General features: G+C 45.7%; 3 protein-coding genes and 1 long non-coding RNA gene across 14 annotated transcripts; 2 read left to right on the forward strand and 2 right to left on the reverse strand.

Annotated features, from left to right (window-relative positions):
- Positions 1-7,198: 7,198 nt before the first annotated feature.
- Positions 7,199-450,357, forward strand: GHRHR (growth hormone releasing hormone receptor). 2 transcript variants are annotated; one of them, XR_014212223.1, is made up of 14 exons: positions 7,199-7,422; positions 14,742-14,844; positions 17,423-17,530; positions 19,118-19,215; positions 23,967-24,064; positions 24,752-24,884; positions 27,176-27,329; positions 28,332-28,392; positions 32,708-32,777; positions 33,667-33,758; positions 35,256-35,385; positions 44,713-44,754; positions 47,475-48,131; positions 450,287-450,357. XR_014212223.1 is itself a non-coding variant. In XM_082192539.1 (13 exons), the coding sequence occupies exons 1-13, from the start codon at positions 7,372-7,374 to the stop codon at positions 47,598-47,600; spliced, it is 1,266 nt and encodes a 421-aa protein (XP_082048665.1). In that variant the 5' UTR covers positions 7,199-7,371; the 3' UTR covers positions 47,601-48,827. The 2 variants fall into 2 exon arrangements, 1 of the variants encoding a protein (XP_082048665.1); XM_082192539.1 differs by lacking the exon at positions 450,287-450,357 and having other exon boundaries at positions 47,475-48,827.
- On the reverse strand, positions 158,956-162,260 carry LOC309515115. 3 transcript variants are annotated; one of them, XR_014212284.1, is made up of 2 exons: positions 161,352-162,260; positions 158,956-159,579 (listed from the first exon to the last, which is right to left on the reverse strand). It is a non-coding gene; the product is annotated as an uncharacterized lncRNA (long non-coding RNA). The 3 variants fall into 3 exon arrangements; XR_014212285.1 differs by lacking the exon at positions 161,352-162,260 and adding an exon at positions 160,542-160,824 and having other exon boundaries at positions 158,956-159,576; XR_014212286.1 differs by lacking the exon at positions 161,352-162,260 and adding an exon at positions 160,542-160,824.
- On the forward strand, positions 263,411-415,630 carry ADCYAP1R1 (ADCYAP receptor type I). 8 transcript variants are annotated; one of them, XM_082192459.1, is made up of 18 exons: positions 263,411-264,078; positions 309,057-309,212; positions 329,980-330,085; positions 345,347-345,454; positions 359,802-359,837; positions 361,231-361,269; positions 363,307-363,431; positions 364,324-364,421; positions 365,565-365,697; positions 369,234-369,387; positions 369,500-369,560; positions 370,215-370,284; positions 374,695-374,786; positions 382,383-382,424; positions 389,317-389,400; positions 399,929-400,058; positions 403,248-403,289; positions 406,067-415,630. In XM_082192459.1, the coding sequence occupies exons 2-18, from the start codon at positions 309,132-309,134 to the stop codon at positions 406,274-406,276; spliced, it is 1,611 nt and encodes a 536-aa protein (XP_082048585.1). In that variant the 5' UTR covers positions 263,411-264,078; positions 309,057-309,131; the 3' UTR covers positions 406,277-415,630. The 8 variants fall into 8 exon arrangements, with proteins under 8 accessions (XP_082048585.1, XP_082048590.1, XP_082048588.1 ...); XM_082192461.1 differs by having other exon boundaries at positions 263,412-264,078; positions 406,080-415,630; XM_082192460.1 differs by lacking the exon at positions 263,411-264,078 and adding an exon at positions 264,307-264,534.
- Positions 415,710-460,284, reverse strand: LOC309514973 (vasoactive intestinal polypeptide receptor 1-like). The gene is made up of 13 exons (XM_082192520.1): positions 460,120-460,284; positions 444,899-444,998; positions 444,612-444,719; positions 443,307-443,416; positions 442,173-442,270; positions 440,394-440,526; positions 437,757-437,910; positions 434,307-434,367; positions 425,609-425,681; positions 424,392-424,483; positions 422,179-422,308; positions 419,381-419,422; positions 415,710-417,079 (listed from the first exon to the last, which is right to left on the reverse strand). The coding sequence occupies exons 1-13, from the start codon at positions 460,153-460,155 to the stop codon at positions 416,897-416,899; spliced, it is 1,320 nt and encodes a 439-aa protein (XP_082048646.1). The 5' UTR covers positions 460,156-460,284; the 3' UTR covers positions 415,710-416,896.
- Positions 460,285-576,716: the final 116,432 nt, after the last annotated feature.

Consider the following 576,716-nt stretch of genomic DNA (forward strand, 5'->3'; position numbering starts at 1 on the left):
GGAGCCCTCTCGCCGATTCCCCCATCAGCCCCTCTATATCCCTGGTGTTGCGCTGATTTGCTTCCCCATCTGCGGAGCTGCCTCTCTCCCTGCTGGGCCCTTCTCCAGCATCATTTGAGAGCCTTCCCTCCGCCTCTAGCTCTGATGTCAGTTCCCTGACAGAAACCAATGATCACCCAGCCCCCTGCGATGCACATCTATCTGTCCAAGGTTCCTTGCAAATATGTCTTGGTACCGACACATCCACGTGCCCAGGCACACACATGGGCAGCGACTGCACACAAGCAGCTCTTCCCCAAAACTCAGGAGCTTTGGTTTAATTGGATGGCAGATGAGAAAGCCCAGGCTTCGCTTTCAGAAAGATGTTGGAGCTTTTGATTGAAGTTTGCTCGTTGCAATGAATCTTAAGGAACTGTTTTGTATGCAGCAACAGAACTTGGGACAGATTTCGTCCCTGGCAGCCATGGAAATGTTTCAAATTACCTGGTTAGCTGCTATTTGCTTTTTTGCTTTTCTTTTTTTAAGTCCCTTCATTCACAAACAGATTAATCTATGTACTTGGCTGGCTACACTGAGGTGCGTTGATTACGCTTGTTTTTGATACGTCCGAAGGCCAGAGGCTAAGTTGCTACAATGGGAGTGAGTCCTTCTGGTTACTTGTTTCTATGCAAAAATGTTCCTCCTGCGTGGAAGATATAAATAGGCCAGTTTAGTGTCAGTGCTGTTAATTTCCATATTGATGGGATCCATGAGCTACAGCTCCTGTAAACAATCCCATTTTCAGAGTCCATGTTCTATGCAAGCTATGCAGCTTAGTGTCAAAATCAGTTTCTTAAAAGTTTTCTTCCTCCGGGAGAGAGGCTTCAATTTTTCTGCCTAATTCTCAGGGCACTTGCAGAAATCATTTGGAACTTCAGCCAGTGAAGCGTTTCAAGCTTACCTTGTCATGGTGAAATAAGTGTTCATATTTTATTTTTATTTTTTGTATTTATTGAAATTATATCTCACCTTTTCCTCCAAGGAGCTCAAGATGGCGGTTCACCCCCTCCTCATTTAATCCCCACAACAAACCCTGTGAGGTAGACAGTGAGGCAGTGACTGTTAGAATTCCTGCTTCGTGATTGCAGTCATGGGATTGCTGTCTTTCACATGACGGTGTATGTTTTGTCTCCACAGAGTGGGATGTGACGGAGACAGGATGTTTGTGTTACTGTGTTCCGTGAAGTGGGACTATTGTCCTTTGTTCTTTTTCTCTTTGCTGTCTGATGCTAGAGAGAGAGAGGGAGCCATGTTGCAGTGCTCCGTGTGTGTTTATATGTAAATAAAGTAAAGGGACCCCTGACCATTAGGTCCAGTTGCGGACGACTCTGGGGTTGCGGCGCTCATCTCACTTTATTGGCCGAGGGAGCCGGCATACAGCTTCCAGGTCATGTGGCCAGAGAACCAGAGCGGTGCACAGAAACGCCGTTTACGTTCCCGCCGGAGTGGTACCTATTTATCTACTTGCACTTTGACGTGCTTTCGGATTGCTAGGTTGGCAGGAGCAGGGACCGAGCAACAGGAGCTCACCCCGTCGTTGGGATTCAAACCACTGACCTTCTGATCGTCCAGTCCTAGGCTCTGTGGTTTAACCCACAGCGCCACCCACGTCACATTCATAAATAAAGTAGATTAGCCAAAATGCTGAGTTGCTGAGGTCTGTCACGCGAACTGCGCAGACTCTGCGGATCCCTAAGTGTGCCAGTGTCTGTTGGCATCAGTCGCTGTGATGTTTGGGCAGAAGAAAGCTTTAGAAGCTCCCAAACGATTGACAAGGAGGGAGAGAACATGCCAGTCGGGCATGTGTCTCTGCCAGGGTCCTACTCGAGTGTAAGATGAGCTCCTAACAGTGACTGGCCCAAGGTCACCCAGCAAGCTTCATGGCCAAGTGGGGGATTCGAACCCAGGTCTTCAAGATCCTGATTTGACACCCCAACCATCACACCACCACTGGCTCACAAAAATATGTTCTTGCCCAGAAATGGCGTAGTGTGCAAAAGAAGACCCTCTGTTTTATATTGTTGTGGTTTATATGGAAGGAAAATCCCCACTTGGCTGTTAAATTCAAGAAGTGTTTGCCCTAGACTGTGGAAAGCCAGCTCTGGCAACTAAGAATTCAGTCGGGACAAAGTCTCCCGGGGGAAGGGGGCAGAGTCCAGAGATGTGAGAGTAAAGAAGCAGGAAGCAGGCTGGCAGCTGGAGGCAAAAAGACATGCTTGCTCTGGGCTGAATGAATGAAGAAGGAAGATCATTTTGGGTGTGTCGAAGCTGCAAGCTCCCCCATCTTATGCTCAGGTGGTTGTTGTTGTTGTTTAGTTGTTTAGTCGTGTTTGACTCTTCGTGACCCCATGGACCAGAGCACGCCAGGCACTCTTGTCTTCCACTGCCTCCCGCAGTTTGGTCAAACTCATGCTTTGAGAACACTGTCTAACCATCTCGTCCTCTGTCATCCCCTTCTCCATGTGCCCTCCATCTTTCCCAGCATCAGGGTCTTTTCCAGGGAGTCTTCTCTTCTCATGAAGTGGCCAAAGTATTGGTGCCTCAGCTTCAGGATCTGTCCTTCCAGTGAGCACTCAGGGCTGATTTCCTTCAGAATGTTTAGGTTTGATCTTCTTGCAGTCCATGGGACTCTTAAGAGTCTCCTCCAGCACCATAATTCAAAAGCATCAATTCATCAGCGATCAGCCTTCTTTATGGTCCAGCTCTCACTTCCATACATCACTACTGGGAAAACCATAGCTTTAACTATACGGACCTTTGCTGGCAAGGTGATGTCTCTACTTTTTAAGATGCTGTCTAGATTTGTCATTGCTTTTCTCCCAAGAAGCAGGCATCTTTTAATTTTGTGGCTGCTGTCACCATCTGCAGTGATCATGGAGCCCAAGAAAGTAAAATCTCTCTGTCTCCATTTCTTCCCCTTCTATTTGCCAGGAGGTGATGGGACCAGTGGCCATGATCTTCATTTTTTTGATGCTCAGGTTGTATCTATGTGTAAATAACTCCATACTGTATTGGCCTGAATATAAGTCACACTTCTACCCCCCCCCCCAAATTCCGACCGTGAAAAGTTAAATTAATGACCTTACAAAAATGGGCCTTTTGTAATATTGCTGCTGAAACAGACATCATTGATCTCCCTCTTCATTCAATTCAGATGCATGGATTGGGGCGCGGGAAGAGGGGAAAGGATGCAATTAGGGAAATCCCATAGGATGGAGCCCAGTTCTCCCCATAAAATAACATGGGGGGTTGGAGGAGAGAAAACATTTCTAACTAGGGCAGAAAAACACCTCCTGTTACCTCTATATCTCACTTACTCACCTGAACGTAGCTACCTCCTACTTAGTGCGATTTAAAGCTTCCTATTCAACATTTCCTCGAATCAACTCCACTACTCATCAAAACCCACCTGCCCATTTTATGCGTAATTAAAATTAATTCATTGCCTCCAATTACTCTTCCTGCACGCTCAGAGATGGGAGGGCGCTCCCCGCTCCCCATTGCAATCTGACTGTGCTTTGTGACCCAGAGAATCCATCATTGTAGAGTGTTGTCATTGCACTAAGGGCTATTGCACTTCCTGGTGTGAGGTTGCAGGCAGTGAATTGACCTTTATCTGGCCATTTCAGCCACAATAAGCCAGGTCTTTCAGCAGACAGGTGAGTGATGAACTATGGCTTCTCCCTGCCATAAAGATACAGATGACTATATGAAACTGCCTTCATCCCCAAGCAGCATGGCCAAAAATTAGGACTGATGGGATCTCCATCCCCATCGTTCTGCCCAGACGCTGAGGTCCAGCGCCGAAGGCCTTCTGGCGGTTCCCTCACTGCGAGAAGCAAAGCTACAGGGAACCAGGCAGAGGGCCTTCTTGGTGGTGGCGCCCGCCCTGTGGAACGCCCTCCCATTAGATGTCAAAGCGATAAACAACTACCTGACATTCAGAAGACATCTGAAGGCAGCCCTGTTCAGGGAAGTTTTTTAATGTGTGACATTTCAGTGTATTTTTGGTCTCTGTGGAAGCCACCCAGAGTGCCTGGGAGTGCCAGCCAGATGGGCAGGGTACAAATAATAAATTATTATTATTATTATTATTATTATTATTATTATTATTATTATTATTATTATTATTCCCCCCTTGCATTCTGGGATTCAGCACGTGGCTACAAACTTTCCTGCAGTCCAGCAACAGAACCTGTTGAATTACAGAAGTTGTTGGACTCCAACTTCCATCAGCCCCAGCCAGCATGGCCAATGGTCAAGGATAATAATAATAATAATAATAATAATAATAATAATAATAATAATCTGCCTATCCTGCTGGGTTTTTCCAGCTGCTCAGAGTAGCTTCCAGCACATATAAAAACATAATAAAACACCAGACATTAATAACTTCCTGATACAGAGCTGCTTTCAGATGTCTTCTTAAAGTGGCATTGCTATTTTGACATCAACTGATAGGAAGTGCCTACAGAGGGTGGTGAATACAGCACAAGGTATTATGGGCTGTCCCGTGAATCCGCTGGATGAAACAGCGGAAGAAAGTTGCCTCAGGAGAGTGAGAAAACTCTCAGGGATGATTCACACCCTGGCCGGCACTTTCTTGATCTCCTGCCCTCGGGCAGGAGATATAGAAGCATGATTAGTCTCACCAACAGGGTAAAGAACAGCTTCTATCCGTGGGCCGTTAGGCTGCTGAATGAAAAGATAACAACAGGGCAACTGACTTTCGGGTTTGGTGGGTGTGCGTCAGTAAACGAGGGGAATTAAGACTAAGAGAGCTGAGTGGGGGGTGCTCGTCTAATCTCACTGTATACGAGTTGTACAAGTGACAATAAAGTATTTGAAGACACAAGATTTACCCACACTGGAAGAATGGCAGATGAAGGTGATGGACTACATGGAATTGGCAGAAATGACTGGCAGAGTCCGAGATCAGGGAGAAGAGGTGGTGGAAGAAAACTGGAAGAAATTTAAAGATTACCTGCAGAAATACTGTAAAATTAATGAATGTTGAAGGGATGTTGGACTGAAAATAAGTGGTATTGGTAAAAAGATGAATAAGAATATGTAAATGTGGATTGACAAGGGTTGGAAATATATAGTTATAATAGGTTAAGATAATAAGTAAAGGTAAATGATAGAGGGTAAGGATTTGCTGAACTAACTAGGTGAATTGGAATACAGAAAAGGGGGGTGTGAGGAGGTCAGGAAATAAGTAAATGAACGATATGACATGAAAATAATTATGGTTTTTCTCTTTTCTTTTCTTTTAACTTTCTTTTTTATTGTCTATGTACTTGGTTTTTGTATTTTCATATTTTTTCTCTCTTTTTTATTATTGTTATGCTTTTTCTATTTTTCTATTTACAATTTTGTAATTTTTACTGTTTGGAAAAGTTTAATAAATATTATTTTTTTTAAAAAGTATTTCAATTTATTTATCTCCTTGACACCTGATGGTAGGGTGTTCCCCAGGGAAGGTGCCACCACCGAGAAGGCCCTCTGCCTGGTTCCCTGTAACCTCACTTCTCACAATGAGGGAACCGCCAGAAGGCCCCCAAAGCTGGACCTCAATGTCCAGCCTGAATGATGAGTGCAGAGATGCTCCTTCGGATGACAGGAGGCCACCCAGGTTGGGAAGAGCCATGGCTCAATGACAGAGCACCAGCTTCACCTGCAGAAGGTCCCAGGTTCAAACCACAGCATCTTCAGGTAGCCCTGGGAATATCCAATATCTGAAACCCTGGAGTGCTGCTGTTAGTCAGTGCAGACAATACTGGAGTAGATGGACCACTGTTGGCTTCCTATGTTCCAGTGCCCAGGGATGGGAGACTGAGTCCAGAGACACAACCTGATTGAGGTTAAATCCTGACAAGACAGAAGTACTGTTTTTGGGGGACAGTAGGTGGGCAGGTGTGGAGGATTCCCTGGTCCTGAATGGGGTAACTGTGCCCCTGAAGGACCAGGTGCGCAGCCTGGGAGTCATTTTGGACTCACAGCTGTCCATGGAGGCACAGGTCAAATCTGTGTCCAGGGCAGCTGTTTACCAGCTCCATCTGGTATGTGGCTGAGACCCTATCTACCCGCGGACTGTCTCGCCAGAGTGGTGCATGCTCTGGTTATCTCCCGCTTGGACTACTGCAATGCGCTCTACGTGGGGCTACCTTTGAAGGTGACCCGGTGACCTGGAATCTACAACTAATCCAGAACACGGCAGCCAGACTGGTGACTGGGAGCGGCCGCCGAGACCATATAGCACCGGTCCTGAAAGATCTTCATTGGCTCCCAGTACATTTCTGAGCACAAAGTGTTGGTGCTGACCTTTAAAGCCCTAAACAGCCTCGGTCCAGTATATCTGAATGAGCATCTCCACCCTCATCATTCTACCCGGACACTGAGGTCCAGCACCGAGGGCCTTTTGGCAGTTCCCTCACTGCGAGAAGCCAAGTTACAGGGAACCAGGCAGGGGGCCTTCTTGGTGGTGGCACCCACCCTGTGGAACGCCCTCCCACCAGATGTCAAAGAGAACAACAACTACCAGACTTTTAGAAGACATCTGAAGGCAGCCCTGTTTAGGGAAGCTTTTAATGTTCGATGTATTACAGTATTTAAATATATTTCTTTGGAAACCGCCCAGAGTGGCTGGGGAAGCTCAACCAGATGGGCGGGGTATAAATAATAAATTATTATTATTATTATTGTTGTTGTTGTTGTTGTTGTTGTTGTTATTATTATTATTATTATTATTATTATTATTATTATTATTATGCTCTCCCAATGTTGTTGGACTCCAACTTCCATCAGGCCCATCCAATATAGCCGACGGTCATAGATGATGGGAGTTGTAGTCCAAAGCATCAGCCCACAGTATCAGGTTGGGGAAATTTGCTTTCCTTCTCCCTTCACCCATAGCTCCAAACAATCCAGCTCCTTGCTTGGAACACCCACATTCCCAATTAATATGTTTCCTGCATGTGCAAGTTGCATTGATTTGCATGAAAGCAGTCAACTTGAGCAGGTCTGTGCACATCTTTTGTGTTGTCGCTGTTTGTGTTGCATTTCTGAGGGACCCGCCAGCTCCCGTTGGCAGTAATTGGCAGAGTTCTCCGAATGCACACAGGTGGAAGGCAAATCAATCGCAGCCAGGAGAGTTGCTAATAATATTGAGTCTCTCTCTCTCTCTCCACACCACTCCCCCTCCTCACTTCCACTACACATATTCACCGGTTCTGTTGGTCATTTGTGTGCTTCAGATCAGTAACAGGCAACAGGGAGGAGAGAGGAGAGAGGGATGCTCGGAAGTGGGGGTGCCTCTCTAACTCCTGCAACATGAACTCGGGAAATATATGGATCTTCTTCCTGCTGACTCTGCCGTCTCTTGTAAGTAAAACGTCCCAAAGTCTTGTTGTCATTGTTCCCGTGCATCTCTCCACTTCTGCTCGGATCAGATCCCTGTTTGATATCACATCAATCTTTCTTTCTTTTGGCGTTGATTTGGCAGGAGGTGATCATAGAAGGGCAGAGAAAGGTGCGCTAATGGGATTTCTTTTGACTGTCAAATTGCAGCGCTTACCTGCGAATGTTTCCTGTGAACGCAAACTCTGATTTACAGAGCTCCAGTTCTGTTTCTCAGAAGCACTAAGGATAAGAGGAATAAATGAGGAAATTTAAGGGCTTGTTCTGATACAATGATGGGACAGAGCTTGGGAAACATTGTGTGGGGACATAGTGGCAACTCTGTGTGATCTGTTGGTTTGCCGCCTTGAGTATTGCTTAAAATGTCTTGCTGAGTGGTCCTGGCATCTACGGATAGGCATGGAGATGCCCAAAACCCAGCCAGTCAGTGTAGACAATTCAGAACTGGGTCTACTGATGGTTCGACTATATTCCAGGCTGCCCTGCCAACTACCTCACCCCTTCCGGTATTCTGCTAAAGGTCCCTTGTACATGATTTGAAATATAAATCAAGTAATCAGGGAAATTGCCAATCTTGTCTGCAAAATCCACCTACGTTTTCCACTCCACCATCACCGTTTCCATCTGTGGCGAAGCAAATCTGGGAGAAAGAAATTCTCCAGTCAGTTAGCTTGCAAAAACTCCAGATGCAGGTTCTCCTAATTCCAGAGTGTTCCCAAGATTTGCAGCTGTGGATAAATTGAGGATTGGAGGGGAGGGTGTGTGTGATGGTTGTGAAAATATTCGCAGTGGCAAGTTACCATTTAAGATCCACTACCAAAGCTTGAGGTCTGAATTCATTCAGAGTGAGCCTCAGAGCTTTATTTCGGAAGCAAAATCTGAAAGATGCCCAAGAGAGCCCCAAAGTTTCAGTTCAGCATATAAACTAAATGCTTAATTCATGCGATGCTTTTCTCAAGTGCTGGGATGATCCATGTTTCCAAAAAAATTGGCTCCCAGTTTGAATCCTGAATTTTGCCTGAAGCTAAACTGAAGTGAGTCCTGATAACCCATTGCCTCCAAGCCCATATGAAGTTGTCCCACCAACCCCATTGATGAGCAAATCAGTTAAAAGGGGTGTTAGCCATTGTTACCAAACACCTCCAAATCCAAGGAGGACTTTTTGAGGGTTTAAGCTCCCCACCCCCCATTTAGTCATAGTGTTGGGACCCTTTGCTCTGGCTTTACAGTGGTACCTTGGTTTAAGAACAGCTTAGTTTATGAACAACTTGGATTAAGAACGCTGCAAACCCGGAAGTCAGTGTTTTGGTTTGTGAACTTTGCCTTGGAAGCAGAACATGTTCTGCTTCCAAGGCAGAGTGTGTTCCATTTGTAAATTGAGTCCCCCGCTGCTATGGGAAAGCACGCCTTGGTTTAAGAACACCTTGGTTTAAGAACGGACTTCCAGAACGGATTAAGTTCGTAAACCAAGGTAAAGATAAAAGTACCCCTGACTGTTGGGTCCAGTCATGGATGACTCTGGGGTTGCGGCGCTCATCTCACTCTATAGGCCAAGGGAGCTGGTGTTTGTCCACAGACAGCTTCCGGGTCATGACTAAGCCGCTTCTGGCGAACAAGAGCAGCACACAGAAACTCCGTTTACCTTCCCACTAGAGTGGTACCTATTTATCTACTTGCACTTTGACGTGCTTTTGAACTGCTAGGTTGGCAGGAGCAGGGACAGAGCAATGGCAGCTCACCCCATCGTGGAGATTCGAACCACCGACCTTCCGATCAGCAAGCTCTGGGCTCAGTGGTTTAGACCACAGCGCCACCCGCTTCCCTAAACCAAGGTACCACTGTATATTATTTAAACTTAACCATGCCAAGATTAAAGAAGGGAATGTTATGACATCTACTGTGTGGTTAAGTCATTCAGCGCCCCACAGCATTTCAATTAATGTGCACATTTCAATGAGTGTGTACTGGCTAGAGCTTTTGGACCAGGAAGATTTAGATTCATAAATCTCACTATCTCATCTGCACTACACTTTTAAAGCACTATAATCCCACTTTAAATCATCACGGCTTCCCCCAAAGAATCCAGTAGTTTGTTAAAGGTGCTGGGAGTTGTTTAGAGACCCTTTCCCCTCTCACGGAACTACAGTTCCCAGACTTCTCTGGGAAAATGGATCGGTTGTGACATTCTCCCCATCCCTAATCTAGGGGCACCCAAAAGGTTTAGTATAGCACAGACTCCCCTCTTGGGACAGTGTGTAGAGAGGGGGAGAAGCATACTCTTTATATGTTCTTACAGAATTGAGAGAAGCATGGCAAATAGAAGACTTGCATTGGGTAAAGTATTTGCCATCTCCAGCCATGTATTTGGCTGGAGGCCTCTTCATTAATGAAGAAGGCTGTGAATATGAATAGCGCATGCATTAGGGAGTCATTGCCTTCTGCACTCTTTGTGACCCGAAAAAGATATATGATCCAGAGATCTGGAAACTTTGCTGAATATTTATCCCGCTGGTGTGGAAATGAGCTGAGCAGCATCAGCTAGGCCACCTGTCAAGTAGGTCGATTTCACCGTGTTTTGATTGTTCTGGGTCTCATTCTCTCCCGCCCCTTAACAGGAACAAATCAATGGGTTGTAGCATCCAGCCATGACTAGTCAAAAGAATCAGGAGCAGAGGCCAAAAGGAAAGTTTGCAGCCATGTGCTGAATCCCAGAATGCAAGGGGGAATAATAATAATAATAATAATAATAATAATAATAATAATAATAATAATAATAATTTATTATACCCCACCCATCTGGCTGGATTTCACCAACCACTGTGGGCAGCTTCCAACAAAATATTAAAAATGCAATAAAACATCAAACATTAACAACTTCCCTAAACAGGGCTGCCTTCAGATGTCTTCTAAAAGTCAGGTAGTTGTTTATTTCCTTGATGGAAGGGTGTTCCACAGGGCAGGCGCCACCACCGAGAAGGCCCTCTGCCTGGTTCCCTGCAACCTCATTTTTCACAGAGAGGGAACCGCCAGAAGGCCCTCGGAGCTGAACCCCAGTGTCCGGGCTGAATGATGGGGGTGGAGATGCTCCTTCAGGTATACTGGGCCAAGGCTGTTTAGGGCTTTAAAGGTCAGCACCAACACTTCGAATTGTGCTCAGAAATGTACTGGGAGCCAATGTAGTTCTTTCAGGACCAGTGTTATACAATGGTACCTTGGGTTAAGAACTTAATTTGTTCTGGAGGTCCGTTCTTAACCTGAAACTGTTCTTAACCTGAAGCACCACTTTAGCTAATGGGGCCTCCCGCTGCCGCTGTGCAATTTCTGTTCTCATCCTGAAGCAAAGTTCTTAACCCGAGGTACTATTTCTGGGTTAGCGGAGTCTGTAACCTGAAGCGCCTGTAACCCGAGGTACGACTGTATTGTCATCTGTAGATGGCTCAGTACATTTGGAGGAACATATCTTTGCCCTTTTAAAAAGCAAATTAATATATAACATCCTCTGTATGTCTAGATTTTAAATTGGCTGTGATTCACAGAAAATCAGGTGGTCCAAAAGTGGAATTAGCATAGAGCCCCTGGTGGTGCTAATTTACTTGTTCACTAAGGAATGGAAGGCCAGCCTTACAAAGCTTTCCCAAACTTGCAGGGGTAAAAAATGGCAAAAGCTGCACCAGGCTGACAATTGAGGAAAGGTCATAGGCAGAGCATCTAAGGTCCCAGGTCCAGTCTCTTGCAATGCCAGGCAAAGCTGGGGAGCCTCTGCCAGTCACTGTAGACGTGCTGGGTCCGGGGGTAACCCGTGAAACGTGGTCCAGGACCAGTCCAGGACCAGTCCAGAATCCGAAGGTTCTGCTGGGAATCAGTCTGACAGGGCCAAGGCAGGACACAAGGCAGGAAACCAGGCAAGGACAGGTACAGGATCTGGTATACAGCAATGTTGCTCCCGCAACCTGGGGCAGGGTCCGACAGCCTTTTATCTTTGTCGGGGTAGCGGCCGGTCCTGATCCCCCGGTGACTCACCTCCCTGTCTCGCCCGAAGGCGAGCACCCCTCCTGCGAGTAGTCAGGTCTCTCCTTCTCTCAGACCTTAGTCTCTGCAGCTCAGGAGACGTCGGTGGGTTACTAGACCCAGGGGCTGCCTCAGCCTCTCCTGACCCAACCAGTAGTGGAGCAGCTGTAAGTGATGGCCCAGCTGGAGGCAACGAGGTAATCCCCGCATCTGGAGCCAGGGCAGGCTCCGGCCCCTGACTCGGCCCAGCTGGGGTTTGTTGCAGGGGAACCTGTGCAGACTGGGACTCTTCAGGATCAGGCCCCAGACTTGGTTCAGATGATGCCTGAGGCAAAGGATCTGGTGCAGACTGAGTCTCCTCTGGTTCCGAGTCCAAGCCCGAGTCCCAAGCCATCACAGTAGACAATGCTGGGCTTGATGGAGTACTGTTCTGATTCTGCATAAGCATCCTTTGTGTTCCTAAAGGATCCTTTGTGTTCCTAAAAGGTGGTGGTCTCCAGGAAGGAGAGGTTGCATAGCTCAGTTGGTTAGAGCCTGGTGCTGATAACACCAAGGTTGCAGGTTCGATCCCTGTATGGGACAAGTGCATATTCCTGCACTGTAGGCAGTTGGAAGGGCTTCTTTAGCATATCATAGAATCATAGAGTTGGAATAGACCACAAGGGCCATCGAGTCCAACCCCCTGCCAAGCAGGAAACACCATCAGAGCACTCCTGACATATGGTTGTCAAGCCTCTGCTTAAAGACCTCCAAAGTAGGAGACTCCACCACACTCCTTGGCAGCAAATTCCACTGTCGAACAGCTCTTACTGTCAGGAAGTTCTTCCTAATGTTTAGGTGGAATCTTCTTTCTTGTAGTTTGGATCCATTGCTCCGTGTCCGCTTCTCTGGAGCAGCAGAAAACAACCTTTCTCCCTCCTCTATATGACATCCTTTTATATATTTGAACATGGCTATCATATCACCCCTTAACCTCCTCTTCTCCAGGCTAAACATGCCCAGCTCCCTTAGCCGTTCCTCATAAGGCATCGTTTCCAGGCCTTTGACCATTTTGGTTGCCCTCCTCTGGACACGTTCCAGTTTGTCAGTGTCCTTCTTGAACTGTGGTGCCCAGAACTGGACACAGTACTCCAGGTGAGGTCTGACCAGAGCAGAATACAGTGGCACTATTACTTCCCTTGATCTAGATGCTATACTCCTATTGATGCAGCCCAGAATTGCATTAGCTTTTTTAGCTGCTGCGTCACACTGTTGGCTCATGTCAAGTTTGTGGTCAGCCAAGACTCCTAGATCCTCTTCCCATGTACTGCTCTCAAGCCAGGTGTCACCCACCTTGTATTTGTGCCTCTCATTTTTTTTTGCCCAAGTGCAATACTTTACATTTCTCCCTGTTAAAATTCATCTTGTTTGTTTTGGCCCAGTTCTCTAATCTGTCAAGGTCATTTTGAAGTGTGATCCTGTCCTCTGGGGTGTTAGCCACCCCTCCCAGTTTGGTGTCATCTGCAAATTTGATCAGGATGCCCTTGAGTCCATCATCCAAGTCGTTGATAAAGATGTTGAATAAGACCGGGCCCAAGACAGAACCCTGTGGCACCCCACTAGTCACTCTTCTCCAGGATGAAGAGGAACCATTGATGAGCACCCTTTGGGTTCGGTCAGTCAGCCAGTTACAAATCCACTGAGTGGTAGCATAGTCAAGTCCGCATTTTACCAGCTTCTTTACAAGAATATCATGGGGCACCTTGTTGAATGCCTTGCTGAAATCAAGGTAGGCTACATCCACTGCGTTCCCTTCATCTACCAGGCTTGTAATTCTGTCAAAAAACGAGATCAGGTTAGTCTGACATGACTTATTTTTCAGAAATCCATGCTGACTATTGGTGATCACAGCATTCCTTTCTAGGTGCTCACAGACTGTTTGCTTAATGATCTGCTCCAGAATCTTCCCTGCTATTGATGTCAGACTGACTGGGCGATAATTATTTGGGTCCTCTTTTTCCCCCTTTTTGAAAATAGGGACAACATTTGCCCTCCTCCAGTCTGCCGGGACTTCGCCTGGTATGTGGCGCCGGGGTGCAAAAAACCACCCAGCGCCCCCAATTGGGGGGGCAGGCCACAGTTTTTGAGCTTTTTTAGGGGGGCAGCTTGGAGTTGTTCAGTTTTTTTGGGGGGAAGCTGCAACTCTCTCCCATACTGCTGTGGGTGGAGAGAGGAGAGCAATCACCACAGAGGCTTGGGAGAGAAGCTGCTCGCCTTGTGTGAGCAGCTTGCCTGTGTCTTTTGACGGCCCGCCAATCCCAGGTACGCAGGAGGGCGAAGCCAGCCTGCTGCCTCAGCTCCCGCAACAGAAAACCCTGTGGCGCTCCAACGAGCTCTGCTCCTCTCGGCAGTGGCTGTCGGCTGGCCTGGCTCTTCAATCCCCGGACTCCAAATCTCTGCCCCAGACTCTCAGCCTGGTGCCCCTGAGAGCCCGGCGCCCGGGTGCCCTGCACCGCTGGTGCCTATGGGTAATCCGGCCCTGGCGGTTGGATTAGATGAGCCTCAGATTCCCTTCCAACTCTCCAATTCTATGATTCTGTGACATTTCCCCCTTTTTCCGAGCACCAGATATACCCAATGTTGAGTCATTTATTCAGTAATAACTATTACATGTCACACCGTTTTCAACAACTGAATGATGATTGACGTAGTGAACTGATGTAGGATGTGCAAGGAAGAAGAAGGGAGGAATACATCGCTCAAATGTTAATAGCATCACAAACAACAAAGTCTGCAATCCTCACCCTACTTCCCTGAGAGTAAGTCCCATTGTATTCAGTAGGAGGGGTATTTGAGTAGACGTGGGCACTATACATACATACCACTTTAAACAGCCATAGGTCCCCTCCCAAAGAATCATGGGAAGTGTAGTTTCCTAAGGATGCTGAGAGTTGTTAGGGGACTGCTATTTGCCTCACAGGGCTACAATTTCCAGAGTTACCAGGGAAGAGGGATTGACTGACAGAACACTTTGGGAATTGTAGGTTTAGGAGGTGAATAGGATCTCCTAACAACTCTCACCATCGTCTTTAACAAACTACAGTTCCCAGGTTTCTTTGCTGGGGGGCAGCCATGGTTATTTAAAGTGGTATCCTAATACTTCAGATGTATGGTGCAGATGGGACCGTTGTTAGGATTGTACTATAAGGAGGGGTTTTTTTGGTGGGGGTGCAGGGAGGGAAAGAAGGTGAGGTTGTATAAACGTGCCCAGCCTCTTATTTCTCCCCTGTTTCCAGGGTCTTGGAATGTCTCAAGCAGAATGCGAAGCTTTAACAGAATGGAAGAAAAATGAGAGTGAATGCCTCAAGGAGATTCGGCAGCACATGAATGAAACAGCAGGTACCTTAGAAGAATAAGTGTTTGGATCTCTGGAGAGGCATTGGCTATCTCAAGGTTGGGAAATTTCATGCCTTGGGACCTCCATTCTAGCTCTTGACGGTCGCCCCAAGCCATGCCCCTCACCACTTCTGCTTCACACCCTCCTTAAGTGTCCTTTGTTTGGCTGAAACAACATGTCCTCAAACTCTGATCATGCCTTTCACTTGCAGGGATGGATGGCAGAGAGGGGTGTGCAAGTAGCCCGCATGTATCTATTTTAGAGAGACACGGGTGGTGCTGTGGGTTAAACCATAGAGCCTAGAGCTTGCCGATCAGAAGGTCGGCGGTTCGAATCCCTGCAACAGGGTGAGCTCCCGCTGCTTGGTCCCTGCACCTGCCAACCTAGCAGTTCAAAAGCACAGAGTGCAAGTAGATAAATAGGTACCACTCCAGCAGGAAGGTAAACAGCGTTTCTGTGTGTTGCTCTGGTTTGCCAGAAGTGGCTTAGTCATGCTGGCCACATGGCCCGGAAGCTGTACGCCAGCTCCCTCGGCCAATAAAGTGAGATGAGCGCCGCAACCCCAGAGTCGGCTACGACTGGACCTAATGGTCAGGGGTGCCTTTACCTAGTCAGCGTTAAGGTGTTGGGCCACAGTTGTGTAGCCTGTGTTTTGCTTAGGTCCTGGAGCCTGGTGTTACCTTCATTCACTTTGCAGTTTGATGACTAACTTTCACCTGGTGCGGGAACATCCTTCAATATAATTTGGGTGTTTCAAGGGGTGCAGAATGAGGCTGCCTGGTTATTGGTTGGGGTGAACTTTACACCAGTACATTACATCAGTCACACAAAATGTAAAGGTAGAGCCGGGATTTCATAAGGGAAATCCCAATGTCCATATTAGAGCAAACCCTTGATTTTAGGCCAGCCAAAATGCCACAAAATAGTACACAAGCTTCCTAGTTCTGCAGAGTTCTCCATCAGGCTAGGTATTTAAAAATCCAAACATAAGAAAAAAGGGGAGGAAAGAGGAGGCCAGTATCCTGTTCTCACAGTGTGGCCAAACAGATGCTTGCTGGACTTGAGCACTCTCTCCTTACGTGGTTTCCAGCAGTATTCCAGTTGGTATACAGAAGCAGAAGAAGAAGAAGAAGAGTTTGGATTTGATATCCCGCCTTTCACTCCCCTTCAGGAGTCTCAAAGCGGCTAACATTCTCCTTTCCCTTCCTCCCCCACAACAAACACTCTGTGAGGTGAGTGGGGCTGAGAGACTTCACAGAAGTGTGACTGGCCCAAGGTCACCCAGCAGCTGCATGTGGAGGAGCGGAGACGCGAACCCGGTTCCCCAGATTACGTGACTACCGCTCTTAACCACTACACCACACTGGCAGAGCTGCCTCCAATCATGGAGACAAAGCATAGCCATCCTGGCTAGTAGAAATTGATAAGCTTATCCTCTGTGAATTTGTCTAAACATCATCAAAAGCCATCCATCTTGGTAGCCATCACTGCCTCCCGAGAGAGCAAGTTCCATAATTTACCGTATTTTTTGCTCTATAAGACTCACTTTTCCCCTCCTAAAAAGTAAGGGGAAATGTGTGTGCGCCTTATGGAGTGAATGCAGGCTGTGCAGCTATCCCAGAAACCAGAACAGCAAGAGGGATCACTGCTTTCGCTGCGCAGCGATCCCACTTGCTGTTCTGGCTTCTGAGATTCAGAATATTTTTTCTTGTTTTCCTGCTCCAAAAACTAGGTGCGTCTTGTGGTAGGGTGCGTCTTATAGAGCGAAAAATACGGTAACTATTTCTATAGTGTAACTTAAAAAGGGGAAATGGAAGAAAAGGCAGCTGGAGTCACTCCATCCAATGACATCTGCATTTGACAAGTTCTAAGAAGGAATGTAGGAATGGCTAGCAGACATTCAAACAGAGCATTTCATGTGCTTACAGGTTTCACCAAACCTCCCTGGGAAGAATTTCCATAAGCCTAAAGCATCTGAAAGTGTCTCCTAGCTCCTCCCACATCCCCTCTTAAAGTCATACCTTGTGTTGCGCTTGCTTCAGGTTGAGTGTTTTCAGGTTGCGTCCTGCGGCGACCTGGAAGTACCGGAAAGGGTTACTTCCGGGCTTCGCTGCTCGCACATGCACAGACGCTCAAAATGACGTCATGCGCATGCACAGAAGCGGCAAATTGCGACCCGCGCATGTGCAGGCGTGGGTTACGTTCTGCTCAGATTGTGAATGGGGCTCTGGAACAGATCCCGTTCGCAACCAGAGGTACCACTGTATATGGCTGGCTTAACTAATACCAAGAGCTTTTTCTCCCCCCCCCTTGTGGTCCTGTCCCCATCGCCAACGTCTAGCCTGATAATAACTTCTGGGTCCTTGAAAGCATGCTGTTTTGTGACATTTTGGTTGAGATGCCCTCCAATGGATTTAGGAATATTATAGCCACGATATTGAAGGAGCTCCAGAGGTTACAAATCAGCCTCTGGACTCAGTTCAGGGCACTGGGATAATCCTATTAGCTTTTGCATTCCCATTTCCAAGAATGGCGAAAAGATGTGAGATTTCAAAGTGTCTTTTCCCCTCCCTTTGCAAGGTTGCAAGAGAATATGGGACCAACTCCTGTGCTGGCCGGATACAAATGCTGGACAAACGCTCACCTTTACCTGCCCGGGCATCCTTCTCCACTTCACAAAGCATCCAGGTGAGGGTGCCATGACCCTTGTTGTGTTGATTTATTTCTAGGCATTGTTTACAACTGCGCTTAACCCTTTGCATATTGTTACCCGAGGTATCTTTTTCAGTAATTCCCTCCAATGTTTCCAAGAACACAGTTTCCAGTGAAATTTCTGATTTTTCGCAGAAGTGACATACCGTATTTTCCGCTCCATAAGATGCACCTTTTTCCTCCTAAAAAGTAAGGGGAAATATCTGCGCGTCTTATGGGGCGAATGTGTGGTTGATCGCTGGCTCCCTTTCCGGCACCTTGCCCCCTTGCCCAGGCCTCCATTGTTGAATGTTCTGCAGATGGAGGCTGTTTGTTCCCCCAGCAACATGTGACTGGCTGGTTAGATTATCTGTCTGGAAACTGTAGAAACAGCTCCCTTTCCTTTCCTAAAGAAGCTGCGGAACTGTGTGTTGAACCCCATAAAAACAGGACTTTTTCCCTTTGCAAAGTAAGCCCAACAACTTTGAGCTGATCCTCAAAAAGGGGGCTTCTCCCCTTTGCAAAAGAAGCTGCACAACTTTGAGCTGATCCCCCAAAAAACAAGGCTTTCCCCCTTTCCTCCTCTAAAAACTAGGTGTGTCTTATGGTCAGGTGCATCTTATGGAGCAAAAAATACAGTAAATGGTAGGGGTGCCTCAAGTGTTGTAATGAACAGTAGAGACCCACAGTTTGCAAGAAAACAGGACTCAGAAGAGGCAGTTTAGAACTGAGAGAATCCCATCTTACATTTTCCCCTGTCGGGTTGGTTCCCATAACCCTACTGGATTCCTACCAATCCAAATGGAAAGCTACACTGTACAAAAAGCTAAGAGGCTTGGGGTTTTCCCCACAGGCCCTGATAGCTGTCGGTTATGAGAAAGCTAGAGCTATAATCTTCCAACGAATTTGGGATGTTGAACTGCAATGTCACGTGAGTGAGATGAACAAACACCCAGCAATGAAAGATAATGGGAGAGGGTTCACCTCAGCAATATATTTGTCAAAATTACAAATAGCTATATACAGATGGTCGTTTACCCTCGCTAGATTCAACGTGCTGCCATCTGCCTTATTGCAGGGCAGATTCGAGGGTAAACCATACGCGGAATGAGTCTGCCCCTGCGGCTTGATGGAGGTAGAAACTGTCTCTCATGTCTTGTTACACTGTCATTTCTATGGGCGTATACGCTTGGCACTTATCATCCCTGCTATACAAAAATCCCCAAACAGGTCCAAACTTAAATGTCTAAAATCCCTGGTAGAGGACAAGGACCCAGAGATCACGCTAAGGATGGTCGAATTCTGGACGACAGCCATGAAACTTAGGGAACAAGCTGTGCTACCATAATGACTAAGGCCTTAAATGACAATTTTAGGTTATATTTTAGTGATTAAGATTTAACTTATATATTTTCAACCGCTGCTATATCTGTCTTGTCCCTGTTATACCCAATTGCAAATTCAAATGTATCCCTATCATGTTTTATGACTTCCTTGATATTGTATGTGAGCTGGAACTGGTCTGTGTCTGAAATAATAAATTCATCTGACATTTCTGACTTCTTTCCCCCTTGTTGTTCACAGGCTCAGTGAAAAGAAGCTGCACAGCTCAGGGCTGGTCTGACCCATTTCCTCCCTATTCCACAGCATGTCCAGTGGAAGATGAGGTTACTCTTTATGAGGTGGGTAGATCTGAATAAGTACCTCAGAATGATACTCCCTGGTATTTGGGAGGCAGGGGGAAGGCAAGGTGGAAGGGGGCAACTTCTTCAGGAGATCAATGCTTCCTGCGATTAGGTAGAGCATGATGGATGGCAAGGAATGGTGCCTCAAAAAGTTGGCATTGAATTAACTCTGCAGTTCGAGTTTCTTTGCAGATAGGGGATTTCTGCGCTGGCCGTGGGGGTAACCCATGAAACGCAGTCCAGGACCGGACCAGAATCCAAAGGTTCCACTAGGAGTCAGTCAGACAGGGCCAAGGCAGGTCACAAGGCAGGAAACCAGGCAAGGACAGGTACAGGATCTCAGGCAGGATCTAGCATACAGCAATGTTGCTCCCGCAACCTGGGGCAGGGTCAGGCAGCCTTTTATCTCTGTCGGAGTAACGGCCGGTCCTGATCCCCCGGCGACTCACCTCCCTGTCTCGCCCAAAGGTGAGCACTCCTCCTGCAAGTACTCAGGTCTCTCCTTCTCTCAGACCTTAGTCTCTGCAGCTCAGGAGACCTCCATGGGTTACTAGACCCAGAGGCCGCCTCAGCCTCCCCTGACCAAACCGGTAGTGGAGCAGCTGTGAGTGATGGCCCAGCTGGAGGCAACGAGGTCATCCCCACATCTGGAGCCACGGCAGGCTCAGGCCCCTGACTCAGCCCAGCTGGTGTTTGTTGCAGGGGAACCTGTGCAGACTGGGACTCTTCAGAATCAGGTCCCAGACTTTGTTCAGGTGCCACCTGAGGTAGAGGATCCGGTGCAGACTGACACTCCTCTGGTTCCGAGTCTGAGCCTGAGTCCCACACCATCACAATCTCTTGGACTGGCACACTTTTCAAGTCAGGGAAGGACTCTACCTCCTACTATTCTGGTACCACACTTAACGTGTTTCTTTGTTGTTGTTTAGTTGTCTTAGTCGTGTTCAACTCTCTGTGACCCCATGAATCAGTGCATCCCTTGGAAACTCTCACTTTCTTCTCAGAGCTTCTCCTTATTTATGTCCATGGAGTTTTCTTGGCAAAATACTGGAGTGGTTTGCCAGTTCCTTCTCCAGGTGGATCACATTTAGTCTAAACTCTCAGCTATGACCTGTCCATCTTGGGTGGCCCTGCACAGCATAGCTCATAGCGTCTTGGAGTTATCCAAGCCCTTTCGCCGTTACAAGGCAGTGATCCATGAAGGGGAACGTATTTCTTACATCCCCCCATTTCGTCCAAGAAATTCAGAATAGGGTTCGGTGAGTGTGATAATTTCCTGTTTCTCTTCTTTCAAATCTCAGGTTCTGTTCTCTACATTTCCACACCTGTATGCAATTTATTTTCATCAAAACCCGTCAGATTTTAGTGTCACTTTCTAATATACACTTCTGTTTTTCAAAACAATTTTCCATAACGTGATGTTTTTGTGTGAGTTGTATTCGTTCTTGTACACAGTACTTGGCAGGAGAATGACATTCCAAAATTCCAAGAAAAATAAATTTTGAAGGATGGCTGAATTTTGGTCCACATATTGCTTTTGGAAAGTGTGGATTTGGTCAGTTCTGAGTTAAATGCGAACTGAATCAAATTTATTCCCCTAGTTCAGGGTGGTGTACATGGTTTGACAGAGAGAGGGAGGGAGGGAGGGAAGGAGAGAGAGAGAGAGAGAGAGAGAGAGAGAGAGAGAGAGAGAGATTGGCTTAGGTTCACAGTTGAGTGTGACTTTGAAGCTCTCCCAATGCTGTTGGTCTTTAACTCCTATTATCCCTGACTACTGGGCATGCCAGCTAGGCCTGTTGAGAGCCGAAGTACAAGTACATATGGAGATCCATAAGTCCCCCTCTCCTGATCTAGCCACTACACTGCTTTGGCATTAAATTGCTACCATTCAGAAAGGGGGCTCAGTTTGGTTTATGAGTCAAGAGTCTAGAAAGGCACCATTCTCCCTAACCCAGGCCTCTGGTCTAAGTCCCCAACACATTCTGAGTAGCCCTACAAGGGCTACTACTCAGCTTCAGCACCACTGGTGTCACGGACAGCTCCCTGTTCTGCTCTGTTGTAAACATCAAAGGCGTTGCTGGTGTGAACCATTCTTGGGGACACACTGGCGCTTGCTGATGCTGAGACGGTTGGCTCCGAGGCTTCTAGGTTATGAGCTCAGTGGTGTTCCTGCCTCCTCTGAGGTTTTGAAGACTAAAAAACTATCTCTAATACTTGCTGTTTTCGAAGCAGGCTGCAGGGAGGAATGCTGAGGTTCAAAACCATTTGGTTGTTCAGTGTAGAGCACACAATATTTCTGAAGATTTGTTGGAATCTATACCTGAAGGATTTCAGGAGTTTATGCTTGCTTGGCGCAGATTGTTCATCTGTTTATAGCATGAGAATTGTGGGTTTGAGCCCCACGTGGGGCAAGAGATTCCTGCATTGCAGGGAGTTTAAGGGACCTCATGGTCCCTTCCAATTCTACAATTCTGTGATTCTATGGTATTTGTTTTTACCGTTCCACTATTTTATAATTATATGCTCTGTTCATGTGGGTTGTTGTTTTTGCTTTTTTTTAACCTAGTAGTTTCAATATTTAATTGTTTGCTGGAAACCCTCCAGGGCCAAAGAGTGGGATGGCGGCAGTAAACAAACAAACAACCACAAAGGAAAGATTATCCACAGTGGTCTGAAAGGCACACTGTGTTCCCTGTTCAAAAGTGCACATCTTTTTCCAAGCAGTAGAATGGAAATCTGAATCATTGTTGTGGCTCACACGTGTTATTGTTGTCTGCCATTTGCTTATAATTGACCATTAAGCCTCAAATCTGCTTTCTATTTGCAATATTTCATTGCAACGGGAAGCGGGTAGTCTTTTGGAACAGTAGCTAAAGCCCACAGAGAATTGTTAGTTATTTAAAAGCATTTATTTTCTTTCTTAAAAAGAAAATACTTACAAAGTTAGCAAAAAGAAAGAGAAGGGGAAAGAAATGTGTGTGTGTGTGTGTGTGTGTGTGTGTGTGTGTGTGTGAGAGAGAGAGAGAGAGAGAGAGAGAGAGAGAGAGAGAGAGAGAGAGAGTGTTAAGAATTGGTGCCTGAGTTTTCATTCTCCACCTCTCCTGTTCCCCTTTACCTTGTGTTGTTGTGTTTCTTTGGCAATTAGATTTTTATTAAAGTTTTCCATAATACATTAAAATAGCGGTTACAAAAATTCAAACAAAATAAGTGCAAGATGGAGTCCTCTCTTAAAAGTAATTCTTAGCCCTTACAACCACCTGCAGAAGATAGTAGCTCCTCCCACCTCTCACCTGGTATTTTTCCTTTCTCCTCCCAGCCTCTTACCCTGGGAGACCAGTGTGTCATATTTCTTCTGATTGTAAGCCTGTGAGCAGGGACACTCCTGCTTTAATTGGATGTATGTAGTCACTGTGGGAACCTTCCTGGCTTAAGAGTTGAATAGAAATGCATTAAACAAATAAGAAATAATAAAACCCCACCATCAGTGGGCACAGAAGCCACCAATACTTGTAAGTAAAGGTAAAGGACCCCTGGGCGATTAAGTCTAGTCAAAGGCAACTGTGGGGTGTGGCGCTCATCTCGCTTTTCAGGCCGAGGGAGCTGGTGTTTGTCCACAGACACCTTTCCAGGTCATGTGGCCAGCATGGTGTCAGAGGCTTAGTGCTGTCCAGCTGGCCATAGATAAGACTCCGGGCTCCCAGCCAGTTCCAAACAATTGATTTATTTGACAAAGTTCAAACGTACATCTCCAGCGTTTCCATTAACCTCCTTCCCCTTGTGCGTCAGTTGCTCCCTCTAATGTTACTTCCTCCTTTTCCTCACCCAGCATGCAAGTCTGCAAAAACTCCTCCCCTTACTTCCTCTGTGTATAGCATGACTTGTCCCAGGCTCATCTTCCTCCCCCTCTACGTCAGACTGACTGTCAGACGACAAGCTGCTGATAATCTCTTTAGGCTCTCTATAACTGCTGGTTTCTGTCCTTTCATCTTTTCCCGTTTGCCTCTCCCTGACACATGACTAAACCGCTTCTGGCACAACGGGACACCGTGATGGAAACCAGAGCACACGGAAATGTCGTTTACCTTCCCACCACAGCAGTATCTATTTATCTACTTGCTATGCTTTTGAACTGCTAGGGTGGCAGGAGCTGGGACAGAGCAACGGGAGCTCAGCCCGTCACAGGGATTCGAACCGCCGACCTTCCAATTAGCAAACCCAAGAGGCTCAGTGGTTTAAACCACAGGGCCACCCGCTCCCTACCAATACATATACCTTAAGTCAAACATATAAGTCAACTTACAGCCTCCAGATGTCCAAACAGAAATCCACATGAAACTGACGTTCAAATGCAGCCAGGCCAGTGAGGTTCTCAGACCACTGCATAACAGACCACAGGGCATTTATCCTCCCAGATCATAACCGATGGTGCCCCTCTTTGCAAGAATCTCTTTGTTTGTACATTTGTTGCTCTATTGTAGGACATGTATTCAATCGACTTTACAATATCCCATATTCTTTCAAACCATTCTGAGACTGGGGCTGCTGCTGGTGGCTCTCCCCCCCCACACACACACATGATTTAGCCATTTTTATTTTGCAGGAGATAGTTCAACGTTACCGCCAAATCCTCCTCTACTACGGCATCTTTCAAATGGTTCAATATTTGGGGTTCGTCTGGGAACGGCTATCCAATACTTTTCTATAATAAGATTCATCCTGTCGATGCCCTTGTTCTCCTTCCATTTCAGCACGCCTACCTGACAACCATCAAAACCATCTACACTGTGGGCTACAGCATCTCCACCACCTCCCTTGCTATGGCCATCATGGTCCTCATCGCATTCAGGTATGTTCATGGGAACCTGACAGGTAGGGTGCTCACTAGAGGTATATGACTTTAGGAGAATCCCTTCCTCCAAGGGATTTCATTTCTGCCTGAACATTGAGCTATCTTTTATTACATCAGCTAGACTGGTGACAGCGAGTGGCTGTCAGAACCATGTAACACTTAAAGGATCTACATTGGCTCCCAGTATGTTTCCGAGCAAAGTGTTGGTGCTGACCTTTAAAACCTTCAATGGTCTCAGCCCAGTATACCTAAAGGAGCATCTCCACCCCCATCATTCAACTTGGACACTGAGGTCCAGCTCCGAGGGCCTTCTGGTGGTTCCCTCACTGCGAGAAGTGAAGTTAGAGGGAACCAGGCAGAGGGCCTATTTGGTGGTGGTGCCCGCCCTGTGGAACGCCCTCCCATCAGATGTCAAGGAGCTACACACCTTTTAGAAGACATCTGAAGGCAGCCCTGTGTCAGGAATTTTTTAATGTTTGGTGTTTTTATATGCGTTGGAAGCTGCCCAGAATGTCTGGGGCAACCCTGCCAAATGGGCAGGGTGCAAATAATAAAATGATGACGACGATGATGATTACTGTTACTACTACTTAAGTTTACTAGGTAGACAAGCATAGGGTTGACACTGACGGTCTCTTAGCTTCTGCTCTCAGCCTCTTATGGTTCCATGTTCTGCTCCTGCAGGAGGCTCCGTTGCCCCAGAAACTACATCCATGTCCATCTCTTTTTCACCTTCATCTTGAAGACCATTGCCGTCTTCGTCAAGGATGAGGTTCTTTTCAAAACAGAAGATGTTGATTATTGTAGCTTTTCCACGGTAAGGTGTAAAAAAGTGTGACTTGCTTGCATCTCTGGTTTTCTTCTGTGTGTGTCATGGCCACAAGGGTACCAGGGCTGCTTTCCTCTGCTTGCTCCTTCTCCTAAAGCACAAACTATAGCCTGGGAACCTTCTGAAGAACCTAAAGGGAGGGGGGGACACACCAACTGCCTGGTTCTAGCAGAACAAAGCTTCATGCAATCTGGCATTCTGCTTTCAGCTGGAGACAGAGTCTGTCACAAAGTGAGCCAGCAGTAAATCACACCATTCAAAGTCGGAGTTAACTTTTTATTAACAAGAATACAATCTTCACAGCCTTGGCTGGGTGTCAGGCCTTAGGAACACAGCAGCTCAATTTCATGAATTGGTTGCTGAGTCTGAATGTCCCTGACTCACTACCACTTCTCTGGGTATAACAAGTCCCTGAGAGGGATGGGAGGAAAAGAGCAACTCAACACTCATTTAATGCTGAATCTATCAAATCAGAATTTTCCAAAACATTTTGTTTTTAGCTGTTTTCATTTTTTAATCTGTAAACTAACTTGAGGGAAAAGGTTGGAGTATAAATTTAACAATAACGATAATGATGATAAAATGCAAACCGAAACACAGCTACTTTTCAAAATTCACACTTATCTGAATTTTGTGGTGTAGTTCTCCAAACATGGATCAGGCCAGTTTGCCTATCTAGTCCAGCATCCTGTTCTCACCAGATGCCTGTGGAAACTCAAAAACAGCCCTCACCTCTTTTGGTTTCCAGGAAATTTGGAAGCTTTCTTGCCTCCAACTGCAAACGAGGTTTACAAAAATGCACATATCAGGGAAAAGTAAGGCTTTTTTTCAGCTGGAACTCACCAGAACTCTGTTCCAGCACCTCTCAGGTTGGGCACCATTGCCGTTCTAAGAGAACAAGGGAGGCGTTCATAGTGAGTTCTGGCACTTCTTTATCTAGAAAAAGAGCACTGGGAGGAAGCAAACATAAAAAGGGAACTTATTAGTAAAAATAACATACAAAATGCATTATATTAGGGGAAACTGCTTGTGGAAACGTGTACATTGGTGAAAGAAAATTGCATTCTTCTTCTTCTTCTTCTTCTTCTTCTTCTTCTTCTTCTTCTTCTTCGATTCCTCATAGCCAATTAAGATTGTCTTCCATGAATATAGTCTTAACAAGGAGTCCGTAAGTGACTGTGGAGGCCAGTTCTGGATCCACACGTCCTTCCACAGTGGGGACATTGGTTTCCAGGTGGGAGTTGATCATGGTGAGGGTTTGCCAAGCATGCCTCCCTCTTAGCACGTTTCTCCCTTGTGTCCTGAGTTCAAGTGTCTTCAAAACGTGTGACACCTTTGGTAAAGGCTGTTCGCCAATTGGAGCGTTCACAGGCAAGTGTTTCCTAGTTGTCAGTGTTTATTCTACATTTTTAAAGATTTGCCTTGAGACAGTCTCTAAACCTCTTTTGTTGACCACCAGCATTACGCTTTCCATTTTTAAGTTCAGAATAGAGTTGTTGCTTTGGAAGATGATAACCAGGCATCCACAAAGCATGACCAGTCCAACGAAGTTGATGTTGAAGAATCATTGTTTCAACACGGGTGATATTTGCCTCTTCCAGTACACTGGCATTAGTCTGCCTGTCTTCCCAAGTGATGTGTAAAAATTTCTGGAGACATCATTGATGGAATCTTTTAAGGAGTTGGAGATGGCATTTATAAGTGGCCCGTGTTTCACAAGCATACAGTAAGGTTAGGCTGACAAATCTTTTAAAAATAAAATTCACAAATTGCTGCAAAATGTAGAGAATTTGAAAACTGATATGCCCCAAATCTACAAATACTACACATGGATGCTGTTAGAATTGGGCTGAGGAACCTGTGTCCAAACGTTGTACTCCAACTGCCATCAGCCCCAGCAAGCACGGACAATGGCCATGGATTATGGGAGTTGTAGTCCACAACAAATGAATGTTTCTACCCTCTCCATAATTTCCTTCTGAAGCTCCCTTGAAACTCAGGGGTAGTTTGTGCAATATGGGAGCCTATAGTTTGTGCCGTCAGGGCACCTATAGAAGGGTTCTGAGTTTGTTTTGTTCTTGTTCATATTATGTCTTTTGTGTTTCTGTTTTGTATTTCTATGCTGTGAACTGCCATGAGATCTTTTATGAAGGGCAGTATGCAAATTTAAGAAATAATAGTAATAATAATAATAACACACACACACACAACCAAAAAAACCAAAGCAATGCCCTACAAATGAAGGTGCTCGTTGAAGTTTCACTTTCTGTGTTCTTTAGACCGAATGCAAGATCTCGGTGGTTTTCTGTCAATATTTCACAATGGCTAACTTCATGTGGCTGCTGGTGGAAGCTCTCTACCTCAACTGCCTGCTGCTGTCCTCCTTTCCCCATGGACGAAAATATTACTGGTGGCTCATGCTGTTTGGCTGGGGTAAGTGAGGAGGACTTGCAGTAGTGGTGGACTTCAGGCTGGCAAGCCAAATGCTGCTCTCCAAGCCACCCCAAGTCTGGCCCCTAGATGTTTATCCAGGCCACTCCCCTCACTAACTCTGCTTCACCCCCAAGTGCTTTTGCCTGGCTGGAATTTGCCCTTGAACTCTGATCCTGTGCACGCTGCACATTACCTCGTAAATCCCCGGAATGCTGCAGCAGCCAACAGCAGTCCTACTCTGGTGTAAAGCCTCATATCTGGGCCCATAACCTCAATGTCAGAATCTGGGGTCAAAAAGGCCAACTGGCTTGGCCCCAGCTGGAGTGTCTCCCCTCAGCCTTGCCGCTGCGGAGATCCATCAACCTCTGCTCCATAGTGCATCAGTGACTCAAGCTTGCAGATTTGAACACACTTTACTCAGCGTGTAAAATGCACAACAGAAGAGGCTTGAGGCTGTAGACACATACTAAACTATGCATTTATTACACATAAATCAGGACAAAGAAAACATGGCATCTCTCCTTGCCGTCTTCTCGGAGAGAGACAGAAAACAAAAGCCATACGGAGCGGAAGTTCCACTCACGCCAGCCATCTGTGCTGGAATGTAAACAGACATGTGACATGGAACAATCCCATGTCTGCAGCAAAGGGTGGGATGGAATCCCAACACCGGGCACCAGAGCGGCTATCCCGTGCCTGGGAGGGCACCCTCCCCGCCACAGTCCCCCTCGGGAGCATGGCTGCCCTGGACAGCGTGGGCATATGCACCGCCGCTGTCTGGATGCTGCTGGACTACAACTCCCATCAGCCCCCAACAAGCATGGCCAGGAATGATGGGAGTTGTAGTACAGCAACATTTGGAGAGCCAAAGGTTCATCACACCTGCTCTAGAGACACAGATCAAGGATCTGTCACCTTAACAAGTAGGTGTCAGTTTTGGAAAATGATGCGGGTTGATTGCATCCATAAAAATCACCATGTCCTCTGTTTTCGATCCTACAGGTGTTCCAACGGTTTTTACCATACTGTGGATATTAGTCAAGGTGCATTTGGAAGACATTTCGTGAGTCATGTCCTATGTTCAGATTCAGAAAAATGAGTATGGGGGGGGGGGCACAGGAGACAAGAAAGTAATCCAGGCTTCCAGAAATACCGGCCCACCAAGCTATGGATCTATGAGCCATGCATGGTTACTCACCCTGGAGGTGTTCATCTCCTTTTTGGTGGTCAACCTGCTATTGCAAACATGGCAAGAGGTGGCTGTTGGCCTGTGTTTGGATTGTAATGTGTGTGTATCACAAATTGTGCAGGCTTAAAGTGGTCAGATTAGTGTTGGGCTGGTGCTTAACACACACAAAAATAATAATAATAATAAATGCCTGGAAGATCATTATTGCTCAGGTAAAGAAGAAGAAGAAGAGTTTCATAGAATCATAGAATCATAGAGTTGGAAGAGACCACAAGGGCCATCGAGTCCAACCCCCTGCCAAGCAGGAAACACCATCAGAGCACTCCTGACATATGGTTGTCAAGCCTCTGCTTAAAGACCTCCAAAGTAGGAGACTCCACCACACTCCTTGGCAGCAAATTCCACTGTCGAACAGCTCTTACTGTCAGGAAGTTCTTCCTAATGTTTAGGTGGAATCTTCTTTCTTGTAGTTTGGATCCATTGCTCTGTGTCCGCTTCTCTGGAGCAGCAGAAAACAACCTTTCTCCCTCCTCTATGTGACATCCTTTTATATATTTGAACATGGCTATCATATCACCCCTTAACCTCCTCTTCTCCAGGCTAAACATGCCCAGTTCCCTTAGCCGTTCCTCATAAGGCATCGTTTCCAGGCCTTTGACCATTTTGGTTGCCCTCCTCTGGACACGTTCCAGTTTGTCAGTGTCCTTCTTGAATTGTGGTGCCCAGAACTGGACACAGTACTCCAGGTGTGGTCTGACCAGAGCAGAATACAGTGGCATTATTACTTCCCTTGATCTAGATGCTATACTCCTATTGATGCAGCCCAGAATTGCATTGGCTTTTTTAGCTGCCGTGTCACACTGTTGGCTCATGTCAAGTTTGTGGTCAACCAAGACTCCTAGATCCTTTTCACATGTACTGTTCTCAAGCCAGGTGTCCCCCATCTTGTATTTGTGCCTCTCATTTTTTTTGCCCAAGTGCAATACTTTACATTTCTCCCTGTTAAAATTCATCTTGTTTGTTTTGGCCCAGTTCTCTAATCTGTCAAGGTCGTTTTGAAGTGTGATCCTGTCCTCTGGGGTGTTAGCCACCCCTCCCAGTTTGGTGTCATCTGCAAATTTGATCAGGATGCCCTTGAGTCCATCATCCAAGTCATTGATAAAGATGTTGAATAAGACCGGGCCCAAGACAGAACCCTGTGGCACCCCACTAGTCACTCTTCTCCAGGATGAAGAGGAACCATTGATGAGCACCCTTTGGGTTCGGTCAGTCAGCCAGTTACAAATCCACTGAGTGGTAGCATAGTCAAGACCGCATTTTACCAGCTTCTTTACAAGAATATCATGGGGCACCTTGTCAAATGCCTTGCTGAAATCAAGGTAGGCTACATTCACTGCGTTCCCTTCATCTACCAGGCTTGTAATTCTGTCAAAAAACGAGATCAGGTTAGTCTGACATGACTTATTTTTCAGAAATCCATGCTGACTATTGGTGATCACAGTATTCCTTTCTAGGTGCTCACAGACTGTTTGCTTAATGATCTGCTCCAGAATCTTCCCTGGTATTGATGTCAGACTGACTGGGCGGTAATTATTTGGGTCCTCTCTTTTCCCCTTTTTGAAAATAGGGACAACATTTGCCCTCCTCCAGTCTGCCGGGACTTCGCCTGTTCTCCAGGAATTCTCAAAGATGACTGCCAGTGGTTCTGAGATCACATCTGCCAGTTCTTTTAATACTCTTGGATGCAGTTCATCTGGCCCTGGAGACTTGAATACATCTAAACTAGCCAAATATTCTTGTACTATCTCCTTAGTTATTCTGGGCTGTGTTTCCTTTGCTGAATCATTTGCTCCAAATTCTTCAGGTCGGGCATTGTTTTCTTTATCGGAGAAGACTGAGGCAAAGAAGGCATTGAGGAGTTCAGCCCTTTCTGTGTCCCCTGTTTGCATTTCACCATCTTCTCCTCTGAGTGACCCCACTGTTTCTTTGTTCTTCCTTTTGCTACGAACATACCCATAAAAGCCTTTTTTGTTGCTTTTAACCTCTCTAGCAAGCCTGAGTTCATTCTGTGCTTTAGCTTTTCTGACTTTGTGTCTACATGTGCTGGCTATTTGTTTGAATTCCTCTTTGGTGGTTTCCCCCCTTTTCCATTTTTTGTACACATCCTTTTTTAATCTTAATTCAGTTAAAAGTTCTTTAGATAGCCACCCTGGCTTCTTTAGGCACCTTCCATGTTTCCGTCTCATTGGTATTGCCTGACGTTGTGCTTTTACTATCTCCCTCTTAACAAACTCCCAGCCATCATGAACTCCCTTTCCTTTTAGTATTGTTGTCCATGGGATCTCACCCAGCACTTCCCTAAGTTTTATGAAGTCGGCTTTCTTAAAGTCAAGAAATTGAGTCCTAGTATGCTTGGCTGCCTTTCCGCTGTATAGTAAACTTCAGAAGAGCATGATCACTCGCGCCTAATGATCCTTCCACTTCTACCCCACTAACCAGGTCATCAACATTGGTTAGGACCAGATCTAAAATGGCTGTTCCTCTTGTTGCTTCTCCCACTTTCTGGACAATGAAGTTGTCTGCAAGGCCAGTGAGGAATCTGTTTGACCTTATGCTCTTGGCTGAGTTTGACGTCCAACAAATATCCGGGTAATTGAAGTCCCCCCATTACTACTATCTCCCTTCCTTTTGCATGCTTGGCCATCTGTTCCAGGAAGGCATCATCTATGTCCTCCGTTTGGCTTGGGGATCTATAGTAAACTCCCACAATGAGGTCTCTGTTATTCTTCTCTCCCTTAATTTTGACCCAAATGCTCTCACTTTGGCTTTGAGGATCTAAATCTTGGATCTCTTCACAGGTATACACATCCTTGACATATAACACCACTCCTCCTCCTTTCTTGTCTGGTCTGTTTCTCTGAAATAGATTGTATCCCCCCATTATTACATTCCAATCGTGGGACTTATCCCACCAGGTTTCAGTGATGCCTATTATGTCATATTTAGTTTGCTGTACTAAGAGCTCAAGCTCATCTTGTTTATTTCCCATGCTTTGTGCATTAGTGTACAGACATTGAAGTCCATTAATCATTCCCCCGTGTCTCTTATTTAAGGATTTTTTCCTCCCACCACTAGGTCCACGTGCTGTTTGCTCCATTTGGTCTATGACATTTGGATGATCATCTTCATTAATTGATAGACTCCTACCTTCAGGAGCACTGTCTCCCTCCCCCACATTAGTCAGTTTAAAGCCCTCCTGATGAGGTTTCTGAGATTTTTGGCAAAAACATTTCTCCCAACCGTTGTGAGGTGCAGCCCATCACGTGCCAGAAGTCCATCTTCAAGAAACTGCAGTCCGTGATCTAAGAATCCAAACCGTTCCTGTTTACACCATTTGCGAAGCCAGCTGTTCACTTCCACTATTTCCCCCTCTCTCCCTGGGCCACGTCGTTCAACTGGGAGGACAGATGAGATGACAATTTGTGCATTTAGTTGCTTCAATTTCCTGCCGAATTGGAAGTTTGGAATTGATATCCCGCTTTATCACTACCCGAAGGAGTCTCAAAGCGGCTAACATTCTCCTTTCCCTTCCTCCCCCACAACAAACACTCTGTGAGGCTGAGAGACTTTAGAGAAGTGTGTCTAGCCCAAAGTCACCCAGCAGCTGCATGTGCAGGAGCAGAGAAGCGAACCCAGTTCACCAGATTACGAGTCTACCGCTCCTAACCACTACACCACACCGGAAGACCCTTATGGCATTTCTCATCTCAGACCCTCCAAGTGTCCCTGTTTTCCAGGGACATCCCTGATTTGGGCAAAGCATTGTGTAAAAATACACAGTAAAATGCTGGCAAATTTTGGAGGAGGACTTTTTAAACAAAAGAGATTGTAAAGTGATGCAAAAATGAGACAAAGCAAATTTAAGACCGCCTTGATTAGAGGGTGCCACAAGTCGGCTGTGTTGCACATACAAGCACTGTCTTCCCACATTTGACTGCTGCCTCCTCTGTCCCCTGAGGCAGTTGTCTCTGTAAAATAGTAGGGCCGGCCCTGTTAAGAACAGACCACCCTCCACTCCACCAATACCAATGGAGAGGGAGACACAAGAGGAAGGATAAATAATTCAGTCATACAATATTCAGAAAAGATCACACGTTCATTTGCATTAACCATTGCATGTTCTTTCCAGTTGCTGGGATGCAAACCAAGGTTCTCCTTACTGGTGGCTAATCAAAGGACCCATTATATTTTCTGTTGGGGTATGTGTACTATTTGCCTTTTTGTACATTTGAAAGGTGGGAAGTTCTGGCTTTCATAACTGTGTGTGTGTGTGTGTGTGTGTGTGTGTGTGTTAAGGAGAGAGAGAGAGAAGTTCAAAGACTGCTAACGCTTCATCCCAGTCTCTGCTGATCAAGGCCTTTTTAAATCTTGCCTACTGCTTAATTTTATCCAGTGGTTCTAGTGGTTATTTGGTTGTTGTTGTTGTTAATGTCGTGGTTTATTGCAGAGTAAGCCAAACCTTCTCAGAAGAGGGTTTTCTGAGATTTTTTTCTTTTATTTTTAACTCCCATAGAAAAAGAGTGTGCTTGTATTGGGTATGAACTTTCGCATATCTTTGGGCAAATATCAATACAGTCATAACTCGGGATGAATACGCTTCAGGTTGAGTGCTTTCAGATTGCGCTCCGTGGCGACCTGGAAGTAACGGAACATGTTACTTCCGGGTTTCGCCACTCGCACATGCGCAGATGCTCAAAATGATGTCACACGCATGCGCGGAAGAGGCGAAACGCGACCCGCACAGGTGCAGTCGTGCAGTCGCATCATACATTCCTTTCAGGATGCGAATAGGGCTCTGGAACAGATCCCGTTCACATCCAGATGTACCACTGTAAATATAGCCGAAAAGAAAAGAAAGAAAATGAGTGTGTTTTCCAGAATATGATTTGAATATTTTCCCCCATTCCTGCAAAGCAGACCCTCAGCTGTCAATATCATTTCTCCATCCAGAACATTTCAGAGGATATATTTTAAATCTGGTGAAGGGCGGCCAATCAATCCATCAATCAATAAAAAAATATATTGTCTTAACATTAACTGTGTTCTCTTCTTCCCTCTTCCCCTCTCTCCTCCCTACATCTGGGACAGGTCAACTTCATTCTTTTTATCAACATCATCAGAATCCTGCTGAAAAAACTGGACCCGGGACAAATCAGTTTCAACAACTCATCTCAGTACAGGTGAATTGAGTGGAACCAGCCAGCATGAAGTGCTGGCAGGCTGCATACTGTGAACATATTTTTGAGCAGAGGGCTTAGAGAAAGATCTGAGGTTCCTATGAATTTGGAATGGGGTGAAGGTAGTGGAATGTTTCTTTTTCATTCCTTAATTCTAGAACATCTGGGGTGGGGGTGTGACACATTGGGAATGATTGTTTATGTACTATTTTATTTATTTCAGGCATTAAAAAAAAAACCCCTACTCTTTGGCTAAAAAGACTCCTGGAGTGCCTTGTACATTTCAAAATGAGGCAGTGTCTGCTCTCAGGCTTGCAATCTAAGAGGCACAGCACAAAAGGGAAAAAGGGAGGAGGAGGGAGGAGGAAAAACAAGCAAACCCAGGCACTTAGTTCTCAGTTATAAAACTGGAGCATGAACAGTTCGAGGAGAGGAGAAGCCAAATGTTTTTCGTCTCTCGGCCAGTAGTGTGGTCCTGCTCCAGACCTCTCCCTCAGTGGTAGAAAGCTTAGGATGGAAGGGAGTTCCTTTAGCAAATGTGCAGGATTCATGGCCACAGAGTATGAGGGAATGGGGCACTGGTGCACCAATCTCAGCCAGTCCCCACTGTGGCGATCACACAGGGTCCCCGGACGTTTCATCATCTATTGATCCCTGTGCCACTACATTATTTCTCACTGCCACCACCCAGGCCCTACCTGGTACAATACTGAGTCCATTCAGGGTTAACATAAACTTCTGTTTATTTATTGCAGTTTAACAAGCGTGTGGTTTCATAAACAGTATTGGTCAATTACAATCACGGGGTGCCTATACAGACCTATAACTTCCGCTACCTGCTATCCCTCACTAAACAACCTCTCAGATATTTACTTGTCTTCCTAGCTCCTAACTGTTCCTGACTCAGCTTATTTTGCTACACTAACTCAACCTACCCACAGACTCTATCCCAATTCACTCCCACTGCAACCAAACTCCCAACGAACTCCCCCCTTTGCCCCTCCCAGAGCTGGTTTTATAGTCCCTCTGACTCCACCCCCTGGGTTCTGATTCGGTAACCTGTTTAACTATTTCACCTCCAGCACTCTCATATGTTAACGTCACACCCACCTGCCTCTTTACTTACAACCAGGAGGTGCCAATGGCTGCACCTTCTTGTTAGCTGTTATGTACTGAGTTGAATAGGATCCAAAAGGCGGCAGTCTGACTGGTCTGAATAAAGAGCATGAAGTCCACTCTCAACTCTGAGTATATTTCATTAGTCCTGCCTCCCATCAACAGATAGGCAGTGGGGACAAAGCTAGGATCCGTTTGCTCTCTTTTCCATTGCTCAAATTCCACTATTTGGCGGCTCCCCTTATTTCCTGCCTTGCCAGTTCCAACGGGCCCTGACAGTCACTTTAGATCAATTGAGATGCTGGGAGCGCCATCTTGTGCCTGTTTTCTGTAAGCCAGGGTGTCATGACTGTGTTTTTCTCCCAATTTCTCCTCCCGAACCAGACGCCTCTGTAAGTCGACTCTGCTCCTCATCCCTTTGTTTGGGACGCATTACATCATCTTCAATTTTCTTCCTGATTACGCCAACGTGGGGGTTCGCCTCTCCCTGGAGCTCTGCATCGGATCATTCCAGGTGAAGTATGGACTTAAGGGATTTTACAAGTGTGCTTTGCCACTCTTGAGTTGTTTTTATTATTATTTATTTATTCACTTTTTCCAGTCAGTACAAACACCAAAATAAAAAGACACGTACAAGAAAAAACTATAATAACAATAACACAAATTGACAGCGCAAATTTAGATACAGTAATATCCCTATGCCTTGTTGTTGTTTATTCCTTTAGTGGTGTCCGACTTTTCATGACCCCATAAACCAGAGCACTCCAGGCACTCCTCTCTTCCACTGCCTCCCGCAGTTTGGTCAAACTCATGCTGGTAGCTTCAAGAACACTGTCCAACCATCTCATCTTCTGTCGTTCCCTTCTCCTTGTGCCCTCCATCTTTCCCAACATCAGGGTCTTTTCCACGGAGTCTTCTCTTCTCATGAGGTGGCCAAAGTATTGGAGCCTCAGCTTCAGGACCTGTCCTTCCAGTGAGCACTCAGGGCTGATTTCCTTCAGAATGGAGAGGTTTGATCTTCTTGCAGCCCATGGGACTCTCAAGAGTCTCCTCCAGCACCATAATTCAAAAGCATCAATTCTTCGGTGATTAGCCTTATTTATGCTCCAGCTCTCACTTCCATACATAACTACTAGGAAAACCATAGCTTGAACTATACGGACCTTTGTTGGCAAGGTGATGTCTCTATGCCTACTCCTTGTTTATCACCATTCTCCCCCCCCTCTATTTCCCACTGTTATCTGCCTTGTCACTTAGATATTCATTCCAAATTTCTTTGTATTTATCCATTCTTATTTTGCATCAACAAGCAATTCTTTTGTACGTAGCTAATCTGTCCATATTATCAGTCCATATGCTCAGTGGAATCTTTCTGCGACTCTTCCAATTCATCAAAACAAGTTTTTTTGCTTCTAATATACAACCACCTTTTTTGGCCCCTCAAGAGCGTCCAAGCTTCCGGAATATAATTTAGAATTAAATCCAGTTCCCCCAAATAACAGTTTCTTTTTATTACTTTTGCTATAAATATCCTTACCTTGCTCCAGAATGCTCTGATCGCCGGGCGGTTAATCAACATATGTATTAAGTTCGCATTTTTACTCCCACATCTCCAGCAATTATCTGCACTTGTTGTTTTCTTCTAATATAATCTTGCTGGAGTCCAGTGGACTCTAAATACTATCTTCTGCTGAATAAATCTAAGCCTTAAATCTATAGAGGTTTTTTCTATTGATTTTATACTTGTCTCCCATATATCATTTGTTATCTGTACTCCTAGCTCTTTACTCCATCTTTATTTTTCATATTCTAAATCGTATTTCTTCCTGTTAAGTAAAGTTTTATATAGTGCAAGTGTAGGATTTTTTGTTTTTGTTGCAGAGATTAAATCTTGTAACAGCATGGGTGTTTCCGATGCTCCTATATCGCCAGGGCCTGCTAATCTTAGATTTAGGAGGCTCATCTTGGTTTATAATCACAGGTTAGCTCACTGCTGCTGCTCCCAGACTGAATTGCTCACACAATTCAGGGTATCATCTAAATCAGGGTTGAGGTACCTTTGTCTTTTCGATTGCCATCAGCCCCAGCCATATTTTCTGGTAGAAGAAGAAGGACCTTAAGGTCCTCCATGGGGCATACCAGGAGAGCATACCATATAACACTGGTCCTGAAAGACCTACATTGGCTCCCAGGACACTTCGGAGCACAATTCAAAGTGTTGGTGCTGACCTTTAAAGCCCTAAACGGCCTCGGCCCAGTATACCTGAAGGAGCGTCTCCACCACCACCATTCAGCCCGGACACTGAGGTCCAGCTCTGAGGGCCTTCTGGCGGTTCCCTCCCTGAGAGAAGTGAGGTTACAGGGAACCAGGCTATTATGTACTGAGCTTGGATCCTAGAACAATAGGCAGGTAGGATCCTAGAAGGCAGCAACCTGATTGGTCTGCAGAAGCCGCCCAATCCGGCTCCAGGAGGAGGTGAATCAGCAACCTGATTGGCCTGCAGGATTGGCCTACAGTCCATTCAGGCTCCAGGAGGGGAATTGAATCAGCCAATCACAGAGGACCCATTGTGTAAATAATGCATATATAGCCAGGGGTTTGGGGGGAAAGCGCTCACTCACTGTTTAGCATGAGCTGAAATAAAGAGCATGAAATCAACACTCAACTCCGAGTATGTTCCACTGGCAACAAAGGTGTGAGAAGTGAGGTTGTAGGGAACCAGGCAGAGGGCCTTCTCGGTAGTGGCGCCCACCCCATGGAACGTCCTCTCATCAGGTGTCAAGGAAATAGACAACTATCTGACTTTTAAAAGACATCTGAAGGCAGCCCTGTTTAGAGAGGTTTTCAATGTTTGACATTTTATTGTGCTTTTAATATTCTGTTGGGAACCTCTCAGAGTGACAGGGGAAACCCAGCCAAGATGGGCTGGGTAATAATAATAATAATAATAATAATAATAATAATAATAATAATATATTATTTGCCCAGCTTTGGGAAGGAGACAGGAGGACTCAAGGACCCTGCCAGAGCCTCACAGCTCCTTTTCCAAGCCCAGTTCCTCGCTACCCTGGCTTTGGGAAGGCGACATGAGGGCTGGGAGCGGTGGGGAGGAGCCTCAAATTTGGTTCTCCCCAAGGACGTGGGTGGCGCTGTGGGTTAAACCACAGAGCCTAGGACTTGCTGATCAGAAGGTCGGTGGTTCGAATCCCCGTGACAGAGTGAGCTCCCATTGCTCGGTCCCTGCTCCTGCTGAAGCCTTATTTACCTAGGGATCCATTAGCCACACCATCCCCGAACCTTGGAGGGAACAAAAAGTACCAGGAAAGCAAAAATCTTCTTTGGAGAAAAGAGTTTATTGAAAATCTGTGCACAGAGATAAGGTCTGTACTCAGAGACAACCAGCTGGATAGCTCCTGAAAATATTCTGGCTGTAGAGCAAGACACTTCAACAGACCTTTTTTATACTTTTCTGAGGACTCTTCCCCCTCCCACATCTTCCCCTATATGGAACATCCATATCGCTTGCTAAACACATTTTATCGCTTGCTAAACATTCCTGTCTTTCTGCTAACCAAGCACTCCCTTCCCTCTCCTTCATACACGTGTCTTCTTTTGCTAGGTAAGCATTTCCTTCGTGTCTTGTCTTATCTTGCATTACTTAAAGCAGAAGCAAAACAGCTTGCTAGTGGGTTTTAGTTACCAGCAGTTTCTGGCTAGGCAGGAAGCGACCTTCTGACCTGTAGCTAACATCAGCAGTTTCAAATAGCTGGTCAGGCAGGAAATGGACTTTTGCCCTGCCAGCCAAATTTAGCACAGTCACTGGCGGCGTGCTAACTGTCTGGCCAAAATTTGCAGAAGTTGCAGAAGTAAGATTTCTTAGGTACAGAATACAAAGCACAGAAAATATTGAGAGAAACCTTTCCCATCTTCCTTTACTCCCTCCTCTTCTTTTGAACAATCTATTACTTAGATTCGTTCTGGGGTAGGGGTCTATATTCTCTCATTACAGCAATCACGCGAGGTCCCACAATATTCTGCAAGCATTGCATCAAGCAGGGAATACAAAAGCAAAGAAGCAATAGAAGCATTATTGGGCCCACCAGCATGGTAAATATTCTCCCCATCCATCCACCTGGGAAGATGCTATCCAACCAAGACATATCCCAGCCCTCCCAAATTTGTACAGGGACATGTGCCACCTTTTCAATGCTAGCCGCCAGATCACGGATAGCCTCGCCATGGTCTGAAACGTTGAAGCAACATGCTCCATTTCAGCCATTTGTAACCACCTATTGTAGGGGTTATGGGCACCCCACTTAGTCATCAAACGGGAAATGTCGGCAAGGGAGGTCGGGGGACTTTTTCCTGCCTGTGCCAATACACATGTGGGCTCTCCAACTAGAAAGAAAAGGAGAATCATCAAAGGTATAGATGGATTACGTTTCTTCCCACAAATACGATACCGTTCATGCCAACAGAAATACGAGAGCATCCATATGACAAGGGCGGTACATATCACTCCTACCCACCAAACCCAATATCTCCATGGTTCCTCCCACCAATATTCAGGGGGTCATTTCTAGTTTTCTTTTACAGCTGAAGGGCCCACTGATATTCGTATTCAATTATTTCCTGGACCTCAGGGGTAACTTTCCACTTCTCTGCTGAGGCACCTACTATGCGGAGCAATTTCCCTACAATCCCTTGTGGGTGGACTGGGCTCTCGTGTTGTCTCTTCAAGATATTATACCCAAAAGGGGCTTCTCCCTCTTCATATATCAGCATGCACCCACAGGAATATGTCCACCCCTGCAATGGCCTGACACTTGGGGTGACTATATCAAGGGGTTCCGGGCCCAATACCAAAAGTCCTGGTGGTGCCTCTAAATTGGCTGGAGAACAAGTGTCTACGTTGGGGACGCTGCCCGCGGGCGCCCCTCCCATCCAATTATTCAGCCGTGCGTAGAGATACCAGCCTCCGGAGTGATATCAGCAAGGCGGTCGTCACTGGAGGGGATCTTCAGGATGCTGAGACACAGTCCAATCTGAAGCAGCTTTCTTCACTTGAATGTGGTGGACCCAAGGTGTGACGCCAGCGACCTTCACAGCTGCGGGTGTGGAGAGCAGATGGGCCCTTCCAGCACGGTTGCAGTGGTGCCTGGGACCAGTCTTATCCACACCTCGTCACCTGGCTCAAACTGGTCACGCAAGGAGTTCGGGCCTGGGTCCACCTGTTGAGAGAGAGAATCTCGAGAGAGTGACTGTACATAGTTACTCAATTGCACATCTTGGCTAGCATATGGAGTTAACATTCTAAGATATGGGACTGGTCTCCCAAACAGAACTTCAAAAGGTGACAAGTGGGTCCGTTTGGACGGAAGACTACGGACCCTGAGTAATGCCAAGGGCAACATGGTCACCCAATTAGACCCGGTTTCCTGTGTCAGCTTGGACAGCTGATTCTTTAGAGTCCTGTTTATTCTTTCCACCTTTCCAGAACTCTGGGGTCTATAAGCAGTATGCAGCTTCCAATTGATCTGGAGCGCTTTAGCCAGTCCCTGTAGGACTACATGAACGAATGCTGGTCCATTATCAGATCCTATGGACCTTGGCAATCCATAGCGAGGGATGATTTCCTTAAGCAGGCACCTGGTTACTTCAATTGCCTTTTCAGTCTTTGTTGGCCATGCTTCGACCCATCCGGTGTAGGTGCACACTGCCACCAGCAGGTAGCGATATAGTCCACAACGGGGTAATTCAGTGAAGTCCACAACAAGATCTTCCATAGGTGCAGTTCCACTGTGCTGAACTCCCAGGGGAGCCAGTGGTCCGGTTCTGGGATTATTCTTTTGACATAGCAGACATTTCCTGGAAACCTGGGCTGCCAGTTGATAAAGGTGGGTTATATAGAAGCACTTTGCCAGCTGCTTGGTGGTAGCATCTGGCCCCATGTGGGTTGACTCATGGTATCTCTGAGTTATCTGCCGAGACAGGGACTCTGGAATCCATATCCTGTCATCAGGGGTGAGGTACCATCCTTCTTTGGTCAATGTCAGCTCCTGGGCATCTGCAGTGTCCCTTTCCTGTTGTGTGTAAGCCGGCTTGTCAGTGGTGCTTAAAATTTCTTCTGGGATCAGTGCTCCAATGATCGGATCTGGGGCCAGGTCCCGGGCTGCCTCCTTGGCCACCTTGTCTGCCAGTCGATTTCCTCTGGCCACTTCCCCTGGTCCAGTTGTGTGTCCATAACAATGGATAACCGCTACTGCTTCGGGCTCCCATACAGCATCCAGAAGGTTCAATAAGGCTTGTGGGTGGGCCACCTGGCTTCCTCTGGAGGTAAGCAAACCTCTTTCTTTCCATAAGGCTCCATGGGCATGTAAAGTCAGGAATGCATACTTAGAATCTGTATAAATGTTTATCTTCTGCCCCTTTGCCAGGTTCAGGGCCTGGTAAGCGCAGTTAGTTCTGCCAGCTGGGCCGATGTTCCAGGTGGGAGTGACTTTGCTTCAATCACCTGGTCTTCCAGGGCTACCACTGCATAGCCTGCCTTCCGCTGCCCAGCCTCGTTTGCCTCGTCTTTGAGATCAGGCCTGCTGGAATATACTTTGTCCATTACTTCAATGCAATCGTGCATCTGCTCCTCACCTTCTCCTACCGGCAACAGGGTAGCTGGGTTGAGGGCGGTGGTGACTTGGAACTTCAAACGCGGGTGCAACAATAGCATCTGGCACTTTCTCATCTTTGCTTGGGAGAGGAAATAGGTACCCTTCATGTCAAGCAGTGCTGGGACTGCATGCGGGGTCACACAAACAGTGTCTTGGCCAAAAGTGAATTTGTCGGCTTTGTTCAATAGGGTAGCTACTGCCACAACTGCTCTCATGCATGGCGGTAAACCTTGTTCTGTAGGCGTCAGGCGCTCAGATAGGTATGCCACGGGCTGTTGCCAGCTTCCCAATTTTTGGCATAGCACTCCCTTTGCTGTTCCCTGGTCTTCATCCACAAACAGGGAGAAAGGCTTCTCAGGGTTTGGATGCCAAGCGCTGAGGCTTGTTATAATGCCACTTTGAAATCCTGAAAAGCCTGTTGCTGTTCCCTGCCCCATATAAAAAGATCCTTCTCTATTCCCCTAGTTGACTCATGCAGGGGCCAAGCAATGCTTCTGTAGTTGGTAGTGAGTCCAGGAGATATTGTACATCATCATAAGTGGGATTTTAGGTTTTAAAAATCCCTTCAAACAGTTTTATGATCTTTGCTGGATTCTCCTCAAAAGAGGGGTTCTGATTTCTCCAATTACAAACATCTGCACTTGAAAAGGGTATATGCTGTGCCTTCGCTTGTCCAGCTGGGACAGGGGCTGGTGGATCATAAAACCCTCCGAAGGGGCATTACTCCGGCTGCCTGATCCTTCCTGGTTTTCTCATACTGTCTGTGAGACATACTTTCTTCGCCGCCTGTCCCCACTTCCTCTTTTCAGGGGTGTAGCATTTCTGTTGCCTCAACTAACAAGGGACTCACATCCAACTTCTCCCTCAAATGGCTTTACAAACTCCTTTAGTCTCTTTTTCTGTTTTTCTGTCCACATTTTCTTTCCTTGATTCATATCATCTAGTATCTTCCTAAACTCTTCGTCATCTTCCTCTTCTTCCGTCTCACTATCCTCCTTAGCAGGTCCTCCTCCCCCTACACCAGTACCTCCCTGTGCTTCTTGATTTTGGCCTGGGGGGGGGTGTTGGAGGGGCTGTTGCTGGAGTGTAAGGTGGTGGCTTAATCACTCCCCTCTCCTCATCTTCTGGGTCTTCTAACACCAGAGGCTTCACTGTACAAATCCTGTTCTGTGTGTTGCTGTCACAGCAAAACTTTAGCCATGGTAGATTCTTTTCTACATTGGTCTTCCATGTAGAGATGTAGGGGATTTGATCAGAACGGTCATTCAAAATGTTCTGATATTATGGATTAATGAGTTGCAAATCTAGATGGACGGCCAATTTATTCTTTTGGGTAGGCCAGTCTAATTCACAATGTCCTCATCTTCCCCTCATCAGCTTGAATCCCCAAAAGCCTTCCAAGTATCTGACATGCAACATAGCAATAAAGCCTTCCAAATATCTGACATGCAACATAGCAACATACAACATACAAATCACATCAATATAATTTCAACATGTAACACACTAAACACACCAAAATAACTTCAGCATGCAATACACAAAACACAAAACACACCAAAAATCACAATATATATATATCCCTCCCTCTTCTGTTCCCAACTTCTGCTGGTGGCACTCTCCTGCAGAAGCAGTCCCCTTTTATTCCTGGTGGCTGGCACTCTACTGCGCAACCAATCCCCTTATTCCTGGTGGCATCTTATTGCCTGTGGCACCCTGCCACAACCAGGGGAGGTTGATCAAGCCTCCTGCCCTTTCCGTCGGGCTGCCCTTTTCCGCCGGGCTTACCTTTTTCCGCTGCGGACCTGTCCCCTCGGCGCCGTCCTGTCCTCTTGTTCTCCCTCAACTAGATGTCTCCACTCCAGAACAGTGTGGCTGGCTCCCCCCACGAAACAGGTGGGGTGCGCAGGGAGCCTGCAAACGCTGCTGAGCTGTTCACCTTGGTTGAGCCTGGCCCTCCGGTCCGTATTGGGGAGGGGGCTTATCCCGGACGAGCCCCCAGAGAGATGAAGCCTTATTTACCTAGGGATCCATTAGCCACGCCATCCCCGAACCTTGGAGGGAACAAAAAGTACCAGGAAAGCAAAAATCTTCTTTGGAGAAAAGAGTTTATTGAAAATCTGTGCACAGAGATAAGGTCTGTACTCAGAGACAACCAGCTGGATAGCTCCTGAAAATATTCTGGCTGTAGAGCAAGACACTTCAACAGACCTTTTTTATACTTTTCTGAGGACTCTTCCCCCTCCCACATCTTCCCCTATATGGAACATCCATATCGCTTGCTAAACACATTTTATCGCTTGCTAAACATTCCTGTCTTTCTGCTAACCAAGCACTCCCTTCCCTCTCCTTCATACACGTGTCTTCTTTTGCTAGGTAAGCATTTCCTTCGTGTCTTGTCTTATCTTGCATTACTTAAAGCAGAAGCAAAACAGCTTGCTAGTGGGTTTTAGTTACCAGCAGTTTCTGGCTAGGCAGGAAGCGACCTTCTGACCTGTAGCTAACATCAGCAGTTTCAAATAGCTGGTCAGGCAGGAAATGGACTTTTGCCCTGCCAGCCAAATTTAGCACAGTCACTGGCGGCGTGCTAACTGTCTGGCCAAAATTTGCAGAAGTTGCAGAAGTAAGATTTCTTAGGTACAGAATACAAAGCACAGAAAATATTGAGAGAAACCTTTCCCATCTTCCTTTACTGCCAACCTAGCAGTACGAAAGCACGTCAAAAGTGCAAGTAGATAAATAGGTACCACTCCGGCGGAAAGGTAATTGGCATTTCCATGTGCTGCTCTGGTTCGTCAGAAGCGGCTTAGTCATGCTGGCCACATGACCCAGAATCTGTACGCCGGCTCCCTCGGCCAATAAAGCAAGATGAGCGCCGCAACCCCAGAGTCAGCCACGACTGGACCTAATGGTCAGGGGTCCCTTTACTTTTAAGGGCACCATATTACTAAGGTCCATCCCTGTCAGGAGCATAATTACATCTTAGGGGAGGGGGACCAGAGGAGGGTGTGGGAGAGGGACTGTGGTGTGGTTTTGGGAAGGAGGTATGATCAATCGAGAATCCTAGGGCCTAGGTAGAGAGGTCTAGAGGAATCCATTTGGCTCGCAGACCTGAGTTCCCCCAGCTCCCGGTTTAGTTGTTTAACTTCTGTGTTTTTTCCTCCTTGTTATACAGGGCTTCATTGTTGCTGTTCTGTACTGCTTTCTAAATCAAGAGGTAAGGAGGGCTGGGGCCGGGGACTTTGCATTATTTTTTCCTTGGCTGCGTTTTTCAGGGAAGCAAAGGCTTGCGATTCCCACGACCACAGCAGAAAACGAAATTGAGCGATTCAAAATCTGGCCAGGAAATCCCAAGCGCAACAGAAGCAGAGAGTATAAACGAGGCTTCCTCAAACTCAACCCTCCAGATGTTTTTGGCCTACAACTCCCATGAACCCTAGCTAGCAGGACCAGTGGTCAGGTATGATGGGAATTGTAGTCTCAAAACATCTGGAGGGCTGAGTTTGAGGAAGCCTGTTATAAACCCTTCCCTGTTCTCATCTTCGTGAGGATGTGGCCCTCTTGTGGTTACACAAATTATTGCTTCCCTCAGCCTCCAAAATCAGCAGGGCCAGAGAATCATGGAATTGTAGAATTGAAAGGGACGCCTGGGGTCATCTAGTCCAACCCCCAGCAATGCAGGAATCTCAGCTAAAGCATCCATGGCAGATGGCTACTTAACCTCTGCTTAAAAACCTCCAAGGAAGGAGAGTCTACCACCTTCTGAAGGAGTCCCTTCCACTGTTGAATAGATCTTTACTGTCAGAAAGTTCTTCCTAATGTTTAGTCGGAATCTCCTTTCTTGTAACTTGAAGCCATTGGTTTGGGTTCTGCCCTCCAGAGCAGGAGAAAACAGGATTGCTCCATCTTCCAAGTGACAGTTCCAACTCTATGATTTTGTGAATCAATCAATCAATCAATCAATCAAATGACCTTTTTTGACAGAATTACAAGCCTGGTAGATGAAGGGAACGCAGTGGATGTAGCCTACCTTGATTTCAGCAAGGCATTTGACAAGGTGCCCCATGATATTCTTGTAAAGAAGCTGGTAAAATGCGGTCTTGACTATGCTACCACTCAGTGGATTTGTAACTGGCTGACTGACCGAACCCAAAGGGTGCTCATCAATGGTTCCTCTTCATCCTGGAGAAGAGTGACTAGTGGGGTGCCACAGGGTTCTGTCTTGGGCCCGGTCTTATTCAACATCTTTATCAACGACTTGGATGATGGACTCAAGGGCATCCTGATCAAATTTGCAGATGACACCAAACTGGGAGGGGTGGCTAACACCCCAGAGGACAGGATCACACTTCAAAACGACCTTGACAGATTAGAGAACTGGGCCAAAACAAACAAGATGAATTTTAACAGGGAGAAATGTAAAGTATTGCACTTGGGCAAAAAAAATGAGAGGCACAAATACAAGATGGGGGACATCTGGCTTGAGAGCAGTACATGTGAAAAGGATCTAGGAGTCTTGGTTGACCATAAACTTGACATGAGCCAACAGTGTGACGCGGCAGCTAAAAAAGCCAATGCAATTCTGGGCTGCATCAATAGGAATATAGCATCTAGATCAAGGGAAGTAATAGTGCCACTGTATTCTGCTCTGGTCAGACCTCACCTGGAGTATTGTGTCCAGTTCTGGGCACCACAGTTCAAGAAGGACACTGACAAACTGGAACGTGTCCAGAGGAGGGCAATCAAAATGGTCAAAGGCCTGGAAACGATGCCTTATGAGGAACGGCTAAGGGAGCTGGGCATGTTTAGCCTGGAGAAGAGGAGGTTAAGGGGTGATATGATAGCCATGTTCAAATATATAAAAGGATGTCACATAGAGGAGGGAGAAATGTTGTTTTCTGCTGCTCCAGAGAAGTGGACACGGAGCAATGGATCCAAACTACAAGAAAGAAGATTCCACCTAAACATTAGGAAGAACTTCCTGACAGTAAGAGCTGTTCGACATTGGAATTTGCTGCCAAGGAGTGTGGTGGAGTCTCCTACTTTGGAGGTCTTTAAGCAGAGGCTTGACAACCATATGTCAGGAGTGCTCTGATGGTGCTTCCTGCTTGGCAGGGGGTTGGACTCGATGGCCCTTGTGGTCTCTTCCAACTCTATGATTCTATGATTCTATGACCTGATGCTATGGAAGCTTCTGCTTATTTCCTTCTATATATTTATATGCTGCTTAATATCACAACAGTCTCAAAGATAAAGGTAAAGGTAAAGGTACCCCCTGACCATTACGTCCAGTCGTGGATGACTCTGAAGTTGCGGCGCTCATCTCGCTCTATAGGCTGAGGGAGCCGGCGTTTGTCCATAGACAGCTTCCGCATTATGCGGCCAGCATGACTAAGCCGCTTCTGGCAAACCAGAGCAGCGCATGGAAATGGCGTTTACCTTCCCGCCGGAGTGGTACCTATTTATCTACTTGCACTTTGACGTGCTTTCAAACTGCTAGGTTGGCAGGAGCTGGGACAGAGCAACGGGAGCTCACACTGTTGTGGGGATTCGAACAGCCGACCTTCTGATCGGCAAGTCCTAGGCTCTGTGGTTTAACCCACAGCGCCACCCGTGTCCCTCAGTCTCTAAGGTAGGTAGATATTAAACAGTGAAACTAAGCAAATAGTAATGATGCAACACTAGAAAAATGATAAAGTCCCCCCAAAGTGCCCACTGTGTTTTCTGATGCCAACAGTTGACACCTAAACTTTTGCATTTGTTGGCACTGACAAATTTCAGTCGAAGGGCAAAATAGCTAAGAATAACCCAAAGGTTTATTCCTTCTGTGCTTGACATATAACAAATGTCACCGTCAGAGCTTTGCACTTTTATTCTGTCTGTGTCTGAGAACTGAAATGGCAGCTTTCTGGTAATGGCAGCTCTTTGATTTTCAAGGTTCAGGCAGAAATTTGTCGCAAATGGCGTGGCAACAGCTATGGATTTATGCCGATTTGGAGGAAGAGGACAAGGTGGACCGTGCCATCGAGTTCTGGCATCAAGATGACAACCTCGATGTGTTAGGGGTGACTGATAAGGCGAAAGGAAACAGGAAGAATCAGAAGAAAGGAATGTGGAGTTTGGGAAGAAGCTGTCACCAAGATTTATCACTAAGCTGAGAGTTAGTTCTCCAAATCAAGCACCTCCATCGCTTAAAGATTGCGGCTTCAGCATAGAACATTATGACCTTCTCATTTCTCAGATTTTGGATCTCTTGCACCTGCCTCTGAAGTGGAAATGATGGTTAAGAAATCTCCATTGTCCCCCCCCCCCATCCTCAAATTGTGGTATACAGAGCTTATTTCAGCTTATTTCCTGCTCCTTCGTTTTGCTTTGTGGAATAGACTATGGCTCAAGCCCCTGCTTTGCAAGCAAAATTCAACCATTGGCGAGATCAGGGAGCAGATTATTGACTTGGATTTGATTTAATATTTGTATTCTGCTTTTCCAGCGACAAATGTTGAGCTCAGGAAGGCTCCCAATAATCACAAAAATATTGAAAACACACAAATGTCCCAAACATTGCAATTGCTATAATATCAAGCACAGGTAAAGGTACCCCTGACTGTTAGGTCCAGTCGCGGACGACTCTGGGGTTGCATGCTCATCTTGCTCTATAGGCCGAGGGAGCTGGCGTTTGTCTGCAGACAGCTTCCGGGTCATGTGGCCAGCATGACTAAGCTGCTTCTGGCGAACCAGAGCAGCGCACGGAAACGCCATTTACCTTCCCGCTGGAGTGGTACCTATTTATCTACATCACCAGATTCATCCAAACAATTAATACAATTCGATATAGCCAAAGTAACTCATGGTGTTGCCAGGATATTTCCTAATCACAATATGGAAACTTACTCCAGAAGAAAAAATAAAATAAAAATAGATTAGCTGTGCCCTACTGTGATGTGAAAGGGGTAGTCAAGATGGACTTCTAGAGATGAACTACAACTCTCATCACCCCGAACTATTGGCCCTGCTGTTTGTGGCTGATGGGAGTTGGAGTCCGCCGATTGGATTCCATGTTGACTATTTCCCAACCCTCAAATGTATGTCCTGATTCTCCTTGATATAGGGGAAGAGGTTGCTCATCTTGTCACATGGTCACGCCAGTCCATTTGTGGGCTGGTGGAGTCACTGCAAGCCAGGACTCTGACACAGGGATGAGGGACATGGGACCTGCTAGGCCAGCGTTTCCCAAACTTGGGTCTACAGTTGCTTTTGGACTACAATTCCCATCATCCCTGACCACTCGTCTTGTTCCTGCTCCTGTACCCAGAGTGGCGCTTGTCCCAGGGGGTGTGGCACACGTCCTGGTGGTGTGCGGCGAGTGGCGCATGCCCTGGGGTGTGTGTGTCACCAATCGGGGGTCGGCATTTTGTCACCCCCCACCTTCGGAATGGTACCTGGAGCGGACCATCCCCATCCCCTGGAATGCCCCTGGTCTTTCTAGCTAGGGATGATGGGAGTTGTAGTTCAAAAACAGATGGAAACCTAAGTTTGGGAAGCATGTTGCTGGATGTTGAGGGACTACAAAACCCCTCGCCCCATGACCATTGGGAATGCTGCCTGGGGCTGATGGGAATAGGAGTCCGAGAACATCTAATGTCCTGTCCTGTGGACATTCCGGCAACTGGAATTCAGAGTCATTCTGGCTCCAGCCGTGGAAATAGAACATAGCCACTAGGGTTGGGTGGCTCTTGCTGGTTTCCACCTCCACAAATTTGTTTATCACCCACAAATGGTGCATTGAATTCTGGGAGGCCATTTTGGCTCAACGTGGATTTTCGGCTCATCCCTACGAATGCTTTACTATCGGAATTGCAACAAGATTCCAGAAGCCAAATTGTGGAAATGAGGCCACCGCATCCAGTTCGGATGGAACATTTCAAGGACATTTCTCACAGCTTTCCATTTACCCAGTTTCAGCCTGGGTCAACACTGGCTGTTTCGCCCTCTGTGAAGTGCGGAATAAGCCTTAATCTTCAGGAGAGGACTGCTTCATGGAATGGACTCCATGGGAATGGACTCGATGTTGCCATAGCAACGCCACCCCTTACAGTTCCCTCCAGACATCTGGAGGAGGGAACATGATCGTTAATCATAATTAGGAGGGTGTTTCGGGTTAATATGCGCAGGGAAGGTTGAGGATTTTCAGCCGAGATCACCTGGGGGGAAAATATACCGCACATTTAAGTGGCGGGGAGCATTCGATTTATCATGTAAATGTAAATGTCTCCAGAGGAAGGAGTTCCCCCTAGCTGAGGGCCTTATGTAATGTGCGATCTGTAAGGAACAGAATTAATTCAGAGGGCTTGTCATATGAAAACCCCCAGGCAATTAATTGAGTTTTTAAACCCAGACAACAGAAATTATCCAGCTTCAAAATGATTACTTCTCTCCCCATGATGCGATAAGGCTAACAGCCTGACATTGTCTACATTGTTTCAAACAATCCAGATTTGGAAATGTGTCGCTGAGGCTCCCGGAACACAAATTTGATGTGAATATTTGAATCGCCGCAGATATATAATCGCGGACAATTTCTGCTTCTGTTTTGCCCCGCTAAATTCGTTTTGACTTCAGTGTGGTCTGGCCTCTGAGTAAGCTAGCATATGATTCAGCAGCCATGGAACCCAATCCTCTGGGTGCTATTTACCCATGAGTAAGCCCACCTCTGCTCAATGGAGCCTACTCCTGAATAAATGTGTTTAGGATTGTAGTCTAGGGTCTGTCGAACTCAAGGAGTCCTGTGAGTAAACGTAGACGGGGGTGGATAAGTTTGCAGCAAGAATTGATTGGAAATTGTGGGAAAGTACTCGCCCTTACTTGTTAAAATAGATGTCTGCCATGAAACAAAAGAACCATACCAAATGAATTTGCTTTCACAATTTCGTGTGTGTTTGTTGTTACAAGGTGCATGTCTGAACCTGCATACGTGTTCACCACTCGTATAGACCTGGCGTCCACTCTTGAGAGGAATGCAACATTTTGACATGTGCCCATTAAAAATATATGTGTATACCTTTAAAACTTGTGCCTAATAAAGAACTTGTCACACCAGGAAGTAGAAAACAAGTGGCTTTATTACTCAGGAATGAAAGAGCCAGAGCATATCGGTGCTGCTTTAGTCACTGGCATTGCAAATTATGGGCAGAAAAGAATCATTCAAGACATCCAACTACCAGAACACCATAAACAACTACCAGACTTTTAGAAGACATCTGAAGGCAGCCCTGTTTAGGGAAGTGTTTAATGTTTAATTATTGTTGTTGTTGTTTAGTTGTTTAGTCATGTCCAACTCTTCGTGACCCCATGGACCAGAGCATGCCAGGCACTTCTGTCTTCCACTGCCTCCCGCAGTTTGGTCAAACTCATGCTGGTAGCTTTGAGAACACTGTCCAACCATCTCGTCCTCTGTTTTTTTTTTTAAAAAAAATTTTATTAGTTTTTCACATTTTACACAAACAACAACAAAACACAAAAAAACACAAAAAACAACAAACATGTATAATTTCCAAAAAACTTATTTTCTAACCCTGGTCCTTGACTTCCCCCCACCCCCTCCCTTGCATCCCTATTCCCAAATTTATGTCAGCAAGTTGGCATTCTCTTATCCATCTTGATATTAACCTTCTTATAAAGAAAAAATAAACAATAAACAAAAATAATTTTTCCTAAGTTGGATCCCAATTCTCTTCCATCGATTTCCCATTTTATCTTGAATAATAGTCTTATTATCTAAACCCCCTGGTCTTGAGTGTTGTTATAATTAGTTCCTTCCCTCCCTCCCATCCCCGATTTGCGTCCCTTCCAAAACATATCTAAAATAACAGTTCTTAGCCCGGGTTCCTCACGTCCAAGGCTCTCAAGTCTCTTTCAGTCCCTCTCCGCCGGTCTTGTTGGTAATCCTTTATGTCGGTCATCAAATCTCAAAAGAGTTCTTTTACAGTCAGTCCATAGTCTCTTTCCATATTTGAAAACAGCTGCTGGATAATTTCCACATGGCATGGGTCTTGAAAGTAATCCAGGTCAGAGTCTATGTGGAGGCCCCAATTATATTTCTTTATTCCAAAGCCCTGAATTTCATAAACTCCCAGGGCCTCCACTTTCGTCTTCTGCATCTTTCGTAGACCTGTAGTGAATTCAATCCAATAGTCTCCTTGCTTGTATTCCCCAGGTGTCAGCTTCTGGTTAGTATTTTCCCACTCCACTTTTTCTCTTTCTTGTTTTGTCTTCTCCTCTTCTTTAGTTATCATTTCAAGTTCAGCTGTGGATTCTTTCTCACTCGGGTCCTCATTACATTCAGCAGAACTACATGTTTCAGAAGTCAAGGTCATCAATTGTTTACTCATAGCTGTAGTCTGCTCTTGTAAGATTCCCACCAAATAGAACATCCTTTCGATTTCCCCCAGTATCTTTCCATCCACAGCCATTGTAATTCCACAGAATTCCCCCTAGAGGGAATCTGGTTACTTAGTGTTCTTTTCTCCAACAATCCTGATTCTTGTTATTGTTTCTTTGTTCCCAACAATTTTAGTTCAAATGTAACTCCTTTTAATCCAGAGGAATCTTAAATTGCAATTTTTCACTATTAACAGTCCATTTGACAGCTTTGACAGCTGTCAAACTCTGTCCTTCTTACACAAGCTCCAAAACAGGACGCTCCCGGGCCCGGGAGGGGGGGTTGTTTACAGGAAAACAAATGACTTCCAACACTCCACTCTCCTGCTTGAAGTTACTTTTCCAAATCTTGGAAGTTACTGTCTTTTTAAACTCACCCTTTACAGGGTAGGCACTCCAGCTTAATTCTTATATCGTTGCTCTGGATCGTCTGCAAGGGGGGGGTGCGGACTTCCTTTTAACACACCCCCCCGATCATCTCTAATTCAAAAGGTAAAATTCTTAAAGTCCAATTCCAGTTTACTCACGGGTTCTTCTTTTCAGTCCAAATTTCAAGGAAGGAAGTCAGTGCTCTCCAGTCATGGCTCGCGGCTTCACTCAGCGGCGGTAGCGATCGACTCTCAGCACCGCGCCGTCCCCCGTATCCCCTCCGCAGCCTTTAAAAAGGCTCTTCGCGAATCAGGGGGGGCGCTTGAGGTGCCCACCGAGTCTTCAGTCCGCAGGCTTCCGCGCCTGCGGTTTTTAAGGGTCTCCGTGTCGCCGGCACGGCAAAGACCCATCCACCGCTGAGCCGATTCCCTCCGGAGCTCGGAGGGAATCCGCCATTTCCAGATCGCGCCAACCCCGGAAGTTTCCCAACATCAGGGTCTTTTCCAGGGAGTCTTCTCTTCTCATGAGGTGGCCAAAGTATTGGAGCCTCAGCTTCAGGATCTGTCCTTCCAGTGAGCACTCAGGGCTGATTTCCTTCAGAATGGATAGGTTTGAGCTTCTTGCAGTCCATGGGACTCTCAAGAGTCTCCTCCAGCACCATAATTCAAAAGCATCCATTCTTCGGCGATCAGCCTTATTTATGCTCCAGCTCTCACTTCCATACATCACTACTGGGAAAACCATAGCTTTTACTATATGGACCTTTGTTGGCAAGGTGATGTCTCTACTTTTTAAGATACTGTCTAGGTTTGTCATTGCTTTTCTCCCAAGAAGCAGGCATCTTTTAATTGCGTGACTGCTGTCACTATCTGCAGTGATCATGGAGCCCAAGAAAGTAAAATCTCTTACTGCCTCCATTTCTTCCCCTTCTATTTGCCAGAAGGTGATGGGACCAGTGGCCATGATCTTCGTTTTTTTGATGTTGAGCTTCAGGCCATATTTTGCACTCTCCTCTTTCACCCTCATTAAAAGGTTCTTTAATTCCTCCTCACTTTCTGCCATCAAGGTTGTGTCATCTGCATTAATGTTTAATAGACTATTGTATTGTAATATTCTGTTGGAAGCCGCCCAGAGTGGCTGGGGAAACCCAGCCAGATGGGTGGGGTATAAATTAATTATTATTTATTATTATTATTATTATTATTATTATTATTATTATTATTATTATTATCCACACACCTAGAGGATGTAGTGTAGGGATGTGCCTCAACACTCACACTAAGGGGAAAAACAGGGGAAAGGTATAGCCAACGTGGAATTTTTGTCTCATTTGTTTGAAGTCATTGTCACTGTGGCCAATGTCACAAGCAAGAACATACCACAAAACTGGTAAAATTGCAAAAGTGCATTGCAGTAGTCCAAGCAGGAAATAACCAGAACGTGTGCCACTCTACTGAGACTGTGTGCAGGCAGGGAGGGTCTCAGCCGGCGTACCAGTTGGAGCTGGCAGACAGCCGCCCTGGACACAAAATTAACCTGCATTTCCATGGATGGCTGTGAGTCCAAAATGACTCCCAGGCTGCGCACCTGGTCCTTTAGGGGCACAGTTACCCCATTCAGGACCAGGAAGTCCCCTGCCTGTTTGGTTAAAAACACCAGAGGAGCCTTCTTAGGTAAAGGTAAAGGGACCCCTGACCAATAGGTCCAGTCGTGACTGACTCTGGGGTTGCGGCGCTCATCTCGCTTTATTGGCTGAGGGAGCCAGTGTACAACTTCTGGGTCAAGTAGCCAGCATGACTAAGCCGCTTCTGGCAAACCAGAGCAGCATATGGAAACGCCATTTACCTTCCCGCCGGAGCGGTACCTATTTATCTACTTGCACTTTGACGTGCTTTCGAACTGCTAGGTTGGCAGGAGCAGGGACCGAGCAATGGGAGCTCACCCCGTCGCAGGGATTTGAACCACCAACCTTCTGATCGGCAAGTCCTAGGCTCTGTGGTTTAACCCACAGCGCCACCCGCATCAGGCCAATGGTCCATTTAGTCCAACATCATATTCCCACGGTGACCAACAAGATGCTTATTGGAAGCCCATAACCAGGAGCTGGAGTAAAAGAGCACTGTATCCTTCTGTGATTCCCAGTGACTCATTGACAGAAGCATGTTGCTTGTGACAGGATAGGTACAACATAGCCTTTGGGGCTACATAAAACCTAAGCTGACACTTCCAAATTATTTTAAAATGATAATTTAATATTTGTTGAAAAATATTTCCAGCCCATTTTTCATTACAAAAAGAACCGCAAAGTGGGCCCCAAGCACAAAAAGTTCAAATCTTTATCTACAAACTGTAGATTAAGACAAACCTTAAATCAATAGTGATGTGGAAGTTAGATACAGCTGCCAGCAATTACATCAGTGAACATACAACAAATTAGGCTGAACTAAACACCGGCCACAGTCGGGAAAGGTGAAACTGCAGAATCTGCCGAAATGTTCTGCTGAGTTAAGAGAATTCAAGGCAGAAAGCAAAAATGTTTCCTATGGATGTTTGCATGTCATTGGATAATCTGATCTAAAGTTGCAGTAAAGAAAAACAAACAGTAATTGCGGCATTTCAGCGGAGGGAAATAATTGTATTTCTATATGAATGTATTTTTAGGGTGCCTTTCAAGGTGGCTTATAATAGATAAAATACAAAAACAACCATGCAAGAAATAAGCGAAATGAAAGCACGGCAACTATTTAAAACCCAGCAAATTGACAGGAGATGAGACATTATCATTATAGCTTATTATGCCATTATAGCGAAAAGATTCAGGATGATGGCATCACCAGCCAGTAGCAGAGTGGCGCTGCTCTCCCAATACAAGATTCCTGTGCTGGCTTGTGTAAGAAGCTCACTTCACAGCATTCCTTTGTGGCACAAATTCTGGAGACGTGTGAAGATGAAGTGTGGAGATGGAGAGAAGCTGGAGAATCGGAAGACAACTGGAGAACTTGACTTGGAAATTTGTGTGCTGCAAAACTTTGGCAAGTGGACTTTATACTTGCTTTGTGAGCTTTGCCTAAGCAATGGCTTTGAAAGTGAAAGCCCTCTCTGGGCTCAGAGAGAGAGAGAAGACTTCCTCAAGCAACTGTTTGTATATAATGTGTTTTGTGTTTGTTGTTGTTTAGTCGTTTAGTCGTGTCCTACTCTTCATGACCCCATGGACCAGAGCATGCCAGGCACCCCTGTCTTCCACTGCCTCCTGCAGTTTGGTCAAACTCATGCTGGTAGCTTCGAGAACACTATCCAACCATCTTGTCCTCTGTCGTCCCCTTCTCCTTGTGCCCTCCATCTTTCCCAACGTCAGAGTCTTTTCCAGGGAGTCTTCTCTTCTCATGAGGTGACCAAGTCTTGGAGCCTCAGCTTCAGGACCTGTCCTTCCAGTGAGCACTCAGGGCTGATTTCCTTCAGAATGGAGAGGTTTGATCTTCTTGCAGTCCATGGGACTCTCAAGAGTCTCCTCCAGCACCACAATTCAAAAGCATCAATTATTCGGCGATCAGCCTTCTTTATGGTCCAGCTCTCACTTCCATACATCACCACTGGAAAGTTTAGGAACTTAGAAAACTGTTTGGTCACATCAATATTGTGCATGATAGCATTTACTAAGTCAAACAATCTCTACTACACTTTCTTTTGCTGTGGTAAACTGAATCCCATGCCCAGCAGGGACCACTCCGGACAACTCTTTGCTCCCACTGGTCCACACACATGGCTCTGTCCGTGGCCTGCTGGAGATCATCGACCAGCACAACCAAGGTGGTTTCAGCCCCATAATGGGGCCTGAATCCCAACTGGAAGGGATCCAAATGGTCTGCATTCTCCAGGAGTGCCTGGAGTTGTTCAGAGACCACCTGCTCAATCACCTTGCCCAGGAATGGAAGATTTGGGTTATGATTAGCCATAACGGCCAGATCCAAAGATGGTGTTTTTTTAAAAAACAAATATTTAAAGCAGCTTAATAACAGCTTCTTCAAGCCGGTCTGGTAAGACTCCCTCACAGAGGGAAGCATTCACCAGCCCATGGAGCCCATTGCCTAACCCTGCCTGGCTCACTTTTATGAGCGATGGGCAAGAATCAAGGAGATAGGCAGTCATTTTCACTGGTCCAAGCAGTCTGTCCACATCCTCAGAGCCTACGAGTTGAAACTGATCCCATGCAACTTGACTAGACAGAGCTCTGCCACTCTCCCACCCTGGCCCTACTACCACAGTGTAATCGACATTATCTGCAAAATTTATTTGTCTAAATTTATACATAAAAGTGGAGGAAAGATGCAGCTGTATAATTCTATATTTGCGCAGTGTGTGGGTGAATCTTGACCGCACTAAGAAAAAGACATTTGTTAAGTGTTGTCATTTAAGGCTACATTCACACCATATGTTTAAAATATTATACTGTCATAGAATCATAGAACTGTAGAGTTGGAAAAGATTCTAGGTATCATCTGGTCCATTCCCCTGCAATGCATAATGCTAATTTATACAGTCATAGCCTCCTCAGAAGAAATCTGGGAGCTGTGGTTTGTTATGGATGCTGAGAGCGGTTAGGCAATAATCATAATCATAATCATAATTTATTATTTATACTCCGCCCATCTGGCTGGGTTTCCCCAGCAACTCTGGGCAACTCCCAATCGAATATTAAAAACACAATACATGATTAAACATTAAAAACTTCCGTAAACAGGGCTGCCTTCAGATGTCTTCTAAAAGTCAGATAGTTGTCTATTTCCTTGGCATCTGATGGGAGGGCGTTCCACAGGGCAGGCACCACTACAGAGAAGGCCCTTTGCCTGATTCCCTGTAACCTCACTTCTCACAGGGAGGGAACCTTTCCCCTTCCCAGAGCTACAATTCCCAGAGTTGCCTGGAAAGAGGCAATGATTCTTGAGCCACTCTGGGAACTGTAGCTCCAGTAAGGAAATAGGGTTCTCCTAACAACACTCAGCACCCTTAACAAATTACAACTTCCAGAATTCTGGATGGGTCATGTTCCAGCAGCCTCACCTTACATTCTTAACCAGGTGCCCTCCACATGTTTCAGACTACAACTCCCATCATCTCTAGATAGCAGGGCCAGTGGTCAGGGATGATGGGAGTTGTAGTCCAACAACAGCTGAGGACCCAAGTTTGGGAAACACTGGTCTAGGGCAGGCATCCCCAAACTCAGATCTCCAGCTGTTTTGGGACTACAATTCCCATCATCCCTTCTTTTCCCCTCCAGGGTAGGTTGAAGATAGCATGCATGGTGTTTGCCTAACATCTTAGACTCAAGGAAATGCTAGGCTTTGCTGATGGAATTGCAGCAGCGGACTCCTGGCCATGTCCTAGACCAGGAATCCCTAAACTCAGCCCTCCAGATGTTTTGGGACTACAATTCCCATCATCCCTGACTACTGGTCCTGTTAGCTAGGGATGATGGGAATTGTAGTTAGGCAGACACCATGCATGCTATCTTCAACCTACCCTGGAGGGGAAAAGAATGGAATGCAAATGTAATAAAATTAAGAAATAAATAACCCCAAGGACCATAAGCCCCTCTGGCCATCCCGAGAAACAGCGTTTAATGAACTTTGCTTTGACACGGAATAGAAATCTCTACCCTACTGCCACTTCTCTGGCAAAGTATCTGTAATTGGTCTCAGACCTTTAAATTATGTGACAATTTTCATCAAATAGCCCATCTTCTCCCCCCACAAACGACTCCAGATCAAGCTTTCAAGGGCTGTGTGATTTGGATTGGAGAATAGCTCTTGATTAAATGTGTTATGCTCCCCGGAATAATTGGATGGTAATTTCATTCTTGAGTGCCTCATAATAGGAACCTCGGGCACGTGAGCGCTGGACTTGGGACATGCCCTCCACCCAACGATGTAATTGTACCTCTTCAATCAAGTGGAACGGCGGACTTCAGATGACATCCAGCTTGCAGTTCTTGGAAATGTCTTCAGTCGGTGGGAGGCAAATTCTTCACAGGCAATGTTCCTTGTTGACTGTTGCATCATGCAGTTGTAGTGGTAGAGCAGGCAGAAAGTCACAGGTCCGATACCCAGTATTTTCAGATAAATGTAGGGAAAACTCCTGGGCTGAAATGCTGGAGATCTGCTCCCAGTCAGATAGATAATAATGAGGTAGCTGGACCAATGGTCAGATGATGAGAGGCAGTTTCCTATGCTTCCCATCTCTCCTGGACTCAGATACCTCCTTCTCAACCTATGCCTGTGGGGTCAGAGCCAGTGTGATATAGTGGAATAGGACCTGGAAGACCAGGCTTATATAATAATAGTATAATTTATTATTTATACCCTGCCCATCTGGTTGGGTTTCTCCAGCCACTCTGGGCGGCTTCCAACCAAATATTAAAAACAATACAGCATCAAACATTAAAAACTTCCCTAAACAGGGCCACCTTCAGGTGTCTTTTAAAAGTCAGATAGTGGTTTATTTCCTTGACATCTGATGGGAGGGCGTTCCACAAGGCGGGCGCTACCACTCAGAAGGCGCTCTGCCTGGTTCCCTGTAACCTCATTTCTTGCAGTGAGGGAACCGCCAGAAGGCCCTCAGCACTGGATCTCAGTGTCCGGGCTGGATGATGGGGGTTGAGATGCTCCTTCAGGTATACTGGACCGAGGCTGTTTAGGGCTTGAAAGGTCAGCACCAACACTTTAAATTTGTGCTCGGAAATGTACTGGGAGCCAATGTAGGTCTTTCAAGACTGGTGTTATATGGTCTCGGTGGCCACTCCCAGTCACCAGTCTAGCTGCCACATTCTGGATTAGTTGTAGTTTCTGGGTCACCTTCAAAGGTAGCCCTGCGTAGATCGCATTGCAGTAGTCCAAGTGGGAGATAATCAGAGCATGCACCACTCTGGCAAGACAGTCTGCGGGCAGCGCCACCCGTGTCCCTAAAACCTGTTAATAGATCAGTCTATATTGCTGTTTACCTGTGCTTACAAACTCACAATACAGAGCTCATATTCGTTGAATTGAATCGTGTCTTGAACATGGATTGAACAAGCGAACAGCAGCAAACTTTGTTCCTCTTTCTGCTTTTGTCAGAATTCTCCAGCATTCCTTGTTGCCTTGTGAGCATCTATTACCACACCAGCGTGCAGCAGGCGAGCTTAGGGGAAGCTGCTGGAAATGTGGCACACCAACTATGATGCTCTCCAACACCTCATCCTGCTGCCTGCGCCCTCCTCTCCAGCATCTGCCACCCGAGGCAGCTTTTCCACATAGCCTAACAGAAGGGCCGGCCCTGCTGGAGATTTCATGCTACTGAATCCGGTCCAACTGAAAACGTTCTTCCTTCAGAAGCCATTTATTGGTTTGGAAACAAAACCATATGAGATCAGAGCAGCTATCCAGTCTCTCAGCCACAAGGTGGCAGGCAGTCTCTGGAAGCCAGACTGCTGGTTTTTTTCCGCTGAGATGTTTTGACTGCCTCTGCGGCTCAGTCTCCCAGCGTGAGGGCAGCTGGCTGGTGAAGAGCTTCTGCGGGGAGAAATTTAAAAAGAAAATGGCACGAGTCAGACTCATCATTTGCTGCACGGATGGATCGAACAATAGTCCACTGGGAATCCCAGGGACGTATGAATATCAAGCTTGGGGTGTAATCTTCTTTCTGCATCTCCTCCTTTTATCTCTTTTTTGAAATTGAAAAAACCTCAAATGCTTTACTGCTGGCGGCGTACCATCTCCTGTATTGTTTAAAGTCCTATTTGGCCATCCAGATGTTACTGAACTACAACTCCCATGATTCCTGGCCATTGTCCATGCTTCTTGGGGCTTATGGGAGCTGTAGTTAGCAATTTCTGGAGGGTCTCTCTGCATCTGCCTTTAGATCTGAGCTTATCCACACTTATCCTTTGCTTCACCCTTTCCAGGCACAGATTTAAAGCTCCATGTCCGAAAGCTCTTTCCCCCCGCCCAAGTTTCCCAGTGAAAACTTGCTCTTTAAAACCAAAGCACAACAAATAATAATAATAATATAATTTATTATTTATATCCCACTCATCTGACTGGGTTTCCACAGCCACCCTGGGTGGCTCCCAACAGCATATTAAAAACACGATAATACATCAAACATTTAAAGCAGGGCTGCCTTCAGATGTCTTCTAAAAGTCAGATAGTTGTTTATTTCTTTGACATCTGAGGGTGTTCCACAGGGCAGGCGCCACTACCGAGAAGGCCCTCTGCCTGGTTCCCTGTAACTTTTCTTCTCGCAATGAGGGAACCGCCAGAAGGCCCTCGGAGCTGGACCTCAGTGTCTGGGCTGAACGATGGGGGTGGAGACGCTCCTTCAGGTATACTGGACCGAGGCCGTTTAGGGCTTGAAAGGTCAGCACCAACACTTTGAATTGTGCTTGGAAACGTACTGGGAGCCAATGTAGGTCTTTCAGGACTGGTGTTATATGGTCTCGGTGGCCGTTCCCGGTCACCAGTCTAGCTGCCGCATTCTGGATTAATTGCAGTTTCTGGGTCACCTTCAAACGTAGCCCCACGTAGAGCGCATTGCAGTAGTCCAAGCAGAAGATAACCAGAGCATGCACCACTCTGGCAAGACAGTCCGTGGGCAAGGAAGGTCTCAGCCTGCATATCAGATGGATCCGGGTTTGCTCCAATTCAGCAGTAAAGAGACGGTTTTCGCTGAGAAAGGTCTGTGGTGATGAAAAGAATGTGGACCATGCCTGAAAATTGTGGAGGAAACACAAGTGTCGATAAGCCCCATTTCATATGGGGATGAGGATGGTGAACTTAAAAAGTTAGCTGTGATTCTTGCCTTGCAGGGGGTTGAATTAGATGACCCTCTGGGCTCCTTCCAATTCTACAGTTGCCAGACCCTCCAAGTGCCCCTATTTACAGAAGCCATCCTGGTTTCAGATTCAGATGTTTTAATGTACTTTTAATCTTTTGATGGAAGCTGCACAGAGTGGTTGGGGAATCCCAGCCAGATGGACTGGGTATAAATAACAAATTGTGTGGCGAGTTCCTGCCCCCCCCCCATGGAAATAAAGACACATGACACAATTATTAAGGTTAATGGGCTAAATAAGGCCACAACTGTATTGGTTACAGGTGATGAGCGGTATTGGCTTAGGCATTGGTCCTAACCAACTATATCCGACTCCAGCCCATCTTCATGAAGTCCGGGAAGGGTTAACCACCAGTAGGGGGAGTCCTGCTGATGCGCATCAACTAGGAACTCCCCCAGGGTCACCACTCGGGGGCGTGCCTTTGGCCCTCACCTCCCCAGGCTGCAGACAGGTCCATGCGTCCCGGAATCCTTTACTGGACTATCCTTCAATATGCGGGGCAGGTGATGGCGCTTCTTCCCCCCTTCCATCTACAGAACTATACCAATGCCTAACCGCCAATACCAAGAAAGTTGTGATGATTTGATACAAGGTAGGCAAAAACCAAGTGGCTGGTGCCAATTTGCCAAGTGGAAAAATTCCTACAGGCCCCTCAATGGCAATCAACCAAGGTCCATAGCAAGGTCAAAAACGAAAACCTTAAAGGGCAGGAGGGTGGGAAACAGGAACAGCTGGTAGGCGGGAAAAGAGGGACATCCCCGGCCACGCCTGCATTTTAAATCGGGCAGGTCACGCCCCCAAAGCCAGGGTGTTATGCGGCTGGGGATTCCCTCAGTCTTGCAGGGGCTGGGCTCCAGCCACCGCGCACATCGTGGGGCTGTGACGCTTGCAATCCCACCTCCTCCTCAGGGCGGAAGTGGCATTATTATTATTATTATTATTATTATTATTATTATTATTATTATATACCGGAATGTCTGCTTTTCATTAGGAAGTCCCTATTTTCACTGGAGAAATGTTGGAAGGGGGGAGTCTCTATTTGAATCAGAGAAATGTTAAAGGGTATGGAATGGGATGTCTCTATTTCGATCAGAGAAATGTTGGAGGGTGTGCAGCTGTGCGGCTGAAAGGCTTGGGGGATAGGGTGGGGCTTTTGGCCCCACATATCCAGAAGGAATTCTGGACAAGAGATGCATCTGTCAAAGCTGGAATCTCTTCCACGAGATATTTATCGCCTTCCTGGAAGAAAACCTGGAAGCAAGGGGAGGGGAGTTCGTAATGAGGGCACACCATCTAAAATCTCCAGCATGTTCTAGAATCCAGCCGAGAAAAAGAGCCAGGGCAAAGAAATCCTTTGCTTTCTGCCCATAAAATAAGGATGGCCAAGCTCAGAGTGCCGTTGTCATGGCAATCTCAATAAAAGATCTGAAATGCTTCCTACATTAAAAAGTTTTCTGCGAAAGGGGGTTCTTCTTTTTCACCCGGAGAGGATTCCTTCTCTCTCTCGCAGGCAGCTTCTGGATATTAGGGAGTTGTTGAGCCACTCTGCCCATACCACCAGCTCCAAACTGTGTGGTGTGTGGTAGCCAGTGTGGTAGCCAGACTGTGTGGTAGCCAGTCTGTGTGGTGTAGTGGTTAAGAACGGTGGACTTGTAATCTGGTGAACCAGGTTCGATTCCCTGCTCCTCCACATGCAGCTGCTGGGTGACCTTGGGCTAGTCACACTTCTCTGAAGTCTCTCAGCCCCACTCACCTCACAGAGTGTTTGTTGTGGGGGAGGAAGGGAAAGGAGAATGTTAGCCGCTTTGAGACTCCTTCGGGTAGTGATAAAGCGGGATATCAAATTCAAACTCTTCTTCTTCAAACTTGCCACACCACGCCACCCCTGGCCCACTACAGCTCCATGCAGGTAAATTATGGCTGTGGTGGAGATGGGTTGTGCTGGCTTTCTGGTTGTGCTGCAGTACATCAGCTGCAGATGACTGTACCACTTGAGACTGTGAGAGGATTCGAGCAACTACCAGTCGTCTACCCAGTCACTAGTCAAAACGACAGCAATATTAGTAGCAGAGATAGGCATTTCACATTTCAGAAGGCTAAGATATGCCACCATGTGTGCATAGCTTAGGTTCCACTTTTCATCTTACAGTCATACCTTGGGTTACAGACGCTTCAGGTTGCGTTACTACCAGGTTTCGGCGGTTGCGCATGTGCAGAAGCTCTAAATCGCGCTTTGCGCAAGCGCAGAAGCACCGAATCGCAACCTGCGCGTGTACAGATGCGCAGCTGCAGGTTGCGAACACTGCAGGTTGTGAACATGCATCCCTCACGGATCACGTTCGCAACCTGAGCATCCACTGTATTTTATAATCTTTCTTTATTTAGCCTTGTATATCTCAAAGAACCCGATACGCAACAACTCCTAAAGCAATAGATACGCAGGTCAAAACAGTCGCCTCAGTATGGATATGTGTGTGTTTAAGTATCAGAATCATTTATACTATAAGTTCCAGATTTCTTTTGTGTCCCACCATGCAGCATAGAAATGTTAAGGCATTTCTTTTCCTCGAAATAGTCTAAATTTGAGAGTTATCGTTTCTGAAAGGGCTAATGTCTGCATAACATCGGAGGAGCATATTATAGTGGGGGGAAGATATATGCACCAAGTATGTATCAGAGGATTACCAAAGGATGTGCCATCAGGACGCAACAAGTCAGGTCATTTGTTATTCAGATCTAGAAATCCCAGCCCTCCCCCCATTACTTTCTCAGGCATGCATTCTTGGGTTGGGGCAACTGGCTAAAATGGTTTGAAATGTTTTAAATGGTTCTAATTTTGGTTCCTCTGTTTTGTTTTTGTCAGGCTGATGTTGGTTAAATGTTGAGTTGGGGTTGGAGGTTATTTTATTTTGGGTATAACTGCAAACTGCTTATTATTACTGTTATTGTTGTTGTTATTATTGGTTTCGATTGATTTATTGGTTTGTTTGTTGCTCGTATAGGACATTTTGTTTTTTAATGTTTGGTGCTTCTTATACATGCTGTAAGTCGCCCAGAGTGGCAGGGGAAACCCAGCAAGATGGGTGGGATATAAAATTACTATTATTACTATTATTATTATTATTATTATTATTATTATTATTATTATTATTACTAAGATTAAATTAAGCCAGGGTTGTGCTCTGAAGGCACAAAATGCAGCGATCTGCCTCAAGCTAAGCAGGACTATGTTTGCAAATGGTTGTGTCTATGTTATTGGTGTGGGTGTGTTTGTGTGTAAAATTGAGCTCGATAAGGCAAAATGGACAAGAGAGGTTTTCTTCCCTTTCTCCTGAACATTGGAACATTGGAAGACAAAAGGAAGGACAGTGCAGGAGGCAGAGGTGGACATGGAGATTTTTAAAGGAGGAGATTTTTAAAGGAGGATTAGACAATTTCATGGAGGAGAACACTATCAGTGGCAACTAGCCACAAGGTTAAAAAAAGGTAAAGAACGTCTGGACAGTTAAGTCCGGTCAAAGGTGACTATGGTCTTGTGGCGCTAATCTCCCTTTCAGGCCGAGGGAGCCGGCATTTGTCCAAAGACAGCTTTCCCGGTCATGTGGCCAGCAGGACTAAACCGCTTCTGGCACAATGGAACACTGTGACAGAAACCAGAGTGCATGGAAACGCCGTTTACCTTCCCACCGGAGCGGTACCTATTTATCTACTTGCACTGGTGCGCTTTCGAACTGCTAGGTTGGCAGGAGCTGGGACCGAGCAACGGGAGCTCACCCTGTCACTGGGATTCAAACCACTTACCTTCTGATCGGCAAGCCCAAGAGGTTCAGTGGTTTAGACCACAGCGCCACCCGAGTCCCTGTGCCAGGAGCAGTGCACCCCCCCTAAAAGCATAGTCTGGCCTAGATCTACCTTATGATCCCACTGCCTCTTGTGGTGTCCAAGTCTCCTACTTTACAGAGGATGTCCTCTGCTCACAAAGGCATCGTTTGTTTGAAAGGCTGTCTGGTATGAGTCCAATTTGTAGGTCAATATTCTAAGTCGGGGGTGCAGGAGGGGCCCTGAAGTTACGCATCTACAGTGAGCACCCAGATTGCAGACTGTGCAGGGACTTGCGAGATCATCTCCACTATTGTGTGCTGCGCGGTGTTTAAATCATAGCTATCAAGCGTCCCTTATTTGAAGGGACAGTCCCTTATTCCAGCGCCATGTCCCGCTGCTGTCCCTTATTGATGGATGTCCCTTAAATGTCCCATAAATGATGTCCCTTAAATTTCAAAGGAAGCAGCTCCTCTCCCTCCCTCCCTGCCAGCCAGGGAGGAGGGAGGCTCCAACTGTGTTGCTTGGCTGTGTTGCTCACCCAATAAGAAGTCTAAGAACGACTGGGGGGTGGAGCTTGCATGCCTGGGGACTCGCCTTTGCTCAGCGCTTCCCAGCGGAGAGGTGACAGTGGTTTTCCTTGAGGCTTCATTTGGCTGCTGGCTGGGCTTTCTGCCTTTGGCTCAGAGGGGCTCAGAAGTTGAACATACCTGTGCTGAGTGCTCGGATCGGAATCGGATGGATATGTTATCAACGGCCCACTCACCCTTGCCAGCGAAAAGGTCTGTCTGGAGCGGGGGCACATGGTGGGGGGAAAGGAAAGGAGATCTCGTGGGAGGGGGGGCTTTTGAATTTGTTTTGGAGGCTCCTTCGATTGACTTATGGGGGAAAAGAAAGAAGCTGGTTGACTAAAATGGTGGGTGACTGGTGATCTCGTGGTGAGGCTTTGTGTGTGTGGCTAGTTAATGCAAGCTGAGGGGTTTTTTGAATGCTGGACGCCATTTTGTTGCACGTGCTGCTGCAAACTTTGCAGTGCAAAGCCAGGCCGGGGAGCCACCTTAAGTTGAGGCTGCATAGGCCTTGTGGTGCATGTGATTCAGATTCTATTCAGTTGAACCTCTGGTTACAAAGTTGGTTGGACAGTGTTCTCGAAGCTACCAGCATGAGTTTAACCAGACTGCAGGAGGACAGGAAGACTGGAGTGCCTGGAACAGGTGAGGCTGCAGGTCCCTTATTTTGGCTGCTGGTCCCTTATTTTCAAGGCTGCTGGTCCCTTATTTTCAAGCTGTAAGTTGACAGCTATGATTTAAATTATCGTGATTGTGTCTGCATTTGCACCCACCCATCCATTAGCGTGTTCCATTTTCGTGTGCGCATCTCCATCCTCTTTGCATGAATGCGATCCATTTCCTCTCTTTTGGAGTAATTGGGCATGTAGCTCTGTCCTCGTCGGCCGGCTGCCTTGTTACCAAAAGAGTAAATGAGGGTACTTGTTGCTCGCAGGCAGCTCTTGAGCAAAGGTGGCTGAATACCTTTCAGATGGTTTGAGAGGTTGGAAAAATAGGAAGGGGAGAAAAGCTTTCTGCATATGAGTTGTGAATTAATTTAATTAAATAGCGCTCTCTGCAGCCGCTGAAGAGGCAGGGAGAAAAGTGAAATGATTGCCATTCCAATGCTTTCCCCTTTATTAAAAGCTACTCTTCCATCCTCCTCCCAAACCTACCCCACACTCCCCAAAGCTCTTAAAGCTCAGAGAGGTAAAATTAATATCCAGCCAGCAGTTAAAAGCTACTTAGTTTGCTACTGAACAACAAGGCTGCGGGTGTGGAGTGCATTCAGGAAATTAGGACTATTAAGAGAGGCAAGAAGCGATGGGGAGAGAGAATTGGGGAAAGGAACATCAAGCCCTTCACCCCAGAATGCTTAGAGATGTGATGCTCTGTAACATCAGGATGGAATGTTGTTTAGTCGTGTCCGACTCTTCGTGACCCCATGGACCAGAGCACGCCAGGCACTTCTGTTTTCCACTGCCTCCCGCAGTTTGGTCAAACTCATGCTGGTAGCTTCGAGAAAACTATCCAACCATCTTGTCCTCTGTTGTCCCCTTCTCCTTGTGCCCTCCATCTTTCCCAACGTCAGGGTCTTTTCCAGGGAGTCTTCTCTTCTCATGAGGTGGCCAAAGTACTGGAGCCTCAGCTTCAGGATCTGTCCTTCCTGTGAGCACTCAGGGCTGATTTCCTTCAGAATGGATAGGTCTGATCTTCTTGCAGTCCATGGGACTCTCAAGAGTCTCCTCCAGCACCATAATTCAAAAGCATCAATTATTCGGCGATCAGCCTTCTTTATGGTCCAGCTCTCTCTTCCATACATCACTACTGAGAAAACCATAGCTTTAACTATATGGACCTTTGTTGGCAAGGTGATGTCTCTGCTTTTTGAGATGCTGTCTAGGTTTGTCATTGCTTTTCTCCCAAGAAGCAGGCGTCTTTTAATTTCGTGGCTGCTGTCACCATCTGCAGTGATCATGGAGCCCAAGAAAATAAAATCTCTCACTGCCTCCATTTCTTCCCCTTCTATTTGCCAGGAGGTGATGGGACCAGTGGCCATGATCTTTGTTTTTTTGATGTTGAGCTTCAAACCATATTTTGCACTCTCCTCTTTCACCCTCATTAAAAGGTTCTTTAATTCCTCCTCACTTTCTGCCATCAATGTTGTGTCATCTGCATATTTGAGGTTGTTGATATTTCTTCCGGCAATCTTAATTCTGGAATAGAGGATGGATGGAACAGAGCACATCAAAAAACAAACAGGGCTTGTACAGTTATAACCTCTCCTCTCCTCACATCATGTGCTGGAAAGGGAGTCAGTGTTGACTAGGGCTATGCCCAAACACATGCACACCTTGATCTGCCCCATGGCTCTGACCTGTGGGGAGGGAACAGCTGACCCACTTCGGCTGTACCTCAGGAACACTACCTGACCTGAACCCAGTCCCGAATAAGTATGGGGACATGGCTAATGCGGAAATAGAGTTTTGCGCAGTATATGTATATAACTCTAGATAACCACGAGGAAGCAGGGGTAGGAGACATTGTGTCTCCTCTGGCCCTCCCGACTGAGACAAGGGGTGCCTTTCCTCCCCATATATTTCCTTCTACAGTGGTACCTCGGGTTAAGCACTTAATTCATTCCAGAGGTCCGTTCTTAACCTGAATCTGTTCTTAACCTGAGGTACCACTTTAGCTAATGGGGCCTCCTGCTGCCGCTGCGCTGCTGGCAAGCGATTTTCTGGTCTTCTGGCGGTTCCCTCACTGCGAGAAGCAAAGTTACAGGGAACCAGGCAGAGGGCCTTCTCGGTAGTGGCGCCCGCCCTGTGGAACACCCTCCCACCAGATGTCAAAGGGAAAAAAACAACTACCAGACTTTTAGGAGACATCTGAAGGCAGCCCCGTTTAGGGAAGCTTTTAATATCTGAAGGACTTTGTTGGAAGCCGCCAGAGTGGCTGGGAAAACCCAGCCAGATGGGCAGGGTATAAATAAATTCATGTTGTTGTTGTTGCCCCAGGCACTGGCAACCCATGCTACGCTACTGGGCAGCATGCCTCTGAAAGAGGCGCAGGAGAATGCTGTTGTTTAGGTCCTGCTTGAAGACTTTCCATAGATGTGTAGTCGGCAGTTGTGGTAACAGAATGCTGACCTGGGCCAGCAGAACTCTTTGTATGTTCTTAGAAGGTAGACAGAAGGTGTTTTGTCCATTCACAAGGACTGTGAGTCCCCCTCCATCCACATCACCCAATTACATTGCTAGTTATAGCATTGCTAGAATCATCTCCTGATGTCAGGTCATGGAGTGCTTTGTTCCAGACATTGAACGTAGGAGAACATTTCACATGCCTTTTGTTTTTAGCTGCCCTGAATTCCTTGCAATGCTTTATTCCACCCCGAGAGTTCGAGATTGACAACCTCTTCACTTAATTCTTCTCACCTTCCTGAACGTCATCCTGTTTTGCGAGAACTTGAATATTCAATGATTCTTCAGTTGGCAAAGTAAGACGCATGCAGAGAGCAGCATTGCTCTCATATTGATGAGATCTCTTGAGCTCATACTGAGCTTCTCAACACACCTGCAATGATTCACTCTGTACCTTAGTGTATGGGATGCAGATGCAAAAGAGAAACTGTGTGTTTTCATGACCAGAACACTCACTGGAAGTGAGCGGAAACATCAGCCGATGAAGAAACCAGATTGCAGTCAAGTTACAGGGACTGTCAAATTGTGGGACTGTCTCCAGTCAGAGAGCCAGTGTGGTGTAGTGGTTAAGAGTGGTAGTCTCGTAATCTGGGGAACCGGGTTTGCGTCTCCGCTCCTCCACATGCAGCTGCTGGGTGACCTTGGGCTAGTGACACTTCTTTGAAGTCTCTCAGCCCCACTCTCCTCACAGAGTGTTTGTTGTGGGGGAGGAAGGGAAAGGAGAATGTTAGCTGCTTTGAGACTCCTGAAGGGGAGTGAAAGGCGGGATATCAAATCCAAACTCCTCCTCCTCCTCCTCCTCCTCCTCCTCCTCCTCCTCTTCTTTTTCTTCTTCTTCTTCTTCTTCTTCTTCTTCTTCTTCTTCTTCTTCCTCTTCCTCTTCCTCTTCCTCTTCCTCTTCCTCTTCTCCAGAGTATCTAGCATGTTATTTGCAATACTTATTTAGATACATCATTTCTTCCAGTGTGCACATGTATTACAATTGATACTGAAAGTGGCCACAAAGAGATTTCTCCCCTTCAGGCAAGACATCTGAGGAATTTTGAAGGAAGTCAAAAAGAGTTTAGATGAAACTAGAGAGATTTTGGAGGACAAGTGAAACTTTGATGCAGATGTAAAAGCTATGTGTTCAGAAACAGACACATGCATGAAGGACAGGTCTAGGAATGGTTGTTATCCAATGGAGGCCCAACGGAGGCCCAATATCAGGAAGAGCTTTATGAAGGTAAGAGCTGTTGGACAGTGGAACAAACTCCCTCAGGAGATGATGGACCCTCCTTCCTTGGAGGTTTTTAAGCAGAGGCTGGATGGCCATTTGTCATGGATGCTTTAGCTGAGATTCCTGTACTGCAGGGGGTTGGACTTGGTGACCCTCAGGTTCCCTTCCAGCTCTATAATTCTATGATTCTAGTCTGGCAGCCTGTCTCTCCGCAATTGTCAACCAGAGTGCCTCTGGGAAGCCCACAACCCGGACATAAGTTCATCAGCAGGGTCGGATTTGGGTTTGATGAGGCCCTAAGCTACTTAAGAGCCAGTGTGGTGTAGTGGTTAAGAGTGGTAGACTCATAATCTGGTGAACCAGGTTCGATTCCCCGCTCCTCCACATGCAGCTGCTGGGTGACCTTGGGCTAGTCACACTTCTCTGAAGTCTCTCAGCCCCACTCACCTCACAGAGTGTTTGTTGTGGGGGAGGAAAGGAAAGGAGATTTTTAGCCACTTTGAGACTCCTTAGATTGGTGATAAAGCGGAATATCAAATCCAAACTCTTCTTCTTCTTCATTAGATATCATCTCCCAGAAAGCTTTTGTTACCTTACAAACCCACCACATATGATGAAAGGTACCTTCTTTTTCTTTACATTTCCAGCAGGTATTTGTACTTGACTTACACATTTTTGCCAGCATAGGTAAAGGTAAAGGGACCCCTGACCGTTAGGTCCAGTCATGGCTGACTCTGGGGTTGCGGCGCTCATCTCGCTTTATTGGCCGAGGGAGCCGGCGTACAGCTTCCGGGTCATGTGGCCAGCATGACTAAGAGCAGTGCACAGAAACACCGTTGACCTTCCCGCTGGAGTGGTACCTATTTATCTACTTGCACTTTGATGTGCTTTTGAACTGCTAGGTTGGCAGGAGCCGGGACTGAGGAACAGCAGCTCACCCCGTCACTGGGATTCGAACTGCCGACCTTCCGATCGGCAAGCCCCAGGCTCTGTGGTTTAACCCACAGCGCCACCTGCGTCCCTTTTGCCAGCATAGTAGGGGTCAAATACCACCTTTCCTTTGCCAGCCCGGAATCTCCCATCCTGCAAAAGAAATGGGTGGCCCTGAGTTCTAATCCTATGGGAGAGTGGGGAGAAATGTCTCTCTATCCATTTTCTCTACACTGTGCTTAATTGTACAGACCTTTCTCATGTTTCCAGCATTTGCTATTTTGCTGCACTCGAAAGCCCCAATTATTTGCAACCTTTTCTCATTTGGAAAATGCTCCAGCCCTTTGATACCTTCAGCTGCCCGAATCTGCTACTTTTCCTACTCTAAAACATGCTTTCGCTGATGTTTCCCCCCTTCCAGAAACAGAGAGAGCCATGGAGCTCAATTAAAAGATAAAACACTTGACACAGCTGGCCCCTTTCTCTTCCACACTTCGTCGCCGATGCCTCTGGAATCACCCATCAGCCAGACCAACACAAAAGGAAACTGTGACCCCTGTGTCTGGGTACCCATTACCATTTTTACAGACGTCTGAGATTTTATGCAGTTTCGAGGGTCTGGCATGAGCTCATGGCTAAAGAGCATTGATTACTCTGGTATGGCTGTGCAGTTTAAAAAGCATCGATTAATTGCATATAATAACACCACATATTCCGGGCTCACTAATTTGTGGGTTGTTGCTTGAAAAGTCATTTTAAAAAAAGAAAATGGCTCTGTAGCTTTTATCAGCTCTTTCATTTATTTACTTTTAATTCCAAACCAAGAGCATCAACAAAATAGTACTGAAAACAGTTGGCAGGGGGGAGGGGAGATAATTGGGGTTCTCATTAAAATCTGCAAATGAACATCACATTAAAACCAACATCAAGGAAAGAGGGCAGATTTATTTTGCTTCTGGTTCTTTTGGGCAGAAGCAGAGTTTTGCTAGGTTACACCAAAACCCTTTCTAGTCTCCTTCCCTATATTGTTCCACCCATGAGGCAAGGTGAGATGACTGCCTCAGGTGGCAGGATCCACTGGGGCAGCAGATCCCAATGTCAATCTTTCTTCCCCCTCTTGATCCTGATGTAGATCTTCCCTCACCCCTTCTTCCCTGGCAGGGCACCATTTTGGGGGTTGGCTTCAGAAGCAGGGCATGATGGTGACAACCCACCCTGGCTGGTGCTGTGGCTTGTATTATACAATGGTACTTGTTAGAATTCCTGCTCTATGGTTGCAGTCATGGGATTGTTGTCTTTCACGTGACAGTATATGTTTTGACTCCACAGAGTGGGAGGTGATGGAGACAGGATGTGAAGTGGGACTATTGTCCTTTGTTTCTTTCTCTTTGCTGTCTGATGCTAGAGAGAGAGGGAGCCATGTTGCAGTGCTCCATGTGTGTTTATATGTAAATAAAGTAGATTAGCCAAAATGCTGAGTTGCTGAGGTCTGTTACGCAAGCTGCAAAGACTCTGCAGATCCCTAGGTGTGCCGGTGTCTGTTGGCATCGGTCGCTGTGATGTTCAGGCTGAAGAAAGCTTTAGAAGCTCCCGAACGATTGACTAGGAGGGAGGGAACACGCCAGTCGGGCATGTGTCTCTGACAGGGTCCTACTTGAGTGTAGGCTGAACTCCTGACAATACCGTGGGTTACAAACACCTCAGGTTACAAACCCTTTTAGGTTACAGACACTGCTAACCTGGAAGTAGTACCTTGGGTTAAGAACTTTACCTCAAGATGGTAAAATTTCGAGGGTCTGGTACGGTGGCAGCAGGAGACCCCATTAGCTAAAGTGGTACCTCAGGTTAAGAACAGTTTCAGGTTAAGAACAAACCTCCAGAATGAATTAAGTTCATAACCAGAGGGCTAATAATGAACTATAGTAATAATAAAAGAACATGACACACAAGGGAAAGGGAAAAGGAGGGATGAGGAAGGTTATCAGTTAGATATAGAAATGGAATAAGAAGAGCCTGGCTGCTGGGTCAGATCAAAGGCCTGTCTTAGTCCAGCATCCTATGGTCATCCAGCTGCCCAAATGGGAACCCCACTAGCATGGAACCATAACATTCTAGAATTGTAAAGTGGGAAGGGACACTGTGGGTCATCTAATCCAACCTCCTGCAATGCGGGAATCTCAACTAAAGCATCCATAACAGATGGCCACCCAGCCTCTTCTGCTCAAACCCTGCTTGTGAGTTTCTCGCTGGAATCTGGTTGGCCACTGTGAGAACAGAATATGGGACTAGATGGGCCATTGGCCTGATCAGCAGGCTATTCTTACATTCTTGAGATGCGAATTGTAGCCCCACGGTACTTGGAAGGCCTGCGGTTTCCCAGCCCTGCTTTTAAGAAAGCATATTTCATCCCTAGGAACTCTCCACCCCACTAACTATGGAAAACCTAAAATGAAATCCCTATGGAGATTTTACATTCCATTTGAATTGTGGGTGCGGGTGTTTTTGTGTGTGGGTGTGGTGGAAGATGCATTCAGGTGGAGGTCGGGGATGATTTCACAAAGTTATACATAAAAATGGTAATAGGGAAAAATGACTGGGTCCTCCTGGCAAATGTTATCTTTATTAATGTATCATCTGCATCTGCTTTGCCTGGATTTAATTTCATTTGCTCAACTGTACTACCGACATTTACACAGAGATGAACGCCAGGCTTGCTGCATTGCTATGAGCTATTTTCCTAATTCTCAATATTTGTCCTGTTGTTTACATCCACTATATTTTCAGTTAGGTCCCAGATGCTGTGTTTTTCTGCTGCTCTCGTTCATCTCAATGGAGCGAGCTCAGGAGAAAGTCCTGGTATATTGTGCTCTGGGTTAAATGAATTGCAAATGCCTGCCTTTGCATAATTCAAATTCCAGGAATCTGGATAAATCCTTACCATGTTTTTACCAGCTGCCACATTTCACTCCATTCTCACCTCTACTTCCACCTGGATTAAGTTCACACCTTACCAGCAAGGTTGCAAAGTTATCTAACAGGTTGGCAATCAAGGTTTCTAGTCCACAAGACCAAAGGAGCTGTCCAGCCATAGCCACAGTGAGCTGAGCTATACAATATGTGTCAGGAGCTCGTCCTACACTCGAGTAGGACCCTGGCAGAGACACATGCCCGACTGGCATGTTCTCTCCCTCCTGGTCGATCATTTGGGAACATCAAAAGCTTTCTTCAGCCCAAACATCACAGTGATCGATGTCAACTGACACCGGCGCACTTAGGAATTCACAGAGTCTTTGCAGCTTGCATAACAGACCTCAGCAACTCAGCATTTTGGCTAATCTACTTTATTTACTGTCAGGGAACTGACATCGGAGCGAGAGGCGAAGGGGAGGCTCCCAGATGATGCTGGTGAAGGACCCAGCAGCAGGGGGAGAAACAGCTCAGTAGAGGGGGAAGCCAATCAGCGCAACACCGGGGATAAAGGGAGGCAGACGGGGGAAGTGGCTCCAGGACTCTTCACTGGACATCAGTGAGGAGAGCCCAGGTCCTCCACTACCCACGCCTTCCCTGCGCAGAAGACTCCCGCGCAGTGAGAGGAGAAGGAGACTGGGTGTCAAACAACTTTTATGTTGGAAGAGGTTCAAGAAACGCCCACTGACGGATTCTGCCAGTGACTGAGGCAGCCACCATTAGAAGGGGCTGTGCAGTCAGAAAGATTTAACAAGGCAAATTAACCGAGAAAGGCACCAGTTTACGCACGAGTAACTCATAGCCATTACATTTACATATAAACACGCACAGAGCACTGCAACATGGCTCCCTCTCTCTCTAGCATCAGACAGCAAAGAGGAAAAGAACAATGGACAATAGTACCACATCACGGAACACAGTAACACAAACATCCTGTCTCTGTCACTTCCCACTCTGTGGAGTCAAAACATACACCGTCATGTGAAAGACAAAAATCCCATGACTGCAATCACGGAGCAGGAATTCTAACAATATGTTGCCTCAGCAATGGTGCACCAGAAGAGCTTTCATCCAGAGCCTATGCCGGTTTTTCTGCTTCCTGAGTAGAGCTTAAGAAATCTAGGTCTGCCAAATGGGACAAGATGTCTTTTGACTGGCTTCAGTGTTCCATTATCTCTGCTCCTGGGGCTGATTATAGAAGATCTCAAGCTAGGATCAGCTGAAGCCAATCGGGGAATGTTGGGTCCCCTGAATCTGCAACCGTTCCAAGTAGGGACCATTGGAGCCAATGTGGTATAATGATTAGAGTTTTGGTCTAAAGCCTGGGAGATAGATCAGAGTTCAAATCCCCACAGGATGTTCACTGGGCCGGTTGTTGTTGTGAGGATAAAATGAGGTGACCTATGTATGGTTGAGCTTCTTGGAGGAACGAAGGTGCGATGTAAATGCAATAAAATGCAATGGTCTCTCTAATGACCAGGGCCAAAGATGGGATCTTTCTGTTACGAGTTATCATCCATCTTTGGTTCTGGTTATGCTATGAGGAGCCAGCAGGGGCACAATATATTTATATGCCATTTCACAAATCAGAGCATTCACAAATTCAAGCCCCACTCCATATACAGGGCCAACGCCCTAAAGGAGCATCTCCATCTCCGTTCTGCCTGGATACTGAGATCCAGCACCAAGGACCTTCTGGCGGTTCACTCACAGGGATAGTGGCACCCACCCTGTGGAATGCCCTCCCATCAGATGTCAAAGAAATAAACAACTGTCTGACTTTTAGAAGACATCCAAAGGCAGGCCTGTATAGGGAAGTTTTTGATGTTTGATGCTTTATCGTGTTTTTAATATTCTGTTGGGAGCTCCCCAGAGTGGCTGGGGAAACCCAGCCAGATGGACAGCTTGTTGTTGTTGTTGTTGTTGTTTAGTCGTGTCCGACTCTTCATGACCCATTGGACCAGAGCACGCCAGGCACTCCTGTCTTCCACTGCCTCCCGCAGTTTGGTCAAACTCAGGCTGGTAGCTTTGAGAACACTGTCCAACCATCTCGTCCTCTGTTGTCCCCTTCTCCTTGTGCCCTCAATCTTTTCCAACATCAGGGTCTTTTCCAGGGAGTCTTCTCTTCTCATGAGATGACCAAAGTCTTGGAGCCTCAGCTTCATGATCTGTCCTTCCAGTGAGCAGTCAGGGCTGATTTCCTTCAGAATGGATAGGTTTGATCTTCCTGTAGTCCATGGGACTCTCAAGAGTCTCCTCCAGCACCGTAATTCAAAAGCATCAATTCTTTGGCGATCAGCCTTCTTTATGGTCCAGCTCTCACTTCCATACATCACTACTGAGAAAACCATAGCTTTAGCTATACGGACCTTTGTTGGCAAGGTCATGTCTCTGCTTTTTAAGATGCTGTCTAGGTTTGTCATTGCTTTTCTCCCAAGAAGCAGGCGTCTTTTAATTTCATGACTGCTGTCACCATCTGCAGTGATCATGGAGCCCAAGAAAGTACAATCTTTCACTGCCTCCATTTCTAGGATGACTAGTAGTCATCGTTAATAGCCCTCTCCATGAATTTGTTTGATCATATTTTTGAAGCCCTCCAAGTTAGTGGCCATCTCAATCTCCCATTGAAGGGAGTTCTCTAGTTTACCTCTGTGCTGTGTGAAGAAGTCCTTTGTTTCCTCTGTCCTGAATATTCATCAGACGTCCGCAAGTCCTAGTGTGATGCGAGGGGGAGAGATATATTTATTTGAAAGGGAGGACAGAATAATAATAACTTTGGGAAAAACAAAGCTAGCCATCTGAAAAGTATGTTTTATTTCCCCATTATAACCAAGGAGAGTCTGGCTGAAATCTTCAAAAATGCTGCAAACCTAGACGCTCTGTGTTGCAGCATTCCTGGTTTACTGGATAATCTTGCCCTGTTTCTTAATGTAGCCTAGGAACCATGAAATATGCTTAGCCAGTCTCCCATATAATTAAACCTAGAGGGAGCAATTCTTTTCCAAGGGGTTCTTAATGCATATATTGCGGCCTCGGCAGAAACTAACACAGAGGGCACCGCAAAGGAAAGCCCTCTCTTGTGATCCGCTGTCTTGCAAGCAAGCCTCCTGTTTAGAATCCTGGTGGAATGCCCTCATGTCAAAGGGACATTATTAATATGTTTTTAAACACTCGGATGCAACACAAGACCTGCCATTAAGATCTCAGCCGTTCAGCTCCTGAATGGCACTTCGTTAAATGTATATGCGGTGTTTACAAGATGGGGGTGGGGGGAGGAGCATAGATTTGCAAGAAAAACCAATTAGATTTCCTACAAGCTTTATTGTGTCTTGTAAAAGTGTAAGTGGTATTCTGATACCCATCGAGTGCTATAATGTGGGGAAATAGAATTATAAAGCGAAAGCGAGTCTACAGGGGTGAGTTTCTGGTGTAAGGCGATCTCAGTGTACAACCTCCTTTACATGCTCATTAGGAAGCTGATAATAGAATATCAACAAGATTTCAAGCTGTCAACTGAGCCGGAATGAACTTGCGTGGCAAAAGTTACCCTAGTAACAGCCCTCGGCATATGTTGGTGTAGAGCAAAGTGTCCAAGGTGGTCTCCTCTAGACATTGAGGGACTCCAAGACCTATCAGTCCCAGCCAGCATGGTCAATCGTCAAGGGTGATGGGAATTGTGGTCCAGTAATATCTGTTCCGTACCACCTTGGCTGCCTCTGACCTGTGCCACCAGATGTTGGGATTCCGACTTCTGCCAGGCCCAGTCAGGACGGCCAGTGGTCAGGGAAGATGGGAGATGTAGTCCACCAATATCTGGAGGGCACCGCATTGTCTATCCTTGGCATTGAAGATGGAGCTGACTGGCCAGTGGTCCAGATTGCCAGAGCCATATATTTGGTGCTAGATTTCAGTGTCCATGAAGTTGTCTTACAGTGATGCTCCACCCAGCTCACTATCATTTAGCTCAGCCATCTTCAACTACCTGAAGGGCTGTCACATGGAAGATGGAACGAGCTGGTTTTCTGCAACTTCAGAGGCCAGGACTCGAACCAAGAAGAGAAGAAGAAGAGTTTGGATTTGATATCCCCCTTTATCGCTACCCAAAGGAGTCTCCAAGCGGCTAACATTCACCTTTCCCTTCCTCCCCCACAACAAACACTCTGTGAGGTGAGTGGGGCTGAGAGACTTCAGAGAAGTGTGACTGGCCCAAGGTCACCCAGCAACTGCATGTGGAGGAGCGGGGACGCGAACCCGGTTCCCCAGATTACGAGTCCACCGCTCTTAACCACCACACCACACTGGCTCTCGGCTTTCAAATGACAAGAAATGCAATTCTGAATAAATATTAGGAAAAACTAATAAAAGCCATTTGACAGAAGAATAGACTTCTATGGAAGGTGGTGGACTCTCCTCCGTTGAAGGATTTTCAACAGAAGTTGGGTGGCTAATTGTCAGGGATTCTTGAGCTATGATTCTTGCAATGCAGCGGGCTGGACTAGGTGACTTTTGGTGTCTCTTCCAACTCTGTGATTCTATTAGTCTATCTACTCTGTCCACAACTGCCTCCTAGAGGCAGGACCATTGAGAAGAGTTGCTGTGCTCCTTAGGCCTGGCACCCCTGAGCTGACCTTGTTTCTTCTAATAAAGAGTTAACTTTACTGACTCTGTGTGATTTATTGCGGACCCACTCCAGACACCCAGGTTCAATCCCTGGCAGGTAGGGCTGGGCATGTCCTCTGTCTGAAACCCTGGAGAGCTCCCACCATTCATGGTAGGCCAAGAGTTGGAAACTCCTGGCCCTCAAGTTGTTGCTGGACTGCAAGTGCCATCATTCTTGACCACTGGCCATGTTTGCTCGGGCTAATGGGAGCTGGAGTTCAACAACATTGGGGTGTGTGTGCAGGTTTTCCCATCCCTGGTGTTGACATTACTGAGATAGATGGAACAATGATCTGATTTGGTAAAAGCCATCTTCCTTTGTACCTATGCACCTAAGTCAGTTGTCAGTCACTTTGAGACTGTCATGGGATACAACACAAAAATGGGCCTTTTCAGTGGTGGTTCCCTACTTGTAGAAAGTTCTTCCCAAGGAGGCTCAACTGCAACCATCATTACATGGATTTAGGTGCATTTTTTAAAAAAAGGATATTCTTTTATATTTTTCTTTGTTTGTTCATTAATGCAGGTTTCAATATATGTGTTTGTTTGTTTTTAAATATTGTAATCTGCTTTGAGCTTACCTTGGTAAACAAGCCACCAATAAAAAAACCCAATAAATAAACTCATAAACTGAATTAACAACTGCAGCAGCACAGTGGGGTTGATACCCCAAGCCACTATGGAACATGCTTTATGTAGAAATGATTTTTCCTGACTTGAATGAATAACACCTTGCTAGCCTGGTTAATCACTGCGAAAATGATTATCCTGAGACTGTCTATTTCATCTGTCAACTTGACAAGAGGGGGTGTGAGCAGAGAACAGTATGCTATCTGATGCAAAAGACCTTCTTTATACATATATATATATCTTTTAATTTTAAAAATTGCTCGAGATCTGCTCCCTTGATAGTTTCTCTGGAAACAAAGGGTGATTATTCCATTTATGCATAATGCAAGCAAATGGAATTAAGATTTCGTTTACACATATTCGGAACACTCCGGGGAGACTTGCAACTGTGTGTAGCTGAGAACGAATCGTCGTTAAGGAGGAAATTAATTAGATTAACGATGAGCGTTTTTTAATGGTGTCGGTTTTCTTTAAAACGACAAAGGAACTCCCACATGATGCTCTTTTAAGCACAGAGGCACGCTGAACAATAAAGAACAAGATTGTGCATTGCATCAGCACCTTGGGGAGTGCATCATCCCAGAATGCAGCGAACCCGGATAGCTCAGTTGGTTAGGGCATGGTGCTGATAATGCAAAGGTTGCAGGTTCAATCCCCGTATGGGACAGCTTCATAGTGTTGTATTGCAGGGCGTTGGACTTGATGATCACCAGAGTCCCTTCCAATTCTTCAGTTCTAGGGCACTCTGGCTGAGTGTTCCCAGCTTGATAGCACAATAAGGTAAAGGTAAAGGGACCCCTGACCATTAGGTCCAGTCATGACCGACTCTGGGGCTGTGGCGCTCATCTCGCTTTATTGGCCGTGGGAGCCGGCATACAGCTTCCGGGTCATGTGGCCAGCATGACTAAGCCGCTTCTGGCGAACCAGAGCAGCGCACGGAAACGCCGTTTACCTTCCCGCTGGAGCGGTACCTATTTATCTACTTGTACTTGACGTGCTTTCGAACTGCTAGGTTGGCAGGAGCAGGGACCGAGCAATGGGAGCTCACTCCGTCATGGGGATTCGAACCGCCGACCTTCTGATTGGCAAGTCCTAGACTCTGTGGTTTAACCCACAGCGCCACCCGCGTCTCATTGATAGCACAGTAAGCGTCGTTAATTAAAAAGGAGGATTTATTGCAGAAACAAACAGATAACTCCATGTCACTTCCCCCTTGCACAATGTAAGACGAGGGAGACAAATGTTACAGACAGGGTGCGGCAGACCATTGAGAAAGCCAGAGGTTAGATAGAGGGCATGATGTTCAGACAGCTGTGGCTTGTCTGCGGGTTGAAGTGTGCTCCACACCCGGCAGATGGAAGTGTGCTCTACACCTAGAATCATAGAATCATAGAGTTGGAAGAGACCACAAGGGCCATCGAGTCCAACCCCCTGCCAAGCAGGAAACACCATCAGAGCACTCCTGACATATGGTTGTCAAGCCTCTGCTTAAAGACATCCAAAGTAGGAGACTCCACCACACTCCTTGGCAGCAAATTCCACTGTCGAACAGCTCTTACTGTCAGGAAGTTCTTCCTAATGTTTAGGTGGAATCTTCTTTCTTGTAGTTTGGATCCATTGCTCCATGTCCGCTTCTCTGGAGCAGCAGAAAACAACCTTTCTCCCTCCTCTATGTGACATCCTTTTATATATTTGAACATGGCTATCATATCACCCCTTAACCTCCTCTTCTCCAGGCTAAACATGCCCAGCTCCCTTAGCCGTTCCTCATAAGGCATCGTTTCCAGGCCTTTGACCATTTTGGTTGCCCTCCTCTGGACACGTTCCAGTTTGTGAGTGTCCTTCTTGAACTGTGGTGCCCAGAACTGGACACAGTACTCCAGGTGAGGTCTGACCAGAGCAGAATACAGTGGCACTATTACTTCCCTTGATCTAGATGCTATACTCCTATTGATGCATCCCAGAATTGCGGTGGTCATTCCTTCAATGAGTCACAGTGATACAGCACGCTGAGTCATTGTGCAGCTTCACAGCATTTCTCAACTTTTCTAGACTGCTTTACTGCGTCCTTTACTGCTTCTGCTGTCATATACCTTTGTCACATGACAGTTTGCCAGGGTAGGGGTGGGGGGAAGCCAGGAGGTTCAGCTCAACCCTACTAGTAACTTCCCTCCAATAGCAATGCTGGTTTTCTATCCTGGCACAACTGATTGGCTAAGTCCTTTGGGTTCCTGCAGGAGCCTATTCATAGCTGCTCCACTCCTGGGTTGGTTTGAAACGTATATGGATTGCAGGGCTGATGTGAAAGGCGACAAAGAAGCCACTATTTTTAAAGAGAAAAGAAAATAGGCATTCAAAGGAAGTAGAGGAAGGGAGCAAATATAAGAAAATATTTTTCCCCCATTGCAAAATTGGCGAACATTAGGGATCTTCACCTTTTTCTTGTGATTCCAAGAAGACCGAATGTCCCTTGTGGACATCACAAAAATAAATAATAGAAATGGCCTTCTATTTCCTTTCTGAACAGTTCACCAATCTGTTGTTCCTCCAACTCTCAGCCTGCAATCAAGCAAATTAGAGAGTCTGATGTTGTTACTATAGTAATCAATGCAACAGACAGAAAGGAAAATTGGGCAGCCTCGGATATATGTCTCTGACAGAAAAATCAAATACAATTTTACATAATTTGGGCCACTTAGTTCCTTTGTTCCATTGGGCTCTAAGATGCAGGGCTCCCATTGTCAGCGTGGGCTGTTGTCCCCCTCCCTCTCTCCCTCACTTTCACTTGCTCTTTTTATTAAAGTACTGAATAGACATGGAAGTCAAAGCTAAAATTATTTCCAAAGGCAACAGCAGTTGAGATCAAAGACTGAAGGGAGAGAGTTCTGTATGCATTGGGCTGAGGCGAAGCTCAGTTTTGCATGGGGAAAGAAGAAGGCTCACAATCAGAGCCACATTCAAAACTGGGGACGAGGGAGAAATGGGGGGTGCCAAGTTCTAAGAGGTCCAGGATACAACTATACCCAATTTCAGATCTGGGGTGGATGTTGTCCACACAGGGTCCCCAGTAACATAGGAAGCTGTCTTATACTGACTCAGATCATTGTCACCTGCAAATTTGATAAGCATCCCCTCAATTCCTTCATCCAGGTTATTTATAAAGAATTTGAACAACCAGGGGCCCAGGACAGAACCCTGTGGCACTCCACTCCAAAATGACGGGGAACCATTTGTGTTCAGGCAGCCAACCAGCCACAAATCCACCAAACCTTGTCCAACCTACTTTTTACCAGCTTCCTCGCAAGAACATCATGGGGGATTTTGTCAAAAGCCTTACTGAGATCAAGATACACTATGTCCACAGCATTCCCCTGATCGACCAAGCTTGTAACTCCATCCGAGAGAGAGAGAGAGATTTGTTTGACATGACTTATTTTTGAAAACCCCATGCTGGTTCTTAGTAATCACAACATCCTTTTCTAAGTGCTCACAGACCAACAGTTGAATTATCTGTTCCTCGTATTAGTATCAAGCTTACCTGTCAGTAGTTACCTAGGTCTTCTTTTCCCTCTTTTTGAAGATGGGGACAACATTAGCCAACCTCCAGTCTGCAGAGACCTCGCCTGTTCTTCAAGAATTCTCAAGGCTCGAAGATTACATCCGCAAGCTCCTTTGGTATCCTTGGAGGGTACCAGGCCCTGGAGATTTGAATTCATTTAAAGTAGCTAGGTGTTCCCTTTCTACCTCTTTTCCTATCTTGGGCTGCAGCTCCCTCCTTACATCATCTATTCTCTTATCACCAGGTAATGTCTCTAAGTACTGCAGGTGCATTTTTATTTTATTTTTATGCAGATGTAATTCTGTATGCTCTCACTATATCAGTCAGAGAAAGAGAGACATTTATATTTAAGTTTTTTATCCATTCCACTATTACATCAACCATGTCTTCCCCTTCCTCCCATTCTGGAACTCTGCAAAGATGAAAACGTTCCTGTCAGGGCTGCCTCAGGTCTCAGCTCACAAAAGACCAACGCCAGGTTCTTCTTATATACAAGGATGTTTATTGCAGTCCATAATTGGTTCCACCACCGAGGCGTGCAGCCCCACGTCTGTTAGCCTTAGACCGTTGAAGTCCCCTCTGAATCAGTCCCTCCCCTACACCAGCTTAAGAGGCTTACACTGCTCCACCTCTTTCTCTCCTTCCTTTTCCGCAGGGTCTTTCTGCCCGCTGGGGTTCCGCTCCTCCTGGATTGCCCTGACGCTGAATCTCCAGACTGCTCTTCCACCCTCCTGCGGGTTTTGGAACCAGGCTCCTCCTCCGGGCTCCCTGTACTTCCGCGCGCCTCCACATTTGAACTTGGTGCGCGCGCCCAACCTCTAACCTTCCTTTTGACAGTTATGCTACTCCCCTCACTGCCCTCCTCCCCTTCCGGGAGAATGGCTTGCTCTGACCCCTCCTCTTTCTCTGCTGCCGGAGCTATCTCCCCTGGCACACTGGAGCCTCCCCCCCCTTCGCTGCTCTCTGGTGGGGAAACTGGCCCTGATTCCCAGCTGCCGCTTTGGGGTCCCCTGCTGGCCCCCCGCTCCTGACACTCTCCCCCTGGGGCTCCCCTTGCCCTGACCACGGGCGCCCCCTTCTGGGAATCCTCTGATTCGCTGGAGAGACTCATAGAATCCCCTGCGTCATTGCCATCCTCTTCCTCGCTGTCCTGGGATTCCTCTCCATCGCTCTCCATTTCCTGCCTTCCCTGTCCCTCTGTCCCTGTACCCCTGACAGTTCCCTTCTATCCCAATTTGAACGTTCCTCCCACTTTAGTTCAAGGTCTTCATTTGCCTTTCGCAAATAGTTGCGATCCTGATTGACTACATAAACTCATATTAGGGGCTTCATTTGCAGTATGCGAGACCTCTAGACTATGCTCTTTAATAAAGTTTCTATTTTAGCCTCTAAAGACTGTAACACTGCAGCCCAGTCTGCTGCTAAAGCCTTCCTTAATTTGTTTATGAATGCCTCCATTTCTCCCTCCTCACTTAAACCTCTCAGCTGTTTCACTCCTTTCTGACGTGTGGGGCCAGACGCCATGTCCTCTTCACTAATCTCATCAAGCAGCAATCAGTTCCCAATGTTTCTTGCAAATCTTCCTTATGACACCATAATTTTATGGCACCACTTCCATCACAACGTTACCTGTCTGAAGAAAAATTTGAGGATGTGAATGCTTTTATTTAGCAGTCATTCAACTATAAATTAACCTCATGGGTATAACATGAGTATGATGCTGAATCAAGCCACCATTAGGCTTCTGTGCAAGCCATGTCCCCAAATGTTGATGTTCATGAAGGTAACCCTAACCCTAACCCTTACCCTAGTCCTAATCTTTACTCTAACCCTAACCCTAACACGGGGCAGGCAACCTAAGCCCCGTTGGCCGGATGTGGCCCAATTGCCTTCTCAATCCGGCCTGCGGATGGTCTGGGAATCAGCGTGTTTTTACATGAGTAGAATGTGTGCTTTTATTTAAAATGCATCTCTGGTTTTTTGTGGGGCAGAAATGACTGGCAGAATCCGAGACCTGGGAGAAGAGACAGTGGAAGAGGACTGGAAGAAATTTAAGGACTATTTGCAAAAGTATTGTAAATTGTATGAATGCTAGAATGCTGCAGGATATAAAGACAACATGGCATTAGTAACTTAGCGGAAAGGAGTATGAAAATAACTGAACTATAAGAACAAAGGTGAAATTTGAATAATATTATGTCAAGCTTAAATATTTAAATATTTGATAACAAAGGGTAAAATTGGAGACATAATAGTTGAAATGTACAATTTAAAACAAGTTTTGAGAGAAGGTGAAGTATTGCTGAACATGATTTTGCAAACGGGAACACAGGAAAGGGAGATGTGAGGGAGTCAGAAAAGAGGTTTATGGAAACTTGGTCTATGAAATCTAATTTGTTCTTCTTTTTTTTCAAAATATAGTCTGGCTCCCCACAAGGTCTGAGGGACGGTGGACCGGCCCACGGCTGGAAAAGGTTGCTGACTCCTGCCCTAACCCTTACCCTAATGCTTACCTTACCTGAGGTAACCCAGTCAGAAAGGCTGGCTACAATTATTATTATTATTATTATTATTATTATTATTATTATTATTATTAGTTGATCTCAGTTTATTTATAAAATATATACTAGTATGTCATTATATGTGTGTCTGTGTATGTTAAAGTGGTTTACAGCAATAAAACATAAGGCTGTACAATAAAAAACCGCATAAAAGACTAGAAACAGGCATCAATTAACCATGGTGGAAGGATGTCTTCTTTATTGCCTTCCTAGGCCTGGCAGAATTTTTTTTAAAAAAGTTTTTCAGGGGGAGGTTAAAACTCAGAACAGAAGGCAGCTGATGAATCTCTTTTGGCAGAGCATTCTGGAATTTGTTTATTTATTTAACCTTTTTTGCCATGTGTATAGTGTATACAATCAACCACATCCTCTGGTCAATCCCCACATTTAAAAGCAATAACTTCACCAGTGTAATCACAAAGTGACAGCAGTTTGGCTGAAGGAAGACAGTGCTCTCTCTCTCTCTCTCCAGTGTTTGTTTTCTTGCAAGAGGCATTATCATCATTCATCTCTGCAAAATGTTATGAAATGCCACCAAGGCCATAACGAAATACGACCGCCAGCTGAGCATTAAATGGTTGATCTGAAAATAATAAAATTAGGCCATGATACAAACAGCTCTCAGGTGTACTCCCATTGCCTTAACAATAATCCTGGCTTCCTCATCAAGTTAATTCCCATAGAAAGAGTTGCAAGGAGATGCCTTTATTTTAATGTCGTCACCCCCTACTACTGCTGTCTTATCAATGAATTCACATTTTACGCTCTAGTTGGGGGGAATGATTCACTCACGGGAACGAGGCATCCAAACTAATGCAGATAACTGGTCCACCTGTAGCACCATCGACTGCTCTCAATGGGGCTTTCTCCTAGGCCTAGTCCTGTCCTAGCTTGAGGTCCCCAAGAGAGGCTGTGTTGAAGCAGTGGCACTTACTGGAAGGGCAGTGGGTGGCACTGTGGTCTAAACCACTGAGTCTCTTGGGCTTGCCAATCAGAAGGTCGGCGGGTCGAATCCCCACGACGGGGAGAGTTCCCATTGCTCTGTCCCAGCCCCTGCCAACCTAGCAGTTCGAAAGCACACCAGTGCAAATAGATAAATAGGTACCACTGTGGTGGGAAGGTAAACAGCGTTTCTGTGTACTCTGGCACTCATCACGGTGTCCCGTTGTGCCAGAAGTGTTTAAGTCATGCTGGCCACATGACCCAGAAAGCTGTCTGCAGTCAAATGCCAGCTCCCTCGGCCTGAAAGCAAGATGAGCGCCACAAACCCATACTCGCCTTTGATTGGACTTAACCGTCCAGACGTCCTTCACCTTTTACCTTACTGGAAGGGCAGAGTCACAACCAATGGTGCAGAGTCAAGATTGGCTATATAAGATCACAAAAGTTATGGCAGAGCACAGTTGGTCAGGATCCTGGCAAATCCTACATTAGAAAAGGACAAATATAACTGGAAATAAAGCTATGCTAATCTATCTTCTTCATTTTTATTTCTGCTGACACCCAACACAGAGGTATTAAAATATAGATGAATACGCTATTTAAAACCATCACGAATGCTGGCAAAATTATTTCTCCTACCTTTCATAATAAAAAAATAACTCTGTGTGTATGGGAGTGAGAAGAGTTATTTATGACCCATCCATTTTAATCTTCACATTATCAGAATCTGCTTTAGTGTTTGGTTTATTTATTAGGCTTTCTGCATATATTTTTTTTAAAAAGAGATATATTGTCTTTTTTAAAAAAGAGTGGGAAGTTAATTCCAAGGAATCAGCGGTATGAAATTATTTATTAAAGATAATGTATATATCACTTGATTGCAATAATGCCTCTCAGCAGTTTACAAAAACAACCGTCTCCCAAAAAACATTGAAGTTATCAATTAAAAAAAAAGTAATTTAAAAACATTCAAAAGATTATTACAATAACCGATAGGCTAAAGATGAAGGTAAAGGGACCCCTGACCATTAGATCCAGGTGTATTTCAGCAGGGACATAATTCAGAAATAAGATCTGCTGAAGGAGTAACTATGTATTGTCACAGCAGGATTTGGATGCAGACTTTGAAATTCCCATGCAGCTGCCTTGCAATTTCTGACTTACTCAGAGACAGGGCTGTCTTACCCATAGGTGCTAGGGGTGTGGGGCACCCGGGTGCCGGGCTCTCAGGGGCGCCAGGCTGAGAGTCTGGGGCCTGAGAGTCGAGTCCAGGGAAGAGCCTGCCTGTTGGTCATAGCGCCACGGTGAGCTCTTCTGCTGCAGGCAGCTCTGCGCCATGAGTTTGGGGGCGACCAAGCCAACAAGACACTGAGGTGGCTGGCTGGCTCTGCCCTCCTGTGGGCCTGGGACTGGGCAACTTGGGGGGGGGGGGCTGGGCAACCTGGGGGTGGATCTTTGCACCCCAGTGCTGCATATGCTTAAAAGAGCCCTGCTCAGAGAGATGATCGGCTTGCTTTTACTGCAGCACCTTTTCCTGAGATATACCTGAGCAATCTCGCCACCGACTTTCATCGAAAGCAGATAAGCAGCTTTCATCATGCATATCTGAATTGTTGTTGAACATAATCTGCCTGCAGCTAGTTTAATTACTCGCCGCATTCCCTATTCAAAAGCTCTCTGCGAGCCACCAAACTGAATCACTGCTGCACGTTCAATGCACATCATCACCTGCCAATGGATTAATTGTGTATTATGTTCCATGTTCAAGTACGCAGACAGTTCTGGGAACCTCAGCCTTCCTGGTCTCTCCATCTGGTCCCTCTACCAAACCACATCCATCACTTGCTTATCCATCAACTGGTGATGGTGGTGGTGAAGATAGAAAGAAGTTTGCATTTTACAGGCATCACTGTGAAAGAGAGAAGTCCCTCTCACACCCTATGTCTGCAAAAAGCAGAGTCTTTTTGCAGAGCAGCAGCAAGAGGGGCTATTCTTGTGTATAGCAATGCCTGAATAAAACATGCGGCTGCTTTTTTTTGCTGCCTGCCGGCAACAGGCACCTGCAGCCAATGCAGAATTGAAATCTGCCTTTCTCCCTTCCTGCCTTTCATGTGATTGATAGGTAGGCATGGTTTGGACCCCCTGCCAGGCCAAGATTGGCCGGTGAGCTGAAGGTTCCCCCGCCTGCTATAAGATGGATGACATAGTGGGAGAAATCTACATTTTTACCCTTGGGAAAAGCCCATTATGATCCTTCTATCTACAGAACGAGTGCATTCCTTTCCTCATCCAATGTGAGCCTCATTTGTCACCCCCAAAGTCATTTCAACTAATCTACAACATATAAATTTCACATTTTTTATTCTCTGTCTCATCTTTGAGTTATTTCTTTAATCAAACAAATGTGCTTTTGACTGGCTTGATATGTAAGTCGTCATTCTCCCAAGTGAAATGTGCAAGGATGTTGTGTATATACAACATATATACAAATACCGGAAGAGCAACTGTACAGTGGTCCAAAATTACTGAAACAGCCATTAATACCATGGATGCTGGGCAGTACTAATGCTAGGGTGGCCATATTTCATAAGGTGAAAATCTGGATGCAAAGGTTGTTGAGCTTTCTTTGGCCAAAGTTGTTGATTCACCAGAAAATCTACACTTCCAACATGGTTTGCCATACACCCAGGTTTTCCCAGACATTTTGGCAGATTTTCAGAAATTCCCAGACGTCTAACAGCCCTAACCTTTGGCCCACCGTGAAGGAAGAAACAGGTGATACACAATGCCGACTGCTAAGGGTGTGGTCTGAAAACCTGACCTCAAGAAGGATAATGTGGTGTTGGAAAAGGTTCAGGAAAGGGCAACCAAAATATTTGTGGGATGTGATACATAAGTAGCAGTCAAGTACAACATTCCTTGTTTTCCTAGAGTGGACATGCAAGGAAACTTGCTGTTTCCTCCTGGGCTGGAGCATTCTTCATTTTGCATGTGACTAGAGGTGGGCATGACCTTACCTGCCCAGGTAACAGAAGGACAAGGCAAACAGCCGTCTTTCTCTATTTGACTTGTTCCGTCATTGGATCAGAAGCTTTCCACATGTATATACTTTGTAACTAAGTCTGCCTTCAGGGATCCAACCGTGAACTGATGATGTGAGCAAACTTCTTTTATATACTTTACACAAGATTGTGGTGTGTTTATTCGAAGAAGAAGAAGAGGAGGAGGAGTTTGCCAATCAGAAGGTCAGTGGTTCGAATCCCCACGATGGGGTGAGCTCCCGTTGCTCGGTCCCTGCTCCTGCCAACCTAGCAGTTTGAAAGCACGTCAAAGTGCAAGTAGATAAATAGGTACCGCTCTGGCGGGAAGGTAAACGGTGTTTCCGTGCGCTGCTCTGGTTCGCCAGAAGTGGCTTCGTCATGCTGGCCACATGACCCGGAAGCTGTCTGCGGACAAACGCCGGCTCCCTTGGCGTATAGAGCAAAATGAGCACCGCAACCCCAGAGTCTTCCGTGACTGGACCTAACAGTCAGGGTACCTTTACCTTTACCTTTATGGATCTTCTCAGTTGGCAACCACATAAATATACGTTGTTGTTGTTGTTGTTGTTGTTGTTGTTGTTGTTGTTGTTGTTGTTGTTGTTGTTGTCCTTCCCCTCGGCTCAGTGCCTCTGTGCAGGGAAAACACCCAGACCGCCCTAAATCTGGTGCTGTCCGTAGAACTGGAAAAAGTCTACAACAAAAGTCTGAAGTATTTCAGCACCTAAGGCGAAAACCTCACATTTCTCTGTGCAGAGGATTCTGGAATGTGTCCTTGTGCTCATCATCAGGTTGTAGCAGGAATCTGCCCTAGGGAAAGCTGCTGGAAGAGTACAGAGATACATTCTTGACGTCACGATCCTTTCCAGGCTGGGATGCAGGCTTGAGGACACTGATGCTTGTGAATGCTGATATGAAGGGACTTGATGGTGCAGGTACTCACCTATTATTCTTTAAAGCTTTTCTCACCGGCACTGCAGTGTTCCTGGGAACATCGGTGCATTTTAATTCTTGTTTGCATAGCGCTGAGAAAGGCAAATAATGCTTTCCTCCAGGCCAGGTTATTTCTCTCTGGACTGGCTCCTGTCTCTTTTAATTGGCCAGGTGTTGTGGTGATGATCTAACGCATCCCTGCCGTGAACAAAAACCACAGGATTATGCTCCAGTCAGACCAGGCAACCCACCTAAGGGTTCGTCTCAGGAGAACTATGATCAGCATAACCTCAGCTCAGCTAGCATTGTGCAGGACTAAGCAAGATGGAGTTGATTGAGATGCTCAGCTGTGACTCATTGCGGCTTACTTATCAAGCCCTTGGCGACTTGGGGCCAAGGTATCTGATGGAGCATCACTTTTTAAAAGCAACAGCAAGCCTATTTATTTGGTTTTTCAGGTTAAAATTTTACAATCACATATCCTACATACAACATAAAAACAAGATTCCAAAGAATCTCATGGACTTCTCCCCTTTGTGGGTCCCATTGTTAATCATTTCCTCCTTCATCTTTTATGATAATCCAAATCTTTTTATATCTCCATTGTGTCCAAAATTCATCATTAGACTACAAGTGTTATTCCAATCCTACTAACGATTTTAACTATTTGCAATGGTTGTTTTTTTAAAGATAACAATCTAATGCAATATATAACAATCTAATGCAATACAAAAATGCAATAATAAAACTTTAAAATAGGCAACCTACTTCAAAAAAGTAACATTCAGCTATCATTATAATAGTATTAAATAATAAAAATATATAAAATTTAAACAGAAATCCACTCAATAGTTACAATAAATAATTTCTAAACTATAATCAATAAAACAACAGCAAGACACAGTACATAAAATAATACCATACAAATTGAGAAGTAGAGACTAGAGGGTGGAGCAAGTCAGATGGAAGGAGGCCTTGCCTGGTGGAGTCTCTCCCCTAACAGTTCTTCCTGTGTTTTTGCCTGGCACGTACGTAGAGGTGTATAATGAAGGCACCAGGTGAACCTCACTGGGGAGAGCATTCCACAAACGGGGAGCCAGTGCAAAAAAGGCCCCGTTCTCATGTTGCCACACTCTGGACCTCTTGTGGAGGAAGCACATGAAGAAGGGCCTCAGAAGATGATCTCAGGATCCTGGTTGGTTCATGTGGAGAGAGGCAGTCCTTTAGGTCTTGTGGTCCTGAGCCTTACATTTTTACATGCTCCCATACAGTGTCTCGATGGTGGGAATCAGCAGGGATGATGGGGAATTTTCTCATTCTAAAACAAAGGACAGCGTTCTGAAGTTTCACAGAAGTTGCAAGAAGATTAACAGTCCCTGTTAGATCTTGAGACACAGGAAGAAGGGATTGGTGAAAGGGGGAGAAGGGACTGCAGGAAAGAAAAAAGAAACCCCTAATATTTTAACAGCGGGAGCAACGTGGCTGTGGATGGCAACTCTGCTGAACATAGATTCTGGCACAGATTAATTGCACGGCCGTCCAGGAAATGACGTGAGAGAAGCACCACAAATTACTGCCTAATGACTAGCGTGTCACATGCAGTTACCTCAGCGCCGTTGTGAAAGAACATGCATTTGCACAGCATTAACCTGGCAATTAACTTATTGGTGCCCTCATTTGAGAGGTGGTGGAGAGAAACAGTGCCTAGATGAGCTCCTCGTTTGACTCAGGGGGCAAAGCTGACACACAGAGAGCTAAGAGGGAAAACAGGCAACAGAGGGATCTGTCAGGGCTAAGTTAGGGTGGGAAGACACAAGCCCTTGTAACCTCATCTGAGATGCTCTCCAGATTGGACTGCCAAGTTCTTCCCAGAGGCTCAAAGACTGATATACAGGGAACAGAGTTCATATGCTAAAGATGATCGGAGGAGGAGCCTTATGAAATTCCTAGGGGTTGGACTAGATGGCCCTTGGTGTACCTTCCATGATTCTTTCAAAATTAAAATCTGGCAGTGATCTACCCTAGTTCTTTAGGGGTTCAGATCAAAGTTGTTGAGCTTTTTTGGGGAAGGGGAAATGCCCTGTTTTTGGGGGTTAGGGACTTTTTTGCAGCTCTTCTGGGGAGGGAGGAACAGAAGGAGCCGCTAACCTTACGATCGCTGGCCGGATAACAGCCTTCTTTTCTAAACTCCGGTTTCCATTCTGTAACATGAGCATGAAATTTATTACGGTCAGAGAGCAGCTTGTGAAACACAAATGGAACTACAATCACAATAGCAAAACAAACATTTAAAACAATATACAATAGTGGATTTTAAGTTTAAAAATGAAATAGGCATATAAACACATAAAATCTTTAAGATAGACTACCTTAGAGAAATGACCCAAAGTCACCCATGGATCCGAGTTTGGGAATTTTCTTAAATAGATTGAATTGGGAGGTGGTCTGCTCCTACAGATCTGTGCGCAGAATCTGGTGACAATCCAGGTTGACTTGTGGTCTTTGCCTAACAGGAGAAGATCGAATTTTTACTTCTGTAACAATAGAGGCCAGCGCAGGGAGAGGGGTCGGGGGCAGAAGGGGGCCAGCGATCGACCGCGATCTACCGAAACCTCACAGGGATCAACCAGTAGATCGTGATTGACGTGTTGGACATCCCTGCTCTATTCTATAAGATGAGGTGGAGCTTAATGGTGGTGGTATAAGAATCAGGGTTTGTTTTTCCAGCTCAACACCACTTGAGAGACTTGTGATTCCTCAATGTCCATTCTTCCGTCAGAGTAAAGAGGGGGAAATCAAAGACTATGACCACATTAAACAACAGCAAGGCAGATAGTAAGCCTTTATTTAATCAGTGCCTACTTTCAAAAACTAGAAGAAAAGAGGAACCCCGGACATTGCATGTAATGTCTTTTAAAAGTTTGGTTTCTTGTCCCACCCCTTAACAGAGGAACCCTCCACAAAAGGTAACAGATGTGTCACAGGAAAAAAAGCAGTGCCTTTCAGAAATTTGAGTACATGATTTGCAAGCTGTCCATCAAGGTTCTCTAAATGGCTGTCTAATGCATTTTGGTACGTGTTTACATTTCCTTTTGACATTTTAACCAGTCTTATCCCAGTTTTATTCAGCAGAACCTGGCTCAAACACCCCCTCATTCATGTAGAGATGGCCACCTTTTCTCCTCTCTGTTCAACCTTGGGCTAGCCGGCATTGTCCATGTGATAGTTCTTCCTGAGAGTTCCCTGTCTGTCTGTTGGCAAGTCAGGAGTGTAATGGTGGGGTGAATTTGGGTCAAAGACAGTTGCCGGAACCAGGGGCAGAGGAAGGGGGGCGGATGTCACCACTGAGGGGGTGACAAAATGCCAGGCAGCATTCACCACAGGGCCGGCAGTGCGCCTAAGCCATGCATCTCTCCTGGGAGTGACGCGGTGGCTTGTGTGCCCGCAGGCTCCGTGCTGCCCCAAACAGTCTGCCCACTGCCTCCCCCTCAGCTGTAGGGTGGCTGAGTGGGAGGAGGCAGGCAGATTCCTTGGAAGAAGAAGAAGAAGAGTTTGGACTTGATTTCCCGCCTTTCACTCCCTTTATGGAGTCTCCAAGCGGCTAACATTCTCCTTTCCCTTCTTCCCCCACAACAAACACTCTGTGAGGTGAGTGGGGCTGAGAGACTTCACAGAAGTGTGACTGGCCCAAGGTCACCCAGCAGCTGCATGTGGAGGAGCAGGGAATCGAACCCGGTTCACCAGATTACGAGTCCACTGCTCTTAACCACTACACCATGCTGGCTCTTGGAGGCCCCGTGGAGCATCCTGCCCCAGCTAGCCCTGCCCCGTGGGTGGCTGGCCCCACCCCTGGGTGCAGGGCACGCACGCCGCCCCAGGCGCCCAATCGGCTTGCTCCACCGCTGGTCTGAACACACTATGCATGATGTTGTGCCTTTTTGGTCGAATGATTAAACTGTTCCTTTCATAATTCCTCTGCTTTCATTCATAAAGTGTGGAGATATTGATTGTTTCTGGGAGACATGCACCCTTAATTGGCAGCGGATACTATTAGCAACAACATATCTGCTATAGCACCCCTAGTGGCTGTGCCATTTGACAGCTAGTGTGACCATCTTAAAAAGCCTGCTTCTAAAGACCACATGTTCCTGTTTTTATATTTTGTGTTCTGGGTTTTATGTGCTTGTGTGTGTGTTTTATACTTTGCGCACTTACATACGTGCACAAATAACAAGAAGTCCCGTTTTCTTCTATGAGTCGCTATGGGGGATAGATCTGGGGAAAATCTGGGGAACTGTGCAGCTCTGCCTGATGCCAGAGTTGAGCCTGACACACTGGAGAGGAGGAAATAAATGACCCATAAAGACTCAGAGAAGGACTGTTTGAGAGTCTTTATCTGCCTTCCTAGATGACACAACTTTGATGGCAGAAGGTGAGGAGGAATTAAAGGACCTCTTAATGACGGTGAATGAGGAGAGCGCAAAATATGGTCTAAACCTCACCATCAAAAAAACTAAAATCATGGCCACTGGGCCCATCACCTCCTGGCAAATAGAAGGGGAAGAAATGGAGGCAGTGAGAGATTTTACTTTCTTGGGCTCCATGATCACTGCAGATGGTGACAGCAAATTAAAAGACGCCTGCTTCTTGGGAGAAAAGCAATGACAAACTTAGACAGCATCTTAAAAAGCCGAGACATCACCTTACCGATAAAGGTGCATATAGTTAAAGCTATGGTTTTCCCAGTAGTGATGTATGGAAGTGAGAGCTGGACCATAAAAAAGGTTGTTCGCCGAAGAATCAATGCTTTTGAATTATGGTGCTAGAGGAGACTTTTGAGAGTCCCATTTACTGCAAGAAGATCAAACCTATCCATTCTGAAGGAAATCAGCCCTGAGTGCTCACTGGAAGGACAGATCCTGAAGCTGAGGCTCCAGTACTTTGGCCACCTCAGGAGAAGAGAAGACTCCCTGGAAAAGACCCTGATGTTGGGAAAGATGGAGGGCACAAGGAGAAGGGGACGACAGAGGATGAGATGGTGGGACAGTGTTCTCAAAGCTACCAGCATGAGCTTGACCAAACTGCGGGAGGCAGTGGAAGACAGAAGTGCCTGGCATGCTCCGGTCCATGGGGTCACGAAGGGTCGGAAACGACTAAATGACTAAACAACAACAACAACAAAGACCCATAAAGATTTATTTGCCTTTGTGACCCTAGATCAGTACTTCTGAAAGGAGGCTTATGGGATTACCTAGGGGGTGATAAGTGGCAGGTGTACAGGAGGTATAAACAGGGGTGTCGACTTGCCCCCCACATTTAGGGGGCCCAGTGCCATGTGATGTCATATGCATGATGCCATGCACCACTTATATCTAACCAGGGGCAGAAGCTGAAGCAGGAGAGGAGAGAGGCCAAGAGGCAGAGATTAGTCTGGCTGGTGAAGAGGCATGAGTGTCCCCTCCTGCTGTGATGAGCTCCTTTCCTCACTGGACTCCCAGAACCAGAAGAGGGATGAAGAGGGTGGAAGAGAAGTTAGCTCCATGCAGGAGCAATCTCAGATTGCTTGGGGGGAAACCCAGAGAGGAGGGAACCTAGGCAGCTGTGGGAAGGTGGGGACCTCCAGTATCCGCAACAGCTTCATGGGGGCAAGATCTACCAAAGATGAGTTGCTGTGCTCGTTATTCCTGACACTCCTATGCAAGGTCCTGTTCTTGCTAATAAAGAGTTGACTTCCATTTACTCTCGCTAGATTCAAAATGCTGCCATCTGCCTTATTGCAGGGCAGATTCGAGGGTAAACCATACATGGAACAGGTCTGCCCCTGCGGCTTGATGGAGGTAGAAACTGTCTCTCATGTCTTGTTACGCTGTTGTTTCTACGGGGATATACAGTTGGTATTTATCACTCCTCTTATACAAAAATCTCCAAATGAGTCCAAACTTCCATGTCTAAAATTCCTGGTAGAGGACAAGGATAGAGAGATCATGCTAAGGGTGGCCAATTTCTGTGTGACTGCCATAAAACTTAGGGAACAAGCTGTGCTACCAAAATGATTAAGGTTTTAAATGACAATTTTAGGTTATATTTTAGTGATCAAGATTTAATATATATTTTTAACTGCCGCTATATCTGAATTGTTTCTGTTACACCCAATTGCAATTCAATGTATTCCTGTTGTGTTTTATGATTTTCCTGATACTGTAAGTGAGCCGGAACTGGTCTGTGACCGTAATAATAAAATTCATTCATTCAGAGTTGACTCCATCTTGCACAGTGTGATTTACTGCTGCCTTGCTCCTTTCCCTGCATTTCATTAATACATGCTTTGAGAACTAGGGCACAAGTACTCTGGAGGTCTTCCCTTCCAAACACACCTTCCTCATTCTTTCGCATTGTTCCTCTGTCGGTATATTTTCCAGTTGGCAGCTCCCCACACACCTGCCTGTCATCCCCAATGTTCCTTTCAGGTCCCATATCTACCCTTTTCTAAATGGTAATGAACAGAATCAGATTTGGAGGAGCAGAGTCTCGGCTGAGCTATCCCTGAGCCACGGTTTCCGGAGAGGACGGCACCATTTTTAGCTTCTCAACATATAAAGCAGCATGCCGTTGTCTGGAGTGGGGGAAGAAGATTATAGAGAGCAGAGCCCGATAATAAAAGTTGGATGCCTGGGGTTAGTCATTTATGGAAACTTAAAAGAGAGAGAGATTTTGTTAACAAGCTTTCCCCAGGAAAAGAAACTCGGTGGGGGATGGAGGGAGGATGCTGGGAAAGGTCTGGAAAACTGGAAAGCAGTTCTAACTCTTAAATGCAGACCAAACAAGGTACAGGGTTACCTGCTATAAATGCTATAAATGCCTTTCTTTCTTTCTTTCTTTCTTTCTTTCTTTCTTTCTTTCTTTCTTTCTTTCTTTCTTTCTTTCTTTCTTTCTGAAAGTCTTCCAAGATGTGGAATCTTACAAAGTGTGTTTGTTTTAGAACAGCTAGTTTTACACAACAACAACAACAATTTATTTATGCCCTGCCCATCTGGCTGGGCTTCCCCAGACACTCTGGGCGGCTTCCAACAAAATATTAAAATACAGTAATGCATCAAACATTAAAAGCGTCCCTAAACAGGGCTGCCTTCAGATGTCTTCTAAAAGTTTGGTAGTTGTTGTTCCCTTTGACATCTGGTGGGAGGGCATTCCACAGGGAGGGCGCCACTACTGAGAAGACCTTCTGCCTGGTTCCCTGTAACTTGGCTTCTCACAGTGAGGGAACCGCCAGAAGGCCCTCAGAGCTGGACCTCAGTGTCCGGGCTAAACGATGGGGGTAGAGATGCTCCTTCAGGTATATTGGACCGAGGCCATTTAGGGCTTTAAAGGTCAGTGCCAACACTTTGAAATGTGCTTGGAAATGTACATACCCTCCAACATTCCTCAGCTGAAAATAGAAATGTTTCTCATTCCCCTCCAATGAACTCTCCTTGACCCCCTCATTCCCTTCCCCACACAGAGCATTTCCTATCAGAAGAAGGGTGTGTTCCATCATCACTTCACCAATGTGTCCTAAAACACACACCCATAGTCTCCAAGCAAGATACCATTGTTTTCTGTCTTTAATTCAGAAACACACAATCTGCATCCCTTGGGCCACTTCTATTATTATTATTATTATTATTATTATTATTATTATTATTATTATTATTAATATACCCAAAAAAGGGGAAAAGAAAACAAAAAATACAAACAAAACAGTGATAAAGACAATATTAATTACAAATCAATAAAGCAAAAAGCGGTCCTTAGACTATAGACCCAACCTCCCACCCATTCCTTATTTCTATTATCTATTTTTTGTTGCCAATACACATTTTTATCTTAAATAAATTATTGATTTATCTTAAGTTTCCTATCTTTCTTAAATCGACTACTAAAGTTATTCATATGCTGCGACAGTCTTTAAACTACTGTAATAGTTTTTCGATTAAATTTTGAAGACTTCCCATTTTGAGATAAATTCCTGTTTCAGTTTGTCTTTTCTGATAAGCTATCTAATGCCACATAATCTGTTATCTTTTGGATCCATTCATGGATAGAGGGGATTTCATCGCTCTTCCTCTTTGTAGTGATAATAACTCTTGCTGCCACTGTGGAGTATAAAAATATACTCTTCATTTTTTGCAGGATATCCAAATCTGTGATCCCCAGAAGATAAGCCTCTGGTTTTCTCTTAACGGAAATCTTTGTCATTTTTTGTATTTCTAAGTGGATCCTCTCCTAAAATGCCTGGATTATTTATTTTATTTTATTTTATTTTTTTCATAGCCACCACATGTGATAAAAAGTGCCTGATTTATCTCCATACCTCCAGCAGTTACTTGGGACACTTTTGTACATCTTTGACAGTTTCCAAGGTGTTAGATACTATTGGTGTTGCATTTTTAGGAAATTTTCTTTTAAGACATAACAGTTTCATGAATTTCTGATTATTCTTCCACAAATTTTCCCACTGTGGCATGGTTATTGGATACCCAAAGTCTTTTGACCACTTAACCATGGCCGCTGGGACCTCCTCCTCCTTGACTTCCCAGTCAAGGAGGAGTTGGTATGCTTTGGAGAGGGTTTTTCTTTTAGAATTTTCTAGCTGGGCTTCAAATCATGAGATTTCTATTACAAAACCCTTTTGTTTATCAGATTTGAAATTTTCATGTACCTAGAATCATAGAATCATAGAATCATAGAATCATAGAATCATAGAATCATAGAGTTGGAAGAGACCACAAGGGCCATCGAGTCCAACCCCCTGCCAAGCAGGAAACACCATCAGAGCACTCCTGACATATGGTTGTCAAGCCTCTGCTTAAAGACCTCCAAAGTAGGAGACTCCACCACACTCCTTGGCAGCAAATTCCACTGTCGAACAGCTCTTACTGTCAGGAAGTTCTTCCTAATGTTTAGGTGGAATCTTCTTTCTTGTAGTTTGGATTCATTGCTCCGTGTCCGCTTCTCCGGAGCAGCAGAAAACAACCTTTCTCCCTCCTCTATGTGACATCCTTTTATATATTTGAACATGACTATCATATCATCCCTTAACCTCCTCTTCTCCAGGCTAAACATGCCCAGCTCCCTTAACCGTTCCTCATAAGGCATCATTTCCAGGCCTTTGACCATTTTGGTTGCCCTCCTCTGGACACGTTCCAGTTTGTCAGTGTCCTTCTTGAATTGTGGTGCCCAGAACTGGACACAGTACTCCAGGTGTGGTCTGACCAGAGCAGAATACAGTGGCACTATTACTTCCCTTGATCTAGATGCTATACTCCTATTGATGCAGCCCAGAATTGCATTGGCTTTTTTAGCTGCCGCGTCACACTGTTGGCTCATGTTAAGTTTGTGGTCAACCAAGACTCCTAGATCCTTTTCACATGTACTGCTCTCAAGCCAGGTGTCCCCCATCTTGTATTTGTGCCTCTCATTTTTTTTGCCCAAGTGCAATACTTTACATTTCTCCCTGTTAAAATTCATCTTGTTTGTTTTTGCCCAGTTCTCTAATCTGTCAAGGTCGTTTTGAAGTGTGATCCTGTCCTCTGGGGTGTTAGCCACCCCTCCCAGTTTGGTGTCATCTGCAAATTTGATCAGGATGCCCTTGAGTCCATCATCCAAGTCGTTGATAAAGATGTTGAATAAGACAGAACCCTGTGGCACCCCACTAGTCACTCTTCTCCAGGATGAAGAGGAACCATTGATGAGCACTCTTTGGGTTCGGTCAGTCAGCCAGTTACAAATCCACTGAGTGGTAGCATAGTCAAGACCGCATTTTACCAGCTTCTTTACAAGAATATCATGGGGCACCTTGTCAAATGCCTTGCTGAAATCAAGGTAGGCTACATCCACTGCGTTCCCTTCATCTACCAGGCTTGTAATTCTGTCAAAAAACGAGATCAGGTTAGTCTGACATGACCTATTTTTCAGAAATCCATGCTGACTATTGGTGATCACAGCATTCCTTTCTAGGTGCTCACAGACTGTTTGCTTAATGATCTGCTCCAGAATCTTCCCTGGTATTGATGTCAGACTGACTGGGCGGTAATTATTTGGGTCCTCTCTTTTCCCCTTTTTGAAAATAGGGACAACATTTGCCCTCCTCCAGTCTGCCGGGACTTCGCCTGTTCTCCAGGAATTCTCAAAGATGACTGCCAGTGGTTCTGAGATCACATCTGCCAGTTCTTTTAATACTCTTGGATGCAGTTCATCTGGCCCTGGAGACTTGAATACATCTAAACTAGCCAAATATTCTTGTACTATCTCCTTAGTTATTCTGGGCTGTGTTTCCTTTGCTGAATCATTTGCTCCAAATTCTTCAGGTCGGGCATTGTTTTCTTTATCGGAGAAGACTGAGGCAAAGAAGGCATTGAGGAGTTCAGCCCTTTCTGTGTCCCCTGTTTGCATTTCACCATCTTCTCCTCTGAGTGACCCCACTGTTTGTTTGTTCTTCCTTTTGCTACGAACATACCCATAAAAGCCTTTTTTGTTGCTTTTAACCTCTCTAGCAAGCCTGAGTTCATTCTGTGCTATCATCCTGATGGTATTGGAACCAATCTGAGACATACTCTCTTGATTCCTCAAAACTTTTTAATTTTAATTGGTTATCTTCTTCCTTTAAAAGAGTTTTATATGTTGGCCAGATTTCTGTATTTTTTCTTTGCACCACGGAAGCTTCAATTGGGGAGGTCCACCACAGAACTTTGGGCTCCAACAGTTCTTAATATTTCTCCCAGACTGAAAAAAGTGACTTCCTAACTATGTGGTTTGTGAAGTTTTTATGGATTTTGGCTTTTCCATATATAAGGTAAGCATGCCATCCCCATCGATTGTCGAAGCCCTCCAAATCCAGGAGGTCCAGGTCCTGCAGTTTGTACCAGTCCTTCAACCATGTGAGGCAGGCTGCCTCATAATATAGTTTCAGATCAGGTAGGGAGAAGCCTCCTCTGTTCTTTATAGGTATTAAAATCAGATGTTTAATTCTGGGTCTCTTCCCTTCCCATAAGAATTTGGAAATCTCTCTTTGCCATATCTTGAGACAGCCTGCCTTGGGCCACTTCTAGCCTACTGTCCAACCATGCATGACCCACAATATTGTTAAGTACAATTGTTTAATTGCCCGTTGAAATGGAAAATAACTATGCATGTGTTTGAATGCATTTTGCTAAAGGTTTGATATTGGAAAATTCCACTGGGCTACAAAGAGCTCTCTGGGCACCTGAATGGGTTGATACTTATACTTAGGAGGTTCTCTGCTAGCTCTCACATGGTGTTTAACTTTAGATCATGTGAGAGGGTTATCCAGCTGCAAATCACCATCTTGGGGCGTTGGCCTTTGAGTCTATTTTTTTAAGCCACAGAGAACAAAGGATGTGATAAGGAGGTGTTTTCTGACGAGAAAACAGCTCCAGGCTAACAAAGTCTGTGTGGGGAGAGACAGACCTTTGATTTTAGGTCTGGAATTATTTTGAATTTGTAAGAAGATGAACCTGTGCTGGACATGCACACAATATTTTACAACTATTTGGACGTATCATTCTTTGCTTTTGTGTCTGTCATGAAGAAAGCTATGCTTAGTAAAGCTTTTGAACCATTTTTATGGGTCTGGACAATGTTTATTCCAAGAGGAGTCCGTTTTTATTTATCCTATTGCTTCAAGTTGCGTAATATTAATATCTGCAGTAAATATACCCTCCCACGGATCTGTCGGTGGCTACTTATTATGCATACAAACCATAGCGAGTTGGAGGAAGGGGAGTAACATTATTCACTGGGAAGAAAGGCTTGGCTGGAACCCTGAACAGAAGCAGCCCCTTAGGAGAAAGGACACGTGGAAACATTTTCATGCAACTGTAGACAACATAAAGCCTTGTCCGTGAAATAGGAAAGCAAACACATAACTTTGCAAATGACTGCAAGCTAAGAGGCAAAGTTGCAAACTCATTAAATCATCAGCAGAAGCACCGTGCCATGGCAATGTATATAATCAGTCGAACTGGCGGTGTCCGTTCCCCAGGGACCAGGACAGTAATTGTTTCACACTGTCTCCGCTGAGTTGTGTAGCTCCTGGCTTGCATTTTGCTGGAAAAGCAGGCGGCGGGGTAGGCCGTCAACTCACATAGGCTTTCATTTATTCATGACCATATAATCACAAAACAAGGTCTTGGATTGGGGAGGCAGGTCACAGGTTTTATTACAGGAAGAAAACTTGCTTTCCCCCTCTTTTTGACACACCAGAGAGCAGGAGACTTCTCCGTAATCCCAGAAGGTATGAATAATTTCACAGCCGGGAAGCTGGGCTTAGATTTGAAGGGGGGGATTCATGCAAGGGAGGCAGCTGTAGAGCCACAATGCCAGCGTGGCTTGGTACAAATTCCAGACGCTCCCCCCCTCCACCCCACCAACAGTTGCTTTAGTGACAAAGCTAAGCTGCGAGCCTGCTTCTCTCTAGCAATCCATTGGCAGGGCTCTGGGTTTCGTACCTGAGCCTCGGACATTAGAGCAGGTTGTGTGCACGGTTTAAGGAGAGGGATAATGACATTTTGCTGGGCTTGTATTGAACTGTGCAGTTTTGAAGCAAGAGAGGACGGGGAGATTTTGAAGGGTAGGAGTTATAGCATCCGAAGACAACCCGCTATTTCCTGATGTGGATAAATAAACATTGATTAGTACGTTTGGGATATGGGACTCCCTGAACAGACAAATCTACTGGATTTGTTCTGATCTCCAATCCACTATAATAATACAGTGGTACCTCGGGTTAAGTACTTAATTCGTTCTGGTGGTCCGTTCTTAACCTGAAACTGTTCTTAACCTGAAGCACTACTTTAATGTGGCCTCCCGCTGCTGCCGCGCCGCTGGAGCACGATTTCTGTGCTCATCCTGAAGTAAAGTTCTTAACCCGAGGTACTATTTCTGGGTTAGCAGAGTCTGTAACCTGAAGCATATGTAACCTGAAGCGTATGTAACCTGAGGTATAATAATAATAATATACCCCACCCATCTGGCTGGGTTTCCCCAGCCACTGGGTTTCCTCCTCCTTCTCCCCCCCTTTTTTTACAGAAGCCCAGCTGATCTAGAATGGTCCTCACTTTAGCAGTGGAAGTTCAGAACCATGAAGAAGGTCAAGCTCTCCTTTAAATAAATTTCTGATTTGCTCACTTCCGCCAGAGTTGCAGCCTCTCTCACCCCACAGAAGACAGTGATGGCCACCAGCCTTGCTGGTTTTAAAAATGAGTTAGACAAATGCATGGAGGAAGGGGCTATCAATGGCTACTAGCCATGGTGACTATGCTCTGCTTCCACAACTGACAACAGCAATGCTTCTGAATATCAGTTGCTGGAAACTAAAGAAGGAGAGGGTTGCAGGTTTCTAATAGGTCTCTGGCGAAGATCCTAGCCACTGGTCCCATCACCTCCTGGCAAATAGAAGGGGAAGAAATGGAGACAGTGAGGGATTTTACTTTCTTGGGCTCCATGATCACTGCAGATGGTGACAGCAGTCACGAAATTAAAAGACGCCTGCTCCTTGGGAGAAAAGCAATGACAAACCTAGACAGCATCTTAAAAAGCAGAGACATCACATTGCCCACAAAGGTCCGTATAGTTAAAGCTATGGTTTTCCCAGTTGTGATGTATAGTAGTGAGAGCTGGACCATAAAGAAGGCTGATCGCCGAAGAATGGATGCTTTTGAATTCTGGTGCTGGAGGAGACTCTTGAGAGTCCCATGGACTGCAAGAAGATCAAACCTATCCATTCTGAAGGAAATCAGCCCTGAGTGCTCACTGAAGGACAGATCCTGAAGCTGAGGCTCCAGTACTTTGGCCACCTTATGAGATGAGAAGACTCCCTGGAAAAGACCCTGATGTTGGGAAAGATGGAGGGCACAAGGAGAAGGGGACGACAGAGGATGAGATGGTTGGACAGTGTTCTTGTAGCTACCAGCATGAGTTTGATCAAACTGCGGGAGGCAGTGGAAGGCAGGAGTGCCTGGTGTGCTCTGGTCCATGGGGTCACGAAGAGTCGGACACAACTAAACAACTAAACAACAACAACAATAGGTCTTTGGTTGGTCACTGTGAGAACAGGATACAGGACTAGATGGGCCATTGGCCTGATCCAGCAGGCTTTTTCTATGTTCTTGTGAATGGATTGAAATGAGATTGCTTCTTTCAACCATCACAACAGCAACAACATTCGTTTCTTTCACTCTTTCCTTTAAGAGTCTGGCAGCTCGATGATAAATAAGAATAGGTCCACATGTCATAATCACTACCAATCTCCCTTTTCCCCAGCAAACACAATGGCTGGTGATTTAATGCTGCCTTTTCTCGTTTCCCTTTCTTCTGGTAGCTTTTCATTCTGGCAAAACTTGGCAAATGTTTGCAGCAAACGCAGGACTGAAAAGGGAGAAGGAAATTGGGGGTTAGCAACATGTTGTGCTAAACAGACGAACGGTTTTGATAGCATGTCGCCAGAATATTTGAAGCACCAAGGAAAGGAAGTTTTTTGAAATGATATGCAAACAACATGACGGCAAGATTTCAATGGAGCAATGTGACATTTTAAAGCATTCCTGGGTTTTGTTTGCTTTCTAAAAGAACTCATACATCATCTCATTTTAACAAGTGTCATTTCAATGTGTTTCCGTAAAGCATTTTCATGTCATTATAGGAAGAAGAGATGGGTATATTGGGACCATGTGTCATGAGGCAAAGCTTCACGACAACAATCTCCATGTGGCTTGTTAGTTTTTAGGGTGTTTTTTCCCCATATCTGAATGTGGCAATGTTGTTAAGGCGCTTCTCATTTTTAACATTCATTCGTTTATTACTCTAGAGCCATTTTGAATGGGGAAAGAGAGGGCAAAGCAAACAACATGTCATAGATAAAAATGTCTGCGTGTCAACGATCGCTGCTTGAGCACCAGAACATAAGAAGAAACCTGGAGAGTCAACCAGAAAGCCCATCTACCCCAGTATACTGCTTCCAATAGTGGGCAGCGAATTGTTTCCAGGAAGACTGCAAGGAAGCCAACGAAGAGCATGACTCTCCTCTTTTGTTCGAGCCTTCCAACATCAATAGTAATAGCAAAAATCTTGTGTACAGTAGGGTGGTACACTGGATCTGATAGGTGCCAGAGCAAATTTTCCTTTGCTTGTTTAGGGGCTGGGCTGGGGGCGGGGACAGGAATGGATGGATGGATGGATGGATGGTGGCTGAATCTAAAATTTACTGGCTTTTACTGTGCCCATGAAAGACCAGGTGCACAGCCTGGGGGTAATTTTGGACTCACAGCTGTCCATGGAGGCACAGGTCAATTCTGTGTCCAGGGCAGCTATTTACCAGCTCCATCTGGTACACAGGCTGAGACCCTACCTGCCTGTGCACAGTCTCGCCAGAGTGGTACATGCTCTGGTTATCTCCTGCTTGGACTACTGCATTGCTACCTTTGAAGGTGACTCAGAAACTACAACTAATCCAGAATGCAGCAGCTAGACTGGTGACTGGGAGGAGCCACCAGGACCATATAACGCTGGTCCTGAAAGACCTATGTTGGCTCCCAGTACGTTTCTAAGCACAATTCAATTCAAATTCAAATTCAAATCACAATTCAAAGTGTTGCTGCTGAACTTTAAAGCCCTAAATGGCTATGGCCCTGTATACCTGAAGGAACAGCTCCACCTCCATCGTCCAGCCCGGACACTGAGGTCCAGCTCTGAGGGCCTTCTGACATTTCCCTCACTGAGAGAAGTGAGGTTACAGGGAACCAGGCAGAGGGCCTTCTTTGAGGTGGTGCCCACCCTGTGGAATGTTCTCTCATCAGATGTCAAGAAGGTAGGTAACTATACACTCATACCTCACGTTACAGACACTTAAGGTGGCAGTTTTTTTGGGTTACGGACATGCCAAAACCCAGAAATACTGGAACGGGTTACTTCCAGGTTTCGGCAGTCATGCATGCACAGAAGCACTAAATTGCACTTTGCACATGCGCAGAAGTGCCGAATTGCAACTCGCGCATGCGCAGACACGGCATTGTGGGTTGTGAATGTGCCATATGGGTATGGAAATGCAAAGAACTGAACTTAAGATAGGATAAATGAGAGACTGAGAGAAGCTGAATTGGAAAGATTTTCCTATTCCTGCTGGATTGCATATTCAAACTGATGAGGGACCTCCATTGAAAGCATCAACCTCCCTTTTTCTTCACCCCCTCTCTCATCACAGTTAGCAAGGCGAGAGGCTGAATGTGATGTTGTTTCAATGCAAGCTCCACCACTCCTTCAATCAGCTCGTGAAACAGCGCAGGGGATGGAAAGTGCAGGGTGCAGCCATACCACATCCAACATCTTCACTAAATATTATGACCTCCTGGAGACATGCTGCTGACTTCCACCAAATCCAAATCTTCCTCCATACTTTCATTGGCAGTGGTCCTCCTCCAAAGGGAATTGAAAGGAAGATTAGTGTTGGTGCTGACCTTCAAAGTCCAAAATGGCCTTGGCCCAGTATACTTGAAGGAGCGTCTCCACCCCCCATCGTCCAGCCCAGACACTGAGGTCCAGCTCTGAGGGCCTTCTGGCGGTTCCCTTCCTGTGAGAAGTGAGGGTTACAGGGAACCAGGCATCAGGGCCTTCTCAGTAGTGGAGCCCACCCTGTGGAATGCCCTCCCTTCAGATGCCAAGGAAATAAACAACTATCTGACTTTTAGAAGACATCTAAAGGCAGCATGTCTTGGAAAGTTTTTAATGTTTGATGTTTAATTGAGTTTTTGATATTTTGTTGGGAGCTGCCCAGAGTTGCTCGGGTAACCCAGTCAGATGGGCAGCATATCCTCATCCTCATCCTCATCCTCATCATCTTCATCATCATTTTCAGCTGGGTCCCTGACAGAATGTGGCTTGACTCAGTAGACCGTTAAGGAGGAAGTAGCTCCGCTTTGCTATAGAACGTCGTGCAGGTTTTAAGCAGCACACATCCAATTATGTACACCTGTTGGGTTTGTACTGCGACAGGCTGTCTAGTCTCGTATGACAGAAATAGGAGGCTGCACGGTGATTAGACATCTCTCTGGATGAGCTTGTCAGAGACGGGATTTAAATTTCACCTTATTCCAATGACACGAGTTGCCGAATCTCGTGTTTCAAAGCAGCTGGCAAGAGGGCTGTTTGCGAAACAGGCTGCCCTGCGCAGAGCAGGCACCGAGGAACAGGACCTTATTTTTAGAAGGGAGCAATATTTTTAGGGGTTTCCATGGAAGCAGATTCAGGCAGTTGTCAAGAATTTGGAAGTGGGGCGGTGGCAATGTGGAGACATAACATTGTTATTAGTAAATTCCTCCTGGCCTTTCGGTCACCCTACAGCCACAAGGAACATCCAAAAGTCTTAAAGATTATTGATTAGCCTTAGGGCAGGGCAGACCAGGAGGCAGGAAGAGATGTCTGTTTAAGCAAAATTTGGGCAAGGCAGCCAGGTGACATTGTTTTGCGCTTTTTGCAATTTCTTTCCACTTCTATTACTTTCTTTCACTCACCTTTAACCTAATTTCATGCATCTTTTTCTATTACACATTGTTATCCATCTTATTTAGTATTTCAGTATTTAAAACGGAACTTGTTTATTCTAATAGGAGTTCTGATTTTTCAATATGGTTTTGTAAGTATCCTTTAAACACCTTCCAGTCCCTGTCTATCTTCTCTTTTGAGATCCTTCCAATTTCTCCCATTGTTTTGGATATATTGTAGTTGTCAGGGAACTGCCATCAGAGGGAAGAGGAGAGGGAAGACGCTCCAGTGATGTAGGGGAGGGAACTAGCAAGGAGAGAGAGAGAGCTTCCATGGGGGAAGGAAATCCAGGGGACACCAGGGAGAAAGGGGAGGCTGAGAGTACTGCGGAGGGGAGGCTCCGAGACTCTTCCAGTGAAATCAGCGGAGAGAGCACAGGACCTCCGCTTGGCACGCCCACGCTGTGCAGAAGGCTTCCACGCAGAGAATCTAGGAGGAGACTTGGAGTTAAGCAACTTTTATGTTGGAAGAAATTTAGGTCCTGCCCACTGACGGATTCTGCCAGTGACTAAGACAGTCGCGTTTCAAGGGCTGTCAAACCAGGGAAAGTTTTAGCTATACGACCAGCTTGGAGCAGTTTGCAGTTTACGCACAAGCAACCCTAATTCCCATTACAGTAGTGCTCCCATAATTTGGCAAGCCACTCTATTTTTGTCGGTATAATACCACTTTTCCAATTTTTCACAATCAAAAGCCTTGCGGCTATTGTTGCGTACAAATATAATGTCATGTCTTCTTCCTTTAGACTTCCTGGTACTATTCCCAATAGAAAACCTTCTGGTGTTTTCCTAAATGAATATCTAAATATTTTTTTCATTTCGTTATATATTGTTTCCCAAAATTGTTTGATGTTTAAACAATTCCACCATATATGTATCATAGTACCTTTTCCAGTGTTGCATCGCCAACAGACATCGCTACAATTTTTATTCATTTTTGCTATTCTTTCCGGTGTTAAATACTATCTATGTTGTATTTGAAGGTAATTTTCTTTCAATATATAACACATATAATTGACCCTTCTTTTCAAGGTTTAGGAGAACAACAAATACTTTCATTTGTACTGGCAATGCCCCACTTCTGTGCCATTAACTTGTGCGTGACTGCATATATGCACAGTGCCGGGAAATAATCAAATAATTTGTTTCAAACCTGGAAATGACACGAGAAAGGCAAAAACTGTCTGAAAAGAACATAAAAATGCCACGAATAGGGAGCAGCTAGCAATCCCAGGAGCCTTTTAACCGACCTTCGAGAAATGAGGTTTGGAGGGAGCAATTGTGGTGGAGTTTGGTGGATTTTTAAAGCCCCCCCCAAAAAAAAGGTTTCCAGAGGTTTAAGAGGGTGTTTAAAGGCATTCAATATGCTGTTCCCACTATACATGATTTCACGTCTAGGGTCGCCATATCATGAAGATCGAAAAAAGAGGATAGCCCAAGCTGCTGCCAGCCCGAGCCAGAAAAAGAGGTGCATGGGCATGGGCTGGGGGGGGGGAGCTGTCAACACCATGCCTGCAGGCCTCTTTTCCCAGCTTAGTCTGGCAGCAGCCATGGCATGCAGTCACAGGGCCGGATTTTTTTAAAAAAAATAATTTGTATTAACCAGCCAATCAAATCAAATTAAATCACATCACATAAGTTCCGAATTACAAACCCGAATTTTAAATTTTGTTGGGGGGACCCATATTTCAAGATCCGAAGGGGGATTCTGATCATCTTCTTGCTACTGCATTAATGTCGAAATCAGACCAAATTAGTCCAGAGTTCATAATTCTATCCAGTCTTATCTTGCTGTTTCCACATCACATCTTGTTCATATATTTTCTCTTTTTTCTTTATGATCTCTTCTGATAGTCTCCTTAAGCCGATAAACACCAATATTAATCCTGTGTGAATTTTTCCGTTCTTCCAATCCTCAAATCGAGATGGTTTTCATATATCATCACCTTCATAGATAACATCGCTCTTTCCATCATTATCTCTCAAAACTGTCGCTCTTGAGTCCCTCTGAGGAGTTTCACCCACAGTATAAAAGCAGCTCTATTTCTCTATTTCTCCTCCCAGACTCAAAACCTCCGACAGAACTTCCCAATATGGTGACGGCAATTTTAACTGCGTCATTCCAGAGCTCTTGTGCATTCCACGCTCTTCTTAAAACATGCTTTGGTTTGAAAGTTTATCTCCACACAGTCTTAAATCCACAGCTTAAGTCCTTAAAACGACATTTATGACTCGTGAGGGGAGGGGATTCTCGTTTAATCACATAAGGAAAGAAAGGAAAGTTTCCCCCCATCCCCCCATCAGTCATTTGCCATACCGTATCTTAGCGTATCTTCTCATGATTTATTCTTGTCTTGTTTTATCAGAGATCTCTTCTGTCAGCAGTCTTTACTCCCCCTTCTTCGTTGACATATGTGCAATTAGCTTCATCCAAATTGTTTCTTTTGAAGTTCTTGCAGCTAGTGGCGCAGATCAGGGACGGCGTCCAGGAGTGCCGGAATCCCACAGGAGGGCTTTGTGCCTAGTGCCCCCACCCCCACAAATTCGGTGGTGGTGTAGGGCACAGCTGGCAAGGGCAGTCCCCCCACCATCCAGGGGGGGGGGTTAAGGAGGTTAATTACCCCCATCATAGCCTCCAAATTACCTCGTGTGGGTCGGAGAGATGTTATTGTCAGCCATCTTCCGATGCGCCCCCTAGTGACCACCCCACAGGGCCGGATTTAGGTTTGATGAGGCCCTAAGCTACTGAAGGTAATGGGGCCCTTTATATGTCCAGCTGTCCTTTGTCAACAACAAATTGTCGCTTTTGTGTGTGTTGAATATATGCTATGTGGAAATTTATGGACCTAATAGGTATCTAAAGCCATTTGCACATAACAAAATATGCGTTTTATCAAAGTAATTAATATAGAAATGAGCAAACCAGTGATATTTTAGGGAGCAGGCTGGGTTCATTATTTACATCATAGGAGTCTAAAAGGTAAAGGGACCCCTGACCATTAGGTCCAGTCGTAGCCGACTCTGGGGTTACGGCGCTCATCTCTCTTTACTGGCCGAGGTGTCTTTTCCTTTAATTTTTTGGGGGACCTCCAAGAGAGTGGGGCCCTAAGCTATAGCTTGTTTAGCTTATATGTAAATCCAGCACTATGTGCAGAGCAGCCCAAGCCCAAGCTGCAGCCCCCCAACCCCCCCAACCCCCCCAAACATTTCCTTTAAAATGTAAGCATTTAGCCAGATGTGCATGTTGGCCCTGCAAAAGAGGACATGTCTGGGTTTTCCCATATGTATGGCAACCCTAATGTATGCCCATGGTATCCACAAACATAACCCCTCCATAAGTCAGAAGGCAACTATATTCACCGTACTAATTAAGTTGTTTAAGTTTCCTGCTATGGCAAAGTAATTTTTTTTAACGTCTCCATTGTTTTCTACCCTATCCCCATGCTGCTGTGTTAAGGTTTTAATTGCTTTATTTGTTTTTATACTTTTTTTTATGTAGTAGCCACCTTAGGGACCTTGTAAGGGGTTGAAAGGTCGGGATGGAAATTCTAAAATCATCTGTGCCTGACATTTTCTGCGGAGAAGATTGAGTCTCAAAATTACGCAGGGTATATAGCAGTCTTGGAATTACGGTGCACAGAAATACGTTGTCACTTCCTAGCTGTCACCACAAGCTTCCAAGAATCTGTGATAATTGGAGTAATTCATTCAAGGCACAGTCTTTGCTCCCCAAGGAGAGCCATTAAATGTTCCATGGTTTTCCTAGAAGTTGCATCCTTTTATGGGAAACAGAGGCGATATCTGCAAAAATGCAAAGAAAGCGGGTGGACCTATTCCTCAGATGTATGAGCTTGGAAAGGATGCGGGTGGCGCTGTGGGTTAAACCACAGAGCCTAGAGCTTACTGATCAGAAGATCGGCGGTTTGAATCCCTGCGATGGGGTGAGTTCCCGTTGCTTCGTCCCTGCTCCTGCCAACCTAGCAGTTTGAAAACACGTCAAAGTGCAAGTAGATAAATAGGTACCGCTCTGGCTGGAAGGTAAACAGTGTTTCCGTGCGCTGCTCTGGTTCGCCAGAAGTGGCTTAGTCATGCTGGCCACATGACCCAGAAGCTGTACGCCAACTCCCTTGGCCAATAAAGCGAGATGAGCGCCGCAACCCCAGAGACGGTCACGCCTGGACCTAATGATCAGGGGTCCTTTTACCTTTATGAGCTTGGACAATGAACAATATCAATGGCCCACGAGAGCACCACCAATACTATACTTTGGATACCTTCCCTGCACCCAATCTCAGTTAAAATGGAAGCAAATGTGGGCATTTCCCCCCATTTTTATTTTTGTATTTATATATTTCAAAAGAACAGAATACAACGTTTTCCAATTAACAATCAGTTAATGTTTCCACTCCAACTTTCCATGGTTTCCATAATTTTCCAAATAATGCTGCATATTATAGTTATTCTGTGCCTTATCTTCTCCACAATATTTTCAAATGTAACATGTTTTAACATGTTTACAATATATTTTTTAATAACCGACAAACATTTTTCGATCCTCCTTAAATTCTGTTCCTTTGGTGACATATTGGATGAATTTTGGGGTTAAACCAGAAAAAGCACACCTTTCACTCCATGTGACAACAAACTCTGGTGGTGAGTGTCAACAGAAATAATAATAATAATAATAGTAGTAAGTGTATATGCCACCCATCTGAATGTGTTGCGCTAGCCACCCTGGGCTGCTTCCAACAAGTTAAAGCACAGCAAGATATCAAACATTAAAAACTTCCCTGAGCAGGGTGGTCTTCACATGTCTTCAAAAGTCAGGTAGTTCTTTATTTCCTTGACATCTGATGGGAGGGTGTTCCACAGGGTGGGCACCACTGCTGAGAAGGCCCTCTGCCTGGTTCCCTGTAACCTCACTTCTTGCAGCGAGGGAACCACCAGAAGGCCCTCAGAGCTGGATCTCTGTGTCTGGGCTAAACAATGGGGATGGAGACGTTCCTTCAAATATGCAGGGCCAAAGCCCTGTTTTGAGCTTAAAGCCCTTCATGGCCTAGGACCCCACGGGACCTCCTCTCTCGGTATGCCCCACGGAGGACCTTAAGGTCCATAAATAGCAACACCCTAGAGGTCCTGGGCCCTAAGTAAGTCAGATTAGCCTCATCCAGAGCCAGGGCCTTTTCAACAGTGGCTCCGGCCTGGTGGAACGCTCTGTCTCAGGAGACCAGGGCCCTTCAGGATCTGATTTCTTTCCGCAGGGCCTGTAAGACAGAGTTGTTCCGCCTGGCCTTTGGCTTGGAGCCAATTTGATTCCCTCCCCCTCTTTCTTTTTCCTTTCTCCTTCTGTGATGGAACTCCTACTTGGGGACTTCCCTGACTTTTTTCTGGCCCACGTAAGACTTGTCTGGATAGTTGGCCTTGGTGAAGATTGACGTTTTCATCCCAAAAAAAGGTTTTTGATTTGGTTTCTACTGAAATGAGGCTGCATTTTAATGTTGTATTTTAATCTTGTTTTTTAAATTGTAATTTAATCAATTGTTTTATATCTGGTGTTAGCCACCCTGAGCCCAGTCTTGGCTGGGGAGGGCGGGGTATAAATAAAATTTATTATTCTTATTATTATAAAGCCATTTAGGGCTTTAAAGGTCAGCTCCAACACTTTGAACTGCACTTGGAAACATGTTGGGAGCCCATGAAGGACCACGCTGGGAGCCAAATCAGGACCAAACAGAGGTGGGAGCTCAATATGCTTGAAGGAACATCAGTATGGGTACATCCCGCTTCATTTTAAACCTTAAAGGTCCATTCTCCCCAAGGTGTAACAGCACTCTTCCCATCTGTGATTCCCAACAACTGGTACTCAGAGGCATACAGCCTCTCGCAGTGGAGATTGAGCATAGCCACATAGTTCGTAGATGCCTAGACCAGCCTTTCTTCAGCCTGGTGTCTTTCAGAAATAATAGAAACTTAGAAACATGGAATTGTAGAGTTGGGAGGGAAGGTGAGGACCATTTGGTCCAATGCTCTGCAATGCAGGAATATGCAGCTGTCCGTTGAGCTTCAACTCCCATCAGCCCCGGTCAGCATGGCCAATGGTCAGGGATGATGTGAGATGTAGCACAACAACATGTCCCTTGCAGCAATGACGTGAGAGAGCGCCTCCTCTGTGGTGGCCCCTTGACTGAAATCGCCTTCCTTTAAATGAACTCTGAGCATATTCAGAAGGCATCCTCAGGTGCACATTTTTGCCAAAGCTCTAAGAGAATTGGTGCTAGTCCTGACTTCAGTTGTATTGCATTTTATTGTTTTAGTTGTTGTTGTTGTTGTTTAGTCGTTTACTCGTGTCCGACTCTTCGTGACCCCATGGACCAGAGCACGCCAGGCACTCCTGTCTTCCACTACCTCCTGCAGTTTGGTCAAACTCATCTTGTTACTTCGAGAACACTGTCCAACTATCTCATCCAATGTCGTCCCCTTCTCCTTGTGCCCTCAATCTTTCCCAACATCAGGGTCTTTTCCAGTGAGTCTTCTCTTCTCATGAGGTGGCCAAAGTATTGGAGCCTCAGCTTCAGGATCTGTCCTTGCAGTGAGCACTCAGGGCTGGTTTCCTTCAGAATGGATAGGTTTGATCTTCTTGCAGTCCATGGGACTCTCAAGAGTCTCCTCTAGCACCGTAATTCAAAAGCATCAATTCTTCGGCGATCAGCCTTCTTTATGGTCCAGCTCTCTCTTCCATACATCACTACTGGGAAAACCATGACTTCAACTATACGGACCTTTGTTTTAGTTGTGTTGTATTTTATTGTTTTGGTATTATGTAAGTCACCCAGGAAACATTTGGAGAAGGGCAGGTAATGCATTTAATAAATAAACAGAAACCTGGAGTGTATGCGTAGGCTAGTGTAGATCATAGCCTTGTGTTTGAACCAGATCAGTCATGCTTTGCTTCTTTGTTCCTCTGGTTTGCCACTGGCATTTGAATTAAAGATTCAGACGGCTGCATCAAAGGAGGAGATGCATCTCTCCTTCTTTCAATATTCCTGCTTTTGTTCTCACCTTGAATTGATCATGAACCAGGCTGCAGGGCACACTTCTGCTACACTCAGAGAAGGACTGTTTGAGAGTCTTTATCTGCCTTCCTAGATGACACAACTCTGATGGCAGAAGGTGAGGAGGAATTAAAAAACCTCTTAATGAGGGTGAAAGAGGAGAGCGCAAAATAGGGTCTGAAGCTCAACATCAAAAAAACAACAACAAAGATCATGGCCACTGGTCCCATCACCTCCTGGCAAATAGAAGGGGAGGAAATGGAGGCAGTGAGAGATTTTACTTTCTTGGGCTCCATGATCACTGCAGATGGTGACAGAAATTAAAAGACGCCTGCTTCTTGGGAGAAAAGCAATGACAAACCTAGACAGCATCTTAAAAAGCAGAGACATCACCTTGCCAACAAAGGTCCGTATAGCTAAAGCTATGGTTTTCCCAGTAGTGATGTATGGAAGTGAGAGCTGGACCATAAAGAAGGCTGATTGGCAAAGAATGGATGCTTTTGACTTATGGTGCTGGAGGAGACTCTTGAGAGTCCCATGGACTGCAAGAAGATCAAATCTCTCCATTCTGAAGGAAATCAGCCCTGAATGCTCACGGGAAGGACAGATCCTGAAGCTGAGGCTCCAAGACTTTGGCCACCTCGTGAGAAGAGAAGACTCCCTGGAAAAGACCCTGATCCTGGGAAAGATGGAGGGCACAAGGAGAAGGGGACGACAGAGGACAAGATGGTGGGACAGTGTTCTCGAAGCTACTAGCATGCGTTTGACCAAACTGTGGGAGGCAGTGGAAGACAGGAGTGCCTGGCGTGCTCTGGTCCATGGGGTCACGAGGAGTCAGACACAACTAAATGACAAAACAACAACAACTGCCTTCCTGGAGAAATTTCTTGTTGTGGAACACTCAGTTTCTGTCAGAGTGCATTTATCTGCTTATCAACACCACATCTTTCTGCACCTCTTTAATGAAGCCAGAGGTGCCTTTAATCACATGGGGTGGGGGACAAAAATGGATAAAATACACGAGAGAGGAAAGAACTTGAGTGGAATTCTAACCCCTCATGAGAGGTCTCCATTTTGAGGCCAACAAGACCTGTTAGGCCTACAACTGTGAATTAAACACACCCAGACACTCACACACATGAAAGGGGTGAGATAAATCACTGAGGGTAGAGACATGAGGGCCAAATATGGACTTATATCATTTCTTCATATTTATATCACAATGAAAAATAAAAGAAGAGCCTTGTTCGATTTTACTATTTATACCCAACATCTGCCTGGGTTGCCCCTTCCACTCTGGGCAGCTTCCAACATATATAAAAACATAATAAAACATTAAAGATTTTCCCCCCCAAAAAAAACTTTCCTATACAGGATTGCCTTCATACAGCCTAGGGGTTCAGATAACTCCATACCCTCCAACATTTCTCCCATAACAATGTTGTTGTTTAGTCGTTTAGTCGTGTCCGACTCTTCGTGACCCCATGGACCAGAGCACGCCAGGCACTCCTGTCTTCCACTGCCTCCCACAGTTTGGTCAAACTTCAAGAACACTGCCCAACCATCTCATCCTCTGTCATCCCCTTCTCCTTGTGCCCTCCATCTTTCCCAACATCAGGGGTTTTTTCCAGGGAGTCTTCTCTTCTCATGAGGTGGACAAAGGATTGGAGCCTCAGCTTCAGGATCTGTCCTTCCAGTGAGCACTCAGGGCTGATTTCCTTCAGAATGGATAGGTTTGATCTTCTTGCAGTCCATGGGACTCTCAAGAGTCTCCTCCAGCACCATAATTCAAAGTATCCATTCTTCGGCGATCAGCCTTCTTTATGGTCCAGCTCTCACTTCCATACATCACTACTGGGAAAACCATAGCTTTTACTATATGGACCTTTAGGAACACCCTAAGGTCAAGTGGGACATTCTGGGATCAAATCAAAAACAACTGGGATGGCTTTTCTAAATCAGGGACACCCCTGGAAAATAGGAACACTTGGAGGGTCTGAAAGTGCCTCAGACAGTACAGGTAGAAGAAACCCATTGTGACTAGTAGTCACTGATTGTCTTGTCCTCCATGTTTGTTTGTTTTTACTCTATTGTGTTTTAAGTGATGCTGGGTGAACTCAGAAGCAAATTGTTTCTGGGAGGTCCTCCCCTTGCCCTCAATCTTGTCTGGTTCCACTATGCAAACTGATTTGTAAACAACATTGAAAGCAGGATTGTGTACAGCCACCATTCTGAGAACAAATCACACAAATGCACAATGGGAGGAAAGGGAGATCCGGAAGCGCTGTAACGTCTCCATCGCAGTTACAGTCTAGACCCCCTAAAGTCCTTCTCCCCTTGATCCCATCTTCTATTTTAGGCTCAGATTTGGGCGACGGTTGACATGTCAACCCTTCCTCGAGATAAGCTCTCTGATACGCACCAGTATTTCATTTCCTGGAACAGCCTGTCCTTCGCATCACGGTATGAATCAGCTGCAGTGGTGCATCATTAAAACATAATTATACTGCCCCTTCAGCATCTGTATTTCAGCCATCTCCCCCCAATTGACCCCCATTGACCCACCCTCACTTTTCCAGTCCCCTCCCCAGCTTTCTTTCACACAAATTTCCCTTCCCTTCCAAGTTTCTTTGAAGAAGCCCTAATGACCTTTCCTTTTTTCAGCTGTAGGGCGGCTGAGGCCCCGTAGCGCACCCCGTCCCTATGGTTGCTGTGCATCCCCTCCCTCCCTAAGGGTGCCGCATGCCCCATCCCGTCCCTATGGGTGCCACACGCCCCTCTCCTCCCTATGTGCTGTGTATCATGGTCCGGGTTACAGGCAGTCAGAGTCCCGGCTTGGTACGTCAGGACCGGGGTAGAGGTCAGGAAGCAGGAATCAGCAGTCCAGGGTCAGTATTCAAGGGGTTAGGAAGCCGAGAGTCCGAGGGTCAGGAAACCAGGAGTCAAGAAGCCAAGAGTCAGGATACCAGGAGTCAGGAAGACAAAGCACAGCTAGGTGGGTAGTGTGTTGCTGTGGCAAAGACCCAGAGGAATGCTAGTCTTATATATCCCTCCTGGCCTTTGACACCAGGTGTTACAAGTCTTCTGTCAAGCCTCATCTGTGCGGCCGTGCCTTGCCCTTCCAGGCCAAGCTCAGGAAGACCTCAGTCCTGCGAGGCCCTACCAGTCACAGGGCATGGCTCCTGCACGCACTCCTGACACTTCATGCCCCACCTCGCCCCTATGGGTGGGTTGCCCCACCCTTGGGCATGCTGCCCTATGTGCCTGAGAGGCTTCCTCCACCGCTGGTTGGACTTGAACCAATGGAATCAAATACCCACAAAGGAGGTTCTGACTAAACATCAGGAAGAACTTTCTGATGGTAAGAGCTGTTTGGCAGTGGAACAGACTCCATGGGAAGATGGTGGACTTTCCTTCCTTGGAGGTTTATATTCTTCTTTGGTGATTCCTCATAGCCGAGTAAGATTGTCTTCCATAAACACGGTTTTAACAATCAGTCCGTAAGTGACTGTGGAGGCCAATTCTGGATCCACACGTCCTTCCACAGTGGGGACATTGGTTTCCAGGTGGGAGTTGTTCACGGTGTGGATTTGCCAAGCGTGCCTCCCTCTTAGCACGTTTCTCCCTTGCGTCCTGAGTTCAAGTGTCTTCAAAGCCCATGACACCTTTGGTAAAGGCTGTTCTCCAACTGGAGCACTCACAGGCAAGTGTTTCCAAATTGTTGATATTTATACTACATTTTTTAAGATTTGCCTTGAGACAGTCTTTCAACCTCTTTTGTTGACCACCAGCATTATGCTTTCCATTTTAAAGTTCGGAATAGAGTATTTGCTTTGGAAGACGATCATTAGGCACCCGCACAAGATGACCAGTCCAAGGTTTATAAACAGAGGTTGGATGGCCATCTGCCAGGGATTCTTTTATTGTGATTCGAAAGCACAGGGGGTTGGACTAGAAAACCCTTGGAGTCCCTTCCAACTCTGCAATTCTATGATTCCTTGCAACACAGCTAGAAAACCCGCATAAACAAACAAAAATCTGATAATTTTGGGGACCCCTGAGTCACAACGTCCCAGTGTGAGAGAGCCAGAAAGCCGAGGGCCTCCTGTTCGCTCCATCCTGACTCCTTCGTGCAAAACCGTCGTCTGACAAGAGGCAGCAGGCTAAGCTCAGCGAGCTGCTTTCGTATGCGGCAGGCGTCGGCGCTAGACGTGGCTAATAGACACTCTGCCAGCAGCCGCTGTGTGGAGCCTGGGGAGGGAGACAACTTGTATTCCCTACGTTGCTGATATTAACACTGCCGTGCTGAATACGTTTACCATTCAGCTGTTGGACTCAGTGCTCCTTGTCCATCTGAATTAAGTGACTTCAGCATCACAGGCAGGAATAAGCTCCTTTCTGTCAGCTTGTTCAATGTTTAGGCTCCCCTTCTTAGCATCCTTTGGCGGGTTTGATGCTTTCTATCTGTTTCAGGGGCTTCCCCCTCTCCCTTTCTATTATTATTATTATTATTATTATTATTATTATTATTATTATTACAGTGGTACCTCGGGTTAAGAATTTAATTCGTTCTGGAGGTCCGTTCTTAACCTGAAACTGTTCTTAACCTGAGGTACCACTTTAGCTAATGGGGCCTCCCGCTGCCGCTGCACAATTTCTGTTCTCATCCTGAGGTAAAATTCTTAACCTGAGGTACTATTTCTTGGTTAGCAGAGTCTGTAACCTGAAGCATCTGTAACCTGAAGCGTATGTAACCTGAGGTACCACTGTATTGTTCATGGATTATTTTTCCAGCTTCTATATTTACAGATCATATTTTCATCCTCACACAATAATTCACACAGAATTCCTTTCCTTTCATCCGTCCTCCTCTCCTCTCTTCTTTTTACGATGCAGGGCCAACGCTTCCCTTCCGAATTCTATTTCGTATGCATGAGATGAACAGCCAAACGCAAACAAGCAGCAATTTTTATTTATTAGAGCTATTTCACTCTGCTTGACTGCGGAAGGTTTTGGCTTTTCTTTTTTGTTTCCTACCAAATTCTCAGATCGGAGCCAGAGAGAGAGAGAGAGAGAGAAAGGGAGATCAGAAAAGATAGCTGTGCAAGAGGTGAAAGAGATTTTGTTTTGTTTTTTTCCTCGGCTATTGCTCAGTGCGTTTGGAAAACAAACAGAGGGAGAGGCACTCAGAACACTTGTCGTTTTCCTTGCCAAAGGAAAAGAATGGCTCTGTCAGCGCTGAACAGAAGAAGAACGTAAGACCGGCCTTGCTGCTGGATCAAACCAAAGGCCCATTTACTCCAACAGCCTGTTCTCACAGTAAATGATGATAGTTACAGATAGGTAGCCGTGTTGGTCTGCTATAGTCAAAATAATAATAAAAAATCCTTCCAGTAGCACCTTAAAGACCAACTAAGTTAGTTCTTGGTATGAGCTTTCGTGTGCATGCACACCTCTTCAGATACACTGAAACAGAAGTTGCCAGATCCTTCTATATAGTGAGAAGGTGGGGAGGGGTATTACTCAGAAGGGTGGTGGGAATGGGAGATTTGCAACTCATTACCAAACTTAAAACCATGGAGAGACCTGGTCTGAACAGAGACATTGGATTCTTATCTCATTATACATGACTAAGCTATTTCTCACCTTCTCACCCCTTGCCTTTTCCTGTAAGACCTATTACAGTCGTTAAGAGTCGTCAACAGGCTCATCTCAGCTATCTGCCAATCTCCCATTCCCACCACCCTTCTGAGTAATACCCCTCCCCACCTTCTCACTATATAGAAGGATCTGGCAACTTCTGTTTCAGTGTATCTGAAGAAGTGTGCATGCACACGAAAGCGCATACCAAGAACTAACTTACCGGTAGTTGGTCTTTAAGGTGCTACTGGAAGGAATTTTTTTATAGTAAATGATGATGATGATGATGATGATGATGGATTCAGACAATGGAAAGTTAGCAACTTCTTCTTCTTCTTGAATTTATATTCTGCCCTATACTGTGATAGGAATTTTATGGTCTTAGATATATGGCAATGTTCATAACCACACGTATATAGATCAGCACAGGAAGGCCAACCTGGAACCATTTTGATTCCTAAACTGACCAAATCTTTTCTCTGCAAGGTCAAAATGGAAAAGCCTCCCCATTGTCTTTTCCTTCACAAATCCTGTCTGTGTTTGAATAGGGTGTGAGCCTGTGACCTGGTCCAGGAACTAAGTATTTATCATTGCAAAAGACTGGCCAGGCTACCCAGGAAATCCAATCAAGTAACCTGCCAGACAGGAGATAAACAAGGACAAGAGATAAACAACATTTAAATTTCTGCTTAGACCGCCTTTTCTGTGATGTAGGTATGATGTATCTGAGGGGTGGTCTCAGGTTACACCCCTTCTGTGATGTATGTATGATGTTTCTGGGGGTGGTCTTGATCTACAGGGTGGCAATTTCAAAAGTCTTTATAAGGCCATGTGCACCATTTTTCTGGGTCTTCCTCCTTTCCTTCATGTGAGGGGAGCACCCTGTTGCAACAGATCAATAAAGATCAAGCTTACTAGCTGCTTTGCTTCTCAATATTCTCTGGTTGGCCTCTATTAATTTCTCCTACCAATAGGGAACCTATGTAAGGACTCTATATGGGCTCTTGGATACCCCATAAGGGAAAAGGGCATTTTTTTTTTATTTACAACAATACCCACAGGTCTCAGGGCAGTTTACAGAATGAAATCAGAATATAAACCACAAAATACTTAACCAAAATAAAAACAGTAGCCCAATAACCCCCTCCCCCAACACATTTTAAAGGGGCATAGCTGAAAACAGTTAAAACACACACACAATTTTTTTAAAGCAATTTAAAAGAAGAAGCAGTGTGTAGAAAAACCAGAAGCATTTTTGTTAGGGATTTTAGGACAAGACCTGCCAAGAAAAACAAATAATTTATTTATGTATGCTACAACAGCGGTAAGAGTCTTGTTAGCACAAGGATGGAAAAACGAGGAAATCCCAATGAAAGAACAGTGGCAAGAAAAATTGATGAACTATGCGGAATTGGCCAAGTTGACATACAAGCTGCATGATAAGGACAACCGTGACTTCAGGGAAGAATGGAAACTTTTACAAATTATTTTAAAAGACAACAAAATGATCCGAACTCCTTGGCAGGTTTTGAATAAACATCCACAAATTTATTAGTTGAACACAGGATAGATAAGACAAGGATATGTACAATTTTATAACATGCAGAGAATAATATGTGCAAAGAAACCAGAGAGGGGAGCTGAGGGAAGTCCTTGGGGGGGGGAAAGGGGGGAAAGAATGTAACTGATTATGTGGATTGATAATTTGGTATGTTGAAATTGTTTAATAAAAATATTTAAAAAATAAAAATAAAAGAAGAAGCAGTGCCCCATGGCCACATCGTGACACCTCCCTGCCATCTCCATATCCATGTCCCCCAATTATCTGCTCCAGCCCCAAACCACGTCATGCCAACCCCATGCCAACCCCACACTCCCCCTATCTATTCCAGCCCTACAGCTACACCCTGTCGCTATGATAACCCCTTAGTCCTCCTCTGCCTCTCTCACTACGACAACCCCACACACCCCATATCCACTCCAGCCCCATGGCCACCTTGTGGCACCTCCGTGCCAATCCTATATCCACGACCCCCACATCCCCCAGGGGGCAGTGATGGCCACCAACTTGGATGGTTTTAAATGAGGATTGGACAAATTCGTGAAGGCTATCAATGGCTGCTGCCTCTGCGGTCAGAGGCAGGAATGCTTTGGAATACCAGTTGCTGGAAACTTTGGGAGGGTTCTCTGGTTTGGGAACGATCATCAGTGGGCTGATGGAGTGCAAAGATGCAGGAGATGACTGAAACACATAATTTGCCTTTCACCCACCCATCCTCCTGTGTCACCTGTCAGATTGGATGGCCTTTTAGCTCACAGGGGAAGTAACTACACGGGGGGCCTGGCGAGCATAGGAGAATCTGAGACAATGTTAACAGAGAAATCTGAGGGATCCCTTGGACAAAAAACAAGGACGTCAGCCAGGAGTACCAGAGCAAAACAGCAGCCAGTAGGCTTGGTCTTTATTGAAGACTGTCACGACAGGACTCCCACCTGCCACAAGGTGGAACAAGATGGAAGCCCCGAACAAAATAGCTCCCAAACTTTTATTAGCTGCTAATCCCCATGTTAGGGGTAAAGGGGACCCCTGAACATTAGGTCCAGTCGTGGCCGATTCTGGGGTTGCGGCGCTCATCTCGCTTTATTGGCCAAGGGAGCCGGTGTACAGCTTCCAGGTCATGTGACCAGCATGACTAAGCCGCTTCTGACGAACCAGAGCAGCACACGAAAACACCGTTTACCTTCCCGCTGGAGCGGTACCTATTTATCTACTTGCACTTTGATGTGCTTTCAAACTGCTACGTTGGCAGGAGCAGGGACCGAGCAATGGGAGCTCACCCCGTTGTGGGGATTTGAACTGCTGACCTTCTGATCAGCAAGTCCTAGGCTCTGTGGTTTAACCCACAGTGCCACCTGCATCCCATAATCCTCATGTTACACCCCCCCCAAACTGCATCACTAATGCATCATGGTTACATCATGAAAGGGGAGGTCTGGTGGCAGTAATCTGAGCATCTTGGACCCTGCCCCATGCCTCTCCTAGCCCTCCACCAAACACCCATCAAGTGTAACAAAAGAGATATTTACATTTCCCTGTTTCCCAGCCAAGTCAATCACACCCTTTTGTCTTCATCTGGGTTTGTTATTTCTGGAATGGCTACCTGTCTGGCACTCAGGTATCAGGATGCCAGGAATTATCACTCAGGCAGAGGGGCTGCTGAGTAGCTGAGCTCACATGTCTATATGAATTTCTGAAGTTTTCCCTGTGAACCAGTACACAGATACATTTATCAGTGAATTCTTACATTTGGTATTCTGCAGCAGAGGCCCTTTGAATAGATAGGAAGAAACTGTGATGAAGTGTTTTATGGGGACAAATAACAGAAGCCGCAAAAGTGATTGTGCTGATTTTGGTAGTGGGCTGCATGTGCATGATATCTGCTGGAGGGGCAACCCCCCCCCAACCTATACATAAATTCCCACAACAACAATGAAACCCAAGTGGCAACTCAATGTTTCATTTGGGTGGAGAGAAGATGCACTCATATTTCAGCATCAGTATAATGGCAGGGTATTAACCCAAGTTTCTCTTTTATCACCACTTAGAGAAAGGGAGCCGACGGCTTCCACTGACGTCGGGAAGAAGAGAGGAAAATTGGCTTCCCTGTGTCACATGCGGAGCGTGAAAATGACAAGGACGTCTCGAAAATAAATAGAGAGCTTCATAGAGGTGGAAGACGAAATGGGTTTTTGGAGTGTGTGTGCATCTCCTTGGGAGAGCGGGAGAATTGCGCGCATGAAATTGAAAGCACTTTGAAGTTTGTTTGCACTGGTTTTTATATCGAAATCTGCTAAGAGATAGCCCCGCTGTTTCTCTCTTTGTTCTCTCGTTAATGCTGAAATGGCTGGTGCTTTCTTGTTTTTCAAAGCATCGTTTTTACACTGATCTTTAAATTACAGGAGAATAAAGGGCACGTGGCTGTGCTTGTGAATAAGGATGCCCTGAAGGACCCACTGCTGATGGCTGGAAGGACTTGGAGGTGGCTTAACGTTATCTGAATTAGTCATGCTTAGAGCAAACTCAGTGAAACTATAAGTGAGTCACAATTAACTTAGGTCCCATGGATTTCAATAGATCCGCTCTACGGGAAGATGGAGGAGAAATGTCTACACTGTTGTTGTTGTTGTTGTTGTTGTTGTTGTTGTTGTTGTTGTTGTTTAGTCATTTAGTCATGTCCAACTCTTCGTGACCCCATGGACCAGAGCACGCCAGGCTCCCACTGCCTCCCACAGTTTGGTCAAACTCATGCTGGTAGCTTTGAGAACACTGTCCAACCACCTTGTCCTCTGTCGTCCCCTTCTCCTTGTACCCTCCATCTTCCCCAACATCTGGGTCTTTTCCAGGGAGTCTTCTCTTCTCGTGAGGTGGCCAAAGTATTGGAGCCTCAGCTTCACGATCTGTCCTTCCAGTGAGCTCTACATTTTTAGATTTACCTAATTTGCACCTCAAGGAGGAGACTCTTGAGAGTCCCATGGACTGCAAGAAGATCAAACCTATCCATTCTTAAGGAAATCAGCACTGAGTGTTCACTGGAAGGACACATCCTGAAGCTGAGGCTCCAATATTTTGGCCACCTCATGAGAACAGAAGACTCCCTGGAAAAGACCCTGATGTTGGGAAAGATGGAGGGCACAAGGAGAATGGGATGGCACAAGACAAGATGATTGGACAGTGTTCTCAAAGCGACCAACATGAGTTTGACCAAACTGCGGGAGGCAGTGGAAGACAGGCGTGCCTGGTGTGCTCTGGTCCATGGGGTCACGAAGAGTCGGACACGACTAAATGACTGAATGACTAAACAACAACAAACATACATTTTGAACAACGAGTTTTATCCAGACTGCAGCCACATTCACACGATACATTTCAAGCACTGTGATACCACTTTAAACAGTCACAGCTTCCCCCAAAGAATTCTGGAGACTATAATTAGTTAAGGGTGTTCAGAGTTGTTAGATGACCCCCTATTCCCCTCCCAGATCTATGATTCCCAGATTTCCTAGGAAGACGGATTGATTGTTAAACCACTCCAGGAACTGTAGTTCTGTGCAGGGTTTAGGGGTCTCTCAGAAACTCTCAGCACTCTTAGCAAACTACAGTTTGCAGAATTCTTTGGGAGAAGCCAGGACGGATGAATGTGGTTATTGCATATAGTAATCTTATGCAGCTTGAAGCAATTGGATGCATAAAAACTGACTCCTCTTGAAATAAAAATGATTCAGACCCATAAATGTGATTCAGAGCTTGACTAACCAGAACTTATTCAAAACAGGTACAAAAACAAAACAGCGATACATCGAAATAGTTCCATAAGACATATGCTTATCAAAGCATAGGCTCAGCATCTAGAATCAAAGGCATCTCTCTCCTTATAGCCTCCACCAGTCCGCATTCCAGCCTGAGGCTGTTTCTCCTAGAGAGGGATCATTAGCACATCCTTCTCTGACTGTGCCTGGGAACAAAAGATAAAGGCAACTCCCTTCAAAATGGTGATTTGCAATTGAATATCTTAAATCATGTGACCTAAGGTTAAACACTCAGGTGAAAGAGCAGAGAACATCAACAGTTAAGTATTAACCTGCTAAACACCCAGTGTGAGCTTTAGTATTCCACAATGGAATTTTCCAGTGTCAAAACCCTTCAGCAATATACATATATTCTCTATTTCAGAGTGCAATTCAGCAATTATACTTAACAATGGTATGGTACTGCTTTAAATGTATAGTGCAGATAGGGCCTGAGTCTCAGTTAGGGTAGGGTTGCAGTGGGTGGATTAATCTGTTTCTGGTCTGTGCCATCTTGAGCCAAAGTCAGTTTTGCAAAATTTGGAGATGTGCAGAATCTTACATTGAAATCCCTGCATTGGTGCAAGAGGTGCAAATTGTTGTTGTTGTTTAGTTGTTTAGTCGTGTCCGACTCTTCGTGACCCCATGGACCAGAGCATGCCAGGCCCTCCTGTCTTCCACTGCCTCCCACAGTTTGGTCAAACTCATGCTGGTAGCTTCGAGGACACTATCTTCTTGCAGTCCATGGGACTCTCAAGCGTCTCCTTCAGCACCATAATTCAGAAGCATCAATTCTTCGGCGATCAGCCTTTCTGCTCTCACTTCCATACATCACTACTGGGAAAACCATAGCTTTAACAAAAAATGTATGTTATTACCTATCTTATAGTCATTTTATAAATGACCCTGTAGTAGTAGTAGTAGTAGTAGTAATAATAATAATAATAATAATAATAATAATAATAATAATAATAATAATAATAATAATTTACTATTTATACCCCGCCCATCTGGCTGGGTTTCCCCAGCCACTCTGGGAGGCTCCAAACAGAATATTAAAAACACAATAAAACATCAAACATTAAAAACTTCCCTAAACAGGGCTGCCTTCAGATGTCTTTTAAAAGTCAGATAGTTGCTTATTGCCTTGATATCTGATGGGAGGGCGTTCCACAGGGCGGGGGCCACTACTGAGAAGGCCCTCTGCCTGGTTCCCTGTAACCTCACTTCTCACAGTGAGGGAACCGCCAGAAGGCCCTCGGCTCTGGACCTCAGTGCCCAGGCTGAACGATGGAGGTGGAGACCCTCCTTCAGGTATACAGGCAGTAGGGGGGTAGCTCCTCCTCGTGTTGATTGCTGCTAGATGATGGGAATAAGTGATGGATAGGTAGTTAAGTAGTCAACCATACAGAATATGAGTGGTTGTGCTAGCAACACACATCTGATGCGCAATGGGTAAATTACCTTTGCCCACCTGGAGAAATATAGCATTGCTCCCATGTAATGCAGGCAGGTGATGACTATGCTTAGGCAGGTGATGACTACGCTCAGCCTCCACTGTGGAGGCAGCAATGCTTGTAAAAACCAGTTGCTGGAAACCATAGAAGGGGAGAATTGTTGTGCTTGCACAGGCATTCCTACAGGCAACTGACCAGCCACTGTGAGAACAGGATGATGGACTAGATGGGTCATTGACCTCGTCTAGTCTAATAAGGGCTCTTATTTTGTTCTTGGTGTTGGCCGCTCAAAATTTGTTGGGAATTCAATGGGGAACAGCAATAGGCCGAGAGTGCTGTCCTGATGTCATGAACTGGCTGGACACAGAGGAATGGTGGGAGGCACCTGCTGGGAAGCCCCCAAGGGAAGAAGGTTCAGAGCCTGGGGATTGTTGGTGAGACAGTGATGAATGGTCAGGGGGAGAAGAGGAAGAAGACTGAGAGATGGAGGTTCTGGAAGCTGAAGAGGTAACAAGGTTTAGTGAGCAGGAAGAGGCTGTGGCAGAGAGCAGTCCAGACTCAGAGGCAGAAGAGGAGGCTGGAGAGGAGGGGCCCAAGAGGCAGCAAGAGTCAGGCTAGTGAGGAAGCCAGGCTGTTTCCCATCCTGCTGCAATCAGCTCCCCTCCTCCTTGGTCTCCCAAGACCAGAAGAGGTATGAAGAAGGAGGAGCAGAGATAGGCAAAATGAAGGAGCCTCAGATTGCATGGGAAGGAACTGAGGAAGGAACAGACCATACCCTCCAACATTTCTCCAATGGAAATAGGAACTTCCAGTTCCATGATAATTTTACTATTTATATACCACACATCTTATTGGGTTGCCCCAACCAGTCTGGGCAGCTTCCAGTATGTATAAAAACATAACAAAACATTAAACATTTTTAAAAAACTTCCCTATACAGGATTGCCTTCAGACGGCTGAGGGGTCAGATAACTCCATACCCTCCAACATTTCTCCAGTGAAAATAGGGACATACTAAGGAAAAGCGGGACATTCCAGGATCAAAGCAGAAACTGGGACGGCTTCTCTAAATCGGGGATGTCCCTGGAAAATAGGGACACTTGGAATCACAATCAGGAGAGGAAGGAGACCAAGAGGCAGAGATGAGTCAGGCTGGTTAAGAATCACAGGTGTCTCTCTCTCTCCTGTTGCAACAAGCTCCTCTCCCCCCTGGTCTCCCAAGACCTTGAGAGGTATATATATATATATATATATATATATATATATATATATATATATATAATTAAGTTTTGACAATAAAAGAGTTTTTTTATAAAAAAACATAGGAAAGACAAAAAGATACAAAGTTATAAAATACAAAAATACGGACATTAAACATAGAAATAGAAAAGAAAAAAAACATATAAAAAAGACAAAAATTCCCTCTTTCTTAATTTCTCCTCTTTGGTTAACTTATTTTCCTGACTCCCTCACGTCTCCCATTTTTGTATCCCTTTTAAAAGTTGGTTCAGCAAATTCATGTCCTGTTAGTCTATCTATTATTAGTCCAATCTTACATTTTACCTTGTTGCTAAAACCCCTGGAATTCATTTCAATGTCCTCAACATTCAAAAATTTTACAATATTTCTGCAAATACATTTTAAATTTCCTCCAATCTTCTTCCACCGACTCTTCTCCCTGGTCTCGGATTCTGCCAGTCATTTCCGCTATCTCCATATAGTCTATTAGTTGCATCTGCCATTCTTCCAAGGTGGGTAGGTCTTGTGTCTTCCAATGCTTTGCAATAAGAATCAAGACCTTGAGAGGTATGAAGTGGGAGGAGCAAAGGCCGATACTCTGGCATGATATCTGATTGTTTGGGAAAGACTCAGGAGAGGAGACTTAGGCAGCTGTGGGAAGGCCTCATAGGGGCAAGACCTACCAAAGAAGAGTTGCTGTCCTCATTAAGCCTGGCACTGCTGAGCAGATCCTGTTACTTATTTACTTATTTATTAAATTTATGTACCACCCATCACCTGAAGATTTCAGGGCGGTTTACAAGGCGGTTTCTTCTAATAAAGCATTAAGTTCGCTCACACAGTGTGAATTATTGCTGTCACACTCTGGCTCCCTCCAGACACCTGTGATATCACCCCTGACCTCTAGTCCAAGGACTGGTTTCTGAGCACATGGAACTCTGCCACCTGGAATGGCTCTCTGGACCTTATTGTTACCTGGAGAAGATCCACATGTGAATAATTTTTGCATCTCTCATATTGAAGTACAGTGGTACTATAATTCTCAAACTTAATCTGCTCCAGAAGTCTGTTCAAAAACCAAAGCCTTCCAAAACCAAGGCGCACTTTCCCATAGAAAATAATTCAGCATGGATTAATCCATTCCAGACTTTAAAAAATAACCCCTGAAACAGCAATTTAACATTAATCCATTGAGACCATTGATCCATAAAATGAAAGCAATAAACAATATACAGCAGTCACTCAATCAATCAATCAATCAATCAGTAGCTGAACTGGGTTCCACACAGTCACAAAAACAAAACTAAAAAGCGACAAAAACAAAAATGCAAAATGAATAGCAAAAACAGACGGACCTCAGTGTAACACTCAAAACAGAAGCGTAACACTCAAAATGGAAGCATAACACTCAAAATGGAGCACGTTCGGCTTCAGAAAAAAAGTTCGCAAACCAGAACACTTACTTCCGGGTTTGCAGTGTTTGGGTTCCAAGTTGTTTGAATACCAAGGTATTTGAGAACCTGGGCACATGCAACCCCAGTGCGCACACTGCAGCACATGTGGGGCTCTGAATCTGAATGTGTCCAAGCTCTGAAAATGCCCTGCTTTGGGCAACCCTACCCCTCCTGCCCTCATTCTCACCCGGTGCTTATTCTCCCTTTGCTTGGGAAGGTGTTCCATTTGGGGGCAAGCCTCTCCTCGCTCGCTTCGCAAGCTGATCAGCTCCTTCGCTGCTAAGTGAGCACCATCATTATCTCCTCTCATTATCATCATTAGAGTGGAGAGAAGAAAAGGGAATGTGCTTGACGCCGGCTGAATGTATCAAAGCGTGTTGGGCAAACATTACAGCTCAGCTCTGTTAGACAACAGATGCATGGAATCTCAAGAGATCACAGCCTGGGATCATTAGTTCAAAGAGTTTTTTTCACAACCATCCACAGTATGTGCCTTTAGTGCTTTGAAGGAGATGCAAAGAAGGGAGATGTCAGCAGGGCGATCTCACCTATCGGTAGGGATGAGCAACTCTTTTGATTTTCGGTCTGGTTACACCCAGACAAAGTGTCCCTGTCTACTGGGGCTGCATGTAGTTATGAAAGGGGGCACCAAGTCCTTAGAGGATCAGGAAAGAGAAGATTAAAAGAAGCCAGGATAGCACTATTTAAACAGCTGAAAAGCTGTTACACAGAAGGGGGTGGGGAGCCATAGGTAAAAGGTAAAGGTAAAGGACCCCTGGATGGTTAAGTCCAGCCAAAGGCAACTATGGGGTTGCAACGCTCATCTTGCTTTCAGGCCGAGGGAGCCGGCATTTGTCCACAGACAGCTTTCCGGGTCATGTGGCCAGTAGGACTAAACCGCTTCTGGCGCAACAAAACACCGTGACGGAAACCAGAGCGCATGGAAACACCGTTTACCTTCCCACCACAGTGGTACCTATTTATCTACTTGCACTGGTGTGCTTTTGAACTGCTAGGTTGGCAGGAGCTGGGACAGAGCAGCAGGAGCTCCCCCTTCACAGGGATTTGAACTGCTGACCTTCCAATCAGCAAGCCCAAGAGGCTCAGTGGTTTAGACCACAGTGCCACCCGCATCCCTGGGGAACCTTATGTCCAGGGGATGAATGTACCCCCTGCCACACCTCTCTGGTTGGAGGCAGCAATGCTTCTGAATACCAGATGGTGGAAACCACAGAAGAGGAGAGGGCACCTGTTCTTTAATTCTGCTCAATGGTTCCCCACAGGCATCCAGGCGGTCCCTGTGAGAGCAGGATACTGGACTAGGTGAGTCATTGGCCTGTTCCAGCAGGTTCTAATTACATTCTTGTGACCGGTTAGACTAGACCGGGCCTTTTCCATGTCATCATTGGACAGAGATTTGGATGGTCGTCTGTTAGACGAGATTCCTCCATAGGACTAGGCAGGGCCGGATTTAGGTTTGATGATGCCCTAAGCTACTGAAAGTAATGGGGCCCTTTATGTGTCCAGCTGTCCTTTGTCAACAACAAATTGTTGCTGTTTTTTGTGTTGAATATATGCTATATGGTAGTTTATGGACCTAATAGGTATCTAAAGCCATTTGCGCATAAACGTCCATGCAGAATGTAGGCACCCTATACAGTGGTAGCTCGGGTTAAGAACTTAATTCTTTCTGGAGGTCCGTTCTTAACCTGAAACTGTTCTTAACCTGAAGCACCACTTTAGCTAATGGGGCCTCTTGCTGCCACTGCACCGCCGCACGATTTCTGTTCTCATCCTGAAGCAAAGTTCTTAACCCGAGGTACTATTTCTGGGTTAGCGGAGTCTGTAACCTGAAGCGTCTGTAACCTAAAGCGTCTGTAACCCTAGGTACCACTGTATATAGAAATGAGAAAACCAGTGATAATTTAGGGAGCAGGCCAGCAGGCGGGGCTCATGACTAACCTCATAGGAGCCTACACAACACAAAACACTGTTGCTGTAGGTAGGTTTTATTTTATTTCTTTTTTATCTTATATTTTGGAAATGTACATCCAGTGTTTTTTTCCCTTTAAATTTTTTGGGGCCCCCCAAGAGAGTGGGGACCTAGCTTGTTTAGCTTATACATAAATCTGGTGATGGGACTAGATGACCCGTGAGATCCCTTCCAATTCTACAATTCTGTGACACCTTCCTGCTCGTTTCAGCCTCCTTTCCTTCCCCCAGGATCGCATCTGTCTCTACCCACTGCTGCCATTAGTGGCGCCAGCTGGGGAGGGGATCGCCTGTCAATCAACCCATCCGCCACCTCTTGTCTCTTCTCCCACCTGAGAAAATTTATAACTGCTTTGACAAGTTTCTCATTGAAACAGTTGTCTCCGCCCACCTGCCTTTGCCTCCCTGGGATGCCAGTTACATCACCCTGCTGAGATGTCTTTGTTCAAACGGCAGCCTCTGATTCAGAATTCACAATTGGCATTTCGTTTCTGGAAAGAGAGGGGCCCAAATACATCCGGAAAGGGCCGTCTGGGTGCAATATCGCCGGATATAGGATGGGAAAGGATCCATTGAGCTATCACCACGGCTGGCGATACCCGCTGATGCCGTTTATCTGTTGCTGTCATAATATTGTTAAAATATCATTTGGATGGCGGTTTTACGGATGCAATATGCTACAGTGAATTATCTTATTTTGATATGTTGCAAGTGGTTTGTGGGGGTGGGAGTCCCCCCAGTGTTCCAGAAAAGATTGTGAGAGGGTGCAAGCAGGGACAGAGGGATACCACAACTCTGGGGCTTAATATTAATGGACACACTGAGAAACCATGTTGGGATTGTCGAACTTTTCCTCCTCAATGCTTTTTATTAGTTTTCTTACATTTTACAAATTGTTCCATTTCTTACTAACAAAGAACACACAATTTAAAAAATAAATAAAAAGGAAAATAATAAAAAGGAAGAACATACATACGTCCATAAATCCGTAAGTTCTTAAAAGAAAACTTATGCCACCATACAGTGGTACCTCGAGTTACAGACGCTTCAGGTTACAGACTCTGCTAACTCAGAAATAGTACCTTGGGTTAAGAACTTTGCTTCAGGATGAGAACAGAAATCGTACAGCAGTGGCGCAGTGGCAGTGGGAGGCCCCATTAGCTAAAGTGGTGCTTCAGGTCAAGAACAGTTTCAGGTTAAGAACAGACCTCCAGAACGAATTACGTTTTTAACCCGAGGTACCACTGTATTCTTAATTTCCAATTACTTAGCTTTCCCGACAGACTTCCGTCTTCTTCAATGCGGGTCGAACTTTTCAATCCACCTTGCATAGTTTTATGCCATATGCAACATCGGTTGAAACATGGTTATGGGCCTCCAAAGACCCATGGCAACTTACGGAATGATACTTTTGATTACAACCTGAAATGACTTAGAAGTAAAATGTGATTAAATAGATATTTGGTTATTTCTGGGGGACGGGGATTGCTGCATATTGACTGCGGCTTCTTGTACAAATAATTTTTTTATTAAAAAAAAAACCCATTCCCACCTCTCTCCCAAACTGGTGTGTGTGTGTGTGTGTGTGTGTGTGTGTGTGAGAGAGAGAGAGAGAGAGAGAGAGAGAGAGAGAGAGAGAGAGAGATTTGAGCTTCTACTGGTAGACGAGGGGCAGGGCTCAGATCCATAAGATTTCCAACCACAGGACTGATCTGCAGTTCATCTTTTCCGTTACTTGAAATTTCATCTTTGCATCTTCGTTCCCCGCCTTGCCACAGCCTGCTGTGAAAAAGTCCCCAATTAAGGGCTTCTTGCAAACTCAGCATCCTACCCTTTCCAGCCTCACACTTCCTCTGAATCATTAGCTTAATTGGTTGCTGGATGCTGCCTGATGCAGCCCCTTTTTGAGCTCTCCCTGGGTACCTCTCTAGGATGCTCATTTGCCATGGATCAGAGATGATGAAGAGGGATTAAAAATCCATCGCTTGATAAAGGTCACTTGACCGAGCCAGAATCACATAACTCTTTAACAGCAAATGAAATTATGAACATCTTTCTCATTATTTACTCATTTGAATACTGTTTTCTCTTGACTCATCTTTCCAATGATGTGAACCCTGTAGAACACAGTGACCTTTTTATCTTTGAGAGCTGGATTCTGTTTATTTGGTATCCAAAATCCTCTAAGCATACCTGCACTTCAGTGTTGGGCTAAATGACTATATCCTGAAGTTTTTTTGGGGGGGCAAGCCAGCGGGTGGATCACCCCAAAAAGCTCAAAAAAGTCTGGATTTTTACTTATTCAGATATGGCAGCCCTATGGCTTTTGGATTGGGGTGGCTGTGCACAGGATTAGAGATTAAAGGTAGGTAAAGGTACCCCTGCCCGAACGGGCCAGTCTTGACAGACTCTGGGGTTTGTGCGCCCATCTCACATCTATAGGCCGGGGGCCAGCGCTGTCCGGAGACACTTCCGGGTCACGTGGCTAGCGTGACAAGCTGCATCTGGCGAGCCAGAGCCGCACACGGAAACGCCGTTTACCTTCCCGCTGGTAAGCGGTCCCTATTTATCTACTTGCCCCCGGGGGTGCTTTCGAACTGCTAGGTGGGCAGGCGCTGGGACCGAGCAGCGGGAGCGCACCCCGCCGCGGGGATTCGAACCGCCGACCTTTCGATCGGCAAGCCCTAGGCGCTGAGGCTAGAGATTATACATCTGTAAATCCAGCAACACCGGGGAACCTGAGGTCAAAGAACAGTGGTCAAGAAAAGTGTGATGATAGAGAAGGGCAGGAATGGGAAACCTGCCACCCTTCAGATGTGGTTAGGCCACAGCCCCTATAATCTTCAAACACTGGCCATCTGCCAGGAGTCCAGTCCCCGGCTTGATCACACAGTAAGCATAGTTAATGAAAAAGGATGATTTGTTGTCAAAACAACAGATAGCTCTGAGTGGCTCTAACACAGCCTCCTGGCATCATCAATCATGATGACCCTTCTGATGACTTCTTCCGGTTACAGAAGATACTGAACTTTCTCACTTTGCACCTGTTGCTTTGTTTCTGGTCTAACAGCCCTCCCCTAAGCCAACTCTTAGGAGGGATTGGGTCAGCTCCAATCTCTTCCCGTTCTGACAAACTGCTCCCTTCTCTGTTTGCACCAGCTTGCACTTCTTGAGAGCATTGGCAGGGTTCCTGCCTGCTCTCAGCCATTCCCTTATCAACCAGCATTCCAAGGGGTGGGGGAGCTGGCACTAGCCGATGCTTATCCTGCCTAACAGTTAACCCTCTCTGTTCCTGGCTGATTTCTTCAGCTGGTTGGAAACCTTCCCTGGGAGCCGGCTGTAAACCTTCTCTGGGGGCTGGCTCATTCATGACACCATCCCGCCTAGGGACAATGAGTGGAACAGGAACAGAACAAGGTGCAAAAAACAATGTCCTATCATACACATTCTTGTATGTGATCTTGTATAATGTACACATTTTTGCAAGCAATACAATGCATTCTTCAGCATCATTTTCACTCATATGTTTTAATGCATGCCTTCCCCTAACATGCACACATTATCTGGTTGGAGAACTGAACCACAACATTTAGAAATGCACCAATGTCAAAGGATAAAGGTAAAGGTAAAGGGACCCCTGACCATTAGGTCCAGTCGTGACTGACTCTGGGCTTGTGGCGCTCATCTCACTTTATTGGCCGAGGGAGCCGGCGTACAGCTTCCGGGTCATGTGGCCAGCATGACTAAGCCGCTTCTGGAGAACCAGAGCAGCACACAGAAACGTCGTTTACCTTCCCGCCGGAGCGGTACCTATTTATCTACTTGCACTTTGACGTGCTTTCGAACTGCTAGGTTGGCAGGAGCAGGGACCGAGCAATGGGAGCTCACCCCATCGCGGGGATTCAAACTACCAACCTTCTGACCAGCAAATCCTAGGCTCTGTGGTTTAACCCACAGCGCCACCCACGTCCCTATGTCAAAGGATATCCGTACTTCAGTTCATGTATTGTTTTGGGAAGTGCAGATCAGGTAGCTTTGCATCCAGGTGTGAACCTGGACCCAGTGTCCCCCCTGTTTCCTAGTCTCCAGCCAAGCCAGCTGTGAAACTGCAGATCCAGCCATTTCTGAGTAATATTGACTGTAGCTGCAGGTAATCCATCTGGGGCTTCCACTGCTGAGACTTCGAGCTCCCTGAACTTTACCCAGCAAGGCTTTTTTTGCCTCCGATGTTTGGTCCTCAAAGCCAATTAACTCTCAAGGACCATGTCAGGGATGCTAAACCAAGCTGTGTTGCCGCTGCAAGCAAATAAATAGTGTATTGAAAAATGAGAGGATGCAGAGGATGAGGCTGTCTCTGGTCCAATTAGTGAGTAAGAAGGAGATGCTCCAAGTGTCCCCGTCTACTATAGTCTGGTACCTGTCCCTGATGAATTGCTAGTTATATTTAGCTTTCCGGAGAGATATGAGGAATGCATTTTTAAAACTGTTTGTGTGAGTTTTTAGAGATGTCATAGAATCATAGAATCATAGAGTTGGAAGAGACCACAAGGGCCATCGAGTCCAACCCCCTGCCAAGCAGGAAACACCATCAGAGCACTCCTGACATATGGTTGTCAAGTCTCTGCTTAAAGACCTCCAAAAAAGGAGACTCCACCACACTCCTTGGCAGCAAATTCCACTGTCGAACAGCTCTTACTGTCAGGAAGTTCCTCCTAATGTTTAGGTGGAATCTTCTTTCTTGTAGTTTGGGTCCATTGCTCCGTGTCCGCTTCTCAGGAGCAGCAGAAAACAACCTTTCTCCCTCCTCTATGTGACATCCTTTTATATATTTGAACATGGCTATCATATCACCCCTTAACCTCCTCTTCTCCAGGCTAAACATGCCCAGCTCCCTTAGCCGTTCCTCATAAGGCATCGTTTCCAGGCCTTTGACCATTTTGGTTGCCCTCCTCTGGACACGTTCCAGTTTGTCAGTGTCCTTCTTGAACTGTGGTGCCCAGAACTGGACACAGTACTCCAGGTGAGGTCTGACCAGAGCAGAATACAGTGGCACTATTACTTCCCTTGATCTAGATGCTATACTCCTATTGATGCAGCCCAGAATTGCATTGGCTTCATTCTTGATAAACAGGCATCTAGCCTCAGCATACAGGCAGCACCAGCAGGCAACACCGGGAATGCATGACCTAGGTCACCATTTCATCTCCACCCACCCTTGGGCAACTTCTAGCAATGGAGTGGTTTTAATTCCCCACAATGCTCTGGAACAACATGGCACTGAGGCACTGTGGGTAACTAAATGGCTGGTGGTTTTCAGGTTCAGGGCCTTGTAATATGTGTGCATGATTGTGTAAGGTGACTGTCATTTATTTCCCCCCACAATGCTGTGGAATGATGCTATATTTGGGGCATTGTGGGTAATGAAATAGCAGCTCTCCACTGCCTGGTGCTGTTCAGCATTTTGCTGCTACAGACAGATAAGCCCACAAGAGCCCCGTGAAAAGGTGTGTGTGTGTGTGTGTGTGTGTGTGTGTGTGTGTGTGGTTAGTAAAGATAAAGGGACCCCTGACCATTAGGTCCAGTTGTGACTGACTCTGGGGTTGTGTCGCTCATCTCACTTTACTGGCCGAGGGAGCCGGCGTACAGCTTCCGGGTCATGTGGCCAGCATGACTAAGCCGCTTCTGGTGAACCACAGCAGCGCACAGAAATGTCGTTTACCTTCCTGCCAGAGCGGTACCTATTTATCTACTTGCACTCTGACGTGCTTTCGAACTGCTAGGCTGGCAAGAGCAGGGACCGAGCAACGGGAGCTTACCCCGTCGCGGGGATTCGAACCGCCGACCTTCTGATCATCAAGTCCTAGGCTCTGTGGTTTAACCCACAGTGCCACCCACTTCCCTCTGTGTGTGTGCTTACCACCATTTTATTTACCCACAGTGTTGTGGGGTACTGTAGATAATTAAAATAGCAACCACCATTTTGTCCATCAAGAAGAGCTCCACAGTCTCAGAGCATTCAACAACACCCGCCTGCAGCACTGCCTGAATGAAAATGGGACCAAAATGAGACACATTCAGACCTATTTTTCATTGATTCTTAATTTCTAGGGTTCTGCTACACTCTTTCCCATTAGCATTAACTTTCCCTTTTGCTGATCTCCCTCTCAGATTTATGACTCAACTTGTCCTTCTGAAGCGATCATTGGGACTGAATGCTGATGGACCGGCAACAAATCTTCAGTCAATTATCCATAACAGCTCTGACTTTTCTCGCTTGCGAACTGACTGAAAGGCCAAACAAGACATTAACTCCTTGAATAACTCGGCGTCTCAATTTCCTGGCAGTTCTGTTGAGTCCTTCTCTTCCAGGAATTCTTTCCTTGCGTTGATTTGAGGAGAACCAAAGAAGGACCTTGGAAACAAAAAGAGAGAATGTGGGGCTGGATTCTGGGTCTCTGTATGAGACATTAGAGTGAAATGAGACCCCAATGTGGTTTCTGTGAAGGAAGCCTCTGAGCTCCATGTGGGTTTTTGCATCAAAGGGGGCTTTGAAGTATCTTGCCAGGACTATCACTAGAGACCATTCTAGACATCACAGTGGAGAATCCATGACTGGAAATCTCAGTGTTTGTCTTCAAAGCTGAATACCTGACCTCAAGAGTTGTCATGGTTGGCCTTCTGTTGATGGTCCACACACTACCAACATGAGACATCTTGGACCTTCTCCTCTTCAGGATTGCCATCTGCTTCCCTGCTCCCCAGCCTCCCAGTGGTGAGAAGGAGGAGCTTAGATGCCTCTGCCTACTTGCACATTGGCTATCTGCCTGCCAAGCAAGCAGGTGGGAACAAATAACAATGAGGCGCAGGAGCAGACGTCACCGACAGCAGCCAGGAGGAAAGGAGCCATTGCAGTGGCAGCTTGTGACCACTGGGACTGGTAGGGAGGAAGTCACAGAGCTGAGCAGTGGCTGCAGCCAGAGAGACAGAGCCGAGTCCTTCTGGTTTTGTCCCTGTGCTCTTCCCTGATGAGTTCCACAAGGGCAACCCTGAGACAGAGGAGAAAGAGGAAAATGACAGCCAAGGCTACTGTCAGGAGTGCGTGCAGGAGCCAGCCCCCGTGACCAATAGGACTTTGCAGGACTGGGGCCTTCCTAAGTTTGTTCTGAAGAGGCAAGGTGCGGCCTCACAGGTGAGGCCGATTGGTAACTCACAGCACCTGGTGGCAAGAGCTGGGAAAGGATATAAGGTCAGCATTTCCCTTCGGCTCTTTGCCATAGCAACACGCTTCCTGCCTTGCTGTGTTTGGCTTCTTGCTTCCTGATCCTTGGCTTCTTGATTCCTTGCTTCTTGATCCTCGGACCCTTGACTTTTTGCCTCCGTGCTTCCTGACCCTTGGCTTCTTGACTCCTGGCTCTCTGACCCTTGAACTCTTGGCTTCCTGACTCCTGGCTTCTGGACCCCCATTCCTGCTCCCACCCTGCTATCTTGCCCCCGGTCCTGACGTCCCCTGCCGGGACTTCGATCGCCCGTGATCCGGACCGTGACAGCTACCTGCTGGAGTGGTTGTAAGTAAGAAACCAGGCAGATGGGAACTGGTTAATGGGGCAGTTCCCCATTTGCTGCAAATTGCCAGCCTTTGAGCCTCCAAAGCTTGGCGCCAACACTGATAAGCAGCCGAGGATCTATTTGGGACTGTGGTGCTACAAGAAGCGGCTTTATTTGTCTTACTGACACCTTTTCGGGTTAAAAAACTGCATTCCAACGCAGTTTGCAAACTTGCTCTTTGTGCTGGTCCCGTGGGTCAACCGAGAGGCGAGATCCGAGTCCAGTCCAAGGTCGAAGGTGCAATATGGAGGCAGTTTGTAAAAGCTGAAGCTGGGTGCAGGGCAGGGAGTCGGGTGAGGTCAGGAGCGCTGGCAAGTGAGCAGGACAGGGTTCAGGCAGGAACTGGCAACCTACAATGTTGCTTCCACAACTTGGGACTGGGGCTGGCTGGCTTTTATCTGCCCCGAGGCATAGGGCGGCCCCGATCCACAGGTGACTTGCCCCTCCTGGCCTGGAGGCAAGCACTCCTCCTGCAGGAACTTAATTCCCTCCGCCTCTCTGCCCTGAGCCTCTGCAGTTCAGGAGAGGCTGGAGGGTTACTGGACCCAGAGGCAACTTCAGCTTCCTCTGACGGGGCTGAGAGTGGAGCACCTGCAGGCAATGGGTCCTCCATCACAGGAGCCAGAGCAGACTCAGCTGGTGCCTGCACCTGAGGATCCAGCACAGGTGAGGACCCTTCAGGCTCATGTCCCAGCCCTGGCTCAGCTGGTTCTGGAGGCGGGGAATCCTGTGGAAGCTGGGATCCCTCAGGTTCAGCAGCTGAATCTGAATCCCAGGCCACCACACTCTTTCTCATATCCTATTTTCCAATTAAATTCGTTAGGTTGGCATGCGTATTTGTGGTATGACAAGGGGAAAACATATGGAATGTTCAAAAACCATATTGTCAGGAAAGCAATATATATGGTCTGGAAAAAATACAAAGACTTATTGGAAACTAAAACTCCGAGGTGGATCTCACCAATAGAGGCCAAAGCTCGGAAAACAGCCAATATGGAGGCACATTGGCCGAAATATTGGGAAATAATAGAAAACATCGGAGGTAATTGGAGGTTGCAGAGCTTTGAAAAACTAAAGGATAAGGTGCAAAATTGGCTACACTATGCCCAAATTAATGAGGTTTTTAAGCTAGATAAAAAGGTAGGATTCCAGGTGGAAAGATCGAAACTTGAGACAGAGTTGCTAGAACCAAAGACCAAGGTATTATCGAGAATGTACAACTTGCTGCTTAAATGGAACACTCAGGATGAGACAGTTAAGTCAGCCATGATAAAATGGGCTCAAGACATTGGTTACAATATTATGTCCGAAGACTGGGAAAGGTTATGGACCACCGGTATGAAATTTACGGCATGTAATGCCTTGAAAGAAAACATTATGAAAATGGTATACCGGTGGTACATGACCCCAGTCAAACTTGCTAAGATATACCATTTGTCTGACAATAAATGTTGGAAATGTGAGGAGGCTGAAGGGACATTCTTTCACCTCTGGTGGACTTGTCCAAGACTGAAGGCCTTTTGGGAAATGATTTATAACGAGTTAAAAAAGGTGTTTAAGTACACCTTCCCCAAGAAACCAGAGGCCTTCCTTCTGGGCATTGTCGGCCAGAAGGTGTTAAAAAAGGATAGAACTTTTTTTATGTATGCTACAACAGCAGCAAGAATCCTTATTGCTAAGCATTGGAAGACCCAAGATTTGCCCACACTGGAGGACTGGCAGACGCAATTGATGAACTACATGGAACTGGCCGAGATGACTGCAAGGATCCGAGACCTGGGAGAAGAGGCAATGGAGGAGGACTGGAAAAAATTTAAAGACTATTTGCAGAAGTATTATAAGTTATATGAAACATAAGACGTCGTATGATTGGGAACGTTAGCCCCAGCAATGAAATTTAATTATCTATGAAACTGACAATATTCATGAAAGAATCAAAGTTTAAACGGGTAAAAAGGATATTATGTTACATTTTTAGAGTAATTGGAGAATAAGAGATTTAAACTTAAATTGCAACTGAAAATGTAAAGAAACATACGAAATAAGGGTATAATTTGCTGGCAAATTTTATTATCAAGAATGCACTCATATGGGAGATGTGGGGAAGTCCAATGGAAATTTGAAATAAGTTGTCGAAATGGTTGAGATTTTCTGTTTTTTCTTTCTTTTTTTCTTTAGCTCTGTCTTTCTTTTTGTTTTCTCTGTAATTTGGAAAAAATGTAATAAAAATTATTATAAAAAAAAAAATAAAACGTCCCCTTTCAGAGCTGCTATTTGATGCATGGAGCAAAACTCAGAAAAGCTATTTGGGATATGCTTGAGTCTGAACCAGTTTTGATTGGCAGCCACTGGAATTATTTTTTTGAAATTTTTTAAACTACTTCCACCATCAATCTTTTCAAAATGGTTAATTGAATTGGGAATTTCACCCCTTATTCAAGGGACTGAGATACCTGGAATTACTTCCCTTGCCCCCTGTGTGCAAGAAATCCCAATGATTCTTAACATCCAGGACAAAAATTGGTCCTTTTTCTGGCTTCTTTGACTCTTAAGACTGGTTTGAGCCATCCGCAGTGGGGGAAACTGTCAGCAAGCAAAGACCTTTCAATGTGATCAGTATTTCATTACACTATTTTTTTTGTCACAGTGGGCAGAGACTATTTGAAGTCCAATCTTAAAAGGACTTGATGATATGCCAGCTGGACTGTGTTTGGAATGTTAATTTAACAGTATTGAATTAAATGTGGGTTGTTGTTTTTACCTTGATGGATACAGGATGAAAGAAAGAATCAGCGTATATAAAGAAATAGAATTTCGGAGGAACAGAGGAAAACATGCTTCAAAATGAATTAACTGTCTGCATTAATGCATCAAAGGCTTCTATATTTTGTGTGTATACAAATATGGGAGATCTAGATTTCACAGGTCATTGTAGACTGGGGATGTGTAAAACCTGAAGGAGGAATTTAATTTAATGTTCCAAGCAGTTTGTAGACAGTCTATTTGAATCTGATTTGAATACCAGCCAGTCTAGGTTTCTTAACTTAATGTAACCCATTGCTCTCTTTGGTTAAAAGCAACAAACGCTTTTCTGTATACGTTTTCATTTGTGGGCACAGTGCATTATGGTGTTTGTAGTCTTATGCAAACACCGATAAGGGAGAGGCTTCCCCACGGGGTTTTCAAGTTGGTCTTTCAACTTGGGTCAGGAATCTTCATCTGCCGTGGATGCACATCCAGATGTATTGGAATGAGAACCAGGTCATGAGTCATCCAAATCCACAAGATCTTGAACACGTTTCATGGTCTGTTGCACTGCATCATGGGATGCATAGTCTGTTTGACTTTTGGAAACAATTGTTGTGGGGCGAAGAACGTGAGAACTGCTGGATCAGGACAAATGCCTACCTAGATCAGCATTCTGGGGGGAAGCCAGACATTGATAGCATTCTCCTTACTTGTGCTCCCCAGCAACTGATGGATTCACAGAAGCTGCCCTGGCTTCTGTTTGAAGTCTGTGATGTCCTGCTTCTTCTGCCTCGCTTCCACCTCCACCTCCAAGGTAGCCAGGATGGCCATGGTGTCAGGCTTCAGGGAATCTGATCCCTCCCACGGTGGGCATCCAGGAAGTAGATAAACAAGAAGAGCTCTTACCAAGTCTTTTGTTCAATAGTCACAGAGAGAGATGTAGAAATGCCGTCTATCTTTGGATAACGGCGTTGCTCCGAGTAAATTCCCACCCCCTCCGTCTCTACTATCATATGTCTGTTGGCCTGTTGGCATACAACCAAGGAAGCGGGGGCAATTGGCAGGCCCCCAGCTGGCTCCATCCCACCGGCCATTGAACCGGACGACCTCCAGTCCTTGGTGCTGCATGAATCAGTGACCCAAATGTCAAAAGCAGAGCCACGCTCTAATCAGCAGAGATAACGCTACGCAACAGAAGTGGCAAGAGAGTATGTGTGAGCATATTTACAAGCAGTTTCTTCAGCATACATCAGGACAAAAAGAAAACATGTCTGATCCCCTTTGTGTCCAAAGCAAGGCAGCATAAAGCAAAAGCTATACACAAAACGGAAGTTCCCAGCAAGCTGTGCTGGAGTGTAAACAGGCATGTGACATACAACAATTCCACATGTCTGTTCTTAAGGTGGAACGGAATATTCCAACAATGTCATCCCTGCCCTGGCTGATCTGTGCTTTCTGCCTCTGAGCTTTCTGTTCTACTCTCAGTGCTCTCCGGGTCCTGGGAGTGGAGAGGGGGTCAGGAATGCTTTCTAAAGATGCTGAGTCTTGCCAGCTGTCTCTCCTTGGTGCTTCTTCTTCCTCCTGCTCCTCTCCCAATATTTCCCAGCTTCTCCCCTCTGCAGCCTCTGAACTGTGCCCTTCTGCAAACCACTGTTCTAAATCTATACTGTCTCCATCTTCTCTGGGAAGTGAAGGAAAAGGGGGGAAATCTCCACCATTCCTCCTCTGTCCAGTCCCTGACACACAGCAGCCTTTGCCCTAGGCTCCACTACCATTGGCATATTCCCAGAAGCAGGTGCAGCGCATTGAGGAGCCATGGCGAAGCCAAGCTGGCCCCAAGAAGGCTGAGGCCTACCTGCTGCAGATTGGGCAGGATGGGTGGGAGAAACAGATCACGAATCAGGTGATGGGGTGGTGGCATAAAGAGCATGTGGATCTGACAGAGGGTTGTCCTGCTCTCCCAACCCAAAATGTTGGACCATATGACAAGGATGTTGCCTCCAATAGCAGAGATGGTACACAGTCATCATGATTCATAGCCTTATCAACCATAGAATTGGCTACCTCTGTTTTAAAGCCATCTAAACTGTTCGCCATTGCCACATCTTATACCAGCGAATTTTCACTATGTTCTGTGTGCAAAAGTATTTCCCTTTGTGGCATCTCATGAGAAGGCAGACCCGTCTGAATGTTGCTTCTTTGACCTCACTAAATGGACACATTTTATTGGAGGAATGGAGAGCTGCAGAAGTTTGGTTCAGCCATCATCCGCAACGGCCTTTTCAGATAGGTGCATTATCACTTGATGGCTGCATTCATCAAGTGATGGGGAAATGTGTCCGATTCTACCCTTGGGGAGGGTTATTACAGCATGGTCTGAGAACTTGTCCAAATCTCCAGCAGCCTTTGTTTATTCCTCCCACCTTTTCCAACCCCTTCCTTTTTCAAACGTATTTTAATTTTAACTTGCAACAAAATTACCATTTATATCAGGTGAGCGCCTGTGAATAACAAGGATGGCTCACAGCAGCCTTTTGCAAATAATCCCATCCACCCACCACCGAGAAACGGCCATTCTTGTCATCTGCTGTGACAAATGTCTGAAAGATCTGACTCCTCTTTTGCAAAGCTTTATAACGCTGCTCTGCGTTATTAAAGGAAGGGTCATTATTAAATCCTCCCAGCTAGAACAAAAGTGGATCGTGAGGGTGATAGCAATTTGGTAGAAGCTCAGTAGATACATAATAAGAGGGGGCGGTGGTGTTACAGCAAAATGGGCCATCTTTCTTCCAAGAGCCTCCCCCCTCCACAAAACCCAAGCCAGTATTGCATGAAATCTCTTCCTCAGTTGCTGGCACTGTCCAAAGTGGAATATTATTCATTTTGATGCTCCCCGATGTGAAACATAAAGGGGAAATTAGTTTCACTTGCTTGAGTTAAGCACTGCCATTCCGGGTTGCCATTTCATATTTCACTAGGACGGGAAAGATACTTTGCAAGTCACAATGGTTCCTCTCTTTTCTTGAGACCAGGGAAGACCACAGGGAATTAGATCCACATTCATTACAGCAAGAACATCAGTAAAGTCAGATCAGTCTTGTCCAAAGAGGATATGAATGCCTGTATACAACTCAAAGCTATATTCTGGCCTTGGATCTCTGCCCTAACTCTCTTCACTTTTCACAAATTCTCATCTGATATAAATGGTAATTTTGGGTGTTGGACTAGATGGGCTCTTCTTATGTTATTATGTCCTTATCACTAATTGGGATGGTGAACTTGGAAAAGGACAGTTGCCACACAGTGCTAGATTTTTATATTTTGTAATTTGTTCTTTTTTATTATAGTTTTGGGACGCGGGTGGCGCTGTGGGTTAAACCACAGAGCCTAGGACTTGCCGATCAGAAGGTTGGCGGTTTAAATCCCTGTGACAGGGTGAATTCCCATTGCTCGGTCCCTGCTCCTGCCAACCTAGCAGTTCGAAAGCACGTCAAAGTGCAAGTAGATAGATAGGTACCACTCCAGCGGGAAGGTAAATGGTGTTTCTGTGCGCTGCTCTGGTTCACCAGAAGCAGCTTAGTCATGCTGGCCACATGACCCGGAAGCTGTACGTCGGCTCCCTCGGCCAATAAAGTGAGATGAGCGCCACAACCCCAGAGTTGTCTGTGACTGGACCTAATGGTCAGGGGCCCCTTTACCTTATTATTTTTAAAAAGGTAGAGTTGCTTGAAATGTGGCTCACTTCATTGTATTTTCTTATCACCACTTATAAACACCATCTTCAACTACTCAAAAGATTCTATCTCCCAATTGAAGTGCAGAGTGTTCGAGGACCGGGACATTTTTAGGGAAACCAAAATGCTTGTTTACAAAACTATTGTACTACCAACCTTACTGTATGCTTGTGAAACGTGGACCACATATAAACCAGCTCCTCAAAAGATTCCATCAACTGTGCCTCTGGAAATTTTTACACATCACCTACCAGTATACTGGAAGAAGCAAAGATCGCCAGCGTCGAAGCAATGATTCTTCAACATCAACTTCGTTGGACTGGTCATGTTGTGTGGATGCCTGATGATCATCTTCCAAAGCAACTACTCTATTCCGAACTTAAAAATGGAAAGCGTAATGCTGGTGGTCAACAAAAGAGGTTGAAAGACTGTCTCAAGGCAAATCTTTAAAAATGTATTATAAACACCAACAATTGGGAAACACTGGCCTGTGAGCACTCCATTTAGAGATCAGCTTTTACCAAAGGTGTTGTGGGCTTTGAAGACGCTTGAATTCAGGATGCAAGGGAGAAACGGACTAAGAGGAAGGCACACTTGGCAAAACCTCACCGTGATCAACTCTCACCTGGAAAGGAATGTCCCCACTGCGGAAGGACGTGTGGATCCAGAATTGGCCTCCACAGTCACTTATGGACTGACTGCTACTGTGTTTATGGAAGACAATCTTACTTGGCTATGAGTAGTAGAAGAAGAAGAAGAAGAAGAAGAAGAAGAAGAAGAAGAAGAAGAAGAAGAAGAAGAAGAAGAAGAAGAAGAAGAACTTTCTTATCAAGAAAAATAAAATTTAAAGAAGAATAAAATAATGTGCATATTTGTGCGGGAATCAGTAAAAGGGGAGGCTTTTGTGTATGGAACATATGAGAAGAAATTGACATGTCCACCTGTCTTGGCTCAGCCTTCCTCAGTCTGCAAGTCCCTCTGGCTGTGTACATCTATAGCTGCGCCGTTGAGCTGGACAAGGGCAACTCCTGCCAATATTGGCTGATCTAGAGGAGGCTGTTTGCTTAGCTCCTCTCCACCACCAGCCTGTGTTTAATAAAGCAAAGACATGTTTTCTTTGCCGCCTGTCTAATTTATTTTTGAGAGATCGCAGACAGCAGGTTTGAGGGCTTGTCTGCGTGCTGGGAAATGATAAGGCGAGGGCGGTAGGGAGCAAAGGGAAGGCGAGGGAAACTGACAGATAGAGCTGGGTGATATCTGAGTGGCTCCAACAAGGCCATCTAACCTGCCCATCTGTCATCCAGGCCGACCTGGAAAACATCCAGATCAATTCAGGGCATGGGACTAATGTCAAATTAGGGTTTTTGAAACTGACGGGAACAGAGGTGCCAGGTTCTCCAGAAGATCAGGGCAGCATGATGCGATGTTGCATGATGTTCTCTGAATATTGAGGGGGCCCAGCCCCCTAAAAAACCCTGGGGCTGAAACTAGCTTGACCTCTGGAAGTTGGCGCCTATGGATTGGAGGTCAAGGAAGCACTGTCATCCTACCCTGCCAACCATGATAAGAGAGGAGAGAGCAGGGAGAATATTGACTCTTCCAACATTCAGCACTGCTGGTGGACCCTGAGTTATAGTACAGTGGTACCCTCGGGTTAAGTACTTAATTTGTTCCGGAGGTCCGTACTTAACCTGAAACGGTTCTTAACCTGAAGCACCACTTTAGCTAATGGTGCCTCCCGCTGCCACCGCTGGAGCACGATTTATGTTCTCATCCTGAAGCAAAGTTCTTAACCCAATGTACTATTTCTGGGTTAGCGGAATCTGTAACCTGAAGCGTCTGTAACCCGAGGTACCAGTGTATTATATGAGAGAGAGAGAGAGAGAGAGAGAGAGAGAGAGAAGCTCTTTTCTATCTACTCATTCCACACTGTGCATAAAGCAGTCCACACCTCCACTAGATAGCACACAAATAAAGGCATATTGTATTATCTCAATGGAATCCTCCTCAATCCAGACTTTGGATCTCTTTGGAACATCCTATTGGATCAATCCATTAACCTCTGATTGATGATTTAGGAGGATTGGGTCCGGCATCACTTTTGCTGTGCGTGTGTGCCAGTATCCATACTTAGCAGAGCTACCCTAGTGGCCAAAATTGTGGAAACCTTTTGGGAAAAGTGTATTTCTGAGGTTTGATGGCTCATAACACCTGACTGGCTCTCTAAACACTCATGCTCATTGTCTACATTCAAATGAAGGAAAGCTACTGCATATCAATCTAAGCAAGTTGTGCTTCCTTTTTTCTGGTTATTTGGCTACAACTTTTGATAGAATACAGATATTTGAACAAACATTGTTGCATTGCATTCTTCATTAAATTATCTTTCCATAGATATACAGTGGATGCTCAGGTTGCGAACATGATCCGTGCAGGAATCACGTTCGCAACCCGCAGCATTTGCAACCCGCAGCACCACGTCTGCACACCTGTGGGTTGCGATTCAGCACTTCTGCACATGCGCAAAGCGTGACTTAGCGCTTCTGTGCATGTGCAAGTGCCAAAACCTGGAAGTAACCTGTTCTGGTACTTCCGGGTTCGGCGTGCTGCACAACCAGAAATCACGTAACCCGAAGTGTCTGTAACCCGAGGTATGACTGTATAATTTTATGGTATTACTCCAAAAAAGTGGTCTTATGAGCCATCAAACCTCAGAAATACACTTCTCCCAAAAGGTTTCCACAATTTTGGCCACCAGTGTACAGTGGTACCTTGGGTTAAGTACTTAATTCGTTCCGGAGGTCCATTCTTAACCTGAAACTGTTCTTAACCTGAAGCACTATTTCTGGGTTAGCGGAGTCTGTAACCTGAAGTGTATGTAACCTGAAGCGTATGTAACCCGACGTACCACTTTACATCTCAATGCAGCTCATTCCTTGGAAGTGTCTTCTGGGTTGAAGGTACACGCAGTAGGCAATAGACACTCATGAACGCCATAAAGATTCAGTCAAGTGTAGAGAAGAAGAAGAAGAAGAAGAAGAAGAAGAAGAAGAAGAAGAAGAAGAAGAAGAAGAAGAAGAAGAAGAAGAAGAGTTTGGATTTGATATCCCGCCTTTCACTCCCCTTCAGGAGTCTCAAAGCGGCTAACAATCTCCTTTCCCTTCCTCCCCCACAACAAACACTCTGTGAGGTGAGTGAGGCTGAGAGACTTCAAAGAAGTGTGACTGGCCCAACGTCACCCAGCAGCTGCATGTGGAGGAGCGGGGAATCGAACCCGATTCACCAGATTATGAGTCTACCGCTCTTAACCACTACACCACACTGGCTCTAGAGGTTTACTTGACAGGCATAAAAGCATATTGGTAGAAAATATATACAGACATTCACCACTGAATGGTCAAGGCATATTTAGAGTCCAGCAAGAGTCCAAGACTCTTTCTCTGCTCCTCTCAAGAAGCAAGCAAGAGACTCACAACAAGTTACACAGAACCATTGTTTTCAGTACTTCCTGTCACACTGCGCATGTCCAGAGAACAGTTCCCACAGAAAATGTCCTTGCACGGACAAAACAATCTCAGCCTTCTGCTGCTTCCTGAAACTTCTTCTCTGTTCTGCTCTGTTTCTGGAACAAATGATTCTCTCTCTCACACACACACAGAATATCCAACACATATAATATATATGACACGGTTATGTTTTTCATTCTTTCTTGCATTGGCACTCAGGCATTTCCCACCACGATCTTGTTCCTTTATATTCACCCTCTGACCGCAGAAGGTCATTTATCTTCAACTGCACATGTTGAAATGAATAGGCTCTGAATAGCAGCACGAGAGGAAGGACTCGGGCAACAAAACCAAATGAGGTTAGCACAGCACAATTAGATTACGCCCAAACTGCCCTAGTCAAATGAGGAACAGAGAGATGGAGTGCATCATTCATTCAGGCAGGATGCTCATAGATGGGCAGTGGTAAGGCATATGGTGCCCGTGGATGAGCACAGGAATAACATGCAATAATATTTGGAGGGGGCAATGAGGGGCATCACAATGCAAATAAGGAGATGGGAGCAAAATTGGTTTAGCTTGCACAAACAGCAGATGAGATGGGGGAATTGTCCCTGAGCTGAACCACTGCGCACAACAGATGGATAGAGAAATGTGTGGTTTTTTCCCCTCCTCCTCTCGTAAACACCAGAACTCATGGAAGCTGAACGCTGCAAGATTTGGGACAGATTTTAAAAGGACCTGTTCAAACAGTGCAGAGTTAAGCGATGGAATTTGCTCCCACAGAAGGTATGGGTGGCCACCAGTCTAGATGGCTTGAAAAAAGGACCAACGAATTCATGGAGGAGAAGACTATTGATGGCTACTAGTAGCTGTGCTCTGCTTCCACAGCTGGAATCAGCAATGCCTCTGGGGAGAGGGCTCTTGTGGTCAGATCCTGCTTGTGGGCAGGGGCAGACTTTGGTCTTTTGAATTTCAGCAGCACCCTGTGCGAGGCCAAAATTTGGTCTGTCCCCCCTCCCTGCCTCTTGCCTTCCATTTTGCTCAATTCACTACAACATGGTTGAAAACAGCCTGTGGCACCCCCTAGGCTCAGCGGCCAGTGCAGCAGAACTGGTCACGGTACCCTAAACCCGCCTCTGTTGTGGGTTTCCAGAGGTATCTGGTTGGCCAATGTGAGAAGAGGATGCTGGTGTGCTGGGCCCAGGGGTAAGCCATTAAATGTGGTCCAGGATCAGTCCAGAATCCAAAGTTTCCACTAGGAGTCAGTGCGACAGGGCCAAGGAAGGACACGAGGCAGGAAACCAGGCAAGGACAGGTACAGGATCTCTAGCATACAGCAATGTTGCTCCCGCAACCTGGGGCGGGGTCCGACAGCCTTTTATCTTTGTCGGGGTAACGGCCGGTCCTGATCCTCCGGTGACTCACCTCCGTGTTTCGCCCAAAGGCGAGCACTCCTCCTGCGAGTACTCAGGTCTCTCCTTCTCTCAGACCTCAGTCTCTGCAGCTCAGGAGACGTCGGTGGGTTACCAGACCCAGAGGCCGCCTCAGCCTCCCCTGACCCAACCGGTAGTGGAGCAGCTGTAAGTGATGGCCCAGCTGTCAGCAACGAGGTCATCCCTGCATCTGGAGCCAGGGCAGGCTGAGGCCCCTGACTCGGCCCAGCTGGGGTTTGTTGCACGGGAACCTGTGCAGACTGGGACTCTTCAGGATCAGGCCCCAGACTTGGTTTAGATGGTACCTGAGGCAAAGGATCTGGTGCAGACTGAGTCTCCTCTGGTTCCGAGTCCGAGCCCAAGTCCCAGGCCATCACAGCTGGTCTAGGTGGACCAATAACCTGATTCTTTTTATGACATTACAGGTCACCCTCCCCCTGACCCTCCTGATAGAAACCAGATTTCTACCTGCCACAATTAATCCCTTAAGGAGATGTATTTACAGCTGCCTTCAGTTAAAAACAGCGCCATTCCCCTCAAAACCAGATTTTTGTGTGTGAAATATTTGTATTACATATTACCCCGTTCAACTTGCTTAATTGTAAAATGTGTTTGATGGGGAGGTGCCGTTGAATGGTCAGTTGCAACTATTGGCCCAGAGTCCCTGAAAGAGGAAGTCAGATAAAATAACACTTCTATTATACATTTCATTTAAACTGGAGCCCTGTTCCCTCTTATTTGAGAGCAAATCTCATTGAAGTTGATGGGTATGCATGGGATCGCACTGTTAGGTTAAAAAAAGAAAAGGTAAAGGACCCCTGGACAGTTATGTCCAGTCACTATGGGGTGTGGCACTCATCTCACTTCAGGCCAAGGGAGCCGGCTTTTATCCGCTTTCCGGGTCATGTGGCCAGCATGACTAAACCACTTCTGGTGCAATAGGACACCGTAATGGAAGCCAGGGTACATGGAAACACTCTTTATCTTCCCGCCGCAGTGGTACCTATTTATCTACTTGTGCTGGTGTGCTTTTGAACTGCTAGGTTGGCAGGAGCTGGGACAGAGCAACAGAAGCTCACCCTGTTGTGGTGATTCAAACCGCCGACCTTCCGATCGGCAAGCCCAAGAAGCTCAGTGGTTTAGACCACAGTGCCACTTGTGTTCCTGTTAGACTTCCATCCCATTCACACATTCTAAGCATGTGATCTCCCTGTCATCCACACTGCTTTCTGGGTTTTTTGTTGTTGTTTTACATCTATTCTGCCCAAAGGCTGTCGTTTCTGTTTTGTGCTGGTTCATAAATGTTGCATAGTCCTAGATCATGGGTAGGCAAACTAAGGCCTGGGGGCTGGATCCGGCCCAATTGCCTTCTCAATCCAGCCCGTGGATGGTCCGAGAATCAGTATGTTTTTACATGAGTAGAATGTGTGCTTTTATTTAAAATGCATCTCTGGGATATTTGTGGGGCATAGGAATTCGTTCATTATTATTTTGCAAAATATAGTCCGGCCGCCTAGAAGGTCTGAGGGACAGTGGACTGGCCCCCTGCTGAAAAAGTTTGCTGACCCCTGTCCTAGATTAAATGTGATTTTAGCCTCACAGCGATAGGCTGCTAGTATTGTAGGGCAGCCTTTGTAACGGTACCCAGGGGATTGTTGGGATCTGTAATTGTTGAGAGCATGTGAGAATAGGTTGATCGAGGTACAGTTGCATTAGTAGATGTGGATACTGAGAGGATGTATTGAATCAGGGAAATTCTGTGTTATGGAGCTTCATGTTACATATATATATATATATATATATATATATATATATATATATATATATGCAGGTTTTGGTGTCTTCGGGTGTCTTCCCGTGTAAGAGTCGGGGTGTCTGTGCGACGTTTCGACGAGGTCTCACTCGTCATCTTCAGGCTGGTGCTTTCGGCTTCTTGTTACTGGAACAGAGCAGAGTCTGGTGTTTGAGTTCCTATAAATACTGTTGAGGGGTGTGGTGTATAGCCTCCAACGTTCTGGGCAAAGAGGAAGTTCCTAGATTAGTGTGCCTTTTCTTCTTTTGTTCCTTAATTACTTGAGGGATATCTTGGGTGATTTCATGAGTGGTATTCAGAATATCCCTGGGTGGGTCATTAAGTGTAGATTAGTTGCTAAAGCTTTCGTGTCTTGACCTCTTGAGCTTGTGAAGAGTTTTTCTGAGAAGATGGCTGTGCTGCATTTAGTTGTGCTCTGGCTTGGCTTCGTGTATAGGGGCGAGCTATGGTTTTGTGCCTTGTGCCAGCCAGATCTGTGTAGGGATTGCAGGGGGGTGCAGCATCCGGAGGTGCCACTATAGTTTGGCTACTGGATGGAGTCTGTAATATGTCTGTGGAGAGGGTCTGGGTTTGGGTCTGGTGTGGTTGATTGGTGACGGCGTTCTGTGTGCCTCTGGTTCTGGTGTCGGTTTTTGTGGGGAGGGCTAATTTCCAGATGTCTGGCAGGCGGGACGTGTCGTCACGCTTGTTCATGTTGTGAGGGTGTTTCTCTATCTCGATGGCTTCCATGATTATTCTCTTGTGGTGATGTTCCATGTTAAAGAGCAATTTGGAATCTGCAAAATTAATTTCATGTCCTGTTTCTTTCATGTGTTAGAAAAGAGAGGAAGTTTTTTCTTCTTTTTTGACGGCATTCTTGTGTTCTGCGATACGTGCATTTATTCGTCTGTTTGTTTGTCCAATGTACGTGGCTGGGCAGACTTTGCAGGGTATTTCATAGACCCCTTGGTTTTCCAGCTGGATTTTGTCTTTTGGGTTTCTGAGGATATTGGATATTGGAAACACCCCCCAAAAACCAAGACACAGAAGAAAACAATGGCATGGCCCTCCTTCCTTATATCAAGGGCACTACAGACAAAATCAGCAAAATCCTCCATAAACACAATATCAAAACAGCCTTCTGCACCAACCAAAAAATAGCCAATATCCTCAGAAACCCAAAAGACAAAATCCAGCTGGAAAACCAAGGGGTCTATGAAATACCCTGCAAAGTCTGCCCAGCCACGTACATTGGACAAACAAACAGACGAATAAATGCACGTATCGCAGAACACAAGAATGCCGTCAAAAAAGAAGAAAAAACTTCCTCTCTTTTCCAACACATGAAAGAAACAGGACATGAAATTAATTTTGCAGATTCCAAATTGCTCTTTAACATGGAACATCACCACAAGAGAATAATCATGGAAGCCATCGAGATAGAGAAACACCCTCACAACATGAACAAGCGTGACGACACGTCCCGCCTGCCAGACATCTGGAAATTAGCCCTCCCCACAAAAACCGACACCAGAACCAGAGGCACACAGAACGCCGTCACCAATCAACCACACCAGACCCAAACCCAGACCCTCTCCACAGACATATTACAGACTCCATGCAGTAGCCAAACTATAGTGGCACCTCCGGATGCTGCACCCCCCTGCAATCCCTACACAGATCTGGCTGGCACAAGGCACAAAACCATAGCTCGCCCCTATACACGAAGCCAAGCCAGAGCACAACTAAATGCAGCACAGCCATCTTCTCAGAAAAACTCTTCACAAGCTCAAGAGGTCAAGACACGAAAGCTTTAGCAACTAATCTACACTTAATGACCCACCCAGGGATATTCTGAATACCACTCATGAAATCACCCAAGATATCCCTCAAGTAATTAAGGAACAAAAGAAGAAAAGGCACACTAATCTAGGAACTTCCTCTTTGCCCAGAACGTTGGAGGCTATACACCACACCCCTCAACAGTATTTATAGGAACTCAAACACCAGACTCTGCTCTGTTCCAGTAACAAGAAGCCGAAAGCACCAGCCTGAAGATGACGAGTGAGACCTCGTCGAAACGTCGCACAGACACCCCGACTCTTACACGGGAAGACACCCGAAGACACCAAAACCTGCATATAATATTATATATATATATATATATATATATATATATATATATATATATATATATTATTGTTTTACATATTCCTTTTTGTGTTTGCTTTCTAAACCACTTACAAAGATCTTTTCTGGTGAAAGGTAAAGGTAAAGGGACCCCTGACCATTAGGTCCAGTCATGACCAACTCTGGGGTTGTGGCGCTCATCTTGCTTTATTAGCCGAGGGAGCCGGCGTACAGCTTCCGGGTCATGTAGCCAGCATGACTAAGCCACATTTAGCTAGCCTCCTTCAGCTGAACTCACAGGAGATTTTTTTAGAGTAGGCATGTGCAGAGGCTCTGTTATCTACATGCCAGTCCTGCTCTCCAAACATTCCTGGAAATGGTTTGTTAGGTGAGTGTTTGCAAAATGAGACCACAAATCCCATTGATTTCTATGAGAATTTTTTTAATGCGTTCCCAATCATGGAATTTTGACACACACAACCCCCCACCAAAGGAAAACCCTGAAAAACATGTTCTCTGCTTTGTCCAATTGCTCCCCTCCCTCCCTCCATTCCTCAGCCAACCTGCAAAATGCTCTTTTCAGATATCTGAATCTGTGTTGTGTATAACAAGGTTTGGGTGCTAATTCCTCGTGTTTGAATAAGTGAATTTTTGCATAGCAAACATTCGCAGAGTGGGGCCCGTATGTATATTGTTCTGGGGATTTAACAAAAAGATTTCGAAATACCTTTCAGATAAAGCTCTCTGAAAATGCAACCTTTCGGCCTATGGATTTAACGAAAAGGTTTTGAAATACCTTTCAGGTAAAGTTCTCTGAATACGCAACCTTTCAGCTGATTTCCAAAATATATCAAGGAGAAAGAAAGGCAAAAGAGCAGGTTCCCAGCCTCAGACCCAGACGGTCCTCGCTCAATACTGGAAGACCTGCAAGATACCTGCAAGACATTTGCAGAACGGTGCAAGACTCAGCTGGAAAGGAGATTGCTTTCTTTATTTTCAAAATGGATATCCTGGCTTTCTTTCTAAGACAGGGCCTGCAGCCCTCCAGATGTTACTGAGCTACAGCTACTACCATCCCTAGCCATTGGGCGTGCTGACTGGGAGGTTGCTGATGGGAGTAGAACGACGATGTCTGGAGGACCACAGCTTCCCCATCCCTGGTCCAGGAAACACAAGGAAGTTTATGGTCAAAAACGAAAACACACCATCAATCATAAAAGCCAGTGGTGGTGTCTGGACCCAGGCTCCCCCTTCTGGGCAAAGCACGCCACTGCCTCACCCTCTCCATCGATCTTCCTTGGACCCAAACATATACACACGCTCTGCCCCAGCCTGCCTTGTCAGAGAGGCAGCCGCAGAAACTGGCTTTTCATCCCTCCTTCCCTTATTCAGACTCCAGCTGTCAGTGTCGGTCTATAATGACTTTTGCTAGGAAATAGGCCCCTGCAGCGCTGGCTGGTGTCCTGGTAACGAGAACATCACCATGCTGCTCTTGTTTCCTAGACAGCTACTGACATTCTGCCTCTTGAAGTAACCAAGTGAATAATATACAGGCTTTTGTTAAAAGCCCAGCCAATCAATAGTCAATTGGACTGGAACAAGCAGCCTCATCCAGTCGAAAATGATCCCAGAAAAGACATTTATGCTCTACCCATGGCCTTGACTCCAATTCTTTCCCTTCCCAAAGAACATCATCTATTGTTATTTGCCATGATCATTTTGGCAGCTTCTTCTTCTTCATAGTGGAAGTAGCAGAGCAGGCATGGTGCAGAGGTCAGAGTTTCAGACTAGGACCTGGGAGACCAGGGTTTGAATCCCCACTTTGCAACAAAGGTCACTGGGTGATCTTGGGCCAGCTGCAGCCTCTTAGCCTAACCTACCTCACAGGGTTTATTGTGGGGATTAAATGAGGAAGGGGTTGTTTTCAGACAGCTCTTCATAGAGGACTATACAATAGAGAGGATAGTCTTTTTGGACTACAATTCCCATCACCCCCGACCACTGGTCCTGCTTTCTAGGGATGATGGGAGTTGTAGTCCCAAAAAACAGTTGGAGAGCCAGGTTTGGGAACCCCTAAGTTAAAAAAAAACTAAGATCATGGCCACTGGTCCCATCACCTCCTGGCAAATAGAAGGGGAAGAAATGGAGGCAGTGAGAGATTTTACTTTCTTGGGCTCCATGATCACTGCAGATGGTGACAGCAGTCACAAAATGAAAAGATGCCTGCTTCTTGGGAGAAAAGCAATGACAAACCTAGACAGCATCTTAAAAAGCAGAGACATTACCTTACCGACAAAGGTCCATATAGTTAGTAGAGGTCCAGTAGTAGTAGAAGAAGAAGAGTTTGGATTTGATATCCCGCTTTATCACTACCCGAAGGAGTCTCAAAGCGGCCCTTCCTCCCCCACAACAAACACTCTGTGAGGTGAGTGGGGCTGAGAGACTTCAAAGAAGTGTGACTAGCCCAAGGTCACCCAGCAGCTGCATGTGGAGGAGCGGAGGAGCGGAGATGCGGACCTGGTTCACCAGATTACAAGTTTACCACTCTTAACCACTACACCACACTGGCTCTAGTAGTGATGTATGGAAGTGAGAGCTGGACCATAAAGAAGGTTGATCGCCGAAGAATTGATGCTTTTGAATTATGGTGCTGGAGGAGACTCTTGAGAGTCCCATGGACTGCAAGAAAATCAAACCTATCCATTCTGAAGGAAATCAGCCCTGAGTGTTCATTGGAAGGACAGATCCTGAAGCTGAGGCTCCAATACTTTGGCCACCTCATGAGAAGAGAAGACTCCCTGGAAAAGACCCTGATGCTGGGAAAGATGAAGGGCACAAGGAGAAGGGGACGACAGAGGACGAGATGGTTGGACAGTGTTCTCGAAGCTACCAACATGAGTTTGACCAAACTGCTGGAGGCAGTGGAAGACAGGAGTGCCTCGCATGCTCTGGTCCATGGGGTCATGAAGAGTCGGACACGACTAAACAACAGCAACAAAGTTAAAAATGCTTTCTGTCAATCCTGAACCCCATAGAGTGGCTTTTGTTGTTCAAAGCATGTGGGGAGTACAGTGTTCTCCCAAGGCTAGCACAATTCCTTGACCTGGGACCATGTAACTCTTTTGGGGGGCCTTTTCCTGTATCTCCACAGATTTCCCAACTGAGAGTCCCATTGCAATTTGCTGCCATCCATGCTGGCAACATCAAATCTGATGTAAAGTAGTGTTGTTCTGCTGTGCTTTCCTAGCATTGTAAGCCAAGCAAGGTTTCAAAACTGTGGCTTGAAAGGGCATGTTGCCTGGCCTCCTATAAATACACAAGGTCAGAAATGGCTTCGATGAGACAGTTTTCATTTGTGCATCAGCTCCTAAGAGCCCGGCTTCACGAGTCCTTGATCTTTCCTTAAGTGCTGAAATGAAAAGTCTGTGTGTGTATATTAAGAGAAAAATGAGGTGGTTTGAAGCCAACATGTTACAGCTAAATTGACCAATTGAAATGCATTTTCCCCCCTCTTGCCTGCTTCAGTAAACAGCACGCCGAACTTTGCCTCTGCCTACATCCATTTGTCAGGAGAATACTGAGGCTTCACACTTCCCTCGTCCGTATTTTCAGTCTCCTGAACTTTCTCACAACTCATCCCCTCTGTCCAGTGAGGTCCAACGAGGTGTCATCTCTATCCTTATGAGATGGATAAATGCAGAGACAAGTTCAGACTATTTGTTTGGTGGTGGCAGAATCACCTGCTGGGTGGAAAGGTGATATTTTATTTTTGCTGCAAGGGGGTGAAGAGAATTACAAATGGTGAGGTGGCCTAGGGAAGGAATAATCCGTCAATTTCATTCCTCTCTGCTTCTCATTTTTCTATGCTTAAATTCAGTTCTACAGATTCTGCGGCAATTTGCGTCCCCCCGCCACATAAATAATCTTCACAAATATTCATTCACATTTTAGGTGTGAGTTTCTCTGTTTTTGTATGCACTGTTGACTAATGCCCACATTTTCCCAAGCATTTCCCCCCCCCATATGCATTTTTGTAAATAATTTTCATTTATTAAAAATTTAAAAAACAAAAGCTTTCTGAAAGTTGAAGTACACCATGTCAACCGAATCAATCTATATGCTTGTCGACCCTCTCAAAGGACTGTAAAGTATTAGAAACATGATTGCATCAGGATGACTGAATTTTCAGGGTTTTATCAATGGACAATATTCACACATGCATTTTTAATTGGTGGGGCGAGATGGAACTGTGCTCAATCAACTGAAAACTTGGGCAAACCACACAGCCTCAGGGGACAGACCAACCAGTTGTTTTAAGTCGATTTGCATTCATTCATTCATAAGTAGGGTTGTGGGGGGAATTTAATTTAGGTTGCACGTTACCGAAAATGTAGTTAATTCCAGGACTGGCTCACCCATCACGAAAGGTGAGATGACAGCCTCAGGTGGCAAAATACACAGAGGCAGCAGGTCCCACTGTAGATCTTGGGCTTTGCCTCAGGCGCCGAAATGTATTGAGCCAACTTTCTGAAACAGTACAAGAACCACAGCACATCCACCTCTTGAAGTTTGCACTTCTCTGAATTTTGCAGCCGGTCGGCGTGTACGAGGGTGAGGTCTGCGTACGAAGGCATATACTGCTGAAAACAAGGTATAAAACGCATCAATTGGAGGGGAATCACTTTGGAAAACATGTCTACGTTGGGTGAAATTGCATTTTGAATTGTGTGTATTGGGAGAAAGAGGCACTGAAATGTAAGACTGCACACAGGATTTGGCACAAACCCAATGTGATTTGGGCCAATTTGGTGAGATCAAGTCACATGGAGCAAGCCCTTCCAGGGTCGGGCAGCATCCTGCAGCAGATACATGCCATCTTAAACACTGTAAAATTCAATGCATTCTGGTGGTGCTGTATAAATACAGTGGTGCCTCGCAAGACGAAAAGAATCCGTTCTGTGATTCTCTTCATCTAGCGGCTTTTTCGTCTTGCGAAGCAAGCTCATTGACGGATTAGCGGATTAGCGCTGTTAGCGCTATTAGCGGCTTTTAGTGGCTTATCTGCTGATCGGATCAGCTGATAAGCGGCTTAGCGGCTTAGAAAAAGGGGGGGAAAGGAAAAAACCCCTGCAGGAACTCGCAAGACATTGTCGTCTTGTGAAGCAAACCCATAGGAAATTCGTTTTGCGAAGCACCTCCAAAACAGAAAACTCTTTCGTCTAGCGAGTTTTCCGTCTTGCGAGGCATTCGTCTTGCGGGGCACCACTGTAATAAGACAGAAATCCATATCTTTTGCAATAGGTTTAGTATCCATTTCCCTCCAGTGGTGGCTGAGGATTATTTTAGGTATGCAGTTCATAGGCCGTCTGGCCCGAGAACAAGTCCCTCATCTCATTCTGCCTATTAGCTAAGGAATTCTTATCGTGGCAGAATGTCAGCTTTGAGAGGATGACTGATAAAATCCATTTGGAATTTGTTCCGCTTCGCGGACCATATACAGATATTGGCAAATAATGATGTTAAACTGGTATGTCATGGAAGGTCGTGGGCCTTGAGCAATGTGGAGGACCTTCAGAGGAAGCTGTTTTATCCTGAATCAGACCATGGGTCCATCCAGTTCAGTATTGTCTGCTCTGACTGGCAGAAGCCCTCCAGGATTTCAGACGGGGAGTCTTGTCCCAGTTGGAGATGTTGGGGATTGAACCTGAGACCTTCTGCATGGAAAGCAGATGATCTATCGCTGAGCTATGGCCCTTCTGATCTAGAGAGTGATGAAAAACAGAGATCAAGGCATATTTTGCTATATAGAGGGACTTGTGAACTGGGACCCATTGCTAGAGTTCCCTCAATCGAGAAGCACATGGGGTTTGCCAGTACCTGCTCCTTAGGGAGTCTCTTAGATAATAATAATAATAATAATAATAATAATAATAGTAAATTTTATTTATATCCCGCCCTCCACAGCCGAAGCCGGGCTCAGGGCGGCCAACAACAATCAAAATAGTTCAACATTCTAAAACATTCATTATAAAATTAATTAAATCAAATTAAAATCAAATTAATGGCAACCATCAAGCAAAATTTTGTGCAGATTGCCAGAGGAGGGGGTCAGGCTGCGCCCTGACAAAAGGCCTGGTGGAACAGCTCTGTCTTGCAGGCCCTGCGGAAGGATGTCAGGTCCTGCAGGGCCCTAGTCTCTTGTGACAGAGCGTTCCACCAGATTGGAGCCGCGGCCGAGAAGATGCAAAATGCTCCTGAGCAAAGAATCCTTTATGCTCAGAAGGTGGGCTCTTTTGTGTCTAAAGCACACAAGAGTCATCCCTACCGTTAGACAGAGTGAGATAGATATCTTAGGTTGTAGTTGCCAGTCTTCCCACCCCCACCCCACCCAGGATGTACTTCACAAACTCACACCACCACCTCCTTCTTCCTCATTGCCACAACCATTCCTCCTCCTCTTCTTCTCCGGCCCAACTGCCCCAGTGGCCACTTTTGCAATGTTCTGGTTCCCTTGGCAACTGTTGCCAGCTTTGCCCAGAACTCTCTCATTCCCAACTATTTAGATTTTCCGTCAGTAGCACTCATGAAATATATTAAGTCCAAAATGGAAGAATTAAACCAACATCTCATCACAGTAATGCATGGAGACACATATAATAGTTTGAAGACTAGAGGCCCCATTATCTCTGCCAGGAAATGATGCTCTGCAGGTCATTTTCAGCTAAGGGGGGGGGGGGTCTTAGATGGAAGCAAGTCCTCCATACTGGCTGCAACTCTCCCCCCTTCCTGCAGGAGTATCAGACAGGGAATCTGTCGCTTGCGTGGTTGCTTTCAGGTGGAGGTGAACGCACATCATTCATCGCAAGTCATGTACTCTGCTCTCTTCCTTGCCAACAACCCCGCTGTTCTCTCTCACACCCATGGCTATTTGGCAGTCATCAGTGCTAAGAGAAAGTGGATTTGGCTTTGAAGTGACATGTCCATCTCTTCAAAAGGTGCTTTTTTCATTTAGGCTTTATGAGCACATGAGCTGCATTCGTGGCGACTGATCGACTATTACGAGTGGAGCAAGAAGACCAGAGTGCAGCTGCCTCTGAAATAACAAGGCAATCTTTTAGAAGGGGGAAAGAAAACCAGGGCACTCTGTGAACCAGTTCAGATTCTGCCTGACCTTTCTGTTTGCACATTTAAAGCAAGGGTCTCTTTGTGTGTACAGCAACGGACTGACTCCAACTGCACCTCCTTTACCTAGGATGAAGTTTCCTTGAAAGCAGAATCATTGAAATTAGTGCAGGTGACTTAACTTAGGTCCCTTAATTTCTACTCTATCCCCGAGGCAGGATAGAGATGTCAAAATAAGCAAACACTGTATAGCATTGACATTGTCATATATTGACAGTGGTTTTGAAAGGAGCATGTTGGGGACAAAGTAACTATTGTTTACAATATATATATAGCGGACAAATGAAGAACCGAAAGTTCTTTGCTTTCTGAATTTACTTTTTCTATCTTTCACTTTTAACCTCTTTTCTACTCTTTTCCCCCCATATTTCTCTCTTTTCCTTTTCCTACTCCTTTCTCGGCACTTTTCCTTCTTCATTATTTTATTGTATTTAGATCAAAGCCTTAGTTCAGATTTTTTTTAAAGGGGGAAAGATATTTGATATCAAGCTTTGTATTTTTCTCTATAAAACCTAATAAAACGTATTTAAAATAAAGAAAGGAGTGTGTTGGGTGTGTGCTAGGAACCTATGGGCAAAAAAATGCTAATCTCGTTTGAGATATGAAAAGACCTGTTTTGTTCCAGGTGGGATGTTGGGATAGTCCATTGCACTCAGCTGGCGTGATTTGGCAGTATTCCTTCAAGAGTTTATTCCAACTAAGGAGCTGTGTAACAAAATCAAATTGGTGTCCATTGAGGATGCCCCTCCCCTAGACCTCATATCTCTCTTTACAGGGGTGGAGATGTTTCCCCCCCCCTCGCTGCCACCACCACCCATGGCACCTAACAGCTTGCAGGAGGTTCCTATAACACTTTCCTCAGTTTCCTTGCAAAATCACAAGCAAAATAGCCTTCTTGAGAGGAAACTGCCAGTGGGGATGGAATAAAGCACATCTCAGGTGTTACCATAGCAATCAAAGTTCACGGTGCCAAGAGGAGACGGGCAACAACAATAATAAAAAATAACCCCTTAAAAATGGGGAATCAACACACAGCGCCCAGTTGTCATGACAACGGGAAAGACTTATCTTTCACGTCTCTTATCCTTCAATTAAAAGCCGAAGATGATCCCTGGAGATGAAGATTTGGCAGCAGTGGGGGTGGGGTGGGGTGTTTTCCCCACTTTTATTAAATTTAAGATTAACAAATTCATCTTACCACCACTTTTGTGGTTGGTATTACTGGGGACCTCCCTGCCCTTCATAAGCTCTTCTGTAATAAAGTGACACAAATTTGGGCTTCCGGTCCCATCTGCCTTAATGGAGGCAGCTCCCATGACAGTGGGGGATCATCAGCAAACAAAAAACAAGGATTACAGAGGGTAAATCATCCTTGCAAATTCCCCCCAGGGACAGGGGGAATGGGCTTCACTTGCAGTTTGTCTTGGTTCCTGGCTCTTGCTCTGGCACGAAATGTGGGAGGCAGGGAGGCGATGAGTGCAAAAACACTTCACCTGGTGAAAACCTTCACACACCACCATTAAGAATCAGAGGTTATCTGTTTAAATGGATCTTTAATTGGCTTTAAAGTACCAGAACATGATGGAAAAGGTTTGCAACAACATACTGCTGAATATACCAGCTACAAGGATCAAATGTTTGAATTGAGATAAGATTTTCTTCGGCGTGAGAGTCAGTTAGGGAGAGGGAAGCCCATGGTTTGTTCATCCTAAGTTTCTTTTATATATTTAGGATTCGGCAACAGTCTCCAGAATATAAGATAAAAATATATTTACAAGTGAGGAAGGGACGTTGGAGTAATACTGATACTAACAAGCAAAAATGGAAACTGCGTGTGATCTGAAATCAAAAAGGGATGGGAAGGGGAAGCTCAAGTATGACTGTGTTGGAAAGACAGAGTAATTCCCCTGACCTTTGTTTAAAAACAACAAACAAGGGGAAAGAGACTGATATTTGTGTGTTCTACTGACGGAATGTAATCTAAGATAAAGTTTAATTGGGCCGTACCTCTCTGGCTGGAAGGAAAAGAATTTGGGGACTATGATAAGAACGCTGCAGAGATTTTGGGAGTTGGAAAGGAGTATTAAACCTTCAGCGTGTTCAAAAACTGCCCACCTTTTCCTAGGCTGAGGGGGAAATGGCGAAGATCTGCAACATGTTTTACTGGTGAGACAGAATGGTTTCTAGCAGACTGTCGCCTGTTCTGAGACATCAAAGCAAGGGACGGAGAGATAAGGCCTTTGAGAAACTTCAAGATTCAGTTCCGCTCCAAGCCACGATGGGAGAAAACAACAGCTGGGAAACGAAAGAGACAACACCATATATATAGACAGAAGGAATCTCCTTGGATATAACAGTTTTCACATGCAGGGCAGAATAAAGAACATAGTTTGAGTTCCTCACACAAAGCTTTATAAATTTATATATTGTAACATCACAAATGGAAATCATTAATTATGTAGCTGTTGATTAAGAGATGATTATTATCACTGAAATGTAACTGACATTAATTAAGATTGTGGAAAGCAGCGATATAAGATCGGAATGTGTTCCTCTTCAAACAGGCCTTGGGCTGATTAACATTCTATGTCCTTTTACATGGTTTTTTTTTGGGGGGGTTGTTATTGATTTGGTTGCTCTTGTTCATTTTTATTACGTATTTTGTGGTGGGTTTTTGTGGCGGTTAGGATGAAGGGCGGTCTACAAATTTAATAAATAATGATAATAATGATAAAGATGATAAAGGGTCTAGAAACCAAACCTTATGAGGAATGATTGAGGAGGCCGGGGAAGTTTAGCCTGGAAAGGAGGAAACTGAGAGGAGATATAACAATATCAGAAGAGCTGTTGTGTGGAAGACGGAGCAAGCTGGAGGGTAGGAACTGAACTAAGGATTCAAGTTACAAGAAAGGAGATTCCAATCTACCCACCCTGGAAGAATGGCAGATGAAGGTGATAGAGTATATGGAATTGGCAGAAATGACTGGCAGAATCCGAGACCAGGGAGAAGAGGCGGTGGAAGAAGAATGGAAAAAATTTAAAGACTATCTACAGAAAAACTGTAAAATTAATGAATGTTAAAGGGATGTTGGATTGAAAACAAGCGGTGTTGGTTAAAAGATTAATAAGAATATGTAAATATGGATTGATAATGGTGGAAAATATATATTTATTATAGGTTAAGATGTTGAGTAAGGATAAATGATAGAGGGTAAGGATTTGCTGAACTAAATATCTGAACTGGAATACAAAAAGGGAGGTGTGAGGAGGTCAAGAAACTAGTGAATGAAGTATAAGATATGAAAATACTAATCTTTTTTCTGTTTTGTTTTTTTGGTGTTTTTTCTTCTTTTCTTCTATTCTGTTAACTGTTCTCTATTGTGTACCTCTATGTGTTTTGTTTTGTATTTTCTCATTTTTGTAGCTTTTTTTGGTTTTCGTATTCTATGTTTAAATTTTGAAGCTTTTGATTATTTATGAAACTTTAATAAATATTATTTAAAAGAAAAGAAAAGAAAGGAGATTCCAATGAAACATCAGGAAGAATTTTCTGATTTTAAGAGCGTTTGATAGTGGAATGAACTCCATTGGAAGGTGGTGGGTACTCCTTCCTTGCATGAACATCTTTTCATGGAGATTCCTGCATTGCAGTGGGTTAGACTACATGACTCTCTTTTTAAAAAAATAATTTTTATTCATTTTAAAACATATTAATTGTCATACATACCACAAAATTTCACATCTTATACAAACTTTTGAACTTCCATCAGCACCTCTGATGATCCCCCATTTTTATGATTTCTTCTGCATTTCTTAAATTCATATTGCCTTTAATTATCTTAAATAACGTCTTCCTTTTCACCCAGTTATGCAATAATTCAAATTATTCACCTCACAAAACTTCCTGCAAACCTACAAATGTAATCTGATCATCACAATTACTTTTCAGATAGTCTGTAAATCTACGCCAATCTTCTGTGAATCTCTGGTCCCGCCGGTTTCAAATTCTTCCCATTAGTTTATCTAATTCTGCATAGTCCATCAGTTTCATCCTCCAATCTTCTTTCGTCGGTAATTCTTCTTGCTTCCATTTTTGTGCCAATAATATTCTTGCTGCCATCGCTGCGTATAAAAACAGCTTACAATCATTTTTATTTATATCATCCCCTACAGTGCCCAATAAAATTGCTTCTGTTTTTTTAATAAATGTATATTTCAACACTTTTTTTCAACTCATTGTATATCATTTCCCAGAAGTTTTCCACCTTTTTACATTCCCACCACATATGATAAAATGTTCCTTCCTTCTCTTTACATTTCCAACATTTATTGCTTACCTTATACATGACTCTCAGCTTCCCTTCCAGCTCTACAATTCTATTATTCTATTATGCTGAGCTTTCCCATTAGCCATAGAATGTTTGGGAAGAAAAATGGAACATGCAGGGCATGGAACACCCTGCTTGGAGGGAATGGCTGCCTGGAACCTGGAATAGGAGAGTATCTGGATCCCTTTTGGAGCTGACCGCTGAAGGTGATGGAGAACGAAGCCCTTTACATCTGACACCTAGTAGAAAGGTGCAAGCTGTGCTGTGTCTGGCCATTGCCCAGATGAAAGACCCATCTTGGACCCAGATGCCCGCACCACATTGAGTCTCATCATGGAAGAAATGATGGAATACTAAATATTATAAGTGAACAAACCACGGGCTAGCATTTGTCACTTGAAAGCATCTCTCAAGATTCCACACCACCATTCAGGAGTGCTACTTAATAAAAAGAGAAATAAAGTTTTCCTAGGCACTGTATGTTATTTTATTTTATTTATTTTATTTTATTATTTTATTTTACTCTACTCTACTCTATGTTTTGCCTCCTTGCTAGTTAGAATGAAAGCCCATAATCCTAGTGAATTCCAACTTGGAATAACTCCAGGCACTCATTTTGGGTTATTATGTTCAGGTAGCTCTTGCCTTGCTGTTTGTGTGTTTGTTGGTTTTTTTTTTTTAAAAAAAAACACCCTCTTTTGCTGGGCATTCAACCAAAATTGCAATTGATAGTGGCAGGTGGATATGGGGACTGGCATTTTCTCTTTGCTGAAAGCAGATTATAGTTAAATAGGAGGCAACACGCACAATGTTTCTTATGAAACAGGGAACAATAAAAATACTGTTAAAACTCCTTGCTCTGGAAGAAAGCAGCGTGCAATTTATAGTTGGTTGTTTTTTTGGGGGGGGGAAATGAACAGTATTGATTTAAACTTTTCATTTATGCATGAAGCAGCTATTGCAAAAGTATCATTTCTTCATATTCAAGGAACCTTTCAAAAGAGCAGCCACATATATCTTTTTTTATCTTGCCTTAGTCTGACCTTTTTATACCACCTGCTAGTTTGGTCTTACCGTGACTGTAAATTTAAGTTAGGAGAGAAAGAGTAAATAAAAACTGCTCACTATTTGGGGTTGGGCTGATTATATCTTTATGTATTGCTGGGTTCATTATTTCTGGCAAACTTTTTTTTACTATTGCTTCTAATTGTTCGGCATTGCCTTCTCTCAGTTGACTTCATTTGCCCTCAGTAATGATGTCCACCTTCCCTAACCTGATGTCTTCACATTAAACTCCGCCAACACAGCCAGTGTTCAGGAATCATGGGAGTTGTAGTTCAACAAGAACAGGAGTAACACAAGTAGGGTAAGGCAGCCCTGCTCATAACTATGACTGACAGGAGTCACCCACATGAGTAATCCAAGGATGGGGGCAGGGAGGACTCAACCCAGGGGAAAAATACCACTGATAAAACTGCAAACAAACAAAAATATGTTTACAGTCATACCTTGGATCCTGAACACCCTGGAACTCGGATGTTTTGGCTCCCGAACGCTGCAAACCTAGAAGTGATTCTTTTGGAACCCAAACATCCGACAGGGCTTCCGTGGCTTCTGATTGGCTGCAGGAGCTCCATCCCCATTAATCTTCGTCACTCCTGTGTCGGGTAATCTGAGCTTGTTACCTCTGCATTTTCTGTTCTATCACTCTCAGAGCCCATCAAGTCCTAGGTGAAGGAGGGGGTAGATCAGGAATGCTTTCCAAGTACACTGCATCTGTATCTCTCTCTAAAAATGACGTTGCTCCCAGTTAGGGCTTGCCACCTCCATCACCATTAGTCTACATTACTCCTATGTCGGGTAATCTGAGTTTGTTGCCTCTGCGCTTTCTGTTGTGTCAATCTCAGAGCCCATCTAGTCCTAGGCAAAGGGGGGGGGGTCAGGAATGCTGTCCAAGGACACTGAAACTGCCAGCTCTCTCTCTCTCCTGGTGTTCCCTCTTCTAGTTGTTCCTCACCCAGTATTTCCCAGCTTTGCTCCCTGGGCTGTGCCCCTCTGCAAACCACTGTTCTAAATCAATACTGGCCTTGGGAAGGTTCAGGAGAAGGGAGGGGGTGTCGACTCCACCATCCCTGCTCAGTCCAGCCCTTGACACCAACTCTACAATTCCAAGATTCTAATATGTGAACCAAGATACAATCATACTTCAGAATTCTCATTTCTCCGATTATTTTATTGCAGTTCTACTTCTAGGTGAACCATAGAATTGTAGAGTTGGGAGTGATCACAAAAATCATCTAGTCCAACTTCCTGCAATGCAGGAATCTTGTTTTGCCCAACATGGGGTTCAAACCCACAACCTTGAAATTAAGAGTCTCAAGCTTTACCAGTGGAGCTATCCATCTGATAGTGTGTACGAGGGCAAAGTGTGCTTGTAAATGAACATATTAGTGAAAATGACATTTAAAAATGCATTATTTTGGGGGGGAATGTGTTGCAAAAATATGCAGAATTGCATATAAAAATCTGCAGAACAGGAGAAATTCGAGTGAAAATGATGGCGAATTTTCATGGAGACTTAAAATGAATTGCAATACGATGCAGAAATGTGGAGTCCCAAAGATTGGAAAGATGGGAACCTGAAAGAAACCGAAATTGAGAGTTTCCCATTCCAAGGTGGGGCACAACCTATACCAAAGACTTTGTGGGGAGGAGAAGTTCATGTGGGATGTTGTGGAAGCAGGTGATCCTTTACATACTCTGGTCCGAAACCACGCAGGGGCAGAGATGAAGATTCCAAATGAATGACAATCAGGCAACATGAGAACCAACCCTTTGAACTAGGTGGAGAAAGAAGGAAAACCCATGTACCTAACTTAACATGATGGAACTAATTATATTCCTTTGATGTCTGGCCATGTCTTTGAGAAGTACCACTCAACGTCCTTCAAGTTAAAGCCCTACTCAAAATGTGCTCAGGGGTACATTGTTCTTTCATTCTATCTGGTTTTCTTCCCTTCTACCTGGTTTCTCTCACTGGTGGATCTAGTGGTTCGAGTCAAGGGCAAAGTAGAATCACAGAATTGTAGGGTTGGAAGGTAACTCAAGGGTCATCTAGTCCAACCCCCTAAAAATTTAGAATCTGTCTTACCCCCCACTGGTCTACAAGACTGAATCCTTCCCCACCTGCTTTCTTGCACTTGCAGAATGTTGTCATTTTTATCCCATTGTTGTTTCTCACTAGGTTCTTTTGCTCACAGCTCACTTCCACAAAACAAACAAAAGCAATAATTATTCACAATTCTTATTCGGTCACTTGAAGCAGCATTCACAAGTCTGTTCATTCAACTGCAGACAATAAATATTTTCTCAATATGTGCCATGACCTTAATGAGACCGGGGGGGGGGGGTTGGTTTTTTTTTTTTTTTGGCACAGCAGAGGAAATGGGGAGGGATATAATGGTGTAATTATGTTGGCTTTGTTTTGTGTGGGATGATCTGGCACCATTCCAATGCAACACATGCCCCTTGTATATAATAGAGCGCATATATCATTCGCGAGTGCCCAGTGGCTTTCCTTCTCACTCGTTCAGAATGACAGCTTTGGAAAACAAGATTGCAGCCGGCGCCCGTGTTTTTGAGTCTGGCTGTGTGCCAGATTCCCAGAAGGAGGGGAAACTCTGAACAATATCACCCAGAAAAAGAAAAAGAAAGGGGGGGGGGGAAATACAACAACATTGGCACACATTAACATGAAACCCAAGGCAACAGATGTGAATTTGACTCAGCAAAACTGCTGCAAATGTCCATGGTTTTTCTCTCCTCCAGGAAGGAGATGTTGGGTTACATAATTTGTTACATAACAAAAATGAAATATTAACCGGATTCTCAAATGGCAAGGACTGACAATGGCGGTGAGGGGCAGTCTTTAGGAAATGGGGAAGCTATAAGTGCTCTCTGTGATTTGGATGTGCATCAGCTCTATCAATGTCCAGCATCTCCAAATAGGAATGGGAATGTCCTCTGTCTGAAATGTTGGAGAACCGCTGTTATTCAGGGTGGACCACTGATCTTCAAGTGGTGAGTTGATGCCCACTACTGGGTCATGGCCTAATCCAAGGTGGGTTGCACCACCGTCATCCAAATATATGGTAAAAGTTTAAGAGGTGCCCAATGCGTGTTTGGCTTAAAAGTGCGTCCTGAGTCTGAAACGGTTGAAGATATCCAGTGTAGACAATATTGAGGTGAATGAATGAGCAGTCTGACTTGATATAAGGCAGTTTCCTATGTTCCTGTCTTGAAGACAGAGACAGCTTTGTATCTGTTGCTGGGGACTGCAATTGGGAATAGTTGCTGTTGCACTCAGGTCCTCCTTTGGACATCTGGTTGTACACTGTTAGAACAGAATACTGGACTCAGGCTCTTATGATGTTCTGATGTTCTTATCCAAAGAACTGCATGAGCAGCATGCTTGATGGTGCTTTATATGTGTGTCCTTTGAAGATCAGCACAGGCAACATCCTTCAGATGTTGACAAAGATGTTGATCGGAAACAACCCAAGAGAATTCCCAGCAGTTGATGGGCTGCCATGGGTTTATCCCATTCCAGTTTTTCTGGAGCCCATTTCACTAGACTCATTGGAGGTTGTGGTGCTTGCAGAATCAATTGGAAGAATGCTCAGCTGTTTAGAGCATGGTGCTTGGGAAGACAGGCAAACTAATACCAGTGTACAGTGGTGCCCCGCAAGACGAATGCCTCGCAAGACAAAAAAATCGCTAGACGAAAGAGTTTTCCGTTTTTTGAGTGGTTCCGCAAGACGAATTTCCCTATGGGCTTGCTTCGCAAGAAGAAACGTCTTGCGAGTTCTTGCGAGTTTGTTTCCTTTTTCTTAAAGCTGCTAAGCCGTTAATAGCCGCTAAGCCGCTAAGCCGTTAATAGCCGCTAAGCCGCTAAGCCATTAATAGCTGCTAAGCCACTAAGCCGCTAATAGCCACTAAGGCGCTAAGCCGCTAATAGCCGTGCTTCACAAGACGAAAAAACCACAAGACGAAGAGACTCGCGGAACGGATTAATTTCGTCTTGCGAGGCACCACTGTACTGGAAGAAGCAAAGATCACCAGTATCAAACCGATGATTCTTCAACATCAACTTCGTTGGACTGGTCATGCTGTGTGGATGCCTGATGATCGTCTTCCAAAGCAACTACTCTATTCCCAACTTAAAAATGGAAAGCGTAATGCTGGTGGTCAACAAAAGAGGTTGAAAGACTGTCTCAAGGCAAATCTTTAAAAATGTATTATAAACACCAACAATTGGGAAACACTAGCCTGCGAGCACTCCATTTAGAGATCAGCCTTTACCAAAGGTGTCATGGGCTTTGAAGACGCTTGAATTCAGGACGCAAGGGAGAAAGGTGCTAAGAGGAAGGCACGCTTGACAAATCCACACCGTGATCAACTCCTGCCTGGAAACTAATGTCCCCACTGTGGAAGGACGTGTGGATCCAGAACTGACCTCCACAGTCACTTACGGACTCACTGTTAAAACTGTGTTTGTGGAAGACAATCTTACTCGGCAATGAGGGATCACCAAAGAAGAAGAGGAAGGTGCTGATCATGCCAAGGTTGCAGGTTTGATCCTCATATGGAATAGCTGCATATTCCTGCATTTCAGGGGGCTGGACTAACGATGTTCAGTGCCCCTTCCAGCTCTACAAGTCTATGATTCTAATGTAAGAAGAGCCTCACTGCTGGATCAGTCCAAAGGCCTATCAAATCCTGCCTCTTGGTAGTCAGCCAGATGCATATGGAAAGACCACAAGCAGAATCTGAGTGCAATGGCAGCTCTTCCAGCACTCGTGATTTCCTGCACCTACTATTCAAAGGCATAGTACCGCCAACAGTGGACATAAAACATGGTCATTATGCCATAGTCATAGCCTTATCCTCCACGAATTTTCCTAATCCTTTTGCAAAGCCAAGCCCAGATGGTGCCATCACAACGTCATGTGGGAGCAAATTCCGTAGTTTAACAGCACATTGTGTGAATTATTATTTTTATTGTCATCATCATCATTTTCTAAATTTTGACCAAGTAAGAATCATATATAAATAAGAATAAAAATGTGCACCCAACCCCCGAGACCATTTCATTGTAACTATCCAACCTCCCAAAATTTCAACACCTCTTGCGGTGGTTTGACCCCTTTCCATTTCAACAGTGCAAATTCTACAAACACCCTCCATAACTCCTCAAAATCATTTCCCCTGCATATTCCCCTGTCTTACCTTAATGGCACATGTTAATTTATCATTATGGGACATGGGTTGCACTGTGGCCTAAACCACAGAGCCTAGGGCTTGCCAATCAGAAGGTCGGTGTTTCAAATCCCTGCGACGGGGTGAGCTCCTGTTGCTCACTCCTTGCTCCTGCCAACCTAGCAGTTCAAAAGCATGTCAAAGTACAAGTAGATAAATAGGTACCACTCCAGCAGGAAGGTCAACAGCGTTTCTGTGTGCTGCTCTGGTACACCAGAAGCGGCTTAGTCATGCTGGCCACATGACCTGGAAGCTGTCTGTGAACAAACGTTGGCTCCCTCAGCCTACAGAGCGAGATGAGTGCCGCAACTCCAGTGTCATCAGTGACTGGACCTAATGGTCAGGGGTCCCTTTACCTCTAATTTATCATACCCCACATCTCTTTATTTCATTATTCTGTGAAAAATGTAAGAATTTGTATTTTTTAAATAAAATAAAATAATGCACGAGAAAAACAGGCTCTCTTAAACCCATGCTGACCCACTCCTTAAAGCTAAGCTTATTCCTGTAGGTTGTTTTATGAAGGATCCTGAATTACAGTCCCAAGTAAGCTGTTATGTGACATTTGACAAGCTTGGTTCCACTTAAAGGAAAATAATGGGACTTCAATTCTTGATAGATATGTGCAAGGGCTCAAGGGTGATGGTGAAAAGAAAACAATTTGAACAGGACAACACCAGCCAGGGTGACAAACCAAGAACCAAGATACATCTTCAATACCTCCGGCATCAGTGCTGGACCACCTGACCCCCTCAGACACAAAACCAAATTGGAAGAAAAACACAGAATTGGGAGACCTCAATCTGCAGCAGCATTTACTTGCCTCAACATGGGAGAATCATTTAGTGGCATTTGACTGGGACCGTAGCCTGGAGGATAATGGAAAACATGTCGCACATGGCACAGCAGTGAATTAAAGATCTGCCGAGAGATTTTGGTGCTGTCTGAAGCGCCCACACCTTAATGAAAGAATCTGTTGTCAAAAATAAAAATGATGGTGTGATGGCCTGAGATTCGGACTCGGATGCTAAACCTGAGGGATCCCAGACTGCACAGGAGTCCCCGCCTCCAGAACCAGCTGAGCCGGGGCTGGAGCATGAGCCTGAAGGGTCCTCACCTGTGCTGGATCCTCAGATACAGGCACCAGCTGAGTCTGCTCTGGCTCCTGAGGTGATGGAGGACCCATTGCCTGCAGGTGCTCCACTCTCAGCCCCGTCAGGAGAAGCTGAGGTTGCCTCTGGGTCCAGTAACCCTCCAGTCTCTCCAGAGCTACAGAGGCTCAGGGCAGAGGGGCAGAGGGAACTAAGTTCCCGCAGGAGGAGTGCTTTCCTCCAGGCCAGGAGGGGTGAGTCACCTGTGGGCCGGGGCCGCCCTATGCCTCGGGGCAGATAAAAGCCAGCCAGCCCCAGCCCCAAGTTGTGGGAGCAACGTTGTTGTTAGCTTGTTCCTGCCTGCAGCCTGTCCTGCTCTTCTGCCAGTTCCTGACCTCATCTGACTCCCTGCCCTGCACTCAGCTTTGACAGACTGCCTCCATACTGCACCTTTGACCTCGGACTGGACTCGGACCTCGCCTCACAGTTAACCCACAGGACCAGCACAGATTGCCATTCTTGCTTACCCTTTCTGAATGCACAACCTTGGAACCAAAGTTACATTCACACATGCTAAGTGCTTTCTGATGGACACATGCTGTAATAGCAGTCATTGATGAAAACATTGTTTTACTTTTATTTTTTTCTATTTTTAATTTTATGATAAAATTAAAAAAAAATGGGGAAATATACATGAGGAATTGAAAAGAATGTTCAGAATAACAACTGGTAAAAAGCCGGAAGCATTCCTTTTAGCATGACATCCCCGAAGACATGAAGAGAATTTTTCTATATGCAACAGCCGCCACTAGGTTATTGGCGGCTAAAAATTGGAAATCAGAAGAAGTACATTCAGTGGCAGATTGGCAACATAATTTTTTTGAAATGATTGAATTAGCAAAAATGACGGCAACAATTAGAATGCAATTTAACCAAAATCTCAAACAGGAATGGAAGTGTGTAGAGGAATATATGATTAAAAGATGCTCCAACAAAAAAAAAATATTGATATGTATAGACTGATCTCACTAACTGAATTTAAATAGATATGCAAGAATGTATGTTTAATTATTAAGATACAAGAATAAAAAGGTAAAGGGACCGTTGACCAGTTGTGGCCGACTTTGGGGTTGCAGTGCTCATCTCGCTTTACTGGCTGAGGGAGCCGGCGTACAGCTTCCGGATCATGTGGCCAGCATGACTAAGCCACTTCTGGCGAACCAGAGCAGCACACGGAAACACCATTTACCTTTCCGCCGGAGCGGTACCTATTTATCTACTTGCATTTTGACATGCTTTCGAACTGCTAGCTTGGCAGGAGCAGGGACCGAACAACGGGAGCTCACCCCGTCGTGGGGATTCGAACCACCAACCTTCTGATCAGCAAGCCAGAAGAGGTTTAGTCATGCTGGCCACATGACCCGGAAGCTGTATGCCGGCCTTGCAGTTGTGACCATGCCTGGAACAGAACAGGCTGTGATGATAATATGCTTAATTGTTTCCAAAGGTAGCATATTCACACACACACACACACACACACACACACACACACACACACACCATTTGAGTGCTTTGCTTTGTTGGCAGTTTCTTGGTCATTGTGTTTTCAACTCATGACAAATACCAAATGTCATAAGGCTGTCAATGATCAAACGCCACCAAAGGTTTAGAGTTCACTGCCCAATATGAAATACCACTGCATGGCCATGCATTAACTACTGTCAAACACTCGAGTCTACACTTGAACTTTTCTAGTCAAATGTTTTAGAATGAAACATTTGAGAAATGTAACAGCAGCATAAAATCTCCTGTGCTGCGTCTTGGGATCAGTTTTTTCCTAGATAAAATCTCACTAGCCATCTTTTTACAAACCCTTAAGACAGGATTGTTTTCCAATCTGTTGCACAAAATGAGGCTTTTATCTGGGTAATCCCCAACATTTGTTTAATTACATAAAACCCTTTTTATTTACTTTTACTTTTACTGATTTATTAACAACAACAACAAATGCAAACATAGCATATATATATATATATATATATATGCAGGTTTTGGTGTCTTCGGGTGTCTTCCCGTGTAAGAGTCGGGGTGTCTGTGCGACGTTTCGACGAGGTCTCACTCGTCATCTTCAGGCTGGTGCCTTCGGCTTCTTGTTACTGGAACAGAGCAGAGTCTGGTGTTTGAGTTCCTATAAATACTGTTGAGGGGTGTGGTGTATAGCCTCCAACGTTCTGGGCAAAGAGGAAGTTCCTAGATTAGTGTGCCTTTTCTTCTTTTGTTCCTTAATTACTTAAGGAACTAATATATATATATATTACTTATATATATATATATATATATTACATATATATATATATATATATATATATATATATATATATATATATATATATTGCTTTCGTAGATTTTCACGGGTACAGGAATGCAGGTTTTGGTGTCTTCGGGTGTCTTCCCGTGTAAGAGTCGGGGTGTCTGTGCGACGTTTCGACGAGGTCTCACTCGTCATCTTCAGGCTGGTGCTTTCGGCTTCTTGTTACTGGAACAGAGCAGAATCTGGTGTTTGAGTTCCTATAAATACTGTTGAGGGGTGTGGTGTATAGCCTCCAACGTTCTGGGCAGAGAGGAAGTTCCTAGATTAGTGTGCCTTTTCTTCTTTTGTTCCTTAATTACTTGAGGGATATCTTGAGTGATTTCATGAGTGATATTCTGAATACCACTGGGTGGGTCATTAAGTGTAGAAACACCCCCCAAAAACCAAGACACAGAAGAAAACAATGGCATGGCCCTCCTTCCTTATATCAAGGGCACTACAGACAAAATTAGCAAAATCCTCCATAAACACAATATCAAAACAGCCTTCTGCACCAACCAAAAAATAGCCAATATCCTCAGAAACCCAAAAGACAAAATCCAGCTCGAAAACCAAGGGGTCTATGAAATACCCTGCAAAGTCTGCCCAGCCACGTACATTGGACAAACAAACAGACGAATAAATGCACGTATCGCAGAACACAAGAATGCCGTCAAAAAAGAAGAAAAAACTTCCTCTCTTTTCCAACACATGAAAGAAACAGGACACGAAATTAATTTTGCAGATTCCAAATTGCTCTTTAACATGGAACATCACCACAAGAGAATAATCATGGAAGCCATCGAGATAGAGAAACACCCTCACAACATGAACAAGCGTGACGACACGTCCCGCCTGCCTGACATCTGGAAATTAGCCCTCCCCACAAAAACCGACACCAGAACCAGAGGCACACAGAACGCCGTCACCAATCAACCACACCAGACCCAAACCCAGACCCTCTCCACAGACATACTACAGACTCCATCCAGTAGCCAAACTATAGTGGCACCTCCGGATGCTGCACCCCCCTGCAATCCCTACACAGATCTGGCTGGCACAAGGCACAAAATTACAGCTCGCCCCTATACACGAAGCCAAGCCAGAGCACAACTAAATGCAGCACAGCCATCTTCTCAGAAAAACTCTTCACAAGCTCAAGAGGTCAAGATACGAAAGCTTTAGCAACTAATCTACACTTAATGACCCACCCAGTGGTATTCAGAATATCACTCATGAAATCACTCAAGATATCCCTCAAGTAATTAAGGAACAAAAGAAGAAAAGGCACACTAATCTAGGAACTTCCTCTCTGCCCAGAACGTTGGAGGCTATACACCACACCCCTCAACAGTATTTATAGGAACTCAAACACCAGATTCTGCTCTGTTCCAGTAACAAGAAGCCGAAAGCACCAGCCTGAAGATGACGAGTGAGACCTCGTCGAAACGTCGCCCAGACACCCCGACTCTTACACGGGAAGACACCCGAAGACACCAAAACCTGCATATATATATATATGTATATGTAAACAACAAAGCATCACAGCTTGGAAGGACAAAAATACAAAGCTACAATACAGCTCCAAAGGTATAATAAAGTATCAATTCATTCAAAGATTCCCTCTACAAACAATAAAGATTTATAAAAATGCAAGCATTCTCCACCTGTGAATTCCATCATTGAGAATAAAGGTTCACTATAGTCTTAAATGAGCCAGACATTTGCATATATTGATGGCACTGAGTGGCCATGTGCCTCAATATTTGTAATAGAAATAAAATCAGGTCACATGGGGAGGGGGGAAAGTTCATTCATACTCTGCCCACACAATCCCTGGTTCAAATGAAGCCAAGAGAAAAGGACTAAAAGACCAGGGATGCTAGCAACATTCACTGATTTTAAGCTCAGGCATGACTTTCAAAGGTAAAAGGTAAAGGACCCCTGGACGGTTAAGTCAAGTCAAAGACGACTATGGGGTGCGGTGCTCATCTCGCTTCTCAGGCCGAGGGAGCCGGCATTTGTCCACAGACAGCTTTCCGGGTCAAGCATGACTAAACCACCTCTAGCACAACAGGACACTGTGATGGAAGAAGAAGAAGAAGAAGAAGAAGAAGAAGAAGAAGAAGAAGAAGAAGAAGAAGAAGGGGGGTTTGGATTTGATATCCCGCTTTATCACTACCCGAAGGAGTCTCAAAGTGTCTAACATTCTCCTTTCCCTTCCTCCCCCACAACAAACACTCTGTGAGGTGAGTGGGGCTGAGAGACTTCAAAGAAGTGTGACTAGCCCAAGGTCACCCAGCAGCTGCATATGGAGGAGCAGGGAAGCGAACCCGGTTCACCAGATTACGAGTCTACCGCTCTTAACCACTACACCACACTGGATGCCAGAGTGTACTGGTTTATCTGCTCACACTGGTATGCTTTTGAACTGCTAGGTTGGCAGAAGCTGAGACAGAGCAGCAGGAGCTCATCACCATTGCGTGAATTTGAACCGCCAATCTTCTGATCGGCAAGCCCAAGAGGCTCAGTGGTTTAGTGGTAAATTTTAACAAGTCCCCAAATTCTTCTCCAGCTCAGAGTTAAATCCAGGCCGGAGAAGAATTCCCAGCTGATGCCCCCAGCAGCCCCAAACTTCTCTTCATCACCCAGTACCCCAAACCCTCTTCCCTTTCAATCTGACTCACCCATGCTAGGCATCAGTTGTGAGGGTGCTTCAGATGTGGTCAGAGGGAGATTTGATCTCGCCTTTCAGATGGAGTCAGGGTGTGTGTTTCTGCTGGAGCTGACCTGAAGCAGAGTTTTAATAAAGCAGTCATATCACACTTAACACTCCCCCCTCCACGCCTCAGCTGTTGGACTCATTTAGGATAGAAACCTGGCCATATCTGGAAATTCAAGATTTTTAAGCAGCTCCTGTGATTGGCATTTGGATAGGCATTAAATTTCACAGGTGGTTTTTTTAAAATAGTCTGACTCTTTTTAATAGTCTGACTTTTTTTAACAGTGAGTGACTCCACACAGCTAAGCCTAATAATTTCTGAGGACACTGCTGAGTTTCTGCAAGCACTCTGTTCCAACGTGTGACAAATGGGGATTGTGTGGGCTTGTTTTCGAGGCTGGCATTTGAGAAAGAGAGAGCAGGAGATTCCACTAGACCTGGATGAGAAAATACAAGGAGGCTGCAAAGCAGGGCATCGGGAGCTGATCAACCTACTCTGGAGTCAGATTTCTGTATGGCAGCTGCAAATTTTAGGTGGAAGAGGCCAGCCAGGCATTCTCATCCTTGCTCAGGGCCAAACTGTATGGGATGGAACTAGCTGCCTTGTAGTGCATGGGTCCATCATATGCATATAGAAGGTAAAGGGACCCCTGACCATTAGGTCCAGTCATGACCGACTCCGGGGTTGCGGCGCTCACCTTGCTTTATTGGCCGAGGGAGCCAGCGTACAGCTTCCAAGTCATGTGGCCAGCATGACTAAGCCGCTTCTGGCGAACCAGAGCAGCGCACGGAAACGCCGTTTACCTTCCCGCTGGAGTGCTACCTATTTATCTACTTGTACTTTGATGTGCTTTCAAACTGCTAGGTTGGCAGGAGCTGGGACCGAGGAACAGGAGCTCACCCCGTCGCAGGGATCTGAACCGCTGACCTTCTGATCGGCAAGTCCTAGGCTCTGTGGTTTAACCCACAGCACCACCCACGTCCCTATATAGAAGGTAATGGGTCTAATTTCCACAAGAAAAGATGCTCATGAGTAGAACCAAATTAAAACATCTCTCCTCTTCTGTGAAGGCCTGCCTCCATCCACCCCACACCTCCCTGCCTTCTGGCTTGTAACCAGTCCAGGGTCGGTGGCCTTGACTGTCAGCTTCCTGCTGCTCCTTCGTCTTGGTGTTGTCCTTGCAGACCTCAGCAGGGTGGAGGATGGGGACAAGCTAGAATTGATTGACATGGGATCTGGCTCAACCTTCTTCTGGGCCCCCTGTCTCCTGCCCCACCAATCCCAATGGGCACCAGCCACCACTGCTCCTCTCCCTCTTTACCTCCCAGTGCTCCTTCATCACAGTGGTCCTGCCTGGATCAAGGAAGTGGAGTTCAGCTAGGTCAGCTTCCCACTACCTGGTGCCCTCGCTCTCCATATCCACCTCCACAGTTGTCGGAGCCTGTCTCTGACACTTCCACACTGCCCACCCGGGAACCCTCACTGAGAATAACCCTGCCTTTGCAGAGGAGGATGTTCTGCTGGCCCAACCCACCTGTCAGGGGACAGACACGTCTTCCCCATCAGGAGGCACCAAATTCAAATTCTTCCCCCATTCAGGAGGCACCAAAGGAGGAGGAAACAGATGAATGCCTACTAAGCATAGTGAGATATTTCAGAAACACTTCCTGCACAAAGATGCATAGGATAGCAAGGGGTGTGTGATGCCTGCAGCCTCTAGGATGAATTATGTGTGTTGCTCGCAGTGCCTTAAACCAGTGTTTTGCGTATGCATCACAGCAACCTAAACAATCAAAGCCTTTGGAAGGAATCCTCGTCCAAGTCCTTGTTCTTCTGCAACTGGGAGCCGGGACATATACCTGCCCTGGACCCCATGGCCAAAATGGCTCTGGGGGCCAAATGGGGTGATCTGGTGGGCCAGAGTTTCCTCAAAGGCTTTGAGTAGTAAATAAGCACACCAGAGACAGTATTATGTGTACCCTTTCCATTGAAGGGGATACATTTCAAATCAGGACATTTCCACCACCACCACCTAAAATGGTGCACCTAACACACAGTCACCTCATTCTCCAAGGTGTGCTGATTAGCTCTGAGTGAATGGCCATCGACCAGAGCATCTTACCGTGTTGACTTCAAATGCTGGGTAAAGCGTCACTTTTTCAGACTGATGAAAGGGAGTTTTGTCTCAAAGGCACTTGGACATCAAAATTGCAGGGGGTGACCAAATTGCAGTTAAGAGCCACCTTGATGGCTCCATGGCCTGTTTTAAGAAAATGGGGCTCTCCAAATGGACCGAACACAGCCGAAAGCACGTTGTCAGGTCCCCATTTGCTTAAATGTCTCCCCATTTTCTTTTGGCTTCTCCGGGGCTAATGGAGGAACGGGAAATGTGAAGAGGAGACATTACAGCTTCAATAAAGACGGGATGTAATGGCTTTGAGGGAATTTACTATTTGTTCCCAAACTTAAAAGGATGAATGCTGAAGCACTGGAAGATGATTGGTCTGCATGATGTTCTTTTGCTTAAAGAGCAGATTAAAGAACACCTCGTAAGAGCTGGAATCAGATTGTTATCCTCCTTCAACATCCTCTCTCAGCATCCTGGGAATGTTTGGTCCTACAATTCCCATCAAACTGGTGGCAGTTGCATAGCCCCACTGGACGATACCACATTTGGAAAGTCTGGGTACTCCTACACTAAATCTTTTTTTCCCCCTTACAAGTGTTGAATGTGTATTATGTGGGACCTGTCACAATGCCAGTTAGGTAGTGTCAGGGAACTGCCATCAGTGCCGGAGGGAGAGAGCAAGCTCCAAAGGGATCCCAGAGAGCGTCCCGGGAGTGGGAGAGGCAGCCCATCTTCTGGGGAAGGGAATCAGCGTAGCTCCAGTGGAGCAGGGGGGCAGATGGGGGAATCGGCGAGGCGGTCCCATGACTCCTTGCCGGGGACCAGCAGGGAGAGGAAGGGTCCTCCTCTGCCTACGCCCTCCTTGCGCAGAAGGCTTCCACGCAGGGAGAGTAGGAGGAGACTGGGCGTCAAAGAGCTTCTTTGCTGGAAGAAGTTTAAGAAATGCCCACTGACGGATTCTGCCAGCGATTGAGACAGCCATGGGTGAGTGGCTGCTCAGACAGGAAAGGTTCACTCAGGCAACCCAGGCAGGTGTTGGGACAAGCTTATGCACAAGCAACCCCTAGAACCATTACAGGTAGTTTCACAGAATCAGAGAAACGTAGAATTGTACCCAGAGGTCATCTGCAATGCCAGGAACCACAGCAAAGCAATCCCTGACAGATGGCCATCCAACCTCTGCTTAAAAACCTCCAAGGAAGGAGAGACCACAACCTTCTGAGGGATTCTGATGAGCTTGCAGGGCAGCAGCTGAAGGAGGAGCAAAAGAGTTTTTCTTGTGTGCGTGTTTCTTGTGGCTGATTAGCTGCTCTCCCTGTGCAAAGGTCAGAGGGGGCAGGGTTTCTGTCGAGGCAGGTGATTAGCTGTGGGAGGAGCTTATCAGAGCTTGTAGGGCAGCGGCGCGCGCCTGGTGGCCTGCGCAGTTAGTCTCAAATGTTTGTTGGGGGAGACCTAGGGGTTTTTTTGGGGGGGTTATTTGTCCTGTCTTCACACTTTTTAAGATAATAATAAATAATAAATAATAAATTTTATTTATATCCCGCCCTCCCCAGCCGAAGCTGGGCTCAGGGCGGCTAACAACAATCAAAATAGTCCAACATTCTAAAACATTCATTATAAAATTAATTAAATCAAATTAAAATCAAATTAATGGCAACCATCAAGCAAAATTTTGTGCAGATTGCCAGAGGAGGGGGTCAGGCTGCGCCCTGACAAAAGGCCTGGTGGAACAGCTCTGTCTTGCAGGCCCTGCGGAAGGATGTCAGGTCCTGCAGGGCCCTAGTCTCTTGTGACAGAGCATTCCACCAGATTGGAGCCGCGGCCGAGAAAGCCCTGGCTCTAGTTGAGGCCAACCTAACCTCTCTGTGGCCTGGGATCTTTAGGGTGTTTTTATTTGCAGACCGTAAATTTCTCTGTGGGACATACCAGGAGAGGCGGTCCCGTAGGTACGAGGGTCCTAGGTCGTATAGGGCTTTAAAGGTTAAAACCAGCACCTTAAACCTGATGGAGGACCACTGTAGCCACCCCCAACGACATGTTTTCAAGATGGAGGGTGAGGGAACAGCTGCAGTCGCCTGTGGTTCCTGCGCAATGTTTGCCATCTTGCCAAAGGTTGCAGGCAGCTTTACCTGCAGCAATTGTATGTTGATTGCCCTCTTAGAAGACAAAGTCCAGCAACTGGAGGAACGTGTAGCTACGCTCCAAAGAATTAGAGAGCTGGAGCTCTTCTTGGAAGCAACAGAGAACACCGTCTCCACCAAGGAGGAGACAGGGTACACCCCTGAGAAGGAGGCTAGTTCACCAACACAGGTGCCAGATATATGGAGAAATGTGACTCAAAGAAGTAGGAGGCCCAGGGTTCGCTCTGATTGTTTAGAAATACACAATCGCTTCAAAGTCCTCTCCCCTAGCATGGAAGACAAAGAACAGACTCCATTTGAGGATCTCTCCCTCATTACAGTCGATCAGGTATATGAAGGCGAGCAGCAAAGTCAGTCCTCAGGGAATGTGCAGGCGACCTTGGAACGGACAGCTCACGGAAGAACCCCGACCAAACCTAAGAGGAGGCGTGTAGTGGTGATAGGGGATTCCCTACTGAGGGGAACAGAAGCAGTGATCTGTGGGCCTGACAAGATGTCTCGGGAGGTGTGCTGTCTCCCCGGGGCTAAGATCCAAGATGTAACTGAACGACTGTAAGGAATCATAAAACCCACTGACAAATACCCCTTCCTCTTGGTTCATGTGGGAACCAATGACATTGCAAGCAATAGCCTCCAGAAGATCAAAAGAGACTACGAGGCTCTGGGCAGGAAATTGAAGCAATTAAATGCACAAATGCATCTCATCTGTCCTCCCAGTTGAACGACGAGGCCCAGGGAGAGAGGAAAAAATAGTGGAAGTGAACAGCTGGCTTCCCAAATGGTGTAAACAGGAACGGTTTGGATTCTTAGATCACGGACTGCAGTTTCTTAAAGATGGACTTCTGGCAAGTGATGGGCTGCACCTCACAACGGTTGGGAGGAATGTTTTTGCCAAAAATCTCAGAAACCTCATCAGGAGGGCTTTAAACTGACTAATGTGGGGGAGGGAGACAGTGCTCCTGAAGGTAGGAGTCTATCAATTGATGAAGATGATCATCCAAATGTCATAGACCAAATGGAGCAAACAGCACGCAGACCTAGTGGTGGGAGGAAAAAATCCTTAAATAAGAGACACGGGGGAATGATTTGTGTGGCAAGTTCCCTCCCCCAAAGAAATGAAGACACAGGACACGTTAGTTAAGGTTAATGGGCGTAAATGGCCACAACTTTATTGATTACAGAATTGAAGGTATTGGCCTTAGGCATTGGTTCCTATGACTACCCGGCATGGTAACCGGGAAGGGTTGAACACAAACCGTGGGGGTGTCCTGCTGGAGTACGCCAGCTAGGACCCCCACGGGTGTCACCGCTCGTGGGCGTGCCGGCGGCCCTCACCTTACTAGGTCTCGGACAAGGCAAACGCCCCCGGAGTCCTCTACCGGACTACCCTTTTCTCGGGGGAAGGTGATGGCGTGTCCTTCCCCCCCATCCATTTGCATCACAATAGACCCCTGCCAATGCCTAACCGCCAAAACCGTGAAAGTTGTGACGATTTGCTACGAGGTAGGCGAAAAAACCAAAAGGCTGCAAAGTCGCCAACTTGGAAAAATTCCTACCAGGCCCCTTGCGGCGACCAACCGAAGTCCATAGCAAGGTCAAGACTGCCTAACCTAAGGGTGGGTGGGCTGGGAAAAGCTTCTCTGCTGCCGAGGGGAAAGAGGGGGATACCGGGGCGTGCCTGGCCTTAAATAGCCCAGGCCACGCCTCCCCAGCCCGCCTATTGGCGGGCAGGGGGAAGGCGGAGAGGCACGCCCCCGGGGATTCCCTGGCTCTCGCGGGGCTAAACTCCAGCCCCGCGCTTGTGGGAGGGGCCAGCCCACAACACCCTCTCCTCCCGAGGCTCGGAAATGGCTTTGTGTGGCAAGTTCCCTCCCCCAAAGAAATGAAGACACAGGACACGTTAGTTAAGGTTAATGGGCGTAAATGGCCACAACTTTATTGATTACAGAATTGAAGGTATTGGCCTTAGGCATTGGTTCCTATGACTACCCGGCATGGTAACCGGGAAGGGTTGAACACAAACCGTGGGGGTGTCCTGCTGGAGTACGCCAGCTAGGACCCCCACGGGTGTCACCGCTCGTGGGCGTGCCGGCGGCCCTCACCTTACTAGGTCTCGGACAAGGCAAACGCCCCCGGAGTCCTCTACCGGACTACCCTTTTCTCGGGGGAAGGTGATGGCGTGTCCTTCCCCCCCATCCATTTGCATCACAATAGACCCCTGCCAATGCCTAACCGCCACTCGAGCAAAGCTCGCCGCCAATACCTTCAGGCCTGTAACCAACCCCTAATCCCTGCTATGATATCTCCCAACCATATATCATTCCCTGCATCGGACAAATGCACGCCATCCCGCCTGTAGAGGGCCTCGTTGCTGAACTGTATGTTTGGGTGTCGGATGATGCACCCGCCCAAGGCCACCACTCTACGTTCCACTGCCCGCTCTAAAACTTTCCTTGCTTTATTCACACCCACTGGGCTCGCGCAGTCCCTCCATGTCCTCCTCTCAAGCAACGAGGACCACAGTATATTGATGTTTGGGTACACTGTCACCAGCTCGGACAGGTCATCAAAAATGTTCCATCTGAGGTCTATCGCCTTGCGGTATGCGAGGTCGTTCTCGCCCAACTGAATCACTAATGCATCCGGAGGCCCTTCAAAGGCAGCCTTCGCCATCACTGCTGGCTTGAACTCACTCCAGCGCATCCCTCTCCGCGCTAGCCACGCCAGCTCCACCTTCGCAGGCAACTTCAGATTTTGCCCTAGCCCTGTACTCATGGCCCGAATCCTGGCCCAATGAACTATACTGTGGCCCACCAACCAGATGCGCGCCTTTTTAGATCCTGGAAAGCAAGCAGACGGGGAAAAGGGGTTTAGCGGCATACCTCTTAGTCATACGCTATTTCTGACATATGTTTTATAAGCATTGGATCTCCATCTCCCCATTTCCTTAATCCTGTTGGTGGAGAGCCCCAGATGCACTGCGGTGGTGGCCGCCCCAATGCGGAAAGAATGTGCCGCAAACTCAGCCGCTGGTAGCCCACATGCCGCCAAAGCCATACGCATCACCCTGGTGAATTGCTGCCTGGCCAATCGCGACCCGTCTGCGTGGATCAGCAGGGGACCCGGGTTTTTTGGCCTGAGGTATAGAAAGCGTCTCGTGTCCCTTACCGGACAGGGGCCCTTGTCTTGGACTGCTGGAAGGCGGAGAAGAGTCCCTTTTCCCTGTTGGTCTGTCTTTGAGCTCCGCACCCTAACTATTAGATCCGACTGTGACAGGGTCAGATCGCTTAACAGGATGCCCCTCTGTGTATGGTTGACCCCCCCTTCGCAGACGACCTCCCCAATACGTAGTGCGCCAAAAAATGATATAGAGAACGCAGCCGAGAATAGGCGTGCTTCGTACTTAGACCAGCACACTGAGCGTAATGCTTTGTGAATCTGTGACAAGATGTCATACGTTATAGGCCGCCTCCTATCTGCACTAGGGGGGTGCTGTCTGCGCCATCCTTCCAGTGTCTTGCGTACGATAAAAGCCGCGCACGGGTCGGTCGCAAAAAAGGCTTTACAAAAGTAAGAAATCCCTGCTGACTGGATATTAAGGGTTTTGGGTGCCCTGCCTAACTCTTTCAGGTGAGCCAAGTAGTGGAGGACCTCTCTCGTTGAGGGTGTAGCGAAGGGCCTGGCGCCCGGTGTATTACTACGGAATTTTAGAAAATCCGCCCAAGCTTTCTTGTATGAACGCATTGTGGACGGAGCCACAGCACCGAATACTCCCTTCATTACTTCTCTCTCCCAAGATTCCAGAGATGCTCCGGGAAAGGCATCGATGATTGCTCCGCATCCGGCGCTAAAGAGCGAAAGCGCTCCATCTGAAAACGAGACAGAGCATCCGCGATGTCATTATTAACGCCAGGTACGAATTTGGCCGAAAAGTATATGTTCCGTTCCAGACACAGAAGTACAAAGGATCGTAGGAGGTTTCCTACTCTGGAGGAGCGTGCGGATTGTCTAGCCAGGACCGAAACCACTGCCTGATTGTCTGTATTGAAACAAACCCTATGATTGCTAAACTGCTCCGCCCAAAGATGTACCGCTACTACTATCGGGAAAAATTCCAAAAATGTAAGGTCGCGGGTAATGGGCTGACCCCGCCATTCCTGGGGCCACTCTCTGGCGCACCATTGGCCTTTAAAGTAGACCCCAAAACCCAGCGACCCTGCCGCATCTGACTGAACCTGGAAGTCCGCGCTCAGTGCCATGGAGTCCTGCCATAGAGATATACCGTTGTACCTTTCCAAAAATTGCAGCCAGACGCCCAGGTCAGCCTTGACTTCCTTGGATAGGCGTACCCTATGCTGTGGTGCCTTAAGGCCCGCCGATAATCTGGCCAAGCGGTTACAAAAGGGGCGCCCCGGCGCCACCACCCTACAGGCGAAATTTAAATGACCCAGCAATGATTGAATCTGTTTCAGGGTGATTTTCTTTAGGGGCAACAGCTGTTGAATCAATGCCTTGAGTGCCAAGAGCTTATCTACTGGCAACCGTGAGGTCTGGGCCACAGTATCCAGCTCAATACCCAAATACACTAAACAGGTGGCCGGGCCCTCCGTTTTGTCAGCGGCTAGAGGTACCCCCAATTCCCTCGCCAAGGCTGTGAAGGCCTCGAGGAGGGCTGAACAACGGGCTTTACTGTCAGCAGCCAAAATAAAATCATCAAGATAATGCGACACACCCAACGACCCAGTTTTGTGTTGTAAAGCCCAATCCAGAAATGTGCTAAAGGATTCAAAGGCCGCGCAAGCCACGGAGCAGCCCATGGGCATCGCCTTGTCGATAAAATAAGCCCCTTCAAATTTAAAGCCTAACCATCGGAAGTCCTCTGGACGCACTGGGAGAAGGCGGAAGGCCGACTCGATGTCACACTTTGCTAAGAATGCCCCCTGCCCAAATCTCCGAATCATTTTTACTGCCTGATCGAAGGAGGCGTATTTGACTGAACAGAGCTCCTGGGGAATTGCATCGTTGACTGAGCCCCCCCTAGGGTATGAGAGGTTATGAATCATCCGAAATTCCCCAGGGGCCTTTTTTGGAACGATGCCCAGGGGAGATAGATGAAGTCCTGCCAAGGGTGGCTCATCGAAGGGACCAGCCACTCTTCCTGCCCTGATTTCTTTCTCTATCTTTTTCCTAGCTATATCGGGCCTCTCCCTAACTGATTTTTGATTTTGGGGTACGCCGGAATTGGGGGGAACAGCGACCGGGATTCTGAAACCTTTGGAGAAACCTTCCCATAGATAGTGTGCGGCTTCACGATCAGGGTATATTTTTAGCAGGGTATTTAAAGGCTGTAAGCGGATAGGGGAAAAAGCCATGCCAAGATCGAAATTATTAACGGATACCTGAAACCTAGTGGAGGGATCCGCTGATGCCTCTGGTAAAGCTGTGTTGATATTATTGGCGGTTACCTGCTCCCAGTTGTGCGGATCCGGGGGCGCCCCTGGCGTTGCTGTGGGAGTACCCCCTGCCACCCCGAAAGGGCTGTTGTTTACCCTTGAAGCAGGCAGAGGCGGGATGGTTACCCCAGCAGCGCTCACACTCGTGGAGGTACTTACAGAAGGGGCGTGTGCATGCACCCCTGTTGAACTCCCAACACTGGCGCCGCCGTTTTACCTCGGTCTTGCCCACTTTAGCCGAATCCAGATTTTTCTTATCAATGTATGGATTCACATCTTCTCCCCAGTAGTTTGGATCAGTAAGGTCCCATCGGGTGGTAGGGTGCAGAGACGCGTTTCTGCGGAAATTCTCATCATATATCAGTGCAGCATTTTCTCCCGCGAGTGCGCGGGCCCTCCTTACGTGAGCCATATAGGCCACGAGATCCATGGAGCGTCTGGGATAAGCAGCGCACACGACCCCCATAAACACCTGATAGCCATCTAGCCAGTTCTCGAAAGTGCGCTCCGCTCTAGGCGTTCTATACCTTCTCTTACCGTAAGAGCGCCTCTTTTCACCTCTTCCCACTAATTTGTTAGGAGGAAGGAGGGTAAATATATCCACGTACTCCCCATTAAGGATTTTATTCCTCTTTTTCTGTGATAGATGGTTCCCCAATATGAAATCCGTGGGCTGGTTGGTGGCAACTTTTACCTCCTCTACTAGAGCCCCGTCCTTCCAATCAAGCACCCCATTAAAGGTCTTCCGATGGGAATTGGCCCTCCGTTGATGTGCCCACAAAGGAATCCCATGAATACTTTCACCTTGACCCCAGTAGCCATCCATGGGGCCCTCACTATCAGAATCTGAAGAGGACGTACCTGTATCCTCATCCGAGTCCGATTTGCTGCTCCTCTTCTTTTTTGCGGAGGTGTGCTTCTTCTTTGACTTCCTCTTACCCCCTTGCGTGCCTGTGTCGGCTGAGTTGGTCTCCGCGGCCGACTGAGGTGGTTGAGGTTCCACTCGGTCCTCGTCGGACCCCGAACCTGCGCTGTCCTCGGTGGAGCTATGCTGAGGCTCTTCCTCCTGAAAAACACTCGGAATACCTGATGTTTGTGAGAGGGGTATGACATTGGCCCCCTTAGCCGGAGTCTTCCCTTTGTCCCCACGCTTCGCAGGTGCCTTGCCCTTGCTGCCACCTTGTGCCGCCTTCCTGGATAGCGCGGACTGGGCACGTGTATTGGGGCGGCTTGCGGTTGATGTCACAGGCAGGGCATTGGCTGCTGCCACGAGAGGTGCACCAACCTGACCTTGATTGGCTGGTGGCGTGTCAGGTATGATGTTCTGTGAGGGCTCTGGGGCCGGAAGAGCCCCGGGCACGGGTCTGCATTGTCTATAAAAAGATTCAAATGCCCTGAAAAGCTGGTCAAAAGTTTGAGGATTGCAAGATATTGACACCATGCGTGCGCCCTCACTACCTGCAGCACCCGCTGACTGATTACCGGAGGTGGAGGGCTGTTGCTCGCCTCCGGAAGCCATTGCAATCGCAACTGTTTTTTAACAAACCTGCAAATCTAGCAAGGCGAACAGACCCCCCCTTCCACCTCTACTTTTCTTTTATAAATAAACTTTATTTCTATTTTTTTCTCTCTTTTTTATTATTATTATTATTTTTATTTGTTTATTTTATTTTATATTATTTTATTTATTTTATTTAATTTTATTTTATTATTATTATTATTATTTTATTATTATTTATTTATTTATGTATGAATGTATGTATGTATGTATGTATGTAATTATTTATTTATTTAGTTATATAACCACACCAGTAAGAATTATTATCAAGTGTATCTGTAAATTTTATTCAAAGGGATTAGAGGGAGGGGAATTAACCTAAAGAGGACGCCTGACCGGTAAGTATGTAAACAAATCCGATGCCAATTAAACGCTTACAAGCTAATCAGCGTATATCTAAACAGTCAGCTTCGCACCACTCGCCTCTTGCACCAGGTCCAATTGCTTATGCTTAATCTGAACTTGAGTGGAGCACCAAAGGGAGAACAGCGAGAGCTATGCCCCAATGAATGACCTTAAGTCTGTTTCCAAATTTTATTGCCAGGAATTATAGTGGAGGCCGCCTATCCGGCCTTATGTAATTAATTCTGATGCCAATTAAATGCTTTACCACGCTAATCCAGCTTAAAAGCTCCTCAACTAGTACTAAAAAAGATTTGTAACAATAAAGGAAATTTTTAATTCTATTTTATTTATTCTATTTTTCCAAAAAAAAAAAAAAAAAAAAACCAACTATTTAACTAATACTCTTCCAGCAACTGGAGGAACGTGTAGCTACGCTCCAAAGAATTAGAGAGCTGGAGCTCTTCTTGGAAGCAACAGAGAACACCGTCTCCACCAAGGAGGAGACAGGGTACACCCCTGAGAAGGAGGCTAGTTCACCAACACAGGTGCCAGATATATGGAGAAATGTGACTCAAAGAAGTAGGAGGCCCAGGGTTCGCTCTGATTGTTTAGAAATACACAATCGCTTCAAAGTCCTCTCCCCTAGCATGGAAGACAAAGAACAGACTCCATTTGAGGATCTCTCCCTCATTACAGTCGATCAGGTATATGAAGGCGAGCAGCAAAGTCAGTCCTCAGGGAATGTGCAGGCGACCTTGGAACGGACAGCTCACGGAAGAACCCCGACCAAACCTAAGAGGAGGCGTGTAGTGGTGATAGGGGATTCCCTACTGAGGGGAACAGAAGCAGTGATCTGTGGGCCTGACAAGATGTCTCGGGAGGTGTGCTGTCTCCCCGGGGCTAAGATCCAAGATGTAACTGAACGACTGTAAGGAATCATAAAACCCACTGACAAATACCCCTTCCTCTTGGTTCATGTGGGAACCAATGACATTGCAAGCAATAGCCTCCAGAAGATCAAAAGAGACTACGAGGCTCTGGGCAGGAAATTGAAGCAATTAAATGCACAAATGCATCTCATCTGTCCTCCCAGTTGAACGACGAGGCCCAGGGAGAGAGGAAAAAATAGTGGAAGTGAACAGCTGGCTTCCCAAATGGTGTAAACAGGAACGGTTTGGATTCTTAGATCACGGACTGCAGTTTCTTAAAGATGGACTTCTGGCAAGTGATGGGCTGCACCTCACAACGGTTGGGAGGAATGTTTTTGCCAAAAATCTCAGAAACCTCATCAGGAGGGCTTTAAACTGACTAATGTGGGGGAGGGAGACAGTGCTCCTGAAGGTAGGAGTCTATCAATTGATGAAGATGATCATCCAAATGTCATAGACCAAATGGAGCAAACAGCACGCAGACCTAGTGGTGGGAGGAAAAAATCCTTAAATAAGAGACACGGGGGAATGATTAATGGACTTCAATGTCTGTACACTAATGCGCAAAGCATGGGAAATAAACAAGATGAGCTTGAGCTCTTGGTACAGCAAACTAAATATGACATAATAGGCATCACTAAAACCTGGTGGGATAAGTCCCACGATTGGAATGTAATAATGGAGGGATACAATCTATTTCAGAGAAACAGACCAGACAAGAAAGGAGGAGGAGTGGCGTTATATGCCAGGGATGTGTATACCTGTGAAGAGATCCAAGATTTAGAACCTCAAAGCCAAAGTAAGAGCATTTGGGTCAAAATTAAGGGAGAGAAGAATAACAGAGACCTCATTGTGGGAGTTTACTATAGATCCCCAAGCCAAACGGAGGACATAGATGATGCCTTCCTGGAACAGATGGCCAAGCATGCAAAAGGAAGGGAGATAGTAGTAATGGGGGGACTTCAGTTACCCGGACATTTGTTGGATGTCAAACTCAGCCAAGAGCATAAGGTCAAACAGATTCCTCACTGGCCTTGCAGACAACTTCATTTTCCAGAAAGTGGGAGAAGCAACAAGAGGAACAGCCATTTTAGATCTGGTCCTAACCAATGTTGATGACCTGGTTAGTGGGGTAGAAGTGGAAGGATCATTAGGCGTGAGTGATCATGCTCTTCTGAAGTTTGCTATACAGCGGAAAGGAGCAGCTAAGCATACTAGGACTCAATTTCTTGACTTTAAGAAAGCCGACTTCATAAAACTTAGGGAAGTGCTAGGTGAGATCCCATGGTCAGTAATACTAAAAGGAAAGGGAGTTCATGATGGCTGGGAGTTTGTTAAGAGGGAGATAGTAAAAGCACAACTTCAGGCAATACCAATGAGATGGAAACATGGAAGGTGCCTAAAGAAGCCAGGGTGGCTATCTAAAGAACTTTTAACTGAGTTAAGATTAAAAAAGGATGTGTACAAAAAATGGAAAAGGGGGGAAACCACCAAAGAGGAATTCAAACAAATAGCCAGCACATGTAGACACAAAGTCAGAAAAGCTAAAGCACAGAATGAACTCAGGCTTGCTAGAGAGGTTAAAAGCAACAAAAAAAGGCTTTTATGGGTATGTCCGTAGCAAAAGGAAGAACAAAGAAACAGTGGGGTCACTCAGAGGAGAAGATGGTGAAATGCAAACAGGGGACACAGAAAGGGCTGAACTCCTCAACGCCTTCTTTGCCTCAGTCTTCTCTGATAAAGAAAACAATGCCCAACCTGAAGAATTTGGAGCAAATGATTCAGCAGAGGAAACACAGCCCAGAATAACTAAGGAGATAGTACAAGAATACTTGGCTAGTTTAGATGTATTCAAGTCTCCAGGGCCAGATGAACTGCATCCAAGAGTATTAAAAGAACTGGCAGATGTGATCTCAGAACCACTGGCAGTCATCTTTGAGAATTCCTGGAGAACAGGCGGAGTCCCGGCAGACTGGAGGAGGGCAAATGTTGTCCCTATTTTCAAAAAGGGGAAAAGAGAGGACCCAAATAATTATCGCCCAGTCAGTCTGACATCAATACCAGGGAAGATTCTGGAGCAGATCATTAAGCAAACAGTCTGTGAGCACCTAGAAAGGAATGCTGTGATCACCAATAGTCAGCATGGATTTCTGAAAAATAAGTCATGTCAGACTAACCTGATCTCGTTTTTTGACAGAATTACAAGCCTGGTAGATGAAGGGAACACAGTGGATGTAGCCTACCTTGATTTCAGCAAGGCATTTGACAAGGTGCCCCATGATATTCTTGTAAAGAAGCTGGTAAAATGCAGTCTTGAATATGCTACCACTCAGTGGATTTGTAACTGGCTGACTGACCGAACCCAAAGGGTGCTCATCAATGGTTCCTCTTCATCCTGGAGAAGAGTGACTAATGGGGTGCCACAGGGTTCTGTCTTGGGCCCGGTCTTATTCAACATCTTTATCAACGACTTGGATGATGGACTCAAGGGCATCCTGATCAAATTTGCAGATGACACCAAACTGGGAGGGGTGGCTAACACCCCAGAGGACAGGATCACACTTCAAAACGACCTTGACAGATTAGAGAACTGGGCCAAAACAAACAAGATGAACTTTAACAGGGAGAAATGTAAAATATTGCACTTGGGCAAAAAAAAATGAGAGGCACAAATACAAGATGGGGGACACCTGGCTTGAGAGCAGTACATGTGAAAAGGATCTAGGAGTCTTGGTTGGCCACAAACTTGACATGAGCCAACAGTGTGACGCAGCAGCTAAAAAAGCCAATGCAATTCTGGGCTGCATCAATAGGAGTATAGCATCTAGATCAAGGGAAGTAATAGTGCCACTGTATTCTGCTCTGGTCAGACCTCACCTGGAGTACTGTGTCCAGTTCTGGGCACCACAGTTCAAGAAGGACACTGACAAACTGGAACGTGTCCAGAGGAGGGCAACCAAAATGGTCAAAGGCCTGGAAACGATGCCTTATGAGGAACGGCTAAGGGAGCTGGGCATGTTTAGCCTGGAGAAGAGGAGGTTAAGGGGTGATATGATAGCCATGTTCAAATATATAAAAGGATGTCATATAGAGGAGGGAGAAAGGTTGTTTTCTGCTGCTCCAGAGAAGCGGACACGGAGCAATGGATCCAAACTACAAGAAAGAAGATTCCACCTAAACATTAGGAAGAACTTCCTGACAGTAAGAGCTGTTCGACAGTGGAATTTGCTGCCAAGGAGTGTGGTGGAGTCTCCTACTTTGGAGGTCTTTAAGCATAGGCTTGACAACCATATGTCAGGAGTGCTCTGATGGTGTTTCCTGCTTGGCAGGGGGTTGGACTCGATGGCCCTTGTGGTCTATTCCAACTCTATGATTCTATGATTCTATGATTTTTTTCCCACTGCCAAACCGCTCTTACTTTCAGAAAGCTTTTCCTGATGTTTAGTGGGAATCTCCTTCCTTGTAACTTGAGACCATTGATTCATGTCCTACGCTCCAGAGCAGGAGAAACCAAGCTTGCTCCCTCTTCCATATGGCAGCCCTGCAGATATCTGAAGATGGCTATAATATCTACTCTCAAGTCTCCTCTTACCCAGGCTAAACATACCCAACTCCCTCAATTTTTCTTCATAAGGCTTGGTTTCCAGACCTTTCATCATCTTGGTTGCCTTCATTTGCACATGTTCCAGCTTGTCAATATCCCCCTTAAATTGTGGTGCCCAGAACGGGATATAGTTTTCCATGTGTGGTCTGACCAAGGTGCTGTTATACTGTGGTACCTCGGGTTACAGATGCTTCAGGTTACAAACTCCACTAACCCGGAAGTAGTACCTCGGGTTAAGAACTTTGCTTCAGGATGAGAACAGAAATCGTGCATCGGCAGCAGGAAGCCCCATTAACTAAAGTGGTACCTCAGGTTAAGAACAGTTTCAGGTTAAGAACGGACCTCCAGAACCAATTAAGTTCTAAACCCAAGGTATCACTGTACTTCTGTTAATGCAGCCTAGAATAACAGCAGTGATTTTTTGCTGCTGCATCACGCTGTTAACGTGTGTTAAGCTTTTGGTCTACCAATGCCCCCAGCGGTGGAGGAAGCTGCTCAGGCACCAGGGCGGCATGCCCAGGGGCGGGGCGAGCCACCCATAGGAGCGGGGTGAGCTGCCCATGGGGTGGAGCACACTGCAGGGCCTCTGGAGTCTGCCTGCCTCCTCCCGCTCAGCCACCCTACAGCTGGGTGGGAGGCAGCTGGCAGACCTGCTGGAGAGGTGCGTGGCTCGGGCACGCTGCAGGCCACACGGTGAGTGCCTCCCGGCATTTTGTCACCCCCCTCAGTGGTGACACCATGGGCAGACCGCACCCACCGCACCCTTCTTCCTTTGCCCCTGAATTCTTTCCCCATGTACTGCTGACACGTCAGGTGTTGCTCATCCTATATTTCTGCATCTGGCTCTCAGAACTTCAACAAATTTCTCTCCCATCCATGAGCACAAATTTTGTCTCTTGGGTGCAATGCTGTGACAGTGAGACCTGGCCCCTCGGAGCAGTTTTATATTCTCCTCTCCCGATGTGCTTTAGCATGCATCTGCATCTCCTGATGTGCTCAGGAGATGAGATCCACTCTCCGCTGGCTGGAGAAAAACAAAGAGAAAAGGAGGGGGCAGATGGATTCTTTGAAGCACATATTGATGTCTCCTAGGCGACCCTTTGCAAAGATTGCCACAGCTAATTGGCTTTGCTGCAAATATTTACAATTGCAGAAAGATGTCTGGGGGCTGAAGAAAAGTAGGCCTGGTTCCCCAGCCTCCTGCCTGCTATGCTTTGGCTTCTGAGACGCGTTAATGGGTTGCTGACAACTCAGGCATTTGCCGAAGAAGGTTTTCCAGTCAAAGAGTTGAGGCCAATTAAAAACCTGCAGAGCTTGGCCTTCGTTTTCGTGTCACATTTGTAATCCATGCCCTCCTCTCTCTCATCTCCTTTGTGTCCCTTATTCCAGAAGCACATCTGATGAGAGAGGGGCTGAGGGTCTTGCACGTAACGTCTGAGAGGGATATGGCACGTGTAGGACCTTAAGGCTTTGAGCTGACATGCAGGGAGCATTTAATCCTGTGCTGGGGCAGAGCAGAGAGGGACTGGAACAAAGCACCGCCAATGGTATCGCAGCAAGGGAGAACAACAGCATCTCCTTGGGTGCTGCTTGTTAACATCCTGCCTGCCTTTTCTCAGAGGAATATCTCAGGGTACGCTCTGAAGGCACATGAGGGCATCAGGTTCCTATAGCTGAGCATGTTCGCTTCTTGCAGTGATGCTCATCAACCTGTTGTTGTTTAGCCATTTAGTCGTGGCCGACTCTTCGTGACCCCATGGACCAGAGCACGCCCGACACTTCTGTCTTCCACTGCCTCCCGCAGTTGGGTCAAACTCATGCTGGTAGCTTCAAGAACACTGTCCAACCATCTCGTCCTCTGTCCTCCCCTTCTCCTTGTGCCCTCCATCTTTCCCAACATCAGGGTCTTTTCCAGGGAGTCTTCTCTTCTCATGAGGTGGCCAAAGTATTGGAGCCTCAGCTTCAGGATCTGTCCTTCCAGTGAGCCCTCAGGGCTGATTTCCTTCCGAATGGATAGATTTGATCTTCTTGCAGTCCATGGGACTCTCAAGAGTCTCCTCCAGCACCATAATTCAAAAGCATCAATTCTTCGGTGATCAGCCTTCTTTATGGTCCAGCTCTCACTTTCATGCATCACTACTGGGAAAACCATAGCTTTAACTATGCAGACCTTGCTCATCAACCTAGATGGCAGCTCCATGGAGGAGATGGCTATTGATGGTGACTAACGATGATGACTATGCTTTGCCTCTACAGTTGCATGTCTAGACCCCGCAACCACCCCCTCGTAAAGAAGACACCATGACACAGATATTATGTTAATGTTATTGGGCAAATTTTGGCCACAACTTTATTGATTACAGACTGTGAGTGGTATTGGCTTAGGCATTGAATGGACCTGACTATATCTGACTCCTGCCCGATGTGCAGGAAGTCCGGTAAGGGTGAACCACCAGAAAGGGGAGCCCCACTGATGCAGACCAACTTTAGCTCCCCCAGATGTTCCCGTCGGGATCGTGGTATGGCTCTAGCCCTACCCCAGGCTTCGGACAAGGTGCACACCCACGAATTCCTTTAACGGAATACCCTTAAGCTTGGAGGGGCAGGTGATGGCCACACCTCCGCTTCCCCATCAAGAGGTCAAACAATGCCTAACTGCAAAATCTTACAAAGTTGTGACGATTGCTACGAGGTAGGCGAAAACCAAATGGCTCCATGCCAGTTTTGCCAAGTGGAAATATTCCTACCAGGCCCCTCAACAGCGATCAACCGAGATCCATAGCAAGGCCAAAGAAACAGCAACTTGTAAAATAGTGTGGGAGAAGAAGAAGAAGAGTTTGGATTTGATATCCCGCTTTATCACTACCCGAAGGAGTCTCAAAGCGGCTAAGATTCTCCTTTCCCTTCCTCCCCTGCAACAAACACTCTGTGAAGTGAGTGGGGCTGAGAGACTTCAGAGAAGTGTGACTGGCCCAAGGTCACCCAGCAGCTGCATGTGGAGGAGCGGGGAATCAAACCCGGTTCACCAGATTACAAGTGCACTGCTCTTAACCACTACACCACACTGGCTTTCTGGGAGGACAGGAGTTTGAAGAAGCAAGCCAAAGAGGGGTCCCTCCAGCTCGCCCCAAAGCTTAAATTGCCCCAGACATGCCCCCCCAGCCACGGATTGGTCAGCTGGGCAATGACGTGGCCGGGATCCCGGAGGAGAGTGGGTGGCCACGTGGTCCACCCATGGTGAAGTGGAGCGGACTTAGAGGCAGCAACGCTCTTGAATACATGTTGCTGGAAACCACAGGAGGAGAGAGGACTCTTGTATTCGAATCCTGCTTGTGAGTTTCCCATGGTGAGTACAGGAAGCTAGGCAACAGGGGCTCTTGGTCTGATACTGTCTTGGATAGAGGCACTTATTTTCTGCCAGAAAGTCACATACATGTACATCTTTTGGAGTTCTGTGACGGAAGAAAGCTTCAGAAAGGCTTTTGGAACATTTTTTTTAAAAAAAGAACTGTTTTTATTGATATGTTTTTGAAATATTACTGTTATTTCCATAGTATCGTGTTGTTATGTCATATTCAAATTACTAAATAAAAACCTCCGCCCCCTCTTCCCCATTTTTCAGCTGTTCCAAGGTGTCTAGCATCTGCTATCAAAATCCAATTTGACATTTACCAAGGCACAAAAAGCAATGGGTCTGTTGTTCCGTTCGCTTGCGGTACGAAAGATTTAATGAGCCCCAATTATAGGTCACATGAAATGAGGCATCTCCGGCAGAAAGAGGGTCATCACTCTCTGGCTGTTTCTCCCCCAGAAGCATTTAAAAATGTCCTTTTACAAAAGGAGATGACCTTTTGTTGAAACACCTTCTTCATGACAGCCTTACTTAAAATCCCGAACAAAAGTTTCCTAATGTTTCATGTTGTATTGTGTTTCAGTTTGTTGGAAGTTGCCCGGAGTGGCTGGGGTAACCCAGCCAGATGGGCACTATATAAATAAATAAATTATTATTATTATTATTATTATTATTATTATTATTATTATTATTATTATTATTATTGCAGTCACAAGCATAGTACTATTTGTGCCAGGGCAGGTGTGCACACCTGTACCCCTGGCAAAGATGGATCACCTTTGCCCCCACTGCCGCCAGACAGGTGCTTTTCGCCCTCTGCTCCCAGCAGGGGACACCTGTTTCATCCCCCCTGATTATGCACCTGGGGCAACGCCCCCCCCCGGCCCCCTTCCATGCTACCCCACTGAGTACAGCATCCTGTTCTCAAAATGGTGAACTAGATCCCTCTGGAAAGCCCAACTGATTCCACCAACTGGTATTTAGAAGCATTCTTGCCTTCAACTGTAGAGGCAAAGCATAAACATCATGGCTAGTAGCTATTCATAGACTTCATAAATTCATAAACCGAGTTGGCAGTTGCCACTGCCTCCGGTGGCAGCGAGTTCTATACTTCAACTACGCACTGTGTGAAGAAGGACTTTCTTTTAGATGTCCTGAACCTTCCAACATCCAAAAGCTTCATTGGCTTGGCTTATCAGTCAGCATCCAAAAAACCAAAATGCTCCACCAACAGGTACAAAATAACCCCTCTGCAGCACCACAAATCCAACACAATGGTGTAACGTTGGAAAATGTCAATCACTTCTCCTACCTAGGCAGTTATCTTTCCACCACGGCCGACATTGATGCCGAATTCCAGCATCGCCTGAGGTCTGCGAGTGTGGCTTTCTCCCAATTGAAGTGCAGAGTGTTTGAGGACATTCGCAGGAAAACCAAAATGCATGTTTACAAAGCTGTTGTACTACCAACTTTACTGTATGCTTGTGAAACATGGACCTCTTACAAACGCCATCTCCAGCTCCTCGAAAGATTCAATCAACAATGTCTCCGAAAAATTTTACACATCACTTGGGAAGACAGGCGAACTAATATCAGTGTACTGGAAGAAGCAAAGATCACCAGTGTTGAAGCAATGATTCTTCAACATCAACTTCGCTGGACTGGTCATGTTGTGCGGATGCCTGATGATCGTCTTCCAAAGCAACTACTCTATTCCTAACTTAGAAATGGAAAGCATAATGCTGGTGGTCAGCAAAAGAGGTTTAAAGACTGTCTCAAGGCAAATCTAAAAAAAAAATGTAGTATAAACACTGACAACTGGGAAACACTGGCCTGTGAGCACTCCAGTTGGAGAACAGCCTTTACCAAAGATGTCATGGGCTTTGAAGACACTCGAACTCAGGATGCAAGGGAGAAACATGCTAAGAGGAAAGCCCGCTTGGCAAACCCTCACCATGATCGACTCCCGCCGGAAAGCAATGTCCCCACTGTGAAAGGATGTGTGGATCCAGAATTGGCCTCCACAGTCATTTATGGACTCATTGTTTAAACCGTGTTTATGGAAGACAATCTTACTCAGCTACAAGTGATTGCCAAAGAAGAAGAGGGGCTGGACTAAGCAGGAATGGTGGAGTCTGCCCCATCCTCCTCCCAAACCTTCCAGAGAAGAGGAAGACAGCATAGATTCACAGCAGCAGTTTGCAGAAGGCCATGGCTTAGAGGCAGATGAAGGGCAAAGTTGGGAAATAATGGGAGAAGAAGAGGTGGGGGAAGCAGAGCCTGAGCAGCTGGCTGGCACGTTACCACTAGAAAGCATTTCTGACCCTCCATCTCCCAGAACCCGGTGAGCATTGAAAGCAGGAGAGCAAAGAGCTCAGAGACAAATGGCCCTAAGCAGCCACCATCAGCAGGGTGGTGCTGTTGACGATTGAGGAGAGAAGGGGGGGGTGGAGATTACACAGAACAACGCCATGACTCCAAGTGGCTACATTTCTAAGCCTCTCTCTGTGAATATTGAATAAAAGACTTTGGTAAGAGCTTTCCTTGTGTATCTATTCCTGGCAGCCTGCCATTGGGGGGGGGGGGTCGGATTCCCTGACACCTGACATTGGATGCCCATGACTTCCTGTGTTGTTGTTGTTTAGTCATTTAGTCGTGTCTGACTCTTCGTGACCCCATGGATCAGAGCACACCAGGCGCTCCCGTCTTCTACTGCCTCCCGCAGTTTGGTCAAACTCATGCTGGTAGTTTCGAGAACACTGTCCAACCATCTCGTCCTCTGTCGTCCCCTTCTCCTTGTGCCCTCCATCTTTCCCAACATCAAGGTCTTTTCAATTGAGTCTTTTCTTCTCATGAGGTGGCCAAATACTGGAGCCTCAGCTTCAGGATCCGTTCTTCCAGTGAGCACTCAGGGCTGATTTCCTTAAGAATGGATAGGTTTGATCTTCTTGCAGTCCATGGGACTCTCAAGAGTCTCCTCCAGCACCATAATTCAAAAGCATCAATTCAGCTTTCTTTATGGCCCAGCTCTCACTTCCATACATCACTACTGGGAAAACCATAGCTTTAACTATACAGACCTTTGTTGGCAAGGTGATGTCTCTGCTTCCCCTTGATGTATTACAAAAGGAGAAAAATCTTCCTCTAGCGATGCTATGCATAATTTTATAAACTTCTATCATGTTGCCACTTGCTTTTTTCTAAACTAACCCTACTGCACAACCCTACTGCTGCACAACCCTACCAAGCCCAGGCAAGAACGTGTTTCCTGGGAGTAGGGAAAGGAGAGAGGGGAGACCATGCCTTTCTAAGCCTGTAATAATTTTCCTTAGCTTTACCAATATTTTTCCTGAAATTTCTCTTGACATTATCTGGCTCTTTCCCTTTAGTAGCCTCTGAATTCATCTCAGTTCTTAGTTTTCAGCAAAATTCAGTGGCAATGCTAATCTAAGCCTAATCACTCCAATGACACAAGGAGACATGATAAATCCTTGGTGTCCATTGCCTGCTTTCCCTCCTGCTGCTATGATATCTATGGGCAAAACTGCTCTCATTTCCCCACGTAAAGAAGTAGTTTATCTCCTTCTCCCTGAAAGCGCTTTTCCTGATGCAACCCTCTGACCAGATGCAGAAGAGATCGCTGCTGTCACCCGGATACCATTAATGGGAAAATTAGTGCCACTGTTCTGTAGGGCTTCGCCATCCTAGCATCCTTTGATGCATGACAACCGTCTTACCAAGATTCATTAACAGGACAACCTCGGAGGCAGAAACCGATAAACAAACACGTGTGCCATCTGCCAACCATTTCCCCAATGTGCTAATCATGCGGCCAACATGAAAAATGCTCACAGTCATCTTCTGCCCATGCTGTGGCAGATGCTTGAGGATGCTTTGAAGTTGGCCAGGATTGTCATCGATGCAAAAGGACCAGAAGATTAGCATGATTAAATGCCCGTCCACTATTTTCTTTTTACAAACTGATCATATTTTGAGAGCTTGGCTTAGAGAGGCTCCGAAATGCTCTCCCCTTTCCAATTTCTCACTGGAATAGGATGTTCCAACATGCCTTGCTGCGCATGTGGAAAGGAACCAAATTGTGACAGCTGGCCTCTCTTTTTCTGGTAATATTTTCTAGTCCCCTTAAGCAAGGACCTTCATTTTGATTGCTTTCTTCCATTCAATTCCCCCACCTGATTCCAGTGTGCATTGTTATGCTGCTAGCTGACTGCCCACTATTCCTTTGTTAGGAAAATTGCTGGTTGAAAGCCCAGAGTGCTTTGCTAATGGAAGCTAACGGCCAGGAGCTTTCTGCCATGTTAAGCACCTGCCACCAGGACCTTCAGGAAAACACGGTTGTGTGGAGCGCACCTGTTCAGTGTTCCAGCATGCCAGTCATGTCCACTTAAAGGATATACCATTCCATCCCCCTTCCACCTACCACTTTCTCCTGCCCCAATCATCATCATCAATAATAATAATAATACATAATAATAATTTTATTATTTATACTCCATCCATCTGGGTTTCCCCAGCCACTCTGGGCAGCTTACAGCATATATAAAAACACATAGTCAAACATCAAACATTAAAAACTTCCTGATACAGGACGGCCTACAGATGTCTTTTAAAAGTTGTGTAGTTCTTTATCTCCTTGACATCTGAAGGGAGGACATTCCACAGGGAGGGCACCACTACCAAGAAGGCCCTCTGCCTGGTTCCCTGTAACTTCACTTCTCACAATGAGGGAACCAGCAGAAGACCCTCAAAGGAGGACCTCAGTGTTCAGGCTGAGTGATGGGGGTTGTGTTGTATAGCCACTGACCATGTTCAGTCTTCACTGGACTATTTTTGGGAACTTCCTTTAACATTCCTTCCCCCATATTCTGGGGAGGAGGTACTTCTGCAGAACTTTGGGTCCTCACAAATCTGCTGCTACCTCCCTTATGTATGTGATTGATACATTTTTTGATTATATAACAACTGGACTCCAAGAATGGAGTTACTATGTGTTTTGGCTCTCACTCGGCTGCAACAACAGAGGTTCATGCTTAAGGGTAAGGGAGAGATAGAATCGTAGAGTTGTAAGGGATCCTGGGGGTCATCTAATCCAACCTCCTGCAATGCAGGAATATGTCACTGTCCCATATGGGGATTGAACCTGTGACCTTGGTATTATCAGCACCACACTCTAACCAACGGAGCTATCCAGATCTTTGTTGAGGCAGAGTAAAGGTGGCTTACGAACAGGCAATGAGTCACAGTAGCCCCAAAGCTCGGAGTTGGGAATGGAAATGGCAGGACTCACTGGGTAGATTCTATGGTCTAAATCTAAGTGGTTGGAGATTGAAGAAAGGAGTTCAGAACCGCATGGAAGCAATGAAGTTGTCCCAATGGGTTGGCATACCCACCCACCAACTTTTTTATATTAAAAAAAAAATGGTCTTTATTGAGTTTTGCAGATCATAGAGAAAGGTAAGAAAATCCAGGAACACCAGATAGGGCATACATCTGACCTTATAGCACATCAAGGTGGACAGATCAGGTATGTCATATTTCACAATCCATTAAAATATAAGGAAAATGGATCTTAAATTATGATTCCAGTTACAGATAGGTAGCCGTGTTGGTCTGCCATAGTCAAAATAAAAAAAATTCCTTCCAGTAGCACCTTAAAGACCAACTAAGTTAGTTCTTGGTATGAGCTTTCGTGTGTATCTGAAGTATCTGAAGGTATCTGAAGTATCTGAAGTATCTGAAGGTATCTGAAGAAGTGTGCATGCACTCGTGTGCTCATACCAAGCTCATACCAAGAACTAACTTAGTTGGTCTTTAAGGTGCTACTGGAAAGAATTTTTTTTATTTTGACTTAAATTATGACTTATACAATGGAAAATATTTATAATTTATTGGACTCCACTTTGTTTGAATAGCAAAGGTCTGTCTAAGACAGCATGTTGTTGGAGATGTGGTAAAGATAATGCTTCTTTAAAACACATGTTTTCACAATGCCGTACACTTACTATGTTTTGGGAGAAAGCAATTGCCCTAGACCAGCATTTCACTGAGCTGGTGCCCTCTGGATATTCCTGGACCACAACTTTCATCAGCCCCAACCAGCATGGTCAAATGCCAGAGATGATGGGAGCAGGAGTCCTGCAACATCTGGACTACATGGAACTTTGGCTCAATCCAAATAGGTTTATATCCATCTAATATGCAGAACCAGCCTACGCAGGTTTATTGAGGAGAACCATACCCAGCTGTATAAGTTTGGCTACTAGTCATGTTGGCTATGCTCTGCCTCTGCAGAGTTAAACTGTAGGAGTTTAACAAGCCACCAGGCAAGGCCTCTTTCCACCTGCCTTGCCCTACCCTCTAGTCTCTGCTTCACAATTTGTATTGTATTATTTTATGTGCTGTGGCTTGCCGTTGTTTTAGTGATTAGAAATTATTTATTGTAACTGTCGAGTGGATTTCTGTTGAAGTTTTATATATTATTATTATTTAATACTATTCTAATGACTGTTGAATGATACTTTTTGATGTAGGTTGCCTATTTTAAAGTTATGTTTTATTATCACATTTTTGTATTGCATTAGATTGTTATAAGAAGAAGAAGAAGAAGAAGAGTTTGGATTTGATATCCCGCCTTTCACTCCCTTTAAGGAGTCTCAAAGCGGCTAACATTCTCCTTTCCCTTCCTCCCCCACAACAAACACTCTGTGAGGTGAGTGGGGCTGAGAGACTTCACAGAAGTGTGACTGGCCCAAGGTCACCCAGCAGCTGCATGTGGAGGAGCGGAGACGCGAACCCGGTTTCCCAGATTACGTGACTACCGCTCTTAACCACTACACCACACTGGCTCTCAAAGTGTTAAGTGTTAGGATATTTCCGTTCCACCTTAAAAGGGAGCAGGATGTTTGTGTCACAGCCTGCGTATTTCCTGTTCACAGGATGTTTATGTTATCTATTGCTTTCGTTTCTCTCTCTGCTGGAGACACTGACGCAGGCAGTCATGTCTTTCTTTGTTCTGATCAACGCTGAATAAAGCTTGTAAATAATGCTCTCCTGAGTGCGACTTTTGGCTGTGCATTATCTGCTGATAGAGTGTGCATGAGCTCTAGAATGTGGCAAGATATTTTCTAGAAACTCATGTCGCCAATCGATGATACTGCGTGCCTACGGGAGATCGATGGATCGTCCGGCAGACGGCTTGGGGCCATGATGGACTTTATCTCCCGGGCAGTATCCCAACAACAAGATGCACATTTTTTTGTTTCTTCAGCTTGAGTATTGTAAGATAGAAAGACGGTATACAAATTAAAAATGGTGGTGATGATGATGATGATGATGATGATGCAGATGGAGGCAGCTGGAAACCATAGGATGGGAGAGAGCTCTTCTGCTTGAATCCTGCTCGCAAGTATCTCACAGGCCTCTGGTTGGCCACTATGAGAACAGGATCCTGGACTAGATGCGCCATTGTTCTGATCCAGAAGCTCTTATGTTCTTACGGAGCCTTAGGTTCATAGCCGACTAAGCACATCAAAGTGCAAGAGATATTCCTGGACGACAACCTTCTTTTCTTTTCTTTTAAAATATTTTTTATTAATTTTCAACAAAAGAAAAATAGACAAACATTTCCGCTTTACAAATTTTCTCCTTTTTTAGACTTCCATCAGCCATTCTGACAATCATCCGAATTAATTTTTTTAGTTACACATTTCCTACATTTCGTATTGCCTTTTGACAAACCTGTCCATACCTGTTTTCCTTTCTTACAATATTTCTTTAGATTTTTACAGAGCTTCTTTAAATGCCGCAAACGTTATTTCATTATCACTTAAACCTCCCCAATATTCAACAAATTTCCCCCAGTCCTCGATAAACTTTTGACCTCGTTGATATCTGATCTTCCCTGTCATTTTATCAAGTTCTGCATAGTCCATCAGCTTCATTCTCCACTCCTCCAAAGTAGGTACTTGTTCCTGTTTCCATCTCTGGGCCAATAATATTCTTGCCGCTGTTATTGCATACTGGAAAAGTTTACAGTCCTTTCTGTTTATTTCATTTCCTATAATTCCTAAAAGGAAAGCCTCTGGTTTCTTAGGAAATGTATATTTCAACATTTTTTTTTCAATTCTTTATATATCAGTTCCCAGAAGCTTTTCACTTTCTTACATTCCCACCACATATGGTAAAAAGTAACATCCTTTTCTTTACATTTCCAACATTTCTTACATGTTTTATACATTTTTGCAAGTTTTACCGGTGTAATATAACATCTATAAATCATTTTCATAACATTTTCCTTTAACGCAATACATGCAGTGAATTTAATGTTTTCACCTGGACGACAACTTTCATCAGCCCCAGCCAGCATGGTCAAATGCCAGAGATGGTGGGAGCAGGAGTCCTGCAACATCTGGACTACATGGAGCTTTGGCCTAATCCAAATAGGTTTACATCCATCCAATATGCAGAACCAGCCTAAGCAGGTTTATTGAGAAGGAGCTCCATGCATCCAGGGGAGAACATGCCCAGCTGTATAAGCTTGGCTACTAGTCTTGTTGGCTATGCTCCGCCTCTGCAGATGGAGGCAGCAATGTTTCTGGAAACTCAGTTGCTGGAAACCATAGGAGGAGAGAGGGCTCTTCTGCTCCAATCCTGCTTGCAAGTTTCTCACAGGCCTCTGGTTGGCCACTGTTCTGATTCAGAAGGCTCTTCTTATGTTCTTACGGAGCCTTGAGTTCATAGCCGTCTAAGTCATCCTTAGGGATCATAGAATCATAGAATCATAGAGTTGGAAGAGACCACAAGGGCCATCGAGTCCAACCCCCTGCCAAGCAGGAAACACCATCAGAGCACTCCTGACATATGGTTGTCAAGGCTCTGCTTAAAGACCTCCAACGAAGGAGACTCCACCACACTCCTTGGCAGCAAATTCCACTGTCAAACAGCTCTTACTGTCAGGAAGTTCTTCCTAATGTTTAGGTGGAATCTTCTTTCTTGTAGTTTGGATCCATTGCTCCGTGTCCGCTTCTCTGGAGCAGCAGAAAACAACCTTTCTCCCTCCTCTATGTGACATCCTTTTATATATTTGAACATGGCTATCATATCACCCCTTAACCTCCTCTTCTCCAGGCTAAACATGCCCAGCTCCCTTAGCCGTTCCTCATAAGGCATCGTTTCCAGGCCTTTGACCATTTTGGTTGCCCTCCTCTGGACACGTTCCAGTTTGTCAGTCTCCTTCTTGAACTGTGGTGCCCAGAACTGGACACAGTACTCCAGGTGAGGTCTGACCAGAGCAGAATACAGTGGCACTATTACTTCCCTTGATCTAGATGCTATACTCCTATTGATGCAGCCCAGAATTGCATTGGATTTTTTAGCTGCTGCGTCACACTGTTGGCTCATGTCAAGTTTGTGGTCAACCAAGACTCCTAGATCCTTTTCACATGTGCTGCTCTCAAGCCAGGTGTCACCCATCTTGTATTTGTGCCTCTCATTTTTTTTGCCCAAGTGCAATACTTTACATTTCTCCCTGTTAAAATTCATCTTGTTTGTTTTGGCCCAGTTCTCTAATCTGTCAAGGTCGTTTTGAAGTGTGATCCTGTCCTCTGGGGTGTTAGCCACCCCTCCCAGTTTGGTGTCATCTGCAAATTTGATCAGGATGCCCTTGAGTCCATCATCCAAGTCGTTGATAAAGATGTTGAATAAGACCGGGCCCAAGACAGAACCCTGTGGCACCCCACTAGTCACTCTTCTCCAGGGTGAGGGTGGTGCTGTGGGTTAAACCACAGAGCCTAGGACTGGCTGATCAGTAGGTCGGCGGTTCAAATCCCCGCAATGGGGTGAGTTCCTGTTGCTCGGTCCCAGCTCCTGCCAACCTAGAAGTTTGAAAGCACATCAAAGTGCAAGTAGATAAATAGGTACCGCTCCGGCGGGAAGGTAAACAGCATTTCCGTGCACTGCTCTGGTTCGCCAGAAGTGGCTCAGTAATGCTGGCCACATGACCCAGAAGCTGTACGTTGGCTCCCTCAGCCAATAAGGCGAGATGAGCACCACAACCCCAGAGTTGGTCACGACTGGACCTAATGGTCAGGGGTCCCTTTACCTTTAAGTCATCCTTGGAACAGACCCACTGAAGTTGCTCAAGATCATTGATTTCAATGGGCTCGCTCGGAGTTTGACTAACCCTGGACCCCTACCTAAATTCTGAGCGTCACACTTTTAAACCTGCCTGAGAATGTTCCTCCTGCTTCCCTGCCGAACTTTTAAAAAAGTAACCTTGAAAACTGTAGGAGGCTATACTATGAAGCGGCAGCCTTCTGCTGGATGAAAGATTGGATTCTATTAGAAAACACTGATGTCCTAGATCTGGAAGGCTTCAACAATTCGTTAGGTTGGCATGCGTATTTGTGGTATGACAAGGGTAAATCATATGGAATGTTTAAAAACCATATTGTCAGAAAAGCAATATATATGGTCTGGAAAAAATACAAAGACTTATTGGAAAGCAAAACTCCGAGGTGGATCTCACCAATAGAGGCCAAAGCTCGGAAAACAACCAATATGGAGGCTTATTGGCCGAAATATTGGGAAATAATAGAAAATATTGAAGGTAACTGGAGATTGCAGAGCTTTGAAAAACTAAAGGATAAGGTGCAAAATTGGCTGCATTATGCCCAAATTAATGAGGTTTTTAAGCTAGACAAAAAAACAGGTTTCCAGGTGGAAAAATCGAAACTTGAGACAGAGTTGCTTGAACCAAAGACCAAGTTATTATCGAGAATGTATAACTTGCTGCTTAAATGGAACACTCAAGATGAGACAGTTAAATCAGCAATGATAAAATGGGCTCAGGACATTGGTTATAATATTATGTCTGATGACTGGGAAAGGTTATGGACCACCGGTATGAAGTTTACTGCATGTAATGCTTTGAAAGAAAACATTATGAAAATGGTATACAGGTGGTACATGACCCCGGTTAAGCTAGCTAAGATCTACCATTTGTCCGATAACAAATGTTGGAAATGCAAGGAAGCTGAGGGAACATTCTTTCACCTCTGGTGGACCTGCCCAAGACTGAAGGCCTTCTGGGAAATGATCTATAATGAGTTAAAAAAGGTGTTTAAGTACACTTTTCCCAAGAAACCAGAGGCCTTCCTTCTGGGCATTGTCGGCCAGAAGGTGTCTAAAAAGGATAGAACTTTTTTTATGTACGCTACAACAGCAGCAAGAATTCTTATCGCTAAGCATTGGAAGACCCAAGATTTGCCCACACTGGAGGACTGGCACACGCAACTGATGAACTACATGGAATTAGCCGAGATGACTGCAAGGATTCGAGACGTGGGAGAAGAAGCAATGGAGGAGGACTGGAAAAAATTTAAAGACTATTTGCAAAAGTATTATAAGTTATATGAAACATAAGATGTCGTGTGATTGGGAATCTAGCCCCAGTAACAAAACTTAATTATTTATGAAATTTGACAAGATTTGAAAGAATCAAGGTTTAAATGGGTAAAAACGATATTATGGTATATTGCTCAGAGTATATATTGATCAAGAGATTTAAATTTAAACTGTAATTGAAATTAGAAAGAAACATATGAAATAAGGATATAATTTGCTGATAAATTTATTGTTAAGAAATGCATTCTGCGAGGGATGGGGGAAGTCCAATGGAAATTTGAAATGAGTTATCGAAATGGTCGCGTTTTTCTTTTTCCTTTTTTTCTGGTCTTTTTTTTTTTTTTTTTCTTCTTACTTTTTGATCTCTTTGTTATTTCTGTAAAAAATGTAATAAAAATTATTATAAAAAAAAAAAAAAGAAAACTGTAGGAGTTTAACAAGCCAGCTGAGCAAAATTCTGAAGCCCTATTAGTTGTGCAGTTACATTTAAAGTGGTGGACTTTGGGGAGCCAGTAGAGGAGGAGAAGCAATGGCCAGCATGGCTAATTTGATTAGGGACCATTCCGCAATGGTCTTTAAGCATTCCATGGACATGTTGACTGATCAGTGGGCCCCTTGAGCAGAGGGAGGTGGAAAATTTGCCCACCCATCTTCTGTGGCTTTTCCCAGTGGCCTTGGGGGATCTTGCATAATTAGACAAGATGCTTCCTGCAGACCAGCACATCCATTTAAACAGAGAGACTGAGATTGCACATTTCACAAGCCACAGGAGGGAGATCAGCACAAGCTAAGATGCTGCACAGAACCAGCAGGGATCTCATGTCTCTGCTAACTAGGCAACCCCAGTGATAGAATTACAAACCAGCGTTTCTCAAAGAACCCTGGGATTCCTTGGAACCCTGTCGAGGGTCTTACAACAAAACATAGCTTGCGCACCATGACTGATGTTCCCCTGAGGGGTGCAGACGCTCATCGTGGGAATGTAGGCAGCCTATAAATGTAGGTCTGTCTAGCTCAATACTGTCTGCACTGACTGGCAGCCTCTCACCAGAGTTTCAGGCAATGGACATTCCCAGGATTGAACCAAATCCCTTCTGTGTTCAAAGCAGATACTCCAGAACTGTCCCTTCTCCATCATGCTGCCTGTGTTTGGGGCGGTACGTTAGGATTCATGCAGTGATGAGGCCTACCAAGGCCAGCCACTGCCCTGTGCTGAGTATGCACTGTCACAGGAATGTGCGGGTCAGTCATCCACACAGTTCAAAGTCGGAGTTACCGTATTTTTTGCTCTATAAGACGCACCAGACCACAAGACGCACCTAGTTTTTGGAGGAGGAAAACAGGGGAAAAAAATATTCTGAATCTCAGAAGCCAGAACAACAAGAGGGATCACTGCGCAGTGAAAGCAGAGATCCCTCTTGCTGTTCTGGCTTCTGGGATAGCTGCGCAGCCTGCATTCGCTCCATAAGACGCACACACATTTCCCCTTACTTTTTAGGAGGGAAAAAGTGAGTCTTATAGAGCAAAAAACACGGTAACTCTTTGTTAGCAAAAACGCAATCTCCACAGACTTAGTTGAGTGTCAGGACTAACAGGCAGAACAGTGTATTCCCATTGGTCTTACTCCATGAAAATCAGTGTATGAGACTAAAAATCCTCACCTCCCCACAGCCATCTAAGTCCCCTCCTCTCCAGAGTTTTTCCCCAAGCAACCAGATACTGCACCAAGGTGCAGCCAACCTTTCCTCTGCCCTTTTTATGCCTCTTCTGGTTCTGGGAGACCAGGGGTGGAGGGGAGTTTGCTGCAGCAGGAGGGGGAGACATCAGTGACTCTTCACCAGCCTGACTCATCTCTGCCTCTTGGCCTCCTCTCCTGCTTCAGTTTCTGCCACTTGCTCTAGACTTCTCTCTGACACAGACTCTCCCTGCTCACTAAACCCTGTTACCCTGTTAAAAAAAAAGTTTAGGGGTACTCTCATTTTCCTACTTATATTGAAATACTGCCCCTCAATGAGGCCAAACTTAGATTCACAAAATGTTTAGGGTGACCAGATTTCCACCTTTACATGCAGCGAATTTCAGAATGGCTTTTGCTGATTTAAAGGCTTGCAATTTAATGTTGGATAGCTGTGTATTCCAAGATGCCGTTTCTGAATAAATCAATCCCAGATATTTAAACGTATTTACTTGGTTTATGATGTGTTCATCCAGGTGCCAAACATGCTTTTTAGAACGCTTCCCAAATACAATGACCTGCGTCTTATCATAGTTTATAGATAAAGCATTCCTCATGCAATATGAACTTAATTTTGCAAGCAGCCGTCTCAGGCCCACCTGGGTTCTAGATACAAGTACTAGGTCATCAGCATACATTAAAACTGAGAGTTTTTGGTCGAGAATTGTGACAGGGGCAAACTGTAGGCCCTCCAGTTCTTTAACCATGTCATTAATATAAAAATTGAACAGGAAAGGTGCCAAAATGCATCCCTGTTTGACTCCAGTAGTGGTCTTAATTCTAGTGGTGAGATGGCCAGCCAGATCTACCTTTACTTGTATTGATGTGTCAGTATATAATGTTTTGATGAGAAATAATAGACGGAGGTCTATATTTGTCTTTTCCAATTTTTGCCACAATGCGTGTCTTGGGACCGTATCAAAAGCTGACTTTAGATCGATAAAAGCAACATATAAGCAACCAAAAAACGAACGTGTTTGCATTAGGGGATGTTCTGAAGTAGAGGACCTTATGCATTATATCTTGCACTGTCCGTTATATAATGATGCAAGAAAAAGATTTTTAGTACCTATAATGGCAGGGTCCCCTGGCCAGAACCCCCTTGATATGATGTTATATTTCCTTGCAGACACAGATAAGTATGTGACCTGGCGGGTAGCACTTTTTGCAACTGCTGCTAGGAAAATTAGAGCAAATTATATAGCCAAGGTAGCCATCAACTGTAAAGGAGATGAATTTATTTGATCCCATCTATCTACCTCAGGCTATGCTCTATCTTTGTCACCAAACTCTGAGTATAAATTGCACACTGTATTAATTCATATTGTTTTTAACATTAGTGACCATGTGATGATTTTAGCTTATGAATTTTATCGTTTAATGTTTTTATTTGTACATTGGGGTACTTTTATAGCTTTGTTTAGAGTATGTAATGTTTTAATAATATAAATGTTTTAAGTCTTTTTTTACCAATTCAGTATATTTTCTTTTAATTGTCAAATAATTCTGTGTACATTGCGGCAGCCTTTGGCTATGTGCAATAAAACTGACTGACTGACTGACTGACTGAAATGTTTAGGGTGTATGCGTACCCCTATATGATGGAGACCGCCTCTCCAGCCTGACCCTTCCGGAGAAGAAGGAGACAGTTCAGAATTACAGCAGGGGTTTGAGGGAGGTCACAGCTCAGAGGCACTGCTGCAGTGGGAAGGTAAACAGTGTTTCCGTGCACTCTGGCACTCGTTGCAGTCCTCCATGCAAAATTAGAAGTTTAGTCCTGCTAGCCACATGACCCAGAAAGCTGTCTGTGGACAAACACTGGCTCCCTCGGCCTGAAAGTGAGATGAACGCCACAACCCCAGAGTAGCCTTTGACTGGACTTAACCGTCCAGAGGTCCTTTACTTTTACCTTTTTACTGATGTGGATGTGCCAGAAAGGAGGAAGAAAGTAAAGTAAAGTAAAGTAAAGTAAAGTAAAGTAAAGTAAAGTAAAGTAAAGTAAAGTAAAGTAAAGTAAAGTAAAGTAAAGTAATAAAGAAACCCTGGTTCTGAATGATCAGCAACATGTTCAAGAAAAGCTGAGTATTGTTGACACAATCTATTTATTGTGGAGGGGGACATTTCTCCCCACTGAAATTGTTCTTTTCTGCCATGGTATTGACACTGAGAAACAGCTGGTATTTTATTCCTTTGGTGGTGGTTGGGTTTAAAACACACACACACACACACACACACACACACACACAGACAACGAACTGGCAGCAAATTTATATTACCACAGCCTCCTTTTTGTGATCCCCTTAGGATCATGCAGTAAAGGCCTGGTGGATAGAGATTAATTGCCTTTTAGCTATAATGGCCATTTGAGTCCCTCTGAGGTGAACTTCCAGACTTTTTCTGCTTTGATGTGGGATCTTCAGTGGTTGCAAGCCACTTACATCTAACTCAGGGATGTCAAACTCCAAAATGACTTGGAGGACCGGGGTTCTACACCTAACAATCATCCTCAAGGCAATAATTTCCCACAATCCTTCCTGAAAAAGAGAGAAAAACCAATGGCTCTGTTGAGGGATGAGCCAGTAGAAGAAAAAACAGCGACAACAGTTATTTATGGCTATTTATTTGCTTATATCATATCACCCCTCCTTCCCTGATATAAATGCAAGAATATAAATGACTAACATATTTTGGGGGGTGGGGCTTTGCCTGATTCCCATGCCCTCCCCTAAGGGCAAATTATCATCAGTGCAAGTCACTTTAGTCACAAAGAGTGATGGGTCAAGCAAATGTCATTATTATCAGTCCACCTCTTGCATGGAGGCATTGTCCCAGAAAGGACAATTCAGAATACAGTAGTACCTTGGTTCTCAAATGCCTTGGTACTCAAATGCCTTGGTTCCCAAATACCGAAAACTCAGAATCAAGTGTTTCAGTTTTTGAATGTTTTTCGGAAGCCGAACGTCCGATGCGGCTGTCGGCTATTGTTTCCGGGGCATCTGCACCAATCAGAAGCTGCGCCTTGGTTTTCGAACATTTCGGAAGTCAAACGGGCCTCTGGAACAGATTAAGTTTGGCACTTTTGTTTTTGCTATTTATTTTGCGTTTTTGTTTTTGAGGCTTTTTCGGTTAATTTGTTTTTGTGACTGCGTGGAACCCATTTCAGCTACTGATTGATTGTGTGACTGCAGAAATGGATAAAAAAAAACCATCCAAACACAGTGCAGGTAAGAAACAAAATGTAATTTAGATTTTAATCATCTACAATACTGTCTTATTTATTTTATAGTACAGTACATTGATTACTGCTTTCATTTTATGGATCAATGATCTCGTTAGATAGTAAGATTTTCCTTCTCTTCCTGGCTATATCTGGTCCTCTGAATTTCATCAGGACTGATTCCTGAAATCCTAACCCTCTGCCCTTTCCCCCACTTCCCCAACTCATGTCAATCCAAGCAGGATTATGCAAATGCCTCATATTATGCAAATATCTTAATTTCCATAATTATTCTTAGCACAACGTTTGCCTGTTCGGGTCTTGGTGTTTCGCTTTGGAGGAGGATGCAGAGAACAGCTTGCTATTTTTTAAAAAAATTAACCGCGTTCCAAAATAGGAGCCATATTATTTTTACAGACCTTGGCAGTGTTTTGAGAGCTCAAATTGACTCCCGTTTGGAGTGCTGACTGGGTCTCATGAAAAGCGCTTGCCAATGTGTTTCGTTATGCAATTCCTTGTTCTCTCTCTTCTGCCTGGCTTTTGCCTTTGAACTTGATTCCAGGTGAGAGTTTGCCATTAACATCCTGACGCTCCTTCTCAGGTGGCAGTATTTTGTTTTGTAAGGCCAGGAAGCCACCCGGGGGCTTAGAGGAGAAAATTAAACATTACCTGGCTATTGTTGCTGTTTTAATGTATACACGAAAGGAAGCATGGCTAAGAATGCAATGAGCATCTCTGTAAAATGAGAGATTTTGCGGCCACCTGATCCAGCAAATTTTGAATTATGGCGCTAGAGGAGACTCTTGAGAGTCCCATGGACCGCAAGAAGATCAAACCGATCCGTTCTGAAGGAAATCAGCCCGGAGTGCTCACTGGAAGGACAGATCCTGAAGCTGAGGCTCCAAGACTTTGGCCACCTCATGAGAAGAGAAGACTCCCTGGAAAAGACCCTGATGTTGGGAAAGATGGAGGGCACAAGGAGAAGGGGACAACAGAGGACGAGATGGTTGGACAGTGTTCTCGAAGCTACCAGCATGAGTTTGACCAAACTGCGGGAGGCAGTGGAAGACAGGAGTGCCTGGCGTGCTCTGCTCCATGGGGTCACAAAGAGTCGGACACGACTAAATGACTAAACAACAACGATCCAGCAAAACGCTCCTGCAAAATCTGGAGTGAATTTGGAAATCTGGTGGTGAAATATCTATTGCTTAAATCCTTGCTTTGCACCGCATAACCAGAGGGCAAAACTGGAGTGTCTATTTCATCATCATCATCATCATCATCATCATTATTATTACTATTATTATTTTAGTAGAAAGGTGGTCGTCCTTACTGGGTACAGGGGTGCAGGGCAGGGGAAACTATTATGGCCTAAGAGCTGCATTCCCATATAAGCAAACTTCTGGAGTCCACATTCCAGCAGTGGGCAGAGGTCCGTGGGAAAAACTGGTGGTGTGAACCACCCCCACTGCACCCCCCTTCGTACGCCCCTGAGTAAGTGGTGTGTCAGGAGTAAGGGATAGACATCCCTGTGAGCCTGGTAGAGGTCTACAGTTCTCTACCTCTGACTTGCTGAATACTGTTAGAGCTTGTGACCTTCTGAGATATACTCAGCAAAGCATATCCCTGGAAAAGTTCTGCCAACCCATGGAAACATCTAAGCTTGCATGCGGAGGGAGGGGGAAATGAGATGATCTCAGGTCTTACTAAGGCACTTCCAGTTTCTAAGCAACCTTCTCGATGTGATTTGCTCCTTCAAAACAGCTTGATGCAGCAACAAATTCTAGCTGGAAGCAACTCACTTTAAGTATTCAAATCCTATTCAGACATACATGAAAGGGAAAATGAGTTGTTTAGGTGTTTGTCTGATAAAAGCACAAAGCTATAAAGAATTATGGTATGAATATATGGCATGAGAGAGAGCCCTTTTCAAACTATCACAGACTTTGCAGATTAAACCCAGCCGCCTGCATTGCTGAGCGATCAGCACAATTGTTTATTTGTAAGAGGTTCCCTTTGAACTGGGGATGGCTAAATCTGTCAATTTCAGGTTCTCCCATGTGCACATTTTCCCCCATCTGAAATTTGTTAGCTACATTTCTACATCGTTTTGCAAATCCTCATAAACATTCAACACCGTTTTAGCACATTGACATATTTTTTAATACACTCTTGCCTGATGCACTGATTTTTGCAAGCAATTTGCCCTAACAGAATGCATCCTTGATTTCCATTCCCCTGCTAAACAGATTTTTGTGCACATTATTTGATTGGTGAACTGCGTAGCAAAATCCGGAGAAGTTTGGATTTCAAATGACAGCTATGTTTTGCTTTGGCGCTGCTTTGGGAAGTTTGAATGAGGCTGCTTTGCATTCAGATGAAAACTCAGCTGAATTTCTCCCCCAGCTCTGCTTTGGAATACAGTGGTACCTCAGGTTAAGTACTTAATTCGTTCCGGAGGTCCATACTTAACCTGAAACTGTTCTTAACCTGAAGCACCACTTTAGCTAATGGGGCCTCCTGCTGCCATCGCGCCGCCGGAGCACGATTTCTGTTCCCATCCTGAAGCCAAGTTCTTAACCTGAAGCACTATTTCTGGGTTAGTGGAGTCTCTAACCTGAAGCGTATGTAACCTGAATCGTATGTAATCTGAGGTACCACTGTAGTCACCAGCAAGTTCCTATAGGATCAGTGTAGGCAAGCTTAGAACAATTCTAAGGATTCAGGATAGCTTGAGAAAAGTACCGTATTTTTTGCTCTATAAGACTCACTTTTTCCCTCCTAAAAAGTAAGGGGAAATTTGTGTGTGTCTTGCAGGCTGCGCAGCTATCATAGAAGCCAGAACAGCAAGGGGGATTGCTGCTTTCACTGCACAGCGATCCCTCTTGCTGTTCTGGCTTCTGAGATTCAGAATTTTTTTTTCTTGTTTTCCTCCTCCAAAAACTAGGTGCGTCTTGTGGTCTGGTGCGTCTTATAGAGCGAAAAATACGGTATTTGTTCACCTAGTGCAGAGCTAAACTCTGGGATTTGCTTCTGTAACATGTTGTGGTGGCTACCAACATTAGGGTCAGTTTGCATTTCTTGGTACAGAAAGTATTGATCTGATGTGTAGAGATCTTTCCTAATCTACTTAATTCAAGAGGGTTCTGGAAGTTTCTTTGTGTGAAAGAAACAAGCAGAAGGTTCATGATGTTTGGGTTATTCCTTCAGAGAAGCTGAGTACAGCTGGCGTAAACTGGTTCTCTTATCTCTTTCTCTCAAGGTCATGCTGTCTATAAAAGTAAGGCCAGGAGGAGCCTGGGTTTCACATTCTCTTTCTATCTCTCTTACTTCTGGTGTAGTGTTCTGTATACAATGTTAAGTTATAGACTTATTATAAGTTATTGTAAGTTTAAGTGAAGTCTGCTGCAACTGGATTTCTTATGGACAGGGTCAATCCTGAATGTATTGGATTTGTGACCATTACACTCATTTGCTTTCAGTAGCAGTAAAGCTCTGCTGGATGAAATATAATTTCCTCTGTGCTATTTTGGGGGGAATCCTGAGACATGTTTAAGTTTTTACTCTGCTAACTATAAGTTAAGGGACGCGGGTGGCACTGTGGTCTAAACCACAGAGCCTAGGGCTTGCTGATCAGAAGGTCAGCGGTTCGAATCCCCGTGACGGGGTGAGCTCCCGCTGCTCGGTCCCTGCTCCTGCCAACCTAGCAGTTCGAAAGCACGTCAAAGTGCAAGTAGATAAATAGGTACCACTCCAGCGGGAAGGTAAACGGCGTTTCCATGCGCTGCTCTGGTTCACCAGAAGCGGCTTAGTCATGCTGGCCACATGACTCGGAAGCTGTACGCCGGCTCCCTCGGCCTATAGAGAAAGATGAGCATGCAACCCCAGAGTCATCCACGACTGGACCTAACAGTCAGGAGTACCTTTACCTTTAACTATACATTGGAATCTGCTCTGGATCAATACTGTGTAGAATTTCATGACCAGAGGTAACAGAGGCCTTGTGATTAGTAGCCATTGAAAGCCTTATCTTCCATGAACTGACTATAAGTAATCACTCTGATGGGACTTCTGAAGCAGGTGATGGTGCCCCTAGACTCAGGACAATTTCATGATCTCATCAATGGGCAAGATACTTGCATTGCAGAGGGTGACTCTTGGGGTTCCATCAACTCCACAGTTCTATGATTCCATATGGCATTGCTTGGGGGGACTATTAGGGGGGAAAGAAATCGCAGCCAATGAGGTCCACCAAGCTTGTTAAATCCCTTCATTTTCGCTCTCAAAGTCCCACAGGGCTTTGTTATTCATTTTGCCACTCCAGCTCAGAAACATAGGAACATAAGAGCTAACTGGACCCCACCAGTGGCCCATCTAACCTAACTTCCTATTCTCACAGTGGGCAAGTAGATGTCTGTGGGGGACCTTTGAGTAGGACTTGAGGACTTTCCCCCTCCTGTGGTTTCCAGCAACTGATTACTCAGAGGCATACTGTTGCTGACCATGGATGCAGAGCTCAGCCATCATAATGACTAGTAGCCATCAATAGCCCTCTCCTCCATGAATTTGTCTAATCCTCTTTTGAAGCCACCTAGATTGGTGACCATCTGTGCTTCCTGCAGAAGAGAGTTCCATCGTTTAACTATGTGGTGAATGAAGGAGGTCCGTCTTTGTATCTGTCCTGAATCTTCTAACATTCTGCTCTGCTGGAAAACCAAAGCTAGATTTCTCAAGAGAGAGAGAGAGAGCTTCCTCTCAGGCTTAGCCAGGACTGCATGAAAGGTTTTGTTGCTCCTTCATGTCAATCAAAGGACCCTTCATCTCCATGGCAGATTGACAAGAGGACACAGTGACCCTGATCACTGTTTTTTTGATGCTGGAGAGGACGAAATAAATAAATAAGAATTCTGCATGCCAACCGGCATCACAGCTCCAGATTGTGCAAATGTTTGTTCCCTGCATGTAAATAATGGTAAGGATCTGAAGGTTTGATGGCCTGCTCTTTGGGGAATTTATTCAGGTGAAAGGAAAATGTCAGCCTCCAGCAGTAATTGCATACGCGTGCTTCAGCTGTGAAGTTACTAGAAACTCTAATGAGCAAAAATGCTTAGGGGAGATGCCTCGGGTATAAGCAAGAAGCGATCAAGCTATTTACTGGCTTTCTTCCCACCCAGATATGAGACTTGAGCTGAGAGAAGACAGCTTAGTAGTCCTATGTGCCTGCAGCATATTGATTTGCCCTGGCCCCTAGGGGGAGCCCATCGTGGAATGGCCAGATACCTGAGAGTAGTGACCAGCTGTAGTTCCAGGACCTTGGATAGCTGCTACCTGACAACTGCCTCCCCTATGTGGGATGTGAAACACAAGAGCAGTCAAGTACAACATTCCTAGAGTGAACATGTTTACACATGGGGAGGAATGTTTGTCCAGCCAGCAGGTCAACTTCCTGTTTCCTTCTGGGCTGGGACAGACTTCCTCTGCATGTGACTAGAGGTGGGCGTGGCCTCACCTGTGCAGGTAATGACTAAAGCACAGGGCAGGGCAGTCATCTCTCTCTGACTACATACATCAAAGAAGCAACATCTGCTTAGCCAAAGATGCTCTCTTGGCCTCTAGCCAAGAGAGGACAGAGGGACTGTCTCCTTATGGGATAGTTTCCAGGTGTATGTTACTTTTCTAAGCTAAGTCTGCCTTCTGGGATCCAATTGTGAACAGAATGTGAGTAAACTCTTTTTATACTTTTACAGAAGACTGTGTCGTCTCTTATCTTTTATGAGGGAATAAGGGGGAAATACCAGAACAGTTATTATAGAGGCTTTAGCGAGCCTGAGCAAACGCATCTGAGTTTAAAAAATACTTTCCATTTAGCCATCGGTTGGTCCTGTGGCATGTGATACCTAAGTAGCAGTCAGGTACAGGGGACACAATTCAGCACTTCTGCGCATGCACAAGGCATGATTTAGTGATTCTGCGCAAGCGCCCAAACTTTGAAATAACCCTTTGCCATCACCACACCTTGTGGTAGGGAATTCCATATATGATGTGTTTGATGAAGAAGAAGAAGGAATATACCAGCAGCAGAAAAGAAAGCTGGCCTCCTGGAAGATCTATTGGAAAAGCCAGAACTTTGATCCATCTGTCTACACTGGCTTCAAAATAATAAAACATATTTTGTAAAACCTTGCCAAAGGCCAGCGTGGCAAACTCCCTACCTCCCAAATGTCAGTAGAAGGCAGGCACTGCTGTCAGGAGTGCATGCAGGAGCCAGGCCCTGTGAGCGGTAGGGCTTTGCAGGTCTGGGGCTTTCCTAAGTTTGTTCTGGAGAGGCAAGGTGCGGCTGCACAGGTGAGGCCGATTGGTAACTCACAGCACCTGGTGGCAAGAGCCGGGAAGGGATATAAGGTCGGCATTTCCCTTTGGCTCTTGGCCACAGCAATATGCTTCCTGCCTTGCTGCATTTGGCTTCTTGACTCCTTGCTTCCTGATCCTCGGACCCTTGGCTCCTGGTTTCCTGACCCTCAGACTCTTGGCTTCTGGACTCCTGGCTTCCGGACTCTCATTCCTGCTCCCACCCTGCCATCTTGCCCTCAGTCCTGCCGTCCTCAGCCGGGACTTCGACCGCCCGTAAACCTGATCATGACAACTGCCTTCATCCATTCCGCCAGCATGAAGACTAGAAACTTTGTTTTCTTAAATTGTTCTGAGCGCTATGGGGATTCTTTTCCAATGACAAAACAGGAGAGCTTGGCTTCTCAGAAAACTGATACCCACACAAGAATGGCAAATCCTGAAATTTATAGTCTTATGACGCCATGTTTTGCCCCTGAAAGGACAGAACATTTTGGCCTGATGTTGTTGTTTTTCTTTTCAAACCCCCCCCCCCCCAATAATCTCACAAATAAATGAGCCATAATGTGCCTTGATGGATTTTTCCACTTTTGCTCACTCCTCACCTGTAAACACAGTTTGCTATTTGTTCCAGCCTCATAATTATCACCCCAGCAACTAACAGAGACTCACAAAATAGAGACGATGATTGTTTTGGATGGAGACTAACCAGCGGGAGAGGATTGTTTGCTGGAAGCAACAAGAAGATCGGTTAGCTTGGTTTTCTGAGGAGCTGAGACCCTCCAGTGCCCATTGATTGAAAAAAGGAGGGGCAGCTCTTACTGATTTAAAGCTGGCTGTGGATCAAAAGTCCAACTGAGCTGCCAGATTACACAGATTTCAGTTGCTCAAAAGCAGAAGCAGAAGAAGAGGAGTTTGGATTTGATATCCCGCTTTATCACTACCCGAAGGAGTCTCAAAGCTCCTTTCCTTTCCTCCCCCAAAACAAACACTCTGTGAGGTGAGTGAGGCTGAGAGACTTCAGAGAAGTGTGACTAGCCCAAAGTCACCCAGCAGCGGCATGTGGAGGAGAGGGGAAGCGAACCCAGTTCACCAGGTTACGAATCCACCGCTCTTAACCACCACACCACAGAACTGCCATGTGGAAACTTCAATAGGCAGGACCTGTGGGATGGGTCAGCAGGGAAGAGGGAGAGCAAAGGTCTCTGGGAGATCTCCTAGTCCATCTCCCCTGCCCAGTGGAGGAATCTGCAACCACCCCATCCCTGAGAGATGGACATCCCAGACTCTGCTCTAAAGTATGCAGTAAAAGCAGCCCATTGCCTCTGGAGGGAGTCTTTCCCACTGTCATTTTTACTTTATTTTTTTGCTTTCTGTGATGTAGCTTTTATTCATCTTTAGATGGTTTAGTATGGTTGCACAGAGAGAGATCTTTGTTCACATTAGAGCCTATGGCATGCAGCAGTTACAGTACATAAAATCGAAAATTAAAATAAAGCAACAATAAACACTCAAATGAATGTTTCTGAATAGTTGGTGAGAACGTAGTGCCGATAACACCAAGCGTGCAGGTTCTATCTCTGTATTGCTGGAGGGGTCGGACTAGGTGAACCTAAGGATCCATTCCAACTCTACAATTCTATGATTCTATGAGGTCCAGCTCTGAGGACCTTCTGGCAGTTCCCTCCCTGCGAGAAGTGAGGTTACAGGGAACCAGGCAGAGGGCCTTCTCGGTAGTGGTGCCTGCCCTGTGGAACGCCATCCCATTAGATGTCAAGCAGATAAGTAACTATACAACTTTTAGAAGGCATCTGAAGGCAGCCCTGTTTAGGGAAGTTTTTGATGTTTTATTTTGATGTTCCTGCTTAGTGTGATGAAAAGGAAAGCGGCACTAACCTCTTCCTTAACCCCACAGCTGCAGTTGACGCGCCGCACAATCGAATGAAGTTCCAAGTAGCCTTATTGTCCAACGACAATTGAGTTGGGACAAATCTGAGGAGCTGAAGGACCCTTAGTGGCCCTCCTCCAGCCTCAGCACTCCCCCCCCCCTCTTTTAAGTAATTGCCCAGGACAATGTCCACCTTTGCCTCCCCACCCCCATTTTGTGTTGTTGTTTCAATGTATATTATGCTATGGCCACATGGCTAATGCAATAAAATCTATTGATGTTTTATTATGCTTTTATATTTGTTGGAAGCTTAGATGGGTAGGGTACAATTATTATTAGTAGCAATATTATTAGTATTTCATTAAAGTTGTGTCAACATGTATATAGCAAATTATTATTTCCGTGCCGCCCTTCATGATGGGATTTTTACTTGTGTACAACAAATAGACACACAGAACTCCCAATCTGCCGTAAAACATGGAGTTGTCCTAATTCTCTTAAGTTCTCCACCAACCTAATATTAAGTCACTTTTTTATATACTGCGCTGCCTTTCTTGTACTTCCACTGTTGGTTTTTTTTTATTGTATCGGTTGGTTTGACTTACTTCAATAAAATCTTTAAAATATGTGTGTATTTCTCCCAAGAAGGAATCCACTTGACTTAGGATTTCAAGAGCGCCCATCAATATCAGTCCAGCGGAGGTTCAGATCTTCACCGCTCAGCTCCCTCGATGCATTCCTGCACTGGGAAAAGTCACGCTTCGTGGTGACAATATTTAGCCTGGCATATTTGTGGTAGGTTTAATATGTAACAGATGTCAGCATTCACGCATCGAGGCACGAGCACCCGAGGGACTCACAGACGATTCCAGACACATCTCAATAAGCAATTGCACCTGTTCCCCTGTGCTTGTATCAGCTTGTCAAAGGATCTGAGCGGCTTCCGGCCCATTAATCCTCCTCAACCAGATGAGAGAAAGTCGCATTCTTCAAAGCAGAGATGCTTTTGCTAACTCAGCAATCTCACTCCGTCAGCGCTAAGCACTTTGCAGTCCATTGTGGTGAATGGGGTGCTGCCCAACCAATCTCAAACTGTTCCCATCTGTCAAGGACTGGGCAGATGGGGAGGAGTGGTGAAGACCTCAAGATGGATCCGAGCAGGGTGGTACATGACTCCAGTCAAGCTTGCAAAAATATATCATTTGCCCGATAATAAATGCTGGAAATGTAAGGAAACTGAAGGTACATTCTTTCACCTTTGGTGGACGTGCCCAAGGATTAAGGCTTTCTGGGAAATGATATATAATGAACTGAAAAAGGTATTTAAATATACCTTCTTGAAGAAACCAGAGGCCTTTCTCCTGGGCATAGTCGGCCAATTGGTGTTAAAGAAGGATAGAACTTTCTTTATGTATGCTACAGCAGCAGCAAGAATTCTCATTGCAAAGCACTGGAAGACTCAAGATCTACCCACCCTGGAAGAATGGCAAATGCAACTAATAGACTACATGGAAATGGCGGAAATGACTGGCAGAATCCGAGACCAGGGAGAAGAGCTTGTGGAAGAATATTGAAGGAAATTTAAATTTTATTTACAGAAACATTGTAAAACTTTTGAATGCTGATGACGTTGAAATGAACTGAAGGGGTTCTAGCAACAAGGTAAAATGTAAGATGGGATTGATAATAGATAAGTTAAATTGGATATGAATTTGCTGATCCAAATTTTAAAAAAGGGATACAAAAAAAGGGAGGCGTGAGGAAGTCAGGAGAATAAGTTAACTCAAGATGAGAATTTAAAAAAAGAGGGAGTTTTGTTTTTATGTGCTTTCTTTTTTCTTTTCTTTTTTCTTTTGTGTTTAATGTTTGTATTTTTGTGTTTTGTGATTTTGTATTTTTCTGGTTTTGTACTTTTTTCTGAATTACTTTATTGATAAAACTTAATAAAATATTAATTACAAAAAAACACACCAAAACCAAGATGGATCCGAGCAGGAGGAAGATCACAATAGTATGGACCCAGATTTGTGGTGGTGGCGAACAGGACATGCTTCTCTCAAAGCAGCTGGCTATTAACCTTGGGGGAGGTGTGGAGAAGAGGCGGCTCAGCCAGCTTGCTCATGGGCAGAGGACAGCGGTGTCTCCTCCGCTGAAGCTACTGGTTGATGCTACTTTGCTCACTCACCCTCCGCTAGAGCAAATGGAGAAAGAGATGGGGGGAAGGGGGAGGGACGGTGCCAAAAGAAACAACCCTGGACACTTTATCAAATTCTAAAAAAAATCCCCAGATACAAATTTTAACACTGGGAAAGAGGACATGTCTGGGAAAAACCAAACGTATGGCAACCCTAACACAGGAGAAAAAATGGGACAATCCTCAATAAACATCTAGGGCATGGGTAGGCAAACTAAGGTCTGGGGGCCGGATCTGGCCCAATCGCCTTCTAAGCATAGCTGTCAACTTTCAGATTTGAAAATAAGGGATCAGCAGCCTCACCTGTCCCGGGGACAATCTATGGGATATCTAACAATCTGGGATAGCAGTGGGAAGCAACAGGAAACGGCGCTGGAATATTGGAATTTCCCATAAAAAAAGGGAAGGTTGACAGCTATGCTTCTAAATTTGGCCTGTGGATGGTCCAGTAATCAGCATGTTTTTACATGAGTAAAGGTAAAGGTAAAGGTACCCCTGCCCGAACGGGCCAGTCTTGACAGACTCTGGGGTTTGTGCGCCCATCTCACTCAAGAGGCCGGGGGCCAGCGCTGTCCGGAGACACTTCCGGGTCACGTGGCCAGCGTGACAAAGCTGCATCTGGCGAGCCAGCGCAGCACACGGAACGCCGTTTACCTTCCCGCTGGTAAGCGGTACCTATTTATCTACTTGCACCCGGGGGTGCTTTCGAACTGCTAGGTTGGCAGGCGCTGGGACCGAGCAGCGGGAGCGCACCCCGCCGCGGGGATTCGAACCGCCGACCTTTCGATCGGCAAGCCCTAGGCGCTGAGGCTTTAACCCACAGCGCCACCCGCGTCCCCACTTTACATGAGTAGAATGTGTCGTTTTATTTAAAATGCATCTCTGGGTTATTTGTGGGGCATAGGAATTTGTTCACTATTATTTTTTTCAAAATATAGTCCAGCCCCCCACAAGGTCTGAGCTGGCCCCTGCTGAAAAAGTTTGAAGGTCTGAGTGGACCGGCCCCTGCTGAAAAAGTTTGCTGACCCCTGATCTAGGGCAAGAAGGGCTTTCGGCTGCAAGGATATGGAAGGGAGGGAGGGAGGGAAGATGTGAAACCAGGTAAAGCATAATGGAGGGGTGGGGGCAAAGAGTGAGTGAGTAAGAGATAAATTTCTTACCTGCCTGTGGTAAGTTTAATATGCATAAAATGTAATGTCTGTATGCGCTGTGTTTGAAAACATTTTGCAAAGAGAAGTTAGCATTAGGCAAGAGGTTTCACTACAGCAAATATGACAAGGAGACTGTTTGAGACTAATTGATGACTCATTCCGGAAACCCAAGCAGAGATCTCTCACAGCAGGAGATGAAACTTGAGAACTCAGCCTCTGAATTAGCTGCTGGAATCCGCAACAGTAGAAGCTCAGCTCAGCGATCCTGTACAGGGAAGATGCTTGCATAGGATCTCTCTTTGGGAGCAGCGAGAGGAAAGTTGCTGAACTGTATTAAGGACTTGAAGAAGATGGGACCGCACTGCTTGCTTGCTTAAGAGCAATGTGTCCTTTTGTATTTTGCAACGTTTAATTATTACTGTTTTAAGACTGTTTCCGGCAAAGTTTTGAAGCTCTTTCTTCCGGTGGACAGCATTCATTCCTACTCTGCACAAGGTGCAAATCAGGGATTCTGTTTGCGGCAACTCTAACACCTATGACTGGAATAACAGCATGGATTGCTGAAATGAGCAGATGTTTCATGTATTGCTTCTGATATTTAGCATGCTGATAATAGGTGCGTGGACCATGCATCTCATTGACCAATGCTGCACCCCTGTCAAGTTGGAAGACCAGCCCTGCCTGTGGAGAGCTGTGATCCTTGCACTGGCAACAGAATTTAGGCTGATGCAACAAAGCTGAGCAAGCAGCAAGGAGTTTGCTCCGATTCCCTTGGAGATGCTGAAGAAATGAGAGCAGAGGACAAAGAAGAAAGAGGCAAGGGGAGGGGGGTGACGGTGAAAGAGATATGGATCGCCTCAATTTGCCAGGAACAGCTATTCCTGGATGCTGGCTGTCTGGTACATCCCTAGCTTGGCAGCGAGATCCAGTAATTAAATAAAATCTCGTGGAGAGGTGGCTGGCTTCCCGTGGAGAACTGCCCTCTCCAGGAGTGCAGGATGCAGTGACCCTGTGTCATTGGCTCAGCTGTGTATCTAGAGTTGCCAGGTCAGGAGCATCCCGAACCCTGAGAATTTCAGGGTCCAAAACTGAGACCTAGGAGCAGCTCCTGGAGATGGAGGTTAATTGGGAGAAAAGGGGGGAGAAGGGCAGAGCTCCCCAGAGTGTCGGAGCTATCTTTGGAAGCCAGCTTCTGCTGCGCTGGAGCTTGCAAACTGCATGCACGGTCTTCGTAACAATTATTTTTCTTTCCTTTTTCTTTTTTATTACAGATTTTCTTGATTTACAAAAGTGTATGCAATGTGGCGCTGTGGGTTAAACCACAGAGCCTAGGACTTGCCGATCATAAGGTTGGCGGTTCAAATCCCCACGACAGGGTGAGCTCCCATTGTTCACTCCCTGCTCCTGCCAACCTAGCAGTTCGAAAGCACCTCAAAGTGCAAGCAGATAAATAGGTGGGAAGGTAAACAGCGTTTCCGTGTGCTGCTCTGGTTCGCCGGAAGCGGCTTAGTCATGCTGGCCACATGACCCGGAAGCTGTATGCCGGCTCCCTCGGCCAATAAAGTGAGATGATCGCCGCAACCCCAGAGTCGTCTGTGACTGGACCCAATGGTCAGGGGTCCCTTTACCTTTTTATGCAATGTCTCTCACTTGTATTATTCCCCCCCCCATGTAAGATTTTTACAAATCAGTTTCATTTGTTGAGACATTAGGAAGAAAAGGGGGAAAGAGATGGGTGAGGGTGGGGTCGGGTGGCGATGTTTCTCTTTTACTTACTATATGTAGGGGTTGGTGTCAGCGCTGCTTGTGCAGCTTCTTTGCTGTTCACTTGTGTTCCTTTGGTGGCGAGAGAGGTTGGGGTTGGCCTAGGGTGTGGCTGTTCATTTGTGGTTGGCTGTGGTGGTCTTTGCTTTCATGTGTGAGTGGGGTGGGTGGGTGTTTTGGATCAGGTTAGCCATATTGATTTGTATGCTGTTGGTGGATTTCTGTTGCTGTCTTGTTGGGCTGTGTGTGTGATAAAGGGGAGCCACACCGGGGTGAAGGTGTCTTCTTCTATTTGTCCTTTTTATTTGTTAAAGACACAGGAGATTCAAGCCCTCCACCTGCCACCTGGAGAGGGCTAGGGGAAGCTGGAGACTTCCGATCCGGCCTGAGGGTCTGACAACCCTGTTGTACAGCAGGAGCTTGTTTTTATGGACCTGAAGGCAGCTGTCACAACAGCTTATCATGAGAAGATATGGGTTTTCTGGGAGCAATGGGCAGGGGTGATCATGCTAACTTGGTAAGATTATATCCCATCAAATGAAAACACATATGCGTATGTGTCAGGGGTTCAGGAGCAGAGGCACAGGAAAGAGAAGAAATAGAGAGTGAAGGGGAGGAATCAGAAGGAAATATGAGCGAGGACGGCGGCCCGAGATCTCCGAGTCTTTCCAGTGAATCGGAAGACTCGCAGAAAGGGGCGCCAGTGGCCAGAGCAAGGGGGGACCCAGGGGGACACCCCAGGGAGGAGGGACCCGAGGAGAATCAGAGAGTAGCAGTTGGAAATCGGGACCAGCTTCCCCAATAGAGAGCAGTAGGGAGGAAGGGTGCCAGGTATCGGGATCCGGCAGCCCACCGCAGGAGGGAGAGCATGAGTCAGGATTGGCCACACCTCCGTCGGGAAGCGAGGAAACGGTCAAGAGGAAGGTGGAAGGTTGGGCGCGCGCGCCAAGTTCAAATACACAGGAAGGTGGCACAGTAAGCAGCCCGGAAAGGGAGCTGGGTCCCAAAGCCCACCGCAAGGAGGGGGAAGGGTCCGGGGGGTCAGCGTCAGAAGAGTCCAGAAAGGAAGAGACCCAGGGGGGCAGAGGGACCCAGCGAAGAAGGGAAAGGCGGAAGAGGTGGAGTAAGGCTAGGGTATTAAGTTGGTGTACAGGGGGCGGAGAATCAGACAGAGCTTCGCCGGTCTAGCTTCTAAGACGTAGAGCTGCACGCTGCGGCTTGAAAATGGAAACTGTAATGCAATAAAGACTTTTATACAGCATTGCCGGCTAGCGTGGTCCTCTGTGAGCTGGGACCTGAGAGCAGCCCTGACAGTATGCCTCTGAGAAGCCTGTAAGCAGGTTCTGAGCGCAACAGCGCTCTCCATGCTTGCAATTCCCTGTGACTGGCACTCAACATACAAGCCTTCTCTCCAAACCCCCATTGCCCACCACATGCTAACAATAATGAAAAGAGGCAGAAGCAGAACCTACAGGATGCGTGTTACAATGCTTTCAACATGCATCCTTTATGTTCCCTCTCCCCACTCACCTCCACAACACCTAAGAGGACTCTACTCAGCTATGGTTTTCCCAGTAGTGATGTATGGAAGTGAGAGCTGGACCATAAAGAAGCTGATCGCCGAAGAATGGATGCTTTTGAATTATGGTGCTGGAGGAGACTCTTGGGAGTCCCATGGACTGCAAGAAGATCAAACCTCTCCATTCTGAAGGAAATCAGCCCTGAGTGCTCACTGGAAGGGCAGATCCTGAAGCTGAGGCTCCAATACTTTGGCCACCTCATGAGAAGAGAAGACTCCCTGGAAAAGACCCTGATGTTGGGAAAGATGGAGGGCACAAGGAGAAGGGCACGGCAGAGGACGAGATGGTTGGACAGTGTTCTCAAAGCTACCAGCATGAGTTTGACCAAACTGTGGGAGGCAGTGGAAGACAGGAGTGCCTGGCGTGCTCTGGTCCATGGGGTCACGAAGAGTTAGACACGACTAAATGACTAAACAACAACAACTCCTCTGGAGGCTTATTTTCTTTTACAGTGTTAACGGAGAAATCTGAGGGCTCCCTTGGACAAAAAACAAGGACACCAACCTGGAATACCAGAGCAAAACAGCAGCCAGTAGGCTTGGTCTTTATTGAAGACCGTCACGACAGGACTCCCACCTGCCACAAGGTGGAGCAATATGGAAGCCCCAAACAAAAGAGCCCCCAAACTTTTATTAGCTGCTAATCCCCATGTTACATTCCCCCCTAAACTACATCACTAATACATCATGGTTACATCATGAAAGGGGAGGTCTGGTGGCAGTAATCTAAGCACCCTGGACCCTGTCCCATGGTTCTCCTTGCCCTCCACCAAACACCCATCAAGTGTAACAAAAGAAATCTTTACATTTCCCTGTTTCCCAGCCAAGTCAATCACATCCTTTTGTCTTCATCTGGGTTTGTTATTTCTGGAATGGCTACCTGTCTGGCACTCAGGTATCAGGAGGCCATGAATTATCACTCAGGCAGAGGGGCTGCTGAGTAGCTGAGCTCACATGTCTATATGAATTTCTGAAGTTTTCCCAGTGAGCCAGCACATAGATACATTTATCAGTGAATTCTTACATTTGGTATCGTGCAGCAAAGGCCGTTTGAATAGATAGGAAAAAACAGTGATGAAGTGTTTTGTGGGGGCTGCATGTGAATGATATCTGCTGGAGAGGCTACCCACCCCACAACCTATACATAAATTCCTGCAACAACAGGAAAAGTCTGTGCCAGCTTTCAATGCAATAAACCTAAAGTCCGGATTAGTGGTCCTCATATGCATGGGGAGGAGCAAAATGAGTTTAAATCTCGACACTCCACATGCGATCACAGTTCAGTACAGCCACACTTGGCAGAGAAATGCACAAAACAAAAAGGAAGGCAAGAAGTTCACAGCCTTTATTGATTTAAAATCGTCCTTTGATCTTAGCAGGCTGACTCAGACTTCTATGGGCAAGAGCCTGCTACTCCTGAACCAATGTTTTATATCAAAGCTCATCACCAGTTAGGGAGGGATGAATCTGTCAGTTTTGATTACTCTGTTTTTCTAATCTTAAATTCAGTTCTCGACATTTGCACATCAATCTGCATTTTTTAAAAAGCTCCTGCTGAAAATTTACCAGTCTTTTCAAGTGAATTTCTCCTAATCGACACATTTCTGAATGCAATGTTGCCCTTTTCTATATCTATCTATCTATCTATCTATCTATCTATCTATCTATCTATCTATCTATCATCTATATCAGGGGTAGGCAAACTAAGCCCTAGGGGCCGGATCCAACCCAATTGCCTTCCAAATGTGGCCCGCAGACAGTCCAGGAATCAGTGTATTTTTACATGAGTAGAATGTGTCCTTTTATTTATATATTTATAAATATTATATATATTATAATATTATTTATATTATGTTTACTAAAACAATGGTACCTTGGGTTACATGCACTTCAGGTTACAGATGCTTCAGGTTACAGACTCCGCTAACCCAGAAATAGTGCCTCAGGCTAAGAACTTTGCTTCAGGATGAGAACAGAAATCATGCTCTGGCGGCACGGCAGCAGCAGGAGGCCCCATTAGCTAAAGTGGTGCTTCAGGTTAAGAACAGTTTCAGGTTAAGAACGGACCTCCGGAATGAATTAAGTACTTAACCCAAGGTACAACTGTATATGCATTTTTACACACACTTTACTTAAGTATATACATCTTTGCACACATTACCTGCCTAGAGAACTGCGTTGCAAAATTCAAAGAAAGTGCAAATTTCTGAAGATGGCTGTGTATCTATTCACACATATTGGTTTGGAAAGTGTGAACTGGATTTAAATCTCTCTTAAGTAGTTTTGCCCACCTATGGAGTAAGGCAAGGATATGTACTTTCTCCCACCTTATTTAATTTATACTTCAGCGATCTTCCCACAAATTTGGGGTATCCTCCTCATTATATCACCACCCCCAATGAAACACCACTATAATTTAAATCTCATTATATGCAGATGGTGCTGTTTCAATTTCAAAAACGCCTTTGGACTGAGTGCAAGTCAAATCAATTGTTGAACAGTAAAAGATACAATAAAAAAAATTCCTTCCAGTAGCACCTTAAAGACCAACTAAGTTAGTTCTTGGTATGAGCTTTCGTGTGCATGCACACTTCTTCAGATACACTGAAACAGAAGTTGCCAGATCCTTCTATATAGTGAGAAGGTGGGGAGGGGTGTTACTCAGAAGGGTGGTGGGAATGGGAGATAGGCAGATAGCTGAGAGAGCCTGTTGACGACTCTTAACGACTGTAATAGGTCTGACAGGAAAAGGCAAGGGGTGAGAAGGTGAGAAATGGTTTAGTCATGTATAGTGAGATAAGAATCCAATGTCTTTGTTCAGCCCAGGTCTTTCCATGGTTTTAAGTTTGGTAATGAGTTGTAATTCAGCAGCTTCTCTTTCCAGTCTATTTCTGAAATTCCTTTGTAGTAAAACAGCTACTTTGAGATCTTGTATAGAATGTCCTGGGAGATTGAAGTGTTCTCCTACTGGTTTCTCTGTTTTGTGATTCTTGATGTCAGATTTATGTCCATTTATTCTTTGGCGTAAGGTTTGGCTTGTTTGTCCAATATAGAGAGCTGAAGGACACTGTTGGCATTTGATGGCATACACAATGTTAGACGATGAGCAATTAAATAGTCCCGAGATGGTATGTGTGATGTTGTTGGGGCCAGTAATGGTGTTGTCTGGGTGTATGTGGCAGCAAAGTTGGCATCTGGGTTTATTGCAGGCTCTGGTGCCAGTGTCTGTGTTAAGTCTGGTTGTAGTATTATTGTGGGTTAGGAGTTGTTTAAGATTACCAAACTTAAAACCATAGAAAGACCTGGGCTGAACAAAGACATTGGATTCTTATCTCACTATACATGACTAAACCATTTCTCACCTTCTCACCCCTTGCCTTTTCCTGTCAGACCTATTACAGTCGTTAAGAGTCGTCAACAGGCTCTCTCAGCTATCTGCCTATCTCCCATTCCCACCACCCTTCTGAGTAACACCCCTCCCCACCTTCTCACTATATAGAAGGATCTGGCAACTTCTGTTTCAGTGTATCTGAAGAAGTGTGCATGCACACGAAAGCTCATACCAAGAACTAACTTAGTTGGTCTTTAAGGTGCTACTGGAAGGATTTTTTTTTATTTTGACTATGGCAGACCAATACGGCTACCTATCTACTAGTAAAAGATACAGATGTCTAAGAACTACATATGGCAGCTAATGGACCATGTAAACCATGATTTCCAGGCCTGACTTGGTCTGCTTCTAACAAATGAATGCCGTAGCTCAATGTTCTGTGATACCTAAGAGTAGATACGTTTTTAACCAGTCGTAATAATAATAATAATAATAATAATAATAATAATAATAATAATTTATTATACCCCACCCTTCCTGTTTAAAATCCGGGCTCAGGGCAGCTAACAGCATATATAAAACATTGATTAAAATGCAACTTAAAAAAGCATAAAACAGTATAGAATACAACATAAAATGCAGCATCAATATCAATAAAATTCTAAAATTCAGGGGTCATTTTTTTTTGGGGGGGGACCAACCCCAGTCAGTAGACACTGAATGATCACCAGGGCTAACTGGCCAAGCTGTTAAATAAGAATTTAAATGTGGGGTCCCAGAAAGGGTTTCTTCATAGAAGAGGAAAGGGAAAAGGGAATAGAGGATCAGGCTAATTCAAATTGAAGGCCAGGCAGAATAGCTCTGTCTTACAGGCCCTGCGGAAGGAGATCAAGTCCTGCAGGGCCCATGTCTTGTGGGGCAGAGCATTCCACCAGGTCAGAGCCATCACTGAGAAGGCCCTGGCCCTGGCGGAGAATAGTCTGGCTTCCTTAGGCCCCGGGACCTTCAAACTATTATTATTCATGGACCTTAGGGTCCTCTGCGGGACATACCAGGAGAGGTAAAGGTAAAGGGACCCCTGACCATTAGGTCCAGTTGTGGCCGACTCTGGGGTTGCGGTGCTCATCTCATTTTATTGGCCGAGGGAGCCGGCGTACAGCTTCCGGGTCATGTGGCCAGCATGACTAAGCCGCTTCTGGCGAACCACAGCAGCGCACGGAAACGCCGTTTACCTTCCCGCCGGAGTGGTACCTATTTATCTACTTGCACTTTGACATGCTTTCGAACTGCTAGGTTGACAGGAGCAGGAACCGAGCAACAGGAGCTCACCCCATTGCGGGGATTCGAACCGCCAACCTTCTGATTGGCAAGTCCTAGGCTCTGTGGTTTAACCCACAGTGTCACCCGCGTCCCTAGCGGTCCCATAAGTACAAGGGATAATGATGAAGATTTCCACATGAAATATATTCCAGCAATAGCTGGGATAGCTCAGTTGGTGTCAGGGGCTGGACTGAGGAAGAATGGTGGGGACCCCCCACTTCTCCTGAACCTTCCTGGGAACAGGAGGACAGTATAGATCAGTGGTTCTGAACCTGTGGGTCCCCAGATGTTATTGGACTACATCTCCCATCATCCCTCAGCTCTGGCCTTGCTAGCTACGGGAGATGGGAGTTGCAGTTCAACAACATCTGAGGACCCACAGGTTGAGAAAAGCTGGTATAGATTTAGAACAGTGGTTTGCAGAAGGGCATAGTTCAGAGGCTGCAGAGGACAGAAGCTGGGAGATATTGGAAGAAGAAGCAGCACCAGGGGAGAGACAGCTTGCAGACTCTGTCTTTGGAGAGCATTCCTGAGCCCCCCCCCCCCTGACCAGGACTAGGTGGGCATTGGGGGTAGTAGAACAAAAAGTTCAGAAGCAGAAAGCTCAGATCCCTGTGCAGGGATGACACAGGATAAGGGAGACTGAAGGGGTTCGGCTTTACTCGGAGCAACCGTCATTATCTAGAGAGAGGTCGCATTTCTTTGTCTCTCGCTCTGATTATTGAATAAACTAATCGGTAAGAACTCTTTTTTAAAAAATCTGCTTCTTTGCTGCTACCGTGGGAGGAGGAGGATTCCCTGTGTGGGAATGTTCAGGGATGCAGGAGAGGATATATTGTCTGATTACAGCCTTTCCAACTTGTGTCAACAAGTTCACAATTTTAGCAGAGTAACATTCCCCTTTTTAAACTCAGCGGGTACGTTTGCTCAGGCTCGCTAAAGCCTCTATAATAACTGTTCTGGTATTTCCCCCTTATTCCCTCATAAAAGATACGACACAACACAGCCTTCTATAAAAGTATAAAAAGAGTTTACTCACTCACATTCTGTTCACAATCGGATCCCAGAAGGCAGACTTATCTTAGAAAAGTAACATACACCTGGAAACTATCCCATAAGGAGACAGTCCCTCTGTCCTCTCTTGGCTGGAGGCCAAGAGAGCATCTTTGGCTAAGCAGGCGTTGCTTCTTCGATGCATGTAGTCAAAGAGAGAGAGAGGTGACTGCCCTGCCCTGTGCTTTTGTCGTTACCTGCACAGGTGAGGCCATGCCCACCTCTAGTCACATGCAGAGGAAGTCTGTCCCAGCCCAGAAGGAAACAGGAAGTTTACCTGCTGGCTGGACAAACATTCCTCCCCATGTGTAAACATGTTCACTCTAGGAATGTTGTACTTGACAGCTCTTGCGTTTCACATTCCACACCCTGAAGCCTGACAGTTGGTAGAATAAGATGCTCTTAATCTCAGGGTCATGGGTATGAGCCCCACGTTGCAGAAAAGATTCCTGCACTCCCTTACAACTCAACCATTCTGTGAAATGCGAAACAAGACTACTAACAACAGAAGCAATAATAATTCCACATTCTTAAGCCACAATAATTCCGCAGCAGTAAATATATCCGAACAACATGCTTCGGTAAATGCACAGAAGTAAAAAGGAAATAAATATAGGTGTGGGGGGAAGAACCAGAAAAGCAAATCACGTTTCCTTTGAGGGCAGTTTCTTTCCTTGCAACGGCTCGGCACTTGAAACAATCTCTCATGTGGATGTAGCCTACCTTGATTTCAGCAAGGCATTTGACAAGGTGCCCCATGATATTCTTGTAAAGAAGCTGGTAAAATGCGGTCTTGACTATGCTACCACTCAGTGGATTTGTAACTGGCTGACTGACCGAACCCAAAGGGTGCTCATCAATGGTTCCTCTTCATCCTGGAGAAGAGTGACTAGTGGGGTGCCACAGGGTTCTGTCTTGGGCCCGGTCTTATTCAACATCTTTATCAACGACTTGGATGATGGACTCAAGGGCATCCTGATCAAATTTGCAGATGACACCAAACTGGGAGGGGTGACTAACACCCCAGAGGACAGGATCACACTTCAAAACGACCTTGACAGATTAAAGAACTGGGCCAAAACAAACAAGATGAATTTTAACAGGGAGAAATGTAAAGTATTGCACTTGGGCAAAAAAAATGAGAGGCACAAATACAAGATGGGTGACACCTGGCTTGAGAGCAGTACATGTGAAAAGGATCTAGGAGTCTTGGTTGACCACAAACTTGACATGAGCCAACAGTGTGACGCGGCAGCTAAAAAAGCCAATGCAGTTCTGGGCTGCATCAATAGGAGTATAGCATCTAGATCAAGGGAAGTAATAGTGCCACTGTATTCTGCTCTGGTCAGACCTCACCTGGAGTACTGTGTCCAGTTCTGGGCACCACAATTCAAGAAGGACACTGACAAACTGGAACGTGTCCGGAAGAGGGCAACCAAAATGGTCAAAGGCCTGGAAACGATGCCTTATGAGGAACGGCTAAGGGAGCTGGGCATGTTTAGCCTGGAGAAGAGGAGGTTAAGGGGTGATATGATAGCCATGTTCAAATATATAAAAGGATGTCACATAGAGGAGGGAGGGAGGTTGTTTTCTGCTGCTCCAGAGAAGTGGACACGGAGCAATGGATCCAAACTACAAGAAAGAAGATTCCACCTAAACATTAGGAAGAACTTCCTGACAGTAAGAGCTGTTCGACAGTGGAATTTACTGCCAAGGAGTGTGGTGGAGTCTCCTACTTTGGAGGTCTTTAAGCAGAGGCTTGACAACCATATGTCCGGAGTGCTCTGATGGTGTTTCCTGCTTGGCAGGGGGTTGGACTCGATGGCCCCTGTGGTCTCTTCCAACTCTATGATTCTATGATTCTATGATTCTATGTGTTCGTCTCCTAAAGATTCAATCAAGATGGTCGGAATGCATCCCTCATCTCCCTCTTGAGCCAGTTTCCTGGTTGATCCTCGGAGACCCTTCTGAGTATCTTCCTCGAGGGGAAGCTAATAAATCCATTGCCGAACATGTGGCAATATATCCCAATGTGATAATACCTCTTAGACCTGCTAGGATGGTTCCTAATGTGTCACCCTTAACCATTAATAGCTGGTTCCTCACAAAGCAGGATTACTTTGTACAGTGATACCTCGGGGAAAGAACTTAATTCGTTCTGGAGTTCCGTTCTTAACCTGAAACCGTTCTTAACCTGAGGTACCACTTTAGCTAATGGGCCCTCCTGCTGCCGCCACATGATTTCTGTTCTCATCCTGAAGCAAAGTTCTTAACCTGAGATACTATATCTGGGTTAGGGGAGTCTGTAACCTGAAGCGTCTGTAACCCGAGGTACCACTGTACAGTGGAACCTCTACTTACAACCATAATCTGTTCCAGACGTCGGGTCATAACTAGAAACATACATAAGTAGAGGCACACTTTTCCATAGAAAGTAATGGAAAAGTGACTGGATCCGTTCTAGATGATGAAAAACAGCAATTTGACACGGATTTTACTGTCTAACGAGACCATAGATCCATAAAATGAAGGCAATAATCAAGGTAAAGTTAAAGGTAAAGGGACTAGGTGGGTCTGATGCAACAGGACTCTTTCATTTCTATGGAGTATTTAAAGGTAAAGGGACCCCTGACCATTAGGTCCACTCATGACCGACTGTGGGGTTGTGGCACTCATCTCGCTTTATTGGCCGAGGGAGCCGGCGTACAGCTTCCAGGTCATGTGGTCAGCATGACTAAGCCGCTTCTGGCGAACCAGAGCAGCGCACAGAAACGCCGTTTACCTTCCCTATTTATCTACCTGCACTTTGATGTGCTTTCGAACTGCTAGGTTGGCAGGAGCTGGGACTGAGCAACGGGAGCTCACCCCATCGCAGGGATTCGAACCGCGACCTTCTGATTGGCAAGCCCTAGGCTTTGTGGGCTAACCCACAGCACCACCCGCATCCCTTAATAATCAATGTACTGTACTATAAAATAAATAAGAAACTATTGTAGATGACTGAGGGTGCACTGAGGGTTGGTGGGCTACAAGCTGGGGGTGGGGCAAGGGTCAGTAAAGAGCTGATTCACTTTGACCAGCGTCACTTTTTTCTTTCTTGCCAGGCCAGGTTCTTCTCTGGACTTCCTCAAGTTAGTTCCTCATCGGGATTTGGGGCTGCTGTGCCTCTTGCAGGCTTCACCTCTTCCACAGCTTTGGGGGTGGGATGGGGGCCCTCTCCCTGGCAGCAGAGGCCTCAGCGCTGCTCTGCAGCTGGTGGGGTGAGCTCTGGCAAAGTGCAGGCTTCTTCCTGGCGGCAGAGGCCCCAGCGCTGCCCCACAGCCAGCCAGGCGAGCGCTGGGCTGCTGGCAAGGCCTCTGTTCATACCTTGAGGAAAGTTCATAAGTCGAAGCACCTACTGAAGGTCATAACTGGAATCGTACATAAGTAGAACCGTACGTAAGTCGAGGTTCCACTGTATTTTGCACTTGGTTCAATGGTCGCTCACCACTGGTGGGTTGAGACTGCCAATTCCTGTTCAGCGCCGCTGACACTTGTAAGTCTGCCTTGAACCTCCCATTTCCTTGCATTCTGCTATCCTCCCTTTGATCAGAAACGTGCGTCCCTCCCTTGCCTTCTGCGGCAAGTGCCCTAGCGAAGCGCTTTCTCACGGTCGCGAGATAAAAACAACAAACCAACCAGAAAAGAAAAGGAAAAAAGGGATCTTCATCCATCCTGGAACATAATGCTCCTTTCCCCCACTTCTGAGCCGTTGCCAACAAGGGGATTAAAAAGGATGACTTGGCGTGCATTTTAATTCGCTCCATTTGTATGCAATTTGCAGGACCACCCGGCTCCAAAAATCAGGGAAGTTTTGCAAACAGCAACAAAGGACATGACTGGGGAATACGCCCACTCCGTGGGGGAGGGAGAAAAGCAGCCCTCCATGTCCTTGGACGCAAATGTCGTCCCTTAGGGGGCAAGCATCGTTTGTACCGTTTTTGGATGAAAGGCTCGCAGGCTATTCAAATGGTTTCACACCCACCAGTTGTCATTTAAAGGACAGTGGTGGCTGTGGTCTAAACCACTGAGCCTCTTGGGCTTGCCGATTAGAAGGTTGGCGGTTCAAATCCCCACAATGGGGGTGAGCTCCCATTGCTCTGTCCGAGCTCCTGCCAACCTAGCAGTTTGAAAGCACGCCAGTGCAAGTAGATAAATAGGTACCACTGCAGCAGGAAGGTAAACAGAGTTTCTGTGTGCTCTGGTTTCCATCACGGTGTCCTGCTGCGCCAGTAGCAGTTTGGTCATGCTGGCCACATGACCCGGAAAGCTGTCTATGGACGAACGCCTGCTCCCTCGGCCTGAAAACGAGATGAGTGTTGCAAGCCCATAGTCACCTTTGACTGGACTTAACCATCCAGGGGTCCTTTACCTTTTACCTTACTGGAAGGGCAGAGTCACAACCAATGGTGCAGAGTCAAGATCGGCTATATAAGATCACAAAAGTTATGGCAGAGCACAGTTGGTCAGGACCCTGGCAAACCTTGAATTAGAAAAGGACAAATACAACTGGAAGTAAAGCTATGCTAGTCTATCTTCTTCATTTTTATTTCTGCTGACACCCAACACGGAGGTATTAAAATATAGGTGAATACGGTATTTAAAACCATCACGAATGCTGGCAAAATAATTTCTCCTACCTTTCATAATAAAAAAGTAACTCTGTTCGTATGGGTGTGAGAAGAGTTATTTATGACCCATACAGTGTTACCTCGGGTTACATATGCTTCAGGTTACAGACTCCCGTAACCCAGAAATAGTGCTTCAGGTTAAGAACTTTGCTTCAGGATGAGAACAGAAATCGTGCTCTGGCAGCGTGGCGGCAGCAGGAGGTCCCATTAGTTAAAGTGGTGCTTCAAGTTAAGAACAGACCACCGGAACAAATTAAGTACTTAACCCAAGGTACCACAGCACCTTTTTTTTACCATTTAAGCTGCCTATGGTGTACTGCCATGGATGGAGGGGAGGAGGCAGTCAAAAGCCTTGGGGCAAGCCACAGTTTGGGGAACATACAAAGAGATCTTCTACATTTAGTCTCTCTAGCTTAGTCATCTATGATGACTGGCATTTGCATCTCCAGGATCGCAGGCAGAGTTCTCTCGCAGCCCTACCTGGAGATGTCAGGATTGGACCTGGGAACTTTGGCATGAAAAGCAGGTGCTCTAACCACTGGGCTATGGCCCTCTCCAAGGTTTCAGACAGGAGACTCTGCCAGCCCTGCCTGGAAATGTCAGGATTGGACCTGGGAACTTCTTCATAAAATGCAGATGTTCTACCACTGAGCTGTGGTCTATTCCCTGGAAGAAAAATTCTCGCCTTCACCGTCCTAAATATTAAGAGTTGTTTAAATAGGAACATAGGAAGTTGCCTTATACTGAGTCAGACCATAGGCCCATTTAGTTCAGTATTGTCTGCACTGACTGGCAGCTGCTCTCCAGGTTTATGCAAAGGATTCCCCTCCCGTTTACACCCCTGTGAGGGAACGGGGAACAGTGAAGATTACAGTGTTTGCTGAGTGCCTTCTGGGTACATGGCAGAGTCTCTACAACTGAGCTCCAAGAATTCAATCGGATGGGAATTAGGATGTCAGTCCGTGTTCTGGCATAGATCTCTCGCAAGCTCATGACCTTGTGAACACATGGATCTTTAAATATATGCACCAAAGCAGCAATGGTATATAGCACCATGCCTCATTTATTAGAATCAGAATCGTGAGCTGGCGAAAGGTGGTTGGAATTCGGCTGCGTAGACCTGGGTCATCAACCCCGATCAGCCATGTGGTCTGACTGTCATCTTCTGCATAGTTACCTGGGAGTAAGGTAAAGGTAAAGGGACCCCTGACCATTAGGTTCAGTTGTGACCGACTCTGGGGTTGCGGTGCTCATCTCACTTTATTGGCCGAGGGAGCCGGTGTACAGCTTCCAGGTCATGTGGCCAGCATGACTAAGCCGCTTCTGGCGAACCAGAGCGGTGCACGGAAACGCCGTTTACCTTCCCACCAGAACAGTACCTATTTATCTTTGACGTGCTTTCGAACTGCTAGGTTGGCAGGAGTTGGGACTGAGCAACGGGAACTCACCCTGTCGCGGGGATTTGAACCGCCGACCTTCTGATCGGCAAGCCCTAGGCTCTGTGGTTTAACCCACAGCACCACCCGCATCCCTACCTGGGAGTAAGCTGCAGCAAAACTCAGTATTATTGTCCGCTGATTGCAAGGGTCCAACTTGGAAAACACACAGCACTTTCCCCCTTACCTCTGTGAATGGAGGAAAGGGAGATTCTCCTTGACTCACACCGGAGTCTGTGGGCAGAGCTCCCTTCCAAATGCACCCTGTTCGAAACCTGACTCTGTTCCCTAGCCTGACCACTGTTGCTCTTTATTCTGCACAGAACAAAGCGAGTCTTGGCAGCCGGAGAGGGCTTTGTGCAATCAAAGCTAGGGCCATGTTGTGTTTTCGGGGGAGAAATCTCGCAGGGAGGCATCCGAGCCTTCAAAACATATGTTGAAACAAATGGCCAGCACATGGGTTAGTGGGAGGTTGACTGGGGGGCAGGCGGCGGGTTGTTGTGCGATTCATCGTCTGTTTTCAAAGTTTCCTTTCGGCTTCTGTAAAGGAGCTTTTTAATGATGTTTTGACTGCTTTGTGTTTTCGTTCCTGCCGGACGATGCGTTCTGGGAAAGGCTGGCAAACAGCTGATGCTTTAAAATGATTATATGCTCATATACTTCTAATTGGTTGAATCGTGTGTGATTTAATAAGTGGCGCAGCATTCTGCCTGCAAGCAAGCGGCCTCGCCCCGACCCTCCCCGCCTCCATTAAAATCTCAGGGCCTTTTTATGCTGCTTGAGCTCCTTCCACTTTGTCTAAACTGGGGGTGGCAGGCCCTTTCCCCATCCAAGGACGTCCTTCTGGGGGCTGCATGCTACCAGTGGGTGGGGCCAGAAGCAAAAGGGGGCAGGGCAATGGATATGATCACAGAATCATAGAGCTGAAGGGGACCACAAGGATCATCTAGTCCAGTTAGGCTGAGAGTCAGTGCCTAGCCCAAGGTCACCCAGTGAGATTCATGGCCAAGTGGGAATTAGGACCCTGGTCTCCTAGTCTGACACTAACCCAGGCATAGGCAAACTTGGCCATCCAGATGTTTGGGACTACAATTCCCATCATCCCTGACCACTGGTCCTGTTAGCTAGGGATGATGGGAGTTGTAGTCCCAAAACATCTGGAGGGCCGAGTTTGCCCATACCTGTATTAATCCATGGGTAGGCAAACTAAGGACCGGGGGCCGGATGCAGCCCAATAGCCTTCTCAATCCGGCCTGCGGATGGTCCGGGAATCAGTGTGTTTTAACATGAGTAGAATGTGTGCTTTTATTTAAAATGCGTCTCTGTGTTATTTGTGGGGCATAGGAATTCGTTCATTCCCCCCCCAAAAAAAAATGTAGTCTAGCCCCCGACAAGGTCTGAGGGACAGTGGACTGGCCCCATAGTGAAGAAGTTTACTGACCCCTGATCTAGTCCAACTCCCTGCAATGCAGGAATCTTTTGCCCAGCTGTGAGCCTTGAATCCGTGACCCTGGGATTAAGAGCCTCATGTTCTATCAGCTGAGATAATAATAATAATAATAATAATAATAATAATAATAATAATAATAATAAATTTATTTATACCCCGCCCTCCCCAGCCAAGGCTGGGCTCAGGGCGGCTAACAAGCAATAATAAAAACAAGTTGAATGAATACAGCTTGAAAACAAGATTAAAATACAACATTAAAATGACAAGAAGTGGATGTTCCAGCTATGCAAAAGTCTTAGGTTTCTTCACATGCATCTCTCTATCCAAGGAAACAAGGGGCATTGTCACAGTTCAAGGAAACATTCCAGCCAGTCAAAAACACTTACATCAGGTGCGGAGCAGGGCTGGGGTGGTTTGCGGCCTGGGGAAGGGACGTATCCTGAGAAGAGGCCCAAGGGCAAGGCAAGCAGCATGAAGGGCCACGTTCAGCCACCAGGACTGAGGTCTCCCACCACCGCTAGAACCTAAACACTGGTTCCAAGCAGAATTCTCTTTTTTTAAAAAAAAAAATTATTAACAGGCCAATCACATCACACTATCCATATCACATTGATTCCAAATTATACAGCCAAATTTTAAATTTCATCAAGCTCAGCTCGAGTCCAAAACAGCATCACCTATCTTACTGCATTAATTAGACAGTTCTGTCCAGTTTGATCCGGATAGTCCTTTATTACTTCCTTTCTCTTCTTGTTGTTATCATAAATTCCTTTCTTTGCGATCTCTGATGATTTTCACAAGCAGGTTAAAAGCTGGCATTCTATGTGGATTTTGTACTTTTCCAAAAATCATATCGATCCGGGACAGTCTCTGTACAATGCTTCCATAAACAAAATTAATCTCCGATCTGTCCTTTATTTTTCTCAGGCTTACCAAATAAATCAAATGAGTCTGGGGGTTCTGTCAGGTCAAACTTACATTCCAGCATTCCTTCTCATTCAAACAATCCTGATTCTCCTTCCCCAGTCCTTCTTCCTCCGGCAAACCTGTCATGGCGAGACGCCATTTTTTAACTGCGTCATAAAAATTTTCCTCTTTTCTCACCGTTCTCCAGTCTTCTTTCCTGTTATACTCCGTCCCACATAGTTCTTAAAATCCTGCCTGTGATTCATAGAAACGCGACGATCTTGTTTCTATCTGGGGTGAAGGGTTATTAATGTCACATCATGCAGAGAAAAAAAGAGTTTTTTCCTCCACCACACCCCCCCCCTTCGTTCCAAACATATAGTCTCCTTATGGTAATTCATCAGAAGATTTACTTATCCGTCCGTCACTCCTGGTCGCAAAGATCCATTAATCAGCAGTCTTATCAGTCGAGCCTTACTTGATGTATGTGCTTTCAGCTTCATTTCCAAGCGTATGTTTCCAATTATAATTCCAAGCTGCAGCAACCAGCATGCGCTGATTGGAATCGGCGTCAGGAAGATCTGACTTCACCGAGGGTCTGTGCCAAGTGTTCAGCACCCCCATCACTCGTTTCAGGGCGTGCATTGTGAACACCGCTGGCAGGACAGTACTCCCCCACATCCTGGGGGAGTTTAGGAAGGCTGCATACTTCTCATAGCAGCCCCTTAGTACCTCGTATGGGTCAGAGAGATGTTATTGTCGGCCATCTTCCAACGCGCCCCCTGGTGGCCCCCTGGTTCCAAGCAGAATTATCAAGCAGGGCCAGAAGAGTGCAGCAGGTACTAAGCAAAGATCAGGACCATGGAGAGCTCAAAACAGACCATCTGTTCTGCTTGTTCAAAGCAATATCATGCCATTGTAAACAGTCATGGCTTCCCCGCCAATAAAAAATCAAAAAATCCTGGAACGTGTAGTTTGTGAAGGGTGCTGGGAGTTGTCGCGAGATCCCGGTTCTACTCACAGAGCTACAATATGCAGAATGGTTGGAACAGCAATGCCTTTTCTCGGGAGTGACATCAGATGTTGTGAAGGCGCGGTTCAACTGGGCAAAAGCATCCAAATCACCTCAGTTCGTCTTGCTATTAGATGCCCAAACAGAGCCAAAGCCCACCCCCAGTATATGGCTAGCATTACTATCATACTCTGATTCTAAATGTGTGCTCAGAGAGAGGGCCTTTTCAGCAGTGGCTCCCTATCTGTGGAATGCTCTCCCCAGTGTGGTCCTCTTGGTGCCTTCACGTACCTCGGGTTACATATGCTTCAGGCTACATACGCTTCAGGTTACAGACTCCACTAACCCAGAAATATTACCTCGGGTTAAGAACTTTGCTTCAGGATGAGAACAGAAATCGTGCTCCGGCGGCACGGCAGCAGCAGGAGGCCCCATTAGCTAAAGTGGTACCTCAGGTTAAGAACAGTTTCAGGTTAAGAACAGACCTCCAGAACGAATTAAGTTCTTAACCCGAGGTACCACTGTGATGTACAGTGGTGCCTCGCAAGACGAAATTAATTCGTTCCGCGAGTTTTGCCATCTAGCGAATTTTTCGTCTTGCGAAGCACGGTTTTAACGGTTTAACAAAGTCGCGAAAAGTTTTCGTCTTGCGAAGCAAGCCCATAGGGGAATTCGTCTTGCGATGCAAATCGAAAACGAAAAAAACTTTCGTCTAGCGAGTTTTTTGTCTTGCGAGGCATTCGTCTTGCGAGGTACCACTGTATTTATGTTTATCTTTTTGAATGAACAACAACAACAACAACAACAACAACAACAACAACAACAACAACTTATTTATCCTCTGCCCATCTGGCTGGGGTTCCCCAGCCACTCTGGGCGGCTCCTAACTGAATATTAAAAACATGATACAGCATTAAGCATTTAAAACCTCCCTAAACATGTCATGTCACTTCCCTAAACATGCCATGTCTCATGTCGCTTGGAGACCTGTAAGGCAGCAAGCAACTAATAACTTTAAATAATAATAACCATCAATTTGACTGTAGCAGTTTACTCCTCCAGTGTATTTAATATAATCCCACACTGAATTTCTGGTTCAGAAAAACAAGTCTATATTCACCGGAATAAAATGGGGGGAAGATGCAGATAATATTGTTGCAGAAGGAAGGTTGTCATCCTTGAAACTGCAGCTGGGAACTCTGCCGCACTTGTACGATATGTAGTATTTCTTGGCAAACTCCTTCAAGTGATTTAATTCTGTTCCAGTACATCAAGAAGGGTCTTCAACTATCCGTGAGTGTTTATTGTGCATCTTCCCAGGGTCTTTTGTAACAGCTAATTTTTATAGCCACCAAGATCTGCCAAGCACCACGAGGCCAATCATTCGCAGTGAAGCAAATATGTTTCATTCCAATATTTTGCAGCAAGAACAGAGACTGTAATTCACAGATTGTTTACAAGACACTGATGTTCAATGTTTTTGGCACAGAGATTGTTCAAAGATCCCTAATAAAACTTTGGGTTATCTTTGTCTGATTTCACGGTTCTTTCGTCTGGCCATTGTTTTAGAAAACAACAGCAATTCAGACATGGAATCATGGAGTTGCAAGGGGACACAAGGATCATTTAATTGATGCCACCCCCAATTCAGACTCCACAGCTCCTGACAAAACCCAATGATTGAGAGTTCACAACCTTCTGAGGGAGCCCATTACATTGCCAAACAGCTCTTAGTGTCAGAAGATTCTTCCTACTGTTTTGTAGGAATCTCAATCCTTACTATCTGAATGCCTTGGTTTGAGTCCTCCTCTCTGGAGCAGCAGAAAAAAAGCTTGCTCCATCTTTCATGTGACTGTCCTTCAGATATCTGAAGGTTGCTATCATAGCATCTCTCCATCTTCTCTTCTCCAGGCTAAACACACCCAACTCCCTCGACCATTCCTCATCAGGCTTGGTTTCCTGACCCTTGATCATCTTGGTCCCCCTCCTCTGCACATGTTCCAACTTGTCAATATCCTCCTCAAACTGTGGTATATAGCCCTGTTAGGTTGTTTTGGGAGGAGTCTATCTGAATAAGCTGCACCACTCTCTGTCCTGGAAGCCTTCCTACCAATCCTCCCTTTCAAATTGTTATGCTGTAGTGATCCCCCAACTAATAATAATTATAAGTTTTTTAATAATAATTTTTTATTTATATCCTGCCCTCCCTGGCCAGGGCCAGGCTCAGGGCAGCAAACACCGAATATAAATTACAATAAAACATTATAGAAAAAAAACAGTTAATTAAAATACATCTTAAAATACAGCTTAAAATGCAGCCTCATTTTAGTTGTAGCCCATAAATCAAGACCATAAAGGGAGAAAACATCAGATCATAAATCAAGACCATAAAGGGAGAAAACATCAGATAGTCACCCGAGCCAGCTATCCATGCTGGTCCTACATGGGCCAGCAAAAAAACAACAACAACAAACAAACCAGGGGAAAATTTATATACTAAATCCCATATAAGGGATCAGAGTGAGCCCATGCTATTGGCCAGGCAGAACAGCTCCATCTTGCAGGCCCTGCAGAAAGATGTCAAGTCCCACAGGGCCCTAGTCTCTTGCGACAGAGCGTTCCACCAAGTTGGGGCCAGTATTGAAAAGGCCCTGGCCCTAGTTGAGACCAATCTAACTTCTTTGAGGCTCAGGACCTCCAAACTGTTCCACATAAGGCTTGGTTTCCTTCCAAGGATCCTGTTGCCCTGAGTCATTAGGGTGATAGGCTTCCTCACACAGCCACACGTTCACATGTTCAGCAGCATTATCAGGGCAAATCTCTGCTGTGATCAGGGAGCTGTGGGAACAAACCAACGCTCCAGGCAGTAAGGTCAATGTCCCCCAATGTCAAAATAAAGGTAAAGGGACCCCTGACCATTAGGTCCAGTCGTGACCGACTCTCGGGTTGTGGTGCTCATCTCACTTTACTGGCCAAGGGAGCCAGCGTACAGCTTCTGGGTCATGTGGCCAGCATGACTAAGCTGCTTCTGGCGAACCAGAGCAGCACACAGAAACGCCGTTTACCTTCCCGCCGGAGCGGTGCCTATTTATCTACTTGCACTTTGACGTGCTTTTGAACTGCTAGGTTGGCAGGAGCAGGGAGTGAGCAACGGGAGCTTACCCCGTCGCGGGGATTCGAACCACCGACCTTCTGATCGGCAAGTTCTAGGCTCTGTGGTTTAACCCACAGCACCACCTGCATCCCAGTGTCAAAATGGGGACAGTCTATTACCATAAACACAGATAAAAAAGTGAGTCTCCTCTCTCGGAGAACAGGAGGGAGTAAGATAGCATGTTGGATCTCTCTATGAGCCTCATTGACCTCTAAGAGTTGTCATGAGGATAAAATGACATCACCCCAAGAAAGTCAGCCTGAGTTCATTAGAGGAAGGATGAGAAATGAAGGAAATTGCCTTATGCCTAGCAGACTTCTCACCCTGGCCCAAATTTTTGGGGACGCAGCCTCTTCTCCTGGGGGAGAGAGATACCTCCGTTGACTTTCATGGAGGGAGGAGCAATGGAAAAACAGCAACAATCCCATGGAAAGTCAGAGGTGAAGATAGTGTCATCCCTTCACGAATGCCGACCTATTAAACAATTTTGGAATGAACTATATGAAGAAATCAAAAAGATGTTTAAAATATCTTTTAGTAAAAAAACCCGGAGGCATTCCTTGAAGGTATAATCACAAATGATATTCCTGGCAATCAAAGGAAAGTTTTCCTCTATATGAAAACAGCTGCCAGGATGCTCATAGCAAAAAATTGGAAAGGGAGAAAAATGCCATCAATGAAAGAATGGCAAATTAAATTTTGTGAATATATACATCTGACAAGACACACAGCATTCGTAAGGGGGCAATCGGACCAAAAATTATTAAAAGAATGGGGATGTGCTAAAGAGTATATGAAAAAATATTGCTCTGGAGTAAGTATATCGGTATGTAACAAATGAAGCTTCACAGGGTTAAAGAAAGAGAAAAATGGTGCAAAAAGTATAAAGATAGAAGTAATCTACATTAGACACAGTAGTTAATAAAGAGTAAAAATTTCAAGGTCTTAGAACAAAGGAAGGAAGTCAATTATGTGTATACGTACGTAACGATTAGAATGATGACATGGTTTTATTTGTAGATGTGTGTTTTTGTTTGTTTTTTCTTGTTTTTTTTCTTTTTGCTTGTTTGTACTGCTTTATTTTGGATTCAATGAAAGACTGACAAAACCCGGGACCAGGAGGAAGGGACGCTGGATGAAGATTGGATTGTTTTTATCTCTTTTTTTTTTTTACTAGGATTGGTTTATAAAATTGATGAATGTTAGAAAAATGTTGGAACGCAATTATTTGGCTCTAGCAAAAATGTCTAATGATAGGCTAGAATATTATGGTTATGAGAAGTTGGTAAAAATAAGATTTAAGTTTTAAGTTTTAAGGTTTTCTATAAGATAAGATGAAAATAGATTAAGGTAATGTAATGATAGAATATTATGAAATATGGAAAGGATTTGCTGCGATAATTAATAACTAGGATACAAAAAAAGGAAGGAGGAGGAGGTCAAAGAATGAAGGTAATGAAAGTTGAAGATTCAAGAATGATGGATTTGTTTTTATTTGTTTGTGGTGTATTTTTTTGAACCTACATTGAGTGATGTGGTTTGTTTTGTTGTGTTCTCTTTTTCTCTCTCTTTTTCTGCTGTGTTTTTTTTCCTGTGATTTAAAAAAAATTCAATAAATATCATTAAAAAATATTTTGGATTCAATGCTTGTAATTTTTGTTGTAATTTTGCATGGAAAATAAAAAAAATTAAAGAAGAAAAAGAAGTGTCATCCCCCAGCAAGGATTCTGTTTCCCCAGGAGTTTTTGAGGTGGTGAGTTTCACCTTCCCCAGCACACAGACACACACTGATCTTTTTGCAACCCACTTGAGACCTCACCATGGATTTGCACAGGCAAAGGCATAGATCCACATGAAAAAGAATCGCTTTTTCATCCCTCCCCCCAATCACTGTGATTGGAGCCTCCTGGGAAAACTCACTGGGGTGAAAATCTAAACTCCATCAAACTAAAATATTCCCTTTTGCTGCTTGTTGGGCTCCTTGTGTTTCTGAGGGGAAATATCGACAGTGATATGTTTGTTAGGTTCTAAAAATAAAAGTGGTTGGCACATGAGAGTTTGAGAAGCTTGGAAGCTGGAGCTGCCAGGATTTGTTCAGTCCTACCACCCGTTCTGTCTCATTCAGACATCACTAGCATTACTTAAAGGGGGAGGGAACACACTGGAGTCTGACTGGTAAAACCAAAGAGCTCTTTATTTACAGTAGCTTCATGGTCTTCAGGATGCCTTCGGATTTTTATTGCACAACTGGAGCCACCTTCGTGGCATTCTCACGGAAGAAAGAGGGAGAAGAAAGAGAGAGAGCAGGAGAAAAGGGCAGAGCTTAGTGGAAAACCACAAAGCGTATTTTCCCTGACTATCCAATAGCCTCAACCCTGCCCTCTGTTGACCAGAGGCATGCAAGGTTGCTGATACCCAACAGTTTTTGGACAACTAGTAATAATAATCATAAATCTTATTTATACCCCACCTTCCCCAGCCAAGATCAGGCTCAGGACAGCTAACACCAAAAACTCAATCAAAAACTTTTGGGGGGATAAAAACATCAAGTCTTCACCAAGGCCAACTATCCAGACTGGTCCTACATGGGCCAGAAAAAAGCCAGGGAAGTCCCCAAATAGGAGTTCCAACACAGAAGGAGAAAGGAAAAAAGAAAGAGGGGGAGGGAATCAAAATGATTCCAAGCCAAAGGCCAGGCGGAACAACTCTGTCTAACAGGCCCTGTGGAAAGAAATCAGATCCTGCAGGGCCCTGGTCTCCTGAGACAGAGCGTTCCACCAGGCTGGAGCCAGTGTTGAAAAGGCTCTGGCTCTGGTTGAGGCTAATCTGACTTCCTTAGGGCCCGGGTGTTGAAATTATGGACCTTAAGGTCCTCCATGGGGCATATTGGAAGAGGCGGTCTGGCTTGGAAATGACTCGAGACACTTGCTAATGCTGTATCCACCTTGGAGATATTAGAACCTGTCACCTGTCTCCTCAATTTGTCCCATAATTCAAGGTATATGTGGAGCTGAGCCTTTTCGGCTTTGGCCCCAGCCTGGTGGGACGCTCTATCACAGAAGACCAGGGCCCTGCGGGACTTGACATCCTTCCGCAGGGCCTGTGAGATGGAGCTGTTCTGCCTGGCCTTCAGTCTGGCCCCAGTTTTGACACCCCTCTACGCAGGGGCGAAGGAAGGCATTGTGACACCCGGGGCTGGCGTCACGATGTAGGGCACATGTGCGGCGTCGCTACATACGGCGCATGCACTATACGTAGCAATGCCGCACATGCGCTGTATAGCGGTTTGCCGCCAGTGCCAGGATCCCTCCATTGCCGCTACAGCCGCTACAGACCACATAACACCGGTCCTGAAAGACCTACATTGGCTCCCAGTACGTTTCCAAGCACAATTCAAAGTGTTGGTGATGACCTTTAAAGCCCTAAACGGCCCTGGCCCAGTGTACCTGAAGGAGCGTCTCCACCTCCATCGTCCAGCCCGGACACCGAGGTCCAGTTCCGAGGGCCTTCTGGCGGTTCCCTCACTGCGAGAAGCCAAGCTACAGGGAACCAGGCAGAGGGCCTTTTCGGTAGTGGTGCCCGCCCTGTGGAACGCCCTCCCATCAGATGCCAAAGAGATAAACAACTACTTGACATTTAGAAGACATCTGAAGGCAGCCCTGTTTAGGGAAGTTTTTAATGTGTGACATTTTAATGTATTTTTAATCTTTGTTGGAAGCCTCCCAGAGTGGCTGGGGAAATCCAGCCAGATGGGTGGGGTACAAATAATAAATTATCATCATCATCATCATCAAAGGATACCAGAGGTATCGAATTCTTTGTGGGGTCACTGTTTGCTGGTTGCTTTGTAATAATAATAATAATAATAATAATAATAATAATAATAATAATAATAATAATAGAAAATTAAATGCAACTGTCAGGCTGATCCCTCCATGGGTGGGGGCAGATCTCTCTGCCAACTTAAGTTAAGCATTGCGCAGAGCTCTGCAAACTTCACCCCCCTCCCCGTTTCATACCCCTTGTGAAATATTCATGCCATAATTAAAAACCTGCGTTTGGACGGCAGCAGAGCTCCAGTGGCTATCAATAAATGATGAGGCAGCAATTCGTAGTCAAAAGGAATAAACCTCTGGAATATATCTGAAGAATAGGCTGTCACTGTATGAAGCTTCCTCTTTCAGATTACCAGGCCAAGAACTGTCTACGCTAGAGGGAAAAAGTCGAGAGAGGATGCCTTTCCAAAATACCTTGAAGATCAGGAACAAGAACAGGGCCACATTTAGGTTTGATGAAGCCCCAAGCTACTGGAGGTAATGGGGCCCTTTATATGTCCAGCTGTCCTTTGTCAACAACAAATTGTCACTGTATTTTGTGTTGAATATATGCTATATGGTAATTTATGGACCTAATAGGTATCTAAAGCCATTTGCACATAACAAAATATGCATTTTATCAAAGTAATTGTTGAACTGAAATACAATGAGGAAGAAGTATATTAATATTGAAATGCAATTAAGAAGGAATATATTAATAGTGAAATAATTATTAAGCTCTAACATAAAATGATTTTTCTTTTCATAAGAATCTTAATAATGCAAACACATTGGCATTTGGCAATAATAAAAGTTCCTTTAGAAACACAGTTTACAAAGACTCATAATCTAGTCTCTAGAAACTTGGTATAGCATAAAACAACAATAGGTGTAAATATATAATGCAAACTACTAATAATTATAAATAGCAGAACGTAGGCACCCTATATATAGAAATAAACAAACCAGTGATATTTTAGGGAGCAGGCTAGCAGGCATCATAGGAGCCTACACAACACAAAACACTGTTGCTGTATGTAGGTTTTATTTTATTTGTTTTTTATCTTATATTTTGGAAATGTACAGCCAGATATTTTTCCCTCTAAATTTTTTTGGGGCCCCCAAGAGAGTAGGGCCCTAAGCTATAGCTTGTTTAACTTCTACGTAAATCCAGCACTGAGCAAAAACATCAGAAGAGGCTGCTCTAACACAGCCTCCGCCATCATCAATCATGATGACCCTTCTGAAGACTGCTTCCAGCGTGACCAGAAGCAACTGAACTTTCGCTTCGTACGTCTTTCGCTTTGCTTCCTATCTTGCAGCCCTCCCATTCACCGAGACTTTGGACTGGGGGGCTCAGCTCCCTCTTCTTCCCCATTCTCCGAGAGGTTGTCTCTTAACTCTTTCCTGCCTATTTGTGCTTCTGGCGAGCAGTCTCTCCTCTCCTCCGTTCCCTTATCAGCTGGAATTCCTAGGGGCAGGGGAGTTGGCACTAGTAGGTGCTCATCCTGCCTGGCAGTTAACCCTCTCTGCTCCTGACTGCTTCCTTCAATTGGCAACAACCCTTCCCTGGAAGCTGGCTGCAAACCTTCGCTGGGGGCTGGCTCATTCATAACATGTCCTATGCCGCAGGTCTCAAATGCAAAATCAAGATGGCGGTCTCTTACAGATACTGCTGCCTGGAATTGGAGGAAGGGGGCAGAGCAGGTGTCAGAAGTTGGCTTTTTCCAGGGCAGTTGTTGGTGCACTGACAGCTTCCCTAGGATGCCTAGTATTGATCTGATCACTGCACTCTTTTATTCGTAAAGCTCAGCAGGTCTCAGTCTGGTTGACGCTTGGAGAGGAACATGCCTGGGAGCAACACAAATGTTGCTCTCAAGCTTTTCGATAAGCAAATTGAATTTAGCTATGAAGGCTAATAGCAACTGGAGAGGCTGAACAGCCCTGAGGTCCCATCTAGTTCTGTGAAACAAACCAGGGGTTTGTGCAAATTCACACATACACACACACAAACTGGGAATATCTTTGACAATCAGTGACATCCTATTGCACCAGCTCATTTCTGAATCTCTCTTTCGGGATTTCCAGACCATTATGCCCATTTAGACACACAACTGCACACACACACACACACATATAGCTCTTAATGGCAGAGCTATTAATGGAACGGCTTGTTTTACAGGGCAAAATAAAATAAAACACAGACGTAGCCATAGGAGCCTGCTGGCTCGGAAAACAGATTGTTGATCACAGAAACCTGCTGTTAACGCCACAGCGACTGTTGATGGTTTGAGCTCCTTGCTGGAAAATTCAGAAACAAGATTGTCTTTCGTGACAGAGTTAAAGGCTAGAAGAAACCTTCTGCCCCATTTTCTGTCAGAGAGGGAAATAACGGTTACCACAGACAAAATGAGGTTGAAATGTAGCTCTTTGGCAGGCTATTTTCCACCATCCCTCTTTAAAGCTGGGCTGAGTGAAATTATGTTGTGATACTGTTTTCCCTTGCAGCAAAATTACCTGTATTTTCAGTCGTTCTTTGGGGCACCTGTAACTCCTGGTATTTCCTGTGCGGCCATCTCCATTCAGTTCCATTGTCACATCAGGTATTGCTCCACAGCAGTATCTCATCCATGGGGAGGGGGGTTAATCAACCTGTTGAGATGAGGGGTGAATGGAGGCATTAGGTTAAGGTAACCCCATTTTCCGGGGACAGTCCCCGGGTTTACAAATTCCCACACAAAATCCTATCATTCCTACTGAAGTTGAAAAGTGTCCCCGGATTCACCTTAAAAAACATCTGGTAACCTTACATTAGGTCCAATCCGAATCTCAATCCGATGGCCTCAAACTCACTTGTGGGTCAGAATTCAACCGCTGAATGGATAATAATAATAATTTATTACGGTATTTATACCCTGCCCATCTGGCTGACTTTCCCCAGCCACTCTGGGCGGCTCCCAATCAGTGTTAGAAACAGTACAGCCTTACATATTTAAAACTTCCCTGAACAGGGATGCCTTAAGATGTCTTCTGAATGTCAGGTAATTATTTATCTCTTTGACATCTGATGGGAGGGCATTCCACAGGGCGGGTGCCACCACCAAGAAGGCCCTCTGTCTCGTTCCCTGTAGCCTCACTTCTCGCAATGAGGGAACTGCCAGAAGGCCCTCGGCGCTGGATCTCAGTGTCTGGGCCGAACGATAGGGGTGGAGACGCTCCTTCAGGTATACAGGACCGAGGATTATACTCATCGGCAGATTTAGCAACACAGTTTCCCCAGAACAAAAAAGGTGCATTCGGGTTTGTGCTTTATAATTAAGATGCATGTAGGGTGCATATTTTCAACAGGAAAAAAATGCAATGAAAAAATATGCATTGGAGGGAAGTATACAGAAACAAACAAACATGCAAATGGGGTGCTTAGAGGAGTTTTTGTGGAGGTTAAGATTTTGTGGGAATGTTCAGGGATGCAGCAGAGGATATGTTGTTTGATTATAGCCTTTCCAACTTGTGTTAACAAGTCCACAATTTAGCAGAGTAACATTCCCCTTTTTTAAAACTCACAGCAGATGCATTTGCTCAGGCTCGCTAAAGCCTCTATAATAACTGTTCTGGTATTTTCCCCTTATTCCCTCATAAAAGATAAGACACGACGCTGTCTTCTATAAAAGTAAAAAAAGAGTTTACTCACTCACATTCTGTTCATAATTGGATCCCAGAAGGCAGACTTAGCTTAGAAAAGTAACATAACCTGGAAACTATCTCATAAGGAGACAGTCCCTTTGTCCTCTCGTGGCTGGAGGCCAAGAGAGCATCTTTGGCTAAGCAGATGTTGCTTCTTCAATGAAAGTTGTCGCAGAGAGAGAGAGATGGCTGTCCTGCCCTGTGCTTTTGTCATTACCTGCACAGGTGAGGCCACACCCACCTCTAGTCACATGCAGAGGAAGTCTGTCCCAGCCCAGAAGGAAACAGGAAGTTTACCTGCTGGCTAGACAAACATTCCTCCCCATGTGTAAAAATGTTCACTTTAGGAATGTTGTACTTGACTGCTCTTGTGTATCACATCCCACAGATTTAACTTTAGAGCTGTTTGAAAGTGGAACAGGCCACCTTGGAAAGTGGTTGTCTCTGTTTCATTGGACGTTTTCCAAAACAGGTTGAATGGCCAACCGTCAAGGATTCTTCAGCTGTTGATACCTGCATTGCAGGAAGTTGGTCTGGATGACTCTTGGAGTTCCTCACAACTCTGCAGCTCTATTATTCTAATGATAAATGTAGCATGACTGAAGTGCTGGAATGAATGAAGGGTCTGAGTACTAATAATAAATCTTAAAGTAACACCAAGGCTTGGTGTGACAGCGAAAAGTCTTTACTAGATGCTGAAAAGCCATTTGAAAATGGCTTGCCTTCCTGAGGCAGAGAGGTCGTCACACGAAGAGGTCAAGAGATTAAGAGCGATTTTGACCTGGCGCTGTTGACAGATGTGTTGGAGGAAAGGGAGGGACGTTGTTGGGTGGAAAGCCTAATCAGAAAGACATCTGTCACCATCAAAACGATGAGGAAAGGTGAGTGGTCCATGGTAGAAAATGCCTGCTGATGCATGAAGCCAGGATCAGAGTGGAAGAGAGACCTCTGTTTTTAGCCACAAGCCAGTCATTAATAAATCTGAAAAGGTCTGTCTGGGCAGAGCGTAATGCAGGAAGCAGATTAAACAACACGCTGCCAAAGATGCGATGAAGAAACCTCGGTGTCAGAGATGGCTGGAAGCAAAGGATGAATTGATCAATGGTGGGAGTTTTTTTGGTTCTAAAAGGGCCAATTCTGCTTCAAACAGTATTGGGGGGTACGATCTGACGTCCGGCTATTGTGGAATGACATTCTGGCATTTTGAAGAGCCTGTCTTGCTTTCATAGAATCAATTACGTGCGGAGCATCATCGCAGATGCAGCCTCAAGATCACAGAACCCATGTTTCAGCGACAGCAGCCATTTATGCAGCCCTAAGACCATGGGTTGGCAAACTAAGGCCCACGGGCTGGATCAGGCCCAATTGCCTTCTAGATCCAGCTTGCAGACGGTCTGGGAATTGCTGCATGGATTGCCAGTGCATGTTCATTCTTTCCCTCTCCCTTCCTCTCCCTTCCTCTCCCTCACACGGTGGCACTTTTCTCCTCAGGGATGGAGCGATCTTGTCCCATGCCAGGCCCTGTCGATGGCAGGAGTCAGCTTGCCCACTTGCCCACCTCAGCAGGGTGGCACTGTGAAGGGGGCATGTGACACTGGCTGCTAGCTGCTGCTGAGTTTTCCTCCTGCTCCTCCTCCCTCTCCCTCAGTCTGCCCTTCCTTCCTTCTCTGCACCCCTTTTCCGCGCCGCTTCCTCACACGCTTTCTTCATCACGGCCTGCCTGCCTCTCTCTCTCCTTCATTCCTCCCATGGCGTTCAGGTGGGTTGTTGCACTGGCCGCGGCTTGTGCATTGGCGGGCGGCTCTGTCTTCTTCTCCGCGTTGCCTCTCAGGGAGCAGCAGCAGCAGGTGGTGGGTAAAAGCTCTGACGACACCCTGGTTCCCCTGCCTCTGTCCGCTTCTCCTCCGCTGGGACTGCTGCTTCTGTCCTCACCGGCCAACACAGCCTCCTACCCCACCATGGCACCATGGCTGGAGAAGCCCAACTGCAGCTATTGGGACGACAACTGAGACAGCTAAAGCAAAGCATCTTCAGGCCTCTGTGGGCAGGTGAAAATAATTCATTTCCCCCCAAAAAATATAATCCGCCCCCTCCCCACAAGGTCTGAGGGACAGTGGACCGGCCCCCTACTGAATTTTTTTGCTGAGCCCTGCCTAAGACTATAAAAGCCCATAGTGCAGTCTATCTGCGAATGAAATCTACATGCATGAAAAGATCAGGTGGGCCAGTAAAAGAATCGCATAATTGTCAGACAAATGTCTACATAAGAAGACCATCTCAAATCATAAGAGGTTGGTAGATATTGGGATGGGCAAAATCGATTTAAAGATAATTAAATGGGGGGTACTTTCTAGAGACCATTGAGCCCCCCCTGTTATGCATGGACATGTTGAAATCCCAGAAGGTTCTTCTATAATTTCCTCCCAAGTTTATTTCTTTATTTAACAAAATGTATATACCACTTGACTGTAGTAAACCGCTAAGCAGTTTACAAGGAATGTAACAACAACAACAACAACAACAACAACAACAACAACAACAACAACAACAATTTATTATTTCTACCCCACACATCTAGCTGTGTTCCCCAAGCACTTTGGGCAGCTTTCAACAGAACCTTAAAAACAGAATAAAACTTCAAGCGTTAAAAACTGCCCTAAACAGGGCTGCCTTCAGATGTCTTCTAAAAATCGGATAGTTGTTTATTTCCTTGACATCTGGTGGGAGGGCATTTCACAGGGCGGGTGCCACTACTGAGAAGGCCCTCTGCCTGGTTCCCTGTAACCTCACTTCTTGCAGGGAGAAAACCTCCAGAAGGCCCTCGGCGTGTAAATAATCTCTTTTAAAAGGTTACAAACAGCTAAAGGAATTTGAAGATGATTATCGTTAACAGGAAAATAAATTAAAACACATTAACACCTATGTTGCTGGCCTAAACAATTGAAGTCAATAGATCCAGAATTGTGATACGACACTACGAATCCCCCAATGGAGGCTGCTGGATACATTTTTATGTACATAGGAAGATATGCAGTAGAGATGGGAACCTGCGACCCTCCATAAACTACTTGGCTACCTCTCATCCTTGACCACCATCCACACTGGCTGGGGCCAACCAGAGATGGCACCCTTCAACATCTCGAGGGAATCAGGTTGGCAAAAGCTGCAACGCACCCATCTTTTAAAAAGAAACCATTCCCCCCCCCCGGCAAAATCTATTTCCCCTGCAACCCCCTGTGTCTTTGCCAAAAGGTCATCTCCCCCCCCCCTTTCACATCATTCCTCATGCACCCCTCTGGCTGTCACCTTTTTTGATCATGTTCCTAATATTGATTTCTGGCTAGACGGACAGAAAACCTGAAGGTCGAGCTGCTCATTGTCTTTTATTCATTTGAAGGCCTGGGGGGGGGGGAGTGGAACCTGGAAAGACAGTGGGAGACAGGCTTCTAGTGCTACACATTACTGTAAGTGCACTGAAGTATTATCAATTTTGATTAGGCAGATTTAAGATTGTTGTTTAGTCGTTTGGTCGTGTCCGACCCTTTGTGACCCCCTGGACCAGAGCATGCCAGGCCCTCCTGTCTTCCACTGCCTCCCGCAGTCTGGTCAAACTCACGCTGGTAGCTTCAAGAACACTATCCAACCATCTCATCCTCTGTCGTCCCCTTCTCCTTGTGCCCTCCATCTTTCCCAACATCAGGGTCTTTTCCAGGGAGTCTTCTCTTCTCATGAGGTGGCCAAAGTCTTGGAGCCTCATTTATGTATGCTACAACAGCAGCAAGAATACTTATAGCAAAGTATTGGAAGACACAAGACCTACCCACCTTGGAAGAATGGCAGATGAAGGTGATAGACTATATGGGACTGGCCGAAATGACTGGCAGAATCCGAGACCAGGGGAAAGAGACGGCGGAAGAAGATTGGAAGAAATTTAAAATTTACCTTAAGAAGAATTGTAAAATTAATGAGTGTTAAAATGTTGTGGTTATATAAAGTAAGGGATTACAGCTGTTAAAGATTAAGTAAAAGAAAAGAAAAGGAAAAATTGGATAAAATTAAGGGGAAGGATTTGCTGAAATAATTTTGGGAATTGGAATGCAGAAAGGGGAGGTATGGGGAAGTCGACGAAGTAACTTTAAGAAAAAAAGGAGTGGAAATTATACGTGTTTGTTTGTTATTGTATGTATATCTTTGTATTGTGTGTATTGTATGTGTTTTTAAAATTTGTGAAAATTATACACACACACACACACACACACACACACACACACACAAAGTACTGCAGCCTCAGCTTCAGGATCTGTCCTTCCAGTGAGCACTCAGGGCTGATTTCCTTAAGAATGGAGAGGTTTGATCTTCTTGCAGTCTATGGGACTCTCAAGAGTCTCCTGGACTCTTCATGGATCACTGCCTTGCTGTGGCGAAGGGGCTTGTATAACTCAGAGAAGCTGTGAACTATGCCGTGCAGGGCACCCAAGATGGACAGGCCATAGTGGAGAGTTTTGACCAAACGTGATCCACCTGGAGCAGGAACCGGCAAGCCACTCCAGTATCCCTGCCAAGAAAACTCCATGGACAAAGACAAGATTTAAGATTGCTACCCAGTAATTACAGTACTGGTCCAGATAGTGCCTTTGGATATCATTGTTCCTTGAAAATATAGGAAAGAATCATTGGTTGCCCATTGCAATGAATGGGGTGGGAGACAGGGAACCCAAAGGCAGATTGACCCAGTCAATGACAAGCAGAGCCAGATAGTTTTAGTTTCTTTCTTTTTTTAATATATATTTTATTAAACAATTTTAACAGAACAAATTATCAATCCATATATCCAATTACCCCCCTTTTTATTTCCCCCCATCCCTCCCTCTCCCACACACTAAGGACTTCCCTCTGCTCCCCTCTCTGATTTATTTGCACATCTTATTCTCTGCATGTTATAAAATTGTACAAATCATTGCCTTATCTTTCATATATTCTACTAATAAATTTGTGGATGTTTATTCAAAATCTGCCAAGGAGTCCAAATCATTTTGTTGTCTTTTTTAAGTTGCTATGTACTGAAGTTCTCACCCTGGGCCAGCAGGGGGATACTGTAGATAGTTTTCACTCAGGTCCGCATATGCAAATAAGGAATTGAAAGTGATGTTCAGTGATTGGGTGGTTACCGAAAGTTGTTGCTGTTGCTTTGTAGTTGAGCTCTGTATAAGCAGGTTGACTGAACCCTTCAGTTCAGTTCTGTTCTGGCCTGTGAATAAACAAGAGCTGTCTGAAGAACCTCTGAAGCAGGTTAAGAACGTAAAGATAGGAAAGGGAGACACCACCACCACTGCCAACGCTCTTGGAGAAAAGAACGTGAGGAGAGCCTCAAAGTGGCTGCTCTAATGGGCCGTTGGCCTGATCCTGCAGGCTCCTTTTATGTTCTTACGCCCTAAGCTACAACCTTCCTTCTCCCATACAAATCACCTCCCTGCTTCTTTGCAGATGATAAGTCTTGCCTGAGATCCCCACACAAACGATGGTGCTCACATATAATGTTTCCCGCTTTCTGTGCTGCTTATCGATATCAAGTCTGTGGCGGCCGTATCTACTGCCATTCAAAAGTAAAACAATTGTAAGTCAAATATTTACTCATATATATCCTCCAAGGATCTCAAAGTGGCATTCAGTACAGTGGTACCTCGGGTTAAGAACTTAATTCGTTCTGGAGGTCTGTTCTTAACCTGAAACTGTTCTTAACCTGAAGCAGCACTTTAGCTAATGGGGCCTCCTGCTGCAGCCACATGATTTCTGTTCGTATCCTGAAGCAAAGTTCTTAACCTGAGGTACTATTTCTGGGTTAGCGGAGTCTGTAACCTGAAGCGTCTGTAACCCGAGGTACCACTGTACATGGACGGTTCTCTCCCTGCCCCTTAATTTATCCTCACAACAACCCTGTAAAAAGGTAAAGGTAAAGGGATCCCTGACCGTTAGGTCTAGTCATGGCCGACTCTGGGGTTGCAGCGCTCATCTCGCTTTATTGGCCAAGGGAGCCGGCGTACAGCTTCCGGATCATGTGGCCAGCATGACTAAGCCTCTTCTGGCGAACCAGAGCAGCGCACAGAAACGCCATTTACCCTCCCACCAGAGCAGTACCTATTTATCTACTTGCACTTTGACAAGCTTTCAAACTGCTAGGTTGGCAGGAGCAGGGACCGAGCGACGGGAGCTCACCCCGTCACGGGGATTCGAACCGCCAACCTTCTGATTGGCAAGTCCTAGGCTCTGTCGTTTAACCCACAGCACCACCCTGGGGAAGGTTAAACAGAGGAAAAGTAGCTATCTTATGATTTCCCAGTGAGATTCAGGGCCTAGTGGAGATTTGAACCTGGGTCTTATAATCGCTGCACCACACTAGGTCTCCAGGGTTCTTCTGATCTTAATTATCATTTGGAAAACACAGCAAACCTCTAGAATGCTGTAAATTTTAAGTACAGTCCTATAAAAGGATGATTGGGTTGGAGTCATACTCTCGGGGCACAGAAAAGGAACTATAGAGATGAGGAATCACTTGAATGTTCAAGAGCAGTACTTGAATTTCATAGACTGAATGGAAATCTGAAGTCAAAACTTCATCACCCGTCAGAGTAAAGGGCACTGATGATTTTCACTGAGAATAAACCACACTGGGTGACTCCTCCTCTTCCCATTGTATCTATATATAGTTATATACAATCTCTTTTTCAGCCTCAGGTGGAAGATATTCCTCATTATATGTCCACTTGTCCTTTACACAATGATCCAAAGAGGCATTTTTAAAATTCCCTGTTGGTACAAGAAAACAGACTCTCCCTGATAGAAAGGGGTCAGGGGTTGTTGTGTGACAACAATGTCTTAGTGACACCTAAAATAGCTCTTTTTCTCCAGTGGCAAAATAATAATAATAATAATAATAATAATAATAATAATAATAATAATAATAGAAAAATTAGGGACCGGATAAAATTGCTGTGAATTGTAAGGGGTTTTCCAAGGTCTAAACTGAAATTTAATTAGTGTAACTGTGTTGGTATTGCTGTTATCAGTTGTCTTGGCTGCTGTTTTTATTTGCAGCTGTTTGAGTTAAATTTTAAACTGATGGCATGGTATTGATTTGTCATGGCCTTTGGCTAGTACATGGAACGCGGGTGGTGCTGTGGGTTAAACCACAGAGCCTAGGGCTTGCTGATCGGAAGGTCGGTGGTTCGAATCCCCGCGACGGGGTGAGCTCCCATTGCTCACTCCCTGCTCCTGCCAACCTAGCAGTTCGAAAGCACGTCAAAGTGCAAGTAGATAAATAGGTACCGCTCCAGCGGGAAGGTAAACGACATTTCCGTGCGCTGCTCTGGTTCGCCAGAAGCGGCTTAGTCATGCTGGCCACGTGACCCGGAAGCTGTACACCGGCTCCCTCAGCCAATAAAGCGAGATGAGTGCCGCAACCCCAGAGTTGGTCATGACTGGACCTAATGGTTAGGGGTCCCTTTACCTTGGCTAGTACAATAAACTGATGGATTGATATTCTCTCTCTCTTTCTCAAAGTCAAAGAAGACTTTCATGCCGGCAGTCCTCATGAAGCTATCATCCACTTTCTAGCTCCGCGAAACCTTTAACTCAGAGAGAAAGAATCTGAACGCAGTTTTGGATACCAAGAGTTTGACTTAAACAGCTGGTTTGAATAGGCCACGCCTCTCCCTCCAGCCCATTGGCTCTCCCCTCTCTACCCCTCTCAAGCCATTGGCTCAAGCCTCTTCCCATCGCCTGCCCCCCTTCTCTCCCCCTCCCCTCTCTTTGCAGGGCGAGGAATACTTCGCAATTTTTCTGCAGGACGCGCGAGAGCCGGGCAGTTCTGCCTGGGCAGGTTTGCGCACAGAGACCTTCTAAGCGATGCCTTGTTAGATCCGAATTCGGCTTCGCATCTTGCTTGATCGGGGTCAAACCCTCTCTTAAAAAAAAATAAAAAATAGCGCGAAGCAAGCAAATGATATAATTTCCAAAAACCACTCCATTTCAAAGGAAATAAGTTTTAAAAACCCACAAAGCGCACCACCCTCAGTATAAATATTTTTTTGCGAGGCAAATGCCTTCGCGGGCACGTCCCAACGGCGTGGCAACTCCTGGTCCCTCGTTTCAAGGCGCTAGGCAGCGCTGAGGACTGGGAGTGAATGTTAATTCCTTCGTAGCCGAGTTGATTTCTGATTTCTTGATTTAAAAAATAATAATACCGAGCGCACACACACATCTCTTTCTCTGCTTGTCTGGACAGTTTTTTTGTTTTTTTGTTTTTTGCACTGCAATGCACTGATGCCATTGCAGCAGCTGTTCGCCAAGCCGTGGGGAGGAAAGACCCTTTTAAAATCTCTCTCGTTTCGCTAAAGGAGCCCCAGCCACCGAGGACTGCTCCAGACAAGACTGCAGTTCGCCTTCCTCGGCTGGAGATCCAAGGGCGTCCAGCTGCCGATCGTGGGATCTCCACCTCGGGACTGCAATGGTAAGGCAACCCTGCGCCCTCGAAGCTACGGGTCACCCCATCGATAGATAATTCACCCCATTCCCTTTGGGCTACAGGAGATTGGAGCGTGTGTATGTGTGTGTGTGTGTATTTTGGAGGCTAAGGAATCAGGGAAATGAGAGAGACTTGCTTGCACGAATCGCTTTTCTTGCAAAGTCGATGCTTTGAAGGGAGAAAAAATCTGGAAAGGTTTGCAAGAATTAAAACGGGGGAGGGAGACGAGCGAGCGACGAGCCGGCGCGGGCGGCGATACTGCAGGACCGCGGCGTGCCTGGGCTTTCACTTCTGCCTGGGAATTAAATTCTTGCATAGGGATCACACACAACGAGACACAAACACACAGCTGGGGGACGAATGCAACGGGCAGACGGAGATGCGCAAACGCGCGGGTGCGCTCTTTGGCGACCTCCGCAAGAACCATGCCGGGATGGAGAGGTGATATGGGCTCGGCTTTTTAAAAAAATAATAACTGGGGTGATGAAAGTGGAGTGTGTCTAAATATATGGATTTTAGTGGGGGGAGGGGAGGAGATAAAGCCGAGCCAGGCTCCCAGGACAGCGTGTTGGTATGTAGCTCACGTCTCCTTTCTTTGCAACATGGCTGGTAATTTGCAAATAAAACAAAACAAACACCCCAGACTGATAGGTAACAAATAACCCGATTCACAAACCGGTTAAGCCGTTGGTTTCTAGGGATTTTAGACTGCCACAGGGTTGGGTGTTTAGAAGGGGCTGCGTGGAAGGCACAGTCAGTCAAAGCAAATGGGAGTTTTGACATTGACTTCGGCGTGAGATGAAGATTGCATTCAAACCTCTTCCGATTAAGTAATTCCATTGCTTTTGAAAACAAATGGACGTTGCTGAAAGGGCTTGTTGTGGATCCAGCGAGATTTATTGGGGGCTGGGAATTAAACGCTGCAATTCTCCTTGAGGCGGGTAGGTTTATTTTCTAAAAATAATTTGGAGGAGGAGGAGAAGGAATCCCTCTGAGGATGAAAGGGTTAAAACTTCCTCCAGAATGGACCTGTGTGTGTTTTCGTGTGCGTCTTTTATGCGCTTCCCCACATCGCCGTTTGGGCAGCTGGTTCCGATGTTTCCAGCGCTTTTGGTGTGAAAATGATGGTCAAGGCTGGTTTGGCCTATTGTGGATTTGTAAGGCGCTTCCAGACATTTTCCTTGGGGGGGAAAGCGATGAATAAATGCAACTAACCATATTGTGCAGCTGCAGTTTAAATAAGTAAGGGAGTAAGGGAACCCTTTTGTAAAGATGTCCTAGTTTTTTGCTTAAGAAGGTGGATGTGTGGTGCTTAGGTCTGAAACTCTACTTGCGACTGATGCTCTCCTTAGTAGAACGATTCTAATATTTCTCTTTCTGTGTCACCTTGGACTGGAAGTCTGTGTGCAAGACCACCACAGCATGCATGGTAAGGAACACAGAATAACATTATGATCCCCTGGTAAATGCTCAGACTATGGCTCTGGGAAGCCTCTCTGCCATGCAACCAGTCCATGCAGAAGGTAAAGGGAGCCCTGACCATTAGGTCCAGTCGTGGCCGACTCTGGGGTTGCGGCGCTCATCTCGCTTTATTGGCCGAGGGAGCCGGCATACAGCTTCCGGGTCATGTGGCCAGCATGACTAAGCTGCTTCTGGTGAACCAGAGCAGCGCATGGAAATGCCGTTTACCTTCCCGCCGGAGCGGTACCTATTTATCTACTTGCACTGGTGTGCTTTCAAACTGCTAGGTTGGCAGGAGCTGGGACCGAGCAACGGGAGCTCACCCTGAAGTGGGGATTCGAACTGCTGACCTTCCGGTGTGGGAGCTCACAAAAACTCTCACCTAAGCCCAACAGTAGGAAACACAAGTTTTACACTGGGATTTAATGTGGGCTTGTTGAAAAGTGTGGTTATATCTTTATTGCATTTTGATTCCGCCTTTCCTTTAAGGAGCTCAAGGCAGCGCACGCAGGTCTCTTCCTATTTTTTCCCAGTCACACCAACCCTGTGAGGTAGGTTAGGCCAAAAGACTGTGACTGGCCCAAGGTCACCCAGTGCATTACATGGCTGAATCAGGATTTGAACCCAGGATTCCCCAGGTACAGCGTATAAGGAGTGGCTTGCTGGTTCAGGCCAAGCTAGTTTACAATCCCATTTCTCACGCTGGCCAGCCAGACTTCTCTGGAAAACAAACCAGGTCTGAAGAACTGTGAGTGTTTCTAGGACTAAGGTGAAACTATGAAGCTCCCTTGTTAATTTTGCTATTAGATGCTGCTTGTTGCTATATTTATAGTAGTGGAATGTGGGGTTGTTTGGGGGGGTATGCTATTCTATTTGCTATTGTTTCCCTATGTTATAATGAAATGGTTATTGTAGTGCTCGTTTGAAGTGCATCCCTGTTTCTTTTCTGTAAGCCACTTGAAGGGTGATTTGTTTGCATGTGTGTGTGTGTGTGTATGCATGCAAAAGCAGCATACAAATAAAATTAATGATTTTTAAAATGAATCAGTGCAAGAAGCCCTCTTTTTTGCTTTTCCTCCAAAGCAAAGGGCATTCACCATGTCACGCTGCCTCTGATATTGAATGGAATATTTATCCCTTCATATCAGTAGTCATTGTTTGTGTAATAATATTGTGAGCACCTTTTCATCTCCCAAGAGGGGGCATAGTCAAATATACATACCTTGTTTGTTTGTTTGTTTGTTTGTGGGTGGGTGAGTATTTATATTCATATTCACACATACATATATGGGTGCTGGAGCAAGCTGGGTTCTACTGAGTCAGACTAATGGTCCATGCAGTTCAGTGTCACCTACACTGCCTTGGCAGCTGCTCTCCAGGGTTTTGGGGATGTGAAGGCAATGGAAACCCTGATCCACATAATCTGTGCAACCCCAATCTAAAATGCAGCACAGGTTAGCAACCGCTGAGCTCAAAAACAGCTTGCTTCCACATTCAGGTTGGGCATTTGAATCCTGATGGACTCAATGAACATTCTTAACGTGAGATGGCTGCAAGCGCATTAGAACCTCTCTCCGGTGCTGAGATTGTCGGGCAATCAGTGTTTTGCACTTGCCTTCAAGCTCACTGAAGCACCAGCTGATTTGAGACTGCTGTTTTTTGCACACTTACTCAGAGTAAGCCCCACTCGTTGACTTCAGTGGGGCTGCACTCATCGCATATGAAAAAAATGACCGGTGGGTCCGGATTCTCCGTACAAGCCATCTCAACTGGCTTGACATTCTTGGATGTGCCAGTCATATATTACTCTTTGGAGAGAATCTGCATGTGCTTCTAAGATTACCATGTGGTCCCCGACCTTACACAAATATCGCTGCTCATTTAAACAATACTTGTTGAATATTTGTGACGAGAAACAGTGGGAGAGAAGAATATTAGGTGTGCTTTGAAAGGATAGTCTCATTCCTGTGAAGCAATCTGGAGTCACTCCATCAAAGTTTTTCCTCGGTTCTGATATCAGTATATGAGATCAGAAGGTCCCAGGTTAAATTTCTGGCATCTCCAGGCAGGGCAAAAAATGTTCCCTTGCTTTCAATACAAGGCAGATTTCCATGTTCTGGTCCTTTGATTGATCTGACTGTGGCTATGAAAATGGGCACAAGCCTGTTAAACTGAAGCGAAGCATATTTGTGTTATCCTTCTTGGCCTCAAGGCTAAGCATCCTTACTTGGAAGTAAGTCCTGTTGGGACTGATGGGACTTAGTCCTGAGGAACCATTGCTACAACTGGACTTTCTTGTTGGCGTTTGTGTTATAGAAGTAAGCTCAATTTGCGGGTTTTAAGTTTTACGTTCATTTGTCAAGGTGAATGCCGGAAGTTTGATCGGTGTTCATATTCGTGTCCAAACATCTGAATGAGACTGAAAGGCAAACAGGTCAGTGGTGGTCAACGTGGTTGTGGACTAGAGTTTACGATCAGGTATATATGTCCATTGTGTGCACATGTACGGATAGGATATGCAGGAAGAAGGACCCAATCTCATGGAATACAAATGGCGTCACTGGGGCAGTGTGTACAGCATACATTTAAAATACATGTGCTCCCTCCCTGCCAAGAATCTTGGGATATGTGATTTTTAAGGGTGCTGAACTGTGCGTAGGGTGGGTGGTAAACAACAGCCTCACAATTCTTTGCAGCAGAACTGTTCTTTAAATGTGGCTCTGTTATATCTCTATCTGGAGTCCATATGTATGCAATATACGACCCATTTGCAGTATCTAGTGGATAATCAACATCCTTATAGGATTTATATGCTAGCCTGTCACTCGTAGTGGGAATTGCATTTCTTCTGGTTATTTGCAGTCACATATTAACTGAGCAAGATTCTGATTTTGACATTCCCAGAATTTACCTGAGATGGTCAGTATCACCACTCAGATATAGATATTCCCCAATTGCTTTAGGTATTTGTGGAATGCGTTAGCTAAGCAGTTTGTGAGGTGTGTTGTGTCTTAGGTTGTATTTTTTTTTTTTTGAGGAAAAAACAGGGCAGCTTTAGAGCACTGACTTTCAACCAGCCGGCTGCACCCAGTAACTGGATCGTGCCCCAGTCTACTGAGGACCACTCATGGGTTGTGATGGCTGTTTCCCTCTGTTTATGTTTATTAGGATAAAAAGAATTGATGGAAGGTGAAGAAAGGGGTAGACAGAGGAACACGAACATATCACTTTTGTGGCTGTGCTTTATTCTTCCTATGTAAGACATCCTGGGAATATTTATATGGAAATATGGCATGTGCATACTTCAAATTAAATAAACGGAATATTAAAAGTGCTCCTGCCCATTTTGTAGTTTGGGGATCATAGGTGGGTCTCGGGTATGAAAAGCAACAACATTATAAGTTTAGAGCAGTAGTATATGTTCAGAATAAATATCTGAAATAAGCGTTCCCTGTAACTGTCTTATACTAGTAAAGGGGATATTCTGTGGAATATGTGACTTGTTTCTTCCACCAGATTTCTCAGGTTTTGATTCTCTGCATCATTCTACTTTCCACTTTCTAAATATGTAAATCCAGGATTCAGTCCCAATTATGACTGTTCTTCTGAATCTATCCCCCCCATGGTCATTGTTAAACCCTGCAACATGTGGAATAGCTTCTGAGCATGCTAAGAGTGCATTTCCCTCCTCATCGATTAACCGCAGCAAGGATTAGGGGAGAAACGGGATTCTGGGTCAGAAGGTAAGACCCACGGATGGAATGTTGGAATTTGTATCGCCAGTTCGTTCTTTCGTAGAACAAGCATCACGTGTGAGTTGCTTGCATTTGCTAATTTCATTTGGGCTTATCGGCAAAATCAGGGTACCTTTTGCCATCTAAACATCCCTGCTCACTTTGGTCTTCAGGTAAAAACAGAGCAAGGGGTTAAAGGATGGAGAGGAGATAGGCTTGCTGGGCATATCGTTCACGCAGACAATTCTGAAATACCCAAGTATTTATTCTCTTTGTGCTGCCTGTTAAAAGTAGCTTTTTCCAAATGATGCAAAAATAGATAACTCTCCTGATCGCTAAGTGATCCTGTACGTGCATGTGCTTTCGTTCCTTCCTGAGTAGCAACAACAGCCTTTTGGCTACCATGCAGACATTGCCCCTGTGCCAGGGCCCATGGCGTGGGAATATAACCAAACATCCAATAATTTAAGGGCTATTCCCAGGACCAAGTTAACACGGGCAATGGCTTCTGTCCACAATGCGACCGCTATAGGGCATGGCTGGATTGTAGGTTTCAGTGATTCCCCTGGAGGGCAGGCTCCCTTGTGGTGTGTTCGATTGGAGCTGTGTTGTCTGTGTGTCTGGAACACAACACACAGTTTTCATCCATCGTTCTGGCACCGTTCCACACAGACACAAATGCACACGCCAAACCTATGGACATTTGCAAAAGGGGCTTTTAGAAGCCACGGTGACCAACTGGGGAACAGGACACCTTGTTCCAGGGTGCTTTTGTGTTCAAACACAGATATCTGGTTTTCACACAGCAAGGCTGTGCAACCATTCACCATTCACAACCCTCACACACCACCAAAGGATAAAACAGGGAAAGCCACAAGGCACAGGGTTGCTATTTTAATGAAATAAAACATAAAATGTATCAGAGAGGCAAAACCAAGAAATGAAATGTGATGGTCCCATTCCAGTCCTTATCGGATCAGATATTTTGTATTATTAAGTACAAAACTTCCACCCATCCACCTGAATGGTGTGTGTGTGTGTGTGTGTGTGTGTGTGACAGTTTCTCCCAGTTTTCAGCAAACCCAAGTCATCCTATTACCTGAAAATGCCTTCATTTGCCAAGTGCAGACATTGCTCCTTTAGCCGTAACACATATTGCCAATATAAGAGCTACTACTATAACTTTTAAGATTGGTGCTGAGTTTTGCTTTCCCCAATTTCTTCCCTCCCTTTCTCTTTTTTCCTTTTGTGCCATTACTTTTTGATTGAAAGACTGTCTTGTTTTAATTGCTGGGATGCAAAATTGCTTTTTCTTTTTTTCTTTTTTTACTGAAGAGCAAACGTTCTAATAAGCAAATACCCCAATTGTGGGGGTTTTTTTTGCAGAACAGATTTGCATTTGTTTTAACCACACACTGGTTTAACTGGGCAACATCCAACCAGAACATTTTTTTTAAAAAATGGAAATAACAATAATATTCTTAAACCTGCTGAATGCTCACCCACAAAGCAAATGTGAGGTCTATGCACAAGGCTCAGATAACCGTCGTAAACATTTATGCCGTTCTGTAGGTCAGCCAAAACGTATTGTGTGTGCAAAGTAGCAAATTGAAATGCAATAAATTTATTTATTTATAATATAAAAAGGGTTTATCAAGGATAAGCAAGTACTGATTAAATTGTACTCAGAGTAGACCTATTGAAATGGATGAACCTAAGTCAGCCAAGCCCTTTAATTTCAATACTCCTCAAAACAAGAAGCATCATTACTAATCAAGGTCACCTTCCAGTAGGGTGAGGCGTGTGAACTGGGCAGTCTCAGGTGCCACATAGAGAGACTCAGAGGGCCACAGCCAGCCCTCGGTTCCCCAGCCTGATTTAAATTCTCTGGGTATTATATACTAAACATTATGGACCCCGGTGTGGCTTAACTCAAATAATAATAATAGTAATAATAATTAATAATAATAATAATAATAATTTTTATTATACCCCGCCCTTCCCAGCCAAGGCCGGGCTCAGGGCCGCTAACAAGCAATAATAAAAATAGGTTGAATGAATACAACTTAAAAACAAAGTAAGGGCAGATCCATACCATATCATCACATTTGTTCCCCCAAAGAATTCTGGGGACTGTGGCTTCGCCCTCAAAGAGCTACAACTCCTAGCAACCATATTGAATTACAGTTCCCAGGACTTTTCACAATTTACATGTGTGCTGCTGAATGAGCTTCAGTTGTGTGGTGTGGATCTGCCCAAAGTTCACAGAAGGAAAGTTCCCCATTCCATCCTCTCTGCTGCAGCCTTGAAAAGCCTCGTGAGAAGGTTGGGGGGGGCACCGAGAGCAGTGGCGTAGCGTGGGGGGTGCAGGGGGGCCGGCCGCACCGGGCGCAACACCTGGGGGTTAGGGTTAGGGGGCGCAAATCCACGGGTTAGGGGGCACAAATCCACGGGTTAGGGGGCGCAAATTACTTGCCTTGCCCCGGGTGCTGACAACCCACGCTACGCCACTGACCGAGAGTGTTCAGAATACATCTGGGTTGGGGTCACAGGGAATCATCCCAAAGCTGACTTGGGTGGAAGTTAACTTAAGGATGATGTTCAGGGAAGAAAACATTCCTGCCTTTCTCCATTCCTCTCCACAACCCACCCCACTGAATTTAGGAAGATTTGGGGCAGAGAAAAGAAAAGCCTTCTCCCCCCCCCTTATAGGTTCCCTTTGCCTGAAAGTGAGATGAGCGCCGCAACCCCATAGTCACCTTTGACTGGACTTAACCATCCAGGGCTCCTTTACCTTTTTTTACAGTCATACCTCGGGTTGAATGTGCTTCAGGTTGAGCGCTTTCAGGTTACGCTCCATGGCAACCTGGAAGTAACAGAGTGCGTTACTTCCGGGTTTCGCCACTCGCGCATGCGCAGATGCTAAAAATGATGTTGCGCGCATGCGCGGAAGTGGCAAAACGCGACCCACGCATGCGCAGATGCACCCTCATGTCTTACGTTCCATTCAGGATGTGAACGGGGCTCCAGAACGGATCCTGTTCGCATCCTGAGGTACCACTGTATATAGAGATAATAAGCAACAGTTCACTCCTGCCACAAAACCAACTTGACTGCCTTTGCGGGTCAGCTGAAGACCTCAGCCTGCCTTATTTTGGTTGTTCCGTCCACGGGGATTATATCATAAGTCTTTCATGCGACTCAAACCCCATCTTTACTGGAGAGCAGGTTGTTAGCGTGACTGACGGCCCCTTCCTAAAGGATCTCTCACTTAGAATATTCAGCGCTGAATTGAGTGGTGCCTATTGGGACCGGTAGGGCAGAAGGCTGGGAGACCAGCAGTAGGTGGCGCTAGAGCCAAATGCCTGGGTAGACAGGGATGCTTTTACCTTCCTCCTGAACAAAGGGGACAAATCACCTCTCTAGGGAGGGCATTCCACAAAGGGGGAAACACCACCAAGAAGACCCTGTCATGGATCTTTGTGCTGGGCCCGGGGGTTAACCCGAGCAACGCGGTCCAGGTCCGGTCCCAAATCCAAGGATTCCACAAGGAGTCAGTTCAACAGGGCCAAGGCAAGAAACCAGGCAAGGTCAGGCACAGGGTAACAGGCAGGTGGCAGGAAGTAGCAATGTTGCTCCCGCAACCTGAGGCGGGGTCCAGCGGCCATTTATCTCTGACAGGGTAACGGCCGGTCCTGATCCCCCGGCAACTCACCTCCCTGTCTCGCCCAAAGGCCAGCACTCTTCCTGCGAGTACTCAGGTCTCTCCTCCTCTCAGACCTGAGTCTCTAAAGCTCGGGAGGCATTGGTGGGTTACTAGACCCAGAGGCCACCTCTGCCTCCCCTGAGCAAACCGGTAGTGGAGCAGCTGTAAGTGATGGCCAGCTGAAGGCAACGAGGTCACCCTCACATCTGGAGCCAGGGCAGGCTCAGGCCCCTGACTCGGCTCAGCTGGCGTTTGTTGCAGGAGAACCTGTGCAGACTGGGACTCTTTAGGATCAAGCCCAGACTTGGTTCAGATGCCGCCTGAGGCAGAGGATCTGGTGTGGACCGAGACTCCTCTGGCTCCGAGTCTGAGCCCCAGTCGCAGGCCATCACAATCTTCTCCTATGTGGCTGTTTCCACACTGTGGAACTCTCTCCCCAGAGAAGCAAGACTGGCTTCCTTCTTGTGTTCTTCCAGTGGCAGGTGAAGACTATTTTATTCTGACAGGCCTTTGGGGACTGATTTTGTTTGTTTGTTTTAAGGAAAAGGCTTTTAATATTGCCGTGCTATTTTATTGTTTTTATTATCTGTATTTTTAAATTTTGCTTCACTCTATTACACTTTAATTATTACAGTGGTACCTCTGGTTACAAACTTAATTCGTTCTGGAGGTCCGTTCTTAATCTGAAACCGTTCTTGACCTGAGGTATCAATTTAGCTAATGGGGCCTCCCGCTGCCACCAGTGCGCGATTTCTGTTCTCATCCTGAGGTAAAGTTCTTAACCCGAGGTACTACTTCCAGGTTAGCAGAGTCTGTAACCTGAAGTGTTTGTAACTCAAGGTACCACTGTAATTTCCCCCCCCCCTTAATCTTCTGTTTGCTTTAAGCTTTTTGCATTTTTTTTGGTCTTGTCTTAATTTGTATAAGCCACCTTCAGTCCCAGTCCAGGGAAAAGACAATCAATCAATCAATCAAGTCAGCCCCTAGTAATGGCACCATCAGGAAGCCTGACCTGCTAATCGTAGTGTCTCAGATAGTTGATATTGATGAAAGTGTCCTTTTAAGGACTGGAAACCTCCACCAATTTTAGGCATTATATTCTAATAGTAAGATTCTGAATAGGACTAGATAACTCACTGCTACCAAGTGAAGTGTTTCCAAGACGGATGACAGAGTGCAATCAGGCAGCCTTTGATGACCCTCAGAGGTACTGCTTAATGTCTATCTCTCTGTCCGTCTTTCAGCTAGTTATCCTTGGATTTTAAAAAAAACCCTCGCATTTCCAAAATTCTTTCAATTTACTGGAGGCCTCTTTTGAATTTCGATACACCCTTCGCAGCTCGCCTGCCTGCCTCCTCTGTCACTGTACAGAGAGCATCTGCCAGACATCTCTGAGTCCATGAACCCTTTCCATGAGGGTTTAAGTGGGGTTGCTTCAGAGTAAAGGGGAATCGCAGAGCCTGATTTGTTTGCTGCCTGTCTTGGAGAGCTCCTCTCGATCTCGATGAGACAGTTCCCAATGGAGAGGGTCTGAGAACAGGAGCTATGGGAGGCAAAGATCTCATTTCTAAAAGAAACACAAAGGCAGGGGAAATGAAAGATACTGCGACTCTCCAAAGCTTTTAGTAGAATAAGCTTATTTCTTCTCTGAGAGTCGGTGGGGATTAGTGTTGTGGTTCCCAAACATTGGGGGCTGCTACCCAGTGCCCCCTACCCTATTAAAAGCATTATTCAGAACAGTTTCTATGACCCACTGAGGAAGATAATAATAATACGGAAAACCTCAGCAGCAATTCATGGCACATTGGTTTGAAATCCAAGGTCATTGGATGACCTTGCGCCAGTCACTGCCTCTCAGCGTAAACTACCTCACAGGGTAGTTGTGGGAATTAGCTAAGGAGGGGAGGAAACCACAAGCCCCTTGGAGAAAAATGTGGGATGCAATTGCAATAAATAATAGCGAATGATATGTATGGGGTGAGAATAACGGAGTCAAATACAGTGGTACCTTGGTTCTCAAACACCTTGGTTCTCAAACGCCGAAAACTCAGAATCAAGTGTTTCAGTTTTCGAATGTTTTTCAGATGCCGAAAGTCCAGTGCGGCTGACGGCTATTGTTTCTGGGGCACCTGCACCAATTAGAAGCTGTGCTTTGGTTTTCGAACATTTCAGAAGTCAAACGGACTTCTGAAAAGGATTAAGTTTGGCGCTTTTTTTTTTTTTTTGCTATTTATTTTGCGTTTTTGTTTTTGAGGCTTTTTCAGTTAATTTGGTTTTGTGACTGTGTGGAACCCAGTTCAGCTACTGATTGATTGATTGATTGATTGTGTGACTGTGGAAATGGATAAAAGCCCCCACCCCCATCCAAACAATGACTATCACCAGTGCAGGAAAGAATTTTTTTTTTTAATCATCTGCAATACTGTCTTATTTATTTTATAGTACAGTACATTGATTATTGCTTTCATTTTATGGATCAATGGTCTCGTTAGATAGTAAAATTCATGTTAAATTGGTGCTTTAGCAGTTGTTTTTAAAAGCCTGGAACGGATTAATCCATTTTGCATTACTATCTATGGGAAAGCGCACCTTGGTTTTGGAACGCTTTGGTTTTGGAATGGATTCCAGAACGGATTAAGTTTGAGAACCAAGGTGCCACTGTAGAGGAAGCTGCCTACTACTAGGTCAGCTCATTGGTCCATCTGGCTCAATGATGCCTACACTGACTGGCAGCGCTTCCTGGGATTTCAGACATGGAAATTCCAGGGATTGAACCTTTCACTGGGTTGGTGGATTCTCTTCCATGGGGCCATGGCTCTTCCACTGTAAAATGAAATGACTGATCTTCAGATATCCTCTCCAATATTACAGCAGACCCTCCAAGTGTCTCTATGTTCCAGGGACAGTCCTGGATTAACAGAAGATATCCTGCTTTCTGATTTGATCCCCTAATGTCCAGCTTTTCCTTAGGACGTCCCTTTTTTCATTGGCCTGCTTCTTGGGAGAAAAACAATGACAAACCTAGACAGCATCTTAAAAAGCAGAGACATCACCTTGCCGACAAAGGTCCGTATAGTTAAAGCTATGGTTTTCCCAGTAGTGATGTATAGAAGTGAGAGCTGGACCATAAAGAAGGCTGATCGCCAAAGAATTGATGCTTTTGAATTATGGTGCTGGAGGAGACTCTTGAGAGTCCCATGGACTGCAAGAAGACCAAACATGAAAGAAATCAGCCCTGATTCTGGAAATCTGGAAGGACAGATTCTGAAGCTGAGGCTCCAATACTTTGGCCACTTCATGAGAAGAGAAGACTCCCTGGAAAAGACCCTGATGCTGGGAAAGATGGAGGGCACAAGGAGAAGGGGACGATAGAGGACGAGATGGTTGCAATGTTCTTGAAGCTACTAACATGAGTTTGCCCAAACTGCGGGAGGCAGTGGAAGACAGGAGTGCCTGGCGTGCTCTGGTCCATGGGATCACGAAGAGTCAGACATGACTAAACGACTAAACAACAACATTTTCATTGGAAAAATGTTGGAGGGGAAGGAGTTTTGCGACCCCTAAATCAAGGAGATAAGTATACAACCTTCAGAAGACATCTGAAGGCAGGCCTGTATAGGGAAGTTTTTAAAAAATGTTTAATGTTTTAATATGTTTTATATATGTTGTAAGCTGCTCAGAGTGGCTGGGGGGGGCAAACTAGTCAGATGGGTGGGATATTATTGTTGTTATAATATAATAATAATTTATTATTTGTACCCCGCATATCTGACTGCGTTTCCCCAGCCACTCTGGGCGGCTCCCAACAGAACATTAAAAACACAATAAAACATTAAACATTAAAAGCTTCCCTAAACAGGGCTGCCTTCAGATGTCTTCTACGTTGTCCTCAAATGTCTTCTATGCTTTTGGATTGTTGTTGTTGAATAGGACGTCCCTGTTTTCACTGGAGAAATGTTGGAGTGTATGTTTCTGTTCTCCAAATCCCTATCAAGGTGGACAAGGTCGAATTCGCTTGCAGCTGACGTTGGCTATTAGAACATAAAGATATGGGAGGGAAACTGGGTTCCCGTTCCTTCCTTTAGAGCAAATCTTCCATCTCTTTTTAGCTCATAAGAATGCAAGAAACTGCCTTATACCAAGCCCAATCTTTGATCCATCTAGCCCAGAACTGTCAACACGATTTGGAAGTGGTCATTTGCATGGACAGACAGAGTCCCCCAAACCCTGGGCGGCCCCCGTGTGGAATAACGACTCAAGACAACGTGCTATGGGATTAAATTGGCCACAACTTTATTATATTTCAGATGTGGGTAGACCTTGGCTCAGGCATTGGGCGTTTATCCCTCCCAGTCTCCCGCCGGGGATCTGGGGAACATCAGGGTTATCTAGTGGGGGGGGGGAATGGTCTGGCTCTGGAGAACATATGTTCAAGCAGAGAGAGCCCGCCCCCATTATGCCGTCATCGCAGGGGAGAGCAATGACGACCTCTAGGCGTACGGCCAGAGCCTCCCTTTAAACAACCCTTTTAACGGGAACCCTGGTACCGCCGCCGCAAAGAGGAGGGGCATGGGTCACCACTGCACGCCCTCTCCCATTTAGGGAAGATAGACTAAAGGATTCTGCCCAAGGCCTGAAACCGCCAAAGTTGTGACGTTTTGCTACGGTAACGCCCCCATTTAATGTGGGGAGCAGTCATTCCTCGGTGCTCTCTACAGTAGATGTCAGAAGTCACTGCCCCCCGCCCGCTGTTCTCCTGTAATTGTCTCTTTTTCAGAGTGCACCTTGTGAATCCAAAAGGAGATAAGACAAGTGTGCTGATAAGTGGGTGTTCGTCCTCTTCAACCCTGTGTTTCCACAGAAGCCAAGAACATCTGTTTGCAGCAGCTGACATGATCAGCGTATTTAAAAATAGAGCAACACGAATCGGGCTTGAATGGTGGAGCTTGGAGTGTGTACAACTCCCAATTGCTCCTTTTTCATTAAAGCGGAAAAAAGGAAGTTGCTCAGAGTTAGGGATGGGCTGATCTGTCAAGGCTGCTCTCTCTCAGTTCCTGTTTTCCCATTCTTCCTATTTCCACATCAGTTGTGGGGGAAAGCTAATGAAAATTCATCAGCATTTTTGCACAAATTTCTCCAAAGACACACATGGTTTATGTCATTTTGCCTAACATACACATCCTTGCAAAGAATGTATGTCATTTGTAGTAAGAAATGATTTTTTGTGCCCACTTTACCTCGGTATAATGCAGAGAGCCTTGTCTGTAGTGGCACCCGCCCTGTGGAACGCCCTCCCATCAGATGTTAAAGGAAATAAACAACTCACTGACTTTTAGAAGACATCTGAAGGCAGCCCTGTTCAGGGAAGTTTTTTAATGTTTAATGTTTTATTGTGTTTTTAATATTCTGTTGGGAGCTGCCCAGAGTGGCTGGGGAAACCCAGCCAGATGGGCGGGATATAAATATATATATACTGTGTGTGTGTGTGTGTGTGTGTGTGTGTGATATATACATACAGTGGTACCTCGGGTTACATATGCTTCAGGTTACAGACTCCGCCAACCCAGAAATAGCGCTTCAGGTTAAGAACTTTGCTTCAGGATGAGAACAGAAATCGTGCTCCAGCGGCGCGACCCCATTAGCTAAAGTGGTGCTTCAGGTTAAGAACAGTTTCAGGTTAAGAATGGACCTCCGGAACGAATTAAGTAATTAACTTGAAGTACCACTGTGTGTGTGTGTGTGTGTGTGTGTGTGTGTGTGTGGGTCACCAGTCTCCCCAGGGAATCATGTGGAGTGCATCACAGCTGCTCTCAGCACCCTTAACAAACGATGCTTCCCAGAATCCTCTGGGGAAAGTATTGCCTGTTCTCAAATAGTATAATACAGCTTTGAAGAGTCCAAGAGAGTCAGTTCCATTTCATAGGGAAGACCAGGAGTGCTGACACCTGGGGAGAAAGTTGGAAGAGACCCCCTCTGTCAGAAGCCAGAGTCATTCGTCATTCAGGAATAAATAGCCTAATGTCAGTGAAGTTAACTTCTTATTCAAAGAAACCAAACAGAGCAGGCCTTGTGATCACAGCAACTCTTCCCTGTTGGTCTTGCCCCAAGGATGCAGTTGAAAGGACTGAAGGTCCTCACCTTCCCACTTCTAAGGCTCCGCCCCCAGTTCCTTCCCTGGCAGCCTAATACTCCTTCATCTAGTCTCTCTTTGCTCCACCCTCTTCATTCCTCTGTATGTTCTGTGAGACCAGGGAGGAGGGGAGCTGGTCACAACAGGAGGGAAAGACGCTCCCCCCCCTGGCTTCTTCAGCAGCCTGCCTCCACTCTGTCTCTTGGCCCTTTTCCTCACCAGTGTGGTGTAGTGGTTAAGAGTGGTGGACTCGTAATCTGGTGAACTGGGTTCACGTCCGCACTCCTCCTCATGCAGCTGCTGGGTGACCTTGGGCTAGTCACACTTCTCTGAAGTCTCTCAGCCTCACTCAACTCACAGTTTGTTGTGAGGGAAGAAGGGAAAGCCACTTTGAGACTCCTTAGGGTAGTGATAAAGTCGGATATCAAATCTATACTACTACTACTCCTCCTCCTCCTCCTCCTCCTCTTCTTCTTCTTCTTCTTCTTCTTCTTCTTCTTCTTCTTCACCAGCCTCCACTTCTTCCTCTGATTCTGGATTGCTCTCTGCCCCAGCCTCTTCCTGCTCACTAAACCCTGTTGCCTCTACAGCTTCCGACACCTCCTCCTCCCAGTCTTCTCCCTCTTCTCCCTCTGACCACTTGTCATCGTCCCACCATCAGTTCCCTGGCCCTGGGCCTTCTTCTCCTGGGGGTTCCCTTGGGGGTTCACCAGCTGGTGCCTCCCACCATTCCTCTGTACCCAATCAGTCCATGACACCCTCTTTTGAGAGTTCCCTCCTTTGTTGTATGATATCTGAGAAAACTGGTTTCTCTCTACCCCCCTGGGGTGGAGGGTGGCAGCAGCTGAGATCCACACAGGTGTGAGCAAATACCCAAATGCACCTTGAAGTACAGTAAGCCCACAACTTACACACATTTAACTTGTAAGCATTCAGCTTTACAAGATTAGCCAAATAAATAAATAGGGTGTAGACATCTGGGGGAAAAGACTTTGGCAATCCCCTCATCTGCCATTGCACCCAATGTATTTTGTCTATGTGCAGTACTTTTTTTTCTTCTTAAAAAAATGTTTGGGGATACTCGTATTTTGACTCAAGAAAATCACCATTTTATAGTTCAAATCGGGGGAAATAAATACAGTAAATCGACAAGAGTACAAAGAACATGCATTGCCTCATATCACACAGCACATTGGCATGAGGTGTGCACCTAACATCTTACCGATTCATATGATGGAAAATAGTAATTTTCCTACTCATATTGAAATATTGCCCCTCAATGAGGCCAAACTTTCGTCAGTAAAACACCGCACATCCACATTTCACACTGCTTCACACATTAAACGCCCGCTTCCATCTGATACTCAGGAAACACCAGGAAAGGAAAGGAAGCCACCATCGGGAGTAGCAATGGAATTGACGATTCACTGCGCTAGAGAATAAACTAAATTTTGTTTATTTATTAGTTTCTTCTCCTGTTAGATTCACAAAATGTTTAGGTGGTATGTGTTGGGAATCAAGCCTCTATCGGGAGAAGCTGGCAACTCTCCCAGGCACCCGGCTTGATCTCCGGTGACCTCCCTGACTGCATTCCCCAGCAAACACAGGCTGGTCTCTATAGGCGACCCTCCCCAACGTGGGAAGAGCACATCCACTCTTTCCTGCTCCCCCGGCAGGGAAAAGAGATAGTCAGAAATGTGTATTTACATGGTTTATTTCTGACTCTTCAGCATTACAGAAAACATGTCTGCTCTCTTCAAACATCGGCAAACAAGTGAGAAAGACTTCCTGTACAATCACAAGAGGAAGGTCTCATATTACACTCTGAGCAAGTTCCAGTGAACTGCCCTGTGAACTGACTGGAACGCTGTTTCCCACAAACAAGCTGGATGTCTGCAGCTGCGATGAGCTTATGCTGACAGTATGCATACCCCTGCATTCCCCCAGAAGAAAAGCACTGTCTATACACAATTTTAAGAGGGACGCAGGTGGCACTGTGGGTTAAACCAGAGAGCCTAGGACTTGCGATCAGAAGGTTGGCAGTTCGAATCCCCGCGACGGGGTGAGCTCCCGTTGTTCGGTCCGCTCCTGCCAATCTAGCAGTTCAAAAGCACATCAAAGTGCAAGTTACCTGCAGGAAGGAAACGGCGTTTCCATGTGCTGCTCTGGTTTGCCAGAAGCGACTTAGTCATGCTGGCCACATGACCCGGAAGCTGTACGCCAGCTCCCTCTGCCAATAAAGCGAGACGAGCGCCGCAACCCCAGAGTCGGCCACGACTGGACCTAATGGTCAGGGGTGCATTTACCATTTATACACGATTTTGGCTTTAGACGCAGTCCTGGGGAATGGAAGCTGCAGGTTTACTGTACTATCTGCAAAGCTTAATTTCCCCAGAATTGGATTTCAGTAGCTAGCATTCAAATCGGTGGAAGTTACTCATTTCCTCTTGCAGTGGGAGAAGGAGGGGAGGGAGGCTGCAGGTGGGAGGAGAACCCGGCTTTTTAAAAACCCTCTCATTTTCCCCCAAACTAGCAATCGGCAGAAAGAGACAGAGCAAGAGAGAGAGAAAGTGCAAAAATAATGTAGATACTTAAACTGCAGAGAGCTGGGGAGACAGGCTGGTAATGACTAAGGCCTTGAGCTCCATCACAGCTGTCAGAAGTGCTCCGGCCCTCCGTAAATTTGTATTCATTCTCCTGAGTTGCTCTAAAGCTCAACGGTGGGCGAAGAGTGGCTGAAACCAGGCCAGTTTGGCCATAAGGAAATCGGAGGAATGCCAGCTCCTCCACTGAGTCTTAGCACAGGTGAAATTGGGAGCTTTCTGCTGCAGGTGATCATTAGGGTGGCACCTTACCTGTTGAAAAAGAAAGAAAGAGGCTGAAACGTATCATAAAATCTGCTCCTTTGAATGTGTCTTTGTAGATGCAGATTAAGCTGTTGGAATGAATTGTTGGTGGGGAACTGGATCATAGGATTGTAGAGTTGGATAAGTCATCTAGTCAGACTAGGGTTGCCACCTTTGGTCGGGAAAAATGTGGGACACGTCAGGCAACATAAAGGACAGGTCGGGGTAAGAATTGGGGGGCAGGGGACAATACACATTTTCATGACACCAAATCCTCAAGGAGTAAGGAGATCCAATTGCTTTCCCCCCACCCACCCACTGAATTTGGTCTCAAGCCATTTTTTTGAGGTTAATGTGGATAAATGTTAAAAAAAAATGGCTAGAAGGATGCGGATAGACAAAAAAACAAAGTACAGTGGTACCTCTAGATATGCACACTTCTGGCTGAATATCTTTCAGGATGTGAACACGGCAAACCCAGAAGTAATTTTCCATGCATGTGCAGAAGCACTAAACCGTTCTGCGCACATGCACAGAAGTGGCAACTCCGGTTGCAAATTCCTTGGGATGTGGCCAGACCTCTGGAATGGATTCCGTTCGCAACTGGAGGTACCACTGTGTCTGGTTTCCATAAGGGTTGTATTTTCTCTGTCTTAATATTGCTGCAGAAGTTGGGTGCCACCCTCCACTCTCTGCCAAGAGAAAAGGCAAGATTTCAGGGGGTTCCAGGTGCCCACCCATGGCCTGTCCTCCTTTGGAGGATAGAATATGCACCTGAGACTGTCACAGCTTCAAGAAATATGGTTGATTCACCTATTAACACCTTCAGTCTGCATGGAGGGAGCCCAGATCTTACAGCATGGTCCTTTCTAGAAGGACTTGTCCCCCGCAGCAGTGCAGCCCTGGAGTCAGAGGCATCTCTCCCACCCAGCCTGCCAACGATCATCTCCTCTGTCTGTTCTTTCTCTTCTTTTTCTTTCCATCACACCTTGCTCTTAAAGCACTCTTTCCCTGACACCTCCAACACACACACACACACACACACACCATACCATGGCAAACTCTGTCTGCCCTGGCCCAAGATCCCTCTTAGATAGGCCATCAACACCTTTTGTCATGTTAATGCTTCTATCCCAGGTTGTTGTTGTTTAGTCGTTTAGTCATGTCCGACTCTTCGTGACCCCATGGACCAGAGCATGCCAGTCACTCCCGTCTTCCACTTCCTCCTGCAGTTTGGTTAAACTATGCTGGCAGCTTCAAGAACACTGTCCAACCATCTCGTCCTCTGTCGTCCCCTTCTCCTTGTGCCCTCCATCTTTCCCAACATCAGGGTCTTTTCCAGGGAGTCTTCTCTTCTCCTGAGGTGGCCAAAGTCTTGGAGCCTCAGCTTCACGATCTGTCCTTTCAGTGAGCACTCAGGGCTGATTTCCTTCAGAATGGATAGGAAAGAAGCTTAGCCTTTATTTTTCCACTGGCCTCCAACCTTCCCTTCACTACTCCAAATAATCAAAATCCTACCATTTATTAATTTCTAGTGTTTTAGAGGGGGTACCTCCAGGACTTTTGTCCAGCTGCAACTCACCAGAACTCAGTTCTGGCACTTCTCAGGTGAGCGCAATTGCTGTGGTGTTCTGGCACCTCTTTTCCAAAAAAAAAAAATAGCGCTGATCCCACTCAAGATATAACAATATATAGGCTAAGAATGAACACTAGTAAATTTTGTAGAGGAAAAAAACAAAGGGGTAGGAAGATGGCTAAGTTCTTCCCTCCTGGTTCAAGCTTCGCCTCATCCCCCTGTATTAAAGACAAACACCGTTTTGTTGAGGTAGTGTGAAACTCTTCCATATGCAGCCAGATTGAGTGATTCCTAATGGAAATCCCTTCAAAGACCAAGAAATTAATTAATTCATTTTTTAAAAAAGAAAATTCAGGAATGGCCCTCGAGAAGACATGACCCTTGCAGGCCACCATACTTCCATGGGAAAAAGCATTCTGTGGCAGAATCAGACAACATGGTGCCTTTCCGGTGTTGCTAGACTTCAACTCCCAATAGCCCCCGCCACCATGGCCAATGGCAAGGGATGCTGGGAGTTGTAGTCCAACAGTGTCTGGAAGGCACCATGTTGAGCTACCCTAGATCTATTGCTGCTCTGGCCTGCTGGAAGCCTGCTGTTATCCTTGCACCAGCCTTCACAAACCTTCATGCCACCTCGAAGGAGCTAGGCCATTTTTAGCCCATAAATCACAGCATTTTATTTTTAAAAATCTCTTCAGTGAGATAATTTATTAGTTCCACATTCTGCGACATTGAGGAACCGCCTAAGTATTAAGTGTTTTAAAAGTTTATCCTCTGACGACTTGTCGGTTTCTGTTCTGTAATGAGTTGGGTAATTATCTATGCCTCTTCTCTGGTGACTCTTTCATTATATAATTATCATATAATGGCTTAAAATTCGACGGCACCTGGTACTCTGAGCCATCTTTTCTCCATTTTGTTCCTTCTCAGGATTGGACTTTTACCTGCTTAAATGCACTTTAGAGTAGCCCACAGAGAAGGAGAATTAAGATGACATTTGATGCACAAATATGAATGAAAATGGAATTTACTTTTTTTTAGTATCTCTTTTGTGAAAAATTGATCTAGCTTCTAGTTTTTCATATTGACTGGATATGTTTCAGTTTTGCATTTGATTTTCTTCCGTGAAAATGTATCCCACTGCAATGAGGGCATATCTGAAGAGCTGAAGAAAGCCTATTTCATACCCTCTAAACATTTCCCCGATGAAAACAGGGACGTCATATTCCATCATCATCATCATCATCATCATCATCATCATGATAATAATACCCACCCGCCTGACTGTGTTGCCCCAGCCAATCTGGACAGCTTCCGACATATATAAAAAATAATAATTAAACATTTAAAAACTTCCCTATACAGCCCTGCCTTCAGATGTCTAAAGGTTGTATAGGTACTTTTCCTTGCCTTGTGGGTCACATAACTCCATATCCTCCAACGTTTTGCCAATGAAAATAGGGACGTCCTAAGGAAAAGCGGGGCATTCTGGGATCAAATCAGGAACCAGGGGACTTCCGGGTTGGCGCGATCTGGAAATGGCGGATTCCCTCCGAGCTCCGGAGGGAATCGGCTCAGCTGAGGACGGGTCTTTGCCGCGCCGGCGACGCGGGGACCCTTAAAAACCGCAGGCGTGGAAGCCTGTGGACTGAAGACTCGGCGGGTGCCTTAAGCGCCCCCCGATTCACGAAGAGCCTTTTTAAAGGCTGCAGAGAGGATACGGGGGGTGGCGTGCCACTGAGAGTCGATCGCTACCTCGGTTGAGCAAAGCCGCGAGCCATGACTGGAGAGCGCTGACTTCCTTCCTTGAAATTTGGACTGAAAAGAACAACCCGTGAGTAAGACGGAATTTGGTTTTAAGAATATTATCCCGTGAATTGGAGACGACCGGGGGTGTGCTAAAAGGAAGTCCGCACCCCCCCCCTTTGCAGACGATCCAAAGCAACGATATAAGAACTAAGCTGGAGAGCCTACCCTTTGAGGGGTGAGTTAAAAAGACATTAACTTCCAAGATTTGGTAAAAAGAAATTTTGAGCTGGAGAGTGGAGCTTTGGAAGCTTTCTTTCTGCTGTAAACAACCCCCCCTCCCGGGCCCGGGAGCGTCCTGTTTTGGAGCTTGTGCAGGAGGTGCAGTGTTTGACAGTTGTCAAAGCTGTCAAACGGACAGTTTAAAGTGGAAAAATTGTTATTTAAGATCCCTCTGGACCAAAAGGAGGTACAATTGAACTAAAATTGTTGGAAACAAAGTAATAACAACAAGTTAGAGGATTGTTGGGGGGAAAAAAGAATACCAAGTAACCAGATTCCCTCTAGGGGGAATTCTGTGAAATTACAATGGCTGTGGATGGAAAGTTACTAGTGGAAATCGAAAGAATGTTTCATTTGGTGGGAATCTTACAAGAACAGAGTCTGGCTATGAATAAACAACTTATGACCTTGACTTCTGGAACAAGCAGCTCTGTTGAATGTAATGAGGACCTGAATGAGAAAGTATCCACAGCTGCATCGGAAATGACATCTAAAGAAGTGGAATAGTCTAAACAAGAAAAAGAGAAAGTAAAGTTGGAAAGTACCAACCAGAAATTGACACCTGTGGGAAACAGGCAAGGAGACTTTTGGAGTAAATTTACCACCAATCTGCGAAAGATGCAAAAGATGAAAGTGGAGGTCCCGGGAATTTATGGAATACAGGAACTGAAAATAAAGAAATATAATTGGGGCCTCCACTGTGATTCTGATTTTGATTTTGAAGATGCAGGTTTTGTGGAAATTTTCCAGCAGCTGTTTCCAAACACCCTTATGGGAAGAGACTATGGGTTGATGGTGATAGAACTCTTTCAAGATTCGACGACCGACAAAGAGGATTACCAACAAGACCGGCGGAGAGGGACTGAAAGAGATTTGAAAGCCTCGGACGTGAGGAACCCAGGTTAAGAACTGTTATTTTGGACATGCACTTGGAAGGGACGAAAACCAGGGATGGGAGGGAGGGAAGAATGGTTTTTTAAAAAACACTCAAGACAATGGGGTTTAGTTAAATATGATCTTCATTTAAGATAAAATAGGAAATCGATGGAAGGGAACTTGGGTCTAACTTAGAAAAAATCTATCTTCTTTTATAAAAGGTGTAATATTAAGATGGTCAAGACGAGAAATACCAACTTGCTGACATAATTTTGGGAATTGGGATGCAAGAGAGGGGGTGGGGGAAGTCAGGGAACAAGGTTAGGAAAATAAGATTTTCTGAAATTATACATGTTTTTGTCTTTTTGTCTTTTTGTGTGTTTATGTGTCTATATAAAAGGTGAAAAACCAATAAAAATTTTATATATATAAAAAAAACAAATCAGGAACCAGGATGGCTTCTGTAAATCTAGGACTGTCTCTGAAAAATAGGGACATGTGAAGGGTCTGCTGTTTTTTAAGGCACGCTTCCCCAGCATGGGCCCTGCAGATGTTTGGATTACGAGTCCCATCGGCCACATTCCACACTGGAGTGATGGGAACGTACAGTCATATGTGGTGGGATTGTCCGTTAGTTAATGAATTTTGGAAACAGATTGGTATAGAAATATTGGGAATTGTAGGAAGGAATGTGGAAATAACTAAATTAATGGTTCTTATTACCCTGAGTAGTACTGAGTTAAAAACAAAAGAGGAATGCAAATGGGTAAAATTGAATGTAACTGCAGCCAGACAGGTTATAGTGAGAAATTGGAAAAATGCAGAAGAGCTAGGGGTGAACCAATGGAGGGAAAAACTGAATAACGTTATAATTTTAGAATACCTAACTGTGAAGATACACAGAATGAAAGGGCTTAAGGTCAGTGAGAAAGAGGAGGATTGGTTTGAGAAGATATTGAATTATTTGGGTAGGTTTGAACAATTTGGGGTAATTAAAATGTTAAAAGTTAAATAAAGAGGGACTTCCGGTTCGGCGCCAGCGCTAATGGCTGCTCTCTCTCCGAGCTCCGGAGAGAGGACGGCTCTGCGAGTTCGGGTCTGACCCGCTTCGGCAAGCGGGGGACCCCTAAAATCACAGGAACGGATCCTGTGAACAAGGAGATTCGGTGGGCACCCGAAGCGCCCCCTCTTTACCGCAGAAAGAGCCTTTTTAAAGGCTCCGGAACGACAACGGGGGAGCGCGGTGCTGAGAATCGCTACCCAGCCCGCAGAGTGAAGCCGCGTCGCCATTAGTGGAGAGCGCCGATTCCCTTCCTGAATAATCTGGACAAAAAAGACCCGTGAGTAAGACTGAACCTCTATTCGAATTAAAACTACCTGAAATTAGGCTGAAAACGGGAAAGGCAAAAATTAAGGAAGTCTGCCTTCCCCCGACTGCATGATAATCAAAGCAACGAAAGTTACTAAGCTGCATCCGTAAGGGAAAATCGTTTTTAAATGCTTGAATCCGACATTTGGACTTTGACTATCCTCCCCAGCTTGCAGGGCAGAGGGGAGGAAAAAGTGACTTTACAAGCTGCATGACTAATTTAAAGGAAAAGGAAACTTTCTGCAGCCTCCAACCTGGTACGAACTGCTCATAAAACAAAAGGAACACTGAACTGACTTCAGATTCCTGTGAAAGCAACAAAGTGGAAGCTTTACTGTTTATTTGTTACAAAGTTTTGGGACTTTGTGGATACATTATATCAGGGAAGGCTGGGACTCTATTTACTAGGAAAGTGTTGTATTATACTTATAGAAGCCTCCTGATAAATTTGCTTTTTAACACTCTTTATTTCGGTTTGCGGACATTCTGATTTGCTCCCTCTAGAGGGTAAACTAAAAGTTGCTACGCTTTGGGACAGTGGAATTTTCTTAGGAGAAGGCTCTTGTGGGAAACGACCTTGGGATATGAGTGGCCCAGCAGACGAGATAAGCACGAGAGCCAAGACAAGGCAATATCAACAACAGCTGCAGCAACACAAGAAAAGAGGCTCGATCTCAGGAATAACTTCTACAGTGACAACAGGACAAGAAAGAGGTACAGCAGTCTCCATGGATGCAGTATCGCAAGCCCTTCTTAAGATAAATCAATCCCTGGAGAATTTAACAAAGCAAACGGCAGAGAACACTAAGAAATTGACAGAGAACTCACAGAAATTGACAGACTTGACAGCAAGACTTGATTTGAATACAGAATCTATAAATAAGCTTACGCAAGAGAACTCTGCCACACGTCAAATTGCGGAGGAAGCCAGAACTATTGCTGGAGAGACTCAGGAAAAATTAGAACCGATTGCCAGGAAGGTCTATGACCACGATGCAACTCTGGCACTGTGGGAACTACAAAGAAAAGAAAGGAATCTGAAATTACGATCAATTCCAGAGGACGAAGGAGACAACCTCACGGACTTTTTAACGAACGAGTTTGCTGATGCTTGGGAAGACTTAGAGGAAGACGAAATCAAAATCACAACGGCATTCAGACTGGGCAGAAGACAGAATAGAAAGGTACCGAGAGACTGCTTGATCACCTTGAGATCGAAGGAGGAAAGAGACAAAATATTAAGACTGCATTTTGAAAAGGCCTTACAAATTGGGAATTCACCGATACAGATCTTTAAAGATATCCCTAAACATATTCTGGACTTGAGAGCTTCTTATAAGGACCTGGTTTACTTGCTCAAGAAGAACAACATTCGTTTTAGGTGGGAATTTCCACAGGGACTGTCCTTTGACTATAGGGGGAAGAAGGTGAAAATAAAGACGATACAGGATAAAGACAGCTTCCTGCATAAAAATCAAGAAGATCTACAGAAAGGAACTGTAGACCCAATTGCTGAGCAAAGGAGTGTATTAGATATCTTGAACCTCTCATTTGGACAGAACCTTCCACCACCAACAGAGGAGGAACAACAATTGGGAGCAGTTGGAGGAATACCAGAAAAATAACAAGATGGCCCTGCAATTCCTTAGCTGGAATTGTAATGGGATGAACATGCCTTTGAAGAGACGACAAGTATTCCACATTTTGTACAGAGAACAACTGGACGTGATTTGTTTACAGGAAACTCACATAACCAGAGCCCACAGGAGACTGCTTATGAATAAAAAATTGGGACAAGAATTTATCTCGTCAGACAAAGTGAAAAAAAGAGGAGTTGTGATTTATGTAAAAGAGAAGTGGGCCCCAAAAATGATTTTTAAAGATGAAGAAGGAAGATACTTAGCGGTGGAGATTCAAGCACAAGGAGAAAAATTTTTGATAATTGGGATTTATGCACCAAATGAAGGTAAAGCAGAATTCTTCAAAAAACTTCATGAAACCCTGATGGACTATTTGGAATATAACATGATAATCATGGGAGATATGAATGGTGTAGTTTCTACAAACATGGACAAGACACAAAGACTGATACTCACTAAAGAAGGGAGACTCCCGAAGACTTTTTTTGAAATGACTGAAAATATGGACTTAATAGACATTTGGAGAACAAGGAACCCTCTTGAAAGAGAGGGAACCTTTTTCTCCCAAGCAAAGATGACCTGGACCAGAATCGACCAAATCTGGATTACTAGTGGAATGGCTCCGAAGATTAAGAAGGTAGAAATCTGCCCAAAAACCTGCTCCGACCATAACGCCGTGAAGATGGAAATGAAACTTACAACAACTGGTCAGTTTAGATGGAGAATGAATGACACCCTGTTTCGAGATAGAGAGTTCCACTTGAAGGCCCAAAAAACTTTAAAGGACTATTTTGAAATCAATCTAAGGGGCGATGTGGAAAGAAGAGTGATCTGGGACGCAAGTAAAGCTGTGATGCGAGGGTTTTTGATTCAACAAAACTCAATAAAGAAGAGAAAGCAGAAGGAGAAAAGAGAAAAATTTTTGGAAAAGATAAAAGAAGGAGAGAAAAAATTAAGGTCAAAACCAAAGTCCCAGGAGATTTTGAGGGAGATTAAATTGTATCAAACACAATATATGGAATTGATGAACCAAGAGATAGAGTGGAAAATAAAGCAAATGAGACAAAAGACATTTGAGTCGGCAGATAAATGTGGCAAACTCTTGGCATGGCAACTCAAAAAAAGACAGAAATTAAATACAGTTTCAAGTTTGGAAGTGGATGGAAGGACCATATCTAAACCAAATGAGATAAGAAACTGTTTTGTGAGTTATTTCAAAAAACTTTATTCCCAAGGATTACAAAATGAAGAAGACATAGATAAATTCCTTAATAAACATGGATTACAAAAAATCTCTCCTCAAAGTAAGGTGGATCTAAACCAGAGAATAACAGAACAAGAGATAGAGGGTGCCATTCAGGACATGCAATTGGGCAAATCTCCAGGGCCAGATGGACTGACTTCCAGATATTACAAATCGTTAAAGGAATGGTTGATACAACCGCTAAAGGATGTCTGTAATGAGATCTTAGAGGGAAAAAAGGCACCTGAATCGTGGAAAGAAGCATATATTTCACTCATACCAAAGACAGAGACTGAAAAGACTCAATTGAAGAACTACCGCCCAATCTCGTTACTCAATGTGGATTACAAAATTTTTGCAGACATTTTAGCAAAAAGATTCAAAAGAGTATTGATGGAAAAGATTCATAGAGACCAAGCAGGCTTTCTCCCAAAGAGACACCTCTCAGACAATGTTAGGAATATAATAGACATTCTGGAAAAGTTAGAGGTGAATATAAATACTAAAGCAGTTTTGATATTTGTGGATGCGGAGAAAGCCTTTGACAACATTTCTTGGAGTTTTATGAAAAAGAACCTTCATGGGATGGGGGTAGGACAAGGTTTTGAGAATGGTATAGGTGCAATATATTCCGAACAAAAAGCTAAGTTGATTGTAAACAATGTAATAACTGAGGAACTTAAGATAGAAAAAGGAACACGACAGGGGTGCCCAATTTCCCCATTGCTTTTTATTTCGGTCCTGGAGGTGTTGCTGAACATGATTAGAGAGGACCAGCAAGTTAAAGGTGTACAGGTCGGAGCAAAACATTACAAGTTAAGGGCTTTCGCAGATGACTTAGTTCTGACTTTACAAGAGCCATACACTAGCACGAAAAAGGTGTTGGAGATAATTCAACAATTTGGCCAGGTAGCTGGATTTAAATTGAATAAACAAAAAACTAAAGTCTTAGGGAAAAACCTGACAGATATGGAGAAGAATAAGTTTCAAGAAGAGACGGGTTTGATGGTGGTTAAGAAGGTGAAATACCTAGGGGTTAATTTAACATCTAAAAATTTGAATTTATATAAGGACAATTATGAAAAATGTTGGTTAGAAATTAAAAAAGACTTAGAAATATGGTCAAATTTGAGATTATCAATGTTAGGCCGAATTGCAGTAATTAAGATGAATGTATTGCCTAGAATGTTATTTTTGTTTCAAACTTTGCAGATTATTGACAAGATGGACTGTTTCAAGAGGTGGCAGAAAGATATTGCGAAATTTGTCTGGCAGGGCAAAAAGCCCAGAATAAAATATAAAATATTAACAGATGCAAGAGAAAGAGGGGGATTTGCCCTGCCGGACTTAAAATTGTACTATGAGGCAGCAGCATTCTGCTGGCTGAAAGAGTGGATGCTCCTCGAGAATACAGATATCTTGGACTTAGAAGGTTTCAATAACGCATTCGGTTGGCATGCATATTTATGGTATGACAAAATCAAAGTGCATAGTGCCTTTAAAAATCACATTGTAAGGAAAGCGTTGTTCAATGTTTGGAGGAGATATAAAGACCTGTTGGAAAACAAAACCCCTAGATGGTTGTCACCCTTAGAGGCGAAGGCCCATAAGAAAGTTAATATGGAGGTTGGATGGCCAAAGTATTGTGAGATTTTAGAACAGGATGGAGAGAAACTGAAATTAAAGAGCCATGAAAAACTAAAACCCAAAGTACAAGATTGGCTCCACTATTATCAAATAATGGAGGTTTTTAAACAAGACAGGAAAATTGGCTTCCAGGTGGAAAAATCAAAACTCGAGACAGAACTGCTAGAACCCAATACTAAGAATTTGTCAAGAATGTATAACTTGCTGTTGAAATGGAACACACAAGATGAAATAGTTAAATCAGCTATGATTAAGTGGGCACAGGACATTGGTCATAATATTATGTTTGCTGACTGGGAAAGGTTGTGGAACACCGGAATTAAATTTACGGCATGTAGTGCCTTAAAGGAAAATGTGATGAAAATGGTATACAGGTGGTACATGACCCCAGTTAAGCTAGCAAAAATTTACCATTTGCCTGACAATAAATGCTGGAAATGTAAGGAAACTGAAGGTACTTTTTATCATCTTTGGTGGACATGCCCGAAGATTAAGGTCTTCTGGGAGATGATATATAATGAAATGAAAAAGGTATTTAAATATACCTTTCTTAAGAAACCAGAGGCCTTTCTCTTGGGCATTGTCGGCCAATTGGTGCAAAAAAAGGATAGAACATTCTTTATGTACGCAACAACAGCAGCAAGAATATTGATCGCAAAGTATTGGAAGACACAAGATCTACCCACCGTGGAAGAATGGCAGATGAAAGTGATTGACTATATGACATTGGCGGAAATGACGAGCAGAATTCGAGACCAGGGAAAGGAGACTGCGGAAGAAGATTGGAAGAAATTCAAGATTTATCTTAAGGACTACTATAAACTTGATGAAGCTTAGAATGTCGAGATTCTATAGAGAGAAAGGGTTGCAGTAATATAAGATTAGAATAAGAAAGGACTATGATGAATTAGAGTTGGAAAAAACATTTATAAGTTGCTATAAAATTTGGACATGAGGATGCAGAAAGGGGAGGTATGGGGAAGTCCGAGGAAAGAAGTTTATGAAATGACATTATGAAATTATACTTGTTTGTTTGTTTGTTTTCTTTTTTGTGTTTGTCTGTTATAAAAACTTTTGTAAAACTAATAAAAAATATTATAAAAAATAAAAATAAAATGTTAAAAGTTAAATAAACCTTGTGGAGGGAGGAGTGTTAAGATATATAGAAGTGTACATATGGTTGATTTGAATATGTTCTTATTGAATATTATTGAATATGTATACCCAATGTATCAGCCATCTGGGGAGTTTCACTGTTTGTGTTTTGGTGGTTGGTAAAAAATAAAATCTATGAAAAAAAAACCCCAAAACCAAGTCCCATCGGCCTTAGTCAGCACAGGATGCGCACACAATGATTCATTTTTTAAAAATCTCATTTATATCCCACATTTTTTTCCTTTATGGATCTCGAGTTGGCATATATAGTTCCCGCCTCCCCACCACATTTAATCCCCCAACAGCCCTGTGAGGTTGGTTAGCCTAAGAGGCAGACTAGCCCAAGGTCACCCGGTGAGCTCTGTGGACAAGCGGAGACTTTAACCTTGGTCTCCCATGTCCTCGTCTGGCACTCTAAGCACCACAGTGGATGGGTGCATGCACAGACTCCAGGGAAGAACACCTAAGAAAAACACCTAAAGATGGAGCCGTAATCTTCATAGAAAGCAAGAAGGCAACATAATTTCTCCACTGATGAGCCAATTGAAATTCAGCATTACAAGAATTTTAATTGAAGGAATTTATCAAAAGATTTCAAAAGCAGAGGTGAATGTAAAAGCTGTCCAAAAGTGGAAAAGACTACCTTCTTCTTTGGCGATCCCTCGCAGCCGAGTAAGATTGTCTTCCATAAACACAGTTTTTACAATGAGTCCGTAAGTGACTGTGGAGGCCAATTCTGGATCCACTCGTCCTTCCACAGTGGGGACATTGGTTGCCGGGCGGGAGTTGATCACGGTGTGGATTTGCCAAGCATGCCTTCCTCTTAGCACATTTCACCCTTGCGTCCTGAGTTTGAGCGTCTTCAAAGCCCATGACACTTTTGGTAAAGGCTGTTCTCCAGTTGGAGCGCTCTCAGGCAAGTGTTTCCCAATTGTTGGTGTTTATACTACATTTTTTTAGATTTGCCTTGACACAGTCTTTAAACCTCTTTTGTTGACCACCAACATTATGCTTTCCATTTTTAAGTTCGGAATAGAGTAGGTGCTTTGGAAGACGATCATCAGGCATCTGCACAACATGACCAGTCCAAAAAAATTGATGTTGAAGAATCATTGCTTCGACACTGGTGATCTTTCCTTCTTCCAGTACAAGGTGGTGGACTCTCCTTCATTGGACGTTTTTAAGCAGAGGTTGGATGACCATTGCCAGGGATTTTTTTGCTGTTATTCCCATATGGCTGGAAATGAATGACCCTTTAGGTCCCATCCTGCTCTATAGTTCTATGACTTCTCTCTCTCTCTCTCTCTCTCTCTCTCTCTCTCTCTCTCTTTCTCTTTGGATTTTTCATTGGCAGTTTCAGATTTAATTTGGAGACATTGTAAATCAGCTGAAATCTTGTTGACAAACTTACATTCACGGATGCTACCCTGCCCAAATCCTGTACAGTGATACCTCGGGTTACAAACACCTCAGGTTACAAACACTTCGGGTTACAGACTCCGCTAACCTGGAAGTAGTACCTTGGGTTAAGAACTTTGCTTCAGGATGAGAACAGAAATCGCACGGCGGTGGCACAGTGGCAGCAGGAGGCCCCATTAGCTAAAGTGGTGTCTCAGGTTAGGAACGATTTCAGGTTAAGAACGGACCTCCAGAACGAATTAAATTCATAACCAGAGGTACCACTGTGGCCCCATTAGCTAAAGTGGTACCTCAGGTTAAGAACGGTTTCAGGTTAAGAATGGACCTCCAGAACGAATTAAATTCATAACCAGAGGTACCACTGTGGCCCCATTAGCTAAAGTGGTACCTCAGGTTAAGAACGGTTTCAGGTTAAGAATGGACCTCCAGAACGAATTAAGTTCATAACCCGAGGTACCACTGTACTTATAAACAAACCCCCCCCCCCACAACAACAGACGCACCCTGATCAACAGTATCGATAACCGAGAATGCCGAAGAAAGTCTGAACCGAGACAATGCGCCACTGCCTCTTTGCAATGCAAATTTTAATTAAGACAGTTTGTTTGACGATTCCCCGCCTCCTCTGAATTTACTCACCTCTGGAACCAGCTTGCAGGTTCTCGGCAGCCAACATTTCCATGTGAAGTCACTTGTCAGTGTCAGGGAGAAAATGAAAGTCATTTTTCTCTCTCCACAAACATGCCAGGGTTGAATAACGAATTGGGAATTAAAAGCTTAGTGGTGCTAAATCAGAGTCATGGAATGCTGAACGTTTGAGCCTGAATGGCTGGGGCTCATCTTCCAGGGCACCCTTTGCCAACCCGCTCCTCTCCAGATATCTGGGGCTGACAGGAGTTGTCGCCCAAAGCAGCTGAATGGCACCAGCTTGGCAAAAAAAAACCATCTCAGAGAGTTCAACAGAGGAACTAGAGTACAGCCAGGGACATAAGACGACATCATTTTCAGTCCCACCCTGGGTCTGTTGCATGCAGCGCTGCTTCCATTCTGATGCACTTTGTGTTCCACCCAAAACTAAGTTATTTGTCCAACGTGGTGTGTCAGAGAAAATTCCCTTTAGGGCAGCGGTTCTCAACCTGTGGGTCCCCAGATGTTGTTGGACTACAACTCCCATCATCCCTGAGCTCTGATCTAGGGATGATGGGAGTTGTAGTCCAACAACATCTGGGGACCCACAGGCTGAGAACCGCTGCTTTAGGGGTTTCAATACGGAGGGTCACAAGAACTCTGTATCTGCCCAATTGGACAGATCTTTTCTTCAGTACATGCATTACAGGATAGAGTCCAGAGAGTTCTCCATTAAGATACATGCTATATAGCAGGGGTGTCCAACTGGTTGACCGCCATTGACAGGTCGATCCCTAGCTGCTAGCGGTAGATTGTGGGCTCTTTTTCCTCCATGGAGGGGGGGGGGTGGACAACATCCAGCCTTGCCCCCTCACTCTTCCTTTCATTTGTGCATGATTGGAACCACGGGAGACGGAGAAATCTCTGGCGGGCTCACTACCTTGTTAGTGGTTTACTGTGCCCCTCCCCCAAATCAACAAAACTATGGTGCCCCCCCAAAAGCATTTTGCCCCCCCTTAAAGAAGCTCAAAAACTTTGGGTTCATCCCTCCCCCCAAAATGGGTAGATCACTGAATCCCCCCCCCCGGGAGTAGATCTCAGTCTCTTGGGAGTTGGACGTCCCTGCTATGTAGGGTAGAGAATATGCATCATCTACTGCCCCCTGGGAGCTGCTGGAATGATCCGGGGGGGCAGTAGTAGTCTTGGGTGCAATTAGGGGGCATTGAATTTAAAAAGGGGGGCAATGGAAGCATAAAGAAAGAAAAGAATAAAATTTTTGAAAAACCTTTCATGCACATTCAATAATGCTGTTCGATAATGCTGTATTTTTCAGAGTTTTGTAAAACCTTTTTTTGAAAATTAATGAGGGCTGCCGTACGTGCTTCCTAAAATATGGCAATCCTAAATTAATAAGGAAGTATTTTATATGTTTGTTATTTAGTAAATTTGTTATTTGCTTTATCTAGCTCAAAGCAAACAAAAGGCGTACAGCTTCTGGGTCATGTGGCCAGCATGACTAAGCCGCTTCTGGTGAACCAGAGCAGTGCACGGAAACACCATTTACCTTCCTGCCAGAGCATTACCTATTTATCTACTTGCACTTTGACGTGCTTTCAAACTGCTAGGTGGGCAGGAGCTGGGACCGAGCAATAGGAGCTCACCCCGCGGGGATTCAAACCACCGACCTTCTGATCAGCAAGTCCTAGGCTCTGTGGTTTAACCCACAGCGCCACCTGCATCCCATGTGTATAATACATTGCAGTAAAACATTTTTTAATAATAATATTGAAGTTTGGGAGCCCCTACCCTAGAACATATTTAAGGAGGACAGAGGAGAGGGAAGTCCTGATGGACAAGTTTAATTGCTTGCACTGACAGGATGCCATGTCGAATACAACCCATCCTCTTCACTATCTTCCTTGTGAAGAGCCTTGCCTTAACGGTTCCTTCCGAGCGGGCCAGGAACCTCGGGAAAGCCTTTTCTCCCTTGAGTGACATTTTGTAAAAACAAACCTTACGCCTCATTTGTTCCATCTGGCCACTCCAGACGGAGCCAGACCCCCGGGCTGTGTGAAAAGGCTTCCTGCTGAGATGAAGGGGGGAGCTGTCACTGTCATCTCGGTGGGCTTGACCTGCCGCAATGGATACGGCCAAGTGCGCCTCTTGTGCGAGCCACCCATCGGTTCACCTGCTGAGTTAGAGAGCCGAGTGCGAGGAAGCGGCGTCGCTATACATGCTGTTGAGCATCGTAATGATGGCGCTCAGGGGGTTTTTGTAGGGGAGGGAGTCGGGTGTGTAAGCAGATTCTCTGTCAGTCTTCAGGATGCGTTTTGTCAGCTTAAAGACCCAAATGCAAATCTTCTGCCTTTCCTAAATGAACGAGTAAGTGTGCTGCAAATTCAAGTGTGGTTTGTGAGCAGCAGTTGTGGGCAGGCTGGCAAAGGACACTTCATTCTCCTGCTTTTTCAACTCTTATAGAGCTGCTGCCAGTCAGTGTGGGCACTATTGAGCCAAATGAACCAGTTTCTACTGGCACAGGGCTAAGCCCCCTTCCAATCTTGAGGGGGGCAGAGGAGGCCTAGTGGGATGTGACCCCAGGCTCTACAGTGTTGGGAGATGCTGTGCGGAGCAGCAGGGCCTGGTGTGCAAATGTCACATTGGGATGGGGGCCTGTTCAGCCCTTCCTGATGTGACAATCATCACACACGCAACATGATGTGCATGACATTAGCCCCCTCCCCCATGTGGTACACAACTCAATGCCTATTACCACCTTTCATTTGACCAGATAAAGAAGGGGCCATAGCTCAGTGACAGATTGTCTGTTTCGTAGGCAGAAGATTCCTGGCTTCTTCAGCTAGGTGCGTGGTAGGTGGTGCTGTGATCTAAACTGCTGAGCCTCTTGGGCTTGCCGATCAGAAGGTCAGCGGTTCGAATCTCCATGACAGGGTGAGCTCCCATTACTCTGTCCCAGCTCCTGCCAACCTAGCAGTTCACAAGCACGTCAAAGTGCAAGTAGATAAATAGGTACTGCTACGGCGGAAAGGAAGGGACAGGGTGGCGCTGTGGGTTAAACCACAGAGCCTAGGACTTGCCGATTGGAAGGTCGGCGGTTCAAATCTCTGCAACGGGGTGAGCTCCCGTTGCTCGGTCCCTGCTCCTGCCAACCTAGCAGTTCGAAAGCACCTCAAAGTGCAAGTAGATAAATAGGTACCGCTCCGGCGGGAAGGTAAACGGCGTTTATGTGCACTGCTCTGGTTCGCCAGAAGCGGCTTAGTCATGCTGGCCACATGACCCGGAAGCTGTACGCTGGCTCCCTCGGCCAATAAAGCGAGATGAGCGCCGCAACCCCAGAGTCGGCCATGACTGGACCTAATGTTCAGGGGTCCCTTTACCTTTTACGGCGGAAAGGTAAACAGCGTTTCCGTGCGCTCTGGTTTCCGTCATGGTGTTTCGTTGTGCCAGAAGAGGGTTAGCCCCACTGGCCACATGACCCAGAAAGCCATCTGTGGACAAACGCCGGCTTCCTCAGCCTGAAAGCGAGATGAGTGCCACAACCCCATAGTTGCCTTTGACTGGACTTAACCATCCAGGGGTCCTTTAGCTTTTACCTTCTCCAGGTAGGACTGGGAAAGGCTTCTGGCCCAAATGTTTGAGAGCCACTACGTCTTTGGTGGAGATGATACTGAGAGCCAGTGTGGTGTAGTGGTTAAGACCGGTATTCACGTAATCTGGGAAACCGGGTTCGTGTCTCCGCTCCTCCACATGCAGCTGCTGGGTGACCTTGTGCTAGTCACACTTCTGTGAAGTCTCTCAGCCCCACTCACCTCACAGAGTGTTTGTTGTGGGGGAGGAAGGGAAAGGAGAATGTTAGCCGCTTTGAGACTCCTGAAGGGGAGTGAAAGGCGGGATATCAAATCCAAACTCTTCTTCTTCTTCTTCTACTGAGCCCAGTGGACCAATGATTTGACTTGGTAGAGGGTAGCTTTGCCACTCCCCCTGGTGGGTCTCCCTCCCTGGGTGTTTTCGGCTCATGAGGCGCATAGGAGCCAACTCCTAGGGTCCGACGGGTCTTTACCCCCCCCTAAAATATTTGAGGGGGCTGGAACCCCACCAAAGTTGATGGACATTGCCATTCAAATGGTACGTGTATGCCATGTCATGTGATCAATTATGCAGGGTGTGGCTTACCTGCCCCCCAATATTCTATTCAAGATGGCACCCCTGGTAAAGAGGGAGGACCATGAGGAGGGTGGACCAAGGCTAAGACTTTGTCTTGTCGTATGTTGTGGTGCAATCCTCCATCTTACAACTGGGGCCCTTTTCAGACGTTAGTGGACTCTGGTCACCCAGCAATTTCTGGGAACATCTAGGAGACTAGCCTAGTCCCCGTAGTCCCAATCGCCTTCTCAATCTGAACCATGGATGGTCCAGGAATCAGCGTGTTTTTACATGAGTAGAATGTGTGCTTTTATTTAAAATGCATCTCTGAGGCATAGGAATTCATTCATTTATTTTTTTCCAAAATATAGTCCGGCCCCCCACACAGTCTGAGGGACAGTGGACTGGCCCATGGCTGAAAAAGGTTGCTGACCCCTGCCATAGTCCACTGACCACATGCCACCACAGAGCATGGCCATGATGGCTGGTAACCAAAGAGAGTCCCCTCCTTCATAAATTTGTATTTTAAAGCCATCTAGGTTGGCCATATGCTTTCTGGCTAACGTACCTTCACATGAAATTTAGTAGGACCTTCTTAACACATCTCTGTAAAGGTAAAGGTAAAGGGACCTCTGACCATTAGGTCCAGTTGTGTCCAACTCTGGGGTTGCGGTGCTCATCTCGCTTTATTGGCCAAGGGAGCCGGCGTACAGCTTCCGGGTCATGTGGCCAGCATGACTAAGCCACTTCTGGCGAACCAGAGCAGCACACAGAAATGCCATTTAGGAGCAGTACCTATTTATCTACTTGCACTTTGACGTGTTTTCGAACTGATAGGTTGGCAGGAGCAGGGACCGAGCAGCGGGAGCTCACCCCATTGCGGGGATTCGAACTGCTGACCTTCTGATCGGCAAGTCCTAGACTCTGTGGTTTAACCCACAGCGCCACCCGCGTCCCACACATCTCTGTACTCTTGTGTATATTTTTAGGACCTGATTTCTGTGTTTACAAGTTGTTTTAACCTGCTTCCCTTAGGTTGAAGGGTAGATAAAACATCACCATTGAATAAAATATATTAAAGGATTCTTCACCATTATTTCAAGGCTAACGCCATTGTTTCACAAGAGCGACCCAATTTTTTATTTTTTATTTTGCAAGTAGCATAAATGTTGTGCTGATTATTATCATCTATGGTGCTCTCATTAGCCTAATGCTTTAAAAATGACTTGATCATTAATTGACCAACATTTGAGCTGCGTATGGACGGAATGTAGTTTGTTTTGTTTTGTTTTACTGGGCAGAAGCCTCTAACCCCTGCGCCACTTTAAGACGTGCCCAATGTTTCGGAACAGGGAGCAGCGTGCACCATTAAGCTCGCAGTAGGATGAGGAATTTTGAGGAAACGGAACGAGGCCGTGGATGGGATTCGTGGAATTTTGTACGGGGGTGTCTTGCATGTCTATTGACGCGAAGCGATGGAGTGTGTGCATCTGCCTCACTCATTATGAGCTTGGATGGTGCTCTGGAGAGAGAGAGGGAGAGAAAGAGTGAGTGAGATAATAATTGGTAACGATTTTGGACGGCTGGTGCTGAGCTGATAGAGCAACACACTTGCATGCCGCAGTGTCCTTGGGGTGTAATTAAAGAACCTTTTCTATTTTTTAGCATTCCAGTCGAGAGCGAGGGCGTTATGGGGCGGGAAGCGTTGTCGGTGCTTGTCTTTCCCCGAGGAGGGGGTGGCTCGCTAGATTCTCGTTGTTATGTCAACCACAGCACCCTCGTGGAGAGAGGGAGAGAAGAGAGAGGGGGCCCCCTTTTCATTTATCCCCATTTCAAAATGCACCCACATTCTGACTCCGTCTCTCATCTCCTTGTTCATTTTTGCTGTGTTAAGTGGATGCGTCCCCAATTGTCTCACTGAACATCAGGCTTTCCAGAGGAGAAGCACCCGAGCAGGGCTTTTTCAGGCTTCTGGAGAAGCGGAACGTCTGCAGGAATTTGAAAGAAATCCCCATTTTTTATTTATTAGTTTACTATGCTTACTTGTTGCTTTTTACACAGAAGCGCCTCAAAGAGACTTGCAAAGCGAGCACAGAAAGAGCAAGAAACATTGAAACCAAATACAGCCGTACCTCGGGAGTCAAAAGGAATCTGTTCCAGAAGTCCGTTCGACTTCCAAAACGTTCGGAAACCAAAGATGTTTGGGTTCCAAAGAACGTTCGGAAACTGGAACACTCCCTTCTGGATTTCTGATTGTTTGGGAGCCAAAACGTTTGAGTTTAAAGGTGTTCAGCTTCCGAGGTTCCACTGTATTAAGAGGAACAATAAAAACCAGAACCTGAAATGCTCATCAGATAGTTACAGATAATTATTATGGATAAATCCAACTCACCCCACCCAAAGCGGAAGCAGTAAATGGTCACAGACACAACAAATTATGTATCTATATACGTACAGCGGACGCTCGGGTTGCAAACGTGATCCGTGCGGGATGCACGTCCGCAACCCGCAGCGTTCGCAACCCGCAGCAGTGCATCTGCACATGTGTGGGTTGTGATTCAGCACTTCTGCGCATGCGCAAAGTGCAATTTAGCACGTCTGTGCATGCGCAACCCCAAAAACCTGGAAGTAACCCGTTCCAGTACTTCCGGGTTTCAGTGGGTCCGTAATGTGAAAAAACGCAACCTGAGGCGTCTGTAACCCAAGGTATAACTGTATTGCATTTATATTCCACAGAACTCAATGTGGCATACATTGTTCTCCTCCTCCTATTTATCCCCTACAACAACCCTGTGAGATTGGTTAAACTGAGAGGCAGGGACTGACTCCAAGGTCACCCAATGAACTTCATGACCGAGTGGGGATTTGAACACTGCTCTCCCAGGTCCTAGTCCAACACTCTACACCACACAGGCTTTCTGGTATTCATTTAGTTATTTACTTCTTTATTCCCTGCAAATCCCCCTCAGGTCTGATTACCCCAATGCCTGTGGGAAACTGGAAAGCAGAACCTGAGCAGAAGAGCCCTTTCGCCTCCTGTGGCTTCCAAAAACTGGCATTCAGTAGCATCGCTGCCTCCAGATAGTGGAGGCCAGAGCATAGCCATCACGGTTAGTGGCAATTGATAGTCTTCTCCACCATGAATTTGCCTGATCTTCTTTGGAAGCCACCTGAGTTGGCCATCAATATCTCCAGTGGCAGTGAGTTCCATAGTTTAACTACGGGAAGAAGTGCTCCCTTTGATCTGTGCTGAATCTTCCAGCATTCTGCTTCTGGCCAGAACTGGACACTGAACACACAGAGGAATATTCCTTCTTGAGTTTGACCCTACACATTTCCATTTCCCTTCTTATCCTGAGCCCCTGGCTTCATCTGCCATCTTCTGGTCCCTGCCAATTAGTTCTCTATGGCTAGATTTGATTTTTTATTTTTACTGTGCGGTTCTTCCCATATTTAGGAGTCATCAACCGCTTAATCTGATTCCAGGGCTGGCTGGCTTCCCCAGAATTCGAGGCATCCGGTGTTGAAAGAAACTGGAAAAAAGCACACATCTCATGACCTTTGGCTCGATGGTACTGGTGTCTTTTGCCGTTTGCTTTTGCAGGAAAGATTGACAGGCGTCCTCTGGAGACGCCGATCATGTCGGCTCGCTCTGTCAGAGAGCCCACTGAAGTACAGGCAATTAGTGTCCAAAAGACTGAGCAGTTTGTCTGGAAAATCATACAAGAAAGCGGGTCAGGTTTGCTGCTCCTTGTTATGCAGCTGGGATGGGAATTTGTAGAATTGCGTTCTGGCACTTGGTCAACTGGTTGTTTGCCTAAAGCTGCCCTGTTTAACGGCTTTTAAGAAAATCCCTTTTTACTTAGTCTTTATGATTTCCAGATGTAATCTTGAGCGCCTCCTTTTAAGAACATAAGAAGAACTTTCTTGATCAGGCCAATGAATTACAGACCAGCATCCTGTTCTCAGAGTGGTTAACCAGATATCCGTGGGGAACCCACAAGCAGGATTCGATCACAGAGTGACAACAACAACAACAACAACAACAACTTTATTATTTATACCCTACCCATCGGGCTGGGTTTCCTTAGCCACCCGGACACACAAAAAGTCAAACATCAAAAACTTCCCAATACAGGGCAGCCTTCAGATGTCTTCTAAAAGTTGTGTAGTTCTTTATTTCCTTGACATCTGGTAGGAGGGCATTCCACAGGGCAGGCGCCACCACCAAGAAGGCCCTCTGTCTGGTTCCCTGTAGCTTTACTTCTCACAGTGAGGGAACCGCCAGAAGGCCCTTGGGGCTGGACCTCAGTGTCCGGGCTGAACGATGGGGATGGAGACGCTCCTTCAGGTATACTGGGCCAGGGTCATTTAGGGCTTTAAGTGTCAGCACCAACACTTTGAATTGTGCTTGGAAACGTACTGGGAGCCAATGTAGGTCTTTCAGAACTGGTGTTACATGGTCTCAGCAGCCACTCCCAGTCACCAGTCTAACTACCGCATTCTGGATTAGTTGTAGTTTCCGGGTCACCTTCAAAGGTAGCCCCATGTAGCGTGCATATCCCAATTAATCACAATCCTAATATTTATTCATTCCTAGGGTTTAGGGGGAACCCCCCCCAATTTATAACAATAGTTTATGTGTTGTTTTAACTGACTTCCTCCTTCAGGGACGCTGGGCCAATAGTTTCAACTGACCATGCAACAGCAACTGCCCATCAAACATGTTTCACAATTCAGCAACTTGAATAGGATATTGCGTAAATACAAATATTTTGCAAGAAATTTGGTGCGGCTTAGAACCGAAGCCAGCTGTAAATTAATGTTTGTGCTGGATTGGTGATGCCAATTCTTAAGCATGTAGAAATCTGGTTTCTATCAGGATGGTCAGAGGGAGGGTGTTTTATATTTGTGCTGTCTAGAATTAGGAAGCGCCAGGATATATGCATCCTGTCTTGGACTGACTGTTCGAATCTAAGAAGAAACCACTAGCTGACACTGAATTTTAACTTAAGAACTGTCTGATGGAGACCATTGGTTTCAGGTAGGCAGGGCTCATAAATATATAAAATGGAAACTTTGTCTGCAGGCATTTTCAGGTGTGACGCATCCAGGTTTTTAAATCAAAATCTCTCATTAAAAACTAAACACCCCCTGAGCCGAATAAGCAAAGGCACCACCCACATACAAATTTGCTTTTGCTTTCTTCTCAAGCATCTCTGACAGTTTATCTTTACGTCAGAATAGATCAGACATGCCAGGAATGAAAAAATGCTTCTCTTCTTTGCCTGCTAGTTAATGGTTACAAGTATTGCAAAAATTAATTAAAACAATTTTAGGTGTAAGCTTTCATGTGCATGCACACTTCTACAGACGCACTTGTATATGCACACGAAAGCTTATACCTAAAACTACTCAGTTAGTCTCTAAGCTGCTACATTATAATTTTTAAATTCTTTTGGAAGGTTTCTGTAATAACTGTAGGGGTTACTCGTGCGCAAGTTGGTGCCACTCCTGGCTAGTTTGCCTTGTTAAACCTTTTCTGTCTGGACAGCCCTACACTTCGTGGCTGTTTAGTCGCTGGCAGAATCCGTCAGTGGGCGTTTCTTAAACCTTTTCCAGCATAAAAGTTGTTTGACTCCAAGTCTCCTCCTACTCTCCCTGCGCGGAAGTCTTCTGCGCAGGGAGGGCGTGGGTAGTGGAGGACCTGGGCTCTCATCACTGATGTCCAGTGAAGAGTCCTGGAGCTGATTCCCCCATCTGCCCCCCTTTATCCCTGGTGTTATGCTGATTTCCTTCCCCAGCCGGTGAGCCGCCTCTCCCCCTGCTGGGCCCTTCTCCAGCATTGTTTGAGAGCCTCGCCTCCGCCTCTGGCTCCGATGTCAGTTCCCTGACAGTTTCTTTCAAAGACTTTCATATAACTTTTTTGAAGACTTGACTCTTTTCTTTAGGTTTTTAAGAAGAGTCTTTTTAACTATCTTTTTAAAGAATTGTTTTCATTTCTTTTGACTACAGCAGACCAACACAGCTACCTACTTGAATTTTGCAAAAATTAAGTTTGGGGGAGAATTGAACTTGCATTAGGGCTGGAAATCAGGGTCCCCTTGTATAAAATTGTTGGCATCTCAACAGCATCCCTTTAAAACAGGCATAGGCAAACTCCGGCCCTCCAGCTATTTGGAACTACAATTCCCATCATCCCTAGCTAACAGGACCAATGGTCAGGGATGATGGGAATTGTATTCCCAAACATCTGGAGGGCCAGAGTTTGCCTGTGCCTGCTTTAAAACAATTATATTACCGTAATCCCAAAGATGGCTCTCTTCATATGACTGAGTTGCGCCTGCATGCATTCCATAAAAGTGCAAAGGTCAAAGGGGCATTGCATTAACACCCTCTGTTGTTGGCCAGGAGTTACCGTATTTTTTGCTCTATAAGACGCACCAGACCACAAGACGCACCTAGTTTTTGGAGGAGGAAAACAAGAAAAAAAATTCTGAATCTCAGAAGCCAGAACAGCAAGAGGGATCGCTGCGCAGTGAAAGCAGCAATCCCTCTTGCTGTTCTGGCTTCTGGGATACCTGCACAGCCTGCATTCACTCCATAAGATGCACACACATTTCCCCTTGCTTTTTAGGAGGGAAAAAGTGAGTTTTATAGAGCAAAAAATACAGTAATTTGAGCTTGAGCTGCTATGTATTATTTGGGTCCTTTCCTGCAGTCAACCAGGCTTAGAGAAATGGTGGGGCCAAGACCGAGGGTCCAGTGTCATAGAAGGCAGAGGTGGAAGGGACAGGGGAAAGTGTAGGATATTGGCTACATTTGGATGTCACAATACACTGTGGCTTATTGTGATAGAAATGTGCTGTCGGGGGGTTTGAGCTGTCACGCTCCTTTTCCTCTGGCATGGCTGCGAGGAGGTGATTTCAAACCACTGCTTCTGTTTTTTTTAAAACCACAGTTTACTGTGCCCTTCAAGCCCTAAACTGTGGTTGATCTTAGCTACAGTTTGTGGAGAGTGGCCAGCTTTCATAACCCGCAGTTTGGGTTGTTAAGCTTAAGCATGGCTTGTTGGATTTGGACAAACGGACCAGCAGTGGTTAATCGGAAGCAGAGAGCTTCCAAATTCTTCCCCGAACCTTGTGATGTCTCATTCAGGTCACGATAAACTGTGGCTTATTGTGATGCCTAAATGCAGCCTCTCCAAGAGAGGACTGGAGAAGAGAGTGCACTCAGAGGTTTTCTGAATCACTTCCCTTCCTCCATTCATTCAGGAGATGAGTAATGCGGTGATTTTATTTTTCATTAATACAAATCATTCTGGTTCCCAAGCATTGCTGTTTTGCCAGAAAGCTGCAGCCAAGGTTGAAGTAGGAGGGAATAGTGAACAACACTTGAATAGAGAGCAGCTTCCACTATTATTTCCATTTATTTATTTATTTTCTCTCTCATTTTTTTTTACTTCAACATTCTCTTCCAGCTGTTCATTTCTTTATCTCTCTCGGCTCCTGTTCCTGCTTCGTCCCCAGAGACCGAGGCACGCTGTAATGTTAAATGCGCTCACACTTAGCCAATGAAAACCAGTCTGCTTTGAACTTAACCTTGGCCAAAGCCATAAAACAGGACAGAGGTGGGGAAACCAAGGGCCAAATGCCAGTGGTGGGCAGGGCCAGGGTTAAATTGGGAGGAGCACTGGGTGTAAGTTTTTCCACTGAAAAGTAGCCACACAAAGGCCAGATGTTTCTACATAAACCGCTGTCAGTTGTAAGGGCAGGTGGGCGTGGCTTGAGCAAAATGGCGTCACAGGTGAATCGGGGAGGCCTCTTGTGCCTACGGACTTGAGCTTCCTCGTTGTTTCCTTCGATCAATAAAACAGGAGTTGAGAAAGATCGTGTGCCCCTTCTCCTCTAGCTCCAGCTCAGAGCCAGCAGATGGCTTCTCCCAAGGCTTCATTGCCCCAGCAAGACCCACCTTCTGACCCCTCCTCAAGCTGGTCTTCCGAGAAATGTGATTGGAGGTCATTGAATGATCTTGGACCATTAATGGCCTTTCTGCTTTGCTGCAGTCTTTCTGCTTACCAGTCTCTTATGGCGGTGAGGGGAGGAAATAATGTATGACAGGCAGGAAATAATGTATGATAGTGATCTACTATCCAGTATAAAAAAAACTGGCAGTGATCTACCACCCTCTGAAGTAATTGAAGTTCAATCAATCAATCAATCAATCAATCAATCTTTATTTCACAGATACAGTAGTTATGTTTGGGTAGCTTCATGACAGATCCAAATAGTTATTAGATGGCCAAGTAACTAAACAAGTGAGAAAAGTCAAACTATGTATATTTGTATTAGTTTACACAGTTGTGAGGAGCCAGTCAGAGTGCACCAGGCTGTCTCTCTCTCTCTCTCTCTCTCTCTCTCTCTCTCTCTCTCACACACACACACACACACACACACACACAACATCCCCATTCCCTCTCTCCACCTCAGTCTTTCCCCTAAAAAGGTAAAGGGACCCCTGACCATTAGGTCCAGTCATGGCCAACTCTGGGGTTGCAGCGTTCATCTCGCTTTATTGGCCGAGGGAGCCGGCGTACAGATTCTGGGTCATGTGGCCAGCATGACTAAGCCGCTTCTGGCAAACCAGAGCAGTGCACGGAAGCGCCGTTTACCTTCCCGCTGGAGTGGTACCTATTTATCTACTTGTACTTTGATGTGCTTTCGAACTGCTAGGTTGGCAGGAGCAGGGACCAAGCAACGGGAGCTCACCCCGTCGTGGGGATTCGAACCACCGACCTTCTGATCGGCAAGTCCTAGGCTCTGTGGTTTAACCCACAGCGCCACCCGCGTCCCAGTCTTTCCCCTACTGTTACTTTAAATCACAGTTGACTTCGTGCAGCCTGCGACCGACAAAAATCAGTCCGTGATCTATGAGTTGATTGTGATTTGCGTGTTGGACACGCCTGATGTATGACATCTTGAGCTTCTTGAAGGAAGTGTGGGTGCAACTATGGCTGATAAAAAACTCCTTGCCAGATAAAGACATTGTTAGGCAAGATCTGGAAGAAGCCATGAGCCCCACATCTTCTCTTCCTCTTTTGATCACTGCACTTATAAGACTAAATCTTGACACCTGCATCCTTGCTTCCATACTTCCCCCCTTCCAACAGCATGTTCCTAGACCCTGAATGCAATTTGTTCATATGGCCAAAATGACCTTTCGTTTCTCTCACGGAAACTCAGCAGTTTATCAGCGTTCCGTCGCTCGCATCTTTGATTCCATTGAACCAGAACCTTCCCTCTCTCTTGCCTCCTTTATACGTTTTCTCTTTCTTTTCTTTTGCAGAGATTTGAAGAGCTCGAGGCAAAATCTTCTGGGCTCCTCACACTCCAGTCACAGGAAAAGATCTAAATCTGTTTCATGAAGACTGAGGTTTGGTTGATTGTCAAGATGATCGCCTGCTGGAAAACCTGTGTCCTGGCAGCCTTTTTTCTTCCTGTGGTAAGTAACCCTAGGAGTGTTGTCATCACATCAAGCTACCCTGCTACAACCTGCATTCTTTTAGGGTAGATGCCCTGGTTGCCTATGCAACTCTCCATTCCCACAACCCAGAGGTTGTTCAAGTGTGGAAAGGGGAAAGGAAAAGACCAGTTCTTGAGCATACATTCATGGTATTTTCAGCTGTGAGGGAGACATTTAACCTTTCAGTTTTCAGGAGTGAGGAAACTGTGCTTAGGTGAAGGGAGCCTCATATGAATCTAACCAGACTCATGGGTGTCCACACGATTTTTTCCAGGGTGGGGGTCAAGTTTGAAGACTGAAAGGCAGGGGTGCAGACCAGTGTGTCAACCAAAAATGGAATAACGCCTGCACATTTTCTTTCATATATCAGGTTTTACAAATTCTAAAAGCCTTTTTTTAAAAGGAATCTGGAGATTATGTTTCATGGCGGGACTGAGGAGGGCAACTGTAAAAAAAGGTAAAAGGTAAAGGACCCCTGGATGCTTAAGTCCAGTCAAAGGGGACTATGGGGTTGCGGCACTCATCTCGCTTTCAGGCCGAGGGAGCCAGCGTTTGTCCACAGACTGCTTTCCAGGTCATGTGGCCAGCATGACTAAACCACTTCTGGTGCAATGGGACACTGTGACAGAAACCAGAGCACACAGAAATGTTGTTTACCTTCTCACTGCAGTGGTACCTATTTATCTACTTGCACTGGTGTGCTTTCAAACTGTTTGGTTGGCAGGAGCTGGGACAGAGCAACAGGAGCTCACTCCATCTTGGGGATCTGAACCGCCGACCTTTTGATAAGCAAGCCCAAGAGGCTCAGTGGTTTAGACCACAGCGCCACCTGTGTCCCTACTGTATCTCTTCCTCGCTGCAGATGTTTATGCCCAGATCCCTCCATTGTTTGGCCCCGTGGTGAAGAGATTTGAGTGGAGAGTCTCTTGACATGTAGAATTGTGTCCTGAACTTGTTGACCAAATTGTCTTCCGGTATAAAGATATTCAAGTGAGCTATTGTCCGTGGGGGCGGGGGGTGGGGGGTGGGGGACTCCCTTGGCTTGGCCAATAAACAAACAAATAAATAAAAAATCAGATAAACAGTGAGTTAAAACTTTGATTCTTGAGGCACTGTTGCTGCAAAGTCTTAGTGGTAGTAGGTTGTCTTCATTTCTTTGAGGGGCTGCTGACACCAGGTCCTTCAAGCGGATTATATGGACTGCAAACCTATCTTTTGAAGGAGGCAATAATTGTAACTTCACATTGTAAAGAGTGTCCGAGTTGGTGAGAAATGATATGAATCTTTGGAGAGAGAGAGACAGAGATAATGTTTTTCCATTAACACTACTTTGCCTTTGTTCTTTCGGAGCCAATATGTTCATTACAAGAGCGATGCTGGGTCATTAATTTTCTCTAATGTTGTTCATGGTGGCCTACAATGGTGGCGTTTGCAAAGCAGTTGCTTCTGGATTTCTCTGCCTGCCAAGACAGTTATTTGCTCACGATTCCAAGAGACCTATTGGGCTTGCACAGTTTTGGAAGCCCCGTGACACCTTCTATGTTGTCATCCTCTGTTGTCCTGCCCTGTGTATTTACAGACTCAGATTAATTCTTATCCATATATAAATGAGAGCTGCAAGCAACACCCCAAATGCACTATTCATTTAAAGCACTAGCATACAAGTACTTTAAATACTCGTGGCTTCTCCCCACCCCACAAGAATCCTGGGAATTGAAGAATAAGAGACCTTATATAGCTCGCTGAGCATCACCACATGACTTGTTCAGTCTTCAGTTTAACATAAAAAGGTAATAGACCCCTGACAGTTAACTCCAGTCTCGAACGACTCTGGGGTTGCGGCACTCATCTCGCTTTACTGGCCAAGGGACCCGATGTTAGTCTGCAGACAGTTTTTCCAGGCCATGTGGCCAGCATGACTAAGCCACTTCTGGCAAACCAAAGCAGTGCACAGAAATGCCATTTATCTTCCCGCTGGAGTGGTACCTATTTATCTAATTGCACTTTGACGTGCTTTTGAACTGCTAGGTTGGCAGGAGCAGGGACCGAGCAACAGGAGCTCACCCCGCTGCAGGGATTGGAATCGCCAACCTTCCGATTGGCAAGCCCTAGACTCAGTGGTTTACACCACAGCACCATCCGCGTCCCTGTTTAACATAAAAGGTAAAGGTAAAGGGACCCCTGACCATTAGGTCCAGTCATGGACGACACTGGGGTTGCAGCACCCATCTCGCTTTATTGGCAGAGGTAGCCGGTGTACAGCTTCCGGGTCATAGAATCATAGAATCATAGAGTTGGAATAGACCACAAGGGCCATCGAGTCCAACCCCCTGCCAAGCAGGAAACACCATCAGAGCACTCCTGACATATGGTTGTCAAGCCTCTGCTTAAAGACCTCCAAAGTAGGAGACTCCACCACACTTTTTGGCAGCAAATTCCACTGTCGAACAGCTCTTACTGTTAGGAAGTTCTTCCTAATGTTTAGGTGGAATCTTCTTTCTTGTAGTTTGGATCCATTGCTCCGTGTCCGCTTCTCTGGAGCAGCAGAAAACAACCTTTCTCCCTCCTCTATGTGACATCCTTTTATATATTTGAACATGGCTATCATATCACCCCTTAACCTCCTCTTCTCCAGGCTAAACATGCCCAGCTCCCTTAGCCGTTCCTCACAAGGCATCGTTTCCAGGCCTTTGACCATTTTGGTTGCCCTCCTCTGGACACGTTCCAGTTTGTCAGTGTCCATCTTGAACTGTGGTGCCCAGAACTGGACACAGTACTCCAGGTGAGGTCTGACCAGAGCAGAATACAGTGGCACTATTACTTCCTTTGATCTAGATGCTATACTCTATAGCATCTAGAATCTATACTGGATTCGAACCACTGACCTTCTGATCGGCAAGTCCTAGGCTCAGTGGTTTAGACCACAGTGCCACCCGCGTCCCTCTGTTTAACATATCTTTCTTTAAAAGATGATGGGATGGATTCAAGGAGGATAGGTCCACCTGCAGGTTATTGTCATGATGACTACATTCTCCCTCCACTGTCAGAGTCAGTTTGCCCCTGAATATAATTTGCTGGGGATCTCATGGAATCTCAATGGCTTCTCATGGAAGCTTCATCTAATGGAATCATAGAGTTGGAAGGGACCTTGGGGATCATCTAGCACAAGCCCTTGCAATGCAAGAATATGCAGCTGTTCCATATGGAGATCGAACCTGCAACCTTGGTATTTTCAGCATCACGCTCTAACCAACCACCATAACGTGCGGCCTAGGACCTTCATATCTATGGGACCGCCTCTCCTGGTATGCCCTGCGGAGGACCTTAAGGCCCACAAATAACAACACTTTGGAGGTCCCGAGCCTCAAGGAGGTTAGATCGGTTTCAACTAGGGCCAGGGCCTTTTCAGCACTGGCCCCGACGTGATGGAACGCTCTGTCACAAGAGACCAGGGCCCTGCGGGACGTGACATCTTTCCGCAGGGCCTGCAAGACAGAGCTGTTCCACCTGGACTTTGGTTTGGACTCGGTCTGGCCCTTATGTTTCCCTCCCCTTATGGTCTTGATTTATCAGCTACTTTAAAATGAGGCTGCATTTTAAATTGCATTTTAACCTGTATTTTGAATTGGTTTTTCCCCCCTTTCCCCCCTCTCTTTTTCACCTATTATGTTTTTACTGTGATTTTATATAGCCACCCTGAGCCCGGCTCTGGCCGGGGAGGGCGGGTATAAATAAAAATTATTATTATTATTATTATTATTATTATTATTATTATTATTATTAGTGTGTTGCACTCAGTCCTGGTTTGTGGGCTTCCCATGGAAATCTGGCTGGCCACCGTGAGAAAAGGATACTGGACTGCGTGGGCCTTTGGTCAGATCTAGCAGTCGAGCACTTACCGTATATTTTGCTCTATAAGACTCAGTTTTCCCCTCCTAAAAAGTAAGGGGAAATGTGTGTGCGTCTTACGGAGTGAATGCAGGCAGCGCAGCTATCCAAGAAGCCAGAACAGCAAGAGGGATTGCTGCTTTCACTGCGCAGCGATCTCTCTTGCTGTTCTGGCTTCTGAGATTCAGAATATTTTTTTTCTTGTTTTCCTCCTAGGTGCGTCTTGTGGTCTGGTGTCTCTTATATAGCGGAAAATACGGTAGATTATGGCTGCTGTCGAAGTGTTTTTGCCAGGGAGACCAAGTGAAGCCGCCACTGAGGAAACGCAGGGGTGAAACCTTCAGCGCACATGTCCCCTTTAAGCTGGCTACAAAAGATGCGCGGGAAACAATTTGATTTGTGAGTCACAACGTTGCCTTGAGGGCTTTGAGCTGAATTCTAAAGCCAACTGCAATGCAGGTGTTTGAATTGCCAGTAATGATTCAATCAGGTGGATTTTTGGCGCTAAGGACTGGCACTTCCTCCAGATGCCTTTGTAGTGCTTCAAGGTTGGAGTGCGCAGATAATAAATGGTTCCTGCCTTAGGCTGCGATTAGTATGATAAGGCTGGTTTTTAAGGGAAGGCGCGAGCGGCACTCTGCTGTGCTAATGACAGGGTGTGAAGGAACACTGTGAATGGCAGAGAGGTAAATACAAGCCCGGGAGAATATGGGGAAGAGGAGGGAGGATTGCTCAGTGGTGGAGCTCAGTCGTTGCATCTGCAAGGTCCTCGGTTCAATCCCAGGCATCTCCAGTTACGAAAGATCTCAAGAATAGCAGGACTGTCCATCTGAGACCTTGGAGATTTAGGCAGTACTGCATTCCATCTTCCTGACATTTCCTTCCATGATAACTTTCACGTTTTATGTGACCTTTCACACAATATAAAAGACACTTCTGAAAATCTAGCGGAATCTAGCAGGCATTTGGTGCTCATTTCTATGTCAATTGCTTCTCAGTTGACCCAGAAATTGAGGGCATTTTGTACTGTATTTCTACCTGCCCAAGTTTTCATAGATCGTACCATCGCCCCTCCCTTCCCAAATGCAAAGGAGATAAAGGTAAAGGGATCCCTGACCATTAGGTCCAGTCGCAGACGACTCTGGGGTTGCGGCGCTCATCTCGCTTTACTGGCTGTGGGAGCTGGCGTACAGCTTCCAGGTCATGTGGCCAGCATGACTAAGTCGCTTCTGGCGAACCAGAGCAGCGCACGGAAATGCCATTTACCTTCCCACTGGAGTGGTACCTATTTATCTAATTGCACTTCGTTCTTTCGAACTGCTAGGTTGGCAGGAGCTGGGACCGGGCAATGGGAGCTCACCCCGTCGCAGGGATTTGAACAGCTGACATTCTGATTGGCAAGCCCAGGTTCTGTGGTTTAACCCACAGCGCCACCTGTGTCCCCAAATCACACACGCACACACCAGACAAAATCAACGGACCCTGGAAACAGAAGGGAGAGGCAGGTAATACAATAGTTTCTGCTTCCCGTTGACTTGGTCTGGGTTCTTCACACGAGAAGCAAATTGCATTTGGGGAGAGTTGTTGATATTGGCTTCCCCATCTTCGTCAGGTTTTTGAAAAAGCTCAGCTCAGTGAGGGGCGGGGGGGGGGGGTTGCGGGGAAGTAGAAAAAGGAAATGCTGGAAAGAAATTGCAAGGAAATAAACTTGCCTCGAGCCACTTCAGATTCGGCTATTAATAACCAGGACGAGGAAGGAGACTATTCAAGGCTTTAATAAGCGTGTTGCTGAATTTCTGCTGCTGACTCAGCAGCTTGCTTAACTGTGTTGTCAGCTTACTTAGGCCCTGGCAGGGAAGTCTACAGGGTACATTAAAAGCTGGAGGGGAGCTGATGATATACAAATAGGAATATTGATAAAAATTGGACAGGCATGCCTTTTCTGCTGCACTCCTTGAACATACCTTCTCTCATGGACAGATCACACTGCTCTGCCATTTCTGTTTTGGACAGTCTCGTGAGTCTACGACAGGGGTCAGCAAACTTTTTCAGCAGGGGGCTGGTCCACTGTCCCTCAGACCTTGTGGGGGGCCTGACTATATTTTGAAAAAAAAAAATACAAATGAACAAATTCCTATGCCCCATAAATAACACAGAGATGCATTTTAAATAAAAGCACACATTCTACTCATGTAAAAATACGATAATTCCCTCACCGTCTGCGGGCCGGATTTAGAATGCGATTGGGCTGGATCTGGCCCCCGGGCCTTAGTTTGCCTACCCATGGTCTACGAGATTTTGGAGAGGGCACTCCCTGTATTCCTGTGTCTGTGTCACTGTCTGAGCTGACAAGCTGCATTCTTTCGCTCTGGCTCTCTCTTTAGTTTCCCCTGTGTCCAGAGATCAGGTTATGGCTGCTCCCTGCTGTTTCTCCCTCCTCTCTGCATTTCACTCTTATCTGCTCTCTCTCTGTGCCTGTGTTCTCATTCCCTGTCAGTGAAGGAACAGAACTGACAGCTTGTAAGCTTTTGCAGATGCAGGTATCTACCAATACATACAAAGTATCGCCGTTGCTCCAAATAAACTCCAGCAATTCAAGACGTAACACTGGACAAGTAACACTGACTAACAGACAGGCTGACTTCAGACTCACAGAATGATACTACCGAGTTGACTGCATTAACCACAGATATAGTTGGGGCACTGGGCCCTTACCAGAGCAACTTAACTGGCTGAACAGTAAGAAAATAAGGAGAGCCTCGTGGATCGGGACAAAGGGGCTCCAGTATCCTGTTCCCACAGTAGCCAACCAGATCCCGATGGGCAACCAAGAAGCATTTGAGCACAGGAACAACTTTCCTCTCTTGTGGTTTCCAGAAACTGATATTCAGAAGCAGCTGCTTCCAGCTGGGGAGGCAGATCATAGCCATCCTGGCTAATAGCCATTGATAGCCTCATCCTACAGTGACTGTTAGAATTCGTGCTCCATGATTGCAGTCATGGGATGGTTGTCTATCACATAGCGGTGTGTGTTTTGACTCCACAGAGTGGGAAGTGACGGAGACAGGATGTTTGTGTTACTGTGTTCCGTGAAGTGGGACTATTGTCCTTTGTTCTTTTTCTCTTTGTTGTCTGATGCTAGAGAGAGAGGGAGCCATGTTGCAGTGCTCCGTGTGTGTTTATATGTAAATAAAGTAGATTAGCCAAAATGCTGATTTGCTGAGGTCTGTACTCAAGCTGCAAAGACTCTCCAGATCCCTAAGTGTGCCGGTGTCTGTTGGCATCAGTCACTGTGATGTTTGGCCTGAATAAAGCTTTTGAAGCTCCCGAATGAACGACCAGGAGGGAGGGAACATGCCAGTCAGGCATGTGTCTCTGCGAGGGTCCTACTCGAGTGTAGGACGAGCTCCTGACAGTGACTGGTATAGGTGCGATTTTTCCAGTTTTTTGTCCTATCTCTTCCTCTTCCTTTTTCCCTTTACCTCTCTTATTTTTCTCTGTTAGATATAGCAGACATTTTGTGCTATTCCATGCCCCGTTGTAGCCACAGCCATCTACCCTGGCAGGCATTTTGCAACTGGTGCCCACAGCACTTTTCTTAAAACTCAAAACTCTGCCCCCCAAAAGTTGGTGCTCCCATTACCTATCAATTGTTGGGCTGAGCTCCTGGCATCTTAGTGTGCATTCACGAGATATGCACTTGATTTAAGGGGCATTAGTTTAAACTCAAGAAAATTAAACTACTGGGAACTATCCCAAATGTCTGGCTTTTGCGTCCAGAAATTGGCTTGGAGACTTTAAAAAATGGACATTTCCCCCCCTATTATTCTTTGCCATTTAAATTTACTCGAGTCTGAGGGACAATGTTTAGCCAAGGTCACCCTTGTCTCAGTGGTAAATTTAAACCTTTCCAGCCTTCTATCAGTGATGGCTCTCTGTCCCCTTCTGCCCTTTTTAATCAACTCACCTGACTCCTTATTTGGAAGAGCAGATGTCTCTCAGTCCTTCGGGCATCTCAGCGCCTGGGCTTTTTTGCCATCTGTTGAAAACTATAACCACCGCTTTTGCTTGCAGGGCATAACTTTCTCCTGCCCTTGGAAAGTCACGGAACATAGGCAGTTGCCGTATGCCAACTCAGTACAGGCCCAAGCTGGTGTAGCTATAACTTAATATCATCTACACTAACTGGCAGTGGTTTCAGTCAGAGGGCACCCTGGAGATTCTGGGACTTGAACCCGGGGCCTTTGTATGCAACAGAAGTTGTCAGTGTGTAAGCCTGGGGGTCACCGACTGTTTTGGGACAGTGGGCGCTTTGGGACGTTGAGAAACCGTTGCAGGTACTAGTCAGAAAATGGCTGCCTTGGGGGATGGCATTACACTAAAGGGCAGCTTTGAGTTGTGGCATAACACAGAAGAGATGTAGGAAAAAGAGTAGAAGAGTAGAAAAAGAGTCTTCTCTGTTTAAAATGGATGGGAGTGTAGGTTTCTGATCCTGGCATCCACTGAAACTTAGGTCTGTCTAAGGGGGTTTGTTCAATGTAGTAGTAGTAGTAGTAGTACAGTGGTGCCCCGCAAGACGAATGCCTCGCAAGACGGAAAACTCGCTAGACGAAAGAGTTTTCCGTTTTGGAGGTGCTTCGCAAAACGAATTTCCTATGGGCTTGCTTCGCAAGACGACAATGTTTTTTCCCCTCCCCCTCCCTTTTTCTAAGCCGCTAAGCCGCTTATCAGCTGATCCAATCAGCAGATAAGCTGCTAAAAGCCGCTAATAGCGCTAATCCGCTAATCCGTCAATGGGCTTGCTTCGCAAGACGAAAAAACCGCTAGACGAAGAGAATCACAGAACGGATTATTTTCATCTTGCGAGGCACCACTGTAGAAGTAATGATAATAATACAGTGGTACCTCGGGTTACAGACCCTTCAGGTTACAGACACTTCAGGTTATAGACACTTCAGGTTACAGACTCCGCTAGCCCAGAAATAGTACCTCGGGTTAAGAACTTTGCTTCAGGATGAGAACAGAAATCGTGCTTCGGTGGCGCAGCAGCAGCAGGAGGCCCCATTAGCTAAAGTGGTACCTCAGGTTAAGAACAGTTTCAGGTTAAGAATGGACTTCCAGAACAAATTAAGTTCTTAACCCGAGGTACCACTGTAATACTATTTATATCCTGCCCATCTGGCTGGGTTTCCCCAGCCACTCTGGGCAGCTTCCAGCAGAATATTAAAATACAATGATTAATCAAATATTAAAGAAGAAGAAGAGTTTGGATTTGATATCCCACTTTATTACTACCTTAAGGAGTCTCAAAGCAGCTAACATTCTCCTTTCCCTTCCTCCCCCACAACAAACACTCTGTGAGGTGAGTGGGGCTGAGAGACTTCAGAGAAGTGTGACTGGCCCAAGGTCACCCAGCAGCTGCATGTGGAAGAGCAGGGACGCGAACCCAGCTCACCAGATTACGAGTCCACCACTCTTAACCACTACACCACACTGGCTTCCCTAAACAGGGCTGCCTTCAGAGGTCTTCTAAAAGTCTGATAGTTGTTTATTTCTTTGACATCTGATGGGAGAGCATTCCACAGGTGGGGCGCCTCCACCGAGAAGGCCCTCTGCCTGGTTCCCTGAAACCTCACTTCTTGCAATGAGGGAACCACCAGAAGGCCCTGAGAGCTGGACCTCAGTGTCTGGGCTGAACAAGGGAGATGGAGATGCTCCTTCAATGTAGATGATGCTGAATTATTGTAGACAGAAACTGAGCAGGAAATAGATACATTCTCTTATGGATCGTGGATGTTTACTGAGTACTGAGGTCCTCTTCAGGTGCCATAGGAATTGGGAACCTTAGTACCTGTGGGTGCCCTGTCAGAGACCCCTGGAGGGAGCAGACAGAGACATAGATTAAGAATCTGTCAGGGAACTGCCATCGGTGGAACAGGTGGGGAGAGGGCTCACGGAGGCTGGGAGGGACTCAACAGCTGAAGCAGGGACCAGCAGGGGGAGAGATGGGTCTCTGGAGGAAAGTCTCACAAAGGCTGAGAGAGACGCAGCAGCTAAAGCAGGAACTAGCAGGGAAAGGGGAGGATCTCTGAGGGAAAGCGAGCAAGAGGGAGGGCTCAGGGACACGTCCAGCGGGAACAGTGGGGAGGTGTCAGAAGCTCCCATAGGGAGACCCATTCCTCGCAGGAAGCTGTCACGCCGCGAGTCCCGAAGACGTGTTTCCGTTAAGGAGCTTTTATGCTGGAAGCGCTTCCGAAAACAACCACTGTCGGAATCTGCAAGTGACTAGAGCAGACATGTCTGAGGAGCTCTGTCACACACAGAGGTTTGTGGAGTTGCACAAACTCTGAGGGACTACGATTTTACGCACAAGCAGCTCATCATCCCATCACAGAATCCATCAGGAATGGACCTCTCATTCCCATGCTTCTGCCCCCCCCATGGCAATTTGGTCCAAAATTGAAACCACTTAGCATGACTGTACAGTGGTACCTCGGGTTACAGATGCTTCAGGTTACAGACGCTTCAGGTTACAGAATGAATTAAGAATGAACTAACCCAGAAATAGTACCTCGGGTTAAGAACTTTGCTTCAGGGTGAGCCAGAAATCGTGCTCTAGCGGCATTGCAGCAATGGGAGGCCTCATTAGCTAAAGTGGTGCTTCAGGTTAAGAACAGTTTCAGGTTGAGAACGGACCTCCAGAACGAATTAAGTTCTTAACCTGAGGTACCACTGTACCTGTCTGACTGAGAGCATCTCAATGAGAGAGAGAGAGAGAGCATTCCCTGGATTCGATTGTCTACCTGCAACCAAAGTGGCACACTTCAGCAAGAGTCATGCCACTGAAGACATAGGATTATTTTTCAGACAAGAGAATCTGAGGAAAGGCTCTTTGGACAACTTTGGGCAGTGATGTCATATCCCCATGGGGCACACTGCCTAGCAGGGCACAGATTCCATAGCAATATGGATGCGACGAGCAAGAGGGCATATCGCTTGGGCTGGTGATGTCACCTGCTGATGTCATGATGCCAGCATTCACAGATGTGTGATTCACAAGTGTGGGAGGATTTGCTGCGAGTCGTGATTCCCCTTCTCTGAAATAACTGCATTTGGCCCCAGATTGCTTGCCTTCTATGAGTGCATAATGCCTTTAAACACGTTAGTCTTGACGTAGCCATAAAGTGATTGTTTTGGATAAATAAGTGCCTTCAGTTGCTCTGGGGAGGGGAGTGTGGTGAATAGACCACATTTATTGCCTGCGCTTCTTCTTCAGTTCTTCGCATTCCCATCTAAAGGCTTTGTAGAGACCCTGGAGATCAATTAGCAATAACAAGCTAGATGGATCAGCTTTGATCAGGCCACTCCCTGCATCTAACATTCCTTTAAGGCACAAGAGTGAAATGTTGCTATGCATCGTATGGAGACTGGCAGCAGATCAGAGTGACTGGGGGAACCTAGGGAGATGAGTAGGGTACAAATAAGGTAAAAAGTTAAAGGACCCCTGGATGGTTAAGTCCAGTCAAAGGAGACTATGGGGTTGTGGAGTTCATCTCACTTTCAGGCCGAGGGAGCCAGCGTTTGTCCACAGACAGCTTTCCGGGTCACGTGGCCAGCATGACTTAACTGCTTCTGGCACAACAGGACACTGTGATGAGTGCCAGAGTGCACGGAAATGCCGCTTACCTTCCCGCCACAGTGGTACCTATTTATCTACTTGCACTGGTGTGCTTTCGAACTGCTAGGTTAGCAGGAGCTGGGACAGAGCAATGGGAGCTGACTCCGTAGCAGGGATTTGAACCATCGACCTTCCGATTGGCAAGCTCAAGAGGCTTGGTGGTTTAGACCACAGCGCCACCCGCATCCCTTTTATACAGGTTCAGTCCCTGGCACCTTCAGGGAAAAAAGGTAATGGGACCCCTGACCATTAGGTCCTGTCGTGGCCGACTCTGGGGTTGCGGCGCTCATCTCGCTTTATTGGCTGAGGGAGCCGGCATACAGCTTCCAGGCCATGTGGCCAGCATCACTAAGCCGCTTCTTGCGAACCAGAGCAGCGCATGAAAACTCCATTTACCTTCCCGCCAGAGTGGTACCTATTTATCTACTTGCACTTTGACATGCTTTCAGACTGCTAGGTTGGCAGGAGCAGGGACCGAGCAACGGGAGCTCACCCTGTTGTGGGGATTCGAAATGCCGACCTTCTGATCGACAAGCCCTAGGCCACAGCGCCATCCGCGTCCCTTGGCATCTTCAGTTAGAGTTAGACATATCTAAAACACTAGAGAGGCGCTGCCAACCATGGCAGACAACACTGATCTGCTCTCCCTTAGCATAACACATCTTCCTGTGTTCCATTTCTCTTACAAAACCAGAGCAGCGGAATCAGAAACTGCCCAAAAACTGCTGGATCCCTGCTAAAGAATAAACTCAAAATTTAAGTGCAGAGCTCATTTAGTTGTAAATGGCAGCTTTGATAGAGGCTGAATTTTTCTCCCATTTAAGAATCGACTTCAATTTTTGCATACAGCCTCCGCTATGCAGCGAGCTGATTTTGTTGAAACGTCTTTGTGAGATCGCATTTATCATGTGCGTGTGTGTGGCTCCGAGCTTTCTACGGCAGCTGTCCCAAGCCCATTCATCTCCTGGGCACCCATGCTCGCTTGCATCAGCGTATGCAATGCCTGTTATGTCACAGGGACGTGTGAGATCCTAAGAGATTTCATTGGTATTGTTGATCTACTCTTGGCTCCTCTTCTCTTGAATTCCCAGATTGTGTCTTAATCTCACTTTATTTGGCAAGTCTTCTTCCTTGGCTGGGGAAGCCCAGTCAAATGGGCTGGGTATAATAATAATAATAATAATAATAATAATAATAATAATAATAATAATTATTATTATTATTATTATTATTATTATTATTATTATTATTATTATTATGAATAGGACATCCCTGTTTGCATCAGAGAAATGTTAAAGAGGATGTGTGTGTGCACTTTTTCTCTTCCCAGCTCTCTGTGAATAGGATGGGCTGATTCAGGGGGAGAGAAGTGCCCTGATGAGATAACAGAAGTACAGATGTGCCCACAGGCCTTAAAAATACAGTGGTACCCCTGGTTGCGAAAGGGATCTGTTCTGGACGCCTGTTCGCAACATGAAAAGAACGCAAACCTACAGCGGCACGTCTGCACACGTGCGGGTTGCAATTTGCCGCTTCTGTGCATGTGCGTGATGTCATTTTGTGCTTCTGCGCATGCACGAGTGGCGAAACCTGGAAGTAACCCTTCTGGGTCGCCGTGGAATGTAACCTGAAAGAACGTAACATGAAGAAGACATAACCTGGTATGCAGGCTGAGACCCTACCTGCCCGCGGACTGTCTCGCCAGAGTGGTACATGCTCTAGTTATCTCCCGCTTGGACTACTGCAATGCGCTCTACGTGGGGCTACCTTTGAAGGTAACTCAGAAACTACAGCTAATCCAGAATGCGGCAGCTAGACTGGTGACTGGGGGAGGCCGCCGAGACCACATAACACCGGTCTTGACATGAGGAATAAAAACATCAATGAGCATCCCTCTGAGCATATACAGAGCGGTTTCTGTTTCCTAAGGAGCGACCGCAACCCAACCTTGCCTAGTCTGGTGACTGGGGGCGGCCCCCGAGACCACATAACACCGGTCTTGAAAAACCTACATTGGCTCCCAGTACGTTTCCGAGCACAATTCAAAGTGTTGGTGCTGACCTTTAAAGCCCTAAATGGCCTTGGTCCAGTATATCTGAAGGAGCGTCTCCACCCCATTGTTCTGCCCGGACACTGAGGTCCAGCTCCGAGGGCCTTCTGGCAGTTCCCTCACTGCGAGAGGCCAAGTTACAGGGAACCAGGTGGAGGGCCTTCTCGGTGGTGGCGCCCACCCTGTGGAACGCCCTCCCGTCAGATGTCAAAATGATAAACAACTACCTGACATTCAGAAGACATCTTAAGGCAGCCCTGTTCAGGGAAGTTTTTAATGTATGATATTTTAGTGTTTTTTGGTTTCTATGGAAGCCGCCCAGAGTGGCTGGGGAAACCCAGCCAGATGGGCGGGGTACAAATAATATTGTACAAATATATTGTACAAATTATTATTATTGTTATTATTATTATAACATGAGATATGGCTGTAATTGGTGATCATTTAAATACCTTAAGTCTTACCCATCCAATAAAAAAAATTGGTAGTGATCAAACTGATTTTTTCACTTCAAAATGTTGGTGCTGCTCCGCATATAATGTTCACTGCATGTAGGATGATAATAATAATAATAATAATAATAATAATAATAATAATAATAATAATGGTTTATTCATGCTCCACCCATCTGGCTGGGTTTCCCTAGCCACTCTGGGCGGCTTCCAACAAAATATTAAAAATATGATAAAATATCAAACATTAAAAACTTACCTAAACAGGGCTGCCTTCAGATGTCTTCTAAAAGTCAGATAGTTGTTTATTTCCTTGACTTCTGATGGGAGGGCATTCCTCAGGGCAGGCACCACCACCAAGAAGGCCCTCTGCCTGGTTCCCTGTAACCTCACTTCTCTCAGAGAAGGAACCGCCAGAAAGCCCTCGGCGCTGGACCTCAGTGTGTGGGCCAAACGATGGGGGTGGAGACGCTCCTTCAGGTTTACTGGGCCGAGGCCCAATCTCTCTCCCATGTGTACTGGTTTCCTGTTTTCAATTACCGTATTTACTTGAAACTAATGTGCACCTCAAATTTTCAGAACCTTGAAACCAAGAAAAGTATTTGCTGGCGAATGTAAATGTGCCATTGAATCTAATGCACACCTTAATTTTTACAACGTGATTTGGCCAAAAAGGGGTGAGCATTAGATTTGAGTAAATATGGTATTATTTTTTGTGGCACAGAGGAGAGGAAGCATTCAGAACTGGTCTCTACCTCCCACCCACAGCTCAATGTAATACGGTCTTCTTTACTCCCTCAGGATTTTACCACCCTGTTTTGCTCCAAGGGTTGGGCAGTAGGGGTGCCATTCAAGAGCCCTTCCAGGAGCGTGGGAATAGTCTCACTTTAGTGGATCTGATCCAGAGAATTATGGGAATTGGCTTCAGAGGCTAAAAGCATTACTGCACATTCATTCCTAGTTGGCATGCAAAGGACGCCCTCGTTCCCAATGCTGTGTGCCATATCCGGCACTGTGGCAGCAACTGCCAAGGTTAAATATAGAGGCACAGGACTTTGGCTAGGAGTCGCTGAAGCTTTGAGCACATCAGTGCCTGCAAGGAACCACAGTCAGCAACCCAGAATGGTTGACTCTATTAGCCCAGTAAAGGTAAAGGTACCCCTGACCATTAGGTCCAGTCATGGCCAACTTTGGGGTTGTGGCGCTCATCTCTCTTTATTGGCCGAGGGAGCCGGCGTACAGCTTCTGGGTCATGTGGCCAGCATGACTAAGCCGCTTCTGGCGAACCAGAGCAGCACACGGAAACGCCATTTACCTTCCCGCCAGAGCAGTACCTATTTATCTACTTGCAATTTGACGTGCTTTCGAACTGCTAGGTTGGCAGGAGCAGGGACCGAGCAACAGGAGCTCACCCTGCCACGGGGATTCGAACTGCTGACCTTCTGATCGGCAAGTCCTAGGCTTTGTGGTTTAACCCACAGTGCCACCCGTGTCCCCAGCCGCTAGCCCAGTAGTGGTTTGGAAAGAAACAAGCCCAACATTTTCAAACAAAACTCTATGGTCAGTGAACATCCACCATCCACATGGAACTCCTAAACTATGCACTAGCAATGGCAAGAACTATGGTTTGGGAATCTTTCATGATAGCCTGGGTTTGCATAGACACTCCTTCTTCCTCCCACTGAACATTCTGATATCTGCCCTGACTTCCAAGATCATAACAAACCATAGTTTACCATTACATCAAAGCTGAGCAAGCTATGTTTTGCACAAACTATGGCTTCCAGCTCTAGGTTTGTATGTCAGCTCTGGTTTGTTTTGAAATCCATTGTTTCCCAAATTTGAATGCAGTGGCAATTTATAATGTGCAAACGCATATAGAGTCAAACATTAGTCTATACAGCTATTTGAATTTTGTCTTTCTTAACGTATTGGAACAATCTAGAACCCAGTGTGTTTGCTCCCTTGGATTAGTGTGTGAGACACATTTGTGTGTGTGTGTTTTGGTTGGAATTTCCAGCCCATTCTGTTTTCATAGGTTCAAATTCCAGTCCTTTCTTCAAAGGTTTGCTTTCATCTGATCCCAAGCCCTAGGAACACATGTACTGAGAGTGTTCATTGAGAGGGACCCTAGTGTTCAGTCTACAATTTGATTCTGGGCTCTATCCTTAGAATAATTACTCTGGATGAAGATATTTTTTTCAGCGTTGCCATTTCCCTCTTTGACAGAAAACACCAGCACTGCAGTATCTTGGCTTCCATTTTAATTTTGCCTTTCTTTCTTTTAATGGCAAGAATAAGAAGTTCGTTGTTTTTTTGGTTTTTTTTTGAGATCCTGATCGCCAGCTCTCTCCAAACCCGCTTTCAGACTGCCCAGTCATTCTGCTAATTTTGATCAAAATCTTCTCACTTTCAAAAGGCCTCTGGAGACACAATTAGGAAGAGCTCTTCATAGGACGGACTGTCGGTGCCAGGATGGAGCGCTTTTAAAAGCCGAGGGCAGGATAGTTTTAATTTAATTACCGATCCAATTAAAGCTTTCTCCTTGGGTGGGTTTCAGCAGTGTTCCTTGTTCAGCTCCGAGCCAGACGGTGATCAGGAAATGTTTCAACAGAGATTTCTGTTTGGAGTTCCACAGATTGAAGAGGTTGAGGGGGCATATATATGGTGTAAGGTAATCTCACAGAGCCTAGGACTTGCTGATCAGAAGGTTGGCGGTTCAAATCCCCGTGACGGGGTGAGCTCCCGTTACTCGGTCCCTGCTCCTGCCAACCTAGCAGTTCGAAAGCACAATGTGCGAGTAGATAAATAGGTACCGCTCCAACGGGAAGGTAAACGGCATTTCTGTGTGCTGCTCTGGTTGGCCAGAAGTGGTTTAGACATGCTGGCCACATGACCCGGAAGCTGTCTGCGGACAAACGCTAGCTTCCTTGGCCAATAAAGCGAGATGAGCGCCGCAACCCCAGAGTCGGTCACGACTGGAACTAATGATCAGGGGTCCCTTTGCCTTTTTAATATCACAGTTATGGGACTCCATAATTTCCCCTTTCTTTGGAAGAATCAGCCGAGCAAAGAAAAACCCTTTCAAAGGAAAGGAAGGAAGAAGGAGCCCTGATTATTTTACAAAGACCACCACAGGTGCATTTTAATTTGGTGCCATCCTCGCCGAATCCTTGAGGGCTGTGCGATTCGTTTCCTCCAAGGCCTTTGAAGTGTTATCGCTGCTCTGCCTCTCTCAAAAGGCATCTGAGATGGTTACAGTCACAGAGCAAAGGTATTTCAAAACAAGTACCCTCTCGGATGCCGAGAGATGTTACATTTGTGCATTTCTTTTGAGATGTTTGATTGAATGGTTTCCCAAAAATGCTATAAAAGGAAGCCGGCTACAAACAAACAAACGAAAATCTCTAAGCAACGGCATGGAAAAATCGCAGGCAGTTGATAAACTAGGACTACAAACCTAGGCAATGCTTAGGGTTATGTGGTAAGGCCTAGGCTTGCCTATTTATTTATTTAGTCATTGGGACTCAGTGGTACCTCGGGTTAAGAACTTAATTCGTTCCGGAGGTCTGTTCTTTTTTTTAAAAAAAACAACTTTTTAATTCAAAATTAAAACAAAACATATTATCAAAAAACATATCATCCTTATTTTTTCCTCATTTATCCTCCCTCCCCCCACCGTCCCATTCACCGTTTGTGAATGTTTATTCAAAGCCAGCCAAGGAGTCCAGTTCGCTTTGTTGCGTCTTCAAATACTTTGTAAAGGGTTCCCATTCATCTTTAAAGTCACAGTTATACTCTGGAGGTCCGTTCTTAACTTGAAACTGTTCTTAACCTGAAGCACCACTTTAGCTAATGGGGCCTCCCGCTGCCGCAGCTGCGCAATTTCTGTTCTCATCCTGAAGCAAAGTTCTTAACTCGAGGTACTATTTCTGGGTTAGCGGAGTCTGTAACCTGAAGCGTCTGTAACCCAAAGTGCCTGTAACCCGAAGCGTCTGTAACCCGAGGTACCACTGTATTTCCAAAGAAGTGTGCAAGGGCTGGAAGAAGAACAGCTGGTTGAAAAATATATATTATTAATTCACCATAGAATAGTAGAGTTGGAAGAACCTCTAAGGATCATCTAGTCGAACCCTCAGCACTGCATCAATCACAGCTAATTAATCCCTGGCAGATGGCCACCCAACCTCTGTTTAAAAACCTCAGAGTAGTACCATTGAACTTAATGGATTCAACTTAATTGCTCATTAATCTCCATGGGTCTATCCTGATTAAAACTTGGTTGAACGTCGCCCATAAATGCGTGATCACGCGTCACTCGAACTCAGACCTGTCATAAGGTCTGTTTTGTTGCTTATTTATCTTCACAGCCTCTGCCTGAATCTGTCCTGCTTCCCCAGGTTTTATTGCCTTCTTGATAGAATTTGCTGGGCTGTTTTTCAAGCAAGCCATTGCTCTGTGTGCAACAGAACTCTGAACGTGCTGGCAGGCTCAGCCCTCTTCTCCCTTCGATTAATTCATGCTCGGTTGTTGCGCTTCGTCCAATCAGATACTCGTGTCTCCCACCACCAGTAGCCAAGCGTGCTGCCAGTCAAACCTTTCTCAGCCTCCTTGGGAGATATGGGGGGGGGGAGAGTTTGATAGTGGGCCTTTGCTCAGCTTCTGTCTTCATTGCACCATCCTGCCTCATCCATCACATCGCGCCGTGTTCTGCACAGATCGCTGGTGTTCTCTCCCGGGGAAATTGAAACTGATTCATCTCAATTGGATGCAGAAAGCTGTAAACAGCATCCTCAAGGCGGAAGGAGCCGGACTGGGAGGCTCAGGCCCGAAGAAATTCATGCTCGCAGCTTCGTTTTATATCACACGGCGCTAAGTGGTTGTACTCAGGAACCCAAAGCCGGCATATTGCACTGGGGAAACAAAGAACGGACCGTGGAGCCGGTTTTCCAATTATTGTAATTACCGTATTTTTCGCTCCATAAGACGCACCTGACCATAAGACGCACCTAGTTTTTAGAGGGGGAATGCAAGAAAAAAAAATTCCTTAAAGGGAGTGCTGAGCAGAGCCTGTGTGCATCCCTGGCTCTGCTCAGCGCTCCCTTTCATGAGCCGTGTGGAGTGGGTGTGCAGCGCTTGCAGGCTCCCCAGGAGGGAGAAGGGCCCAAGAGCCACACACATGCTCCACGCGGCTCGTGAAAGGGAGTGCGGCTCTTGGGGGCTTTTCCAGGAGGTGAGGGAAGAGACTGACTGGCCGCATCAGTGATGGGCTGCCCTTCTCCCTCCTCGGGGAAAAGTCCGCAAGAGCTGCGCGGAGCGTGGGGGCTTTTCCTGCCTGCCTCCTGCCTGCATTCGCTTCATAAGACACACACACATTTCCCCTTACTTTTTAGGAGGGGAAAAGTGCGTCTTATGGAGCAAAAAACACGGTATATAAATTTAGAGAATCGCTTTTCCCGTGGAACAGCATTCAAAGCCGCATGCAGTATGGGAAAGGGAAACTTGCAAAACACAACCAGGATGAACGAGCAGGAAGAAGGAGGCAGTGGAGGCAGATGTTTCACCTGTGGGATAGCCATCCTCATATAACCAATGTGCTTAGGTTTAATTAATGCATGAAGGCATTGATCCCATTAAGTCCTGCCAGACCTAGCCTAGGTCACTTCCCTTACCTTGGGAGGAAACAAGTGATCAAGCCTACTGTTCTTCTACATGCAAAACTCAAAAGGTGGAGATGTTGCTCCAGCTCAGACCACATGGCTCTCACAAGTCACTCTAGTTCCTGGTACCAATAGTTTAGGAACTTTCACTACTACTTTGTAAGTAAGCCCAATTTCATTGCCGGTGTAACTTTTTCTGAATGCTGTATCGAATAGCACATGAACCTGACCTTTGGAGAGTTTGTAAGTAAGCCATTTTAAGCTTAACAAATGTGTGGTCTTTTCCTATGCTAAGGGAAGAGGGAAGCTTTGGAAGGAACTTGGAAGGGCATGCTTTGCTTGGCTGCAATTTTTTGTGATTTTAAATAGATATATGTGTAGATAAGCAGAACAAAGGAAAAGGAGTCTTTTTACCAGTTAGAAACTTTAATGATCACAGCAAGAGAACAAAGAATCCATTCCAAGGAATGGAGGTGCTCCCAATTAAGGGTCCCATCCACTTCCCCTCTTGTCACCCACGTCACTTCCGCATCCTGCAACCTGATCTCGTAACCACTGTGCTTTCTGTACTGCTACCTTATCAGCTCTCCTTGACCTTGGGCTGAGCGGATGAATGCTTTCCAGAGACAGTGAATCTGTTAACTCCCTCCCTCCCAGTGCTTCTTCTCCTAGCTGTTCCCCATCCAGTATTTCCCAGCTTCTGCCTTCTGAACTACGTCCCTCTGCAAGCCACTGTTCCAAATCTATACTGCCCTCCGGCTCCTGGGAAGACCCAGGATCTGGAGCAGGAGGAGGGGGAGGGGGAGGCTCCCACTATTCCTACTCAGTGCAGCCCTCCTCAGCACGATCCCTGACACCAACTGAGCTACAACCCACTCCCCTTGGCATAATGTTGTTCTCTAAATACAGGTGTCTTTGCCTCTCCCTCCCCCTAATACTGGAGTTCAGGCTTCCTCCAGGAGAGTGAAAATAGACCATCCGTTGCTTAAGACGAGCCTTTTTCTTCTTTGTTTTTCAGGCTACTCCGATGCATTCAGACTGTTTCATCAGGAAGGAGCAAGAGGCCTGCTTGGAGACCATCCGGAAGCTGAACGCCTTAATGCCACTGAACGAATCGGCTCCAGGTACGTTTTTAGGGCATACCCTAACTCAGCATGCACCCTTGCAGTTTTTCCAGAACTGGGAAAGGAAGGAATCACTGGGAAACACCAGAAGGTAGGTGGGGACATGCTGGTTAATGCCTCTGTCCTTTATAAATCTCTTCTTGCACTGGCTCCCGATAGAGGATTGGGTCAGGTTTAAGGTGCTGGTTTTGACCTTTAAAGCCCTTTGTGGCTTAGGGCCTTCGTATTTACGGGACCGCCTCTCCTGATATGCCCCGCAGAGGTCCATGAATAATCATAGTTTAGAGGTCCCGGGCCCTAAGGAAGTCAGATTATCCTTCACCAGGGCCAGGGCCTTCTCAGTGATGGCTCCGACCTGGTGGAATGCTCTGTCCCATGAGACCAGGGCCCTGCAGGATTTAACTTCCTTCCGCAGGACCTGCAAGACAGAGCTATTCCACCTGGCTTTCAACTTGAACTTAGCCTGATCTTTTATTCCCCTTCCTTCCCTCCCCCTCCCCTTTTTATGAAGATTACACGCTCTGGGATCCCACAGCTAATTCTCCCCTGGTCTCCTCACTGGCTCAAATAGGACTAATTTAGCCAGCTAGCCCTGGTGATCATCTAATGTTTATTGGATGTATTTCCCCCTATATTGATTTTTGAATTCTGAATTTATTGTTATTCACGTTTTATACTGTATTTTATGCTGTTTTTTGTTGCATCAGTTAAGTGTTTTAAATTTGTTGTTATCCATCCTGAGCCTGGTTTTCTGAAGCAGGAAGGGGAGGGCATAAATAAAAAATTATTTATTTATTTATTTATCTATTCTTCAAGAGTTGGGGCTTGACTTACAAAGTTCAGAGTGAAACTGACAATACAAAGACGCAGCAGACCTCCTAAATGTACACACTTCCACTTTTCACTATGTTCCGCTGAAGGCTTTTGTTGCAACTATGTCCTGTATTTTGGTCTTCTTTGTGCTGGACGTTTATGGTTCATTTTGACTGGCTTCTCATGGTCTTATTATCATACCTATGCTATATTGTATTTTAATTGTAGCCCACCTTGGAAAGGCTCCCCCTGTGCGCGCTTTAAATATTTCCTTTCTTTAGTTCCATATATGAACCCCTTTCCGCAAAATATCTTGAAGCAATTTCACAAGGAAAACGCATGAGCGGTGAAAACAATTTTGCAATTTCATGGGTGCAAACACTTTAAAAAGCAATTAAAAACCTTTTGTTTATATATATAAAAAGAAGAATTCAAGCACGATCTGATGTGTAAAAGCAGTTTCAGATCCAATACAGACTGAAGGGCCTTATTGGGCTGGGACCCTCGTAATCGGTTTCTTGTTGGCAGCTCGAAGAAATAAGGCAGATTAAATGAGACAGCTGGAAGAGGAGGGAAAGGTACTGCTCGCTCGTTTTGTCTTTGGAGGAGAACGAAGCATAAAAAACATTTGAGTCAATGGCAGAGGCAGAGAAGGGAGAAACGCTGTCGGAATGCAAATGCTACCCTCCCTTGTCGTTGCAGGGGAACCTCTCAATAGGACCTTTTCCTACTCCAGGGAAAGAGAAAGGAAGAGAAGCCATTCCCAAGATTCTCGAATTCTCTGCTCAGTGCAAACTCTGCCAATCAAACATTTTTGCATAATAATCCCACAGCGAAGTATTATTCACACAGCATACACCGGGGCAGGGAATGTCTGGACCGTGGGCTTAATCTGGCCCACCAGGTCTTGGAAATTGGCCTGCCAAACTACTTCCTAGGCACCACACACACCTTTCTGACACCTGACATCGCATATGGCGTCAGGTGCCGCAAAATTCCAGCCGCAGTGGGAAGGAACACATGCAAGCGCTTTTTTTGTAGGAAAAATCCTGCAGCTTTTTAATGCAGCACCTTTCCTTGTCCCCCTGCATGGGGACAAAGGCTGCAGAGTGACAGAAAGCAAGGAAAAGACCCATGGGATTACCCCTGCAGTGTAAGAGGGCCAGTGTGGTGTAGGGGTAAAGAGCGGTGGTCTTGCAATCTGGTGAACCGGGTTTGATTCCCCGCTCCTCCACATGCAGCTGCCGGGTGACCTTGGGCTAGTCACACTTCTCTGAAGTCTCTCAGCCCCACTCACCTCACAGAGTGTTTGCTGTGGGGGAGGAAGGGAAAGGAGTTTGTTAGCCGCTTTGAGACTCCTTCGGGTAGTGATAAAGCGGGATATCAAATCCAATCTTCTTAAGAGTTTGCTGTTGTTGTTTAGTCGTTTAGTCATGACCGACTCTTAGTGACCCCATGGACCAGAGCACATCAGGCACTCCTGTCTTCCACTGCCTCCTGCAGTTTGGTCAAACTCATGCTGGTAGCTTCGAGAACACTGCCCAACCATCTCGTCCTCTGTCGTCCCCTTCTCCTTGTGCCCTCCATCTTTCCCAACATCAGGGTCTTTTCCAGGGAGTCTTCTCTTCTCATGAGGTGGCCAAAGTATTGGAGCCTCAGCTTCAGGATCTGTCCTTCCAGTGAGCACTCAGGGCTGATTTCTTTCAGAATGGATAGGTTTGATCTTCTTGCAGTCCATGGGACTCTCAAGAGTCTCCTCCAGCACCATAATTCAAAAGCATCAATTTTTTGGCGATCAGCCTTCTTTATGGTTCAGCTCTCACTTCCATACATCACTACTGGGAAAACCATAGCTTTAACTATATGGACCTTTGTTGGCAAGGTGATGTCTCTGCTTTTTAAGATGCTGTCTAGGTTTGTCATTGCTTTTCTCCCAAGAAGCAGGTGTCTTTACAGGCACTGATTGACATGACAACCCTCCCAATGCCCTATGAGATCTGGTGATTGGCAGGAGGGTGGCCAGTCTAGCCCTCCCTTCCCCTCCATATACAGTGTGACTTCCTTGCTTCACAATGATGAGAGGGCCTTCGATTTCCATTCCTCCCAGATTCTCATTTTTCCACTCTTTCTGTCTCCACATCGTCGCATCAGGTTACATATATATTTTTAAGAGCTGTTCACAAGGCTTTCAACTCATACGCACATTGAATACCTCTGTGCCTAAAATGCACAACATTGAATGAATGAATTTTATTATTTCGGTCACAAACCAGTTCCAGCATACATTCAATATCAAGGAAGTTATAAAACATGATAGGGATACATTTGAATTTGCAATTAGGTATAACAGGGACAATTCAGATATAGCAACAGTTAAAAAAATATACAAATTAAAACTTAGTCACTAGCATATAACCTAAAATTACCATTTAAAACCTTAATCATTATGATAGCACAGCTTGTTCCCTAAGTTTTATGGCAATCACATAGAATTTGGCTACCCTTAACGTGATCTCAGGATCCTTGTCCTCTACCAGGGATTTTCGGCATTGAAGTTGCACAACATTGCAGTGCAATTTCTCCTTGCCTGATGCATTGTTTTGGAAGATGCCTTGTCTTTGCATTTTCCCGCACACTTTTACCCCGGTGTCTGTGTTCTTGTGTGCGCTACGTGGCTGGAGGAATTGCATTGCAAAATTCAGAGAAGTGTGGACGGCTGTGTTTCGCTTTGCCTACTGGTTTGGAAAGCGAGAAATGAGTAGGCTCACCTATAAAAGCGAAATGAATTGCATTTCTCTCCCCCTCCCTTCCCTACTCCCCCCCTCATGAATATGTTGCTGAGATCCAAAGTTAAAATTAGTAGGAAAGCATCTTGGGGGTTTTTTTTTTAGCATCTGCATGCTTGAAAACCCAAAAGGGAGAAGCCCCATTCCTCTCATTCTTTCCCAAGCAAAAAGTAACAGGCAGAAGGCAGGGCTAACTGCCCATAGAAGAATCCTGGCTAGGACTCTCGTTTCTGATTATGGCGAGCGTCTTTCTTGGGTCCCGCAGGCTCCACACTGCCCTGAACAGTCCGCCCATTGCCTCCCCTCAGCTGTAGGGTGGCTGAATGGGAGGAGGCAGGCAGACTCCTCAGAGGCCCCACAGAGCGTCCTGCCTCAGTTCCCCCTACCGGTGCCCGATCAGCTTGCTCTACTGCTGCCTGCACCCAGCTGCAAGGGCCAGGGTTGCGCATGCAGCGTGAATCATTCCACCCCACACTCCAAGCAGGGCCAGGGGAAATGAAAACAGCTTGCTGAAGAAAGCTTTGGAAAGGCGGGAGATTGATGAGGCATTGCAATGAAAGGGCCAGGCGAGGAGCATTCCCTCGCCGCTGTGGCGCAGCCAGGAGGCACCATCTTGCTGATGAGCATAAAAGAGTTTCCCCCCCCTTCCAAAGCGCGCATCTGTGAAATTGTCTCTCCCACAGCGCCTGGCAATGCAAAACCCAATCGCCAGTTATCTGTCTCCCCAACTGCCCCAAACACGCATACTCCCATCCTTTGCTGAGTTTATTATTCACTTTCATGTTAGCACAACAACAAAGCTCATTTGCCTTGATTGTCATCAGAAGAGGCATCACCCACCACCACCTCTGCTTTGCACGTTGCCAGATGCCTCATCTTCCAGAGGCAGTTTAGTGTGCGCATGTCTGCGCATGATAATGATGCGATCCTTTGTGTGGGGAAGGGGGATCGAGAGAACTTTTTCTCCAACGTGCTAGAATCCATGGGGAAACCAGTGAAATTGATGGGGGCAGGCATCAGTTCAGGAGAAACCAAGCAGCCGATTGATCCACACAACAAACCTACGGAATTTGCAGCCACAAGCTGTGGAAGTTGTTGTTTTTGGCTGCCAGTTGCTTTTATTTGATTAGTTATAAGGCAGACAATTGGGACGCGGGTGGCGCTGTGGGTTAAACCACAGAGCCTAGGACTTGCTGATCAGAAGGTCAGCAGTTCGAATCCCCGCGACGGGGTGAGCTCCCGTTGCTCGGTCCCTGCTCCTGCCAACCTACCAGTTCGAAAGCATGTCAAAGTGCAAGTAGATAAATAGGTAGCGCTCCGGCGGGAAGGTAAATGGTGTTTCTGTGCGCTGCTCTGGTTCTCCAGAAGCGGCTTAGTCATGCTGGCCACATGACCCGGAAGCTGTACACTGGCTCCCTCGGCCATTAAAGTGAGATGAGTGCCGCAAGCCCAGAGTCGGTCACGACTGGACCTAATGGTCAGGGGTCCCTTTACCTTTAAGGCAGACAATTAATCAGCCAGAGACTAAGAAGGATATGATGGAGTTCTGAAGAGCTCATAACTCACCTTCTTCCAAACTGGGGCAGCTAAATGAGTGCTTGTTTGCTTTGCTTTGTACCTGGACTGAGAATGTTGTTGTTGTTGTTGTTGTTGTTGTTGTTGTTGTTGTTACCCACCTTCACCCTAAGGTCCCGGGATGGGTTACAACGCTATACCGCACAATATTGAAAACAATTAAAAACAGAGAGGAATGGCAAGCTAAGCTTATGGGCTACTCTGAAATGGCAAAGTTGACTGGAAAACTCAGGAACCAAGAGGACAAAAACTTTAAAAAAGAATGGGGGAAAATATATAATTTATCTAGGAAACCACTGCAAGCAGGTGGAAACATTAGCAGGATTTGAAGCCAACTTGCAATGTAATAAATACTATGGATAATTTGGATTGATTTAAAATATAGAATAATATGCAGTTGTAAAATGTTGACAATAGGATCCATGGAAGGGATGTGGGGAAGTCTTGAGAGTCAGAGTAATCTCTATATATGGATATGCATTTGGAATGTTATAAGTTTATATCTGTAAAGTCAAATAAAAATGATTTCACACAAAAAGAAAACAATTTAAAACAGCTTAAATTGCAAAAATTATGTGGGTCTTTAAAATATACACCTCACGTGTCAAAAGCCAGGGTGAACAAGAGATCAGCAACCTTTCTCAGCAGGGGGCCGGTCCACCGTCCCTCAGACCATGTGGTGGGCTGGATTATATTTTGAATCATAATAATAAAAATGAATTCCTATGCCCCACAAATAACTCAGAGACGCATTTTAAATAAAAGCACACATTCTACTCATGTAAAAACACGCTGATTCCTGGACCATCCGTGGGCTGGATGGAGAAGGCGATTGGGCTGGATCCGGCCCCTGGGCCTTAGGTTGCCTACCCCTGTCCTACACTGATCTTAGCAGCCAAGAGGGTCTGCAGGGAAGAGGGCGGTCCAACAGGGATCTGAGGCCAGAGGCATTTGGGGGCATTTAGACCAACACGAGTACCTTCAACTGGGCCCAGAAATGGACCGGCAACCAAGGCAGCTATGTTTAAACAGGGGTTTGGGAAGATCTGAAAGGAACCCCAGCCAACAAAATAGGTCCGCTGCATCTTGGACCAACTGAAGTTTCTGAGTCATCTTCAATGCTTCTGGAAACCACAGGAGGAGAGGCCGATCTTGTGTTTGGGTCCTCCTTGCTGTTTTGCCATTGAAGCATCTGATCATCCCCTATGAGAACTGGATCCTAGACTAGACGAGCCATTGGGCTGATCCAGCCGACTCCTCTTACATTCTTGTGTCACTATCCTCTCGTCTCCCCAGCATTGTAGAAGCCAAACGCTTCAAAAATAAGGTGAGATGAGAGCCAACGAGCTCATCCATTGAAACAGATTATGCCATAATAATAATAATAATAATAATTTATATGTACCCCGCCTATCTGGGCAGCTTCCAACCAAGACCAAAAATACACTAAAACATCACACATTTAAAGCTTCCCTGAACAGGGCTGCCTTCAGATGTCTTCTGAATATCAGGTAGTTTATTATCTCTTTGACGTCTGATGAGAGGGCGTTCCACAGGGTGGGTGCCACTACCGAGAAGGCCCTCTGCCTGGTTCCCTGTAGCTTTGCTTCTCGCAATGAGGGAACCGCCAGAAGGCCCTTGGCGCTGGACCTCAGTGTCCGGGTAGAATGATGAGAGTGGAGACGCTCCTTCAGGTATACTGCACTGAGGCTGTTTAGGGCTTTAAAGGTCAACACCAACACTTTGAATTGTGCTCAGAAACGTACTGGGAGCCAATGTAGGTCTTTCAAGACCAGTGTTATGTGGTCTTGGCGGCTGCCCCCACTCACCAGTCTAGCTGCCACATTCTGGATTAGTTGTAGTTTATGGGTCACCTTCAAAGGTAGCCCCATGTAGACATCAGGTGGGACTTGCTCCCAGCAGAGAGAATGTCTCTCCTAGCTGTTTCATCAGGAGGCACTAGAGCTGTCCAGGGTCCTGAATGCTCCCTGCTTGACTTTGAATTGTGATGTGGTGGTACCAGCTTCCCCTATGGATCTCAAGCAGTTGCAGAAGCAGACAAGGACCCAGAGGCACAGTCTCTGACCACTTTCAGAAGTAACCTCCAGTTGTTCAGGGTTTTGTGCCAGACAGGGTTTTGTGCCCACCAGCCCCCACCATCTTTGCCCTCCATGTGGCCAAGATGGAGAGCTTCTCTGTGGACAACATCTTCACCACGCAATCTGGAACCCTGTGTAATTTGGGTTCCTGTCTACGCTAAGGAGTTTTCTGTGCACATCTGCACATGCAGGGTCTCAATCCACAGCTCCTAGTCAACATGTGGAGGTCAGGGGGTGGAGTCGGTAATCACATTGCCATGGGAACTGCTCTCTGCTCATTTACTTATTGCATTTATACCCCACCTTTCAAGAGCTTGAGGTGGTTCACAAGGTTCTCCCCCTCCACATTTCATTCCCACAGCCCTGTGAGGTAGGTAAGGCCGAAAGGCAGTGACTGGTCCAAGGTCACCCAGTCAGCTTCATAGCCAAGTCGGGATTTGAACCCTGGTCTCTCAGGTCCTAGTCTGACACTCTAACCACTATGCCACACTGGCTCAGTGAATGTGCTTCTGAAATGCCCTTCTGGCCAATGGAGACTGTGCCCAGTTCCAAACTGCTCTGGTGCTATCCTTCTCCTCGGGCTCCTTTTTTGGGTGTTGCCAAAAATACAAATGCGTAGCACACAGGGGAGATGCCATTATTCTCACCAACCACCACCATCCGGCCGCTTACCCTCTTTGGCTTCTGAAGAGCTTAAAACTCAACCACTTAAACCAATTAATTGTATGAGCTGGAATCGATTCCACAGTCAATTAAATCTGCATACTGGTAAAAAATACAAAGCACAGTGCTTTTCGGTGATGGATGAATGCATCGCAGCAGCAGCCAGCTTAGGAGAAACCTTTCCTCCCATACGGGAAGGAAATTTGGGGTGGTTCTTATGGTGCCTATCATGCATACGAGTAGGGATGCGGGAGGCGCTGTGGGTTAAACCACAGAGCCTAGGACTTGCTGATCAGAAGTTCAGCGGTTTGAATCCCCGCGATGGGGTGAGCTCCCGTTGCTTGGTCCCTGCTCCTGCCAACCTAGCAGTTCAAAAGCACGTCAAAGTGCAAGTAGATAAATAGGTACCACTCCGGCGGGAAGGTAAACGGCGTTTCCGTGCGCTGCTCTGGTTTGCCAGAAGCGACTTAGTCATGCTGGCCACATGACCCGGAAGCTGTACGCCGGCTCCCTCGGCCAGTAAAGCGAGATGAGCGCTGCAACCCCAGAGTCGGCCATGACTGGAACTAATGGTCAGGGGTCCCTTTACCTTTACCTTTATGCCTTGGCTATGCTTGGCAGGGGTCATTCCCTGCCCTGCTACCTGAGACTCTTTTAATTGGAAATGCCTGGGTATATGCTTGGGAGATTCTTCCTACAAAGGATGTGCTCTACTCCTGTACTAAGGGCAGCCCCCCAACATATACAAGGCAGTGTGGTGTAGTGGTTAGAGTGTCAGACTTGGACCTGGGTTCAAATCCCCACGCAGCTATGAAGATCATCAGGTGACCTTGGGTAGGTCAGGTCAGCATGGCCTCCCTCCCAGGGTTGTCATGGTGATTAAATGAGAAGAGGGGGTCCAAGTACACCACCTTGAGCTCTTGGAGAAAAGGTGGACTATAAGTGCAATAAATAAATATACAATGATTTACCCAACTTTTTTTAAAAAAGCAAGAAAGAACTTGCCTGTATTTGGAGAGGAATTCATTAGGCGGTATATTATTTTGATCCTGGAATTTCAGAAGGGTCTTGATCAGTGGCAGCGCTGAGCCAGTGGAATTGCATTTCCTCCCACCGTCCGACTGGATATGAAAGATGACAGCCTTTGAAAAATGGGAGCAGGAGGAGCTGTTGTTGTTTAGTCGTTTAGTCATGTCCGACTCTTTGTGACCCCATGGACCAGAGCACGCCAGGCACTCCTGTCTTCCACTGCCTCCCGCAGATTGGTCAGACTCATGTTGGCAGTTTCAAGAACACTGTCCAACCATCTCATCCTCTGTCGTCCCCTTCTCCTTGTGCCCTCCATCTTTCCCAACATCAGGGTCTTTTCCAGGGAGTCTTCTCTTCTCATGAGGTGGCCAAAGTATTGGAGCCTCAACTTCACGATCTGTCCTTCCAGTGAGCACTCAGGGCTGATTTCCTTCAGAATGTAGAGGTTTGATCTTCTTGCAGTCCATGGGACTCTCAAGAGTCTCCTCCAGCACCAGAATTCAAAAGCATCCATTCTTCGGCGATCAGCCTTCTTTATGGTCCAGCTCTCACTTCCATACATCACCACTGGGGAAACCATAGCTTTAACTATGTGGACCTTTGTTGGCAAGGTGGACTATAAATCCAATAAATAAACATACAATGATTTACCCAACTTTTTAAAAAAAAAAAGCAAGAAAGAATATGACTGTATTTGCAAAGGAATTCATTAGACGGTATCTTATTTTGATCTTGGAATTTCAGAAGGGTCTTGATCAGTGGCAGCGCTGAGCCAGTGGAATCCTAAATTGCATTTTCCCCCACCCTCCGGCTGGGTATGAAAGATGACAGCCTTTGAAAAATGATTTGCAGGACATATCTTTCCCCAGTCCAGAACATGGATGTGTTTTATTTATTCATTCATACACAGACGAACACCTCTGGAAAGCCTGTGTTGTATAACGGCAGCACACAAGCCGCAGCTCTGGGAAACTCAGCTGAGCAGTCGCTCTGACTCACAAAGAGAATAGTAAATGTTGTTCCAAGAGCAGACTCTTGATGAGATGAGAACACTTTGTGTGAGCCAAAAAGAGCCCTGCCTGCCTCTCCGCACCGCCCTTCCCAAGCCCCCGATTTAATTAGCCAAGCTTTGCAGTTAAAGCCGTCTCAATATATCCTGTGTCATTTGTTTTCAAACAGTGTTTCTGGCTCTGTTTGTGGTGTTGCCTGAAAGCAACACCTTTCCTTTCTCAATGTTACCTTCTCACCGTGCATCTTCTCAGCTCTCTGTCTGCCCCCTTCCTGTGTGAGAGACCCAGGCCGTGTCAGAACCACACATGGAAAGCTTCCATACCTGTTGGCATGAAGCTTGGTCACCTCTGAATTTTTCCCTCAGCCATGACTCAACCAGGATTTTCCATGTCAGGCCTTGGAGAAACCAAGGCAAGTGGCCACATTTGGCAAGTGGCTAAATACTCCATGGGACGCGGGTGGCACTGTGGGTTAAACCACAGAGCCTAGGACTTGCTGATCAGAAGGTTTCTAAATGTGGAACTCTCTCATAGAAGCTGCAAAGCATGGCCTCAATGAGATACAGAAGGCTGAGTGCTGAGCTCTGGAAAGAGGAAAATACAGTTGTTTGGAAGTTAAAAGAACAGGCTGTAAGCCCATGTTCGGATAAGTATGTGACTGTAAATATTATGTTTTAATTCATCTACAATTATAACTTTCTGCAAGTAAAGTTATTGATCGCTGAAGTCTGGACATTGGTTTAATTTCCAAAGAAGGGTGTCTGTCATATTGTATATGATTTGAGCTTCTTAGGTGATTTTCGCTACCCTTACTTCATCATGGTCTGATCTGACAGGCTCTTCTTACATTTGCCAAGGAAATCAGACTGGTATCCAGTGAACCTCACCCCAGTTTTTCCCCCACTTCTGCGATTTCCCTTTTAACACTCTACCCTGATCAACTAGCTCCAATGCACTGGAAGCCATTAAAACGTCTGCATGGTTGTGTGTTGTTGTTGTTGTTTTAAACCCTTTACCTATTTTGTTGTTGTTAACAAGCAAACTGCATCTCCATGCATGAGCTCAGAATAAACTATCCAACAGCCGGGAATAATGCAAGCAACTTGGACGGAATAAAAGGTTTCTCCTTTCCCAGTTGCAGATAAGAGATCCCATCCTTTCAAAAACCCATTTTCCCATGTGTGAAATATTTTGCTATGTAAATGACTTGGCGCCGGCGTTACCTTTTGAGACGCTATTGAGAGGACTTGAAAGAGGAGCCTCTTTTCACACTTCTGTTGTGAAGGGTTAGCTTTATGAATAAGAGCCTGGGAGAAGAAAGCGCTCTTCCTAAAGCTGGCAGAGAAATGTGGTGCAAACGCAATGCGCTGGCTGCCTCTTCGCTTTCCCCGTGTGTTCAATGCACCATTGACTCACAGGGATGCATGCTCACAACTTGATTCTGTGCGCACGATCTGGAAGTCAGTCCCAGGGGTGTCAGTGGGGATGTATTGAGAAGCCATTCCATGTCCATTACCAGTGGGCCAAGAAGGAGATTTAGGTCATAAAGAAAGCAGGCACAGCTCAGTGGTAGAGCATCTGCTTTCCAGGCAGAAGGTCCCATGTTCGATCCCCGGCATCTCCAGGAAAATCTCCTGCTATTCAGACATGTTTCACCAATACACAAGGACCCATTATTGATGAAGGTGGCAGGGAGAATGCAATAATAATATTATAATAATTTATTATTTATACCCTGCCCATCTGGCTGGGTCCCCCCAGCCACTCTGGGCGGCATCCAACAAAACACTAAAATACAATAACCTATTAAACATTAAAAGCTTCCCTAAACAGGGCTGCCTTTAGATGTCTTCTAAAAGTTGGGTAGTTATTTTTCTCTTTGACATCTGGTGGGAGGGCGTTCCACAGGGCGGGCCCCACTACCGAGAAGGCCCTCTGCCTGGTTCCCTGTAACCTCGCTTCTCGCAGCGAGGGAACTGCCATAAGGCCCTCGGCGCTGGACCTCAGCGTCCGGGCTGAACGATGGAGGTGGAGACGCTCCTTCAGGTATACTGGACCGAGGCCGTTTAGGGCTTTAAAGGTCAGCACCAAAGCTTTGAATTGTGCTCGGAAACGTATTGGGAGCCCGTGTAGGTCGTTCAAGACCAGTGTTATAAGGTCTCAGCGGCCGCTCCCAGTCACCTGTCTAGCTGCCACATTCTGGATTAATTGTAGTTTCCGCGTCACCTTCAAAGGTAGTCCCACGTAGAGCGCATTGCAGTAGTCCAAGTGAGAGATAACCAGAGCATGCTCCACTCTGGAGAGACACGTGGCAAACCGAACGTGTCAAATTGCAATTTTCTCTCCCATTCCAGCAGCAACTTTTAAAATTATCCTAATTAAACCAGGATTTTGGAGGATTGGTATGCATAAGGCAGAGCAGATCAGAAGCGCCATAAAGGAATAAGGCTGGGGATTCCCACCCCCCTCTAATTGTAGCACCAAAAGCTTGTCTTTTATGTTATAGCCCTGATGGAAAACTCATGCATTGAAGAAGAGGTGCCCAGGGAATAGATATTATGGCAATGTGTTTTTTTAAATGCCTTACTTGCTTGAAATAACTCCCAGACCAGAACAATCTCAAAACCTGTTTTTACCGTTTTTGCTTGCAATTATGCGCTTTTTTCATTATGCGTTCTTCAACATCTGTGCATTTGTCATTTGTGTAACATCTGTAATGATAAGAATAACCTCCTTTCATACCAGTTTTTTCCCTGCATGAAATTAGACGCCTGTATAGAGAAGCTTAAGGACAAGGGTGGTGCTGTGGGTTAAACCACAGAGCCTAGGACTTGCCAATCAGAAGGTCGGTGGTTCGAATCCCTGCAACAGGGTGAGCTCCCGTTGCTCGGTCCCTGCTCCTGCCAGCCTAGCAGTTCGAAAGCACATCAAAGTGCAAGCAGATAAATAGGTACTGCTCCGGCGGGAAGGTAGACGGCGTTTCCATGCACTGCTCTGGTTTGCCAGAAGCAGCTTAGTCATGCTGGCCACATGACCTGGAAGCTGTACGCCAGCTCCCTTGGCCAGTAAAGCGAGATGAGCGCCACAACCCCAGAGTTGTCCGCGACTGGACCTAACAGTCAGGGGTCCCTTTACCTTTTATAGAGAAGCTTATTCACAGAACCCATGGCAATACATGAGCTTACGATCGAGAGTACCCTTTACAGACGGCCAGCTTCTCCTCCTCTCTCCTCCATCAACTGCATTTTAATTGGGTTTCAAACACCTAAGTAAAAACTGTGCAAGGCCCATGATTCAGTTCAGGGCCCAGATCCATGTCAGATCAGGGCCATTCCGTTACGCCACATGGACATTCACAATCCCTAGTGGAAATTTTCAGCTTATTGACACAGATAATAATAAAAAAGATGATGATGATGATGATGATGATGATGATAATGATAATAATAATAATAATAATAATAATAATAATAATAATAATAATAATAATAAAGCTATTAAACATTAAAAGCTTCCCTAAACAGGGATGCCTTCAGATGTCTTCTAAAAATCTGGAAGTTCTTTTCCTCTTTGACATCTGGTGGGAGGGCGTTCCACAGGGCGATTGCCACTACCGAGAAGGCCCTCTGCCTGGTTCCCTGTAGCTTGGCTTCTCGCAGAGGAGGAACTGCCAGAAGGCCCTCGGAGCTGGACCTCAGTGTCCGGGCAGAACGTTGGAGGTGGAGACGCTCCTTCAGGTATACAGGACCGAGGCCATTTAGGGCTTTAAAGGTCAGCACCAACACTTTGAATTGTGCTCGGAAACGTACTGGATCTCAGGGATCCAGGATTGGCTGCAGCTAAGAACATCAACTTGTGGCCTCTTGTGGTTTACATCAACTGGTATTGAGAAGCACTGCTGTCTGTGGAGGCAGAGCATAGCCATAAAGGCTAGTCACCTTCGATAGCCCTTTCCTCCGTGAATTTCTCTAATCCTCTTTTAAAGTCGCCTACCTGTAGGTTGGTGGCCCTCACTTCTTCCATAGTTCCATGCTTTAATTATGTGCTGTGTGAAGGACTTTCTTCTACGTGTACTGACAGCTACCTGACTGTGTCCTGGCAGTCAAGTGTCTTGCTGCTAGGAAACCCGGGTTTCTCAGTATTACTGCCCACAATGCTGCCTGCCTGCATCTAATTCACTTGCTGGTCGCTCACTCTGGTAAAATTAAATCATGTTAATCCATCCCTATCATCTGAATGCTGGAGGGGATGCTCAGAACAGACTTCCCACCTCCACATGGAGTGGTTGTGGCATTTGGGATTCGATTGTAAATCTGAGATAACTAACCAGATGGTCCCAGCACAGCCTGTGTAACTCTTATTTCTGTTTTCACTGGCTCCTCCATAAATATCTTCTTTACTACCTCTTGTTTGCAGCCATATCAATAATAGCTGGAAGCTGGAAAACACCCCCTGGTTTTTCTGACTGCAAATTGGTATGGGCGCATTGGGTGGCTGACTCTCATTGAAAGATTAATGCACGATACCCAGAAAGCGAGGGTCTAAACGACATCTAATCAACTTGACATGGTACAGTGTCCATTCCTGACATTCCTAAATGCTTCTCCCGAGGGTTTGTGACCTCCCATGACCCACCCTGAACTTTGGAGAGGCTATACCAGATAGCTGTTTTACTTCCCTGATTTCTGCGCTTGATACTTCTTTCCAGACGTATGGAAATAATATACTGTAATCACAGAGCATGAGAGACCTGCAACTGTTTGGTTTGTTGTTGTTGTTCTTTATTGTATTGTGATTTCCAAATTCAGCAAACAAACCGCCCATCGTTCTTTGCACCCTTGGGGTTTTGCCAGTAGAGAAAGGGCAATGAAATAACGGTAAAAAACAGGGGTGGGGAAGAACCTCAGCTCCAGTGGCTGAATTCGGCCCTTCAAGCCCTCTCTATGTGGCCCTTGGGACTCTCCCTAGGCAGCACACCATTCCCAGCCACACATCCTGCTGGCCCTGGTTTACATCTTGAACTATGATAATTCCTCTTGCTTCCCTGGGTGAAGGACAGAGAGGAGTTTGTGAATGTGTATAGAAACTAGCTTGCTGTGCAAAGGTGGGGTCTACATTCATTGCTCTGACCACTATTGCCTCTTCCATTATTTGTATGTGGCCCTGGAAGGTTGTCCTTGGTCTGAGAATGGTTCTTCACCTCTGGCATATATGGAGAGCAAATGGGGTGACTTGACTCAGCCTGCCACACTTTTAATCACTTGACCTTTCTTTCCCCTTTCGCAGGATGCCCAGGGATGTGGGATAACATTACCTGTTGGAAGCCTGCCTTTGTGGGCGAGGTCGTCTTCGTCAAATGCCCAGCACTCTTCACAATGGTGAACTTCGATGACGGTAACGTTGCCTGAATCTTTGTTGTGCTTGTGCCGTACTTTTGTCAAATGAGAGCTTTGCTCCTTGTATGGTGGCCTGGAGTGCTCAAACCAAGCAAGATGCAACTGTGCACAGGCATAAACATTCTGCAACAACACAACTGTCAGGGGCTGGGCAGAGGAGGAATGGTGGAGACCATCTCCCCATCCTGACTCTTCCAGGGAGGAGGAAGAGGAAGACAGTATAGATTTACAACAGAGGTTTGAGGGAGGTCACAGATCAGAGGCAGAAGAGGGGGAAAGCTGGGAAATCTTGGGAGAGCCGGAACAACACTTGGCTGACACGTTGTCATTAGAAAGCATCCCAGACCCTCCATCTCCCAGGAGCTGGCAAGCCTTGAAAGTAGGAGAGCAAAGAGCTCAAAGACAGAGGGCACATGGCAGCACCCGTAGAAGTGACGAATGAGGAAGTGGGAGAGACGGGGGTGGAGTTTCACTTGGGACAACACCATTATCCAAGAGGCTGAGTTCTATAGCTTCTCTCTGTGAAAATAGAAATAAAAAAGGACTGTAAGAAACTTTTCCTTGTCTTTATACTTTCCTGATCAACCAACTAGGAGCTGCTGGCAGCATCATGACAATACCCGAAACACTAAGACGATGGTTCTCAAACAGTCGTTGTTGGACTACAACTCCCATTATCCCTGACCACTGGTCCTGCTAGCTAGGGATGATGGGAGTTGTAGTCCAGCAACAGCTGGGGACCCAAGTTTGAGAAACACTGCACTAAGACCTAGGATTAATCCAAGGCCAGTATTCACAGAACGTGTCCTGGGAAAGGGCCATAGCTCAGGGGTAGAGCTTTCGATTTGCCCACAGAAGGTCTTGGATTCAGTTGCCGGGATCTCCAGGTAGAACTGGGGAAGACTCTTCCTGAAACCCTGGAGAATCACTTCCAGTCTGTGTAGACAACACTAAGCTAGATGGAACAATGGTCTGACTCAGTATAAAGCAGGTTCCTTGGTTCCTGATCAGGAGCTTACCAGAACATGGACCACTGTGATACTTCTGGCCATCTGTCATGGATGCTTTAGTTGGGATTCCTGCGTTGCAGGGGGTTGGATTAGATGACCCTTGAAGTCCCTTCCAACTCACCAATTCTCTGGTGGTGGTGGGATTTCAAAGCTATGGTATTACTAACCTGACTGTATGCTTGTGAAACGTGGATCACTTATAAACGCCATCTCCAACTTCTCAAAAAATTCCATCAATGGTGTCTCCAAAAAATGGTACACATCACTTGGGAAGACAGGCAAACTAATATCAGTGTACTGGAAGAAGCAAATATCACCAGCAATGATTCTTCAACATCAACTTCGTTGGACTGGTCATGTTGTGCGGATGCCTGATGATCGTCTTCCAAAGCAACTACTCTATTCCTAATGTAAAAATGGAAAGCGTAATGCTGGTGGTCAACAAAAGAGGTTTAAAGACTGTCTCAAGGCAAATCTTTAAAAATGTAGTATAAACACCGACAACTGGGAAACACTGGCCTGAGAGTGCTCTAGTTGGAGAACAGCCTTCACCAAAGGTGTCGTGGGCGTTGAAGACACTTGAACTCAGGATGCAAGGGAGAAACGTGCTAAGAGGGAGGCATGCTTGGCAAATCCACACCATGATCAACTCCTGCCCATAAACCTATGTCCCCACTCTGGAAGGACGTGTAGGTTCCAGAATTGGCCTCCACAGTCACTTACGGACTCATTGTTAAAACCGTGTTTATGGAAGACAATCTTACTCGGCTACAAGGGATCGCCAAAGAAGAAGAAGAAGAAATCACCCCATCAGCTGCTTTACGGATGTGCATATGTACAGCAATTATACCTCACCCTTCAGCCAAAAATGGGTCTCAGAGTGGCTTGCAGAAATCAATATTACGACAGTCCCTGCCCTTTGGCTGTTCGTTCACACCAGGCCAAAATTTGGTTTTCGAAGGACAAGGCCAGAATCAATGGCCTCTTTTTTTTCTTTTCCTTGATGAGGGCAAATCATGAAAGAAAGTAATATTTTCTATCCCGACCGACAGCTGGTGAGGTGGGACTGATCTGCAGATACAATCGCCAACATGTGTTACATTTTTTTCTTATCAGTTCCTCCCTGATAACCAACAGCAGGCCTGGAGTCTCCATGGCAACGGCTGGGATCTTTTGAAAGCGATGAGCAGGCTTGTTACCCATGAGGCCGGCGGCTCCGGTAACATCAATCAAAGCCTTGGAACGAAAAAGAAGCAAAATATATAGAAACTAGTTCCAAGGAACAAGAGGAACTTGACGCAGAAGAGGAATTTGGTCCAGAACTAAGGCACCACATTATTTGGTGGCTTTGTCTATTTTTAAAAGCAGGGGTGGCTAACCTGTGGCCATCCAACTTTGGATGAACTACAACTCCCATAAGTCCCAGCTAGAGCATGGCACATGGTGAGGGATGATGGGAGTTGTGTGTTATGGACTGGTTGGACGCAGAGGAATGGTGGGAAGAATTAGCTGGGGAACCCCCATGGGGAGAAGGATCAGAGTCCAGGGACTGGTGGTGGGACAACAGTGAGTGATCAGAAGGAGAAGACAGGGAATAGGAGGAACTGGAAGCTGACTGTGCTGGTCCCGAGGGTCAACCGTGTGGCGAGGTCTGAGTCCAGTCCGAGGTCGAGGGTCTGGTATGGAGGCTGTCTGTCAAAGGTGGGGTGGGGTCCAAGGCAGGGAGTCGGGCAAGGTCAGGAACACTGGCAGAAGAGCAGGACAGGGTGCAGGCAGGAACAGACTACCAACAATGTTACTTCCGCAACCTGGGACTAGGGCTGACTGGCTTTTATCTGCCCCGAGGCACAGGGCAGCCCCGGTCCACAGGTGACTCGCCTCTCCTGGCCTGGAGGCGAGCACTCCTCCTGCGGGAACTTCCTTCCCTCCGCCTCTCTGCCCTGAGCCTCTGCAGCTCAGGAGAGGCTGGAGGTTTACCGGACCCAGTGGCAACCTTCTCTTCCCCTGACGGGGCTGAGAGTGGAGCACCTGCAGGCAGTGGGTCCTCCATCACCTCAGGGGCCAGAGCAGACTTAGCTGGTGCCTGTACCTGAGGATCCAGCACAGGTGAGGACCCTTCAGGCTCAGGCCCCAGCCCCGGCTCAGCTGGTTCTGGAGGCGGGGACTCTTGTGCAGGCTGGGATTCTTCAGGTTCAGCCTCTGAGTCCGAATCCCAGGCCATCACACTGATGAGGTAATGGGGCTTCGTGAGCAGGGAGAGTCTGTGGCAGAGAGAAGTCCAAAATCAGAAACAGAAACAGGATAGTGGGAGGCAAGGCCAAGAGGCAGAGATGAGTCAGACTGATGAGGACGCATGGATGTCTCCCCCTCCTGCTGCGACAAGCTCCCCTCCTCCCTGGTCTCCCAGAACCAGGAGAGGCATGAAGAGGGCGGAGGAGAAGTCAACTTCACATAAGCATAGTCTCAGATTGCTTGGGGGGGGGAGGACCCTGAAGAGGAGGAGACACAGGTAAATCTGGGGAGGTGGGGACCTTTAGTCTCTGCAACTGCTTCATGGGAGCAAGACCTGACAAAGATGAGTTGCTGAACTCATTAGGGCTGACGCTTCTTTGTGGATCCTGTTTGGTAATAAAGAGAAACTCACTCTGTGTGATCTTCTGCTGCTCATTGTAGTCCAGGAATGTCTTGGGGCCCACAAGTCGGCCAGCTCTGTTGAAAACAGCAGCAGCAGCAGCAGCAACCACCCATATTGGCCATCTTCCTAGAACATTCCATTTGAGGTTCAGACGTTCCAAACCCAATGAAATATTGCTGTGTGTGACCTTCAGGCCTATCTATTTTCAGGGAAGTCGTTCTTCTCTCCCTCCCACCCCTTGAGAGTTAAGAAAGATTTGCGAAAACAAGTTCTTCTTGTCAAAAAGGGATGAAGGCACATCTGTAGCTCATGACACAGGACTTGTCACCTGAATAACGCACTGTCACCGGTTCCTTTTAACAGGAGATGGCAGTCCCTGGCTCTCACTCTCTCTGTCTTGAGCAAGCGTGACAGTACCCTGGCATCCTCATCCTCATTAAAACTGCTTCGGGAGGGGGTCTTTCAGAGCGTGAGGCATCTTGGGAGAGGGAAGGCTTAACTCTTTCTTTGCTCTCCACTTCTCCACTCCAAATTGCTCCCCAATGCCTCACAGTTGAGTGGTTTCAAACATTTACATGTGGCGCCTTTGCAGAGGCGGTTTTAGGGTCGCTGAACCAGGGTGGTACCAATGGGCACCGTACTGCAGGGGCACTGCAACAATGCTTTGTAATGGAGCGCGAGAGGCGGGTGGCACTGAATTTTAGCATCACGCAGGGCACCGCTGAAATTTGAGAGCCCAAAGTCCACCGCAGGCCATTCCTTTCCTTCACCCCAGGATGTTCCCCTGGCTCTCTCCCCAGTTTCAAGTTAAGGGGGACAGCTAGGGCTGAAAACTCTTGGTGGAGGTGATAGGGATGCTTGCCATGGATGTAGCCAGTGTGGTGTAGTGGTTAAGAACGGTAGACTCATAATCTGGTGAACTGGGTTCGCTTCCCCGCTCCTCCACACACAACTGCTGGGTGACCTTGGGCTAGTCACACTTCTTTGAAGTCTCTCAGCCCCACTCACCTCACAGAGTGTTTGTTGTGGGAGAAGAAAGGAAAGGAGATTGTTAGCCGCTTTGAGACTCCTTAAAGGGAGTGATAAAGTGGGATATCAAATCCAAACTCTTCTTCTTCTCCTCCTCCTTCCTGTGTTTGATGTTTTCATTTGTTGAAAGCTGCCCAGAGTGGCTGGGGCCACCCATTCATATGGGCAGCATATAAATTATTATTACATTGTCGTTATGTTGGGCACCTTGTGCACCCTTGATTCGCAGAATCATGGAACTGTAGCGTTGGAAGGGACTCAGGTGTCATCTAGTCCAACCCCCTGCAATTCAGGAATAATGGCTAAGTCATATGATAATCATGTGTTTTAAAAAAAGATTAGAATAGAATCATAGAATCATAGGGTTGGAATAGACCACAAGGGCCATCGAGTCCAACCCCCTGCCAAGCAGGAAACACCATCAGAGCACTCCTGACATATGGTTGTCAAGCCTCTGCTTACAGACCTCCAAAGCAGGAGACTCCACCACACTCCTTGGCAGCAAATTCCACTGTCAAACAGCTCTTACTGTCAGGAAGTTCTTCCTAATGTTTAGGTGGAATCTTCTTTCTTGTAGTTTGGATCCATTGCTCCGTGTCCGCTTCTCTGGAGCAGCAGAAAACAACCTTTCTCCCTCCTCTATGTGACATCCTTTTATATACTTGAACATGGCTATCATATCACCCCTTAACCTCCTCTTCTCCAGGTTAAACATGCCCAGCTCCCTTAGCCGTTCCTCATAAGGCATTGTTTCCAGGCCTTTGACCATTTTGGTTGCCCTCCTCTGGACACGTTCCAGTTTGTCAGTGTCCTTCTTGAACTGTGGTGCCCAGAACTGGACACAGTACTCCAGGTGAGGTCTGACCAGAGCAGAATACAGTGGCACTATTACTTCCCTTGATCTAGATGCTATACTCCTATTGATGAGGCCCACAATTGCATTGGCTTTTTTAGCTGCCGCGTCACACTGTTGGCTCATGTCAAGTCTGTGGTCAACCAAGACTCCTAGATCCTTTTCACATGTGCTGCTCTCAAGCCAGGTGTCACCCATCTTGTATTTGTGCCTCTCATTTTTTTTTTTGCCCAAGTGCAATACTTTACATTTCTCCCTGTTAAAATTCATCTTGTTTGTTTTGGCCCAGTTCTCTAATCTGTCAAGGTCGTTTTGAAGTGTGATCCTGTCCTCTGGGGTGTTAGCCACCCCTCCCAGTTTGGTGTCATCTGCAAATTTGATCAGGATGCCCTTGAGTCCATCATCCAAGTCACTGATAAAGATGTTGAATAAGACCGGGCCCAAGACAGAACCCTGTGGCACCCCACTAGTCACTCTTCTCCAGGATGAAGAGGAACCATTGATGAGCACCCTTTTTGTTTGGTCAGTCAGCCAGTTACAAATCCACTGAGTGGTAGCATATTCAAGACCGCATTTTACCAGCTTCTTTACAAGAATATCATGGGGCACCTTGTCAAATGCCTTGCTGAAATCAAGGTAGGCTACATCCACTGCGTTCCCTTCATCTACCAGGCTTGTAATTCTGTCAAAAAACGAGATCAGGTTAGTCTGACATGACTTATTTTTCAGAAATCCATGCTGACTATTGGTGATCACAGCATTCCTTTCTAGGCGCTCACAGACTGTTTGCTTAATGATCTGCTCCAGATATAATATAAATTATTACATTGTTGTCAATGGTTCTCCTTCTTCCCTTTTTACCCTCTCAACTACCTTGCAAGGGAGGTTCAGCTAAGAGACAGTGAGTGGCCCAAGGCCACTCAATGAGCTCCTTGGCCGAATGGGGAGATTTGAACCCTGTCTCACAGGACCCGACCCAAAACCTTTAACCACTACACTTCCATCGCCCATTTGTATCTGATAGTTGTCACTTGATGGTGCTTGACCCCCAACTGAGGATTTTCTCTCTTATTCACTGGTTTCTTGGGTAAAGTGGAGGTTCTGATCCTTGACTGTAACTGCTTTGCATGGCGTGGGGTATTGCGGATGAATAACGTGGCCTCTGGGTGTGATTTTCTGTAAGCCGCATGGGAGACGTGAGTTTGTTGTTCGAAGCTGCGAAGTCAGCATGCAGTGAGCAACTGCCCGACAATTACGTCTACCAAGAGACTTCAGGCAATTGGTATTGACGTTGATGGTCAATGAAGAGTAGGGTGAATCCAATTAAACTTCCAGAGGTTTAATGTATCAACCCAAATCAGGCTGATGGAGAAATACTAAAAGCTCCAGATGCATAAGCAGCATCTTTCGGAGCACTTCCCTTCTCCGGGAACCGAAATCTGAGTGACATGGAGGAACAGACCAATGCATTGTTACCTGAGTAGCGTATTGGCCCGAATATAAGCTGCACTCCCCCCCCCCCCGAAAAAATCCAACCGTGAAAAGTTAAAGTGAGGCTTAAATTTGCGACCTTACAAAAATTGGCTTTTACGATAACACTGCTGAAACAGACACAAGGACCAAAAAAATGTTTTATTGCCGATTTGTGAGCTTGAGACTGTTGTGCAATCAATTCTAATGTCATTCATCACTTTCCCTGTATTTTACAGTGCAGTGTTGATTTTTCATTTGCATTTACGGTGCTACGAACAGGTGTTTAACCCATTTGCGGGTCCTCTCTAGAACCCATAAGATTTTCTTCTACATTTGCCATTTACGGGTGTGAGTGCCTGCAGAATTTTAAGGGAGCAGCTTATATTCAGGTATTGTCTTTCTCTCTCTCTCTCTCCCCGCCCCCTGAATTTTAAAGGTGCAGCTTATTTGTGGGTGCGTCTTATATTTGGGCCAATATGGTAGAAGGGGAATGAGCATGATTGAGACATAGAGATTCATTCACTTGGGGGTTTTCAAACTTCCTTCTTTCAGGGTATTTTTTCCACAGTCACCTGTCTCCCAGGGAGTCCTACCACCAGTGGCATAGCAAGGTCAGGTGGTACCCGGTGTGGAAAATTTCTTGTCACCTCCCCCCCCCCCACTGAAATCTAGTTGGACTCTCAAGAGACTGCGATCTACTCACAGTATTAAAAGATTGGCCGTGATCTACCCATTGTCATTGCAAGGAGGAAGGCTTTTTTATGGTTGTAGGGTTTGTGTCCTGAGTGGAGAGAGCTTCTGCTTCTCTCCTTTCCTCCACCCTCTACTTGTTTGCTCTCCTGCCTCCTTCCCATCCCTTCCCTGCCTGCATGACTCCTCCATGAACACACAAGACGTAACCAGCTGTACTTTTGAATAAATAAGGTATACTATTCATTGTGTCAAAGCAGAGACATCACCTTGCCAACAAAGGTCCATATAGTTAAAGCTATGGCTTTCCCAGTAGTGATGTATGGAAGTGAGAGCTGGACCATAATGAAGACTGATCGCCAAAGAATGGATGCTTTTGAATTCTGGTGCTGGAGGAGACTCTTGAGAGTCCCATGGACTGCAAGAAGATCAAACCTTGCCATTCTGAAGGAAATCAGCTCTGAGTGCTCACTGGAAGGACAGATCGTGAAGCTGAGGCTCCAATACTTTGGCCACCTCATGAGAAGAGAAGACTCCCTGGAAAAGGAAGACTCCCTGTTGGGAAAGATGGAGGGCACAAGGAGAAGGGTGACAGAGGACGAGATGGTTGGACAGTCTTCTCGAAGCTACTAACATGAGTTTGACCAAACTGCGGGAGGCAGTGGAAGACAGGAGTGCCTGGCGTGCTCTGGTCCATGGGGTCACGAAGAGTCGGACACGACTAAACAACAACAATTCATTGTATCAAATTGTAGATGACAACAGAAGTCTCATAAAGTTCAACGAAAATGTAGAAGACCCAGTGGATCAGTTCATTCCACATGAAGGGTTGTTACAGTTCCACAGAATCCTTACACAGAGTCTAAGACAAGGATTTCTGGGATATTAGCCTTGCTTCAGCATCCTAGGCTTCACAAGTAGAACAGGCTCCTATGTAATATTACAGGATAGTGGATCTTATAGCATAGTAGAGCCTGTTCTACAGATGAAGACTTCATGTGGATTATTGGACTCTTCGAACAGACAGGTGGAATAGATACTTTTACATGTACGGACCTTCTGCATGAACTGACTAGAGAATGAACTCATCCACTGGGTCTTCTGCTTTTTTCGTTGAACTTTATGAGACTTCCTTTGTAATCTACAATTTGATACAATGAATAGCATACCTTATTTATTCAAAAGTACAGTCGGTTATGTCTTGTGTGTTCATTGAGTATGTTTCATGTAGCCATAGGTTTGTTGTCGTTGTTTTGCATGACTCCTCCAGCAGCCCAGGATCGCGCGGCTGTTAAAATGAAGTGGCAAAAAGTGGTGAAACTAACCCCCCTTCCCCCAACGGCTCACAGTAGGTGGGAGTCGTGGGCGTGCGGTGTGCCGAATGCCAACCCCCCTCAGAGATGACACCGGGGTGGTCCGCACCCACCTTGCTCTGCTCCTGCCTACCACACACTGAAGAGAACATAGGCAGCAGCCTTAAACTGAGAGATTTGGTCCACCTAGCTCTCCACTCACCAGGGTTTTAGGAAGGAAGCCATATTCCTTCTCCTATGTGGGGGTGCTGGGGACTGAACCTCTGCCGTCGAGCTATAGTCTTGCTGGGGTGATGTTCTAGGCAAGCCTTCACCAACCTAGTGCCCCCCAAATGTTTTTGAACTACAGCTCCCATCAGCTGGGACCTCTCTGCTGAACCTACCTCACAGAACTGTTATAAATAAATAAAAATGTATGAGGGAAAGGATTGTGTATCACACCTTCAGCAGGTAAATGGAATGAAATGGAATTTTAGCTGTAAGCTCCCTTTGAGTCTCCATCAGGGGAAAAGGCCGGTAATAAAAATAACAATGGAAACTGTGACAATGATCAGGAACATACCAGAGAGTAAATTCTATTGAACTCAATGGGATTTAGTTCTGAGGGAAAATTAATTAGGATTGCAGTTTAAAGCTGTACAGTCTTTACCCAGTTACCTGGGAGTAAGCTCCATTGAATACAGTGGGACTTACTTCTGAGTAGATATGTAAAGGCTTTCAGTGCAAGGCTCCATTTACAATACAGTCGTACCTTGGTTCTCAAATGGAATCCGTTCCAGAAGTCTGTTCAGCTTCCGAAAACATTCGGAAACCAAGGCACGGCTTCCGATTGGCTGCAGGAGCTTCTTGCACTCAACTGGAAGCCATGTCAGATGTTCAGGTTCCAAAGAACGTTTGCAAACCAAAACACTCCCTTCCGGGTTTGCGGCATTCGGGAGCCAAAACGTGCGAGTACCAAGGCGTTCGACAACCAAGGTACGACTGTAAAGGAATAAATATTTCCCTTCAAAATTATAGGAAGGGCTTCATGTTGCAGCTTCACTGTTTCCTCCATTTGGGGGAGATATTTATTTTTAAGGAGAAACAGGGCTCCATTTTTGCACCTACACACACACACACACATTTTCAATTGTTCAGCGAAACATGGAGAGGAAAAGCCGGACGTTCTGGGATCAAATCAGAAACCACAATGGCTTCTGTAATTCCAGGACTGTCTCTGGAAAATTGGGACACGTGAAGGGGATACATTTGGCCTCTGTGCTTGAAGTTTCCCTATCTCTGTTCTGGAAAATGTGGAGAAATAAAATGGAATGCTGTTTATTGCCTCGTGGTCTCCATTGCTTGGTATCTTATGCAGACTTGCAAACAAGGCCAAAAACATCCTCTGCTTTAGATGCATGTTGCTGGAGAAGTTGCAGTATGGAGGGCAAGCTGTCTGCAGGAAAGGTGACCCACTGTTGCTAATATTTTCACTGTTGTTGTTGTTGTTTAGTTGTGTCCGACTCTTCATGACCCCATGGACCAGAGCACGCCAGGCACTCCTGTCTCCCAGTGCCTCCCGCAGTTTGGACAAACTCATGCTGGTAGCTTCGAGAACACTGTCCAACCATCTCATCCTCTGTCGTCCCCTTCTCCTTGCACCCTCCATCTTTCCCAACATCAGGGTCTTTTCCAGGGAGTCTTCTCTTCTCATGAGGTGGCCAAAGTATTGGAGCCTCAGCTTCACGATCTGTCCTTCCAGTGAGCACTCAGGGCTGATTTCCTTAAGAATGGATACATTTGATCTTCTTGCAGTCCATGGGACTCTCAAGAGTCTCCTCCAGCACCATAATTCAAAAGCATCAATTCTTCGGCGATCAGCCTTCTTTATGGTCCAGCTCTCACTTCCATACATCAATACTGGGAAAACCATGGCTTTAACTATACGGACCTTTGTTGGTAAGGTGATGTCTCTGCTTTTCACTAAGGAGAAGCAAATAAAACCGAGTGCTTTTGGAGCAGCATGTAAGAACCGCCGCCTTATGGCTGAGCCAACAAAGTTTTTTTAAAAAATTAATCATGATTTAGAGGTGAAAATGAATGAGGATCTGAATCTACTTCGAGTGGAAGAATACTGTGTGGGGTTGGGAATTCAGGGCACCTTGAAGTCCGGACCAAACACTGGCTATTTACGAGCTCCCTGAAACACAAAACGTATCATCAGAAAATCTGAAAAGTCCACAGGGCCATCTAGCGGCTGAATTAAGCACAACAAAGAAATATGTTCATCATTAGCATCTTGTGCGGTGCAATGCAGTTTCAATGGGATTGCGCTGGGCATTCCTTTAAAGCAGTGTTTCCCAACCTTTTTTGGGCAAAGGCACACTTGTTTCATGAAAAAAATCTCGAAGCACACCACCATTACAGCCCCGTGACGTCAGCACGCAGCGTCACGCTGGGAGGGACATGAATTGCTAGCAAATTACATAATCACCTCCTTGAGGGCTGGCTCATCTTCTCCGAAGGCAGAACCCCATTAATTAACAGCACAGACTCACACCATAGCCAAGACGAGGGGGGGAAACCTCAGTCATGCACAGTCATGCACATGTGGGGGCTAAATGAGGACGAAGACCGGGCAGAGAGCAGGGTTCAAATCACCCCACCTGGCCAGGACAATCCCTGGGTGCTCCCTTGGACCACTCGCCTGACCCACCTCGCAGGGCTGTTGTTGCGAGGATAACACGGGGAGAACCATGCGCGCCCCCGGGAGCTCCTTGGAGGAGAAAGCGGGCGATGAATGCAATGCACGAAATATATGAGAGGCGACCAGGTTTTGCAGGTGAGGGGCCCCCGCCAGCCTCCGCTTCCAACACCCGGCGCAACGACGCCGAAGTTTCCCCCCGGGCTCGGCTCGGGGAGCAGCGCTGCTCCCCCCTGGCTCCCCTTCGCCCTCCCGGCTCTCTCTGCCGCCCACTGGGGACCCCCCTCACCTGCCAAGTCCGGAGCGCCGGTGGAAGTTGCATGCATGCATGCAGGGCGCCGCGTTGCCATTGCATTGCACTGCACTCCATGCAACGCCTGCATGCATGCATTGCCTTGCACGCCCGCCAAGGGGTCTCCCCCCCCACGGTCCGATGTGTCCCCTCCGGCGCGGATGCAGCATTGCAAAAATAAAAAAACCCCGACGCAGCCCTACCTGGGGGGCAGCCTCCGCTTCCGCCGCTCCGCCTCCGCGGGGATCCCCAGGCTCCATCCTGCCGCCCGATCTCCACGGGGGCGCAGGCAGGCTGCGCGGGGTCTGCGCGGAAGAGCCCCTGCCCGCCCAGCCGCCGCCACTGCGCTCATTCCATGGCCGGGAGAAGAGCGCTTCAAACAAAACGCCCGGCCCGCCAGGCCACGCTGGGAAACGTAGTTCGCGCACCCCGCGCGGGCGCAGAGCCCAAGGGCGAGGGGACTATGGATCCCGGCAGCCCCCGCGCCGGGGACGGAGGGGGAGAGGCCGGGTGCAGGGATGGAGGGACGGGTGGGCGAGCGAGTGAGTGGCAGCCGCCAAGCCTTGGCTGAGAGCCAGGAAGGGCCTCCCCGGAGGAGGAGGAGGAGGGAGGCGCAGAGCGGGAGGGAGGGAGGGAACCCCAGGGGTCATCTAGTGACGGCGCCCCAATCGAAAATTTGACTTAAAAAAAAAAAATCTTTTGAATTTTTTTATTTTTCCCGCGGCACACCAGGCAACATCTCGCGGCACACTAGTGGTTGGGAAACACTGCTTTAAAGTCTGTCATGATGAAAGCCGGGCCTATTCCATATGCCACCGCCACCTCATCTGACTCCCGTTACATGCTCACATCCAGAGAACACAATAGAGATGTGAATTTGCGGGGTAGGGAATGGCTGCATCCATCATCTGTAGCCCTGCACACATCATTAGACTACGCCCTCCTTCATCCTTGACCATTGGTGCTGGTGGGAGCTATAATAATATATAATAATATATTATTTATACCCCGCCCATCTGGCTGGGTTTCCCCAGCCACTCTGGGCAGCTCCCAACCGAATATTAAAAACAGTACAGCATCAGACATTAAAAACTTCCCTAAACAGGCCACCTTCAGTTATCTTTTAAAAGTAAAATAGTTGTTTATTTCCTTGACATCTGCTAGGAGGGCATTCCACAGGGAGGGTGCCACTACCAAGAAGGCCCTCTGCCTGGTTCCTTGTAACTTTGCTTCTCGCAATGAGGGAACTGCCAGAAGGCCCTCGGCGCTGGACCTCAGTGTCTGGGCAGAACGATGGGGGTGGAGCTGCTCCTTCAGGTATACAGGACTGAGGCTGTTTAGGGCTTTAAAGGTCAGCATCAACACTTTGAATTGTGCTCAGAAACATACTGGGAGTCAATGTAGGTCTTTCAGGAACAGTGTTATATGGTCTCGGTGGCCGCTCCCAGTCACCAGTCTAGCTGCCGCATTCTGGATGAATTGCAGTTTCTGAGTCACCTTCAAAGGTAGCCCCACATAGAGCACATTGCAGTAGTCCAAGCAGGAGATAACCAGAGCATGCACCACTCTGGTGAGACAGTCTGCGGGCAGGTAGGGTCTCAGCCTGCGTACCAGACGGAGCTGGTAAACAGCTGCCCTGGACACAGAATTAACCTGCACCTCCATGGACAGCTGTGAGTCCAAAATGACTCCCAGGCTACACACCTGGTCCTTCAGGGGCACAGTTACCCCATTCAGGACCAGGGAATCCTCCACACCTGCCCGCCTCCTGCCCCCCAAGACAGTACTTCTGTCTTGTCAGGATTCAACCTCAATTCGCTAGCTGCCATCCATCCACCAACCGCCTCCAGACACTCACAGTTGGAGTCTTCAAATATCTAAGGATAGAGCAAGGTTGTTTTCTGCTGCTCTGGAGGGCAGGACTCAAACCCACGGCTTCAAGAAAGGAGATTCCAATTAAATACCAGGAAGAAGTTTCTTACAGTAAGAGCTGTTCGGCAGTGGAATGGACTCCCACGAGAGGTGGTGGACTCTCCTTCCTTCGAGAGGTTGAAACAGAGGTTGGATGGCCATCTGTCATGGATGCTTTAGCTGAGATTCCTTCATTGCAGGGGGTTGGACTAGATGACCCTCAGGGTCCCTTCCAATTCTGCAATTCTCTGATTCTAATATTGTAAAGTCACAAACTGTTTCCCGGGAGCCTGCCATACACACACAGTATTATTATTTATTGAAGTAATGAAGTATTTCTTAAAGTAAGGCATGGGGATTCTTGGCCATTGCGATTTAACCATATGGGATTTCTTCTCTCTCTTTCTCTTTCTCTCTCTCTCTCCCTCTCTCTCTCTCCCCCCCCCTCCCGTACAGGCTGGGATGTGAATAGCTTGGCCTACGCACAACCAGGTAAGGCCAAATTCTGGTATTGCAGGGGCTGAAAGAGGCATTGGCCTACTCAGATTTTTCAAATTCCATGGATCTGCTCTTTGGGGTCCGGTGCTGGTAGCTGGACTCTTCAGGCACCTTCCGGGGTCTATAACCCTGCAAGCGGGGCACTCTTGACCCCTCCAGGGCCTCTTACGTGCCATACCATGTTTGCATGCCCTCCCTGAGCATGCTAAGAGAGAGGGACTAGATATCCCCCTCGTGCCTTGGGCTCACCTCCTGGGCAGCCCCTCTGCAACGGGGCCCGGAGGGAGAGGGTAAATAAATGGGGGCATCAACGAGGAGGGAGGATCTTCCAAACCTGGCACAAAAATAATGGCAGATTTGAATTCCTCACACCTCAGAAAAGCCACATTTTAAAGACCTTTCATTGAAGAAATTTGCAAACATTAAGTTTCACCCCCTAAATTGGCATTCCCTAAGTGGGACCTCTGACCTTTCTGTGGCTGAAATATACCGTATTCTTTGCTCTATAAGACGCACCCGACCATAAGACACACCTAGTTTTAGAGGAGAACAAGAAAAAAAATGATCTCTCCCTCTCTGCTCAGCAGCTCTCCAGCAATGCGGGAGGAGAAATGGAAGGGGCTCCGTTTCTCCTCCCGCTTCACTGAAGGGGCGCTGCGCAGAGAGTGAAAGCTGTGCAGCGGCTCTCCAGCGAAGCGAAACCAGGAGAGCAAGAGGGATCGATCCCTCTTGCTCTCCTGGCTTCAGCGAAAGCAACGCGAAGCCTCCAGAGCACAGCAGGAGCGCTCCCGCTGCTCTCAGGAGGCTTCGGGCAGCTATCCCTGAAGCCAGGAGAGCAAGAGGGAAAGTTGTGCAGCCTGCATTCGCTCCATAAGATGCATACACATTTTCCCTTACTTATAGAGCGAAAAATACAGTAGTCTATTGTCAATAAGAAGAGTTCCACAGGTTGATTTGCTCACTTCTTCCCTCTGGCTCTGTCCAGCATTGGCATGTGGCTCTTGGATAGTTGCCCATGGAGTAATGCAGCCCCCAGGCTTAAAAAGGCCCCCCACCCTTGAACTGGAGCCCACTTCATCAGATACACGAGCCTCACCGTGGCAACTGAGTCTACATGTGGGTGTTGGTAGGGAGTTCACATGACAAAGAAATGCAAAACAGCCCGGAGACAATGGAATTAAAGCTTAAATATGTGCAGAATATATTTCCAAGAGCTTATGCCGTAATAAATTTGCCGGTCTGTGAAGATGCCACGAGACTGTCATTTTGGCTGCAACGTTGGAACGCGGCAGACCCTCTCAATGTTCCTTAAAGGTTCTCCCCAAACAAAGTTGTTCTCTCTCTCTCTCAAGATGACATTCTCATGGTAGTCGCCCTTCTTTCGCAGGTGACCTCGAACTCCTGGACAATGCAGACGAAATTCTAGGTAAGGGAAAAGAGACTGGGTGACAGTGCTTTGGCACCCTCTGAACTGGGAGACGGAGAGAATGGGATTTGAAGCTGAAGCTAAATGGATATTAATTTCCTAATCAATTCTAATTATAGTGGTACGCATGGCAGCCTATTACTGTGCATGGTATTATGAAAATGTATTCTCAAGTGCTACCATCTAGCAGGGACATAATTATACATTATACTTATTGCCGTAACAACAATTACTGAGCGACGTCAAAGAACAGACGCACACTCCCCCCTTCCAGCCCGCAACGCTGCCATTCGCAGAAACGTCTCGAGTGGGAAGCCAGTGCGTGGCAGGGAGTTGCGCATTGCGCCAACGAAGCTCCTGGAAGGACCCTGAGCACTGCACACTCCTCTGGCACTCAGAGAGCTCAGGAAACAGTGAAACCCAGATTGCTGTGGAGATGCACCGAGTGGTATCGGTCCAAATACTCTGCGTCTTGCATCATTCAGACCACAATGTGCTCCACACGAGGCCATGTTGCAATAGGACATGGAAGTGATGTCAGAGAATCCCTTCCGCCCCTTTTCTCCTCCACCCAAATGAGCCACCTTGTCCCCATGATTGAGGGGGCCAGCCCACATGACATAAGCATGGCCACTGCAGAATTTTAAGGGGTCCCTCCTTAAGGGGTACCTCATTCCCCCACCATCTCCCATCCAACACCAGTTCTTGAAAGCACTTACTCAACCGAAGTTTTTTGCTATACAGTGGTACCTCGGGTTAAGAACTTAATTCGTTCTGGAGGTCCGTTCTTAACCTGAAACTGTTCTTCATTATATTATACCAGTTAACTCTATATTCTATGTAACATATTATATTGCGGGGATTAGTCAAAAAATGTTAAAGGTTTCATATGGGAACAATGTTCTTTTAAATATAATCTATAGTTATCCCAGTCTTTATTGAACTTTTGGATTGTCTGATTCCTAATTTTCCCTGTCATCTTTGCCAATTATCCCTTCCACCTTCTAGCTATCAACATTTTCGCAGCGATTGTTGCATACATAAATACCCCCCTCAGCTACAATAAAGCATGTTCAATTCCACACTCACCAAAGTCCTGAAGAAATCCAAAATAAATTCTAAATCACTCTGAGAATAAATAAATCCTCTTTCACAGGAAGAGAAATCTTTAGAGAACTTAGAGGACAGGTTTCACCATAGCAATAGTATCAACAGTACCAATAGTGTCTCTCTTGCCATAATAAATGTAGGAATAGGGTCCAAGCTCAATACAATTTGCATTTAAAGGTAAATCCACCTAATTTGTAATCTCCAAAATAATTTATGAACCGAACCCCAACCATCCCTCGCAATTTGCACTTCTCCGAATTTTGCAGCGCCGTTCTCCAGCCTAGCAGCCTGTAAAGTTTGCATAAAACAACATGTGTTAGTAAAAAATAGCAGGCAAATACATTGTATTAGGGAATATTGTGTTTGCAAAAATGTATGCATTTGGTGAAATTGGATGCAAAGGAGAAATTCGCATTAAAATGCTGGCAAATTTTCCTAAGGACATTAAAATAAAAAGGAGCAAGCTGGCCATATGGTGAAGTGTAAAAGTTTTAGGTAAAGGTAAAGTTACCCCTGACCATTAGGTCCAGTCATGACCGACTCTGGGGTTGCGGCGCTCATCCTGCTTTATTGGCCGAGGGAGCCGGCGTCCAGCTTCCAGGTCATGTGGCCAGCATGACTAAGCCGCTTCTGGCAAACCAGAGCAGCGCACGGAAACACCATTTACCTTCCCGCCGGAGCGGTACCTATTTATCTACTTGCACTTGACAAGCTTTTCAAACTGCTAGGTTGGCAGGAGCAGGGACCGAGCCACAGGAGCTCACCCCGTCGCAGGGATTTGAACCGCCGACCTTCTGATCGGCAAGTCCTAGCCACAGCACCACCTCACAATAAAAGAGAAGGCAGTAGTGATTCCTTTGCATTAGAGCATGTGTTCCACTGGCAGAACATTTACCAAAGATGTTCCATGTTAATTTTAATTATTAGGTGGCTCTGCAGATTTAAAGGTTGTCGGTAGGAACTGCACTGAGGACGGCTGGTCAGAATCTTTCCCCCATTACTACGATGCCTGCGGGTTTGATGAGAATGACACCATGGGAGATTATAACCAGGTAGGCTGGAATTTAGAGATGCTTAAGGATTTCTGGGAATTCTGACATGAGCTACCCTGATCCGGCTCCTCTGGGAAAACCTGTAGATTGGAATCCTTCTGGTTTTGTAGTTCTCCAAATTTTGTGATTAAGTTATTATCTCAGAATTCACCCTGCTAAAAGGAAATGTGTATTTATTGATAACGTGCATTTAGAAACACATACCTTGATAAAACATCAAATTAAATACTGCTTTTGATAATAGGCATATTTAAATATGGATCTGAGGGGTTTTTTAAAAAAATAATAATAATGAGTAAACAGGATGGAGCAGTTATGAATAAACACATGCAAAATTGATATGAACCAGATATAGGCTGATCCACCCATCCCTCGCTGGAAGCAGTTGAATATGAATACTGTACTTTTCCGTGTATAAGACTATGTTCTTTTCTTTAAAAATCATGCTTAAAAAGTGGGGGTCGTCTGATAACATGGGTAGTGCATAGTGTGGACATTTGATTGGTTGCTGCCACAGCTGTCAACAGCTATTGTGTGTGTTATTGGTTGCTGCGTCAATGGGTGGTGTTGATTGGCTGACGCTCCAGCAGTTGGGCGGGCAATTGGCAGCTTCTGCCAGAGATGGGGCAGACAGAAAGTAGATTTTGTGATGTGTTTGGGTGAGCGATTTTCGGCAATCCCCCCTAAAAAAAAAGCTCAACAGCCCTGTGCTCTCCCCCCATTTTCTTAAATTTGAGTCCCCAAAAATAGGGGGCGTCTTATACATGGGGGTGTCTTATAGACAGAAAAGTGCGGTACTCCTCCCAAAGCAAAAATTTGACAATGGTTTTTGCATCCCAGATCTGGATTTAATGATTCGTAGTAATGAGCACATTGTGGTTTGCTTTCTCAGGATTACTACTACCTCTCGGTAAAGGCTCTGTACACAGTGGGCTACAGCACTTCCCTTGTGTCGCTCACCACTGCGATGGTGATCCTGTGCCGTTTCAGGTGAGTTTGGCGAGAGCGAGAGAGGTTTTGCATCTGTGCCGACCGGGGGGGAAATGGGGCTTGTGTTGTTGGGAAGCAGAGCAAGTAAACCCCTCCTTAACTCAGCCACTGCACTCTTGAGATACCAGGAGCCTCATACGCAGCGGTGCTTGGGAATGCTAAGAAACAAAACAAACAGATGCAGATTTGAAAGGTTCAGTCAAAATGATTCGAGGCTTTGTATCAAAACATCGACGGAAGCCTGCTCCTTTGTTCCATGGACCATCAGGCAAGATTTGGTTACAATGTCTGACGAGGGGTCCAAAGGAATAGAGAACAGAACATATTTAATACAGTCATACCTCATGTTATGTCCGCTTCATGTTACGTTCTTTCAGGTTATGTCCCGCGGCGACCCGGAAGTACCAGAAAGGGTTACTTCCGGGTTTCGCCTCTCGTGCATGCACAGAAGCGCAAAATGACGTCACGCGCATGCGCAGATGCGGCGAATTGCAACCCGTGTGTGTGCAGACGCGCCGCTGCATGTTGCACTCTTTTCATGTTGCGAACGGGCCTCCTGAACAGATCCCTTTCGCAACCAGAGTTAACACTGTAGACAGGAAACCCCTCCAAACCAAGAATTTCTGAGAGTGATTCACCTTGCGTACGCTGTCAGTGGAAGCCCTGTGCAAGGACTTCCACTTGTGGAGTGGGGCTTTCCCTGACGCCTCCGCCCTCTGTACCCCAGAAAATGGCTCCTGCGGGGTGAAAGGATTTGGAGAAGACACAGAATATTGAGGGGATTTGTTCTACCTAGCAAGTGCAACATTGAATTCCACTGCAATATACAGTGGAACCCTGGTTCTCGAACGGCTTAGTTGACGAACAATTTGGCTCCCGAAAACCAAAAACCCAGAAGTAAGTGTTCCGGTTTTCAAACGTTTTTCGGAAGCCGAACATCCAATGTGGTTGTTGGCTATTGTTTCCGGGGCACCTGCACCAATCGGAAGCCACACCTTGGTTTTTGAATGTTTTGGGAGTCAAGCGGCCTTCCGGAACGGATGACGTTCGAGAACCAAGATTCCATTGTATATAGAATAAATAGGTTGCAGATTAGACATGGCCTTTCCTCCTTGGTGACCTTTCCTTCCCTCTCGCCCCCAGGAAACTGCACTGCACACGGAACTTCATCCACATGAATCTCTTTGTCTCCTTCATCCTGCGAGCCATTTCGGTCTTCATCAAGGATGGAGTTCTGTACGCCGAACAGGACAGCAACCATTGCTTTATCTCAACGGTAAAGTGGGCTAGAAATCAAAGTCTAGCACTTTCCAGGAAGAGAAAAGAGGAATAAGAATAGATACAGAAATATAAATCATTGATGTAGTACGTAGTGTTTACACCAGGGGCAGAGAACCTCAGACTTGGAAGCCAAATGCAGCCAGAGATTCAGATCCATATTTGTCTTTGAGTGAATGTCTACCTCTGTACCACTAGCTATATTATTATTATTATTATTATTATTATTATTATTATTATTATTATTATTATCATTATCATTCATACATACATACCCTGCCCATCTGGCTGGGTTTCCCCAGCCATTTTGGACAACTCCCAACAAAATATCTAAAAGACAATAAGAGCCAGTGTGGTGTAGTGCTTAAGAGCGGTAGATTCGTAATCTGGTGAACCGGGTTCGATTCCCCGCTCCTCCACATGCAGCTGCTGGGTGACCTTGGGCTGGTCACACTTCTTTGAAGTCTCTCAGCCCCACTCACCTCACAGAGTGTTTGTTGTGGGGGAGGAAGGGAAAGGAGAATGTTAGCCACTTTGAGACTCCTTAAAGGGAGTGAAAGGCGGGATATCAAATCCAAACTCTTCTTCTTCTTCAATAAAACATCAAACATTAAAAACTTCCCTATACAGGGCTGCCTTCAGATGTCTTGTAAAAGTCAGATAGTTGTTTATTTCCTTGACATCTGATGGAAGGGCATTCCACAGGGTGGGCGCCATTACTGTGAAGGCCCTCTGCCTGGTTCCCTGTAACCTCACTTCTCACAGTGAGGGAACCGCCAGAAGGCCCTCGGAGCTGGGTATCGGTACCATCGGTATGGATGATGGGGGTAGAGGCGCTCCTTCAGGTATACTGAGCCGAGGCCGTTTAGGGCTTTAAAGCTCAACACCAACACTTTGAATTGTGCTCAGAAACATACTGGGAGCCAATGTAGGTCTTTCAGAACCGGTGTTATGTGGTCTCGGCAGCCACTCTCATGGCTGCCTCATTCTGGATTACTTGTAGTTTCCGGGTTACCTTCAAAGGTAGCCCCACGTAGAGCGCATGGCAGTAGTCCAAGCGGGAGATAACCAGAGCATGCACCACTCTGGCAAGACAGTCCGCGGGCAGGAAGGGTCTCATCCTGCGTACCAGAAGGAGCTGGTACACAGCTGCCCTGGACACAGAATTAACCTGCGCCTCCATGGACAGCAGTGAGCCCAAAATGACTCCCAGGCTGCGCACCTGGTCCTTCAGGGGCACAGTTGCCCCATTCAGGACCAGAGAGTCCTCCAAACCAGCCCGCCCCCTGTACCCCCAAAACAGTACTTCTGTCTTGTCAGGATTCAACCTGTTACCTGCCATCCATCCTTCAACTAGCTGGCGCTATTTCTCACTTTTGTTGTGAGTGGCAGGTTCTGCAGGCTGTGAGGACAGGCGTTTCTCTGGGTCGCCCAGTGGGGTGCATCCTTTTATAAGCTCCTTAGCAATTTGTCCACATTTTCTCCTCCATTCTTATCCCCACGTCTTCCTTGAATTACTTCGCGCGCGCACATGCATTATACACACAGCTGGGTTCTTTTCTTGCATTCAGGAATGGCTTGGAGGACTTCAGTCTGCCAATTAGCAGCCATTGTTGTCTCTCTCCCGGCCTGCGCTAGAAATCCGCAAGCTCCCTGCAACCTTTCATCAAACACCTCCTGACGCCTGGAATTGCTTTTTCTCTGCTTTTAGAGTGGCACCATCTAGGTGGCAGTGTTTATATTCCTCCCCCGTCACTCCCCGCAAATGCTTTTAGTCATATTTTAAAGTACAGGTCGTTAGGTTAAAAAATAATAATAATAATAATCCATGTTTTTCCTAAGAACTTAAAAATGCCATGGCTGACTTTGAGTACACTTTAAAGAACAGCTTTCCAGAGCAGCAGTGCAAAAGCTTTTCCAGAGGGCCGATTTCCCATCTGGGCAGTCTTCTGGGGGCCCATAGGCGCCGACTCCATGGGGCCTGAGGGGGCTCGAGCCCCCTCAAAAATTTTATTGGGGGGACTCAGCCCCCCCAATAATCTCGGGCGCCCTTCCAGCAGAGCGCCGCCGTCGTCCCCCGCCTCCTCCCCACCTGCTCCCTCGCCAGCCAGCCAGCCAGCCGCGCGCCCTAGTCGGAGAGCCCCGGCCGTCCCCCGCGAGATTAGGGAATCCCCGGGGGCTCCTGCCTCGCTGCTTCGCAGCACCACCGCCACTCCCAAGGCACTGCCGGGGGGAATTTCCTTCCTCCTGGCGGTTTCAGCCCCCCGCGAGAACAGGGGAATCCCGACCGGCCACACCTCCCAGCCAGCCAATCGGCTGGCTGGGGGGCGTGGCTTGCCCTATTTAGGGCCGGAGCGGAGGGGGCTCACCCTCTCTTCTCCAGCTAGCCCCACGTTTCCCGCATATCAGCTGTTCCGGAGCTGATTAATAGGCGCAGCACACTCTCCCCTATTCGCTCACGAGGAGGCGGCGCCACTTTATTTGCATATTCATGAGCTTATTTATTATTCATGAGCTTTCCCGGGCCCCCCCAATATATTTTATAAGTCCGCGTCCCTGTGGGGGCCGCAAGCTCACTGCGGGAGAAGCCAGAAGCAAAATTGGGTAGAGAGACAAACACAGATTTTATTTTCTGCAGGGTGGGCTAGTTTTTACACACACACCTTCTATCCTTCAGGCAGGGAAGACAGATGGTCAGAGTTTAAGGACGCTTTTCAGGCAGGTGAAAACATTTGGAAGTACGGTTGCAAGGACAAGATGGGGCAGGACACTTAGGTGGATGTGATATTTTTGGTGCTGAATTGACTTCAGAGCAATTCATTGCTAATAATAATAATAATATTTATACTCTGCCCATCTGGATGGGTTTCCCCAGCCACTCTGGGTGGCTTACAGCACATAAAAAAATTGTAAAACATTATTAGATATTAAAATTTTCCTGATACGGGGTTGCCTTCAGATGTCTTCTAAAAGTCAGATAGTTGTTTATCTGACAGGAGGGCATTCCACAGGGCGGGCGCCACTACCGAGAAGGCCCTCTGCCTGGTTCACTGTAGCCTCACTTTTCGCAGTGAGGGAACCACCAGAAGGCCCACAGTGAACGATGGGGGTGGAGAGGCTCCTTCAGGTACACTGGGCCAAGGCCGTTTGCAGCGTAACAAGGTGACCCCCTGGAATTGCCACACTCGTACACAAACATAGGCATGAATTTGTACATCTATCTGTGCTTTGCTACCCGGAGCTTAAATACATGATCTTTCACATGCCTTTTCAAACACCTGTGTTTGAAGAGGTTTCCCAACTGGAGGAGGGAGGGGGGGAAAGAGAGAGGACATGAAATACAAGACAAAACTGTATCAATACAGGACGTAGCATTTTACATTGAAATATAGGACAATCCTGTATTATACAGGACAGGTAGCAACCCTACTTGGATGTGTGAAGCTGGGGCAGGGAAGACTGCAGCCTGGGCAGAGTTCTGAGAGCCCAGCTGGGAGGTGGAGAAGCAGACTGAAGTTCTTTTCTCTTCTGCAGGTGGAATGCAAAGCCGTGATGGTCTTTTTCCACTACTGCGTCATGTCCAACTATTTCTGGCTCTTCATCGAGGGGCTGTACCTTTTCACCTTGCTGGTGGAGACTTTCTTTCCAGAGAGGAGATACTTCTACTGGTACACCATCATCGGCTGGGGTATGTGTCTCCTCCCATCACTTCCTTTACAAGAGCTTCCATCTTACACACACCCTGCTTGTAATGGGCAAACATCACATACCCAACACCTTCTTCTTCTTCTTCTCTGCAGGAACTCCTACCATTTGCGTCACCATCTGGGCTGTCCTTAGACTTCACTTTGATGACGTTGGGTAGGTGTCACTGTTGTGGTCTAAACTACTGAGCTTCTTGGCCTTGCCGGTCTGAAGGTCGGCGGTTCGAATCCCCGCAACAGAATGAGCTCCCGTTGCTCTGTCCCAGCTCCTGCCAACCTAGCAGTTCGAAAGCACACTAGTGCAAGTAGATGAATAGGTACCACTGTGGCGGGAAGGTAAATGGCATTTCTGGTTTCCGTCACGGTGTCCTGTTGCACCAGAAGCGGTTTAGTCCTGCTGGCCACATGACCCAGAAAGCTGTATGTGGACAAACGCCAGCTCCCTCAGCCTGAAAGCGAGATGAGCACTACAACCCCATAGTCACCTTTGACTGGACCAGGGGTCCTTTACCTTTACCTTACTTTTGACATCAACAAGAAAGTCACAACCACATTCTGCTCGGTTGCAGAATTGGCTTTTCTACGAATTGACAGCTTCTAGCTAAGGAAGTCAGAGTAGTTGGTTGGTGTTGCCTGCTACTAAGGATTAAATGAGCAGAGGTTAAGTGGGGGAGCATCATGGCTGAACTCATGTCAAGTAGGTCTGTGGCCTAGGTCCAGGTCACACCAGGAGGAGAAGTGTTTCATCTGGCCTCTTAACCTTTCCTCTTTTGTCTCTATGATTTCCGCTCGCCTTCCATCTGGGTCGCAGCTGCTGGGACATGAACGACAACACAGCCTTGTGGTGGGTGATCAAAGGCCCTGTGATTGCATCAATAATGGTAAGTTGGAGAGGACAAAGGATGGCTCAGGAATGAGCCAGACTGGTAAACGAGTAGGTCTTCAATAAGAGACCTCCAGGTGTCCCTATTTTCCAGGGACAGTCCCAGAATTAAGAAAGTTGTCCTGGTTTCTGATTTGATTCTGGAATGCCCCGCTTTTCCTTAGGACATCCCCATTTTCATTGGAGAAATGTTGGAGGGTATGGAGCTATGTGACCCCCACCCCCCAGCCAAGGAGATAAGTAACTAGACAACCTTTAGAAGACATCTGAAGGGAAGGTTTTTTTTAAAAAAAAAAATCTTTAATGTTTTATTATGTTTTTAGATGTTGGAAGCCACCCAGAGTGGCTGGGGCAACCCAGTAGGATGGGTGGGGTATAAATAATAAAATTATTATTATTATGGAATAGGATGGCCCTATTTTCCTCAGAGAAATTTTTTTTTTGGGGGGGGCATGCAATAAGAGGCTTCCAAACATGTTTGGATCCCAAAATGTGATCATTTGATGGCTACAAGAAATTAGCAAAGTGACTTCGAGAACTGCCATTCTTGAAAAGGTATATCATAGCCGAAAAGCATCTAAAGGGAAGTGCATTAATGACCTTTTAAAAAATGCATGCCATGATTTTATTTCTTATGCAGATATTGAGGCACATGGTCACTCGGGGCTTATCCATCCTTTCTCTTCTCCCAGCGCTTTCTCCTGGGGAAAACAGCTCTGTAACACTGAGTTGGAACAAAGGGCAATTGGGGGTTTCCTCAGATTGCCATTTGTTCCAATCTAACACTAAAGAGCCGGGACACGGGTGGCGCTGTGGGTAAAACCTCAGTGCCTAGGACTTGCCAATCGCATGGTCGGTGGTTCGAATCCCCGTGGTCCCAGCGCCTGCCAACCTAGCAGTTCAAAAGCACCCCCGGGTGCAAGTAGATAAATAGGGACCGCTTACCAGCGGGAAGGCAAACAGCGTTCCGTGTGCTGCGCTGGCTCGCCAGATGCAGCTTGTCACGCTGGCCACGTGACCCGGAAGTGTCTGTGGACAGCTCTGGCTCCCGGCCTATAGAGTGAGATGAGCGCACAACCCTAGAATCTGGCAAGACTGGCCCGTACGGGCAGGGGTACCTTTACCTTAACACTAAAGAGCAGGTTTTCCCTTGGAAAAGAGAAGGGCAAGGGGGAAACTACTTGGATCCTAGCTTTCTAGGCATGGCACAAGCAGAACTATAGAAGAGTCCTCAGTGCTATTAGTGTATGCAAATGGCTCAGTTGAAACTAACCTTTGTTCTCAATAATAATGGAACTATAATGGAGAATCATAAAATCACTGAATTGTAGAATTGGAAGGCATCCCGAGGGTCTAGTCCGGTCCCCTGCAATGCAGGAATCTCAGCTAAAGCATCCATGACAGATGGCCATTTGACCTCTGCTTGAAAACCTCCAAGATACAGTCGTATCTTGGTTTTTGAACAGCTTCGTTTTGGCTCCCAAACATCGCAAAACCAGAAATGACTGTTCCGGTTTGCGAACTATTTTTGGAAGCCGAACATCCATGGGGAAAGCTCCTGCAGCCAATCAGAAGCTGCGCTTTGCTATGCGAATGTTTTCGAAGTTGAACGGACTTCCGGAAGGGATTCCGTTTGACTTCCGAGGTACGGCTGTATTCATAAATATTTTTATATGAAAGAAAAACAAAGAATTGGAAATTTTAACCACAAAGTATCACAGCACAGAAGAACAAAAATACAAAGATACATTGCAGCGCCGAAGGGATAGTCAAGTATTAACTCATCCAAGGATTCCTCTTACAAAAAAATAAAGATTTATTTTTTTTAAAAAAAGTGTTTATAAAAATAAAAGGACTCTCTTTGCTTGGAGATGTTCAGAGGGGGCTCCCCACTATATGTGATTTCACGTATGTGCACAGGCACCCGAAACATATGCCTGGTGGAAGTGGGAGAATGTCTGTATATCTCATTATTTTATTATTATGCTGTCTGTTATTATGCTCTTATTATGCTTTTATTATTATTATTATTATTTTAATGACATTTATTGGGAATTTAAAGTTACAGAAAAAAGAGAAGAAGGAAAAGCACAGAAAAAAGAGATTAAACAATACAAATCAATAAAAAGAAAATAAAAAGTACCAAACATACAATACACCAAAATCAAAAACAAGAACAAAAAAAATTAAAAACAAATCCAATATTCCCATACCCTTATCTTCATTAACTTGTTTCCTCGACCTCCTCACACCTCCCTCTTTTGTATTCTAATTATTAATTATCTCAGCAAATCCTTTCCATCTTTCACTATATTCTGTCCTTTAGTTGTCTTAATTTATTTTAACCTTATCTTACCATAAAAAACCCTAGAACTTAAAAACTTATTTCTACATAACTCCTTATAACATTTCTACTAAAGCCTAATAGTTTCATTCCAAGATTTTCCTAACAGTCGTTAATTTTACAATATTTCTCTAAATGAATTTTTAAACTTTCTGCCAATCTTCATCCACTGTCTCTTCTTCCTGGTCTTGGGTTCTGTCAGTCCTTTCTATCTGTTCCATCTAGTCCATCAACCTGGTGATCTTATGTCCAAGGCTCTTAACTCTTTTCCATGTCCCTTCTGCAGATCTTCTTCATAATTGTACCTGCACTTTACTTTGTCTTCTGCTGGTCTTGTTCTTAATTTCCTTCCTTTGTCTCTGAGGAGTAGATCTCGGGGGAACAACCTAAGAGTGTCTTTATCCCTTCTCAGCCGATCAGCCCGTTCTCCATGGTTAGCACTAAAATCCAAAAAATATTCCAAAACATACTTCAATGCCCCTCCAAAATTGAGTGCCTCGACCACTCCAATCTCCTCCTGGCCCAAAACCAAATCCCAAAGGTCAGAGCATCCCTGCATAGGAGGATCTGACCAACTTGCCATCTCCAGTCCCGACAGGACTCCGTCTCTCCAAGTCTGCCTCACTCCAGATTCAGTCCTCAAAAACGACAGCCTATGCTCCTGCAGGGCCGCATCTCTCTCAACCTGTATTACTTGAGGTTCAACAACAACCTCCTCCCTTGTCCTCTCCGCAACTTGCCCTGTCAGGGCAGATTCCTGGGTCAGTTGTTGAGCAGGTTCTATATCAGTGGTCACTGTTTGACCGAAATTATCAATTGCAGTAGTCATCAAATGCATCTTCGCATGAAGCTGCTCCAACAAAGCACTTGTCCTGCACAAAGCAGACACTAAGGTTTCCTGTGTCAACATTCTTATCCAAGGTCAGAGCCTGCTTCTCATGCTCTCTAATCTCTACAGCTGTAGCGTTCCCCAGGTCCACTCCAACAACAGTTCAAAAGCTCCCTCTAGAGGAAACAATTTCTATTTGTATCCATCCTTTTACAGGCAGATCCAGCAACAAAATTGCTTTCATTTTTCAAATCTTTGTTCCTTTTTAGTGCAAAAGGAAACATTGGAATCAATATGTTTCTCTTATTTAACTATCTGTCAACATGCGTTATTATTCACAGTCAATGAACTTTCCCCAAACGTCTATCTTTGACAGCCCGTTCCCAGGTTCAAGACGATAGAAATTTATCATTCTTTACTCCCTCTCCTGCAGGCTTGAACAATTTAAGATTTCCCCCCTCTTTTCCTGCTTCCAAGGGGGGTTTGTAGTTTTAACCTACGGACTTCCGGGTTAGCGCCACCGGCAATGGCTAGCTTCCTCTGATCTGGAGGAACCCACTCCGTGAAAATCAGGGTCTGGACCGCCACGGCGAGGCGGAGACCCATCAAAAACCACAGGCGGGAGAAGCCTGTCTACCTGGGATTCGGCTGGCACCTTTAGCGCCTCCCCTACTCACGGGGAAACCCGGCTACGGGGATCCGGAGCAACATGGGGTGAGCGGCGCGGTGCTTCGAATTGATTGCTCTTTTCACGGAGTGAAGCCGCATAGCTGTTGTCGGAGAGCACTGACTTTTTTCCTGTGGACAATTGGACTCTAAACAAGTACCCATGAGTAGAACAGAAAATTGGATTACTAAACTTCGTAATTTGGCACCGGAGCGGGAAGGTCTAAACAGGAAGTCCGCCTTCCGCTTTTGTAAACAGCTTGAAGCAAAGATACCGCAAGCTAAAGTCTGGAAAGTCATCTGTAAAGGGCTAAATTTCCATAGGCTTTTATTATTATTATTATTATTATTATTATTATGCTCTGTAAAATGTGTTCTTTATGTTGTACACTGTCCTGGGATCTTTTGATAACAGGTGGTATATAAATTGAATAAATAACTAAATTAAATATTTGGTGGAGGTGGTTTAACTGGAGGACAGTCAGCCACAGATCTGGTTAACTGAAGTTTCATGCTCCTGTTCTTTGGTGACTCATGGATCCCTTTTCTTCTTTTCCCCCTCTCCCCAGATCAACTTTTTGCTTTTCGTGGGCATCATCATCATCCTGGTCCAGAAGCTCCAGTCGCCTGATATCGGGGGCAACGAATCCAGCATTTACTTGTAAGTACAGGGCAGAACTGTCCAAGGAGCCGTAGTTGGTTTTGAGCTCTGACATACACATAGGAAAAAGTGAACATGTGGCTTGGGGAGGTTTCAATTTGGGAAGGTCGGACCGAGAGAAATGCCTCTCTCTAACTTGGATAGCCACCCCCGGTCAGCTTACACCAGTCTTCTTCAACCTTTGGGTCCCACGATGTGGGTGGACTACAGCACCCATCATCCACAATGGTTGTGGATTATGGTTGTTGTAGTCCACCTTCATCTGAGGGATTGAAGGCTGAAGAACACTTGTGTAGACAATACTGAGCCAGAGAGGTCAATGGTCTGACTCAGTTTAAGACAGCTTTCTAAACAGTCTAAACAGTACATTTTCCTTTGCATGGAATATCAGGCTAAGGAAGAATTGAGACATAAGGAGGAAAGCAAAGTTTCCACGTATGTATTTGAAACCTTGGGGTTGTCTTGGAATGTGTGTGTATTCCATTTAAGGACAACATAGCTACCGATGTTCCTAAACTTCTGTTTTTATTTTGTTAACGAACACAAAAGCTGATCCAAAGCACCACCTCTTGCAAACAGCCATGGCGGAAATCTTCTGCTCATATAGGTTATGTTTCTAAATTTATTTCAAAGCTAGAATGCCCTTTTTTCCAGAGGAAAACCCATTTTAACAGGAGGCACAAGGAACAGGAACAAGGGGGAAATAAGCATGTGGGACGCCTCTTGCCATTCATGGCTGTCATCACCGATTGTAGGAGAATGCAGATATCTCTAACTTCAGCCAACTCTGCAGTTGTTACTGGACTATAGCAGGCGGCGCTGTGGTCTAAACCACTGAGCCTCTTGGGCTCGCCAATCGAAAGGTCGGCGGTTCAAATCCCCGCAACGGGGTGAGCTCCTGTTGCTCTGTCCCAGCTCCTGCCAACCTAGCAGTTCGAAAGCACACCAGTGCAAGTAGATAAATAGGTATCGCTGCGGCGGGAAGGTAAACGGCATTTCCGTGCGCTTTGGTTTCCGTCACAGTGTCCCATTGCACCAGAAGCAATTTAGTCCTGCTGGCCACATGACCTGGAAAGCTGTCTGTGGACAACCCCAGAGTCGGTCACAACTGGACCTAATGGTCAGGGGTCCCTTTACCTTTTCCTAATTCGGGATGGGCCATGCTATACTATCTCTCTGTAGGTCATGCCTTCTTCCAAGGTCACAGCTCTCACCAGCCATGACTCACACCACTGAGTGCTTTTTATTACCTTAGAAAGCCTGCTAGAATGAGACAGTCTTTGCCATGCAAGGAATATGCTTGTCTAATCCCTGTTGGGAATTTTCTCCAGCCTGGGGTCGCAGTATTGATACACAAGAGAGTTTTGTGTTGTTCCTTCCAACCTGGCATGGTGTATTTCTGCTTGAGGCTGTGCTGCTACGGAAAGTGAAAGAGCTGTCATTCGCCCCCACCCCACCCAAAATGGCCATTTGCTGCATGTTCACCATAGAGCTCACAGGGGAGCATCTTCTGTCAAGAGATTTGTCTTTAAAACAGCTCACAAGGGATGATTCAGGGGGACCATAGCTCAGTGGTTTGTGTGTCTGCTTTGCATGCATAAGGTTTCAGGTTCAATTCCCAATATGCCCAGAAAGAGCTGGGAATTCCCCTGACCTGAAACCATGGAGACTTGCTGCCAGTCTTTGTTCAGAATACTGTACTAGATCGAGGAAAGGCCTGTCTCAGTACAGTCGTACCATGGAAGTCAAATGGAATCCATTTCGGAAGTTCGTTTGACTTCTAAAACGTTTGGGAAACCAAAGCGCAGCTTCTGATTGGCTGCAGGAAGCTGCCGAAGCGCCGTTGGACGTTCAGCTTCCAAAAATAGTTCACAAACCGGAACAGTCACTTCCAGGCTTGTGGCGTTTGGAAGCCAAAATGTTTGGGAACTAAGCTGTTTGACTTCCAAGGTACGACTGTATAAGGAAACTTCCTCTGTCCCCAAGCACCACATATCAAATGTTCTAATGCTCTCATTAGCTTCCAAGGTTGCACAGCCTAGAGCCCACATGGTGAACACATCTGCTGGCGATTTTTTTCCTATGTGTATGGTTAGCAACAGCAAAACAGAGACAGGCGATGTCATTTTCCTGTTTTCATTTGCTGCCATTTTTTTTATTTCTGTTCATGTTGGTTTGCTGCTTCCTGTCTGGAGTCCCGCAGAAATGTCCAACGTTGATGTCTGTGTTGCAAAGAATTGTCGATCCCGGTGCTACTTAGTGACCTTAAGCTGACTACTCTTGCAAAATATTCACGGCGCCTTCAAAATGTGCATGGTTGTCAATATATGTAACCTGTGGTCATGCAGAGATCCCGCATACGGATTGTACTGAGAATATAATAATGTGTGCGTGTCTTGAACCCAGAGCTCCAGTGCATGTGCAGAGTTCCAGGGGAGTACACACTGCCCTATTCCTCTAACATCAGGGCAGAAGGGAGGCCCCATGCACACAATGAGGGACATGTATAAGTATTGGTTTGCAGCGGTCTGCTCCAATCAAGGTGTTCTTTTTGGTCATGTGAGATCCAGGGTATTCACAGAGCTCATCTCCGAACAAGGGCTTCCTTCTGTATAGCAAAGAAAGGTTGTGTTCACAAAGGGGTATGGGATCAGAGCTTTGTGGGAATGTTCAGCGAGGCAAGAGAGGATATATTGTTTATTAATATCCTTCCTAACTTGCATTAGCAAGTTCCTTTACTTAGCAGAGTTTTACATTCCCCTTTTAAACACACAGCGGGTAGCTGGTTGCAGGCTTGTGTAAGTCTCTCAGTATTAGATTCCTGGTAAGTTCCCTTATATCCCTCTTAAAAAGAATAAACACAAGACAATCTTATTTAAAGTCAATAGAAGAAGTTTACTCACATCATCAGTTCACAGTTGGATCCCTGAAGGCAGACTTAGTTACAGATATATAGCTGTGGATCTATATATCCCAACAGTCCTCTGTTGGCTGAAAGAGTATTTCTAGCTAAAAAGCTGCTCCAATGATGGAGGAAGTCAAAGAAAGAGAGTGTGTGCTACGTGCCTTGTCCTTTTGTTACCTGGACAGGTAAGGTCACGCCCACCTCTAGTCACATGTAAAGGAAGTATGTCCCAGCCAGGAGGAAACAGGAAGTTTTCGACTGGCTGGACCAAACATTCCCCCCGCATGTCCACTCTAGGAAAACAAGGAATGTTGTACTTGACTGCTACTTATATATCACATCCCACAAGCTTCTCTGCATTGGAGGTAAGGAGGCGAGGCGGGAAAACACCAAAGCTATTTCAGCACTGTGAGAACATCCAAACACAAAAACATAAATTTGATAGATCGTATACTGCTACTTATTTCTGCCATGAATGTTGACTTTTGAAGAATGTGGAAAGCAGATGGGAATGAGGAATGGGGAAAAGAATATTATATATTATTCAATATATGAGAAGGAATACAGAATCCTGAAGGGTCAGAGAAGCCACAACATCAGAAGAAGAAGAAACCCACTATCCGTTCCAATCTAAAATATTTTACAGAGCGTTTCCACATTTTCTAGCAACACATTTCCCCGCTGCAATCCTAAGGACCAGAATCTTGGTTTACATTTTGCTGCTTGATTTGGCACTGCAGAAGCAGGATTCCATCGCCAGTAATATTCTCCCCGTCCTTTTGAAGATGGGGACAACATTTGCCAAAGGAGGGTGGGAATGATTCGCCACTAAGGAAGATACCAGAACTCTACTACACAGAAGACCTTGCGGCTCAACTTCTGGCATCACCAGTTACAGGACTTCGGGGAACAGATGCTGGGAAATGCTTTTTTTAAAGCAGAGATACTGGAGAGCCTCCTGGGCAGGGTCACTTGAACCCAGCTGTATTGTGCAACCAACACTTCTATCTCCTTCTGCCTCTCTGCTTAGCAGCAAACATGAACCTCTTCTTCTCTTAGAAGGCTTCATTACAGAGAGCTGCTAAGCACAGTTAGCATGGCTGCTTGCCACAACTCAGCAAATTAACTGATGGTTTCGACATGGGCGGCGGAAACTCCAGCTCTGGAAGGTCTTTATTCTTATGCAGTTAAAGCTGTCCTGGGCAGATGTCCGGTGAGGCTAAAAGGGGGGCTTTGCATCTTGATTTCTCAATGTCTAAATGCCACCTGTAAAGAGCTGCCCTCCCTAAACCAACTAGCAATGGCCTTACTTATACTGTATCATGGGGAAGATGTAAAGTGTTTATATTCCTCCAACTAGCTTAAGTATTGACATCGATAGCAAGTGGGAAAGATTAGAAACCTTTGTTAAGTTGCTGATTTCGGATTATCCGGGGGCAAAGGTCCTGCTGGTGGGTGATCTCAACGCAAGGCTAGGGCCAGATGACTCCAGTTTAGCAACCAAATATAGGTGCAAAGTTGGGCTTCCCAAAACGTCTAGCCCAGAAGCCCACCAGACCCCAAGGCTATCTAAGGACCAATAGTCAAACTACGCCGGCGCCTGCCTTTTCAAATTTTTGAGGCAGCTAAGTTTACACAGTCTAAATGGGCCATTATCCCTGGGGAATATACATTCCTGTCAGGGTCAAAAACTAGTACAATTGACTAGATATTGACCGATAGTGAATTATTAGCAAAAACTGAGCGATTAAAAGTGCTCCCATATGTAGAAGGGAGCCCATTACACCTCAAAAACAAGACAATCTTTCTGAAAACAATTCCTGGAAGCAGATTTTCTGTGACATTCTGCTAAGTCAACTCAGGTCTACATAATTTTCAATTATGGAGATACAGTGGTACCTCAGTTTCAGAACAGTCCTGTTTACGAACTATTTGGTTTATTAACTCTGCAACACGGAAATAGTGTCCCGGTTTGTGAACTTTACCTAGGTCTAAGAACGGAATCTGAGTGATGGAAAGGCAGTGGTGGTGGGAGGCCTCATTAGGGAAAGCACACCTCGGTTTAAGAAAGGACTTCCAGAACGGATTAAGTTCATAAACTGAGGTACCACTGTACTAATGCAAATATCCTGGGGCTAAGATATGAACCCTGGCCTATCCACAACTGTCGGCATTAGTGGCAGGTGAGCAGGAATTGGACAGTTCTATGGCTGCGTACCCACCATACATTTAAAGCATGTGATTCCCCCCTGGTGAATTCTGGGAATTGTAGTTTACCCACTCACAGAGCTGCAGTTCCCTGCACTCTTAGAAAACTACATTTCCCAGGATTGTTTTGGGGGAAGCCACATGCTGCAAATGTCTAGTGTACATGACCAATCTGTCCATCAGGTTAAAAAACAGGGGATGTTGTTTGCAAGTCAAAGCATTATAAATAAAAGTAACAGCAGTCCATTGTTTTTCCAACCAGCCTTTTTTCGCTTGTGCACTGCCCATGTGGATGTTTATTTGCTTGCCAACCCATGAATGCAAAAAGGGGACTTTCGCTTACTGTAAATCAACGGTTCAGTTAGCACAAGGCAAAAGCTTGAAGGTTAAGCCAGGTTTGTTAGTTTGGTGCACTGAAACTGGACCTGGCATGAACTGGGATTTGCTGAAGATGGTTGAGTACATAATTCATCTTGGCAATATTTCCCGATTATAAATGCTGTTGTATTTAGAGGTACTGGAAACAAAGGAAACGATCGATCCTTATCACAATTGCCTGCAAAGCCATCAGCCAATCTTAAGACTTAATTTTCCAAAAGCACACTTCAAAGACTTCATACGACTTTTTTTAAAAAAATAATTGTGAAATGTTTGCATTTTTTGAAGTGAAAAATTTCGTTTCATCTTTATTTATTGAGACACCAGCTCCAATGGTATGTAGCAATAGTGTTGCACAATGCACTGCTATTGGGCTTTATCAAGTGATACATTCATTTTGTTACCTAAATATATTTCTTGCTCACCAATGGGATGATGTGCATCTATATGATCAGGTGTATAAAAATTCAGGGTATCACGGTATATGTCAACTTCTGATTCCGTAAGTCGCTTTGAGGTCTTTTCTTTTTTTTTTTAAAAAAAAGGGATTAATAAATATAATTAAAAATAATAAGGACAACAAAAACTACACATGCAGTTCTCAGTCCAGAGAGGGATTTGCAAATGGAAAGTTGCTGCATCAGAGCAACACTGTTTATCAGCTGCAGAAGCTGCAACTCAGGCTGAACAAAACCCCCTCACCACTTTCATGTAGGGCACCTACTTACACATCACCAGAAAGAAAGAAGAGAGTTTATGACGTCACCAGATTGCATAAAATTTGCATATGCTAATCCATATGCATAGGTGCAAATTGGGAAATAATGACTATCATTTAAATAGGAATCGCAGCACATCTCACCTTAGTGAGTGGCTGGGGAAACTCAGCCAGATGGGCGGGGTATAAGTAATAAATTATTCTTATAAACTTTTATAGTGGGGAAGACCCCAAGTGACATGTATGAGCAACCTCAATACTTAATTTCCTGCTTTCTTCTCTTTAAACCAGAGTTGGACTCAGACAGAGGACACTTTCAAATAGCAGGCTTACAGCCCTTCTTAATAAATAAAATACATAAATAAATAAATATTTCTTTTATTTATACCCCACCCTCCTGGTTCAGAAAACCAGGCCCAGGGTAGCTAACAACAAATTTAAAACACTTAACAAAAAAACAGCATAAAATACAGTATAAAACGTGAATAACAATAAATTCAGAATTCAAAAATCAATTTAGGGGGGAAATCCATCCAATAAACATTTGATGATCACCAGGGCTAGCTGGCTAAATTAGTCCTATTTGGGCCAGCGAGGAGAACAGGGGAGAATTAGCTGTGGGGTCCCAGAGCGTGTAATCTTCTTAAAAAGGGGAGAGGGAGGGAATAGAGGTAACTCTTACCCCAAACAAGTCCTACACATTTTAGCCGGAAGTCCAATATGGCAGGATGTAACAAAACCATCTGATTCTTGTAGCCAGTCGGGTCTGATTCAGATGTGGCATTTGATGGTCACTGCTTCCATGTGGGCAGGATTCCATGCAGTCAGTACCATGTGCAGCCAGAATGACAGTTTTTCACTGTTTACAGATGAAACCATGGCCACATAATACCTCACCCAAGTGGAACGATTTGGATCTTAGTCATATCCAGCTTCAAACCTTATTCAAAAGTCTCCAGCCAATAGGCTCCAGTCTTCTGTCTATGGCACCAGGAAGCAGATCTGCCCTTTGTTTTAGAGTCCTGGGGTTGCACAGTGTTAAGTGCCTTCCAGAAATTGTTGGACTACAACTCCCATCATCCCTAACCATGGGGTGATGGGAGGTGGAGTCCAACAATATCTGGAGAGTACCATGGTGACCACCCGTCCATTTATTATCACTATAATTAGATTTGGTTCAATGCACAAAATCTCATCGCCACCTGTCATTATTTTGACAGCTGTGCAGTAAGCCAACGTCCCTGACTATCATCTTGGTTTTATTCTGGCTTGCACCCTCCTTTTCTTCCTTTACTTTGTCACCTTAATAGCACCTTTTGTCGTCATGCATGTTGAAAGCATGCATATATATTTAGCTAACGCAGGTGTACATCATTCCTCCAACTAGCTTCATGGTGGAAAGAGAGGAGAAACATGGCATATCCCATCGGTAGGTATAATTTTACCTCTAGGGGGAAAATGAATAAGACTTAGATCAAAGGATCCCAATGTTCTAAAGTTTTCTTGGAGGGGGTGTGTGTGGAGAAACACTTCTTTTTTAAAAGGCAAAATGTGTATAAATTATGCAGATAAAGTCATTTCATAAGTGTCTACCTTGCATAATTTATTCTGCTTTTGCAAAACCATGGGAAAGGACAGAAACCTGTAGAGCAGGGAAAGAGACGTGTGTGCAAAGAGGACAGAAGCGCACACAAAAGGGTCCTTTGCTTTTCTTCGCTGCTAAAAAGACAAGCCACCGTTCGGTTTCAAAAGAGGCTTGTCTCTTCAGCATCTAAAACTGCCATGAAGAAAATAGCCAAGCAAGGATCCAGGTGTGCATGCAGTTCTCTTAAGAGTATAGAAAGCTGCTTTACACCAGATCAGGCTACTGCCGAAGTTTGGTCAACTCTGACTGGCAGCAGGCCTCCAGGTGCTCAGCCAGAGAAAGGTCTTTTCCATCACCTGCTACTTTTTAACTGGAGATGCCCGAGGCTGAACCCAAAACTTCTGCATGGAGAGGATCCGTTCTATCCGTGGCCGATAGCCCTCAAAACGTAGCCCCAAAACAGCCCACTTTGAAGATGAAGCTTTGACATTCCAGCTATTTTTTGAACCATGCCATGTCCCTGTTTTTGGAGTGCTTGGTAGGTTCCCAATTCACCAAACTTTGCTTATATATGGCTGTTCCATAAAGGGCATATTGGGTCATTGCAGGAGCTAAAAGCTCTGGATGTGTTGTTTGAAGACAATTCGGAAGCTTTGTCTAGTGCACAATACAGCTCCCCAGATCTCGATAGAGACCAGGCTGTTAAAAGATGCAACACCTTTGTTGCGGCAGTTGCACTGATTGCCACTTTGCCTCTGGTCTAGAGCTGCTGTATTTCAAGAGGTAGAAATCTGGACACAAAAAGTTGTTTAGGTTTTTGAGGGTGATCGCCCTATAGCCAGCCCTCCTCCGCTGCTGTCAAGCCCAAGCCACCCACACCCAAGTCCGGGGAGCCTGCGCCAGAACCAGAGCTGGCCACACACTTTATTTTTTTTTAAAAAAATCCAAAATCAAGGACATTTGCTTTATAATGTAAAATCCTTCCCCTCAGAAGATGGTCATGTAAGACCCCTCAGGGCAGGATTTAGGTTTGATGAGGCCCTAAGCTACTGAAGGCAATGGGGCCCCTTATATGTCCAGCTGTCCTTTGTCAACAACAAATTGTCACTGGTTTTTTTGTGTTGAATATATGCCACATGATAATTTATGGACCTCATAGGTATCTCAAGCCATTTGCACATAACAAAATATGTATTTTATCAAAGTAATTGATATAGAAATGAGCAAAGCAGTGGTATTTTAGGGAGCAGGCTAGCAGGTGGGGCAACACTGTTGCTGTATGTAGGTTTTATTTTATTTGTTTTTTATCTTATATTTTGGAAATGTACATCCAGTTTTTTTCCTTTGAATTTTTTGGGGGTTCCCCAAGAGAGTGGAGCCCCTAAGCTATAGCTTGTTTAGCTTATACGTAAATTTGGCACTGGGACCCGAAAGGAAGACATGTCAGGGAATTCCCAGACGTATGGCAACCCTACTCTGGGCCCAAATCTAAATTTGGATTTAAAGCCCAAACCAGGGTGGGGAACCTGGGAAATGGGTGTATCTTTCTAGGTTGCTTTCTCTGGCTAGTCTCCATCTTCCCAGGCCACACACACACACACACAAGCCCTGTTTTGCATCCCTGAGTGCTTTTGCCTGGCTGGACTATGCCCTTCAATTCTGATAGTGTCTCAGGTTAGTCTAGGCAGAGGATAGAGAGGGGTGCTTGAGTTTGTGTTTGGAACTGACTTGCTGTGCGAAGATAATATTTACTTACACTACTATGAACACGGAGTGAAATATTTCCTTTTTCTCCTGAGTAGCACCAGATTTAAGCTACAACATGGAGCCTCAGCTTATGAGAGGCCTCTTAAGAACCAACAAATACGATCCTTCTAAAAAATCATGAAAGAAAGTGCTTTACCTTTTATGTTAGGGGCAGAAAGCACACGGGGTACGCGGTTGCCTTGCCCCTTCCTTTTAGAAATTGCTAAACCACAGAGCTGTTTGTCTGTTGCTGTACATCAAAACGTTTTCAGGAATGCTTAATAAGAAGTCAGGAGGCATTTTCACTGAAAGGTATTTTGTACGCAGCTGGGCTTACTGCAAGACCTATGCTTCAGTTGAATGCATTGCAGGGACTTTGAAATATGCTCAGTCGAGTAGTAATTTCATGCTCTTTATTTCAGCTCATAGAAACAGTGATTGAATTTCCCCCCGAACCTCAGGCTTTATATACATTGTTTACACAATGAGTACCTTCTGATTGGTTGATTATGTTTCTCTCCTGGAGCCTGATTGGGCAGCTGCTGCAGGCCAATCAGTTGTTGCATCCTAGTATCCTACCAGCCTAATAGGCTGATTAACTTCCTCCTAGGGTCTGATTGGGCTGCTCCTGCAGGCCAATCAGGTTGTTGCATTTTAGGATCCTAGCTGCCTATTGTTCTAGGATCCAAGCTTAGTACATAACAGACTTCATGACCGTTGAGGCCCATTCCAACTTTAGAAGTCTATGATTCTATGAATTGTTACTTTTCATCTGCGCCGTGACCTACCTATTGATACATAAACAACTATGAATTCTGTTATTTCTATTTTCCGTTCTTCTGTATTTTTTTCTGTAAGAATACTGCACTTCTTATTGTTGTCCTGTAATGCCTCTTAAATGTGACAATGTTTAGGGCAGGGATAAAGAACCCTTTTGGCTGCATGGGCCAGAAGCTTATCAGGATTCTCCTTTCGGGACAAACTTGACAGCGTGTGAGGCTGCCAAGCTGCCAAAATCACTCACACAGCTTTGCAAGTCCCCCGGGTTTGTAAGGGTTCCTGTCAGGGACTGGGCAGAGGCGGAATGATGGAGACTGCCTCCCCAGCCTGACCCTTCCAGAGAAGGAGAAAAAGAGAATTCAGAATTACAACAGGGGTTTGAGGGAGGTCACAACTCAGAGGAAGATGAGGGGGAAAGTAATAATGGAAGAGGAGGCAGAGGCAGAGCAGCAGCTGGCTGAAATATTGTCATTAGAAAGCATTCCAGACCCACCATCTCCCAGAACCCAGCAAGCCTTAAAAGTGGTGCATGCTCTGGTTATCTCCTGCTTGGACTACTGTGTGGGGCTACCTTTGAAGGTGACCTGGAAACTACAACTAATCCAGAATGCGGCAGCTAGACTGGTGACTGGGAATGCCTGCTGAGAGCATATAACACCGGTCCTGAAAGGCCTACATTGGCTCCCAGTATGTTTCCGAGCACAATTCAAAGTGTCAGTGTTGACCTTTAAAGCCCTCAATGGCCTCGGTCCAGTAGACCTGAAGGAGCATCTCCACCCCATCGTTCAGCCTGGACACTGAGGTCGAGCTCCGAGGGCCTTCTGGTGGTTCCCTCCCTGTGAGAAGTAAGATTACAGCAATTTAGTGCTTCTGCGCATGCGCGACTGCCGAAACCCGGAAGTAGCCCGTTGTGGTACTTCTGGGTTTCAGTGGTCCGTAACCCAAAAAAATGCAACCTGAAGCATCTGTAACCTGAGGTATGACTGTATGTACAAAATGGAATTCCTATTTTGTCAGCCGCATAGTAATGGTGGGGAAATGACCCCATGGGCCAAATTTGACCAGCGCCCCATTCAGCCAAGATTGGCCCACAAGCCAGAGGTTCCCCACCCGAAGTCAGGGCTTCAGGAGATTTAATCCAGCCCTGTTTATGAGTGCGGTTTTGTGCAAATGTTTGCCATACCTTCATAAACACTTGGTAGAGCCAAATAGAATTGTTTAGGAGGGCCAGATTCTGGGCTTACAAGGTAGTCATCCCTTATGTAGAGCAGAGCTGGGGAACCTCCAGCCCTCCAGATGTTGCTGGACTCCATCTCCTTCATCCCTGACCACTACCACTCATGTTGATGGGAGCTAGAATCCAGCAACATCTGGAAGGCCAGATGTTCCCATCCCTGATCTAGAGGATAGACCTCCTTAATAGCTTTTAGCAACCATAGCTAAGACTACAGCATCTACCTCCACAGGTGCTGGACCTCCAGTTCCAGATGTTGGAGACAATACCTCCATCATAGCCTGTTTGTGATCTTCCCAAGCCTGATGTTCTCATGTCACTGTTTGGTTGTGGTTCAGGTTTAGCATTGTTATTCTGTATTTATATGCTTTGATACAGAGAAACAGAGGAGTGGGTGATTTTGAGAACTGGGAGAATGAACACTTAGGAACAGAAACCTTTGCCAACATTCAGCCTGTTGAAATGTGTTGCTTATATCCACCAGGGCTTTTTTAATCCATTAAAATGACCTGCAAATTCCCCGTTGATTTATCCGATGTAGCTTTATGCAAAAGGGAAAGATAAAGTATCTGCTTCCCAATCTTCACCTGTTGCTTCCACAGAAATTGCAACAGCGGTGGCAATTGCTCTCAACTTTGCCGCTGACAGTGACAGCTAGAAACCCATTTCTCCCTTTCCCGTCCCCCATTATTACAAAGGAGGAATGTGAAAGCAAAAGCCCCTGTTGTGCAATTCTTTACCTGCCTTCAAAGAAGGAAGTCGTATTGAGGCCAGTGTTGTTTGCTCCCAGGAGAATGGGCATAGCCTTGTAGTCTCAGGTGTTCAGAACTAGAACCCGCATTCCATTTCCAGGTTTGCGTTGTGGGACACAGAAACATGCAAAAGGGACCTCTGAGAGCATCTCTCCAGTGGTCGCATATCGCAGACCCCCACAGGTGTAATGGGAGTATGTTGCAGAAATGTAGAGAAATCCAAGAATAATACATTATCAATGGTTGAGTGTGTGTGAACTCCATTCCCCAAGAGTAGACAGGTTCAATCTAATCTGGAGAAGTAGACCTCTCATCCATAGGTTGCCCTAGTTAGCCAACCCAATGAAGAAAACATATGCAACAAATAATGCATAGTGGTACCTTGGTTCTCAAACTTAATCCGTTCCCGAAGTCTGTTCCAAAACCAAAGCGTTCCAAAACCAAGGCGCACTTTCCTATAGAAAGTAATGCAAAACGGATTAATCCGTTCCAGACTTTTAAAAAAACCCTAAAACAGCAACTTAACATGAATTTTGCTATCTGACAAGACCATTGATGCATAGAATGAAAGCAATAAGCAATGTACTGTACTATAAAATAAATAAGACAGTATTGTAGATTATAAATATCTAAATTATTTTTTTCCCTTACTTGCACTAATTATAGTCGTTGTTTGGATGGGGGGCTTTTATCCATTTCTGCAGTCACACAATCAATCAGCTGAACTGGGTTCCACACAGTCACAAAAACAAATTAACCAAAAAAGCCTTTAAAAAACCCCTCACACAAAATAAATAGCAAAAACAAAAGTGCCAAATACAGTGGCACCTTGGTTCTCAAACGTAATCCATTCCAGAAGTCCGTTTGACTTCCGAAATGTTCGGAAACCAAGGCACGGCTTCTGATTGGTGCAGGCGACCGGGAAACAATAGCTGACAGCCGCATCGGATGTTTGGCTTCCAAAAAACATTCAAAAACCAGAACACTTACTTCTGGGTTTTCAGTGTTTGGGAAACAAGACGTTTGAGTACCAAGGCATTTGAGAACCAAGGCACCACTGTATAAACCAAACGTGCTGTATGTATTTAACATTATGACTCACTGCATATATATAAACCAGGGTTGCACAACATCTTCGGCAGTCCTTGGACTGCACTGGACAAAAGAGGGGTTTTGACCTTTTGAAAATCTAACAGTTTGAAAGATTTCAAAGTTTCAAGGACATGGTATGGAAAAAAATATATCAGGTGGGACGATTTGCCCTCTATCCTAACACTTGTGGAAATCCAATGAAGCTGAAACGCTGGAAGATTCAGGACAAATTAAAGAGAAAGGACTTGTTCATGAAGCGCACAGACTGTGGCACCGCCTGCCACAGGAGGCAGAGATTGCGACCAATTTAGATGGCTTTAACATTGCTAAAGTTATTATCTCTGCTGATGAGTTTGGTTTAAAAAAGGCTTGGCTCTTCCACACTGAGAACGACAGGGAAAAATAGCAATCAAATCATTAGCAGCTGATGTGTTCGTGCCTCTTCTGTGGAACCTGCCTCGGACTTCCAAAGGATCTCTTTCATCTAATGTAATTTCTTAGTTCCACATAATCAACAGCAGGCCTTTAAATCTTGACGAGAACGTCCAACAAAATCTAAAATGGCTCCCTTGGGCGAAACCTCAAAGAGATTTTCTGCCGCGAATATTTTAAACATTTGTGTTCATTGTTCCTCTGCTCCTCTGTCATTTGAATCTGCCAAGTGAATATTCTGAAAATCTAAACAGCTGAGCGGATCTCCTTATAGTATATTTTCAATTTGCAAGGGGACTCCTTTTGCTAGCTTTGTAGCTGAACCCATCAAAATCACAAGCTGCATCTAAGATGTGTTTTGTTCAGTTAATTTGCCATCATTTATCGATTGGCTTCACCATCTGCTTCTTTGCAAGCTTCTGCTGGTTCCGTGGCTGAATGCAAAAAAAAAGCCCCTTCTCCTGTCTGTCCTCCTGCATCAATCCAGTATCCTTGCAAAAAACCCAAAAAAACCTTCCATCTCCATGTGCCTGCCATGACGCTTCTTCCCTTTTTTGACATCTTACCCTATCCAAAATGTGTTCTGGGGTTTGACATGCCTCTTGGGCCTTGTTGTGATAAGCTGAAAAGAAAAGAGAGAAAAATCTATTTTCCTTTTTTATTATTTATTTTCTTTGTTTGCTGATCTTGTCACATTCAGCAGCTGCGTTCAGAAATGCTACTGTAAGTCCAGCAGGGCTAATCAACACGCTTGCAGGATGTCAGAACTGTCCACCATTACCTTGTAAGTTGTACGCGATCCTGTGGCAATATCTCTCTGTGTGTGTGTTTTTTTGATGCATGTTTGCTAAGACGTGGTCATAGCTGTAGCCGCCGCTGAGGGTAGCGTCTGTGTTTCTCGTCCGCTGCATGCCGGCTTTGTCTGTTACTTTCTGTGTGCTTTTTGCTGATAGCGTCCCAATAAAAGGAATATCCATGTCTGAATGGTGCTGTTCCATTGGGGCAAAACAACAACAACAACCCAAAATATGCAGGCTGTAGATTCAGGAAGACAAAAAAAAAGTATTCATTTACACAGTATGTAGGTAAACTATGGAACTCACTCCCACATGAGGCAGTGAGGTCCAGCCATCTAGATGGCTTTGTAAAAGGATTAGAGAAATTCATGGAGGAGAAGGCTATCAATGGCTACTAGTCATGAGGGCAATGATGCTTCTGGGACACAGATGGCGCTGTGGTCTAAACCACTGAGCCTCTTGGGCTTGCCAATCAGAAGGTTGGCAGTTCGAATCCCCATGACAAAGTGAGCTCCCGTTGCTCTGTCCCAGCTCCTGCCAACCTAGCAGTTTGAAAGCACACCAGTGCAAGTAGATAAATAGGTACCACTGTTGAAGGAAGGTAAACGACATTTCTGTGTCCTCTGGTTTCCGTCACGGTGTCCCGTTGCACCAGAAGAGGTTTAGTGCTGCTGACCACATGACCCGGAAAGCTGTCTGTGGAAAAACGCCGGCTCCCTTGGCCTGAAAGTGAGATGAGCGCCACACCCCATAGTCTCCTTTGACTGGACTTAACTGTCCAAGGGTCCTTTACCTTTTACCTTTCTGATGCTTCTGAATACCAGATACTGGAAGCCACAGGAGGGGAGAATTGCTCTCACGCTTAGATCTTCCTGGTGGGTTTTCCACAGGAATCTGGCTGGCAACAGTGAGGACAGAATGCTGGACTGGATAGGTCATTGGCCTGACCCAGCAGACTCTTCTTAAAGTTCTTATGGAATGTATAAAGGTGAAGGGACCCCTGACCATTAGGTCCAGTCGTGACCAACTCTGGGGTTGCAGAGCTCATCTCACTTTATTGGCCGAGGGAGCCGGCGTACAGCTTCCGGGTCATGTGGCTAGCATGACCAAGCCGCTTCTGGCGAACCAGAGCAGCACACGGAAATGCCGTTTACCTTCCCGCTGGAGCGGTACCTATTTATCTACCTGCACTTTGACATGCTTTCAAACTGCTAGGTTGGCAGGAGCAGGGACCAAGGAATGGGAGCTCACCACGTCGCAGGGATTCGAACCGCCGACCTTCTGATTGGCAAGTCCTAGGCTCTGTGGTTTAACCGACAGCGCCACCCGCGTCCAATGAAATTTATACCCTACTCTAAAATAAAGAATTCCTCTCATGGCTTTGTTTCCTGATCAGGAAGTGCAGCTAGCTGATGAGGCTTCAGAGTGCCAGGTAAATGTTTAACAAAGAAGGGGGAAAACACCCCCATACACTACCCACAGACACCTGACTCCATAAAATCAGAACTATGGTCTATCCTGTTCACATGGCCAACCAGATGTCTGTGGGACACTCATAAGTGGGATTCAAGCACAGGAGCACTCTCACTTCCTAGAGGTTTCCTCATGTTTGCCATTCTGGGTGCCCCAGCAGCTTCCTCAGCTGTTGCTGCCTCCACAGTAGAGGCAGGGCATGGCTAGTAGCCATCAATAGCCCTCTCCTCCGCAGCCGAGGGGTGTCTGTGAGTTTCTTTTCTTTTATTCTACAAATCATCTCACCAGCTTTCCGCTCTCTGCAGCCCTCCAGGGTGTCCACACTTCATCTTAAAGCCCAGGGGAAGACGTCATAAGGCAGCTCCTTCAGTGGGACATTTCTCAGATGGAGAAATGTGTGGGCACCCAGGGAGGCTGCAAGGTCCTGGAGAAATGTTGACAGGGAAAGAAGGAAGAAATACACACCACCCTTTGTCCTCTCACAGTGGTACAGTGGGCTCAAAACCCCACATTCACAGACACTCAGAAGTACTCTGAAAATAAGAGAGAAAGAAAACGAGGCCTCTTGTACGGGGGGGGGGGAGGACTTTCAAAGAATCAGAGGGCAAATTCTGACACAGGCAAAGCCCTCATCAGGACAAAGGAGAGAGAGAAGGGGAAAGTATATAACCTTCCTCTCCATTGCTACTACCCTTCTTGCCATTCATTGAAAGTGTGGGTGGCGAAGGTGGATGGGGGATGAGAGAGGTGCTTGGGGCGGGGAGCATTCAGCTATCTCCACTAACCCTCTGTTGCCTATAACCACTCGACAAGCTGGTCATTGTAGCTTGGTTGTCTGAATGGGCTTGCTTCTATCCTGCTCCCATGTGGCAAGAAGCAGAGTTTAGAAATTCCCCCTTGCTGCTTGGCTGGAGGACTCATATGGCAAGCTTGCTCGGGTGAAGGGTCGCCTAGGGAGGCTCCCGGTGTTTCCCTACAAATTTCTCTGCAGATTTTGGATTTCGAAATGATCTACTCTTCTTCCTGAAGTCGAACCAACGTGTGCTTCTGGTTTTGCCCTTCTGGTTTCTACTCCCTTGCTTCTTCTTTCAAGTAATGCCCTTTCTCCATCGCACGGCATGGAGGAATTGGACAGAGGAAACATTTTCCTCCCCCTCGCTTAACAATAGAACTCACGGACATCAATGAAGTTGAATGCTGGCAGATTCAGGATGAATAAAAAGAAAGCATTTCTTCACACAAGTATGGAACCAACCTGGATGGCATTAGAAGAGGATTAGACCAATTCATGGAGAAGAGAGCTACTGATGACTACTAGACGTTATCTGCCTCCACAGCTGCTGGAAACTGCAGCAGGAAATACCGTATTTTTTGCTCCATAAGATGCACTTTTCTCCTCCTAAAAAGTAAGAGGAAATGTGTGTGCGTCTTATGGAGCGAATGCAGGCGGGAGGCTCTGCTCAGCGCTTCCTTTAAAGAGCTGCGTGGAGCGTGTGTGCGGCTCTTGGGGGCTTTTCCCCGAGGAGGAGGAAAGGCACCCCTTTTTAAAGGGAGCGCTGAGCAGAGCCTGGGATGCATATAGGCTCTCCTCAGCGCTCCCTTTAAAGAGCCGCGTGGAGCATCTTGGGGGCTTTTCCACAAGGTGGGCGAAGGGGCTGACGGGCTGTTCTCTGTCCCTTCCCACACCTCCCGGAAAAGCCAGCAAGAGCCACTGCCAGGCTCTGCTCAACGCTCCCTTGTAAGGGCTCCCTTTCGTCCCTCATCCCACTTTGCTGGGAAGCCAGCAGAAGAGGCGCTGCGCAGCTATCACTCTTGCTCTGCTGGCATCTCAGCGAAGCGGGAGGAGGGACGGAAGGGTTTAAAGCAAGAAAAGCGAGAGCCGCTTACATGCTCTGCGCATAATATTTTTATTTTATTTTTTTGCTTTCCCCTGCTAAAAACTAGGCATGCCTTATGGTCAGGTGAGTCTTATGTGGCGAAAAATACGGTAGTTATTCTTGTGATCAAATCCGGCTTGCAGGTTTCCCACAGCCATCTGGTTGGCTTCTGTGAGAACACACATTCTTAGAAGTGTTTTTTTACAAAATAGTAAACGCCATGGCTTGGCTCCAACCAAGTTCTACTCAGAGAAAGTACATTGAAATTAATAGACTTAAGTTAGTCACATGCATTTGTTTCAAAGGGTCGGATTTTGTTCAGACTAGCAATGGGTGCAACCTCAGAACTCACCTTTGCTTGAATTTCCAAATTCGACACAGAGGGCAGCACGTGCTCAGCTTATCACAGCTTTCAGTTCCTTCAGTGCATCATCATGGTCCATGTATCCAGGAATAAAGTGTGCACACGAAAACCTATACAGTCCTACCTTGGATCCCAAACGCTTTGGTACTCAGACATTTTGGCTCGCAAACGCCGTTTTCTGGTTTTCGGACTTTCTTTGGGGTCTTGTTTCCTCCGGCTGAGGAGGGCCTCATTCTGCCACTCATGTGCTGCACTTGCTCCTCTAGCCTTGAGCTGAGACATATCTTGTGTCTTCACCTGGAGTCCTAGAGGTGGGAGCAAGGAGTGAAGCTTGGTTGTGCTACCAGCTCCCTGATTTTTATATGACCTGTATGGAGCATCTTCCTGGCTGGCAGCCTTAGGATGTCCCAAACTCCTATCACCAGTGCTGGAATCCTCCTTCTCTTCCTCAAATCTCTTCTAGCTATGACCATTGACCATAGCATCCTTCTGGGCCGTCTTGAGGGGCTGGGAGCTGGGGGCACTGTTATACAGTGGTTCCGCTCCTTCCTCCTGGGCCGTGTTCAGAAAGTGGTGGGGGGGGATGAGTGTTCAGACCCCTGGGCTCTCACTTGTGGGGTGCCTCAGGGTTCTGTCCTCTCCCCCATGCTTTTCAACATTTACATGCGGCCGCTGGGAGAGATCATCAGGAGGTTTGGGCTGGGTGTTCATCAATATGTGGATGATACCCAGCTCTACCTCTCTTTCAAATCAGAACCAGTGAAGGCGGTGAAGGTCCTGTGTGAGTGTCTGGAGGCGGTTGGAGGATGGATGGCGGCTAACAGATTGAGGTTGAATCCTGACAAGACAGAAGTACTGTTTTTGGGGGACAGGAGGCGGGCAGGTGTGGAGGATTCCCTGGTCCTGAATGGGGTAACTGTGCCCCTGAAGGACCAGGTGCGCAGCCTGGGAGTCATTTTGGACTCACAGCTGTCCATGGAGGCACAGGTCAAATCTGTGTCCAGGGCAGCTGTTTACCAGCTCCATCTGGTACGTAGGCTGAGACCCTATCTGCCTGCGGACTGTCTCGCCAGAGTGGTGCATGCTCTGGTTATCTCCCGCTTCGACTACTGCAATGCACTCTACGTGGGGCTACCTTTGAAGGTGACTCGGAAACTACAACTAATCCAGAATGCGGCAGCTAGACTGGTGACTGGGGGCGGCCACCGAGACCATATAACACCGGTCTTGAAAGACCTGCATTGGCTCCCAGTACGTTTCCGAGCACAATTCAAAGTGTTGGTGCTGACCTTTAAAGCCCTAAACGGCCTCGGTCCAGTATACCTGAAGGAGCGTCTCCACCCCCATCATTCTGCCCGGACGCTGAGGTCCAGCGCCGAGGGCCTTCTGGCGATTTCCCTCGTTGCGAGAAGCAAAGCTACAGGGAACCAGGCAGAGGGCCTTCTCGGTAGTGGCGCCCGCCCTGTGGAACGCCCTTCCAGCAGATGTCAAAGTGATAAACAACTACTTGACATTCAGGAGACATCTTAAGGCAGCCCTGTTCAGGGATGTTTTTAACGTTTGATATTTTATTGTATTTTTGTTTTCTGTGGAAGCCGCCCAGAGTGGCTGGGGAGGCCCAGCCAGATGGGCGGGGTATAAATAATAAATTATTATTATTATTATTATTATTATTATTATTATTATTATTATGCCAGGGGAATAGACTGTCTGTGGTTGGTGGGCTGTCTTTGCCTGGGTGCAAAAGTTAGCTTCTGATTTGGCCTAATCTGAGCAGGCCCCATAAACCCAAAGTCCTCTTTCTCAGGGAGATCTGTGGATGTTATCAGAGCTGAAAATCCCACTCGTGATGTGTTCCTTCTTTTTTGAAATACAGTCAATAACAGATGGACCCATTATTTTCATTATAGTGGACCCTCTGGATACGAATTAAATTTGTTCCGGGTGCCCGTCCACAACCTGAAAAGTCCATATGCAGAGGTGCCGCTTCTGCACACATGCGCGGCACGATTGAGCACTTGCGCGCAGACCGCTTCTGCACACACGCATGTGGCAAAACCCAGAAGTATACACTTCCAGGTCTGCCGCATTCGTAACCCGAAAGTTACGTCTCCAGAGCGGTACGTAAGTAGAGGGTCCACTGTACAGTGGACGCTCGGGTTATGAATGTGATCTGTGCAGGAAGCACGTTCGCAACCTGCAGCGTTCGCACACGCGGGTTGCGATTCAGCGTTTCTGCTTGTTACGTCCACTAGAAATTAACTAGCGTCGTGAGGTTTAGGAATTGCAATCAAAATGTATCTGTTTTGCTTTTAAATGGGTGCATTGTAGGGCTAGTGTCTGTTTGCCTGACTTGAGCTTGCAACTTCCTTTGCATTTATTTATAAAGCCGGTGCCACTCCTACTAGCATGTTTTGAGCTTTCTGCTAATTTTCCAGTAGTATTTTTGTGTTTCTGCCATAGCTATCTGTCCCTACCCTGAAAAGACTTTAATGGTCAGCTAGTAAAATTCTCTTGTAATGCTACATATTTCTACAGCATATTTCCTAACTCCTCCATAGACTTCAGTGCAAACCTCAGTTATCCTTTTATCAAGAACAACACTTTAAGGCAGATCCCCATATTGCAGACAGGAGGACTGAGGGCAAGACAGAGTGGCTTACTTAAGGTCTTGCATAAGCACTCCGCTCCATCGACTCTCCCAAAATGCTAATTTGCCACAGCTTGCAGATGCTCATCTCCAAAGTTTTCAGTGTGTGATATTGTTTTGTGTTTTTACTGTTTTAGTACAGTCATACCTCTTGTTGCATTCGCTTCATGTTGCGGCTTTTCGGGTTGCGAACGCGGCAAACCCAGAAATGTATACTTCCGGGTTTCGCCACGCATGCGCAGAAGCATTCTGCGTGCTTTGCACATGCACAGAAGCGCTCTATCGTGCTCCGCGCTTCCACAGAAGCGGCACTCTAGTTGCGGGCTTTTCAGGGTATGAATGGCACCTCGGAACGGATCATGTCCGCAACTAGAGGTACCACTGTATTTTTGTTGGGAGCTGCCCAGAGTGTCTGGGGCAACCCAGTTAGATGGGTGGCATATAAATAAATTATTATTATTATTATTATTATTATTATTATTATTATTATTAATTCAAAGGGCAGTGGTCATGCAAACTTATGAATTAGAATGCTTTCACAAACAGGGGTGTCTTTCCAACCCATCCTGAAAACCAAGAACACACACACAAATGCAAATTTCTTCGTCCAGGAGGCAGCGGTGGAGCAAGCCGATCAGGTGCAAAGGGCGGCACGCATGCTGCGCACCCGGGGGCGAGGACAGCCACTCATGGGGGCAGGACGCTCAGCGGAGCGGGGCCTCCGAGGAGTCTGCCTCCCTCCTCCCACTCAGCCGTCCTACAGCTGAGGGGGAGGCGGCGGGCAGACCATTTGCGGCAGAGCGGAGCCTGCGGGCAACCAATCCACTGCGTCACTCCCAGGAGAGACGTGTGGCTCTGGCACGCTGCAGGCCCCACAGTGAGGGCCACCTGGCATTTTGTCACACACACCCCCCCCAGTGGTGACACCCGGGGCAGCCTGCCCCCACTGCACCCCCTTCCTCTGCCCCTGCCAGGAGGTCCTACTGCAAGGCTAAGAAACCTTTTTCTTTCTTTTTTAAAAAATAATTTTTATTGAATGATTTTATGTTACAAAAAACATTACAACCATACTACCACAAAATATAATTGAGAAATAAAAATTACATACATCAATATTTTGTTTGTTATGTTATTTACCGTCTTACTTCCTCCCAAACATTCCATACAAAACACACACACAGAGTCAAAAAAATAGGAAAAAATAATGATGAAAATAATTATTTTTCCCCCTTTTATCTTACAAAATCTTTTCTTCAATTCTGACTTCCTGTCAAGTCCCTTCACATATGTTTTATCTTGCAATTGAATGTACCCAAAACAATAAACCTTTCCAAATTAAATTTCCAATACATTCAGAATAAATCCTTAATTGTTATCCACCTCCTTTTACTTCCTTTGTCACTTGAATGCTAGCACGGAGTCAAAACTATTATTGTACATATCTTCTATAACCATCCCATTTCCCCACAAATTTTTGCTTTGAGTTTCCTCTGAGTTTGCTAGTCAATTGAGCCATCTCCACAAATTCCTGTAATTTGATTTGCCAATCTGTTATTTGCAACCTGAAGGTCCCTTGCCTTCAGGGACCCCGTTCGTCCAGGGGCCACCTGCCAGTGGGGGGCAGGGCCCAGAGCAAATGTGGGTGGGTCCAGGAGTGAAAGTGAACAGAGCAACAGATGCGACTCTTTCCTTTGCATAGATATCTCATAAATCAGAGTTGGAAGGGACTTTAAGGAACATCTAGTCTAACTACCTGCAATACAGAGATATGAAAATGCCCCTTTACGGGGATCGAACCTGCAACCTTGCCATTGTTAGCACCATGCTGTAACCAACAGAGCAAAATCCAGAGTTTCCTGCCCACCAGTCTTGATCCAGACATTATCGCAGCTCAAGGGCACATTCCAGCCAGGCCAAAGCACTCGACGCAGGCGTGGAGCAGGGCTGCTGGTGAGAGTCCCAAGGGCCAGATACAAGGGCCCAGGGAGCCACATTCACCCCTCAGGCCCTGAGGTTCCCCCATCCCTGCTCTGCTGTCATTTGAGATTGCACAAGAGAGATCTCCCTGTAAATTGCACCAAGGCATCATTGATGGTTTACGGGATCCGTCTGCATTCCTGGTTCATGAGAAATCTGCTCTGAAATGCAGTTAGGAGCACCGCTTATATTTGGGTTGTATTGTTCCGTGGCTTGTTTTCCTGTGCTGAATCATGTTGCTTTCTCCACACTACCGAGAAAATAGAATACTACCGTGGATGTCGATGAGAAGGAATATTCCCCAGGAGAACAGCTGGGTTTTGAAAAGCATTTCATGCACTTATTTCAGCTCTGTCTCAAGAACACCATGGGCAAAATTTCAGGAGAGAATCATTAGCAGTTGCGTACAGAAGTACACAGTCCTTGAGGAGAATCCATAACTCAGTGGTAGATCCTAAACCATGGGTGCAGAATGTTGCAGGTCCTGTCCCAGGCATCTCCTGTTAAAAGGATCTAAAGGATCAGGGCTGAGGAAAACCCTGGAGAGACACTGCTATTCAGATGAAACAATATTGGCATAGAACAGTCTTCCTTTACCCTAGTGTTTTGGACTACAACTTCCACCAGCCCCATCCAGTATGATCAAGGGTCAAGGATGATGGAAGAAGAAGAAGAGTTTGGATTTGATATCCCGCTTTATCACTACCCTAAGGAGTCTCAAAGCGGCTAACATTCTCCTTTCCCTTCCTCCCCCACAACAAACACTCTGTGAGGTGAGTGGGGCTGAGAGACTTCAGAGAAGTGTGACTGGCCCAAGGTCACCCAGCAGCTGCATGTGGAGGAGCGGGGAAGCGAACCCAGTTCAGCAGATTACGAGTCTAGCACTCTTAACCACTACACCACACTGGGAGCTGTAGTCCTACTGGGGCTGATGGGAGTTGTAGTCCAGAACATCTGGATAGCACTTGGTGAGGGCTGCCCTAAAGGGACTCCACAGAAACTAGTTTCATATGTTTTATAGCAGAGGTCGCCAATGGATGCGGTTGCACTGCTGAGATCTTCCCCCAAAGTGCCTGAGCTTTCCCACCCACTGCCCCCTTGGCCATGAGGGGCTGAAGTTACCCTTGCCTCCCTACATCGAGATGAAACAGGAAGTTGGAAAATGGACTAGGGTTACCAGATGTCACCGGTTCCCAGGGACAGTCCCCAGGTTTGCAAATCTGTCCCCGGGAAACATGGCAGCGGCAGCCTCAGCAGCCCAGAGCCAGCCTCGTAGCACAGTTGGCTCTGGCTGGCTTCAGGAGCTGCTCGCTGCCCACTGACATGGCGCCCATCATTTTTACTTGCTGGATCTTCCTGCAAGGAAAAATGGTGGGCGCCACTCAGCGAGCAGCTCCTGAAGCCAGCCAGAGGCAACTGCGCTACCAGGCTGATTCTGGGATGCTGACTGCAGTTGCCGCCACCGCCACTGCCGAAGGGGAACCGGGGACGTCTGGCGGTACAGATCTCCTGCCCCCTTCCTTTTTTTTTTTTTTTTTTGACTGATTGGGGGAGGCTCGGGAGCTATAGGCGGGCGGCCGTTGCTCAGTTTTTTTAAAAAAAAACTCTGTGCATTTATGTTTCACAGGGTGCGAAAGAAGGGCTTTGCACCTTTATACAATCTGCATGTGTGCTTGGGCCCAGGGTCTTTTGCCTCTCCATCCCCACTGCTGACACCCTGTTGCTACTCAGCTTCAAAAAAAAAAAGTGTCCCTGGATTCATTGAAAAAAATCTGGTAACCATACCCTTACCCACTTCCTCTTTCAGCTCTATGGTTCTGTCCAAGGCACAGATTGGAAAAAGTGAAGTTTTTGTGTGTTAGCCTTCCGTCTTCCAGTCTTTTGTGGGGTGTGGGGGCTGATCCAGAAGCGGCGGGTAAGCCAGAGCACGTGGCACCCATGGAAGTTGCTCAAAGTTCCAGGTGTTCCAGTGGGTCCCAAAAGATCGGTGACCTGTGTTTTCTGTGTTTCTTTGTGCCTGTCTAGTAAAGAGCAGTGGGATCAAATGTGGGTGCTAAATATTAGGTCTCTCAGTCCTCATTGGGTCTTTCGCTTCCTTGCCAAACGGGAACAGACACAAATAATTGGAGCACCCACATCGTTTCACGAAGGGCACTTTCTCTTTATCTCAACAGGAGACTGGCTCGCTCCACCTTGCTACTTATTCCACTGTTTGGGATTCATTACACGGTGTTTGCCTTCTATCCAGAGAATGTCAGCAAGAGGGAGAGGCTGGTCTTTGAACTGGGACTGGGATCTTTCCAGGTGAGTATGCATCAAAATGGGGACGCGGGTGGCGCTGTGGGTTAAACCACAGAGCCTAGGACTTGCCAATCAGAAGGTCGGCGGTTCGAATCCCCACGACGGGGTAAGCTCCCGTTGCTCGGTCCCTGCTCCTGCCAACCTAGCAGTTCAAAAGCACACCAGTGAAAGTAGATAAATAGGTACCACTCCGGCGGGAAGGTAAACAGCATTTCCGTGCGCTGCTTTGGTTCGCCAGAAGTGGCTCAGTCATGCTGGCCACATGACCCGGAAGCCGTACGCCGGCTCCGTCGGCCAATAAAGCGAGATGAGCGCCACAACCCCAGAGTCGGTCACGTCTGGACCTAATGGTCAGGGGTCCCTTTACCTTTACCTTTTATGCATCAAAATAGCCTGTGTTCATCTGCCTTCCGGCTCATCCACCCCAGATAAGGAGAGGGGAAGGACATATCTCAGTGGTAGGATTCTGGTAAATGTAAAGGACCCCTGGTTGGTTAAGCCCAGTCACATTTGACTATGGGGTGCAGCGTTCATCTCCGCTTTTAGGCCGAGGGAGCCGGCGTTTGTCCACAGACAGCTTGTCCGGTTCATGTGGCCAGCATGACTAAACCGCTTCTGGCGCACAGACCGCCGTGACAGAAGCCAGAGCACACAGAAACACAATTTATGTTCCCGACGCAGCGGCATCTATTTATCTACTTGCACTGATATGCTTTGGAACTGCTAGGTTGGCAGAAGGTAGGACAGAGCAATGAGACCTAACACCATAGCGCGGAATCGAACTGCCAACCTTACAGTTGGCAAGCCCCAGAGGCTCGGTGGTTTAGTCCACAGTGTGTCTGCCCCAGATTCAATTCCTAGTGTCTTTCGGCAGGTTGGAGATAAGTAACTATGCAACCTTTAGAAGACCTCTGAAGGCAGCTCTGTATAGGGAAGTAATTTTTTTAAAAAAAAAATGTTTAATGTTTTATTATGTTTTTATATAAGCATTGGAAGTTGGAAGTCGCCCAGTGTTGCTGGAGTAACCCATTCAAATGGGTGGGGTATAAATAATAAAAATCATTATTATTATTATTAAGGACGTCCCTTTTTCAATAATAATAATAATAATAATAATAATAATAATAATAATAATACATTTTATTTATACCCCGCCCTCCCTAGCCAAGACCGGGCTCAGGCAGCTAACACCAGGTATAAAAACAATTGATTAAAATACAACTTAAAAACAAGTTTAAAATACAAAATTAAAATGCAGCCTCATTTCAGTAGAAACTCAAATCAAAAACTTTGGGGGGGGGGTGAAAACGTCAAATCTTCACCAAGGCCAACTATCCAGACTGGGCCTACGTGGGCCAGAAAAAAGCCAGGGAAGTCCCCAAATAGGAGTTCCATAACAGAAGGAGAAAGGAAAAAGGAAAGGGGGAGGGGAAGGGGATCAAGTTGATTTCAAGCCAAAGGTCAGGTGGAACAACTCTGTCTTACAGGCCCTGTGGAAAGAAATCAGATCTCGCAGGGCCCTGGTCTCATGAGACAGAGCGTTCCACCAGGCTGGGGCCAGTGTTGAAAAGGTCCTGGCTCTGGTTGAGGCTAATCTGACTTCCTTAGGGCCCGGGACTCCTAGGGTGTTGTTATTTATGGACCTTAAGGTCCTCCGCGGGGCAGTCCTGTAGAGAAATGTTGGCGGGTATGTCAGAGTAGACCCATTGAAGTGAATGGACATGGCTAACTTGGGCTTATGAGTTTCAGTAGGTTTGCTTTAGTTGGCTCTTGTTCTCCCGCAAAGAAGAAAATGGGCAGCAACAGGGGATTTTTCCTGTGTGTGCAATTTCCCCCCTGCGAGTGTACCTTCAATTGCTTTTTCTGCAGCTGGCTCCTTCCATCAAGAAGCAAACCAGAGCAGCCATAAGTCTGCGCACAGCCACTCCACTACCTTGTGGCTCCCTGTTCTCTTCCACCTAGGCTAAGTTCATACCACACATTCAAAGCACCATGATACACTTTGAGCACTTGTGGCTGCCCCAAAGGATTCTGGGAGCTGTAGTTTGTTAAGGGTGCAGAGGGTCATTAGGGGAGACCTCTAGTCCCCTCCCAGAGCTACAATTCCCAGAGTTCCCTTGCAAGAGGGGTTGATTGTTAAACCGCTCTGGGAATCATAGCGCTGGGAGGATAATTATGTTTAATGTTTAATAGACTATTGTATTTTAATATTCTGTTGAAAGCCACCCAGAGTGGCTGGGTAAACCCAGCCAGATGGGCGGGGTATAAATTATTATAATTATTATTATAATTATTGTCTCTGCAACTTTTTTACACCACAGATGCTCTCAGGATGGCAGGGCAGGGGGCATTCCTGGTCTTGCTGCTCCACAGCAGACATTTCAACTGAATTCTGATGTTATAGTTTTAGCTGATTTTTTTTACCTTTATTGTACGGGGTTAAAGGTACACTGCTTAGGAGGTCCCAGGAACCAAGTGGCATATAAGTTGTCGAAATCAAATGAAGAACGGCCCTCTAGGTGGCAATAGTGCTGTGACACTGAAGCATCGCAGAACAACTAATGAAATGGAATGATGTGCAAATCCATCAGTGATGCTCTACTATTGCGTCAGTGAAACGTTGCAGAATACGTCCCCTCCCCCCCCCCAAAAAAAAACACCCCAGCAGTTTGTGCAGAGTGAGAACCTGGTGGCAAGCTTGTTTGAGCTTCTCAATATAGATTCCTGGTAAGACCCCTTAGTTCCCTCTTAAAAGAATAAACACGCCACAATCTTATTTAAGATATATAAAAGTAGTTTACTCACATCATCAGTTCACAGTTGGATCCCTGAAGGCAGACTTAGTTAGAGATATATATACATGTGGATCTACCCCATATGGGTGGTTAATCCCAGTGACTGCAGACTGCAGACTGGCAGTTCACACAACGAAAGGAAAATGGAGAAGAAGGGAGGAGGGCTACGTGCGTTGTGCTTTTGTTACATGGACAGGTAAGGTCATGCCCACCTCTGGTTACATGCAAGAGGAAGTATGTCCCAGCCCAGGAGGCAACAGGAAGTTTTCGACTGGCTGGTCCAAACATCCCCTTGTATGTCCACTCTAGGAAAACAAGGAATGTTGAACTTGACTGCTACTTATGTATCACATCCCACAACCTGAACAGCTGCCTGTTCCTCTACTCTTCCCTACAGGGCTTCGTGGTCGCTGTACTCTACTGCTTCTTGAATGGGGAGGTAAGACTTTTGATAGAATCATAGAATTGTAGAGTTGGAAAGGATCCTGAGTGTGCTGGACCCGGGGGGTGAACCCAAGCAACGCCGTCCAGGTCCGGTCCCGAATCCGAGGGTTTCGTGAGGAGTCAGTCTGACAGGGCCAAGGCAGGAAACAAAACAAGGCAATGTCAGGCACAGGGACTCAGGCAGGTTCTGGCAAACAGCAATGTTGCTCCCGCAACCTGGGGCAGGGCCCGACAGCCTTTTATCTTTGTCGGGGTAACGGCCAGTCCTGATCCCCCGGTGACTCACCTCCCTGACTCGCCCAGAGGCGAGCACTCCTCCTGCAAGTACTCAGGTCTCTCCTTCTCTCAGACCTGAGTCTCTGCAGCTCAGGAGATATTGGTGGGTTGCTGGACCCAGGGGCCGCCTTAGCCTCTCCTGACCCAACCGGTAGTGGAGCAGCTGTAAGTGATTGCTCAGCTGGAGGCAACGAGGTAATCTGGAGTCAGGGCAGGCTCAGGCCCCTGACTCAGCTCAGCTGGTGCTTGTGGCAGGGGAACCTGTGCAGACTGGGACTCTTCAGAATCAGGCCCCAGACTTGCTTCAGGTGCCACCTGAGCAGAGGATCCAGTGTGGACTGAGACTCCTCTGGTTCTGAGTCTGAGCCCGAGTCCCAGGCCATCACACTGAGCGTCATCTAGGTCAACCCCCGCCCTACCACCCGGCAGTGCAAGAATCTTGACTGAAGCATCCATGACAGATGTCCACAAACTTTTTCCTCCTTCCTTCTCCAGATGCATAGCCTGGTTCCTGCTTGCATCTTCCCCTTCCATTCTGGGTCTCTACAACCATTCACTGCCTAATCTACCCCCGGTGGGCTGTGACCCACCAAGCTTTGGTGGCCCTCTGGAGAGGCATCATCCATTGCAATGTACAAAGCAATAATAATAAATGAGAGATCGCCCACAGCCCACAGTGTGTGTAGCAAGTTGCATGAGACTCTTTGGGTCCTGACCATTGTTTAGCACCTTCCGATGCTTTTGTTGGAGGTTGTAGGTCTCTTGGAATCAAAGTGGACAGTTGCACTCAGATCCTGATTTTGGGCTCCTTGTAAGTGTTGGGAAAACGCCTGGGAATGGCTGCCAACTTCCCAAGTTTTTGGGGCGTCTCTCTGGTGGTCCTCTCTGGCTATAAATCTCCCTCAGTCCAGAGAGACCGGTAATAGGCGACCCTTCCCTCCTGAAAAGAGTTCACCAGTCTTCTTTCTGGCATATCATAGCAGAAGAAAGACTCAGTCGTAGTTCTAAAACTACTTTATTTACAGTCTTATATACAGAGACTCCATCAAAATAAAGAAATTCCTTCCAGTAGCACCTTAAAGACCAAGTAAGTTAGTTCTTGGTATGAGCTTTCGTGTGCATGCACACTTCTTCAGATACACTGAAACAGAAGTTGCCAGATCCTTCTATATAGTGAGAAGTTGCCAGATCCTTCTATATAGTCCTGTAAGACCTATTACAGTCGTTAAGAGTCGTCAACAGGCTCATCTCAGCTATCTGCCAATCTCCCATTCCCACCACCCTTCTGAGTAATACCCCTCCCCACCTTCTCACTATATAGAAGGATCTGGCAACTTCTGTTTCAGTGTATCTGAAGAAGTGTGCATGCACACGAAAGCTCATACCAAGAACTAACTTAGTTGGTCTTTAAGGTGCTACTGGAAGGAATTTCTTTATTTTGACTATGGCAGACCAACACGGCTACCTATCTGTAAACAGAGACTCCATCAGTACGTCTGTGCTCTCTGAACACCAGTACAGAAAACCAGCGACACACACAGAAGTGAAGCTAAACTTCCAATAGTACTCAGAAGGAAGAGATAATACAGACTTCCGTTCTCACGCTCTCTCAGACACTCACATGATGCATTCAATCATAGTACCACTCGCTGGAGCAGCTCGGATAGATAAAAATCCTAACAGTAAGCAACTGGGAGACTGTCTTATCCCTTATCCATTCAGTAGATCACTGTGGCCTGCAGGAGAGCTTTTCTTGTAAGGTCTTAAGATCTCGCAAGCTCATTCCGCAGTAACTCTGAGCAGGGCCTTTAATATGGCTACCCCAGAGCTGTGGAATAACGTTCCTTTTGAGATAACACAGGTGCCCTCTATCTGCACTTTCCAGAAACGATGGAAGACATGCATGTTCCAAGAGACTAAATGAGGTTATACCACGAGTGTCTAACTTGTTAGAGTTTAAGACTTGCTAGTCACATATATGCTGATTTTGTGTTAAATTATGTTACGCGTAAATCACCTTGAGATGGTGGTTTAGAAGGCAAGTAATAGATCAATGATGACAAAAATTGATTTTAAGAAAATATGGTTGCCCACTGTGAGCATAAGATGCTGGAATCGGTAGTGGCGCCCGCCCTGTGGAACGCCCTCCCATCAGATGTCAAAGAGATAAACAACTACCTGACATTTAGAAGACCTCTGAGGGCAGCCCTGTTCAGGGAAGTTTTTCATGTGTGACATTTTAATGTATTTTTTAAATCTTTGTTGGAAGCTGCCCAGAGTGGCTGGGGAGATCCAGCCAGATGGGTGGGGTACAAAATTATTATTATTATTATTATTATTATTATTATTATTATTATTATGGCATAGGATCCAGCCACAGAGCTCTTCTTGCATTCTTACCGCTTCTGTGTTTTGTTGAAAGAAAATTAAAAATATAGAAACTTCTGTCAGCATGTTCCCAAGCGGCTAAGTACATTAAAAAATGACCTTTTAAAGTTTCTCCCTAAAGGTGCAGTCAGAAATAAAGAGGAAATGGAGAAGCTGGAAAGTCAACCGGTACTTTGCTGTGGATTTCAAGCATCGCCACCCCTCCCTAGCAAGCAGCGGTGTGAACGGGGGGACGCAGTTGTCCATTCTGAGCAAGAGCAGCTCACAGATTCGAATGTCGAGCATAAATGCGGAGAACCTGGCGACATGAGCGCATAAGCCATCTTCCTTCCCCTCCCCAAAGGGAGGGGGGAGGGGAGAGAGAAAATCTCCTTTTGGAAACAAAACAACATCAACAACAACAAAAGGTCATAATTAATTTTGGTGGTGTGGGGTGGTTGTGTCTGTCTCTGTGTTTTGTTTTAAAAGAAAAAAAAAACCCACCTCCCTTTTATTAAAAAAAAGAGAGGGAGAGAAACGAAGTTGTTCTGGAAGCATGAGACGTCATCCCTGAGGGGTGGAAGATAAGGCATTGGAGAGGATTGTAAATATGCAACTGAGATCATCCGGACCAAAAAAAAAAAAAAAGGCATTCAACTCATCCACCATCTCACCACGCTGCAAATAATTCCATTGTTGGCCTGCCATTTTTGGTGATTGTCCTCTGTCCCACTGTGAATTTTGAGTGCCAAGCTGATACCTGTGAACGAACCATGTATATTCATCTCCAATGCATCTCCCTCTGTCTTGGGCTAGTCTCTGCATCCTCTTTCATGACATAGAATGTAGCCTAAATTCTTCAGTGGATGCACGACCAACCTCGATGAGATGATGGCCGCGATGGATCCCACCAGTGGCTGCCCAAGTGTGAGGCATCCAATGAGGTTCTGCAGAACTGCGCCATGTGGACAGCAGCCACTCGATGGTTGGAAAAGCCATGCCAAGCGAAAATGGAGCCAACCGGTGTATTCCGTCCTCCAGGAATGTATTAGAAAGCTTCTGTTATGCTGTGAATTTTCTAAAAGGGTCGTCCAAGTTAAGATAGAGCTATATTTTTGAGGTTGATGGGGGAGGGGCTTCTTCTTTTTTTAAAAAAAGTGGAAAATATCTATCTATATATCCCCCACGTTAAGTCTACATGAATTCCTTGAAGGTCAATTCCTCCGGACTACATGCAAAACCTTCTCCACTGATACATTTCCACAGAAATAAGGATGTAACTGGTAGTTGTGACCCCCGATGGCACAAGTTGGTTGTGTGCCCCACAAACTGTGGGGCTTTTGCTGTGCCAGGGATCACATCGAAAGGGCTAGGCAATTTTTGTGGGTTCTACATAGCTAAAACAGGGGGGGTCCGTTTGGGTGGGTCACAGAAGGTCCAAGATCCAGTGCTGTGGCCAAGAAATAATATAGACTTTGGAAGTGGGGAAACTTGTCTTTAGATTGAGACACTTCCCACGCCCCCCAGGGGAGAGTTTAGTTTGTTTAGGAAATCATTAATGCCTTCAATATAGGTTCGAGTGGGGAATTTCTTCCTCGCTCCCGCCTTCTAGTCAGAGCCACAACCGAAACATAGCTACTTCAGCCGAATTAAAACAATGATGTCAATTCTCAGGGGACTTTGTGCATTGCATGAAGGCCTCTGGACTTTTTATCGTTCCTCCGTGGATTGTATGAGCCTGTCTTAGATGTTCCCGTTCCTCTCTAATCTTTTAATGTGAGTGTGTGAGCTTGCCTGTTGTGTGTGTACATTAGAGAGGGGGGAAGTGTTACTATTTTGTTAACGAATGCAAGCTGAGGCCAAGAAAGTTGCAACGAAAGGGCTGGTTCTTTCTCCTTTGTTTAAATGAACAGGGTTTTAAAATAATAAAATAGAGTGTTTCGGTGGGGGTGGGGTGGAGAAGAAGAAGTGGACCATAAGAGCAGGGAGGGGTTGGGGAATCTGACTCTGCGGATGTTGATGGACTACAATTCCCATCGTTCCCAACCTGCCTGAGGTTGATGGGAGATGGAATCCAACCACATACAGATGATCATCTAGAACAGGGTTGGCCAACTCCCAAGAGACTGTGATACTTTCGAAATTAAAATCTGGGTTCAGGTCTAAGTTGTTGAGCATTCTTTAGGGAGGAGGAAAGCCCCATTTTTAGATTTCCTTAGGAGGGAAGTTCTGGGTTTTTTTTGGGGGGGGGGTTAAAGGCAAAGGTCAAAGGGGGAAAAGTCACTCACAATAATATCTCTTTGAATGAAAACAGCCACAGAGAGAAAGCTCCATCTTCCCTTCCACTGATCAGACAACAATGGAAGGTGGGGCGAGGGTGCGGGGCAGGAGGCAGTTTCAACGACACTGAGGAAAGGGAGCCAGAGATCGACCCGCGATCTACCAAAACCTCACAGGGATCTGCCAGTAGATCGCAATCAACCTGTTGGACATCCCTGACCTAGAACATACAGAGGACCATAGGCTCCCCATCCCTGAGCTAGAGCTTGGTCCGTACATGTTGAGTAGCACAATCTGCTCCTTCATCATACATTGGGGAAGGGCCATAGCTTAGTGGTAGAGAATCTGCCTTGAAAGCAGAACATCCCGGGTTCAATCCCCAGCATCTCCAGGTAGGGCTGGCAGGGACCCCTTGCCTCAAATCCTGGAGAGTCGCTGCCGCACAGTGTAGACAGCACTGGGCAAGATAGAGCTGGAGCAATGGTCTGACCCAGTTCAAGGCAGCATCCTGTTTTCCTGTGTTCCTAATCTCATGCCATGCATGGACCAGTTTGTCAGCTTCAACGCACATTAGCTGCCATCATGGCTCCAGTGTGCATGGAAAAGAAGCTCCAGGAGAAATAGCTTTGCACACCTTGTGCATCAGGATATCCAACACAGCCCTCTGGCTAAGCAAGGAACAGCCACAGTGGTGCCCTCTGGGTGATAATGAACTACATTGACCATCATCCTTAGCCATTGGCTGTGCTGGCTGTGCCCACTGGGCATTGTAGTCCAACCATCCTTGAAGGGCACCAGGTTAGCTGCTACCTCTGGGCTGGGCCATGTATGGTGGACCATCAGGTCCTCCACAACTTTGTCCCTCCCTTGTTTGGCCAGGTGGTTTATCAAGTCCCATTTGGCTCAGTGGGTCACCAGTTGTGTTGAGAACAATGCATGAGTTCCCTTCGGTATCAGAGAGAGCTGGGCATAAACACTCCTTGTCCCCATGCAGTCTTCTAGTGGCATCAAAGGGGGAAGGGAGGTCCCGATTAGCATTGAGCTCTCTGGGTTTCTGGAAAGAGTAGTCATCTCTTAGGAGCCTTGACTGCAAAGTCTCCTCACTGCCACCTCCAGCCCACCCTACAAATGGGATGGTTGTCGCAGGCTGAAAGTTACCTGCTTGCATATCCTTGCATAGCACCTAACAGATACCTCCAGCTGCCAGCATGGAGGTGGATTGGTAATTGTAGCCATCGCATCTTAGCAGAGCAACCATGGGGTGAAACAAAAGTGATTGGGATCCAGAAGGGTGTTGCCCCATTTGACCAGCCCTGGGGGCGAGAGAAGCAAAGGCATCAGGGGCTCTTCCCCTTCCAATGGCTGGATCGTGGCCACTGTGTACAAAAGCTCCTTTTCCTTCTTTCTGGATTTTGTTCGCTCACGTCGTGATGTTGTGTGAAATGTATTGTTTTCAATATATATCTATAAATCGTTTGTTTGTTTTTTAAAGACATGAGCAAATGGATGTGTCCATTTAGACCAGGGGTCAGCAACCTTTTCCAGCCGTGGGCCGGTCCACCGTCCCTCAGACCATGTGGGGGGCTGGACTATATTTTGAAGGGAAAAAATGAACGAATTCCTATGCCCCACAAATAACCCAGAGATGCATTTCAAATAAAAGGACACATTCTACTCATGTGAAAGCACACTGGTTCCTGGACCGTCCGCGGGGCGGATCGAGAAGGTGATTGGGCCAGATCCGGCCCCTGGGCCTTAGGTTTCCTACCCCTGATTTAGACTGTATTCACACGACAGTTTATTCTGCTTTCGTTGTGTTTCCCTAACTGTTAATTATATTTGAGCTTTCACATGATGTGAAAGCCACGTCCAGGAATATAGAATAAGTTTAATGCTCATTTCCATGTTATTTGCAAATAGATTTTTTCCCCCTTGGAAGTAAGTAACATGGAAATGAGCACTAAAGTCGCACTATACTCCACGATATTTCTGAAATTGAAAGCTCATACTGTATGGAAGCTCTTGTGGAATGAAGGAATTAACAGTTAGGGAAACATCAGGAAAATGGAATAGACTGCCATGTGGATGGCGCATTGTGTTCTATTCCTGGAAGCGGCTTTTGAAGCTCAAACGTAGTGTGGAAATTAAGTTAGGGAAACCTCATGGAAATGGAATAAAGCCGGCTTCCTATGTTCCGATCTGGATTGGGTTCGCGTTCCACCAAGTCACAAAGAAGTTTTAAATCACTGCAAAATTGGCAGTTCATTCTGAACTGTGAATGAAAGCAACAGTTATTTCTTTCAGATGGATCTCAGATCTGTTCCCAGTTGTGATGGTGCATGGGACCAAAAACAAAACAAAACCCTATAAGTAATAAACACAATTTATATCATCCAGAGCTTCTTGCTCACTATGATGCATGCATAGTGACTTGCCCATTTGCTTCAATAGAGGAGGTAGTTCTGAGAGTCCATCCCTGGTTTTGCACAGATGGATCCGTCCTTTCCATGGAGGTAAAACGAGAAGCCCTTGCGTGCAGGAGGTCTGTGCCTGCATCAGACCTTCTGTGCCAAACAACTGAAATTGCCCAGATTCCAGAACTGGCAACGGAGCAAATTTCAACCGTTCCATAGGATCTCCCAAGATTCAGTGGACTGGATGTTTGCCTGTATGCCTCAACCAGTCAATTGCACTGGTATCAAAGAATTATTTTGCTCAGATTCCACAGGGATCCCTGCAGCAAATTGCCAGGGGTCCACTGAGAAGAATGACCAAGGTTTTGAAGGTGTCAATGGAAGCAATAGGCACTCATTGAGTGCCAAAAGAAAATGTTGCCAGGGTCGAATGGCAGTCTGTGTAGCATAGGCACCAGTGGAGAAAAAGGTTCCAGTTCTATTGGCACCCATGGAGAACGTGGCCTAGGCCCAGATTATATGTCAGAAAGACTGCAAAGACCTTGTGGCTGCTTAGGACAACAGGCAGGTAACTCTGCATGTCTGGAATCTTGAAAGGCTCCCTCCTTTAAATGGCAGATGAGAGGTGGCTGGGTTGCTCAGACCCCTTGTATTTCCGGGCCAGACCACACACACACCCCTGGTCAAACTCAAAGCACAGGTGAAATTTGGCAAAAGGAAGGAGTGATGTTATTGTCACTGCTGGTTCTGAATGTTAGCTGGTTATCTTCTGGTGTTGACTCTTAAGCTGGCAATCTTTCTTATCAACTGAAAGGGAAGGTTTAGGAAGAAATGTCTTCGTCTGCATGTTATGGATATGAATACCATTTAAATTTATTGCCCACCCCTTCACTCTAAGGTCCCAATGTAAGCTGCAACAATTAAAACACAATGTCACCAACATTTGTGAAAAACTTAAATTTGCAAAAATAATAATAAAGGCGTCCTAAAAATATGGAGCTCAGGTGTCAAAAGTTTGGGGCATCTTCGGCATTCATCAAAAGCTGTATAATTAAGATGTCACATACATCTCTTTGCCCTGACTTTTGACACCCAAGACTCATTTTTCTATATCTTTGAATGCAAACTTACCAGATTTGTTTTTCCCACGCCGGGCCATGAACAAAGACACTTTCGAAATGATCACTTCTCTCAATTTTGTGTTGCAACCAATGTGCACATTTGGGTGCATATCAGTCAAAAGAGCATGCAAAACTATGATAGTGACAATAGCATACGAAAATGAATTCAGCTAATGGAAAACTGCAATTCATGTAATAGGCTGGAATTTCTATAACTATCTGTACTTGAGGAGAAATGGGTGCAAAAAAAAATGTTTATGAATTTTCATATTCTGATATGGAAATGGAGCAAACTGAATTTAAGATTAGAAAAATGAGGAACTGGTAGGAAATTAAATGTACCATCCATCCCTAGGGGCAACCAGAGAAGATGGACAGCTGAAGAGTTGACAGCAGAAGACAAATTCACCCCCAAGCAGCAGTAGTGATGATCTTATTTCCCCTCCAGCCCAAGCTGGCACCACGATTGAAGGTGCCCTAGAGAATATCCCCTCCAGTAGGCCCTTTCCACCAGTGGCGTGCCTGAGTGGATGTACTTGGTGGCAGAAGTGGGTCACAGCCATTCGGATACTCTGAGCTGCACTGGGTGGCTGGATCTAGCCACCAATGAAATTCCCCACGATGTCTGAGTGTGACGCTATGTTGGTGGCATTGTGGGAAATTTAAACCCAGCTGACTGGTGTTGCTCAGAGGGTCAGGCTGGAGGCACCAATGCTTATGAATACCAGTTTGCTGGGAGCCACAGGAGACAAGAGCTTGTGCTTGAATCCTGCTTGCAGGTTTCCCATAGGCACCTGGCTAGCCACTGCGAGAACAAGATGCCGTGCTAGATGGACCTTTGGCCTGATCTGGCAGGCTCTTCTTATATTCTTAAAATACTGTAGAAACAGGGGAGGCATATCCGTGAAGCACCATCTCTGGTTACTGGGGCCCAGCAGCTGCCTAGGATACTTGTGGTGGACCTTAGCCCTGCCTGCGACAAGGAGCTACTGCTTGGCAAGTTTGGTCTGTCTCCTTCATAGGAGGAGCTAATGGGGGGACCTACACATCCATCCAGTGTGGTGTAGTGGTTAAGAGCGGTAGACTTGTAATCTGGTGAACTGGGTTCACTTCCCCACTTCTCCACATGCAGCTGCTGGGTGACCTTGGGCCAGTCACACTTCTTTGAAGTCTCTCAGCCCCACTCACCTCACAGAGCGTTTGTTGTGGAGGAGGAAGGGGAAGGAGATTGTTAGCCACTTTGAGACTCCTTTGGGTAGTGATAAAGCGGGATATCAAATCCAAACTCTTCTTCATTATCCTCTCTAGCTTTCTCAGTTTTGGAGGGAGTCCTGCTGGATTCCAAACATCTGCGTCAACAGCAGCAGTAACTAGTAGCCAGGCTGGCAGGAGGACATCATCAAGACTCCCTTGGCATCACCAGAGCAAATTGCCGAAACAAAACCCCCACCAGCACCAAACAGGCAAAACTCCTTTGATGCCCCAGTGGAGAACGTTCTTGAGTGTCAAGCTGAACTACGCCAAGGAAGGAACTGCCTCCAGGGAAGTCCATTTGTTTAGCTTGGGTTTTGAAAGGAAAAGATGAAATGCAAGGCCTTGTCCTGAATGATGCCCATTAGCCACAGGAACTCCAGGGGTGGGAAGTCAGGCAAGCCCATGCCCTGCTAACCTCTCCCATTGCACAGGTCTTCCACCGCTTGTGATGGTGGAGCAATTCAGTTGAATGAAAGGACAGGAGAGGTTGCCATTGCCACTCTTCCCAGTGAGTCCCTGACCCAGTCAAATTTGGCAGAATTTCTCCTATGACCTCAATGAAATTGTCACCCCAATTTTTGCAGCCAGACAGGAGGACCACAGCAGTGTGCTGGCAGTTCCAGATCAGCATCAAGCGTGACCAAATAGTCAATAAATTGGAAGACACAATGTGTTTTGGAGATTGAGAGATGGGGTTATGTATACTGAAGCAGGATGGATTCTTAGTGGTTGAGGTCACCCTACCCCAATGTCAGACGCAGGTGGCACTGTGGGTTAAACCACAGAGCCTAGGACTTGCCGATCAGAAGGTCTGCGGTTCGAATCCCCGTGACTGGGTGAGCTCCCATTGCTCGGTCCCAGCTCCTGCCAACCTAGCAGTTCGAAAGCACGTCAAAGTGCAAGTAGATAAATAGGTACCACTCTGGCGGGAAGGTAAATGGCATTTCCGTGTGCTGCTCTGGTTCGCCAGAAGCAGCTTAGTCATGCTGGCCACATGACCTGGAAGCTGTATGCCGGCTCTCTCGGCCAACAAAGCGAGATGAGCACCACAACCCCAGAGTTGGCCACGACTGGACCTAATGGCCCTTTACCTTTTTACCCCTTTTACTTCTCTCCCCCTCCCCATATTAATGAATGGGTGGCCCTATTAACAAAATAAAAATGTTAGATCAATTCTAGAAGATGCTTAAGCTCAGGCTTTGCTGAATCTCCAAAGGAAAAAGAATTTCTGGGAAACCACCATCTGTTTTGATGGTATTGCATACATGATAAATAATAATGCTAAAGTCCAGAGCTGAGAGGGCTTCTGAGGAGAAGTCACTGGGAGATGACAGTGCCAGCTGCGAGGCACTTTTAGAAGCAAGGGATAGAGAAAAGTGCAGCTTCTGCATAGGGGTGACTTATTCTCAAGAAAGAGGTCTTTGCAAGAAGGCTTCCCCTGAGACCTGGTACACACATAATGCTAAGACATGGTTGGTTTAAGTCAAGGTTTGCTTAACAAACCATGAGTTTGCCAAGTTGTGAAACAGACAACCCAACAAACCGTGGCTCGTTTCTCCTGTTTTCCAGCTGCTGTTGCCTCACCTTTGCACTCTGAAGAGTATCTGGTTCCAAAACATGGTTAAGGACTGGTGCTGGGTTCTAACATAAGGCCAAGCAATAGTTTAAAACAAACCAGGGTTGTTAGACAACAGCAAACCATGGCCTCAGATTGTGTTTTGTTGGCAGGAAACAAATAATAGTGAAGCAACTGGGCAGGAATCACACATAACACTAATAACTCATTGTTTAATTAACCATGGTTGAGTGATCTATGTGTGAGCCAGGCCAATGTCTGCTTTCATAGATGATGTGCATTCAGGATCATCTAAGATCCTTGATGTCTCGGGATTCCTCCTTTGATGTTGAAGCATCCAGAACCTAGGGATTGACAATAATGGATCACTAAACTAGGGTTCTCAACATTTACTGTTTAATAGAAAATGTGAAAACTTCAGTTTCTAGTGCCATCCATCTAATGCCTTTCACCAGTGCCAAAAGTTCTTCAAGAACTGGTTCTCTATGTGTATAATAAATTCCTCCCCTGTGCTACAAGCCCCCACATCCTACAGTGGTTTTCCTTAAAGAGCTGACTCGTTTTGTGACCCTGTGCACACTTGCTTGAGGGTAAGCCTCACCTGTTACTTCTGAAGTGCTCAGGATTGCGCCCTCTGATACTTTTGGGGTTCCCATGAACCATTTTTGGGGAGCTCATGCTGAAGGTGTACCCAGAGCCAAGAGTTATGCCAGCAATGTCATTGTTTCTAATGGGGCCTCTGCTCAAGCGTTCTCCTTATGCTGAATGTAAAAAATAATAATATCAATAATTTTAAAAATGAACATGGCGAATGGGCGGGCAGGGCACTGTTTGAGGTGACCTTTTCCCTTTGTAAACCTTCAGAGCAGTAGAAACCCGGAGACAGAACTGCTTTTCAAGGCGATGTAAATAAACAAGATCTTTTTCGCATTTCAACAGTGCTATGCCTCGCCCCCTGCCCCCACTGTGAGATATATTTTGGAGTTTGAGAATATATGTTATTAAAAGCAAGATGTCATAATAACAATAAAAGATTTGTCGTGACTTGTTTCTGGGTTGTTGTTGTTGTTTTTTCAAAAAAATGGTTTTCCCCCAAAAAATTCAAACAAACAAACAAATGAACAAATAAACATAAATCTCCACTATATTTAAATCAACGTTAGTAACATTGTTAAGTAACTTCCTCATATCCCCCTGGTTGTATTTCAATGTATATCATTTTATAACGGTTTTCCAAAACCAATATTTTTATAAAGTTAACTTATTCACTTAGCATCTTTCTTTCTTTTCAATTCAGCATTACAACATATTAATTCACCACATTACATATTAAAATCCTCAGCCTATCTGGTATTTACAAGCTTTTCCAATTAAATTAACTAAACATATTTAACTAAATAGTATTTAAATTTCATTCATTCTTCCTGTTAGTCCTCCTCCTTCTGGTCGCTGATTCTTCCAGTCAGGTTGGCTAGCTCTGAAAAATCCATCATCTTCATCTGCCATGCTTCTGGGTTTTTTATTTAAAGCAACACACACACAAACACATGGCAAGACTGCATTTCTGATATCAGCATATTTATTTGATACTAGGGGGTTGTGCCCCTGCTTGTTCTGCTTGCCATTTCCCCTTCCCCTAGAGCTTCCCCTTCCCATCCCGTGGAAACAATGAAACTTGCTTTTCACCTCCCTAGCGGGATTTCTGGAGCCACTTCTCTTTTCTACTCTGTAGCCCCACTTCACCCCTGTCTTCACCTCCAACCTCAAATCCACCCTCATCCTTTTGTGGAAGCTTCCTTGCACACAGACCACCCCTTTGGGAATCTCCTACCCCTTCCTCCTCTTACACATTGCTGCTAAGCACCCTTTTCACCTTCTGCAGAATTATGAAAACATCTTCTCTTGTTCTGCAGGTTCTTGCAGGCCCCTGCTTTCATCTTCCCCAACATCCCCACAACCCCCTAACCCCTCCACATTCCCATGAATTAGTCATGGAGTTCCCTGTCACTTTCCTAACTGCAAAACATCCATTTTTATTTTTATTTTAGTGGCTTTGTTGTACTCGGACAACAGAGAGCCCTTCAATATACTTCAATTGCACAAACCCTCCTGCAAAAGATGTGTGGTCTGAGGTACCCACATCACAACAGCCAGCCAACCTGACCCTGACTTAGCAATTTCTGTCTGAAGGCTTCTAGGTCCCATAGGGCACTTGTAGGGGGGAAGTCCTCTGATACAGCTGCCACTTCTGCTGGAACAAGGGGGCTGAGTCCCTCCCCCCAAACCCTGGAGGTCATGAAAGCGAGGAACATCTTCAGACAGAGGACAGGCCATTCTGACAGGCGCCCCTCTTGGGACTGATTCTGTCCAGCATAGATAACTGTGTGACGTAATTAACAGGGCTGTTATCTCTGGAGAGCCTCCGATGCACCCGGGCAAAGCTGAGGTAATGTCGGTAGTGCCACTTCCGGAGGCATTTCTTGAACTCGGCCTGGACCTAAGATGGAGGAAGCAAGAGCAGGAAAGTAAATGGAGGCTGACAGCTGGGACAGAGTCAAAACACAGCCCCTAACGTCAGACCCTCGGAGTGTCCCTATTTTCAAGGGACATCCCTGATTTAGAGACGCCATCTTGGTTTCTGATTTGATCCTGGAATGTCCCACTTTTCCTAAAGATGTCCCTATTTAAGTTGCATTTTAAACTGTACTCTAACTTATATTGTAATCAACTGTTTTGGGGTTTTTTTGTTTTGTTTTGTTTTACTATATTTAGCCACCCTGAGCCCGATCTTGGCCGGGGAGGGTGGGGTATAAATATTATTATTATTATTATTATTATTATTATTATTATTATTATTATTATTATCGGAGAAATGTTGGAGAGTATGGAGTTATCCGACTTGCACTTTGACGTGCTTTCAAACTGCTAGGTTGGCAGGAGCTGGGATTGAGCAACGGGAGCTCACCCCGTCGCGGGGATTCGAACCGCCGACCTTCTGATTGGCAAGCCCTAGGCTCTGTGGTTTAGACCACAGTGCCACCCACGTCCCTCATTACCCATTAACTTCCGATTCACCTCATTGTGCTTTTTATACCTTACTAGTCTATATGCACTTCATTTTTATTATTCTTTTCAGTTAATTATCAGGAAAAAGTTTTAACCTTATAATTTCCTTAAACTTCAAGACTCAATCCAAATCTGCCAAGAGATTTGTGCTATTACAGTACTTTTTAAGATATTCTTTGAACATTGTCCAATCTTTACTAAATTTCTGGTTAGAATCTCCTCTTATTCTCCCAGTCATCCTTGCAAGTTCTGAATATTCTATCATCTTTGCTTGCCAATCGGTTTTTGTGGGGATTACATCACCTTTCCAGTTTTTTTGCTATTAAAACCCTCGCCGTTGTGGTTGCATACATAAAGAGGGTTCTGTTCTATCTTATTTATTTGTTTACTTATTCCATGTGTTGGCCACTTTCTGACCAAAGTAACTTAAAGTGACTTACAATACACAAACAAACAAACAAACAAACAAACACATGCATTAAAACCAGCATTAAAGAGAATAAATAAAAAACTAAACCCTATTTTTATTTCTAAGAACCTGAGTTAAAGCATCCCAACGACTCCAGGAGGCAGTTAGGAGCCAAAGGCCTGGGGGTGGGGTGAGAGAAACATGCAGGCGCCTGGCACATAAAGCTAGGTAATGACAGTGGCTGGTAAGCCTCTCCAGAAAGAGCATGTGTGTGATGGGCTGGGATTCAGACTCAGAGGCTGAACCTGAGAAATCCCAGCCTGCACAGGAGTCCCCGCCTCCAGAAGCAGCTGAGCCTGAAGGGTCCTCACCTGTGCCGGATCCTCAGGTGCAGGCACCAGCTGAGTCTGCTCTGGCTCCTGAGGTGATGGAGGACCCATTGCCTGCAGGTGCTCCACTCTCAGCCCCGTCAGTCGAAGCTGAGGTTGCCTCTGGGTCCGGTAACCCTCCAGCCTCTTCTGAGCTGCAGAGGCTCAGGGCAGAGAGGTGGAGGGAACTAAGTTCCCGCAGGAGGAGCACTTGCCTCCAGGCCAGGAAAGGTGAGTCACCTGTGGACCAGGGCTGCCCTGTGCCTCGGGGCAGATCAAAGCCAGCCAGCCCCAGCCCCAAGTTGCGGGAGCAACGTTGTTGGTAGCCTGTTCCTGCCTGAGTTCCTGACCTCACCCAACTCCCTGCCTTGGACCCAGCTTCAGCTTTGATGGACAGCCTCCATACCGCACCCTCGACCTCGGACTGGACTTGGACCTTGCCGCACGGTTAACCCTCAGGACCAGCAAAATGTGCCAAGTGAGGATTCACCACTGAAGAGGCCCTGATATTGTGTTGCCACCTTCCGGACCTTCTGGAGAAGGGTCTCAGGTGATGATTGCCAGGTCTGGTACATTCACTGGGGGGGGGGGGATAGAGATGGTCCTCCAGGTACTGGGCAGTGGCGGAGCTAGCTGCTCGGGTACCCAGAGCGGTGCACATGCCATGCACCCAGGGGTGGGAACGATCCACCCAAGGGGCAGGGCAATCGGCGCAGTGGCGTGATCCTCCCGGCAGGGATCCAATTGCAGCACAGTTGCGCGATCCTCCTGGTGGGTGTCTGATCGTGGCACAGTGTCACCATCTGCCCGGCAGGATTTTGTCGCCCCCCTCTGGGATGACACCTGGGGCTGACCGCCCCCACCACACACCCCTTCCTACGCCCCTGGTACTGGGGTCCTGAGCTGCACAAGGCTTTATAGGTCAAAAAACCAGCACTTTCTCATTTCCACTTACCTCTCCATTTAAGAAACAGTACAGGAGAGCGACAACAAAGCCCTTTGAAAGAGAAGGAGAGAGAAGAGAATTGTGGGAGAAGCACACACCTACCAAACAAATGTGGTTTGATACGAAAATGGGCAAGGCACCTGAGCACAAGGACTGTTCTTTTCTTGCCCCTGCTTGTCTCCTTTCTAGAGACATCTGGTTGGTCTATGTCAGAAAAGAGGATGCTTGGACTAAGTGAACTTTGGTCTGATCCAGCCGGGCTCTTCTTGTTTGGCTACACACAAACACATATTGAAAGAGGGAAATGCTCCCATTTTGAGCCAGAAAGTGGAAAGCATCAGGAAATGCTTATTTCTCCAGGAGCTTGCTTTTTGATAGCTTCCAACAGGAGCAAGCCTCTCCGGCTTCCAGTTCTCAGGAGCGTAGGAATTTGTCTTATACTGAGACAGATCATTGGTCCATCCAATTGTAGGTCCAGCTGTCTGGCATAGTCTTCCTAGGATTGCAGGCAGGGGACATTCCCAGCCCTGTCTAGAGATATTTGTGTCAGGAGCTCATCCTACACTCGAGTAGGACCCTGGTAAAGACACATGCCCAACTGGCATGCTCTCTCCCTCCTGGTCAATCGTTTGGGAGCTTCAAAAGCTTTCTTCTGCCCGAACATCACAGCGACCGATGCCAACAGACATCAGCACACTTAGGGATCCGCAGAGTCTTTGCAGCTTGCGTAACAGACCTCATCAACTCAGCATTTTGGCTAATCTACTTTACAGTGGTGCCTCGCAAGACGAAATTAATTCGTTCCGCAAGTTTTTTCTTCTTGCGAGTTTTTCGTCTTGTGAAGCACAGTTTCCCATAGGAATGCATTGAAAATCAATTAATGCGTTCCTAGGGAAACCGCCTTCAGACCAGGTCCGGGGACAGTCTGTCCCCCGACCTCTTCTGAAGGCTGGGGGGGGGGAAACAAGGGCTTTTCTTCCCACCAGCAGCCTTCAGAAGGCTGTTCTGAAGGCTGGCGGTGGGAAAAAAAGCCCTTCTTCCCACCTCCCACCCCGCAAGCTCCGGGGACAGGAGGGCTTTGCTGCCGACCGCCAGCATTTTAAAAGCCCCTGCTGTCCTGGGGCGATTTTAAAATGCTGGCGGGCGGGAGCGAAGCCTCTGCTGTCCCGGGAAGATTTTAAAATGCTGGGGGTCGGCAGCGAACGTTTCGCTCCCGCCCGCCAGCATTTTAAGATCGCCCGGGACAGCAGAGAAGTCTCCGCTGTCCCGGGAAGGCAGGCGGGGGGGGAGCAAAGACTTTTGCCCCCCGCCGGCCTTCAGAAGAGGTCCTGGACCTCTTCTGAAGGCCGGCTGTGGGCGAAAGTCTTTGCTCCCGACTGCCAGCAATTTAAAACAGGTCCCCGGAGATTTCCCTATGGGCTTTCATCTTGCAAAGCAAGCCCATAGGGAAATTCGTCTTGCGAAGCGCCTCCAAAACAGAAAACCCTTTCGTCTTGCGGGTTTTCCGTCTTGCGAGGCATTCGTCTTGCGGGGTACCACTGTATTTACATATAAACACACATGGAGCACTGCAACATGGCTCCCTCTCTCTCTAGCATCAGACAGCAAAGAGAAAAAGAACAATGGACAATAGTCCCACTTCACAGAACACAGTAACACACACATCCTGTCTCCGTCACTTCCCACTCTGTGGAGTCAAAACATACAAAGTCATGTGATAGACAAAAATCCCATGACTGCAATCACGGAGCAGGAATTCTAACAATTTGGAGCTTTAACTTTCTGCATGGACGGCAGATGCTCTACCATTGCGCTGCAGACTTCCTGTATACCAGACATCCCCGGGGGATCCTTATCCACAACCCTGGTCATTCCTCCCCAGAGAAAGCTCAACAACTATGGGCAATCCTCCCCTTCCACACACACACCCCACGCACGCTCCTCCTCCCTTCGATGACAATGTGTAGATCACTGCCAGATTTTTTTATACTGGGCGTAGATCACAGTCTCTTGGGAGATGGATGTGCCTGCTGTATACTATAGGAACACTGGGAGCCATCTTATACCATCAGATAATTGGCTCATCTGGCTCAGTATTGTCCACACCGATGGACAGCATCTCTCCAGGGGTCCAGGGACAGAGGTTTACTCCAGCCCTGCCAGGAGATGTTATTCATCATCATCCTTTTTATTCGACCGTCAGTCAGAAAAAAGTACACAGTTAAAAGCTTCAGAAGATTTTAGAACTTAACCAACACTAAAATGGGCTAAACAGATAGCCCCATATCAATACAATCAATTAAGGTCTTGCGACGCTTAAAAGCTAAAAAAAGAAATTTGGCCACCAGGGAAGGTATAGCTCTAGTGACGTTATTCAGCAAGTGTGAAACCTGGTTTTCTCCGGATAGGAAGCTAAATTGACATAAGAGTGGGTCTATAAACTTTTGTCTAAGCTCTGCATAAGAAGGGCAAGTCAAGAGAATGTGTTCGGTGGACTCAACCACGCCCATGGCACAATGACAGGTTCTCTGGGCGTATGGTACTCCCCTGTACCTTCCCCACAATATCGCAGAGTCAAGGACATTTAATCTAGCCGCTGTAAGAAGTCTACGATATTCCACATAGTGAATTTCAGCAAGGTAGGGGGCTGGTAAGGTCCGATAAATCTGGTCCCCTAGGAACATCCCTGGTTTTACCTGGGCTATGTCCTCTTGTCTGGGAGATGTTATTGGGGATTGAACCTGCGACCTTCTGCAGGCAATGGCGGATGCTCTACCGCTGACCTACAGCCCTTCCCCAACTCTTACCTGAAAGGAACCCAAGCCTAGCTCAATGTACAGCCTGGCGACCATCCCAATGCTCTCTGGAAAGAAGGCAAAGATGATGTAGTGAGCCCCAAAGAGAGGGATGAGCAGCAACGTCGATTTTGCTAGTCTCCTGAAAGAGAGAATGTGGATGGGATATACGTTCAGAAAAGGCCACGCAGGTGTTTCCTGTGAAATGACGGGGGGGGGCAGCCAGGGATGACTCAGGTGGCAGTTTGCTGACAGGGCTCTGCAGGGGAATACAAAGTTTATCAGGCAGGGAAGGTGCTTCCAGTGTGGAAAAGACTTCCACAGAACACTGGGGAGGTAGTGGTGGATTAAAAAATGATGGCAGGAGTTCTCATTCATGGGGAAGGTATGCGTAGCTTGTGGATCAGGGTGTCACCCTCCACTGAGGTAGCAGAAAAGAAAATACACCAGAAGAGTCTTCTGGTGCACTGCTCCTGAATGTGGTTTCCACACAACCCCTGTGTGTCAGGAAAGAGCCAGCTCCAAGTGAAGGTTTGCAGCCAACTGCAGAGAGCAGCCAGGAACAGGGAGTCTTTGATGTTAGTCAGGCAGGGGAGAGCTGGCAGCTGCAGACTCCGACTCTTCCTGACATTGACAGGCCAGCTGATAAGGCAGTAGCGAAGAGCAGGCTAGAACGCAGCCAAAGCTCTCTGGAAGCTCAAATAGGTGCAAATAGACACACAGAGAGTCTCTCTGAAAAGGAAGAGGAGGGAGATGATCCAATAAATCTGAGGAGTCGGCGAATGGGAGGGCTGTTAGGAAGCAAAACAAGAGATGTAAGGTGTGAAAGTTCAATATATTCTGTAGAGACCGGAAGCAGTCTTCAGGAGGGCCATTTGAGTGATGATGCTGGCAGCTGCGTTACAGCTGTCCAGAGCTATCTGTTTGTTTTCGCAATAAATCCTCCTTTTTAATTGCCTACGCTTACTGGGTTACCAGCCTGGGAACCTGGACTCCTGACACTGTGTCAGGCTTCAGGGAATTGGCTTTCTCCCCCATGGCAGTAGATAAGCAGAACAAAGTAAAAGGAGTTTTCTTATAAACTTTAATAATCACAGCGAGAGAACAAAGAACACATCTCCTAAAATGGTGGTGCTCCCAATTAAGGATTCCACCCTCTTCTGTCCCTATTAAACTTTGTCGCTCCTACGTCTGAGTTTGTACCCTCTGTGCTTTCTGTTCTGCCACTTTCTGAACTGTCTGAGACTTTGGAGAAGGGGGGTGAATGCTGTCCAGAGACTGTGAATCTTTAACCCTCTCTTTCCCTGTGTTTCTTCTCCTAGCTCAGGGGTCAGCAACATGCGGCCCACAAAAGCCCATTTTACCGGCCCACGAGCCGCCCGCAAACCGAGCCACCCGCTCGGCAAGTCCCCCGCGCACTGCGCTAAACCAGCACAGCGTGGCATGGGGACTTGCCGAGTGGCACCACAAATGGCGGCTGCGCATGACCAGACTCTGAAAATCGCTTCTGCGCAGGCGCAATTTTTGGCATGCACAGAAGTTATTTCCGGCACCGTGGACATGTGCAGATGCAATTTCCGGCATCGCGCTGTGCCAGTCTGGCCCACGGACAATTTCCATAGGAGTGATCCGGCCCATGGCCAGTAAATCTTGCCAACCCCTGTCCTAGCTGTTCCGCATTCAATATTTCCCAACTTCTGCCTTCTGAACTATGTCCCTCTGCAAACCACTATACCCAATCTATTGTGTCCTCCTGCTCTTGGGAAGATTCAGGATCCGAATCAGGAGCAGGGGGAGACTCCCACCATTCCTACTCAGCACGGTCTCTGACACTTACACATTTTAACTCAGCAGCAAGCCCTGTTGGTATTCAAGGTTCAGGTCTGGTGGTGGTAGAGAGCTGCTCTTGGTGTCTCACCCATGCACAGAGTGGTACAGGGACAACTCAACCTTCCTCCTGCTTCATGAATCTGCCCAACTACCACATAAGCCACACCTTTGGCAGAAATCTGCTTACAGTGTACAGCATGGACAGAGAAGCTGTGGCCTTCCAGATGCTGTTAGATTGCAATGTCCACCATCCCTGATCTTTGGCCATGTGTTGGCTAATAGGAGCTGAAGCCCATCAACATCTGGAGGTCCACAGATTGCTCAACCCTGGTGTATGCTGTACAATCGGGGTCTAACCTCTCCGGCTCGTGAGGATGAAAGGTTTGGCCACTTACACAAAATGCCTTGTATGCCTTCCTCCAGTCTTTGAAGATTTCAATTTCTGCACCAAAATCCGGATGACGTTGAGAAAGATAGCAAAGTTCATCTAGAGTGACAAGAGGGAATCTCAGCATCCACCAAAGCTTAGTGAATACATTTCCAGGTCGCATTACTTTACCAAGAAATAACCTCGGATTGTATCCAAATGAGAGAAACAAGTGTAAGATACAGCCCTTCCTCTCTATGAAATCTAAAACAAGAGGGTAGATTTGGAGAAGATTTCTGATGGCAAGAAGACAACCAAGTACCTAGAGGGGTGATAGTAAGCTTTCTTCCACTCAAGGTCTTCAGCCAGAAGCTGGAAAACCAGTAATTGGGGTTGGTTTTTCTCTAGATCTCCTTTACTGAACAGTTCATGTGGGATAGATGACCGACAGGTAAAGGTAAAGGGACCCCTGACCATTAGGTCCAGTCGTGACCGACTGACTCTGGGGTTGCGGAGCTTATCTCACTTTATTGGCCAAGGGAGCCGGCGTACAGCTTCCGGGTCATGTGGCCAACATGACTAAGCCACTTCTGGCGAACCAGAGCAGCGCATGGAAATGCCGTTTACCTTCCCGCCAGAGCGGTACCTAATTATCTACTTGCACTTTGACGTGCTTTTGCACTGCTAGGTTGGCAGGAGCAGGGACCGAGCAACGAGAGCTCACCCCGTTGTGGGGATTTGAACCGCCAACCTTCTGATCAGCAAGTCCTAGGCTCTGTGGTTTAACCCACAGCACCACCCGTGTCCCTTTAGATGACCGACAAGTCCCCTGCAAACTTGCAAGGCCTTGATTTAGTAACACAGATGGTTCTGTTGCAAGGGGTTGTCAAGGACATTCTGCATGAATGTGGAATCTAGGTTTTCTGTGGTTCAGAGCTGTGTACCCAAACATCTGGCTAAGCAACCATAATCGGTACATTCAGCCAAAAAACAACCATCTCCATCCATGGTAATCAGGGAGCTGTGTACTTCCTCAGCCAAATCAAACAGACAAAAATTGGAGGAATTCCTCACCCTGACTGAGCAATATCCCACTTCATAGAGAAGGAGGGGGGCCTTAGGTTCTTAACATCTCAAAGGGCGCAAGGGCGGCACACAGCCCAGTGACCCCCCCCCCAATGACTGACGGGAATTGCTGGGCTTTCTGTTTTTCAAAGCATTCATTTGATCAAAAGGAAGACTCACTATGACAGTTAAAAGGATGGGTCCTTTGATGATCCAGAGGACTGCAAAGCTCTCCTCATCATCATCCCAGCATCTAAAAGAGCCAACAAAAAAGAAACAAATTGTGTCTATTACCTTGAAAGAAGAGACTTCCTCCACCTCCTCAGCCATTTGATGACTGTCGTGCTTTGTACAGTGGTACTTTGGCTCTCAAACGCCTTGGTGTTCCGGTTTGTGAACTTTTTTCGGAAGCCAAACATGCTCCGTTTTGAGTGCCACGCTTCCGTTTCAAGTGTTACGCTGAGGCCTGTCTGTTTTTGCTATTTATTTTGCGTTTTTGTTTTTGCGGCTCTTTCGTTTCGTTTTTGTAACTGTGCGGAACCCAGTTCAGCTACCAATTGATTGATGGTGTGACTGCAGTACATTGTTTATTGCTTTCATTTTATGAATCAACAGTCTCGTTAGATAGTAAAATTCATGTTAAATTGCTGTTTTAGGGGTTGTTTTTAAAAGTCTGGAATGGATTAATCCCTTTTGCATTACTTCCTATGGGAAATCACACCTTGGTTTTGGAACACTTTGGTTTTGGAATGGACTTCCGGAACAGATTTAGTTTGAGAAGGTACCAATATATACCAGTGTAAAAACCCTTCCTTCTTGTCTCAGCTATCAGTCACTCTTAATATTTCTGCTTCCTTTAACACAAGAATCATTACCAGAGAGAGGTAAGAGATTTAGATGACCAACTGTCTGGGATGTAAAACTGAAATCAAGTACAACATTCCTACAGTGGACATATTAGGGGATGTTTTGTACCACTCAGGAGAAGACTTCCTGTTTCCTCCTGAGCTGGGACAGACTTCCATTACATGTGACTTGAAAAGGGTGAGGTCTGTTGTACATGTTACGATATGAAAGCAATGCGGCCGCGAGCTGCTAGCTTGAAAGCAAAACATAATGGGAATGTTGCGACTGTTCCATGGGAAACAGAGGGACAGTCTGTTCTCAGTGCAAAGCACCGGAAATTAGCTCAGAGTGTAATATGAGCTGTACAGGAAGTACAGGAGGAGTTTGTCTCTCGGCTGCTTGAGTTTGAAGAGAGCAGACGTGTTTTTCTGTAATGCTGCAAAGACAGAAATAAAGGCATGTAAATACATTTCTGTCTATCTCTTTTCCCTGCTGGGGGGGCAGGGAAGAGTGGTGTGTTCTTCTCACGCTGGGAAGGATCGCCGATCGTGACCTAGCCTGTATCCTGCCGGAGAATGCAGACAGGGAGGTCAACCGGAGATTATCAAGCCGGGTGCCTAGAGAATGGCCAGTTTCTCCTGATAAGGCTTAAAAATCCCAACACTAGCATGGAGGAGCACATGGCCTCCATGTTCTGATCAGTGTGTCTTCTCCATTTTGTATGTTGCTGTGCGTTTGGAAAAGTTACTGCTTAGTCACAGTCACTTGGGACTAACTTCTTTATGGAATAGTTCTAGTTGTTATGTAACCTAAGCCTGCCTTCAGGGATATGTCTGTGACCCTGAATGAATCTGTGAGTAAACTACTTTTATACAGTGGTACCTCTGGATGTGAACGGGATCTGTTCCGAAGCCCTGTTCACATCCAGAAGTGAATGCAACCCACACCCGCCCATCTGCGTGTGCGCAGGTTGCGATTAGCCGCTTCTGCGCATGTGTGTGATGTCATTTTGAACATCTGCACATGCGCGAATGGCGAAACCCGGAAATAACGTGCTCTGTTACTTCCGGGTTGCCGCTGCACGCAACCCGAAAATACTTATCCCAAAGGAAGCTACTTCAACCCGAGGTATGACTGTATTAACATTAATTAGATTCTTGTGTTTATTCTTTTTAAGAGGGATTAGAAGGGATTTTACCAGGAAGGAATCTTTAACAGTAAGACTCAGATGAGTCAGCAACAAGCTGATCGCTGCATAATTCAAAAAGGGGGATGTTTGGAACTCTGCTAGAATATGGAACTTGCTAGCGCAAGTTAGGAAGGATATCATTAAATAACATATCCTCTCCTGCCTCCCTAATCATCCCCACAAACTGATCCATCTAGCTCATTGTTAGCACCTCTCAAGAGTTTCAGAAATCGGACCTCTCTATGTCAAAATGTTGGAGATCAATCCAGGAACCTTCTCACAAAGGAGGTCCTCAGTGCTGAGATATGTCCATTCCCGATTCTCAATTCACAGTTGTCGTAGTGCCCTAAATTAGGGATGGATAAATTTGTCCATTTCACTGTGTGTTCGTTTTCTCTTTTTAAATAATTATTGAATTCAGTCCTCTGCATTTCTGCGGGAATTGTTGCATTAAAAAAAATTCTTGTGAAAATTTGTCAGAATCATAATGCAAATTTCTCTTTAGTATCACATTTTTGCATGCGGTTTTGGCTAAGGTAACTGTCAGGGAACTGACATCAGAGGAAAGGGAGTTGGTAGGGCTCCCAGAGACTGGGAGAGAGTCAGCAGCCAAAGCAGGGACAAGGAGGGGGAGCGAGGGGTCTCTGGAGGAGGATCTCAGTAATGCTGAGAGAGACGCAGCAGCCCAGGCAGGAAACAGCAGGGGAGAGAAAGGGGTGAGAGACACATCCAGCGAAAATAGCGGGGAGGTGTCAGAAGCAACTGCAGGGAGACCCATGCTTCGCCGGAAGCTGCCACGTCGTGAGTCCAGGAGACGCGTTTCCGTTAAGGAACTTCTTTGCTGGAAGCGCTTCCGCAGGCAGCCACTGTCAGACTCTACTAGTGACTAGAGCAGACATGTCTGAGGAGCTCTGTCACACACAGAGGTTTGTGGGGCCGCACAAACTCTGAAGGGGCACAATTTTAAGCACAAGCAGCTAATCATCCCCTGACAGCAGTCTGACAGTCTTTGTACGCTGCCTGTGCAGGAGAAAGCATCATGAGCAACCCAGCCGGAACCGGAGAGGCAGGGGTTGGAGCTGGTCCAAGCTTGGAAGAAAGGTATCAAGCTCTGGAGGTCCAACTTGCGCTGCAGACGGCGAGGCTCGAGGAGAGAAGGGCTCAGGATGCTGACAAAAAGGGGAGAACCACTCAGTTCCCCAGAAAGGTACCAGGATTGGTGCAGAAGTTTGGGGGGGACCCCAAGGATTACCATGCCTTTAGGACCGAGATGCAATATGCCCTGAATGTGCAGTTTGATGAGTTCCCTGATGAGGAATCGCGAGTTGCTTTCGTAATTGGGCATCTTGAGAAGGGGGCGCGGGACTGGGTTCGACCCCTGATGGCAACGCACAACGATATCCTAAAGGACACTATGAAATTCTTTCGTGCAATGGATATCATGTTTTCCAGCGATATTGAGGAAGGGGTGGTGCGCAGACAGCTAATGGCTTGCAAGCAGGGAAGCAGATCTGTCCGTGAGTACTGGACTGAATTTACCATGCTGATTCACAGATTGGGGTGGGATTTATCGGCAGCACCCATTCAGATGCTATTTGAAGAAGGTCTTTCTTCGGCTGTGAAAGACGAGCTGTCCAGGAGCCCCAGGGCGGTGTCTATGGATCAGCTGACCAAATCTGCGCTGACCATTGGAGCGCGCCAGGAGGCAAGAGCCTTGGAGAGGCGGGAAGGGAGAGGGGAACGTTGGAAGGAGTTACGCATTCCAGATATTCCTGAGCCAGCTTTCCCGCCGGCAGAGCCGATGGAAATCGGAACAGCCCGCGCGCGCGCAGTTTCAAAGCCCAGTGAGGGGGCGAAGAAGGAGGGAAAGGGAGCCCGGAAATGCTATCTCTGCCAACAGCCAGGCCACTTTGCCAGAGTATGCCCCCAGAGGAAGGAATGGCAAGGGATGGTGGGAGCAGTTGAGGGGGGAGAGCAGGGAGAAACGGAGCAGGTAAAAGCCAACGCCTGGTTGCCACCGTCAGGGCACTGCAGCCAGGCCAAAGAGCAGTGAAAGTGCCCGTGCCAGAAGCTCCTCGACCTGCTCTAGTGATTGAAGTGTCGCTAGAGCTGCAAAATGGACACCCCCTAAAAATAAAGGCGCTGTTGGACTCAGGCAGCTCCTGCAATTTTATGAGCAAGGAGTTTGCTGCTGAACATCAGATACAGACTATCCCTTTAAGCAACCCCCTGCAGGTGACCACGATCGATGGCAGGGAACTGTTGGGAGGAGGAGTTAGCTTGCAGACCGTCCCAATGATAATGAGGGTGGCAAGGCACACAGAACTGATAGCGTTTAATGTGGCCACCTTGGGAGGCGCTCCCATTATTTTCGGGATGAGCTGGCTAGCCTTACATGATCCGCTGGTGGGCTGGCATCAAAGAGTGGTTTCCTTCGGTTCAGCACATTGCTTAGAACACTGCAGGGGGGAAAAGGGGTCAGCAGGGGCCCAAGCCACCCTGGCAGGGACTGAAGTAATGGGAAAGGGGAAGGTGCCACCACAGTATGCTGATCTCAGCGACGTGTTCAGCGAGAAGGAAGCTGACCAACTACCCCCGCATAGGCCCTTTGATTGCCAGATCAATTTACTCCCTGGAGCACAGCTTCCTGTAGGCAAGTTGTATGCCATGTCAGACAGGGAAATGCAGGAGTTGCGAGCGTTCATTGACAAGAACCTGAAGAGAGGCTTCATCAGAGAGTCCAAGGCAGCGGGGGGTAGCCCAGTGTTTTTTGTGGATAAAAAAAACACGGACAAGCCGAGACTGGTATGTGACTTTAGGCGGTTAAATGCAGTGACAGAGCCGGCGGCTTTTCCTATGCCCAGGATTGATGATATTTTGACCAGGGTGCGGAAAGGAAAGATTTTTACAAAGCTGGACCTAAGGGGGGCGTACAACCTGATACGTATAAGGAAAGGGGATGAATGGAAGACCACCATGTTCACCCCTTTGGGGGCATTTGAATACCTCGTTATGCCTTTTGGATTACAAACAGGCTCCGCGTGTTTTCAAGCCTTCATGAACCACGTACTGGGGCCTTTGCTCTACAAGAATTGCGTGGCCTTCTTAGATGACGTGTTGGTGTATTCGGAGAATGAGGAGCAACATGTGAGAGACGTCAGAGAAGTGTTGAGCAGGCTGCAAGCCAACAGGCTGTGGGTGAAACTGGAGAAGTGTCAGTTTCATACCAAGGAGGTGGAATTCCTGGGGTACCGCTTGTCAGACAAGGGGTTGGCCATGGACCCCGGCAAGGTTCAAGCGGTGCTGGAATGGAAAACACCCAAGACCAAGAAGGATGTGCAGAGGTTCCTAGGGTTTGGAAACTTTTATCGTAAGTTCATCCGAAACTTCGCCCACCTGACGGCGCCCATCACGGACTGTCTCAGCAGTAAAAAGAAGTTTGTTTGGACGGGGGAGGCGGAGCGAGCGTTTGAGGAACTGAAAAGGGCCTTCGCCTCTGATGAACAACTTCTACATGTGGATTTACAAAAAAAGCTGAGGGTCGAAACAGACGCTTCTGACAGAGCCATAGGGGCGGTGCTTCTTCTGCAGCCGGGGAAGGAGGGGTCAGAGTGGCGACCGTGTGCCTTCTTTTCGCGAAAGCTGAACAAATCTGAGAGGAACTACACGGTGTACGACCGGGAACTTCTTGCGATTCATGAGGCCTTCCGGAGATGGAGGCACCTGCTAATTGGTGCACAACAGAAGGTGCAAGTGTGCACGGACCATAAGAATCTAGAGTATTGGAGAACTGCGCGAGTGCTCAACCAACGGCAGTTGAGATGGGCCCAGGAGTTCTCCAAATTTAACTTTGAGATTTGTTACGTACCAGGCCCAGAGAACGTTAGGGCGGACGCTCTCTCACGCAAACCTGAATATTTGGAGGGAGAGGGTGCACCCGAAGAGACCCATGTCATTCCCGAGGACCGCTGGGTGTGTGGGGCGGCATTGGTGGGGCAAAGGGAACTGGTAGAGGGAACGGTGCAGGATGAATACGCCCAGGACAAACTCAGGGGTCTCAGGAGGGAGGGAGACAAACCCGGGGGTTTTGAGGAGAGAAACGGGGCGTTGTACTACAAGGGAGCGTTATACATACCTGAAGGGGAATTGAGGGAAAAGGTACTCAAGCAACTGCACGATAGCCCCACAGCAGGGCATTTTGGGCAACACAAAACCATGTGGCTGGTTACCAGGGAATTCTGGTGGCCCAAGGTCAGGGAAGATGTGCGGGAGTATGTGAGAGGGTGTGACCAATGCCAACGAGCCAAGGGGGAGAGGCGGGCACTGGCAGGTTTATTAGAACCACTACCCACGCCGGAAAGGCCATGGGAGGCAGTGGCAATAGATTTCATGACTGATCTGCCCAGGTCCAAAGGGAAAACAGCCATCATGGTTGTGGTAGACCTGTTAACCAAGATGGCCCACTTTATAGCCTGCTCACATGCGGTCACAGCGGAAGAAACCGCTAAATTGTTTGTGGAAAATGTGTTTAGGCTGCATGGCGCCCCCTTGAGGGTGGTTTCTGACCGAGGGAAACAATTTACTTCCAGGTTCTGGAGGAAGCTCATGAGCTTATTGCATGTAGAGGTGAATTTCTCAACTGCCCGTCATCCAGAAACCAACGGGCAGGCGGAAAGAGCTAATGGTGTCCTCCAGCAATATTTGAGGTGTTATGTGAATGACAGAGAGAATGATTGGGTGGAGAAGCTGGCGTTGGCAGAATTTGCCTACAACAATGCAGAGAACGTGTCCACGGGGATGAGCCCCTTTTTGGCTAATCACGGGTGTCATCCCCGAGCCTTCCCAGGGGGGGAAGGGGAGAACTGGAGCGTTCCAGCCGCAGAACAGTTCGTTGAAGAAATGGAAGCGATCCATCGCCAGCTCCAACTTAATTTAAACAGGGCGAAGGAGGAATATAAGAGGCAGGCAGACAAAACCAGAAGGGAAGGGGAAAGCATTAGGGTGGGGGACCAGGTGTGGCTGTCCACCCAAGGGTTACCATTCAAAGGAGGTTGTAAGAAGTTAAGACCCAAAAGGCTGGGCCCATTTGAAGTCACGCAACAGGTCAACCCAGTGGCTTTCAGACTCCGGTTACCGAACCACATGAAGTTGCACCCAGTGTTCCACAGGTCGTTGCTGTCACCGTATAAAGGGGACAGAGAGGGGAGGGTCAATAGGGGACCAGCTATGGAGGAAAAAGAACACAGCTACCATGTAGCGGAGATTCTCGATTCCAGGTGGAAGGGAGAGCAAGTAGAGTATTTGGTAATGTGGGAAGGGGAGCCGGAGTCGGAAAACACCTGGGTCAGGGCAGAGGATGTAGATGACGAGGTTTTGATTGAAACTTTTCATCAGAGATTCCCTCGTAAACCCCAGCCAGTGGCGAGGTTCCGGAGGGAATACTTCGCCACCACCGACGAAGAAGAAGAGTTGGAGGGGTTCTCTGATTCCGAGGTGGAGGAGGATTCAGCGAGTCGGAACGAAGACCGATGGAGGGAAATGTTCGAGACGTCTGAAGATGAAGAGGATTCTTTTCGGGGTTTCAGCTCCTCACCGCCCAGAGGAGAGAGTAGGGGCGGGGGAGAAGGGGGCCCTGGAGGGGAGGTGGATGTCAGGGAACTGACATCAGAGGAAAGGGAGTTGGTAGGGCTCCCAGAGACTGGGAGAGAGTCAGCAGCCAAAGCAGGGACAAGGAGGGGGAGCGAGGGGTCTCTGGAGGAGGATCTCAGTAATGCTGAGAGAGACGCAGCAGCCCAGGCAGGAAACAGCAGGGGAGAGAAAGGGGTGAGAGACACATCCAGCGAAAATAGCGGGGAGGTGTCAGAAGCAACTGCAGGGAGACCCATGCTTCGCCGGAAGCTGCCACGTCGTGAGTCCAGGAGACGCGTTTCCGTTAAGGAACTTCTTTGCTGGAAGCGCTTCCGCAGGCAGCCACTGTCAGACTCTACTAGTGACTAGAGCAGACATGTCTGAGGAGCTCTGTCACACACAGAGGTTTGTGGGGCCGCACAAACTCTGAAGGGGCACAATTTTAAGCACAAGCAGCTAATCATCCCCTGACAGTAACAATTCCTGCAGGCAATGTTTCATAATAAAATGCATTTTGTGTTATTTTTATAATATATGTATTTTAATGCACATATTAAATGCATCTTCCCTAATAGGTCCATTTTTGTATACAGTGGTGCCCCGCAAGACGAATGCCTCGCAAGACGGAAAACTCGCTAGACGAAAGGGTTTCCGTTTTGGAGGTGCTTCGCAAAACAAATTTCCTATGGGCTTGCTTCGCAAGACGACAATGTCTTGCAAGTTCCTGCTGGTTTTTTTTCCCTTCCCCCCCTTTTTCTAAGCCGCTAAGCCGCTTATCAGCTGATCCGATCAGCAGATAAGCCGCTAAAAGCCTCTAAAAGCCGCTAAATAGCGCTAATCTGCTAATCCGTCAATGGGCTTGCTTCGCAAGACGAAAAAACTGCTAGACGAAGAGAATCACAGAACGGATTCTTTTCGTCTTGCGAGGCACCACTGTACATGGTTTGTGTACAGAACTGCATCACAAAATTCAGAGAAGTGCAGATTTTGAAGAATAGTTGTGTCTTGGTTGGATGAACTTCTCTTTAAATTGCAAGCAAACCTGAATATAACCCCCCCCCCTTTATCACTTCCATTAATTTCATCTCCGGAGACCTTGCCCCCCCCCCATTTTAAAATTTCAGCATTTAAATTTCTGAGACTGAATGAAAACTTGGAACATCTCCCTGTAATCATTTTGTGAAAATCTAGCAGCAAAAAAAATTAATAAATCACCCAGTATTCTGTTTGTAAATCCTGCTCAAGATCCAGATCAATGTTATGATCGCTGGTGCTCCTGAAACAAAGGGGGGAGAGCAGATTAAATAACAGTCATAGGTAAAAGTAAAATATAATAAAATCAAGATATAAAACCACAAAATACATAATGAAAAGATAAACAACAACACAATAGCCCCTCCCCCAAAAAAGCACATTTTAAAAGGGCATAGGATGTAGCTCGTCAGGCAAAGGCCTGGTTGAAAAGGAACGTTTTTGCCTGGCACCTAAAGGTGTATAATGAAGGCGCAAGGCAAATTTCCCTGGGGAGAGCATTCCACAGAGGGGGAGCCACTGCAGAGAAGGCCCCGTTCTCATGTTGCCACCCTCTGGATCTCTCGTGGAGGAGGCACATGAAGACGGGCCTCAGAGGATGAACTCAGGGTCCAGGTAGCTTTATATGGAAAGAGGCGGTCCTTGAGGTATTGCGGTCCTGAGCCATTTAAATGAGGAGAGGGAGTTCCCTGCACTCCAGCTTGAACTCCTTGGAGTAAAAGGTGGACTATATTATATAAATGCAATTACAGTGGTACCTCTGGTTACATACTTAATTCATTCCGGAAGTCCATTCTTAACCTGAAACTGTTCTTAACCTGAAGCATCACTTTAGCTAATGGGGCCTCCTGCTGCCGCTGCACAATTTCTGTTCTCATCCTGAAGCAAAGTTCTTAACCCGAGGTAATATTTCTGGGTTAGTGGAGTCTGTAACCTGAAGCATATGCAACCCAATGCACCACTGTAATCAATCCATCATACCCTTGCCATTTATTTCACAAAAAATGAAAAGAGGATCTGTTTGATTCCATTTTTATTTGTCAAGAAATGAATGCACACACCTTAATCACAGGGCCGGATCAACAAATCCACTAAAACTCATCCAATGAATCAGCTATGCTTTGCTCAAGAAAGCCCTAATAAACGCCTGGTAAATGAAATCACAGTCAGGAGTCAAAATATGAGCAGCAGAAGGGAAAGGATTATGATTGTAAAAGAGGAAATATGTATTAGATTAAAGTATGTTGCGTGTCGAGGTCCCCAGGGCCACCCCAATAACTCACACATGACACAGAAGTTTTGTTTAAGATTTTTGGCATAATTTTGGCCACAACTTTATTAAAATACAAATTTGTGAGTGGTTGCTTAGGCATTGGTTGCGACTGTCTGCCCCCACCATGGGGGACAGACTGACATTCCGCACAATGCGAAAGTCAGATAAGGGGAATACACTTGGGGGTAGCGTCGGAGCAGGGAACCTCCCCAAATGCAACCAGGAGCTCATTGCTATGGCCCGAGCCCCCTTGACAGAGTGGACAATCAATAGTTAGCCCCCGATTCCTTTAATGGAATACTCTTGCAGCAGCAGCATTAGAGGGGCAGGCACAGCCAATCCATGCCCCTCAACCAACCAAACCATAAACCAATGCCTAACCGCGAACCTTACAAGTTGTGACGATCTGCTACGCAGTAGGCAAAAATCAAATGGCCCCAGCCAGTCAGCCAGATGGACAAAATTCCCACCAGGCCCCTGCCCCAAAGCAGACTACCCCATGACAGGCATAGCAAGGTCAAAGCAAACAACCCTATTCTAGGGAGGGAGGGACAGACAATCCGATGCACGGGCGAAAAGAGGAAGCCCTAGCCTCGTGCAAGGAGTTTTAGCATTTCTGGCTGTCAATCAACAAATGGCAACATTAACTTCTTCCCAACAACAAGGGAAGCCCCAATCGCATCAGTGGCCAACGATCAATTAGCCCGCCCCCAACTTTGGAGTGTCCTGGCAGCCCCCACCGCAACACGTGCTCTCCGTGAAGGAGAACACGCTCTAACGCAGTAGAAAAAAAGGGTTGGAATAAAAACACCATAGAGGTAAGGATGAGAAGTCAAATTGCTAGGGGAAATAATTACTGAAGTTGATTTGTTTCTGAAAATTCTGAGACACACCAACGCAACTGGATGCAGAGAAGACATCTCCAAGTGTCCCAAACCCGTAGGCAAGGATAAGGTGCTGGTTTACTTAACGCAGTGGCATGCAATGTAGTTCTCCCTCCAGAAGATTGGACTTCAATTCCCATCAGCATTGGCATGGCCAATGGAGGTTGATGGAAATCATAGTCCAACAAAATCTGGAGTTCATCACCCTTGGCTTGATGCAAAAACACCAAGTGTGCTTGCCGATCTTAGCAGGGGGTGGGAGGAAGAATTTGGAATCCAGTTCAGTTAGGTGAGAGGGAATGTCAATAAATAATAATAATAATAGTTGTTGTTATTATTATTATTATTATTATTATTATTATTATTATTATTATACCCTGCTCATCTGGCTGGGTTTCCCCAGCCACTCTGGGCAGCTACCAACAGAATATAAAAACATGATAAAACATCAAACATTAAAAACTTCCCTAAACAGGGCTGCCTTTAGATGTCATCTGAAAGTCAGATACAGTGGTGCCTCGCAAGATGAAAAGAATCCGTTCTGTGATTCTCTTCGTCTAGCGGTTTTCTCGTCTTGCGAAGCAAGCCCATTGACGGATTAGCGGATTAGCGCCGTTTAGCGCTATTAGCGGCTTTTAGCGGCTTTTAGCGGCTTATCTGCTGATCGGATCAGCTGATAAGCGGCTTAGCGGCTTAGAAAAAGGGGGGAGGGGGAAAAAACCAGCAGAAACTCGCAAGACATTGTTGTCTTGCGAAGCAAGCCCATAGGAAATTCGTTTTGCGAAGCACCTCCAAAACGGAAAACTCTTTCGTCTAGCGAGTTTTCCGTCTTGCGAGGTATTCGTCTTGTGGGGCACCACTGTAGTTATTTATTTCCTTGACATCTGATGGGAGGGCATTTCACAAGGCAGGTGCCACCACCGAGAAGGCCCTCTGTCTGGTTCCCTGTAACTTCGCTTCTCACAGTGAGGGAACTACTAGAAGGCCCTCAGAACTGGACCTCAGTGTCTGGGCAGAATGATGGGGGTGGAGACGCTCCACGTACCCCCACGTAGAGCGCATTGCAGTAGTCCAAGTGGGAGATGAGCAGAGCATGCACCACTCTGGCAAGACTGACAGTGTGCAGGCAGGTAGGATCTCAGCTTGTGTACCAGATGGAGCTGGTAGATAGCTGCCCTGGACACAGAATTGACCTGCACCTCCATGAACAGAGGGGGTCCAAAATGACTCCCAGGCTGCACACCTGGTCCTTCAGGGGCACAGTTGCCCCATTCAGGACCAGGGAGTCCCCCACACCCCACAAAACAGTACTTCTGTCTTGTCACATAGAGTGCATTGCAGTAGTCCAAGCGGGAGATAACCGTGTACCACTCTGGCGAGACTGACAGCGTGCAGGCAGGTAGGGTCTCAGCCTGCGTACCAGACGGAGCTGGTAGACAGCTGCCCTGGACACAGAAGTCAAAGCCGTCTACTTACCCCAGCCAATCAGGATGAAACTCCATGCGTATTGTTTGTCCGACACAAAGGTCAGCATCAGTAGGGTTTGCAGATACATGCCCTCGACCAGCAACCAGAAGAAGTTGGCTAGAATGCTGAACTGGAAGAAAGCCACCGCAGACTTGCATGCCACCTACAGGACAAATCAAGTTTCATTTCAGACAAGGAGGTTCTTTCACCAGGTAATGTTTTCTGCAGAGCAACATTCGACCGAGGGCTGTGACCTTTTTCTTCTCCTGGCAGGGATGATTATCATTATAAAATCATAGAATCGGAGAGTTGGATGGGATCCCAAAGGTCATCTGCAGTGCCGGATTTACGTATAAGCTGAACAATCTATAGCTTAGGGCCCCACTCTCTTGGGGGCCCCCCAAAAAATTAAAGGGGAAAAAACCTGGATGTACATTTCCAAAATATGAGATAAAAAATAAATAAAATGAAACGATCCAAGTCATGAAATTAAGAGTTTTATCCCGAAGAGAAAAAGACAGTCTCTCGATCTTAGTTTTTTTAATCCTTGCTTTAAGATGTCTGCAAGGGGGGGGGAGGCGGACTTCCTTTTGGCGCTTCCCCCGGTCGTACCGAATTCAAAGTAAATTTTTAATTCCAAATTCCGTATTACTCACGGCTTGTCACTTTTGGAGTCCGAATAATCAAGGAAAGAAGTCAGCGCTCTCCAGCTATGGCTTGCGGCTTCACTCGGTGGAAGAAGCGGTCTACTCACAGCACCACGCCGCTCTCCGCCACCCGCTCCGAAGCCTTGAAAAAAAAAGGCTTCTTTGCAGGTCGGAGGGGGCGCAAATGGTGCTCGCCGAGTCACCAAGTCCACAGGCATCCGCGCCTGTGGTTTCTGAGGGTCCCCGCGTCACCGCCGCGGCAGGACCCCTCTTCCACTGAGCCGATTCCCTCCGGAGCTCGGAGGGAATCCGCCATTTGCTGTTCACGCTAACCCGGAAGTAGGGGGCCCCACTCTCTTGGGCCCCCCCAAAAAAAATTTAAAGGGGAAAAAACCTGGATGTACATTTCCAAAATATGAGATAAAAAATAAATAAAATGAAACCTACATACAGCAACAGTGTTTTGTGTTGTGTAGGCTCCTATGATGTACGTAATGGGCCCCGCCTGCTAGCCTGCTCCCTAAAATATCACTGGTTTGCTCCTTTCTATATATAGGGTGCCTACATTCTGCATAGACTGGTTGCATGGCAACATGTGCAAATGGCTTGAGATACCTATTGGGGCCATAAATTACCATATAGCATATATTCAACACAAAAAACAGTGACAATTTGTTGTTGACAAAGGACAGCTGGACATATAAAGGGCCCCATTACCTTCAGGAGCTTAGGGCCTCATCAAACCTAAATCCAGCCCTCGTCATCTGAATCGCAGCTAAAGAATCCTTGATGGTTGACTATCCAATCTCTGTTTGAAAACGTCCAAAGAAGGAGAATCGACCACCTTCCACTGTCAAACAGCTCATACAATGGGAAACCTCAGCAGCTGAAAAATGGCCACAGGCTGTCAGTGATGGCACCAGGTGGACCGCCCTGGGGAGAGCATCCCAGTCACAACTGGGAAAGGTTGGTAAGTGAAGCTTTCTGCTGACGGAAAGAACTTTTCTGCTCTTGAGGAAGTGATGGACTGGTTTTGCTTGGGACTAGTATTCTGCTCATGCTTCCAGTCTGTACATTCTCCCCCCCCCCTTTTTCCCCAGAAAGGGCAGTGGAGTCTCCCTGGTACTCTCACCCCACAAAGCGAACTGAGTTTGCCCCCAAGAATTCTTACCCACTAGGGAAATCAGGAAGCATGAAATGGCCATGTTGAATAAGGTCAAAGCCATCCTTTCCCCCTCACGAAAGCAAAACAGAAGCCATGTCTGAAAAACCTCATAGCCCACTCCTTCTGCAAACACTAAGCTTTTGTTTCAGGTAGGAAACCATGTTGGTCTGACGCAGTCAAAATATATTTAAAAAATTAAAATAAATTGTCCAGTAGCACCTTAGAGACCAACTAAGTTTGTTCTTGGTATAATATTTTGCGTGCTTATGGTATCTGAAGAAGTGCGCATGCACACAAAAGCTTATACCAGGAGCAAACTTAGTTGGTCTCTAAGGTGCTACTGGACAATTTATTTTATATATATATAAAGAAGGCTGATCGCCAAAGAATTGATGCTTTGAATTATGGTGCTGGAGGAGACTCTTGAGAGTCCCATGGACTGCAAGAAGATCAAACCTCTCCATTCTGAAGGAAATCAGCCCTGAGTGCTCACTGGAAGGACAGATCCTGAAGCTGAGGCTCCAATACTTTGGGCACCTCATGAGAAGAGAAGACTCCCTGGAAAAGACCCTGATGTTGGGAAAGATGGAGGGCACAAGGAGAAGGGGACGACAGAGGACGAGATGGTTGGACAGTGTTCTCAAAGCTACCAGAATGAGTTTGATCAAACTGCGGGAGGCAGTGGAAGACAGGAGTGCCTGGCGTGCTCTGGTCCATGGGGTCACGAAGAGTTGGACATGACTAAACGACTAAACAACAACAATTTTTAAAAAAATATATTTCGACAAAGCTTTTGTGTAAAATATTATTTTCAAAAGCGGGTCAGATGCATACCGTTGACATCAGGCAGTGGTCCATGCTGTCGTCGGAGAACAAAATGGTGTCTTTTGTGAAAACGGCAGCTGCCCTCAGGACGAAGGAGACAAACAGATGCATGTGGATATAATTCCGTGTGCAGTGGAATTTCCTGGAAGGGGCAGGAAAGCAGATTGTCAGTTTTGCAGGCCGACATAAACTGGCTGAATTGAGCTGAATTCTGCTTTCAGGGCACCTAAATGGTGGCTTTGGGCTGCAGGAATGATAGGAATGGCCACCAACTTGGGTATCTTTAAAAGGGATTTAGCTTACAAGGAGGTTACTGGTAGGAGATTCTGTCAATATCAGCTCCTCTCAGTTTCTAATTTTTCCAACTTTATGGTCCCTTCTCCACATTTCCAGATCCGCTGGTGATTTATTTCTTTAAAAGACCTCATGAAGAATCATCAGCATTTTATTTCGAACTTCTCCTAATCCACAAATGTGCAAAGCAATCCCCCACAATGCAGTGCATTTTTGTATGTTGTTTCAACCAGCATTTAAATAATGTTACTTTCTTGTTCCCTCATGTTTTCCAGTGCTTTAAAGCACTGTGTCTGAGTGCTTTATTCTCACCCTGGATTTCCCCCCAGGAAAAAGCACTCTTTAAAAGCTGAAGTGCAACCAATATCAATTTGATTTCCCCACAGATTGCCATTTGCTCCGACTCAACACTAAAGAGTGGATTTTCCTGGGGAAAGCTCTGGAGCAAAAAGAAAGAATGTGAGTGAGTGAGCACTCAGATATGGAGCTGGAAAGTGCAGAGGAAAGTCAAGTGCTGCTAAGCCCTTATATGCACACTTGGCTGGAGGACTGCAACACAAAATTCAGAGAAGTGCCAATTTAGAAGAAGAAGAGAAGAGTTTGGATTTGATATCCCACTTTATCACTACCCGAAGGAGTCTCAAAGTGGCTAACATTCTCCTTTCTCTTCCTCCCCACAAGAAACACTCTGTGAGGTGAGTGAGGCTGAGAGACTTCAGAGAAGTGTGACTAGCCCAAGGTCACCCAGCAGCTGCATGTGGAGGAGCGGAGACGTGAACCCGGTTCACCAGATTATGAGTCCACCGCTCTTAACCACTACACCACACTGACTCTCTCACACACTAGATGGCTGTGTTTCAGTTCTCTTGGAGTTTGAGCCACACCTTGGGGGGGGGGGAAATCCTGCACTGCAGAGGGTGGACTAGATGGCCCATGTGGTCCCTTCTAAATCTACAATTGTATGATTCAATGAATGTAAATTAAATTTCTTGTCCATCTCTGTGAGGCACTTAGACTACGTTCAGTCTTTATTTATCATTCTTCTTGATTAGCTTGTGGGGTGCTTACATGCCATCCTGTTCATTGCTCATCCATTCCACATTTCCCCATCACTTCCCTAACCTCAAAGGAGTTTCTATTTTTAAAGTGGTTTTGTTGTACAAAGGTGACTGAGCTCTTTAATCCGCTTTAAATGTGAAAAACTAATTTTCCAGCACACGTTTGAATTCCACCTGCAAAATTGTGGCAGTCCGGAGGTGCCCAGGGTTGTGATGGAGTCCAACGGAGCTATTCCGCTCCCCATCTAAGTCTGGCAAAGACTACATGATGCAGCTAAGCTATAGACCCCAGAAGCACATGGCTTGAGGAAAACTCAAACGTATCATGGGATATATATATATGTTTAGAAGAAGAGGGAAAGCAGTTTAGTTCAAATCCCAGGGGAGGATGAGATAAGTGTAGAGCTGGGTGCTGTCTCTGAAAGGCAGCATTTACCGGAAGAAGGTGAAGATGAGTAGAGCTGTAATGAGCGAAGCTAGGGAAGTTGCATAGCCTGCCGTGTAGATGTGCCAGAATGTTGAATAGTATGATTTCTGTGGAGGGAAAGAGAACATTCAGAAATGAAGGCACATGAGGAGGACACATCTTTCAGAGTTAAAACCCCGTTTCCCTTGGCAACCACGGAGGAGGAGGACATTGTGTAGAAGACAGAAGAAGAAGAAGTGTCATGGGCCAGGAGTTGGCTTCACCTGCTGAACAGCAGCCTGAAAGAGCAGCAGGCAGAGTGACTCCACCTGCTGATGATCAGCCTTCTTAATCTTGAGGAGAACCAGCTGGCTCCAGATTTCTTAAGCAGGGTTTCCAACCTCAGTCTGTTGCTGGAAACAACATTCGTCATTCCTGGCCAGACCTTGCTGCTTCTTGTGACCTTAGACCCTCAGCTTTCCTGACCCCTAGATCATCTGACTACGTGAACTGAGATACTCCTGACCTTAGGACTGGACTGAACCTTGTATACAGACTCTGCCTCCAGGCAATACTCCCCTGAGATTCGGCTGGTTGGCTGGCTTCTCCCTCCACTGAGCTTTGCCATGACTGAGCAGCACAGGACTATGATGAGAAGACCTTCCCTTCCACATTTGATGCACATTTGCTTGTTTTCATGCATCTAGGCTAAGGATGACCAACTTCTGCATTCAGTACTTTCTCTTCTGTTCAAGGCTAGCTTTGGCGTGGGCATTTGACCAAGGGCCAAAAAGACCCATTGCCAATCTGATCCCAATGATGCTTTGGACCACCAGCTGAGGCCACCTTCAGAACTGCAGCTCCCTAGTGACGCTCCTTCTTGTTGTCCCCTCCAGTCACTTACTTCACCTCATGCTCCCAAAGTCATCCAAGGAAACTGAACGGGGGAAGATTCAGGGCGCTTAATGGGGAACAATGGCCACACGCTCTTGGCCACCTGTCAGCCACGTCACTCTGCTTTCTAGGCGAACAGGGCAAGGGCAAAGTGATGAAGAGGGCAGGCGCAGTGCAAATGCGCTGGCAGGAAAGCCACCAGCGTGTCTAGTTTTGGTTCAAATGTTGAAACGGGAGAATATTTGGTGCAGTTTTAGAAGCTTGACTGACCTGATCTTCTGGCCCCTTTGTAAAACTCTCTTCAAACCCACAGGCGACTGGATATGGGGGGAATGGCTCTGACCAGTAAAGGCCTGGAGTGCAATTTCTGTGCAGGAACCCTGCAAAAAAATATCACTGTGAAGCTCTAACGTTAACACATTCTATCCTAGAACAATGTCGCCAGTAAATCGAGATGGCAATATCTGGAGAACCTAAAACACTAATGGGCATGAACCGGGGATTCTGGTAGCTGGGGAGAGGGGCAGGTACCTTATTTCATAAGATTTATACAACCACTTGATTGTAAAAAGCAAAACAAACCCCAGCTTACTAGGGGAGAGACTAGCTGGCCCGATCCTGGCTGCTGCTCAGCGCCCCCTGGCGAGGTGGGAACAGGAACTGTAAACGGTCAGCCCAAAAGGTGTCAGGTGACCTGGGTAGCCAATAGGGGGCTTGTTGACCTTATATAATACCCGTGAAGGTGGGAATCAAACTGAATTTGTCTCCAATCTTCACAGCCACTGTATTTAAAATACACCATTTCCCTCTTGGATAAAAACTTTAAGAAAGAATGGGGGAAATTTGTAATTTATTTAGAAGACCACTGTAAGCAGATGAAAGCATCAGCAGGCTTCTAAACTCACTTGTAATGTAACAGATACTACAGACAATATGGATAGATATGAAATATAGATTATGATATAATATGCAGTTGAAAACGTTGACATTGTTGGGATACTGCCAGGGAGATAAAGTCCATCATGGCCCCAAGCCGTCTGCCGGACGATCCATCGATCTCCCGTAGGCACCCAGTATCAGCAATTAGCGACATGAGTTTCTAGGAAAAAAACTTGCCACATTCTAGAGCTCATGCACACTCTATCAGCAGATAATGCACAGCCAAAAGTTGCATGCAGGAGAGCATTATTTACAAGCTTTATTCAGCGTTGATCAGCACAAAGAAAGACATGACTGCCTGTGTCAGTGTCTCCGACAGAGAGAGAAAACGAAAGCAATAGCAAACATAAACATCCTGTGAACAGGACATGCGCAGACTCTGACTCACAAAGCCTGCTCCCTTTTAAGGTGGAACGGAAATATCCTAACAGACATTAGGGGGGATGGAGGAAGGTCTCGAGATTCTGGGCAATCTCTGTGTACAGAAATGTATTTGGTTTTGTTATAAATCTATATTGGAAAAACCAAATAAAAATGAGTTTTTTTAAAAAATAAACTGCACCGTTTCCCTCTGTGACCCACATGAGCTCTGACAGAGAAATACAAAGGAGGGAGATTTTTTTAAAAGGGTCTTGCCATGTATGCTGGTGATTTCTTCAAAAAATCCTGGGCAGGCAAGCGTCACCGTCTCTCCAAAGGTAGCTTTGGGCCAGCAACTTAGTCCATCCCAAATTCCTGAACATCCTAAGGAGAAAACTCAGTGTCAGATTGAAGACTCCTACTATCCAGAATGATGAATAATGGCTTTACAGGGTCCAGCAGAATAAAAGCCCGCTGGACCAAGTCAATGGCTCATCTATTCCACCCAGGTTGCTGCTGCAACTTGGTGAATATTTATATAGGACTGGGCTCACGCCTGTTACCTTTAAAATCTGGTAAGAGAGTTTCATTTTCCAACAAGCATCGACTCTCATCTTTCATAAGCTGTTGGAATATTCTGCATTCTGGATGGATGGAAGCCACCTGCGATGAAAAGGAGGGGTGGGAGAGAGAGGGGGGGAAACTGTATTTTATTTTCTTCCCTCTCCCCTTTTTTATTATCTTTATCACAGTTTTAAAAATTACAGAGAAAGCGTAAGTTAAACATGACATCCAAATATTCAAAAAGGAAAAAAAGGAAAAATATAAAAGAAAGGAAAAGGAAAAGAAAGAAAAAAGATGAATAATAAAAAACGAAAACGAATTAGTCAAGTTTCTTCAAAGGATACAAACAGTAATTTGAATATTCTACAGGCCAGGTTCTCAGAAAGAAATACATTTATAATCTTTCTTTTCTTCCTTTCTGTGCAGTCACTTTCTTTCTGTTCCGGAAAACTAGTTTGAATCCCTGTTTTATTAGTTGACTTCCCTCTATCTCTTTGCGGCTTCAACACTTATTCTGTATTCAACAAATATTCTGTATTCATTTATTAAAATCAGTTTTTTTTCATTATATCTGTGAGATTAATCTAAACACAACCAAGTATTGTTTTCGGAACCATATTTTGCCAGGCAGTTTTTAAAGCAATCCCATTTCTTTTTTACCTTGTCGCCTGAGTGTATTTCTTATTTTAATTGAATAACCTGCTTTTATTGATATTGTTAATGCTTTATATCATAAACCGCTTAGTAGTTTTTAGTTCCTTTTTTTAAAAAAAAAAACCCACACCAAGCGGTATATAAATTTTGTTATTGTATTTCTTATTTTCATTGAACAAAAATTATATACCACTTGATTTTTTTAAAAAAAAAACTGTCAAAAGATGATTGAAATCAAAACATCTAAAAAGAGAGAAAACACACATAATGTCTCGATAGACCTGCCTTAGCAAAACTGTTTTAGGCCAGTGCAGAAAAGAATAGAGCAAAGTTTGCTGCCTGGTGTCAAGAGGCAGGAAGTTCCAAAGGGTATGCTAGTGTTACTCACTAAACCAGTGGCTGAGGGCTCTTTTCAACAAAAGGACTGAGCTCCTTCTTGGACAATCTTCCCAAGGGTCATGTGGTGGCAAGGGGCAGGTCCAGAGTCAAAAGTGGGTGTGACCAAGGAAAAAAGTGGGAGGAGCTGTTGTTGTTGTTTAGTCGTTTAGTCGTGTCCGACTCTTTGTGACCCCCTGGACCAGAGCACGCCAGGCACTCCTGTCTTCCACTGCCTCCCGTAGTCTGGTCAGACTTATGCTGGTAGCTTCGAGAACACTGTCCAACCATCTCGTCTTCTGTCTTCCCCTTCTCCTTGTCCCCTCCATCTTTCCCAACATCAGGGTCTTTTCCAGGGAGTCTTCTCTTCTCATGAGGTGGCCAAAGTATTGGAGCCTCAGCTTCAGGATCTGTCCTTCCGGTGAGCACTCAGGGCTGATTTCCTTCAGAATGGATAGGTTTGATCTTCTTGCAGTCCATGGGACTCTCAAGAGTCTCCTCCAGCACCATAATTCAAAAGCATAAATTCTTTGGCGATCAGCCTTCTCTATGGTCCAGCTCTCACTTCCATACATCACTACTGGGAAAACCATAGCTTTAACTATACGGATCTTTGTTGGTAAGGTGATGTCTTTGCTTTTTGAGATGTTGTCTAGGTTTGTCATTGCTTTTCTCTGAAGAAACAGGCATCTTTTAATTTCGTGACTTCTGTCACCATCTGTCGTGATCATGGAGCCCAAGAAAGTAAAATCTCTCACTGCCTCCATTTCTTCCCCATCTATTTGCCAGGAGGTGATGGGACCAGTGGCCATGATCTTAGATTTTTTTTATGTTGAGCTTCAGACCATATTTTGCGCTCTCCTCTTTCACCCTCATTAAAAGGTTCTTTAATTCTCACTTTCTGCCATCAAGGTTGTGTCATCTGCATATCTGAGGTTGTTGATATTTCTTCCAGCAATCTTAATTCCGGCTTGGGATTCATCCAGCCCAGCCTTTCGCATGATGAATTCTGCATGTAAGTTAAATAAGCAGGGAGCCAATATACATCCTTGCCGTACTCCTTTCCCAATTTTGAACCAATCAGTTGTTCCACATCCCATTCTACCTGTAGCTTCTTGTCCCACATAGAGATTTCTCGGGAGACAGATGAGGTGATCAGGCCCTCCCATTTCTTTAAGAACTTGCCATAGTTTGCTGTGGTCGACACAGTCAAAGGCTTTTGCATAGTCAATGAAGCAGAAGTAGATGTCTTTCTAGCTTTATCCATAATCCAGCGCATGTTTGCAATTTGGTCTCTGGTTCCTCTGCCCCTTCAAAATCCAGCTTGCACTTCTGGGAGTTCTCGGTCCACATACTGCTTAAGCCTGCCTTGTAGAATAACCTTGCTAGCGTGTGAAATGAGTGCAATTGTGCGGTAGTTGGAGCATTCTTTGGCACTGCCCTTCTTTGGGATTGGGATGTAGACTGATCTTCTCCAATCCTCCGGCCACTGCTGAGTTTTCCAAACTTGCTGGCATATTGAGTATAGCACCTTAAGAACATCATCTTTTTTTAAAAAAAATTATATGATATTTATTGGAAATTTTTGAATTACAGAGAAAAAACAAAACAGAAAAAGAAAAAAGAAAAAACAAAGAAAAAAACAAACCACATCAAAAAATACAAATTCAAAAAAACAAAAATACAGCGCTAACAGACAAAAATAAATCCATCATTCTCAAATCCTCAACTCTCATTACCTTCTTTCTTTGACCTCCTCCTCCTCCCTTTTTTGTATCCTGGTTAATAATTATCACAGCAAATCCTTTCCATATTTCATAATATTCTGTCATTACATTACCTTAGTCTATTTTCATCTTATCTTATAGAAAACCTTAAAAACTTAAACCTTAAATCTTATTTTTACCGACTTCTCACAACCATAATATTCTTACCTAATTTTTTAAACATTTTTGCTAGAGCCAAGTAATTTCGTTCCAACATTTTTTCTAACATTCATCAATTTTATAAAACAATCCTGGTAATAAAAAGAGAAATAAAAACAATCCAATCTTCATCCAGCGTCCCTTCCTCATCTTTTAAAATTTTAAATAGTTCAGCTGGAACATCATCACTTCCACTGGCCTTGTTATTAGCAGTGCTTTCTAAGGCCCATTTGACTTCACTCTCCAGGATAACATCAGTAAATTCCACCCCCAGGCAGGAGGGCTTCTGGGTGGGGGTTGGGACCACCAAATTTGAGATAGTGAAGAATTGCAGAGCATCTAACCTTGACCCTAACACAAAAAAGAAAAATGTGAGGAGCTACCCAGACCAAAATAGAATTGTTTTTATTCCATTTTAGACCAGGAGCAGATAATTTTCTTCTTTCCCTTAGTATGTGTGTGGAGGGGGAAGGATATTAAGTTACACCTCCCCCCCAAAAATAGCACCTCTCTTTATTACAAAAAAATGGGAAGATGCACTTGTAAATGGCCACTGTCATGCTGTCAATGGAAGCATCCAAAAATAAATAAAATAAAACCAGACAGCGCAGGGTTTTCACACGGCGTCGGGCCAAACGAAAACCAACTTCCAACAACGGTAGCAAAAAAATTATTACTATGAGAAGGGCAATGCAATTTGCATTTCAAAAGAACCTATTCAGAGCTTGGGCTGGAATCTAATTGTATTCTCCCCCACCTTCTCCTTTGACTGTTTCAGATGCTTTTCAAGATCTGTAATCATGTGAAATTGTTTGCTGTTGGGATACTTTTATGCTGGCGTTTCGAAGGAGCCAGAGATAGAATTAAGATGCAACAGTTCCATTCCCCCTGCCCCCCCCCCCCCGGTTTTTAATATAGAATCCTCTTTCTGTGATCACAAGGAACTTCTTAAATTCAAAGGAGAAATGAATGGGAAATGAGGTTGTTGGATCTTTGGCCTGACCTTAATTAAGGGTCCCCAAATTTTTTTTTGGGGGGGGGTACTTGGTTGCAGAAACTCAGCCCCAGTGCCCCCTACCTCATTAAAAGCACTATTCAGAATAGCAGAACAGAAGAAGATAATGCCACAATTAAATTCAAAACAGCCACAAATAATGGCACATTTATTCAGAACTCAATTAAAACTATTCAGATTGATTAATTCAACCAAACTGATGAACTTGATGCAGTGATACCATTATTTTTTTTCAAAATCTGGCCGCCGATTACACCTCCAGTGCATACCGTCCAATATTTCTCAGATGAAAATAGGGATATTCTATTCTACATCAGGAAGTTTCTTTCCTTGTTTGATCTCCCACACACATAAATGCCATATACACCTAAATGCCATATACACAATTACATCGGTCACCTTGAGCCAACTGCAACCTCTCCACCTCACAAGGTTGTTGTAAATAAAAAAACCCCGCAAGGGAATGATCGTGAACAACACCTTCAACAGATAAATGGAAGGATATGAAATTTGAGCTATAAGCTGCCTTGAGACTGTGAGAATGATCAGGAACATACCTGAAAGTAAATCCTACTGAATGCAGTGGGACTTAGTTCTGGGTAAAATTGCTTAGGATTGCAGTGTAAGCCTGCCAAGTTTTTGCCCAGTTACCTGGGAGTAAGCTCTATTGAATACAATGGGACTTACTTCTGAGTAGTCATGAAAAGGTTTGCAGTGTACGGATCCTTTTACAATAAAGGAATAAACACTCCACGCATTTCCTAAAAAAATAATAATAGATGGCTGCGGAAGCACTGCAGTTAAAGAATATAAAGTGGATTGCTTTGTAATTTTTCTTCAAAATTATAAGAAGGGCTTCACATGCCTGTTCCACCATTCATTTGGTGCATTTTCTTTTCAGTATAAACAGGAGTCGGTTTTTCCACCCACACCGCTTTTAATTGTTCTCTGAGGTATGGAGGGGAGGAAAAAGGAAAAAGGAAAAACAGGACATTCAGGGATCAAATCAGAAACCAGGATCGCTTCTGTAATTCTGGGGAAATCGGGACATTTGGAGGGTCCCTGCTGCCCCCTAGGCAGTGCAGGATTTACATATAAACTAAACAAGCTATAGCTTAGGGCCCCACTCTCTTGGGGGCCCCAAAAAAAATTAAAGGAAAAAAACCTAGATGTACATTTCCAAAATCTAAGATAAAAAACCAATAAAATAAAACCTACATACGGCAACAGTGTTTTGTGTTGTGTGGGCTCCTACGATGTAAGTAATGGGCCCCGCCTGCTAGCCTGCTCCCTAAAATATCACTGGTTTGCTCATTTCTATATATAGGATGCCGACATTCTGCATGGACTGGTTGCATGGCAACGTGCAAATGGCTTTAGATACCTATTAGATCCATAAATTACTATATAGCGTATAGGTAAAGGGACCCCTGACCGTTAGGTCCAGTTGCGGACAACTCTGGGGTTGCGCGCTCATCTCGCTCTATAGGCTGAGGGATATGGCATTTGTCCGCAGTCAGCTTCCGGGTCATGTTGCCAGCATGACTAAGCTGCTTCTGGAGAACCAGAGCAGCGCACGGAAACGCCGTTTACCTTCCCGCTGGAGTGATACCTATTTATCTACTTGCACTTTGACGTGCTTTCAAACTGTGAGGTGGGCAGGAGCAGGGACCGAGCAACGGGAGCTCACACCGTCACGGGGATTCAAACCACCGACCTTCTGATCGGCAAGTTCTAGGCTCTGTGGTTTGGACCACAGCGCCACCTGCATCCCTCTTATATAGCATATATTCAACACAAAACCAGTGACAATTTGTTGTTGACAAAGGACAGCTGGACATATAAAGGGCCCCATTACCTTCAGTAGCTTAGGGCCTCATCAAACCTAAATCTGGCCCTGCCCTTAGGTAATCCCACAAATTAATGTGGGGAGATGCTGAACTGAGTTTGAGAAAGGGAGATGTTGTAACTGACCGGGTTCATTCCTCTCAGCTCCCCAATTACAGTAAGAACAAGGGTTCGAATCCCCACTCTGATATGAAGCTCACTGAGTGAGCTTGGGCCACTCACTGTCTCTCAGCCTAACTTACCTCACAGGGTTGTTGTGGAAATAAAGTGTAGAGGGTAGAACCTTGAGTTCCAAATATAAATGTAACAAATAACTATTGGGGATTGTTCTAAGACTGAGCAGAATGTTACCTTTAAAGAACTTTTAGCTTGAAATTGGGGGACTCTTAGGGGACCAAGTTTTTGCCCAAAACTGCTATCTCATTTCACCTTTTATTCTATTGCCGTCACTCCTCAGTTTGTGGTCCTGGCTATGCCTAGATTTGATTTGGTTCCAAATTCATGTTCTATTCTGTGGTTCTGCATTCATCAAGGGAAATCTCACCCTGAAATGGTTACTTCACCTGGGTCTCCCCTGCTGGATGAGAGAGATTCTTCTTACAGGACTATAATATACATATTCAGCATTCATTGCCTTGATCTTTCATCATTACGTTAATTGTGCCTGGCAAATCAGTTTTAAATAACCAGGAATTAAAATAAAGTAGAACATCTAATTAACACCAATGCCGAAAATATCAACCTTGCTCCGAGATCCATGAGGGCTGAATTACTGGAGTCGGAGATCAAAGTCCTGACTGTTAAATATATCCCACTTCTTAAAGCTGAGCTTTAATAATAGACGACGGCTCATATCAATATGTAAATGTGTTCTGCACAAGAGCACTGGCCCTGAATTTCACCCAAAGCAAAATGTTGAGATGGTTTAGGAAGGCAAGCAAAACAAGAAAAGGGGTGAAAAAGAAATTTGTGGGTGTTTGGGTATGTCTTGCATGTCCAGCTGATGTTTGATGCTTCTTCAACTAACACATCACTAAACCATGAAACTCACAGGTTAATGCAATAACAGCAGGAAGAATATTATTGGCCCAAAAATGGAAGCAAGAAGAATTACCGACGATTGAAGAATGGAGGATGAAGTTAATGGACTATGCAGAACTAGATAAACTAACAGGAAGGATTCGAAACCGACGGGACCAGAAATTTACTGTTTGCAAGAAGTTTTGTTAGGAGTATTAATGGAAGTATTGCAAAAATGGAGAAGGGGAATGATGATTTGTTAAGAGACGTAAAGGCAGTATAAAGTTAAGAAATGCATAAGAAGTGGTTAAAACGGTGGATCATCAGAGGTGCTGATGGAAGTCTAAAAAGATTGTATAAGTGATAAGTTTTGTGGTACATTTTATAATTTATATGTTAAAATCAATAAAAATTATTTAAAAAAATAAAAAAGAAACTCACAGGTTAAAGCTTACTGGGAAATTATATATAATGAATTGAAAAGGATGTTCAAAATAACTTTTATATATTTTAAAAAAAAACACCAGAAGCTTTTCTTTTGGGAATTATAGGGACAGAACTACCTAAATTGTATAGAAATTTATTTATGTATGCTACTACAGCAGCAAGAGAGTTACTTGCCCCAAAATGGAAAAAAGCGGAAGTCGCAGAAAAGGAAGAATAGATACAAAAACTTATGGAATATGCAGAAATGGCAAAAACTTACTGGAAGAATAAGAAATCAAGATAACAAACTTTTTATAAAAGAATGGGAATGGTTTATTGAATATTTACAGACAAATTATAAGCAGATAAAAACATTAGCAGGATTATTGTAATAACCTGCAGTTTTAGAAGAGTATATATTTGCTGCAGATAATTAAATGAGCAAATTAAATGAATTTGGATAGGATATGCAGAAGATATTAAAAAAAAAAAATTAAGGAGCCGCAGAAAAAGGGGGAAGGAAGTCAAATTTGGAAATGTTGAATTGATTGCGAAACTAATGAAATGTATAAATGTGAAAAGTATAAATAAAAAATAAAAAATAAGCCATGAAACTCACTAACACAATTACTAGTGATAGCTGCTAACATAGAGAGCTTGAAAAGGAGGTAAGGCAAATTCGTGGAGGATAATAACAGAAATGGCTGCTAGGGTGGATGGATATCTACTGCTTCCCAGACCAGATGCAATAGGTCCATTAATAGCAGCCTTGGAGAAACAGTAACCAAGAGATGGCTTTTGTGGACTTTTCTGGTTCACCTCACCACTGTGGGCCACAGAAGGTTGCCTAGATAGGCCTTTGGTTTCATCCAGGACGGTTCTTAGGTATATTAAATAAAATTCTGTGGTTGATTTGAGTCTGGTGTTCATGTGAGACACCTGAGGGATGTCAAGGGTAGCAAAAGGAATTTTGATAAATTTAGTCAGACACGGCAAGAAGATGCCACATACTCTCATAATGTATATTGCCTAGCAAGACTACAATAAATACCAGCAAAATTTGAAACAGCTGTTCGTGAATTTCTCAAGGTTTATGAAGCTAGCTTGTTTTAACAAACCACGGTTAAGATTAATCAAAGTTTAGGGTTCAGGCATGACAGTAAACTGTGGCTAGGGGTGGGGAGAAATTTCACGCAGTTCTCATTTCAAAGCGATCCTACCTAGTTTTCACTTTACAGAGCAATGTGTGTGCTGAGAGACAGCCATCCTACAAAATTCACACTTCTCTGAATTTTGCAATGCAGATCTCCACCGAAGGAATATGTGCAAACATGCTGGAGGACTGCATCATAAAAGTCAGAGGAGTGTGGATTCTGAAGGCAAACTGCATTTTTTATTTGTGTACATGGAAACCAAGCCTGATGAGCAATGGTTGAAGGAGTTGGATATGTTTCGTTTGAAAAAGAAGAGACCGAGAGGAGATATAACTGTCTTCAACTATCTAAAGATCTGTCCCATGGAAGATGGAGCAAGCTTGTTTTCTCCTGTTTCAGAGGGTAGGACCCAAGCCAATGGCTCCAAGTTGCAAGAAAAGAGATTCCAACTAAACATGCAGAAAAACTTTTTGACAGAGCTGTTCAACAGTGGAACGGTCTCCATCGGGGAGGTTGTGGAGTCTTCCTCTGAGGTGTGTCTTGCCCCTCACTTTATGTTCCTTCCAATGCCAAGTAAAAACCTTTTTTAAAAAAATAATCAGTCTTTTAAAAGTTGACAGCGGTGAAATCCTTTCCATGTCTTAACTCTGCTAATTATGAGAATTGTTTCAATATCTGTGTTTGTTCTTCCTGCATTACTGGGACTCTGAACCAAGTCTGGGGCCTGATTCTGAAGAGTCCAGTCTGCACAGGTTCCCCTGCAACAAACACCAGCTGAGCCGAGTCAGGGGCCTGAGCCTGCCCTGGCTCCAGATGCGGGGATGACCTCGTTGCCTCCAGCTGGAACATCACTTACAGCTGCTCCACTACCGGTTGGGTCAGGAGAGGCTCAGGCGGCCCCTGGGTCTAGTAACCCACCGACGTCTCCTGAGCTGCAGAGACTAAGGTCTGAGAGAAGGAGAGACCTGAGTACTCGCAGGAGGAGTGCTCGCCTTCGGACAAGACAGGGAGGTATGTTGCCGGGGGATCAGGACCGGCCGCTACCCTGACAAAGATAAAAGGCTGTCGGACCCCACCCCAGGTTGCGGGAGTAACATTGCTGTTTGCTAGTAGCTGCCTGAGACCCTGTGCTTTGCAGGGGGGTTGGAATAGATGGCCTGGGACTCAGGCTTGGACTCAGAATCAGAGGAGTCCCAGTCTGCACCAGATCCTTTGCCTCAGGCATCATCTGAACCAAGTCTGGGGCCTGATCCAGAAGAGCCCCAGTCTGAACAGGTTCCCCTTCAACAAGCACCAGCTGGGCCGAGTCAGGGGCCTGAGCCTGCCCTGGCTCCAGATGCGGGGATGACCTCGTTGCCTTCAGCTGGAACATCACTTACAGCTGCTCCACTACCAGTTGGGTCAGGGGAGGCTGAGGCAGCCCCTGGGTCTAGTAACCCACCGACATCTCCCAAACTACAGAGACTGAAGAGACTAAGGTCTAAGAGGAGGAAAGACCTGAGTATTCACAGGAGGAGTGCTTGCCTTTGGGTGAAACAGGGAGGTGAGTCACCGGGGGATCAGGACTGGCCACTACCCCGACAAAGATAAAAGGCTGTCGGACCCCACCCCAGGTTGTGGGAGCAACATTGCTGTACGCTGGATCCTGCACCTGTCCTTCTCTGGTTTCCTGCCTGGTTACCCCTGGGCCCAGCACATAGATGACCCTTCCAGTTCTACAATTCTATGATGGTAAAGGTAAAGGGACCCCTGACCATTAGGTCCAGTCGTGGCCGACTCTGGGGTTGCGGCGCTCATCTTGCTTTATTGGTCAAGGGAGCCGGCATCCAGCTTCTGGGTCATGTGGCCAGCATGACTAAGCTGCTTCTGGCGAACCAAAGCAGCACACGGAAACGCCATTTACCTTCCCGCCGGAGCAGTACCTATTTATCTACTTGCACTTTGGCGTGCTTTCGAACTGCTAGGTTGGCAGGAGCAGGGACCGAGCAACGGGAACTCACCCCATCGCGGGGATTCGAACCACCGACCTTCTGATCAGCAAGTCCTAGGCTCTGTGGTTTAACCCACAGCACCACCCGCGTCCCTAAATTCTATGATGAGGTGTTAATTAATTTATTCTGATGCGCATCATCCTGTGACAACATTGCAGTCAATCAATAAATCTGCATCCCACCCCCTCACTCTGATCAATATCTCTATTGCTTCCCATGAGGACCTGGGTCCCTGGCCCTCTTAGGCGGTGGAGGTGACCCTGAGATGCTCTTCTCATTTTCTCCCACGCTAGTCATGATGCTTTGTCGATCTCCTCCTGCCACCCCCAACCGCCCCCTGGCTGGGTGGAGAAGAGAGGAAACTTCACTTTTGTACCTAACGCTTCCACGTCAGGTTTCTGACATGTTCTGTGACTCTTTTTGTCATCCCAATTAAAAGTTAATAGCTGTCAAAAGTGCTTCACGTGTTCAAAGGCATTAAGAGTAATGATAATTACTAGGTGCGCTCGTCAGGCATTCAGATGCAACCACCCATGCAGGCAGAAATTGCTCAGGCAGACAAAGGAGAGAGAGAGGGGGGGCAGGCAATGGCTGGGGGCTGCCATGCGAGAGGAGTGGGTTTCATGGGTTTGGCAGCACGCAGGGACCAATCTGGACCTACAAATTGGCTAGGCTGAAGGATCGGTCCCACAAATCAGATCAGGATGTCTGTGTCTTTGCACAGTCCTATAACTGAGGCTCAGACCAACCCTGCAAAGTAGGCAAGGCTGAATGATTGGTCCCACAAAGTTAGGTCAGAGGGAGTGGGAGTGCCCATGCGTCGGCTTTTAATTTATTCCCACAACAGCCCGGCTGTTAGGTGGGTTAGGCTGAATTATTGTTGATTTGGCCAAAGTCACATGCTGTGATGTACAATGATACCTTGGTTCTCAAATGCCTTGGTACTCAAACAACTTGGAACCCAAACACTGCAAACCCGGAAGTAAGTGTTCCGGTTTGCGAATGTTTTTCGGAAGCCGAACGTGCTCCATTTTGAGTGTTATGCTTCCAATTTGAGTACAACACTTCCGTTTTGAGGATTACGCAGAGGTCCGTCTGTTTTTGCTATTTATTGTGAGTTTTTGTTTTTGCAGCTTTTTTTGTGACTGTGTGGAACCCAGTTCAGCTACTGGTTGGTTGATTGATTGATTGATTGATTGATTGTGTGACTGCAATACATTGTTGATTGCTTTCATTTCATGGATCAATGGTCTCGTTAGATAGCAAAACTCATGTTAAATTGCTGTTTTGGGGTTGTCTTTATTCCGTTTTGCATTACTTTCTATGGGAAAGCGCGCCTTGGTTTTGGAACAGACCTCTGGAACAGGTTAAGTTTGAGAACCAGGGTACCACCATATGTACGTATTTGTATGGGGGTAGATTGGAGGTTTGCCTATTCCAGGGGGCTGCCCTTCCCCTTTTGTTGCCCATATTTTATTTGCTTTTGGGGGGGTGTATGTGCTTTGCCTATTTTCGGGAGGAGATCGGGGGCAGCACCCATTTTTCTGTTGTGGAATGAAGAAGAAGAAGAGTTTGGATTTGATACCCCGCTTTATCACTACCCGAAGGAGTCTCAAAGCGGCTGACATTCTCCTTTCCCTTCCTCCCCCACAACAAACACCCTGTGAGGTGAGTGGGGCTGAGAGACTTCAAAGAAGTGTGACTGGCCCAAGGTCACCCAGCAGCTGCATGTGGAGGAGCGGAGACGCGAACCCGGTTCACCAGATTACGAGTCTACCGCTCTTAACCACTACACCACACTGGCTGCCAAAGTATGCCTTTGTCTCCCTGACAGTTTCCTTTAGGTTTCCAGATGTACTTCCAGGTCTTAAAAAGACAGGGCCTTCAGAAATGGATTCTGCCTGGCTGCCAAACTGCTGTGCTGTGGATTTTTTACCTCAGTCAGGGGTTGGGCAATCAGGCTCCTGTGAATGTCCTTTTCCAGATTTTCATGTCTAGATTTCTTATTTTAACTCTCCTTCCTTGTATTAATTTATGACATCGTGTGTGTGTGTGTGTGTGTTCAGAAACGACTCACCCTTTTTTGAGAAGACGGGAATTGAATTTGAGCCAAAAACCTGTTTTTCCCGAAACGCAAATGTCACAACGTTCTGCTTACAAACACCCAAGTGAGCCCAAGAAATCTGTTCAAACTCCTTCTTAAGGAGGCCGAAGTGAAAAAACAAAAACCTGTCATCATTGCTAGTGTGGGTACAAACGCCCCATTCCCCTTACTTATCTAGCCACAACTGAAACAATATTCTGATTTAAAACTCTCTCTCATTTTTGCCATGCATTCAAGGAAACTTCTACTTGGACTCAAGAATGCTTAAAAGAAGAAGAAGGATGAATTAAGCTCTACTGTTATCAGAAGAGAGAAAAATAGGAATGAGGTCGCCATTGATCCCTAAAGGAATGTGAGTGCAGAAAGCAGTCGTGATGTGGAAGTTTCCTGCATTCAAGCAAGTTCACTAGCAGCACTTCTAAGTACAAAAGAGCCTGTGGATCTCAGGGAACAAGAAAAATAAATCAATAATAATAATAATAATAATAATAATAATAATAATAATAGGTAAAGGGTAAAGGGGTAAAGGGACCCCTGACCATTAGGTCCAGTCGTGACCGACTCTGGGGTTGCGGCGCTCATCTCGCTTTATTGGCCAAGGGAGCCGGTGTATAGCTTCAGGGCCATGTGGCCAGCATGACTAAGCCGCTTCTGGCGAACCAGAGCAGCACATGGAAATGCCGTTTACCTTCCCGCCGGAGCGGTACCTATTTATCTACTTGCACTTTGTGCTTTCGAACTGCTAGGTTGGCAGGAGCAGGGACCGAATAACGGGAGGTCACCCCGTCACGGGGATTCGAACCGCTGACCTTCTGATCGGCAAGTCCTAGGCTCTGTGGTTTAACCCACAGCGCCACCCACGCCCCATATTAATCATAATAATAATAATAAAATTTTATTAATCATAGCCCACCCATCTGGCTGGGTTTCCAGTGAGTGAACCAGATCTGCCTTTAGTAATTTAGTTTAAACTCTGGAACTCACTCCCAAAGGAGGCAGTGATTGCCACCGAGTTGGGTGCCTTTGAAAGAGGATTTCACAAATTCACGAAGGAAGAAAAGGCAATTGTCAATGGCTGCTAGCCATGATGACTATGCCCTGCCTCCACACTTTCCTCCTGAATCCCAGTTGCTGGAAACTACAGGAAGGCAGACAGCTCTTGTGCTCAAATCCTGACCACAGGTTTTCCACAGGCATTTGGTTGGCCACTGTGAGAAACAGGGTGTTGGTCTGATCCCATTGGTCTGAGCCCTCAGAAGGTTGTGGACCCTTCTTCCTTGGAGGGTTTTAAGCAGAGGTTGGATGGCCACCCATCATGGATGCTTTAGTTGAGATTCCTTCATTGAAGGGGGTTGGGACTTGACCAGTATTTCACAAACTTGGGTCTGCGATTGGTTCTGGACTACAGCTCCCATCATCCCTAGCTAGTAAGACCAGTGGTCAGGGATAATGGGGATTGTAGTCCAAAAACAGCTGGAGACCCAAGTTTAGAAACACTGGGCTAGATGAACCCCAGGGTCCCACCCAATTCTACAATTCTGTGATTCTTACATTAGATATTCAGATAGTTTCCGAGCACAATTCAAAGTCTTGGTGCTGACCTTTAAAACCCTAAATGGCCTTGGCCCAGTATATCTGAAGGAGCGTCTCCACCTCCATCGTTCAGCCCGGACACTGAGCTCCAGCGCCGAGGGTTTTCTGGCGGTTCCCTCATTGCGAGAAGTGAGGTTACAGGGAACCATGCAGAGGGCCTTCTCGGTAGTGGCGCCCTCCCTGTGGAACGCCCTCCCATAAGATGTCAAAGAGAAGAACAACTACCAGACTTTTAGAAGACATCTGAAGGCAGCCCTGTTTAGGGAAGCTTTTAATGTTTAACAGACCACTGTATTTTAATACCTTGTTGGAAGCTGCCCAGGGTGGCTGGGGAGACCCAGCCAGATGGGCAGGGTATTAATAATAATAATAATAATAATAATAATAATAATAATAATAATAATAATAGTTCTGAATATCCATTTTTAAACCCATCCTGAAAGATGAGACTCCATTAGCAATATTTGTCTTCTATGCATTGCTTCCTGTCGCCTCGCCTCTCCCTTCTGCTTTCTCCATTCTCTTCTCTCCCCCATTTCTCCTTCTGTTAAAATTCCCAGTAAAAACGTCAGTGGTGGTGACCCCCATCACTGGGGTTTGGCCTGCCTAGTACTCCTTGAGCCATCCGAAGAAGACGAACGCTGTCTCCACAGCAGAAGTTCAGCAGCAGCAACAATTATTTAAGCCATAGTTGAGAGTGGAAGCGGCAAAGCATCTGATAACCTCAGCTGCTGGCGCAACACACATAGACGTGCCCCGTTACGTCCTTGCTCCCTGTATGAATTCACCTGAGAATAATTGCCAGCTTCTCACGCCACACTCCCGGTTCCTAAGATCACACCTCTGTGATCCTCGCCAACCGGTGACCAAAACCCACTTCTGTCTGTTCCACTCTCAAAACTGCAATGAAAGAGCAGTAATCTGCCTATTTAACTCTTCTTGAACCGCCTCAATGGAGCACTGTAGGATGCCCGGAGGCTTTTTAGGGCTCCTCGTGGACCCACAAAGAAGGAACAAGCTGACACTTTGCGAAGGCACAAACCAGCTTCTCCCAAAGAGGAGCAGGCTGTCTAAGGATTTCGCTCCCTGGAAAGGCAAACAATGGATTCACTTACCAAGGGGAAGAACAGCGAGCAGAAAGTTAGAAGCATCTTCCGTCGCGGCAGGAGACTCTGTCCCTGCCGGCACACGGCTGACGATCCACACCAATCAAGCACCGCCTCTTAAGTTACACCTTCTCAGCTCGGCTTTCAAGGAGCAATTCTCCCTGCAGGCTCCAGTCTTCACAGGTAAGCAAAAGCACCATCGTCATTAGCATCTTACCAGCAGTAGTAGAAAGACAGGAATAATGAATCTTATTGCTATTGTTATCCACTGTAACGTTCTTTTTAAAAAATAAATAAAAAGAAATCTTATTGATTGATTTCTCAAGAAAAAAACTGTACGGAGCGTAAATTGCTTTCTCCGTTGACTTCCCTTCCACAGTTTCCATATCTACCCTTAAATGCTGCATATTTTACATATACAGTGGTGCTTCGGGTTAAGAACTTAATTCGTTCTGGAGGTCCGTTCTTAACCGAAAACTGTTCTTAACCTGAGGTACCACTTTAGCTAATGGGGCCTCCCGCTGCTGCCGTGCCACCGCTGCGCAATTTCTGTTCTCATCCTGAAGGAAAGTTCTTAACCTGAGGTACTATTTCTGGGTTAGCGGAGTCTGTAACCTGAAGCATCTGTAACCCGAGGTACTACTGTAATATAATATTCAATCCATCCACTCTAACGTATTTATCTTAATATATTAACGCTGCTGCTCATATTTCAAATCCTGCTCGCGTTTTCATCTCACGATAATACTCAATGAAACGTTTCCAGTCCTCAAGGAATTTCCCGTCATTTCGGTCACTAATCTTTGCTGTTTATCTCACCAATTCCGCCTACTCCATTGTTTTGAAAAGCCACCCTTCCTTTGTAGGAACCTCTAACAATTTTCTATTCAAAAATGTGCAACACACTGTACAGCTGTGATGGGGAAGCTTTCTGTAGCTCGAGGGCCACATTCCCTCATAGATAACCTTTCAGGGGCCACAGGCCAGTGGTAGGTATGACCAGAGGTGAAAAGTTGGGTGGAGCATCAAACATGTCCTTTCAATGGGGGACTTATAAGAATGTGTAGTATGCACAGATTTGGGATCCTGTGGGGCTGAGGGCTCCACAAGTTATATGGATTGCAAATGGAGAACATCACTTGAATGGGTGGCTGCAAACAATTAATTGTCATTATGGGATTCTAGTGTTTGTGCTCATTGTATTGCTTCCTGCTCCCCAATTAAAATCAGTGGAGGCTGGTCCATTCAGTCAACCAGCACTAATAATGATAATGATAATAATAATAATAATAATAATAATAATAATAATAATAATTTATTTATACCCTGCCCATCTGATTGGGTTTCCCCAGTCAATCTGAGCAGCTCCCAAGTGGAATGTCAAGTGGTTTTTTTTAAAAAAAAAGGTTTTCCCAAAAATCTCAAATCCACACTCTTTCCTGCTCTCCCTGTTCTTCCCTAATCTATTTGAATTTACATAGGCTCAGAGAGACTTTTCTGCCAGTCTTCTGTTCTCTGGCCAATCAGCTCTCTTCACTGCCCAGAGAGAAGGTGGACCGCTCAACATATACATTGTTGCTGTCTTCACTCAAAAGGAAAGTGATGCCCAACCTGGTGATAACGGAATAAATGGTGTAAGGAGGGAATTTCAGCTCAATATAGAAAAGGAGGTGGCAAGGCAATGTCTGTTGTTGTTTAGTCATTTACCGTATTTTTCGTCCCATAGGACGCTCCGTCCCATAGGACGCACCTAGTTTTTTTGGGGGGGAAATAAAGGGGGGAAAATTCCCTTTATTTTCCCCCCAAAAGCAGGTCGGGGAAACCGAACCAGGTCGAGGAACAGCGGGATGGCAGCGCTGCGCCTCCCTGCTGTCCCCCGAGCTTGTGGGGCTGGCCCATGTCTGCCCGGCGCGCAGGGCACTCTGCTTCAGGGCGCCCCGCCCACCGGGCAGCAGGCTGCTATCCGCAGCGTCGGGAGCCTTGCGGGGAACTCCTGCAAGGCTCCCCACGCTGCAGATGTCTGCCCGGCGCAGGGGGCGCTCTGCTTCAGGGTGCCTCTCGCGATGGGCGGCAGGCTGCTATCTGCAGCCTAGACAGCCCTGCAGGACCTCCCACAGGGCTGCCTAGGCTGCGGATGTCTTCCTGAAGCTTGGAGAGCGAGAGGGGTCGGTGCGCACCGACCCCTCTCACTCTCCAAGCTTCAGCAAAAGCCTGCATTCGCCCCATGGGATGCACCCAGATTTCCCCTTCATTTTTGGAGGGGAAAAAGTGCGTCCTATAGGGCGAAAAATACGGTAGTCATGTCCGACTCTTCATGACCCCATGGACCAGAGCACACCAGGCACGCCTGTCTTCCACTGCCTCCTGCAGTTTGGTCAAACTCATGGTGGCAATGTCAAGCTACTTTAAATGAATTCAGATTTCCAGGGCCAGATGAACTGCACCAATATAAGATGGGAGGACACCCGGCTTGCCAGTAGTACGTGTGAAAAGGATCTAGGGGTCTTAGCAGACCGCAAGCTTCACATGAGTCCACAGTGTGATGCAGTAGGGAAAAAAGCTAATGCAATTCTGGGTTGCATCAATAGAAGGTCCAGGTCAAGGGAAGTCATAGCCCCACTCTATTCTGCCTTGGTCAGACCACACCTGGAGTCCTGTTTCCAGTTCTGGGCATGGCAATTTAAGAAGGATCTTGAGAAGCTGGGATGTGTGCAGAGGAGGGCGTGATCGAGGGTCTGGAAGCCAAGCCTGATGAGGAACAGTTGAGGGAGTTGGGTATGCTGAGCCTGGGAAAGAGGAGATATGTCATCTACAAGTATCCAAAGCAATGTCAATCACATGGAAGATGTTGTCCTTCTCCAGAGGGTAGGACCCGAACCAATGAATTCAAGTTACAAGAAAGGATACTCCATCAGGAAGAGCTTTTCAATGGTGGAACAGACTCCTTTGGAAGGTGGTTGACTGTCTTTCATTGGAGGTTTTTAAGTAGAGGTTGGGTGCCCATCTGTCATGGATGCTTTAGCTGAGATTCCTACATTGTAGGGGGTTGGTCTAAATGACCCTCAGGGTCCCTTCCAACTTATGATTCTATGTGGGGCTTGAACCCACCACACTGAGATTGAGAGCCTCATTCTGTACTGAGCTATCCCAGCATGAGCCAAGTTCTTTCAGTCCGTCAGTCAGTCCGTCTGTCTGCCTGTCTGTTTGTCTTCCTCCCTCCCTCCCTCCCTCCCTCCCTTCCTTCCTTCCTTCCTCCCTTCCTCCCTTCTCTCATTCATCTTTTTCTCTTTAAATAAGCAACACGAATCTATTTATATGCAACCAGGCCTGCTGAACTTGTACTATTTCCAGGCCTTAAAGCAGCCAGCGAATCCAGGAAAAGCTGAATCGAATGGCGTAATTGTTGTCACGTTGATGGGATTGAAATTAAGAGAAGTTATTTGAAAGGATAGAATTAGAAAGTGTGGTGATTGGGAGGTGCATAATGCATCTCCATCAGGCAGGATGTGAAATCCACCACACAACATGTTGCAGCTGCAATTAAAAAGAAAGAAAGGGGAAATCTCTCGTGTTTCTTTCTATAAAAGTCACTGGCAGATTGAGAAAAGGAACAAAAACATCACCTCCTGCTGAGGCTCCTGACGGAGGGCAGGGAAGAGAGGAGACTTGCAGAGGTAGAGGATATTTGAAGTGTGCCATGTAGATAAGAAGAAGAGGCTGCTGCGTCAAGCCAATGGCCTCTGTAGACCAACATCCTGTTTTCATAGAGGCCAGACGGATGTCAGGTACCGGAGACAGGAGTAAGTCAGCAATAAAACACTCAGCGACGGTGAAATTAACTCTTCATTCAAAGAAACCAAAACTAGTTGTTATGTACTAAGCTTGGATCCTAGAACAATAGGCAAGTAGGATCCTAGAATACAACAACTGATGGGCCCGCAGGAAAAGACCAATCAGGCTCCAGGAGGAAGTTAATCAGCCTATTAGGCTGGTAGGATCCTAGAATGCAACAACTGATTGGCCTGCAGGAAAAGACCAATCAGGCTCCAGGAGGGAAGAAGAATCAGCCAATCAGACAGGACTCATTGTGTAAATACACGAAGGAGCGTCTCCACCCCCATCGTTCAGCCCAGACACTGAGGTCCAGTGCCGAAGGCCTTCTGGCGGTTCCCTCGCTGCGAGAAGTGAAGTTACAGGGAACCAGGCAGAGGGCCTTCTCGGTAGTGGCACCCGCCCTGTGGAACGCCCTCCCACCAGATGTCAAAGAGAAAAATAACTACCAAACTTTTAGAAGACATCTGAAGGCAGCCCTGTTTAGGGAAGCTTTTAATGTTTAACAGGTTATTGCATTTTAGTGTTTTGTTGGAAGCCGCCCAGAGTGCCTGGGAGTGCCAGCCAGATGGACAGGGTATAAATAATAAATTTTATTATTATTATTATTATTATTATTATTAAGCCTGAGGTTTGGGGGGGCAATTCAATCACTGTTTTACAAGCTGCAATAAAGAGCATGAAATCACTACAGGACTCTGAGTAAATTTCACTAGCGATCGCAGCAACTGTTCCCAATAGGTCTTCCCCAATGAGCCAGTTGTGAGGGCCTTCCCACCGTTCCCTAAGACTCCTTCTTCACAGGATCCTTCCCAAATCTCTGGGTCCTTTGTCTAGTCTCTTGTTGCTCGTCCCTTTTCATTCCACTACATGTTCTGGGAGCTGACCACAGCAGGAGAGGGCGATTCCCTGGATTCTGTGGCAGCCTGCCCCATCTCTGTTTCCTGGCCCGCCTCCTCTTCTACATCTGATTCTGGACTGCTCTCTGCCCCAGCCTCTTGCTGCTCACTATACCCTGTTGCCTCTACAGCTTCTGACATCTCCTCCTCCCAGTCTTCTCCCTCTTCTCCCTCTGACCACTTGTCTTCATCCCACCATCAGTTCCCTGGCCCTGGGCCTTCTTCCCCTGGGGGTTCCCTTGGGGGGCCACCAGCTGGTGCCTCCCAGCATTCCTCTCCATCAAGCAGTTCTGTGACACCAGGTCCCCAAAGGATAATCAGAGAAGAACGTGTAATAGGACTCTCATAAGAACATCAGAAGATGTTGCTGGGTCATCTTGTCCAACATTCTGTTATCAGAGTGGCCAACAAGATGCCCTGGGAAGACCAGAGCAGAGTTTCAGTGCAGTGCAACTCACTTAAGAAGAGGCCTGCAGGATCAGGCCAAAGGACAATCTACTCCATTATCCTGGAGCAATCCATTCTCACTGTGGCCAACTGTGAAAAACCTGTAAGCAGCACCTGAGTTCAATAACCCCTTTTCACAGCTGTCATTCCCAGACCATCCAAGTGTCTCTATTTCCCAGGGACAGTCCTGGATTTACAGAAGCCATTCGAGCTTCTGATTTGATCCCATAATGTCCCGCTTTTCCTTAGGACATCCCTATTTTCTTCGGAGAAGTGTTACAGTGTACGGAATTATGTGACCCCTGAGCCAAGGAGATAAGTAACTAGACAACCTTTAAAAGACATCTGAAGGGAGTTCTGTGTGGGGAAGTTTTTTAATGTTTAATGTTTTATTAAGTTCAGTGCTTTTTTTTTCTTTAAAAATGTTTAGGGGTACTCTCATTTTGACTCAAGAAAAATCACCATTTTATACTTCAAATCCAGGAAAAGAAATACAGTAAATGGACAAAAGTACAAAGAACATGCATTACCTCACATTACCTCATTTTATCATACATCCACATTCCACACTGCTTCACACATTAAACGCCCGCTTCTGTCTGTGACTCAGAAAACACCATGGCAGAAAATGAGGCCGCCATCAGGGGTAGCAATGGAACTGACAATTCACCGTGATAGAGAAGAAACTTATTTTTTTATTTTTTAAAAAATAGTTTCTTCTCCCATTAGATTCACAAAATGTTTTGGGGTATGCGTACCCCTGCATCCCCCAGAAAAAAGCACTGAGTGTGTGTGTGTGTGTGTGTGTATACACATATATATACACAGTGTTACCTCGGGTTACAAACGCTTCGGGTTACAAACACTTCAGGTTACAAACTCCGCTAACCAGGAAGTAGTACCTCAGGTTATAAACTTTGCCTCAGGAAGAGAATGGAAATCACGCACCAGTGGCGTGTCTGCAGCAGGAGGACCCATCAGTGAAAGCACGCCTCGGGTTAAGAACGGTTTCATGTTAAGAACGGATCTCTGGAATGAATTAAGTTTGTAACCCGGGGTACCGCTGTGTTTATATATATATGGGACGCGGGTGGCGCTGTGGTCTAAACCACTGAACCTCTTGGACTTCCCGATCAGAAGGTCAGCGGTTCGAATCCCCATGACAGGGTGAGCGCCCGTTGCTCGGTCCCAGCTCCTGCCAACATAGCAGTTCGAAAGCATGCCCCCCCAAAGTGCAAGTAGATAAATAGGTACCACTCCGGCGGGAAGGTAAACAGTGTTTCTGTGCATTTCTCTGGTTTCAGTGTTCCGTTGCACTAGAAGCAGCTTAGTCATGCTGGCAACATGACCCGGAAAAACTGTATGTGGACAAATGCCAGCTCCCTCGGCCTGTAAAATGAGATGAGCACCACAACACCTGATTCGTCTGCAACTGGACTTAAATGTCAGGTGTCCTTTACCTTTGTATCTATCTATCTATCTATCTATCTATCTATCTATCTATCTATCTATCATCTCTATCTACCCAGAGTTACTGGGGTAACCCAGTGGGATGGGTGGAGTATAAATAAGAAGAGAAGAGTTTGGATTTGATATCCTGCTTTATCACTACCCTAAGGAGTCTCAAAGCGGCTAACAATCTCCTTTCCCTTCTTCCCCCACAGCAAACACTCTGTGGGGTGAATGGGGCTGAGAGACTTCAGAGAAGTGTGACTGGCCCAAGGTCACCCAGCAGCTGCATGTGGAGGAGCGGGGAATCGAACCCGGTTCACCAGATTACGACACCACCGCTCTTAACCACTACACCATACCAGCACATCATCAGCACCATCAGCATCACTGAATATGACATCCTTATTTTCATCAGAGAAGTGCTGAAGGCTATGGATTTCCAGCAACTGATTTTCATCCTGGGCCTGAGGCCTGACACTCACCACCTGTTTCACTCAATAATGTTTCCCCGAGGAAAGATGAGTTAAAGATAATGATCACCCAGCCGTTTAAAAACACACTCACAGCAAGAAGTCTATATTCGCTCACTTAAGAAGAGGGCAGAGCAGGACCAGATGGTGCGTTCAACTTTGCGGTGGCAGTGCCTCTCCGTCACATTGATTGGGGCAGCATGACACACTTCCCCTTTAAGGCAGTTTCTAGCAAGCCCTGCAACAACAGCAGCAACAAATCAAGCACCATCTTCCAACCTTTCAGATAATCAAATCCTTTCCATTTCTTAATTATTAAAACATTTCTGTGTGTGTGTTTTAAGAAATCTTTCCAGCATGACAGATGGAGAACAACCTCGCACTTCTCCGAGAGCTAAAATTAAACGGAATAGCTTTATTAAAGAGTAATCAAATTTAAAGGCGGTCCCATATGCTCTGGTTATGCAACTCGGTCCGATGGGCTAAAAATACCCCTGGCAATGCAGTTGGCGCAATGCAAATGAATCAGAAGGATTCAAAACCTGCGGGACCAGAGATTTACAGAAGATTGGAATAAGTACAGTGGTACCTCGGGTTTGGGACGCGGGTGGCGCTGTGGGTAAAACCTCAGTGCCTAGGGCTTGCCGATCGTATGGTTGGTGGTTCGAATCCCCACGACGGGGTGAGCTCCCATTGTTCGGTCCCAGCTCCTGCCCACCTAGCAGTTCGAAAGCACTCTTAAGTGCAAGTAGATAAATAGGGACCGCTTTATAGCGGGAAGGTAAACGGTGTTTCCGTGTGCTGTGCTGGCTCGCCAGAGCAGCTTCGTCACGCTGGCCATGTGACCCGGAAGTGTCTTCGGACAGCGCTGGCCCCCGGCCTCTTAAGCGAGATGGGCGCGCAACCCTAGAGTCGGACACGACTGGCCCGTACGGGCAGGGGTACCTTTACCTTTACCTCGGGTTAAGTACTTAATTCGTTCCGGAGGTCCGTTCTTAACCTGAAGCACCACTTTAGCTATTGGGGCCTCCTGCTGCCGCCGCGCCATCGGAGCACAATTTCTGTTCTCATCCTGAAGCAAAGTTCTTAACCCGAGGTACTATCTCTGGGTTAGCGGAGTCCATAACCTGAAGCGTATGTAACCTGAAGCGTATGTAACCCGAGGTACCACTGTATATGAATTATTTGAAGAGCAACTGTAATCAACAAATTACGCTAGTAGGACTACAAGAAGTTTTGGAAGGAGAAATATATGAAGTGTTACAAAGTAGAAAACGATAGAGATGTTGGTTATGAGTTTGAAATGTAATAAGGAAAATAAGAAATGCATACTAAGAGATTAGATTGGAAAATTTTCAGACAGGACTGATGGAAGTCAGAAAAAATTGAATAAGATGTAAAAGTATGTTTAATTACTGTTGGAAATGATATGTTAAAAAACTAATAAATCTATACATATATATATACGGGGGTGTGTGTGTGTGTGTGTGTGTATATATATATATATATATATATATATATATATATACTCAGTGAGCTCCAGCGAAAATTCATACCCAGCCCCCCAAATGGAGAAATGGCTAAGCCCAAACTCTCCAAGGGCAGGTTGATGGGTTGCCACATCTGCCAGAGAGGAGGCCAACTAGGAGGAACTGGCTTGAAAGGCATGGTCCTCTGATGGTGTGACGCCTGCCCCTAAATTCAACTGTTGAATTTTTGGCCCACGGAATTCAGCAATGACACTCACTCCCACAGCAGGCAGTGATGGCTCCCAGCTACGATGGCTTTCAAAGAGGGCTTTGCATGGAGGAGAAGGCTACTAGCTGCAATGGTGACATTCTTCTTGCTTTTTCTTCTCTGGCGATCCCTCGTAGCTGAGTAAGATTGTCTCCCATAAACACGGTTTTAACAATGAGTCCGTAAGTGACTGTGGAGGACAATTCTGGATCCACACGTCCTTCCACAGTAGGGACATTGGTTTCTGGGTGGGAGTTGATCACAGTGTGGATTTGCCAAGCGTGCCTTCCTCTTAGCACATTTGTCCCTTACGTTCTGAGTTTGAGTGTCTTCAAAGTCCATGACAGTAAAGGCTGTTCTCCAACTGGAGCCCTCGCAGGCCATTGTTTCCCAATTGCTAGGGTTTGTACTACATTTTTAAAGATTTGCATTGAGACAGTCTTTAAACCTCTTTTGTTGACCACCAGCATTACGCTTTCCATTTTTAATTTCAGAATAGAGTAGTTGCTTTGGAAGACGACAATCAGGCATCCTCACAACATGATCAGTCCAACGAAGTTGATGTTGAAGAATCATTGATTCAACACTGGTGATCTTTGCTTCTTCCAGTAAACTGGTATTAGTTCGCCTGTCTTCCCAAGTGATGTGTAAAAATTTTCGGAGACACCGTTGATGGAATCTTTCGAGGAGTTGGAGATGGCGTTCATAAATGGTCCACGTTTCACAAGCGTACAGTAAGGTTGGTAGTACAATAGCTTTGCAAACAAGCATTTTGGTTTCCCTGAGAATGTCCCAGTCCTCAAACACTCTGCACTTCAATCGGGAGAAAGCCGCACTCGCAGAGCTCAGGCGATGCTGGATTTCAGCATCAGTGTTGGCCCTTGTGGAAAGATAACTGCCCATGTAGGAGGAGTGGTTGACATTTTCCAACGACTATATGACCCTGAATACCAGCTGTTGGGGAAATAATTGTTACACCCAGGTTTTGCTTGCAGGCTTCTGTGACATTAACATATGAGAGTGCTGGAGGTGAAATAGTTAAACAAGTTACCCAATCAAACCCAGGGGGTGGAGTCAGAGGGACTATAAAACCAGCTCTGGGAGGGGCGAAGGGAGGAGTTTGTTGGGAGTTGGGTGGTTGGTTGGAGTGGGAGTGAATTGGGATAGAGTCTGTGGGTAGGTTGAGTTAGTGTAGCGAAATAAGCTGAGTCAGGAACAGTTAGGGGCTAGGAAGACAAGTAAATATCTGAGAGGTGGTTTAGTGAGGGAGAGCAGGTAGCGGACGTTATAGGTCTGGATAGGCACCCCATGATTGTAATGGACCAATACTGTCTATGAAACCACACGCTTGTTAAACTACAATAAATAAACCGAAGTTCATGTTCCAATTTGACCCTGACTGGACTCAGTATTATACCAGGTAGGGCCTGGGTGGTGGCAGTGAGAAATAAAGTGGTGGCACAGAGATCAATAGACAGTGAAACGTCCGGGGACCCTGTGTGATCGCCACAGCTTCTTGTGAGAACAGAGTGCCGGCTCATTCTTTGGCCCTGTGTACTGGCTTCTTCCATGGCTCCCAGCTCCTGAATCCTCTCTCATTTTAGGCCACTCAGCCCTGAGAAACACTAAGTGTGTTTGGACACACTCAGAAATGGCCAGGGGGCAGTGTCTGAAGAGCAGCTAGGGAATAGCTTTTGGGGGTTGGGGAACCTTTTCCAGCCCAAAGGCCACACCAGCAACCTCACTGGAGCTGCCTATCAATAGTGGGTGGAGCCAGAGGCAAAAGGGGGTGGAGCAATGGGAGTGACTCTGACTTTTCAAGTACAGTGGTCCCTTGGTTCTCAAACTTAAACCGTTCTGGAAGTCCGTTCCAAAACCAAAGCGTTCCAAAACCAAGGTGCGCTTTCCCATTGAAAGTAATGCAAAACGGATTAATCCGTTCCAGGCTTTTAAAAAACAACCCCCAAAACAGCAATTTAACATGAATTTCACTATCTAACGAGACCATTGATCCATCAAACGAAAGCAATCATCAATGGACTGTACTATAAAATAAATAAAACAGTATTATAGATGATAAAAATCAGAATTAAAAAAATTTCTTACCTGCACTGATAATAGTCATTGTTTGGATGGGGGGGGGGCTTTTATTCATTTCTGCAGTCACACAATCAACCAATCAACCAATCAGTAGCTGAACTGTGTTCCACACAGTCACAAAAGCAAATTGTATAAAAGTTATTAAATTATAAATAAACAAGTGTAGCTCACTGGTTTTATGACTTATTATTCTTTAAATTTTGAATTAGGGCACCCAAATCTTTTAAGTGCTTGGGGCCACCAAAGGTATTAATCTGGCTCTGCTTTGGATATCTAGAGGGGAAGTCACCCCTGTAATTTTGACCCTCTCCTTATCAATCCATCTTCTCAGCCTTGCCCCGCTCAAAGCACCTGACTGTAGCAGCTCGATTCAGCGGCCACTTTCAAATCAGGATTCTAATTCTAGCCTAATTCCACACTCACCCCTATTCCCCCCCCCACCACCACCACTTTTGAATTGTTTGACTTGCGACAGCAGAGAGTTTATTACAGTGTCAAGGCAGAATTACCATAATTAAAAAAGGCAGGTCTGTAGCAGCCGCAGGATGGGAGCCTTTTCCGTTTGTGCCTTTTCCATTGCAGGCCACCCCAGGGGTCTGCAGGGGGCGGCGGAGGGTGTCTCAATTATGGCTTTTAGGAACGGCGCTGGCTGGGCAGATGAATGAACAAAGGAGGGCATCCCACATGTCATGGGACCAGGAGGATGAAAGAGAAGAGAGACAAAATTAGCCCATAACCTTGAAGTCACCAGCTACATTGGCTCCCAGACTGTTTCTGAGCACAATTCAAAGTGTTGGTGCTGACCTTTAAAGCCCTAAATGGCCCACTATACCTGAAGGAGCGTCTCCACCCCCATCGTTCTGCCCGGACACTGAGGTCCAGCTCCAAGGGACCTCCATTGAAAGCATCAACCTCCCTTTCTCTTCACCCCCTCTCTCATCACAGTTAGCTGAATGTGATTTTGTTTCATTGCAAGCTCCACCACACCTTCAATCAGCTTGTGAAACGGCACAGGGCCTGGAGACTGCAGGGTGCTGCCATACCACATCCAATATCGTCACTAAATATTATGACCCCCTGGAGACATGATGCTGACTTCCAACAAATCAAACTCTTCCTCCATATTTTCATTGGCAGTGGTCCTCCTCCAAAGGGAATTTAAAGGAAGATTAGGGTTGGTGCTGACCTTTAAAGTCCTAAACGGCCTTGGCCCAGTATATCTGAAGGAGCATCTCCACTCCCATCATTCTGCCCGTACACTGAGGTCCAGCGCCAAGGGCCTTCTGGCGGTTCCCTCCCTGCGAGAAGCCAAGTTACAGGGAAAGAGGCAGAGGGCCTTCTCGGTAGTGGCGCCTTACTTCCGTGTTTTGCCACTTGCGCATGTGCAGAGGCTCAAAATGACATCACGCACATGCACGGAAGTGGCAAATCGTGACCCGCTCAGGCAAAGACGCGGGTTGCGTTCGCATCAGGATGTGAACAGGGCTCTGGAACAGATCCTGTTCGCATCTAGAGGTACCACTGTACTACTATGATTAATAATTGTTTTTAAAAAAATAATTTTTATTGATTTTCTTTCCTCGTAACAAATATCCATAATAATAATAATAATAATAATAATAATAATAATAATAATATATTTATACCCCGCCCATCAGGCTGGGTTTCCCCAGCCACTCTGGATAGCTTCCAACAGAATATTAAAATACAATAACCTTTTAAACCTTAAAAGTTTCCCTAAACAGGGCTGCCTTCAGATGCCTTCTAAAAGTTTGGTAGTTGATTTTCTCTTTGACATCTGGTGGGAGGGCATTCTACATTATCATTTCTCAACATTCATTTTCTAGTTTCCGTTGACCTCCCTTGACTTCTGTCTCTGGTTTATTACATCCCATGTTACATTCTGCTGTTTATATATTCTTGTTCTCTGTGAATTTCTTGTTCTCTGTAAATAAAATTGTAAATGTTTATTTAAATCCTGCCAGTGAGTCTATTTTTGTTGTTGTTTCAGCAAATATGATGTAAAAGGTTCCTTGTCTTTTCTTCTTCTTCTTTTTTTAAGTAAAAAAAAAAAAAGGCAGGAAAAATGGTTTTTCGGACCCAAGCTCACAATTTGAAAAAGAATGTCTGCAAAACAAAGAAAAACTTTTATCTAAAATGTACAATCTGTTATTAGATTGGGAAACAAAAGACGAGCTTGTCTTTTGACACACTAGGCAAGAGATACAGGACATAATATAGATTTTAATCTCTGGTGGAAACTTTGGAAAAGTGCTTTGAAAAAGCAGCAACTTTGGAAAAGCAGCATGCTGTTCTTTGCAGGAGAACCACTTGAAAATGATTTCTAGATGGCATTTAACTCCAAGTAGGCATGCTAAGATGTATAAGACTGAATCAGATAAGTGTTGGAAATGCAATGAGGTTGAGGGCACGTTCTTTCATATGTGGTGGACCTGTAAAAGGGTAAAAGAATATTGGGAAATAATTCATAATGAATTGAAAAAATGTTTAAAAGTACTTTCCCCCCCAAAAAAATTTGTTGGGGATAATTCAGATGGAAATTCCCAGGTGTCAAAAAAGGTTATTTATTGTATGCCACTACTGTTGGATTCTTCAAGCCTTATCAGAGGAAACTGGCCACTCTCCAGGCACTCGGCTTGAGATCCTTGTTGACCTCCCCGTCTGCGTCTCCCGGCAGGATACAGGCTAGGTCACGATCGGCGATCCTCCTCAAACGTGAGGAGAACACACCACTCTTCTCTCCTCCCTGCCTCCCCCAGGGACGGGAAAGAGACAGACAGAAATGCATTTACATGTCTTTATTTCTGTCCTTGCAGCAGTACAGAGTAACGCGTCTGCACTCATCAGACTCCAACAGTAGAGAGAGAAAAAACTCCACCCCTGTACTTCCAGTACAGGTCATATGACACTCTGAGCTAACATCCGGTGCTCAGTACAGTGAATAGACTGCCCCTTTGTTTCCCCGGTGCAGTCCCAAACATTCACATCCTGTTTTGCTTTCCAGCCACCTGCAGCTCACTCCCGCATTGCTGCTTTTCCGTAACAACTACAGCGGCCCATGTTTTGTTAGCCCCAAAATGGAAAACGAGCGAAGTCTGAACTAAAGAAGAATGGCAACTTAAGCTGATGCAATATGCACAGCTTGCGGACTTAACATATAGAATAAGAGAACAAGAAGATCATACGTTTAGAGAAGTTTGGGAAAAGTTTATTGAATATATGGGGGGGGGGAATGGTATACACTTGGAAACGCTGGCAGCATTAAGATAAATTCACCAGTGTAAATAAGTTTTGATGGATGTACCAATGGAATACTGAATAGCTTAGTTTATGTAAAATATCGGGGATTTATGATATGCAAAATGAACCATGGAAAGAGAAGAAGGGGAGTCATTGATCTTTTAAGAATGTTTAAATGAGTATTCTAAATTGTAAAACAGGAGAGAGAGAGAGAGAGAGAGAGAGAGAGATATTAAGAGAGTTGTTAGTAATGGATTATAAGAATGGATTATAGAAGTGTGCGAAATTATGCATACTTTGGAGAAAGTGAATAAGTAGAAGTTTTCCTCCCTCCGTCATAAGGATAGAACCCGGAATCATCCAACAAAGCCAAATCTTTGAAGATTCAGGATATATGAAGGCAAAGACTTCATTATTATTTTCCCTGGACAGCTCACACAGACGAAAGCAAGACAGAGGAAATGCTTCTTTCCACAGCGCAAAGTTAAACTATGGAACTCGCTGCCCCAGAAAGCAGGGACGCTACCAGTTTCGGTGGCTTTAAAAGAGGATTAGACAAATCAGGGGGAAGAGGGCTATGGATGGCTATTGCCCATGATGGCTATTCTCTGCCTCCACTGTGGAAGGCAGTGATGCAACCCATTCAAGTGACCCAGTTACAAACACCAAGACCAGAATATATGGACTTCATTGCATCTTATCTGCTGTTCCATTAGTATAACCCAGGGGCCAGCAAACTTTTGCAGCAGAGGGCCAGTCCACTGTCCCTCAGACCTTGTGGGGGCCGGACTATAGTTTGAAAAAGGAAAACAAATGAATTAATTCCTATGCCCCACAAATAACCCAGAGATGCATTTTAAATAAAAGTACACATTCTACTCATGTAAGAACACGCTGATTCCTGGACCATCTGCAGGCTGGATTGAGAAGGCAATTGGGCCAGATCCAGCCCCCGGGCCTTAGTTTGCCTACCCATGATATAACCAATCAATTGATGACCTATCATGTCAACCCAATTCATTATCTCATCATGACACCCAGGAATGTGATGCAAAATTATTACTCCCTTTGCGATACTGAAAAGGCCATCATAGAACTGTAGAATTGGGATCACCCCAGTCAAGCTTGCAAAAATTTACCACTTGTCTGATAATAAATGTTGGAAATGCAAAGAAACTGAAGGTACTTTCTTTCACCTTTGGTGGACGTGCCCAAAGATTAAGGCTTTCTGGGAAATGATATATAATGAAATGAAAAAGGTACTTAAATGTACCTTCCTTAAGAAACCAGAGGCCTTTCTCCTGGGCATGGTCGGCCAATTGGTGCCAAAGAAAGACAGAACGTTTTTTATGTATGCTACAACAGCAGCAAGAATACTCATCGCAAAGTATTGGAAGACACAAGATCTACCCACTCTGGAAGAATGGCAGATGAAGGTGATAGACTACATGGGACTGGCTGAAATGACTGGCAGAATCCGAGACCAGGGGAAAGAGACGGCGGAAGAAGATTGGAAGAAATTTAAGATCTATCTTAAGAGACATTGTAATTTTAATGAGTGTTAAACTGGTGTGCCTACAGAAGGGATTATAGCTGTAAAGATTAGGTTAAAGGAAAAGAAAGGATTAAAATTAGATTAAATTAAGGGTGAGGATTTGTGGAACTAAATATTTGAAATTGGAAGGCAGAAAGGGGAAGTATGAGGAGGTCGATGAAGTAAGTTTTAAGAGAATAAGGATTCGAAATTATATTTGTTTGTTGTTGTGCGTGTTTGTTTGTATTGTGTTTGATTTTATAATTTGTGAAAACTTAATAAATATCTTTTTTAAAAAATAGAATTGGGATCACCAAGGTTCATCTAGTCTAGCCCCCTGCAATGCAGGAATCTCAGCTAAAATATCCATGGCAGATGGCCATCCAACCTCTGCTTAAAAACCTCCAAGGAAGGACAGCCCACAACTTCCCGGAGGAGACCGTACCACTGTTGAAGAGCTCTCACTGTCAGAAAGTTCCTTCTGATGCTTAGTCAGAACCTCCTTTCTTGTAACTTTGAGCCACGGGTTCGAATCCTACCTCCCAGAGCAGGAGACAAGAAGTTTGTTCCCGCTTCCATGTGACAGCCCTTGAGATATTTGAAGACGGCCATCGGTCATTTTCACCTCTCAGTCTCCTCTTTCTGAGCTAAACATACTCAACAACCCCAGCACTACATGAGGGTGTCTCTGGCAAAGATGCTGAAAGTTCTCCTTCACACTCCTGCTACCTTCTCGACATACTCACAGGGAGTTCCTGGAGAGGACCTTTGTGATTTCTGGATTTCTGCCCTAACTCTGTGCCTTTGATGGCACTGTGAAGCACCGTCTTAGATTTACCGCTAGATGGGGCTGTATCACTACTCAATGTAGACCTGGAAGCAATTTTCGCTTCCTTCCAGCAGAGGGTAGTCTGTCCCTTTTGCAGAACTAGCTGCATGCTGCAAACAGAGGTTACGGGGGAAATTCCCATAACATAAACTTTTTTATTCTGAAAAATCTGACCAGTGCGAATGGCATCTGTGTTTGTTTGTTTGTTTGTTTGTTTGTTTGAATGTATAATATCTGGCTAGAATCATAATGCTCCTGTGCTACGCAAGCATGGTTTAAGAAAGCCACTTCCACCCTTCGGAGGAAGTGGGGTTGCAGGCTTCAAGGCCCCTCCACGTGCGCAGTGGGTGGAGACCAGCCCCCACACAATTGGGGGATTCCTGGCCGCGTCACCTCTTGGCCGGCCAATCGGCAGGCTCAGGGGGCGTGGCCTGTCCTATAAAGGCAGGACGCGGCCAGAGATCTCCCTTTTTGCCACTCACCAGCTGTTCTGTTTTTCCACCCTCCCGCCTTTTAAGGTTTTCATTCCTTGACCTTGCTATGGACCTCAGTTGGTCGCCGTTGAGGGGCCTCGTAGGAATTTTTCCACTTGGCAAATTGGCACCAGCAACTTGGTTTTTGCCTACCTCGTAGCAAATCGTCACAACTTTCTGGGTATTGGCGGTTAGGCATTGGTATTGCTCTGTAGATGGAAGAGGGAAGGTAGCGCCATCACCTGCCCCACATATTGAAAGGGTAGTCCATTAAAGGATTCTGGGGGGCGTGGCCCTGTCCGAAGCCTGGGGAGGTGAGGGGCTAAGGCACACCCCCTATCGGTGACCCTGGGGGAGTTCCTAGTTGATGTGCATCAGCAGGACTCCCCCTACTGGTGGTTAACCCTTCCCGGACTTCAAGCAGGCGGACTGGAGTCAGATATAGTCAGTTTGGACCAATGCCTAAGCCAATACCGCTCATCACCTATAACCAATAAAGTTGTGGCATTTTTTAGCCGATTAACCTTAATAATTGTGTCATGTGTTATTATTTCCACTGGGGGGGGGCGGGAACTCGCCATGCAACTCACCTAGGATTTAATAACATGTGAACTCACACCTCGGAGATGATGAGTTTTCTGTCAAAAGACACAAGCAGAGCAAAGCAGGCAAGTGACTAACCCTTCTGCCTTTTCATTCACGGCAGAGATATTTCTGCCACCTTCCTCCTGGGTATGCCTTTCCCTAGGTTGTCAGCAGCACTCTGCCTAATTAAAGAATGACATCGGTGGGGGAGAGCCTAATTGCCTTGATAACACTCTGGGTATCAGGATGAGATCGCTGTGAAAACATTTGAGCCGACAAACCTTTGTTTTCAAGCAGTTGGGCACCGAGCTTTCGGCAGGGGCAGAGGAAGGGAGTGTGGTGGGGGTGGTCCGACCCAGGTGTCACCACTGAGGGGGGTGACAAAACGCCAGGAGGCACTCACCGCGTGGCCTGCAGCATGCCCGAGCCACGCATCTCTCCTGGGAGTGACGCGATGGCTTGGGCGCCTGCAGGCTCTGTGCTGCCCCAAACGGTCCGCCAGCCGCCTCCCCTTCAGCTGTAGGGTGGCTGAGTGGGAGGAGGCCCCTCTGAGGCCCCACAGAGCGTCCTGCCCCGGCTGGCCCCACCCCCGCAGATGTCTATAATAATAATAATAATAATTACAATAATAATAATAATAATAATAATAATAATAATAATAATAATATTTATTTATACTCGGCCCTATCACTGGTAAAATTACAATAAAAACATAAGGGGGGCAATTTAAAATACAGGTTAAAATACAATTTAAAATGCAGCCTCATTTTAAAAGTAGCCCATAGATCAGAACCATGAAGGGGAGGGGGCATAAGGGTCAGACTGAGTCCAAACCAAAGGCCAGGCAGAACAGCTCTGTCTTGCAGGCCCTGTGGAAAGATGTCAAGTCCCGCAGGGCCCTGGTCTCTTGTGACAGAGCGTTCTACCAAGTCGGGGCCAGTACTGAAAAGGCCCAGCCCTAGTTGAGACCAGTCTAACTACCTTGCAACTTGGGACCTCCAAAGTGTTGTTATTTGTGGCCCTTAAGGTCTACCGCGGGGCATACCAGGAGAGGCAGTCCCGTAGGTACATGGGTCCTAGGCCGTATAGGGCTTTAAAGGTCAAAACCAGCACCTTAAACCTGACCCTGTGCTCCACCGGGAGCCAGTGCAGCTGGAAGAGCACTGGATGAATGTGATCCTGCAGTGAGGACCCCGTAAGGAGCCTCACCGCGGCATTCTGCACCCGCTGGAGTTTCTGGGTCAGCTTCAATGGCAGCCCCTTGTAGAACGAGTTACAATAATCAAGCCTGGAGGTGACCGTCGCATGGACCACAGTGGCCAGATCAGGGTGAGAAAGGTAAGGGACCAACTGCTTAATACGGCAGAGATGCGAAAATACCACCTTTGCTGTGGCTGCAACCTGCGCCTCCATGGAAAGGGAGGCGTCGAAGGTTATACCCAAGCTCTTGCCGGAAGGCACTGGCACCAATTGAGCCCCCGCAAGAGATGGGAGTTGGCCCTCCAACCCCATGTCGTCCCGACCCAACCAGAGCACCTCTGTCTTTGAAGGATTTAACTTCAACCGGCTCCCATGCAGCCATCCAGCCACAGCTTCCAAACATCTGGTCAGTGTGTCCGGGGCCAAGTCAGGGCAGCTGTCCATCCGGTATGCCTCCTTCCGGCAACTCCTGCAGCCAAGCTGGTACCCAACATTTTGCCCTGCTTTCGTTTGGACCACATCAGCAAGGCTGAGAGGAAGGTCTTTTCTGGGGAGATCTCACTGCAGTGCTGCTAACATAGCAGTTTGACTTCATCCCCCGAGGCAGACTCCATTGTTTCTTGTGGTAGATGGTTGCCGACGACAAGTATTATAAGAGAGGAAGGATCCATCAGTTCCCGTGCTCTCCATTTCTCATTTTTGCCCACATTCCTACAGCAATTTCCCATTTCTATCCTCATGGAAATTCTTTGGCATTTCTATGCAAATTTCTCCAAATGAACACATCCTTTTGCATGGAGTTTTGACTAATGGGTACATTTCTGCAATCATTTCCCCACAATACAATGCATTTTTGTACGTTATCTTCGACACTACATTCATCTTTAGGAACACTTTCCCCTAATATTTGCATTTTGGGGAACAAAAGTTGGATGGCCACATCACAAAATTCGGAGAAGGGCTGGGGGGGGGGGAATCATGGCATTTGAAAATCCCTCCTCACACCACGGAATGGTTTTTAAATGGTGATTTATACCATGGAGGGGCATGAAAGAGTTGCACACCCCCTGCCCCTCAAATCTCATCTCTTGCAAATAGTCAATACAGTGGTACCTCGGGTTACAGATGCTTCAGGTTACAGACACTTCAGGTTACAGACTCTGCTAACCCATAAATAGCACCTCGGGTTAAGAACTTTGCTTCAGGATGAGAACAGAAATCGCGCGGCAGCGGCAGTGGGAGGCCTCATTAGCTAAAGTGGTACCTCAGGTTAAGAACGGACCACCGGAACGAATAAAGTTCTTAATAATAATAATAATATATAATAATTTATTATTTATACCCCGCCCATCTGGCTGAGTTTCCCCAGCCACTCTTAACCCAAGGTACCACTGTAGTATCCTCCCACCTAAACATAAATTTGATGTAGGCAGTTGGAATGGCCCAAAAAAGGGGGCCAGGCGTTTTGCTACAACCATAAAATTTAATTTTAAAAAGCCACGTTTTCTGTGAAGGAGGGAAGCCAGGTTATTACAGTAAGGAATCTGTGCAGCTATTTTAATAGGCCATGTCTGAAAATATTAACTTCTTTATTTCAAATGTTACCCCTGCTGCTCCCTGTTGAGGGGGCAACATTAAGCAAAACCCTATAATTTTCAGGCAATTGAGCCTGAATTAAGTTCTTTGCTGCTGACATGTTGTCTTAGAAGCATAGTTCCTTCAAGTCGCTTGTCCATCATATTGTCACGGTGAACGCCGAACCTGCCATATCCCGTTAATCTTCTGGCATCTGGCGATGAACGGTCCTGCCGACAGTGACTTATCAAGAGGTTGTGTTTTCAAACTGTGCTTTAATGGAACTTTTATGTTACTGAAAAGAGCAGGCATTGATAGATCATGGGGTACCATCCCGGTTTGCTTGGTGACTGATGGTGGAGAGGGTGTCAAACTGCACTGCTGATATAATCCCCAATTTCTATTCATGGAACTATTTCCATGCAGGACATTTTTCAGATTTCCGCACGCTGCGGTTCCAGCGATGGAGCCGGCAGCCAAATGAGCCCCAAACAAGCGAGAATGCAAAGTTTCTCCCATGATGGGTTTGGGCAACAGAATAACCTACAATTTCTTCTGTTTTATTATTGACCCAGTAAATTGGATAGCTGTAGCCTATATTTCTTTACTGGCAATTGTGAAAACTTACCCTCTGTAAATAAAATTTTATTTTGGTATGCTACAACAGCAGCAAGAATACTTATCGCAAAGTATTGGAAGACACAAGATCTACCCACTCTGGAAGAATGGCAGATGAAGGTGATAGACTACATGGAATTGGCAGAAATGACTGGCAGAATCCGAGACCAGGGGAAGGAGACGGCGGAAGAAGATTGGAAGAAATTTAAAATTTATCTTAAGAAATATTGTAAAATTAATGAGTGTTAAAATGTTGTGGTTATAGAAAGTAAGGGATTATAGCTGTAAAAGTTTAAGTAAAAGAAAAGAAAAGGAAAAAAATTAGATAAAATTAAGGGGGAGGGTTTGCTGAAATAAATTTGGGAATTGGAATGCAGAAAGGGGAGGTATGGGGAAGTCGGTGAAGTAAGTTTTAAGAAAAAAAGGATTTGAAATTATACATATTTGTTTTGGTGTGTGTATGCTTGTATTGTGTATTGTGTGTGTTTTTATAATTTGTGAAAATTCAATAAATATTTATATATATAAAAAAATTATTTTGTGTCCATCCGTCCCCTGGTAACCTGTCATTATTAAATTTTAATTTTTAAAAATGGGGGGTGGGAATATGGGAGAGGCACAGGATTCACTCCTGCAATCCTCTTCTCAGATCTGCTGCCTCACAGGGCCATTTGCACCAAAGTGAATATGTATGGTTTTCTCTTTTTTTAATAATTTTTTAATTTGATTTTCAAAAATAAAGAAGGGGGGAGAGAAAGAGAAAGAAACAAAGAAAAATGTGATAAAGTTACATCCAAATGTCTTACATATTCATGTATCGAGATTACTCTGAATCTCCTGACTTCCTCCATCCCATCCATGGCTCCTCTTAATTCTGTTTTCATCTGCATATCAATACATCTGCATATCACCTTCCTAAATTAACTGTAATTTCTATTAAATTACAAGTGTATTTAAAATCCTGCTAATGTTTTAACCTGTTTGCAATGATTTTGCATATACATTATGAACATTCTTTCTTAAATTTCTTGTCTTCTTGGTTCCTGAGCTTCCCAGTTAGTTTCGCCATTTATTTCATCATAGTCCATCAACTTGACCTGCTGTTCTTCTTTGGCCGGGGCTGTCTATTCCGTCCATTTCTGGGCTAGCAGCATCCGGGCGCATGAACAGTGTCTTCTGATCTTTTTGGAATCTCGAATATATGGTTTTCAAAAGCAGAACAAACAATCACAGGTACTGACTACGTCCCTGGAAGTATATTGGGATGGGCTAGACAACTTCTGTGCAGAGCAACTGTGTTTGGGGCTCATGAGCATAGGGACATAATAATAATAATAATAATAATAATAATAATAATAATAATAATAATAATAGTCACAAGCAATATATACATTGAAATGCGGAAAAATCAGGATAAAAGGCCAGGTTGTAAACTATCATCATTTGCCTCTTCTGCAACGTGAAGAGCTGGACCCAAATATGTATCTGCCATGCCTGCCAAATTTTGATAGCTGTTTCAGAAGAATAACGCCTTCAGTGGCAGGTACCCTTCAGGTATATTTTGTTACGATATAGAAGCAATGCGGCCGCGAGCTGGCAGCTTGAAAGCAAAACATAATGGGAATGTTGGGACTGTTCCGTGGGAAACAGAGGGACAGTCTATTCACAGTGCGAAGCACCGGAATTAGCTCAGAGTGTAATATGAGCTGTACAGGAAGTACAGTAGGTGGAGTTTGTCTCTCGGCTGCTGGAGTTTGAAGAGAGCAGACGTGTTTTCTGTAACGCTGCAAAGACAGAAATAAAGGCATGTAAATATGTTTCTGTCTATCTCTTTCCCCTGCCTGGGGGGGGGGGCAGGAAAGAGTGGTGTGTTCTTCTCACGCTGAGGAGGATCGCCGATCACGACCTTGCCTGGATCCTGCCGGAGATTGCAGACAGGGAGGTCAACCGGAGATTCGAGCCGGGTGCCTGGAGAGTGGCCAGTTTCTCCTGATAATGGCTTGAATCCCAACATATTTGATGCTTCTTGAGGCCCCATCTGTGATATAGTTGTGATCCCTGCATTGCAAGGCGGTGGACTAGATGACCCTGGGATACCCTCCAACTCTACAATTGTATAATCTTATGAACGAATGAATGAATACTGTGTAATTCGTACTTCAGCCCCCCCCCCTCAAAAAAACACACAACAACATCCCAACCCTATGACCTACATACCTTGGTAACTTGTTGAAGGGGAGGGCATAAATCAAATAGATTATGTAGTAGTAGTAGTAGTAGTAGTAGTAGTAGTAGTAGTAGTAATTTATTTATACCCCGCCCATCTGGCCAGGCCTCCCCAGCCACTCTGGGCTGCTTCCAACAAAAGATTAAAAATACATTAGAACATCAGTCATTAAAAACTTCCCAATACAGGGCTGCCTTCAGATGTCTTCTAAACGTCAGAAAGATGTTTATTTCTTTGACATCTGATGGGAAGGTGTTCCACAGGGTGGGCGCCACTACTGAGAAGGCCCTCTGACTGGCTCCCTGTAACTTCACTTTTCGTAGTGAGGGAACCACCAGAAGGCCCTCGGATCTGGACCTCAGTGTCCGGGTTGAATGATGGGGGTGGAGACGCTCCTTCAGGTATACTGGGCCAAGGCCATTTAGGGCTTTAAAGGTCAGCACCAACACTTTGAATTGTGCTCGGAAACGTACTGGGAGCCAATTTGGTATTTCAAGACCAGTGTTATGTGGTCTCGGCGGCCGCTCCCAGTCATCAGTCCAGCTGCCGCATTCTGTAGTCTCTGGGTCACCTTCAAAGGTAGCCCCACGTAGAGCCCATTACAGTAGTCCAAGCGGGAGATGACCGGAGCATGCACCACTCTGGTGAGATGATCTGTGGGCAGGTAGGGTCTCATCCTACGTACCAGATGGAGCTGGTAGACAGCTGCCCTGGACACAGAATTGACCTGTGCCTCCATGGACAGCTGTGAGTCCAAAATGACTCCCAGGCTGCACACCAGATCCTTCGGGGCACAGTTACCCCATTCAGGACCAGGGAGACCTCCACACTTGCCTGCCCCTTGTCCCCCCAAAACAGTACTTCTGTCTTGTCAGGATTCAACCTCAATTGTCAGAAACGATGCTTTGTTGTGTTCCCAATGGCACGCTAAGGCTATCGGCTTTTTACAGTTTCCCCTAGTGCAGAGGACTATGAATTTTTAAGCCACCCACTCCAGCCATTAAGAGAGAACTTTATTAGCTCTCTCTGCATCTGCAACAGCTGTTAAATTCCCTCCTCTGCTTTCCTGGTCCATGTTGAGACCTTGGAAATCAGCCTCGTAAAACACCAAAGTCCCCACTCCCTCGCGGCTGCTTTGCAGTCTTGGAGGCAGCGCACTCAGAAACTTTTAATTACTCTACTTTCTCTAGGACTCTCGTGACATGCAGAGTTTATTGCATCCCTGTTCTTGAGGCTATATAGCAGCAAAGATCATAAAAAGGGCAGGGGAGAGAGAAAACTAGTTGGGTGTATTATCAGTCCCTGCTGTTGAAAGGCTTCCGATTCTGGCTGTATTGATCATTGCTCTGCTTCATAAAGAAACCCCCAGGGAATCAACGCAGTGCTGCCCAGGTATTTGCGGAAACCAATAAAGATGGTGGTTTTAAAGAAGATCGTGTGATATGTGAGTTTGGGCCTGCCATGCAAAAATAAAAATAAAAATGGGATGTAAAAGGTAAAGAGACCCCTGACCATTAGGTCCCCTAAAAAGAAATACCCCCCCCCCCGAGACTTCCCTCAGCTCCTCTCTCTGGTTTCTCAACAAATATTATTCTCTGCATGTTATAGAGTTGTAAATATCCTCAATTTATCTAACGATATATTACCAATAGAGTTTGTGAATGTTTATTCAAAACCTGCCAAGGAGTCCAGTTCATTTTGTTGTTTCTTTAAGTACTTCGTAAAAGGTTCCCATTCTTCTTTAAAGTCACAGTTATCCTTGTCACGTAGTTTATGTGTTAATTTTGCCAATTCTGCATAATCCATCAATTTCTCTTGCTACAGATCTTTAGTCAGGATTTCCTCATTCTTCCACCCTTGTGCTATTAAGACTCTTGCCGCCGTTTTCACATACATGAAAATGTTTTTAAATTTCCTTGGCAGGTTCTGGAGGTCTTTTCTTAACCTGAAACTGTTCTTAACCTGAGGTACCACTTTAGCTAACAGGGCCTCCCACTGCCACCGACACGCAATTTCTGTTCTCATCCTGAAGCAAAGTTCTTAACCTGAGGTACTATTTCTTGGTTAGCAGAGTCTGTAACCTGAAGCGTATGTAACCTGAAGCGTATGTAACCCGAGGTACCACTGTACAGTGTTCTTTTTTTTATAAATACATAATTTCTTCTTGACTTTCCACCCTCGTTTCCTGACATCTGTTTTCATTACTCCTTTTCATTAGCTGTTTTAGAACAGTTAGGTTTTTATTATCTAAGATTACATAGTAAACAAATGCTAACGTTAAACAAGTTATGATGGTTCAAAGCCTGCTCCCCCCACTATTCTGACCCCCCACTATTTCTTGACATTTACAGTTAAGTGCACCAAAGTCATTCTAAATATCCCAATTACAGATGAGATGCTATCTGTGAAGAGCAGATGGAAGCACATCATTAAACTGAATGAGAGGGGCCGTACTGCTCTTGCTGGTGCTCTCCGGCCAGCGAAAATGCCATTTCCCAGCATGCTCTGCTTTGCTTGATCAAAGGAGAAGAGCTTCAGTGTTGTCTCTGTACGTTTGAGATGCTGTCTCTCAAGGAACCGCTCCAATTTGCTTCCCAGTCTCTTAACTCTGCATCCCCCTGCTGCAATCCACCCCCACACACCACGTTCCTGCAATTTGTTTGCAAGCAAGCAGTTCTCCTTTGGCAGGCGCCCATTGTTGAGCGCATGCCCTGATTGTGAAGCTGACAAATAACTCTGGGCTCGGAGATTGTTCCCTTGCCGTGCATAAATTAATCGGAGCGTCTCTCTTCTGCAACAGACATATCAGAGAACCAGAATAAAACAGAAGTCCAAGGAGGAAGAGTAGCCCTGGGTCCTATTGTCCTAGGTGTTATCAGGGCTCCAGGCTCAGGTGTGCTACGCTACTTCCAAGCACCTGAGAGAAATGTTAAAGGGATCCGGCTCAGGAACAAAAGAGACTCTCTTTTGTACTGTCAGTGCTGAAGACAAATGGAATCTGCAATAAAATGGCGCAGTATGAGCTGCTTTTCCCAGTAGTGATGTATGGAAGTGAGAGCTGGACCATAAAGAAGGCTGATCGCCGAAGAATGGATGCTTTTGAATTCTGGTGCTGGAGGAGACTCTTGAGAGTCCCATGGACGGCAAGAAGATCAAACCCATCTATTCTGAAGGAACTCAGCCCTGAGTGCTCACTGGAAGGACAGATCCTGAAGCTGAGGCTCCAATACTTTGGCCACCTCATGAGAAGAGAAGACTCCCTGGAAAAGACCCTGATGTTGGGAAAGACGGAGGGCACAAGGAGAAGGGGACGACAGAGGGCGAGATGGTTGGACAGTGTTCTCGAAGCTACCAGCATGAGTTTGACCAAACTGCGGGAGGCAGTGGAAGACAGGAGTGCCTGGCATCCTCTGGTCCATGGGGTCACGAAGAGTCGGACACAACTAAACGACTAAACAACAACAAATGAGCTGCTGCTTTTCAGAGTGCCAGCCATTCAGCTGTACCCTTTTGCAAGAATCTTCACACACACACACACACCCATCCCTGGATCCCCCTTTCTCCCCATTTGATGGCCTGTTCCATCCTCAATGGACTGTTTTGGAGGTTAGAATACCCTCTTAGAATCCCCCCATACCCCAAAAAATGATTGTTTTGTATGAAAACCAGCTGGTCTAAATTAAACCTTTCCAAATATCACAGTAGACAATTATGCCAAAGGAGAACTTTGTAACCTTACAGATTTGTACACCCTATTGCTTTGATTGGCTTATTGCGCCATCGTTGTATTGTCCTGCTATAACCCCATTGATTAACTACCCATTTGCTTCTTCTTTTTTAAATTAGACTTACAATCAGATATGGGTTTCCTTTGACTTTATGTCCCCTGGTGTGTTCAATAGAATTCACCTTCCTGCTAAGTGCATTTAGGATTGCAGCCTTCACGTCCCAGTACACTTACTACGTTTTACGCACCGCTGATTTCTTTGCTTAGATCTGAGAATTATACTCACAGGGAAAACTTGTTCCTAGAAATACTCAGCTGCATCCACTTTGTTACAATTTTAAAATCCCTGATGGCTGCAGCTTGAAGAGCCCGTATACAAAAATAGGTTTGAACTTTCACTCCAGTGAGCTTTCTCCAATGAGTTAGCAGTGGCAATGAGAAAGAAACCAGAGCCAGACCGAAAATGGAATAAACTGTACAGATTTATTTGACTCAAAAGTTAAAGCTATGGTTTTCCCAGTAGTGATGTATGGAAGTGAGAGCTGGACCATAAAGAAGTCTAGCTGCCACATTCTGGATTAGTTGTAGTTTCTGGGTCACCTTCAAAGGTAGCCCCATATATAGCGCATGGCAGTAGTCCAAGCGGGAGATACCGTAACTAGAGCATGCACCACTCTGGTGAGACAGTCTGCGGGCAGGTAGGGTCTCAGCCTGCATACCAGATGGAGCTGGTAGACAGCTGCCCTGGACACAAAACTGAACTGTGGCATCAGGGACAGCTGTGAGTCCAAAATGACTAACAAAGAAATAAAATTCCCCTCGTTGAGAATTTGCCTTTGTGAATTACAATGTCACCATTCAGTCCTCAAAACTAAGTCCGCTTCCCCATCCCAGATGCAATGGAAGTTACTTTCTCATACACGTATTTATGGTTGGAATCCCAATGTTACTGTTTCTTTGTTGCGTATTTATTTACTTTGCTCTCCAATGTATGATCAATCAACAGGAAATAAATGCTTACTCATAGAACTGTTTTCATTTCACATTTATGCCTTTACTGATTATAAAATCAAAGATTGGATGTGTGTGTTGTCGTGTGCATGTGTGTTGTTAAGAATTGTAACTCTGCACTTTATTCGTTCATGATATTTTTACACTATCTTTCATTGAAAAGACTCCCAGTGTCACTTAATGCCTGCAATGGCTTTAAGTTCAGCAAGGAAAACCCATTTAGCCTTGCTGTCACCTGATGATTAGCAGTAATGTAATGGGAGAGCTTTTCACTGAGTGCACCAGGTCTATGGAATGATCTCCCTTCTGAAATTCAAGAGACCACCATCTATATTGGCATACAGTGGTACCTCGGGTTACAGGCGCTTCAAGTTACAGACTCCGCTAACCCAGAAATAGTACCTCAGGTTAAGAACGTTGCTTCAGGATGAGAACAGAAATCGTGCAGCGGCGGCGCTGAGGGAGGCTCCATTAGCTCAAGTGATACCTCAGGTTAAGAACAGTTTCAAGTTAAGAACGGACCTCCAGAACGAATTAAGTTCTTAACCCGAGGTACCACTGTGCTGCCAGCTGTTGAATCATAGAATCATAGAATCATAGAGTTGGAAGAGACCACAAGGGCCATCGAGTCCAACCCCCTGCCAAGCAGGAAACACCATCAGAGCACTCCTGACATATGGTTGCCAAGCCTCTGCTTAAAGACCTCCAAAGAAGGAGGCTCCATCACACTCCTTGGCAGCAAATTCCACTGTCGAACAGCTCTTACTGTCAGGAAGTTCTTCCTAATGTTTAGGTGGAATCTTCTTTCTTGTAGTTTGGATCCATTGCTCCGTGTCTGCTTCTCTGGAGCAGCAGAAAACAACCTTTCTCCCTCCTCTATGTGACATCCTTTTATATATTTGAACATGGCTATCATATCACCCCTTAACCTCCTCTTCTCCAGGCTAAACATGCCCAGCTCCCTTAGCCGTTCCTCATAAGGCATCGTTTCCAGGCCTTTGACCATTTTGGTTGCCCTCCTCTGGACACGTTCCAGTTTGTCAGTGTCCTTCTTGAACTGTGGTGCCCAGAACTGGACACAGTACTCCAGGTGAGGTCTGACCAGAGCAGAATACAGTGGCACTATTACTTCCCTTGATCTAGATGCTATACTCCTATTGATGCAGCCCAGAATTGCATTGGCAATTCTGAAAACACACCTCTTTACACAAGCATTCTCCTGACCCCTTAAACTGGACATGGTTCTTCTGTTTTGTTGTGTTTTTGTGGTTGCTGTTTTATTGCGAATGTTGTTCATGGATTAAATTGGTTTTGAGTCTTTTATTTTGTAAACTGCTTAGAAGCTAATTCGAGTAGTAAGTGGCATAAACCAACCAACCAATCATAAAACAGATGCAGGTGTGAAATTAAGATCCTGAGATGTCGTGGCTTAAAGAGGCCACTGGGAGAGTTCATTTCCGAGAGCCAAGCATCATAGCCCACTCAAGCACTATGCTCCCCAAGGCGTTATTGTGAGACAACAGATCGGCTAAGTTCAAGCATGCTTCCCACCTGACAAGCATCAGAAAACATATCGCCTGGATTGAGAAAGAAAGAAAGAAATGATTTTGCAGCCCTTCATAAATGATTGCTTTCAAGTTGAAATTGTAGAGTCTGGTACAAATTGCTTGCGTTCCCCAAGCACCCAAGAGAACATTCACTGTATAAAGTATTTCAGAAGGTGGGGGATAAATAATGGTCACCCATCAACTGAAATTGATTTCGGAAAGGATGTGGTTTGTGTGTGTTTGTTTTAACAACCTGTGCGAGGTGCCATTCAGAATAAATTGCCACCTCTCCTCAATTTGACCGAATGCGCTGGGCTGTGGAAAAACCACTATTTCATATTTTGGAGGAAATAGAAGAACATAACTTGCACACACACACACACACACACAATTTCAATCTTCATGTTACATGGGACTGATGACTGATGTAGTGTCTATCTATTTGTAAGCCTGAGGGAGAGCCATAGCTCAGGGGGAGAGCACTTACCGTATTTTTTACTCTATTAGACGCACCGGACGATTGGACACACCTAGTTTTTAGGGGAGGAAAACAAGAAATAAGAAAGGAACGCAAAGCATCCTTTTTTTAAAAAAAAGATATTTATTGAGAAATTTTTTGAATATAAGAAAAAATAAAAAATAAACATACAAAATAATAAGCAGTTAAAAACACACATTAATTTTCAATAACATAACTTCCATACCCTTATTTCCTCCGACCTCCTCATACTTCCCTTCTTTGTATTCCATTTCAGTTTGTTAATTCAGCAAATCCTTACCATTAAACTTTTACCCATTTATAATCCTTTTTTTCATATCTCCTAAGCATTACAGCTGGAAACCGCTTCATTTCTATCCAACATCTTTCTAACATTCATTAATTTTACAATATTTCTTTAAGTAGTCTTTAAATTTCTTCCAGTCTTCTTTCACCGACTCTTCTCCCTGGTCTCGGATTCTACCAGTCATCTCAGCCAATTCCATGTAGTCAATCACCTTCATCTGCCATTCTTCCAGGGTGGGTAGATCTTGTGTCTGAACGCAAAGCATCCTTAGCTAAGAGGGAGCACTCCTCCATCTTTGCTCAGGAGGCTTTGCGGGGCTACCCCTGAAGCCAGGAGAGCAAGCGGAATCGGTGCGCACCGATCCCTCTTGCCCTCCTGGCTTCAGCGAAAGCAAGCCTACTGGCTTTCCTCCCGCAGGAGCCGCATGCTCTTTAAAGGGAGCACGGCTCTTGGGGGCTTTTCTGGGAGGTGGGGGAAGGGACAGAGCCACGTGCTCTGTCCCTTCCCCCACCTCCCGCAAAAGCCAGGGATAGCCGCATAAAGCCTCCACAGGGGAGCTGGATGAAGGCTCCCTGCTCCCCTGCGGAGGCTTCACATGGCTAAGCCAGAAGCTAGAACAGCCAGCGGGATCCTGCTCGCTATCCTGGCTTCTTCTCCCTGCCCGGGAGGGGCTGTGCACAGCTAAGGCTCCCCCAAGAGCTGCGCTCCCTTTAAAGAGCACGCGGCAGCCCTTCTCCCTCCTCAGGAAAAGCCCCCAAGAGCCGCACACACGCTCCACACAGCTCTTTAAAGCGAGCGCTGACAGAGCCTCCCGCCTGCATTCGCTCCATAAGACGCACACACATTTCCCCTTACTTTTTAGGAGGGGAAAAGTGTGTCTTATAGAGCAAAAAATATGGCAGTTTTCATGCAGAAAGTCCCAGGTCCAATCCTCGGCCTCTCCAGATAGGTCAGGAAAAGAATCCTGGAGAGCTGCTGCCAGTTTGTGTAGACAATACTGAGCTTTATAGACCAATGGTCAAACTCACTATGAGGCAGCTTCCTATGTTAGAGAAGGACCCCTGCTCAGTGGCAGCATGTTCCCAGGTTCAATTCCCTGGGCTAGAAAAGACCCCCATCATAAAATATAATCATGGAATTGTACACCCTTGTGCAAATTAACTGAAACAAACAATGTAGTTTATTGCACAAAACTCACACATACATGTACAAAACTCGCAGGTTTGTGAACTGGCTGGCCAATGGATGTGATGCAATGTGGGGGATCATAATCCTGTTAAAATCTGACAGCAGAAGCATCAGCTGCCTCCCCTGCGAAGCAAGCAGCATAATGTATGTTTCCTCCCCAAAACAAAATTGCCCTCTGCCCACAGAGGAGATTACCATGAGTCACAACTTTTTCACTTCTCTTTCATTTGACAGCCGGTGGGAAGGAAAAGTTCATTTGCTTTAATACTTAATTCATGATTCCCCTTCTTCGGGGGGAAGAAATGTGTTGAAAACAAAGTTCGTGGTGCTGTAATGAATATTTGCCACGACTGCGATCTCCGGGATCAGAACATGGAGCCCTCCTGGGCCGGAAGCAGATTTCTGTATTTTGTCTGAGCGAAAGGAATTGAAGCTGGGAAGATGAGTGAAAGAGAGAAATTCACATCTTCAGTAGACCAATTACGTAGACATCATGCAGAAAGGATGCCAGCCGGGCCTGTAATTGTTGCTTGTTTGTTTGTTTGTTTGTTTGTTCAGGTTAAAAGGCTGATTTACCATGACGATGGCGTTATTCACACAGTGATCATGGCACAAGCTGGCCACTGGCTGCATTTCCCCGCCCCCCCCCCCCCGGCAGCTCCATTCCTAGAAAAGGATCCAGGGCTCTAATAGAGCACAATCAATTGACCATAAGCGATGCTTTGGCTGAGATTAAAAGGCAAGGGTAGCTAGAGTCAGGGTGGTCTGCGATTCTGTTAATGCAAGATGCAAACACAAATCTTTTTTTAAAAATGTTTTTATTAGCAATTTCAACATAACAAAGTATCAAAACATATCATATTCATTATTTTTCCCCTTTTCCCCCACCCCCATCAAATCCTCCCCCCTCCCGAGACTTCCCTCAGTTCCTCTCTCTGATTTCTCAGCACATATTATTCTCTGCATGTTATAAAATTATACATACAAAATTGTCCTTGTCCCACAATTTGTATGTCAATTTAACCAGCTCTGCATAACTCATCAATTTTTCTTGCCACTGTTCTTTTGTCGGGGTTTCCTCGTTCTTCCATCCTTGTGCTATCAAGACTCTTGCCGCTGTTGTAGAAGATGCAAACACAAAACATGGTGCCAGGTGAAAAAATGGTCATCCTGGAGAATAACCGGGAGCCTTTTGCTCTGTGTTTAGCTGCCATGAGTGCCAGGAGCCAGGGGAACACAGGAACCTGTCTCATACCAAGTCTGACAATTGGTCTATCTTGCTCAGTGTTGCCTCTGCTGAAAGGCAGGTGATCTCCGGGACAGGGGTGAGGAACCCCAGGTCCATGAGCAGAAAGCAGCCCTCTTGCCCTCTCTATCAAGCCATCAGGATTCTTATAGGCCACATAACACATACCCTGGCCATCTTATGCCCTTCTTTTTGTCAGGAGTCCAGCCTACACTCGAGTAGGACCCTGGCAGAGACACATGACCAACTGGCATGTTCCCTCCCTCCTGGTCAATCGTTCGGGAGCTTCATAAGCTTTCTTCAGCTCGAACATCACAGCGACCGATGCCAACAGACACCAGCACACTTAGGAATCTGCAGAGTCTTTGCAGCTTGTGTGACAGACCTCAGCAACTCAGCATTTTGGCTAATCTACTTTATTTACATATAAAAACACACGGAGCACTGCAACATGGCTCCCTCTCTCTCCAGCATCAGACAGCAAAGAGAAAAAGAACAAAGGACATTAGTCCCACTTCACAGAGCACAGTAACACAAACATCCTGTCTCTGTCACTTCCCACTCTGTAGGGTCAAAACATACACCGTCATGTGAAAGACAAAAATCCCGTGACTGCAATCATGGAGCAGGAATTCTAACACTTTTGTCTGGCCAGATTGTGTCCTTGATCTGGGATTATATCTTTTGCTTGCCTAGATGGAGGTGTGTGCAGAAAACTCTGGATTTTGCATGGTTGAATGCAGTGCTTTTTTTAAAAAAAATGTTTAGGGGTACTCTCATTTTCCTACTCATATTGAAATACTGCCCCTCAACGAGGCCAAACTTAGATTCACAAAATGCTTAGGGGTATACGTACCCCTGTGCCCCCCCCAAAGGACACATTGAATGTAGCCTGCTATACAGAGGAATTAGTTACATCCATTACTCCACCCACTTCCTGCCTCTGGCCCCACACCTATTAGCCCGTGCCCTCCCCCAAAGGTTTCCTATGACAGAATGCAACCCTCGAGCCAGGTTAGCTTCCTCACCTGCCAGGATGCTGCCAGCGGCTCCCGGCTGGTTGCCCAGGAAAGTATAAAAACAAGGAAAAGTTTCTTACTGTCCTTTTTTATTCCAATATTACAGAGAGAGGCTATAGAACCCAGCCTCTTGGCTTTGTCCCGGGTGAATCTCCACACACACACAAACACATGTATCCCACTTCTTCATTCATCACATCTACAGGTGCTGCTACGTGCCCTCTGTCTTTGAGCTCTTTGCTCTCCTACTTTTAAGGCTTGCCAGGTCCTGGGAGATGGGGGATCTGGAATGCTTTCTAAAGACACTGTGTTAGCCAGCTGCCATTCCAGTCCTGCCTCCTCTCCTATTATTTCCCAGCTTTCCCCCTCATCTGCCTGTGAGCTGCAACCTCCCCTGTTGTAAATCTATACTGTCTTCCTCCTCCCTGGAGGGGTCAGGATAGGGAGGCGGTCTCCACCATTCCTGTTCTGGGGGGGGGTGAAGAATTTGCAGGCTGGCTCTGCTTACCCCAGTTATCTATTGCCAGCTCTTCTGGAAAACTAGTATAGTGTAAAAGGTAAAGGACCCCTGACCATTAGGTCCAGTCGTGGCCGACTCAGGGGTTGCAGCGCTCATCTCGCTTTATTGGCCGAGGGAGCCAGCTTACAGCTTCCCGGTCATGTGGCCAGCATGACTAAGCCGCTTCTGGCGAACCAGAGCAGCGCACGGAAACGCCGTTTACCTTCCCGCCGGAGCGGTACCTATTTATCTACTTGCACTTTGAGGTGCTTTCGAACTGCTAGGTGGGCAGGAGCTGGGACCAAGCAATGGGAGCTCACCCCGTCGCGGGGATTCGAACTGCCGACCTTCTGATTGGCAAATCCTAGGCTCTGTGGTTTAACCCACAGCGCCACCTGCGTATACTGTAGTTAGTAGTAATGTTGAGGTAGTTTTGGGTATCTTCTTCTTTGTCCCTGGCTCCTTGCCTCTGGGTCTGATTCCTGGCTCTTTCCTGACACCTATACCTCAGGTAGTGGGACGTGGGTGGCACTGTGGGTAAAAGCCTCAGCGCCTAGGACTTGCCGATTGTCAGGTCGGCGGTTTGAATCCCCGCAGCAGGGTGCGCTCCCGTTGCTCGGTCCCAGCGCCTGCCAACCTAGCAGTTTGAAAGCAACCCCCAAGTGCAAGTAGATAAATAGGGACCGCTTACTAGCGGGAAGGTAAACGGCATTTCCGTGTGCTGCGCTGGCTCTCCAGATGCAGCTTGTCACACTGGCCACATGACCCGGAAGTGTCTCCGGACAGCGCTGGCCCCCGGCCTCTTAAGTGAGATGGGCGCACAACCCTAGAGTCGGACACGACTGGCCCGTACGGGCAGGGGTACCTTTACCTTTATACCTCAGGCAATGGAATGCTACTTGAGCAAAGATGAGAGAAGTTGCTAGTCCTTGGTGTCTCTTCTTTGAATGTCTAGTTTAAATACACTAAGGCATCATACAATGCACTCTCTCTTCTGAGCCTCTGGTCGTTCTGAGCTGACTGCTGAATGGGACACAGCTATGGGCAGCCCAAGGAAAAGCCATCCACTATTCATCAAAAAAGCAAACATAGAGTGAGAAAACAGGATGATGTCCACAGTTTTCAGGGAGCAGCGTGGGGGGTGTTCAGTCCACATATCTCAAAACATCTTCTTATACTCCAAGGATTATTTTAAAGACACAAGATGCTAAAGTCAAGACTGGCTTGAGATGCCTGGCAGAAGCTGCAGAGGGTGCTCAGCTAAGTTTCCAAAACTAGTGGGGGGAGAGTTCTTGTGCAGCTCCCATTCATGTTTTCTGTGGCCCAAGTGAGTGACAGAATGCATGAATGAAATGAGAGAAATGAATGAAATAGCTATTGATTCAAAGCAGCTTCTAGCACGAAAAGCTTTGGAAGTGGCCAAAGAACTGAAAGCGCTTTTCAAACTTAAGAGGGGGCTCACTAGGCTTTATGTTGCATTCATTTTCTACACATCTGTGACACTCAGGGTGGGAAAATGTTGCCCCCCCCCCGATGGTGCTGGACTTCCTGAACCGCCCTGATTTCTGTGAACTGCCCTGAGGCCTCCAGGTATAGAGCGGCATAAAGGTAAAGGGACCCCTGACCATTAGGTCCAGTCGTGGCCGACTCTGGGGTTGCGGCGCTCATCTCACTTTATTGGCCGAGGGAGCCGGCATACAGCTTCCGAGTCATGTGGCCAGCATGACTAAGCCGTTTCTGGCGAACCAGAGCAGCGCACGGAAACGCCGTTTACCTTCCCGCCGGAGTGGTACCTATTTATCTACTTGCACTTTGAGGTGCTTTTGAACTGCTAGGTTGGCAGGAGCTGGGACTGAGCAACGGGAGCTCACCCCGTCGCGGGGATTCGAACCGCCGACCTTCTGATTGGCAAATCCTAGGCTCTGTGGTTTAACCCACAGCGCCACCTGCATCCCATAGAGTGGCATATAAATTCAATAAATCATCATCATCCCTGCCTACTGCCCATACTGACTGAAGAGTGGGAGTGGGGGATGATAGGAATTGGAGTTCAGTGACATCTAGAAGGCCACAGGTTCCCCTGCTCTGTTCTACTTAAAATACACAAAATCCTGAGAAATGTGTAATCCATCTGGGAGTTACGTTCTGGTCAGCGAGCAGATTAAGAGCATTGGATCAGGTCTGTTGCAAAAAGCTGTCCACTTAAGTCATGATAATACTTTTGTTCTTGGCAATCACCCACTTTTACCTGCCTTTGCTAGATCAACCCACGGTCCATTAATAGATATAATTGCTACCTATTACAGTATGTTTGGCTTCATCCCTATTTGCTCCTTATCCATCTGATTATATCCTTGGTGTGGGTGGGCATTGCTGGGGGTGATTTTAATTTCCAAGCCAAAAGGTCAGTTGTGTGTGTGTGTGTTGGGGGCAAGGTCAGTTCCGTGGAACTTTGCAGCCAATTTGCAGCTTCGTTATCTGGAATTTATTCCATTGTTTGAGTCCTTTCTGTTCTGCCTTTCAGAGCAAACTTTTCCACAATTAGCACAGGCACTCAGCATGGCCTGCGTGGAATTAAACAGGTGGTCCAATTTGCAGACATCAGTACCTAGAAAAGATAATTAAATGGTCAGTCTGTGCGCCCATAGAAAAGAATGCTTTTGAAAACAAGTTGTGCCAGACGAATCTCATTTCTTTATTTGATAGAATTACCTACAAGCTGGGTGGATCAGGGAACTGCTATGGAAGTAGTGTATCTTGATTTCACCTTTTGACAAAAGAAGGTGTTAAAATGAGGGTTGGGCAAGGTAACTGTGAGGGGGATTTGTAGCTGGTCGACTGAGCCCCCATTAATGGTTCCTTGTCATCCTGAAAAAAGTGACAAGTGGGGTGTGCCAAGATAAAACAAGCAGGCTTGGGAACTATTTTGCTAATAGTTACCACAGTATTGGTGGGATGCAGGTGGCGCTGTGGGTTAAACCACAGAGCCTAGGACTTGCCGATCAGAAGGTCGGCGGTTTGAATCCCCGCCACGGGGTGAGCTCCCATTGCTCGATCCCTGCTCCTGCCCACCTAGCAGTTCAAAAGCACATAAAAGTGCAAGTAGATAAATAGGTACCGCTCCGGCGGGAAGGTAAACGGCGTTTCCGTGCGCTGCTCTGGTTCGCCAGAAGCAGCTTAGTCATGCTGGCCACATGACCCGGAAGCTATACGCCTGCTCCCTCGGCCGATAAAGCAAGATGAGCGCCGCAACCCCAGAGTCGTCCGCGACTGGACCTAATGGTCAGGGGTCCTTTATCTTTACCACAGTATTTGCTGTGAACAAATGCAGAACAGCAAAAAAAGAAAATGTATGGGCAAGTCTCTAACCTTGACTTTTCCAAAAGGAGAGGTTTAAAGGTTTTCCTCTTTATAAATCAGTCATAAAGAGACTTTTATTACCCAGCAGTAAAACGCAATATCTCCCACCTGTTACGTTAGTGACCATTTTCTTGCACAAACACTTAGCCCCTGCTGTTGAAACTGCCATCTTCAGAGGTATGCAAAGCTCTAATCTCCCCTGCTCCCCTGTGGCTTGATTTACTCTAATTCACAAATCGCCTTGCTTAGTAAGCCCCATAGCTCTCACAACAGAGGGGATTTCTCTGAAGGATTGCTTCAGTTACTGTCAAAATTACATGTTTCCTACGTGGGCTTGCAAAGGTCATCGGGGAACATGATGCTCCTTCCCGTTCGCTCAGATGTAAGCAGACATCTAAGATTCACGTTGGTGACATCAGGAAAAGCCTAAGAATAGCATCCCATGAGTAGTGGGGCAATTGTTCAAAATGTGTGACTTGGCTCCATGAAGTAAACAGTATCCAAGGAAAGGGATGAGAAGGGATATTGAATTATAATGTATTTGGAGTGCTCTATAAACAGAGTGATGCTTGGTTTGTTTCTATTCTCCTTCCAGATCATTGCTAACACTTGATTTGTTTTCTTGCTCTCGTAATGTCTCAGGATGGAAGAACTAACCACCCCCTTAATGGGGGGAAATGAGGGCTTGAGTGGATAGCTTACCCACTCACTTCTTTTTTAACTCAGGAAGAAGAAGAGGAGTTTGGATTTGATATCCCACTTTATCACTACCCTAAGGAGTCTACCCTTTATCACTACCCTAAGGGATGCGGGTGGCACTGTGGTCGAAACCACAGAGCCTAAAAGAAGAAGAAGAGTTTGGATTTGATATTCCGCTTTATCACTACCCCTAGAAGTCTCAAAGCGGCTAATATTCTCCTTTCCCTTCCTCCCCCACAACAAACACTCTGTGAGGTGAGTGGGGCTGAGAGACTTCAGAGAAGTGTGACTAGCCCAAGGCCACGCAGCAGCCGCATGTGGAGGAGCGGAGACGTGAACCCAGTTCACCAGATTACAAGTCTACCTCTCTTAACCACTACACCACACTGGCTTGCTGATCAGAAGCTTGGCAGTTCGATCCCTGCAACGGGGTGAGCTCCCGTTGTTCGGTCCCTGCTCCTGCCCACCTAGCAGTTTGAAAGCACGTCAAGTGCAAGTAGACAAATAGGTACCATTTCAGCAGGAAAGTAAACGGCGTATTGTGCACTGCTCTGGTTCTCCAGAAGCAGCTTAGTCATGCTGGCCACATGACCTGGAAGCTGTCTGCAAACAAACGCAGATTCCCTCGGCCTATAGAGCAAGATGAACGCCGCTACCCCAGAGTCGTTCCTCGATTGGACCTAATGGTCAGGGGTCCCTTTACCTTTACCTTTAAGGAGTCTCAAAACTGCTAACATGCTCCTTTCCCTTCCTCCCCCACAACAAACACTCTGTGAGGTGAGTGAGGCTGAGAGACTTAAGAGAAGTGTGACTAGCCCAAGGTCACCCAGCAGCTGCATGTGGAGGAGCGGGGAAGCGAACCTGGTTCACCAGATTGTGAGACTACCACTCCTAACCACTACACCACACTGGTTCCCAACTCACTTCCTGTTTGGAATTGGTGAGGGGATTCATGGAGTGTGGAATCCTTTTCAGCCTGAGGGCCACAGCCCCTGGTAGGCAAATTTCTTTTGGCCACATACAGTAGTCACAGGGGGCACGTTGGTAATATGGAGGTGTGAGGCTCTGGCAGGTTCCTAGTGGAGCACAAAGAGTCTAGAAAGAAAGAAAGAAAGAAAGAAAGAAAGAAAGAAAGAAAGAAAGAAAGAAAGAAAGAAAGAAAGAAAGAAGGAAGGAAGAAAGAAATGCTTTGTGCATCCATGTCTAATCTTACCCCTTTCTAAAAATTGTTTCTTGGTGTGTGCTTTCCTTTTTGTAAATCTACCAAAGAATAAAATAAAATAAGGATTAAGGGATTTTCTCAGGACAGTGGAGGGCATGTGTTCTGTGTCCCATTGGTGTGGTGGCGGCACTTGCCATCGTTCTGATAGGAAATGCTCAGTGGTGGTAGAACAAAATAAAAATAAAAACGGGGAGTCAACGAGGGTCAATTGTGAGGAGATGAGAAATGTCCCTGTTTTCATCTGAGGAACGTTGGAGGCTATGCTGTGATGCCCTGCAGCTTGTAGTGGTGCAGCCTGCATAAAAGGTTTGGCTCCTCAGTGGATACTGGGCCTAAGGCTTTAACCCCAAACAGATAGCGACAAATATGAGTTCTCTGTATGTTCTGATACCTCGCATTTGACACTGCTGCTGTATGTAAGTAAATACAATCTCCTTGTGGGGAACGCAATAAAGAAAGTTAATTAAATGTGTGCTTCTGGGAGCTGTTGGATTATTTGTTTGTTTGTTAGTTACAAATCCACCAAGGCTTCAGGAACGGAGCTGAAATTTATATATATATAAAAGTCTGTGTAGAAGTTTGGAAGCATCTGACTGGAAGTTGCCATCCTGAATTTGTAACGTACCTGCATCTTCCGGAGAAAAAGTGCACACAAAGGATTCAGCACAGTGGCTTCCATTTTACTGAGGCTCACATTTTTCAACAACCACCTGGGGGATTTGGGGTGGGGTTGTTGTTGTTTAGTCGTTTCCGACTCTTCGTGACCCCATGGACCAGAGCACGCCAGGCACTTCTGTCTTCCACTGCCTCCGAAAGTTTGGTCAAACTCATGCTGGTAGCTTCCAGAACACTGTCCAACAATCTCGTCCTCTGTCGTCCCCTTGTGCCCTCCACCTTTCCCAACATCAGGGTCTTTTCCAGGGAGTCTTCTCTTCTCATGAGGTAGCCAAAGTATTGGAGCCTCAGCTTCAGGATCTGTCCTTCCAGTGAACACTCAGGGCTGATTTCCTTAAGAATGGATAGGTTTGATCTTCTTGCAGTCCATGGGACTCTCAAGAGTCTCCTCCAGCACCATAATTCAAAAGCATCCATTCCTCGGCGATCAGCCTTCTTTATGATCCAGCTCTCACTTCCATACATCACTACTGGGAAAACCATAGCTTTTACTATACGGACCTTTGTTGGCAAGGTGGGGTGGGGCTATAATATACCAAATGGAGGTATTAAACCAAGGTCTTCAGTGGCTATTCTCTTGCCCCATCAGCAGGCTGTCACCTCTGTGGGAAGACAAGTCCTTATGGAAAGAGTGTCTTCCAAACTTCAGCTCCAGTCTGAAGAGAATAGGCTGACTTTTTGTGTACTGTCAGCTGACTCTCCAGGCCAGTTGGGACACATCAAGACCTTATGAACCCCTTGAAATCCAGCCAGCTTCTCAGTCTGAAGACTCTGAAGACCTGGGAAGTTGATGCCCCCTTTCTATGTGACCCATTCAGCCTTCTGTTGCTACCTTCAGGCTTAACTTTCTGCTTGGCTCTGACTCTGCTCATTAACCTTCCAGCCCTCACCCACAGGCACTCAGACTGAACCACCCTGCAGCCTTTTCCATAACCATACCAGTGCCTGATGGGGTGAAGGGGAAGAATTTGGGCAAAGGGGACAAAGTTGATATGGTACAGAAGAAGCTGCCAAGACAGGCAATTGGTATATCTAGGCTTCAGGGACTTGGCTTCCTCCTCCCTTTTGGCCGTTGATAAGCAGGACAAAGTGAAAAGTGTCGCTTACCATTTCAAGAGACCTTAATGACTGTGATGGTCTGGGACTTGGGCTTGGACTCAGAACCAGAGGAGTCCCAGTCTGCACCAGATCCTTTGCCTTAGGCATCATCTGAACCAAGTCTGGGGCCTGATCCTGAAGAGTCCCAGTCTGCACAGGTTCCCCTGCAACAAACACCAGCTGGGCCGAGTCAGGGGCCTGAGCCTGCCCTGGCTCCAGATGCGGGGATGACCTCGTTGCCCTCTGCTGGGCCATCACTTACAGCTGCTCCACTACCAGTTGGGTCAGGAGAGGCTGAGGTGGCCCCTGCGTCTAGTAACCCACTGACATCTCCCGAGCTGCAGAGACTAAGGTCTGAGAGAAGGAGAGACCTGAGTACTCGCAGGAGGAGTGCTCGCCTTTGGGCGAGACAGGGAGGTGAGTTGCCGGGGGATCAGGACCGGCCGTTACCCCGACAAAGATAAAAGGCTGTCGGACCCTGCCCCAGGTTGAAGAAGAAGAAGAAGAGTTTGGATTTGATACCCCGCCTTTCACTCCCCTTCAGGAGTCTCAAAGCGGCTAACATTCTCCTTTCCCTTCCTCCCCCACAACAAACACTCTGTGAGGTGAGCGGGGCTGAGAGACTTCACAGAAGTGTGACTGGCCCAAGGTCACCCAGCAGCTGCATGTGGAGGAGCGGAGACACAAACCGGGTTTCCCAGATTACGTGACTACCACTCTTAACCACTACACCACACTGGCTGTATGCTAGGTCCTGCCTGAGATCCTGTACCTGTCCTTGCCCGGTTTCCTGCTTTGGCCCTGTCGGACTGACTCCCTGCGGAACCTTCGGATACTGGACCAGTCCTGGACCGCATTTCATGGGTTACACCCGGGTCCAGCACAATGACCACAGCAAAAGAACAAAGCAGCCATTCTCAGAATGAAGGTGTTCCCAATCAAGATTTCCACCCATTCCCCCTGCCCCTGGTTAGTTCCATGCCTTGCAACCTGATCTCGCAACCACTGTGCTTTTTGTGTAGCCACCATATCTGCTCTACATGACCTTGGACTGATAGGCTGGACACTTTCCAGCAAGAGAGAGTGTCTGTTAGCCCTCTCTCTTCCAGTTCTTCTTCACTTTGCTGTTCACCCCAACTTTTGCCTTCAGAACTCTGCCCCTCTGCAAACCACTGCTCTGTATCTATACTGCTCCACTGTTCCCAGGCAGCTTCAGGATCCTGGTCAGGAGTGGAGGTGGGGTGAAAGCTTCCACCATTCCTCATCAGAGTAGTACTCCTCAGCCTGGTCTCTGGCACCAGCATCTCGACATGATGCTAGCATCATTCAGAAGGGATTTGGGGAATTCCCTGGTGGTTACTGGTGGCCCGTGCCATTTTTCTCCAATAGCATCATTTTGTCCAAATCAGGATTTGGACCTGAACCCATCTGGGAAGCCTCTGAAACAGTTCAGACTGTTTTCCAAAGTACTGGACTCTGTGTCAAAAGTGAACCTTGTGGACCTTATTGCTGAACTTCTGTAGCTCTTGGTTTCTTCAGTAAACAACTAAATTTAAGCAAAGGTAACTAAGTGCGGGTAGCGCTGTGGTCTAAGCCACTGAGCTTAGGGCTTGCCGATCAGAAGGTTGGCAGTTCGAATCCCCACAACAGGGTGAGCTCCCTTCGTTTGGTCCCAGCTCCTGCCAACCTAGCAGTTTGAAAGCATGTCAAGTGCAAGTAGATAAATAGGTACCACTCTGGCGGGAAGGTAAATAGCGTTTCCATGCACTGCTCTGGTTCACCAGAAGAGGCTTAATTATGCTGGCCACATGACCCAGAAGCTGTCTGCAGACAAATGCCAACTCCTTAGGCCAGTAAAGCGAAATGAGCGCAGCAACCCCAGAGTCGTCCGCCACGGGACTTAACTGTCAGGGGTACTTTACATTTACCTAACTAAGCTTGAGAACGTCACCCTTCCTTTATCTTGACGAGTCCTCCTACAATTAGGAGCACTTGGAGGAGGACAGAGGCAATTTAAATCCCTGATTAATGGCACAGCTGGAAATGGTACCTAATTCTGATAAATGTGCAGGAGTTTATATCCCAGCAAATACCAGCTGAACAAATTTGTTAATAGATGCCAGCAGGCTCCCTGTTGAAAGAACAATTCAGCCTCCAAGAATGCCATCATGAGATTAGTTTTTAAATCTAGAGGTTTTAGAAACAATAATGTTGTGTGCTCTTGTGATGCATTCTTTGGTCTCTTTTCCACCTCTGTGAGCAATCAGAATAGAAATGCACAAGATCTGTGTGGATGGAATGGTTGTTAGATACGGATTCAGAGGGATTTGATTCATTACGCCTTTAAAGGCAGACCTACCAAACTCGCTCATTCCAAAACAACAGGAAAATTGAAGCACACCCATCGTTAGAAATTAACACATCTCAGAATTTGACACCTAAATGATTCAGATACAGTGGTACCTTGGTTCTCAAACTTAATCCATTCTGGAAGTCCATTCCAAAACCAAAGCGTTCCCAAACCAAGGCGCGCTTTCCCATAGAAAGTAATGCAAAATGGATTAATTTGTTCCAGGCTTTTAAAAGCAACCCCTAAAACAGCAATTTAACATGATTTTTGCTATCTAACAAGACCATTGATCCATAAAATGAAAGCAATCAACAATGTACTGCAGTCACACAATCAATCAGTAACTGAACTGGGTTCCACACAGTCACAAAAAAAGAGCCACAAAAACACAAAATAAATAGCAAAAACAGACAGACCTCAGCGTAACACTCAGAACAGAAACATAACACTCGAAATGGAAGTGTGGCACTCAAATCGGAAGCGTAACACTCAAAACGGAACACATTCAGTTTCCGGAAAAAGTTCGTGAACTGGAACACTTACTTCCTGGTTTGCAGTGTTTGGGTTCCAAGAGGTTTGAGTACCAAGGTGTTTGAGAACCAAGGTACTAATATATGCAAAAAAATCCCCACCAAATTGTGAAATTTGGCTTTCATGATGTGTTTTGCTGCTTCCATTTTTCTTTCTCAATTATATTTTATTAATTTCCAACATTTTTAACATACACAATCAAAACATAATTTTGTCTTTTCTCTTAGAATCATAGAATCATAGAGTTGGAAGAGACCACAAGGGCCATCGAGTCCAACCCCCTGCCAAGCAGGAAACACCATCAGAGCACTCCTGACATATGGTTGTCAAGCCTCTGCTTAAAGACCTCCAAAGGAGGAGACTCCACCACACTCCTTGGCAGCAAATTCCACTGTCCAACAGCTCTTACTGTCAGGAAGTTCTTCCTAATGTTTAGGTGGAATCTTCTTTCTTGTAGTTTGGATCCATTGCTCCGTGTCTGCTTCTCTGGAGCAGCAGAAAACAACCTTTCTCCCTCCTCTATGTGACATCCTTTTATACATTTGAACATGGCTATCATATCACCCCTTAACCTCCTCTTCTCCAGGCTAAACATGCCCAGCTCCCTTAGCCGTTCCTCATAAGGCATCGTTTCCAGGCCTTTTCTTATTTTCGTTGACTTCCCACCCCGTTTTCCATGAAGTTGTTTTTCCTCCCCTTCTGCTACACCCTGTCCAATCATAACCACAATATTATGAGCTAATTACTTCTGTGGCCGATAGCTCGAAACCCTGCTTGTGAGTTCTCTAAATAGTCTGAAAAAGGCTATTAGATTCTCGTCATTAGATTCTCTTAATTTTGCTATTAATTTTGCCAATTCTGCATAGTCCATTATCTTACTTATCCATTCTTCTTTGGTTAGAACTCCCTTCCATTTCTGCTTCTATTTCTTTCTTTTTTTTAAGAATAATTTTTATTAAATTTCCAATTGACAAACCAATCATATCACATTAATTCCAAATTATACCATTACATAATAAACTCCAAATATTTCCAAATATTTAACAGAATTTTAATTTTTTGTTGGGGGTACCCATGCTTCGAGTTCAGAAAGGGGTCCAATCCTCTCATATTTGTGCTGCTTTGATGTTCACAAGTCCCGTCTTTCCATCTCTTTGTTGTTATCCTTTACAAATCTTCAAATCTTCTTGTTGTTATCATTCCCCCCCTTTCTTTATAACCTCTGAGATTATCTCCACAAGCGAGTTGAAACAAACATTATTATAGTCCTGTGTGGATTTTCACACTAATCCAAAAGTCCTGTTCAAACGGCAGATGCCATTTCAGCAAGTCCCATGAAATACAGTCTAGGCATCTGCTCATTAACTTTCCCAGACCTGTTGCTCCATACATCAGTCTTTTCAGGGGAGTTCTTGCCATCTGCTTCTATTTCTCTAGATTATCTGCTCCCAATTTATTAGGAAAATAGAACAGGAAACCAGTAACATTTATTAGGAAAATAGAAACAGGAAACCAGTAACATCAACATCCATCTCCTGTCTCCCGTGAGACTTCCAACAGTCTGAAATGTAAACAGTCTTGTGACTCCAAAAACTGCACAGTGGCATAACAGAAATCTAACAGGTTCCCCATATGTTCTTACCTGCCTTCTCAACACCAGCTTGCACCATGGTATCCCAGGAAATATAACCTCAGAACTGTAGAGTTATAAGGGACCTCAAGGGTCATCTAGTCCAACCCTTTGCAATTCAGAAATCTCAGCTAAAGCACCCATGACAGGTGGCCATCCAGTCTCTGCTTATAAACCTCCAAGGAAAGAGAGTCCACAACAGCCTTTCTCAACCTGTGGGTCCCCAGATGTTGTTGAACTACAACTCCCATCACCCTAGCTAGCAAGACCAGAGCTCAGGGATGGTGGGAGTTGTAGTCCAACAACATCTGGGGACCCACAGGTTGAGAATCGCTGGTCCACAACCTCATGAGGGAGACTGTTCCACTGTCAAACAGCTCTTGCTGTCAGAACCTTCTTCCTGATGTTTAGTTGGGATCTCAATTTTTGTAACTTGAAACCATTGGTCCAAGTCCTACCCTCCAGAGCAGGAGAAAATAACCTTGTTCCCTCTTCCATGTGATAGCCCTTCATGTATTTGAAGATGGCTATCATATCTCCTCAGTCTCCTCTTTTCCAGGCTAAACATACCCAGCTCCTTCAACTGTTCCTCATATGGCTTGGTTTCCAGACCCCTGATCATCTCGGTTGCCCTCCTCTGCACACCTTCCAGCTTGTCAACATCCTTCTTAAATTGCAGTGCCCATAACTGGACACAGTATTCTAAGTGTGGTCTGACCAAGGCAGAATAGAATGGTACTATGACTTCCCTTGACTTGAAATGTTTCCATTCCACCCATAGTTGCTGGCAGAGGGTGTGGAAGTTAACAACAACCCAAATGGAGGTCAGGTGGTTCATAAGGAAGTCTGCCTAGGTGGCCTGGGAGTTCATGGGCTTTTGAAACAGCAGAATTGGTAGGCACTTAGCAAGGGAAGAGGTAAAGGTAAAGGGACCCCTGACCATTATGTCCAGTCATGAATGACTCTGGGGTTGCGGCGCTCATCTCGCTTTACTGGCCGAGGGAGCCAGTGTACAGCTTCCGGGTCATGTGGCCAGCATGACTAATCCACTTCTGGCGAACCAGAGCAGTGCACAGAAACACCGTTTACGTTCCTATTGGGGCGGTACCTACTTTGACATGCTTTCGAACTGCTAGGTTGGCAGGATCTGGGATCTGGGAGCTCACCCTGTCACGGGGATTCAAACCGTTGACCTTCTGATCGGCAAGCCCTAGGCTCAGTGGTTTAGACCACAGTGCCACCCGCATCCCTCTAAGAGAAAAGGTCTCTTGCTCAAATCGTCCGAGGGATTCGCGAACTGCCTTTTCCAGAAAGCTGCATTTCCCAAGCAAGATAGATCTACCACTCTCCATTAGTGGAAGTTGGATTTCTCTGTTTGGCACAGAATAAAACTGCCAAAGGAAAACTTCACTTTCAGTACCTTCTCTGTATGCTGCCTATATATGGAATGCATAACCTGGAGGGTAAAGTATTGTTTAAGCAGAAAGGAGACAAGTTCCAAGAAACCAAGAAAAATAATTAAGTACCAATTGGGATCGCAACTCGCAAATAATGCAGACTAAATTAACACAGAGCTGGTATTATGAAATATGCTGCGTAATTAATATAAGCAATTACCAAGAGGCAAAATAGAAAACCACCTGATTCAATAAAACAAAACAGGGTTGTTTTTTTAAGGTATCAGGTAGGAGTAGATGGGAGAGAACGTCTCTGGATGAGACCCTGGGGAATTCCTGCCAGCCTGAGTGGAAAGTACAGAGCGAGAGGGGCTGCTGTGTTACACCAGGTCAATCTGCCTAATTTTCATCAATACTGAGCTGAATTCTTGTCCATGAAAATTGTGAGGGTGAAAGGCAGAGCTTTAGGATGGGTGTAACATTCCACAGCTCCTTTGGCCCATCATTTTACACCCTGTTCACCACCTGTTAATGGGAGCATCACTCTCTGTCATTTGTCCCTCCAAAGGGCTTCTTCCTGTAATGATCACGGACAAGTCAGGGATGGCAAGCAATGAGATGGTACCATGCACCAAATTGCAAACATGCACTGGATTATGGAGAAAGTTAGAGGATTCCAGAAAAACATCTACTTCTGCTTCATTGACTACGCAAAAGCATTTGACTGTGTCGACCACAGCAAACTATTTCAAGTTCTTAAAGAAATGGGAGTGCCTGATCACCTCATCTGTCTCCTGAGAAATCTCTATTTGGGGCAAGAAGCTACAGTTAAAACTGGATATGGAACAAGTGAATGGTTCAAAATTGGGAAAGGAGTATGACAAGGCTGTATATTGTCTCCCTGCTTATTTAACTTATATGCAGAATTCATCATGCAAAAGGCTGGGCTGGATAAATCCCTAGCCGGAATTAAGATTGCCGGAAGAAATATCAACAACCTCAGATATGCAGATGACACAACCTTGATGGCAGAAAGTGAAGAGGAATTAAAGAACCTTTTAATGAGGGTGAAAGAGGAGAGCGCAAAATATGGTCTGAAGCTCAACATCAAAAAAACGAAGATCATGGCCACTGGGCCCATCACCTCCTGGCAAATAGAAGGGGAAGAAATTGAGGCAGTGAGAGATTTTACTTTCTTGGGCTCCATGATCACTGCATATAGTGACAGCAGCCATGAAATTAAAAGACACCTGCTTCTTGGGAGAAAAGCAAAGACAAACCTAGACAGCATCTTTAAAAGCAGAGACATCACCTTGCCGCCAAAGGTCCGTATAGTTAAAGCCATGGTTTTCCCAGGAGTGATGTATAGAAGTGAGAGGTGGACCATAAAGAAGGCTGATCGCTGAAGAATTGATGCTTTGGGGGGGTTTATAAGATATTTATTAAAGTTTCCAATTTTATACAAACAAAAAAGAAAAAACAAACATAAAAATATTAAAAACACATAACTTTCACAACTTATTTTCTTGTAGCTTATTTCCCCGACCTCCTCGTACCTCCCCTTCTTGTATATCCATTTTAAATTGTTTATATAGCAAATCCTTATCTCAACATCTTAAATTATTATAGCTTTAAATTCTTACTTACAAAAAGAAAATCATTTTATTATAGTTACAGCTTGAAACCGCTTAATTTCGATCCAGCATCATTTAACATTCCTTAATATTTTTTAATAGAAATTTTTATTGGTTTTTCACCTTTTATATAGACAAATACACACACAAAAAAGACAAAAGACAAAAACATGTATAATTTCAGAAAATCTTATTTTCCTAACCCTGTTCCCTGACTTCCCCCCACCCCCTCCCTTGCATCCCTATTCCCAAAATTATGTCAGCAAATTGGTATTTCTCCTCTTAACCATCTTAATATTACTCCTTTTTTAAAGAAAAATAAATGTTTCTAAGTTGGACCCCAGTTCCCTTCCATCGATTTCCCATTTTGTCTTAGATAAAAATCATATTAACTAAACCCCATGGTCTTGAGTGTTTTTTTAAAAAAATTCCATTCTTCCCTCCCTCCCATCCCCGATTTTCGTCCCTTCCCAATACATGTCCAAAATAACAGTTCTTAGCCTGGGTTCCTCACGTCCGAGGCTCTCAAGTCTCTTTCAGTCCCTCTCCGCCGGTCTTGTTGGTAGTCCTTTATGTCGGTCATCGAATCTCGAAAGAGTTCTATCACCATCAACCCATAGTCTCTTCCCATAAGGGTATTTGAAAACAGCTGCTGAAAGATTTCCACAAGGCCTGGATCTTCAGAATCAAAGTCAGAGTCAAAGTGGAGGCCCCAATTATATTTCTTTATTTTAAATTCCTGCATTCCATAACCTCCCGGAACCTCCACTTTCGTCTTTTGCATCTTTCGCAGATTTGTAGTAGATTTAATCCAAAAGTCTCCTTGCTTATATTCCACAGATGTCAGTTTCTGGTTGGTACTTTCCAACTTTACTTTCTCTTTTTCTTGTTTAGTCTCTTCCACTTCTTTAGATATCATTTCAGATTCAGCTGTGGATTCTTTCTCATTCAGGTCCTCACTACATTGAGCAGAGCTGCTTGTTCCAGAAGTCAAGGTCATAAGTTGTTTATTCATAGCCAGAGTCTGCTCTTGTAAGATTCCCACCAAATGAAACATTCTTTCGATTTCCACTAGTATCTTTCCATCCACAGCCATTGTAATTTCACAGAGTTCCCCCTAGAGGGAATCTGGTTACTTGGTATTCTTTTTTCCAACAATCCTCTAACTTATTGTTATACTTTGTTTCCAACAATTTTAGTTCAATTGTAACTCATTTTAGTCCAGAGGGATCTTAAATAAGAGTTTTTCCGCTTTAAACTGTCCGTTTGACAGCTTTGACAGCTGTCAAACTCTGCACCTCTTACTCAAGCTCCAAAACAGGACGCTCCCGGGCCCGGGAGGGAGGGTTGTTTACAGCAGAAAGAAAGCTTCCAAAACTCCACTCTCCAGCTCAAAATTTCTTTTTACCAAATCTTGGAAGTTAATGTCTTTTTAACTCACCCCTCAAAGGGTAGGCTCTCCAGCTTAGTTCTTATATCGTTGCTTTGGATCGTCTGCAAAGGGGGGGGGTGCGGACTTCCTTTTAGCACACCCCCCAGTCGTCTCAAATTCACGGGATAATATTCTTAAAACCGAATTCCGTCTTACTCACGGATTGCTCTTTTCAGTCCGAATTTCAAGGAAGGAAGTCAGCGCTCTCCAGTCATGGCTCGCGGCTTTGCTCAACCGAGGTAGCGATCGACTCTCAGCGCCACGCCACCCCCGTATCCTCTCCGCAGCCTTTAAAAAGGCTCTTCGTGAATCGGGGGCGCTTAAGGCACCCGGCGAGTCTTCAGTCTGCAGGCTTCCGCGCCTGCGGTTTTTAAGGGTCCCCGCGTCGCCGGCGCGGCAAAGACCCGTCCTCAGTTGAGCCGATTCCCTCCGCAGCTCGGAGGGAATCCGCCATTTCCAGATCGCGCCAACCCGGAAGTCCTCAACATTCCTTAATTTTACAATATTTTTGAAGATAGTCCTTAAATTTTTTCCAGTCTTCTTCTGTCGACTCTTCTCCCTGGTCACAGATTCTGCCAGTCATTTCTGCCAGCCCCATACAGTCAATCAGCTTCATCTGCCATTCTTCCAAAGTGGGTAGGTCTTGTGTCTTCCAATACTTTGCGATCAGTATTCTTGCTGCTGTTGTAGCGTACATAAAAAAGTTCTATCCTTCTTTGACACCAATTGGCCGACCATGCCCAGGAGAAAGGCCTCTGGTTTCTTCAGGAAGGTATATTTAAATACCTTTTTCAGTTCATTATATATCATCTCCCAGAAAGCCTTAATCCTTGGGCACGTCCACCAAAGGTGAAAGAATGTACCTTCAATTTCTTTACATTTCCAACATTTGTTATCGGGCAAGTGATAGATTTTTGCAAGCTTGACTGGGGTCATGTACCACCTATATATCAATATGTAACGCTGTACTGTTTTTAACACTGACTGGGAGCCACCCAGAGTGGCTGGGGAAACTCAGCCAGATGGGTGGGGTATAATAATAAATTATTATTATTATTATTATTATTATTATTATTATTAGACCAAACTGCGGGAGGCAGTGGTAGACAGGAGTGCCTGGCGTGCTCTGGTCCATGGGGTCACGAAGAGTCAGACACGACTAAACGACTAAACAACAACAACACCATCATACAGACAATCAGGGTTGGGTGTGTGGTCTATGTTGTAAAGCCAAATCAGATTGAGGGCAGGTTCTCTTGCAATTGCTCTGAATAGGCTTCCTTCCAATGCTACATCTTCCACTGGTTTCCATGTTTAGATGATGATGATGATGATGATGATGATGATGATGATCACTACTACTACTATTTATTATTTGTACCCTGCCCATCTGGCTGGGTTTCTCCAGCCACTCTGGGCGGCTTCCAACAAAGATTAAAAATACATTAAAATATCACACATTATAACCTCAGATGGCCTCTTTTGCAGCCTCATTTCCTGAGTACCCAGAGTGAGGCAGGTTCTCTTGCAATTGCTCTGAATAGGCTTCCTTTCAATGCTAAATCTTTCAGCAGTTTCTATGTTCAGATTATAACCTCAGATGGCCTCTTTTGCCTCCTTCTTTCCTGAGTACCCAGATATCAAAAATTGCCTGTGTCTCCAATAATTGAAAATAACAATGTATGGCTGTTTGCCTGATTCTAATAAGAAATCGGATGTTTTTGCATACTTTTTAAAAATGACCCTTGAATTCCAGAAATTAATTGGGTTCGTATTGCACTGCTGTGCCTAGTCCAGACTGAAAAGTATGGTACATTTTTGGTAATTGCTTGCCGGAGAAATGTTGTGCTGTTTTTCAAGTGTCAGGGAAGAGGTACATTCAAATTTGGAACTGCAATTGTAACCTTGAGCTAAAAGGGTTTGACGCAAGCAGCAGCAAATCACCGGGCCTTATAGCTAGATATGAAATTACTATGCAAGGTCAAAACTGGTCTTGTTAACAAGCTCAACATTGATTTGGATTATTTCCATTTAAGCCCTGGAGAGAGAGAGATTTTATTTATTTTTTCAGAGGCAACGCATAGCATTTCAGCCTCGTTTCTAGAGATGTTGGGGGAAAATAAATGAAAAAAGTCACCCATGCTTCGTTTCCCCCTCTGTGCTGGGAAACTGGAAATTTTAACAAGCAAACAAGCCAACCCTTCAGATATTTGAAGATGGTTATCATACATCCTCTCATCCTCCTCTTTTCCAGGCTAAATATACCCAACTCCTTCAACTGTTCCTCATCATGCTTGGTTTCCAGACCCTTGACCATTTTGGTTGCCCTCCTCTGCACATGTTCCATTTTTTCAACATCCTTCTTAAATTTTGGTGCCTCTGGGAAATCTGCAAGTGGAACCTAGACACAACAGCACTCTCCCCTCCTGCTTTTTCCAGCAACTGGTATTCATTCAAATCTCTGGGTCCATTCAGCTCAGTATTTTTTGAGTTCTAATTATTTTGTCACATATCTCATCATGAGGCGAGATGATTCACTTCATTTGCTTTGAACCTGGAAGGGGAAATACATAGGAAGCTGTTAGTCTCTGTTCTTATCACTGAGCAGCTGCGTGGAGTCACAGGACTCTGTTTACATTCCTGGGATTCCATACTATTGGAGCCTCACGGGAAAGGGAGATGGGATGTGACGTTAGTGGTTTCCTGTTTCCTTTGTTCCTTTGTTCTCAGTTGCTCTCTGCTCTCACAGGGAGAGGATGTATATTTCTTTGCTCTCTGCGTAGCTAGAAAATAAAGCATAGCAATGTAGCTCATACTATCTCATCCTTCCGCATGGTGGGACGACGTGCCTGAGGCCTTATCAAAGGATCAGGTCGTCAATTAATTGTCGGGAGGCGATTCCGAAGATGAGCCTTATCAGTTCGGTCGAACAGAGATTGGTCCATCTAGCTAAGTGCTGTCTACACTGACTGGGAGCACATCTCTCCTTGCTTTCATTCATGACCCTACCTGGGACATTTCCCACACAAAACCTGTCAGCTAACTCTTAACAGCACTGAAATGTCACAGATTATACAGGAATAAAGTGAGCTTGTTTATTAATATCTTTCCTAACTTGCACTAGCAAGTTCCTTTACTTAGCAGAGTTCCGCAGTGGAAGCATGCTGGGCCCATTACCCTTTGTGGGAATGTTCAGGGTGGCAGGAGAGGATATATTGTTTATTAATATCTTTCCTAACCTGCGCTAGCAAGTTCCTTTACTTAGCAGAGTTTACATTCCCTTTTATACAGCAGAAAACTAGTTGTAAACTCATGTGAGTTTCTTAAGACAATATGCAATTCAATCTGGCTTGTCCAGAGTGAATTGTGTTCTAATATTTTCCTAGTAAGGCCCCTTGAATCCCTCCTAGAAGAATAAAGACACCACAGTCTTATTCATAAGCAATAAAAAGAAAGTTTACTCACGATCAGGTAGAGCACAGTGTGATCCCTGAAGGCAGACTTAAGGCTTAAAGCAGGCATGGACAAACTTGGCCTTCCAGCTGTTTGGGGACTACAATTCCCATCATCCCTGACCACTTGTCCCGTTAGCTAGGGATGGTGGGAGTTGTAGTCCCAAAACAGCTGGAGGGCCCAGTTTGGCCATGCCTGGCTTAAAGTTACAAATATACACCAACAGGTTTACCCCATAAGGGAGATGGCCTGGGGGGACTGCTTGGCTGTCAGCCAGGATTTCAGTCCATGAAGTTCACAGGATGAAAAGAAGATGGAAAAGGGAGAGAGTGACAGCATGCCTTGTCCTTTGACCAGTTCTGGAAAGGTCACGCCCACCCACTAGTCACATGCAAGGAAGGATGCTCCAGGCCAGAAGGAAACAGAAAGTTTCGACTGGCTGGATCAACCATTCCATTGCATGTCCACTCTAGCAAAACAAGGAATGTTGTATTTGACTGCTCCCAGTGGATTACATCCCACACTGTGTTTATAGTGTCATTGCACTGATTTTTTTTGTTTTTTAAAAATGTTAAAACTTCTGGAGAGATTTCATCTCTTTATTACACCATTTCCCCACACACCAGATTTTCTCAGCAGTGGGGCATAACGCAGTTGAAATTAGACGGAGAGGCTGCCCCTTGACCCCTTTTTGCTGAGTCATGATTTATGGTCCTGCTGCTCACTCGATGAGAGGGAAAATGAGATGGTGCCGTGAGTCAGCTTTTGCAGAAGGAAGCCGGCAGAGGAATCACTGGAATGTGAGCCACAAGGGGCCTGGGAGGCATTCATGAAACTTTCAGTGTGACATTCCACTTGATTACCCTGAATGCATAAGTAAGCCGGTGGTGCTTTAGAATGTGTTAAGACACTGAATGACCTCATAGGCAGCAGCCAGGAATGTCATCAGGACAAGCAATTAGAGTTTTCTTCGAGATGGGATGCAAGAAATGTTGAACCTTGGCTTGCGGAAATGATGGCTGTAAAATGGAACAGCCGTTCGACAGTTTTGGAAATGTTAAAAAATGTTGTTTTCTAACGCTCTTGTCATTTTGCTCAGTGATTCCCTGGTTCTCTGTTAGCTTTATAAACACCCAAAACCTCTCCTGCATGGTCTTTAATGAGGCTTACAGCATCGTAGTGATATGAATATTCCACAACTTGGCTATAGCCAGCGTGGTGTAGTGGTTAAGAGCGGTAGACTCGTAATCTGGGGAACCGGGTTCACATCTCCGCTCCTCCACATGCAGCTGCTGGGTGACCTTGGGCCAGTCCCACTTCTCTGAAGTCTCTCAGCCCCACTCACCTCACAGAGTGTTTGTTGTGGGGGAGGAAGGGAAAGGAGAATGTTAGCCGCTTTGAGACTCCTTCGGGTAGTGATAAAGCGGGATATCAAATACAAACTCTTCTATAGGCCACTCATGTGAAAAGGCAAGAAGGAAAGCCAGCATAGTTTAGGACTGGATAACTTAAAAGATCCAGCAATCAGCTGCTTCCCTACTTCACAAACTCTTCAGCACTCCGCCATTAACAACCCCTTTGATTTGCTCCTTCCTCCAGGCAAGGCCCTGGAAATCAATGGTAATGTGGAGATGCCAATGTTTTCAAAACTATACAACTATACAACCGAGAATACTCACAGTTTTCTGATGCAAGAAAGAGCAAGAGGCAAGCCCACACTTTCTTTTGAAAATGTGAAACTAGTACGGATTTTGGAGTTTTAGTTGACTCAGTGAAAGTCTTGCCCTGATATTCATCATGGAGGCAAGTGAATCCGTTTTACTTCCCCACAAAAAAAAACCCTGGCCCTCTTTATCCGTAATTTGGAATGCTTATTTTACTCCGCTCCTGTGCCTGCAAATTTCATGTGATCCTGCCAAAAGGGTTAGAAAGTTATAGGCATTTAAAAATTTCCCATCAGAGTGAATGAGGTACACAGAGCTTCATTTTTGAGTGAGTGAACTCAGATCACAAGATCAAAGCAGACAAAGCACGCAGAGCAAATAAAAAAACAGACTGATTTAAAAAAAGAAAAGATACAAGGTGAATACAACATACAAGGTGAACGTGTGTGTGTGTGTGTGTGTGTGTGTGTGTGTGTGTGTGTGAGAGACACAGTATGCCTCTGAATTTTAGTTGCTGGGGAATCATAAGTGGGAAGAGTACCATTTGGCTACAGGGAGAACAAAATGTTGGACTAAATGGGCCTTTGGTCTGATCCAGCAAAGCTCTTCTTATACTCTTATGCTCTGACCATGGCTACTTGGTGAGGTTCATTGCCAAGCAGAGATTCATACCCATTTGATTCAGAGTAACTTCCACAGAGAGTAACTAAGGTGAAAGCAAGCTCTTACAAATCACAACAAAAGGGAGGAATGAAAGCCATTGCTGAGGCTTGCAGGAGGCAGCGCTCATTATGTTTACATCACCATTGCCTTCATGTAGACTTGAATGCTGTTATTGTTTAATGCATCTTCACTTTAGATCTGCATGACATCAAGTGCATCTCACTGAGTCAGGATTCACTTAGCAGCATAATTCAATCCGGCTACAGAAAAGAGGGACCATTCATTTACATCATGTTCTCGGGGCAATGGGGCCAACGTTTAGACTTCACTGTAGTTTATTTGCTCCTGTAAAGAAACACAATCCATCTTCTTAAGCAGCAGAAAGTCATTGAAAGTAATAACAAAATTATCTCTATCAACCTCATAGGCAATACTAGCTGGTGCAGTCTAGAGTTCTTTTCCCATGAATGAGATTGTAGGAGTTGTCGCCATCCTTTGGTGTCAATGAGAAGAGCTGGATTTGAAACCATCTGCTAAGTTTGTCTTCCATCTTTGCAACTTTCCAAAGCTCAATTCTCCCTCCTTGTATGTGTTTGGCTGCATTAACAGGAGCATCATTCGCAAGACATGGAAAGGAATTGTGTCAAAGGTGAGGGTAAGCCATGTTCTCCGGGGATATCAGAACAGAACAGAAATCTAGAGCCCCATCCAGCAGAATATGTAGAAGACACCCAATGATCTGGGAAAGACATATTAGAAACCCGGTGGATAGCTTAAGGGAAACATTGACCCAGTGTATGGCTGCTTTGAAAAACCCAGATTGCATGTTAAGAATCATTAGGAAAGGGACTGAAAATAAAAACTTACCAAACCTACTTGGAATACTGTTCATAGTTCTGGTTGTTCTATCTCAAAAAGGATATTGCAGAACTGGAAAATGTTGAGGAAGGCTCATAGCTCAGTACTAGAGCATCTATATTGCATATGCAAAACCTCTTGTTAAATCTCTGGAATATTCAGGTAGGGAATGTCCCCTGCCCCAAACCCCAGAGAGCCTCCGTTAGTTAAGAAAGACAATTAGATGGACCAGTGGTCCAACTCAGTATAAGACTGTGTTTTCTGTGTTTCCCCAGTTTAACTAAGCTAAACCATGTAATTAAGGAACCCTGATGTTCATAGCTGTTATCTTATTGTGCTGGGTGCTTTTGGAGTAGGGTGGGGTGAGACTCTTGTGACTATTTCTGGGATGGTAGAATTTCCCGAGGTGACTTACCACCATCAATGTCTTTTTGAGGGAGGTGGTCTTGTGAAAGAGTCTCTGGATGGAATAATCCCAGGTTTTTTAATAATAATAATAATTTTTATTAGGTTTTTTACTAATATAGCACATACTACAACAAAGAAAAAAGAAACAGAATCACAAATATAAGCAAAAATAAAAAATAAAAACATAACAACAAACACATAACATAAACAACACAAATTAATTTGTTATTTAAACATCTAACCTTATAAACATATTTTTGACTTCCTCTGGGCCCTCCCATCTGAATTTCCTTGTATTTGAATGTAGCAGTTTTCTAATATCATTATTAAAACACAGTATTCCAATTAAAATCCAATTTCTTAACTTTCCGTAAAATTCTAAATCTCGTTTATTTAATTAACTCCTAATTTAATCCTAGGCCTATTTGGTACTTTCAAGCAATTTCTAATTTTTTAATATTACAATATTTATTCAAATAGTCTTTAAATTTCTCCCACTCTTCTTGGATTCTTTCTGGTCGTGGATTCTTCTAAGGTCAGCCAACTCCATATAGTCCATCATTTTCATCAGTAATCCCAGGTTGCTGCATCCTCTCCCGAAATGATTTTCAGGGAGGCAGAAGAAGGAGCTCAACACTGCATCATGGGAAATAGAGCATGGCGTCTAGCGTAGAATAGACAGCGCCTCATACAAATGGTCCTGCCATGTAAGAAAGCATTAAAGATGCAATTACGTTTTCATTGTTTATGCAATTCAGAGCTGAGTTATGCGACAATTATGCTATCATCCCACTGCCTAATGGCAAAATGATGGCAATGCGTTTAAGCATTTGTATTAACGTTGCAGTATTCTTCGGTAACGGAAGTCAGGTGCTTTGGAATAATGGAAGGATGATTTGACCAAGCTTCTCTTTTAAAAGCATTATCGCTTAACAACAATATAATGCATGGGGCAAATACATGGCTGCATAGAAAAATCTATTGAAGCTCACCTCGGGGTTTTTTCCTGACTGCATTAACATCTTTAGTGTACATTTATTGTATTTCTATCTCTCCTGTATCCCGTCTCTTCTTGCCTTTGTCTCATTTCCTCTTGCTATTGACAGTTTCCTTCATGCTAGTTTAAAATCAGACTGGATATTTGTGTGTTTCCTGTAAGTTTAGTCTTGGAGTCTGCCATCAAAATTAGATAGATGCAGTCTGCTCTTGACCACATTCAGTTCATCTCAGTGGTTTGATTTTGATGTCAAATTCTAATTCTGGAGTTTGGAAGTCAAATTCCAGGAGCAAAATTTTGAAACCGGCATCTGAACTGCGCATTTCTAAAATTTCATTTCTGCTCTGCAGAGAATCCGCAAAACACTCCTTCCCTTTTGAACTAAGCAGGTAACATATTAAATGGAAACATCTTGCCTAGATGCTGAAATGTCCCAATGCTGAAATGTCATTAATTGATGTGAAGTGCAAAAGGCTTCTCTTAGGTGTTGTTCTTACTGATTCTATGTTTGCTTTTTGAGGAGGAAGTGGCTTTCAGTTCTACCTCTTTTGTTCTGTTTGCTTTCCACAAAAGCTCTCACTTTATCTTCTGCAAACTTTATATAGCAATTGATGTTCCAGATTAACAAACCACACAGCAAAATTAGAATGTTTGCACGACTGTTTGATACTCATTTTAGGCCACGTTCCAAGTCTTTAACTACATTCAGGACTCTATCATAAAAAATGTAGCTATGTGAGAGAAGCGTCTCCGTCAATGGATTCCATATGGCTGTGGACCAAATATCTGGATGACACCATCTCATGGCTCTGGTTGGGACTTTCCTATAGGATTAACCCCCAAGGCAGGGCCAGATTTGGGTTTGATGAGGCCCTAAGCTACTGGAGGTAATGGGGCCCTTTATATGTCTAGCTGTCCTTTGTCAGCAACAAGTTGTTGCTGTTTTTTGTGTTGAATATATGCTATATGCAGGGCCCTTTACTTACATCATAGGAGCCTACACAACACAAAACACTGTTGCTGTAAGTAGGTTTTAATTTATTTTATTTGTGTGTATGTTTTTGTCTTATATTTTGGAAATGTACATCCAGGGTTTTTTCCCTTTAATTTTTTTGGGGGGCCCCAAGAGAGTGGGGCCCTAAGCTATAGCTTGTTTAGCTTACACATAAATCTGGCACTGCACCAAGGTTGCTAATACAGAATGCACATGGGGCGTCAAAATGGCCCTCACTGTTTCTCTTCATTTACGAGCTATGGAAGAGGAGGATTTGCGTTAATTTGAGGGAGCATGTGTGAAGTCTGAATCATGCAAACCTCCCTGGCACTCCTCCCAACAAGCAGCCACCATTTTAGTTTCTCCAGAGTGCCCTATAATAAGAATGGGGCTGGCCCTCCAAGCATTCCCAGACTAAACCAATGAGCCTCTTGGGCTTGCTGATCAGAAGGTCAGTAGTTTAAATCCCTGAAACAGAAGAAGAAGAGGAGGAGGAGGAGGAGGAGGAGGAGGAGGAAGAAGAAGAAGAAGAAGAAGAAGAAGAAGAAGAAGAAGAAGAAGTTGTTGTTATGTTTGGATTTGATATCCCACTTTATCACTACCCGAAGGAGTCTCAAAGCGGCTAACATTCTCCTTTCCCTTTCTCCCCCACAACAAACACTCTGTGAGGTGAGTGGGGCTGAGAGACTTCAGAGAAGCGTGACTAGACCAAGGTCACCCAGCAGCTGCATGTGGAGGAGTGAAGACGCGAACCCAGTTCCCCAGATTACAAATCTACTGCTCTTACCCACTACACCACACTGGCTCTCAGGAAGGTAAACAGCATTTCCGTGCATTCTGGCTTACGTCACAGTGCTGGCCACATGACCCGGAAAGCTGTCTGTGGACAAATGCCAGCTCCCTTGGCCTGAAAGTGGAGATGAGCACCACAACCCCATAGTTGCCTTTGACTGGACTTAACTGTACAGGGGTCCCTTACCTTTACCTTTTACCTCCCAGACTACAACTCCCATCACCCATGGCCATGGCTCTGCAATGAAGCCAAGGAGGAAAAGAATTGCCAAGTTTTTCCTGTAACGCAGATAAGAGGACAATCAATGGGTTTTCTAGGCACGTCCAGAGCACATGCCATTTCTTGAAGAATGGCCTCAGAGTGAGTCATTACAGCAAATTTCCGCTCTGAAACATCAGAGGGCATAAAAATGTATGTAGATCACAGGTAGCACCCTGTCTTGCTTTTGAATAAAACAGAGCAAAGTGTCTTGCAAACAGAGTTTAATTTACAGCAGTGAATGTGAGTGGAAGGATTCATTGCAACAATTTTTGGGTTGGTGTTTTTTGAGAGGAGATATGATAGCCATCTTCAAACATCAGAAAGTGATGTTACGTGTAAGATGGAGCAAGCTTGTTTGTGTCATGAAATTCTACTCAATATTGATCCAGAGTAGATTCCAATGTATAGCTAGCAGAGTAAAAACTTAAACATGTTGCAGGATTCCCCCCAAAATAGATCAGAGGCAATTGTATTTCATCTAGCAGAGCTTTACTGCTACTAAAGGCAAATGAGTATAATGGGCATGAATCCAGTACATTCAGGACTGGCTCCATAGCTATCAACTTTTCCCTTTTCTTATTCGGAATAAGAGAATTTCCCTTTTAAAAAGGGGAAACATTGACAGCTATGGAAAGAAGGTAAGAGCTGTTTGTCAGTGGAACAGTCTCCCTCGGGAGGTGGTAGACTCTCCTTCCTTGGTAGTTTTTAAGCAGAGGTTGGATGGTAATCTGTCATGGATACTTTAGCTGAGATTACTGCATTGCAGGGGGTTGGACTAGATGACCCCACAGAGTCCCTTCCAACTCTACAATTCTACGATTCTATGATTCTAAGGAGAAGTAGAAGAAAGCCTCACTGGACCAGATGCTTAGGTGTCTAGGAAATCAGGGCCTTCGAAAGTCCTATTTATGTATGCAACGACAGCGGCAGGAATGTTGTATGCCCAGGGATGCGAAGGAAGAAAGAACCCCATTGAAAGAAGAATGGATATTGAAACTGATGGACTTTGCCGAACTGGTGAAATTGACCAGGACGGTTAGAAACCAAGAGGACAATTACTTTAAAAAAGAACTTTGTAGAATACATGAAGGAGCATTGCAGACATCTAAAAACATTGGCAGGATTGGACTAGCACTTGTAATATAATCTGACAAAAGATATTAACAAGGAAATTCAATAGACCGGGTAAAGATATTTAGATGCAGAAAAGAGAAGAGATAATTATTGGAAACCAGGGAGAGGGGTGGGGGGGAAGTCTGGGGGTTTGAAGAACCCCCATAAAGGTATTGAGAGTGTTTGTGGAGTCATGCAAAATAATAATGTATGTTAAAACTTTTAAAATTTATTTATTTATTTATTTATTTATTTATTTATTTATTTAAAAAAAGAAAATCAGGGCCTCTTTCTTTCATCATGGAGGATAAGAAAACTGGCCGCAGTGGCTGTATTCTACTTTCACTAGTGGGGGCAGTATGACTTAGAATGCTAAATGCCATAATCAGCCTGATGCCTTTATAACGGTAGCTTAAATTTTTTTAACAAAATATATGCCAGAGTTCATTGTGTTTTGTTTGGGGTTTAGTGCTGTTTTGTTTTGTTTTTTGTGTTTTTTTCTTGAATTTTCCATGCTATTAATTCATTTTCATGCCCAGCATGCAAAGCCAATTCCTTAAGACCGGTTCTGCATGTGCTGTAATTATCGCCTGGTTACTCATTATGCACTTCTACGCTGGCCCAGAAAATCACCGTTTTCTTCCCTCTGAAATTTCAATGAAGTATCAAGACTTCAAAGTGACTCCAGCTGGGTATCTGCTCGCTTATAGCACCCCTTAATAATCGGTAGTTATGTCTGGTAATTAAATACTAATTAAATTGACTGAATAATGTGTTTACTTCTGGGCGTTCTCATGAATATTGATGCCTTTGGTGGAGAGAAATTAAAGTGCCCTAAGTAATTGAAAATGTTTTAGCAGCCATTTTATTGAAAACAATCTCTGAGACCGGGGGGGGGGGGGGCAGCGTTTAAAACTAAAAAAAAAACACCTTACACAGAGGAGCAAATATATATTTTTTGGCTTTGCTGAGATTTAGTATTTGCTGAGATGAAAAAGTGGCTATTTATATACAATTTGCTTTTTGCTTCTTCTTTTTTTACTTGCATCTACCAGAGAGCCAGTGTGGTGTAGTGGTTAAGAGCGGTAGTCTCATAATCTGGGGAACCGGGTTCGCATCTCCGCTCCTCCACATGCAGCTGCTGGGTGACCTTGGGCCAGTCACACTTCTCTGAAGTCTCTCAGCCCCACTGATCTCACAGAGTGTTTGTTGTGGGGGAGGAAGGGAAAGGAGAATGTTAGCCGCTTTGAGACTCCTTAAAGGGAGTGAAAGGCGGGATATCAAATCCAAACTCCTCCTCCTCCTCCTCTGTGGTGCATATGCTTAAGACAGAGTTGTGTCCTGTTCTGGTGTTACAGAGGGGGCCATAGATTGAGGTGCGTCCATTATTTCAGCACCACGGAGAGCTCCTAGTGAGCAACTTGCTCCCCAAAGAGTTGGAAGCAGACTGGTATCTACTACTTCCAGTCTACCACGCCTGGGAGCTGCCTTTTCCGGGGGAACGGGAGTCTCTTTAAGGGCCAGCCTTCTGACCTGAAAAAGGGCAGCTCTCCTCTGCTTCATGGCCTCCTGACCAGAACATGTCATCTATCCTCAGACTACCAAGGAAGGCATGTGGTTCCTTGGGCACACAGAAAGGTGTCTGTGTGGGTCCTGGTGCTGGTGCCATGGGCTCTAGTGCCCTGGGACCTGTTTCAGGTGGCTCCCAGCCTTGACTTCAATGTTCTCCAGAACATCATTATCAGGGTCAGGGCCAGGAACGCAGTCTGGCTCTTCAGCTGGTGACACCGTAGTCTCTGATTCAGTGGTACCTCGGGTTAGGAACTTAATTTGTTCTGGAGGTCTGTTCTTAACCTGAAACTGTTCTTAACCTGAAGTACCACTTTACCTAATGGGACCTCCCGCTGCCGCCGCGCCACCAGAGCAAAATTTCTGTTCTCATCCTGAAGCAAAGTTCTTAACCCGGGGTACTATTTCTGGGTTAGCGGAGTCTGTAACCTGAAGCATCTGTAACCTGAGGTACCACTGTATAGTGTCCTGGTCACTGCTGAGAAACCTGTGGTTCCCGGATGATCTTGAGTTGCAGACCCCATTATTCCTGACCATTTGGCCATGCTGGGTTGTGCTGATGGGAGTTAGAGTCCAAAAACATCTGGAGGGCTACAGCTTCTTCATTCCTGGCCTAAGAGTATGGATTTAATGAGATGAAACTGAGGTTGCTTCATCTCGGTCCTACCCCAGCATGCCACATTTTTTTGCATATAAACCTCCCTTTTCTGTAATCACCTCTACAACACCATTTTAATATTTTACATAGAGCCATAGCCCCATTCAAGAGGTCATGGAGTGATGTAGCCTTCCCCTTTCTCTGTTAGGTTTTAATTGGCTCAGATTAAGTCTCAGCTAGTCGGAGTAAGGGACGCGGGTGGCTCTGTGGGTTAAACCACAGAGCCTAGGAGTTGCCGATCAGAAGGTCGGCGGTTCGAATCCCCGCAACAGGTTGAGCTCCCATTGCTCTGTCCCAGCTCCTGCCAACCTAGCAGTTCAAAAGCACACCAAAGTGCAAGTAGATAAATAGGCACCACTCCAGTGGGAAGGTAAATGGCGTTTCCGTGCGCTGCTCTGGTTCGCCAGAAGTGGCTTAGTCATGCTGGCCACATGACCTGGAAGCTGTACGCCGGCTCCCTCAGCCAGTAAAGCGAGATGAGCGCCGCAACCCCAGAATCAGCCACGACTGGACCTAATGGTCAGGGGTCCCTTTACCCTTTACCTAGTTGCAGTAAGGGAAGAGCCATAGCTCAGTGGAAGAGCATCTGATTTGCAAGCCAAAGGTCCTGAGTTCAATCCCCAGCATCGCCAGGTAGGACTGGGAGAGCCACTGCCAGTTGGTGTAGATAATACCAATGGTCTGGCTCAGTACAAGTGAATAGAATAGAAGGAGTGTACATAAAGGGGGAGAGATGTTGTACTTAGAATATATAGAGCCCTACATGCATGTCATCTCCGTAAAGAAGGCTGGAACACATTGCATCCATACTGTAAAACATGGAGCTAAGAGAATGATAGATTTTTTAATGGCCATCTTATAAATTTTTAACTTCCTGTGAAATTTAAACTTGGTGCTTCTTAGCTCACATTTCATACTCTTAACCACTATGCTACACAAGTTCACTGGATACATTTAGGGTGGGGGGAAGACTTCAAATCAAGTCAGCATAGGTTTTTACTCCCAAGCGAGCCTTGTGAATTCATCACATTATGATTAGAGGTGACGGGAAAATTTGTCAGGTTGATGGGAGATATCTGCAGGGTCTGAGCACCTGAGTCAAATTCCCTTGCCTCGTTGAATTCACATTAGGATGGGAAGCCCAGCTCGTTTCAAATCAGTGTCACTGCCGCGTTCCTCAAATGAATAAAGGCAAATTAAAATACCAGAAGGGCTTGTCCTTCACTTCCTAGCAATTTGGGAAGGAACAGAGATGTGCAAAGGCAAATCCCATCCTCACTCAACCCAGTTAACATCAATTAACATTAATTAACAGGACAGCCAAACAATGTCCTCATTGTAAACATATCAGGAGCTTTGGGTTGGCCAGTGTTTGCAAAGGAGGAGTATGCTAGATCAGGGCTAACTAACGTGGTGCCCTACATATATTGTTGGACTACAATTCCCATAACCCCTGACTATTAATCATGTGAGTTGGAGCTTGTGGGAGATGGAGTTCATCCACACACAAAGGGCATCCCATTGGCTAGCACCTCTGCACTAGGTAGACACTTATCCAATTCAACAGAGCTCTTCTCATGTTCCTCAGTTCCAAAGTGAGAGCAATCAATCAAGGGAGGAGCTCCCAGAGAGGAAGGCTGCCCAGGAGAAGGGGCTAGAGGAAGAAGGGTCCTGGTGGAGCCATAGGTCAAGGGTCAGTGATAACATATAAAGGTTAAGTGAAAGAATGGGTCAGAGGTGGGGTTGGTGGGCAGCCATAGGCATTCAGAAGGGCAGCTGTGCTGGTGATGGTTGAAGGTAAGTTGGAGATAGATAGGACTATACCAATCTTCCACTTTGGCCTAAAGGTAACCACACTAATTTGAAAATTATTAGATTTTGCCCAATCTTCAGGGGACATTTTCACTCGCCTTTCTCAATAACGAAAACATTTGAGGTGAATGCTTTGGCCCAGCACTAATAGAATTTTGGAAACTTTTTCAAATGCTCCATTATTTCCCTATAAAAGCTATAGCTTTTGATGTCCACTGAACCACAAAAAATGAAACAAAAAAGAATAAAAACAAAATGGATTGCATTTTATCGACAGGATGATAGTGGTGGTGATAACGTGGCTTGGCATATAGGATTCTCCATGGGACTTTTATAATTTTAGCGGTGTAAAGAATAATATAATCAGAAAAAGAGAGGTCTGCTGTATTAAAAACCGCGAGTAACCTATTAAACAGACTCAATAAAACTGTAGCCCGACCTTGCCATTACTAAACAACAAAACTTTCGCGATTTGTAAAATACCTGGGAGGAGAGAGGAGTTTTTACTGGGTACCAAAAGTACATGAATGATGGCATCAGAAGGATTTCATTGGGGATGAGGAGCCACAGCTGAAAAGGCCCTTTGCCTTGTCACCAGCCTCTGAACCACCTTCAGATCAAACACCAGGAGGAGGCTCTCAAGTAAGACCTAGTCCCAATCCTAGGAGAAGGAAGAAAACTAATAACAGCAGCTTTAAATTGAGGTATATAATTGGAATCTACAGGGGTAGGAGATGCAATGCAGTGCTTTTGTAAAGAGCAACTGGCAACTGGAGCCCAAGTCTGAGACGGACAGGGAGCCAAAACGTAGGTAAAAGATTAACTACGCCTTGCGTTATCTCTGCTATTCAAAGCAGAGCCAAGTTGACAGAGCCAATAAAGAGGACAATTAATAAACTCTCCAGGATGGAAAGATTTTCCAGGATTGAACCAGAAAATGTGTTGTTATCAAAGGGATTAGTTCCGGTGTGTGGTTTCCAGTGAAGTAATTAGCCGGCCGTCTCATTGCTGTGCCGTGCTCATTTGGATAATGTGAACCTTTGGCTTCTCCTACTGTTTCCCTCAAATTTCTCGCAGAAATACCTGGATTTCAAGGGAACCAAACAGGCTAATACAAAACAGGGGGTGTTAGTACTTAGATCTCAGAAAAGAGTGTTAGTTAATCTCAATAGTTCACAGAACACATGCTCATTATATGACTTAGGACCCCAATAGCTTCTGAAATGCTTTTCCCAGCGTATGAACCTACCCAGAGCCTTAGACCTTCTTCCCTGGGTCCCCTTCTCTGGGTCCCCCCTTTGAGGAAGCCTCAGAGAGAGATGACAAGAGAGAGGGGCCTTTTCAGTTGTGGCTCCCTATCTGCAGAATGCTCTCCCCTGTGAGGTCTGCCTGGCACCTTCTTTAGCTTCTTTTTGTGGCTAGATAACAACTTGCTCCTTCCACGTCTTTTTATGGAATACAACATTATTGTCATTATTTTATTGCACTTATTTCCCACCATTCCTCCAATGAGGTTGTGTTGTGGATTTTTAAAGAATTGCATATGTTTCTCCGTAGATGCGTCTTCGCTTATGCTTATGCTTATGCTTATGCCCTTATGCTTATGTTTCCTGCTTGGCAGGGGGTTGGACTCGATGGCCCTTGTGGTCTATTCCAACTCTATGATTCTATGAAATACACTGTGAGTCGGTTGGAGACCTTTCAGTGTAGCAAGTAACTAAATAATAATAATAATAATAGGGGAGTGGGTTGCACTTGTTGGAATATGAGTGCTACGCAGCTGCAAACAAGCAGCTCGATGTTTACATCACATGATGTGGCTAGCCCTGGGAAAGGATGTACCAGGCAGTTCACAGGGCGGTTCACAGGGATTTGTTCTGTGTGTAATATGAGACCTTCCTGTTGCTTGTGTGAAGGAAGTCTCTTGCAGTTGCTCGGAGGAGACTGAACTGATCGGACACGTTTTTGTACAGTTGTACAGTCAGAAATAAACCAGAGATGTAATAGACTTTCTGACTATCTTCTTTCTCCTGCTGGTATGCAAGGGGAAAGGGGGGGTGCATCTTCCATGCAGGGAGATGTCGCCTATCAAGATCTTCCTGGACTGCTGTGATGCCAGCCAGGGTAGGTCACCGGCAAACATGCCCTGGAGCCTGGGAGAGGGGCCAGCCTCTCCCGAGGGGGCAAGTTTTCCAACAGCACTGTGGTCTAAACCACTGAGCCCCTTGGGCTTGCTAATCGGAAGGTCAGCGGTTCAAATCTGTGGAACGGAGTGAGCTCCTGTTGCTCTGTCCCAGCTTCTGCCAACCTAGCAATTCAAAAGCACACCAGTGCAAGTAGATAAATAGGTACCGCTCCGGCAGGAAGGTCAACGGCATTTCCATGCACTCTGGTTTCCATCACAGTGTCCCATTGCACCAGAAGTGGTTTAGTCCTGCTAGCCACATGACCTGGAAATCTGTCTGTGGACAAATCTCCCTCAGCCTGAAGCGAGACGAATGCCGCAACCCCATAGTTGCACTTTGACTAGACTTAACCGTCCAGGGGTCCTTTACCTATAATAATAATAATAGCAGTTTAAGAGAGGCAGACTTTGGTCAGAGAAATGGCAAAACACCCAACTTTAAGCACACCAGATCTCCCCCTAGTCTTACAACTCTGTTCAGCCTGTTCTGAAAATAACTGCACTTGAATGAATCTCTCTGGCTTCCAACCCGAACTCCCCATCATGTTTGTCCAAATGGTAATAAAAAGCTATTTGTTTTTCTTCCCAGAGATTGTTCCAAACCTTGTCAATACTCGAGGTCTTATCTTCAATAGCCTGGCCTGCTTTTATTGGGCTGCCAGAGAATAAGTGCTGTCAATTACCAAGTCATATAATTGATGCGTTGACTGCACACGAATGCAGGCCAACCAACGAGCTGAGTTCGCTACTTGACTGCATTTTACTGTCCAACATGATTATAGAGAGCTATTGAGCCGCTAGATAGTCCCTGTCCCAGCTGGTAACAGTTTCAGGAAGAACAAGATGACACATTTAACCAGTATGAATGACACTTCTGAGTGGGATGCTTAAATTAGCAATTTGCCTTTTAGAATTTTTAGACTTAGTGGCTGTGTTGCATTTTAGGTCTGTGGATTTGTTAAGGATGATCAATCCCCTAGTAATCCATATTATTCAAGTATTTCTTGACCTGTTGGATTTTATTTTATTTGCTGTTTCTGCTTTTGAAATTCTGCTGTTAAAAAAATTCAAATATTTCTTGGTTCAGATAAATGCATTAATTGTATATTATATGTTTAATGAATTGTCTTAAGTGATTTTCTGAGCTAATATTTTGATATTTGTGTTTTAACTACTGAAAAGAGTGTAGGCGGATTATGAGTATTTTTTCTTTTCGGTTGGAATGTTTTTGTCAGTTTGACGTAAACCACTTTAGAAAGGTGGTATATTTAAAAAACAAAAAACACCCCATCATTACTCATTATTTCTAGACAACATCAAACATGCAATGTCATTTGCAGCACAGGAAGCCCAGATTATTTCTGCATTTCACAGGGTTAGACTAGATGGCCCTTGGTGTCTCTTCCAACTCTGCAATTCTATGGTTCTATGATGCCCTCCAGAAGTTAGAGATACGTCTTCCACTGTCTTGGACCACTGGCCTTGGTGGCTGGGACTGTTTATTTGTTTATTTATATCCCAACTCTGAGATTTTCCTGTGATGGCCTGGGACTCGGGCTCAGACTTGGAACCAGAGGAGACTCAGTCTGTACTGGATACTTTGCCTCAGGCGGCATCTGAACCAAGTCTGGGTCCTGATTCTGAAGTGCCCCAGTCTGCACAGGTTCCCCTGCAACAAGCACCAGCTGGGCCGAGTTAGGGGCCTGAGCCTTTCCTGGCTCCAGATGTGGGGATTACCTCATTGCCCTCAACTAGGCCATCACTTCCAGCTGCTCCACTACCGGTTGGGTCAGGGGAGGCTGAGGCAGCCTCTGGGTCTAGTAACCCACTGACATCTCCCGAGCTGCAGAGACTAAGGTCTGAGAGAAGGAGAGACCTGAGTACTCGCAGGAGGAGTGCTCGCCTTCGGGCGAGACAGGGAGGTGAGGCACCGGGGGATCAGGACCGGCCATTACCCCAACAAAGATAAAAGGCTGTCAGACCCCACCCCAGGTTGCGGTAGCAACATTGCTGTATGCTAGAACCTGCCTGAGACCCTGTGCCTGACCTAGCTTGGTTTCCTGCCTTGTGTCCTGCCTTGGCCCTATCGGGCTGACTCCTCGCAGAATCCTTGGATTCGGGACCAGACCTGGACCGCTCTGCTCGGGTTAACCCCCGGGCCCAGCACATTTCCACCCGCTCCTCATATAAACCCCATAACTGTCGGAAATCAAGCCTTTATCAGGAGAAACTGGCAACTCTCCCAGGCACCCGGCTTGGTCTCCTGTTGACCTCCCTGTCTGCTTTCCCGGCAAGATCCAGGCAGAGGTCGCGATAGGCGATCCTTCTCAGTGTGAGAAGAACACACCACTCATTCCTGCCCCCCCCCAGGCAGGGGAAAGAGATAGACAGAAACATATTTACATGCCTTTATTTCTGTCTTTGTAGCGTTACAGAAAACACGACTTCTCTCTTCAAACTCCAACAGCCGAGAGACAAACTCCTCCTGTACTTCCTGTACAGCTCATATTACACTCTGAGCTAATTCTGGTGCCCTCTGCACTGTGAATTGACTGTCCCTCTGTTTCCCACGGAACAGTCCCAACATTCCCATTATGTTTTGCTTTCAAGCTAGCAGTAGCTCGCGGCTGCATTGCTTCAATATCGTAACAATAACAACCGTTTGACTTAAGTTAGGCTGAGAAGCAGTGACTGGTCCAAGGTGACCCATTGACCTTGGAAGTTTTAAAACAGAGGTTGGACGGCCATCTGCCTGGGATCATTCAGCTGTGATTCCTGGATTACACAAAAGGTGGGCTAGATGGCCCTTCCAGCTCTACAATTCTATTACATTGATTGGGGATTTGAACCCTGATTTCCCAGGTTCTAGTCTGACACTCTAACCCAGGGGTCAGCAAACCTTTTCAGCAGGGGGCTGGTCCACTATCCCTCAGACCTTGTGAGGGGCTGGACTATATTTTGAATAAAATATTGAACGAATTCTTATGCCCCACAAATAACCCAGAGATGCATTTTAAATAGAATCATAGAATCATAGAGTTGGAAGAGAAAACAAGGGCCATCGAGTCCAACCCTCTGCCAAGCAGGAAACACCATCAGAGCACTCCTAACATATGGTTGTCAAGCCTCTGCTTAAAGACCTCCAAAGGAGGAGACTCCTTGGCAGCAAATTCCACTGTAGAACAGCTCTTACTGTCAGGAAGTTCTTCCTAATGTTTAGGTGGAATCTTCTTTCTTGTAGTTTGGATCCATTGCTCCGTGTCCGCTTCTCTGGAGCAGCAGAAAACAACCTTTCTCCCTCCTCTATGTGACATCCTTTTATATATTTGAACATGGCTATCATATCACCCCTTAACCTCCTCTTCTCCAGGCTAAACATGCCCAGCTCCCTTAGCCGTTCCTCATAAGGCATCGTTTCCAGGCCTTTGACCATTTTGGTTGCCCTCCTCTGGACACGTTCATTTTGGTTGCCCTAAAAGGACACATTCTACTCATGTAAAAACATGCTGATTTCCCGACTGTCCGCAGACCGGGTTTAGAAGGCGATTGGGCTGGATCCAGCCCCCAGGCCTTAGTTTGCCTATCCATGCTCTAACCACTACACCACACTGGCTCCACCAAGCTCTGGAGGGCACCATTTTGCCCACTCCTGCTTTATCCTGCAGCCCAGGATTCAAATCAACACTTGAAATTCAACCCTCTACCTTCCCTCCCTTATTAACTACTTGCCATCTCACATCTTGATCTTCTCTGCTGCCTGCCTCAGTTTTCATCATTCGTATGCATAATGCTATCTATGTATACAAAGCTCCTGACAGGTTTGATGTGTCCCTGCTTTCAGGAGCCTACGACCCCAAAGCAGAAACAAGAAAGGAGCCGAAGGGAAGCAGAGGCTCCACTGGGGCTCTAGTGGTTCCCTAGGAAGGATGGAGCAGTCAGGGCAGTTTCTGCCTGGAAGAGTTCATCAGCCCCTTCTGCAGCCTGCCGCTCTCTCCTGCAAATTGTACACTCACCCTGCCGCTTTTCAGACTATCCGCAGAGCCCAGTATTCCCGAAAGCAAAGTGTCTTTTTTTAGACAATGAGGTAACTGCCTTAGGCAGTCGATGCCGTGAGTGGGGTTGCAGTGACGGCAGTTCAACCCTTCTGCTGGAGAACAGATATCTGCCTGCTACACAACATGTCTCGTAAGTAGCCTACTGTTGTCAAGTGTGCAAAGGCAGGTATGTCCAAAGTCCATTTCGGGGGCCTAATCCTATGGGACTGCCTCTCCTGGTATGTCCCATGGAGGACCTTGTGGTCTTCAAATAAAAACATCTTGGAGATCCCAGGCCACAGGGAGGTTAGGATGGCCAGGGCTTTTTCGGCCGTGGCCCCGATCTGGTGGAATGCTCTGTCACAAGAGACTAGGACCCTGTGGGACTTGACATCTTTCCGCAGGGCCTGCAAGACAGAGCTGTTCCACCAGGCCTTTGGCCAAGGCACAGTCTGACCCCCTCTCTCCTTCTGTAATCTTCATAGAACTCTAGCCCAATGGTTGCCATTAATTTGATTCTGAACTGATTTTAGAATGTATTTCAATTAATTGACTGTGATTTTATGTAAATTGTGCTATTTTTACTGTTGTTAACCCCTCTGAGCCCGGCTTTGGTTGCGGAGGGCAGAATATATAAAATATTATTATTATTATTATTATTATTATTATTATTATTATTATTATTATTATTATTATTACTTTATATGTCCTGGGGTAAAATCCTTCAAAAAGCTTTGCAGGAAACTTCAATCCTAAAAAAAGCTCAACAACTTTGGTCAGCCCTCATGCACGTTCACTCAATCAAATTTGACCCTCTTTGAAAAAAGTTTGGGCACCCCCGCACTAAGCTGAAAGGGAAAGGACCCATGGACAGTTAAGTCCAGTCAAAGGTGACTATGGGGTTGTGGCGCTCATCTCCCTTTCAGGCGGAGGGAGCTGGCATTTGTCCACAGACAGCTTTCCCAGTCATGTGGCCAGCAGGACTAAACCGCTTCTGGAGCAACGGAACACCGTGACGGAAACCAGAGCGCATGGAAACGCCGTTTACCTTCCCGCAACAGTGGTACCTATTTATCTACTTGCACTGATGTGCTTTCAAACTGCTAGGTTGGCAGGAGCTGGGACCAAACAACTGGAGCTCACCCTGTTGCGGGGATTCGAACCTCCGACCTTCCGATCGGCAAGCCCAAAAGGCTCAGTGGTTGAGACCACAGCGCCACCTGTGTCCCTTGCTATTGCACTACCAGCACTGATATGAGTCCACTGCCTGTCCAGCTGGATCTGAACATGGCAGGAGTTCCCATCTGTCCTTTGCCTCAGGTAGTGAAATGTTTTGTGGCTGCCTAGTCTGTGGCAGTGATTCCAGACTGTATGATCTGAAGGAACTTTTTAAGTGGGCAGAGGGAGAATTCGGACATAACACTGCACACTTGCAGCCTGAAATGGCACATGCAGCCTGCCACCTCCAAACAGTAGAACATGAGACTTTTAATCTCAGGGTTGTGGGTTTGATCCCCATGTTGGGAAAGGATTCCTGCATTGCAAGGGGTGCACCAGATGACCCTGATGGTCTCTTCCAACTCTACAGAGGAGGGCAACCAAAATGGTCAAAGGCCTGGAAACGATGCCTTATGAGGAACGGCTAAGAGAGCTGGGCATGTTTAGCCTGGAGAAGAGGAGGTTAAGGGGTGATATGATAGCCATGTTCAAATATATAAAAGGATGTCACACAGAGGAGGGAGAAAGGTTGTTTTCTGCTGCTCCAGAGAAGCAGACACGGAGCAATGGATCCAAACTACAAGAAAGAAGATTCCACCTAAACATTAGGAAGAACTTCCTGACAGTAAGAGCTGTTCGACAGTGGAATTTGCTGCCAAGGAGTGTGGTGGAGTCTCCTCCTTTGGAGGTCTTTAAGCAGAGGCTTGACAACCATATGTCAGGAGTGCTCTGATGGTATTTCCTGCTTGGCAGGGGGTTGGACTCGATGGCCCTTGTGGTCTCTTCCAACTCTATGATTCTATGATTCTATGATACAGTTCTATGATTCTACCAGCTTCAAAATTATTGGGAAGGTATGGCATGCGAGTCTGCATAACAAGGCTAGCTCCAGTCATTGCACATGGAGCGTGCTCCCTGCTAAGTCATCCTGCCTGTTGGCTGGCTGCTGTCCAAGGTACTGAAGTGGACAGCGGGGCTCTGCTTTGTTTATAACAGAAGCTTGATTAACAAGCTACGCCGAATCGGTTGGTGGCCCTTTTGTCCTCAGCTTGCAGCGTGGATTGGGAGGTGTCATTTGGAACGCTGGGTTAAGTGCAATTTCCTAATGGAAATGGTTAAAACAGCAGCTTAGAGTGTACCGAGTGCCAAGATTCAATTAGCAAGGCTCAAGCGGCAAAGCCTCTGACCTTTGTTTTTGAAGCAGGTACGCGGGGGACCCGTGGTTTTCCCAGCAAAATGATGAGATAAAATGTGACGCCTGTGAAATGATTTGTCCAGATCAAGGGTTTAAAACATGGGGGGGGGGGCTCAAGCATGGGGACGCCGAATCACGGGCCTGGATAACTCAGTTGGTTAGAGCGTGGTGCTGATGATGCCTAGGTTGCAGGTTCGATTCCTGTATGGCCCTCCTGTCAGACATAGGTTTCTGTTCAGTTACCTATAGCAGGGATGTCCAACTCCCAACAGACCGTGCTCTACCGTATTTGTCGCTCTATAAAACACACCTTTTCCCTCCTAAAAAATAAGGGGAAATGTGTGTGTGTCTTATGGAGCGAATGCAGGCTGCGCAGCTATCGCTGAAGCCAGAACAGCAAGAGGAATTGCTACGCAGCGATCCCTCTTGCTGTTCTGGCTTTTGGGATTCAGAACATTTTTTTCTTGTTTTCCTCCTCCACAAACTGGGTGCGTCTGGTCTGGTGCATCTTATAGAGCAAAAAATACGGTACTCACAGTATAAAAAAAAACTGGCAGTGATCTACCCATTGCCGTTGGATGGACCAAATTTGTTGCGCTTTTTTTAGGAAGCTAAGGTTGTTGAGCTTTTTTTGGGGGTGGGAAGGAGATCATGGAGGGGCTAGAGATCTGCCAGGATCTACGAGGGACACCCCACAACCTACCAGTAGGTCGCGATCTACCTGTTGGTTGTGCCTGCTGTATGGGATAGCTGCATATTCCTGCATCACAGGGGGTTAAGCTAGGTGACCCTCAGGGTCCTTTCCAGTGTTACAATTCTGTGTTTCTATGGATTCACTAGCCCTTTTTGAACTCTCATGGGGGGCTTTCCTGGCTGAAATGCATATTTGAACACTGATAATGTCTCTTCCTTAAAAAGCAGAGACATCACCTTGCCAACAAAGGCCCGTATAGTTCAAGCTATGGTTTTCCCAGTAGTGATGTATGGAAGTGAGAGCTGGACCATAAAGAAGGCTGATCGCTGAAGAATGGATGCTTTTGAATTATGGTGCTGGAGGAGACTCTTGAGAGTCCCGTGGACTGCAAGAAGATCAAACCTATCCATTCTGAAGGAAATCAGCCCTAAGTGTTCACTGGAAGGACAGATCCTGAAGCTGAGGCTCCAATACTTTGGCCACATCATGAGAAGAGAAGACTCCCTGGAAAAGACCCTGATGTTGGGAAAGATGGAGGGCACAAGGAGAAGGGGACGACAGAGGATGGGATGGTTGGACAGTGTTCTCAAAGCTACCAACATGAGTTTGACCAAACTGCTGGAGGCAGTGGAAGACAGGAGTGCCTGGCGTGCTCTGGTCCATGGAGTCATGAAGAGTCAGACACGACTAAACGACTAAACAACAACAACAAGCCCTGTTTGAACTCTCATGGGGGGCTTTCCTGGCAGAAATGCATATCTGAACACTAATAATGTCTCTCCCTTATCTGGATGGAGGATAGAGAGGCGTGTGTGCAGAAACTAGCCTGCGGTACAAAGATTAATATTTACATTCATTGCTTTGCCCACTTTTGCTTCTGGCCCCACCCATCACTGGGGTGTGGCCCCCAGGAGTTTGTGCAGAAAGGAATTTGGCCCTTGGAATGAAAAATGATCCCCACCCCCTATTTCAAATAGAAAAGCATAGCACCGCCACTGCTACAGGAATAAACTGGAAGGTTGGTTTTGCTACCTTCGTGCAAAGTATCTTTGCTTAGGAAAAAATAATGGTTTTGACGAAGAAAAAGATAATATACATGTAAGGTAAAAACAATAATGTGAGCATCTGTAACCATGGATATTCCCAGTCAGCTGCAAGCCGACTGTTTCTAAAAATAAGGAGAAAGATAAGGAGAAAGTTGCAAAGAGAGATAAATAAGGAGAGTGAATGCTTCACGATCAGCATCAGCCCTATAGAACCCAGATGCCCCAGTACTCAAAAACAGGGCCTGTTTGCCACCGGCCCCGCATTCTGCCACTCTCCAAGTGAGGTCCTGGACTTTGTCCCTGAGTTTTTCTCCTTCTCACATAATACTAGAACTTCTGAACGTCCAGTGAAGCTGATGATTCAGGACATACGAAGGAAAGCATTTCTTCATGCAGTGCATAGATAAACTTTGGGTGCTGATGGCTGCCAATTTGGACAGCTTTAAAAGAAGGTCAAGCAAATTTGTGGAGGGTAGGAAGTTTCCTTATACCAAATCAGAACATTCAAGGCTCAGGGGGCCTCAGTGGTGAGGAGTACCTTCCATCAGCTTTGGCTAGTGTCCCAGCTGCACTGCTATCAGGACAGGGATAGCCTAACTACTGTTGTCCATGCTCCAGTAACCTCTAGGTTGTTGTTGTTTAGTCGTTTAGTCGTGTCCAACTCTTTGTGACCCCATGGACCAGAGCACGCCAGGCACTCCTGTCTTCCACTGCCTCCCGCAGTTTGGTCAAACTCATGTTAGTAGCTTCAAGAACATTGCAACCATCTCGTCCTCTATCATCCCCTTCTCCTTGTGCCCTCCATCTTCCCCAACATCAGGGTCTTTTCCAGGGAGTCTTCTCTTCTCATGAGGTGGCCAAAGTATTGGAGCCTCAGCTTCAGGATCTGTCCTTCCAGTGAGCACTCAGGACTGATTTCCTTCAGAATGGAGAGGTTCGATCTTCTTGCAGTCCATGGGACTCTCCAGAGTCTCCTCCAGCACCATAATTCAAAAGCATCAATTCTTCAGCGATCAGACTTCATTATGGTCCAGCTCTCACTTCCGTACATCACTACTAGGAAAACCATAGCTTCAGCTGGCACAGAATTTGGTGGCCAGGTTGCTCACTGGGGCAAGGTGGTTTGAGCATATTATACCAATCCTGGTCCAACTGCACAGGCTGCCAATTACCATATTGTTCTGTGTATAACACGCCCCGCCCCCAGGATATAACATGACCCCTATTTTGGGGGACTCCAAATAAAGAAAAACCCCATATGCGCTATCTGTGTATAAGATGACCCCCAATTTTAAATGTGGAAAAAATAGGGGGGGAAAATATAGTCTTATACACAGAAAAATATGGTAGTTTCTGGGCCCAATTCAAAGTGCTGGTTTTGACCTATAATGTGCTGCTTGATGCTCTTGGCAGCAGTTCCAAGTGCTTCCTGCCGCATCTCACCAACAGCTCCCTATATACCCCACACCAGGAGATTGAATGATAATTAAAAATTAAATATGTGGTGCAGATCTGCCGCTATGATGATGCAAGAGCTCTTAGCTGACACATTGGTAGCAAAGTCTATGCTCAGAAATGTAGATGTGATCATGCCAAGTAAAGGTTGTTTTGTTCTCTGAGGCTTTTTGGTTGATTCGATTGCTGCGTCAGGCAGCTTCAACAAACTCTGATCTAGTTTTTAAGGCCTGGAGATTTATTTATTTTTTTAATTACTTCCGCTTTCACTGCTTGTCTGTCTTTGCCATTCGTGGTCATTGTTCTTGACTCGTTATGAACCATGCTAGAGAGCATCAAAATGTTGTAAGTGCGCAGTGTAGGCTGGTGATTGTTTCGGTCAGTTGAATACTTTTGGCAGGTTTCCAACAAAATATTAAAATACAGTAATCCATCAAACATTAAAAGCTTCCCTAAACAGGGCTGCCTTCAGGTATCTTCTAAAAGTCTGGTAGTTGTTGTTCTGCTTGACATCTGGTGGGAGGGTGTTCCACAGGGCAGGTGCCACCACCGAGAAGGCCCTCTGCCTGGTTCCCTGTAATTTGGCTTCTCGCAGTGAGGGAACCGCCAGAAGGCCCTCACCTTAGTGTCCAGGCAGAACGATGGTGGTGGAGACGCTCCTTCAGGTATACTGGGCCGAGGCCATTTAGGGCTTTCAAGGTCAGCACCAACACTTTGAATTGTGCTTGGAAACGTACTATAACAAATGACTTGTAGAGTCAGAGTCAATGAGAGGCAGAACCCAATAGTTCACGTTTTGTCTCCACCTTCCTCCTCCTCTCTTCTGGCTTCTGCAAGGACAACAATAAGACTAAGAAGGAGGAAGATGGTGGGCACTCTCTGGACTTGTTGTAAATAAGAATGAGGGCATTTAGGCAGAGGGCAGGCTGAGCTTGATGAGGCCCCATTAATGGACCATGCACCATGCTAAGCCCATATGTAAGCAAGTTTCAATTTAGTGTGCAAAGCTGTCAGGGTAAAGCAGCAAATATTTGAGATCCAAGTAATAGGAAATGTGTAGGCTGTCTTAACTAACTGGATTTCCCCGTTTGCCTAAATTAAACATATTCTCTAGAGCATGACAAAGAAATGTTAATAACAAGCTTTATGAAATGCGCAGAACTTATTAGAACGTTGTTTAATGGATTGCACTAAGGTCCAAATCTCTCCCAAGGTGGTTTTAAAGATCAGTAAATTAGGCTCCTTCAGAACAAACTAATGAAAAATCAGATGACAGCTCCGGGGGAAAGCTCTTAGAAACGGCCTTCCCACCAAATGTTTGTTAAGTTTGCCAGAAACTTGGTGTTCTTTAAATTTCACTAGGTGTCAAATGTGCTTTATGGTTTTAGATACTTTATTAGGGTCAGACTGACTTTCAGAAATATGCTAATAATAAAGGCCTATGGTTGAAAACCTGCCTGGTTACTCCTCAGAACACCAGCTCTCTGACCCTCAGCCGTCTTTGCAGGATTTTCTCCCAACCCTTCACTATTCAACTTCATTGATTTTCACCCTTCTGTGATTAACTCTTTCCTTACAGAAGCTGGACAGTCGGTGGATATTCCACGACTTAGCAGCAGTCAAGCAACACAGTAAGATCTCTCCAGGGATAGGAAACCACTTTATTTAATCATAGCCTTTCTGTGTGTGTACTGATCACACACCCTTATCTTGGCCTGGGAATTTAATCAGCAAACAGATAAGGTCTCTTGAAACTGGGGAAAGTGTGTTACAGTGCTAGCATTTCTGTAGGGCTGCCATTTCCCGCACACATCCAGGATTCATCTGACGGAAATAGAGTCTGGGCGGAAAAATGTCCGGGGAAACCTGGGTGTGTGGCAACCCAACTGTTGATGTTTTGGCAAATTTCCTAAAAAAATACCGTATTGCCCCAAATATAAGCCACACTTCTTTTTCCAAATTCCGACTGTGAAAAGTTAAAGTGTGGCTTATTTGAGGGTGCGTCTTATATTTGGGCCAATACGGTAGTTCAAAAACGTCAATTTTGGGGGGAGATTTTGCAAAATAAAAAAGTCCAGATTGTCACTGTTTGAAATATGGCCACCCTAATTTCTGTGACCATGCAACAGTGCTTCTGTGAAGTCTAGAGGTGGGGTTATTAGTTTCTTGACCCCACTGGAATAAAGATCCCCGTGTAGGGAGGACACAACAGATACTTGACTGATTCCCCCATCCATTCATTTTGGCTAGCTAATGAGAACATAGCAATAAACAAACAAACAAATAAATAAATAAATAAAATCCAACGATGGATCCATCTGATCCATCATCCTGCTTTTTCCACAGTGACCATCCAGATGCCTTTGGGAAACCCACAAGCAGGGCTTCAAGGAAACAGCCCTTTCCTTTTGCTCCTCCCCAGTATGGTGAGGTAGATGCCTTTGACCACATAGCTATCCTGACTAATAGCCGCCGTCCGCGAATTTGCTTAATCTCCTTCTAGAGCCAACTGGGCTATCAAGATGTAGCCAGGAGAGCTGTGAGTCTTACACTGCACAGCTTATTGGCAGCTGAGCCAGCAGTCCTGGGAGAATAAATTGAAGGTAACCACAGGGAAGCTGCAATCAACCCCCTGTCGATCTCATCAGACCCTGGCCGTCATCTCAGCGGGGTATTTTCATTTTCATTAGTAGGCATTTGATTATTTAATGTGCATAGCTGAAAGTGATACCACAAGCATTCTGCAAGATAGCCCTGCTTCCCATGGGCCTCAAAATACCAGTCAAGATCCCAGGCTTAGAGAATGGTTGTATGCACCTCCATCGTGGTGAGATGGATGAGTTCCTGGCGTGAAGCAAGTCATGCTTCCTGCTTAGGATTCAGTTTGACCCTAGGGGTGTTTACACATTGCGTTCAATATGACAGGAGTGAGGCCATATCAGAGGTCTACACTGGTTGCCAATTCGCTACCAGGCCAAGTTCAAGACGCTACTGTTAGTATACAAAGCCCTGAACAATTTGGAACCAGTTGACCTGAAAGATTGCCTTACCCCTTACTCTTGAGCACATCAATATGAGGAACTGGCACTATTACAGGTGCCACACAATTCCATTCTGTATCTGTAAGAAATTGATCTTTTAGCATGAAAGATCATGGAACTCCCTACCTATATTGACATCAGGCAGGTGCCTTCACTGTACTCTTCTGGCACCTGCTAAAATCACTTTTGTTTAGAAGAAGAAGAGTTCGGATTTGATCCCGCCTTTCACTCCCTTTAAGGAGTCTCAAAGCGGCTAACAATGCATGTGGAGGAACGGGTAAGCAAACCCGGTTCACCAGATTACGAGTCCACCGCTCTTAACCACTACACCACGCTGGTTTAGACAAAACCTACCCAGTTACCTAGGGGATGTGGATGGCGCTGTGGGTTAAACCACAGAGCCTAAGACTTGCTGATCAGAAGGTCAGCGGTTTGAATCCCTACGACAGGGTGAGCTCCTGTTGCTCGGTCCTTGCTCCTGCCAACCTAGCAGTTCAAAAGCATGTCAAAGTGCAAGTAGATAATAGGTACCACTCCGGCGGGAAGGTAAACGGCGTTTCCGTGTGCTGCTCTGGTTCGCCAGAAGCGGCTTAGTCATGCTGGCCACATGACCCAGAAGCTGTACGCTGGCTCCCTCGGCCAATAAAGCGAGATGAGTGCCGCAACCCCAGAGTCGGTCACGACTGCACCTAATGGTCAGGGGTCCCTTTACCTTTACCCTTCCCCAGTTACCTAGAATGCTGATGTGCTTATAGTGTTTCTAGTTTCAGAATGTTTCAATTGCTTTTAAGCGGGCGAGAGAGAGAGATTTATTTTTATTGTAAACCACTGTAGTTCCAGAGCTTCCCTGGATTCATCCATGATTATTTGGAGCTTTGATCATCTCCTTCGAGGTGTGTGCGGCAGCTTGGTCGGAGCTATATGAGGGCTGCCCAGGGCCAAGGACACAAAACAGACTTAGTAAACATAGCTATAAATGAAAAGAACACTCTGCATCTCTGCGTAATCTTACTGTGAATTCAGAGCTGCAGAACAATGCAAGGAAATTTGGTTTGGCTCACGTAATCCGTGGGAGCATTGCAAAAGGGGCATATTCGTATTCTGAACCAGGTCATTGCAACATTTGGTGACATCCTTGGTTCTCAGTTCTTGGGATGCGACCTGGAGGACTGACAGGCCCAGATAGTGCCCTGAGACCTTCTGGGACACTTCCCAGAATCCTCTGCAACATGCACAGACAAGCTGGTGGGGAGGTAGGAAGTTTGGAAACCCGCTTGCTTAAGTTATGGAAATGTTGGACTAGATGAGACATTGGCCTGATCCAGTAGGCTCTCCTGATATTCTCATACGGCTGCCCCAAAGCCCCTCCACTCTAAGACTATTAAGTCTACTGTCTAAAATCATCTAACTATTCCACTGCCTTAAATCAAAGCTACTTGCTTTAACTGCCTGGTTAATGCACTGAAGCTGCAGAGTGGCGTATAATTGGCAGTGGGAAGCCATCCGAGAGGTGGAGTCAGGAGACAGAGGAGGCTTTTGAATATTCATGACCTCCCCTGATTAGCATGCCAAAGTGGTACTGCTCTGGTTCAAATCCATATAGGGACAGGTTGTCGTTGCTGTTGTTTTTAAGATGCAGCCATGTACATCCCGGCATCTTAAAATTACCTGTGTTCCATCATGCATTGTTTCTGCCTCCCCTGCAACAAATGAATTTCTTATAAAATGTTGTTCGGCCCTAAATTCTCCATTAAAAAGCATGGGGAGGGGGAAATAGGAGAATATTGAATCTGGCTAAGAAAAAGAACAGAGAATATTAGTATGCCAGGCAGATAGGTTATGGTGTCTTCATCTTCTTGACATGCTGGCTTTCTGGGTGCAAGGATTTTGGAAAGAAGAGATGGAACTGTTTTCACTTTTTTTTAAAAAAACAAACAAACTATACGACTTACCATTCAGATACCATGTAGCAGTTTGCAGCATTAACTATAGTTTCTGTTATATGACCTGCCAGTTGCAGTCAGAGTTTTCATTCATTCTTAAACAAATGCGATGAGCCGTAAAAGAGTATGAATGGGTGTCATTTTCATCATCTCATTTAGCACTCCTTCAGGTGGGGGGGGTGTTACTTTTCCTAGCAGTGGTTGCAGCAGAGCTAAATCTGCTTCTATCAGCTACTATTCTGCTTTCCAAGAGTGTCCCAGGTATTGTGTGACTCTAGCACAGCCTTCGGCAACCTGGCGCAACCTGCAGACTTTTGGAACTACAGCACCCATCATCCCCAACTGGCATGGGCATGGGCTGATGTGAGTTGTAGTCAAAAAGATCTAGAAAGCATCCAGGGTATTCAAAGCAGCTGCCAGTGGCACCCGCCCCAAAAACATCCTAGAACAGCAGTTCTCAACCTTTGGGTCCCCAGATGTTGTTGGACTACAACTCCCATCATCCCTGAGCACTGGCCTTGCTAGCTAGGGTCGATGGGAGTTGTAGTCCAACAACATCTGGGGACCCACAGGTTGAGAACCGCTGTTCTAGAATGATGCCACAGCATTCTGGGAGAACATCATGACAGCCACAGAAATCAGCTCTGCTGTTGCTACAGTCATGGGCAGCCGTGGCAAACAGCGAGGAAAATGGGAAAGGAAATTAAAATGAGTACCCAACTGAATGACATTTAAGCTGATAGCCTGACAAAACAAGTGTGATTTTTGTAAACGAACAACAAGGAAATGTAAGCCTTTAATAATGAAAATGAGTGGCATGCTAAAATGAGAGAGGGGGGAGAATCTCGCTTGCTTCTGTGTGAAGGGAATATCAGCATTCAAACAAACCTCCTCTTTGTGAAAGTGATTCTTGAACGGCAACTCAAGCAGGGAGCATCCTTTGTAACACAACAGACCGACACACACACAAAACATTTCCCTATTGGTGGGAAGATTCAGGCCAAGACCAGCCAATTAAGTGGGCGGGAGAACCAACTTTTTGCATCCATCCTGGATAGTCTCATGGGAATGTGCATCAAAACCATACCTTCTCTGAACCTCTGGTTGATCTAGCCTGAGTTCATGGAGTGCCTTTGCAGCCATATTGGATTCTTCATTGGAAACACAGAATACATATGGTTCCATTTTGCCTAAGTGGTAGTACTTCTGGGTACAATCATCCCTTTGTCGTAGACCCAGTAGTGTGTCCTGAGCCATCTGCTGAAGACCAATGCTCTAAGGAACACATGTTGGTTGTGTTTATTCAAGGAAAAATAGGCACAATTATTAGAATTTCTGGATGCCAAGGTCCAAGCTTGAGACAAATTGGTGAGGGAACTCCAGCAGAGATTTAAAATCACAAAATACGCAGCAAAGTAAAGCATAGAAATATAGGCTTTTAAATCTTTAAAATATGTCCTTGTGAGTTCCAGAATAGCCCCCCCCCCCCATTTGGTAAGTTAAAAATGGAAGTGAGGGGCAGGGGGCGCTTGTCTATCAGAGAAGCTGGCCCCTATAGGAGAAGGACATCTCTGATTCTAAACCTTCACCGACTTGAAGCTATATTCATTCATGAGAAAAGCTTTGGGTGTGAACCCCATGTAAAAATCCATACCTGCTGCCTTGCAGGACATCTTCATGAGAAGAAAGTGCTGAGGAGTAAATCCTACACAAATCTGGAGTGGAGTCCCTAAGATGGTTGAATGGCAACTCCTGCAACCAAGTTGGTACGAAATGTGTTGCTCTGCTTTCCTTTGGACCACATCAGTGAGGCCAAAGGGGTGTGTGTAGTCTTTTCAACTGGACAGCCCAGGTCCTCCATACACACTGCCCAAGCTTGAGGTCCAGAGAGGTCATTTCAGCGCTACTAACAAGCAAAAAGAACATGGGAGGCAGCAGTTATGAGTTTCCTGTCTCTACAGCCACAGAAGGCGCTGCGATTCTCCAGTTATTTGACTTCACACCTGGAGGTGCACTCTTTCGAGACAGGCGGATGCCAGCAAATTTCTCTGCCCACAGACACAATGGCTTATCTTTTTATTACATTTTTATTTTGTACAAATAGTCCTTTAGTGTCAACGAAGGCTGGGATCTCACTATTTCTGTCACACCCTTTAGAATTATGACAGCTCAACATCTCCAGAAGGGACTTGTAAAAATCGAAAGCAACACGCCAACAACCTTGTAAAAACCCCAGAGAGTACCTCTGGCTACAGCCCATACTGCCATCGCAGTGAGCTATATATTATCTCTGCTTGTTTTGAGATAGGATGGTTATAAAGAGGTGTTTGCTTTACCAGGGGAGACGGCACATCCATAGACTGTCTACTAAGAGACACACAGCACTGCAAGAAAGCAAACTTTCCTACATTCCCGGAAGCACCGGTCTCTGGACCATTTGTCATCTTCAGTGGACATGCCACTTCCACTGTTGGGAGTTTGGTGTGTATATATTGCAGCAGGTACTGCAATAGATAGTCTTGTAAGACAGCCATTTGAAAGAATAGAGAAACTTAACGTTTATTACTCCTGGCAAACAAAGCTGTTCTGTGTACACTCTTACATGTGGCCATGGTGTGAGGGTTTGAGGGACGCATTTTGCCCTCAAGCTTGCAGAACTCATGTCTACAGCAACTGGCAGTAGTTCTCCAGGGTTTCAGCCTTGTCTGGGGACCAGTGGCAGATCATTTACCACGGGGGCTGGGGGCAAGCGGTCAGCGTGCTCTGGGGTGGGGCATGCCGTGGGGGCGAGGTGTGCCACGGGAGCAACCCTTGCCCATTTGACCAACGCCGTCCTGTTTTGAGGGGTGCACTCACAGTGCCCTGGGAGCCCAGCACCACTTTGTGTGGCGAGTTCCCACCTCCCCCCGGTGGAAATAAAGACACATGACACAAATATTTAGGTTAATGGGCAAAAAATGGCCACAACTTTATTGGTTACAGGAATGAGCGGTATTGGCTTAGGCATTGGTCCTAACCGATCTGGCTTCAGCCCGATTGCTTGAAGACTGGGAAGGGTTAACCACCAGTAGGGGGAGTCCTGCTGATGCACATCAACTAGGAACTCCCCCGGGGTCACCGCTTGGGGCCGTGCCTTAGGCCCTTACCTCCATAGGCTTTGGACAGGGCCAGGCCTCCCAGAATCCTTTACTGGACTACCCTTTGCTTTTGGGGGAAGGTGATGGCACTTCCTTCCCCCCCTCATTTGCATAACAATATCCCTATCAACGCCTAACCGCCACTCGAGCAAAAGCTCGCCGCCAATACCCTCAGACCTGCAACCAATCCCTAATCCCAGCAGATATGTCAGCCAACCAAAACCCGATGAGCTGAGGCGGCAAAAGAGGGAGATCCCCGGCCGCACCTGTGTGACATCATGCAAGCCACGCCCCCCCAGGCCAGCCGATTGGCTGGCCAGGGGATGATGCAGCCAGGGATCCCCTCAATCGCACAGAGGCTGAGAGCCAGCCCCTGCGCACGTGGAGAGGGCATGAAGCCCGCAAATCCACCTTCCCTGCAGTTCAGAAGTGGTTTTGCGAGACTTGCAAAATCAGTGCAGGGCTCCCTGCGCGACACGATCTGTTGAGTCCTTCTTAAGGCAGCCTCCAGCTGGAGGGCCGGTGAGAAGGGCACAACAGGGCAGGGGGCAAAGCAATGCTAGGCTTGCAGGGTGCCGTGAGCTGTTGCATCCTTCTCACTCACCCTCCAGCCGGAGGGCGCCTCGAGAAGGACCCAACAGCTAGCGGAGCCCTATGAGCCCCACACCAATTTGGTGAGTCCTGCTTGGCTTGCAGAGCACCGTGAGCTGTGGCGTCCTTCTGGATGTGCCCTCCAGCTGGAGGGTGGTGTGAGAAGGAATGTGCTCCCCCCAAAAAAAAACACTGTGCCCTGGGCAACACACACAGTCCCCCACCCTCTGCTAAGCACTGTACCTGGGACATTCTGCAAGGAAAGCAGAACTATGCCTGTTTAATGTGGGGGTGTGGAGCTAAGCCAAAGGAAAGGAAACCAGCTCCTTGAACTGTGGAGGCTGTTCACATTTGAAGTCTCGCCTGGAAGAATGCAAGCGTAAGGGATTCTCTGGTATTCTAATGATGCTCCGAAACAATGCTGTACCTCGACTCAGCCCCTATCAGGGACTAATGATGAGAAGGCCTTGCCGCCAGCAAGGAAATCTCCATCACTTTGAAGGCATTTGGAGCTGGCAGCTGTAGCACATATAAATAATGCATTGTCCAAGGATGAGTGTCTCATCAATCTTCGTTACGCCCGGAGGGCCTTGCAATTGCAAAATTGCATATTGAACATCCAGTCCCCCAAACTTGTAGAATTGCATGATTTACACGTACCAGGTGTCCCTGATAATGCCCTGTTCAAAAGCTCTCCACCATTTTTCTCTGGTGCTACCTAGAAGCCACTATTTAGTAGTTCTGTGTGCATGCAAGCTTGCAAAATAAGCAGAACTCATAAGCGGGCAAAACTGAAGGCGACTTCTCCGTTGAAGGTGATGGTGTAGACGAGGAGGAAGGTGAATGGGAAGAGCTGCCAAGCTGCTTCAGAAACTTTTGACTCTTCGGCAAATTTCCCAGAAAAACCAAAAGCACTGCCTCCCGCAGGCAGGTTCCAAACAAGGTTCTGGAATTACAAAAACATTTCCAGGAAGATAATAGCATTCCACTGTACCTAAAAGCTGGAACAATGGATGCAATGCTGTATCGAACCACCATGATACTTTCTGTTTTTGGAACAGGCTATCTCCTTTATAGTGGTGCTGTGGTCTAAACCACAGAGCCTAGGGCTTGCCAATCGGAAGGTCAGCGGTTCGAATCCCTGCGTTGGGGTGAGCTCTTATTGCTTGGTCCCTGCTCCTGCCAACCTAGCAGTTCGAAAGCACGTCAAAGTGCAAGTAGATAAATAGGTACCGCTCTGGCAGAAAGGTAAACGCCATTTCCGTGCACTGCTCTGGTTTGCCAGAAGCAGCTTAGTCATGCTGGCCACATGACCCGGAAGCTGTACGCCGGCGCTCCCTCGGCCAGTAAAGCGAGATGAGCGCCGCAACCCCAGAGTTGGCCACGGCTGGACCTAATGGTCAGGGGTCCCTTTACCTTTATCTCCTTTATGTGCTCTTCAATGTAGCAATGCCCAAGAAAAACAATTTACCCCAGTTTACAGGAAGCATCTTGGAGTAACACCTCTCCACACCTCTCCAAAACACTCTCCAGGGACTTACAATGTTCTTGTCATAAATGATGTCTGTGTTGGGGATCAATGTTTATTGAGTTGAAATGTTCCATGCTGTAACCAATAAAGTAGTTTTACATGGGGGGGGGGAGTCTGGACACACTGGTTGGTGCCTTTTCCTACAGCCAATAACAAGGCAGCTAGTTCTACAGTGCAAGGCAGATCTCCTGACCTAAACTTTCCTATGCTTGTGCAGATATTGCTCATGGAAGAGGATCTGTGAGCCACAACCCTTCTTGACTCCAAAGGAATACAACTGAAGCATCAAAATGTAGAAAATAGGATGATGTTAAAGCTATGGTCTTCCCAGTCGTGATGTATGGAAGTGAGAGCTGGACCATAAAGAAGGCTGATCGCCGAAGAATTGATGCTTTTGAATTATGGTGCTGGAGGAGACTCTTGAGAATCCCATGGACTGCAAGAAGATCAAACCTATCCATTCTGAAGGAAATCAGCCCTGAGTGCTCACTGGAAGGACAGATCCTGAAGCTGAGGCTCCAATACTTTAGCCACCTCATGAGAAGAGAAGACTCCGTGGAAAAGACCCTGATGTTGGGAAAGATGGAGGGCACAAGGAGAAGGGCACGACAGAGGATGAGATGGTTGGACAAAGCTACCAGCATGAGTTTGACCAAACTGTGGGAGGCAGCAGAAGACAGGAGTGCCTGGAGTGCTCTGGTCCATGGAGTCACAAAGAGTCGGACACAACTAAATGACTAAACAACAACAACAAGGATGATGTTGTGGATTGGGAGACTCAACCGGGATGGTGCCTTGAGTCCCTTCCAGTTCTTACAGTCCTGTGACCAGCAAGGTTTTGAATCTAATAGGGATTGTGTTACTGAACTAGTCAGACAAATTTCTTTATAAGGCAATGACCTTAGCTTGCTGCTTAAGTGTCCTCATCAGCATCTCAAAATAATGAGCTCATCTGCAGGAGCTACAACCAATTGATGATGCTCTCCAAGCTAATGGGTGGGCCTCCCTTCCTTACACAGCTGCTATGCAGAAGAACAATAAACTTAGTGGTGTGCGAGAGCAGAGCTGGAACCAGGCTGGAAGCTGGAGACAAAGAGATATGCTTTCTCTGTGCTGGAGCCAAAGCTGTGTCTAACGGAGAAGAAGGATCTGTTGGGGTGTTGATGTTGCGAGCTCCTCCATCCTACACACAGGTTTTATGTGTGTGTAAATAAAAGTATATATACTACAGAGACCATACTCTCCCCTGACCTTCATTCCAAGGAAACTGAACCCTAGGTAATTGCCTGGAACCCTGGAATCTCCCACCACTCAGCTGTTAGGGTGGAACATAACAGCATCTTCATGAAAAGAAGGTAGATAATTGCAGTGTGTTAGGCACTCGATACCATTTTGTACAGTGCAATCGTACCTTGGTTTTCGAACAGCTTAGTTCTTGAACGTTTTGGTTCCCAAACGTCGCAAACCTCGAAGTGACTGTTCCGATTTGTGAACTATTTTTGGAAGCCAAACGTCCAACGGAGCTTCCGTGGCTTCCAGTTGGCTGCGGGAGCTTCCTGCAGCCAATCATAAGCTGTGCTCTGGTTTCTGAACATTTTGAAAGTTGAACAGGTTTCCGGAACGGATTCCAAGGTACGACTGTAGTGGAATTCTGGATTACACCCCGTCTTGAATGCAGTGGTCAGCAACGATCTAACTTTCAAATGTGAAAGAAATGTTGTGCAAGTAATTCTCTCTCCCTCTCTCTCTCTCTCTCTCTCTCTCTCTCTCTTTCTCTCTCTGCCTTCCAGAGTGTGCTCAAACTGAACTGTCTGAGAGAAAGACAGTATAAATCTCTCTAATAATCAGACAGCTCATAAGCCCTCAGTCGGCATTGAAGATACTCCCTTCATTTCCTTCCATGCTAGAGATGCTGAATCTATCTGATGAGTCTGTAACTCACCTGCTGCCATTCCCAATCGAACAGCATCATCTCCCTGAAAAGAGAAGCCTCATTTCAGTTCAGGTGGGGAGGGGGAGGGGGGCAGATTTGGTCTAAGCCCACATCCCACACACCTTCTAATTAGCCTAATTTATTCAACCAGGCAGCAAGACTTTGCACTCAGGAGCAAGTTGCAACCAGCTCCCAGGGGTTGTTTGCGAATGCTGACCATCTGCCTGTTCAGCCTTACATTCTAATTGCCTATTAATCCTCTACTAGATATATGATAAAAGCTGGAGAGTTGGCGTGGGAGGGAGAGCACTTTAGACTGGATGCTCAGTTGAGCAAAGGGCTTTCTAAAGCTGCTCTTGCAAGATTAAATGAACTCTAAAGCAGGTGTCGCTAACGAGGAACTGTAGCACAGTCTGGACCCGGAACCCAAGCCAGGAGTAATCCTGAGCAAAGCAAGGTTAATGTGCATTGTGTATCCACATGAACAGTGATTCATGTGGCGGCTGGTACAGGCGGTTGGAGGATGGATGGCGGTTAACAGATTGAGGTTGAATCATGACAAGACAGAAGTACTCTTTGGAGGGGACAGCAACGGGAGCTCACCTCGTCGCGGGGTTTCGAACCGCTGACCTTCTGATCAGCAAGCCCTAGGCTCAGAGCTTTAGACCACAGCGCCACCCATGTCCCACCTGGTTCTCATGGAGAAGCCATTTTCAACGATGGAAGTAAGCAGCTGTTTTGAGGCAGCACTGAGTGTTGAAATTTTGCACCCCCTAAAATTTTTGCACCCGGGGCAACTGCCCCTGTGCCCCCTCCTACACTACGCCACTGGCTATGCTCCAGTCCACCTCTCAGAGCAGCTCCATATTTTTTGACACTGGAAGGGCTTTGGGGAGCCCCCTGTGATAATGTGGAGAATATTGCATTGCTTGGGTCATTCATGGTGTGATGGCCTGGGACTCGGGCTCAGACTCGGAAACAGAGGAGTCTCAGTCCGCACCGGATCCTTTGCCTCAGGCGGCATCTGAACTGAGTCTGGGGCCTGATTCTGAAGAGCCTCAGTCTGCACAGGTTCCCCTGCAACAAGCACCAGCTGGGCCGAGTCAGGGGCCTGAGCCTTTCCTGGCTCCAGATGCAGGGATTAACTCGTTGCCTTCGGCTGGGCAATCACTTACAGCTGCTCTACTACCAGTTGGGTCAGGAGAGGCTGAGGTGGCCCCTGGGTCTAGTAACCACCGACATCTCCCGAGCTGCAGAGAGTAAGGTCTGAGAGAAGGAGAGAAGAGACCTGAGTACTCGCAGGAGGAGTGCTCACCTTTGGGCGAGACAGGGAGGTGAGTCACCGGGGGATCAGGACCGGCCGTTACCCCGACAGAGATAAAAGGCTGTCGGGCCCTGCCCCAGGTTGCGGGAGCAACATTGCTGTTTGCCAGAACCTGCCTGAGCCCCTGTGCCTGACATTGCCTGGTTTCCTGCCTCGTGTCCTACCTTGGCCCTGTCGGAATGACTTCTGTCGGAACCCCTGAATTTTGGACCGGACATGGACCATGTTCTCGGGTTACCCCCGGGCCCCTCACACAGAGAGGCATCCAGCTCCATTCGATGGCTCCCTGAACTAGGGGTGGGAAACACGAGACTGTGGATGTTCTTCTGGACCCTGATGAGCAACTGGGGCTTCCAGTTCAGAGATCTCTGCTGCTGGATCTAGGCTCGCGGTTTCCAAAGTTGCGGAAGGAATGGCTGCTAGGCCAGAGGAAAGCTACTCAAATGGTTCTCGTATCTCTACCCGGGGGGGGGGGCACACCACCCATCGCTAGTGAAGAAACGACTGGCATTCTCCAATTCATTCGTGAAAACAAGAGAAACCCTGCGGCTCCGTTTATGCTAATGAAGTCCAGTGAAAGGAGCCACTAATTAAGCACCTGTTATTATAAGGATGCTTTGCCTAATGAAGACTGTCTTATCTTTATGCTGCCGTGTGCCGCATTGTTTCTGTTCCACCATTCTCAGCCAGATACGCAACCAGAACCCATAATAAGCAGAAGTTAACTATTTCCTGTAAGATGCTGTTGCTATAGCCTGAACATCTGAAGACGTCTGAAGGCAGCCCTATTTAGGGAAGTTTTTAATGTTTGACGGACTACTGTATTTTAATATTTTGTTGCAAGCCACCCAGAGTGGCTGGGGAAACCCAGCCAGATGGGCAGGGTATAAATATATTATTATTATTATTATTATTATTATTATTATTATTATTATTATTATTATTATTATTATTATTAACCACATTGACTTCATACTTCAGTGCAGCTCCAAACATCAGTTGCATGCCTAGGGACTCACTCCCAGGGCATTTTTGGCCCCCAAATATATTTTTGAGGGGCCCAAGGCCCCTCAAAACCAGTGGAAGTCTAGTTGTGTAGAATAATACTGTTGTTGTTGTTGTTTAGTCGTGACCCCATGGACCAGAGCATGCCAGGCGCTCCTGTCTTCCACTGCCTCCTGCAGTTTGGTCAAACTCATGCTGGTAGCTTCGAGAACACTGTCCAACCATCTCGTCCTCTGTCATCCCCTTCTCCTTGTGCCCTCCATCTTTCCCAACATCAGGGTCTTTTCCACGGAGTCTTCTCTTCTCATGAGGTGGCCAAAGTACTGGAGCCTCAGCTTCAGGATTCGTCCTTCCAGTGAGCACTCAGGGCTGATTTCTTTCAGAATGGATAGGTTTGATCTTCTTGCAGTCCATGGAACTCTCAAGAGTCTCCTCCAGCACCATAATTTAAAAGCATCAATTATTCGGCGATCAGCCTTCTTTATGGTCCAGCTCTCACTTCCATACATCACTACTGGGAAAACCATGGCTTGAACTATATGGACCTAATAATACTCTAGATCCCCAAATATTGGAAATGAGGCTCTGATAGTAAATACAAATCTTTTCACTTGGCTGCTTTGAGGATCGAGCTACAAGCCACACTAGACTCAATCAAGAAGCAGGAAATGAGAATGTGGGGAGGGTGGTCTCTCCAATCTAAAGCAAATCACAGGAAACAACAGAAGAACTTAATGTTCCTAACAGCTCTTATTCACTGTATCCCTAGCAGAAACAGAAGCTTACACAAACATTGCTTTCTATCCCCCATCAGTATCGACATTTCAATCCATCATTGCCTTGGAAGGCCAGCTATTAACTCACCATGTTTACAGTGAGAAACCCATTTGCCCTGTTTTAATGGTGCCTCTTTTATTTTGCAAGGTGGAGCAGCACAAGGCTGGCTGGAAGGTTAAAGAAATAACTCCAAGCTTCACCTAGTGTGGGTAAAGTGTGGATCAAAGAGGAGCCGGATAGAAGATCCTGCTGGGACGTGGGTGTGGCTGAGTGGTAGAGAATCTGTTTTCATAGAATCATAGACTTAGAATCATAGAATCATAGAGTTGGAAGAGACCACAAGGGCCATCGAGTCCAACCCCCTGCCAAGCAGGAAACACCATCAGAGCACTCCTGACATATGGTTGTCAAGCCTCTGCTTAAAGACCTCCAAAGTAGGAGACTCCACCACACTCCTTGGCAGCAAATTCCACTGTCGAACAGCTCTTACTGTCAGGAAGTTCTTCCGAATGTTTAGGTGGAAGCTTCTTTCTTGTAGTTTGGATCCATTGCTCCGTGTACACTTGTCTGGAGCAGCAGAAAACAACCTTTCTCCCTCCTCTATGTGACATCCTTTTATATATTTGAACATGGCTATCATATCACCCCTTAACCTCCTCTTCTCCAGGCTAAACATGCCCAGCTCCCTTAGCCGTTCCTCATAAGGCATCGTTTCCAGGCCTTTGACCATTTTGGTTGCCCTCCTCTGAACACGTTCCAGTTTGTCAGTGTCCTTCTTGAATTGTGGTGCCCAGAACTGGACACAGTACTCCAGGTGAGGTGTGACCAGAGCAGAATACAGTGGCACTATTACTTCCCTTGATCTAGATGCTATACTCCTATTGATGCAGCCCAGAATTGCATTGGCTTTTTTAGCTGCCGCGTCACACTGTTGGCTCATGTCAAGTTTGTGGTCAACCAAGACTCCTAGATCCTTTTCACATGTACTGCTCTCAAGCCAGGTGTCACCCATCTTGTATTTGTGCCTCTCATTTTTTTGCCCAAGTGCAATACTTTACATTTCTCCCTGTTAAAATTCATCTTGCTTGTTTTGGCCCAGTTCTCTAATCTGTCAAGGTCGTTTTGAAGTGTGATCCTGTCCCCTGGGGTTTTAGCCACCCCTCCCAGTTTGGTGTCATCTGCAAATTTGATCAGGATGCCCTTGAGTCCATCATCCAAGTCGTTGATAAAGATGTTGAATAAGACCGGGCCCAAGACAGAACCCTGTGGCACCCCACTAGTCACTCTTCTCCAGGATGAAGAGGAACCATTGATGAGCACCCTTTGGGTTCGGTCAGTCAGCCATTTACAAATCCACTGAGTGGTAGCATAGTCAAGACCGCATTTTACCAGCTTCTTGACAAGAATATAATGGGGCACCTTGTCAAATGCCTTGCTGAAATCAAGGTAGGCTACATCCACTGCGTTCCCTTCATCTACCAGGCTTGTAATTCTGTCAAAAAACGAGATCAGGTTAGTCTGACATGACTTATTTTTCAGAAATCCATGCTGACTATTGGTGATCACAGCATTCCTTTCTAGGTGCTCACAGACTGTTTGCTTAATGATCTGCTCTTGAATCTTCCCTGGTATTGATGTCAGACTGACTGGGCGGTAATTATTTGGGTCCTCTCTTTTCCCCTTTTTGAAAATAGGGACAACATTTGCCCTCCTCCAGTCTGCCGGGACTTCGCCTGTTCTCCAGGAATTCTCAAAGATGACTGCCAGTGGTTCTGAGATCACATCTGCCAGTTCTTTTAATACTCTTGGATGCAGTTCATCTGGCCCTGGAGACTTGAATACATCTAAACTAGCCAAGTATTCTTGTACTATCTCCTTGTAGAGCTGGAAAGGACCCCAAAGGCCATCAATGCAGGGATCTCAAATAAAGCATCCATGACAGATGGCCATCCAAACGCTGCCTAAAAAATTTCTTCCTAATGTTTAATCGGAATCTCCTTTCATGTAACTTGAGGTGATTGGTTTGAGTCCTACCCTCCAGAGCAGGAGAAAACAGGCTTGCTCCACCTTCAATGTAACAGTCCTTTAGATATTTGGTGATGGCTATCATATCATATCATGGGATGCAGATGGCGCTGTGGGTTAAACCACAGAGCCTAGGGCTTGCTGATCGGAAGGTCGGCTGTTCGAATCCCCGTGACGGGGTGAGCTCCCATTGCTCGGTCCTGCTCATGCCCACCTAGCATTTCGAAAGCATGTCAAAGTGCAAGTAGATAGATAGGTACCGCTCTGGCGGGAAGGTAAACGGCGTTTCCATGTGCTGCTCTGGTTCACCAGAAGCAGCTTAGTCATGCTGGCCACATGACCCGGAAGCTGTACGCCTGCTCCCTTGGCCAATAAAGCGAGATGAGCGTCGCAACCCCAGAGTCAGCCACGACTGGACCTAACAGTCAGGGGTCCCTTTACCTTTACTTTACGTGTTGTTTATGTTGCATAATATTTGATGTGGTTTTATGACACCCGTAACCCTGGGTCAATCAGTGAAGCACAGGCACAGGGATTTAGTAAACCAAAACCACTCAGACAATCCCAGTCTCTTTTTTTATAATATTTAATTAAGTTTTGAAAATAAAAGAGTTTAGAAAAATAGAATAAATGAAAGAGATACAAAGTTATAAAATACAAAAATACAGACATTAAGCACAAAAAAGAAAAGGAAAAAACACATATAAAAAGGGACAAAAATTCCCTCTTTCTTAATTTCTCCTCTTTAGTTAACTTATTTTCCTGACTTCCTCACGTCTCCCATTTTTGTATCCCTTTTAAAAGTTGGTTCAGCAAATTCATGTCCTATTAGTCTATCTATTATTAATCCAATTTTACATTTTACCTTGTTGCTAGAACCCCTGCAATTCATTTCAATGTCCTCAACATTCAAAAATTTTACAATATTTCTGCAAATAAGTTTTAAATTTCCTCCAATCTTCTTCCACCGACTCTTCTCCCTGGTCTTGGATTCTGCCAGTGATTTCCGCCATCTCTATGTAGTCTATTAGTTGCATCTGCCATTCTTCCAAGGTGTGTAGGTCTTGTGTCTTCAAATGCTTTGCGATGAGAATTCTTGCTGCTGCTGTAGCGTACATAAAGAAAATTCTGTCCTTCTTTGACACCAATTGGCCGACAATGCCCAGGAGAAAGGCCTCTGGTTTCTTTGGGAAAGTATATTTAAATACCTTTTTCAATTCATTATATATCATTTCCCAGAAAGCCTTAATCCTTGGGCACATCCACCAAAGGTGAAAGAAAGTACCTTCAATTTCTTTACATTTCCAACATTTGTTATCGGGCAAGTGATATATTTTGGCAAGCTTGACTGGAGTCATGTACCACCTGTATATCATTTTCCTAATATTCTCTCTTAGGGCATTACATGCCGTAAATTTAATCCCGGTGGTCCACAACTTCTCCCAGTCAGCGAACATGATATTATGTCCTATATCTTGTGCCCATTTTATCATTGCAGATTTTACTGTTTCCCAGTCTCAACATGCATCTGGCTGCTAGCCATGATAGCTATGTTCTGCCTCCATGGGTGGAGGAAATACTGGTCCTGAATAGTGGTTGCAAGAAGCCACAGGACAGGAGAGGACTGCTCTTGTGCTCAGGTCCTCCTTGCAGGTTTCCCACAGACATCTGCTTGGTCCCTGTGAGAACAGAATGCTGGACCAAATGGGCCATTGATCCAGCAGGCTATTCTTATGCCATCATGGAAAGTCAGTATGACGTGCTGGCGAGAGACTTCCATATTACCAAAAGCTATCCAGTTGAACTAAATAGATGTTTCCAGTTACAGATAGGTAGCCGTGTTGGTCTGCCATAGTCAAAATAAAAAATTCCTTCCTGTAGCACCTCTAAGACCAACTAAGTTAGTTCTTGGTATGAGCTTTCGTCTTACGGGAAAAGGCAAGGGGTGAGAAGGTGAAAAATGGCTTAGTCATGTATAGTTACAGATGGGTAGCCGTGTTGGTCTGCCATAGTCAAAATAAAAAAATTCCTTCCTGTAGCACCTTAAAGACCAACTAAGTTAGTTCTTGGTATAAGCTTTCGTGTGCATGCTGAAGAAGTATCTGAAGAAGTGTGCATGCACACGAAAGCTTATACCAAGAACTAACTTAGTTGGTCTTTAAGGTGCTACAGGAAGGAATTTTTTTATTTAGTCATGTATAATGAGATAAGAATCCAATGTCTTTGTTCAGACTTTTCACGTCTCACCCCTTGCCTTTTCCTGTAAGACCTATTACAGTCATTAAGAGTCGTCAACAGGCTCATCTCAGCTATCTGCCAATCTCCCATTCCCACCACCCTTCTGAGTAATACCCCTCCCCACCTTCTCACTATATAGAAGGATCTGGCAACTTCTGTTTCAGTGTATCTGAAGAAGTGTGCATGCACACGAAAGCTCATACCAAGAACTAACTTAGTTGGTCTTTAAGGTGCTACTGGAAGGAATTTTTTATTTTAAATAAATGTTGTGAATGTTATCAGTATAATGTGTTTGTGTGTGTTACATATCTGCTTGAGATACCCTAAAACAGGCATAGGCGAACTCCAGCCCTCCGGATGTTTGGGACTACAACTCCCATCATCCCTAGCTAACAGGACCAGTGGTCAGATATGGTGGGAATTGTAGTCCCAAACATCTGGAGGGCTGGAGTTTGCCTATGCCTGCCCTAAAATAACACCCCGTTGGGAAAGTCTTAATAGAAATACTAATTTTGCAGGATCTCTGAGCCAAATAATGGCATGCTAGGGTTGCTTGGAAACTGAGATGAGACCATAGGATCAGAGCACCATAAATATGTTGGGGAACAAATTAAGGGAGTCAAGAAATTTGGTTGTGCGGAAATGGGAAGACCATACACACACCCAAAAAAAAAAACCTTTGGAAGTGTTGTGTTTTAGCACAGTCCTAACCATGTCTACTCAGAAGTCCTATTGAACTCAACGGCATTTACTCCCAGGTATGTGGGTTTAGGATTGCAGCTTACAGTGTAATTCTGTACATGCTTTCTCAGAAGGAAGCTCATTGAGTTCACACCTTATTCCTAGGTACGTGTGCCCATGATTGCATCCTAAAACCTTGAATATCACTGAAACGGCACAGCAAGTGAAAAGGCTTGTTCAGTGTGTTGGGGTGTGGGTGTGTGTGTTTGTGGGTGCTGAACAATGACAATGCAAAGCAAATACACAAATACATAATATAATACAGTTTAATAAACCTGCCTTCCTTTTATTGAACTTCATAAACACCATGTTCAACCTTGACAGTAATAGATACAGATTGTTCATTGTGATGTGTGCATTCTTGGGTATCTATGTTATCCTGCTCATCTACAACTTTAACATTAACAACGTCGATCCAAAAATGTCAAACCCTTCCCTGCACTAAGGTTGAAACATGATTTGTTGATCCCATCTTCTTTTTCAGTTTAGGGATTCTGTTTGATGAAAGATGTTCCGGGCCTGATTTTATTGCTGTGGGATGCTTAAAAAGACCTCTGCTTTATTACATTCATTTGATTGTTTAATGAGGCACAAGCAGGCTTGATTAATACGCCGGGCAGTTCAGCAAACACATCACGTTCTACTGAGTCATCAGATTTTGCATTTTGCAACAATAGCCCAATAAGATGGTAAAATATGGTCTGTGGGGTCTTGTCGTGGGCTCAGTCTTCAAACTTTGAAGCTCCGCTGATTCCAGTGGGGAATTAAAACACCGGCTTAAATATTTTCCAGGGAAGATAATGGAGCTGAAGACTACTTCACTGTCTAAATTATGCCCCATATAGAGAGTTTATTTCAGTGTCTAGCTCACAGTGCACAGAGGGCATAAGATGAGTATCAGCAAAGAAGCTTGCATGTTTATAAAACTCGGAAGAGATTCTACGATGTTCTTCAGGCATTCCACATAATGAAGCAGCAAAATCTTTTCCTTGCACTGTACCACTGCAGGTGGGTGTGTACATTTTTTTACTATTATTTATTCCATAAAAATTGTATACTGCTTGATTTAAAAAAAACACCCTGAAGCCATTTCCAAAAGGAATAAAGCAATAAAATTGGCGGTTAAATTAAAACTTTTTTTTTGAGAAAAGGAATTAAAATCAACAACAAGCTAAAAGCATACCAGCATTTTACAGATCTGGGTCTGTGCCGTGCAAGTTTTCAAGGCTGAAATTACCCATTTCAAAATGCATATGTTCTGAATGTGAAATTTGGCCTCCAAATTCAGCACTTGGGTTCTCTGAGCAGCCTCTCCAGATTAATCTTTTTTTGATTGATGTGTCAGATCCCCTCCGTCAGAAGACAATGCTGTCAAAACTCCTATAGCAATTGTCAAATACGATTGTACCAAATGTCACTTCTACTTGAGAAGTAGAGCTGTGTCAACTACCGGAGCCTCTTTGGAATAAAAGGTTTCCATGGATCGTGTTAGACGAATGTTTGTAGCTCCCACAAGCTCTCCTGGAACCCTGTGAAGTTCAGTTCTGCCCGAAACATTGGAAGAGCCCAGAGAGATTATGCTTAGGGGAAGCCAATGCAGTAATTTCCGTTAAGTTGCTGGACTGCAACTCACATTATCCCTGACCACTGGCCATGTTGGCTAGCACTGGTGGAAGTTGTAGTCTAATTGCATCTGCAGGGCATTCTGTTGGCTACTCCTGGATTAGGCTAAAGTTAGCAAATTTGATGTGATAGGTAGACTACAATATTTATCACTCCTGTTATACAAAAATCTCCAAATGGGTCCGAACTTCAAGGTCTAAAACTACTGGTAGAGGACTAGGATCCAGAGATCACTCTAAAGGTGGCCAAATTCTGTGCGACTGCCATAAAACTTAGGGAACAAGCTGTACTACCAAAATGATTAAGGTTTAAAACGACAATTTTAGGTTATATTTTAGTGATCAAGATTTAATATATATTTTTAACTGCCGCTATATCTGAATTGTCTCTGTTATACCCAATTGCAATTCAATGTATTCCTGTTGTGTTTTCCTGATACTGTAAGTGAACTGGTCTGTGACCGTAATAATAAAATTCAATTCAATTCAATACCCATCAGCCCCAGCAAGGATGCCCAATGGTCAGAGATGATGGGAGAGCTAGTCCGCAGCATCTGTGCAGCATCACGTTGCCTACTCCTGGGTTAAAGGACCAACCCACCCAACATCCTGTTGCCAAGAGACAGATGCTTCCAGGAAGACCACAAAGCAGAACATTAGGGCTGCCCACCCTCTAATGTGCCCTCTCCCATTCAGCCAGCAGTTAGAATTCAAAGGGACTCTCTTGGTTTTCTGGTTCACAGGGCCACATTTAGGATTGATGAGGCTGTAAGCTGCTGAAGGCAATGGGGCCCTTTATAGGTCCAGCTGTCCTTTGTCAACAACAAATTGTCGCTGTTTTTTGTGTGGAATATATGCTATAGGGTAATTTATTTATTTTATAGTACAGTACATTGATTATTGCTTTCATTTTATGGATCAGTGGTCTCGTCAGATAGTAAATTGCTGTTTCAGGGGTTGTTTTTAAAAGTCTGGAACGGATTGATCCATTTTGCATTACTTTCTATGGGAAAGCATGACTTGGTTTTGGAACGCTTTGGTTTTGGAACGGACTTCCGGAACGGATTAAGTTTGAGAACCAAGGTACCACTGTATATAGAAATGAGCAAAGCAGTGATATTTTAGGGAGCAGGCTAGCAGGCGGGGCCCATTACTTACATCATAGGAGCCTACACAACACAAAACTGTTGCTGTATGTAGGTTTAATTTTATTTGTTTTTTATCTCATATTTTGGAAATGTACATCCAGGGTTTTTTCCTTTAAATTTTTTGGGGCCTCCCACAAGAGTGGGGCCCTAAGCTATAGCTTGTTTAGCTTATACGTAAATCCAGCAGTGGTAGTTCACCACCATGGATTGACCTATCTTCTTTGTATCTGTTTAATAATAATAACAATGTTATTATTTGTTCCCCCTCCAATCTGGCTGGGATTCGAACCGCCGACCTTCGGATCGGCAAGTCCTAGGCTCTGTGGTTTAACCCACAGCGCCACCCGCGCCCATAGCATTGATTCAAATATAATGTATTTCGTACGTTATTTTCTTTTGTACATTTTACCCTTTCCCCACACGTCGCCTGGATGAAGAACTACACTGCAATATTTGGAGGTGCGAATTTCAAAGGACGTCTGTGTTTGGATTCATGTTAGAAAATATGAATTAGGCAGGTCCACTTCTAAATGCAAGCCGGATCTAATCTCCTCCCATGCCTGCAATCCAGGTCCAAGATTCTCAAGGTGTGGAATTTTGTGCCAGATGTGGAACCCATACAGCCCGAACTCTCATTAATATCAAAAATGGAATCTCTTATGCTCTCTTCCTTCCTTCTTCTATATAGCCTTGCTAGTTCTTGTGAGTGCGACAAGGCACACACTTGCAAGAGAAATGCTCTGATTTCCTTATATCATCTATCTTGCTTTGTTTTGTCCCTTGCCAGCAATAGACTCTGCATAATTGCTTTAATACAGTAGCAACAGACGTAGTTCAAAGCCATTCAAACCCGACATCACTTGCAATCTAAATATAGATGTTCCAAGCAGAACATTGTTGCTGAGTGACTCTGTTTTACTCACTCTCTCACTCACTTTCTCTCTGTGGAGCAATTAGTGAATTAATGTATTTTTCAGCAATAAGAATGGGCTAGATTAATATGTTTTATAAGGATCCGACAGGCAGGCAGGCAGGTGGAGCTTAGGGTCAAGTCACACAATTGCTTCTCTTCCTTTAGGATTTGAGGTTGTCCAATGGCAACAGTTTAAACAGCAAGGATGGGGAACCTGCGACCCTCCAGATGCTAGACTCCTAACTCCCAACATCCCTGACCACTGGCCATACTGACTGATGCTGGTGGGAGTTGGAGCCTAATGGCATCTTGAGAACCAAAGGTTCCCTATCCCTGAAAAACAGGTTGCTGTGCTCTGTCATAACTCTAGGTAAAGGTAAAGGGACCCCTGACCATTAGGCCCAGTCGCGGACTACTCTGGGGTTGTGGCGCTCATCTGGCTTTATTGGCTGGGGGAGCCGGCGTACAGCTTCCGGGTCATGTGGCCAGCATGACTACGCCGCTTCTGGCGAACCAGAGCAGCGCACGGAAACGCCGTTTACCTTCACGCCGGAGCGGTACCTATTTATCTACTTGTACTTTGACATGCTTTCGAACTGCTAGGTTGGCAGGAGCAGGGACCGAGCAACGGAAGCTAACCCGGAAGCTGACCCATGGACTGCAAGAAGATCAAACCTATCTATTCTTAAGGAAATCAGCCCTGAGTGCTAACTGGAAGGACAGATCCTGAAGCTGAGGCTCTAATACTTTGGCCACCTCATGAGAAGAGAAGACTCCCTGGAAAAGACCCTGATGTTGGGAAAGTTGGAGGGCACAAGGAGAAGGGGACGACAGAGGACGAGATGGTTGGACAGTGTTCTCTAAGCTACCAGCATGAGTTTGACCAAACTGCGGGAGGCAGTGGAAGACAGGAGTGCCTGGCGTGCTCTGGTCCATGGGGTCACGAAGAGTTGGACACGACTAAACAACAACACCGCATAGAGATGACCCAGAGTCACCCATGGAACCGAGTTTGGGGATTTTCTTAACGAAATAGTTTGGGTCGGGGGATGATCTGCGCCTACAGATCTGTACACAGAATCTGACAACCATCGGGGCCAGTCAGTGTTTCTCAAGCTAACCTACCTCACAGGGTTGTTTTGTGAGAATAAAATGAAGAGGGAGGGGGACCCTGCATGCCACTTTAAGCTCCTCGGGGGGCGGGGCGGGGAAGGTGGGGTATAAACATAATAATGATGCTGGCACCATTGCCTCAAGCAAAACCTTCAACAATTGTAGGGCAACCCTGGCTATTAAAAGCAGCATCTCAGAGGAGTGTGAATGCCATTTATTCCACTTAACAATTAGCCTCGCTCTCCTGGCTGCAGTTGTGTAACACAATGGATCCCGTTCTAATTTGCTGCGATAACATGGGTGGGAGGAGAAGGGGGGGCTGCATGCAGAGGCCATTATGCCTGGATACACTCATCTCCGCAATGATAAGGCATGTTCCCTGTCGTTGCTCTTCCATTTCGCCGGCTTGATTGATATGCTTTTCAGCATAATTGAATAATTTCTCTCTCCAACCTGCTGCATCCAATTTAATACTCACCCCAAGAAAAATGCTGTTTTCTGCTGCTTTGCCGGAACTTTTTGTGACTCTCCTCGGATACCCTTTACTGTGATTTATAACAATTGAGCTAAATGATAGTATCCCTGGATAGAGAGACAGACAGACAGACAGACACAGTCATGCCTCATGTTACGTTTGCTCCAGGTAGAGTGTTTACAGCTTGCATCCTGCAGCGACCCTGAAGTACCAGAAAGGGTTACTTCCGGGATCCGCCGCTTGCGCATGCGCAGATGCTCAAAATGATGTCACGCACATGCGCAGAAGCAGTGAATCGTGACCTGCGCATGCACACACACACAGGTTGCGTTCTGCTCATGTTGCAAATAGGGCTCGGGAATGGATCCCATTCGCAACCAGAGGTACCATTGTATTTAAATTTCACAGTTGTTGTTTGTACTGTGCACCTTTCATAAGACTACTGAGGCCAAACTACAAGTTATAAAGGATTCTGGGTAACATACCCCTGAAAAGCAGCCATTGGGGCTCTGCAATCATGTAAAAGGTAAAGGTAAAGGACCCCTGGACAGCTAAGTCCAGTCAAAGGCGACTATGGGGTTGCGGCGCTCATCTCGCTTTCAGGCCGAGGGAGCCGGCGTTCGTCCACAGACAGCTTTCCAGGTCATGTGGCCAGCATGACTAAGCCGCTTCTGGCGCATTGGAAACCAGAGCGCACAGAAACACAATTTACCTTCCCACCGCAGCGGTACCTATTTATCTACTTGCACTGTTGTGCTTTCAAACTGCTAGGTTGGCAGGAACTGGGACTGAGCAACATGGAACATTCTGACTCATTCCAGTTAATTTCAGAAGTTGCAGCTAAATATCAGCCTAAAGTTGCATTGCAACATATGGATCATGATCAGGTGTTGGAACTGAAATTCTGGGGACATAAATGCATCCATTGTGCACTCATCAAAATAAGTGCAGATCCCAGTAAGGTTGGCAGAATGCTTCTGCTGTCGCTTTGCTCAGATTTGAAGTTTTACCACCAACATGTTAGAGCAAGCACTTTGCTTGCAGTCATGCTGCATCGTAGGCATTGTAGTCAATGTTCCATGGTGACTGTATACTGCAGGCCTCATGGTGTTTGTGAGCAAAACAGAAGGTATCTCTTGTTTCAAATTCATAATACTGTGTTCCCTCATACAAACCTACCGGGGTTTGGGGATCTTCTCTTGGTCCAGCCACCCTCACAGCAGGCTTGGCGAGGATGTGGGAGAGGGCCTTCTCAGTGGTGGCTCCTGCCAAACTTTGGAATTCCCTCCCTAGGGAAGCTAGACTGGCTCACTCCGTCTTGGGCTTCTGCCAGTAGGTGAATACTTTATTTGTTCCAACAGGCTTTTGGAAACCGAATGCTTTTAATGAAAGGGCTGGTGCTTAATGGATTTTAGATCTGTGGATAGTTTGACTTCTTGTTTCATTTTTTAAAAAAATGTTCCCCCCCTCCACCCAATGTTTTAGTGGTTCTTATTTTTATCTGCAAGCTGCCTGAAGCCCCACCAGGGGAAAAAGGCAGGTTATCAAACATAGAATCAAAGAATTGTAGAGTTCGAAGGATCTATGGATTCTAGTATGACATTGCCCAGATTCTGCCCTGAATCCTGCCTTGCCCAAACACGCCAAATTCTGCATTCGTCAGAACCTTGCAGCAACCTTTAGATCAATGCACAAAAGCTCTCTCCTTCTGACCATAGAAGAGGAAAAGAACAAGAACAGCTTTCTCACTTCACCGCCACACTCTTGAAGCTGGAAGACTTCAAAACACTGAAAATTACTTTCCCTTCTTTTCTTGATCTCTGATTTACAGCCTTAGTGCCTCTTAATCCTGTTCCTAAATTCCTGATGCTTTTATGCCTGGCATCTGAAGTGCTGCAGCGCTTATTAAATAGTTTCAAAGTTTGGAGTGCTTTTTCTTTCCTCTCTTTTTTTTGTGTGTGTGTGCTATATACTTCGTCTCCAGGGTGCCAACGTTCATTGTTATAACCTGTTGACAGAGAAGAATGCTTGACGGCATGGTGTTTGGAGTTAAGGCTGAGGCTCAGATGGATGCCCTTTCAAATTGCAATGCTGGAAATGAAAGCTGAGCCGGCAGGCATGGATTGGCCCACTGCAGTTGCCATGGCGGAAGATTCAAAGCTCAGTGACGGAGCATCTTAGCCACATGCAGAGTGCCCCAGGACAAATTCTCAGCGGTTCCAGGTACAGCTGGGAGAGACCCCTGCCCAAAATTCTGGAGAGCAACTTCCAGTCAATATAAGCACTATAAAGGTAAAGGGACCCCTGACCATTAGGTCCAGTTGTGGCCGACTCTGGGGTTGCGGCGCTCATCTCGCTTTACTGGCCGAGGGAGCCGGCGTACAACTTATGGGTCATGTGGCCAGCATGACTAAGCCGCTTCTGGCGAACCAGAGCAGTGCACGGAAATGCTATTTACCTTCCCACCAGAGCGGTACCTATTTATCTACTTGCACTTCGACGTGCTTTCAAACTCCTAAGTTGGCAGGAGCAGGGACCGAGCAACGGGAGTTCGCCCCATCGCGGGGATTCGAACCGCCGACCTTCCGATCAGCAAGTCCTAGGCGCTGTGGTTTAACCCACAGCACCACCCGCGTCCCTATAAGCACTATAGAGCTGGATAGAATAATGGTCTGATGCTCCTATGAACAGCTCATGGTGAACTCCAGAGGTGGGTCTCCATGCAACTAATGAACATGGTAGGTGCACACAGAGAGGAATTTTGTCGCCTGCAACCCCATCAGTTAAGGTGTCTTCATTCAGAGGACCTTCACAAGTTTAAAGACTCTCTCAAGGCAAAGTTTGTCTTCCATAAACACAGTTAAAAATTAAAAAAATCCTTCCAGTAGCACCTTAAAGACCAACTAAGTTAGTTCTTGGTATGAGCTTTCGTGTGCATGCACACTTCTTCAGATACAGATATCTGTAACAGTCTTAACAGTGAGTCCTTAAGTGACTGTGGAGGCCAATTCTGGATCCACACGTCCTTCCACAGTGGAGACATTGGTTTCCGGGCGGGAGTTGATCATGGTGAGGGTTTACCAAATGCACCTTCCTCTGAGCATTGTTTCTCCCTTTCGTTCTCAGTTCAAGCGTCTTCAAAGCCCATGACCCCTTTGGAAAAGGCTGTTCTCCAACTGGAGTGCTCACAGGGAGGCCAGTGTTTCCCAGTTGTCGGTGTTTATACTACATTTTTTTAGATTTGCCTTGGGAAAGTCTTTAAACCTCTTTTGTTGACCACCAGCATTACACTTTCCATTTTTAAGTTGGGAATAGAGTAGTTGCTTCGGAAGACAATAATCAGGCATCCTAACAACATGGCCAGTCCAACGAAGTGGATGTTGAAGAATAATTGCTTACACACTGGTCCTCGGACCCTAGTTGCCACAAAAGAGTCCTTGAGAAAGAGTATCTTTGCAGAGTACAGTGGTACCTCAGGTTACATACGCTTCAGGTTACAGACTCCGCTAACCCAGAAATAGTACCTCGGGTTAAGAACTTTGCTTCAGGATGAGAACAGAAATTGTGCTCCGGCGGTGCAGCGGCAGCAGGAGGCCCCATTAGCTGAAGTGGTGCTTCAGGTTAAGAACAGTTTCAGGTTAAGAACAGACCTCCAGAATGAATTAAGTACTTAACCTGAGGTACCACTGTATTGCTGCTTTTATTCTTAAAAGTCTTCTTATCCCACCACGACCAACAGCTTTATACATATTAGCACAACCAGCTTTCAACCATCCGACCAACCCAAGCAAAGCCCCACAAACCGATCATTCTATATATATATACAAGCATATTTGGGTGAAAGGTTTCATGAGTCATGCTGACTCAGTCTCTTTGTAAAATATATTTTAAAAATATATAAAATTGTCCAGTAGCACCTTGGAGACCAACTCAGTTTGTTCGTGGTATAAGCTTTCGTGTGCATGTGTATCTGAAAAAGTGTGCATGCACACGAAAGCTTATACCATGAACAAACTGAGTTGGTCTTTAAGGAGATACTGGACATTATACATATATATATATATATATATATATATATATATATATATATATATATATATATGCTTTCGTAGATTTTCACGGGTACAGGAATGCAGGTTTTGGTGTCTTCGGGTGTCTTCCCGTGTAAGAGTCGGGGTGTCTGTGCGACGTTTCGACGAGGTCTCACTCGTCATCTTCAGGCTGGTGCTTTCGGCTTCTTGTTACTGGATTGCAGGATTGTAGTGCAGAATCCCCAACACTTCTGTTTTCACCATGGTGAAATAATAATCCTAGCCAATGCCAGAGAACTCGGGCCCAGAAGTGTATTTAAGCTCTGTTCCAGTAACAAGAAGCCGAAAGCACCAGCCTGAAGATGACGAGTGAGACCTCGTCGAAACGTCGCACAGACACCCCGACTCTTACACGGGAAGACACCCGAAGACACCAAAACCTGCATATATATATATATATATATATCGACTGCATCAGACCAACATGGCTACCTACCTGAATCAGTCTCTTTTTGTTCTTAAAGAAACATTGGCCAAATTTTTTTAGCCATGACATCCCTTCTGTTTCTTAAATGCAAACAAACCCAACTTGTATTAAAGCAAAATTCAATGCAATATTCTCTGCTGCAGCAGGATTGTAGTGCAGAATCCCCAACACTTCTGTTTTCACCATGGTGAAATAATAATCCTAGCCAATGCCAGAGAACTCGGGCCCAGAAGTGTATTTAAGACTGCAAAACATTCCTTGCACTAACAGTAATGGCATGTTAATACACCAGTGTGCTGTATTACCCAGACGAACGTTATCTCCCTCTATAAATAGGGCATCTATTATGCTGAATGCCTTGCGGACCACCTTATCAAATGCAACAGCCCTTTACATCCTTATCAATAACAAGCCCAGCTCTCGTTTGCAAATCCAATAGAGCAGCTTGATGCTTGTAGTTCTTTCCAGACTGGGAGATTAGGTTGCTCCTGAAGGACATGGCGCTCCCTAAATGTATTCATAGATGTGATTTCCCCATTATTTCCTTGCATCCCGACTTAATCCACGCAGACCCTTGATTCACACAGGCGCAAGGGCACACTAGATCTCATCTAGTCCAACCTCGTGCGATGCAGGAATCTCAGTGTCCAACCATGGGCTGAGTATTCCCCCCTCCATCTAGTACCTGCACCAGCAGCTGATACTTCCAGGAGGCTGGAGAATATTCTGACCTGTCTTAAAGGCAGCCTGGCCTTCGGCTTGGACTCACTCTGATCCCTTATATGGGATTTGGTGTATAAATTTTCCCTTGGCTTTTTTGCTGGCCCATGTAGGACCAGCATGGATAGCTGGCTCAGGTGAATATCTGATGTTTCCTCCCTTTATGGTCTTGATTTATGGGCTACTACTAAAATGAGGCTGCATTTTAAGCTATATTTTAAGCCGTATTTTAATTAACTGTTTGTTTGTTTGTTTGTTTGTTTGTTTGTTTGTTTTTCCTCCATTACATTTATTGTAATTCATATTTGGTGTTAGCCACCCTGAGACCGGCCCTGGGTGGGGAGAGTGGGGTATAAATAATAATAATAATAATAATAATAATAATAATAATAATAATAATAATAATAGTTGTTTTTGTTGTTGTTATTCCTATGTCACAAGGAGTCCTTAGGAGGAATCATTCTATTTTAGCATCAGCCCCCATATGTAATATGGGGATAGAAACCTCAGCCTACCTTACTGGGCTGTGGGAAGGGTTACAGGGATAATTTTTGTAAAGTTCTTTGAGGATTCATCATATACAAATTCTGGCCTTCTTATGTGGTTGGGGGTGGGGAGTGCCATTGCTTATATAGCCAGAACAGTAGCTATGTTGTCATGGTATTATCGCGCAGTTTTGTTTTATATCCTTTTTCATACATTCCACTATAATGTTTATATCATTTATCTATTATTCGCAAATATCATTCCAATTCTGCTAAGATGGTATCATTTTTGCAATATGATCTTATATACTCCTTAAATATTTTCCATTCTCCGTATGTTTTTTGGTTTAAAACTCCCCTGACTTTTTGCGTCAGCCATTTCTAGGGAGACGTGTTATTTTGTCTCTCACTGTGCTTATTAAAGAATCTAACTGGTAAGCCCTTCTTTTCACCTGATCTTCTTATTTACTGCCACGGTGGAGGACGCTGATTCCCCAAAGCCTGATGCTAGGCTAGTTTCCACACATATTCACAGCCACGCTCTATCCTCCATCCAGAGAAGCAACAGACAAGGACATGTTTCAGCCAGGGGAAAACACCCGGGGAAGAGAAGCAGGCATGTGGCCTGGGGGGACGTCCAAGGGCCAGATAGAGAGAAGTGAAGGGCCACATCTCCATTGGCAGTTTTACGGAAGTGCAACCACCAGGCAGGGGCATCAAAGCCATGCTGCAGAGTGGAATGCAAGAGGCAGAGGGCACCAATTTTTAGCGTCACACAGGGCACCGCTGAAATTTGAGAGCCACCCACAGCATTGGTGGCCCCTGGATCCTGAGGTTCGTTGGTGGACCTGCTCCAAAGTGAAAGCCTTCTGGGACACAATATATAAGGAATCGAAAAAGGGTTTAAAATATAACTTTAATGAAAAAAGAAAACCAGAGCCTTTTCTATTAGGTTTAATCGGAGAAGAAATACATAAAAGAGATGCAAATGTGTTTATGTATGCCACGACAGCTGCAAGGATACTCCTAGCTCAAAAATGGAAAGAGCAGGAACTCCCAACACTGGAAGATTGGCAGGTCAAGATGGTGGAGTACGGAGAGATGGGCAAGTTGACGGGGAAGATCCAGAATCAGCGTGACGAACTGTTTCAAAAGGACTGGAACACATTTATATTTTATATGAAAGAAAACTGTAAACGTCTGAAAACGTTTGTAGGTTTGAACTGAATTGTTTTGTAATATAACTATAAGGAGCTGATTTACCTATAACAAGGTGAAATATTATAATAAGATAAAAGGTAAACATGTGATTATAGAAATGCGGGGAATATAGAAAGGGGTGCAGAAGCCAGAAAGAGGGAGGGAAGGAGGTTGATGCTCTTATAGAGTAATGTATTAAGTTATAAAATTATGTAACAAAATGTGATTATGGTAAAAGTAGAAAATTCCATAAAATTTATTTTATTTTTTTAAAAAAAAGATCCTGAGGTTCATGACCCCAGTATGCAAAACCTTTCTTTTTTTAAAGGAATTTTCTTGTCATCCAAGAAAGCGACCTTTTGTGCCCCTGAAGACAGCAACAGAGTCCCACAGAAACAGCTGACTTTTCAAGCTGGCAAGTGAATGATAAAGATTTCCCATAACATTCGGAGTAATTACCTTTTAATTTGCTGTGCAAGATTCCTTGGACCGGTTCCAATTTTGCCATTAGCAAAACTCCATTCTTTCGTAAGTGAGGGGATTAGCATTCCTGCTTCTCATTGACTGCTCAACTTCTTTTGTCGAGAGAGAATAATTCAAATAAGAGCTATCAGGTGGGATCCATCTAATTCCTACTCTGAGCAGACTGACTAAAATAAATGAACCTTAGTTACGTTTATTAACTTCGATGGGTTTACTCTGAGTAGAGCTAATATGAGATACAGCCCATAGACAGTGTCTGGGCTTTAGAGACAGGCCCTTATTTTCCCCCCAGTCCACAACAAAGTCATACTCAGAATAATGGAGGAGCAAATCTTGCAATCTCATTTTCTCTCAGTTCCGCACTCCTCCCCCAGGAATATGTTCAGTTCTCCACAATTCCACAGAAAATTGTGCATTTGTGTCTTCTTTTAATCCTCATGAAAATTCCTCAGCATCATAGTATGAATTTCTACTCATATTTGAATTCAGTTTTGACGAATCTAAACATTTTTGCAAGCTCTTTCCTCCCAATGCAATGCATTCTTGGATGGTGTCAGCACTGTTATATGCATTTTTATGCACACTTTGTCCCAGCACGTGCATTTTTATACTTATTGCTGGGTTTGAGAATGGCATTGAAAAATTCGGAGAGGTGTGAACGGATGGCTATGTTTTGGTTCGCGCATTGGACTGAGAAGTGCAGATCAGATAGTTTCTCATGAAAATGTGAGCCATTTTCAGTCAGACGGCCACATTCTTGCCCAGGAAACCTTCCAGGGGCCACATGCCAGTGACATAGCTGTCAACCGCCCCTTATTTGGCGGGAAACTCCCTTATCCCAGCGCCGTGTTCCGCTGCTGTCCCTTATTGATGATGTACCTTAAATTTCCCAGGTTTCAAAGGAAGCAGCTCCTCCAACTGTGTTGCTTGGCTGCTTTGCTCACCCAATAAGGAGTCTGAGAACGACTGGGGGGTGGAGCTTGCATGCCTTGTGCCGATCAAATTGGCCGCGTTGCTTGGGGACTCCCCTTTGCTCAGCACTTCCCAGCGGAGAGATGACGGTGGTTTTCCTTGCTGCACCCCCTTTGCCGGGTTTCTGAGCTGTGGGAACCACCGCTTGAGGCTTTGTTTGGCTGCTGGCTGGGCTTTCTGCCTTTGGCTCGGAGGGGGTCAGAAGTTGAACATACCTGTGCCCGGAAAATCCCTTATTTTGGCTGCTGATCCCTTATTTTTGAGGCTGCTGGTCCCTTATTTTCAAATCTGTAAGTTGACAGCTATGGCCAGTGAGCATGTAACAAAAGGCACAGGTAAAAGTGAGAGAAGCAAAGAAAGGAGAAAAAATGGGTGGGGTAACACAGAGCTCTGGGGTCAACCCCCCCTCCCAAAATTCCAAAGGCTTTGAGCATCATTCAGACCAAAGTACACAACCCTCGTCTTTGGTCCAGAGCTGAACAACTTAGCTCCCCCACCAGCTAAATATGCATCCCTTGAGACTTTAGAAAAACGCTGGGGGGGGTGTTTGGTGGCTGTTAAAATGTTTGTCTTCTGCCATCCACCACAAGCCCCCCCCCCCCAAAAAAAAATGAATCAGCGTGGATTTCTTCCCACCAGCTACGTCAATGTGAAAAACCGAGGATGCCTTTGTAGCCTTGGGAACTAAGAAAGTATCTTTGGAGGAGAATTCAAAACAATAAACCGGCTCTGCCATTTAGTTCTCTGCTAGCAAAAGGCCCATCAAATGATCTTCATATCTGTGCTCGCTGTTTCTCTTCTTAATACAGTGGTACCTCAGGTTACAGACGCTTCAGGTCACAGACTCCGCTAACCCAGAAATAGTATCTCGGGTTAAGAACTTTGCTTCAGGATGAGAACAGAAATCGTGCTCCGGTGGCGCGGCGGCAGCAGGAGGCCCCATTAGCTAAAGTGGTGCTTCAGGTTAAGAACAGTTTCAGGTTAAGAACGGACCTCTGGAATGAATTAAGTACTTAACCTGAGGTACCACTGTATGCCCGCATTGAAAGCCTTTGCTTCACAGAGCAATTTGGGCTCCTTTCCAAGATGTAAGGTATATACGTTGCTGGATGTGCAAATAGTTCTGAGATGAGGAGAAGGATTGGTGTAGTGCATGGGTAGGCAAACTAAGGCCCGGGGGCTGGATCCGGCCCAATCTGCCTTCTCAATCCGGCCCAGGGACGGTCCGGGAATCAGCGTGTTTTTACATGAAGAGAATGTGTCCATTTATTTAAACTGCATCTCTGAGTTATTTGTGGGGCCTGCCTGGTGTTTTTACATGAGTAGAATGTGTGCTTTTATTTAAAATACATCTCTGGGTTATTTGTGGGGCATAGGAATTCATTTGGTTCCCCCCCCAAAAAAAATAAAGTCTGCCCCCCCCCACAAGGTCTGAGGGACAGTGGACCGGCCCCTTGCTGAAAATGTCTGCTGAAGTGCATTACATCCAACCAGAGGTTTTCTTCACTAGGAATTTTAGATGCAGAGATACCAAGCGAGCAAAAAAGATCATTTCTGTATGCGAAGACAGCAGCGCGGATTCCACTGGCCCAGAGATGGAAAGAAGATAAAGTCCTGACCAGAGACAAATGGTTGATGAAGACGACGGACTACGCCAAACTGGCGAAAATGACCGGGAAAATCAGAAACCAGGAAGATAGAAACTTTAATAAGGAATGGAATAAATTTACAATTTACTTAAGAGAACACTTACACTGCAAACAACTAAAAACTTCAGCAGGATTTGAGTAATGCTTGTAATGAATTAAAAACTAAGGAAAAAAATGGATTGTTGTAAGAAAAATCGAGAAAGTACCGTATTTTTTGCTCTATAAGACTCACTTTTTCCCTTCTAAAAAGCAAGGGGAAATGTGTGTGCGTCTTATGGAGTGAATGCGGGCTGCGCAGCTATCCCAGAAGCCAGAACAGCAAGAGGGATTGCTGCTTTCACTGAGCAGCGATCCCTCTTGCTGTTCTGGCTTCTTAGATTCAGGATATATTTTTTCTTGTTTTCTTCCTCCAAAAATTAGGTGCGTCTTGTGGTCTGGTACATCTTATAGAGCGAAAAATACGGTATATGATGCAGTAGGAAAAAATTGATAATGGAAAATATGGAGTGGTGAAGGGAAATCTAAGGATACTGTTCATAAATATTCCGAATGGGGGGAAATGAGTAAAGCTATCCCAAAGAGCTGTTGTGTTTGTGTGTGTCGGTGAATTTGCTTTTCTGTATCCACCCTTATTTCCTTTTCTTTGCCTTCCAGGTCTCTTAGCCTGGTTATCGCCTACAAACAGGAGGCTGCCTTGTTCACTAATGAGATAGGTATCCCTCCGAAAGAAATTGCCTACTAATCTCCTTCAATTTCCCCGTCTGTTCCCTTTCACTGAAGTTCAGTAAGTGAAACGAAGAGTGTAATTGGAAAGCAGCAAGCACACTCAAGTCTTCCCAAAGCTAGCAATTTCTGTGGATATTGATTCCAGCCCGAGGGAGCACAGAAAGAACTTCTGAACCTTAATGTGCAGCAGAAGGGCCCAAACATTAGTGTAGAAATCATTCCCACCAAGCTCCACTTGGCTTACTCCCAAGTAAGTGTGGGTAGAATTGCAGGCCTGGCCTAAGCATATAGCTGAATGTGCTATGATCCTGAGATGGGAGAGGTGACTGCTCTGCTTCAGAGTACACAAGGGGGATACCATTTCAATATTACCAATATTGTTATTGTTGTTTCCCTGCAGGTAGTAATGTAGCACAAGAGGATGGTGGCTGTTGCTCAGACTGCTCTCTGCAATGTCCCTTTTTCTTTCCTTTTCTGTTTTACTTACTCATAGGGAGAATCTTTTTCTTAAGTGCAACTGTCAATTCTTTGACATTACTGTTTGTTTATGGGTCTTGCATCCCACCTTTCACGTGAACGGCCTTCAAAGCAGTTCATAGCTGTTATGTACTGAGTTGAATAGGATCCAAAAGGCAGCAGTCTGATTGGTCCTAGAACAACAGGATCCAAAATGCAGCAGTCTGATTGGTCCTAGAACAATGCAGCAGTATGATTGGTCCACAGGAGCCACCCAATCCAGCTCCAGGTGGAAGTGAATCCGCAACCTGATTGGCCTACAGGAGAATCCCGGAATTAGCCAATCACATGCAGCTCATTGTGTAAATAATGTATATAAAGCAGATATTTTGGAGGAACATTTCTTCCTCCTCACCACTATGAGCTGAATAAAGAGCATGAAATCCACTCTCGACTCCGAGTATATTTCAATAGCAGACCGTAGTACAATACACATATACCCCCCAAACTCATACAACCTAGCAACCTTTAGTCTCCTGGCTGATGGATAGGACCAGAGTGCCTTTGCCTCTCCCTTCTTCATTCCCAGAGAAACTAGAAGATGAAACCAAGTGTTGTTTCTGATCAGGAAACAAGCAGCCTGGAGAGCTGATCTATTTCTGGCCGATGGGTGGGTCTCTGCTGGTGTGCCAGCGTGGTGTAGTGGTTAAGAGTGGTAGACTCGTAATCTGGTGAACCGGGTTCGCTTCCCCACTCCTCCATATGCAGCTGCTGGGTGACCTTGGGCTAGTCACACTTCTCTGAAGTCTCTCGGCCCCACTCACCTCACAGAGTGTTTGTTGTGGGGAAGGAAGGGAAAGGAGATTCTTAGCTGCTTTGAGACTCCTTAAGGGGAGTGAAAGGCAGGATATCAAGTCCAAACTCTTCTTCTCTTCTTCTTCTAAACAAAAGTGATTTTAGCAGGTGCCAAAAGAGTACAGTGAAGGCAATATAGGTAGGGAGTTCCATGATCTTTCATGCTAAAAGAGCAATTTCTTACAGATACAGAATGGATATTGCGTGGCACCTGTAATAGTGCCAGTTCCTCATATTGATGTGGTCAAGAGTAAGGGGTAAGGCACTCTCTCAGGTCAACTGGTTCCAAGTTGTTCAAGATTTTGAGACTCCTTTGGGTAGTGATAAAGCGGGATATCAAATGCAAACTCTTCTTCTTCTGCTGCTGCTGCTGCTGCTGATCATAGAATCACAGAATCTCAGAGTTCAAAGGGACCCCAGAGGTCCGCTAGTCCAGCCCCCTGCAATTCAGCAATCTCAGCTAAAGCATCCATGACAGATGACCATCCAACCTCTGCTTCAAAACCTCCAATGAAGGAGAGTCCACAACCTCCTGAAGGAGACTGTTCCACTGTCAAGCTGCTCTCGAGAGCCAGTGTGGTGTAGTGGTTAAGAGCGGTAGTCACGTAATCTGGGGAACCGGGTTCGTGTCTCCGCTCCTCCACATGCAGCTGCTGGGTGACCTTGGGCCAGTCACACTTCTTTGAAGTCTCTCAGCCCCACTCACCTCACAGAGTGTTTGTTGTGGAGGAGGAAGGGAAAGGAGAATGTTAGCCGCTTTGAGACTCCTGAAGGGGAGTGAAAGGCGGGATATCAAATCCAAACTCTTCTTCTCTTCTTATTGCCAGAAAGCTCTTCCTGATGTTTCATTGGAATGACCTTTCTTGTAAATTGAAGCCATTGGTTCGAGTCCTATTCTCCAAAGCAATGGGAAACAAGCTTGTTCCCTCTTCCATGTGACAACCCTTTAGCTATTTGCAGGTGGCTGTCATATCTCTTCTCAGCCTCCTCTTTTCCAGGCTAAACATACCCAGCTCCTTCAACCGTTCCTCATAAGGATTGGTTTCCTTGATCATCGTGGCCACTCTCCTCTGCACAGGTCCCAGCTTGTCAATCTCCTTCTTCAATTGTGGTGCCCAGAACTGGACACAGGACTCCAGGTGTGGTTGTGACCAGAAGCAACAAATGTCAATTTTACCTTTATACAGCAAACTCATCTCTCTCTCTCTCTCTACACACACACACACACACACCTCTCTAATCTCTGTTTGGCAAGCAAGAGTTATTATCCAAGATCAAGGGCCCATTCTAAGCAGATAACAATAGGTAGATTTCCAAGTGCCCCCAGGCCCAGGAAGGTTGGAGGCTATTGGCCAAGGGGTTGAAACTCGGAGCATAAGCTGGTTTATTGAAAGGAATTGTTCTTCTATCATTATGATTATAGATATTATTTTTAAATCAGTGTGAAACAAAAATAGCGGACTCCCAGCAGGATCTTGACGTTCAGCATAAGTGTGAACAGGAGGCCTCCCAGATACTGCTGTTTGAGTTCCAAATGGTTTCGGTTTGATCAATTAAAAGCGCAGTACATGGCAGCCTCGACAGCGCATTAGGGTTCTCAAACTGATGGGCCGGCAGTCAGAAGAAC

Source organism: Podarcis vaucheri (genome assembly GCF_965113315.1).
Source record: "Podarcis vaucheri genome assembly, chromosome: 12".
NCBI classification, from domain to species: Eukaryota; Metazoa; Chordata; class Lepidosauria; order Squamata; family Lacertidae; genus Podarcis; species Podarcis vaucheri.

Excerpts from the sequence above, each read along its gene's own strand:
- GHRHR (XM_082192539.1), top strand. The coding sequence starts at position 7,372 with ATGAACTCGGGAAATATATGGATCTTCTTCCTGCTGACTCTGCCGTCT. Across the intron at positions 24,065-24,751 it reads ATGGTCCTCATCGCATTCAG|GAGGCTCCGTTGCCCCAGAA; the intron begins GTATGTTCATGG and ends CTGCTCCTGCAG. Across the intron at positions 35,386-44,712 it reads TCTGCATCGGATCATTCCAG|GGCTTCATTGTTGCTGTTCT; the intron begins GTGAAGTATGGA and ends CTTGTTATACAG.
- ADCYAP1R1 (XM_082192459.1), top strand. The coding sequence starts at position 309,132 with ATGAAGACTGAGGTTTGGTTGATTGTCAAGATGATCGCCTGCTGGAAA. Across the intron at positions 363,432-364,323 it reads CCATGGGAGATTATAACCAG|GATTACTACTACCTCTCGGT; the intron begins GTAGGCTGGAAT and ends TTGCTTTCTCAG. Across the intron at positions 369,388-369,499 it reads GTACACCATCATCGGCTGGG|GAACTCCTACCATTTGCGTC; the intron begins GTATGTGTCTCC and ends TCTTCTCTGCAG.
- LOC309514973 (XM_082192520.1), bottom strand. The coding sequence starts at position 460,155 with ATGCTTCTAACTTTCTGCTCGCTGTTCTTCCCCTTG. Across the intron at positions 442,271-443,306 it reads CAAAGGGGCCAGAAGATCAG|AAATCATACTATTCAACATT; the intron begins GTCAGTCAAGCT and ends TTCCCTCCACAG. Across the intron at positions 425,682-434,306 it reads ATTTACAAACAGAATACTGG|ATGCTGGGATGATGATGAGG; the intron begins GTGATTTATTAA and ends TGGCTCTTTTAG.